Source organism: Schistocerca piceifrons, chromosome 1 (assembly GCF_021461385.2).
Source record: "Schistocerca piceifrons isolate TAMUIC-IGC-003096 chromosome 1, iqSchPice1.1, whole genome shotgun sequence".
NCBI lineage: Eukaryota > Metazoa > Arthropoda > Insecta > Orthoptera > Acrididae > Schistocerca > Schistocerca piceifrons.
Genome location: NC_060138.1, coordinates 840,080,948 through 840,657,663, shown reverse-complemented (window position 1 = coordinate 840,657,663; position 576,716 = coordinate 840,080,948). Strand labels below are relative to the sequence as shown.

At 41.6% G+C, this 576,716-nt stretch overlaps 3 protein-coding genes across 4 annotated transcripts in view; 1 reads left to right on the top strand and 2 right to left on the bottom strand.

Moving 5' to 3' along the window:
* Window positions 1-18,490, bottom strand: part of LOC124790817 (ribosomal protein S6 kinase beta-1) — a 170,592-nt gene extending 152,102 nt beyond the window's left edge. The window contains exons 1-2 of the mRNA XM_047257812.1: window positions 18,228-18,490; window positions 18,056-18,096 (exon numbers count right to left, since the gene is read on the bottom strand). Coding sequence (XP_047113768.1) covers window positions 18,056-18,096; window positions 18,228-18,302 — 116 coding nt within the window. The 5' untranslated portion in view covers window positions 18,303-18,490. The remainder of the gene's footprint in view (window positions 1-18,055; window positions 18,097-18,227) is intronic.
* Window positions 18,491-18,908: 418 nt separating this feature from the next.
* Window positions 18,909-59,984, top strand: LOC124798882. Its single transcript, XM_047262417.1, has 3 exons — window positions 18,909-19,105; window positions 42,278-42,482; window positions 59,588-59,984. The coding sequence occupies exons 1-3, from the start codon at window positions 18,992-18,994 to the stop codon at window positions 59,920-59,922; spliced, it is 654 nt and encodes a 217-aa protein (XP_047118373.1). The 5' UTR covers window positions 18,909-18,991; the 3' UTR covers window positions 59,923-59,984.
* A 76,795-nt stretch (window positions 59,985-136,779) lies between these two features.
* LOC124715014 (MLX-interacting protein) lies at window positions 136,780-514,195 on the bottom strand. Of its 2 annotated transcripts, XM_047243069.1 has the most exons (18): window positions 513,748-513,837; window positions 510,682-510,709; window positions 333,459-333,565; window positions 320,648-320,721; window positions 312,760-312,888; window positions 311,664-311,829; window positions 310,516-310,611; window positions 297,971-298,138; window positions 273,414-273,718; window positions 253,527-253,713; window positions 226,207-226,379; window positions 212,362-212,490; window positions 203,524-203,640; window positions 194,544-194,671; window positions 192,497-192,620; window positions 186,749-186,878; window positions 162,886-163,013; window positions 136,780-138,338 (listed from the first exon to the last, which is right to left on the bottom strand). In XM_047243069.1, the coding sequence occupies exons 3-17, from the start codon at window positions 333,463-333,465 to the stop codon at window positions 162,901-162,903; spliced, it is 2,046 nt and encodes a 681-aa protein (XP_047099025.1). In that variant the 5' UTR covers window positions 333,466-333,565; window positions 510,682-510,709; window positions 513,748-513,837; the 3' UTR covers window positions 136,780-138,338; window positions 162,886-162,900. The 2 variants fall into 2 exon arrangements, with proteins under 2 accessions (XP_047099025.1, XP_047099023.1); XM_047243067.1 differs by lacking the exon at window positions 510,682-510,709 and having other exon boundaries at window positions 513,748-514,195.
* Between the last annotated feature and the right edge of the window lie 62,521 nt (window positions 514,196-576,716).

Here is a 576,716-nt window from a genome sequence, read left to right as displayed (position 1 = left end):
ATGTCCTTTGCCAATTACTATAACGGATAAAAAATAAAATGCAATTGACAGCCCACGCATTGTTTGCTAAATCGGTCAATAACTCAGATGGCAAATACAAACAAGAACAAAAGTGGTTAAAAAAAAGGGCATTCCATCAGGAAAGGGCAAACCCTCAAAGGCTGAGGGCAATGAGCACAAAGTGGTAGCGACTAATACTTAGCAAATGGCAGTGGCTAAAACGACAGTGCCCAATGCGCAACCAAGCTAAAATGATCTCACGGCAAGAGGGCCGAGAAGAGGTCATCAAAGCCACTGGGAGAGCTTAATATCCTGGAGCTCGTTCCTGTCAAGGGAGGACCAGTGGTGATTCTAAAGCGACACCACCTGCTGACAGACAACAACACAGCCATCATCAGTTGGAATGTATGAACTAGCGAGCTGAGAACTAGTGAAGGAAAACCAGCCTAGCTTTTTTGCCACGCGACAACACTGTGCAAGCAACTGTTTATAATGAATGCAGTTTGCCATCGTAGGAAAACTGTTAAAAACACAGAGAGCATACCTCTGTATGTGGACTGAGTCACGGTATGTCGCAGTCCACCAAGGGACTGGGACATGGTGTGGTAAAGAAGTGTGAGGAATGGAATATTCTGCAGTGGTAAGGATAAATTTTGTAAGGTATTCTACCTGGTCATCACAACTGGGGAAATGTTGTTTGGTGAAGGTCACCAGGGAGGAGTAAAGCCTCCCGTCCACCTTAGTAAGCTGCCATTTGGGTGTACATGTAAATGGGGTGAGATTCAGCAAATGGATAGCACACGGGAAATGATCGTTAGAGTTTGTGTCAGAGAGAACGGACCACTCAAGAGACAATGGGCAAGCTGGGCAATGCAGGACAGATCCAAATGGGAATAGATGTGAGTGGAGTCTGAAAGGAACATGGGCGCTACAGTGTTAAGGCAGAGGAAATTAAGTTGATTGACAAGGTTAGCCAAGAGGTCACCTCTCAGACAAATTCTGGGGAACCCCAAAGGGGATGGTGCGCATTTAAGTCACTGAGCAGCACAAAGGGGTGATGGAGTTCCCCTATAAGCTGGAGGAAGACTGCCCTGGTGACATCAGGAGATGAATTGACTATGATCATCATCCTCAATGAGCAGCATGACTCCCCCAACAGATGGAATGCCATCCTCAGGAGGAAGGTCAAAGTGAACTGGGAAGAAAGGCAAGAGTTCAAAGCAGTCTTGAGGACAATTTGTTGTTCCTGGAGGCGGAATACAAGCTGACACTGTCATTCTAAGAGCAGTCGTAAGTCCTCTTTGCTGGACTGAAGGCCATGAATGTTTCATTGGAGGAGAGTCATTACAAGGAAAGCGCAGGAGGGAAAAAATGAAAAGATGTCGCCTTGGTGGCTGCTGAATGCCAGCCTTCGAAGACTCACTGCTATAGGGTGCAGAAGCTGGAGGATCCTGCTCCATGAGACATACAGAGGCATCAGCATTCTCCCTCTGCCGGTCTGCCGAGTCCAGGTCAGAAAAACACTTGGAGGATGTAAGGTGAGGGTATCACGTGGCAACACCATTGAAGAGGAGCTCAGAGCCAGCGAAGGAGAAAACCATTTGATTTCTTGGAGCCTTTCCCGTTGGCAGAGAAAGACTTAGATGTTTATTGGCTGAAAAGACCCAAAAACTCTACATGGGAGTATTCCTTCTGTCCTTTCTGGTCTGCAGGTTGTGTAGCTGGTGACTTTGCCCCTTGAGGTGAAAGTTTGGTGGCTTGTTGCACAGCTGGAGGAGGAGACTGTGATGCTTCCATGACACCGGGCGATTTCACATCCGCAGTGCTGAATTTAAGGTCACGTCTGCATGGCCATGTCCTTCATAAGGCACTTTTTCTTTACCTGGACCTCCTGGACAGCCCGCTCATTGAGATACACAGGACAATTACGAGAGGAGGCAGCATGGTCACCATTGCTGTTGATACAACAGAGTGAAGGGGGCAGATAATTTCCCTTGTGAGCATCGCTATCACATGTTACACATTTGGCCAGGTGTTGACAGGACATTCGAGTGTGGTTGAAACAATGACACTGGTAGCAGCGCATTGGATTCAGAATGTACAGTTGGATGTGTTAACTTAATAACCTGCTTTGATGTTGGATGGAAGCACCACTATCAAAAGTGAAAAAAAAGGAGTGCATGCGGGCACTAAAGATGCAGCTACCTTTTTCATCACCTGATGCAGTGACACCTGATCATATAGGTACGTTTGGATTTCTGCCTCACTCAGACCACCGAGCAGTGTAGTGTTAAATATCACCTTGGGAAGAATTCAGAGTTCTATCGGCCTCAACATGAACAGTATAGCCATGGAGGAGCAAAGTGACAAGCAGCAGTTCTGCTTGACAATCAGAAGCAGTCTCCAAAAGCAAAGTGTCATTGTGTAAATTAGAGCAATATTTCACAGGGCCGGCAATTGCGTCAACACCTTCCTGAATAAGAAATGGTTTTACTGTTGCAAAGGATTGACCATCTTCAGTACACGAAGCCACAAGGAACCTTGGTGCAGCTGGGAAGCTATTTGAATCAGGAGCTTCAATCTGTTTACATTTGGTAGACACTGACTGCAAAGATGAGAATTGATTCATTGCAAGAAAATCCCCCTTGATCACCAGTGTCTCCAATGGCACACTCCTTCCAACTGGAGGCCCCTTTAGAGGGGGGCTCACCCCTTTAGGTGATCGTTCACACCTCCCGAACACCTGACAGAGGAACCAATCGGCAATTTGGGAAGGTAGCAGTTCAGGCCCTTCCCTGGGCCTAGCCTGTACCAGGGGTATGTGCAAACCCTAACTGTTGACCAGGGTCAGGAAATACGCAGTACCTAGTCACCTGCTATGTGTCAGATGGGTGGGCTGGCCTTCAGAAGTGTACAGGGAGGAAGAAGAAAAAGAGGAATCTCAAATGCCAAAGCTGAGGAAGGACTGGAGAAGGGAAACGAAGAAAGAAAAAAGGAACAAAAAACTGTGGAGATATTGTTCCGATACCGATTATTGAAAATGCAAAACACCTTCCCAAAACCATCCTAGACATGTCCTCTCAAGGAAGGGGAAAAGGATAGGAGGAAGAAAGACATGCAGCACAGAAGGGAAAAGATGCTGCAAAGCCTGGGCCATGTGGTAGCCAAGCACAAACACATCAAAGAGTGGCGAGCTACATGGGAGAGAGTAGACGTGATGATGTACCAAAGCCTTCATATGGGACATACCATAGTGCAACACAATCAGCAACTGCAGTATGTGAGGACGTAACAGAGGGATGACCATTCAACAGCCCTGCTCCACTGTGGTCAGGATGAGGATACCCTGGACAATGTTGAAATGATCTTGCTGCAGAAAAGATATACACCACAATGTATCTGGTACCAAAGTAGCATGCTCAGACCATCCTGTCTCTACTGCTGAAACAATTTTCCAGAAAAGGGGGTTGGCAGCCATGACCTCCCACACTGTCAAAGGAAAATACAGCACCAGCTGCTGCAAGGTATTGTCCTACCTTGGAAACTACAGCTTCCTGGCAATCAAATTATGAATTTGGTCCACCAAAGCCATACTAGGAACCACTGGCAGCCAGGTTAACAATTTACCCAGGAAATCAAACAGGGTGCAGAGCACCAACACGGCTTGAGGGTCTGCATTGATAATCCAGAGACGACATATTTGGTGCACTTTCAGCAAAGCCAATTAAGAAGATGAAGACGTGCACAGCCTGAGGAAACAAAGCAGTATACTAAGAAATTTCATCCAAAAGGACTGAACTGCCTTGAAGTTCTTGGGTTCTGGCAGGCTCACGATGGCTTTGATGCGCTTGTCTAAAAGATGAGGAGATCTTCGTTAAGCATGTGGGATAAAAAAATGCACCTTTTGGGGAGACTAGGGAGAGGGGGATAAGATTTTTCCATTTACAACAAAGGCTTTTCACAAGAAGACTGGGAAAACTGCCCACAGATTTTGTAAATGCTATTTCTTGTATTCCACGAACCACGTGTCACAGATAATCAAGAGGGCATGTCCTGAATCAACTGCTTCAAATATCAAATATCACTGATGAATTCCTGGCGCTGATGTTATTCCAAAGGGTAAATGATTAAACTGATAAGAGTCTAAAGCAGATGTCAAGCACTAAGAAATTCTGAGAAGTAGCACTCCATCACAACTGCCGGAACATGCCATACAAGTTAACGCATGGAAAATACTGGCCCCCGGACAACTTTGTCAACAGACCCTCTGGATGCAGAATTGGATACAGGTCCGTGACAGGTTGGGCGTTGTCCATCTATTTAAAACTGTTGCTATGGTGCAAGCTGTTGTCCGACTTCTGAATCATCACCAAGGAGGTGGCCCACTGGCTCAAAGTAGGAGAAATGATACCAAGGTCCTGCCAACATTACAACATTGTCACACAGTGAAGTGCATGGGGCGAGGCAACAAAATTTAGGTGTTTCTGGCGGCTTAAGGGAGGTATGTATCCCGGAATTATCTGTCTGACCCAGGATATGTTCAAACAACTTGTTGTACAACAGTAGTAAAGAATCACTGTTTTGAAAGGGGACCACACGAGACCCTAAATGTACTTTGTCAACTACCTGAAAACAAAAATAAGAAAAGGAGTCTAACCCAAAAATATCCTGTGGCAACAGTGAATTAAACACTAGCAACGTAAGCTGCTGTTCCACATTCTAATAATTTGCAGAAATTGAGAATTATCACTTTGATCCTCAACCAATGTAAGGAAAATACAATGGGACAAAGCTTGTCGAGTGTCAGACAGCCTCTGAGACAAGGGAAAAAACCAGGGCCTCTGACAACTGTTCCACGGCTCACCAACTGTCACAAACCATAGCCAAATGGCCCACCTTGCAGCATATCCCACACATGGCGTCTATGTGCAGGCTATCCCATTGAATGTGCACCAGAAGACATTCAGGGCAGGACCACCACCAACTTGCCTACCGAACAGAAACAGGTGTGGAAGGAAAGCGATATGAGACCCTGAAAAAAAGCAGCGAGAAGGGATGATGAGGCAGTGACTGACTCAAACCTCCTGAGCTCGATGTGAGCCACGACAAGCAGCACCACAATTCTGTTGCAGTACAACCATCCATGGTGCCAACACATGAAGGCTCAGCAGAAGGCAATGCCACCTGACTCACCCACAAGGCACTAGAGCGGTTGATCAGACTTGTCGAACTTTATCAACTGCCAACTGTCAGATGATACATCCTACAGTGCAGCTGTGGCGAGGGGCAGGGGGCAGAGTAGAGAGTAGATAGAGTTGAAGATGACGAGGAGATGTCGCTTGTAGTTGGACGAGAGATGTTTAATCACCAGACTGTGGATCCAATCTCACCCACGAGCTGTGTGGGAGCAATGTGCAAGGGTGTTGAGGAGCTCCCATTCTGTAAATGGGGCATTCATGGTTCAGTGTGGTGTGTTGTGAACGAGAGGACCTTCCCTTCCATCCGCCGTTTGAGGGTGTGAAAGGGGGGGGGGGGGGGTAATTCTCCAACGCAGAGAGTTGAGCATAGTTTTCAGCAAAGTGCTCAGCAATGGCGTTGGAGTCGGTAGATAACACGCCATTGATGTTAATGCCAGCGAATCTTGTTGGAGTCTGGTACCCAAAAACATGTCTGATCTTCGTCCAGACTTGGGAAGGTGACATATGGCAGCCAATGGTCAAGACATACCTCTCCAAACACTCCTGTTTCCATCTTTTTATAAGCTGGCAAACGCCGGCCCTTCTTTCTGTAGCCCTACGTTCCTCCCATGGTGTAGCAATGGAGGGAAACAATTTATGGTCGTACCTGTCAGCATTGTATTTGATCTATCCCTTCTTAGAAACTGGTGGCGCCATTCGGTCCCCAGCAAAAGATGACTTTGTCCACTTCATTGCGAGTCATCCGCCCTGATGCCACCCTCTCAGATCAGGGGCTCTCCCCACAGGCGCCACCCAGCCACAGCAAATGCCACCTGGCATGATGGCCGTGCCGAGATTCCACGAAGACGGGCATCTACTCCTGGGCATATGTGGGGAATTTACAGCTCAGGCATCAGGAATCCAATATGTCATGGTGGCGAAAGAGGACAGAAGACAGTGGAAGTAGAGGACATACACCGGCAAGTGTCCTCACACAAATAGTTGAATTGCAGGTGGCGATGCAAAGCCATGATGCGAAGAGGTTCAGGAGATTGAATCTAAGGGCACTATGGATAACTCGTGCACCACATAAGGCATCCTTCCCCATATGACCTGTACTTCTGTAGAATTTTGAAAGTGTCAGGTCAAACCATAAAATGGGACCTGAACTTATAGGGCTGAAACATGTGAGACTCTTTTTGGTCGCCTCTTACGACAGGCAGGAATACCTCGGGCCTATTCTAATCTCCGGTCCCGCAGGGCAGTGATAAGGTGTGGCACTAACAAAAGCTGAACGAAAGGCTGGCTCCAGGCAGACCAAACTGTCAACAGTAGAACGGCCTTGGGAAAAACCACCCTCAGACAAAGACAAAACACACCGAGCCTTAAGGTACCAATGCTGCCACTGGCTCACCATATATTCGAACTATTTGTAGAGATAGCTGTTCTCTTAAGGGGGCATTTAGGCCAGTTCCAACACTAAAATGATTACGTTTTCTCACCAATGAGATGGCAACTCACTTTTGCTACAGAAATGGTTGAAAATGGTAAGGCCATGACAACTATCCACCGATCGGTGTTCAAGCATTTGGCTGTTGATGCAGTCTGTCCTGGAGCAGTTTCAGGGCAAGGGGCAAGGGCACTGTGGTATTGCCACTCACTGAATAGAGCATTACACGGCTCCAGGTCAGTAGTTGTGAAAGGTAGGTGAAATTGGTCCACCCACTCTTTAAGGACACAAAACGCAGGCTGATAATTCTCAGATACAGCGACTTGAGCATAATGCAGTGCAAAATGTTCAGCAACAGCATCTGAGTTAGCAGACAACACCACACAGTGAGAGACTAGTTACACCTGTGGGGGACTTGTGTCCGTAGAGGCAATGAACCGGTCCCCAAACCTGCGAAGCAGGGGTGCGCAGTCCAGTGGTAGTAACATACCATTCCCAGCATTTTGGTTCTCTCATCTTATTCAGTAGCAGATCCAGCACAAAGCTTATGGTGTTGGAGAGCCCATCTGTGATCTCTAATGGCCACAGCAATTTCTGAAATCCATCAAGGTGTTTCTTCTGACGGGGGGGCTGGAAAGTCCCAAGAAATAGAGAATTACCAGGTCTGCTGGCAATAGTATGGCTGTGGAAGTGCTCTGGACAGTGGCATCAAAAACCCAGTTTGGCAGGGTGGTAAGTGACGACAGAGATAACGGTGTCCCGGTTGCCATTATTGGGAGCCCATCTGGGTGGACGTTCAGATGACTGATGCTGAAAGAGGGACAGGATGACTGGAAAACGAGTAGTCACACAGGTTGACTCTCCAATGGATGGAAGGGAGAAGACCAGGGGGTCGACGCTGCAAGCAAGGCAGGAGAAACCCTTAAGAGATGTTGTAGCTCAGCCAGGCAGTGGAAAAAACCACTACAGTTCCACTGGAGGTTCGCACTGTTGGTATCATGTGGGGGTGTGAAGGGACAAAGGAGACGGGTCATGCTCTAGATTTGCCTGCTGTCAGTGGTTGGCATCAATACATATTGGTTTTGAAGCAGGTTGTGTGGTGGGCAGGGAGAGAGGATCTGGTGCCACAAGGACTATGGGGAACTTCGCCTTTGGTACAGTGTTGAAACGTGGTCTCCAGTGATGTGAGGCCCATCAGAACAATGTCCAGGAAGTCTTCTTTTTGTCCCTCTTCTTCTTGGATGGATTCAATGTCTGCAAGAGCTTGTCTGCCGTAGCACTATGATCAGCACCCACCTGTAGCTCCACCAGCAACTAGTTAGTATTTAGTTACAGATCGGAAGAATCCTGGGAGTGGAGCATGCCAAGGAACCCTTTCCTGGTGAGGTATGATGGGGGCAGATGTTACTTTTCCAGGTGGGGGCTGGGCATCAACGTACTTGGTGGGTAGTGAGTCAACACTCAAATTTGTGTAAGGGATTGGCCCCTAACCACCAGTGGAGCTACTGTAGTCTAACAGCCTGAAGGGCCTGATGCAGAAGGCCTGAAGGGCACTGTTACTGTCACTAGAGAGGATGCGAACATTGGAGCCATAGCAAATTTTATTGGCTTAATTACAGGATGCAAACAATCATATTTCGTCTTGACCTCCTGATAGGCGAATCGATCAAGAGTGTCATTCTTGAATTTTCTTCTTTCTTTGGGAAATTGGGCAGTCTGGTTAATAGGGATAATGGTGCTCCCCGCAGCTGACACGGCAGGGGGAAGGCATAAGGAGGAATAGCAGTACGCAACTGAATCCACAATTCCTACAAATAGGGAACACCTGTTACAACACAAAGACATGTACCCCAATCCCATGCATCTGAAGTACCACACCGTGAGACGGAGCATAAGGTTTCACATCTCATTTGTTCACAATCATCTTGACCTTTTCAGATGAGTCAACTTCAAAGTTCCAGTATCAACCTACTGTCCTCTGGTCTCAGTTGGGCACAACAAACAAAATGCATGATCCGCCACTCCAAATTGGCACATAATTCACCATCAGTACATAAAAGGGGGTCGCAGCGCTAAGATGATACCATGTACCATATTAAGGCTGTTATGGGGAGGGGTAATGGCTACATGAATGCGTACCTGCCCATCAGCAAAAACCAAAAGTTAGGAGATTCAGTTTTAAAAATCAAGAGATATGAATGATCAAAAAGTCACAGCTCATTCTTGCAAAAGCCCAAGTCAACTGGTTTGACTTCACTATGATGTCACAAATATATATAATTGCTATTGAAACACAAATGAAAACACCGAAAGACGACAAATAACTATTGATATACAGGTAGCGCACGAATTCCTGATTTCTGTACAAACTTCAATAAGTATCGGGGGAATTGACTGGTATGTGAATGTCATCCAGCTTTTCACAGGCAAGCATCCAGTGGCTGAGCAGGGGATATCATTTTAATCAGAAATGCAACATTTTTCATTTTCAAAATCACCCTCAAGGTGCTCAACAGAGAATATGGTTTTGTGGCCACACAGCAATCACCGCCAATCCTTGAGCAACATAAGATAAGTACTGTGGACAGTGTTCTCCCCTTGTCTCTTAGCCCCATATTCCTACCCCAGTGTAGTCAGGGAAGGAAACTTTCTGGGGTTCTCTCTCTCTACACCACAGCATTCCTTTCCTTCAGAAGAGATTGCTGGGGCAGTGCAGCCACCAGTGGGTGAAAGTTTCGAGCTGCTTCAATTCTGGGTCATCCACCTTGGTGCCACCCACACCAAACAGGGACTCTCCCCACTGGCACCACCTAGCCACAGCCATGGAAACCTGGTCAGTTAACCATTGTCCAGAGTCTCCTCATGCACCAACCATGGGAGACACATACTCTTAGGCACCAACAACAGTGCAATCCCTGCGTAGTCAGGTACTTCATTACCCCCCCCCCCCTGGGAGTGCGCGCCCCCCCCCCCCACCCACCCACCCACACACACACACACACACACACACACACACACACACACACACACACACCAATGGTTGGCTACCATGTTGGGCTGTTATCATGTTGAGTGGGTGGGTTATCCAGAACTTGCATAAATGGATGGTGCAATGACAATGAGGCACAAAAAGTAGTATGTACACCTCAGGTGATGGTCCTCAGACGATCCGTCCTTCTGCAAAATTTGGAAGAGGAATGGCAGATCAAAACAAATAACAGGGGCTATATAGTGAAGGATGAAAGGTTGTATAGTGTTTCAGAAAAGCAAAAATTAAGTGTCCAAAATCAGAAACCAAAACCAGGGATGATAAGCACCAAAAAGACCATCCAATGGAAAGGCAGAGGGGAAGAAAAAAAAACAACCTAAGAACAGACTTGCAGCAAGGAAAGGTAAGTAATGCTGCAATGATCAAGATTGAGTTTTGGCCAAGTGCATACTCACAATAAGAGGCGTTAGCCCTACGAGGGGGGGGGGGGGGGGGAGGATCAAAAAGAGAGTAAGAGAAGGAAAGATAGTCAGATGAGAGATTGCAGCACAGGTAAGGAAGGAGGTGCTGCAATAGCTTGGTGTTCCCTGCTCACAAAACACTCATGAAAGAGTTTTAAGCGCTCTGAGGGGTATGTTTTGTGGAACTAGTGTGGCACCACATCACAGAAAACCATGTCTCCACGATTATGGATCTCAGTAGTGATTTTCCAGACACCTTGATCCTTGTTGCATCAAACTGTCATGAAGCACCTTCTGCTTAAGAAATTGTCTAACAGGTGGGTACTAAAAAACTTGACACCTGAACACAAAAGGAATCTCAGAGAAGTAGCACTGATATTTCAGCAGTGGTGCCACAGTAGCAGTAATGACTACCTTAACAGGATCATAGCAGGTGATGAGATACCAACTTCTCACTTTATCCCATACACCAAGCAGTAGTCAATATGTTAGTGTCACAGTGAATCTCTGGTCAAGATGAAGTTCAAACAGACTGTTGCTGCAAAAGGTGATGTCCATCCACAGGCCACGAATTTTAACACTGCGAGGATTGCAGCGGTAAATTCCAAATCATAGTCACACAATGCCTAGTGCAGCTGTTGTGCTGATCCACAACAATGTTTGCTCACATACAGCTCAGTGCACAATTACTATTCTGAAGGAGTTGGACTGGGAGCAGTTTGATAATCCACTGTACAATCCTGGTGTTGCTCCCTGTGATTTCCTCTTTTTTCCCCAGCACTTCATGAATTGTGTGTCATATGATCAGCATTTTTACAATAATGGTGAATGTGTTAGTTCCATTCCCAGCATACACGAGAATACAAATGAACTGATCTTGTGGCAACTGTCAATTCTGGTGATGATTATGTGAAAAAATTACTCAAATACTGCTGCATATGTTGTCAATTAAGTTCTTCCATGTATTTATTTTTTAAAAATAGGAATGACCCTATAACATTGTTTTAAATACCTTCCTTGATTTTATGTACATTATCTGTTTGGTGATCTAAACTTCCTGAATTTCTCTCTCTTTAGTGAATATAGAGGAGCCTTGTTCCATAGTGAGTAGTTGCCAGAGCAAGTGATGTAAAAACTGAAGGAAGGTGCATGCCAGTCTCTGACTGTGTACAGCTGATCAACATCTTTCACAGGTGTGTGTACCTTCAAAACCATCTGTTGTGTGTCAAAACTTTAAAAATTGTGGCAAAATATGAGATTCAAAATGTTGGGTCATAGCTTCACAGAGAAAAATCCAGCTTTAATGTACTCGTGCAGAGATGGACTATCAGAGACAAGAATGAAAGATGTTTTTTCCAAATTTATTTCTCCATTTGGTAAGACTACACATGCTACACTCACTTCCACTCCTCTTCCAGTTCTTGTGTTGAAATGTCAATAAAATTATGGTGAGTTACTGCACATACACTGAATATTGTGCAACTCTGCTTTAATGGGATATTACCCTAGCAATTCTTCCCCCTCTTCTCCTTTTCTTTTGTAAGAGTGCAAGCATATTCAGACAGTTATATCAACTAAAAGATTTTTATTCACAAAGTTTCACAAAAACTTAATTCTCAACATATTAAAAAACATGGAAGTGTGGGATAGGGAGGGAAAGAGGGGGGAGGAGAGAGGGAGAGGAAGGGGGAGCAACAACAACAACAACAACAACGAGAAGAAGAAGAAAAAAAGACATTCCGCACTTAAATTAGTGACGCTCTTTCAAATGCCCACAATGTTCTTTTACAGCCAGATATATGGGGGCATTTTTGTATTCCCAAGGAGCATCACAGAAAAAAAGTGGATTCAAACCTATGTATCCCAGCAAGCATATAACAGCCTAAGTGTAGCAGGTGCCACTTATTATACCCATTAATAACAGTTTTACCTCAACAACCACCAATCCCACCTGCTCTGCTTGGATATATTTCTGATCTTTTTAATGAAGTGTACACATATTGTGCCAATCCCAAAGAAAGCATGTGTTGACAGATGTGAAAATTACCGAACTATCAGTTTAATAAGTCACAGCTGCAAAATACTAACGCGAATTCTTTACAGGCGAATGGAAAAACTGGTAGAAGCCGACCTCGGCGAAGATGAGCTTGGATTCCGCAGAAATGTTGGAATAAGTGAGGCAATACTGACACTACGACTTATCTTAGAAAATAGATTAAGGAAAACCAAACCTACATTTCTATCATTTGTAGGCTTAGAGAAAGCTTTTGACGATGTTGATTGGAATACTCTCTTTCAAAATCTTAAGGTGGCAGGGGTAAAATACAGGGAGCGAAAGGCTATTTACAATTTGTACAGAAACCAGAAGGCAGTTATAAGAGTCGAAGGGCATGAAAGGGAAGCAGCGGTTGGGAAGGGAGTGAGACAGGATTGTAGCCTCTCCCCGATGTTATTCAATCTGTATATTGAGCAAGCAGTAAAGGAAACAAAAGAAAAATTCAGTGTAGGTATTAAAGTCCATGGAGAAAAAATAAAAACGTTGAGGTTCATCAATGACATTGTAATTCTGTCAGAGACAGCAAAGGACTTAGAAGAGCAGTTGAACGGAACAGATAGTGTCTTGAAAGGAGGATATAAGATGAACATCAACAAAAGCAAAATGAGGATAATGGAATGTAGTCGAATTAAGTCGGGTGATGCTGAGAGAATTAGATTAGGAAATGAGACACTTAAAGTAGTATAGGAGTTTTGCTGTTTGGGGAGCAAAATAACTGATGATAGTCAAAGTAGAGAGGATATAAAATGTAGACTGGCAATGGCAAGGAAAACGTTTTTGAAGAAGAGAAATTTGTTAACACTGAGTATAGATTTAAGTGACAGGAAGTCGTTTCTGACAGTATTTGTATGGAATGTAGCCATGTATGGAAGTGAAAAAATGGACGATAAATAGTTTGGACAAGAAGAGAATAGAAGCTTTCGAAATGTGGTGTTACAGAAGACTGCTAAAGATTAGATGGGTAGATCACATAACTAATGAGGAGGTAGTGAATAGAATTGGGGAGAAGAGGAGTTTGTGGCACAACTTGACTAGATGAAGGGACCGGTTGGTAGGACATGTTCTGAGGCATCAAGGGATCACAAATTTAGCATTGGAGGGCAGCGTGGAGTGTAAAAATCGTAGAGGGAGACCAAGAGATGAATACACTAAGCAGATTCAGAAGGATGTAGGTTGCAATAAGTACTGGGAGATGAAGAAGCTTGCACAGGATGATGATTCCCACAACACTTTGGTTGGTTAGTGGGATTGAAGAGACCAGACTACTAGGGCCATCGGTTCCTTTTTCCATGAACTTGAAACCCCCACAAAAAATAAAAAACAAACAATGCAGATGACAAGAGACGACACAGGACAAGAAAGACACAGACAGAGCCCAGACAAAAGGAATTAAAATCACACCGAGTGTGACAGTGGTTGGCCAACCATAGAAACAAAAAGAAAGAAACAGCCAACCACCAAGAAACGCACTAAAAACCCCAGGCTAAAATCGTAGGTCAAAGGCCAGACTCAACATAAAAAAAGGACAAACACTTAGATCAAGCGATAAAATCTCCCTGCACGAATAAAACTCAAAACTAAATCTGCCAACGCAACGCCATCTGATAAAAGAGCAGGAAGCGTATCAGGCAGCGCAAACGTCTGCCTGATCAGAGTTAAAAGTGGGCAGTCCAACAAGATGTGGACCACAGTCAAAGCTGACCCACAGCGACAAAGGTGATTCCTCGCAGCACAATAAATAGCTGTGCGTTATCCAGATGTGGCCAATGCGCAGCCGGCAGAGGACAACAGAGTCCTTGCGAAAGACCCACAAGGAGGAGCGCCACCAACCGGTAGCCTCCTTGATGGCCCAAAGTTTGTTGGGTGAAGGCGGGGCATGCCATTCTACACCCCAGGTGCGAAGTACCTTCTGCCGCAAAACTGACCTGATGTCACTCTCCAAAAGGCCAATCTCCAAGGCTGGTGCACCGACAGCCTGTTTGGCCAGCGTGTCAACACGTTCATTACCTGGAATGCCAACATGACCCGGGGTCCACACAAAGACCACAGAGCAGTCGCAACGGGCAAGAGTATGGAGGGATTCTTGGATAGCCATCACCAGACGTGAGCGAGGGAAACACTGGTCGACAGCTTGTAAACCATTCAGGGAGTTACTACAGATAATGAAGGACTCACCTGAGCAGGAGCAGATATACTCTAGGACACGACAGATGGCGACCAGCTAAGCAGTGAAAACACTACAGCCAGCTGGCAATGAGTGTTGTTCATAATGATCCCCTAGAGTAAGAGCATAACCGACATGACCAGCAACCATTGGACCGTCAGTATAGACAACGTCAGAGCCTTGAAACATGGCAAGGATTGAAAGAAAGCGGCGGCGGAGGGCCTCAGGAGGGACTGAGTCCTTCTGGCCCTGTGCCAAATCGAGCCGAAGGCACGAGCGGGGCACACACCACGAGGGTGTATGCACAGGAGCCCGGAAAAGAGGCGGAAGACGGAAAACCTCAAGCCCAGAGAGAAGAGCTCTGATGTGAGCCACGAACGTACACCCTGACCGGGGCCACCGTTCCGGAAGATGGACGACCGACTGAATGAACAGGAGACGATAATTGGCATGCCCGGGCAAGCTACAAATGTGTGTAGCAAAAGTGGCCAGTAATCGCTGGTGCCGGAACTGCAATGGAGGGACACCTGCCTCCACAAAGGTGCTGTTGACAGGGCTTGTCTGGAAAGCTCCAGTGGCGAGCGGATCCCGCTGTGAAGGATGGGGTCCAGCAACCGCAATGCAGAAGGGGGTGCCGAATCGTAAGCCAGGCTCCCATAATCTAGATTATGGGTACAGCCGTAGAAGGGTAGACTGATCGGCACCCCAGCTGGTGTGACTCAAGCAGCGAAGAGCGTTAAGATGACACCAGCACATTTGTTTAAGCTGCCGAATATGAGGCAGCCAAGTCAACCGGATGTCAAAAACCAATCCCAAAAACCGATGAGTCTCCAACACAGCAAGAGGTTTGCCGTCAAGATAAAGCCATGGCTCAGGGTGAACAGTGCGTCGCCGGCAGAAATGCATAACGCAGGTCTTGGCAGGCGAAAACTGGAAGCCATGCGCTACAGCCCAAGACTGCGCCTTTTGGATAGCGCCCTGCAGCTGCCGTTCAGCAGCTGCAATGCCAGTGGTGCTATAGTACCAAGTGTACTGGTATGAAATGAGTGTATAGTATGACATTCATATTTTTTTTTTAAAAAAAAGAGGCGCAAGTTCAATGCTGGCTTTGTAGGAGAGCTTGTTGCACAGCCAACAACAAAAAGAGAAGGTTGTCCTGAACCCACACTTAAACAGTGGCCAAGGAGAGCTGCTTTGTCTCCAGTATCCAGATTTGGTAATGTTACATTCGCTCCATTTATCCTACACTATCTGCTGAGACAATCATCCTGTAACTAATGGTTTCTTCTTGTGCAGAATGCATTTATGGATGCACCCAGCATTACCCTCACTTCATGTAGAGCTTTTTCTGCATTGGAGGACCATGCTTTCTCGGTTTTCTTTTTGTGAATGTAATGGAAGATCCTACTACTCAATCCTGTAGTCCTCAAACTGTCAGCAAGGCCATAGAAAAAAGCATTCTGCAACATACTGGTCAACCGTTCTATTGTTGGGCAGTAATGTCTTCTCTGGGATTAACAGATATTTTATTTCTCCTTTTAGGCGATTTTGGTCAACTGATATGCAGTTTCACTTCATTTTATCTGTGATGCAAAGGGGTCTTTCTCAGGGGTATTTATCCACTTTCCTAGGTATTTAAACTTTTCCATCCATGTGATTTCCCCTCCCACCTCATACCTGGTAAGATATTTGTAGTGACCTCCATAGATTTCAAAAAGGCTTACGATTCAATTGACTAAATAACTCTTCTCAAAATAGGGTAATAATCTGGCTTTTACAGATGACTTTACAGTTTTTTCTCTGATTCACTAGATGCAACTGCAGAACAACTGACAACACAATCAGCAAAGGGAGGATTTCAGATTAAGTCTGGAACTAGGGAGGCGAAACGAGTAATTTAAAGAGAGTAACAGTTCTGGGTCAAGCCAGTTCGCAGGTCAGAGAGCAGATGACTACTTCCATGGCTCATCTGTGATGATAAACACTTCACCCAAAAATTATCTGCACCAACCTAATTAAAGGCGAAGACAATAACAGAACAAATAATGCCTTCTAGCTGGATAATTAATAAGAGTAAAAATGAGAATGTTTAAAACATTTAACATTAGTAGGAGTGACAATAGTAAAATAAGGTGAGAGAAACGATCACGCAATACGTGGGCGGATCCAGTAGTGTTCCCCAGGGCTGAAGCATATGGTGGACTTGTCCCTTTGTCAGCTATCCCAACCATGAAAGTATGAAAATCTGTTCATCTATTCTTTTGCAAACAGATAGTACCAAGGTTAAGGAAACCTTAAGGTCTTGTCTTCACTGGAGCAGGTGGCTGGCAGAGGAGATAGGGTCAAAGGGGCCCCGGGCCCAGCATGCAGTGGGAGACAACTCAACACTAACCATCCAACCCCAAAGAGAGTTTAAAAAATATTACATCTGGAAATGAAAACAACATTCTTGGAGGAGACTAAGAACCAGTTTATCTGTCCATACAACATCTGCAAATATTGAAACCTAAGACCCTAGAACCATGGAGAGCCAGAAGGCTAGGGTGTTCCACCAGGATGTGGACTACTGTCTGTAAGGTTCTGCAATCAAAATATGGGGGTGGTTCAATAAACAAGGTAAAACTATTGTACGCGCAAATAATGATGACACCCGGTGCAGTGGCTGTTGGGAGCAACTGCAACACCATTTCCCATTTACAGCCACTCCCATCAGCCAGTACACAGAGTGTCAATTTTGCTTGCGCAATCAGGTTGTCTCAAGCTGGTATGACCAATGCAGAGTAAAACAGGACGATGGATTCCTTTTGGTGAAATGGAAAGAGCACCATGCAGCCAGTATCCTTGGAAATGTAGAGTTTATTAGAGGTAGAGGTAGCTCACAAAATTTTGTTTCGTCGCCAACTGAGTAACTGCCTTATTTACATTTACAAATCTGCACCCAGAATTGTCAAAGTGAATTTGGATTAATAAATGCTTTTCTTGTGAGTGCCAGGGGTCAACGCACATTGCATGAAAAAAGAATCTGATAAATCCGATCATTAAGAAATTGTTGTATGGTGAATATGCAAGTGAGCAAGGCATGGATAGTCACTGCTGAGGAGGTAAGATCTCCACTGTGACTTTGATACTGGAGTGCAAAAAAAAAAATTTAACTAATTTACACAAGTGCCCCCTGACAATCTATGGATACTTTCAATATTTAATGCTGCACTAACCATGCCTATTCATTTAAGCTGCCAGTCAGTGTCACAAAACAGGTTTCATGACAGCCAACATAACAAACACCAAACAGTCACAACACACTTGCCCGCAGCTCGATGTCCCAAAACCATACTTAGTTTTATCTGTTTCCAAAGACAAATTATTTTCTCACACATCACATGAAAATTCTGTGTTCTTGTCAGCAAAAGATTTACAGCTCATATGCTACATTTGGCAGTATTAGTTCTTTGGCATTGCCAACAGTCAAATCCATTAACTTCTATTGTTTTGAGCTAACAAACTGTCAACAGGAGAGTTATCAAGTCCACTCAAACACTACGTATCTCCACACAAGGAAACAAAGAACTAACCACTCAGTAATTAACTAACACATGGAATAATCTACCAATGCAATGACATACAGTATACAAATAAATCATAATATTCTCTTTGACACAGCTGTCCAAGAAGGTAGGTGCTGACAGTGTTTCTGCATTTCTTTTAAAAAACAGCTAACGTGCAAAACATTTCTGCCGGTACGATGATATAGTACTTACTCTGTGATGTCATTTATATTCAGATGTGGATCATATGGGCCCTGAAAATAAAAATTTCCGTCACTTACACAATGCAGAGGTTTAACCTTGGCACGAAACCCGACTATAAAATACTATTTGTCCCTACGAAACACCTTCACAGCACGCGAATCATACGCAAGAATAAGTTTACCTCTATCGTTATATCATCTTCAGAGTCTTGTTCAACATCTTCTTCATGTAGCTCTATATCAAACACTCCAGCCATCGTTTCTAAAAGTTACATTGATACTTCTTGACAATTCGGCGAAAGCATCAAACTCAATATGTTTCAGTATACGGTACAGAACCAGCGTCAACACAGTGTCGCAAGTGAATTGTATACCAAAAACTGTGTGCACCTGAAAACGTGAGACTTGAGGATGAACACAAGCGGCTGCACTCCTTTGGACCATATGTCTGTGTTAGAACTACAAATATCGATAAATTGAAAACTTCGTACCCTGACTTGGCATATCTATCAGTTTTTTTTCTAGCCGACATGAATATTACTTCCGACACACTGTGTGCTTTTTTATTTTGGTATAACATCTACATTACAATATACATAATTCGGTATTAACAGTGAAAAGACCAAATGCGTCGTATGGAAGAGAGGTAAACTGTGGAAATATAGAAATATAGCAGGACATACCATGTAAATTGCATGTCTTAAAAATAAAGGTTTAAAATATTGTGTTATTTTCTCTATCGGAAGATGTGTATTGATTTAATTTATGATTTAACCACATACGTTTCGAATAGAAAGAGGGGACGAAGCCAAAGATGTTTATTGACGCCGAGTGTGATATTTTTGAATACAAACATTGGGTATGTTGTGATTTTGGAGGCGCGAAGTATGTGAGACTTTAGTAAATCAAAATCTGTGTTGAGTCACTGATTTCTAAGGTATCGAAAATGACAAGCTTCTTGAAGAGCCCTAGCAGCTACTGTGAATTCAAAGCCAGGGGCAGGGATGCAGCTTACCGATTCAAGAATGGTTCACCTCAATTTAAAGAAGTACTTCGAATGGTTAGTACTGTTTGATAAACATAATTTCCACGTATGCATGGTTAAATTGTCATGGGTCTGCTGTACAGTAAAATTTGGTTCCTCCTGATTAATGTATAATTTACAGTACTTAGATTCTGCGTTGTAAACGAAAATTCATTTACTGTAGCCTACGATTTGAGCAAGATAAACCAACTGTAACAAAAAAAAAAGCCCCGTACTAGAATAGTGCTGGTTATCAGAAACTGCCTTTTCACTTTCGGGTACTGGTTATCTGAAACTGACTTTTCACTTTAACTTTTCGTTGTGGGTATATGTGTTTGTGGTGGCCAATATATCGCACCCAGACATGAAAAGTGCCACCAAGACGAAGAAAGGCAATTTTAGTTTGTCACTGAAAAATACAGGCGTTGTGCCCCCAACATGCACGAAAAATATATTGAAATTTGCTGCCAACCATATTTACTTGATATTTAAAGGGAGCTTATACTCATTCAGTATATCTTTCACAGAATTAATTTCGTAAGTCGATTTTTCTCAAATATTGCATTTTTTAGTTGCCATTGTTCTTACCAGGGTGCAATATGATATCCCACACGTTGCAATCGAGTTTTGCTTATGTTTGTTATATTACAGTTACAAACATACGTATTTAAGAATTCTGCCGAAGTTGATTGTGTGTATAAAGTTAGTCAGTCAAGAGATTTAAGTAACTTGCAATAGAAGTCGAATTGCCAGCTTTGATTTCTCATTGAACAGTAAATACAGAACTCTAGTAGCTGGAAACCAGAGCACACTTGTAAATTTGATTTGATGAAAAATCACAGATCTAATAATTTATGTATGAATCCAGTGACAAATCAAGAGGACACTACGAACACTAGCAAAAAGGGAACTAAACTTGTGTTTTCTTAAACTGACAGATATGCACAGCCAGCAGCTTTGTATCTGGTCATCTTCCCTCGTTTTCTCTAGGACAAAATTTTATACGTATACAAGAAGTAGCAGTATATTCATACTGTACTTGGTCTTTCAATTCTCATTTCTTTCATAATGAGACAATTCTTCTTGTGTATTATCACTATTAATATGCTACTAGAACACTATAACAGCAGAAGGTGCTGCAGTAAAAGTATAATGTCTGAGAGAGAACTTCAGATACTTAAAAAAAATTAAAACGTGACCTTTTTTTAAATTAAAACATGGAAAAATTTACAGATCCAATTCAGAGGAGACTGTTCACAAATAGGGAACAGATGGATATGCACCAGGCATAGCAGCCTTACCTAAAAGTTCCTTTTGCATCAAGAAACCCCCCAAATGCAGCTGTGGTAGTCATTTCAAAAGAACCCTATTCTCACAGTGTGTGCCCTGCTGGTTAATCTAAGACAAGCCATGAACCTGCCTACCTCTTTACCCCAGATACTTTCTGATAACAGGGTAGCAGGTAAAGAAATCATACTTTTTGTGAGGGGAAGCAGATTATATTAGCTACAAAAACTGTGACATGTGCCCTGAGAGGTCTCCAACTGCTTTCTCCCCCTACACTGCCACAAAATTGTATGTTTTTGTGTACATATAGTATTTACCTAACCGTTAAAGTTAATAAGCCCTCCGGTCCATCCAAGTTGTCATTTTCTATCTTTTTTTTTTTAAGTCATACTGAATTTGATGGCATCACTTGGTATATCCTTCAGTGAGAGTGGAGGCAGAGAGTGCACTTGCACCATCTCCTGCAGGAAGCCCCTAGCTGTGTCCACTTGTGCACTGGCATACATTTCCTCTAGCCGGCCAGCTGCCTGGGTTTTATCTCACTTCTGACCAAAGTTGCTCTCTTGCAGATTTCAACACTGTTGACAATGTCGAAAATCTTGTAGCTAACCATTCTCCTTTTTGTGTTAAACAACATTTTAATTGAATTCCAGAGGAGTGAAGGATGGATAACAAAGATGGAATGAGCACATCAGGTTGCTAGAAAGAAGGCAAATGCTCGAATTCATTTTATTGGGAAAGTGTAGCTCATCCATAAAGCAGGTGGTGTGTAGGATGCTAGTGCAACCCATTCTTGAATCCTGTTCTACTGTTAGCAGTAAGTTCGATCAGCACACAAGTATTTCGGGGACACCTCATGACATCAAATGGGAATCCCTGGAAAAGAGACGATGATCTTTTCGTGAGGCACTACTGCGGAAATTTAGTGAACCAGGCAGAATCCTTCAGGCAGGGGGGTTACCTTCATAGTCTCATATGTTATTGAATTTAGCATGTGTTAAAATTCAGGAGTAAGTAAGAAACAGGTTTTTTTCCCAAAAAAAGGAATTCCTGCCTCAAGATACAGGCTTCCAAAGATGACACTGCGAACGCCATTTTGAAGAAGTGAATTTCGGAAAAAATTTTAAAGTGCTGTGTCTCTGTCTGTAACAGTTCTAGATATTTTGTTAAGACAGGTTTTTTTTAAAAAAGATAATTACTTTATGATTACAATATTACCCTTGGTTTGGACATATCTGTTAAAGTTGTTTTACTGTCGCCTTCCGAAATTTTTTTATAATTTACAGATAATTTACTTTTCAAAAATGCCAGTCCAGAAAACTTAGATATTTTTCTGTTGATTAGAGCCATGTAGTACTATATTCTCTACAAAGGAGAGCTTCCACTTTGGTTGGACAGACTGTATTTTAAAAAATCATTTTATTTAACTTTCAAGAGTAATGTCTCTCCTCACTGAAGTTGTTTCTTACTAATTTCTTTGTTACAGTGTTTATATATATTGTCTTTGTTGCAGTTATTTCTTATCACTTTCTTTGTTGCAGTTGTTTCTTATCACTTTCTTTGTTGCAGTTGTTTGTTATCACTTTCTTTGTTGCCGTTGTTTGTTATCACTTTCTTTGTTGCCGTTGTTTGTTATCACTTTCTTTGTTGCCGTTGTTTGTTATCACTTTCTTTGTTGCTGTTGTTTGTTATCACTTTCTTTGTTGCTGTTGTTTCTTATCACTTTTTTGTTGCTGTTGTTTCTTATCACTTTCTTTGTTGCAGTTGTTTTTCTCTAACGTTGTTCCAAATATTTCTTACACTTTGTTGTAGTTTCTTGTCAGTTTCTCTGTCGTGATTGTTCATTGCAGGTTTATGTATTATAGTTGTTCAGTGTTAATTTGTTTACTGAGACCATCCAGTGAGTTCTGTGTTTACACGATGAATTTACCAGTTGACACAGTTGCAGTGTGTTTTGTAAAAAGGACTGTTTGAAATGTCTTCTGATTGGGGCCACAGGAGAGTGAAGTGTGCAGACTATTTGCATATCCATAAAAAGAGTGATATATAAGACAAACAACAGACATTGTTCAGGTTGGGAATAAGTGTTCTCATTTAAAGACTCTGTTTCAAAGTGAAGAGGTTTCCAGTGACAACTTTTTGTGTTTTAAATGTTTTGACTGAATAACAACAGTGATAGTATCTGAACAAGGTGAAGCCTCCCATGATATAGATGATGCAGATTTTGCATCAATAGAGGAAGAAATAAATACCCTGAATCAGTCGGTACAGAGGTAGGTGTTAGACCTGTTAAGTGAAGTTGAGTCATAAGCTCTGTGCGTCAAGAAGGAGTAGAGAAATTATCAAAGCTATGGATGAATACACTATAGCAAAACTGACCAGGCTCTTCAAGTTAGAAATTCCATCTTCAGAAGAAAATGAACCAAAGCACTCTTGCATCTCTTGCCACAAATTTTTCACAAATATCAATTCAGCTTTTGAATATTGTGCATCCTACAGTGAAAAGGTGCAAGTTTGAACCATTATTCCAGAGATATTTTCAAAGAAAACAATTTCAAACCACGTTCCATCAGTATCAAAGTACATGGTAGACAAATCAAGAAATGTGAAGTCTGTTAAAGGAGTCTTTGGAAGACCAGATCCCTGTTGTGCTCATCCTGTAGAAGCAGCTCAAGTTTAAATAGTGGAGTCATTTTATCTGGAAGGTAAGAGGGACTGCCCTCGCCAACAAAAAAAGACACTATAACTTTGACAGTTGAAGGTCAAAAAGTTGTGAAAGTGAAGAGGTACGGGACGCGTAGTATTAAAGAAACTTTTGCAGTTTTTAAGAGCAACTACACAACTTCACATATTGGAAGATCAAAATTTTATGCACTATGACCTAAGTGGGCAATTCCACACCCACATAGAGATGTCTGTCTGTGTGTGAACTGTGCAAATTTTGAACTTGGCGTCGTAACTTTGAAGAACTTACTGCAGCACATGACAGGTCTCTTAGATCCTGAGTAATGGTAAATCAAAGTTGATCATTTATACATTTAAGTTGCAATGTCGAGAAATGTAATGTAATGAAAATGTAAGTTTATTTGCTCGTAAATGCAAAGTCTCCAAAATAAAAAACTTTTTCTGATCAAACAAGGCGAGCTCTTTTCAATGGTGCTGAGAAAAATCAAATTTGAGTGATCCCTTTTTAGATATGGCCTTTTGAAAGTGAGCCAAAAGTGACTAATTAAATTTTTAGCACACTTTGAACTTCGATAACTCAGTTATTATTTGAGCAATCTGGGTGCCACTTGCAGAGCTTTATGACATTGTGACAGGTTGCAGATAACTAAAGTATCAGCTTCAGAAAGTTTTTCTTTCAGTAGGTACAAGGCAATAAAGTATAGTCAAAATTTGGTATGACAAGATTTATGAGCCACTTTCATAGCACACTGTGATGAATTTACCATAGTTTGACCTTTTGTACTACAACTAAGCTTTTGTAGCCAAAAAGTTGAACAGGATCACAAAGTTTCAGCACGACAGGTCTCTTAGATCCTGAACAATGGGAAAACAAAGTTGATCATTTATTCATTTCAGTCACAGTGTCAAAAAATGAGCCTTTACGATAAGGTGGCTAATGGCCCCACCATACTACTTATGAAGCTGTAATTTGGCAGTGCTTCATGTAAGGTCTATAGGTACATCCTGTAAAAATTTCATCGGAATTGGAGATGGTCGAGTGGGGACCCTTAGGCCACTTGACATGGAATGACCCTTTTGGGACCATTTAAAATGCTTGAAAAATGAGTTTCTTACTCATCTTTCAAAACTAAAGTTGTGGTAAATAAGGCTAGGTTTTGATTTTTATGACCCTGTTATGTAATAATGTGGTAATAAAACAGGTTTTATGTATGGCAAAAATTTCAGTTGTTTATAAAACCTGTTTAGCCTAAAATTGGAAGCTCTCCTTTTCAGGAAATGTAGAACTATGGTACTAATCAACAGAAAAAGAATAAAAATTTTGGGGATTGGCGTTTTTGAAAAATAATTTCCATAAATTATAAAAAAGTTCAGACACTATAATAAAAGAACTTCGGTAGATAATTCCAAAGGGAGGAGTTCTTTGTAATAATAAAGCAATTATTTTTCAAATATGGAATAAACCAACAAAAATCTAGAACTGATCCAGCGATACAGCATTTTAAAAATGTTTCCAAAATTATATTCTTCAAAATGGTATGCACAGTGTCATCTTTGGAGGGCTGTATCTCGGAGCAGAAATTTTTTTGGAGAAAACAAAAAAATTACGTGTTCCTTTCTTAGTCCTTCATTTTAATGTATGCCAAATTCAATAACATCTGAGACTATGAAGGTAAGATTTTTTGCTAGCCTGCCTGAATTGATATGGACTATGCCACCAGCATGAGAGGCAAACTGCAAAATTATTCTACTACTGCTAATGAGCATTCTGCATAAGGGCCACAAAGATATGATGCAGAAAGTTAGGGCTTAGACTGACGTTTTTCCCTTGATTTATTTGTGAATGTAACAGAAAAGAAAATTACTAGCAGTGCTATATTGTATTTCCGCCATGAACCATACGGTGGCTTGTGGGCTATGTATGTAGATTGATGTGTAGCCCCTTTAAATTCATAACCACATAATAGTAAGAGAACTAGCTATAAGAACTACGTCATAAGGCAGTATTAACTATTAACTTCAGTTACTGATACTCTTCTGTATTTTCTGGTTGAACACAGTACAACTGTATGTGTTATATAACTATCATTTTTCCTGGTGTTTCGTCCACGTATGCATTTGACACATACATTGAACACACCTCCTCGCCTCCTTCTCTGTGTCCACAGCTTCTTCCCTTTGCCTGTCCACTTTGTCCTCCCACCTCTACATGTTTATACCCTCCACTCCACTCTGTCTCTTCATCTCCTCCATACCGTCTCTCTGCCAATTTCTTCGACACTCTGTCTCTTAACTGTCTTCCTCCCTCTGACCATATCCTCATCCACACCCTCTATCTCCATTTCCTCTTCTTCCTTTTCCATCTGCCCTCTACCGTTCTACAACTTACATATGCCTCATGCACCTCCCCCTCCTCTCCCCTCTGTCCGTTTCGTCCTCTCCCCTCTCTGTTCGTTTCCTCCTATCCCCTCTCTGCCCATTTCCGCCTGTCCCCTCACTCTGTCTATCCCCTCCTCTGTTCATCTCGACTTGTTACAGCCATGTTCATCGGCCCTTGTAGGTCCCTGCAACACAGTTCAGTAAAACAGGCCAATAGTACTTACATAACATGCAAGTAATGCAGGATGGATTAGACATCAGGAGCTTTTGTGGGACGGCTTACTACACTTATGCAGTAATTTGTTTTTGGATACAATATAATCCAGTTTATTGTACACAAGATCAGCTTGTTGAAAAATTTCACACTTCGAATCCTTTAGGAATTCATATGTGCCACTGTTACATTGTATAGTTATTTCTAGAACACTACATCTTGTCCATGATAAGTTTGTGATTCATACCATGGCTGTTGGGAACGGCAGGAGGCATGCCTTGCATGTGCATTAGAACTGTTGATGGGAGAGGATTGGTGAGGAGAAGGCTGAGTACAGTAATACTTTGCATCAAATACTAGTTTAAAGTTGGAAGCACTAAGAGCAAATGAATATCTTTCAGCTTGTGCTGAATTTCTCTGCTTCTGGCACCACCAGTAAAATTGTCAACTTGTAGGGGACCAGCTGTACTTCCACAATGGGTTTTGGTTATTATTGACATGTTGCATGAATCATTTGTGTGGTGTACCTTAATGGCATGAACCGAGTCAATTTAAATATTATTAATTATTTCATTTGTGCTTAAACGTTGTCACATGCTGACCAGTTACACCAGTTCACATAAAATGTCGCAAGCTGACAAGTTACACAAGTTCACTTAAGACACCAACACATTTAATTTGGAAATAGAAGCAAATATGCAATGAGGCAAATATGCAACACTTTTGTACTAAAAAATTCTAAATAACAGAACATGTAACATGCCAGCCTCAGTTGCAAATAGAAGCCAAGCTTTACCTAGGTTTCAGCCAAAATAATTTGGCCTTCTTCAGAAGTGAGTGACAGCTCTTGCGGCCAACCGACCTCTTCTGCACAGTGGGGCCTGCTGTTCTCTTCAGCCCAAGTAATGTAGTTTACTACTACCTACTATGATGCTACAGTTTTATACATGACATGGCCAAACTTTGGCGTGCAGTATTTTTGTGTCATTTGCTTCTGAAGAAGGCCAAATTATTTTGGCTGAAACCTGGGTAAAGCTCGGTTTCCATTTGCAAGGCTGACGTGTTACATGTTCAATTATCACAGTTGCTGACAGGGCTACACAATGTTAAAATTCTTGTTTTACGAATACTTATTTTGAGCACTATCAGAGACAATAAAAAATTTTGTTTTTTGAATTCATGTATTTATTTGTTGGTTGTAACTCTTAGCTTAACTTTGCTTACTGCATGTATTTCTGATTGTTCCTCAGCATAACACAACTTTCTATTAATTGAGTATATGTTCTTAACTTGATATTTCATTTACATTGTATCTTGTATTGTAATTACGTAAGTTACATCTAAACTAGGTACAATTTGACACATTCCTTATCCTTGCAATTCGGTCACTACCTGGATCTACAGAACATGAAATAAATGAGAAAAAAAAGGACCATGTGCAATCTTTTATAGCTGTGTATGACTGTGTGTGAAAGGCCATATTCTATAAAAAGGAAAATAGATACCATCACAAGGAGTAAATTTTGACGTAGAGCACAAAAAGCGGAAAACAAAGGTAGCATTTATAAGGACATGAGAGTGGCCCATCATCCACAAGAAACTACAGAAGTGTTCGGAAAGCCCAAATAATATATTCGGTATCCATTACTGTGTAGGACTTTAAAAACTGTGATATAAACTGCTTGAGTTTTTGGGATTATTTGTGTGGCTTATTATGTAAGTTTGTTTGATATTAGTATTCTTAAATATGCTTGAGTGTCAACATTAAAGGAGAAAGATTCGTTACAACAAATATCTCCATACTACGCAATAATGTGGAATTATAATTAGGCAAACTACATGCACATATAGTAGTGTAGAGGCCTAGGGTCCCATGAGAGTCACAGTATCATTAATTACATTGATGAAGAGGGTGAGAAAGATCTTAAAATTAGGCACATTATCAGCCATGGTATTGTATGAAATAAATAGCAGGAACTTTTATATCGAACTAGTGTTGGGGCAGCAGTAACTACGTAATTTTCAGTAATTTTTTGATTGATAACATTACGTCTCGATGACTGTTATGTTGTTACCAGTAACACTTTAGCGGTTTTGGCGAGCTGAGTGAGTAAAATTTTTGATTACATTTGTCTTTTTAAAGTGTGAACAGCAGTGAGTCAACTAGATATTTCTATAGCCTTGAGAATGTCTCTAGCACCAATAGACAAAATGTAGGGGAAAAAAATTGCCTTGTATCATGAACAAAACCTCAAAGTGTCAGCATCAGCAATGGAAGTCTGCACGTCAGACAACAACATTGTTTTTCAAACGCAAATTAAAGTGCTTTCCCCTTAATGACTCCTGTGCCATACAGGAATTCTAAGTGAGAAGTTAATTACAAACGTATAAATTCCCAGCGTAACTTTTGGAACACTGTACTTTCTCCCAGCTTTGCTGGCAGCACTACTTGGCAAATCTGACATACTATTCCTTGTATCTGCCAAATATTGTCAGCATGAGCCAGGAAATCTCCTGTGTGGGTGCTTGTTCTGACATCGATGTGCAGATTTTCATTTGCAAATTATCTGTGCTTTCTGCAGGTAACTTTTCCATACACATCAAAAAGTCACCAAGACATGATCCACATCATAATGTATATCATGAAAACAGTCTGAGACATGCAGCTGACCAACCTTCTAAGAGCCCATCAGTATGTGCTGTTCGTGGCATTCTAATTTCTGACATTTTAATTGAATGTGTTTTATATCAAGACAGAACTTCCTGTCAGTTACTGTATGGCTTTATCAGATTCAATTTAGTATCCATGTTCAGGGTGGAATATACAATCTGAGGCAGTCCTGTTCTGGGAAGCCGATCTAAAACAATTGCTTTAATGTCACATTTAGTTAAAAACATAGTTTCATGCTCTGTACCTTGTTCATTTGTGTAAAAAGCCAGAATAACTGTACACAGAAACTCTGTTAATTGTGGCAAATTACGTCTATGGCAGTTGGATGTTCTTTGGATCATATTCACAGCAACTTGCCATGATGTGAAACATGCCAGTACCTTCTCAAGTAAAGTATATTTTCTCTGCTAAAACATAACTACATGCTATTTAATTTTAATGTACAACAAAATATTATTAATTTGACCCAACCACATGACAGCCTATTTTCTCAGAAATTCCTCTGTGAAGCAGAAAATGTTAGAAAGTGTTGTCACATAGAAATGATTTCAGTTTGTGTAAAACCTTCATTGTTTACCAGCTTCTTTTTGTCGTAAGGTTAAGCTCTAAATAGGGGGGACTATTTTTGTTGTTAGTATTGTGTATATGAATGCTGCTGCTGTTGTCAAATAATGACAAGATTCTTCGTAACAAGCTTCGTAAGAGACTAAATATATTATGAGGCTGTTGTTAAAAGCCCATTTTTTAAACAGCCCTCCCCAGTGAGACCAGCGCCACCTCTATGGAACACACAGCTATATGTAACTTGAAAACCAAGTTTCAGGTCATTGAGCATCTCTTCTGACATTTATCAGTTTTCCCTCTGCATGTTGTTATGAAATACTAGTGTGTCCTGATCTCTTTCAGGAGTACTTTAATTACCATCCCTCCACATACATCTCAGTCTGTTGTTAGATTTGTTTCTCTGTTGTCTTTGTCCCATTAATTGACTTATTAGCTTGGATTTGTGTACTGTCCCTGATTGTGTTTCTGTTGTATGCAGCTGTTCCAAATTTCTAAAAGGCTCTTAACTGTTGTCCAGTCTTTTGCTAATAATTTCTAATAAGGGCTCCTCACAATTAGGATCATTGAGGTGTTTGACTTCACTTAGTTTACATCCAACAAAATCTCTGTATCCCTTCCATATGTTGCTATTATACAATTTTGACCTCAATAATTACATTTAAAATTTGTTTTGTGCTACTTCAATCCAGTATTTAGGTTTGAATTTGCTTTAACACCAATAAAAGGCTTGAAATCATCTACCCTCAGCATACCCCATTGTACTGTGATTCCTCATAAATGCTTGACTACGAATTTAATCTTCTTGTGGTCCTACCATGTCCTGGATAACATGCCTTGAAGTGCCTTGAGAAATAACAAAAAATGTGTATCAATATAATGAAAAGGATAGTTGCTATTCACCATATAGCAGAGATGCTGTCGCAGCCGGCCTGTGTGGCCGAGCGGTTCTAGGCACTTCAGTCTGGAACCGCACAACTGCTACGGTCGCAGGTTCGAATCCTGCCTAGGGCACGGATGTGTTTGATGTCCTTAGGTTAGTTAGGTTTAAGTGGTTGTAAGTTCTAGGGAACTGATGACCTTAAATGTTAAGTCCCATAGTGCTCAGAGCCATTTTTTTGCTGAGTCGCAGATAGGCACAACAAAAAGACTGTCACAAAATAAGCTTTCAGCCAACAAGGCCTTTGTCAAAAATGGAATACACACACACACACACACACACACACACACACACACACACACTTTCTCTCTCTCTCTCTCCCTCTCTCTCTCTCTCTCTCTCTCTCTCTCTCTCTCTCTCCCGCCCATACACATGACCACAGTCTCTGGCTACTGAGGCCATACTGCGAGCAGCAGTGCACATCGCATGATGGGAGAGGCAACTGTTTGAGGGAACTAAGGAGGAGGCCAGGGAGGAGAGGGATAGCAGGGTAGGGGAGGAGGATGGTAAAGTGCTACTTGTGGGAGTGCATAAAGACGAGGTGGAGAGGGGGTAGGGTAGTTATGTGCTTTCAGGAGGTTAAATGATGGGCAAGGGTGGGGGGGGGGGGAGGTAGTGGAAAAGGAGAGAAATAAAAAGACTGAGTGTGTTGGTGGAATAGAGGGCTGTGTGTTGCTGGAATAGCAACAGGGAAGGAGGTAGATAGGTAAGGACAATGACTAACGAAGGTTGAGGCCAGGAGAGTTTGGGGAACGTGAGGATACATTGCAGGGAGAGTTCCCAAGTGTGCAATTCAGAAAAGCTGGTAGTGGTCTAAAGGATGTCATGTTTGGCAGTGGGCTCAGCAACAATATGGTCCAGCTGTATCTTCGCCACACTTTGTAAATGGGCATTCATGTGGATAGACAGCTTGTTGGTTGTCATGCCCACGTCGAATGCAGCACATTGGTTGCAGCTTAGCTTGTAGTTCAAATGACTGGTTTCACAGTTAGCCCTGCCTTTGATGGAATAGGTGATGCCTATGACTGGATTAGGAGTAGGTGGGAGGATGTACGGCATGCTCGAGTTTCATCTGCCTCCTGCACTCAGTCTGCCCGTGGCGTCTGTTTTAAGTAGTTGACGTTTTGTCTGTGCGTCGGAAAATGTTGAGTGTACAGAAAGAACAGCGTGTTAACATCAAATTTTGTTTCAAACTAGGAAAATCTGCAAGTGAAACGTTTGTAATGTTACAACAAGTGTAGGGCGATGATTGTTTATCGCGAACACAAGTGTTTGAGTGGTTTAAACGATTTAAAGATGGCCGCGAAGACACCAGTGATGACACTCGTACTGGCAGACCATTGTCAGCAAAAACTGATGCAAACATTGAAAAAATCGGTAAACTTGTTCGACAAGATCGCCGTTTAACAATCAGAGCAGTGTCTGAGTTAACAGGAGTTGACAAGGAAAGTGTTGGGCAGATTCTTCATGAAAGTTTCAACATGAACAAAGTGGCGAAGAGTTCTCGGGCTTCCAGCCGGGTGGCGGTGTCTTCAAACAGCTGGAAGCCCGAGAACTCTTCGCCAGCTGTATACGCCGGGAAAGCATACACTCACATGAACAAAGTGTGTTCAAAAATGGTTCCAAAGTGTCTCACAATTGAACAGAAGGAACGCCGAAGAATGATTTGTTCTGACATCCTGGAAAACATTGAAAGTGATCCCACCTTCTTACAAAATGTTATTACTTGTGATGAATCGTGGTTTTTTACTTACGATCCCGAAACTAAACGCCAGTCGATGCATTGGAAAACTCCTGGTTCTCCACGACAAAAAAAAGCACGAATGTCAAAATCTAAATTCAAGGCAATGATAATTTTTTTTTTGACATCAAAGGGATTGTGCACATTGATTGGGTACCAGAGGGACAAACAGTGAATCAGCATTACTACATTAGCGTCCTGGCTACCCTACGTGAGCGAGTACGGAGAAAACGGAACGATTTGTGGAGAAAAAAGTCATGGATCCTTCACCAAGACAATGCCCCAGCTCACAGTGCATTGTCAGTGAAGACGTTTTTGGCAAAACACAACATTCCCATCTTAGATCATCCACCCTACTCACCTGATTTGGCCGCCTGTGACTTTTTTCTTTTCCCTAAAGTCAAGTCAGCTTTGAAAGGAACTAGATTTGAGACTGTTGAAGCAGTAAAAGAAAAAGCGACGGAAGTAATGTATGGACTTACCGAAAATGATCTGCAGCATTGCTATGAACAGTGGAAAATTCGTATGGAGCGGTGTAGAGACCGAGGAGGAGAGTACATTGAAGGAGATAACATGAAATTGTAAATAATTGTAAATAAATGTTTTTTCCAGCATCAGTCCGGTTTTTTTCTAGCCGCACCTCGAGGGACGGGAAGGATAGTAGTTCGGACATTCATCATTTCAAAGCATGATGAGAGATAATTGAAACACTGGTGGAAAATGTGATTCAGTTGCTCTAGTCCTGGGTGGTACTGAATCATGAGGGAAATGCTCCTTTGTGGCCGGATTGTGGGAGTTTGGGAGTTGTTGGGTGATGGAAGAGATCAGGCAAGCGAGATCTGTTTTTGTACAAGGTTGGGAGGATAATTGCATACTGTGAAGGCTTCAGTGAGTCCCCTGGTATATTTCAAGAGGGACCAGTCGTCACTACAGATGCAATGGTCATGAGTGGCTAGGTTGTATGGAAGGCACTCCTTGGTATGAAACAGGTGGCAGCTGTCGAAGTAGAGGTATTGCTGGTGTTTGGTAGGTTTTCTGTGGACAGAAATATTGATGTAGCCATCTTTGAGGTGGAGGTCAATGTCGAGGAAGGTGGCTTGTTTGGTTGAGTAGGACCTGGTGAAGGCAATGGGGCAGAAAGTGTTAAGAGATTCTGATGGGGCAGAAAGTGTTAAGAGATTCTGGGGGAATGTTGACAGGGTGTCCTCACACTCGATCCAGACCATAAGGACGTCATCACTGAATCGGAACCAGGTGAGGTGTTTGGGATTCTGGTGATTAGAGAGGATTCCTCTAGATGGCCCAAGAATTGGTTGGCATAGAATGGTGCCATGTGGGTGTGTATAGCTGTACTCCCAATTTGTTTGTAGGTAATGCCTTCAAAGGAAATGTAATTGTGAGTGAGAATATAGTTGGTCATGGTGACTAGGAAGGAGGTTGTCAGCTTGGAATCTGTTTGGCATGGTGGAAGGTAGTGTTCGACATTGTTAAGGGAATGGGCTTTAGCAATGTTAATATAAAGGGAAGTGCCATCAATAGTGACAAACAGGGCACCATGTGGTAAAGGAACAGGAACTGTGGAGAGTCGATGGAGGAAATAGTTATCTTTTATATAGGAGGGTAGGTTGTGGATAATATGCTGAATGTTTTGGTGTGTGAAATCAGAGGTTCTCTCAATAGGGGCACAGTAAGCGGCCACAATGGTGTGTCCTGGGTGATTGTGTTTATGGAACTTAGGAAGCACGTAGAAGATAGGAGGGCAGAGTGTGGTAGTGAGGGGAGATATGGACTCCGGGGAGAGATTCTGGGATGGGCCTGAAGATTTAAGGGTCTCACTGTAGCCTTCACAGTCAGTAATTACCCTTCCAGCCCTGTACAAAACAGATCTCCCTTGCCTTACCTTTCCAGTCACCCATCACCTCCCAAACTTTCACCATGCGGCCACAGAGGAGCATTCCCCTCGTGACTCAGTACCACCCAGGACTGGAGAACTGAATCACATTCTCCATCAGGGTTTCAACTATCTCTCATCATGTCGTGAAATGAGGAATGTCCTACCTATTATCCTTCCCACCCCTCCCACAATGGTATTCCACCACTCACCGAATCTACACTATATTCTTGTCAATCCTACACAAGCCCTGCTCCCAAACCCTTGCCTCACAGCTCATTTCCCTAGATGCAAGACATGTCCCATACATCCTCCCACCACCACCCACTCCAATCTGGTCACAAGCATCACCTATCCCATCAAAGGCAGGGCTACCTGTGAAACCAGACATGTGAACTACCAGCTAAGCTGCAGCCACTGCGCTGCATTCTTCATGGGCATGACAACCAACAACCTGTCTGTTTGTATGAATGGCCACAGACAAACTGTGGCCAAGAACCAACTGGACCTCCTGTTACCCACCTGGCCTCAACCTTCGTTAGTCAGTGTCCTCACCCATCTAGACCCTTCACTGTTCCCATTCCAATACTACACAGACCTCTGTTCCAACACATCCTGTCTTTTTATTTCTCACATTTTCCCATACCTCCACTACACCCTACCCCTCCCCTCACCCTCCAATTAACCTCCCAACTGCATCTACCTCACCTGCCCTCTCTCCACCTCGTCCCTGTACACTCCCACAAGCAGCACTTTACTGTCCCTCACCTCTACCGTGCTATCCATCCCCATCCCAGCCTCCTCCTTACCACCACCATCCAGTTCTCTCTCCTATGATGTGCTGCTGCTCACATTCTAGCCTCAGTAGCCAGAGACTCTGGTTGTGTGCACGCGCGTGTGCGCATCTGTGTGTGTGTGTGTGTGTGTGTGGGGGGGGGGGGGGGTGGTTATTCACCTGTGAACGTAATTTACTTTCTCTGTGCTCATTACAGTAGTCCAGTGTAACAAATGTCAGTTTCATTAATTAAGAATGATATTGTTTCAATATGTTTGTCAATTTTTGCATGTTTGTTTTAGTCCATAGTAACCTGGTTTCTGTTTGAAGCTGTTTAATTATCATGTCTGGGGTTGTATTAAAAGAAGTTTTCCTTGTCATGTAATATCTCCTACTGTACGTCTTATTTCTTCTGCTTGTTTGAGTTTGAACCCTAGGTAGATTCTAATTTCCATTCTACCATTGACCTGTGTCATAAGATTATTGATATTAATTCCACCTGTTGCAATCTGGTATCCATTTTGTTCAACCTTGAATGTAATTGGGTAAAATTGTTATTCATCTGATCTGTTATTTGATGGCAATGCCATTACCTCTGTGAAAATTTTACATTGATCTGTTATGCAAATGTATGTAACAACACTTTGGCTGTTGATGATCTCCTGTGAGAGCCATGGTTGTTGAATTCACGTCTTAACTATTTGGTACATCGACAAAAAGTTATTGCTATACTATTGAATGAATTTGGTATGGTCTTGACTTTAAAAGAACTTCAGAGAACTGAGGTGGTATGCACTGATTGCTAGTTTACACTGAATTCATTCTATGCAATATATCAGTATGCAAACAAATAAACATAGCTCGTTTCTGACGCACTGGATATTTATAGCTGAAAAGGTACATGCTTATGTACACCCTTAAACAACATGTCGCGCTGCTCGTAGGTGTCAATTTGGAGGGCTGGAATGTTTGCCCACTTCTGCTACTGTGTGGCAGTAATGCTGCATGCTGAAGTGGACAACTGATGTATGTGTATCCAATGACTCTTCATAGCTCTAAATTGGCATGCTGGAAATGTACGGAGGTATCGCTTGACTCGTATTCAGCAATACAGAGATGTAAACCAACTACAACATATGGTATTGTGTACGAATGAACTCATTCCCAGTTATTTCTATGTGAGGCAACACATTGATTCTTGTTGTTGTTGTTGTGGTCTTCAGCCCTGAGACTGGTTTGATGCAGCTCTCCATGCTACTCTATCCTGCGCAAGCTTCATCATCTCCCCGTACCTACTGCAACCTACATCCTTCTGAATCTGCTTGGTGTATTCATCTCTTGGTCTCCCTCTACGATTTTTACCCTCCACGCTGCCCTCCAATACTAAATTGGTGATCCCTTGATGCCTCAAAACATGTCCTACCAACGGATCCCTTCTTCTAGTCAAGTTGTGCCACAAACTTCTCTTCTCCCTAATCCTATTCAACACCTCCTCATTAGTTATGTGATCTACCCATCTAATCTTCAGCATTCTTCTGTAGCACCACATTTCGAAAGCTTCTATTCTCTTCTTGTCTAAACTATTTATCGTCCATGTTTCACTTCCATACATGGCTACACCCCATACAAATACTTTCAGAAACGACTTCCTGACACTTAAATCTATACTTGAAGTTAACAAATTTCTCTTCTTCAGAAACGCTTTTCTTCCTATTGCCAGTCTACATTTTATATTCTCTCTACTTCGACCATCATCAGTTATTTTGCTCCCCAAATAACAAAACTCCTTTACTACTTTAAGTGTCTCATTTCCTAATCTAATTCCCTCAACATCACCTGACTTAATTCGACTACATTCCATTATCCTCGTTTTGCTTTTGTTGATGTTCATCTTATATCCTCCCTTCAAGACACTATCTATTCCGTTCAACTGCTCTTCCAAGTCCTTTGCTGTCTCTGACAGAATTACAATGTCATCGGTGAACCTCAAAGTTTTTATTTCTTCTCCATGGGTTTTAATACCTACTCTGAATTTTTCTTTTATTTCCTTCACTGCTTGCTCAATATATAGATTGAATATCATTGGGGAGAGGCTACAAACCTGTTTCACTCCCTTCCCAACCACTGCTTCCCTTTCATGCTCCTTGACTCTTATAACTGCCATTTGGTTTCTATACAAATTGTAAATAGCCTTTCGCTCCCTATATTTTACCCCTACCACCTTCAGAATTTGAAAGAGAGTATTCCAGTCAACATTGTCAAAAGCTTTCTCTAAGTCTACAAATGCCTCTAGCTTCTAAGATAAGCCGTAGGGTCAGTATTGCCTCACGTGTTCCAATATTTCTACGGAATCCAAACTGATCTTCCCCAAGGTCGGCTTCTACTAGTTTTTCCATTCGCCTGTAAAGAATTCGTGTTAGTATTTTGCAGCCGTGACTTATTAAACTGATAGTTCGGTAATTTTCACATTTGTCAACACCTGCTTTCTTTGGGATTGGAATTATTATATTCTTCTTGAAGTCTGAGGGTATTTCGCCTGTCTCGTACATCTTGCTCACCAGATGGTAGAGTTTTGTCAGGACTGGCTCTCCCAAGGCCGTCAGTAGTTCTAATGGAATGTTGTCTACTCCCGGGGCCTTGTTTCGACTCAGGTCTTTCAGTGCTCTGTCAAACTCTTCACGCAATATCGCATCTCCCATTTCATCTTCATCTACATGCTCTTCCATTTCCATAATATTGTCCTCAAGTACATTGCCCTTGTATAGACCCTCTATATACTCCTTCCACCTTTCTGCTTTCCCCTCTTTGCTTAGAACTGGGTTTCCATCTGAGCTCTTGATGTTCATACAAGTGGTTCTCTTATCTCCAAAGGTCTCTTTAATTTTCCTGTAGGCAGTATCTATCTTACCCCTAGTGAGATAAGCCTCTACATCCTTACATTTGTCCTCTAGCCATGCCTGCTTAGCCATTTTGCACTTCCTGTCGATCTCATTTTTGAGACGTTTGTATTCCTTTTTGCCTGCTTTGTTTACTGCATTTTTATATTTTCTCCTTTCATCAATTAAATTAAATATTTCTTCTGTTATCCAAGGATTTCTATTAGCCCTCTTCTTTTTACCTACTTGATCCTCTGCTGCCTTCACTACTTCATCCCTCAGAGCTACGCATTCATCTTCTACTGTATTTCTTTCCCCCATTCCTGTCAATTGTTCCCTTATGCTCTCCCTGAAACTGTACAACCTCTGGTTTAGTCAGTTTATCCAGGTCCCATCTCCTTAAATTCCCACCTTTTTGCAGTTTCTTAAGTTTTAATCTACAGTTCATAACCAATAGATTGTGGTCAGAGTCCACATCTGCCCCTGGAAATGTCCTACGATTTAAAACCTGGTTCCTAAATCTCTGTCTTACCATTATATAATCTATCTGATACCTTTTAGTATCTCCAGGATTCTTCCATGTATACAACCTTCTTTTATGATTCTTGAACCAAGTGTTAGCTATGATTAAGTTATGCTCTGTGCAAAATTCTACCAGATGGCTTCCTCTTTCATTTCTTAGCCCCAATCCATATTCACCTACCATGTTTCCTTCTCTCCCTTTTCCTACTGTCGAATTCCAGTCACCCATGACTATTAAATTTTCGTCTCCCTTCACTACCTGAATAATTTCTTTTATCTCGTCATAAATTTCTTCAATTTCTTCGTCCTCTGCAGAGCTAGTTGGCATATAAACTTTTACTACTGTAGTAGGCATGGGCTTCGTGTCTATCTTGGCCACTATGATACGTTCACTATGCAGTTTGTAGTAGCTTACCCGCATTCCTATTTTTTTAGTCATTATTAAACCTACTCCTGCATTACCCCTATTTGACTTTGTATTTATAACTCTGTAATCACCTGACCAAAAGTCTTGTTCCTCCTGCCACCGAACTTCACTAATTCCCACCATATCTAACTTTAACCTATCCATTTCCTTTTTTAAATTTTCTAACCTACATGCCCCATTAAGGGATCTGACATTCCACGTTCCAATCCGTAGAACGCCAGTTTTCTTTCTCCTGATAACGACGTCCTCTTGAGTAGTCCCCGCCCGGAGATCCGAATGGGGGATTATTTTACCTCTGGAATATTTTACCCAAGAGGACGCCATCATCATTAACCACACAGTAAAGCTGCATGCCCTTGGGAAAAATTACGGCTGTAGTTTCCCTTTGCTTTCAACCGTTCGCAGTACTAGCACAGCAAGGCCGTTTTGGTTAGTGTTACAAGGCCAGATCAGTCAGTCATCCAGACTGTTGCCCCTGCAACTACTGAAAAGGCTGCTGCCCCTCTTCCAGAACCACGCGTTTGTCTGGCCTCTCAACAGATCTCCCCCCCCCCCCCCCCCCCCCCCCCCCCCCCCCACCCGTTGTGGTTGCACCTACGGTACGGCTATCTGTATCGCTGAGGCACGCAAACCTCCCCACCAATGGCAAGGCCCATGGTTCATGGGGGGTGATTCTTGTTACTACCATTAAATTGTTCTTGAATGATGAAAAATATAGTTTTCACTGGTAAATAGTGATATTCCTTTAGCACAAACTGTATCACCCTATCAGTGTCCATTTTTAACATTGCAATTGTAATTGAACTTTGCAGATTAGTAGCATGTTTTTTACCCAGTGCCCCCCCTCCCCACATACGTGTCAACGGACATTGTTTGCATGCATGGTTATTTCGCCGTCTTACTTCTGTGAAACGTCATATATGTGTGTCACATTTCATCTTCTTTAATGTTCTTAGGTTCACAAATCCACAGTCGCCAAATGCGAGGATTCCTCCTCTTTGAGTGATATTACTCGTTTTGGAAGGAACCCGCTTACCACCATACTTACACTGTGAAGTGGCTGCTATTATATACTAACAGGCACTGGTAGGCTCACAAACTGGATTTATTATTCCAATTACAATTCAGTTTAACTTCTGATCAACAGTAACTTCATACAACCAACTAATAACAAAAATGGACTGCCCTTATGGTTCTCAGTCAAATTTGGTTCTGTGTTATACAATGATGAGGCAGAACATTATGACCACCAATGTAGTAGACGGTCTGTCCACCTTTGGCATGAATAACAGCGACGACGTGTTGTGGCATGGAAGCAATGAGGCCTTGGTAGGTTGCTGGAGAGAACTGGCACCACATTTGCACACACACACGTCGTCTAATTCCTGTAAATTCGGGGGATGGAGGCAATGAGCTCTGATCCTGCAACCAGTCACATCACAGATGTGTTGAACCGGTTTCTGATCTACTGAACTCGCCACTGTGTTCCTCGAACCACTCCATCACACTCTTGTCCTTGTGACATGGTGCATTATCTTGGTGAAAAATGTCACTGCCATCTGGAAACATGATCGTCACGAAGTGATGCATGTAGTCTGAACCAGTGTGTGACACTCCTTGGCCATCATAGTGCCTTGCACGAGCTCCATTGGACCCATTGGTACCCATGTGAATTTTCTTGCCAGCTTGTCTCTGTCCTGCAGTACAAGTGTCAAGGATCTGCTCCCATGGAAGATGGATTTGCACCCTGCCCTCCCTTCGGCATGATGAAGAAGGTATCGGGATTCGTGAGACCAATCAATGCTCTGCCACTGCACCAGTTTCCAGCACCAGTGGTCACATCCCATTTCAGTCGTACCTAACAATGCTGTGGTGTTAACATTGGCACATGCACAGGCAGTTAGCTGTGGTGACCCATCTTTAGACTGTCCTGTTCTACCAGTCTGCCCAGCCTACGACATCAGACATCTGTAACTGGAGGGGTGGGGGGGGGGGGGGGGTGGAAGTTGGCCACTCAACCCCACAATGCCTGGATAAGGTTTTACTTTGGTTTCACCATGTCTTGAAGACAACAACCACTGCACTCCTTGGACACCTGCCACTGAAATACTCGTGCCAAGCCTCCGGGCCACCACAATCTGCCTTTGGTCAAACTCAGATAGATTGGGCACCTTCCCCATTCTACGCACCCCACAATGTCTGGACAAGGTTTTACTTTGGTTTCACCATGTCTTGAGGACAACCACCACTGCACTCCTTGGACACCTGACAAGTTGTGCAGATTCTGAAATACTCGTGCCAAGCCTCCGGGCCACCACAATCTGCCTTTGGTCAAACTCAGATAGATTGCGCACCTTCCACATTCTACGCATGCTCACTGATAACTACATGCTCCAAGTGTGTGTCTGATTGGCAGTCATTCCTCACCAAGTGACAATGCTATGACATGGATGGGTTTATATCAATAATAGGTCAGTGGTCATGATGTTGTGGCTGATTAGTGTACATAGATCTCCCTAGTTACCAAGTCCCATGATCACGGAACTTGGCCATGAAAGGAAAACTACAGCATGCCGTACTGCTCTGCAGACTCTAAAAACAAAGATGATGTAACTTACCAAACGAAAGTGTTGGTATGTTGATAGAGACACTAACAAACACACACACAAAATTCAAGCTTTTGCAACCAACGGTTGCTTCATCAGGAAAGAGGGAAGGAGAGGGAAAGACGAAAGGATGTGGGTTTTAAGGGAGAGGGTAAGGATGTGGGTTTTAAGGGAGAGGGTAAGGAGTCATTCCAATCCCGGGAGCGGAAAGACTTACCTTAGGGGGAAAAAAGGGACAGGTATACACTCTAGCGCGCGCGCGCCCACACACACACACACACACTCACTCTCACTCTCTCTCTCTCTCTCTCTCTCTCTCTCTCTCTCTCTCTCTCTCTCTCTTTCTTCTTGAAGAAGCAACCGTTGGTTGCGAAAGCTAGAATTTTGTGTGTGTGTGTGTGTGTGTGTGTGTGTGTGTGTGTGTGTGTGTGTGTGTGTGTGTGTGTGTGTTCATGTTCGTTAGTGTCTCTATCAACATACCAACGATTTCGTTTGGTAAGTTACATCATCTTTGTTTTTAGATATTAGATGCATGCGGAAGTGCCACAGTACGACGTGGCATGGACTCTACTAATGTCGCAAGGAGTGCTAAAGGGAATTGGCACCATGAATGCTGCAGGGGGCTGTCCATAAATCTGTAAGCGTACAAGGGGCTGGAGTTCTTTTCTGAACAGCATGTTGCAAGGCATCCCAGATGTGCTCAATAATGTTCCTGTCTGTGGAGTCTGGTGGGCAGCGGAAGTGTTAAAACTCAGAGTGTTCTTGGAGCTACTCTGTAGCAATTCTGAACATATGGGGTGTCACATTGTCCTGCTGGAATTGCCCAGGTCCATCAGAATGCACAATGGACATGATGGATGCTGGTGATCAGACAGGATGCTTACATATGTGTCACCTGTCAGTCATATCTAGGCATATCATGGGCTCCATATCACCCAACTGCACATGCCCCACACCATTGCATAGCCTCCTCCGACTTGAACAGTCCCCTGCTGACATGCAGGGTCCATGGATTCGTGAGGTTGTCTCTTACCCATATACGCCCATCTGCTCAATATAATTTGAAATGAGACACATCTGACCAGACAAAAAGTTTCCAGTCATCAACAGTCCAGTGTCTGTGTTGACGGGTCCAAGCACGGCATAAAGCTTTGTGTCGTGCTGTCATCAAGGGTACACCAGTGGGCCTTCAGCTCTGAAAGCCCATATTGTTGATGGTTCGTTGAATGGTTCACACGTTGGCATTTATTGATAGCCTTTTGAAATCCGCAACTATTTGCGGAAGGGTTCCATTTCTGCCATGTTGAATGATTCTCTTCAGTCGTCATTGGTCCTTTCTTGCAGGATCTTTTTCCAGTCACAGTGATGTCGGAAAAAGAACCTGGTGACCTTCATGTCTCCAGCCACCAACTGTAACTGCAAATCTACATCAAATGATGTACAGCACACAGTAATACACAATTATTTTACGTAGCATTGTTATTTATAGGCCTGTATTTTCTTATCTATATTACACTAATGATTTGACTCAGTTGTTTGCAGCATGAAAGTGTAGTTTTGTTGCACCCTTTATTTGTGAAGTACAGTATAGGAACAATACCAGTTATCAATGAATGACCTATTTCGTTTCAAGCGCTGCCACAAACGAGTGAAACAGGACCGTGGGAAGATTATGAACCTCCTCCGAAATTTGCCAAATGATGAACTACAAAATGTTTTATCAGATACAATACGTGATGAAGTAATGGATATAGTAGAGGCACCTTCAGGAAGTACGGATGGAGATTCGGAGGAGGAATTTACAATAGAAAAAGAAGAAGAAACTGTAGAAAAAGAAGGTAAAACTATTTACTTTTATTTAATATTATGATGGAATGTGAAATGATGACACCTCTGAAAGTGGTGATGAGACCTTTCAAGATCTCCTTCATATCTTAGATGTCAAATTTTTGAGGGTATGAACTACATAGTAAAATATGGTTAGTTGTTTTTCATGACATTGAAGTGTAAGCTAGAAAATTACCACCACCAAAAAAACACACAGTATTGATGATTGGTGGCTGTAAGATGAAATGAGTGGTAGTAAAAAGAGAGGTATATGCAGTGCAACCTTAATTAATTATCATCTCACTGCTCTATATAACTTGGGATAGAACATGCTAGATTTAACGTAATAAAATTAAGAGCAAAGTTGTTACTTTGAAAGAAACCTTTTACATCTTCAGTTATTTCAAATAGCTGCTGCTCATCTACTGTTAGCTTAGTGTTTATATGACTGTAGATTTGTATTAAAAGTAACTTACCTGTTTACAGTTAACATTGCTGCTATTTATGCCGCTAACTGGTTCCTTCTAGTCTTGAATTTGGATGATGATATTTTGTAGAATGAATGGCCAAAAAGAAATGTAATTTCTGGCATTCTAAGTTTTTGTCTTTTATAATAGGAGCTTATTGAAGTTGATGTAGAAATGTTTCTTTCTTCTGTTGTGGCTGTGTAAATCCATCGCTCTAGGGGGGTGGGGGGGGGGGGGGGCAAGATATACTGTTAAGGAGAAAATGTATTAGGAAGTGAGTATAAGAAGTCCAAGGTTTCTGCAAAATGTGAAGTTACTTCACTTAGAATTATTGCTGCTTGCATGTGCCGAATAAATATTTTATGTATTAAGTGGCATTGTCCCAAGAGAACTGCAAAACACAACAGAGTGTGAAACTGCTTGAAAGAAATACTGTTGTCATAATGTAAGCATAGTGAGATATTGTTGTAAGTGAAAGTAATGCTGAACTGGTTTAGCTGTGTGTGGACCTCATTTTACATTGTCATCAAGATTGGCTCTAAGGAATGTGACACATTCTTTCATTTAGAATGTGGTTAATGATATCTATTTATGTTACCAGATTGTAATTTTTATTTGTTTTATATTGAATATAGTTAGTCTTTGGTGAGGTTAAGACTTAATTTGTAAAATTAAGAGACAGCACTGGCTAGCCATTATTTACCTCCAGGTAGCAAAATTTGAAGCAAGTGGATATGGAAAGTAGATATAGAAAGTAGATAGTCACAGACAGTACATTGGTAAGCACTGTGCCAGCGTCAGTCAGAGCTGATAAGGGGAGGTGGTGAGAAGTAAAGATGGACTAAGGTGGAGAGGAGTGAGATGTCGGAAAGATGGTAAGTTAAGGTCTAGATGGGAAAAATAAGAGGAGATGGAAAAAAATCAGAAAGGTGTGAATATAAGAAAGAAATAGGGATTACTTCTTACTAACAGATAAAAAGAGGTGTAGGGTGAGAAACATTCTCTTAAACAATTGAAAGTATTCTCAGTTGTGTAACTTACACAAGTGTTTAACTGAATATCATGAAGACTTCTGTAGAGTCAGCATTATTTTCATGTGGAATGTTGTGTTACAACTTCATTACATGGGGAATTGATGCTGGTTACAAATACTAGAAAATTGTACCTAATCTTGAAACTGCAAACTGGTTCAGCAGCTTTACAGGTATAAGTGTGCCATCTCAATGAAAAGATGTGACAGGTGTCATAGCTTTCGTACCGAGTGAGGTAGCGCAGTGGTTAGCTCACTGTACTCGCATTCCATAAGATGAGGGTTCAAACCCCCGACTGGCCATCCAGATTTAGGTTTTCTGTGATTTGCCTGCCTCACATGAGACAAATTCCAGGATGCTTCCTTTGAAAGTGCACAACAGCTTTCCTTCTTCATCTTTCCCTAATCTGAGCTTGTGCTCCATCTTGAAACAAGTTCAGAAGCGCCCAGTAGTACAGGGTGTAATGTGTAGTATAAGACTATAAAGGAAAAGGGGCACAAAAAACTAAAGATCATATTGTCAGGTAGTAGTCATGGAAGTCAAATACAAGGATGGTGCAGAATTTCTTAGGTGGTGATTACTGGGAAGTTAATATTTTTAAGCCAAGTGTAAGGATCAGCAGTGTCACCCGCTTTGGAAAAACTGTTAATAAAGATCATGTTATTGTGTTTCAGTGCCGTCTCCTTATAGCACTCTGGCAAATGTAGGGTCTTAAGGAATCCTTATCCTTGATGCTGGCTGACAATGCGAGAAGACTCAATCAGATTTTATGTTTTCTCAAAAACAGAGGGTTTTATTCCGCTATTTATTATTTTCACTGTACTGGACCAGTAGTGGTCTGGGTATGGGAGGACTGTGTACCGCTGCATGCTCAGTCCTGCAGAGAGGGGAGGGGGGGGGGGGGGCAGGCGGCTCACATGTCTGTCTTGCTTGTTAGCCAATTTTTTTTTTTCTTTTGTTTTATTTTCATCTGTCTTTCTGATCTTTGATGCATTTAGCCCCTTCCTCTTTTACTTGTATTGGCTTCCCCTCCTCCAGTCAAGAGCAGAGGGTTTATTACGTCACTGTTTCATGCCTGTACCAAGTTGGCTGGGGGTCAGGCGTGGGGGCGTGCTTCTTGTCGCAGATTAGGTACATCTACATACATACTCAGCAAGCTACCATATGCTGCACGGTGTAGAGTACCTCATACCACTACTAGTTGCCATCCCCATTTCTTCTTCACAGCATCCTACAAGACAACCTGATCTGACATTACCTTGCTATGTCACACAACCAGTTGAACCAGAGGTATTGTTATTGACCAATATACTTAAATTCTACGTGCCACAACAATACAATCAAGTGGGTTTTACCACTAGCTGACAACACTATCCTTTTAGGTCTTGCCAGAATGAGATTTTCACCCTGCAGCGGAGTGTGAGCTGATATGAAACTTCCTGGCAGATTAAAACTGTGTGCCCGACCGAGACTCGAACTCGGGACCTTTGCCTTTCGCGGGCAAGTGCTCTACCATCTGAGCTACCGACGCACGACTCACGCCCGGTCCTCACAGCTTTACTTCTGCCAGTATCTCGTCTCCTACCTTCCAAACTTTACAGAAGCTCTCCTGCGAACCTTTCAGAACTAGCACTCCTGAAAGAAAGTTCAAGTCTCGGTCGGGCACACAGTTTTAGTCTGCCAGGAAGTTTCTTTTAGGACTTCTTTTGTGAAAGAGTTACTGATGACGATGTAGTTTTGTAATCTCAGAACACCATCCATTATTATTTTTTGACTCCTCAGTTCTGAGTTTTCTTGAGCTGGTAGTATCTGTCGATAACATTTACCCAGTGGCGGCTCATGCAAAATTTTACCAGTGTGCGATAATGATTGCTATAGCCATTTGATTTAGTAGAATAGTAATTGTAAGTACTTGTAATGTATTAATACTGTTGAAATTTTATGATCAGTCAATTAACATTGCCATCAAATTTGCAGTCTGTGTATTTGACCACTTGACTGTGGGACTCTTACATGGGCAACTGCTCGAAAATCCCTCAAACTTTCCTGGAAACCTTCAGAGAACTTACATGCTATTCACTTGTTCACACATTCTGTACCGTCAACCCTCGCAGTGCTGCGGATGACTTACTTCATTATCTTAGTGAAGAAAAAGGTTATATCATTTATTATATTATGTGCCTGTTTGTGTGCTATCATGTACAAAAAAGCCTCATTTCAATGTCTTGAACTGTTTATGAAATATGACTATTGTCACAGGATGAAAATGGGCATGCCACACCCGACTGTCTGATGGATGTATAAACTAATAACTTGAAAATGAAATAAGACATCATTCTGCACTCGGTTTCAAAGAAAATTTAATATCTTACCTACATTTCATACGCAAAAATGTATGGACTAAAATCAACCATAAGCAAAGTTCACACCATGCATTTTTAACTCTGCAGACTCTTTAAATTTTTTTGCAGTATTTTACTTAATTTGATGCAGCACAGTAACTATGATGAATAATGAGAAGAAATTGTTATTTATTGAGTGAAGATATCTGAATGTAAGATGTGCAAAAATCAATTTTTTTCAACTAATAGTTTTCCTAAATTCAGATGTGTATTTCATAGCAGCAGCATTAGTTAGGCAAACAGTATAGCAACAACAAAGCTGCCTCAAGAATGGAATGTAGAGGGCATGTCTGTAGCAGTCAAAAAATTAAATTTTATAATTGAGGTTTTAACATTGTGAGGAGTATAATAAAATGCAAAAAAATGTTGGTAGCAGTGGGATTTAAGCCCAGGCCAATGAATCACCAGTCCACGATCTAGACCACTTTGGCTGTGGCAATATTGTAAAAACTGCACCTCTAAAACCCCTCATACACTTTGCTTGTCACACCCACCCATCTTTCCCCACGCCTCCCCTTTTTCACTTTTCCCCTTCCTCCTCTCCAACACTCTGTCCCACAGCCTGCTTGCACTCTGACTGTTGGTAGTTTAGTCCCTGTACACTCTGTCACACAGTGCTCCCCCCCCCCTTCCCCGTCCACCCATACACTGCCATCCATTGTTACCGCCCCGTGTAGATCGCTGCTTCCATTCCATGTGACGGTTGCATTCTGGCCCTAGATAAGTCATGTGTGCATGAGATGTGCTTGCATGTGTGAGTAAATGTGTGTTATTTTTCTGAAGAAGACTGTGACTGAAAGCTAATGCATAAGTGTCTTTTAATTGTGCCTGCCTGCAACTTAACGTGCAACCTTTTTGGTAAGTATCAGTCACTCTTTCCTTACATTGTTGCATAATACTTTGCATGTATTGCTCAAAGAAAAATATTGAACTGGTACATTGAGCATGGTAACACCATCCGGGATGACATTACATCAGGGCATGCAAGGTCGAAATCAGACAACCACATCCCTTCTCTGAGTTTGTTGTTGTGCAGCTGACTGTCATTTCGGCACTCGACCCTAGCTTCTAGTTATCATGGGGAGAGCGCTACAAAGCCTGTTTTTATCTGTTTTATTTGCTTGCTAGCATGCATTTGAAGAGAATTGGTGATTTCTGGCTTGTATTCAATGAGAAATGGCATAATGATAGCGTGATTTCGACCTTGCATTTGAAGAGAGATGGCATAATTCTGTTGCCATATTTACAGTTTGCTGTAGCACATTCTCACATGATCACCAGCCCCCAGTACATTTACTCATAATTTGAGTTCAGTTGGCCCCCTAATGACACTTTCTGGGAACTTTCGAGCACTGAACCGAGGTTCTCATCACATTGTAATTTGTGGAATGTCTGTATCCAGACAGTGCTTAGCCACTGTAGATTCACAAGAGTGACCAAGCCTCGTGTGGAGTTAGTGTTCCACAGGTCAAACTTCTACTGTTCTGATTATTTGGCTAATATATGAGATACCACATTCACAATGAACATTGTAGTTTTCTGGCTTCTGCAAGCTTAAATTGTCCTTTACATTGCCTGTTATGATGCTTGTCTTTTTCAGCAGGTGTGTCATACATTTGCCATTTATGTTTATTTAGGATTTTCGTGGTTTTTGTAGAGATTCTCTGCATAGGGGCATTGCATTTGGTTTTCTCACCTGTACTTTTTCTTTCTGCCAAGATGCTGATATATGAAATGCATTTGCAATTTGGATATGGCAATAGACGTGTGGAAATTCTCTTGTAAATGCTGAAGTTCAGATCCAATCCTCTTCATCTGACAGGGCGTTTTGAGATCTTCAAGACACCCGACTTCTGATAGTTACATGTATTTGTTGAGAGGTATTGTTCAATGTGGGGCAGCATATGTACAACCTCAGTTACCCCCTGCGGGCCCGGGGGTTAGAATAGGCCCGAGGTATTCCTGCCCATCATAAGAGGCGACTAAAAGGAGTCCACACCTTTCAGCCTTTTATTTTATGGTCCCCTGTTGGGTTTGACCTCCATTTTTCAAAATTTTCCCGAACAGCGAGCCAATCAGGGAAGGGCGCCTTACATGGTGCATCGTGTCTATCGTGCGTTGAGATCTTTAGCCCACTTTCTCATCGTGGCATTGCAGTCCCGCTCGTCCTCCATCTCGTGGGTGAGGACACCTTCCTGGGTTTGTTTTCCTCCACCCACTATGCAGTGTCATTTTCTGCACCAGTCATGGCCATGTAAAAACACGGGAGAACTGCCGGATATCAGTAACTTCCTGCCACGATATTTCGGCGCAGAGTCTTCTGGCCATCTTCAGGTGAATGCCACTGTAGTAGTACTGGCGAGTACGCACTGAGCTCCGCTATTTAAAGCCTGAGGTGACATTGCGCATGTGCTGCTCAGCGTGCGCGTTCATAACGGCTCCGTGCGCTGCGCCTCGCGCCCTCCACTGCGAAAGCCTGGCGTATCAGTGTCAGGTTGAATTCCATCTTTATGCAGATAACTACGTTGACTACGAAGTTTCTCTATAACAGGATTCCAACCAGAGTTCAGCTGATAACCGCTATCTCGATTGATGAGAGTCTCGTTGTCACACAATCTTATTTCCATAGATTCATTGATAATCGAGCTCCAAAAGTTTGATGTATGGGCCAAAATTTTTGTGTCGTTGTAATTCATGGAATGGTCTGTGGAAATACAATGTTTGGCGATTGCGGACTTGGTGGATTGGAGAAGGCGAGTATGCCGTTGGTGTTCCACAATGCGTTCCTGCACAGTTCGCATTGTTTGCCCTATATATGATTTGCCGCATTCACACGGAATTTTGTAAACACCTGGTTTACGCAGGCCCAGGTCGTCTTTAATGGATCCCACCAGCGATGAAATTTTGGAAGGAGGGCGAAAGATGACTCTCCCTTGATACTTTCTCAATATTCTGCCTATCTGTGAAGAAATATTCCCAATAAATGGTAGATAAACAGTCGACCTGAAGGGCTCTTCCTCTTCCTTGTTCCGTCGTTCGTAGGTCTTCATCACTCTGTTCACTTGCCTAGGTGAAAAACCATTCTTCAAAAATACTTTTTGCAGGTGTTCCAGTTCCGCTTGAAGACTGTCAGCGTCAGAGATAGTACGGGCATGGTGGACCAAGGTTTTGAGAACGCCCATTGTTTGTGCTGGATGGTGGCAACTAGTAGCCTGTAGATACAGGTCTGTATGAGTGGGCTTTCTGTACACCGAGTGACCAAGTGTGCCATCACTCTTCCATCGCACCAAGATGTCTAAAAATGGCAGACAACCGCCTCTCTCTATCTCCATGGTAAACTTTATGTTTTCATATATGGAGTTCATGTGACGTAAAAATTCTAGGAGACAGTCCAGACCATGAGGCCACACTATAAAAGTGTCGTCAACGTACCGCCAAAATACTGTTGGTTTAAAAGTGGCAGAGTCGAGTGCTCTCTCCTCAAAATCCTCCATAAAAAGATTGGCCACCAGGGGAGACAAAGGACTCCCCATGGCGACACCGTCAGATTGTTCGTAAAATTCGTTGTTAAATATAAAATATGTAGAGTAGAGTGTGTGCTCAAACAACGCTGCAATGTCTGCACCAAACATATTGCCAATGAGGTGTAGTGAGACCACCAGAGGCTCCTTTGTCAACAGTGAAAGCACATCAAAACTGACCAATAAATCACTACTTTGCAGTTGTAGTGACTGAAGTCGACTGATAAAATCACCAGAATTCTTTATGTGATGTGCACACTTGCCTATCATTGGTTTGAGCAAAGATGCCAAGAATTTTGCTAGGTCGTAGGTGGCTGCTCCAATGTTACTCACAATTGGACGTAATGGCACATTTTCCTTGTGGATCTTAGGCAGTCCATATAGCCTAGATGGAAATGAGCTGTTTGGTTTCAGTCTCTTGATGACCTCCTTCAGTAGAGAACTATTTGATAAAAGTTCTGCTGTTTTTCGCACTACTCGACTCGTGGGATCCTTATTGATTTTGCGATACGTTGAATCACATAATAAAACATTGATCTTATTAATATAGTCATCCCTTGGTACGAGGACAGTAGCGTTTCCTTTGTCAGATTTTAAGACTACTGTATCCACATCTGCTCGTAAGTTACGGAGGGCTATCCTCTCCATGGGCGAGATGTTTTTCTTCATTGGTGCACCCCTGGTCAATACACGGCAAGACTCCCGACGAACTTCCTCCGCTTCATCTGTATCAAGATGGCGTACAGCTTCTTCGATGGCACTGATGAAATCCACTAGTGGCGATGAAACAGGTGTGGGAGCAAAATTCAGTCCTTTTGCTAGCACAGACACAGTCGCGTCACCTAAAGTTTTCTCTGTCAAATTAACAACAGATCATCGAGTTGGAACTTCCTGCTGCATCTGTTTAGAAAGTCTGTCAATCTTGGCAGTTTGCCTCGTCACAGCTTTATCATGGCTCCAGTTTGCTTTAGCCCATGTCACACCATCCACCCAGTCCCACAACAGAGAAGATAGTCTTGCTGCCAATTCCAAATGTATGTGGAACATGTCCTTTGACACAGAATCCAATTCACGCCGAGTAAAACGAATCCTTTCTCTCACCAAAGTCATGCTTGCTTTACGTTTGATGTTGTTTGCAGCAGTGGTATTTATGAAATGCACAATTTTGGCAAACGTTAGAATAATGCTCTTGTCTCTGCAACTTAATAAGAATATCAACGAGCTCAGCAGCCTCGTTCTTCTTTCACGTAACTTGTCGAATCTTCGAATACATTCCATCACTTCCTCCCCGTAGAGTTGCTTGATGTGATGTTTAAAGCTTTCCCGGTGTACCGGGAAAGCTTTAAACATCACATGGCCATGTAATTTTTTGCACGTCATATCCAGCACAGTAGCCAGTCCGTTGTGATGGGGCTGCCATGTACCCTGTTGGTTGTAGCATCTTGACTACACAGGGATTGCTCTGCTGATGCCTGCGCCATTAACGCTCCACTTATGCAAAGGAGTAGGTGCCCCTCACCCTGGGGCATTGGGACTTGTGGCAATGGCCATCCTGCCAGGTGTCCTTTGCTGTGGCTGAGTGGCACCCATGGGGAGGGCCCCTGGTCGGAGTGGGTGGCATCAGGGCAGATGACGCATGATGAAACGTACCACATCATCACTTGGTGGTGATCAAACGCCAGCAGTCTGTAAGTGTTCCAAGTCTCATTACAATGCAAGGAAGTATGATCCTAAATCGTTCCCCTCCCTGGCCACACCATAGGAAGAACACAGGGCTAAGGATGGCAGCGAACCTTATTTGCCCCGGTACCTCGTATGTACGAGAGCTGATGGGCACTCCTTTGTCTCAAAAGCCTCAGGTTTTTGTAGAGCATTTATAGGACAAGTTTGGGGAAGTGGAGGGCTTATCCAAAATGCGGTCAGGGTCAGTCTTGATAAAAACAGCATCTTCTGCCCAGTCACGGGCATTACTTGCTTGTGAGAAGCTGGGGGATGTTTCCGTTACCATCACGTCTCATAAGAGCTTAAATATGGTCCAGGGTATTATATTCCACAGGGACCTTCTTTTGCAATCTGATGACAAGCTGCGCGCGCCAACTTAGAGTGCCGAAAAGTCTGTTTTGTCCGGCATGTCCATCGGGGTCTGAGGGTTAATCAGGTTGCCATCGGTGCCTTCATCTTGGCCTTTGAGGTTGACACATTGCCCGAGAAGGTCAAGGTGATGGTCTTTCCCGCTGTGACGTTAAGCCCCATATCCCTCTCCCAATGCAGTGCTTTAAGTGTTGGAATTTCGGCCATATGTCTTCCCGCTGCACATCTAGCATCACATGTCGAGATTGTGGGTGTCCATCACATCCCAATCCTCCATGTGCCCGGCCTCACATCTGTGTCAACTGCGGTGAGCATCATACACCTTGCTCACCAGACTGCAGGATTTTGCAGAAACAGAGGAAAGTCATGGAATATAAGACCCTGGACCGTTTGACCTGCACTGAGGCCAAGAGGAAATTTGAATGCCTACATCCTGTGGCTATGACCTCATCTTACACCGCCACTTGGAGAACAATTGTTGCCCCATCATTTGCTCAAATTCCTGTCACCTCTCAGAACCGGGAGACTACACCTGTCCCCTTGATGGTGGGGGGGCACTTCCCTCCCTGTTGCTCCCACACCACCTACTTCGGAAGCAACAACCCCCTCCCCAGCCATCGGGGATTTCAGTCCCCACTTCCGAGCCAGAGAAGCATAAGGCTTCTTTGCTCCTCTCGTTGGCTCCTTGCGCTAGGAAGGGGTCCCTTAGGTCACTCTCTTCCCAGGTTTCTGCTAGTGGGAAAGATGACAACCGCCAGTGGCTGTAGAGCCCAAAAGCAGCTGGTCGTAGGGCTTCATGCTCATTCTCAGTCCTGGATACTGAATTTGTGAAGTCCTCCCAGCCAGGGAAAACCAAGGAGCAGCAAGAGAAATCCAAAAAGAAGGTCCCCAAGACCAAGGGAATTGCAGTAGCACCCACACCACCGCTACCTACAAGCTCTGCGTCTGCAGATGAGGTGGAGATACTGGCGTCCGCTGAGGACATAGATCACGCCGGACCCTCGGACAAAATGGATATAGACTGCTCAGGCAAAAAGTCTGTGACAGCAGGTGACCCTGAGGTGTAAACTGCCTCATTGAATGTTCCATGCCTTCCCAGTCTCACGGTGATGTCACCCAGTGGAATTGCGGTGGTTTTTTCCACTGACTGGCTGATTGAGCTACGGCAACTGTTAAGCTTTACACCTGCTTTCTGCATTGCCCTCCAGGAAACCTGGTTCCTGGCAATGTGAACCCATGCCTTCCGCGGCTATAAGGGATACCACAGGAACCGTAGCGACTATAATAGTGTGTCAGATGGAGTTTGTGTTTATGTCCTAAACTCAGTCTAGTGAAACTGTGCCCCTACAAACCCCCCTTGATGCTGTAGCTGTCACAATAAGGACGACGCAGGAAACAACTGTCTGCAGTGTTTATCTTCCTCCAGATGGTGCAGTACCCCTGAATGCATTGGCTGCTCTGATTGATCAACTCCCTAAACCTTTCCTACTCTCAGGAAATTTTAATGCTCATAACCACCTACTTCGGAAGCAACACCCCCCTCCCCAGCCATCGGGTGAACTCGTAAAGGGAGACCAAGAGATGAATACACTAAGCAGATTCAGAAGGACGTAGGTTGCAGTAGGTACTGGGAGATGAAGGAGCTTGCACAGGATAGATTAGCATGAAGAGCTGCTTCAAACCAGTCTCAGGACTGAAGACCACAACAACAACAACAACAACAACAACAACAACAACAACCCCCTGTGGTGTGGCACCATGCTTACTGGCCGAGACAGAGATGTCGAAATTTTACTGTCTCATTTCGACCTCTGCCTATTAAATACTGGGGCCGCCATGCATTTCAGTGTGGCTTGAGGTAGTTACTCAGCTATTGATTTATCAATTTGCAGCCCAGGACTTCTCCCATCTATCCACTGGAGAGCACACGACGACCTGTGTGGTAGTGACCACTTCCCCATCTTCCTGTCACTGCCCCGGCGTCAGGCCCATGGACACCTGCCCAGATGGGCTTTAAAGAAGGCGGACTGGGAAACTTTCACCTCTGCTGTCACCGTTGAATCTCCCCCCACACAGTAACATAAATGTGATGGTTGAGCAGGTGACTACAACAATCGTTTCTGTGACAGAAAACACGATCCCTCACTCTTTAGGGTGCCCCCGGCGAAAGGTCGCTGAAGCAATTAAGGAGCATCGGCGAGCTCTACAGCCGCATAAGCGGCACCCTTCACTGAAGCACCTCATAGCCTTTAGACGGCTCCATGACCCCGTTCGCCAACTTATCAAATGACAGAAGCAGGGGTGTTGGGAGAGAGATGTCACAACCATTGGGTGCCATATGTCACCTTCCCTAGTCTGGGCAAAGATCAAACGTGTTTTCGGGCACCAGACCCCAACAGGTGTCCCCCCCCCCCCCCCCCCCCCCCCCAGCCTTTCGCACTCTCAAACAGCAGCTGGAAGGTAAGGTCCTGTCATTCACTACATGCCACAGTGAATCCTATAATTCCCCATTTACAGAGTCGAAGCTCCTCAGTGCCTTTGCACATTGCCCCGACACTGCTCCTGGGCCAGATCGGATCCACAGTCAGATGATTAAACATCTCTCATCTGACTTCAGGCCAGGGTCGCTCTACCACTGATAATCTTTTGTCACTCATGTCTGCCATCTGAACAGCCTTTTTGAGGCACCAACACCTGGTTGCCATCCCTTACGTAAAACATAAGACAGAACCTGGCGACATCATATCCTTGCCACATTGTCTGAGTGGGGCCACTGAGGCCCGCTCCCAATTTTTACCCAAAACTTCCTGTCGCTCCGAACTTTCCATGTCCAAGTTGGTGCCTCCAATAATTCCCCCCATATTCAGGAGAATGGTGTTCTGCAGGGCTCTGTATTGAGTGTATCTCTAATTTTAGTGTTCATTAATAGCCTAGCAGCAGCTGTAGGGCTGTTGGTCTCCCCCTTCTCTGTATGCGAATGCCTTCTGCATTTCGTATTGCTCCGCCACTACTGGTGTTGCTGAGAGGCACCTAGAGGAAGACATTCACAAGGTGCAGTCATGGGCTTCTAATTTTCAGCCACGAAGTCGTGTGTTATGCTCTTCTGTCGGCGTCGTACTGTTCATCCAGAACCTGAACTTTATCTTAATGATGAGCCACTCAGTGTAGTGGAGACATATCGATTCTTAGGACAGGTTTTCGACGCCCGATTGGCTTGGCTCCCCTTCCTTCGTCAACTTAAGCGGGAGTGCTCTCCACTGCCTGAGCAACGCCAACTGGGGTGCAGATCGCTCTACAGAGCCCTTGTTCAATCCCACCTTGACTATGTGAGTCTGGTTTATGGTTCAGTGGCACCCTCAGCATTGCATTTGCTCGACCCAGTGCACCACTGTGGTGTTCGCCTAGCGACGGGAGCTTTTAGAACAAGTCCAGTGACCAGTGTCCTAGTGGAGGCCAGAGTCTCTCCATTGCAGATCCGACGTGCACAATTGCTCGCCAGTTATGTTGCACACATTCATAGTTCTCCAGAGCATCCGAACTACCGTCTCCTTTTCCCACCTTCGGCTGTTCATCTCCCACATCGGCCGCTCAAGTCAGGGCTCACGATTGCGGTTCATGTGCAATCCCTTCTCTACGAACTAGAGTCCTTTCCTTTGCCACCACTAAATGAGGTCCATTCACATACACCTCCATGGTGTACACCTCGGCCGAAGCTTTGTCTGGACATTTTGCATGGCCCACTGCTCTCCGCTGTCACTTCACCTCAATTCTTGACGTATTCCGGGGCACTGAAATTGTTTACACTGGCTCAATGGCTGATGTTAACGTTGGTTTTGCCTATGTCCACAGAGGCCATATTGAACAGCATTCCTTGCCCGCTAGCTGCAATGTATTGACTGCAGAGCTTGTGGCCATATGTTGTGCACTTCAGTACATCCCTGAGCAGCTTACAAGCTATCGACTAGTGCTACCCTTGCCATCCTTTGGTAGCGTACATCCAGGAGTCCATCTCTGTCCTGAAACTGTCCAGTCATTCAGTGGTGTTTTTGTGGACCCCAGGACACATTGGAATCCCAGGCAACGAACTTACTAACAGGCTACACAGAAACCGCTCCTGGAGATGGGCATTTCTGAAACTGACCTGCATTTTGTCTTACACTGCAATGTTTTTCGGCTTTGAGAAACAGAGTGGAATAATAGTATGCACAAAAAACTGCATGTCATTAAGGAGACTGTGAATGTGTGGAAGTCTTCCCTGCAGGCTTCCCGCAGGGAATCAGTTGTCCTTTGTTGGCTCTGCATTGGCCATACGTGGCTCACACATGGCTACCTCATCTTGTCGCGAGGACTCACTTCAGTGTCGCTGTGGCTCCCAAATGACAGTCGTCCACCTCTTTGCTGGACACTTTAACTTTCCCAGCACCGTACCTTCGGCGTTCGGCGACCGTGCTTCAACACCAGCTTTAGTTTTACATTTTATTCATGAGGGTGGGTTTTATCATTTGATCTGAGTTTTAGCACATGTCCTTTGTACCTATGTGTCCTCCACCCTAGGGCTTTTAGGGCATAGGTTTTAATGTGTTGCGGAGTGGCTGGCTTCTCCTTTTTTATTCTCATGGTCAGCCAGCCATGGTAATTTGCTTTCTTGTTTCTAGTCTCTTCTCCCTGTTTCTTGCGTCTCTCTGTGGTTGTTCTGTTTTGTCCATTGTAGTGTTTGTTGTCCTTTTGTCAATCCTCTGGTTCTTCCTTTCTCGCGTTATTGCGCCGTACTTCTTCTTTTTGTTCTTTCCGTTGGTAATTGTTCTACTGGGAACAAGGGACAGATGACCTCGCAGTTTGGTCCCTTTCCCCCTCTTTAAAACCAACCAAGCAAGCTCAGTTAGTTCTTTTCTGCCAAACTCGTGCTACCCCAACATTCTGTCTACCATGGAAATGGAAAGTTGTTTGGATTCTATTCTATGTGTCTTACTAAGGCAGAAGTCACTTAGTCCTGTTGGGCGAAATGTCTATTGCAAGCCAACCCAGGTTGTGGGACTGTCATTAGGGAAGCAATTGAGATCATCCTGAAGGAAATCCTAATCAATATAGACACTGACTACCAAATTAGAAAGGCTTGGGAGCAATGCTCAAGTCATTGAACAAGAAACACGCCTCTCCCCTCCCCCTACACACAGTAAACAGAGGTGGCTCTTCTGGAAATGAAGAAAGCACTTCTTAGCCATTCTCTTAAGCGGCAGACACAGTAAAGGTCTCAGTGGTTCTGCAGGGAGCAGGCATGGATTTCAACTGCAGTGATGCAGCCAAGAAATAACATAATAATGCTGCAGGTTTGGAAGTGGACCATGTACAAAATGTCTCTGACTCAGCTGTCAGCTGTGGGGAGCAGACAGCAGGTGCAACTTTGTTAGCAAGACCACAGGAAGCCCAGGAGGATGTAGATATAAGAGAATCGGTAGTTTTCTTGATAGTTCAGTAGATCAGAGCACCTGATGTTGACGACCAGTTGTGTTATCGAAATGTTGTGCCATTCAAACATTAGAGTCCAGCCAAATGCCTGCAATGTCATCAGTTGACCTTGATTTTGGAAAAAACCTGAGAAGTTAAAATGCATACATGCCTTGCACAGTATAATTCTGCAGCCGTTGACACACTCAGGCTTGGGAGCAATGCTCAAGTCATTGAACAAGAAACACGCCTCTCCCCTCCCCCTACACACAGTAAACAGAGGTGGCTCTTCTGGAAATGAAGAAAGCACTTCTTAGCCATTCTCTTAAGCGGCAGACACAGTAAAGGTCTCAGTGGTTCTGCAGGGAGCAGGCATGGATTTCAACTGCAGTGATGCAGCCAAGAAATAACATAATAATGCTGCAGGTTTGGAAGTGGACCATGTACAAAATGTCTCTGACTCAGCTGTCAGCTGTGGGGAGCAGACAGCAGGTGCAACTTTGTTAGCAAGACCACAGGAAGCCCAGGAGGATGTAGATATAAGAGAATCGGTAGTTTTCTTGATAGTTCAGTAGATCAGAGCACCTGATGTTGACGACCAGTTGTGTTATCGAAATGTTGTGCCATTCAAACATTAGAGTCCAGCCAAATGCCTGCAATGTCATCAGTTGACCTTGATTTTGGAAAAAACCTGAGAAGTTAAAATGCATACATGCCTTGCACAGTATAATTCTGCAGCCGTTGACACACTCATTCACATTGACAATGTACATATCGTTAAGAAATTTAAAAAAAGCTTGGAAGCAGAAGTAGGAATTAACTGCTTGCTGGACATAATGTGTGAGGGTAATCCCAAAAGTAAGGTCTCCTATTTTTTTATAAGTACATAGACCTGTTTATTTCTACAATGGTTTACATCAGTTTACAACTTGAACATTTAGCTATGTTGCGACATAATCACCATTTCTGTCGCATTTTTGTAGACGCTGTGGCAGTTTTTGTATGCCCATGTCATACCAGCTCACCGCCATGCTGTTCAGAAAGCTATGAACCTCTTCTTTCACCTTGTTGTTGGAGCTGAATTGCTTTCCGGCCAAATGTTCTTTTAACCTAGGGAAGAGGCGATAGTCACTGGGCGCCAAGTCAGAACTATAGGGTGGGTGGGTGATTATGTTCCACTGAAACTGTTGCAGGAGAGCAACGGTTTGCCGAGCGATGTGTGGGCAAGCATTGTCATGGACAATGTGTACGCCCTTGCTCAACATTCCTCTTCTCCGTTTCTGAATTGCCCATTTGAGTTTTTTCAGAGTCTCACAGTACCTGTCAACGTTAATTGTGGTCCCAGCGATTCAGTTCCGACGACAAGATGAAAGAAGAGGTTCATAACTTTCTGAACAGCATGGCAGTGAGCTGGTATGACATTGGCATACAAAAACTGCCACAGCGTCTACAAAAATGCATCGACAGATTGTGATTATGTTGAAAAATAGCTAATGTTCAAGCTGTAAACTGATGTAAACCATTGTAGAAATAAACAGGTCTATGTACTTATAAAAAAAATAGGAGACCTTACTTTTGAGATTACCCTCGTATGTGTGGATCATATAGTAATATGATGCAAAAGTTACACATTGTACACAAAACTGTAATCAACCCCAAGGTTGGTTTAAACACCACAGTGCTCTGGTAGGCAGGATCCTCTTGGCTGTGGCTTGCCATTGGCTTCCTCCAACTTCTCAACTAACCAAACAAATTATAGTTTAATCGGAATTCCAAACCATGGTGCTACATGACATTTTTCTCATTAAAAAACAATGCTGTATAGAGCAACTGAAATTACTTTGCGAAATATGTAGTGGAAGCAATATTGGGAAAGGCAAAGCTATGAAGTTATAATTTTGTTTCCCAAAAGCATAAAAGTTCTATTGCTCCCAGAATGTAAAGAAATAAATCATGTGTAAAGGGTATGCAGTTTCTGTACTGTTAACAAAATTTTGTCAGACTGAAAAAAAAAAGATTCTAACTCGTGTTCTGATTACACATGTATGGTCATTGGTACATTGAGACAAAGTAATTCAAACTAGATTAATAGAGTGAACAAAAACATGATCTAAAAATGAAATATCTACACAGCATACCAAAAATTAATCTTTTTTCAGCTGAGACACGGCTTATGGAGTGTTATGAGTTGTTGCTTGAGGAGTACCTGGAAGCTATTCTGGCCGAACCACCTGCATGTTGGTGTCCTTTGTGCCAACGAGGTTCTTTGGCACTTATACCTGATGGAGAATTTGTGTGCATGCGCTGTGCTGCCCGTCTGCCTGCACATGGATGTACCTCATTATCTTCTTTAGGGACGAGACTGATTGACTGCAGTCAGAGACACGAAAAAATCTGTGCTTGTCCACCACAGTTTCTGTTGACCACTGCCGAGGAAGGAGGGCATTTGTTGGCAGTTTGTAGCAACTGCAACACTGTTGAAACTGTGCTGTGATATTTCGCATTGTATTTTATTATGTGTCACATTCTGTAATTAAATATCTCCAATTTGTTTTTCATTCCTTGGTCTTTTATTTATGTTTGTGTCTGTTTTTATTAAAGACTGTAAAAAGACTCAATGTTACTTTAAAATAAATATAAACATCAATGGAATTATTGTATTTGATGTGCTGATTCCTTTTATGTGCTGTGATTACTGGCTGTGATTATTCACATTTTTCATTAAAGGCTTAATATAAAGACAGTTTTATGAGTGAAAGTAAATGATGGAGTAGTTGAACTAAAATTCCATGTTGTGACTTAATGCTCATGAATTCTTTTGTAAATCTTACTGTATTTTCACATTCAATAACATATTGATAAAATGACAGATAGTTAACATGTTTGAACTTTAGTGGTACATAGTTCTTCCATCTAACAGCCCTTAAATCAGCTCTAATACACAATTACACCGGGGAAAAATCTTTTAAAAACATATGAATTTGACTGGTATCTAATAATTTTTTTTCCTCGCAAGCGTGTATATTTTGAGTCAACTCGGAGAGTGAATGACATAATGAAACTAAGTACTAGTGGAAAAAACAGATGAATACTTCAGGGAATTGACTTACGTCTATAGTTTACTCAGTGTATGTATCATCTCTAAACAAGACTGTTGCAAAAATACATAGGTCACCAACAAGCTCATAGTACCACAAATACTTCGTACCATTTGGAAATACATTACCAGAACTATTCCCACGGGTGCCACTGATGAATTTTGGCGAGTGCCATCAGTGAAACCAAAGGAAGTGGTTATTCCCCATGAAAAAGAAAGTAACATTTCTCCATCTTGCCAACAGTGGTATCCAATAAAATGTGTATAAAACAAGCAATTCCATGCTTAATAAAAACAAACACAGAAATGTAAGTTAAAAATTTCAGTATTAAATTGTGTCGAGATTGCAAATACCCTTGTTACTCCATCACATACAGAAGTGACAGCCATTCAGTCACCATAATCAGGAAAACTAAATGAAATGAGGTGACCATCTATGTAGGTGAGGTGGCTGCAGAAGAAAATCCACATTGGATGACGTCTGCCAAGGTGTTGGAAAATCATACTGTCATCATCATCATCATCAATGACCAACTGTCCAAACATTAACTGATCTCAGAGTGTCATTCTATATGGTATTTAATGCTTGTGCTGCCAGCAGAAGGTTGCAGGTATACAAACCAGAAAAAAGGCGAAGCACCCAGAAGGGAAGAATGAAACGGAAGGGATTACAAAATCAAGTCTTGTTTTCAAATAACTTACCATATATAGGAGGTGTTTTGTTGCAAAGACTACTAAACATTTAAGCTTTCAGACAAAAAGCACCCACCCACACGCACGCTCGCACACACTGTGTTAGTTTGTTGGTCGTTTTTGGAATAACCGCGCTGGAGGCAACCCAACAGCAAACACAGAGTATGAATTGGCATGAAATTTATGTAATGAGAGATAATTACTACTTCCAGTACTGAAATTAAAGCATGGATTCTTGTTGAAACTAAATTGGTGCCATGAACAGTCTTCCTCGCAGCATACAAATACTGAAGTCACAAAAATAAATAATGTATACAGGATAATTTTTCTTACTCTGTCCATTGAGATTTTAAAAAATGTCTGATTTTGCAGAAAACTTAGTGCTTAACAAAGCCAGTTGTTTAATTATTACACATATATATTTAATAGAAATCACTATTAGGCTGCACTGATATCATTATTTTACGTCTAATTTTCTGCCAGTCGTGCAATCCATCCACTAAGTCTTGATGATGATTAGCACATACATATTTTAAGATGTGTTACAGCAGGGCCGGCCAAACGCTGCACAGTGTGCAGACGTGTGGAAGTGCTGCACATGTGCGCACGTGTGTGACAGCGAGCGACAGCGTCATTTGTTATTCGACATGTGTCCTAAATGAACGGCGGCGGCTCCACTTCCCTGTTTATCTGGTACAAGCAAGAGCGCAATCTCGTTTACCCCTGGTGACCGTAACTTTATCAGAGAAGTACTGAGAAATGGCAGGTACTGTGAAAAAGCAAAGAACGGAAGATCTATGTTCTCAGTCGTTTCGATCAAGCATCAGTGATGAAAATCTCCTGCAACTGCTTGCGTTTGTCAATGAGCCATGCTTTTGAGCCCGATATTAACTATATCATATCTCATGACCAGTGATAAACGTGTTTGGATTTATTCCTTTCATAATTCAAAATTATTGTTTACTAACTGTGCATTATTGCCTCATTCTGCTCCATGTTACATTATTATCAGGAAAATTGGTCATTAAACCGATTGTTGTATACTTACATTTAGGTTTTTTTTTAATGTGTGAAGGGCTACGCTCAGCTGAAGTTGATAAAACATAACATTTATCTAATTGTCGGTTATTATGCAGATTTCAGACGGAACTGATGAAAGATGTAGCAGTAATGGTACGAGAGGTCTGCGGTTGTCATTCTGTTCAGAGGTCAGTGAGATGGAAATTATGTGGGTGTAACTGAGGGCACCGAGAATTAGTTAGGGGAAACCATGACTAAGGTTCGTTGGAAGTCGCTAAGTGCTCTCTTTCTTAAATACTAGATCAAAAACATTACGCGTATTTACGTGCCGTCAGTCAAGCTGCCTTAATAAAAACCCACGGTTGTTAACTGTATTACTTGTCTTACTGGGTTAAACTGTTAACATAAAAGTAGACGTCTCAATGAGTAGACTGTGAGAGTATTTTAAATGTTTAATACGCGAAATACCTTCCCACGGTTGGCTTGCAAGCTGTGGAAAGAGCACTAGAATGCGCCGGTACAGAGTATCTCAGCAAGTGGATAAAGCGACATCTGTGCGTAGAAACATGCACTACATGAACACTGACAGCTGTGGTGTGCACGCTGTGAACCAGAAGTTGCACATGTGCAGGAGCACCGCACGCGTGCAGAATTTCTGGCCGGTCCTGTGTTACAGGATGGAAGAAATTACTGCCTCTTCTTATGATTGCAGGCAAAAGTCATGCTTATGAACAAATATAGCTTTTACTACACATATTGTTGATGCATGAGTGAAAATTACATGCCCTTTTTATGTGAGATCTTAAACATAAGTACTGTAAAGCGAGACTGAAACAAAAGTTGTTAAAAAATTTAATATTCTCCGGACATTGCTCCTCTCTTACAAAGATAATTTTAAAACCCTATCTTTGCCATCTTCTGTGGCAACGTACAAATTTTTTATTGCTAATGGGGAAAAGAAAAACACACACACATACACACGGTTGCTGTCTCTAGCTGCTGCTGAGGCCCAACTGCAGACTACAGCTGTGTCTGAGGTGTGGAGAAATCTAGGGTAGACGGTGGTATTAAGGAGGATGCAAGGGGCAGGAAGAAGAAGGGATAGCAGAGTTAGGATGAGGGAAAATGTACTGCTTGTGGGAATCTGCAAGGACGTGATGGTGACAGGATGCCGTCTGCTTCACATCTGCTGTGCAGCGAGCTACGTTCATTTAAGTATTAACTGTATTTTTCTTACTTGTCACTTCTTCTTCCATGTGTTTTTGCTTTTAGGGAGCTTTAATTTTCGAGTGCTAGTAATAGTGTTCCATAGATTTCGTGTTTGTTTTGAATACAGTCAGAGTGAGTCCCTTTAGTCAGCTGCGTGCCGGTAGTGCTAGTGTTTGTTTTGAATACAGTCCAGAGACAGGTAGTGCTTATTTTCATTGTTTTCAACCAGAAGTGTCTAGTAACCACAGTTTAGTCAGCTATCAGCCGTCTTTACTGAATTAGCAGTCTAGTTAAAAGTTGATTAACTCTCTACAGTAAATTGATTTCTTAGGATGGATAGGATGTGTGACTGCTGTGTACAGACGCAGGAGGAACTGGCCACTGTTCACGAACAGCTGAACGTGTTGATGGCCATGGCCAGCCGCCTTCAGGCTGCTGCCTCAGAGTGTAGCGGCAGAGGGAAGGCTGGTGCATCGCATGGTACACCCCAGGTGTTACATGCTTCACCCACGGTCCCTGCTGTCGAGACATCTTCGCGGGTACTGGGCACGGTTAGGCCACCCTCTCCCCAAGGGGAGTGGCGGGTTTGACGGCGCATGAGGCGGAGGGTCAATGTGGAGGCTGGCTGGCTGTGTGGCATCGCCTGCCTGTGAGTGAACATGTGGCCACTCCTTCAGCAAGGTCCAAGCAGGCACACGAGAGGAGGGGTTTATTAGTGATTGGGAGCTCCAATGTTGCGCGGGTGATGGAGCCCGTTAGGGAAATAGCGGAAAGGTCGGGGAAGAAGGCCAGTGTTCACTCAGTCTGCTTGCCAGAGGGTCTCATCCGAAATGTGGAGGAGGCCCTGCCGGCGGCGATAGAGAGCACTGGGTGCACCCGACTGCAAATTGTTGCTCGTGTCGGCAACAATGACTTCTGCCGTCTGGGTTCAGAGGTCATCCTCAGTTCATACAGGTGGTTGGTGAAGGCGGAAAGCCTTGCTCGTGGGGTGGAATCTGAGCTAACTATTTGTAGTATCGTTCCAAGAACCGATCACGGTCCTCTGGTTTGGAGCCAGGTGGAAGGCTTAAACCAGAGGCTCAGACGATTCTGTGGAGATCTGGGGTGCAAATTTCTCGACCTCCGCTATCGAGTGGAGAAATGTAGGGTCCCCCTGAATAGGTCAGGCGCGCACGACACGCAGGAAGCGGCTACAAGGGTAGTGGAGTACCTGTGGAGTGCACATGTGGGCTTTTTAGGTTAGAGAATTCCCTCCCTAGCCCCGACAAGACGCCTCCTGAGACGCGACAAGGTAGTAGTAGGCAAAACGCAAGAGGGAATAACAATATTAATGTGGTAATAGTAAACTGCAGGAGCGTCTACAGAAAGGTCCCAGAATTGATTTCATTAATAAACGGTCACAATGCCCACATAGTACTAGAGGCTGGACAGTGAGGGGGGAGGCATGTTTATAGCGATAAAAAGTGCAATAGTATCGAAGGAAATTGATGGAGATCCGAAATGTGAAATAATTTGGGTGAAGGTCACGTTTACAGCAGGCTCAAACATGGTAATTGGATGTGTCTATAGGCCCCCTGGCTCAGCAGCTGTTGTGGCAGAGCACCTGAAAGAAAATTTGGAAAATATTTCGAATAGATTTCCCCACCATGTTATAGTTCTGGATGGAGATTTTAATTTGCTGGATATAGACTGGGAGACTCAAACGTTTATATTGGGTGGCAGAGACAAAGAATCTAGTGAAATTTTTTTAAGTGCATTATCTGAAAACTACCTTGAGCAGTTAAACAGAGAACCGACTCGTGGCGATAACATGTTAAACCTTCTGGTGACAAACAGACCCGAACTATTTGAAACAGCTATGGGCGTCCTTCAAAGAGAGTATGAGTGACGAAATACTGTACCAAATCCGACAATCTTATCCTGAACTAACCATCAAATTCAACAACGATATCGTCAATGAAACACTCATTCTTCTAGGTTTAGCAATTAACAACCAGACCTCAGTACAACGTGGGATGTAAGCATCATGAAAAGATGCTATTAATGAGCTAAACTTCAAAATTACAGAGGAAAAAAGCTACATCATTAAAAAACTGCTTCAGTACATTGCTCACAACAAACCATCCTTCATTGATAATCAAAAGGAAACAACACTGGCGGAATAATTTGCTTGGACGGACCAGGCGGCACCAGCAAAAGATTTCTAGTAAATCTATTGCTGAAGAAAATACGTGCTAAACAACTCATCGCATTTGCACTGGCATCATTCGGCATTGCAGCCACACTTATCGAAGGAAAATGAACGGCGCATGCCGCCCTACAACTATCGTTGAATATAGTCGAAGAACAATTCCTGGAATGTAACACCTCAACAGCATCTGGACAGGGTGAACTTCTAAAGAAAGCTAAAATTATGCACAATGGCACATAAAAAGTCATTCGTAGCCCTGGACAGAACAATACAACTGTTGCAAGGAAACTCTGGAGTGATGCCAGGAGCTCTACTCATGATCTCTGGAGATTTTCGGCAAATACTTCCAGCTACTGCAAAGTTAAGCAGACAAGGTCGGTGCACATCTTTGGCCACACATACAAATACTGTGACTAACAAAAAATCTGAGTGTTGAACTACCAAAAAGCGAAACAATAGCACATTTTGCTCAACGACATTTCAAAATAGGCGAAGGCACATATCCTGATGACCAGAAAACTGGTCTCATTAAACTCAATAGCGATTTCTGCAAAATAGCCACTGCTGAAAACGCACTCATCGACCAAATTTACAGATTTCTAAACTCTTTGCAAGTACCAGGAATGTCATTACACTGCCTTATGACTTAAAATTAGATCTCGGATCATACTATTCAGAAATCTCAGCTCACCAGAACCGTGTAATGGAACAAGAATGCTCGTCAAACAGCTATCGAATAACATCAAAGCCGAACTTTTGACTGGAAAGTACATAGGATGCACAATATTTATCCCGAGAATACCACCGACCTCTAGTAAACTGCCGTACCAGTTTAAAAAACTGTGCTTTTCAACAAAGTTGGCTTCCAGTTTTACAAACCACAAGGACAAACTTTAAAATATTGCGGTATCAACCTCAAAGATTCCTGTTTCTCTCATGTTCAATTATCCATAGCTTGCTCTTGTTAGGAAATGCGAAAAATTTGTACATTTACATCCCAGATAACAAAATGAAAAACGTTTATAAATAAGAACTGTAAATAGTTCGAATATGTTTCCAATAAAAAAAATTTTTCCTCATATACTCTAAAGTTCGTCCTTTTATGTCAGCTACCACACAATCGCATATCGACTTCCTGAGCGAAACCCTGTACCAAAGCTAGTTAGTAGTTATGTTGTATACAGATCTTCGACCATAGATACTGGTAGACTGGTCATGACGTATATTTCGTGGCACCAACATCTCTACTGCTATACCACGTGACTATTGGCAAAACAATGGTGGTATCCTGTTGTGCTTATGGTTGTACCGAGCGTTTTGTGAAGGGAAGTAACATTAAATTTCACGTGTAAGGATTATTAGTATAATTTAGCGGCATTTCTTGAATACTGATAAACTATTGTGTGTATCATATCCTTACCCAGAACGCCACAGTTACGTAAGTGCTGTGTGTGTTTCCAGGCGCACATTGCAATCGTTTATATATATATATATATATTCTTCAAAGTGCTTCGAACAGATGCGTGTGCGCGCAGTAGGCTTGAAATCTTTTTGTTTCACTGGCTGTATCCACATCTGCCTGCACCCTTCATCCTTTGGAAACCTGTACGAAAGAGAAAAAGCAGTTTTGTAGCTTACCATTTCAAGAAATATATACGATTGCAATGTGCGCCTGGAAACACACACAGCACTTCAAGCCGCCAATTTACGTGTGTGTGTGTATATATATATATATATATATATATATATATATATATATATATATATATATATAACAAAGATGATGTGACTTACCAAACGAAAGCGCTGGCATGTCGATAGACACACAAACATACACACAAAATTCAAGCTTTCGCAACCAACGGTTGCTTCGTCACGAAAGAGGGAAAGAGAGGAAAAGACAAAAGGATGTGGGTTTTAAGGGAGAGGGTAAGGAGTCATTCCAATCCCGGGAGCGGAAAGACTTATCTTAGGGGGGAAAGGAGGACAGGTATACACTCGCGCGCGCCCCCCCCCCCCCCCCACACACACACACACACAAAATATATATATATATATATATATATATATATATATATATATATATATATATATATATATATAGGTGTGTGTGTGTGTGTGTGTGAGAGAGAGAGAGATATTTATTACCAATAACCCTTCCCACTCCAAAAGCAATGGCAGTGTGCATTGCTACTACAGGGTGTTTCAAAAATGACCGGTATATTTGAAACGGCAATAAAAACTAAACGAGCAGCAATAGAAATACACCGTTTATTGCAATATGCTTGGGACAACAGTACATTTTCAGGCGGACAAACTTTCGAAATTACAGTAGTTACAATTTTCAACAACAGATGGCGCTGCAAGTGATGTGAAAGATATAGAAGACAACGCAGTCTGTGGGTGCGCCATTCTGTACGTCATCTTTCTGCTGTAAGCGTGTGCTGTTCACAATGTGCAAGTGTGCTGTAGACAACATGGTTTATTCCTTAGAACAGAGGATTTTTCTGGTGTTGGAATTCCACCACCTAGAACACAGTGTTGTTGCAACAAGACGAGGTTTTCAACGGAGGTTTAATGTAACCAAAGGACCGAAAAGCGATACAATAAAGGATCTGTTTGAAACATTTCAACGGACTGGGAACGTGACGGATGAATGTGCTGGAAAGGTAGGGCGACCGCGTACAGTAACCACAGAGGCCAACGCGCAGCTAGTGCAGCAGGTGATCCAACAGCGGCCTCGGGTTTCCGTTCGCCGTGTTGCAGCTGCGGTCCAAATGACGCCAACGTCCACGTATCGTCTCATGCGCCAGAATTTACACCTCTATCCATACAAAATTCAAACGCGGCAACCCCTCAGCGCCGCTACCATTGCTGCACGAGAGACATTCGCTAACGATATAGTGCACAGGATTGATGGCGGCGATATGCATGTGGGCAGCATTTGGTTTACTGACGAAGCTTATTTTTACCTGGACGGCTTCGTCAATAAACAGAACTGGCGCATATGGGGAACCGAAAAGCCCCATGTTGCAGTCCCATCGTCCCTGCATCCTCAAAAAGTACTGGTCTGGGCCGCCATTTCTTCCAAAGGAATCATTGGCCCATTTTTCAGATTCGAAACAATTACTGCATCACGCTATCTGGACATTCTTCGTGAATTTGTGGCGGTACAAACTGCCTTAGATGACATTGCGAACACCTCGTGGTTTATACAAGATGGTGCCCGGCCACATCGCACGGACGACGTCTTTAATTTCCTGAATGAATATTTCGATGATCGTGTGATTGCTTTGGGCTATCCGAAACATACAGGAGGCGGTGTGGATTGGCCTCCCTATTCGCCAGACATGAACCCCTGTGACTTCTTTCTGTGTGGACACTTGAAAGACCAGGTGTACCGCCAGAATCCAGAAACAATTGAACAGCTGAAGCAGTACATCTCATCTGCATGTGAAGCCATTCCGCCAGACACGTTGTCAAAGGTTTCGGGTAATTTCATTCAGAGACTACGTCATATTATTGCTACGCATGGTGGATATGTGGAAAATATCGTACTATAGTGTTTCCCAGACCGCAGCGCCATCTGTTGTTGAAAATTGTAACTACTGTAATTTCGAAAGTTTGTCTGCCTGAAAATGTACTGTTGTCCCAAGCAAACGGTGTATTTCTATCGCTGCTCGTTTAGTTTTTATTGCCGTTTCAAATATACCGGTCATTTTTGAAACACCCTGTACATAAGAAGAAAGGATGATTTTTACTATCCTGGATTAAATCTGACTTTGGTACAAAAAGGGGTGAATTATGCTGGTATCATTTTAAAGAACAATTTGCAAAAACAAGTTAGGGGTTTGATTTCTCATCTGGGTTTAGTTTTATTTTGTACTTCCCAGTTACAAAACATATGAATATCAGAAACAAATACTGAATACCATTTGCAAAAAGGTAGTTGTATGGCCTATGTTAGTTTCCAGATAATGAGCTGTAATGTATGGGATAAATAATATGCTGCTACAAAAATCTTTGGTCATTTACCAAAAAGCATTAAAAGCCTGACAGATAGCCAACCAGCATTTAAAATCAAACTAAAAGACTCTATGAATGACAGCTCCTACTCAGTAGACGATTTTTTAGGTATAAATAAGTGATTGGAAGAATTGTCATGTAATGATAGGTCTACCTTTCATTAAACTGACACATCATTGTGAAGTATCGTATTCATGATCTGTGTAACAAGTATTTATGTAAGTAGGTACTGATTTTGTAGATATCTTATTTGATACATCTACGAAACAAACTATTTAAACCAAAAAAGAGCTGCTTTACATTTTGTGGGTGAACGACACATTTGAGTTCGTTACATTCGATGTGAACACGTGTGTTTACGTTACAGGTTTCGTTGTTTATGCCGGTTTATGACGTTTATAACACTTTCTACAACCAAGGCACTAAAACACACACACGCAATATTTACATTTTATGCAGTGCATAACGCGTATTGTTAGTAGAGAATGCATCTCATAACTGGTAATACTGAAATATTCGCGGCGAATATATTGCCGAACATCGAAAGTGTTTCAGCAGTTCACAAAGTTCATTGTAAAGTAATGGCTGTAAAACTAAATTTGTACAGTGGTTACGCAATAATTTATCACTTCTAGCTGTGTTTACATAAGCTACATTTAATGTGGTGAAGTTAGCAGGAAATCCACTGAGAAATACTGGAAGTGAAATCAGGAATCAGAATGCTGCCTTGAACTCCCGCCGACGTTCTGCCAACAGTCACGTGATTCTATATTGCAGCCACGCCAGATGTATAGCCGCTACACTGTTTGCCCAGTCTATTAGTATCTATGGTCGAAGATACAGATGTACAGGAAAGTTAAGATATAATATCGCTGAAGAGGTCAAAGAACTTAATTAAAATTAAACATTTTCGATCTTTTTTTATCTTGTGTCATCTGTTTTTATGATCTCGTATTAGCTCTATGTTAAATATTACTTGTCTGGATAAAATTCATAACAAAATTTGTACATTTTACTGAAACATATTTCAAGAAAGTTGAAATATTGTCTGAGAGTTACTTAAAACCTGTATGCTAACCAGTGACAGAATACGAGAAAGCACAGCTAAAAGGTCCGATCGCCTTCCGTTCGAATTGCACATGGCATAAAACCATTGTTAGAAGAACTACAAAATCTGCTATCTCCTTGGAATTGGAAAATTTCGCAAACATAGTCTTTATTGGGCACCAATTATAATACTGGCTATGCAACAGTTGAAAATAAGCAAAGAGTCTGAAAACCAACTATAAAGACTCTTTTGAAACATAAATATCTCATTTCCTTATGAGATTAATCTTCCCTGTGTGGGAAGCCTTTCCTCTCTCTCTACAAATAGTAATATAAATATTTCACTTTCAGTCTCACAGGAACTGTACCTCTAATGGATAATTTGTGTATGTAAATAACTGTAAAATATTTGAGTCTTCAATAATGAATGTAATTTTCATTTCTGCGTACACGTCATGAGAGGAATTATATTATACAGATCAGGAGAAAAATAATCACATAAAAGAGGAGATACGAGATATGGAACCTAGGAATTTCCTTAAATTTAACCTGAATGAATATATGGAACTGGACACTTGACAGACGAGTATGGTAAGACAAGGCACAATAATAATTCGCCTTATCTACATATACACAATGTAGTTAGGTTCGGCAGCAGTAGATGCTTTCCTTTATGAGTAGATCATATAGCGAATATTTCCACTAAATTTTAGAATTTTGTAACGATGTAATTAGTAGAAACAATTACATTGTTGAGAAGCAGCCATGTTGTCCTTACATAACAGAAATTTTTTCAGGTCCGAGATGAGAGCAACTTATAGCAACAGAAATATTAGTGAAGTCCGTCTCCATAGTTGAGTAGTTAGCGAGAAGTCGACATGAATACACGCCAACTGGACCATTGCAGCGCCCTGTTTTGCTTTTGTTAGTGAGTTCCTTAAATCTAGATGGCATTGGGAGACATTTTACGTGTGGCTGTGTTGAATGGCAACTTCAGTTTCTGTATGTTTTTTGCACCTATAAACTGCAAAACAGCAATAACAAAAAAATCAAATAAAAATTAAAAAAATAAAAACCTTTTCATCCCTTGGGCAACATTCCCAGAAACGGGAGGGAGGAGACAGTTATCAGTGCGGCTAACTGCCGTGCTGAAGGCCCGGGTTCGATTCCCTGCTGGATCAGAGGTTTAATCCACTTGAAGAATGGGTCTTGTGTTGTTCTTGTTATCATTTCATTATCATCAATGCGCAAATCAAAGAAGTGGTGTCAAACATAAAGACTTGGCACCCCAGGTGGGGTCTCCTGGTCAAAAATGTCATACAACCACTTCCTTTTTCAGTACGAGTGGACATAGTTCGTATAAGCAATAAATCTGAACCGGTGGAAAATAAAGAAGCTAACGGAAGTATTTCAAGCAATCAGAATCAGGAAATAAATAATACAGATATGCAAACGGAAATAACTAGTGCTGAACATCATAAAAATGACATTACAATAAGTGGTAGTCAGTATCCAAATTTGACACCGTAAACAACCAAAGGGGTTTTGCTTAGAGATATTTCAGTGCAAACGATGCTGTCATATTTAACACCAAGAAGTACTTTTTCTCAGAGCTGTTTAGAGGGAGATATTGTAATAGAATCTTGAACTTTTGATAGTCTGATGTCATGATAACAAATAACATTCTTGGACGATAGGGTATCACAGATGTCAAGGAACACTATTTCATCTGAGCCAAGCGACATGAGCGACATAATACAATTTTTTAAAAAAGTATGCTTACCAATATGTCGAATGATTTTGATCAAGAGTTTTCACAATTACTGGAAGTGCAAAAGAAAACTACGTGTAGGTTAGAACAGCAGACCGAAATGCGAAGCAATTTGCAAGCTGCACATGATGATTTAGCTAAGACCACATCTAGAGTTCAGATAGATGTTTTACAATTATTATCCGTTTGCAAGAAACTGTCCCACAAAGTGAAAATACTGTCGGAAGAAACTTTGACAAAAACGTGTTAACACTAACGTAAAAAAGTTGAACAATCGCGCAGAGGTCAGGGCATTAGACAGTGACACCACACTCTCGGAAAAGTCATCACTGCAGCACCGAACTTACGTTGATGAAGTAGAAAAGTTAATACCAAAAAAGAAAATAACATTGTTACCAAAGTAGATGCGGGCATCAAAGCTGCCATACAACGAATTCCTTATTTACTGGTCACTGGCAGAATGCAAGGACACGCAGTAGAAATCCCAGCAATGAGCACTGGTGTAAAGAAAGTGAAATCTTATATATTAATGTACCCTCATATGTCCAAGCATGTTCTTATTGCAGAAACACATTTAATGGTGGAGGGTCACGTATTTATGTTAAGAATGGCATTGAATTTAAAGTCAGTAATGATATTATCATGCTAAGTGTAGACAAAGACTTTGAAGTGTCAGCAGTAGAGATAGTTGCTATAAATATGCCCAAGAAACTAACTATATTATGTGTATATCGTTCTCCCAGTGGTAATTTAGAGATATTCTTTTCAAAACTTATACAAAGCCTAGAACTAGCGTTGACTCTGAAACATTATATCCTTTTGTGTGGGGACAAATAAAACAGATGACACCAGTAACACATTTATGAATATCCTACATAGTTTTAGTCTATCATCACTAGTCAACGGTGCAACAAGAATAACCACACATTCATCATCTACCATTGACCATGTAGCTACAGATGTAGGCAGAGAAAACTGTGATGTACTTGTCAAAAATCTGGGACTGTCTGACCATGTATGTCAAATTATAAAAGTAAAAGCTTGTGTAAAAAAAGAATTAAAACTGCATGTATATAAAAGAAACTACTCTCCATCAGCTTTGAAAGAGTTTTCCTTGAAGTTAGCACATGAAAGTTGGGAAGGAGTATACACAGAAACTAAAGTGAATAGGAAGTTCTCCAATTTTCTGTCTGAGTTTAAATTAAAATTTGAAGAAACATTCCCCAAAGCATTAATTCCCATTGGAACACCCACCAACAATAAATGGATTACTAAAGGAATTATCTCAAACTTGTAAATACCTAAACTCCATTAAAAAGGACAATAGTGATCCAGTTTTATTGCACTGCTACAAAAACTACAAGAGGATCTACAGGAAGGTACTCAAAACTGCAAAACAATCAGTCAACGATAGGTTCATAAATTTAGCCAATAATAAAAGTAAAGACCGAGCGAGGTGGCGCAATGGTTAGACAGTGGACTCGCATTCGGGAGGACAACGGTTCAATCCCGCGTCCGGCCATCCTGATTTAGGTTTTCCGTGATTTCCCTAAATCGCTCCAGGCAAATGCCGGGATGGTTCCTTTCAAAGGGCACGGCCAACTTCCTTCCCTGTCCTTCTCTAACCCGATGAGACCGATGACCTTGCTGTCTGGTCTCCTTCCCCAAAAAAACAAACAAACAATAAAAGTAAAGCTACATGGGCAGTAGTGAAACAAGAAACAGGAACTGTGAAGCAGAGAGGTACAAACACACAAATCAGGAACAAGGAAAACTTAGAAAGTAACCTGAAAGAATTAGCAAACTATGTGAATACCTACTTTAGCAGCATTGCAACGAACTTACAGAATTTTTTTCCAAAAGGGGCTAATCAACCAATACAGAAGCATATAGCAAACTCAATGGTATTGCTTCCAACTACTGAGGAGGAAGTATGCAATGTTATAAGACAATTAAAGAACAAAAACTTGGCAGGTTTAGATGAAATCCGAACGTGTGTGCTGAAAAAATGCATAAACGGTATCAAAGCTCCACTAACAGAAATCATAAATGAATCCTTCAAAACTGGTTGCTTTCCTGACTATCTGAACCATGCCAAAATTTTACCAGTTCACAAGAAAGGTGATGTAGAAAACGTTGAGAACTACAGACCAATAGCCCTATTGTCATGCTTTTCCAAAGTGATAGAAACAATAATGAAAAACAGGCTTTTGAGCTACCTAAGTAAATTCGACCTCCTCTGCAATGACCAGCATGGTTTCAGGCCTGGTAGAGGTACAGAATCTGCAACAGCACAATTTACAAAAACAGTTTTAGAAGCACTAGATGAGAACAGCTATGTAACTGGCCTTTTCCTAGACCTGTCTAAGGCATTTGATACAGTAGACCACCAGAAGCTGTCTCATAAATTAGAGGCACTAGGAGTAAGGGGAGTGGCTCTCAAATGGTTTCGTTCATATCTAGAAAACAGAGTACAGTCAGTAGAGATCACACGTGTCTCCAGTGTATCAAAGTACATTGAGAAACACATATCTGATCCACAATATATCAATATTGGGATCCCCTCAAGGAAGTGTACTAGGCCCTGTATTATTTCTGTTGTATATAAATGATTTCCTGCAACATATCAGCCATGGAGAAAAGATATTGTTTGCAGATGACAGCAACATAGTAATCACCAGTAAGACACCAGCACAAATGTTGGAAAATTCTACTGAAGTGCTGAGGGATGTTCACAAATGGTCTCAGGAAAACAAGGTAACTCTCAACGTAAAGAAAACAAATACAATATGCTTTAGAATGAACAGAAAACAGAGTCCCTTAAATTTAAAACTAGATAACAGCTCCATAGATGATGTACCCACAACAAAATTCTTAGGATTGCACATTGACAGCCAAATGAAGTGGAAGAACATGCTATGAAACTCTCTGAAAAGATATCCGCAACATGTTATGCACTTAGAGTCCTTGTATCCGCATGCAGTAGTGAATGTTTGAGAACTGTATACTTTAGTTACGTTCATTCAGTATTATTTTCTGGGGAAACAGTGCTCAGAATTTACATACAGTATTTAAAATGCAAAAGAGAGCAGTGAGAATTATAACAAAAAGCAGTAAGCGTGCCCACTGCAGAGAACTTTTCAAAATGTTAGAAATTCTAACTGTTCCTTGTGAATTTATATTCCAAACCACAGTGCACATCAAGAAAAATATAGAAAATTATAGCACAAATAGTAATTTTCATAACTATAGTACAAGAACAAGTCACTGTCTTCACCTAGACAGGAAGAATAAACATAAGACTCAAAATAGCTTCTTGTATGAAGGTGTAAAACTGTATAACAAACTGCCGCAGAAAATAAAAGAAGCAGATAACATGTACTGCTTTAGGAAAAATTTTTAATTGTTTTTGCAGAAACACTGCTTTTACACTATAAGTGAATTCCTTAGTACCAAATGATTGTAAATAGCTTTTGTTTCACAATATTTTGATAAGGAGCAAAAATGATTGCAAATAACTTATATATCACAATGTGTAACTACATGTAACAACAAACTGTATAAATATATGAATGTACGCAACTGGCAACATCCATACATTTTAAAATGTCCAGGGATAGCTAAATAAATAAATAATTGCTTATTGACCAATCGTAAACTTCGTTGAGAGTTTCATTTGCTTTCTCGGCCACAAAATTCAGGCTATTGCCTCACTGCTTCAACTGATCTTTTGTCATTTATTATAAATTTTAACAAAAGAAATAACGAAACGAAACAATTTCATAACAAATAACGAACAAAAAACAACTTATAATTACCAAGACAATATATGGTGGGGATATGGCCGAATATCGGTAGGAAATGAACTTGGGGGGGGGGGGGGGGGGGGGAGCCAAATGATCAACAACGTATGGATGAAGTCAGCCGTCAAACCTTACTTGCCGAGAAACCTTGATCGTGCTGTGACGGGACAGTCAGTGTTGATGCCGCCATTGGAAGTGCAATGCAGGATGTTTTGATGGGACAGTGTGAATTGGCCTTTGCGATGTATGTTGTTTTGAAGCCAGATTGTGTGAGGCCTGTTGCCATCTTAAATAATCCAAAACAATAGCAGAGTACTGTTTGTGAATGCTTCTAGTTCATTATTTCTGTTGTGCGCACACAACAGCAGTTTTAAATAGTAAAAATTACAGTGCTTACATGAATAACATAGCGCAAGGAAGGCAATTTCGATCGTTTTTATGTTCCTGAATGTGTCTTTGCTCTAATAATACAACACATTTGGCCTCGTTAATGTAAGTTGTTTTTGTTGATACAATTCGAGTAACCAGGAAGAGAACGATGTGATGTGAAAAGGATGCTTTCGTAATGCATTTTATTCCTCTTTTATCATATTTGTATCGATAGCAAATGAAGCTGGAATTCCCAAACCAATGCTTGTTTGCGTACTGGAACCATACTGCTTCTTGTTCATCAAATTCTCAGCTTTTAGCTCATATTTGCAATATTTTAATGCTGACATTTGCAAAAAAAAAATTCTGTTTGTTCTCTGTTAACTCATATACTAGTGATGAAGAAAGAAGCTAGGCATGCTATCGATCCTGCGCATGTAAATACAGTGGACCATTATTGAAATGTCAATGAAATATAGCTGCATAGAAGAATACCTCCATCCAGAATAGATTTCTTGTTTCATTAGATTGTCAGTGCATTAGTCTCAGCGTAGTTTACAAATCTTCTCACACTGAAAGCTGACCTATCACGCATCATTCAATTGTGGCCAAAAACAGCAAAAAGCGTTAACACAGCGGTTCGCATGTCGCAAGCTATAGGAAGAAGGGGCCCACTGGTGCAACCATGATGTGGGGCGTCCGTGACTCGGAGCGATGCGTAAGCGAAACAGAGCCACACAGCCAGGGCGGGCCACTCTTCAGCTCGCTACCACGGACAGTCGTCTCAGTTCCCCACACACGTCGGAGACACAAGGCGAGGGCCGCAGGTTCGGACGCCGGAACGGGAGCGGTCATTGCCGCTGCATTCCCAGCTACGCCAGCCGAGGAAGAAGCAGCAGCACGGCCGCCCTACGGCTCCCGGCGGAGCAGTGTGGAGTCAACGGGGACGTTGGCCGCTGAGTCGGCTGTTAGCGCAGCCATCCTGACGTAATTAGAACTCTGCAATTGGCGTACTAGGCCGGCTCGACACAGTGAGTTGCACAGGCCACAGGGGTGCTACTTCAGAAATGCGGGGCCTGTGACACGGACTGAGGTCAACGAAGCTCTGTAGCGGAAAAAATAAACCATTTGAAAAGCTCGGACGAGTTTTAATACACCATCTACTATATTTGGTGTCAGAATAGCGGACGTCGTCTATCCAGTACGACGTTCGAGCCCACCGCCTGCAGTACAGTCACAAAATGTGGTGAGTGCTGTCAAAATTGTTCTTTTGAGTGTTGGACGTTTTCTTTCTTTTTGGTGTTTTGAGTATGGTTTGCCAAGCCACATTTTGGATGTTTTGCGTATGCATATTATTTATTTTGTCAGAATAAGTGTTGGTGTATTTGCAACAGTAAGATGCTGTTTTTCGTGGCATTTGATTACTTTGTGTTGGTTTATGATGTTACTGAGTATGATGATACGGATTTGTAGGAAGTCAGATTATTCTTGTACTTAGTCCCGAAACAAAACGACTAACTGAGAACGAAAGCAACACATTGGCAGAGCCAAGGACGCAAGGTGTGTTGGAACCAGAAGCGGTGCGGATTTTGTTGGAAAAAGTAGCACAATTGACAGCAGACAATACGCAGTTGAGAAATGAATTAACGTCTAGAAGTAAGCGGGAAACCGCATTTGATCAGTCGTTGTTGCCTAGGGTGCAGGAGATTGATCTAGCCACTGTCAGTTTGATTATTCCGTTTTCTGGCAAGGCATCTGAGGATGTGCGTTCATTTGTGAAGGACTTGGAGACTTCAGCGGTGATGAATGGTTGGTCTGATGAACAGCTGTTACATGTAGCTAAGATTAGACTAACGAGTGAAGCAAAAACATATGTAAGGTGTTCTGAGGCCTTAAGGAAGGCAGGACGGTTTAAGTAGTTAAAGGAAGGGCTTTTACAAAGGTACAAGAAACAGAATAGCGCTCGGTACTTTAGGGAGAGGTTAAGTACAATGACAAAGAGACAGGGGCAGACGGTGGAGAAATTTGCGAACAGGATAAGGGAAATTAATGAGTACACTTACGAGTTGGGTCAGAGCGATGAAACGAATAGTGTTCTGTTGCAGGAGGCCAAGCAAAGGGCACTTGATGTATTTTTGAGAGGGTTACCGGCGCATATGTCACGGAAAGTGCGTGAAGGAACTCCGAAAGATTTGTATTCGGCCATTCAGCTGGCAATCCAGTGTGAGGAAACAGACGTGGCAACAGGAGTACGCGAGAGGCAAACAGTATTGCAGCGGGTATAAAATGTTATAAGTGTGGTCGTACGGGACATGTGCAGAGGCAATGTACCCAGTCACCAAGGAATAGAGGAAGGGGTGGAAATCAGCAGCTTGGAGGATGGAGAAATGAAGATAGGAAAGGTGGACAAGCGTTAAACGACAGAGGAGGCCCAAGACCCACCTAAAGGAGCTCCCCTTTAATTTCAATGCTACAAATACGTATGCAGAGGTGGAATGTTCAGTGGTAGGATCCGTAGGAACTAAAAAGTTTAAGATTTTGTTGGATACAGGGGCTCAAGTGTCAGTGGCTACTAAGAATATAATGAGACGAAGGAAGTTAGACCCATCACGTTATAGGTTGCGTGGAGTGGGGGACAAGCAGGTCACGCCTTTGGGGTCAGTGATAGTTGACTTTCGCATAGGGAAAGTCCAATTTAATGCATGCACGGAGGTAGTACCATGAGTGAGCCAGGGCTACGACATGATACTAGGAGTAGATTTCTTGCATCAACATCATGCCAAAACTGACCTTGGACAACGAACTGTGGAACTTGGTGGAATGTTATTTCCGCTAGGGGAAACTGTTGTCAATGCAGAGCTGTCGCAAGGGGCGTTCAACGTAATGAACATACCAATTGAACCGCGTACATTAGCATTAAGGCTTAACTCGCATGAGTGTGTGTCTAGTGGCACCGGGAAGTCGCTTTGGGTAAGTGTGGAGTCGAATCTACTGTGAGTACACTATGTGTTATTGAACCATTGGAGGATAATGTAGATTTGGGTTCATTGGGTTGTTTTGTGAAACGTAGTGTTGTACGCGTACAGGAGGGAAACGACAGGCGAGTAGTTCCCATGAACGTGGATAATTTTAGCGCTGTAGACACGAATTTGAGGAAAGGAGTTTTAGTAGCAAATTTGGATGTACCAGATGACGAAGACTGGTGTTCGAGAGGTAGGCGAAGCGATCTACCAGTAACTGCCGATAGAACTGCATTGCGTGACAAAATTAAGCATTTGAAAGGAGAAGAAAGGGAGCATATGGAAGAATTATTGTGGGAATTTAAGAAGTTGTTCTTTCCACAAGGGCCGTTACCAGCAACTCCATTAGTTCAACATAGGATACCAACAGGGAATGAAGCACCTGTTTACCATAAATCATACAGAATACCGAGGTATTTGCAGCCGATTGTGGAGGATTTCATTGATCAGCAGCTTGCGGACGGTATCATAGAGCATAGTAATAGTTGCTGGGGAGCAGGCATTGTCGTTGTGCCTAAAAAAATCTGCGGATGGAACTAAGAAATACAGGTTCTGTTGTGACTATCGATACCTCAATAATAAGACAGTAACGGACACTTACCCCATTTCAAACATATCGGAGACTTTGGATCCCTTAGGACAGTGCCAGTACTTTTCTACGATGGATTTGACTAGTGGTTATCATTAGTTAGAGGTGGCTCCAGAGGACCGTCCAAAAACTGCTTTCTCTACACCTGGAGGCCATTATCAGTACATTAGAATGCCATTCGGTTTGAAAAACTCTCCGGCAACGTTTCAGAGGTTGCTAGACAGTGTATTGAGGGATTTGAAACCATGGCAGTGTCTTGTCTATTTGGATGACATTATAGTGTTTTCAAGTAGTGTGGAGCAACATAGACAGCGGTTAAGGGAAGTATTTATGAGATTAAGAGCAGCTCGTTTGACGTTGAGCCTGGAGAATTGTCATTTCGCATTAGAAGAAGCAAAATATTTGAGTCATATTATCAGTAAGAACGGTGTGCGAACAGATCTGAGGCTCGTACAGGCTGTAAGGGATTTTCAGGAACCGAAAACAGTTAAGGAGGTGCAGTCATTCATCGGACTTTGCAATTTCTATCGCAAGTTCGTGAAGGGTTTTGCAGATTTAGCACAGCCGTTGACGAAATTGTTACGGAAAGGTGTGAAATTTGAGTGGACAGAAGAGTGTCAGAAAGCGTTTGACAAACTGAAATAAGTGTTAACATCAAGCCCGGTTCTTGTGTTTCCAGATTTTGAAAAGGAGATTATACTATCATGCGATGCATCGAATCAAGCATTAGAGTTTGTTCTTAGTCAGGAAAGTGACGGTAAAGAACATCCTGTAGCCTATGTGTGTCGGCCATTGAATGCAGCAGAGAAGAATTACTCAAGAACAGAAAGGGAGATGCTTCGCGTAATCTATGGAACCACTTATTTAAAATGTTATTTATATGGGAGAAGATTTCGGGTAGTGACAGATCATGCTGCATTGAAGTGGTTGTTGGGGTTGAAGGATCCGTCTACTAGACTCGTTCAATGGGCTGTGAGGCTTAGTGAGTTCAACTACGAGGTGGTGCACAAGCCTGGGAAGAAGCACGGTAATGCGGATGCACTAAGTAGGAAGATGGCAAAGTAGAAGTCCTAGGTTATGACCTAGCAGTATGACAAAAATTACAGGACGCGGACAACGATTGTAAATTGTATCAGACATAGCCACAGTTTAATGTGTACGATGGTCTTCTGTGCAGGGAAATGAAGTTAGGGCCAAGGGTAATAGTGCCAGCGAAGTTGAGGGATGAGGTTTTAAAGGAAGCACATGATCACGTGTTATCCAGTTATGGAGGGTGTAGAGCGACGAATAGGAGAGTGGTGGAGAGGTATTGGTGGAGAGGTAGGAAAGGAGATGTGGATCAGTATGTCAAGAATTGCATACTATGTGCGCAGAGAGCAGATTTGAGTAGGAAACAGATACAGCTACAATGATTACCGGAAGCAACATGTCCATTCTCTTCCCTGGGGATTGATGTCTTAGGACCTTTTAGGCGAATACCATCTGGGAACAGATTCGTTCTGACAATAATAGATCATTTTTCAAGGTATGTGGAGATGGTGGCCATGCCAAATCAACAGGCAGTAATGGTCGCGCGAGCGTTAGTAAACAACTGGATTTTGAAGTTTGATGTACCAGCGACAATAATTACTGACCAAGGGACCAACTTCATGTCGGATTTAATGAAGGAACTGTGTGAATTGTTGAATGTAAAGAAGTTGAGGACAAGTGTGTTGCATCCACAGGCGAACGGAAGGACAAAACGGGTACACAGAACAATCGGGAAGATGTTGAGTTTTTATGTAGATTCTCATCACCATCAGTGGGACTAGTATTTGAAGCATATTGTATGCGCTTGCAATGCAAAAGTCCATACAAATACCGGTTTGTCTCCATATGAGGTAGTGAAAGGGCGAAAAATGCCGTCACCGTTTGATTTAGTAAAGGTACAGAAAGGAAGGACTGGTGAATCTGTACGTCAATTTGCAAGGACAGTTCGGGATGTTTGGAAACGAGTACCAAAGGCGAATACAAAGGCTTTGGAAAGGCAGGAAGACACAGTAAAGCGGAAAGGAAGTTTACTGCAGTATAGTGTGGGGCAACGGGTAATGCTGTCCAGCCCCTATACGCAAAAAGGGAAAACGAAGAAGTTGCTCACGAGGTATCAAGGGCCATACCAAGTTGTTGAAACTACATCTCCCGTTAATGTTGAGCTTCAGCTGCCAACTAGAACGACGATAGTACACATTGGGCGGTTACGGCCATTTAAGGGTTGCCTGCATGTGACTCCAGACATGTCACAGGAAAGAAAGAGGAAGAAAGAGAGAGTAAAGAGAGGTGCTAAGCGCAGAGAAAACAAGGAAGATAGAGTACAGCATGAAGTACCGTATGCTTTGCGTTCTAGAAAGTAGTAGAGTATTTGTAGTTTCGTTTTTTATCTTCTTGTTATGTATCATTGGGTCTGTGTAGATTAATTAGGCATTGTATTTTATATGTGTTTTCGAGTACTGTGAGCCTGCTAGGAGCAGCAGTCTTTTTTGAAGAGGGAGGAAGAGTGATGGTGATCCCTGTCCTCAGGTCACTGAAAAGGGAAGTGTAGCGTCTGACGTATGTGGAGTGTTGTTGGAGGGGAGGTCAAACGCAGTTCTGGAGAGATAAATGTGTGGGAGTAAATTTTGCGGCTAAGCCGTAATAAATATATCTCAGAGTCGCACGATTTCCTGTTTAAACTTTTGGTTATCGGCAATGCTGGGTCAGAAAAGTCGTGTTTATTGCACCAGTTCATGTAATGTATATTTAACGATAAAAGTAATCACACAGTCGGTGTTGTTTGGAATCAAAAATAGTGAATGTTGGAGGAAAATCTGTGGCGCTACAAATATGGGACACGTGCATGGTGCACTTATTTTTAGCAAGGGGGTAAGGAATAGAATGTCCAAGGGACATCATGGAGCCAAATTTTTGAGCATACATTGGATCTTCTCCAACTACGAAAATTTGATAGTAGTAACAATTTGTTTTGAGCAAGAAGTGTTTATGGAAGCAAAACGTGTAGAGCTCGAAGGAAATGGAATTTCAATCAATGGAACTAAGTGTAACATAATAGGGCCAACCTTCCATCTGCCAGCTTCAGTTTCAGGAGTCACACAATTGAATGTTACGCAGCCACAGCTGTACTGGCCCGAAACCACTTTAGAATTTTTGCCAAGGCAGAATCTGACTTTGTTAAATCAAACTCTGGAGCCAGGTCTGTTGAGATTCGTAAACCAGTTCATTATAGAGCAAGAGGGTCGTATATCAGCCGAACAGCTTGTTCAACATGTCACTCAGTATAGGGAAAGGCAATGGCAAATAACGATCATTTTGAGCACCTCTGTGCCAAGTGTCATCGCAGCCTTAACTGTGTTTTCTGTCGTTTTCTTTCTAATCAGGCAGAGAGCTAATTCCAAAAGGGAATCGAGGGTAGTCCAAGTCCCAGTGGATTGGATACTGAGGGCATGAGACGAGTAGGTAAGGCGTTGATCAAACAGTGGTCGTCCAGTAAGGAATTTTTACGTTTTGTTTTATGTCATGGTTTTAAGGGGGCACTAGACCACATTTAAGTTTTCTAGTAGTAAGTAAGTATGTCGTAAGTGCCAATCCCAACAAGTTTAAGAGTTAGTTAAAGGACGACCCGGGGACTGGGTCTTTCCAAAGAAGGGGAATAATGTAGCGGCACCACAGTTTAAGACAGGGAAGTTAGATTTGGTGCAGTATTTCGGAGTGCACAAGTTACAGCCGGGTGCAGGCTGGATTGCAGTAAGTTACGCTGACTAGCGGTTGCAAAGTGGAATGGAGGCCACAGGGGCCATCGAACCGCTGAAAAGCGTAAACACAGCGGTTCGCATGTCGCAAGCTGTAGGAAGAAGGGGCCCACTGGCGCAACCATGATGTGGGGCATCCGTGACTCGGAGTGATGCGTTAGCGAAACAGAGCCATGAAGCCGAGTATAAATAGGCGTGATTTTCTAACGAGATTAATTCAAGTGTGGCAGCTCTCCTGGACATCGGGGTGTGTCACGCTACTGGCAACCGATGGGGCGACAGCATCCCAGTCCACAGCGGGTCATTGGCTTGACCCTCTGAGGCTGACGCAGAGTCCGCAGCCAGCCAGGGCGGGCCACTCTTCGGCTCGCTGCCGCGAACAGTCGTCTCGGCTCCTGACACACACCGGAGACTTACAAGGCGAGGGCCGCAGGTTCGGACGCCGGAATGGGAGCAGTCATTGCCGCCGCATTCCCCGCTATGCCAGCTGAGGAAGAAGCAGCAGCACGTCCAGCCTATGGCTCCCAGCGGAGCAGTGCAGAGTCAACGGGGACGGTGGCCACTGAGTCAGCTGCTAGTGCAGCCATCCTGACGTAATTGGAACTCTGCAGCTGGCGTACAAGGCCGGCTCGACACAGTGCGTTGCACAGGCCGCTGGGGTGCTACCTCAGCAATGCGGGGCCTGTGACGTGGACCGAGGTCAACGAAGCTCTGTAGCAGAAAAAATAAATCATTTGAAAAGCGAGTTTTAATATGGCACCTCCTGACACCCACCAGAGGGAATTGTCTCAAACGCTTAAGACCCTGTGAAGTGGATATTATGCTTTAACTTGTATGTAAGTAATTTTTTTTAGTAATGACAGTGTAACCTGTGTGAGATGGTGAACCTACCTTACCAACAGTAGCCTATTTGCTTCTTTTTCTGAATATTTCTCGCCAGTCAGTTTTTCAGGAATAACCAAACATAGGACAATTGCAATGTACATCTACTTTGACCATCTGCTTGGTTTTACTCTTGAATTTCATTAGTTGGTTTTCCAACTATATAAGCCTACATCAAACTCTGTGATGTATCAATCGTTGGTTAGGTAGTTTCATGTCCCATTTATCATTTGCACAATAAATCGTGTTGACGTGGAAATAGACATTATATACTGACATCAGTTTTTTGAAAATGCCTCCATACTGATCATTTATTAGATTTTTCGTTTTTTAAAATAAAGACAGACTGATGTTAGTCAGTAATTATTATTCATCACCATTTACACATTACATCGCTCAATTGCATTTGCTTCTAAGTTGCTCAATTCTACACAGCAAAACTGTTCCCAGATCGAGAAAGAAACTTTAGCTATTGTATATGGAGTGACTAAGTTTCATAATTTTTTGTACGGTCGTAAGTTCTATTTGGTAACCGACCATAAGCCTTTGACGTCGTTGTTTCTCCCGTCAAAGCCAGTTCCGGCCCGTAGGCCTACTGCACAAAAGTTGCAACGTTGGTCTTTGTTTTGTGCCTACAGCCCAGCATGGCAATGCTGATGCTGTGTCTCGTCTGCCTATCGGTCCTGACGAAGTGTTTGATTCTTCCAAATTGTCATGCATGTTTATTGATTCGCAAGCTAAGGAATTAGCTGATGGTTTTTCGGTGAATTTTCGTCGCATTGCTGCCGCGACAGCCGCCAATACTTCTTTGCAGATTCTTTTGCAATATATTCATACTCAATGGCCTCCATCTTCTACACAAATTCGTGATCCACTTGTTCGATGTTACTTTGCGCAACGTCACAACTTGTTTGTACACCACAGTGTTATCTTGTTATGAACTGACAATGATCAGTCTCGTGGGGTTGTACCTCGTACGTTGCAGTCGGAAATCCGCCGATTACTGCACGCTAGTCATTGGAGTACAGTACGGAAGAAGCAATTAGCGCATCGTCACTGCACTTAGGTCGGCATTGATAAACATATTGAGAATTTGCTTGCTAACTGCACAATCTGCTTCCCGCCAGCGCTTCTTTGCGTGGCCGACTCCTACTGTGCCTTGGCAGCACATTCATATTGATTTTGCGGGTCCTTTCTGGGACACCCGCTGGTTGATAGTTATTGATGCCTACTGAAACTTTCCTTTTGTGGTACCTATGTCTTCTACTACATCTGCAAGTACTGTTCAGGCTTTGACGTCTATTTTTTGCATTGAGGGCCTTCCTGAAGTTATTTTCTCTGACAAAGGCCCCCAATTTGTGTCCACAGAGTTTGAAGCATTCTCTGCTGCTAATGGCATTCGCTATCTGACCTCAGACCCATTCCACGCCCAGTCGAATGGCGAGGCTGAACGCTTTGTGCATACATTTAAGTCGCAGGTGAGCAAGTTGCATGCCACGCACTCTCGTGAGCATGTGCTCTGGACTTTCCTTGCTTCCTATCGCTCTCAGCCCCACAGCACCCATTCCCCAGCGGAATTGCTTCATGGCCACGCCCATCGGTCGCTACTGCAGCTTTTGCACCCGCCGCCACGTGCTCCTGCTGCTTCGCCCTGTTCTGGCTTGGCGCCACATGATTTGGTGTTGTATTGCATTTCCTCTGGCAGGCAGCGGTGGGAGCAGGGCGCATTCTTCGCCAACTTGGTTGCGCCTTATTTGTTGTTTCTGGTCCCTTTAGCATTGTCAGTCGACACTGGAACCAGATCCATTTGTGCTGTCCTCGGTTTTCTGCCGCTGGTTGTTTTCTGGGAGAATTGGGGGCTTTGCTGCTTCTGCCGCCTCAGCCCATGACTCCACCGACAGTGCCTCCGCCACTCGCGTCTCCGCCGCGGCAGTGCCTGCCATTGTCGCTGCTACCAGTCTGGTCAGCTGCACCAAACAGACGCCTCTTCCCGCCGCCACGGCCCCACCTCCGGCCGCTGCCACCACCGTGTTCCTCTGCGGTGGCAGAACCGATGGACACTGGGGCTGCCGTCACGCCGCCACCGCCACCCATGGATGTTGTTGCTCTGTCTCCTTATCTGAGCACACCAAGTGGCAGTGTGCGGCCTGGGCAGGTTTTCCACGGGGCGTTTTCCTCGCACCCTCACAAGCGGGTGGACAGCATGCCCTGGCAGTTCCACTGTCTGCCCCCTCAGCTGCACCACCCCTGGGCCCTCCACCCGCCGTCGGAAGCCGTACTCAATGACGGTGCATTGTTTCAGGGGGGAGGGATGTGGTATTGATAGCAATGATGCCATGGCGTAAATACAAGTTCTAAAGTTGGCACTACAACATACACCAACGACAGCACACTCTAGCTGGAGCGGGAGAGGTCTACGAGCTCCGCTCTTGATTCTGCCCATCTGATCAAGAGCCGACGCCCAGGACACTTTGCTTCAGCTTGAGACTGTGCTCATCTGTACAAAGTTACGTATGCCTCTGTATATATATTCAGGCTCCAGTAAACCACTTTTACTTACGTGCAGTACTGACATATTTTTCGTGCTCCTGCTCCTACCCACGCACCGCCTTCCAGGCAGGATACAAAAGTTACATTCGTCTGCAATCTCTCAGACAGTCAGTCCCCAACTGGCATGCACAATTTTGTTGATGTTCTTGGCCTGATCATTGTTGGTAGATGTTGAAGGGCATCCTGAATGAGGGTCATCTTTAACGTCTGCCCAGCCATTTTTAAACTGTGTGAACCATATGTAATACCGGCTTAAGTATTCATCACCATAGGCTTCCTGCATTACTTGGTGTGTCTCTGTAGATGTTTTCTAAAGCTTTACGCAAAACTTAATGCAGACACGTTGCTCCTGTAACACTGCCATCTCGAAATTCGCAAACTGCAACACAAGATTCTACTCAATACAGCATTCAACAATAAGTAACACATATACAACAATGAAACTTCCAGCAATTACACATTAAACATAGGCGTGTGCAGGGATGCCAACTGCATTTCAGTCCAACACACCTTTGGCACGAAATTCCAGAATTTTTTGAACAGACCTCATATTCCAAGAGTCATCATTTACAGCCGGTTCTTGAGACTTTGTTAGTAGACTTTCTCAGGTTAGTTTATGGCTGTCTTCAAGAGCCTACCAGTCCAGTTTTTTTCTGTATCTCTGTGAAACTCTGCCACGGACCAAACAAACCTGCAACCATTCATGCTGTCTTTATCTATATGTTTTTGAACATTTAAAGGAAGCTGCCAATCTTTGCATCACTTTGAAATCTTATCAAGGTCTAACTGAATATTTATGCAGATTCTTACAGATGGTACTTCATTATAAGTAACTGCATCATCTACAAAAAATCTGAGGTTAGGGTTCTGACACACTTCACTGGGGCACACCTGGAATTGCTTCTACATCTGATGGTGACTCTCCGAGATAACATGCTATATTCTCCCTACCAAAATGCCCTCAATCCAGTCACAAATTTCACTTGATACCCCATCGTACTTTTGTAACAAGTGTAAGTGTGGTACTGATCCAAACACTTTTCAGAAATCAAGAAATACTGCATCTCCCTACCTGCCTTGACAGTAAGTATGTTAACATGGAACTGTGTAAGTGTACTTATTTCAAAGAGCAATAATCACCATTTTCACAGCTGATGGACTAGGTGTAGAATTTTTATTAGTACGCTTTCTGAAATTACAGCTCACCTATGAGCAATTTGCAGCCATTTTCTTACATCTCATGCAGGTAGCTAGTAATGGTAATAAACTTTTTGAGATTCTGCAGTTACCAGTGCCGTACAAAGTCCAATGACTTAGCATCATCAAACTGACTGCCTGTAATAATTACTATTCACATCGTTTCGAATTAGAAATTGCAACACTATTATTCTGACAGTGGACCAAGGTTCTACATATCTCAATTCCAAAATCACAATAATTCATAATAAATGTTCTTTTGTCGATCTAATTCTTCCTCTCAGTTCTGGAAAGGAGAGTTATAAGATGTTGAATAAATTTCTCTCTGTGTTGCACTACATTGACCTAATACAAAGAAGTACAAGGTCAAGGAAACAACACAAACATGCAATCAAATTTTCATTGGAATGCGAACACACAACCCAGTAATAACAAGAAAATCTGTGGCTGCAATTCTTATGTGCCACTACAAGACAATAGACGTAAAAACTCTGGCTATCAAGAAAATAACCATTATCAAAAAATGGAAATCCCAAAATACTATAACCCACCTAATCATGAAAACAGTGGTCAATACAACAGACAAGGTGCTCCAGCCAATAGGCAAGTAAGCAATGAGATGTAATGCCAATGAATGGTGGTCTGATACAAAAGAGAGGGGTCAGACAAGGGGGATCGAGGTTTTTGCAGTAATCAGGATACAAATGGGTGTAATAGAGGAGATACAGTGCACATAGTTAAAGTGGTGGACAGCAGTGATGCTACTCCTCTGTCGCCATTGAAAACACTGATAGGTTGTGCTAAGCCTTCTGTCAACAACCAATAGGAATAGTGGGGGGCACACAAAGTGAATGTGTACACTTTACACAAATATAAATATTAATTTTAAGTTTAAATTTAAGAAAATGGACTAAGGAGGTAAGTGTGAATTATTATATACAAAACTCTGAACTGCACTATACTGCAAAGTAATTAAAACTTAACTAAATTAAATTCTGCCTGAACAGGTCATGAAGGCCCGATGGTACCAACCAGCTGCTGTGTCATCCTCAGCCCACAGGCATCACTGGATGTGGATATGAAGGGGCATGTGGTCAGCACATCACTCTTCCGGCCATATGTCAGTTTACGAGACTGGAGCCGTTACTTCTCAATCAATAGCTCCTCAGTTTGCCTCACAAAGGCTGAATGCACTCTATTTGCCTGCAGCACTTGGCATACTGGATGGTGACCCATCCAAGTGCTAGCCCAGCCAGACAGCTCTTTACTTTGGCGATCTGATGGGAACCAGTGTTACCACTGTGGCAAGTTGGTAAGAACTAATTAAACCTCTACTATTTACAGATATGTACTCTGATATCTATGAATAGCAACTATAATAACTCAAAATGCTGTAGCTTAACTTACAATTTGATTCAATGAGAAGAATTCTCAAAAGGTAAGTTTTACTACTGACAGATTCAATAAGGTGTGCAAGCTATCCTACCAACATGGGAGTTAATACATGAATCCACTAGTATGAGTCTTGTCAGGATAAGTTCAATTTTAGTACTTGTGGACTGCATAAGACACAAGAACAACATTTCATACAAGTGGTAAATAATGTGTTCTAAACTACCCTGCAAATACTGTTCTTGTGTATAATGGCATGCTGGCTAACCTAAGGGTAGTGAAGCATTTAATTATTCTGTCTAGTGGTAAATTTTAAGGGAATGATGTTGGTGCATATCCCAATTAGTAGAGGAGGGTATGTACAAAAATATTCGTAAACATAGTGGTAGGAATTGTATGGACCCTGCTTATATGAAAAATAATTTTGTTTGAATGTATAAGTGTGTGTGAAGACAAATGATATGTGGAGTAGCAAGGCATGTATGAATACTGTGGATTGAAAAGTAACAATAATTGTAAGATAGAAGCTGAAAATATATGCTATGTATCCTGCTACATACAGTGAGTCATAGAAGAATAAAGCTACTCATCAATTGACTGCATGTATTTTCACCGGCTAATGTAAAAACATTTAACAATATAAAAGCAGAGCTAACCTTTCACTTCCCCCCATTCAAGATATAACCATTTGCATTTTACATGCATTTAGTACAGAACTAGTAACAAATGGTAAAATGCTTGCACAAAATACAGTTTTTGAACTGTTCACAGCATCTATACTAGGTATAATACTCCATGTTGCACGTGCATGAAGATAATATGTTAGTAGAATAGTCATGTACAGGGTGCAGTGCTTAATCCAGACAAATTTCCTGCCATATTGCAGCTCCACTGGAAGTTACGATTGGTGTTCTTCAAAGCCATAGGTATTTAGTAAAAAGGCAGAACCTCAAAATGGCTGAGATCTTAACAGATAAGTGCAGACGATAACTGAAGAGTCGCGATTATCAAAAGTCTTCAAGCTGGGCATTCTCCCACTCAAATAGTTCCAATTCTTCAGGTACCGAGATCAACTCTATAAGGTATTGTGGCCAAGTATAAAGCTTCGGAGAAGTCTGAGGCAGGTTCTGATAACACGGCAAGGAAACCTCATTCGAGAGAAAGGGTGTCACGACCTGCAACATTCATTGAAAAGGCTCAGATGCTTATTTTGGAGGACCGGGGGCAAATTGCTGAGGAAACTGGTGTCAGTATTGAATGCCAGTCCATGAACAGTGCATCAGATGGCAGAAGAGGATCTCATATGAGCCATCTAGTCCAAAACTGGTTCTCAGATAACATTGACATGTTCTGTCAAAGGAGTTTTGGCCCCAGAACAGCCCAGATTTGAAATCCCTCAACTACTGTGTTTGGAGGGTAGTCGAAAGAGTTACCAATACGATGAGGCAACTTAATGTCGCATATCTATGCACCACTTGTAACCTCCCCCTCACTTATCGACCTTAATGACAGTGAAAAATTAAACCACGTGTACCTAATGGAAATTTGGGAAAGCAATCGTCACCGAAGTTAATCTGTCGGTAAAGAGGGAGGAAAGGGTTACATCTAAATGAAAGGAAAAATGCAAATGAAACTGGTGGAAATTAATTTTGAAAAGGGGTGAAGTTAATAAGGAAAGTAAATGTGCGGCTGTTACGTTAACAATTAACTAGCGGTAATTAGATATTTGAGATTTGAGGGAAATTACGGTCGCCAGTCCTAAGGACAATCACTATAGTAACTGAAAAAGAAAGGTTATTACACATATAATTAGCACTAGAAGCGTGGCAACTGAAGGTTGACACATGAAGTGTGAAAACTGAAAGTTTGCCAGAAGTAATAAATCTCGCTACACTCTGACATAATTTAGCAATAGAATTAATAAAACCGGAAAATCGGAAGTTAATTTTGTGACTGAAGTTAATAGTGAGCTTTCTTTCTGAAGCACATCAAAATTCAGTAAAATACGGTTAGTCTTGGTCTACCTCAACAATCATTTCAAAAGCTACTTGAATCTACGCAATTTAGAAATAAGAGATTTAGCTTTGAACTTGAATTAAATGATTCTGAACAATTAACAATAGTAAGATTTAGTACATACCAAGCTGAGCTGCAGTCACAGGTAAGCTAAAATACGGTAACAAAACTCGCACTCTTAATTTGTGCTTGCGTAATCTAAATATTGTAGCCAACTATGAATACTTTAACTGAACTTTGAAATTAAAGCACTGAAATGGAATTATGCTGGCGTTTGAATTTCAACGACACTCGGGTTCATTTCGGAAAAGGACGGGACCCTGCTTGGTAATGCAATTGGGACAATGAGCAACAAAGGTTCATGCTAAGTTGCTGTAATTTTGCGAGGCAAATGGAACAATTTGAAAAGCTGAGGTCTGCCATACAGTTCTAAAACTTTACGTGCTTCCAGTCTTCCTTGTTGGTTGATTGAAGGTTTGAAGCCATCAATCGAGGATGTGGCGACAGTCACTCATTGTCGGCCGTCGCTGTTGCAGAAGCTGGATGTTGGCGCGCCTTCTTCTCGACACGGTCACCAGACGAAACGGGCTCTTGACGTGCGCCAGCTATTGCTTCCCGTCCGCGACACCATGTCAGAAACTATCATCGCAAGTCGAGCGCAATTACATGCTGCCAAACCCCGAAAGCGCGGCAACTCGCGGGAGCTTCTCACAACACACCTGCTCCACTCGCTACCCCAGCTAGACCCTCTCATGCTCTGCCCACGCCCCACGCGGCAGAGTTAACACTCCCAAAGATCCTACACACTTTCGTTCTCCACACGACCTATCGATGTAATCGTTCGATAGCAGTTTTCCCTAGGCAAGACCCAGCGTAAAAATACAAATAATCTTTACACAACAAACCAATTATACATCGACATAAATGCATAAATATATATATATACAAATAGTAAAACAATTACAATATGTAAAGACACAGAAATATCATATATTCAGGTAGCAAAAATAAGGAAAACAAATTATAGTACAATAGATGGAAATAGGAGGATATGCATTTCCGGCGTTACACGTGCCCCACATTGTCTGAGGAAGTTCGTGTAACGTAAACAGACTCAGAAAATGTCCCAAAAAAGAAACAGCGGAAATGCATATGCTCAAAACATCAAAAAATTTAGCATTCGTCTAATTAACCATAAACCAATTTTTAGACAATAATAATTGAGTGGAGACACTCCTAATCTTATTCCACTCTGTCATCTTGCACAAAATAAAACAGGTTGACAACATATCAAAATTCATAGAAAACATAGAAAATGGTTTAGCTATTTTAAAATCATTAAAATTCGTAACACTATAAGAAATGGAATACTATTTGCAAAATTAATTAGAGTGCATGGTCATAAAAACAGGTAGATCAAAATACGCAAATAAATAATTAAATAGACTACACATTTTGTATAACCTTTTCATAATTAATATTCTCGTCACGAGAATCTATTTAACGCTAAACAAGAAATTAATGTACAGCAGATCGACAAAAACATAAATATTAACAGCAGAATTCTTTCACATCAGCTGTCCGGGGAAAAAAAACAACTCCACCTTCCGTACTCGCAAGTACAAAGAATGCCGACAGCGGCACAAGAGCCAACAGCGGCACAAAAGCCGACAGCGGCTCCGCCTTGCCAGTATTGTTGCGCCCGCCTGTGCGGCACGCTTGATCTCACTCGCCTGTGTAACGGCGTTTCCAGAATGTCCGTTTCACTGAATTCTTTCGGAAAAACTCACTCCCGAGTAATCTCAAGGAGCCCATAAACACTATCACAGTGGATAACTCAACACTGTCCATCATCACACGCATGTACTAGCCTGAAACTTAAAACAGCATCTAAGTACATCGGCAATGACTAGTAAATCACACATTCATGAAATCTTACAGCTATTTAAAAAATCATATTTACTTTCCTTAATCTACTGTGTCTCAGGTTGGATTTTTCAGTTGGTTAGATCATGATTAAATTGATTAAAATTTAATTGATTAATCAAAATTAATTACTTATTAATTACAACTTCTTTAATGACCTTGGTCAGGCAAAAGCATGGCAATCTTGCAAATCGTTAAATCTTACACTCTATTTTACATACTTTATAAATTACCCATTGTGTGGTATTAATCGATCCTAGGTCGGTACAATTTCAAGTCTACAATGTTCCGTATACCTAATAGTTTTCCAGAGCTTGGATACTCTAAGCAATAAGGATTTGTGTGAGGTATACCAATGACTTTATATGGTCCATTATAAACAAACTTAAATTTAGAGATTTTATTGTCTATCTCACTCGATTTCTCATGAGCTTTTACAAGTACTATGTCTCCGATTGCAAAACGCGCTTTAGCGTCATGACGACATATGCAAGCATCGGCTTTTAGCTTCATTACTTCTCGCAAACGATCTTTTTTCACACCAATACTAATGTTAATCCGTGGAGGGAATTTGATTATCTCTTCCACTAGTCCCGGTTTGTCTGAAAACACACTCTTATTCCTCATTATTACTTCATACAGGCCTCGTCTTTGTTCGTGTGTTACGTTTGACACACCGTCTACAATACTTTCCAATTCACTTTCTACTCTATTGTCAATGCTGAGATTCCTCACGTTACAGCAGTTCAAATTCATTCCTGCGTCAATGTCATCCGGCCAGTTAACAATGTGTATAGGCTGGTATTGCCTATGCACACCGTCTCCTGCCTCGTCAAAACTAACTACAATTGTTTTATCTTGGGACGTACATATCAAAGTTTTGCTTTCGCAATTAATCACTGCACGGTACTTTAATAGCCAATCTAACCCGATAATTACTTCCGTAGTTAAGTCTGGCACGACGACAAACTCTTGTTCAAATCGTGCCCCACACATCTCGAAGTTGACAAAAATCTGTTTTGTGACCGGTTTACTGGCCTTCCCAGTAGCACCGATAATTTTCACTCCATTTACTGGCATAACTACGATGCCGGGTCTGTCTTTCAGTAACTCAAATATTTTCCCAGATACAGCACTCAGTTCTGCACCGGTGTCAATCAACACGTTTAGTTGTAAGTCGTGAATATTAACAGACACTACTATCTGTCTACACTTGTCCTCGACTGTTTCTTTATTTTCCCACAGTAAATCCTCATCTACATCCAGGTCATTCCAGAAAAAACCATCCGGCTTTGATCCTAAATTCGGTTTATCTGGCGGCTTTTTCAGCTTCTGTTCACATACAGTATTAATTTCAACACGTTTGTCCTGAGGCTTAGTCTGTAGCTTTGCCTCCAATACCGAAACCTTTTCCTGTAACTTGTCAACTAGTGAGTGTTGCTTTGCTATCAATTCACTAATTGTCACCTTTGTTGATTCCTCTTTGGCCAGATTGATCTCATCTGCCAATCTACCTGGAGGAATGTGCCCAGTCGCATCTGAAATTACTTCCTCTGGATCTGCGCAACCCACACTGCTACCGTCTGACCGCATAACGTCAGCTCTAACCTCATACACACTGTAATCTACGTGCTTTTCTACCAATCGTGTCCGGCTATCAGTAAAATTTTCGTAATCTTTCTCCTTAATACTCTCGCAACGTTTAAACTGGAGGTTTGCATCGGATGGGTCGGCTACTTCTACCATTATAACTTTCGGTAAAGTCTGCCGGTTAGGGCCAGAACTTTCCGTTACTACTTCAACATCTAACTCTTGTGGGACGAGACACGACGAATCTTGCTCGTGCTCCCCATTAACATCAACTATTTCTAGTAAAGTCTGCCGGTTAGGGCCAGAACTATCTATCATTTCACAAACGCTATCTTCCTGCGGGATGAGACGCGGAAAATCCTGCACGCGCTTCCCATAAACACTTCTCCCATACAGGCCCCTATAATCTCTTAGTTCGTCGTATAAACGACCGAACTGCCTTAACCAGACCTCATCCCTCTCTGCATCCCCTCGCTCGATGACGGACGTTTTATCCGACATCTGATCTTCTCTCAACAACTGTGAATCATTCTTAAACTCAATCTCCAGTTCTGCTGTGGCTATTACAGCTGGCACCTTATAATCGATTTCCGGAACACTACTTAAATTGTTCTCACTGACAGTGAATGTACCTTCTACTGCCATGTATACAGCTGATCTACTACTTGTGGGCGCACTCCTTTCTCCTAACACTGGCACACTCTCCCGCCATTGATTATTCCACACGGAATTTTCATAACAACAACACCTGGGTTTTCTCCTGTTATTGGGCCGCCAAAATTTCTCCACGCCCGGTCGGCCCCTCACCGGCGCGGCTAATGGTTTCCCTGTCTCGTCCCAGCAGATACGCTCCCCAGATGCTGCTGAGGCGGCTGATCACACCCTCTGGTGTTATTACTATTCTGTGAAGCCCGTATCACGTTAGTATGATACTGGTTTCCGTCATTCCTGTTATTATTTGCATTGTACCGATTGTTATTACGGTCCGAACCATTATTGTTATTGCTGCCATGGTTGCGGTATGCATTATTCCCATCGTTATTGTTGTTGTGGTTGCTGTGGTACCCGTTGTTGTTACCACGGCCTCTACCACTGTCGCGATTATTGCGCCAATAGTCCTCGTCCTCAACTCTTCCCAGGAAATCATTGATTGTCCTGTGATTGCTTCCTACATAGCGTTTTGTATCATCTGGAAGCTTCTTGTAGAGTTCCCAGACTATTTCGGATTCCATGCGGCGATCAAGCAAATGTTCCAACTTGCGGATCCAGCCCTCACAAAACTCCTTCATCGAGCCGCGCGAATTCGCAACGAAAGGCCTCGATACGACAAATTCGCGCCAGACACTTTGCTGTTTTTGCTCTGACCAGTATTCAGCCAGAAACAAATTTTTAAATTCGTCAAAAGTCAGGTTCGTAATGTTGAGGTTTAAGCCCCAATGCTTGGCATCACCAGCCAACACATCAATAATCGCATTAATTTTTCTCTCATTAGTCCATGATCTGGGTAAAACTTTCACAATTCTTAATGAAATCCATCGTGTGTATACCGCCTTTCTTCAAGGGGCCGAACCGCTCCTCTTTCGTCAACAATTCCGAACTATGTGCATAGATTGGCACATAGCTCTGTTTTTCGTCAAGTTTCTTTTCTAATTCCGACACCCTCGTAATTACTTGGCAAGTGGTTGTCGCAAGCGTTTCTACTTCCCTTTTTTTCTCTTCGCAGGTATTAGCCTGCTTCGTCACTTTGGTATCTACTTTGGATACTAAAGCCTTTAAAGTTTCCACCTTCTTTTGATCCTCTTTTTTCACTAATTGAATTTGTTCCGTCACCTTATTCTCGATGATCGGAGCAACTGATTCTCCTACACTTTTCTCGATTCTGCTAATTTCGAAATTAAAACGAGTATTTATGCTCGCAATTTCCGCCTGAACGCCTATCATTTCCTGTTTAAGATTACCGATTTCGGTATTAATTACAACAATATCTTCTTTGATTTTATCAACTTTCGTGTTAACAACTCCAACATTGTTGATAACAACGTTAATAGCTTTGTTCTGATTGTCTAGCATCCGTTCAAATTTTTCAGACTGAGCTTCTTGCTTGGCAGCCCGAGCTTCTTGCTTGGCAGCCCGAGCTTCTTGCTTGGCAGCCTGATCTTCTTGCTTGGCCGATTGACTCTTGATTTCGTTAATCAAAACATTCAATAAATCAGTTAAATTCCCGGAAACTACCGGTTTTACTTCCGTAGTGGCTTCCTCTTTAATTGTCCCCCCGTATTCGTTATCAAGGGATTCAGATTTGATTTTCACTTCCGATTCCGAAACATTTTCTAAAGTTTGGAATTCCATTTCTGCTCTTTGTTGCGATTTGGCGGTCGCGTCTTTCATGCTAGCCGCCTGCCCCTGAACAATGGGTACCGCGGTGCGCGTTTCCCACTGTTCGACCGATTGTTCCGTATACAAGTCTACCAAATTTTGGCAATTGTTGCCTTCACTCATTTTAATAATTTTCAATATAAATGCCAAATCTCAAATATAATTAGGATTACTCCCACTACTTATTCTCGCTGACGTAACGGCCTGTACGTAACCAGTACTTAATGGAAATTTGGGAAAAGCAATCGTCACCGAAGTTAATCTGTCGGTAAAGAGGGACGAAAGGGTTACATCTAAATGAAAGGAAAAATGAAAATGAAACTGGTGGAAATTAATTTTGAAAAGGGGTAAAGTTAATGAGGAAAGTAAATGTGCGGCCGTTACGTTAACAATTAACTAGAGGTAATTAGATATTTGAGATTTGGGGGAAATTACGGTCGCCAGTCCTAAGGACAATTACTATAGTAACTGTAAAAGAAAGGTTATTACACATATAATTAGCACTAGAAGCGTGGCAACTGAAGGTTGACACATGAAGTGTGAAAACTGAAAGTTTGCCAGAAGTAATAAATCTCGCTACACTCTGACATAATTTAGCAATAGAATTAATAAAACCAGAAAATCGGACGTTAATTTAGTGACTGAAGTTAATAGTGAGCTTTCTTTCTGAAGCACATCAAAATTCAGTAAAATACGGTTAGTCTTGGACTACCTCAACAATCATTTCAAAAGCTACTTGAATCTACGCAATTTAGAAATAAGAGATTTAGCTTTGAACTTGAATTAAATGATTCTGAACAATTAACAATAGTAAGATTTAGTACATACCAAGCTGAGCTGCAGTCACAGGTAAGCTAAAATACGGTAACAAAACTCGCACTCTTAATTTGTGCTTGCGTAATCTAAATATTGTAGCCAGCTATGAATACTTTAACTGAACTTTGAAATTAAAGCACTGAAATGGAATTATGCTGGCGTTTGAATTTCAACGACACTCAGGTTCATTTCGGAAAAGGACGGGACCCTGCTTGGTAATGCAATTGGGACAATGAGCAACAAAGGTTCATGCTAAGTTGCTGTAATTTTGCGAGGCAAATGGAACAATTTGAAAAGCTGAGGTCTGCCATACAGTTCTAAAACTTTACGTGCTTCCAGTCTTGCTTGTTGGTTGATTGAAGGTTTGAAGCCGTCAATCGAGGATGTGGCGACAGTCACTCATTGTCGGCCGTCGCTGTTGCAGAAGCTGGATGTTGGCGCGCCTTCTTCTCGACACGGTCACCAGACGAAACGGGCTCTTGATGTGCGCCAGCTAATGCTTCCCGTCCGCGACACCATGTCAGAAACTATCATCGCAAGTCGAGCGCAATTAAATACTGCCAAACCCCGAAAGCGCGGCAACTCGCGGGAGCTTCTCACAACACACCTGCTCCACTCGCTACCCCAGCTAGACCCTCTCATGCTCTGCCCATGCTCCACGCGGCAGAGTTAACACTCCCAAAGATCCTACACACTTTCGTTCTCCACATGACCTATCGATGTAATCGTTCGATAGCAGTTTTCCCTAGGCAAGACCCAGCGTAAAAATACAAATAATCTTTACACAACAAACCAATTATACATCGACATAAATGCATAAATATCTATATACAAATAGTAAAATAATTACAATATGTAAAGACACAGAAATATCATATATTCAGGTAGCAAAAATAAGGAAAACAAATTATAGTACAATAGATGGAAATAGGAGGATATGCATTTCTGGCGTTACACACTATCGAAGCAGCATTTGTGATTATAGATAGCGCTGTTTTAAAGAATGCATGCGATTGCTTCTGGACAAGATTGGAGGTGGTCATTGTGGATGAGGGGGGGGGGGGGGGGTTTTGTCAAGTAATGTTACTCTTGAAAGATACCACTGCTTACACGTAAAAGGATTTTCATTTGTATTTTGTTTTAATAAATTTAATTTTTAAAAAATGTTTCATTTGTCCATATTTAAGTGCCACACCCTGTATTTCTGTGTAAGAATGTGAAAGAGATAAAATTAAGACTTGCCATGCAGGAGAATAAGATTAATTATGTAAATATGTATAGTTATAAGAATGACTGATGGAAATATGACCACAGGATGATACACATACATATCAGTATTAAAAATGTGAAATGACGATTAGAATGATAAACATATATCTGCACATATATAAAAGTTTTGAAGTTTGGGAGATGTGAACACTACAACCAATGCAAATTTGAAATAATGTTTTGACACAACATAGTGCGACTACAACATTGCCTCCTATTTGGAGTTGTTTATGTAAACATGAACATATTACAAGTAGTAAATAGGTACATGTTAGGTTTGTAGAAATTGTATATTGTGTTTGAATCTTATCTTGATTTATGCAGATGAAAGATGGCTTCTAAGCAGACACAGAATTAAACTCTTCCTTGGATGCTGTTTAATCTAGTTGCAGGTGTGTAGATTATAGATTTTCGGTTAAGATTTTCTGGTAGCCAATGTAGAGTTGATAATACCCAGTGTGTTCGGTTACCTATAAAATGAGAAACCATGTATCAGCCTACTGTCCTTGAGAAAAGTACTTGATACACTAAGAATTACCGGGTCATTGCAAAGCCAAAATAGATAACAAAGGTGGATTATATGACATATTACTCTATAGGAAAATATTCATTGTAACACAAAATGTAAGTAATTGAACTTAAATGTGCCTTTAAATATAAATAGCAGTGCAAAAAGCATATGGGAGGTGAAGTTACCTATGACTGTTATCACAATGTTAAGAGAGAGATAAATGAATTTAGAGACAGTGAAGTCTGTAGAAAGGAAAAAAAAAGATACAGTTTTATGATGAATATCTGTAAATGGTTTTCAGTTAAAGTGATAAAGCGACCTGCACAGTGAAGCATGGGCTTTGAAGCTGAATTTCAAGTATGAGTGAAGCTAAGCATTTGCCGTGCACCAACAGAACAGCAACCAGCACTGCTTCACCTCAACAAAAATACTTGATACTGTTGTTAAATCTTCTCTTATTCATATACACATATAATACGTAACACTCATAATACTTCATACTTTAAGCTATACATCTTAATCATCTTTCCACATACGAGAGAGTGAAAATTAAAATCATGTACAAAGAAAAATGAATGATGTTATTTTTTCATTTGTCCGCCCCTTACCACATATTAATAATTAATGTCTTTGGTGATGCTTATGGTCGATCACAGTTTTTTTAAATAAATTTTAACCTTACCTTCACTATGTTGTTGTTGTGGTCTTCAGTCCTGAGACTCATTTGATGCAGCTCTCCATGCTACTCTATCCTGTGCAAGCTTCTTCATCTCCCAGTACCTACTGCAGCCTACATCCTTCTGAACCTGCTTAGTGTATTCATCTCTTGGTCTCCCTCTACGATTTTTACCCTCCACGCTGCTATCCAATACTAAATTGGTGATCCCTCCATGTCTCAGAACATGTCCTACCAACCGGTCCCTTCTTCTAGTCAAGTAGTGCCACAAACTCCTCTTCTCCCCAATTCTATTCAATACCCCCTCATTAGTTATGTGATCTACCCATCTAATCTTCAGCATTCTTCTGTAGCACCACATTTCGAAAGCTTCTATTCTCTTCTTGTCTAAACTATTTATCATCCACATTTCACTTCCATACGTGGCCACACTCCATACAAATACTTTCAGAAACGACTTCCTGACATTTAAATCTATACTCAATGTTAACAAATTTTTCTTCTTCAGAAAAGCTTTCCTTGCCATTGCCAGTCTACATTTTATATCATCTCTACTTTGACCATCATCAGTTATTTTGCTCCCCAAATAGCAAAACTCCTTACTACTTTAAGTGTCTCATTTCCTAACCTAATTCTCTCAGCATCACCCAACTTAATACGACTACATTCCATTATCCTCGTTTTGCTTTTGTTGATGTTCATCTTATACCCTCCTTTCAAGACATAGTCCATTCCGTTCAACTGCTCTTCCAAGTCCTTTGCTGTCTCTGACAGCATTACAATGTCATCGGCGAACCTCAAAGTTTTTATTTCTTCTCCATGGATTTTAAAACCTACTCCGAACTTTTCTTTTGTTTCCTTTATTGCTTGCTCAATATACAGATTGCATAACATCGAGGATAGGCTACAACCCTGTCTCACTCCCTTCCCAACCACTGCTTCCCTTTCATACCCCTCGACTCATATGACTGCCATATGCTTTCTGTACAAATTGTAAATAGCCTTTCGCTCCCTGTATTTTACCCGTGCCACCTTCAGAATTTGAAAGAGAGTATTCCAATCAACATTGTCACCATGTACCTACACAATTGCCCGCACACTGTATGTTGACATGATACGGAGACGTAAAGTGTTTTTTGCATATACATATTTACATTTACATTTGCCGATGGGGGTCGATAACCTTTATTTGTCTGCTTCTCTTTTATTAAATGGAATGGATATGCCAGCTTATCCTATGTATGTTAAAGTTCTATAAGAAACTGCAAGATTATATACGTAATATGATAGTTCATTACATATTTGAATTTGATATGCTGACAATAATGTTCAGTTTGCTTCGGCCTTATTGCCGGGTTTCGTGCTTGTGCACTAGCAGGTTTGGTGGCTAAGCACTAGTCACTAATGGTCGACCTACTAGTTGCTACCGTCACACATGCCTGCGCTCATTTTTTTAATGTTGATTTCACCTGAGTATTAAATATTGAAGAATTGCCGTGGTGTTTGTCATCTACATCTACATATACATGATTACTCTGCTATTAACAATCAAGTGCCTGGCAGAGGGTTCAGTGAACCACCTTCAAGCTGTCTCCACTCTTGAATGGAGAGCGGGAAAAATGAGCACTTAAATATTTCTGTGCGAGCCCTGCTTTCATTTATTTTATCTTGATGCTCATTTCTCCCTATGTAAGTGGGTGCCAACACAATGTTTTCTCAATAGGAGGAGAAAACTGGTGATTGAAATTTCATGAGAAGATCCCATTGCAAGAAAAACATCTTTGTTTTAATGATTGCCACTCCAATTCACATATCATGTCTGTCGCACTACTTCCCCTATTTCACAATAACACAGAACGAGCTGCCCTTCTTTGTACTTTTTCGATGTCATCCGTCAGTCCAACCTGATACGGATCCCACACCACACAGCAATACTCCAGAGTAGGGTGGGCAAGCAGGGTGTAAGCAGTCTCTTTAGTAGAGCTGTTGCTCCTTCTAAGTGTTCTGCCAATGAATGGCAGTCTTTGGTTTGCTCTACCCACAATATTATCTATGTGATTGTTCCATCCTGGGTGAAGTGAGTGTGTGCTTATTGTTTCAAAATCTGATGCTGTGGCAGAAGATCTCCATTTCCATGGTCTGGGCATCATTATTACCCGTCGTACTTGCATTTTCAGCAGAGAGAACCCTGGTCTACAGCATCTGTCGATGAGGTAAGTACAACTATAGTTCATTTATTAATGTATTAAGTGTTGTGAGCCATGATACTCAGAAATTATTTCGTTGCACACGTATGTTAATGTCACCACACTTGACTGTCCACTTGCTGAAAGACACATGTAGCCATCCAAAACATTGTATAAATTGCTTGTCTTTAAAGTTAATTCCTTCACACAGAGTTTGGTTTCCAATGAAAATTCATACAGGTATTGAGTTACAACAATATACGTAACATGATAGATTATACCTATGGCTGACATTGCATCCATCACTACTACTATGAACATAAATTTCTCAAGTTTTACAATGTCATAAATTTTTCATTAACTGCATTCTGATACTACAGTTTGTTTGTTAGTTTTAACTTATCTTCATTCACACCACATATACAAATTAATTATATAACACATTGCTATGGTAAAATACAAGCATATGATCTATTTATACTTCATTTTATAGATAGGCTTTTATCACTTACGAGAACTCATTTCTTCCTTAAGTAGAGGGGGAAGAAAAACATTCGAAATAGGACTAAAACATTATGCAGTGCTGGCCTAACTGTGCTTGGTGCTGCCTCCTTTGTTTGGGAGGGGAGAAAGGAAATACTCATCTATTAGTTCAAGGATTTATGAGGAAATGTTACTCATACAATCATGGACTAGTTGCCAAGGAACTGTTGTTCGTTCATGCGCTCGTGCTGTTTACTTCAATTCACATGTAGCTTCAGGTGAAATATGAAGAAGTTTCAACTATTGTAGATTTATCTTTCTCAAATACCTGGAAATGTCACTATTTAAGCTTTCATAAGACACAATAAAAATGCAATTGCTTTTTGTAAAATCACATGCTTAAATATTTATGTGTACTCTGCAGCAAATATGTGCTGGTAATTGTCACAGAGATATATTACGATGATGCATATTTTCATTTTTCATTTGCCTTATGACCTTTCTATAAATATCCTTATAACTAAATTGTTTCTCAAGGTGCGGCCTGTTTCTTTATTTGGTGCCTGCTACTCTCGACATAATTCTGTTCTTCTGCACCATGATGATGTACTGGTTGCTGAAAGAAAAGAACTTAAAATTAATTGCATTATGTAACTCGGTGGCCACTGATACATTTGGCCATTACATCCGTCCGCAGATATTTTGTTTAAATTCATAAACATTGGTTTATTCTGTTACTCATTATGATCATTTACCCTGCAAAGAAAATTATTTGACATTTCTAATAGTATTTTGTCATTTTCCTTAGCTTACACATCTTGTATATTTTCCCATAATGGTTCCTTTTGCTTGTAAATATGTTGTATATAGCTTAGTATTTAATTAAATCTCTGTGTACATAGATCAATAGGTTCCTTAGATCTTAGACAGTAGATGCAATTGCTTAGTATTTCCGTTTACTTTGTACTTAAGTGAGGTACATGTACTACATGTACATATCGTATTACTGTTTGGTTGTGCCTTCTGCCAGTCTGTTGCTCATGACTACAGGTCAATGCCTCCTCTCCTACTACCAACATCAGTGCATAATTCTGAGCAATGACAGCTGAGCCATAAGCTAATTTTATTTATACTTTCGCTTCACATGAAGCGATGTATTACTTCTCATTACTATTGGATTTTATGCTTATGTGTACAAATCAAAAGAATTACTTATGCCTATACACATTACTTTATCTTAAAATACACTCCAGAAGAAAAAATTAGACTTAGAGTTATGTACACCATGTACAATTATCTTGCGATAGAAAGAAAAAATGCTACCTAGCTTCATCATTCTATAAAAGCTTTTATACCTTTGTGAGGGTGGAGACCTTTGTCTCTCCCTGTTTTCTCACAGGCAAATCTGTAAATCACAGGGTATGGTATCTTGGAAATTATGTATGGTCCTGAATAGAGTAATTGCCACTTCTTATTCAGTTTGCCAAATTTTGTCGATTTAGAGTGCATCTGTAAGAGAACTCATTGCCCTTCAAAAAATTGTGCAACACGTTTCAGTCTCTCATTATAAATTTTCTTTCTATACTCAGCACTGTTTTCCAGTGTAACCATGGCTTGTTCGATTTTGTCTTGTAGTGCAATTTCTGTAGTGGGTACCTTTGGTATGGGCGACTCCCACTCATTTGTTTGTTTTGTCGGGAACATCAATTCGTTAGGTGTGAAACCTGTTGAAGACTGTGGAAGGTTATTGACAACTTGCATCAAAGGAGTTACATAGTCTACCCATTGATTTATACCCTCTGAGGTCATAAATTGTTCCTGCTTTTGCCCGATGAAATATGAAGCATTATCAGTTAGTAGCACCTTTGGTCTATCTATTCTTCTCAAAGTCTCCCTCAATTCTTTTTCTGATATTTGCATTTTTAATGGCATACATTTTGATATGTTTCGAGAAAATATCGTATAGTGCTACTACGTATTTTACTCCTCCTTTACTTCTTGGATATGGACCAACTATGTCCAGGACCACTATATCTAGAGGTTTTTATGTGAACATTGGGTGTAGCTCAGTATACTTTGACACATTGTACTGTATGATTTTTAACATATTGCACACTTTCTTAATACCTGTAGGACTCGCCTTCTCAAATTTGGAAAATAACAAAGTGTTGCAATTTTCTCAGTACATTTGCCTACTCCATAATGTCCCCATACTTCATGTGTGTGTCATATAAATTTATCGATATAATCTTCAGAAATACCCACACACGATTGATCAGATTTTTCACATTTCCTATGAAACAAAACGCCCTTGTACTCCTGATACCATTTATTTACCTTTCCACCTTTATCTTGCTTAAAGTTTTGCATGACTTTACTCCATCTGTGATCTTGCTGTTGTATAGCTTTCACCTGCTTACAAAACTTATGGGAATCAGACTGTTGTGTTGCACCTTGCATTAATACATTTTGATTTCTGCATCTTTCTCTTTTAATTCACTAAATTCCTAGACAAGGCATCTTTAATAACATTCTGACTTCCTTTAATGTAAATGATCTCAAAATTAAATTCTTGTAAATATAGACACCACTTAGGTAATCTATGGTGTAATAGTTACATGTTAAAAGAAATGAAAGTGACTGATGGTCACAGTAAACTATGGTATTCTTACCCCACAAAGAATATTCAAACTTTTTAAATGCCCGTATTACAGCTAAACTTTCCAATTCTGACACAGAATAAGATATTTCTACTTCTGATAATGTGTGACTAGCAAAACTGATGAGCCTGGGTACTTCTTTACCTTCTTCTTCTCACATCTGGAATGAGCATGCCCCCAGCCCCTGAGATGAGGCATCTGTTCATAGACAAAAATCCTTGGAAATGTCAGGGTGGCTAAGAATGTTTGCATTGACTAATGCCTGCTTAATGTTATTAAAGTCCTCCTGACATTTATCATCCCATAACCAAGGCCTATTTTTTCATAACAAGTTGAGTAATGCATCACTGTTCATCAGTTGCTGTGATATGAATTTACAAAAAAAGGATGCTAATCCTAAAAAAGCTTTTAGTTGTTCTTTATTCCTTGGAGCTGGACAATTGTGTATGGCATCAAGGTTTTCTTTTCTCTCTCTCTCTCTCTCTCTTTCAGGTAATATACCTTATTCTGAAACATGTCCTACAAATTTGATTTGCTGCCTACCAAAACTAGACTTTTTTTTTTTTTTTTTTGCTGTTACCCTGTAATCTGTAGATCGTTGAAGTACGTGTGCAATCAGCCTGATATGTTCAGACCAAGTGGGTGTGGCTGTTAGCGTATTGTCTACATAAACTGTAACTCCAGTTGGTAATTGCTCAGATATTGGAGTTGTGGGTATGTTTACATTTTGGACTCTGCAACTGTCACTGGTACCTACTTCAGCTTGACTAAAGATATCACTCAAATTTTCAGTGATCTCTCTCTCCTTCTTAGCACATGCTGAGTCAACTTCTAATGTTGCTACCCTTAAAGTAAGTTCTTGTACAGCTAGAGGTACACCTTCATAGTCTTTATTTAGTTTGTTAACGACAGTGGTTACCTTTTTTACTGCCGAACACAACTGGTTTTGTATGGCTTCAGTATTTGTGTATGCATCTGTGAATTTCTTTATCTGTTGCTCTACTAGATCATGAGGGTCATTTAAAAGAATCTACCTTCTGTTTTAACTTTGTAATGTTACTGTTAACTTCTGAAAGTTCATGCTTTACTTGTTTTTCCATATCATTCAATTTTTCGTCAATTTCAGTGCGAAAATTTTTGGCTAAGTCATTGAATTTATGTGAGATTGTGTCTTGCAAATCCTTGAATACTTGTTTTAGTTCTTGTTTGATTATATTTAGATCTTGTGTGCTGGTGTTCAGATTGTGTGTCAAATTATCAATTTTGGTATTCATATCTTGTTTCATACCACTGAAATTGTGTTTCATATCACTGGGATTTGTGTTCATATTATCAAATTCTGTGTTTATATTAGATAATAATTGCCGTAGCAGTGCTTCAGTTATACTACTGTGGTTGCTGTCAGCTGTACTTTCCAAGTTAGTGTTTGTGTTATGAACAAGTGGTGTTTGTAATGTACTGTCAAGATTCATGTTTGTATCGCTCTCCGATGTTTCATTCATGAGCAGTATGTGACTCTGGGAGATGCGTGACATTGGCTCATCAATTATAAACAGTGTTTCGTCAAGATTATTCTACTGTGGAGTGTCGCTATCATTTGTCACACCTGCGACATTCATCTCTGATCTGCTTAAACCTTCTGCAGTAGGGATGCATGGTGTCTGAACTTCAATTGTTCGATTGCGCAGTTCTACGCCATCTTGGTTGATTGCGTTTTTGCTATTGCTATCAACAATGGACATATATTTTTCTGCCATTTTGTATGAATATGCAGAAACAAAAATTTCATAAAAATCATTAAAATTTAATATGCTAATTATTACACTTGATAACTGTGATTCATATGATGTCAAAGCCTGTTTTACATCTACTATGATGCGCAAACTATTGTGTCACAATTCTTTATGTTTTACTGACAGTATATATCACACTGAAAAATTCCTGTAAATTTTCCACCATAAAATTCAAGGAAGGGAATAATGAGCAAAATGTTTCTATCTACATCAAAAGAGGCCCTACCAAGCGTAACCAAGCAAGCAACTTGCGTAGACATGATACCTTTGTTGCGCTAAACAAAACAGCTTACTATGAAAAATTTGATGTAACCTGTGTCCAATTCTTATTCCTTTCCAAAATTTTCTCCTCAATTTTTGCCTTTTTACTTTACATGCTCCCCGTTGTGATTCATGCAAACAGAAAATACAGACAATTAGTCTTTATGACTAATAACAATGTCATAGAAATTTCTTATGATATTGATAGTTAACAAACCCTACTTAAAACCGGTGCCCTGAAGTCATGGCACTCAGGTCACAGTTGTGTGATAATAATAATAGTAATAAAATACATATATGAATGAAAAAAATATTAGAAATGTTCTGTTTGTACAAATTTAGGCTATTCAGACTTCCTATCTTACATTTCAAATGTAGATGTAGACAGCTGACTTCAAGGACACCAGTGCATGTCAAAAAATGAAGAAAATCCTCCTTACTTGGCTTCACTTCACTTCAATAAAAATACTTAATACTGTTGTTAAATCTTCTCTTATTCATATTCACGTATAACACTCATAATACTTCATACTTTAAACTATACATCTTAGTCATTCTTCCACTTATGAGAGATGAAAAACAAAATTATGTACAAAGAAAAATGAATGATGGTTTTTTTTTCATTTGTCTATGCCTTTCCGCGCATTCATAATTAATGTCTGGTGATGCTTATGGTCGATCGCTGTTTCCTTAGATAAAGTTTAACCTTACTGTATCTGGGGGGTCTTTCACCATGTAACTGCACATAATGTCTGCTTAGGAGTAGTTGCTTGTCATTCTGGAGCATCTGAACTACTGGCAATGGCCACCATGCCGGACAGCTCTTGCTGTGGCTGAATGGTGCCCATGGGGAGAGCCGCTGATCAGACTGGGTGGTGTCAGGGAGGATGCTTTGCATATGAAACATATCAAGCTACAAAAATCTGGCCTTTCTTCTATAGCCATCTCTCTGGTTGGTAACAGGTCACTGAATGCTGCCCCTTATGACCCTTCGGCCTTCCCTTCCCTGGCTACACCCTGGGAGGAGGGCCAGGCTCACCATCTTGCAGTGAAACGCTTTCCCTGTTCCCTGGTCTGCACTAGGATGGATGGGGATACATTCACCACCACAAAGCCATTATTTTTGTGGAAAATATCGAAGACAAGTTTGGCAAAGTAGGATGTGGTTTGGTTCCCTGTTGATCAAAACTATTTCTGCCACCCAATCTGCAGCCCTTTGCACTTGTGATCAGCTTGTCCACTTTCTGGTGTCCATTACACCTCACCAGTCTTTGAATAAGGATGGTGGGTTACATCCATATATAACAGGTCAGACTCAGCTTGCAAGAGGGGAGATGGTACCTCCGGGGACATCAGGAGGGGGGCCTTATCCTTAGACTTATGTTTCTTCTTCTTCTCTTTCATTGGTTAAAGAGGGCAGTGCACAGACGGAGAGCCGGCTTCTGCAAGAACCGGAACAGAAGGAGCGCAGGTGACCTTGCAAACTTTCTGTATACACTGAACAAAATGAATGCCCCATCATTCCAGATTGGCCTGGAGTTCATCAGTTTGAAGGATGAGATCCCTAATAAAAATGACTCCCTGCACCTTATTCAAAGACATTTTGTGGGCTCTGTATCCAGTGTCCTTTCCTTTCTCAATGCTATTAATGGACTTGTGGCCACTGCTGGACCATTGGTCACCACTGCTCTGTATGTGGATGATTTCTATATTTGGGATAGCTCCCACTTGCTTGCCTCAGCAGAACTGTGGCTCCAGGGTGCCATCTGGCATGCTTTTGTGTGACAAAGTTGCAAAGATTTCAATGCTCTCCCCTTAAGTCAAGGGTGCTGCATTTTTTTTCACAGTACTACGGTCCGTCCTGGTGTGGAGCTCTGCCTTGATGCCCAACAACAGACCATGATCCCCCAGTTCTGTTTTTTGGGTCTTATTTATGAAAACAAGCTTACTTGGTTGCCCCTTATTCACATTCTGAAGGTTGGCTGTTTTTGTAAACTCAGTGTTCTTTGCTTTCTTGCCCACACCACTTGGGGCGCATATCGTTCAACTCTTCTCCACCTTTACCGGGTATTAGTTCTGTCTTGTATGAACTTTGGTTGTCAAGTTTATGGACCAGCTGCCCCTTTCATGCTGCTCCTCTTAGACCTAGTTCACCATTGTGTCATCAATTTATCCATAGGTGCCTTTCACTCTAGTCCTGTCGATAATCTTCTGGTAGACACTGGGATCCCTCTGCTTTCAATGTGCCAGTTCCAGCTCCTGGTTTCCTATACCATCACTATCCACTCTTCCCCTGCTAACCACTCCTGTTCTATTTCTTTCACGTCTTCGGGCCATTGTCCACCCGCTGCCCACCCTCGGGAAGGTTTACTGGTTGGACTCCGCCTTGCTTCTCTCCACTGTGACTTCCATGTCCCCTTTCAGTCCTCCTACCCCACATTCTCTGCTGACCACACCCCTTGGTTAGCTCCTTGGCCCTGAATTTGAATGGATCTCTTCTGGAATCCAAAAGCCTAATCGCTCCAATGATGTTACCTTGTTTGTTCTGAATGCTCTTACAGGCGTTTCAAGATGCCACTGTTTTTTACGTCAATGGCTTGAAATCTACTGATCACATGGGATATGCCTTCATGTCTTCTGCTGGCATGGAACATCATCTCTTGCCTGCCACGTGCGGCGTGATTATTGCGGGATTTATGGCCATCTGTTGGGTCCTCTGCTTCATTAAATGGCCCTTACTCACTTGAGCTTTATTGTGTATGGACTCAATGGGTGGCCATCAGGCTATTACTTGGAATTTTTCCCACTACCCCTTGGTCTCTGCCATCCATGATGATCCTGGTGATGCTGCTTATTCGGTTGATTTCCTTTGGGTTCCTGATCTGTAGATATCCTTGGTAATGATCCGGAAGGTTCCACGACCGTGGTACTTGATTGTCGGGAGTATGTGGCTGAGGGACTGCGTCAGCTTTCAGACAACACCAAACACAAAGTTTGCAAGGTAATCCCATTCCTGATGTCCAGGCGGAGCTTCAAGGAATCCTCAGAACCTTAGGCCCCCTACAAAACCTTTCACCTGACTCCATCAACCTCCTGACCCCACCGACACCCTGCACCCCTATCTTCTACCTTCTTCCTAAAATTCACAAACCCAATCATCCCGGCCGCACCATTGTAGCTGGTTACCAAGCCCCCACAGAATGTATCTCTGCCAACATAGATCAACACCTTCAACCCATTACATGCAGTCTCCCATCCTTCATCAAAGACACCAACCACTTTCTCGAACGCCTGGAATCCTTACCCAATATATTACCCCCGGAAACCATCCTTGTAACCATTGATGCCACTTCCTTATACACAAATATTCCGCACGTCCAGGGCCTTGCTGCGATGGAGCACTTCCTTTCACGCCGATCACCTGCCACCCTACCTAAAACCTCTTTCCTCATTACCTTAGCCAGCTTCATCCTGACCCACAACTTCTTCACTTTTGAAGGCCAGACATACCAACAATTAAAGGGAACAGCCATGGGTACCAGGATGGCGCCCTTGTACACCAACCTATTTATGGGTCACTTAGAGGAAGCCTTCTTGGTTACCCAGGCCTGCCAACCCAAAGTTTGGTACAGATTTATTGATGACATCTTCATGATCTGGACTCACAGTGAAGAAGAACTCCAGAATTTCCTCTCCAACCTCAACTCCTATGGTTCCATCAGATTCACCTGGTCCTACTCCAAATCCCATGCCACTTTCCTTGACGTTGACCTCCATCTGTCCAATGGCCAGCTTCACACGTCCGTCCACATCAAACCAACCAACAAGCAACAGTACCTCCATTATGACAGCTGCCACCCATTCCACATCAAACGGTCCCTTCCCTACAGCCTAGGTCTTTGTGGCAAACGAATCTGCTCCAGTCCGGAATCCCTGAACCATTACACCGCCGCTCATACCTCACCTGTCTTTCAACATCTTTGCCTCTGTACTTCCGCCTCGACAGAATTCTTCTGACACTGGCAGACACTGTTGTTGTCTTTGTAGCATAAAGTTTGACATATTTTGAAAAAAGATCATAAAGGCCTATGAAGTACTTAATTCAACCTCATGCAAAGGGTACAGGTTCGGCAACATTGACACATACTACTTCCAGAGTTTTAGTTGGCAATATAGAGAGTAGTTCTGTATAGCAGCACTTATTTATGGGTTTTGTTCTCTGACAGATCAGACAAGTTTTCAACAACTGTTGTACACATATTCACATATTAGGAAAACAACAATAAAGGTTTAGTCTTCTTAGACATTGGGTGCACCGTAGTGCCCCAAAACATAATGTTTCAGCATCATCAGGTGCATGCGCGCACGCGCGCACACACACACACACACACACACACACACACACACACACACACACACACACACCAATTTCACTTTTTTTGTAGTGTTGTACGAGTTTCTCAGGTGCATTTTCTGTGACTAATGTCTTTACTTTGTGTCATCTAGGATCTGCGTCTTGTAGTGTGGAATGTAAGGTGTTATGTGGATGTGGACTATATGAAAGCTTTTGTGGTCACTGTTGCTTATCTGTATTAACTACTTGACTGGACTGTGTAGATACATCTTGAGGTGGCAGACTCCTTTTTTCAAAGAGGCAAAGTCCATACCAGTTGGAAATCTCAAACACCAATCTCAACAGAATAAATTCACAAGCTGCCACTTTACCGTGCATGTATTTCACCTCCATCATATATACTCCATGTGAAATTTATTACAGCATACGAATTTAACAAAACTCACAACACATATTAGTTTTTGTCTCATCGCTCTGTACACCCTCTCTGAGTTTCGCTTAACGAGTGATGACATGAGAATTGTCATGGAATAACTGTCCCTATGAGCAGATGTCTCCTTGTGCAGGAATGCAGGTGCCTCTTGCCCCTGCCTTGCAGGAGAAGGAAAGTAGAACATATTAGCAAACAGATCAGAAATTCTGATTGTGTCTCAAAGTCATGCTGAGCAGCAGTTAATGATATGAGGAACACTGATTCAAAAACTAAAATTAATAATATAGAGTTATCAAAAAACAAAGTATACATAATGATAATTTTTCTGATCCTTATATAGTTAGCAATATATTTAATGATTACTTTATAGATGCTATTGAAAATGATACTTGCATGAAACAGGAGAGGCAGTTTAAATATAAGGAAAAGGAACGAGACTCTTGTAAGCTACCTACAGTAACCATCAAGTACGTAACACAGCTAATTGACAGCCTAAAAAATAAAAGATCAGCTGGATGGGATGAATTTTCTCCTTTTCTACTGAAAAAATGCAAGGGTGAGTTAGCCAGACCATTAGTCCATCTAATAAATTGTGTACTTGAAGAAGGTGTGTTTCCGAAGAAACAGAACCTTGCTATAGTTAAACATTTACACATAAAAGGGGAAAGAAAGCAACTACAGACCAGTTGCCTTAACCTCAGTGTCTGGTAAATTAATTGAAAAAATAATGCTAGAAATCTTAATCGAGCACTATAATACGAATAACTCAATAGGAGGTTTCCAACATGGCTTTAGAAGTGGTCGGAGCACCATATCTGCAGCAGTACAGTTTGTACACTGTCTGATGGAGAAAATAAAAGAGGGTCACAAAACGGCAGGAGTGTTTTTAGATCTTTCCAAATTGTTTGACAGAGTCCATCATGGCGCTGTTTTAAGTAAACTTGCTTGTAATGGTGTCAGTGGGAAACTGTTGCTTTTAACATAATCTTACCTTAAAGATAGACAACAATGCACAGAAGTTATGTATGATAATGGAGAGGTAATCGAAAAAAGAAGATCAAAGATAAGAAATATAAATTTTGGTGTGCCATAAGGCTCTATTCTGGGCCCCTTCTTGTTCATTTGCTATGTGAATGATTTCCCAAAAGTATTAGATACCAGTCATCGTATTACTATGTATGCTGATGACACCTCTGGGGTTTGCTGGGCACTTAGTAATGATGGCCTAAATTCAGTGGTACCGAATTTTGTTGAAAAAGCCCAAACACATTTTGAAAAAGAAAACCTGAGGGTCAATATTAACAAAACTAATATAATTTATTTTAAGACAAGTGGCTCAAATAAAAATACTGTTGTAAATGAGGACATTCAGGAAAATACCTGTTCAAAATGTAAATTTCTGGGGATATATATATATAGATGACACTTTCGTGGAATCAGCAAATAGATCATGTTTGTGGTAAAATAGCATCTAGTCTGTATTTACTAAGGAGATTAGTTCAATATCTAGATACTGAAGCAATAAAAATAGTGTATTTTGGGTTGGTGTATCCCCATCTATGTTATGGAATTGTATTGTGAGGTGGGGGTAGCCAATACAATATAATAAGGGTATTTGTATTGCAGAAAAGAGTAATAAGAACTATGGCAAAAGTAAGACCCAGAACTTCATGCAAAAACCTGTTTATTAATTTTAATATTATGACCATCTATGCAGTATATATGTTTCAATCAATATTATTAGTGAAAAAAGACAAAAAAGTGACAAACAGGAATATGGAAACCCATGATTACGATACAAGACACAAATCAGACTTTCATATGGTGAGCCGAAGATTGAATCTAACAACAAATACCCCATTCATTAAGGGAGCAATATTTTATAATTCTCTGCCAAACAACCTGAAACAGCTTTCTGGTAGAATTTTTAAAAATGAGTTTAAAAAATTGCTTATATTGAAGTGCCCATAAAGTATGGTGCTGATGTGATTTGACCTCAGGAATGCTATGTTAAATATAATTAAATGATCTTTTACTTTATATATATATATATATATATATATATATATATATATATATATATATATATATATAAAAAATAGAGGGAAATATTCCACGTGGGAAAAATATATCTAAAAAGAAAGATGATGAAACTTACCAAACAAAAGCGCTGGCAGGTCGATAGACACACAAACAAACACAAACATACACACAAAATTCTAGCTTTCGCAACCAATGGTTGCCTCGTCAGGAAAGAGGGAAGGAGAAGGAAAGACAAAAGGATATGGGTTTTAAGGGAGAGGGTAAGGAGTCATTCCAATCCCGGGAGCGGAAAGACTTACCTTAGGGGGAAAAAAGGACAGGTATACACTCGCACACACACACATATCCATCCACACATACACAGACACAAGCAGACATTTGTAAAGGCAAAGAGTTTGGGCAGAGATGTCAGTCGGGGCGGATGTACAGAGGCAAAGATGAAGTTGAAAGACAGGTGAGGTATGAGCGGCGGCAAATTGAAATTAGAAATTAGCGGAGATTGAGGCCTGGCGGATAGCGAGAAGAAAGGATATGCTGAAGGGCAAGTTCCCATCTCCGGAGTTCTGACAGGTTGGTGTTAGTGGGAAGTATCCAGATAACCCGGACAGTGTAACACTGTGCCAAGATGTGCTGGCCGTGCACCAAGGCATGTTTAGCCACAGGGTGATCCTCATTACCAACAAACACTGTCTGCCTGTGTCCATTCATGCGAATGGACAGTTTGTTGCTGGTCATTCCCACATAGAACGCTTCACAGTGTAGGCAGGTCAGTTGGTAAATCACGTGGGTGCTTTCACACGTGGCTCTGCCTTTGATCGTGTACACCTTCCGGGTTACAGGACTGGAATAGGTGGTGGTGGGAGGGTGCATGGGACAGGTTTTACACCGGGGGCGGTTACAGGGGTAGGAGCCAGAGGGTAGGGAAGGTGGTTTGGGGATTTCATAGGGATGAACTAAGAGGTTGCGAAGGTTAGGTGGACGGCGGAAAGACACTCTTGGTGGAGTGGGGAGGATTTCATGAAGGATGGATCTCATTTCAGGGCAGGATTTGAGGAAGTCGTATCCCTGCTGGAGAGCCACATTCAGAATCTGATCCAGTCCCGGAAAGTATCCTGTCACAAGTGGGGCACTTTTGGGGTTCTTCTGTGGAAGGTTCCGGGTTTGAGGAGATGAGGATGTGGCTCTGGTTATTTGCTTCTGTACCAGGTCGGGAGGGTAGTTACGGGATGCAAAAGCTGTTTTCAGGTTGTTGGTGTAATGGTTCAAGGATTCCGGACTGGAGCAGATTCGTTTGCCACGAAGACCTAGGCTGTAGGGAAGGGACCGTTTGATGTGGAATGGGTGGCAGCTGTCATAATGGAGGTACTGTTGCTTGTTGGTGGGTTTAATGTGGACGGACGTGTGAAGCTGGCCATTGGACAGGTGGAGGTCAACGTCAAGGAAAGTGGCATGGGATTTGGAGTAGGACCAGGTGAATCTGATGGAACCAAAGGAGTTAAGGTTGGAGAGGAAATTCTGGAGTTCTTCTTCACTGTGAGTCCAGATCACGAAAATGTCATCAATAAATCTGTACCAAACTTCGGGTTGGCAGGCCTGGGTAACCAGGAAGGCTTCCTCTAAGCGACCCATGAATAGGTTGGCATACGAGGGGGCCATCCTGGTACCCATGGCTGTTCCCTTTAATTGTTGGTATGTCTGGCCTTCAAAAGTGAAGAAGTTGTGGGTCAGGATGAAGCTGGCTAAGGTAATGAGGAAAGAGGTTTTAGGTAGGGCGGCAGGTGATCGGCGTTATTATATTCATATCATTAATTTGAAGCCAACAATCACGTTTGTTATTGTTATCGTTATTGTTATTGTCACTGTTACATTTCGAAGTCTTTTCTGTCGTCTTATTTCCTCCTTCTGTTTTTGCCAGCAGTTTCACTTTCTATTCACCTTCTCCTTTTTTACCGTAATCCAGTATACAATTTTATCCCAATTTTATCCCGTCGATATACACTCAATAATACGTAATAATACGTAAATCACTTCGAAACCATAACAAAAATAAAAAAAAAAAAAAAAAAAAATTTTTTTTTTTCCGCTTTGCTGCTATAAAATCCAACGTTTCCAGTCCACAAACAGTTCCTTTTAGCTATTAAACAACCCTTTCGGCAGTTTTAATAACTTTTGCTTTATTTCCATTTCCGTTTTTCTCACATCACCGATCATTTTAGCCGCTTCCCACAGGTTTTAACGTCATTATTTCTTCATCAAACAATTGTTAGCTTCATTTCCATAATCTGCCACCACCAAACCACTCCTTTTAATACATCCTCACGTAGTTTTTTCGAAATTTTCCCGAATTTCTCCACCCTTTAACGTGTTTTGGCGGCAACACAACCACCTAACCTTTATGCACATCATTATCTACCTACACAAGTTCACCACAGGATCAACATAGCCCAGCCCTAACCAACCCTTTTTCGCCTTTCTTCACACCAGATCTCCGTTTGCTTTCTAATTTTACCTTTATCTCTCCCCATATATTTTTTCATATTTATTTTCATTTTCATTTCAGCCTCGTGTTCCACTTTCCACCTTCTAGTACCATGTCACCCTCACAACACCTTCACAACGACCCCATTAAGTTTTATTTACATTCCCTCCGCAAACATGCCTTCGCCCTAGCCAGATTACACTCCCATATTTTATTTTCTCAGGCTTGTCTGACATTTGGCATCACCCCCAAAGGCCTCACACTTAAAGTTCCCATCTCTGGCTGCAACCCTTCTTTCCATCAGTCCCTATACCAGTTCCAAACCAAACAATCCATTGCCCTCACCCAACTAATCCTTCACCTACACATCCACTCAGCCAATCAACACGCCCATCAACTCCTATCCTTTATAAAAATCCTCAATCTTTCCTCTCCCACATCCACACCTGTTGTTCAGAGCATCCTCCTACAGGCCAACCGCAAATTAGAACAGCATGCCACCCTCCACCTTAAAAAACTATCCAATCTCCTGGTTTCCCACCTCCGGAAAGGCAACTGACTCACCCTTCACAACCTTTCCAGCAAACCTCAACCTCCTCTCATTGCACACAAACCCAGTCTCTCCCATCTGCTCAATCTCCCACTTCCAGCTCCACTCCCTCCAAAACCTCAAAATTCCAATCAACGCAATCTGGAACCACAACACCCCAATTCAGTAGTTAACCTTTCCTCCAAACCTCTCTCCCAATCCGAAACCTCTGTCCTATCCAAAGGCCTCACCTTCAGCCCCACTCCCAGATTTAACCAAACAGCCCTCGTCAAAGATTTACTGTCCTACACCCGTACTCTCTGCTGGAAATATCACTTTGCCACGAAGAAAAATGATCCTAATCCTACTCCTAATGATCCAACTCCCCAAGACACTATCCAAATTGAACCATGCCTGGAACAGTTCCGTCCTCCGTCACAGCGGGACCCACCTCCTCTTCCTCAAAATCACCCTCTCCTAACCTTCCAGGAATTTCTGACTTCCAGCCTTGCCTCTCAATCCTTCTTAAAAAACCTTAATCCTACTCCCAACATCACCACTGCTGAAGCCCAGGCTATCCGTGATCTGAAGGCTGACCGATCCATCGTCATTCTTCCGGCGGACAAGGGTTCCACAACTGTGGTACTTGATCGTCGGGAGTATGTGGCTGAGGGACTGCGTCAGCTTTCAGACAACACTACTTACAAAGTTTGCCAAGGCAATCCCATTCCTGATGTCCAGGCGGAGCTTCAAGGAATCCTCAGAACCTTAGGCCCCCTACAAAACCTTTCACCCGACTCCATCAACCTCCTGACCCCACCAACACCCCGCACCCCTACCTTCTACCTTCTTCCCAAAATTCACAAACCCAATCATCCCGGCCGTCCCATTGTAGCTGGTTACCAAGCCCCCACCGAACGCATCTCTGCCTACGTAGATCAACACCTTCAACCCATTACATGCAGTCTCCCATCCTTCATCAAAGACACCAACCACTTTCTCAAACGCCTGGAATCCCTACCCAGTCTGTTACCCGCGGAAACCATCCTTGTAACCATTGATGCCACTTCCTTATACACAAATATTCCGCATGTCCAGGGCCTCGCTGCGATGGAGCACTTCCTTTCACGCCGATCACCTGCCGCCCTACCTAAAACCTCTTTCCTCATTACCTTAGCCAGCTTCATCCTGACCCACAACTTCTTCACTTTTGAAGGCCAGACATACCAACAATTAAAGGGAACAGCCATGGGTACCAGGATGGCCCCCTCGTATGCCAACCTATTCATGGGTCGCTTAGAGGAAGCCTTCCTGGTTACCCAGGCCTGCCAACCCGAAGTTTGGTACAGATTTATTGATGACATTTTCGTGATCTGGACTCACAGTGAAGAAGAACTCCAGAATTTCCTCTCCAACCTTAACTCCTTTGGTTCCATCAGATTCACCTGGTCCTACTCCAAATCCCATGCCACTTTCCTTGACGTTGACCTCCACCTGTCCAATGGCCAGCTTCACACGTCCGTCCACATTAAACCCACCAACAAGCAACAGTACCTCCATTATGACAGCTGCCACCCATTCCACATCAAACGGTCCCTTCCCTACAGCCTAGGTCTTCGTGGCAAACGAATCTGCTCCAGTCCGGAATCCTTGAACCATTACACCAACAACCTGAAAACAGCTTTTGCATCCCGTAACTACCCTCCCGACCTGGTACAGAAGCAAATAACCAGAGCCACATCCTCATCTCCTCAAACCCGGAACCTTCCACAGAAGAACCCCAAAAGTGCCCCACTTGTGACAGAATACTTTCCGGGACTGGATCAGATTCTGAATGTGGCTCTCCAGCAGGGATACGACTTCCTCAAATCCTGCCCTGAAATGAGATCCATCCTTCATGAAATCCTCCCCACTCCACCAAGAGTGTCTTTCCGCCGTCCACCTAACCTTCGCAACCTCTTAGTTCATCCCTATGAAATCCCCAAACCACCTTCCCTACCCTCTGGCTCCTACCCCTGTAACCGCCCCCGGTGTAAAACCTGTCCCATGCATCCTCCCACCACCACCTATTCCAGTCCTGTAACCCGGAAGGTGTACACGATCAAAGGCAGAGCCACGTGTGAAAGCACCCACGTGATTTACCAACTGACCTGCCTACACTGTGAAGCGTTCTATGTGGGAATGACCAGCAACAAACTGTCCATTCGCATGAATGGACACAGGCAGACAGTGTTTGTTGGTAATGAGGATCACCCTGTGGCTAAACATGCCTTGGTGCACGGCCAGCACATCTTGGCACAGTGTTACACTGTCCGGGTTATCTGGATGCTTCCCACTAACACCAACCTGTCAGAACTCCGGAGATGGGAACTTGCCCTTCAGCATATCCTTTCTTCTCGCTATCCGCCAGGCCTCAATCTCCGCTAATTTCTAATTTCAATTTGCCGCCGCTCATACCTCACCTGTCTTTCAACTTCATCTTTGCCTCTGTACATCCGCCCCGACTGACATCTCTGCCCAAACTCTTTGCCTTTACAAATGTCTGCTTGTGTCAGTGTATGTGTGGATGGATATGTGTGTGTGTGCGAGTGTATACCTGTCCTTTTTTCCCCCTAAGGTAAGTCTTTCCGCTCCCGGGATTGGAATGACTCCTTACCCTCTCCCTTAAAACCCATATCCTTTTGTCTTTCCTTCTCCTTCCCTCTTTCCTGACGAGGCAACCATTGGTTGCGAAAGCTAGAATTTTGTGTGTATGTTTGTGTTTGTTTGTGTGTCTATCGACCTGCCAGCGCTTTTGTTTGGTAAGTTTCATCATCTTTCTTTTTAGATATATATATATATATATATATATATATATATATATATATATATATATATATATATATATATATATATATGATGTGACTTACCAAATGAAAGTGCTGGCAGGTCGACAGACACACAAACATACACACAAAATTCAAGCTTTCGCAACAAATTGTTGCCTCATCAGGAAAGAGGGAAGGAGAGGGAAAGACGAAAGGATGTGGGTTTTAAGGGAGAGGGTAAGGAGTCATTCCAATCCTGGGAGCGGAAAGACTTACCTTAGGGGGAAAAAAGGACGGGTATTTTTCCTACGTGGAATGTTTCCCTCTATTATAACTATATGTATATATAAACAAATATGATGAGACTTACCAAACAAAAGCGCTGGCAGGTCGATACACACACAAACATACACACAAAATTCTAGCTTTCGCAACCAACGGTTGCTTCGTCAGGAAGGACAAAGCAACCGTTGGTTGCGAAAGTTAGAATTTTGTGTGTATGTTTGTGTGTCTACCGACCTGCCAGCGCTTTTGTTTGGTAAGTCTCATCATCTTTATTTTTAGATATATTTTTCCCACGTGGAATGTTTCCCTCTATTATATATATATCTTAATCTCACCCAGCCAGTCTATTGTTTTCAACATATGATCCATAAATAATATGAACAACAGTGGAGACAGGTTGCAGCCTTATCTTACCCCTGAAACTACTCTGAACCATGAACTCAATTTACTGTCAACTCTAACTGCTGCCTGACTATCTATGTAAAGACCTTTAATTGCTTGCAAAAGTTTGCCTCCTATTCCATAATCTCATAGAACAGACAATAACTTCCTACTAGGAACCCGGTGATATGCCTTTTCTAGATCTGTAAAGCATACGTCAATTCCCTGTTCCACTTGTAACACTTCTCTATTATTTGCCGTAAGCTAAAGATCTGGTCCTGACAACCTCTAAGAGGCCTAAACCAACGCTGATTAAAGAGATACCCCTGTAGTTGTACAATCTTTTGTTTCCACGTTTAAAGATTGGTGTGATTACTACTTTCGTCCAGTCTGATGGAACCTGTCCCGACTCCCATGCCATTTCAATTATCCTGTGTAGCCATTTAAGACCTGACATTCCACTGGATTTTATGAGTTCCGACTTAATTTCATCCACCCCAGCTGCTTTATTGCACTTCAATCTATTGACCATTTTCTCCACTTGCTCAAATGTGATCCTATTTCTGTCATCATTCCTATCCCATTCTGCCTCGAAATCTGAAACATTACTGATCGTATTTTCACCTACATTGAGCAACTCTTCAAAATATTCCCTCCATCTGCCCAAGGCATCAACAGGATTCACCAGCAGTTTTCCTGACCTGTCCAAAATACTTGTCATTTCCTTCTTACCTCCCTTTCGAAGACTGCTAATTACACTCCACAATGGTTTTCCAGCAGCTTGACTCAAAGTCTCCAACCTGTTTCCAAAGTCTTCCCAAGATTTCTTCTTGGATGCTGCGATTATCTGTTTGGCTTTGTTTCTTTCTTCAACATAACTTTCTCTGTCTACCTGAGTTCTAGTATGTAGGCATTTTTGATACACCTTCTTTTTCCTTTTACAGGCTGCCTTGACTGTCATTCTACCAAGCTGTTTGCTTCATTCTACCTGTACACACTACTGTTCCAAGACATTCTTTAGCCACTTCTAGTACTGTGTCGCTGTACCTTGTCCATTCCTTTTCCAATGACTGTAATTGACTACATTCAACTAACTGGTACCTTTCTGAGATCACTGTTATGTACTTGTGCCTGATTTCCTTATCCTGAAGTTTCTCCACTCTTATCCTCCTACCAATGGACCTGACCTCCTGCACTTTCGGCCTCACAATACCAATTTCACTGCAGATAAATAGTGATCAGTGTCATCAAAGAATCCCCTGAATACACGTGTGTCCCTCACAGCCTTCCTGAATTCCTGATCTGTTATTATATAGTCAATGACAGATCTGGTTCCCCTGCCTTCCCAAGTATACCGGTGAATGTTCTTATGTTTAAAAAAGGAGTTTGTGATTACTAAGCCCATACTGGCACAGAAATCCAAGAGTTGTTTCCCGTTCGTGTTGGCCTCCATATCCTCTCCAAATTTACCCATAACCTTTTCATACCCTTCTGTTCGATTTCCAATCCTGGCATTAAAATCACCCATGAGCAGAACACTGTCCTTGTCCTTTACTCTAACAATTACATAACTGAGTGCGTCATAAAAACTATCCATCTTATCTTGATCTGTCCCTTCACAATGCGAATATACTGACACAATCCTAATTTTCTTGCTAGACACTGTCAAATCTATCCACATCAGTCGTTTGTTTACGTACCTTATTGCAACTACGCTGGGTTCCATTTCTTTCCTGATGTAAAGCCCTACACCCCATTGTGCTATTCCTGCTTTGATTCCTGACAGGTAGACCTTGTATTCTCCCACTTCCTTTTCTTTCCTCAGGAGTCTTAATTAAAATAAACATTTGCGATCTTCCTTAAGCTTATGTTATCTGTTCCGTGTTCTAGAATGAGCTCCATGACAAGTAGAGTCTGTCTGAATAATTCGTGACAAAATTTGAACATTTTATTGAAATGTATTTCAATGAAGTTGAAATATTGTCTCTTGATTTCTTTAAAAACCATTATATGAATATTAATCAGTGACAGAAGAGAAGAAAGCACAGCAAAAAGTCCGGTTGCCTTCCATTCGAAGTGCACACGACATAAAATCATTGTTTGAAGAACTGCAAAATCTACCTTCAGGAAACAGGAAAACTTTGGAAAGATAATCTTTATTCGACACTAGTCATAATCCATGGTTAAATAATGATGGCGTCCTCTTGGGTAAAATATTCCGGAGGTAAAATAGTCCCCCATTTGGATCTCTGGGCGGGGACTACTCAAGAGGACGCCATTATCAGAAGAATGCTGAAGATTAGATGGGTAGATCACATAACTAAGGAGGAGGTTTTGAATAGAATTGGGGAGAAGATGAGTTTGTGGCACAACTTGACAAGAAGAAGGGACCGGTTGGTAGGACATGTTCTGAGGCATGAAGGGATCACAAATTTAGCATTGGAGGGCAGCGTGGAGGGTAAAAATCAAAGAAGGAGACCAAGAGATGAATACACTAAGCAGATTCAGAAGGATGTAGGTTGCAGTAAGTACTGGGAGATGAAGAAGCTTGCACAGGATAGAGTAGCATGGAGAGCTGCATCAAACCAGTCTCAAGACTGAAGACAACAACAACAACAACAACAACAACAACATCCAACGTGAGAAAAATATGTGGAGGAGTCTTAAATCCAACTGTAAAGACGTGAAACTTTATTTTATTTCTTTATCATATTCATCTTCCCAGTGAAGAAAGCCGTTTCTTTCTCTCTACATATAAATATTTCACTGGCCACTGGCTTCCTCACAGGCCAATATTATGTGTGCAAATAACTGTAAAATATCTGATTGTTCCAGCAATAATAAATGTAATTTTCTTTTCCGTTTACATTTCAAGAGAGAAATTCAAGGCATTACAACCTACAGGGTAAGGAAAAAAAATCACATAAAAAGGAAGGTACAAGACATGTATGTGTGTGTGTGTTTTTTTTTTTTTTTTTTTTTTAAATACAAAATTGAACCAGAATGAACATATCTTACTCATCAATCATGTCCCCATTTACATAACACAAGGAATAATAAATATTCGCCTTTAGTTATGCTAACTCAGCGTAGCACAGCAGTAGATGCTTTCTTTTCTGTGTAGGTGGTTTAGTAAAAATTTTCAGTAAATTGTAGAATTCTGTAATGGTGCAATTTGGGTCGGAAGGAACATTCTGGTGGAAATAATCAGATTATTGAAGTCTGTTTCCATAAAATAAGCAGCCATTACGTTGTACGTGGGACTGGAAAACGTATCATATATTTTTGGCTGGTACATGTACTGCTTGGGAGTGTAATGTGGTAGTTCCCTGTTACTTTCCATGTAGGCAGTAGGTTGCCCAGCCTGAAATAAGCCGCTCACTAATTGTAAGACTCTGTCTTAGCTGCCCCTATGGAGTAAAGTTGCTACTTGTACTCTTTTTGTATCTAAAGAGAAAAGGGGTGCCTCTTCCACAAGCTTCTCTGTTCCGAAAGACTCTTTCTCTGCTGTCGCTGCTGTTGGGGTCTTATACATACAACAGGAAAAGGACATGGTGAGGACAGGTTTGGGGTAGAAAAGGGGAGTGATAGGCCATTGTGGGATACACTTTGTCTGGCTCCTCCTCTTTGGCCTGTCCAGCTTGGGTGACCCTTCTGGCAGCTAAGTTACCACCAGCAGAGTCCTCCGGATCCAGAGCATGGAAACCTCCTCGCCCATACAGACACTGCTACATTAACGAGGTGTCCCCTGAGGAGGTGTGTCAATGCAACCGAGAAATATATTCTCGCCTGTGTAGGCAATTACTTATGAGGGCCTAATGTAATGTTTCAGTAACCCAACTGACAAGAAGTTACCTGAAATGGCATTATTAATACTTCCAACGATTCTTCCTCCATTGTTACATGGTATATGGAAGACAATTGCCCACAGATAAAATTTTATCTTAACAATCAGTATTAAGTATGTTTTACGTATGTTCTTCCTTTGGCTTTAGTTTTATATTAATGGAACAAGCGTGAAAATATTGATAGTGTGATGTTGACAATCATAACACAAATACCACACAGAACCATAGAAGTTCATGTTTAGAATACGGATTCTAACCACGTCGTTACGTTCACTAGTATCTAAACATTGTCAGTAACTCTATATAGCAGTAATTCAAAAGTAAGTGCAACATTAAGTCGATTACAGAAATCGAGGAAGATTTGGATGAGCTACAGATTACTTTGGAAGACCTAAGAAACAAAACTGACAAAATCAGGAAACTCACAGACAAACAAACGAGAGTGCAAATGAGAATCAACAAACAGACAATAGGAAGGGTGATTTCTGATGAAGAAAGAAGAATGAGTTCTGAGAGAATGAAGAAGTACTGGGCTGATACAAAACTGGAAAATTCTTTGTATAAAGTTGGCTAAAGTAAAAAAATGTAAATAATAATAATTAAAAATATCAGTGATAACAGATCTGGAAAAGTTGACACAGCGTCTTTACACCTTCTTCGTCAGAAGTAAGGTTAGTTTCTAAGTTCGTGAACAAACATAAGGGACATCGTTTATTCAAAATGTTAAACCTCCCACTCAACTGCTTTCACTCCCTAAAGTATTAGCAGCCGTATAATGTGAATTATATTGGTAGTAATTAGCAGTACAAAAGTTTAATAATCCTCGTGATTTTCCATACACAGTTCCCATTTCGATTACTGACTGCTCTATGTATCCATCCATGTCTAGAAGAGATGATTCAAAACGACCCTTGAAGAATTCGCAGTGTATGACAGCCATAATTGATAACACAAGTGTGCAAAACGAGTATTTGTATGTATGTCATTGAGAAGTCATTATGTGATTTGAAAGGGATGATAAACTAATGTGAACTACACTGTGAGTGAAGTAAGAAAACTGCATTCTGAGATTTCATCCCATACCCCAAAATTTTCTGCCGTGTATTTAGTTATAAAGACTTGCTAGAGTGTGATACTGATCTGTCCACCTCTCCCGCTTTGAATTTTAATTTTGATGACAGTGATCTGTAGCGTCGGCCAAGGTCTAGATTAGGTAGGGAGGTTGCGTGGCTTAAGGTTGATGATGCTCAAGTGAAAACAATGGAAAGCAATGATATTACAGTTACAAGTTGTCGTTGGGAGTAGTACTACTGCAATATTTCAAAATACTGACAAAAGTTTAACTGCATATTGTACCGTTGGAAAAAATAATTTCTTGTTAAACATTTCGTAATACTTACATAATAGACACCAATCTACATTTTTAGTAGTTTATGTACGATATATGTGAATAAGATGCATCAAAATACTCGTCGGAGCCTTATCCATTATCTGTTTTTTAAATTACTCTGCAGTTTTAGCTGATGAAGAGTGTGTTTAAATATGTCACAAAAATTCCAGGCTACGCTACAGGTCTGTCTATTACACAACCCTTATTCGGTCTTCACATTTCTCGGCTGTACCCACTCTCAACAGAGTATAAAATTTTTCTTGGAGCAGATTAGCTTCTTGGTTCATTTCTTCGACCATAAGCACGGAATATATCCCCAGCGTGAGACACAAAGTTCTTAGAACAAAGTACGGACATAGGACAACAGATGGCATACGCAATACAATGTTAACTGCGCTTTTTAGTTGCTACTTACGACTTCTAGCTGCGACTTGTCACAGAAATTGGAGTTAGACTCGGTAGTGTGTCACAAACAAAAATAATAGTACAAACTTAGGCTGTCAGATGCACAAGACTTTGAATGTTAACTGCACTTTTTAGTTGCACTTGCGACCTTCACTGAAATCGTAGCTAGACAATAGGTTCACAGGAAGAATGACGAAATTCGGCCAACATATGGCACACGGCGTAAAATGTTAAAGGCTACTTGCGACTCCTAGTTGTGACTGAGATCGCAACCAGATTCTGTAAAGTAGTTATTGTGACACCTGCGACTTGTCAATCACTGTGATAACACAAGCGATTTCTTGCTCACCCCTAGTCAGGTTCAAGATAAGCACAACTTACAGCAAGTTATACTAGTGAACATAGTTCATATAAGCAGTAAAATGGAACAGGTAGAAAATAAGGACGTTAATGGAAGTGGTATTCCAAGCAATCGGAATCAGCAAACAAATAATATAGATATGAAAACAGAAATAACTTCTCTTGAACGTCATAAAAATCACGTTACCACAAATGGTATTCAGGATCCAACTTTGATGCAGCATACAACAAAAGGGATTTTACTACAAGATATTTCTATGCAAATGATAGATGACTTACCGTCACAGTTAATACCAAGAAGTATTTTTTCCCGAAGTAGTTTGGAGGGAGGTAAGTTATGGTAAAAGAATCGTAAAGTTTGGGCAGTCCGATGTCACTATAGAACAGGTGAAAGGAATCACAAATGTCAAGAAACGCTACTTCATCTGAGCCAAGCGAAGTCAATGATTCTGATTAGAAATTTTTCACTATTCTGGAAGGACAAAAGAAAACTACGTGTAGTTTAGAGAACTGACAGAAAAGCAAAACAATTTGCAAACTGCACGTGACGAGTTAGCTAAGACCTCAGAGCTACAATTAGCTTGCGACAACCTCCCGGACGAAGTGAAAAGACTGTCGGAAAAGATTGGGGTTATGAAACGTACAAAAAAACGTGTTGTCACCGACGTAAAGAAGTTGAATGACCGAGCGGACGTGGTGGCATTTGATAGTGACATCACACTCGCGAAAAAGTTGATACTGAAGCAACGAACTAACGTAGACGAAGTCGAAAAATTGATGTCCGAAACAGGAAATACAATTGTGAACAATTAGTGGACATCAAAGCCGCTGTACAATGAATTCACTCTGAACTGGTCACTGGAACAGTTAGTTCGAACAAACTGACTACTATCAAAGCAGGAAGCACGCAGGAGGGTTTAGCAAATGAAAGAGAAGATGCTTTTCACCTCCACGGAGTCACAATGCCGCTGCAAGAAATTTTGACACGTGTAATTAACCACTGATGCCTATGACAAACCAAAGGAGTTACCCACCCAGTGTCAATTCCACACTCACTGGAAACAAAATCCTGTCTTTCATCAATATTGTTAGATGGAAGCCTCTTAAAGTATTGGCAATTTTAGGTGTTTTCTGAACATCTCGTAATGTGCTGCTGCATGGCTGGATCGAATCACAAGTAGTACACTATGTAGTAGGATTTACCCAAGGAACAACAACTCTGTGCAGCAGATGATCAGTGTGAACAAACATTTCCAGACAAAGTTTGCTCTACGATGAGAAGTGTTTGACCTACAACCATTCAACAGGAAACATGGGGGGGGGGGTTGAAAAAAAATTATATTTTTCAAGAAATATATACATAAAATGAGGTACTGAAGCAAACTATCTTTCATGTAGATGTCCTAAAAATTTTGAAAGGAAGGTTATTGTCAATCATCTGCAAAAATTTAGCCACAATATCAGAAATTGATCTTGAAAGTTTTCTATGTTGGCTTCTGTTGACTTAATTTATGAAGAAGGACATGGTCAAGGAGGCAACACAAGCACTCAGTCGAATTTCCAGGGCAACAGGAACACAGAATCAAGTAACAACAACAAGATCCATTGCTGGCACCCTTATTCATCACCAAATGGCAATAACACTAGAAACTAAGGAGGAAATTACTATAATCAAAAGAAAGTAGATTGTAGGTACAAAACCCAGATACCAGAACCCACCAAATCATGACACCAGAGTAGATACAACAACTGGCAAGCTGCTCCAAACACTAGATGAGTAAATAATGAGAGGTGATGAGTATAGAGCAATTAATGCTGGTTTGATGCAAAATAAGTGAGGTCAGACAAAGCGATCAAGGTTTCCGCAGTAATCAGGATACTAACTGACACAATACAGGACATGTAGTGCGCATAGTTAAAGTGGTAGACAATAGTGATGCTACTCTCCTACCACTGAAGGAAAACACCGACAGTTCGCGCTAAGTCTACTGACAATGATCAATGGGAATAGTGGGGGCACACAATATATACAAAAATCTGAACTAATTAAACCTATACTATTTACAAATATGTATCCTTATGTCTATAAACAGCAACCCCAATAACTCAAAATGCTATAGATAAATGCAAAGATTAATGTGGGGTGGAGATATAGCAGTACATTGTATTATTATGAAGCACTTACAAAATGATTCAATGAGTAAAGTTCTCAAAATTACTGGTGATGAATGCAGCAAGTTGTGCAAGCTATCCTGCCAACATGAGTGTTAATACATGAACTCACTAGCATGAGCTTTGTCAGGACAAGTTTAATTATAATATCTGTGGGCACAAGAATAACATTTCATGAGTGGGAAATAATGCGTTCTAAACTACTCTGCAAACATTGTGCTTCAGGACGAATGGTAAACCGGCTAACTTACAGGTCATCAAGCATTTAATTATTCTGTCTAATGGTAAATTTTAAGGGAACGATACAGATGCACATCCCAATTAGTAGAGGGTATGTGTAAAGATATTCATGAATACTGTGGTAGGAACTATGAAGACCCTGCTGATGTGAAATGCAAGCATTTATGTATAACATTTTTGAACTATGAAGACCCTGCTGATGTGAAATGCAAGCATTTATGTATAACATTTTTATGTTTTATCAAGAATATAACTGATTTTATTACAGTTCTTTGCCTATTATTGGTGTGTAGTCTCCCCAGCAGATTACTACTTGACACCATATTAATCTGATGGCAAAGAAAATGGCGACAGGAAGAACTCACCACTTCTCTCATTTCAATCAACAGCATCTACTGCCACTTCTCAAAATATGGAAAACTTTTCTTAACATCCTTTATGTCCTTCCCCAAGCAGCCAACTTACCGAAGAACATGTCAAAAAAGGAATAACTTTTTGCTTTACTCTTACTGTGACACCCTGCTTCTAGCCAAATTTCGTGATTCTAGGCTAACACAAAGTACCCTACATGATTTGATGAGTGAGTTTGCTTGTATCAAAATATGTGACTAAAATGGCCATATATGTTAAATGAAATGGCTCAGAAGCTTCCAGTTTTTACACCACTGAGGGACAGTAGACCTTTGTATCTGACAAATTTCAATTTGATACATCTACTGGTTCCTGAGAAAATGAATTTTGAACAGAAGGACAGGCAAAAAACCAAGTGATCCTATAAGTGATCTGTTTTTTACCGACTGAGGTATAGGACCCTAAAAAAAAGTCCTTGTTATCTCAGTTATTTTACTACAGTACAATGTTTATATGAACTAACTACAGTCATTTCAGATTTTACTCTCCAGAAAGACTGTAACTACTACTAACACTACTGGTCTGCTGCTACTAAGATATCACAACTACTTGTCTAAAAAATTTCAAGTGTGGTACACTTAGTGAAACTGAACACTACACCATCAGTGAAATTTTTTGAAAATTTTATCTACAGTTAGTTCACAAGAAACACTGAGCAATACTGGTTGAAAACTACTATAGTCAATAACTGACTACACCTGGCAAACAAATTTATCAGCACTTAGTTTTCCAGACCTGCTCCAACCGCTGACTGCTTCACATGAAATTTAAAAAAACTGAAGAGTTTTAACAGGTGCCTGGCATGAACATCTAAATTGCATGTTGGGTTCTGACATGGATGGTTCCCTTATGCCTAAGATGCAACTAAGGGTTTTCCTCCCAATTCTTATCCTATTCCCCTTTGCAAACTCAACCACGATATTATTTTAAAAATTCATTATACTTCTCACAGTTCTGTATGAATACAGCACTATTCTGACATGAAACCTAAACAGTTATGTGAACGAAATGGCATTTATCATCTTAACAAGTGCCCCGTTTCACCTCCAGTCCAATGGAGAAGCAGAACGCTTCGTATGCACTTTCAAATGACAGATGGCCAAGCTTTGCACCACCCACACGTGAGAATAGACTCTGCAACTTTTCTCACCTCCTATCTCTCCCACCCATGAGGCGGACCATCAGTGGTGGAACTTCTGCATGGCTGCTGCCATTGGATGCTCCTACAACCATCGCAGCATCTGGCCCCGCCAATGGTCCGCAAGTGTCGCTTTGCGCAGCACAGTTTTGTTCTCTTCAGGGTTTATGGCAACCGTGAGTGCTGGGAAAGAGGTGTGATCCAGGAACACATTGGCTCTTTTATGTAACTGATTGCAGTGCTGCCACCAGAACCAAATTTGTGCATGTCATATGCCCCAGATTCTGCTGCTTTTCTTCCCCCAGATTCACAGGTCCGCATGTCCTTCGCAACGGCCTGCTGATGATACCAGGGCACTCCTGGAGGAGCGGATGGATGATGCGCCTTCACCCCTGCTGTCCCCATCACTGACCCAGTGGACCTGGACCCGCCACCACCATCACAGTCATTGCCCCAGGACATGCCCTCAGGCCTGGATATGTTCCCTAGCAGCAGTTTTCTGGAAGATGTTCCCACTGTCTCACAAGCCAGATGGCTGGGAATGGTCAGGAATATGCCATCCTCCACAGTCACGGCTCCTGGCTCATCTTCAAGCCCAGCATCCTGCCTCCCTCCTCGTTGTCATTCGAATACTTCCTACACAACAGGTGCAGCATTTTTGGGAGGGGGGGGGGGGGGAGGAGGGGAGGAGAAATGTGCTGGCCTAAGCTGTCACCAGCACACTGGTCAGCAAAGATGTAGCAGTAAGATCAATAGTAGGTGCTGGATCAAGCGTGCCTATCGGAGAGAGGCCAAAGACAGACTCGCAAGCAACATGCCACCAATGCCCCTCAACCAAAAGTATTTAGATCGCCGCTGCAGACTGGAGGGCTCAGTCTGTCATGCGGTCTCAGTCACTAGCCCAGCCACTCAGTCACTGGCACACAAACTTGTACTTCAAGTTGGCATCCAAGTTGGCATCTGGCAGTACATTGCAACCAGATTAGTGTACCTAGTGGGACTTGTACTTCACCAGCAGTGAGGTTAACGAGGACTAATACTGAAGAGCTTGTACCACAACACACAAACACTGTTAAAGTTAAATAGCAGATATCTGTCTAAGTAAATAAAGAACCCTGTTAATACAAGTGTGTAGTTGTGTTGTAGATAAAGGATACCAGCCACTAAATAACATCTTCTCCCTTGACTCCTATGGTACAAGACACAAGACACCATAAGAACCTACGGTTGCAATGACACATCTAGCAGGATGAAGGACATGGTTTGAGTTACTGTGAAGAATTCTGTTTTTGCTTGCAGTACCATGCTCTCACCTGGTTCGGTCTTGTATTACACACCCTGCAACAAGCCTGGCATTGGATCCCAATATTGCTCTCTCTAAGTCTGCGTATATGGAATTCCGACCAGAAGCAGTTTCTTCACAGAGGTGTTGTTCCATTTTCTTGTTTCCTGAATGACCTTTGTCCCCAGCCTGAGTGTTCTCAGAATTTTTCATCTATCAAACTTGTATGATCCTTTGTTGAATGATGACTAGTCTGCTAGAGTATATTCCTAGCCACAACAGATGAAATTTAAGCATACATTAAAGCAATATGGGTAAAGATACCCAGAGTCTTCCTCACAGTGCTATTTCTGCACTGCAAGTGTAACACATGCTACAATGCATACAATGGTACAAGTAATCCACCATAAATTCGCATCTTCCTTGTGTCTGAAATTTAATGATCAGCAAAGTACTACACTGTTTAAGAATGGGGGAGTAAATTATAAGCTGATAATTTCACATTTATAAAAGTTGTTTCTTTTATTACAAATATATTATTACAAATTTTTTCAGTATCCAGAATGACCAAACAAATTTTTAAAAATTTTATGTACAGATATCACATGATTAGATAGAAACAGCACAGAGAGGAGCAGAACAGCAATTTTCATTGTTTTAAGAAAAGCACAGAACAAAAACATTGATCACTTGGTGCAGTTACTATCAAGTTATAATGCTTTATACAGAGCACAGAAATGCACTTAAAAAAAAAAAATAACCGGAAAAAAAAAAATCAGATTATATATTAGTATCGCAACGAGCAGTAAAAGGATAAACTCACCTAAGTACAGGCATTATATGTGCCATATTCTTGCTAGGATTCACAAATATTTTGATTGTATTGTATGAAAGCATCAAAGTTGCTCATGTTACTTTGGCTGACTGAATAGACATAACTTTAGTAGAAGAGGAGAATTTAATACATACGCTTTTCACTTCGTTAATTTCAACACGGCACAAATTTATTTGATAATTATTTAATTTTATTACCTTGAACACTAACCAGGAAAGTTGTATCTGTGACATTGTGAAATTATAAACCTTACATTGTACAAATAAAAATTTTGGGCTTCAATATGCTCTAGAATATTCTTGGACAAAATACACTTCTACATAATCAGATATAAGCTTGTGTTTAACATACAGCATACTCCTGATTATCCAGTTTGTGGATTATTCGTGCATTACCCATTGACGCTGCCACTAATACCTGTCCAGCAGACATAGTCCAGAATACATGTTTGAAAATATCAATTATTTGTATTTTTTGATTATTCATGCATCTTCTGCACCACATTACCCTGAATAATCAGAAGTATACTGTACATAATGATCTGCCTATCAAATGAGAACTTTTTTTTTTTTACCAAACATTACTTACTCCACAACACAGAATACCATGTCTATCTTTTAATGTAAATCTGTTTCTCATTTTGGACAAGACTGAGTTGCAGTAAGATTCTGTATGGAGAATTTACATATTTATTGACAATCTCTCTCAATAAAGTGACATAAGTAGCAGCCAGAAACTGTTTGTATCTCTATACTTGCAGTTTCTGTACTCGCCTCTAGTGTCATATCCCAATACAAATCTATTTACAAAAATTCAGTGCGTGATGATAACTTGCATAAGGGAATATTTTATACAGACAGCTGATTCTTGGGACTTGGGAAAAACACCACTGTTAGCTGCTACTGGAAACTAAAACTGTAGCACACTAGAACATATTTAGCTATACTGGATAGAGACAAAATTTACTGCCTGCCCATTAAAGTTTAACAACTAAGTTTAAAGTGAGCTACATTTGTTTGATAATTTTAAACAACTTTTTTTGATTAAATCTGAAATGGAAAGTAAAAATACTGGCCATCACAGTTTCCCTTGGTGTCTTTCCTTGTTTTGTGTTAATCATGGTGACATTATTCCTCCATATTTACACTACCCTGTAACAATCTGTGTGTTCAGAGGTGTTAAAAGGACACCCTTCAAGTAGTGTAGAGCTCGCTTAAATGCAATATTTGATGAATATTTGTGTTGTGACAAACATTATCTCTACAAGCCCTCATAACAATAACTCTATTGTATGTGATGTCCTCTTTTACTCTCCAAATGTTTCACGTAAAAAGAATGTTACTGCTGCTTACAACCAGAGACTTTTCAAAAGGCAACAAACTGATCCTTCAGAATAGTCTTTATTCTTCTTTTAAAGTTTCTTTTAACAGGACCAATTGTTAACTTTACTTTCCTGGAAAAACTCAATGTTTTAACTATCAGTAGGTATAAAACTGACCTTAAGAAGCTAGACCGAGGTGCATTTGTTTTGAGGTCTTTGCTTTTAGCAGTGGAGGTTTAATTTTCAAAACTACAAGCTAATTCTTGAAAAAATGAGAAGGTCTGCTTAGACAGAAAAATGATAGAAAAAATGACTTGTGAAATGTTAAAAAATAAAAATTGGAACGTATCACAATCTATGAAGGATACAGACATTGTGAATTGTTTTGCAGTCTGCTTATTTTTGAAAAATGTAAGAATAGGCAGTGTTAGTGACTCTGAAATACAGTGGAGTTAACAACAAAAACAAATAGAATATGGGAGGGTAATATGGTTGTCATGCCTTTCATACTTCCATATCTCATGTGTGGAGTCATGAAAGCAAAACAGTTTAATATAAGGTATAATATAATATATATTAGTCTCCTGCCATTTCACAGGGGGCAATGTTCAAATAATTTTTATCTTCATGACTTGTTATAGAATATTGTTGGGAAAAAAAGAACTGAAGTCTTTTGAATCTGTTTAGTTCACTACAGCTAACAAGATGAACACAGCACTATTAATAAACCAGCTGACAAGTACGGCTTTTAAATTTCCAGTATGCTTGTTTTAAATATTTGGTTATGAAAGTGTCAATTTGTTGAAAATGAAACTCCAATCATTTTGGAATACAACAAAGAGGACACAATTGTGAATTTAAGTATTTAAACATCAACTTATAAAACAATGATGCCAGTTTATGGCTCTGAAGTCCCTAGTATCAATCTTGTTTAAAAAGTGCATTTGGAGATAAATTACTACTCTGATCAGTTAACCATGGACAGTGGTGCCACAAAGAACTATGGAAAATTTAAGGAACAAAGCTCATTCATCTGGAGATGGTCTCATAACACGAAATAAGAAAACCTGTTTAAGAAAATATGCACAAATCCATGTTATTGCTCGCACAGGTGATAAAATAAAAAAGCTTCTTTTTAAACTGAATTTACAGTAACAGTATGTAGAGTGATGAATCTTGATCTGTTTATTTCTCTTGCTTGAATATGATGTATGATATATGCATCTCTTCAGATCTGAAGCTATATGTGTTCCAACCTTTTTAACTTTGTCAAAAATATGAACAACTGAGTTCTTGCTATCCTCAGTTTTACAGGACTATTTTTATATCAATTTGCAACAGCACTGGAAAAAGGGAGAGGGGAGGGGGGGGGGGGGGGCGAGAGAGAGAGAGAGAGAGAGAGAGAGAGAGAGAGAGAGAGAGAGGGGGGGGGGGGGGGACAGTCATGCGTTGAGAGTACTACATGGAATTTCAAAAAATGTGATTTCATCTTGAAAAACAATAAAGAGTTAAAGTGAATTATAAATCTTGTGACAAAATGGGCTGTCTAATAATAGCTGACTTCTACATTAACATTTTTTAGTCATTACATTAAGATACAAGTAATGGCATAGAGGCATGTCACAGTTATTGAGATAATGCTTTAAATTTCAGTTTTCATTATGGAGTAAATAAAGCTGGCAATAAATGAGTACTGTATAGATCAATTACGTGCCTGACTTCACTGCACCAGCAACCATCCACACAACAAATTTTGCTGCTGATAAACTCTAATCACTACTTCATGATATCACAGCACTGGCAGACTTGTTTGCATTATAAACATTTGAAATATAACAAAATCATACATCATTTATTACTCATTAGAAAAACTGAAGGTAACTAGTATATAAATCAAAACAAAACAAAAATACACAATAATTAAGACTGTTATATTTACAACCACTGTATATTTAAAAATTCCTATTTATAAAAGTAATTGAGCCATTATTTGTACATTTCAAAGTTTGAGTTCATATTTATTGTAATTATGAACGGAGACTGGGCACAACATGAACACAAATTATATAACCAGAAAGCATGGGCATAAAGGAGGCTAAGATGCAACAACTTACTTCCGCTTTGAGTTCTTCAGTTTTATATAATTACTTCAAGTTCATTATGAAAATGTGATTTGACAGAATATGACACCATACACAATTTCCGGCAACATGAAAATTAATAACTAGTTAAATGTTGGATAAAAGTAGTGCCTGGTGTTAAAATAATTTTGTTATGCCTAAAGAACAGCATGGCACAGAGATCAATGACAGGCCATAACATATCATTTATGCAATGCAATCATTTGCACAGATAAAATTAAAGGCAATGTAACTCTACCATTTCAAGAGTGGAACTTCTTTCACTGCAAGAAAATTCAAGGTATTGACATAATTAAAAAAGATTATAAAAATATAATGACCATGGCTTACAAGTTTTATACTGTGATTGTGATGCAGTACTAATGATATAATGATTTATCTTCTATAAGTAACAGTGAAAGACAGTTACTGTTCCCTTCATAAGAGAAAAAAAGTTCTAAATCATCAGAAACACTCCTATCAAATACTTGCTTATGAAACTTGATCAACGAAAAGACTCTTTAAAGACGGACCAGACAATCACATCATAACCACATTATGTTGTTGGCTACTTCAAACTTCTCACAGAAGTTACTAATGCCAATACAGATACCAATAAACACAAGTCATGAAACTGTTTATGAACTGCCGACATTTTACTGTTGAGGGTCAGTCTGGAGGCAGCTAAAAATTAGTAGAATTCTTTACACATAACAAACTCCAAGCACATTTGCTTTGATTCTTTCATACTTCTCCCCCACTTTTTGCTGATATGTAGCAAGCAGGTGAATAAATAACGGAAATAATCAGGTATCTTGAGTAAGTACTGTCTCTTCTCACATACATTCTTCCATGCAGTAGCTTGACAGCACTCCACTGCAATGCACAGATAGAGAGAGAAGATTATTATAATTAGACTCAATGAAGTAATAATGAATACACGTTCTCATACAACATGCCAACACAAGCGAGATCTTTAATGCAGAACATAACAAGTAATTGAATTTATGAAATGTAAATGTCTTTGGAAGTAACACACCTGAAGGACTCAGTGTTTTTGTATGAAAGAGAAATACAAAAAGAACTAGAGAACTAATTTCAAGATTCATAATTTTAAAATATTGCATCAAACTGTACAATAAACATCACAAAACCAGAAACATAGATGTGTTACAAGCTGTTAAGGTAACAAATAAGTTCATTACAAGTGAATATAAGCTAAAGGATAGATAACAGGCTATAACAAAATGGGATAAAACACAGTTTCATGTTATTACAGTTATGAACATAATGATGAAAGAGTAGTATATTTGCCTTCTGCATACCTATGGGGGTACTTCAGGACCCCAACATGACTATTTTATTATTTGTAGCTGTTTGAAATAGTTTACATTTTTTGGTACCCCGCTTGGGATTCCGTGTGACAAGAAAACAAACATGTATAAATGCACATTGTGGAAAGTTATGTTAGTAAAAGTGTGACATTAATATTTTAATTTTTCACGAATTGTTGTGGGTAATAATGCTCACTCAAATAATTTTGTCTGTTAGACATTTACTTCAGTTCTGTTGCCGTAGCACATTGTTTTGTGAAATGAACTTGTCAAAACAGGTAAAGTTACAGAAGAGATACAATTTACACAATGAAGGAGATCTCCAGAAGAAGTACTTTAAATAACAGGAGCAGAATTGGAACCAGGAGATAACGATGTGGAGTCTGTGTGTTCAAAAATGGAAAACAATGTGGAAGAAATGGACATGGTTGAAAATGTTATTGAAGGAAGGACAATGAAGAAGTGACATAGATACATACATACATACATACATACATACATACATACATACATTTATCCTTCTTCCATAGATCATGAATACTACATTTCATAATGATGTGGAACGTGTCACTTTAACATCAGTTTTCAAATTAATGATATGAATATAATAGAGGGAAATATTCCACGTGGGAAAAATATATCTAAAAAGAAAGATGATGAAACTTACCAAACAAAAGCGCTGGCAGGTCGATAGACACACAAACAAACACAAACATACACACAAAATTCTAGCTTTCGCAACCAATGGTTGCCTCGTCAGGAAAGAGGGAAGGAGAAGGAAAGACAAAAGGATATGGGTTTTGGGAGAGGGTAAGGAGTCATTCCAATCCCGGGAGCGGAAAGACTTACCTTAGGGGGAAAAAAGGACAGGTATACACTCACACACACACACATATCCATCCACACATGCACAGACACATGTGTGGATGGATATGTGTGTGTGTGCGAGTGTGTACCTGTCCTCTTTTCCCCCTAAGGTAAGTCTTTCCGCTCCCGGGATTGGAATGACTCCTTACCCTTAAAACCCATATCCTTTTGTCTTTCCTTCTCCTTCCCTCTTTCCTGACGAGGCAACCATTGGTTGCGAAAGCTAGAATTTTGTGTGTATGTTTGTGTTTGTTTGTGTGTCTATCGACCTGCCAGCGCTTTTGTTTGGTAAGTTTCATCTTTTTAGATATATAACATCAGTTTTCTTTACACAAAATAATTAATTAATTAATTTTTTTACAGTTACTACTTCATATCTAAGAATTCATCTATTGAGTAGAAGAAGTTGTCATTCAGAAATTCTTTTAATCTGCTTTTTAATGTTGGTTGGCTATCTGTCAGACTTTTAATACTATTTGGCAAATGACCAAAGATTTTTGTGGCAGCACAATTCACCCCTTTCTGTGCCAAAGTGAGATTTAATCCAGACAGTGAACATCATCCTTTCTTCTAGTGTTGTAGCTATGCACTTCGCTGTTATTTTTGAATTGGGATAGTATATTAATGACAAATTTCATAAGTGAATATATCTATTTCGAAGGTACTGTGAATATCCCAAGTTCCTGATGATATTCAAACAATGGAGAGACCTCCACACACTAACAAATTGGAATTATGTGACAGTCAATGTACAAACAACCTAGTACGAATCAGGAAGAGTATATTTTGTCTACGAGGCTTGGCTTTAAAATAACAGGACTGATTCTGTTGGAGATTAAGTACGCATGCACAAAAGATGAACGACCAATAACTCTAAAGCATGAAGCCTTCTCAGCCAAATGCGGCACCTCTGAAGTCTGTAGACAAATCATTGTGGCTGTGGCCTTTGTATATGTACAAGCTGTTATTTTGCCTTGCCAGAAAAATGATAGGTGTAATAACAGAGCAACAAATTGTCATGAAGTTTCACATGAAACTTGGAAAAACTGCTACTGATACCTAATCTTTACTAAAAGAAGGGTATGGTAAAGACTGTTTACTTCAAGTTTCTGAGTGGTTCACGCGTTTCCAAGGTGATCGAGAAGACGTTTAAGATAACTCATGCCTGAGATGTCCTTCAACATCAAAAACTGACGAAAATATCGAAAAAGTCTGTAATCTGATTCAATCTGACTCTTGGTTGAGTATCTGATCAAATGTTGAAATTGTAGGACTTAATAAAGAATGCGTAAGGCAAATAACTAATTTAACATGAGAAAGGTGTGTGTGAAACTACTGCTGAACATTTGCATGATCGAAGAAAGAGATGCTCATGAAAATGTTTGTATTGACACTTTGCATACCACTGAAAATGATACTAATTTCTTGGAAAGACTGATAACATGTGATGGATCCTGGTTTCTCACTTATGATCCTGAAACGAAGTGCCAGTCCATGCAATGGAGGGCCCAACTTAACCAAGAGCAAAAAATGCTTGAATGTGCAAATAAAGATTTGATGAGATGCTGATTGATTTTTTTTTTCCAATATTGATGGAATTGTGTATTTTCACTGGGCCCCTGAAGGTCAAACAATTAATCAATATTACTCTCTTGAGATTCTTGTTCAACTTAATGAGAAAATAAGAAAAAACATGACCCAAATTGTGGAAGAAAGAGACATGGGATCTGCATCAAGAGGATACACCGGCTCATATCATATTGTCTGTTATGAGGTTTCTACCGAAATACAGCATCCCTGTGTTAGAGCACCAACCCTATTTGTCTGACCTAGCACTACATGAATTTTATCAATTCCCCAATATCAAATCTGCATTAAAAGGAATGAGATGTCAATCTGTTGAAGCAGTGAAAGAAGTGGCACATATTATCAATGAGTACACAGATGAAGACATCCCACGCTGTTTCCAACAATGGAAAATTCTTATAAAATGTTAAATGGATAGAGGAGGGAAGTATATTTGGAGTGACAATAAATAAATGTAAATGTTTTTGAAATAAAATGTTTTATAGCAATAGTTCGATTATTTCACAGCCACACTTCATACATCTAGCGGTCTCACAATGACTTCCAGGAGTGTGTCTTCGATTATTGAGACTTTCATGTTTTTCATTACACCTAAAATAGTGGACAAACTAGTAAAATATACAAAACAAAAAGCAGATACAATTTATAACCTATGGAATGTGACTCGTCCTTCTAACAAACTTAAGTTGATACCAACAAGTGCAACAAAAATGTTTAGTTTCATAGGGCTCGTTGTAATTATGGGAACATGAAAACCTAAAAGACATTGATTTTTTATGTTATGGTCCAGGGAAATATATCCAGTTTCATTTTTGACAAATAGATTTTTTGAACTTCTTTCTTACATTAGATATGATGACAGGACTACTAGAGAGGAACAGAGACAAATGGACAAATTTTGTGCATTTAAAGAAATATTTACGACTTTTACACAGGAATGTTGGGTATCCAAATAGTCATTTGACAGTGGATGAGCAACTGGTAGCTTTTCATGGGAAATGCCCATATAGGGTTTACATGAAGTCCAAACCAGCTAAGTAAGGCACAAAAATTTGGGCCCTCTGCGATGTTGAATCTCTGTATGCTTTCAACTTGCATGTCTTGCAGGTATACACAGGGATAGAAAGATCTATGGGAAATAATCAGGGTGCTAGATTTGTAATGTACCTTATGTCGCCTATGGTTCTACATCGTAACGACCTGATGAGCGGTCTGCTGATCACACGCCCCTCCTATTTGCATCCTCAGCTGAGGATGACACGGAGGTCGGATGGTCCCGATGGGCCGCTTGTGGCCTGAAGACGGAGTGCTTTTGTGCTACTACAACAGACAACTTCTTTACAAGTGTTCCACTTGTACAGAAGCTCTTCAAACTAGGGCTTAATTTCACTGGTACTCTTAGAAAAAACAAGCCTGATATCCCATTTGAACTTCAACTATTGCCACTGAAACCAAAATTTTCATCTCTGTTTGCATTCACTGAAAATCTAACCATAGTATCATATGTGTCTAAAAAGAACAAGGTAGTAATCCTTTTGAGTTCTGAACATCATGACAGTAATTGCAGCACAAAGTAGGAGGAATTCAAACCCAACATTATTCTACACTACAGTAAAACCAAAGATTCTGTTGACACAATGGACAAAATTATAAGTAAGTGGGCATGCAATACGACTACCAACATGATAGATACAGCAGCCATAAATGCATATGTTATTTGGAAGACAAAAAATTCTGACTGGGAGGTTCTTGCAAGCGACAAAAGGAGAAAACTTTTGTTGGATCTATGACAAGAACTTGTAAAGCCTCACATTAAGCAAAGACTTACACAAGGTAAAGGGCTGGGTCACATAAATGCAATTTCTGGCAAACTTTTGATTGGTGGAAACAGGGCAGGACAGAAATATAAATACAACAGTGTGCAAAACTTAAGGAGGAAAGTAACTTTCACTTGATGTGTCATTGCCAACTGACATAGCTCGATGGAATTGGACCACATGCATTGTAGTGCCAAAGAAACTGGTACTGGCATGCATATTCAAGTACAGAGATATGTAAACAGGCAGAATAGGGTGCTGCGGTCAGCAACGCCTATAAAAGACAAGTGTCTGGTGCAGTTGTTAGAGCGATTACTGTTGCTACAATGGCAGGTTATCAAGATTTAAGGGAATTTTGTGTTATAGTCGGCATACAAGTGATGGGGACACAGCATCTCCAAGGTAGCGATTAAGTGGGGAATTTTCTGTACGACCATTTCATGAATGTACTGTGAATATCAGGAATCCAGTAAACATCAGATCTCCGACATTGCTGCGGCCAGGAAAGGATCCTGTAGGAATGGGACCAACGACAGTTGAGGAGAATCACTCAACGTGACAGTAGTGCAACCCTTCCACAAATTTCTGCAGATTTCAATACTGGTCCATCAACAAGTGTCAGTGTGCAAACCAGTCAACGAAACATCATCGACATGGGCTTTTGGAGCTGAAGGCCCACTCGTGTATCCCTGATGATCGCACGAGACATAGCTTTACACCTTGCCTGGGACCGTCAACACCGACATTGGATTGTTGATGACTGGAAACATGTTGCCTGGTCAGACGAGTCTCATTTCAAACTGTATCGAGCAGATGGACGTGTATGGATACGGAGAAAACCTCATGAATCCATGATCCTGCATGTCAGCAGGGGACTGTTCAAGCTGGTGGAGGCTCTGTAATGGTGTGGGGCATGTGCAGTTGGAGTGGTATGGGATCCCTAATATGTCTAGATATGACTCCTGACAGGTGACATGTATGTAAGCATCCTGTCTGATCACCTGCATCCATTCATGTCCATTGTGCATTCTGATGGACTTGGGCAATTCCAGCATGACATTACAACATCCCACATGTCCAGAATTGCTACAGAGTGGCTCCAGGAACACTCTTCTGAGTTTAAACACTTCCACTGGCCACCAAACTCCCCAGACATGAACATTTATTGAACATATCTGTGATGCCTTGCAACGTGCTGTTCAGAAGAGATCACCATCCCCTCGTGCTCTTACAGATTTATGGACAGGCCTACAGGATTCATGGTGTCAATTCCTGCCAGCACTACATCAGAAATTAGTTGAGTCCATGCCACACTGTGTTGCGGCATTTCTGCATGCTCTTGGGGGCCCTACATGTTATTAGGCAGGTGTATCAGTTTTTTGGGTCTTCTGAGCAGAAAGAATGCATACAGTATAGTACAGATACTAACAGAAGGAAGTATGCAATGAGATGAACTGAAATGACACATATTCAAAGACAACAATTAAACTGAAGTTATTTCCTACTCAATGGGATTTAAGCCAAAGGAATGAGCAGGCCAGTCCATTTGCTGAATATCCTCTCATTCCAGGTGCTCTTTGATCTGCACTGTTTGATGGGGATGCACATTGTCATTCATAAAAATCAAATCAGAGCCGAATGCACTACTGAAAAGATGCACATGGGAAGGAATACAGTGTCATAATAACATTTACTGGAGAGACTATTGTTTTCAATGATTTGGAGATCAGTACACCCATGCAACATTATGCCTCCTAGCAGACAAACACCTGGACCACCAAAATGATCATGTTCGGTGGGTATATGCAGTGTTGTTGAATATAATAGGTTTGGTAGTCCAAGTCTTATGGGGTGGGTAGGCATAATGTTATTTCAGTGTACTGACCTCCAAAGTTTTGAACACAGGAAACTAGCAGGTAAACATTATTGTGACACGGTGCTCCAGTGCAACACACATGCTATTTGAATCATGTTCCATCTTTAGCAAAGTCCAAAGAACCACCATGAATTGCAGTGACTTTATTGTAATTATTGTATTTGAATAAAAGTGTCATTGCTGTTCATCTCATAGTATATTTCTTCCAGTTATTATACTGCATCAGTGGTGGCAGCAAGTTTCATCAAAATATGTTACTTGGCAGTGATGCATCATGTGAATGTTACTTTTATTCTTATGTTTTGCACATCAGTGGACTTTTGAAAGAATAGCCTCAGATCAAGACATCCTACTGTGACCGTAGTCACGTCATGGAGCAGCTCTGCAATAAGTTTTTCACAGCTTTTTTCATCTGAGCATGACCACCAACCAGCTGTTTATCTAACTGTAGCTAAGAGCAGAGTTGACTCCTCACTGGCAGAATATAACATGCTCGATTTCGATAGCTGCATCACAACGCAACCTGCACCATCTGGATAGTTTCAATAGCAGTTTCCACAGTTTCAATACCAGTTTCCACAAGTTACGTAGATGGGAATTGATCTTACAATACATCCCACAATCCCCTTGGCCACAATCTCCATTAGTCCTTGTTCCAACACCAATATCCACCCACAGCCCTATGCTCACCCCTTCACTCATTCCACTACTCCCATTCTCCTCTATTCTCTCTCTCTCTCTTTTTCAATTCAATCCTTTGCTTCATTACATGTCACACACAATTCTACCTGTCTGTTCCAGAGATAAGTCACCAGTTTTGTATTCCTATTCCATGCCATTGTTGTGTCTCCATCCCAGTCATTACCAACCCTTCCTTCTACCACCCCCCCTCCCCATTCCTCTCTTTTTTCCCTCACATTACTTGAAAAGTATATGTGCTTGTCTGTGTGTTTAGTGTGTGTGTGGGTGGGTGGGGGGTTCTATATTAATTGTCTCTGAAGAAGAACATTTTCCAAAAACTTAGTATCACTTTTAGTCTTGTCTTCATAACCATTGAGAACTCAATGCCTCAACTACATGTCTTCCATTATACGTATTCTACACGGGATTTGGCATTGTCATAGAAATAAAACCATGTTCATTGGAAATACAGGCAATCTGAGAAAACAGCAGTTTTCTTTAACTGATGGTGGGAAGTATTCAAGATAAAGAAGTATGGTTCCAAAATTTACTCAAGAATGGGTATCGACTTGGTTCTAATGAGGAAATAACCTTAACAGTTGACAATGACAAAATGTTCAACGGTTTGCTAAGCTACACACATATTGTATAATAAAGTTCACAAATACAGAAGGTGCACATTAGCACCTTCCACGAAGTTAAGTCTAGATGGATTTTAATATAACGTAAAAAGTCTATTTAATGAAGGGGAGTGGTTACACACCGAGATAGGAGGAGGGGAGCTGACTGACATGGAAAAAAGAAACTCTAGTACAGTGGTCAGAGCAATGAAAGACAGTAACTTGAGCAAGTCGACAAAATTGAAGCTATAGCTTCAGAGTAGCTAAAAACATTTAAGGACTAGGAGGTTATTTTATTTTGTGTCTAAATTTTATGTAACATGAAATATACCATAATATTTAGAGAAACACTATCAATACGTTTTAATGACATTAATTTTCTTTTGGACTGGTTCCACAGTCTTGTTGTATGTACAAAATGACAATATAGTTCCACTTACAGGTTGTTAGTCCAATACTGGTCAATTTCAACTTTACAGTCATTATTAAGTGGTACATGCATAAAAACCTAACTTAATTATATATATGTGCATTTAACAATATTATTAATAGGATAGATTGCTACTCACTGTGAAGATGAGACTCGAGTTACAGAAAGGCGAAATGAAAATACAGTCTTCTCACCGTGTCTGTCTGCAACTTAGTGTGTCATCTTTACAGTGGGTAGCAATGTATCCTTTTCATAAAACTGTTAGGTAAGATTTAATAATTCAGTGGATTGGTGGAATAATAATTCACTGTCATTTATGTTTTTATGAAAATGTGTAAACAGCAAATGCCCTCACAATAGGTTGGTACTTCTCAATCTGGTGTCTAGGTGATCTGCCTCTCTCCCCCAACATTTCTGAAACCTATCCGCTTTTCCGCCACGAGGGAGTTTCGAAAGTTATGCATAATTTTTCCAGTTTTAAATGCACCAAATTTTCAGCTCTTGCCAATCAGTACTAGCCAGTCATTTTGTCACATTTTAATTTAACAGTTTTCTCATATGATTTCTCATTTTGATAAAGTTACCTTCCTATGTAATTATGACACTCAAAAAAAGTGTTCTAATTAACATCTGTACAGAAATAATGACAGTTCATGCAGATCACAACTTTTTTAGCAGTTATAGATTTATTATGAAACACGGACCTTGCCAAAATGGGTGGCTTGAATACCTACCTTAACGATACAGATAGCCTTACAGTAAGTGCAGCCCTAACAGAAGGGTATTAGTGGAAAGGACAGACAAATACGTGGCTCCTGAAGAGGAGCAGCAGCGCTTTTCAGTAGGTGAAGAGGCACCACATTCAGTAATTGACTGATGTACACATCAGAGGTTGCTATTCAGGTTGCTGACTGTGTGTGAGGAGTACACAGGGATTTTTTTTAAGATTAGGCAACTCTCTGTCCAATCCAGATAATGATAGCTGTAGGTAACAGTAGCAGTGTAAGAACGAAAGAAATAACTCCCACAGGTGAGAGTATTAAAATCCTAATGGTAAATTGCCGAAGAATTTGCAAAAAAGTACCAGAGTTTGAAGCACTCATGAAAAGCAGTGAAGCTCGCATAATACTAGGTACAGAAAGTTGATTGGAACCTTAAATTGACAGCAGTGAGATTTTTGGGGAAAATTTAAGTGTACATCTTAAGGCTAGGCAAATGGGAAATGGAGGTGGTGTATTTGCCACAGTAGACAAGAAACTCAAATCCAATGAGGTAAAAACTGAAGCTTCATGTGAAATTGTTTAGGCAAGACTCACTATCTGGTGTGGACATGAAATGACAACTGGATCCTTCTATTGCCCACCAGACTCATCTGCTGATGTATCCGAAAACTTTAGAGAAAACCTCGGTACACTTGTATGTAAGTTCCTCAATCATAACTTAATCATTGGCGGAGACTTTAATCATCAAACAATTAATTTGGAAGATTACAGTTTTGTTACTGATGGTCATGATAAAGATACCCTGTGAAACTTTACTAAATGACTTCTCTGAAAACTACCTAGAACAGATAGAAACCCCACTCATGATGGAAATATACCGGATTTAATAGCAACAAATAGACCTGACCTCTCTGAGGAGATCCACATCACAACTGGGTTCAGTGACCATGATGGAGGTTTGGCAACAATGATTACCAAAGTACGAAGGACAACTAAAACAAGCAGAAAGAGATATATGTTCAGCAGATAAAAAATTGGTAGTGTCATATCTCAATGACGAACTTGAAATTTTCAGCATGGAGCAAAGCATGCAGAGGAACTTTGGCTGGGAGGTAACCTCCAAGGTATACAGCCACTGTAAAGAAACTTTTAAAGAAAGAAAGAATAATTACTGCATAATAGGCGTGAAACAAAGTGTAGGGCTATAGACAGAGAGATGCTGAATGAAACGTATTTGGCTGTCAAGAGAGCAATACGAGATGCCTTCAATAAAAACCGTAGCAGAATATTGTCAAGTGATCTTTCACAGAACCCAAAGAAATTCTGCACATATGTGAAGACTGTTAGTGGCACCAAAGTTAGTGTCCAGTCTCTAGTGAATGGGACAGGAACTGAAATTGAGGGCAACAAAGCAAAAGCTGAAATGCTTAACTCCATTTCCAAATGTTCCTTTACAGAGGAAAACTCAGGAGAATTGTCCCAATTTAATCCTTGCACCACTGTAAAGATGAATGTAATAAGTATTAATGTCAGGGGTGTTGAGAAACAGCTGACTTCGTTAAAATTGAACAAAACTCCAGGTTCTATACTGAATTTGCAGCTGAGTTAACTCCTCTTCTAACTATAATCCATGGTAGACACCCAAACAAAAAACTGTGCTACAGCTCGTTAAAAAGCACAGCTGACACCCATGTACAAGGAGGACAGTAGAAGTGATCCACTAAAACTACCATCCAATATCCTTGACACTGACTTGTTGCAGAATCTTAGAACATACTTTGAGCTGAAGCATTATGAGGAACTTTGAACAGAATGACCTAAATGCCAACTAGCACGGATTTCGAAAACATCAATCATGTGAAACCCAACTCAACTTTCCTCGTATGACATATTGAAAGCTTTCAATCTAGGCAGTCATGTAGATGCTGTATTTCTTAATTTCTAAAAACCATTTGACTCAGTACCACACCTATGCTTAATGTCAAAATAGTGATCATATTGGGTATCAAGTGACATTTGTGACTGGATTGAGGACGTTTTGGTGGGGAGGGCACGGCATGATATCTTGGATGGAGAGTTATCGTCAGATGTAGAAGTAACTTCGGGTATACCTCAGGCAAGTGTGTTGGGAACCTTGCTGTTCATGTTGTGTATTAATGACCTTGCAGACAATATTAATAGTGAAATCAGGCTCTCTGCAGATCATGCAGTTATCTATAATGAAGTACTATCTGAAATATGCTGCATAAATATTTAGTCAGATCTTCCCCAATAAGATTTCAAAGTAGTACAAAGATTGGCTACGTGCTTTAAATGTTCAGAAATGAAAAATTTTGGACTTCACAAAATGAAAAAAATTAGTATCCTATGACTATAATATCAATGAGTCATTGTTGGAACCAGCCAACTCATACAAATGCCTAGTTGTAATACTTTATAGGGATATGAAATGAAATGATCACATATGTTCAGTTGTCGGTAAAGCAGGTGGTAGAATACTGGGGAAGTGCCATCAATCTATGAAAGAAATTTTTCACAAATCACTTGTGTGACCAGATCTAAAATATTGCTCAAATGTGTAGGACTCATACCAGGTAGGCCTAACGGGGGATATTGAATGTGTACAGAGAAGGGCAGCAAAATGGTCACAGGTTTGTTTAATCTGTGGGAGAGTGTCACAATGAACTGAACTAGAAGACTCTTGAAAATATATGTAAACTATCCCTAGAAAGTCTGTTAACAAAGTTTCAAGAACTGGCTTCAAATGATTACTCTAATTTTACTGCAACCACCTATGTATCACTCACATAGGGATCGTGAGGATTAGACTAGAATAATTACTGCACACACAGAGGCACTCAAACAATCATTCTTCCTGCACTCCATATGTGAATGGAACAGAAAGAAAGCCGAATAACTGGTACAATGGGACATAACCTCTGCTATGGACTTCACAGTTGTTTGCTGAGTACAGATATAGATGTAAATGTGGCCTTGGGACATTAGCCAAAACGGTCTTGACTGTGCTTGTACTGTGAGCAGCTGAAAGCAAGGGGGCACTACAGCTGTTACTTTTCTCAAAGACATGCAGCACTTCAGTGTGATTTAGCGATGATGGCATCCTCTTGGGTAAAATAGTCTCTGATTTGGATCCCCAGACAGGGACTAGTCAGGAGGATATCATCATCAGGAAAAACAAAATTGGCATTCTACTTATCGGAGTATGGAATGTTAGGTCCTTTAATCATGTAGCGAGTTTAAAAAGTGGTATGGATAGGTTTAAGTTAGATGTAGAGGGAATTAGTGAAGAGTGGTGGCAAGAAAAACAGGATTTCTGGTCAGGTGAGTATATGGTTATAAATATAAAATCAAATAGGGAAGGGTCAACCTAATAATGAATGAGAAAATAGGAATGTAGGTAACCCAAAATAGACATGAAGCCAAAGCTCCTCGCTTTCATATACCCGTTACCTCCGCAGATAAAGAGACTGAAAGAATGTATGAAGAGATAAAAGAAATTAATTAGATAGTTAAGGAAGACAAAAATTTAATTGTGATGGGACACTGTAATTTGATAGTAGGAAAAGAAAGAGAAGAACAAATAATATGGACTGGTGGGAAGGAATGAATGAGGAAACCATCTGGTAGAATTTTGCACACAGCTTAATTTAATCATAGCTAACACTTGGCTTAAGAATTATGAAAGAAAGCAGTATGTGTGGAAGGGAGCCGGAGACACTGGAAGTTTTCAGACTGGTTATATAATAATAAGGCAGTAATTTCAAAACCAGATTTTAAACTAAGACATATCCAAGGGTAGATGTGAACTCTGAACACAATTTATTGGTTGTGAACTGCAGACTAAAACTACAGAAACTGCAAAATAGCAGGAAACTAAAGAAATGGGACCTGGATATATTTAGGAACCGAAGGTTGTTGAAGAGTTTCACATGGAGCATTAGGTGGTGATGGGCTGTAACAACGGAAAGGAATATGGCAGAAAACAAATGGGTAGCTTTGTGAAATGCAGAGCATCACACGGGTAAAATGGCAAGACTAGTACAAGTTCTTGCAGATATTGATACTTAGGAGATATTGATTTAAGTGGTGAAAGGAGAAAATATAAAAATACAGCAAATGAAGGAGGTGAATAGAAATACAGACAGCTTAAAAAATGAGTTTAACAGAAAGTCAAAATGGCTAAACAGGAATGGCTAGAGGACAAATGCAAGGCTGAAGAAACATGCATAACTACGAGAAATATAGATGCTGCCTAAAGGAAAATTAAAAAGAGACCTTTGGTGAAAAAAGAAGCAATTATGTGAATATCAAGAGCTGAAAAAAGCAGCAGTTGTGTGAATATCAAGAGGTGAGATGGCAAGCCAGTACTAAGCAAAGAAGGGAAGCTGGGAGCTGTGGTGGTGATTTTAAATATAAAGTGACTCAATTATGTGATTATTAGTCATTTAGTTCTCACTTGCCATCCAAGAATATAAGTATGAGACTTTTTTCGTCCCTCTCTTTGTCTAATAGTAATTAATGAATGGATAACTAGCTTCTGAAAATTTTATTGTCAAAATATTACACCAAAATCATTGCGTAAAAATTAAAATGCAAACCTAATATGTGTAGACAGTATCATTGTTCTCTGATGACACCTGCAATCTCTCTGCACCACCAAGGAACATGTTTCTGTCTACAATGGCCTTAAGAGAATGATGTTGTGTTATTCACAATTTGGATGATCATTTCTATTGCATTTTTTACTACTTAATTGACCCTCTTCTCTGTATTTAATGTGATATGCACTTTAGCAATGAAAGTATTCCAGTTGGCTATTCACAGTGAGGAATGTCACAAACAACTGATTTGGTGCAAATTCGGGACCAATGAGTATCACACACGATGTCAAGAATGTCTGCTGGGTCTTTGGAGTGTAGTTATGACTTCACATTGTCAAATCTGTTTTAGAATAGGTGCCATAGACATACTGAAATGTTTTGGCACTCCCAAATTTATTAGACAGAGATCAATGTCTAAGAATAGTGTCTCCAGTAGTTGCTTTCTACGAGTCAAGTCATGGAGCATCATCACCACATCCATTTATTCCAGCCAGAAAAATCTGCAGTGGCGGAATATTGTCCTATGGAAGGACATAAAATGCTTTATGATGAGACACAAGTGGTAGCCCCTGCGTCACAGTATTGGGACTGTGTAGTGAAAGAAGCCATTGAAATCTGGCTTCTGACAATATTATAAACAGAGATAAGGGGTAGCCTTTAAGTAAGAGTTGGAACCCAGTTCTGTTTGACATTAACAAACAACGGTCCTTGTCTCGGTCTTCAAAAACTGTCAATTAGGGTTTGATATCGATTTATTGTTTTCATGAGCTTTCACCACCGGTGCGCTGTTGTGTCTGTTGCTAGAGGGTGGTTATTTTCGTGCACGCACGATGGTCCAACGGTCGGTGTATAAAGGAGCTGCCGCGGCATGTTTGACTTCAGTTCTGGCGAGATAGTGCGACGGCCTACTCACCTGAAGATGGCGGCCAGGTGGACCGCCGAAATATTGTGTCCAGATGACGAGATGTTCCGGCTGGAGACCCGATATGAATACAATGAATTATTATGCTGGAAAGTTTACGGAGCCATTTCCATATGTTCATTATGTGTTTATCTTATTTTTGTGATATATATTATATGCTCTAGTATTAGGAAGGTGGTCTTCTAAAAGTCTCGATTCTTGTATTTCTGTACATACTGTGAGATACTTCGTGATTAATTGTAAATTTTTTGCAGGTAGAAATAGCAACCATTTCATTTCCATTGTAAAATCATTGAAAAGGCATTGATGTGGTCAGCGAAAATGAAGGTGAACTATGTTGAACTGCAGAGTGTTCCAATGCCTCCTGTCCACAGAATCTTGTATTGTCAAGGAAAGTTTCGGTTACATCAGAACAGATTAATCAGATCTTTGTTTTTTTTTCCCCTGTCTGTTTCCTTCTTTTTCTCTTTTTGGTGTTTCCTTTTGTGTAATTTTTCAAGTTGTAGGTCCTGGTAAGAAGATGATCAGTGTCTTAGCCTCGTTTAACCTTATTTTGGGAGGAAGAAGCTGTGGAGTGAGTCTTTTCCTCTTGTGCTGTCAGAGGGCTATGAAGTGTCCTCCTGCTGTATTTGCTGAGAGCCTCTTGCTGGCTTCATTGGTACGTAACGTGACTAAAGTGTTCAAGATTGTGCAGCAGAGGATATTCCTCCTTTGTGCTGATGAAATCTAATTGGTTCATCACTGTAAAAGTAACTCCTCTTATTCTAGCACACACCAGTGGTTGAATAAATTATTTCCGTCTCAATCTACATCTACATCTACATGGATAGGACACATTCTGTGGCCAACAAATTGTATATTTGGCATGGGAATAAGTGTGAGAGGTAAAAATCAATCTTCTGGCTTGCCCTCTTTCCATGTGGCAGCCAGGGAGGGAAAGCAGTTAGATTGTGACTGTCCACATTGAAATATCAATACCAATCTGTTGAGATGCCCAGATCAATATGGCCATTGTATGACTTAGTTCAATGTGTTCCATGTGATACAACCTACTCTGATCAAGGGCTTTCTCCACTGGTGCCATCCAACTGCAACGAAGGTCATCTGGATGATGGCCATTGCTGGAAGTCCTGACGCCCCAAAAAGATGAGCATCTACTCATGGTATATGTGAGGAGTGCAGGGATCTAAAGGGTATAGAACAACCTCATTACAGCGGCTACCTTAAGGCATTCCTCCGGACTCAGAATCCACACTACAGAAAAAAATTAGAAAATGTAGGTCAAATCCAAAAGAGGAACAAAAGTTACTTAAGCCAAAAAGAGATGTAAAGTAAATGGATACAAGTATAACCAAAGGAAAGCAGAATCTAGAGATGTAGCTCAGTTGACATCAAAGACTGCCACCAAGGGGTAGAGGGTAAGAGAAGTAAGGATAGTCAGAGATGGGAGACTGCACACAGGAAAGGAAGTTAATGCTGCAGTAGTTTGGGTCTAATGCCCACCAAGAAAATACGAAAGAATTGTGGGGTCCTGAAGGGAAGGTAGAAGGAGTAAATACTGGGTCTGTATTAAGGGAACAAATTTGAGGACAATATTATAGAAGGAGAAGAAGAAGCAGGTGAAGATGAGATAGGGTATATGACACTATGAGAAGAATTTGACAGACTGAAAGACATAAGTGGAAAAAAAAGGCCCCTGGAGAACGTGATGTTCCTGCAAAATTACCGAGCCCCTTGGGAGAGCCAGTCACAAAAAAATTATTCTACCTGATTTGCAAGATACAAGGTGCTAACCAAATGTTCCCTGATTGTATGAGTAGCTTGTGGAGTCCAGCTAATACAACAAAATACCTCTAGATGGTACCTCATACATCCTTTTGAGTTATTTAGCAGCTCAAGTAGCTTTGGGCTAGATGGTCACATTTAGTTTTTATGCATATTTCCCCATTCTCATGTTTTGTGTAACTTGCAAATTTGATGATTGCAGGTGTCTGGGAACCATGTATATGCATAAACTTTGTGTTTTAGACTTGGGAAAAACCGCTACATAAGCACATTATATGCTGAAGCAAGCATTTAAGGAGGTTGCCTTAGGTCACACTCAAACTTACATTTGTCTTAAAATGTTTTCAAGATGGCAGAACACTGTTTGATGATGATACCCATTCAGTACAGCTGTCAACCAACATTACTCCTCAAAATGTTGCTGCCGTTCCAAATACGACGCTGGAAGATCATAGGCAGACCATTCAGTAGATATGCATTGTCACAGGGCTGTCTTACAGGAAGTGTTAGAGGATTTTATCTGGTGAAAGTGGTGCACAGCAAATGGTTCCTCCGTCACGACAATGCGAGGTCACACACACTGCATTGGTCACCCAGGACTTTATGGCAGCAAACAAAATGACAGGTGTTCCTCATCTGCAAGTCACTTTTTTTTATTCCTTGGAATGAAGCTCAAGTTAAAAAGCCAAATTTTTCACACACCTGAGAAGATTAAAACAGAATTACAAATTGTAATAACAGGCTCATAAAAAATTCATTTCAAGAAGCTTTCAGTTTATGGTAAAAATGATAGGAGCAGTGTATGGCACCCCCAACGCAACTACTCGAATGTGATAGTGATAAGTAAGATCAAGGTGTATTCTGGTAATTTTTGTGCAGCACTTTGTATATGCCACAGGAAAACCATCCTCAAGTTTCAAGAAGAATGTAATGATTCCTGTTTCACAGAAGGTAGATACTGACATATGGGAAGACTACTAAACCAAAAGTTTAATAAGTCATAGTTGCAAAATAATGACATGAATTATTTACAGAAGAACAGAAAAGCTTGTAAAAGCCACCCTGGGGAAGATCAAGTTCGATTTTGGAAAAATGAAGAACACAAGAGGCGATACTAACTCTATGGCTCACATTAGAAAATAGATTGAATAAAGACAAATTTACATTTATAGCATTTGTAAACTTAGAGAAAGCTTTAGACAGTGTTGACTGAACTACACTCCTGGAAATTCAAATAAGAACACCGTGAATTCATTGTCCCAGGAAGGGGAAACTTTATTGACACATTCCTGGGGTCAGATACATCACATGATCACACTGACAGACCCACAGGCACATAGACACAGGCAACAGAGCATGCACAATGTCGGCACTAGTACAGTGTATATCCACCTTTCACAGCAATGCAGGCTGCTATTCTCCCATGGAGATGATCGTAGAGATGCTGGATGTAGTCCTGTGGAACGGCTTGCCATGCCATTTCCACCTGGCGCCTCAGTTGGACCAGCGTTCGTGCTGGACGTGCAGACCGCGTGAGACGACGCTTCATCCAGTCCCAAACATGCTCAATGGGGGACAGATCCGGAGATCTTGCTGGCCAGGGTAGTTGACTTACACCTTCTAGAGCACGTTGGGTGGCATGGGATACATGCGGACGTGCATTGTCCTGTTGGAACAGCAAGTTCCCTTGCCGGTCTAGGAATGGTAGAACGATGGGTTCGATGACGGTTTGGATGTACCGTGCACTATTCAGTGTCCCCTCGACGATCACCAGTGGTGTACGGCCAGTGTAGGAGATCGCTCCCCATACCATGATGCCGGGTGTTGGCCCTGTGTGCCTCGGTCGTATGCAGTCCTGATTGTGGCGCTCACCTGCACGGCGCCAAACACGCATACGACCATCATTGGCACCAAGGCAGAAGCGACTCTCATCGCTGAAGACGACACGTCTCCATTCGTCCCTCCATTCACGCCTGTCGCGACACCACTGGAGGCGGGCTGCACGATGTTGGGGTGTGAGTGGAAGACGGCCTAACGGTGTGCGGGACCGTAGCCCAGCTTCATGGAGACGGTTGCGAATGGTCCTCGCCGATACCCCAGGAGCAACAGTGTCCCTAATTTGCTGGGAAGTGGCGGTGCGGTCCCCTACGGCACTGCGTAGGATCCTACGGTCTTGGCGTGCATCTGTGCGTCGCTGCGGTCCGGTCCCAGGTCGACGGGCACGTGCACCTTCCACCGACCACTGGCGACAACATCGATGTACTGTGGAGACCTCACGCCCCACGTGTTGAGCAATTCGGCGGTACGTCCACCCGGCCTCCCGCATGCCCACTATATGCCCTCGCTCAAAGTCCATCAACTGCACATACGGTTCACGTCCACGCTGTCGCGGCATGCTACCAGTGTTAAAGACTGCGATGGAGCTCCGTATGCCACGGCAAACTGGCTGACACTGACGGCGGCGGTGCACAAATGCTGCGCAGCTAGCGCCATTCGACGGCCAACACCGCGGTTCCTGGTGTGTCCGCTGTGCCGTGCGTGTGATCATTGCTTGTACAGCCCTCTCGCAGTGTCCGGAGCAAGTATGGTGGGTCTGACACACCGGTGTCAATGTGTTCTTTTTTCCATTTCCAGGAGTGTATACTCAAAGTGAAACATGGTCAACACAGAGTTCAGACAAAAAGAGAATACAAGTTTCTGAAATGTGGTGCTACAAAAGAATGCTGAATATTAGATGGGTGGCTAGAATAACAAATTAGGTGGAATTGAATTGAACTGGTGGAAAAGAAGTGCCTGGTACAACTGGACTAAACAAAGGAATTGATGGATAGGACACATTCTGCGGCCAACAAATTGTATATCTGGCATGGGAAGAAGTGTGAGATGTAAAAATTGTAGAGGGAGACCAAGAGACCAATACAGTAAGTAGGTTCAAATGGAAGTAGGTTGCAGTACTTATTCAGAGATGAAAAGGGTTGTGCATGATAGACTAAGGTGGAAAGCTGCATAAAGCCAGTATTTGGGCTGAAGATACAATAATAAACGTTCCAGTTTATGTGAGAACTCTTCATATGTGAGAGACACAAGAAAAACTGAAGAATTACATCAGATAAGGTCAGGCACCACATTACACTAAAATACTGTAGCGCATAAAAATTCAGCACTATGCTCTAGTTCAGCAGTTCTTCAAAGACCACTACAGATCTTAAGAGTTTTGTGATGGATGTGCAACTGCACCAACAAATAATAATGTGTAATTCTTATGCTGACCTCAACTAGCAGGCTTTTAAAAAATATATGAGGTCTGTTCAAAAAATTTCAGAACTTTGTCAACAAAATTGTTCTACACTTTCCTTTTATTTATTTTGCACTGTCTTCTTTGAAATACTCTCTTCCGCAATTGATACACCGATCCCAGTTCTGTTTCCACTTCCAGAAACAGTCTTGGTATGCCTCATGCCGGATCACGCGAATTTCCTTTTATCTCGTCTATTGTTGCAAATATTCGTCTTTTCAGGGGAGTTTTCAAGTGTACATAGGATGAGGCAGCACAGTGATTTTATTGTGAGGCAAGAACCATGAATCGTCCTGCCACATTTCAGGCTGTTTCATTGTCACATTTTCTTGTACGTGTCACAACACATCCCGACAGTACCAGCAATTGTCAGTTTGTCCTTGCGGCATGAATTCATGAAGAATTAATCCTTGAAAATCTACGAAAACTATCAGCGTGGCTTTGACATCTAACCTGACCTGATGAGCTGCTTTTTGGTCTTGGAGAACCTTTCCCAGGCCATTGTGAAGACTGAACCTCGATCTCAACAGCATAACCCTAGACCCCACACCTCGTCACCAGTTATGATTCTCTTAAGGAACATCTCGTTCTCATTTGCATGATCCAAAAGCTCTTTACAGATTGTGAGGCGATGGTCTTTCTGTTCTTGACTCATGAGCCATGGGACAAACTTGGTGGCAACAAGATGCGTTCTAAGTTGCTGTGTCAAGACTTCATGACATGATCCAACTGAAGTGTTACATTTTTCTGCAATCTCTCAGACAGTCAGGTAGATCTTGGAAATATCACACAGAACCATGGGTCAGGGGAGACTTACCACACAGGATGAGACGGAAAGACAGACTGTTGGGGACTGCACTGGATGATATTTGAAAACCTGAGAGCTCTTAGGTTTTCAAATCTTGCCGATGCAGTCCCCAACAATCAGTCTTTTCTTCTCATCCCATCGGGTAAGTCTCCCCTGACCCATGGTTCTGTGTGACTTTTCCGAAATCTACTCCTTTTCCTAAACCTTTCCAGTCCTTTTCCTTCACCCCTCTTCCTTCCCCTACAACCCTTCTGCCTGAAGAAGAAGCTAATGGCTCCAAACGCTAGCCTAATTATACCTTCCTTTTGTGCATGTGTTCTGCCACTGCTTGGTGAGCAGATTTTTTTATCCATCCAATTAAATTATTTTGTCAAATATTCATTATTTTCATTGTTATAAACCTTTTTGTCAGTGCTTTCCACAAAACATGAGTCATACAAAGATTAGGACAAAGCTCCAAAGGCCCATTATCTGACAATGTGAGTACAGTGAATGTTTAGTGAGCACGTAACTGTATATTTTTGGGCTGCTTCAGCACAAGACGCATTAGAAGTAATGATACTGTTCGTCACTACCTACACATGCGAGACAGCAGCTTCTGTGATAGTTAAAATGAAAAATAAATACATTTCAAAAAGATTGAGCTATATTTTACAATAAAACTTCCAGGAATTCAATACGATATTAACATCCCTGTTGATGAGCTGTCCTATACTACCCACCTGAACATTTCTATGGAATACTTGGTTTAAAAGTCCAAGTAGACCTATAGAAATAAAATGCCTGAGAAACAGGCTATCTAAGCTTCTTTATGCATTTAGAGACATTCCTGATCAGAATAAAAGTAGTTAATTAGAAACCTGTAAAAACGGTCGGCACGTAGCTCAATACACACAGATTTTTTTTGACAGTAAAGCCTGAAAAATTTTCCACCTCACCACACGCAATATGAATGCAATATAAAAATTCACTACCAAGTACACTAATGTTCATGAAAACTGCTGCAGGATTACAGAGTTGTACACAGTCATTTATTGAGAATTCAAAGTCATGTGAAGCCCCCATGTGCTGCAATCAGAGCCTCTCAATTTCATGGCATGGAATCAACAAGGGCCTAGATACATTGCTGGGGATCTCCCTCTGTGCAGTTTGCATTTGAGTCTACAAAGCATCGACAATGCTAGTATGACAACAAGTTGCTGATCAACAAAATATGCCTGACATGTTCAATGGGTGACTTGACAGGCAAATCTGTAGGCCAAGAAGGTCATTACATTTCTTGCCACGGATGACCAGGAATCTTCCTGCTGAAATATACCCTATGTAGCTGCATGAATGAGTAACTCTGGCTCTAAAACAATAACACAGTGGCTGCTGTTCAGAATGCTCTCCATACATAATGATAGAGCAGACAGCAGGCTGTATCTAAAAGGCACCCCAATACAACACTCTTAGTACGTTTGTTGTGACACTGAACATTGCAGGTTGCCACACTGTGATCACCACAATGGTGTCTAAAACATGCATGGTCACACCTGCAGGACAGTATGAAGTCATACTTGTCTGTAAACAAAATATATTTTACCAGTTATCAATGCCATCTGATTTGTCACTCTGAACCATAGAAGTTGATGAAATAGTATGTGTGCCATAGTCCAAATCACAGCAGATGGTGTGAACACCGAGTTTAGAAGTGTCTGCACCTGTTGCAGTACGCCATTGTAAAGCCAACAGTGGCAATGAAGATGTACATCCATGACTACAGTCACATGAGGTGATTGTCATTCCATGTCACGCTCACACTGTGTGACGCAGTATCCATTCATTTCTTGTACCCACTGATTCCCAAAACCAGTAACATCGTAATAGCTCAAGCTCATTAACAGGACAAAAAATCTATTCCCTCAGAGATCTGTTATTGTGATGTATTGAGGCTCATCTTCATGCTGATAGTGGCCCACTTCAAATTTCAAATTAAGTAATAAATATGCAATTTGATATAGGTATTTTGGAGTGTCAGACAAAGTTTTGTATTTTTATCCACTTTTGCTAGATACTAACGTACTAAATGTTGACAATGTGAACTACAGAGACAATGTGAACTACAAAAAACAGAGAGAGAGAGAGAGAGAGAGAGAGAGAGAGAGAGAGAGAGAGAGAAAGCAGTTAAATTGTGCTCTTTCATGCAAATGTGTTTTGGAATAGTTTTAACTGACTTTCACACTACCCTTATATTCTACAGTTGTAATTTTATCAGCAGAAACTGGTTTCAAGGTTTTCAGTCAACTGAATATATTTTAAAAGAACTCTAACATATTAACTGTACTTCTGAAAAATGTCACAACACAAAAATGATTGTACGTGGAATATGGTGTTACAGTGAGCCAACTGATTTTATGCCACAATCACAGACAAGAGCTTATTGCCCTTATTTATTTTCTTTGAACAGCGAGAGGTTTTAGCTGGAAATACAGAGTGGAGCAGAGGAAACACATGTTTTTCACAACTGAATAACTGAAACCAGGTTTTATTTAAAGAAAGTTTGCATCAGTAATAGTACTTTTATCGCATTTTTCAAATCTGGGTACCTTAGAAAATATTATTGTTGAGATGATGTCCTCCTTGCTGGAGACAAATTTGGATCCTCTCCAAAGAGGCTCTCTCTAACATTTCATTTGTCATAGCTTCAATTTCCTCACAAATGTAAATCTTACAGGTCATCAAATGTGCAAAGCTCATTCACATACACTCAGTTTCAAGCAGCCCCACAAAAAAAGTCACAGGTCAACAGATCAGGTGGGCCTGGGGGCTAAGGAACATCACCATATTTGTGAAATGAAATGTCTCGGTTACATGTTGAACCACTGCCATGGATGTTCTTGCCACGTGAGCTGTGGCACGATCCTGCTGGAACAACATCTCTCTCATGTGCACTTGACAGCTTGCAAGATCTGGACAAAGAAAGTTGTTTAATACTTTGACACAGTACACTGATGTCACAGTAACTGCAGTTCCTCCCTCTTCAAAACAACTAAGGTCCAATAATCCCTATTTTGGAGATACGGAACCACACTGTTACTTTTGAGCTATGGAGAAGTTTTTCGTTTAGTTCATGTGGGTTCTCTGGTGCTCAGTACCAACAGTTCTGTACATTAACATAACCATACAGATGAAAATGGGCTTTCTCACTCATGAATACTGGGGCATCTGCATCTATACTGGGGCATCTGCATCTTCTGTAAGAATAGTGCCTATACATTACAAAATTCTCTGTGCTGCACAAAATCTGTTTCATTTATCTGCTGGACAATCATTTTGTATTGGTGAAATCTGAGATCATCATGTAAGACGTGATTCAATATGAACAACATGACATACCCAGCGATACAGTGGATTGTTTCAGACTAACAAGAACTGCCATTCTCACTCTGTCTTACGTTTTCTGGAGTTCAAACTGATTTTTTTTTTAATTCCCTTCACATATTCAGTACTTCTAAAGGTTGCAGCCCACTCGAATATAGCGTTTCAATCTGGAACTGCTTCTCGACATCCAACATGAAACTTTCAAGAGAAAAAGTATTGAACCGTAACCACAGAACCATTGTTTTTAAAGAACTTCTCAACCATGAAACACAATGCTCTATGCTCAGACACTTCACAGTGACTGAAACTGCATAGTTTGAGCTGTTTGCCAACAGTCATTCAAGGTCAATACCCCCACTTATCGAACAGAACTAGCAATTTAAAAAACATGTGTTTCTTCTGCTCCGCCCTGTACTTACAACATGGCTGAGTTGTCTGCTCTACTTGTTTTCTCTCTGTATCCAAAGGCAGCCCACACTTGGTTGTTTGAGAAAACTCTAATTGTTTGAAGGTGGGATTAAGAGGAGAGGGTGTGAGTTTGGAGAAGATGGGTTTCCATGATACTTCTGCCATACAAAAGTACGACTACTTTTAGTTATATATAATGTGATGATATTAATGAAATCTCAGATAAAATTGACAGCTCCCACTAGTATTGTATTGTATACTGTGTTACAATTAATAAATGGCATACCTGCTATGCATTTTGTCAGAGATGCATGTCTCTCTTCAGAACAGCTCTCCGAGCCTCCTCTGGTAACCGTGCAGGGTCTGTCAGAATATCTGTTGCTCTACTCAGGTACCGCAGTGAATTCAGAACCCCTATACATTTAAAACAGATTAATAAAAACATGAATATTAACTACAGAATCCTAAAAAAGTAAGAAGGAAGTAAATGGAGAGAGGGGGAGAGGCAAGAGGTGGGGATTGGAGGATTTACATCCCAGTTGTCTCATTGAACAAACAATATTTGTAGTTTTATTTTATATGTAATAAATTGGCATAAAAACCTGCAACTTAAGCTATGGTTTAGTTTAACACCCATATTATTTTTTAAATTCTGTACAGACTTTTGAATGCTCTTGTAAGAAAAAAGTTTGTGACCGCACTGCAACCTAGGACGCACAGTTCCTTTTTCACATTATTGTTACTATAAATTGCTGAGAGTGGGCACAGTCACAATAAAGAGGATAAAAACGGAGTGGGGTTAGTGTTTCACAAAGATATTGACCCAGTTACAGATGTGAGCTTGTAAGTGAAAGGATAATTAGAGGAAGAGTGAACATGAGAAAGAATAGTTTTACTATACTCCAAGTGTACGCATCTCAGCAAGGATACAGTGAGGAAGAAAAAATGAAATTCCTCGAAGAAATGGAAGACCAAGTAAGAGAAGATAACATTATGATAATTGGGGATCTGAAGGCTCAGGTTGGCATGGATAGAAATAGATATGAGGTGGTGATGGGCTCTTTTGAATACGGAAGACGAAATGTGGAGGGTGAAGAAACTCCAAATATGTGCATAAGGAATCATCTTTTAGTGAAGAATACATTCTTCAAGAAAGAAGATAGCCATAAGATTACTAGATATGGCTGAGATGGCAAATCTAAGACAGTTATAGACTATATATAAACAGACAAATTACTTGGAGGAAAAGTTAGGAGGTTGGTTGGCAACACTGCGCCGACGCGGACTCTTTGAGTATTTGCTGCAATAAATAATTATAAAAAGTGTTGTTATTAACCTGTTTTTAAACATTTACAGTTGTTATAAATATAATTTAAGTGTTGTTAAATTAGTGGAAGTGTTAGTGAAGTATAAAATAAGATTAAATGGGGTAAGAAGCATATTTTTCTTCTCACGCCTGTAGCACGAATCCTAGGCCTAATTTCACGCGCGAATCGTAAGTAAGCAGTGAATTAAACTTATAGGTAAACGTTTCCAGCTGGTATAAATATAATGTAAGTGTTGTTACATTAGTGGAAGTGTTAGTGAAGTGTTAAAGAAGATTAAACGGGGTAAGAAGATTATTTTCCTTCTTGCGCCTATAGCACAGATTTTAGGCTTAATTTCATGCGCGCGCGTATCGTAAGTAAACAATGACTTAAACTTATATGTAATCACCAGTTTTTTAATTCAGTACTCTTTCAATTTATTTATATCCACCTAAATAGTTTCTAGGGTCCTTTGTTTACGTTTTAGTCAGTACTTAAATCAGTTTATATGATTTCTGTTTTTACCATGAGTGAGAAGTGTGTGACATGCCGTAGGATCGTGAGTTCCGGGGTGTGGTGTGATGTGATGGGTGCTGTAGTTTCTTTCATTGCGGCAAATGTAGTGGTGTGGGAAATTGGGACATAAATGAGGCTCACCAGTGGTACTGTAGGATCTGCAGTAGAGATAGGAAAATACTGGAACAGGAAGGGAAAACTGCAGCTCTTCAAGCTGACTTAGACAAGGCAAGGGAGGATCTGGACAGGTTAAAGAGGGAGAAGGGTGAACAGAGTTGGGAATTGGCAACAGGTAATAGGGGCAACAGGCTGGTACTCTGGACCTAGATTTTCCTGCAGTAGTTGGCTAACATTTCTACCATGGGAACTACCTAACAACAGAACTTTTTTTCTCTTTACAAATTTCCCTATCTTTTTCAAGTCCTTGAAAGCTTGTTATGCCCTTTCTACAGCTTCAGCTACATGATGCTCATCCGATTCTGACTGAGGCAACAGGTCTACTCTATTTTCAAGATTTATGATCATCTTTGTTATAAATCTTGAAAATAGATTTGACCTGTTGCCTCAGTCAGAATCTGATGAGCATCATGTAGCTGAAGCTGTAGAAAGGGCACAACAAGCTTTCAAGGACTTGAAAAAGGTAGGGAAATTTGTAAAGAGAAATAAAGTTCTGTTGGTAGGTAGTTCCCATGGTAGAGGTGTTAGCCAACTATTGCAGGAAAATCTAGGTCCAGAGTACCAGGTCACAAACTTTTTCAAGCCTAGTGCAGATCTGGGTCAAGTAACACGAAGATGTAGGTTCTTTATGCAAGGATTTCACAAAGGAGGATGCCGTGGTTATAGTGGGTGGTCCGGGAAATAGCACTGACAGAGACTCTGAATATTCCGTAGAGAGTGACCTGGTGAAGATAGCATCAGCAACGAAGCATACAAGTGTGGGATTTGTGTCTGTGTTGAGACGCCATGATCTGCCTCATATGAACTCTTCCGTCGGGAGGGTGAACTTGGAGTGGCTGCTTAGGATGGATATAGGGTCCCATATTGGTTTGATTCCTGTGGATGCTATCAATAGGTGGGACCAAACTAGGCATAGCCTTCACCTCAATAGGAAAGGGAAGGGAAAACTGTCTGGGTTGATTGTAGAAAACTTAAAGGGGGGAAACTGTCACAAGTGGTAAAATACAAGTGATCACAGGTGTCAGAGGGATGCCTTTTTTAGGATAGGGAAAGGGGAAAGAAAACGAGTTTTAAGAGTGATTGGCAGACACTCAGTTTGAGAAAACAGATGAACAGGAGTCAGATTTTAGCATACAGCCTCCATTTAAACAATGTTTAACAGAAAGTAATCAGAAACTGCCAGTTCATCTTCGCCAAAGCAGTTATAATCCCATTAGAATGCAGTATCAGTTATCTTTATTACACCAGAACATTCCGGGACTCAGAAATAAATTTGATGAACTACTCATTTGTGTTGATGAAATGAATTCATCTAACCAAATTGACATAATCTGACTCTCTGAACATCAAGTGACTACTAGTATATATATTATGTTAGACATTTCAGGATTTAAGCTAGCTTCCTACTTCTGCAGAGTAGATATGGATGGAGGAGGAGTTGCCACATTTATTAAAAACTGCCATAAATTCAAGAACATTGACATTAAAAATTTTTGTTTAGAGCAGCATCTAGAAGCATGTGCAACAGAAATAAGAGTTCCATAACAGATCCTATACAATAGTAACTATCTACCGAGCACCTGCAGGAAATTATAATCTATTCATAAATCATCTAGAAGCTCTTTTGGGTTATTTAACAGGAAGAAACAAAAAAAAATTTTGATTGCACATGACTTTAATACAGATTTTCTAATGCAATCTTCCGGTATACATTTACTGCAGTTAGCAATGTTGTCTTTCAATCTAACTCACACTGTAAACTTTCAAACTAGGGTCACTAAATCCTCAAGGACAGCCATTGATAACATTTTTATAGACAAATCAAAGGAACAAAATCATATCATAAAACCTGTAATAAATGGACTATCAGATCATGACATGCAGCTCCTTGTTTTAGATTTAAATTCTAAGCAGATTAACAAGACTGCTAAATCTGAGTACAGGAGAGTAGTCAATCAACCAAAAATTGAGTGTTTTAGAAAACTGCTCAAAGATATGAACTGGAAAGATGTTTATAGTGATCATGACATGAATGAAAAATATAACACATTCATGAACAATGTCAGTACCATGTTTGAAAACTGTTCTTCTCTAAAAGTTACTCAAATTAAACAGAAGTCTATAATAAAACCATGGATTACACAAGGAATAAAGATTTCCTGTAAGACAAAAAGGAAAATGTATCTGTCGACCAAGAATACCTCCAATGCTGATGATTTAGCTAAATACAAGGAATACTGTAAAATATTTAAAAAAAGTAATTTAGACATCCAAACAAATGCACTACGAGAAGAAGATAGCAATGTCAGGGAACAAAATAAAAACAATATGGGATATAGTGAAAGAGGAGACTGGTAGAACCAGAGAGGAACAGGAGCAAATAGCATTAGGGGTACATGACACATTAATAACCGATGGGCATAGTGTGGCAAATCTATTTAACAAGTACTTTATATCTGTTACTGATAGAATGGGATTGTTAGGATCAGTAAATAATGCCCTTGAATATCTGAAACTAGCCTTTACAAATAGCTTCAGGCACATGAATATGTCACTCACTTCACCAAAAGAAATAACTTCCATAATAAAATCTTTAAAACAAAGCATTCTAGTGGTTACGATGAAAAATCAACAAAGTTAATTAAGACATGTTCTTGTGAGTTTAGTACAATTCTAAGTTCCTTGTGTAACATTTCCCGACTGGCTAAAATATGCAGATGTTAAGCCTCTATTCAAGAAAGGGGATAAAGAGATACCATCAATCTATAGACCGATTTCACTTTTGCCATCATTCTCAAATTTTTTTAGAAAAAGTAATGTACAGGCAGCTTCTCAACCATCTGACCACAAATAAATTATTATCAAGAACATAGTTTGGATTTCTGAAGGGTTCTGATATCGAGAAGGCTATTTACACCTACAGTGAAAATGTACTTAATTCATTAAATAACAAATTACAAGCAGCAGGTATTTTCTGTGATTTGCCAAAGGCATTTGATTGTGTGAACCACAACATCCCTTTAAACAAATTAGAATTCTATGGTGTCACGGGCAGCGCTGCAAAATGGTTCAAGTCATATCTCGCTAACAGGAAAAAAAGGGTGTCAGTGCAAGGGACTAGTGAATTAAGTCATCAGTCATCATCAGAATGGGAAGAAATTAAATGTGGTGTCCCACAAGGATCCATCTTGGGGCCACTGCTTTTTCTTGTGTACATTAATGATCTCTCATCAGTTACATGCCAGAAGCAGAGTTAGTTTTGTTTGCAGATGACACAAGCATTGCAATAAATAGTATGTAGAGTGTAGTTTTAGAAAGATCTGCTAATGATATTTTCATGGATATTAATAAATGGTTTAAAGCCAACTCACTGACATTAAACTTAGAAAAGACTCACTATTTGCAATTCAAAACCTGTAAGAGGTTTCCACCCACCATATGCATAAAGTATGAAGAAGAGCAGATAGAAGAGGTTGACAGTCTTAAATTCCTGGGATTACAACTTGATAATAAATTCAGTTGGGAGGAGCACACCACAGAACCGCAGAAAGGCCTTAACAAATCTGTATTTGCAATTCGAGTGCTAGCAGACACAGGCGACATAAAAATGAAAAAGCTTGCATACATTGCCTACTTTCATTCCATAATGTCATATGGTATAATATTTTAGGGTAACTCTTCAAGTCAAACAAAAGTTTTAAGAGTCCAAAAGCGTGTAATACGTATTATTTGTGGAGTAAATTCACGGACGTCCTGTAGAAACCTCTTCAAAGAACTCTGTGTACTAACTACAGCCTCTCAGTATATTTACTCCTTAATGAAATTTGTCCTAAATAATATATCTCTTTTTCCAACAAACAGCTCAGTTCATACATACAAAACCAGGAACAAAAATGATCTGCACAAGGACTTAAAAGCACTTACTTTAGTTGAAAAAGGGGTCCACTATTCAGGAACACTCATCTTCAATAATTTGCCAGCAAACATAAAAAATTTAGTTACAAATAAAGATCAGTTTAAAAGAAGCCTGAAAGACTTACTAGTGGCCAACTCGTTCTACTCCATTGACGAATTTTTTAATGGAAACAAATGATGTATTGTATATACTCATACTATTAGTATTGTTATTTCAGCTAAAAAAAAAAAAAAAAAAAAAGTGACATGTTCCACATCCACGAGGATCTCCTCAGTATGGATCTATGGAACGAAAAACTAATCTAATCTAATCTTCATTATCGCAGAGGTGGACGAACCCGTGCTCGGGGTATATTTTCTCTTAGCCCATGCACTGTCACCCAATCTACAACGAGGTACACTAACCATTAACTCGGTTCAGGTATCTCTTCCCTCTCATCTGAGAGTGCCACACTATTGTGTGAGCTAGCTGAAGCCGCTGTTGCAGTGCTCTCTCTTGGATCACACGGCGACGAACTTCAAGACAGCAATGAAGCCCTCCGCCTACACATTGCCGCCGTGCAAGCCAAGCTCAAGGACGCTCCTAAGCAGGTCACTCCTCTGTCACACACGGCCACACCCCCAACCCCTGCACCACTTCCTCGCACCTGCTGCCGACGCCATGTGACATTTCTACTGCCGGACAGAAGCTGTGCCCGCGACGCTACAAAGTACCCCACCGAGCTCGTAGTGCATCGGGTGCAGGCCCATCATCCCCATTGGTATTCGTGATCAACAACGGTACTGTCCACAGAATCAATACCACAGAAGGCCCACCGGTACATGCAAAGGCTAGGCGTTTAAATCTGGAGAAACATAACATGGCAAGGCTATTATTCAGGAACTTTTAGATGATAGGACTATTCGCCCTTCTTCTAGTAGTTGGTCATCACCCATTCATTTGGTGCCCAAGAAAGATGACACTTTCCACCTCTGTGGTGATTATCGGGCACTTAACACCAGAACAATTCCAGATAATTATCCCATCCCAAATATTCAAGACTTTGCTTCCCAACTGCACGGGGCATGAATTTTCAGTATAATCGACTGTCACAAGTCATATCAACAGCTCCCAATGGCACCGGAAGACGCTGAAAAAACCGTTATCATCACCCCGTTTGGGTTGTTCGAGTATTTTATGCCGTTCAGCCTTAAAAATGCTGCACAAATGTGGCAACAGTTCACTGACTTGTTGGTCGGAAAACTGGATTTGCATATGCCTACCTGGATGACTTGTTAATTTTTCTTCCTCCCTCGAGGAACATGAACTCCATTTAAATACAGTGTTCCAATTATTAAAAGCAAATGGTGTTGCAGTGAATGATGCTAAGTCACAACTCCGCCACACTAGTGTCACTTTTCTGGTCCACGGGTTTTCTGCCAATGGCATCTGCCCCTACCCGAACGGGTTGAGGCCATTGGTACGGTGCCTTTGCTAAAGATTTTCAGGGCCTCCGCCGCTTCCTTGGAATAGTAAATTACTACTGCAAACACATCCCACATGCCGCTGAAATACAAGCCCCACTGACGGATGCTCTTGCAGGAAAAAACACTTCACGGTCTCGGGCGGTGACGTGGACTCCTGATATGCGGTGCACATTCGATAACCTAAAGTCAGCCTTACAGACAGCCGTTACGCTCGCTCATCCCATTCCCGATGCTCCCATCTCGCTTTCGTGGTATTTACCGACCAAGAGCCTTTGGTATACTCTTTCCGTAACCCAAGCAAGGACTCGTCCCCGAGATGTTTTCATCATATGGACCTCATATGCCAGTTTATGAACGACATACTTTACGTCAGAGGGGCAGACAATGTTGTTGCCGATTTTCTATCTCGTGTGTCGGTTTTATCTTCACAACTGGACCTCAGTGAACTCCCTAAATTGCAGACAGAGGATACTGAATCACCGCATTGCGCTCCGATGTTAAAGCAGGACTCAAACTAGAGTTAAGGACACTTCCTGGGTTTTCATCACCCATCTGGTGATTTCGGCACCTCTCTGCTGGGACCTTTTTAATAGTATCCACGACTTGGTACACCCTGGCATTCGCGCCACCACACGTCTGGGATGTGAGCCTTTCGTTTGGCCCTGGGTGATAAAAACAATGTCGCAGTTGGGTGCAAGCGTGCATGGCTTGTCAGCGCACAAAAGTAGGATGCCATGCACAGCCCCCCATAGGTACGTTCGATGTGGCAAAAAGAAGATTCCAGCACATACACATCGATATTGTCAGGCCCTCGCCCCCCTCGGGCCCTTCCGTTATATACTGTCTGCCATTGACAGGTTTACCCGCTGGGTAGAGGTAATCCCTCTCCCAACTATCACAGCCGATGCAGTAGCCCAAGCCCTTTTATTAATGTGGATCTCACGCTTTGGCTGCCTGGTTTCTATCACCACTGACCAGGGCCACCAATTCGAGTCCATCCTCTTCCAACAGCTTTGTGAACTGCGTGGAGTGAAACGATTTCGGACTACAGCATACCACCCTCAGAGCAATGGGCTTGTCGAACGCTGGCACCAAACACTTAAAGCTTCCCTGATGTGCCACGGAGGGGAGTGGGCCGACGCCTTACCATGGATAATGTTAGGTGTTCGGGCCACATACAAAGAGGACCTTGGCACCTCCCTGGCAGAAAAACTGTACAGAGAACCCCTCACACTTCCAGCAGAGCTAGTTAAGCCTTCACTCCCTCCAGATCAAAGCTGCATTCGACATTCGTCGGGCATGTTAAGGAGTTAATTGCTAACATTTGCGTGCCTCCATCTCAACCGCATTCGCCCCCTCCCGTATTTCTGCATAAGGACTTGGCGTTGTGCACTCACGTCATGGTGCACAATGACATTGATCGACCGACACTCAGACTCGGGCCTGTACAGAGTCGTATCACAGCATACCAAAATGTTTGAGTTGCTCATTAATGGCACACCTCAAGCGGTATCTGTCTGCTGCCTCAAACCGGTATGGTCACTGGGAGAACAGCCCGATACCCCACACAGTCAGCCCCGACCCACCTCACACGAGGCATCTACCGACAGTCCGTGGATGAGTGACGCCCATTCCCGCACGTGTGATGTTACCCACTCCTAGTTGTTTGACAGTGCTACAGGTATGTGTGACATTCCCACACAGAGTGATGCATGTGATGACTCCCCCTCCTATGGGCAGCCCCTCGCCTCTCCCCTGTTAGGATTCAATGACGTATCAGGGACCAGCCTCGGAATGGGTGATGTTACTGCCGATGACTCATATGGAGATTCTGTCAACCCGTATACGGGAGTGGTAGCGAATGTCAACACAGGTCTTATTTGCGGCTCTAAAGTGTTTTTTGTTATACAGCCAGATAATGTGTGTATCTTCTACGAACGAGCCAGCTCCCCCGATGAGAACTTAACCCACATTCACCTTCTCCAGTCTGTCCCCTTGCCTATTGGTACTGACCCATCCATGGTAAAAGTACTACATACTGCAACAGGCATTCAGGTCCGCTACCCCAGTTCCTCACAATCCACAGTTCCCTCTCCAAATCGCTCGACTGCTGTACGAGGATTCACCCGCTCCGGCAGGACCATCCGCCCCCCTCGCTGGCTCGAAGACTTCAATTACTAATGTAATGTAAGGTATGGTTTTGGTTAAACACCATCTACCTCCCCCTTGAGTGTTTCCTTTACATGTACGCCCCAATATTTATGTTTTGTGCTCCACACTCTAGGGGGGGGGCCTAATGTGGTGACTATCGACCAAGTCGCATGTAATATCTTTGCTTTGCGAAGCTCTTTGCGGCTGTCTGTGGCCGTGCGCGAAAGTTTACACACGTGGTGAGTGACCAAGAATGTATTTAACTGCTTCCGAGTAATAAAATACTGTTTATTACATGTGGTATAGTGTGCATCATTGGATACTGCAGTCCTACAACACTAAAACCCATATCTTTTTAAGTGTTTGATTTTTTTCTTTTTCACTGTTAGTTATAATTCAAATTAAGACACATTATGGACCTATACACAAATTTTTATCTATTGAATGCGATCAGTGAGGTTGTTTCAATAGTGTCTAGCTTCACTGACCTCCTCCTGTCACTTACAACTATACTGTATGTTGAGAAGTACCTCTCAGCATCCACGATATTGACAGGTACCAGAATTGCAGGTAAAGTAGCTCTTTCAAATTCATCATATTTAAGCTTTTCGCAGAGTAGAAGTTTCACTATATCAGGCTTCTCATTACATCTCAAACAGTTAGCAAGATGTCAATGGAATGTTTAAAAAAAAAAACAGTCAGGTGGCTTGCCAATGTTTTTGTAAAAAAATATTAGCTGGGCCTTGTGATGCGTGTTTACATAGTTACTGTAAACCTTACATAGCAGCAGATTTGAGACAAAATTTTGCAAATGCTGTCCATGCCTAGTTTTGGAATGTGTCGGAACAATTAATAGCAACTGTTGAAAAACAATCTTCAGATTTTTTCAATAGTGATTCTACACTCTCAAATGCCTCCCTTAACAAACATGCGAATGGGTAAGTCGTGTCTTCTAGTGTTGTAATTGAACTGCCAATGTTAATACATATACAACTTACAAATGTGCACTCTAAGAAGACTAAATCTGATGCAGCTTCATGTCTTAAATGATCATCAAGAGTGAGCTTTTTTGTTTTTGAATGATTGAAAAATTCCATGATTGCTGGCAAGTATGTATACAAGTACTGCACTGCATAGAACCAAGAACTCCCTCTCACGATTATTGGATTGGTGAAGATTTTAATCAGGTGAGGGAATTTCTCTTGCTTTTTTCATTTTGCGAGAGTGCAGACAACTTGACAATAAAGTTTAGCTCCTTTGGTACTTTCATGAAGATATCATCTACTAAGTTTATTTTCATGTTTAATGCTATAGTCTTTTAGGGTCCCTACTGTGGCCTAGGCACAAGAACTTCTGATAGCAGAACTTGTTAGCAACATCTAAAAAGTTACAATACAGTTTCTGTTCTGATGTTGCAGTTGTCCAAAATAAAACTGCAAATATGCACCTGCCATTTTTGTCAAAAGCATCTTTGATTTCTTCTTTCATTTCGTCACTGCACTACCTGACATATTCTTGGGGAAGTCTGTCTGAAATGGGTATACAGTCAGCACCGGGTACATATTTATTCACAAATGACAAAACTTCAACACCAATTTTCATTTTTTTGACATTTTATAGCATCTCACCAGTAGCAGCCAGTATTTTAGATGAAGTTCCTACAGCCACTGCAGATGTTTTTTTGTCTTTTGACTAGCACTGTTAACGTGTTTTCCCCCCAAATTGTCCTTCTACTTGAGTTTCACGTTATAAAAGTGACACATAAAAGAATTTTTGTCATGAACATAGAAACCTTAGTCTTTTGTGCCTACCTATTTTTAACACACTACAATCACATTCATTCATGAATTAACAAGACATTACAGTGTAACGGTTAATTAACAGCAGCTAATCCCAGTGATACCTTATCTATACGACAGAAAAAAGTAGCTTTACTCATCTTTTAGAAAATCTTGTTCTGTAATTATGAAAACTAAAGAGTAAGAATACAGCAGACGCCAGAAATAAACACCCATTCCAAAATTCAAGCAAGCGATGTATGTTTGCCACTTTCCTAACAAACATTCCTGTGTTTAGTGCAATAATGCTGTATTTATATCTAGTTATGGATTGCAGCGAATTAAAGAGAAGCAAAGAGAAAAGATAAGCAAAAAAATTCAAAAATTCTACACTACTATCCTTTCACATGCAATAAAGCAAGAAAAAGTACTGTCGGAAGTCATCTAGTAAAGCTTTGTAAGTTGCAGATGGTGATTTTTTACTATATATCTCAACTTTGATGCTTGTTTCTTGCCTCACTTTTATTTGTTAAGTACTCTATCCAGGTATAAATAAAACATCCTTGGTTCAGCGTTAGCAGAACATCATATCTAGCACATACATATTTACACAACAACTATTTATTTACAATCGTAATTAATTTTCACTTTTTTTTTCATCTTTGTGGTGATTTCACATATAATATGGATATATTAAAGACAGTACAAGTCGCACACTTGTATATTCAGATGTTTTGCGGTTAAGTAATAAATTTCACTGAAATATGCAAAGTTTAATAAACGTTGCTGAAATATACTGATTTCACATTTTATCGCACTTTTAAATTGACTGAAAATGTAACGCTCGGGGTAGCATTAGAGTAACCATTTTTTACACATTTACAGCACATGCAACCTTACAGTGTATGACAGAGAGTACTTCATTTACCAGTGTGACTTCCCCCTTTCCTGTTCCAGTCTCGTATGGTTCACAGGAAGAAAGATTACTGATAAGCCTTCTTGTGGTCTCGAATCTTTCAAATTTTGTCTGCATAGTTTTTTCGCAAAACATACATGGCAGGAAGCAATATACTGGTTGACTCTTCTAGACACACAAACTCTTGGAACTTTAACAGTACACCAAACTGATGCAGAACCCCTCTTTTGCAGCATATGTCACTGGAGATGACTGGGCACCTCTGTGACACTTTCGCACTTACTAAATTAACCTGTAGCAAAACATGCTGATCTTTGCTGGATCTTTGGGTTTCCCTCTATCAATCCTACCTGGTGTGGATCCCAGGCTGACAAGCTATATTCACATATTGGTCAAACAAGTGTTTTGCAAGCTACTTCCTTTTTTAATGGGCTACATTTCCTGACGATTCTCCTGATGGATCTCAGTCTGATATCTGTCTTAACTTTGAATAATTTTTCTGGTTGCTCCACTTCAAACTGCTCTGTATGCATAATCCTAGGTATTTTATGGAAGTAATTGCTTCCAGTGATTGTTACATTTGTTTATGCTGAGTGTCAATTGCCAATCCCTGAACGAAGCATCCATCATCTGCAGCTCTTCCACATTTTGCTACAATTTTATAGTATTGTGTCTTCTCTGTATACAACATCACCCACAAAAAGCCTCATGGAACTTCTGACATTACCTACAATGTCATTTGTCTACATTGTGAAAAATAATGGTCATATAACACTCACTTGGAACACACCCAAAGTTACTTTTATTCCTAAAGAGTTCTCTCCATTCCGAATGACATGCTGTCTTCTGTTTGCTAGAAACTCTTCAACCCCAACACACAGTTGGTCTGATATTCTGTATGCTCATATTCTGTTAATTCGGCGGAAGTGCTGAACTGTATCAAATGCCTTCTGGAAGTCAAGGAACACGGCATCTACCTGGGTGACTGTCTACTGCTTTTTGGGTCTTAATGGAAAGAAAGCAAGCTGGGTTTCACACAACGTCTCCAGAAATAACATAATATGCATGCATAAAACTGGTCCCAAAGTCTATAGTTTCGCAGGTAAACCTGACAACCCTTCCTAAAAACGGAAATGACCAGTGCTTTTTTGCATATAGTTAACTATGCTTTGCTTCTCAAGAGACCTACTCTGTGTAGAATCAAACTGATAGATTCTTTTCTATCCCTTGATCGCTTAATTCAATATCTTTCACTCTGTTGTTTGTGTGGCTATTTAAAGGAGTGAACAGTTTTACAAAAATGAGTATTATATTTGGACAGTTCCATCCTCTGTTTTAATGCCATTATGGTCACCGGGCATTTGGATCAATATCTTTAATCTGTTTACTGATTTAACATATGATTGAAACTTCTTTGGATTTTCTGTGAAGTTAGTGTGTAGAATTTTACTGCTGAATTCGCTGAACACTTCACGATTAAATCTCCTTATGTCAATTTTGGCTTTGTTTAATTTTCATTTGTTTGTGATTCTTTGGCTACATTTAAATTTGCAGTGAAGCTCTCTTTGCTTTCATAGCAGCTTCATAATGTGGTTGTGGAATCGGGGTGTGTCTTTTCTGTCCACCACAATTTTGCTCAGCATGTAACTGTCTAAGGCATATTGTACAGTGCTCTTGAACTTTGTGAACATCCATGCTTGAGAGGAAATTTTCATGTAGAGCTATTAGGTAATCTGAAATCTGTCTCTTGTCGTTCTTGCTACACACAAAAATCTTTCTACCTTTCTTTGTATTCCTATTTACAGCGGTATTCAGTGATGTCATAATGACCTCATGATTATCAGTTCCCTGTCCTATGCTAACAAAGCCAAAAAGTTTGGTTCTGTTTGTTCCAGCAGGACTCTGATTTGATCTTCATGAGTCAGTTCTCTGATGAACTGCTCAAGGTAATTTTTTGGATAAAGCACTTACAATGATTTTACTCAATTCTCTGCCCCTACTACCCATCCTAATCACTTGAATCACCTACGCTGTAGCTGATAACTGACAATCTCCAGCTGAATTGTAACACAACCAGGAAATTTAGATGAATATTCTCCAAGTTTCCTCTCAGATGTTCTGTTATTACTGGTGCTGAGGCAGGGGATCTATTAAAGCATCTGATAACCATGTTTGAGCCACCTTTGACACTTATCTTCATCCAAATTACTTCACATTCTAACTCTTTAATAATTTCACTAGATATTATTGCTTATAAACTCACCTATCTTTGTGACATACATTCCAGTCTTGAGTTTAGAATTTCATGGCTACTGACATTTGGTTTCAGCTAGCTTTCTGTCCCAAGTAGTATGTGAACACTGTAACCATTTATAAGTGAAACTAGTTCTGGGACTTTCCCATAGACGCTCCTGTCACTAACTGATACTATAGTAACATTTCCTTTCACCAATCTGCTATGAAGAATGCTACCCTGTATGGACTCAGAACATGTCTTTTTGGGCCTGCGAAGGGATTTCTGTGCTAAAATCCCATATGTGGATGCCGCAAGTCTTCCACTACCTTGGTAACATCTCACTGGATGTAGTGCACACTTGATCCATTAAGGGAGAGGGGTCCAATGTTTCTCCATTGGATAGCACAAGTTGAGAAATCCGCCTTCACGATCAGCACAGAATAGTCTGAGCCTTTCACTCGGTTCCAAATCAGAGGACAGTAATTAGTTCTGGGAACTAGGGTACAAAATGATATCTCTGCTTCCACCTCATGGATGAGGCTAGCTGTCTTCAACAAATCAGCCAGCTACCTCAAGGAACCAAGGATGTCCTACGAACCCACGTGACAGGCACCATTTGCGCTGACATGAGCCTGATTTGCAACCAGGTGCAGTCACTACACACAAACAGTGCCAGCATAGCCTCCTCCACATCTTGGATGACACCCCCTGGCAAGCAAACAGAGTGGATACTGATCTTCTTTCCCAACCTGCCCAATATTTCAATGAGCCGCTCAAACACCGGCCTAACATTGGAGCTCCCACCAACACACAATCCCAACCTCTGTGCTTCTCTGCACCTCTCAAGAGCATAAGCCATGCTCCAAACATGTAAGACATACCATGCCAGCTCAGAAGTACTTTCAGCAGTGGGCAATACCTCAAAACTGTTCTTGAGGCATAAAGGAGCAGCCATACAGTCCGTATTAAGTTTGCCTTACACCCAGTCATTCATGATCCCAAGACTGTTCGCCAATCACCATCAGGCAAATTTGGGCCAGCAGAGACGTGTGGATCTGAAGGTGCAGTGGCAACAGAGTGGCACAATAGGCTCCAGCAATGCCAAAGCAACTGTCTCCGGTGCTCCAATGCTACTGCAGCTGAGGGCAGCAACCGGAAGCTTGTCAACCAGGGCCAACATAGCTTCCAGTTGTTTACATGCAGTGGGCAATTCCTAGCACGAGTAATGTAACACTAACCCAAGAAGTCCCTGGGTGCAATCTAAGTTCTGCTGCCATGCTACCTCTAACCTATAATACCAACGAAAGGCACTTCACACAAAGATAATGCACTAAAATTTACACCAAAAAACTTAATTAAGAGTAAGGTAGTAAACACTAGTCTACATGGTAAAATAAACAGGAACAGTTCACTTCTTCATAGAAGTACATGAAAAACACAGACTAAAATTAATTAATGTGTATTAGACAAACTGCTACAGCTTCAGGAGCGTCCTCTTGTCTCTGCAACTGCCACTACACTAGTCAAATCCCACATTATGTATAATTAGTCTTTGTTTATCTAACAAATTAGTGTGTGTATGACAGAAAGGAACTCAGAAATAAAACTACACTCACATGAAGATCGAAATTCTCCTACAACAGATGAGATATGAAAACCTAATAAGTTACAAGTGGCAGAGAAGGTATCTGCCAAATAAGAGAGGAAGGGAAGTTATCTTCATACTTCAGTACACATTAAATATATTTTCCACACAATATTTCACCTCTTATAAGTTTTGTCATCTGCAGTGAATGTACAGGGTGACACACGGGAGACGGACGGTTTTGAACTGCGTAGTACTGAGGGCATGGTGGTGGGAGGTGGTTGTGGTGGGGATAGCTCTGATCCACACAAGATGCCATTTCATTTACTCAGTCACTATGGAGGAGTGGGACTTGCAACGTCAAGTGTGTCTATGGCAGTTTCATGAAAAGTGGTGAGTCTATGATTGCTATGCAGCGACTGCGTAGTACTGAGGGCATGGTGGTGGGAGGTGGTTGTGGTGGGGATAGCTCTGATCCACACAAGATGCCATTTCATTTACTCAGTCACTGTGGAGGAGTGGGACTTGCAACGTCAAGTGTGTCTATGACAGTTTCGTGAAAAGTGGTGTATCTATGATTGCTATGCAGCGACTGTTTCGTGCGCGGTTTAATGTCAGTCACATGGAGCTGTTCCGAGCCGTAACATAACCCTCAGATGGGTGGAAAACTTCAGATCAACTGGAAACATACTGGATAAGAAGCATCCTGACCCTGAGAGGCAGAGTAACACCACCAGAAAGTGTATAAAGGGTAAGGCAAGCAGCAGTCAGAAGCCTAGGACGGTCAGCTAGATGTCATGCTAGTGAGTTACAAATCAATCGTGAATCGGTTAGATGAATTTTGCATTAAGAACTAAAATTCCATCCCTACAAAAAGCTCATTGCCCAACAACTAAAGGAAACTGATTTTGCTGTACAAGAAGACTTCGCTTACAGAATACAAGTGATTTTGGGATCGAATGAAAATGAAATTTTATTGATGAGTAGTTAAGCTCATTTTCATTTAAACAGGACCATGAATAAGCAAAACCTACGTTACTGGGCCCCAGAGCATCCTCTACACTCAGAAAAAGTAACAGTCTGGTGTGCTCTTGGCTCCGTTGGCATTATCGGATCTTTCTTTCCTTTTTTTTTTTTTTTTTTGTTGAAGAGAACAGGGCCACAGTTACTGTTAATTCGGTTCGTTACGTTCATTTGCTTGAAACATTCTTGAAACCAGAACAAAGAAGACGAAGAATCCCTTTAAAACGCGTTTGGTCCCAGCAGGATGGGGCAACATTGCACACCGCACACACTTCAATGACAGTTCTTAGACGCATGTTTCCTGGCCAGATTATCTCACGTTTTGGCAATGTTTCCTTGGCCTCCCAGGTCTCTCGACTTGTCAGTATGTGACTTTTTTCTGTGGGGGTACCTTAAGAACTATGTCTATAACCACAAATCACGAAATTTGGACGAGTTGAAGAATGCAATCATTCAAGAAATTGCTGCCATCCCTGCAGAGGTTTTAGTCCGTGTGATGGAGGATTTTGAGAAGAGACTTGAGTCCTGCATTTGAAATGATGGACATCACCTTGACAACATTATTTTTCACAAATAACTTTGTTAACTAAAATGGCAAATAATGAGTTTTGATTTTGTGTAAATAAACATGCATTAATTTTAAAGTTGGCTGAGTATTATTTCATTAAAAACCGTCCACCTCCCATGTGTCACCCTGTATATGCCCAGATGCTGCCAAGTTAAGCAGATAGTTTTTTGGATATGTCCTCCACAATGGCCTCATGGACTGTTGTTCCTCTCAACCCAGTTCTTCGTCATAATGTTTGTATCACAGTGACAGTGCCTTTTGCAATATTTATCCTGTGCACTTTACTGTCACTACCTACACCTGCTGCATCACCAAAATGATTTCTCTCACCAGTGGGAGATGGCTTATCAGCTTATGCACAGCCAAACAAAGGCACACAATCGATGCCAGTAACACAGTGTCCTCTAAATTACAAGGAAACAGAATGGCTTGCCAGTACTTACCATCAGAAGGCAATTTCTAAGTAGAAACCACTCTTCTAGCTTTCGACTGTTAGTTCCTTCCTGCAGGGGAAAAGAGAGAGAGATTGGGAAAAATCAGAAAGCATGGCAATGTCACTCACACAAACATATCGTCACATTTTGCCACCTTCCTTAAGTTTACATCTGCTGACATATCTTCCCTTTTCCTTTTTACCCTTTCCCTCTTGCCAGTCTTGGTAGCATTTCTTGTTTATTTACTCAATAACTTATTCTGTCACTTTTTTATCTTCATGTGTTTTGCTCTCTCTCACTGGTATTCCCCAGCCCCTTCTCTTCCACTTATTCCAAAATACATCTCATCTCTGGTTTGAAGATGGCACAGCATTTCTCTCTCCCCCTGACCCCCTCATCATACTAAAAATGGGTGGAACCCCCTCAACATATGTGCTGAATGACCTGCTCCTCCTTTCTAACCTTCCCCAACACATTCCTCTATCCTCCTTAAGTAAGCAACTAACAGTCTTGAAGGCTAGGCTAGTTTATTTATTTTTACACGTTTCCACTGACAACACTTAAAAATTTCATCTTTAGTGTTTGTGTTCTCTCTGTACTTTTACAGTTTTCTCAAACTATTTTTCCTTTTGATAAACAGTATCTTGTTGCAGACAATGCTCTGTAAAACAAATGCCGTGGCTATAGTGCATTCTTGACCAACTGTGGAACTTGCAATTCTGTTGAGCACTGTGTGTAACGCAGTGGTGGGAATTTGTTCTACAACACACTCAATTCCAACAACCAACCTGGTTTGAACTTAACATTTATTATTACTATTATTGCCTGCATCCTTTGCATGGTGATTATGTTTAATTTAATGCTTATGAGCTTGTACAGGGTGGTCAGAAACAGTCTGAAAAGATTTCAAGGCTGTTCCTGGGGAGGTTGTGCTGAGAAATAATTCTTAAGAAAAAAATTTGGTATGTTGCACCTTTTCCAAATTATTTAGTAGGGAAGATAGCCAATTAGGTAGTCATGTGCGCAAACTCAAGCAGCTACCCAGAGGTGGTGTTGCTAAACGTGCTTTCATTTGGTTTCTTAAAACTGAACAAGAGAGTAATACAAAAATTGCACATGGGACGGTAGTAAGGATTGAAACTGAACCAATGCTGACAGTTTGGTGCACTATCACCTATGCTATGAGAACAACTGACATTAATTGTATTGGCAGGCTGCTTGCATTTACAGGCATGATGACCAAATTGACTGGCTTCAGTGCTAAATAACTTGGAAACTGCGCAATGGATCGAATGTTTTTCTCAACAATTACTTCTCAGCCCAACATCCACTGCAATACCTTACAATATTTTCAGACTGTTTTTGGCCACAAACTATAATGACTATTCAATGCAGAAAACACATAAAAGGAATAACAGAGGGCATAGTGATAAAGGCATTTACACTATATTGACAATGAAGTTACTGGGCATACAGCTAGTGTTCTAAAAGATGGGAGGAAGAAATTAGACGCAACAACCAACAGAAGTAATTTAGGGAAAGCAGACTAAACATAAAACAGGTTGACCTGATTTAGAGTAAAGAAATAATCCTCCCAAACGAGGAACCACTGTTCACATTGTGTTGTCTTATTCTGAAGCAGAAAAGTGTTTATTTTGAAAATATTTGATAAAAAAAGCTCTAACACAACTTTTGTTACTAAATACATGTATCTCAACTGTAACATAATGAAAGCCAGTATCCAGCGGGAGAGAAACAAGTCTGTAGGTATTTTTTGAAACTTAGGAAAACCTGTATTAGAATGACACGGATGTGCTTCCGGAAGCCATGACGAGTATAGGATGCTGGTTTTGGCTGGTTATCTGATCTAGTAAGGACTGACAGTCTTGCCTGTGAAATGTAGGCAGAGCTCATCATCTGTAGCATCATCAACAGGACTGATGGCAGATGATTGGTACAGAGCCCAGTGAAGCATCTGAATCAGAGGCTCAGGCAGTTCTGTGACTGTGCAGGCTGTAGATTCCTTGACATGTGCTATAGTGCAGTGGGGTTCCAGGTTCTGCTTCATATGTCAAAGGTCCACTACACTCAGGTAACAACTACGAAAGTAGCAGGGGCTGTGAAGAATGAACTGGGCAGTTTTTTAAGTTAGGTGGTCTTGGGAAAATACAGAAAGGGCTTCAGTCTCAAAGGATGCAGGACAAACACAGGATGAGGGTGGACACAGCAACACTCAGTACTGTAGTTGTAAATCATCGTAGCTGTGTTGGATAAGAATCAAAGTTCCAAGTGCTAATAGAAAGCACTGAAGCTGACTAAAGCTGGGGACAAACTCAGCTGAAATTCTTACAAAATGACCTAATTGTGTTCAGAAAGGATAAGCTAAATATCACTGGTGGTGGACTGCTTGTTGCTATTAAGAGTTAGTTTATATGAAATTGCGGTAGATAGTTCCTGTGAGTTAGTATGGGTAGGATTCATACTTGAGAACCAGAATAAATTAGCAATTGGTTTCTTTTACCAATACTCTAACTCAGATAATACAGATTTTGAATAGTTAAAAAAAAGCTTGAGTCTCATTTCAAATAGGTACTCCACTCATACAATTATAGTTGGTGGTGACTTCAACCTATCCAGAACACATTGGTGAAAATACATGGTTAAAATTGGCAGTAGGTATAAATAATCATCCGAAATCCTACTGAATGCATTCTCAAAAAATTATTTTGAACAATTAGCTCAGGAGCTCACCCTAAGTGTAAATGGTTGCAAAAATATACCTGACTTCTTAGCAACAAATAACCCTGAGCAAATAGGAAGCACCAAGATGGATACAGGGGTTACTGACCACAAGGTTGTTGTAGCGAGGATGAATACCACAAAAAATAAATAGAAAACACATCTATTTTAAAAAGTATATAAAAATTTGCTTGACACCTTCCCAAGAGACAGTCTGCATTCCTTCCAAACTAACTACGTAAGTGTTGGCCAGATGTCGCTTAAATATAAAGGAATAGTATTGGCAGCAACTAAGAGATTTATATTGAATAAGTTAATAAAAGATGGCACTGATCCCCCATGGTACACAAAACAGGTCAGAACACTGTCAAAGAAGCAATGAAAAAAGAATGCCAAACTTAAAAGAATGTAAAATCTCAAATGATTGGTGATGTTTTACTGACACTCAAAACTTAGTGTGGATTTCAATGTGGGATGTTTTTAATAGCTTTTACAACAAAACTCTGTCTCGAAATTTTACAGAAAATCTGAAGACCTTCTGGTCTTATGCAAAGTATACTACGTGATACCGATGTTGACATTACCGACAACAGTGCCAATAAAGTGGAGTTACAAAACAAAGTTTTATAAAACCCCTTTGCCAAAGAAGATGGTGTAAATATTCGAGAATCTGAATCAGGAACAGCTATCAACATGAGTAACTTAGAAGTAGATATCCTTGGCATAGTGAAGCAGCTTAAACTGCTTAATAAAGGCATCTTATGGTATAGATTATGTACCAATTAAGTTCCTTTCAGAGTATACTGATACAATACTTCCATACTTGTAAACATATACATCTGCTCACTAGACGAAAGATCCATACCTAAATACCACAAAATTGCACAAGACAAACCAATCCTCAAGAAAGGAATTAAGAATAATCCGATGAATTACAGACCCTTATTGCTGATGTTTATTTGCAGCAGAACTGTGGAACATACACTGTGTTCAAATGTTACCTCAAAGAAAACTGCCTACTGCCATATAGTCTGCAAGGATTAAAAAAATATCATTCTTGTGAAACACAACTATATATACACAAAAAGTGGTTAGTGCTACTGGCTGGGATCTCAAACTGATTTCATATTTCTAAATTTCCAGAGGGCTTTTGATTCTGTTCCTTAAAAGCGACTTCTAATCAAATTGTGAGCCTATGAGGAGAGGGGGGAGGGGACTGTCTCAGTTGTGCAAAAGGATTTGTGATTCACTGTCATCAGAAAGGTCACAGTTTGTAGTAATCGAAGTGTTATAGGTCCTCTGTTTTTCTAATCCCTATAAACGATTTAGGAGATAATCTCAGCAGTCCTCGCAGACTGTTTCCAGACAATGCTGTCATTTACCTTTGAGAAAAGTCTTCAGCAAATTAAAACCAATGGCAAAATGACCCGAGGCACAGTATCTGCATGGTGTGAAAAGTGACAATTGTCTCTAAATAAGGAGAAGTCATCCACATAAATGCTAAAAGAAATCAGTTAAATTTCAGTTTCATCATAAATTACACAAGTCTAAAGGCTGTCAGTTCCACTATATACCTAGTAATTAGAATTACAAACAACTTAAAAGATAATGGTGTGGGGAAGCCATACCAAGACTGTGTTTTATCAGCAGAACATGTAAAAGATGCAACATGTCAACTAAAGATACTGCCTACACTACACTTGTCCATCCTCTGGTAGAGTACAGCTGTGAAGTATGAGGTCCTTACCAGACAGGATTGACGGAGGAGATCAAAAAAGTCCAAAGAAGAGCAGATGATTTTGTACTATTGTGAAACTTGGGACAGTGTCTCTTGGACATGATAACCGAGGTGGGTGGCAATCACTGAAGCTGTTTGATAGTGGAACAGTAGAGAAATAGTCAGTAGGTGATTTAATAAACCTTCTGCCAAGTACTTAAGTGCCGTGATCAGTCATGTTGATGTACATGAAAGGAGATGAAACAATACTTGATATGTAATAGGCTAGTAGACTGTCATGAAATATCTTACAAAGTTACCAAGTTTATCCAATAACCTTATGTTACAACACCTATACTCCTGTTTTATTTGATAACAACGCATTTTGTGCTAAAAAACTGGCATAACATGAAATATTAACTTTGAAAACAGGCAATGTACCGTATTTACCTGAATATAAGACGACCCTCAATTTTAAAGAGGATGCTTCAGAAAAAATTATTTTTTTAACATACTCTGACTAATCAAAATTAAAAACTTTTACTGCTGAAGGGGTTTTACCTAAAAAGTTTATAAAGTGTCTATTTAAACTTATGTCATTTATTCACTGTCTACATTATACAAAGAGTGATAAAATAAACAAAACAAAATGATTTACATTAATTTTTAACTTTACTGTCTTTTTTGTTCCTGTCATCTGTGGTATCACTATTTTTAATCATCATCATCATCATCATCATCATCATCATTCTAGCAGGACAGCTGTGAAACTTATATCTTCATTGTCACAAATACTTGGCCATTTCTGAGATTGTGGTTACAGTAGGATCTGAGAACATGACTTTTTTTCCTGAACATGCAGCAGATTTCACTTCAATATTAATGTGAGAAATTTACATCATCTCTGGCTTCCAAACATATCGTCTGTCTGCCACTCTCTCATTGGCTGTGTTAGAACCCTATCATTCCTGTTATACCTCACGATGAGCGTCGACAACATTGCCGCACAAAATACATAAGTAGGCCACTGGCCATAACCTAGACTTTTAGTATCTGTTGCAGAAATCTATGCTACTGTTGAGTATTTGTCCAATTTTGAAGTCAGTTCGATTCTGAGTACAAATGGATTCAGGCAAACTGCAGTTTAAACATGGTAGCTATTCCTAAAAAAGGTACAGCACATTCCTGTAGTTGGCAGCATGATAAAATATTCTACCAAGTTACCACTCCCTTCCCTGCATCCATTGTAGTTCTCAACTAAGCTGCCAAATGTCACACGATTGTGTGACCGAGGTGAATACTGCACTGAACGAATCAGCTATTCAGGAAATGTTGAGCCTATTTGAACAAAAGCATTGTTTGCTAAGCCCTGCGCTTTGGAATTCTTAAAAATAAAGTTGTACAAAACCTCAAAAGTCAAAGCTTTACCTGTAAGTGCAGGATGGCCTCTATATTAATCTCTTAAACGATGTAAAATCATTGACCCCAGCAGTTATAGTTTAGTTTGTGAATATAAGATGACCCATATTTTTCAAAAGATGAATTTGGAAAAAACCTTGTGTTATAATCAGGTAAATATGATAATAGGCAGTAGAAAATTCCATGCTTGTGTGTACGTACCTGGTCGGAGTTCAACAAGAGAACAGTGCTGCTCAACCCATAATAAGGTGGAGCGGTATAAATCATCAAGGCTTGCAGTGCTCACAGCTGCTGTATATGATGACAAAAGCGGTTCAAATAATATGCTAAACTGAATATGTGTTAAAGTAAAATACTATAATCCCAAACAAATAATCTGAAACATGTTTAATTTTAACAACTGCTAAAGAATGAGTGAGAAACAGTAAGTGAACAATGGGTCAGAATTAGAAAATATACGCTACAGAATATTAAATAAGGAATTGTAATAAAGAATTGTTGGCAAAAGAAAACTTTAGAAAGAAGATCCTATGAGATAAAACCCGACCCATCAGAATTTGCTAAGCAACTGGAAAGGAGAATGTCTGAACTTAAGTCTTACAATAATTACAATATTTATATATATTTTCAAAGGAAGGCTAGAATAGTCTTATATATTTACTACAGCAGATGTTAGTAGGATGAAAAGTATTGAGAAAATGGATTCATTCCTGTAAAGTAAGTAAAAATGGGATTTCCCCTCCATGGCAAAAATATAGTTGGTCAATAGCAACTAGAGATGTCACCCAATATGCAAGGGAGCATTTAAAATCAAAACAAGAAAAAACAAAGGTACACAAAATTTATGAGGAAGAACAATTACTCAGATAGAAGACTGAGGCCACTGCCAGGAAATCATTAGAAATTTAAAGGTGATGCATAATCAAGAAAGAAGGGAACACAAACAAAAATAAGACTGACAACATATGGAGGGGAAAAATGGAAGTGGCAGGAGGAAGTAAAACATAGTACTGATTTTGCAAATTAAATTTTTTGTGCCTGCCAAGGATCAAATACAAAAATAATGGAATCTGCCTTGTTGTCAACTTCTTACCTCTTGAGCCTTTTCAGTTTTGTTGTTTTTTAAAAACCTCCTTTAGGTGCCTTGCCAGGAGTCAAGATCACACTGAAAACTCTACAGAAGCAGAAGCAGACAATCTGGAGCTGAAGAATAATCATACAATCTTGCAGCAGTCATGTGCACATCTCCTCCTCATACTACAGGCCTCGTGACAAACTCTGAATTCTGAAACAATGACTGTTAAAAAAAGTAAAGCAAAGTCTGTGGTGCTAGCACATGGCTGGGCTATTGGCCTATCTGTAGGGAGACTGCAGCCTTTCTTTGCTGTGGTACTAGGAGATACAGGGTGGCAGGTAAATTGTCTTGGTTGCCTTTTACGCACAAGAAAACACCTAGTACACATTTAATACCAGGTTGAGTGGATCTGAAACCATACTGGAGGGACTTGAACAAGAAAAATCCCCACTCCTATCTGGGATTGAACTCAGGAGCTCCAAGGCCAAAGTCTAACACCTACGTGCTAAAGACCATGGCCACAAAGTGAATGTTACTGGTGGCAAAAGCTATAACCACTAATGGTAACAAAATTAGCAACCAAGTTTCTGTGAGATATATGAGGTTTGTTTTTTAAGTAAGGTCCGTATTGTTGTAGACACTAGTAGATCGCGCGTATACCGCAACGAGCACGTGCGTCATGTACCAGCATGCCTCGGGAACAACTGTGCTCAGTTTCAGCTCTGTAGCTAACCTGTACGGTTCTGTTCTATGCTTTCTAAATGTTTAAGACTGTCAACTCAACCGCCACGTGTGAGGTTTGTTCAGTGATATGGTTTTTGTCAGCAAGGAACCTGTCTGCTGCAGAAATTCATCAACATATTTGCAAAGTGTACGGTGATACTGTTATGAGTGAAAGCAAAGTGCAGAAGTGGGTACGAGAATTCAAAGCTGGCCGCGACAACGTCCATGACGAGGACTGGTCCGGTCGCCCTTCTTTGATTACAGACGATTTGGTGGCTTCAGTTGAAACGAGGGTTCGTGAGAACAGGCGCTTCACAATAACAGGTCTCTCAAACGAATTTCCTGATGTGTCGAGATCAGTGCTTTACAACACTGTTTCTGAACACCTAAAGTTTAGGAAACTGTGCTTCTGTTGGCTCCTGAAACTCCTAACAGAGGACCACAAAAACCAAAGAAATGAAGTTCTTGACTTGTTGTCATGAAGAAGGTGACGGCTTCTTGAGTCAGATCGTGACTGGAGACAAAACAAGGATTTCGCATATTATGCCCAAGTCGAAGCAACAGAGCATGGAATGGAGACACAGAGCATGGAATGGACACACACACACACACACACACGCACACGCACACGCACACGCACACTTGCCTGTAAAGGTGAAGGCCAAACAGACTCTGCCCCAGCACAAAATCATGGCGTCGGTGTTTTGGGATAGGCATGGCGTCTTGTTGGTCAACTTCATGCAACAAGGAACCACTATTAATGCAGAAGCTACGCAGAGCGATTCAAAACAAAGATGTGGCATGCTGACAAAGGGAATTGTCTTTCTCCATGACAATGCAAGACCACACACTGCAGGTCAGACCCACAATTTATTGGACAGTTTTGGCTGGGAAGTTTTAGACCACCCACCCTACAGTCTTGATCTTGCACCGAGTGATTACCATCTGTTCCTCCACCTCGAAGAACACCTCACTGGCAACCGTTACAATTACGACGAAGATGTGAAAATGGCAGTGAAGTCTTGGTTACTGGAGCAGGCGTCAAGTTTTTATGAAGAGGGTATTTTAAAATTGGTTGAGAGGTATGATAAGTGTTTCAACAAACTTGGTAACTATGTCGAAAAGTAGAGTGAAATATGTACTTTCTGAAAATAAATTTACTTTTATGAAATAACCTTTCATTGTATACTTATGTTCAAATGGACCTTACTTAAAAAACACGCCTCGTATATGCATTGTTTAAAACATTGAGTATTGCAAGAAGAGGTAGTCTCCATCACTTAAAGCTCTATTTTACAGAAAATCAGCCATAGAAGAGTATGTGTTGGATTTCAAATTATTTCTTTTTGCACACGTTATTCTGAACAGAGTTCATGTTGGCGGCACATAAAAATGTATTTAAAAAGTCTTGCTACTAGCTTAGTTTTGTGCACATGTGAGAATAGTTTTTATGTTGACAGAATAGTTATATTCTTGGGATGCTATACAAGTGTTTTGTGCCACACCAAAGAGGAAACCATGATAATGAGCCAAAAATGTTTTCAATCCCCAAAGTCAACGGTCTTCACTGGAAATGGGCAGCAACCATGCAACGAGGTAATTTTAAAGTAAGACAAAATTTGAAGGTAAGCTGAGCATTTTGTCATTCTTTCATACTGTCCCAAAATATATGTGTTTCATATTAGGGATCCAAAGGCACTTGCTGGCTGCTGAACCCATCCTCATAACCTTTCTCAGCTCATACTTGTCTGAGGTCTACTGCACAATGTTTTTGAATTTTATCTTTTTTTCATATCCTCAGAATGAATGTACAATGGTACCTAACCAGAAACTGCAGAAAAGGGCATTGCAAGTTCCCTACTTATGTCACACTTGTAGCATGCCCCACTGTATACACTTTGCACCTGTCATGAAATATGGTAATATGGCCTAGACTTGTGATCAGCAACTACAATAAGGAAGCCCAGTTACCATGTTCACTTCACTTTTTTGTTGTTTTCACTGTGTGTCTGTTACATGTTACTCATAAGTTCATTGCTGTCTACTACTAGTCACAGTTACAATGCAATACAGCTGCCTACCAGGTTCAACAATTATGGGCCACATTCAGATTTACAATAATGGAACATGAAGTGGCTAATATACAAAACTGTATTTGTCAATTTTTATTTGATTTTTGTAGATCCAAATATGGCACCTAATGGCCCAAGGCAGTAATCAATTCTATTGGCTCAAGTCAGTAATCAATTGTACTGCATCACAACTTTGACTGTAATGAGTACTCAATTATATATTTCCAATGGCTGATTTTCTGTTGATACAAATTGTACCACTGTTGTTATTATGGAAGTTTACATTAATATCTGGATGTTCCAGAGGTTAGTAATTACTTGATAGTTGAAAACATTAAGCATCACATTTGCACCTGCTTTAGAATTTAGTGGTATCGCATACATTATTCAGCCAAATCTTTTGAATCAATTGTTGGCTATTAATTCCCTTACATCATACCACATTTGCTCACGTAATAAATGTTTCCTACCTCATAAACAGATATTTTCTTTCACATTCACTGCATTAACTTTCTGGACTGACTCAGAAGGACAGACAAATACAAAAGTAAGAAGATCTACTTACTTCTTGGATCACAGGTATGTAACAGAAACAAGTCTTATGTGTGCTCTAATCGAATTGTTGTCAAAAGACAAACATATTTTTGCTAATATAGTTTCATTATACATTCTTCTTGTGTCATTACATAAAGTAACATGTACCGTCAAACGGGGTGATTTTGGACACCGGGATGAATTCGGACAGTATGGCTTATTTGCTCTTTGCTACTGCATAGAAACAAAGAGTTACTTATTTTAACTTCCATGCGCCAGTTATTTTAAGCGCAAGATTGCATTTATCGCTTTCCACAACTTTTATTTTGCGTCAATTGTTTCCCTAGGTGAATAGCTGATGAACAGTCTCTGTGTTAAAAATCCATGCATTATCGTAAAGTGGAAACTTTCTACTGTTGTGCCGAGCGGGAAGTTATTGTAACCATAACTGTCAACGCGCTCAGCAGCTAACAGCATTGAGACAATTTCTGTACAAGTCTGTCGAGTTTCTCATGCAAGGTTATAAAATAACGACGGTTTTTGTAAAACTGTGTACTGTGTGGGGTGATTTCGGACAATGCCAAGAATGTGTAAGAGCAGGAGAGGTGCTACAGTACGGTGTAATTATGACCCAGAACTTTTAGATAAAGCTGTTCGTGCTATTCATAGTGGTAAATTATCGTACAGAAAAGCATGTGATTTGTATGGTATACCTAAATCAACCCTACAAAATAAAGTGCAGGAAGCACATCCGAAAAAAATGGGAGGATAGCCAGTGCCAAATAAAGAAGAAATGGTGAAGCAAGGTATTTTGAGGGCTGCACATTGGGGATTTCCTTTCACTATATTGGATATTAGATATTTAGTTAAAGGCTAACTTGATAAATCTAGCAAAAAAGAGAAGAAATTTCATAATATCTTGCCAGGAGAAGAATGAGTGCATTTATTCCTCAAACGACACTCAGAATATTAAATGAGCTTGAGCAGAAGTGAACAAAGAGACTGTTTGTTTAAATTATTGCAAAGTAAAAACTTATCTGTAATATATAAAATCCATTATATCATTCCATATCACTTATTCATAATAAAGGGCTCCCTTAAAATGTGTACAATGTCACCAAAATCAAATAAAAAGCATGTAGAATTTGAAAAAAAAATGCAGTAACTGTCTGAATTCACCCTCTATATACTGTGATTTCAGACAGAGATTTAAAAACAAACATGTGTCCGAAATCACCCCAATCCATGGGGTGACTTCAGACACTTTATTTAACTGTCTCAGATAAATGTACCTACATATATACTTTCTGGTTCTGGGATATTTTATTCGTTACACATATACCCTACCACTTCCATAACAATTAATTTAATCTAACAATATATACGAAAGTTACAATCAAAATAATGACAAAACCGTCCGAAATCACCTTGTATGACGGTACTTTGAACAATTTACAAGAACTAATTTGTTCACGAATCTACTTAAGTTTAGGATTAAGAATAATAAACTACTTAATCGACATACAAGAATGTCTGAAAGGATACGATCCAGAACTTCCAGTTCTCTAGTGTCCTGATACGAACATATTCATCAAACATTTCTTTCATTTTACTGGTTCGTTGCCGTGAGACAGGCGCTCCAGTAGCTGGAAGCAGTGCCTGACAATTGCTGTAACAAATAATTTATCCAATGACCCTAAAAAAATGGTTTTATATCCTTGAGATGCTTCCCCTGTGCCAAAAAGCACGTTCGCGCCCTCACACACACACACACACACACACACACACACACACACACACACACAAACACAGAGAGAGAGAGAGAGAGAGAGAGAGAGAGAGAGAGAGAGAGAGAGAGAGCACTGAATGCCCACTTAACCACACAACAAAAATTATTTCAAGGAAATTATGTTTACTAATTTCTAGAAATAGTTGAAAATAATGAGATAGTAGTTAAAATATTAGATCTCCATACATTATAATTTCTAGGACTTTTAGAGGGGAGTGAGTACAAAATATTTTGAATAGGAACCCATGTCCAATGGTTTCAATTCAGATGTGTAACACATCCATGTCTGTCAAGGGAAAGAGAAAAATCTCAAGAGCTTCTTGTCCTGGTATGCCAATAGGGTAAACAGGATGACATGTACTATGTCAGACAGTCACCTGATGTGGGGGCGTATGTAAAGTTTAATTTACAGGACTCCTGTAGAGGCAGAGGAAGATCTGCTGGCACGAATTCTGGCTGCTGCACTAGAAACTGAAGAGACACCAGGTGGGATGGAGAGTTTGTACCAGAATGTGCTTCCTAGGTAAGATGTCTGCCACAACGCTGGTGTTCGCCACATCGAGATGCTGTTGTAGTGCATCAGTACTGTTCTGTACATACAGTATGCTGGGTCCTTTTTTGTTCTGGAATAATGTACACATGTAATGTTTAATTGTTTACACAAACAAATGTGCTTAATTGATAAATGAATGTTTCGTTATGTTTTCTTTCAAACTGTTACCAAATACTTGTACTGTATCATGTCTAATTCAGTTTCTCAAGCAAAAGTGGACAAGTTACACATCTGAATTGAAACCATTGTACAACAGAAACAATTAGTTTCCAGACATGGGTTCCTATTCAAAATATTATGTACTAATCCCCTCTAGAAGCCCTAGAAGCTGGTAACTGGAATTTCCAAACACCCAGTATTTATTTTTTTCAACAACTCAGTTAACAAAATCAATAATAGGAATGAGAAAATCTATGAAGACATAATAGCACTTACTTAGGTACAAAAATATATCTTATTGTTCAGAAACAAACATTTTCAATCACTTGTCAGCAAACCATGAAAAGATCAGGTATTAATGAAGCACCATGTAAGCTACATCTCAAGAATGCGTTGGCAGCCAGTTCCCTCATTACTGAATAACTAGTTAACAGAATTTATTGTAGGGACATAAGAACACAAGTGGTAGCCAATTTCCCCCTACCAAATAACTTTCAAGCAGAATTTATTATCCGCACAATTTAAAGTGCAGAAAAATGATAGGTATACGCAATTGCTATAAACTGTCTGTTTATTAAGCTTGCTCTCTGGGCTTGGTTACTACAGTTTAGGATTTAAGTTATTTATTTTCATATGTATATGTATATATTCACATGCTTATGGGTATTTGCTGTATTAATTATATATTTATATATACGATTTATATTTATATACAGTCAAAAGCAACTAAGCATAATATTTCTTTTTTCCTAGCATGTTGTAATTAGAAAGTAAATTTTATTCTGTCTGTTCAAAGTTCTTGGATTTCTTACAACTAAACTTTAAAGATTCAAAGCACATTAGGAGCACTACTGAAAAGCTGAAGAAAAAGCTGAGGAACAGCACCTCTGAAGTTCTACCTTGAACCATCACCAACTAGCATTTTCAGGTGGACTTTCTAAAGTAGGCACGAATGCTGCACACACTGGTGGCTAGTACCCTTACAATTTTCTAAGTAAGGTTAAGAACTAAGCATTTGGTTTCAAAATGGAAGTTTTATTTTTCTTGGAGGGTAATGGAAATTTCAAAAATAAAATGTTCTGGAGTCATACCTAATTGATGCATTGAGGCACTCTATTTCCTGGCGGAGACTCAGCATCTCCTCTCGCAGCTGATCCCGTTCAGCTCTCAGCTGTTGGATGTATTCAGCACCTTTCTGCAACATTGCTGCCTTACTAAGCTGTGAACACCATCAACAAAGAAAACTCAAGAAACATTTCACCATTACATCTGCGTGACACTATTGACAACATGTTTACTTCTTAGTAATTTCTAGTTATACAAAAGTGAAATGAGATACATCACTACCTTTTCAGAACTACTGACACTTTTGTATTTGTAGCAAATAATTAAATTGCAAGAAGAAAGCCACATTTTTTGTTTACCGAATTTCTCACATGGCAAGTAAAGTTAAAACTGTATTGCTATTCAGCACACTCAATATCAGTGACAGCCTGCTGACTTTTAAACTATATTCTGGAGACTAGAAATCTACTCTGTACGAATCAGCACGAGTTTCAAAAAAGACGATCGTGTGAAACCCAGCTTGCGCTATTCGTCCAAGAGACTCAAGAGGGCCATAGGTAGATGCCGTGTTTCTTGACTTCCGCAAGATGTTTGATACAGTTCCCCATAGTCGTTTAATGAACAAAGTAAGAGCATACGGACTATCAGATCAATTGTGCGATTGGATTGAAGAGTTCCTAGATAGCAGAACACAGCATGTCATTCTCAACGGAGAGAAGTCTTCAGAAGTAAGAGTGATTTCAGAAGTGCCGCAGGGAGTGTCATAGGACCGTTGCTATTCACAATATATATAAATGACCTTGTGGATAACATAGGAAGTTCACTGAGGCTTTTTGCGGATGATGCTGTAGTATATCAAGAGGTTGTAACAATTGAAAATTGTACTGAAATGCAGGAGGATCTGCAACGAATTGACACATGGTGCAGGGAATGGCAACTGAATCTCAATGTAGACAAGTGTAATGTGCCGCAAATCCATAGAAGGAAAGATCCTTTATCATTTAGCTACAATATAGCACCTCAGCAACTGGAAGCAGTTAATTCCACAAATTCTTTGGGAGTAGGCATTAGGAGTGACTCAAAACGGAATGACCATATAAAATTAATCATCGGTAAAGCAGATGCCAACTGAGATTCATTGGAAGAACCCTAAGGAAATGCAGTCCGAAAACAATGGAAGTAGGTTACAGTACACTTGTTCGCCCACTGCTTGACTACTGTTCACCGGTGTGGGATCCGTACCAAATAGGGTTGATAGAAGAGATAGAGAAGATCCAACGGAGAGAGATGATAGATAAACTCCAGTGGAAGACTCTGCAAGAGAGATGCTCAGTAACTCGATACGGTATTTTGTTGAAGTTTCGAGAACATACCTTCACCGAGGAGTCAAGCAGTATATTTCTCCCTCCCACGTATATCTTGCGAAGAGACCATGAGGATAAAATCAGAGAGATTAGAGCCCACACAGAGGCATACCGACAATCTTTCTTTCCACAAACAATATGAGACTGGAATAGAAGGGAGAACCGATAGAGGTACTCAAGGTACCCTCCACCACACACCGTCAGGTGGCTTGCTGAGTTTGGATGTGGATGTAAATGTAGATACTGTGCTGCTCCTTGATGACACTTGCAAGCAGGAAAGAGGGCAGTGCTTGCTCCTCAAGGTGTTAACAGTGGTGCACTGGCAAGAGGACAGTCCGTTTCTGTCCTGAGCAACAGCAACTTGGCAGTGTGTGGCACTCTTGCTCTGGGCAGATTAAGCAGCAATGATGTGGTGGACGACTGGGGCTCGCTGTGGATCTGCATGTAGACAGACGGGAGGAGCAAGTGATTGCTTCCTGGGCTGGATACTGTACTCAGCCCATTGCTTATGAATTGCTGCAGTGGCTGTATTGAGTGACAGGAGCTATCTGTCAACTGCACAGTGCTGCTACAATTGAGTTAAACCTTTTTTTTTTGTATATTTGTTTGTGGTATTCTTCCAAGATCCTTTCTGGCAGTAGTCAATTTTATCACCACACTAAGTGTTGCTAATTTTAAGATTTAATGCACATACATAAAAAAATCTATTAACAACTGGTGGCAGGAGAATAGTTTTCCTATAGGTCTACATTACATTTTCAAACATTGGTTATTTTTGTTGATATAATTTTAAAAATTGGCACAGGTTATTGAGAATAATCTATTATAAGGTATTTCCAATTTAATTCATTAGTGTTTCTTAAGTCAGTTTTAAGTTGTTTGTGTTTTTAAATTGCTGAAGTTCTAGTTGAGAGGTTTGTCTTGTAAATAAAGTTGTCTAATGGTACACCAAATATGGTTGGTCACAATCAAACCCCATATTGACTAGATGGCCTGTTAAATACTGGTAAATATTTGTAGTAACTCTATTGGCCTATTACAAAAATGAAATAAACTGATCTGACCGATAGATTCTTCACAGTTAACTGATGATGTCTTTGGCATGACAACACAAAACCATAAATTTCTCTTCATGTGCCAGAGGAAACAGAAATTCCATTGTTAGGTTCAGCGTATCTGCTGTATGGCCCATAAACAGAAGCATTCGATCTACACATCCTTGGACCCTTCAAGTTTTTGAGGTAAGAATAATGAAACGTCCATGGTTCAGTGAGTAGGACATTGCTTTGTTTTTATTTGAGTATACTGGCCTACATTGCTCTCCCTCATATTTTGACTAAAAATGTGTGAAAGGAATTACTATGCTTATTGTGTTTAATCAAGAAATAAATAGTTTACTTCAGCTCTATAAATGTTTCTGGAAATATCACAAAGGAACTTTATTGACAAACACAGTAATGTATAATAATATAGTCTCTCTCTCTCTCTCTCTCTCTCTCTCTCTCTCTCACACACACACACACACACACACACACACACATTGTGCTACACGAAAACACAATGCTGGGACTCAAAGTTCTGCAGGTAAAAAAAAACTGAATGTGGGAGGAACAGGCAGAAAGTGCATGGGATAAAAATTTAACATGCAGGCACTGGCCATGGTGAGGTTGTGCAGCACATGATGATGATGATGATGATGATGATGACGACGATGATTATGAGGAGTTGGTTGGGAGGAGATGACAGAAAAGAGGAAGGCGAGGCTTTGGGGAAGAGAAAGTGGTGGCAAAATGGGTGAACTTATGGTTCTGGGGCAAGGAGAGGGTAGGTGTGGGGCAAGGGATTAATGTAGACTGATATCAGGAAGATTATGGGAGAGAAGGATGTCTTGCCAGGGTAACTCCTATCTATGAGTTCAGAAAAGCAGCTGCTAGGTGGAAGGATCCAGTGCTCAACAGCGTGTTCCACAGCCTGATGGTCAATTCTGTTCTTAGCCACAGTTCGTCAGTGGCCATTCATTTTGATGGACAGTCGGTTGGTGGTCATGTACACATAAAATACTTTGAAGAAATTGCAGCAGAGCTGGTAATGTCTTGGCTGCTTTCACACGCGGCCCCTACCTTTGATGAGATGGGATGGGATAAGTGTTGTGACTCGCCGATCATTCAAAGCGCCGCCGCGCAATTACGCGTGTCCTCTACGTGCGGCGCTGTCTGCCAGCCATGCAGCAGCTGCGCCACCTAAGCGGCCAGCCGAGCAGCGGCCACTAGACTGGGACTCAGTGCTTATTCGAATGCTAACGTGTACACATGTCTTGCTTGTCAACTTACTCTGCGACTTATATGTGTTGTGTCATTCTGAAATATACTTGTTAAACTTGACGTTATAACAATTGGCGACGAGGTAGTGGATTTTTCCTTCTCACCATTGACCCACAGGGTTCCATGGCTACTGTCGAGCAACTTTTGCAAAATCTCCTTGAACAGCAAACGCTTCTAACAGCGGCGGTTCGCGATTTCGTTGCGGCGTCAAATGCGGGGCGTTTCTCGTCGTTGGCTGTACCTCCTTTTCCTCCTTACGACGAGACAGCGGAAGACTGGTCTGATTATGAAAAATGTCTTCGACAGCACTTCTTGGCATTTCATGTCACGTACGAACAACCATGTAAGTCTCAGTTCCTTTCCTGGATTTCACCTCAAATGTATCGGTTGTTGTCGCAATTGGCTCCTTTGAAGGATCCTGCATCTTTGTCCTTTGCTGAAATGTGCTCACTTCTGTCTGTCTATTTTCAAAAGCAAACGCATGTGGTAGCCTCTAGTGTTGCCCTTTATCGTTGTCAAAAACAGCCACATCAATCCTATCGTGCTTGGGCTACTGAACTTCACGGCCTCAGTCGAAAGTGTCAATTTGTTACTGACGTTCACAAAGAACCCTATGCCGATTCCATGGTACGGGATGCTATTATCCGGTCGGCGCCCGACAAAGAAGTTCGGCAACGTGCCCTTCAGTTGGCGAATCCAAGTCTAGATGAAGTTCTCTCCATTGCGCAGTCTTTTGAAATTTCTCGCGCCGCTGGGGCGCAAATAGAGGCATGGGGTGATGTCGGGGAAATATAACCTCTGTGCGCTGTTTGACGACGCGTGCGGCGCGTCCCCACCGGCCGATGTGACCGCAGTGCGCTCCCACGCGCAGCCTCGGCCTAGCCGTAAACAACCCGCTAAGAAACTGCAGCAAAACCCCCGGCAACTTCCTTCATGTCCGCGGTGTTTTACGAAACATTCACGCGAGGATTGTCCCCAACGTTGGGCTGTGTGTCACAATTGCAAAAAGAAAGGTCATGTGTCTTCCGTTTGCAAATCCGACCGCATACATGATGTTCATGAACATGACGCTGATTCTGATTCTGTGTAGTCTGTCAATTGCACTTCTTCCCTTTCAGGGAAGTTATTCCTCACTGTCCAAATCCTTGGTCGAGATGTTTGCATGCAAGTGGATACCGGTTCTGCTGCCACTATAATTAATTCTCAGATGTATCTTCAGTTGGGTTCTCCACTTCTGTCACCTGTCACTCAGCAATTACGGATGTTCAATAAACAGAAGATTTCTCTCTTGGGACAGTTTAATGCTGAGGTATCTTACAAATCCGTCATTCACACTGTTCCCATATTTGTGGTAGACCAGAGCAACGCAGAAAATCTTTTTGGTTTCGATGCCTTTCGCGTTTTTGGGTTCTCCATAGATGACTCTGTCAATATTGTCTCTGATGCTATTCCTTGTTGACGACATTTTCATCCCTTTTTTCTTCTGGTTTAGGCCGTGCAAACGATTTTGAAGCTCATATAACGCTCAAACCCACTGCTCGGCCTAAGTTTTTTCAGGCTCGGCCCATTCCTGTGGCCCTTCGTGATCGGGTAAAACGGGAGTTGGATCGTCTCACTACTTCAGGGGTCTTGCTTCCTGTCACTTCCAGTGAGTGGTCCTCTCCTGTCGTCGTTGCTAAGCCCAATGGTGATATTCGTCTCTGTAGCAATTTCAAAGCCACTGTAAATGCTCAATGCCTCATCGACACTTACCCTATGCCCCGTCCTGAAGAACTGTTCACTAAACTTGCTGGAGACCAATATTTTTCTAAAATTGACCTGTCAGAAGCTTATCATCAACTTCCTCTCGACGCTGCTTCCCGGCAGTTTCTGGTCCTTAACACGCCTTTCGGCCTCTATCAATACCAATGCTTGCCATTCGGGGTTGCTAGCACCCCTGCTCTCTTTCAGCGATTCTCGGAACAATTATTGCTCCCTGTCCCTGGGTGTATCAATTAGATGGACGACATTGTTGTCACTGGCTCCACCACTGAAGAACATCTTCAAAATCTCCGCACACTTTTTCATGTCTTACAGACTGCCGGTCTTAAGTGTAATCTTCAGAAATCACAATTTTTTCAGGCATCTATTACGCACTTGGGGTTTCAACTCTCTCGGGATGGTATTCGTCTGCTTCAGCAAACTGTCACTGCGATTGATGCCCTTCCTCGCCCTACATCTGTTAAGGAACTGCAGGCCTTCTTGGGGAAAATAGCATACTATAACAAGTTTTTACCGTCTGCGGCTTCGGTGGCTCAGCCATTGCATCGCCTGTTGCATAAAAACGTGCCTTTTCACTGGTCCGCGTCATGCAATGCGGCTTTCCAGAAATTGAAGACTATGCTGAAACAGGCCCCGTGCCTGGCTACTTATCGACCTGGCCAACACCTTGTTCTTGCCACAGACGCCTCTCAATACGGGGTCGGTGCAGTCCTTGCCCACCGTTTTTCTGACGGTTCGGAACAACCCATTGCTTATGCCTCCAAAACGCTCATGGATGCCCAACAAATTGAAAAAGAAGCATTGGTCATTATTTATGCTCTTCATAAGTTTGGTGTTTTTCCCTATGGCTCCAAATTTCATCTTGTTATGGATCACAAACCACTTGTTTCCTTGTTTCATCCATCAACGTCACTTCCCGACAAGGCTGCACACCGCCTCCAGCATTGGGCTCTTTACTTGTCTCGTTTCAATTATGAGATTCATTTCCGGCCAACGGCTCAACATGCAAATGCTGATGCTCTGTCTCGCCTTCCCATGGGTCCTGATCAGGCATTCGATAGGGACGAACTTTTGTATTTCCACCTGGATGTTGCCGAGCAGTGGCTTGTGGACGGGTTCCCCATCACTGGGGACAGGCTGGTGGCTGCTACGAGTTCTGACCCTACCCTCTCCTGGGTTTTACACTGTATTCAGAAGGATTGGCCAGATCGCCTGTCCGCTAAGACTTCTGATCCGTTGCGGAACTACTACGCTTTGCGCTACCGCCTCACGGCTAGGGATGGTGTTATCCTCCTCTCCACTGACAATGCTTCGTCGCATGTTGTGGTACCTGCGTCTTTGCGTGCTTCGGTCTTGCGCCTCCTTCACCAAGGGCACTGGGGTGTGTCTCACACAAAATCTCTGGCGCGCCGTCATGTGTAGTGGCCTGCCATCGACTCTGAAATAGCACACATGGTCACTGCTTGCGGCCCTTGTGCGTCACAGGCCACTGCCCCGAAGTCATCTTTGTCATTGTGGCCTTCGCCTGAGAAGCCCTGGGAGCGCATTCATGCTAACTTTGTGGGACCCTTTTTAGGTACATATTGGCTCCTTGTAATTGACGCCTACTCTAACTTTCCATTCATTGTCCGTTGCACGTCGCCTACCACCGTGGCAACCACCAGTGCTCTCGCCCACATTTTTTCTTTGGAAGGCCTTCCCTCTACTCTTGTTACTGATAATGGTCCTCAATTTGCCTCTTCCGAATTTGCGGATTTTTGTGCTCGTCACAGCGTTATGCATGTCACGGCCCCGCCATTCCATCCACAATCCAGCGGTGAGGCTGAACGACTGGTCCGCACATTTAAGGCTCAGATGCGGAAACTTCTGACTTCTTCTGCTGCTGATGATGCGCTTCTCCAGTTTCTGGCGTCTTACCTTTTCACCCCCATCGGCGACCACAGCCCGGCTGAGCTCTTACATGGCCGACAGCCCCGCACGCCACTTCATCTTCTGCGGCCTCCCACCTCACGGCCGCAGGTGCCTTCCCTTGGCCGGTTCACCGCTGACGACCTCGTCTGGGTACGGGGATATGGCAGGCGGCCAAAATGGAGCCCGGGCCACATCTTAAGATACCGTGGCAGACGCCTGTATGAAATCCAGATGGACACGGGTGTTGCAGTGCGTCATTCGGACCAGCTTCGGCCAGCAACGCCTGTTCCAAATGCCGCTACACCACTTTTGGCTCTACCTGACGCTCGGGATCTTGGCATCTCTCAATACTCACAACGCAACCCTCTCACCATCATCGCGATGCCAGCACAAGAACGGACACCACCAGGAGATGTGCCCATGCAGGAACCAGATGACCATCCTCTGTCAGAGCAAATCTACTCGCCTCCTCCTCCAATGGATGCCGACACATCACCCATGTCTCCTGTCATATCAACTGGACTTGCTGCAACAGGCAGATTGGTGCAGGGGGCCCCAGCAGACTCGACCCCTACGTCTCCTGTCATCTTGACCCGTTATCATTGGGGACACTTCCGTCCGTACGGGAAGCCTCCTCCTCGAGACTTTACGGTGAGTCAAACAACGCCTATGGACGTTAGCCATCTCCAGGACACCTCCATCAAGACCAGTGCAACAATTTCAAAGGGGGAAAAGTGTTGTGACTCGCCGATCATTCAAAGCACCGCCGCGCAATTACGCGCGTCCTCTACGTGCGGCGCTGTCTGCCAGCCATGCAGCAGCTGTGCCACCTATGCGGCCAGCCGAGCAGCGGCTGCTAGACTGGGACTCAGTGCTTATTCGAATGCAAACGTGTACACATGTCTTGCTTGTCAACTTACTCTGTGGCTTATATGTGTTGTGTCGTTCTGAAATATATTTGTTAAACTTGACGTTATAACAATAAGCCTGTAGTGTGACTGGGATAGTATGGGTTGGGTGAGTGAATCGAACGGGTACTGCACCTAGGTTTCCCACAGGGATATGACCAATGTGGCAACGGGTTGAGGGTGGTGTGGCATCAGGGTGGAACGAGGGTATTGTGTAGATTGGGTGTGTAGAGTGGAATACCACTTTAGGAGGGGTGGGAAGAATTGTGGGTGTGTTTCATTTCTGGGCTCGATCACAGATAGTTAAAGCCCTGGTGGAGGATATCGTTCAATTGTTCCAATTCCAGATGACATAAAGTGATGTGGGAGTTGTTCCTTTGCAGCTGGTTCTTGGAGACGGGAGGGTTACTGAATGGAAAATCTGTCTGTGGACTAGACTTGGGGGCTGGTGCCTATCTGTGAAGGTCTTAGTGAAACCTTCAGCATAAAGGGCATGGGAATTGTCTTCACTGTAGATGCACTTTCCACGGATGGCCACCAATATGGCAGTGATTTTTTGGTGTGGATGGGGCAACAGCTGTTAAAATGCAAATAAAAGATAATTATGGAACTTAACTGTTAAGAATCTTACAAACACAAATGTTTTACTCTGCAAAACAGAAAATAAGTTACTGTTCTATTCCTTAAACAGTGTCAACTTTGCTTTGTTTCAAAAACACTAATCATCAAATTGTCTCACACCTTTGCATTTGGGTTCTGATTCAGCTGAGGTATGAGAGAATGCAACATGTCAAATCCATTCTTAATGTTGCAACGTCGCTTCTGCTCTGCATTTATATGGCACATACGGCGATGTTCCTGAAATAAAGAAAATTTGTTTCCTTCTAATAAGTTTATAGATGACAAACTATTTATAATTAATCTAACAAATCCAAAATTTTTTATTCTTAACTTATAAAAAAGCCCTTTTCATTAACATTACATGGATCTTCATTATCATCTTTACAATAATGATGAAATATTTTTAAAAAACCATTATGTTTATCATTACAAAATATAATGTACAATTTTCATGAATTGCTTGCATGGGAACCTTTACAGACACTTATACCTAACTGCACTTATTATGCAAGTACTGCATAAAACTATGGGGACACCAAAGTATGGAATTAAGTCGTCTTGTGTATTGCAAGAGTTCTGTTGGCAATGACAGTGGCCTATCTTTCACTAGCAACAGATAAAAAGTCCTGCACTGTGGATATAAAAATTTAACACTATCTTCTAGGCAAATATTACTTCAGTCTCAAAACAGAAATTGGTTCCATTTCACTAACTGATAGGGCAAAACCACTGTATAAATGCGACCATCCCCGTGAAAGGTGCCTCCTGAATGAACCGAAGTTCAGACCATGAGGTGGACCCTATTAGGCAACCTCTACACATAATCAATGGTAGTGAACCAGCCTTGAAATGTGATTATGTGGCCAGGAGACTATGGTGGAACCCACCATGTTACCACTTGTCATGTACTGATGCCTCTGCCACTGTTACCATTAGGTCCGTACGGTGCCGATATGAGCCGTTGGTATTCAGCTCACCCCCAATGGTGCCAGGCAGTGTGAGGCTGGCCACCAGGCAGTGCCGTGATCAAACATCAAAGGACAGCACTGCACCATGGCCTGCATGTGCTGTCTTTGATCAGCGCCACCACTGCTCACCGACAGACAAACTAAATTCATTTGCTTTTGTACATTCATCGTAGTTACTTCTACTCTGGTCTTTCTGACTAATCATGAACTGTGTTGTGTAGACTGTCCTTGGCTGTAGTCTGGAACTGGTGTGGAATATCAGATTGGTGTTCATATTAGAACAGTTATAACTTTGTGTGCGTTCTTACTTGTGTGGGGAGTTAGAACACAGCGGCAATGAGGGGGTTTGGACTTTCTTGCTGTGTTTCTGGACAATTTGATGATGACAGCCAGGGCATTCTTGGAGCTGATTCATCAAAGCATACTGTAATAATGACTGGAGAGCCACCAGTGGTTGGAAATGCAGCAGTGAGATCACATGTCCATGTTGGACAGGATGTTGATGGAACTGCTGGTCAAAACAGAAGAGCTGCCAGCCCGGCTGCCTTCCTTCCCAGTCCATGATGAATCTGCAGAGGTCTGGGAGATAGATGAAAAGTTGTTGCAGCATATCTTCGTCGCTTTCAAGGTAACAGACGCCGGGACCATTAAGGCTCTTTTTCTGCTGTGAACTACATCCCACACATATAACTTGTTATAGACGTTAGCTCTGCTTCAGGAACCCTCTACCCTCTCATTCACTGAAATGAGTTGTTTACTGATGTCTTGTCATTACTGACATGCTCAAGTTATTTTCTCCTTTGCTTATTGTCAGTGCAGGATGCAACTTCATCTAACATACCGTGCTTGGACAGTACAGCTGCAGGGTCTCAGCTGGAAGTGCTGACTCGTTACCTCTCAGCATAATGTGTCTTACACCGATCTGTGGTCAGGGTTGCTATTATTAGGTAGGTCACCAACGGAGAGATCCACCAATGGGAGCAAAAATTTGAAGACACCATCTAGAAAGAAGTCTTCTCAAATGCTCACTTTACGTTTTCCATGTGGCAGGCTACCAGTTGGAATCCTGGGTGGACATGGCCACAGTGACAACAACTGACACACAGGTTTCGGCATGTCCTCTGACGCAGAAATTGTGACGGTGCAGCATGCCTATAAGCCAGACGCAGGCTGCTTTCTTCTAGCCCCTTCCTTCTTGCCCCATGTCTTTTGTTCAACATGACCGGCTGGTCTATCTCAAGCATTGGTCTTCCTCCCATGATAGTCAGAAGAAAGGACACATTGTGGTGACGTGTAATCCTTGGCTCACTCGCACCACACCCTCGAGCCCCCAACCTATGGGCATCAATGTGTGTGACACTTTTACGAAGGTACCCAATAAGTTGTTTCTCACTGTGAGTATCAAGGAGGAACCTTTTCAGCTGCAACTCCAATACTGGCAACTCGGAGTCTCTCATTCATTCTCACACATATTTGCGCCTTGGTGCCTGCTGCTGGCACTCGCTATGCTTCATCTTATGAGCTGCAACAGGCAACAGATGCCCATACTTGACCAATTTACGGCAGGCACGATGTACAAGTCTGTGGTCCAACCGTTAACCATTCTTGTGGTGAGCAGTGCTTTCAATGAAAACTTGTTTGTCTTGGGTGCTTTCATGGCCTTTGGATTTATGGACTCCGATTCAGTTCTTAGATTTCTGGCCAAGTGTGGTACCAGGAACTTGAAGAACTTTGCAAGGGATTAATTGTCATTTTTTTCCCACCTTTTTCTTACCGCTTTGCAATCAAATCAAGCACGAAATCGACAAGGTGACGGCTTTGGATGTGACTGAATGTATTTCGTCAAGCCAGTGGGCTACGCCACAAGTGGTCATCAAAAAAACCGTGCCACAAGTGGTCATCAAGAAACTGTCTCACAAGCTCCACATTTGCAAGCATTTTAAAATGACGAATAACCACTAGCAGTGATCGACACTTACTGCATCCCGCATTCAGATGAATTGATGGTGAAGCTGACAGGAGGTCAATAGTTTTTTTTAAAGTGGTTTTCCTGGAGGTATATCTGTTGATTCCGCTCGATGAGTCATCTCACCAATAGATAGTGGACAATACCCTCTATGAACTGAACTGTACAAATACAAGTAGTTGGTTTCTGAAGTACCAAGTGCTCCTGCAATTTTTCAACATTTCTGGAGCAACTCACACAACACATTTCTTGTCATATCAACTCTCTGGATAATACTGTCATCATTGGTCCCTCCATGGAGAAACATCTTCAGAACCTTCGGCTTCTGTTGCAGACACACAGAATGCGCGTCTCACATGTACTCTGTGTAATTAAGAATTCTTTCAGCCATCCATTGAATACATCATTTCCTGTCAGGAGATTAAGTTGACCATCAGTCATATCACTGCCACTTACAGTCTTCCATGGCCCACTAACCTGAAGGAACTCTAGGCTTTTTTGGGTAAAATTGCCTGTTTACCAAAAATTCATCCCAAAAGCTACTACCATTAAGTATTCTCTAAATCGGTAACTGAAAAATGGTGCACCATTTGTTTGGATGGCTGTGTGTGACAGAGCATTCATGATTCTGAAGGACAGTCTTTGTTTGGTCCACTATTCAGCCACATTTCAGCCTGGTAAACTGCTTGTCTTGGCTACTGATGCTTCCCAGTTTGGGCTTGAGTCTATTCTGGCTCATTGCAGTTCCAAGGTCCAGAGCAGCCAACAGGACTTGCCTCAAAGACGCTAAACACGGCGCAGAAGAATTACTCACAAATTGAGGAGGAGGCCCTAATCGTTATACAGGATGGTCCATCTGAAGTTTCGAATGAGATTATCTCGAAAACTATACATCGGGTAAAAATAGTGGGTAAGACAAGTTCGTAAGTTCAAACGGGGACATCATATGATACTACACGTGACCTCCAGCCCCTGCCCCCTTGCGTGGGGCGGGGAGCAACTTTTAAATCATAAATAGAAACCCCCATTTTTATTGCAAATTTGGATTCTCCATAAAAAAGTAATCAAGTTTCATCTGAAACCTTTTTTTAACCATTGACAGATGATGCTGAAATCGAGAAAAATTAAAATTGGGGAAGAACTGAGATTTATTTAGAATGATCCGAGAAGGACGCATCAAATCAATACAAAATGTGCACCAATCCTTTCATTACGCCAAATCAAGCTCTTTTTTTACAAAATGTATCCTACTTACCACAGTTTTTAATGGAGGGAGGCGGAATAGTGTTAAAATCTCGTTAGGGAACTCCTCACAATTGCATTACTCATCTGACTTGGCGCTACCATGGCCAAACTGCGAACTATGGATCAGTATAAAGGTCAGTGCAATGCAATCAGACTTTCAGATTGTGAACCGTAAACATCAGCTGACAAAAGTAAATGATTCTTTAGCGAAACATGGCTCACTATCCTCCTACAGAGATTGTTGATATGATGTTAGTTTTCGGTGACTGCCATAACAATTACGCTGCAGCTGCACAATTGTATGCGGATCGTTTCCCAACAGATGACATCCAAGCGAAAACATTATTCAAAATTGCACTCAATGAGCCTGTAATGGATACATGCACCATCCACCTCGTCATCACGAATACAATGAAAATGACGCTCGTACCCCTACCGTTCTTACTTGTGTTCAACTGGATCCTGAAATGAGTAGTTGTGCGATTCAGAGACAAACTGGAATACCGAAATCAACTGTTTTGAGGATTTTGAAGACACACAAATATCATGCTTATAGTATCATACTGACACAGGCATTACCGCTGAAAGATATGCAAATACGTGTGTATTTCTGCCAATGGGCCTTGTAAATGATCAGAGATGACAATGATATTTTTAGATACGTTACGTTCACCGATGAAGCCACATTAAAAAACAACGGCAAATTAAATCATCATGATTGTCATTATTGGTCCCCTGCCAATCCACACCGGCACAGACCCGTAGACAATCAACACAAATGGCCGTTAAGGATCTGCTGTGGAATTTAAAACAGTTATTTGAGATGACCGTATTTTTTGACCGAAATGTTACTGATAAATCTTATTTACAACTTCTCCGCGATGATTTGTTGGAGCTAATGGAAGATGTTTATTTAGAAACTAGGCAATGAATTTGGTTCCAACAGGACAGAGCAGCTCCCCATTATGCTAAAAATGTGCAGAATGTTTTAAATTTACAGTACCCTGGTCAGTGGGTAGGACGCGGCGGACCAATTCAGTGGCCTCCACGTTCACCAGACCTAACATCTCCTGATTTTTTCTTGTGGGGTTATTTAAAAAATATTGTTTATGAAAGACAGCCCACAGCCCGAAATGATATGGAACAATGCGTTCGAAGAGCGAGTGCAGCCATACCACGGGATGTGCTGCTCAAAACTGTGGACAGCTTTTGCAGACAATTGACTTTATGCATTGAAGGAAATGGGGATCATCTTGAACAATTTCTTCAGGGCTAATTTCATTAATTAAGCACCCCAAATTGTGATAAGCAAGGGGTCTCACACTAATGAAGCACCTCAACACGTGAGAGGCAAGGGAACATCATTCTACTACATCCATGTCGTCATTTCTGGGTAACGCTAAAAGTAGGGTACAGTACATTTTGTACAAAAATAGCTTAATTTGGCATAACGAAAGATTTGGTGCACATTTTTTATCAATGTGATGCGTCTTTCTCGGATAATTCTAAATAAATCAGAGTTCTTAACCAATTTTACTTTTTTCTCAATTTCAGTGCCATCTGTCAATGGTTTAAATAATGTTTCAGACAAAACTTGATTACTTTTTTATGGAGAATCCGAATCTGCAATAAAAAAATGGTGGTTTCCATTTAAGATTTAAAAGTCTCCCCACACCCCACCCAAGGGAGCGGGGACTGGAGGTCACATGTAGTATCATTTGACGTCCCCCTTTGAGCTTACGAACTTGTCTTACACACTATTTTTACCCGATGTATGGTTTTCGAGACAATCTCATCCGAAACTTCAGATGGACCACCCTGTATATGCGATAAAGTAGTTTCTTTTATATGGCGTGAAGTTTCACCTCATCATGGCCCACAAACTACTTCTGTCCCCCTTTAGCTCATCTCCCCGACAGGATGGTCCACAGGCTGCAATGATGGGTCCTGTTCCTCAGCTGTTACAGTTAAGAGATTCACTTCTGCCCGATGGTTCAGCACTCCAACACAGATGCCCTCTTGTAACTTCCTAAGGGTCCCGACCCCTGCAAATATCCAGGAGGCAATCTTTTGCTTTTATCTCAATGAGGGAGCTCAGCAGGTGGTGGACAGCTTCCCTGTTATGAGCTCAAGTGTAGCTAATGCCATCAGCATGGATCCTGTTCTACACCAGATGCAGCAGCATATCCAGTGAGGTGGACAGAACGGCTCCTGACCCAAGCTGTTGGACCCCATCCATAATTACTTTGTGCTGTTCAACAGATTACGCAGCATGGTATCCAGCACATCAAAGCACCTCCATTTGATACGCAGTTTAACAGAAAAGTGGAGCATCTCGTATGGACCTTTAAAATGCAGATGAAGAACTATATGAGGATGCTCCGGTGGAAGTGGCGCTCTTTTTCCTAGTTCTTACATGGCCATCCCTACTAGTGAGAAGAGTCCAGTGGAAAGGCTGCATGGGTGCCAGCCACACACCTCGCTGCACCTCCTGCTGCCAATCCCTTGCCCACCGCCTGTGCCAACGTCACATACTAGGCGCCCTGGCCCCATATCTGGATTTGTGCCTCAGTCATTTTAAGTGCTGGATTCCGGCAGTTGTTCATGAGCCAGCGTTGTCTTCACAACACAGAACGGTTACAGGTTGGAGGCCTGCCACTGGAACTAACTGTGCCTGCAGGTGGGCTACACACCCACTGGCCCTCTTGCACCTCCTTTGCTGTCCACATGTTATATCCTGGTCTCCAACCTCTTCTCTACTTCTTGGGGCAGTTCCTCTCCCTCTGACCTGGCCTATAGCAATGTGTTCCCCTTTGCCTCCCATGCCCTCAGCTGCTGTTTTTTCCAGGCCTTCCTGGGTCACACAGGGCTGGTGGCAGAAGAGTTCTTCCCGCAGGGTGAGCTGCTGAGTGGACCATTGGAGCTGCCCCAGTACATTCCTATTCCTGTCCCCGAGGAGCCGGAGAACTGCATCACTTCCACTCTGGCACCACAGACACTGGCAGATCGCACTGCATGGTGTCTGCCCGTGGTAGAGTCATCATCATAAGAGCTACTTCCAGCTCCATTCTATGGTTACTGCCAATAGAGAGCTTCTGTCTGCATCGCACTCAGTTTAACGCGATGCCCCGGAGGTCATGGACATTGCTTCCTGCGTACCTGACTACAGCACATGGCGTGGGGGAAGGATGCTTGGTTCGCACTGAAATCACTATTGCCTCTGAAAGGGTAGAGGACTGCAGTAACCCTCCACGCTACTGCTTGCCACATACCGGCGCTTCCAATGCTGCTACCACAATGTCCTGCACAGTGCCGATGTAAGCCGTTGCATTTCAACTCACCTGCCACAGGTATGATTGTCATTCTGGACGTTTGTATGTCACCATGTACCCAGATTCAGTACTTTACAATGCTCCATACAAATTATCTGCTTGGGTCGCAGGCACACTAACTAGGAGGATACTAACTACTTGCCACCTTCTATGTTCTTTAAGTTGGCTGTGACTCAGTGTAAGTTACTTGGGATATCTTCAAAAGACATGCTATGAGCTCTTGGTGAAAAGTTTAACACTTGTTTAGCATGAAAATAAAGTCTCATAAATGCAACTTCAATTGCCAGAGGGATGAAAGGGTTAATCAGTATGACACTATGGTGCATCCAAATTTTTATTGAAACACTATGCATGGTGGAAAATATGTTGAATATTTGTATTATGACATATATGAAACAGAATGACTTCATCTCTCCAAGTGAGCAGAAAGAGGTATGCCGTGGGTGACTATTTCAGTTCGCTAACCACATATTATTGTCCATCATTCCCAACCACTTTAGTTACAACCCACACATGTCTATAAATCTCAGTACAGGAGTGATAGGATGTCAGGAGACAGCACATAGAAACAAGGGACTTTCCGTATGAGTCTTCTTTGTTACCATATCTTTTAAGTCTTGTCTCTGAGACCTAGCAGAATGGCACCACCTTCTCCAGTCTCTGTTTGTATAGAATTAGTCCTGGACTTAGTTATTTTCTGGATAAATGCATGATATACACTGAATACACAGAAGGAGTTGGAGTAAATGGATATTTTCACAATGAATATATATCGCATGCTTCAGTGGCCTCAAGATCCCTTGCAATTCTGCAGGAAATATTGTATATTTGTTTCGTAAAATTATCTTGAGGACAAACTCGAGGGAAGCAACAGAGTCCCTAAAAGAATAGTACTGTTTAAACCTGTCTGTGAGCACTACCAAATAGTTGTCATGCACGTTAAACTTTTGTAAAATATTGAGTTAAAAACATTTACAGTGATTTGCTTGTTCTCTTAAATGACACTGGGCTTCTTCAGTAATCATGGCAGAAATCAATTCCAACCCTAGCTAAAGAGTCAATGTTTGTTTCACACAAAGAACCACCAGATGATGAAGTGTGTGAATCTCAATGTTCTAATTGATCATGGGAGATTCATAAAAGAAAAAGCAAATCCATGGTAGGGTGAGCAACAGCTGGATATACCAGTTATTCTGTAATGTATTCCTGGCACACCATAAGCAAATGCCAAGAGATTGCAGTAGCACCTTCCTCCCCCCCCCCCCCCCCCCATCCTCCACCAAGTCAGAGAAATGAGTGCTACTGGAATAGAAAACTTGAGGAACTGATTATGGATACAACTGTAAAAAGAACAAACCACTTAAAAAGTCTATGTTATCAAATGGGACCATATTAGATGAATCTGAGTTATCACCATGTGAGTAAAAAAAGGATACACATTCATTACCTTTGGGGGTGGTCCTGAGTCCCTTCTTGAACTACGGTATGGTGGAGATTGTGGACTCCCAAGTGGTGAAGTCCCCAGAGGTGAACTCAAATCTGATGGTGAGTTCTTACATGGGCTTACCATGCTTATCTGCAAAATGGAGAGAATTACACACTTTTGCATCAGAAGGCTTCGTTTGCTACTCCATTTCATTTTGCAATGAAAAATGATAAACATGTAACTCACAATGCAATACAAATTTAAATACAACTAAATGTAAGAAAACACTCCATGGCATTCAGAAATATCCCATTCACATACTGAATTCAGAAGCTAACAATTTCCTTTGATGTATTTTTCAAAAATTATGTTGCACATTTTCTCTTAAACTAGATTTCTGTACTACTTAACAAATCCCACAAAATCCTCAAATTTTGTAACACTTAGCTTTTTCTTCCATATGTGTTTTTCTTTCCGTGTATTATGCAGAGAAATGAGGGACATTAATAGAAAAATTAAATAATCCACTGATCTAGCCCTGAAATAAAGTCACATATTCCGCTTTAATTTATACTGTGGTATTTGGTTTGGCCACATGGACATAGTAGTAACAACACACACAAGTAAGTACACCGCTAGAGCATAAAACACTGAGAAAACTGTTCAGAAATTCCATACACAGCCCAAGAACAATGGCTAGCCGAATCCAATGCAATGCAGAGAGTCATGATAGTGGAGTAAAGTTAACATGAGAAAATACAACAACGGAATGAAACAGCATCCACTCCACTCCAGGATTATATCAGGTAGATGGCTTGTCAGTCTCTAGAGGGATGGTGTCCATTAGCTACCCATGCAGAGTGCGATGTGGTGCTGCCGTCTATGTTTGATTGCGAAACCACGTGACGGCTGGACTTGCACTGCTGCATGCTGGTGCAGGGGAATTGAATTGTGATAGTTCATGCTGGTGTGTTGTTGCTTTTTATTATGGTAATGGCCACTGAGGTGCCAGTATTACCACAGTCCTCACTCCTTGGAGGGCTGACTGTCAGATGGTACAATACCAGCATCCCTCTCCCATAGTGTGATGTATCACATGGTACACAGGAAAGCAATATTCATGTTGTGCTGAGCACTGCTGATGGGTGCCCTCAGAGTGGACAAAAGATCTGTGTTGGTTGCAACTGGAATTTAGGGCAGAAAATGCTCTTGGTGGTGATGACCCCATCGAAGGCGGATGCCTGATGGTGCAATGCCACTCACAAAGGGCGCCAACACCAGAGCTGGATCTGTGTGGACATCAGGTGCCTTTGTGAGTGAAAGCAGGAACTATTTGGGACCCTGAGGCTTGTGTGGAGGGCAGGAGAAAACAGCGAATCAGAGCGTGGTGAGCAAGGACGACTCAGAACAGAAGATGGAGCCAAAAATAGGGACGGTGCCTGTAGGGATGAAGGAGAAGACAAAAATCCAGACCCCAGGAGGGAGGAAAGCTTGAGAGGTGTGCGCGGACAGTGGAGCCCAGATGGGGGTCCCTGGCACATAGTGTGACAACAAACATGTATGTGGTGTAGGTAGCAGGAGGTGCAACACAATGCATGGCTGGTGCCCCTGCAGCAGCTCAGCAGGGCTCTTCTCATCAATCGGAGTGGACCTGTCAGAACTGGGGAAAAAACTGAGGGCTTCTTCCATATGTGCGTCTCTTATGTACTACTTCATCTCCATTTCGAAAGTCCATATGACACTTCCTGTTTCACTGTTTGTTTGACTGAAGATGGAATGGATGTGTTCCAACATGGCAGATACCGTTCTGCACACAGAAGTCTTGAAAAGTCTGTGAAATAAACTGTGGGCCATTATCTGTCACCACAGTGCAGGGGAGACCCTCTATGGAGAAGATCTACATGAGGGTCTGCACCGTCAATTCCGCTGTCATTGAACAGCAGTTTGTGATTTATAGAAATACAGATAGGCACTTATGACAATCACTCAATATCCATCCATCCAAAAAGGGGCTCATTGCAAAATCCAGATGGACATGCTCAAATGGCTGTGGAGATCCCAGCCACAGCAATTAATGTTGCCGTGGCATTGCCTCATGGCCTGCATGCCCAGACAAGTAGTGATTAAATGTTCAATCTCACAAGAATGTCTCATCTGAGAGACAGCTGAATGACCACCCGTAGCACTATTGTCGACAAGAGTCGGTCTACGGCACAGCACAAAAAATTGGAGATAGGATCTGATACTCGAGCTGGAGGCCTTTCCAACGATCCCCCATGGACCTCTTTGGGGGACACCTCCTTGGCGAAGCACTGTCAGTGCAGGTGGAGGCTTGCATATTCACATGAAGCTGAGGGCTATGCTGAACGTAGAGGACCTACTGCCGGAAAGGTCTTAGCTGAGGGCTCAGACTAAGAGCGTCCCACAATGTCCTGTCTTCCTTATCCACTCCTAGTCCTTACCCAACCCAAGGTGTGATGGGATCCATGCTGAGGGGTGTGTGGTACATGGGAAGATGTGTCGTAAACAGAGCCGCAGGGATACCAGGCGACCTCCCTGAGTAAGTAGCCTTACATCATGTGGCCTTTCCGTGGTCAGGACCGTTTGAATGCATTCCCACTACTGAATCAGGGTCTAGACCTGAGGAAGAAGTGGAAACTGTAACTATGAAATTGGACCAGATCAAGATTAAAGCCTTGTCTGGGGCCCAGAGGAGGAAACTTCTCAGGGAACAGAAACAAAAGGAAGGAAAAGAATGGCTTCCCAAACAAAAGTGAAGGGAATTAAAAGGGCATGAGACCAAGACCTCAAGAAAAAACTGTCTCAGGTTGAAGGGGATATGCAGACTCCCACAACGTCGAAGACGGGTAACAAGAGGATAAGGGAGGAATCTAAGATTCCCTTCTCCCAGGATAAGCGAGTCCAGAAAAAGCCAAGGCAAGAAATAGGGAAACAGACCTATAGTACTGCAGTCTTGGTTTTTAGGATGGCAGTTATCCAAGAAGGCTATCCACTGGTAAGCATAACTTCGCAGCAGTAGCAGCTCGTGCAGATGACCCTCTTCGAAAAGATTAGGAGGGGTGGGGTGAGGGCGACACTGGTCCACGACCCAATTTCAGGAGGGTCTGTCTAGATTGCAGAGCCCTCATTTTTGTCTGTGAGGGGGTGCATACAGTGGAATGTCTCAAGGACAAGATGTCCATGATATCCCCATGGGAGGATGCGATGCTGCAAGTCAAGACTGCAGCTGAGCTTCTTAAGACCTCAAAGATATCAATATCGGTACCAAAGATCCTTAAGGATGTCCCTCCAAAGACTCTGTTCGAGAAAATAGGGCTCCAGAACTCAAAAGTCTCGACAGAGGATTGGAGAGTAATCAACCAGACGTCTGTAATGGAAGGAAAAACCCTGGTGTTGGAGGTCGGAGAGAAGTAGCTGAAATTGTTTTGAGAGTTCTCGCAGGTTGCCATCAGGCCTCAAAAGCAATGATGGCAGCAAGATAGAGACTTGAGGTGCTGCAAATTAATCTGCAGTACAGTAAAGGGGCCATGCTGCCCTGAGATGTCACCCGGAGAGACAGGAAGTGGATGTGACCCTGACAAGAACCCTACTTATATAAAGAGGGTGTATCGGGCCTCGGTGGCACTGGAGTTAAGCTGATTTCTGCTAGAAATCTAAGAAACTCCAGAACATGCACTTATGTGAGAAATGGAATTCTTTCATGCCAATGATGGATTTCTGTTTCAGGGACCTGGTGACCATCAGGATGCAGCAACATGAGGAAGGTATCACAAAGGAAATTGTTTTGGCCTCAGCATACCTTCCTTACGAAGGTAGTTCTCCACCTCCTTTGGAAGTGAGGAGACTGACAGAAGCTTGCCATCGGCAAAGTGACCAGCTGTTGGCTGGATGTGATGCCAGTGCCCACAATCTAGTTTGTAGCAGCAATGACACCAACAGTAGAGGTGACTTGCCACCAACAGTAGAGGTGAGTACCTTCTTGAATTCCTCTTGTCTAACAGCTTGGAGATCCTGAATAGGGGTGACAAACCTACATTCAGGAACAGCAGAATGGAAGAAGTAACTGACATTACCTTTGTTTCCATGATGATGGGCAGCTATGTCAAACAATGGCATGTGGCATTAGAGCCATCCTCACTGGACCACATGTATATTAAATTCAAGGTTGAAATTGGAATTAAGACTGACCACAGCCAGTAGGAATCCCAGGAAAATAGACTGGGAGACATACAGGAGGGACCTTGACTTAAGGTTATCAGAAATTAAAACCACAATAAGGAAACCAGTAGTGTTTGAGGAAGTGGCAGAGGCTGTAACCCCTGCCATGGTGATCTCATACCAAGACAACTGCTCAATCACCAAGAAGTGCACAAACAGGAGTGTGTCTTGGTGGAACAACAACTTCGAAGCGCAAAGAAGACAGGTACGAAGACTGTTTAACCTTGTGAGACGTAAAGGACAATGGGCAAAATATCGTGAGGCCCTTGTCAACTACAACCTTGCCACTAGACAAACAAAGGAGGCATCCTGCAAGGCATTCTGTGAGGAAGTGTAGGGCACAGCTGATCATCAAGCCAGACTTCATGAAATCCTTGCTAGAGTACCAACTAATCCAGGAGATATGTTAAGGGTGGAGGATGGGGAATATACAACGACAGCACATGAGACACTGGAATTGCTCCTCACAACTCACTTCTCTCAATATGCTCTGGCAGATAACATAGGCCAGAATGCAATCCCTGAGAGACAATGGTTCTCAGACATTCGAAGAGAGGACTGGGAATTGGCCAAGGAGTGTGTTGACTTCAATAAAATCCAATGGGCAGTGAGAACATTCCAACCATTTAAGTCACCTGGCCCAGATGGCATCTTTCCAGCTCTCCTGCAACAAGCAGGAGAGAACCTTATAAGAGTCCTATGCAGGTTATTCACAGTTAGCCTAGCAGCAGGAATCATTCCCAATGCCAAGGACATGAGAACAGTCAGTCAGTCCTCCTTCACTCTTAAAACATTGGAAAAACTGGTTAATGTACATGTTTGGGAGAGGAGGCTAACTAGGCTCCTCTACATTCAAACCAACATGCAAATCAACAACGTAAATCATGCGAGGCAGCTCTCCACAAATTCATTGGGAAGGTGGAGAAAGCACTTCACTTTCAGGAAATGGCACTCTGCATCTTTCTGGACATCAAGGGGGTCATATGTAGGTGGACTAGGGTCATGCTTAGTGGAAGGAAGGTAGAGGCCACCAAGATAAATAAAAAGATGGTAATTAACACCACTAGAGGTTGTCCCCACGGAGGAGTTTTGTCCCCTTTATTGTGAAATCTAGTGGTGAACGAACTCATTGAGGGAACTAAATTCCATACAATGCTTTTGCCAAGTATACGCAGATGATGTCGTCATAGAAACTACCTGTGAAGGGGATAGTGAAATATCTAGGGGTAACCTTGGATGAGAAGCTAACATGGACCCCTCACATTAAGAGCAACAACTCCAAGGCGAAAGGTAGTCTAGTGAGTACCAGAAGAGCTTGTGGCAAAAACTGGGTCCTAAGCCCCAGAGGTATGCACTGGGTATACACCACAGTGGTTAGACTTAGGATCTCCTACAGGACTGTAGTGCGGTGGAAGAAAGTAGGACAGCAGGTTGTAGCTAAAGAGCTTGCTAAGGTGCAGAGACTGGCTTGCTTAGCCATAATAGGTGGAATTAGAAACACACCAACCGCTGGGATGGAAACCACTCTGGACATGCATTCACTACACCTCTGGGTCAAGATGAAAGCAGCAACAGGTACAATACAGACTCAAAACTGGTAAAAACTATATCTCATTGGGATATCCAGTCACACACTAAGATAGTGAGTGAGGTAAATACAGGAATGGTTCGGGAAATGCCAGCTCATTATATAATAACTCCCAACTGCTTCAACCAACCTTACAATATGATAATTGGAAACAGGGAGCAGTGGGAAAAAACATTTCAACACAGTGCAGGGAACACTATCTGGTTCACTGGTGTGTCGAAATCAGACGAAGGTGCTGGGGCGGGGTGTATGAGGTTCTGCCAAGACTGGAGGGCACCATCTATCTAAGAAAACTGGTCTCGGTATTCCAAGCTGAAATCACTGCAGTCAGGGTGTGTGTACGTGTGTGTGGAGGAGAATGTGTGTAGGTGCTACAAGGACTGAAGCATCTACAGCTACTCAGACAGCCCTGAAATCATTGGCAGCTCCTGCAACAAGATGTAACATTGTTGCAGAATGTCACAGGGTTCTCGTGGAGCTAGGGGGAAGCAATAGGGTAAACTTAGTGTGGGTCCCTGGCCACTCAGGCATCGGTAGAAATGAACAAACTGACAGATTGGTCAGGATGGGGGCAAAGAATCCATTTATTGGACCGGAACCTGTCCTGAATATCACCAAGGCTATGATCAAACTAGAACTATGGAACTGGCTCAGAAGACAGCACATATAATACTAGACCAAGGTCTATAAATAAAAACATGGTAAGGTAATGATGCCAAAGCCATGTTTTAAAAGAAGCTCTGTAATCCTGGGCTTGACAAGAAAGAGATTAAACTCATGGTTGGACTGATGACCAGCCATGGGAATTTCAAAAAACACCTGAAAACAATGGGTATAACGGAAGAAGATCCTAAATGCAGGATCTGTGATGAGAGTAAAGAAACTGCATCAGTAGTGGAAATGGAGAGATATAAAAAGACTGGGTGTGATGGTGGAATGACGGCTATGTGGTGCTGGGATGAGAACAGGGAAAGGGCTGTATGGGTGAGGATAGTGACTAATGAAAGTTGTGGCCAGTAGGGCTGTGGGAACGTAAGATGTATTGCAGGGCAAGTTTCCACCCGCGCAGTTCAAAAAAGCTGGTGTTGGTGGGAAGGATCCATACAGCACAGGCTGTGAAGCAGATTGAAATGAAGGATGCCATGTTTGGCAGCATGTTCAGTAACAGGGTGGTCCACTTGTTTCTTGGCCACAGTTTGTCAGTGGCCATTCATGTGGACAGACAGCCCGTTGGTTGTCATGCTACACAGAATGCAGCACAGTGGTTGCAGCTTAGCTTGTATATCACATAACTGGTTTCACATGTAGCCCTGCCTTTGATGGGATAGGTGATGTTAGTGACCGGACTGGAGTAGGTGGTTGTGGGAGGACATGTGGAACAGGTCTTGCATCTAGGTCTGCTACAGGGATATGAGCCATGAGGTAAGCAATTGGGAGCAAGGGTTGTGTAAGAATGGATGAGTATATTGTGTAGGTTCGGTGGATGGTGGAATACCACTGTGGGAGGGGTGGGAAGAATAGTGGGCAGGACATTTCTTATTTCAAGGCATTCAGTTGCTCCAGTACTGGGTGGTACTGAGTTACGAGGGGAATGCTCCTCTGTGGCCAGGTGGTGTGACTTTGGGGGGTGGTGGGAGACTGGAAAGATAAGGCATGGGAGATATGACCACCTCTCCACAGTTCCTGTCCCTTTACCATGCAGTGCCCTGCTTGTCACTATTGATGTCACCTCTCTTTACACTAACATTCCTAAGGCCCATGGCCTTACTGCTATTGAACACTACCTTTCCCAACACCCGGCAGGTTCCAGAGCAACAACCTCCTTCCTAGTCACCATGACCCACTATAACCTCACCCACAATTACTTCTGCTTTGAAGGCATTACCTACAAACAAATCTGGGGTATGACTATGGGCACCCGCATGGCACCATCCTATGCCCACCAATTCATGGGCCATCTAGAGGAATCCTTCCTAAAAACCCAGAATCCTAAACACCTCAGCTGGTTCAGATTCACTGATGATATCTTCACTATCTGGATTGAGGGTGAGAACACCCTACTCACATTCCTCCAGAACCTTAACAACTTCTTCTCCATTTGCTTCACTTGGTCCTACTCAATCCAACAAGCCACCTTCCCAGATGTTGACGTCCACCTTAAAGATGGCTGCATCAGTACCTCCGTCCATATAAAACCTACTAACCACCAGCAGTACCTCCACTTCAGCAGCTGCCACCCGTTTCGTAACAAGACGTCCCTTCCGCACAGTCTAGCCACCCGTGGTCGTCCTATCTGCAGTGGCGAGCAGTCCCTCTCATAATATACCAAGGGTCTCACCGAAGCCTTCACTGACTCTAATTATCCTCCCAATCTTGTATAAAAACAAATCTCCCATGGCTTATCTTTCAAGTCTCCCACCATCTTCCAAAGTCCCACCATCCAGCCACAGAGGAGAATTTCCCTTGTAACTCATTACCACCCAGGACTGGAGCAACTGAATTACATTCTCCACCAGGGTTTCGATTACCTCTCATCATGCCCTGAAATGAGAATTGTCCTGCCCACTATTCTTCCCACCCCTCCCACAGTGGTGTTCTGCCGTCCACCGAACCCACACAACATACTCATCCATCCTTACACAACACTGCTCACAATCCCTGACATCATGGCTCATACCCCCATAATAGACCTAGATGTGAGACCTGTTCCATACATCCTCCCACAACCACCTACTCCAGTCCAGTCACTAACATCACCTTTCCCATCACAGGCAGGGCTACGTGTGAAACCAGTCATGTGATCTACAAGCTACGCTGCAACCATTGTGCTGCATTCTATGTAGGCATGACAACCAACAAGCTGTCTGTCTGCATGAATGGCCATCCACAAACTGTAGCCAAGAAACAAGTGGACCACCCTGTTGCTGAGCACACTGCCCAACACAACCTTCTTTATTTCAATGACTGCTTCACAGCCTGTGCCAGGATCCTTCCCACCAACACCGGCTTTTCTTATATGCGCAAGTGGGAACTTTCCCTGTGATACATCCTACATTCCCACAACCCTCTGGGCCTCAACCTTTGTTAGTTACTGTCATCACCAATCCAGCCCCTTCCCTGTTCCCATCTCAGCACTGCACTGCACAGCCATCTTTCCACCATCACACCCAGTCTTTTTATTTCTCTCCTTTTCCGCTAGTCTCCCCCCCCCCCCCCCCCCCCCTAAATCTCTCCCCTGCCCTCTGTCTAGCCTGCTGCACTCCACTGTCTACTACCCCCACCATACATCCCTTCCCCTCCATGCCCGTTTCCTCCCTTGCCCCCCCCCCCCCTCCACCCAGTTGCCAAACCCCTCCTGCATTGGTGCTGCTGCTCGCAGTGTGGTTGCTGTTGCCTGAGACTGCAGCTGTGTGTGTGAATTGGTGTCTGTCTGTCTATTGTTCACGAAGGCTTTACTTACAATAGTCTTTTTCTTGTGCCTATGTGAGACTCAGTATCTCCGCTATATAGTGAGTAGCAACTTTCCTTTTCATAATAAAGTTCTCCCTTTAGTTGGTTATGAAATGCAAGTGACAATGACCTGGCTCTGAAGAAATGAGTCTGTGCTGTGGGTTTAAGAAGAATGTGCACTGTAAAATCTCTGGCCTTGCCTGCCTATGCATAAAAATGTCTGAAAATTCTCTGCAAAGTCCATCTAATTACTTATATGGCACAAGACTGGAAACAGGGTTAGCGAAATTTGCAATCGTGAACCCAAACACCTTAAAAGTATAGAAGCCAAACAAATTTTCTGTAAAAGCTCTGTCCATCACACAGAAAGTCAGTGTGTGGACCATCACCCTGTATGCTATCTTCACCATAAACCGTCCAAGATTAGGGATTTGCTGTCTGTTATAGCTGATACATGAGGTAGCAGACGACAACAGGGAGCCAACACATAGATAAATATTAGAATTAATAAGCATGGCTGCCATGCCTGTATCCACTTGTAACTGTAGTGGTGTCCTGTTAATATACACAATGATGAACAGCTCATTGGAAACAGTTGCAAGCCTGTTACATGCATGGCTAATAACACCAATGTACATAAATCGAGAGGCATGGCATACTGCCGCAATTTGTCCTTTCTTCCTACAATGGTGGTAAGAAGACCAATGCTTACATCAGGCCAACTGGTCATGTTACACAAAAGAAGCGGAGCAAGAAGGCAGGGGCTGATGGGAACCAATCTACCCGAGACATGTTTAAGTGGAGCATGTGGCTGGGTGTGCTGCACTGTCGCAATGCCCACTTCCGAAGTTCTGCTGGAACGTAAGTGCATATCATTGCCTAAGCTGACAGCGGCCACATCCACCCAGGAATCCAACTGATGGCCCACCCACGGTTGAAGCCTTGCTAATGGACCAGTCAATACACTGTCCAACATGCCCGTGCACTCCTGCTGTTGCAATTCAAGAAGTTTCTTGCTTTCCAACTGTTGCCATAGTAAGCTTTGAAGCACTATCTCCATGGACGGGCCTGTTGACATCGTCAATTAGTGAAAAAAAAAACGTGAATGTTCAACTGAGCTCATCGCTGCTTGTGTAGTAACACCACACACGGATAAGTACGCACTTATAGCATAAGCCATTTTCATGAGAAAACAGTTTTGAAGTCCCACACACATTAAAAAAATAATGCCAGCCCACATACAATACAACGCGGAGAGTCCCAAAAGCACAGTAAAGTTAACACAAGAAAACACAATATCAGAATGATGCTGAGTGCACTCCATTCCGAGATTACATCAGATAGATTGCTTGTCAGTCTCTCAAGGTGGCTCTGTCCCATCAGCTGTGCATGCCGACCCTGAAGCAGTGCTAATTTCAATATTTGATTGTGCTGCTACTTGGTGGCCAGAACTGCACTGCAATGGGCAAGTTGAACCATGATGGTTTGTTCCAGTGCCTCGCATCAAGTTATGGTAGCAGCCATAGAGGTCCCGTTATGATACGAGATGTAGCAAATTGTTATTACAGATACTATGGAAAGATTTTGATCCTCATCGAAACCTCTCTCTGTTCTGCTTCAACTGATGTTGAATATAAAACTTTCCTCAATTTCTGATTCCACTGGATTCTAATCAACATTTGTTCTGAAAGAGCTCCATGAAAAGCAATATCTCAGTATTAATACAGGGTGGGGCAAATGAAAGTGTCCCAAAGAACAGAGTTCCAGGGTACAAAGAAACACAGCAGAGGAAAGGAAATACAGTACTAATCTGACTACAGCGGATGTTGAAAGTGCCGACCATTCATCTCTTGTCACGTTTGGGCACTGGTCAGCAAGCTCCTGAAGGCGGAAATGTTTTGCTGCACTTCCTGAATACTATGATGGTTGTTGTGATACACCTTAGACTTGAGGCCTCCCCACAAAAAGTAACTGCACTCTGATAGATCGGGTGACCTTTGTGGCCTATTAGGGTCATGACCAGACTGACCACAGCTAACAACTCTGTCAGGCGTGAAGATTATGTAACTGTGCTCCATGGTTCGACAGTTGTATGAGCAGTTGCTCCATCCTGTTGGAAGTAACTGCACCTCTTTTCCCCCTCCGTTAATGCTGCCACAAATGGTTTCAAAAAGTTGACAATGTAACATGCTGAAGTCAGAGTCTAATGAGAGAAGATCGGACCAATAATGCAGTGTGCAGACACTGCACACCAAACCCAAACCTTATGATCACGCAATGGTGTTTGTGGAAGTTGTGCGGATTCTCCACTGCCCAGAACCTGTGATTCTGTGAGATGACATAACAACTCCAGTGAAACCAGGCTTCATCAGACATAAAGAACAGATCCATCTCCAAACCATTTATTGTTATCTCAGTCAATAGCCACTCACAAAACTGAAGGTGCTGAGTAGCATCTGCTGGTTTTAGCACATGAACAACAGATGCTCAGTAGGGATGCATGTGCAGGTCCAGGTTGAGTATTCGTCCGCAAGATCAACATGATATGCAGGTCTCTGGCGACAGGCATTGAGTTGACTTGGTAGGGCTCTGAAGCAGTACGTGGTGAATCACAGCCACATTTTTTGGTTGGGGGCATGTTTCAGAGAGTTTGTTCCAAACATATCCTGTCCAACGCCATTTTTGGAATAAGCACTATATGGCGCTCTTTTCTGGCATATTGACAACATTAAATTCTCATCAAACAACTGACCACACTGTTTCCATGACTCTGTCACCACATAACTTTCCACAATGAACACCTGCTGGTCCACTCTGAGTACCGCAGCAACAACATAGAAAGTCTGTATAAAGTGCTGGCAAGCAGAGCAATGCAGCATACAAGTAAAATGCTCAACCAGTTGACGAGTGGTAAATAAGTGGAAACACAATGAAAATCACACTGTGGTCACCCACTTCTGATTCCTTGACATTCAAGATGACTGCTCAATTCAGCCTATTACCATTTCCTTCTCGCGTAAATTTCAAAATTTCATCTCATTCTTAATGAAAGGAGGAAACAAAGATGATGACATTGAAGAAGAAATAAAGGTAGTTAATGTGTTTCAATCTTATGACTTGTGCAACTTGAAACTGAAACCATAAAGCCTGTTCTGTCTTAGTTAATTTGGTTGCATTAATTTTTTCCAATGATGGAATTAACTATTCTAAATAAGACAACAGATGCATAATGCTGTAATCAAAGTAAACTGGACAATGTAACCTCGTCACTGGAAAGAGAAACTGGTAACAAAGAATATATCCTATATGCACCACTCAAAACAGTTAGAAGGACAAGAATTTTATCAAGTGTGCCTTGTACGTAACCTGTGATTAAGACATATACTGTTGCTTTTAGTCCAATGCCCATTTTAATTATGAGAACAATCCTCCACAATTCATTTGAAAGTTATGGCTTAGTGGCAATATTCAAAGTATCATGCTATAAGAGTGAAATGGATGAGCAATGTCTTTCACTCTACCATCTAGTTAGTGTAAGTAATGAGAGCAACTCTACACTCTTTCCGTACATTTCATCAGACACTGTGACACATCTAACTGATGCAGAATGTGTTCAGGCAGTGTAACTACTGCAGGAAGGTTGGACTATTCACACAGTGTCTACACAGTTTAATGTGGCTTCATTGTTCTTGGGAGGGTTTGGTAACAATTTTGTCAAACTAGTACATACCCAAAAAAGCCAGGGCAAGGGAGACAATGCAAAACATCCACCAGAGATGATTGACATGTGGTTAATTGTTCTCTTCACTGGCGCACTGTGACAGCCAGGAACCTACAAAATGATCTAAGAGCAGCAACTGGTTGCAGTGTGAGTGATCAAACAATATAAAACGGACTCCGGGAGGCGCGTTTAAGGCCAAGACGACCTCCTCACATCCCTCGATTAACTGCTTTGACAAATGAGGGATCGATTCTGATCTGCTGAGGAACATAGAAACAGGCAGACGCGTCACCTGTGCAATGTACTGTTTACAAATGAGCCTAACATGAGGCGACAGTAGTACACATGTATATCGCCATCTTGTTGAATGTTATAATGAAGCAGTAGTTCAGGAAATAGACATCTGGCTGCAGCTTAGTCATGGTGTAGGGTGGCATCACAATTGATGGCCCATAGGACCTTCAGATACTCAGAGGTCAACTTAAGCTCAGAGTTACATCAATGAGATTGTACCGGATCATGTTATGTCCATCACAGTTGTCATGGCTCCTCAGTCTATCTTGCAACACGATAATGTGTCCCCAGTTTATCCTGCAACCAAAATGTGACAGCACATTCAGCAGCAGCCACCATGGAAACTTTACAGGACCTCGCAATTCAAACATTAGACGGGCCTGCTCTGAGTTCTGACCTCAGTCCTCTTGGGCATCTATGGTGTATACTGGACAGACAACTTTGGGCCCCTCCTGTAATACCTCAGACTCAACTTGCAGATGTCCTTTTTGAGGCGTGGGAAAAAAAAAAATTGAGCAGTATATAATTTCATGAGCAGTATATAATTTCACGTATGTAATGAAGAATGTCCTACCGTTGGAACAACTTGAGTGGGTGCTGTAGTTATAAGCAGTGTTGCCGGAGATGACTGCTGCTGTACAGGCAGGGCCGGCAATATGCTTGAAGCTTGTTTTGTTGGCACCTGGGCCGCTAGCGTTGGCCTTTCTGGTGTTGCCGTAAAGTTGAAGACTGTATTTGCAGAAGGAGCTGAAACAAGGAATAAGAATCTTTACAGGTAAATAGTGTAGTAGAATAGAAAAGTTACAGACATACACTCCTGGAAATGGAAAAAAGAACACATTGACATCGGTGTGTCAGACCCACCATACTTGCTCCGGACACTGCGAGAGGGCTGTACAAGCAATGATCACACGCACGGCACAGCGGACACACCAGGAACCGCGGTGTTGGCCGTCGAATGGCGCTAGCTGCGCAGCATTTGTGCACCGCCGCCGTCAGTGTCAGCCAGTTTGCCGTGGCATACGGAGCTCCATCGCAGTCTTTAACACTGGCAGCATGCCGCGACAGCGTGGACGTGAACCGTATGTGCAGTTGACGGACTTTGAGCGAGGGCGTATAGTGGGCATGCGGGAGGCCGGGTGGATGTACCGCCGAATTGCTCAACACGTGGGGCGTGAGGTCTCCACAGTACATCGATGTTGTCGCCAGTGGTCGGCGGAAGGTGCACGTGCCCGTCTACCTGGGACCGGACCGCAGCGACGCACGGATGCACGCCAAGACCGTAGGATCCTACGCAGTGACGTAGGGGACCGCACCGCCACTTCCCAGCAAATTAGGGACACTGTTGCTCCTGGGGTATCAGCGAGGACCATTCGCAACCGTCTCCATGATGCTGGGCTACGGTCCCGCACACCGTTAGGCCGTCTTCCGCTCACGCCCCAACATTGTGCAGCCCGCCTCCAGTGGTGTCGCGACAGGCGTGAATGGAGGGACGAATGGAGACGTGTCGTCTTCAGCGATGAGAGTCGCTTCTGCCTTGGTGCCAATGATGGTCGTATGCGTGTTTGGCGCCGTGCAGGTGAGCACCACAATCAGGACTGCATACGACCGAGGCACACAGGGCCAACACCCGGCATCATGGTGTGGGGAGCGATCTCCTACACTGGCCGTACACCACTGGTGATCGTCGAGGGGACACTGAATAGTGCACGGTACATCCAAACCGTCTTCGAACCCATCGTTCTACCATTCCTAGACCGGCAAGGGAACTTGCTGTTCCAACAGGACAATGCACGTCCGCATGTATCCCGTGCCACCCAACGTGCTCTAGAAGGTGTAAGTCAACTACCCTGGCCAGCAAGATCTCCGGATCTGTCCCCCATTGAGCATGTTTGGGACTGGATGAAGCGTCGTCTCACGCGGTCTGCACGTCCAGCACGAACGCTGGTCCAACTGAGGCGCCAGGTGGAAATGGCATGGCAAGCCGTTCCACAGGACTACATCCAGCATCTCTACGATCGTCTCCATGGGAGAATAGCAGCCTGCATTGCTGCGAAAGGTGGATATACACTGTACTAGTGCCGACATTGTGCATGCTCTGTTGCCTGTGTCTATGTGCCTGTGGTTCTGTCAGTGTGATCATGTGATGTATCTGACCCCAGGAATGTGTCAATAAAGTTTCCCCTTCCTGGGACAATGAATTCACGGTGTTCTTATTTCAATTTCCAGGAGTGTAGAATAGAAAAGACTTAACATAGACAGAGTATACAAAACAGAAGGACAAGTATCAAGATACATTTTGCACAAAAAGTTTTAATGTCATGAATGATAATTGACAACCTTTTCTTATGGAAGTGCAACATGTGAACACAATAATCAACTGTACGTCACGTACCAAGTACTGTAGTGTCACTACTATTTTACAAGCAAATCAGTGGGAATATAGTGGTAAAGTACTGCAGCAGGTGCAGGCAGCTGGCTAGTGAGAGATGCTTTTCCAATAACCGTAACAGGGCTGTTTAATTCTTTGTGGGACAGGCTCAACTCTGGGAAACCTGCCAGCACAGTGAAAAGAGATGGCTTTTGCAGTACAGGCAAGGGGATTTCTCTGCCAACATGCTCCAGCAATGTTGTCAAGAATATGACTATACTATGTTCTTCATAAGAATAAACTTGATGTAAGCATTATGCCATGTATTCTTCCATGTTTGCTTAAATCTCATTGGATTATGTTTCACATGGAGAGAAAACCAAGCTGCAACCAGTACAGTTATGTACACTCATGAGGATACGTTTTATGCCGTGTTACACACACAAAGACTGAGCAATAATGCAGGACAACAGCTTTACCGGCACATTGAACTTTGACAGCAATGGCCAGCTAGATGGGCCAACTAACCTGCAGTGATGTGAGCAGTTGCAGGTTCAGATGTAAAAAGAGACGAGCAAAGAAACTATATAGCTTTGAATGTCATCTAACTTTTAAAGAGAATGAAATAATATTTGGCAGAATTCCAGCACTAATGCATGCTTCTTAGGTGATCAGATGGAAATCATAAAATGCTCTTGCTCTCACCTAACACAGTATTACAAACACAAACTAGAGTGATGAAAATTTCTAAGTTAAACACAGAGCAATTTTTCTGAGAGAGCTATGTGTGATGCAAAAGCATACTGCAGGGATTTCACTGCACTGCTGAATACTGGAACCACTGAAGATATTAATTACACTCAGTCATCTAATAATTTTTTGTCTCCTTCCTTATCTGAAACTGAGAAATAAATTTCAGTTCTGGAACTTTCGTCTGCTATGTTGATAATGAGTCAACCTACAACAGAATCCATGAAGCCACCCACGTGCCTCATTTTCTCCTCTTCTTTTATTACGTGCCGTTCTATATCCCACCAGTGTTCAGCAGTGATGTGAAAAAGCTGTGCGCGTTAGTTTCAGTACGTCTGGCAGCTTGGCAATCTTGTTATTGCTTGGGCCAAATCCCTTAACTTGGCTCCAGATCAGCTCTGGTGTATTCATATTGTAATGGTACAGTGGCAAATGCAAAAATGCAGCATTTGTACATGCTGGATGCTGTGAAAATGATTGTTTTTCATGCTTCTATGATGCTAATCACCCTGGTTCATGTGAGACTACAACTGTGGTATAAAACAATGGGCATAGTCCAAATAAAAAGTATTTGGATTTTCATTTTTGCCCTAAAAATTTAAACTGTTATGTTTTCTGAATTTAGGCAACATTTATTAACAATCTTTCATAAAATATCGATAAGTAAGAATTGGTATTTGAAATTAAAACAAAAATTTCACTTACAATATGTAATTATAAACAAGAAGATGTGCGTTATTCATAAAGAGTGATGATGAATTTTAAAATTACGAGATGTACGTATTTCAAATTGAACGGAAAAAAAAAGAAAAGAAAGACGACTATGGTGAGACTTGAACGAGCAATCCATGAACTGCACTAGGTTATCAAGCTACTACACTACACTTTATGTGTGTTTGTACAGGGTGCGGCAATCAAACTACATTTATTATTAGTGTGCGGAAGTGTTGGAAGTAGTGGGGGGCGAGTAACCGAGGTCGCCACTGCGCTCCCCCAACACAAAGCATTTCAGTAGCCATGGAGCAGTGGACTAAGCAACAACGGTCGTTTGAGGTGAAAGCATTCTACCAAAGCGGTAGCTATGTAGCTGCTCAGCTTTGTTTCCGGGTACATTTCCAAATTAATTGTAATAGGCCGGTGCCTTTGGTTAACTCAATAAAAACTTGGGTCGAAAACTTTGAAAATGTCGGTGAAACAACAAGGAAAAGAGGTGGCAGAGCGAAGACAATGCGTACTCCCGAGAATGTGGAACATGAAAGAGTTAATGTGGGAAGAAGGCCCTGGAGATCAGTGCATAGACAGAGTGTTGCGCCTGGAATTTCTGGCAAGACTGTCTTAAGGATTTTGAGGTTAGACTTACATCACCACCCACACAAAATCAAAGTGGTTAACACTTTGAATAATAATGACCTCATGGTCTGACAGCATTTATGTGAAAATCTTTTGCAAATGATTGAAGAAAACGAGGAGCTTGTTCACAGTCTCTGGATGAGTGAAGAGGCACATTGTCACCTCAGTGGATATGTGAACAAACAGAACTTTAGATATTGGAGTAATCAGAACCTTCACCAACCCCATGAAAAACCCCTGCACTCAACCAACAAAACAGTTTGGTGTGCAATTTCCTCATCGGGAATAACAGGCCCTTATTTTTTTGAGAATGAAAGAGGGCAATCTGTTACCATGAATGCTGAGCGCTATTCAACAATGTTAAGGACATTCTTCATAACTCAGCTTCGTCAGTATGGAGCAACAAGTCACACAGCCCACCTGAGCATTAATGTTTTCAATGAAGTTTTTCCTAACCGGGTGATTTCCAAGAATGGAGTGGTTGCCCCCCCCCCCCCTCTCCCTCTCAACCTTACAGCTTGTGATTTTTTTCTTGTGGGGTTACCTTAAGACCAAAGCGTACAAGAATAACCTCATAATGTTGGTGCTCTCAAAGCAAGAATAAGGCTGGAAATCGAGAGAATAGCTCAGCGTATGCTCCGTCACGTGATGGACACCTTCATAAAGTGCCTGCAAAAATGCTATGATCAAGAAGGATGCCATCTTGCTGATGTATTTTCAAACAATGAAAAAATGTGTTTCTTAAATGTTTTTTAACGCAGAATAAGATCGTAAGAATAAAATTTTGATATCTGCATCCATGTTTATTTTACACTCATTTTAAAAAATGCAAGTTTGACTGCCACACCCTGTTTATCAACTGTATCAAATACAGTGCCTCGGAAAACTTAAAAACTGATTTTTTCTGTAAATTTATGAAAACATTAAGAACGACCTATTTCTTGGCATTTTTTAACTGTGTTCAACACGTGTTTCACTACAGAACAGGAAGCAGCCCCAGCTATTGTTGTACTGCATATAAACAGTGCAACAATCAGAGCACAATAGTACAGAGACTGTGACTGTACACAAGTTTTGAAATAAAAACTACATACCCAAGGCATGATTAAGAAAAACATTGATGGCTGTTGGTGCACTGCATTCTGGTATAAATAGCTATCATTTTCTGGCAGATTCATTGTAAATCCAGCAGTAGTATTAAAGTGTAGAGGCTATGCCTGATGAAGGGAACACATGGATCCGCCAACCGCAGTCATGAGTTTGAGCCTCAATCGCTCTACCTGCCTCCTGCACTAAGTCCACCTTCCAGACTTAGTACAAACGTGCAGCACAGCTATCCCAGGTCCACTCTATTAGTGAGCGTGACTCCTGCCCAGGGGGGCAGCACGTCGAATCAGGCATGGCGGCTGTCTTCCGCCAATGCTAGTGCGGGCACCACCGCGCAATACCCCATCACTTGCCAGGCTGCAACCATCGACCAGTAATCTGGCTACATTGCAACAATTCCAGCCATTTTTGAGTTCTACTGATGACATGAGTTGTGGCGTGATTTACCTAACCAGTTTGTGTGCTGCATACAGGGCACCAACATCAGCAATTCTTGGTGTGCATGTCTCAGCCAATCGGCTGGGCACTAACAGTCATCTTGATGGTCACACAGCCCTGTGGAGACATGCTGAGATGGGTGTGGTCACTACTCCACAATCAAAGAGGGCAAATGGTAGAGTAAAACAAAGACAGCTGCGTTTCTCTGGGCCACCACTGACCATCAGCCCCACAACAACGCTCTGCCACCAGCCGTCCTACAACAAAAAGCCACCCCAGCATCTCTGGGGTTGGCTTCAGTACTGAGCTTTCACCCAGTAATAAGAGTCTCTACCCCTCCATAATACAGGACTGTTTCTCATGTTTAGTTCTTATGCCTGGAAATTGTGATTTTTAGGTTTTACAGTTTTTTTTTTTTTTTTTTTTTTTTTTTTTTTTTTTTTTTTTTTTTTTTTTATTTATTTCACATTAGCCAGTGCTTCTTCAATGTTGCTTATTTCCCAATCTTGGACGACAATTTCTGCAACGAGAAATTATTCACAATTTTACTGGTTTGTGGTTACTAATCCATCTTCAGATTATGTTTTGCTGTATTACTTAATCAAGTCTTGTGAATATTATGGACTTAATTATATGAGAAAGGAGGTGTTCAGATACCAATGCATGTGAATGATGAATACATAATACTTAATACTTGATGTCATGTTGCTTATGGTACCTTTTCACATTTGATTTAGCATCATATCCCAACCTTCTGCAGAGTTTTTATTGTCTGCCATTCTCAACTATTATTATGGCATTTGACTGTTATTTTTGGATATGTCATATTAGCATAAGTATACTTATTTTCTGTAAATATTGTGCACTTTTTTGTATGAGAAAACATTATGTCACTCAAGCATGTTAATTGTTGTATGTTAATATTTGTAATATGACATTTGGAGAAGTACGGTATGTGTATATGGTACATTTGCATGACTGTGATTTGGTTTGTTATTCTGATTCTCGTATTTACTATAATCATACTGGTTTCAACCCTCTACAGTTGAAAATATGTTTTTATTCATGTAAAAAAGTGCACACTTACATACTTTTGAGATAATGCAATCTTCCTTTTCCTTTTTATTTTTCCTCTTTTTTACACTTGTTAACATCTTATCGTTATGTTCTGTAATTATGTATGGAGTCAAATAATTATGTGAAATGAGTAACAACTCTGGTTCTGTTAGTATGAAGGAGCACGAGTTACATCTCAGCTACAGTTTATTTATTGTAACAAATTTATTTAGTTCTTACTCTGTCACGTGTGTATACCTATTTGATCATTTGTAACTGTGAGTTCTAATGGGTCACACAATTTTTGTGCGATCACACAGGTTGGTTTACCGTATAGGTGTAATTGTATCTACAGGAAAAGTTAATATGTGCACATGTGATCAAAAGTATCCGGACACCTGGCTAAAAATGACTTACAAGTTCGTGGTGCTCTCCATCGGTAACGCTGGAATTCAATATGGTGTTGGCCTGCCCCTAGCCTTGATGACAGCTTCCACTTTTGCAGGCAAACATTCAGTCAGGTGCTCGAAGGTTTCTTGGTGCATGCCAGCCCATTCTTCATGGAGTGGTGCACTGAGGAGAGGTATCGATGTCATTTCATGAGGCCTGGCACGAAATCGGCATTCCAGGACATCCCAAAGGTGTTGTATAGGATTCAGGTCAGGACACGGTGCAGGCCTGTCCATTACAGGGATGTTATTGTCGTGTAACCACTTCGCCACAGGCCATGCATTATGAACAGGTGCTCAATCGTGTCGAAAGATGCAATCGCCATCCTCGAATTGCTTTTCAACAGAGGGAAGCAAGATGGTGCTTAAAACATCAATGTAGGCCTATGCTGTAATAGTGCCACGCTAAACAATAAGGGGTGCACACCCCCTCCATGAAACACACGACCACACCATAACACCACCACCACTGAATTTTACTGCTACCACTACACATGCTGGCAGATGACGTTCACCAAGTGTTTGCAATACGCACACCCTGCCATCGGATCGCCACGTTATGTACAGTGATTTGTCACTCCAAACAAGGTTTTTCCACCATTCAATTGTCCAGTTTTTACGCTCCTTACACCAATCGAGGCGTCATTTGGCATTTACTGGCATGATGTGCGTCATTTGGCATTTACTGGCATGATGTGTGGCTTATGAACAGCCACTCGACCATGAAATCCAAGTTTTCTCACCTCCCGTCTAACTGTCAAAGTACTTGCAGTGGATCCTTAATGCAGTTTGGAATCCTGTGTGATGGTCTGGATAGATGTCTGCCTATTACACATTACAACCCTCTTCAACTGTCAGTGGTCTCTGCCAGTCAACAGACGAGGCTGGCCTGTATGCTTTTGTGCTGTACGTGTCCCTTCACATTTCCACTTCATTATCACATCGGAAACAATGAACCTAGGGATGTTTAGAAGTGTGGAAATCTCGCATACGGATGTATGACAAGTGATACCTAATCACCTGACCACGTTCGAAGTCCGGAGCACCCCCATTCTGCTCTATCATGATGTCCAAAGACTACTAAGGTCGCTGATATGAAGTACCTGGCAGTAGGTGGCAGCACAATGCACCTAATATGAAAAACGTATGTTTTTGGGGGTGTCCGGATACTTATGATCACATAGTGTATTTCCATACTGATAATTGATACGACATGTGATTAATTATTAAATATTTGACCTTTTCGTAAGTATTACTTTGTATAACACTAACAAACAATTGATCAGTTTACATATAATTCTGTACATTTCTTGTTTTGTTTGGTCTCATACAGATACGGAGATTATGATACAGTGTTGAAACCAGTAATAATACAAGATTATTAATACAGCTGTCTGTCACACATTTCAAAGACTACATTACTCTTGCTGGAAATCACCTGTAAAAAAATGTTCAATAACTGACCCACACAGAATAAGACCAAGGAGAAAAAACCACCTTGAAGATCCTCGACAATGAACAGACAGATGACAGAAATGATGCATTTGCTATTGTCTTGTGAAGATAAAATCCTTATAATTAGCTGTATATTACAACATAAAGATACCACACCAGTAAGATGTCAAGACATGACTTTCTGCAAGATATAACTTTACGTTAACTGTTTATCACAACATACTATTATTCAGCAAAATGAAACCTAGGCAAATCTATTATGTTTACAACATAAATACTCTGATAAATCAAAGAGTATCTTATGTTTTTACATAATGTCACAATCACAGCCCTCCATCTGGATTATAACTTGTCAAATGCCCATGCAATGGAATTTGATAGTGGGGAGTGGAAGCCTCCCCTTTTAGTGTGATATGCATTCCAGCAAGTATTTTACAAAATGGCACGTTTTAAGTTCTTCAACGATGGACTGATCATAATTTTATTTATTTATTTATTTGTGAATAAATCTTATGAACTCTGTTCTCAAAAACCTAATTGATGGTCTTCCGAACCGAATGTTATAAACATTCATAAACTTAGCCAGGCACAGGAACGAAATATCAATTCCAGTGTACTGTGATCAATACATTTGTTTAGAACAAACCACAGAAGTTATACAGATTCACTAAATAATTGTGTCAATCTGTTAACTGTACACAAATTGAAACACAGGAAGATGCAATTTCTGCAGAAGTCCAAGCTTGAAAGGTAAATAACAGGTTCCATATACGAAAATTGACAGTCACGGAGCATCGCATTGTGTTAGAGAGAGAATTATAACAGTGTGCCTGGCGCCAACGTGTGAACTCGTTTGACAACCATATCAGCTGACAGCTTGTTGACGACATGTGCCAATCTATGTCGTTACACCAGCCCCTTCAGTGAATGCAGAGTGTCATCCACAAATTACAACAGGAAGTGTACACACCATCCAGAAGGCGTTCAGTGCTTTGGTTGAGTTTCTGCTTCCTGCATAGTTTGCTGTACTCGAGGTGCAAGCTGTGTCTGGTTAGGTCATACATGCATTTGTACTAATTCAGGTAACACAAAGGTTGGCTTAATCCTGTCAATTGAGACAGTACTTGGTTTGCCATTAATCAAAATCTCCATGGTTCTTTCACCTATGTCAACAACACTAAAAGGGCCTGCGTATGGAGCTGTCAATGACAGTTTCACTCCATCTGTATGTAGCTTAACACATGTGCATGACTAACACACGGTGCACACAGATGTGCCAAGTTCCATGCTTCACTTGATGAGGTCAGGTACGAGTCATCTGTTCCCTCAGGTGAGAAATGAAATCTGCTTAATAGATATCATTCATCTTGACAGCACTCTGATCAGTCAGCTCACCAGGGAGTCGCAGTGTTTCACCATAAATAAGCTCAGCCGATGAATAGTGCAGGTCAGATTTGTAAGTGCTTTGCAGACTGAGCAAGACCAAGGCTAAAGTTGTTGTCCAACTTGAATTGTGAAACATGGTTGTGCCTTTTAATGAATGGTGCCACTACTCTATCATGCCATTACTTTCTGGGTGATAGCTTTTGGTCTTGCGATGCACCGCACTGCAGGATTTGATCAGCTGGGCGAACAGTTCAGACTCGAATTGTCAGCTGCTATCTGTTGTGATAGGTAGCGGACAACCGAAGCATGATATCCAGTGCAGAATGAAGGTGAAGGTTATTGTTTCCACTGAAATATTGTAAACTTGTATGGCTTCGGGCCAGTGGGTAAAACGATCATTTTCTATTATCAGGTGTTGTTGGCCCTGGAGGCTCCTAGTTGTTTAGTGTATCTTGATATCATCCTTGACTTTTCAGCCACAGTAAAGCAACGCCAACAACACTTGGCCGAAAACTTTAAACACCTGGATCAGTACAGGGTTGTATTAAATATTTATAAGTGCATTTTTGGCCAAATTGAGATGAATTTGGTAAGCCAACGTTTGTGCTTTAATGAGTTGAACAAAATCTATTGCATTCATTACTATGTCAATCTTGCAGTGGAAATCTTGCGGTTCTGCCTAGGCAATTTCGCACAGGAGCCGAGAAACTTTACACATTGGCACGGAGCACGTGCAAGTCCACGCTCGAAAGTCCTTTTGCATGCCAGGCCATACAAAACAGTTAACAATCAGTTTAACTGTAGATCTGATGCCAGGGTGGCATAAGTTTTGAAGGCCCTCACAAGCATGTCTGCAGAATGAGGAAGGTAGGAACAGATGAGATATCCCACCTGAGACTTTGCAATAAAGTATTATGTTGGTGGCAGGAATGTCAGTCATTTTCAGCTGGAGGTTGGAGAAAGCACCTTTAATAATGTCCTGAAGCTCCTGGTCCAACGTTTGTCCTTTAACGAGTTGAACAAAATCTATTGCACTCATTATGTTGTTTACATGGGATAGGCAGTTGGCTACTATGTTATTAATTCTTTATATGTGGCGTACTTCAGAGTTGAATTGAACAATGAATTGTATTGTTGTGGCAAACACTTACTGTTATTCTGTCGGATGGCATAGACATCCGGTTTGTGGTTGGCAAAAATTGTAAACTCGTCTCCAATTGTCAGTGAAAGTATTTAAGATCTGTGTACATAGCAAGAAGTCGCAATCATGTGTGCACCAAATTTTATTTTATTTATTTATTTTTGTATGACAGAGAGAGTTGGTGCAAGCAAAATGCAGGTGGCTGCCACATACCATCTATCAGCCGTTGCAACACTGAACCGATTGCAGTTTGGCTTGTATCAACCACCAGCACAAGAAGTGCTTCTAATGCGGGAAGTGCTGGGAGTGCTGCATTCACTATACTTTGTTTAGATGCTCCAAAAGTGGAGCTCACAGCATCTGTCCACTGGATTGGGGAGTTCACCTTGTGCTTAGGACTAGAAAATGCTGCAGTTAACAGTTCTTGAGTTCAGCTGAATGGGGTAGGTGATACCAGTGAAAATTCAGTATTTCTAGAAAGTGGCACAGTTCTTTCATCCTTTCTGACTGTAAAATCCTCAATATTGCCTCTACCTTTTGAGGAAGTGGTAAGGACCCTCCAAGGCAAGGTCAGATGGCCTACAAAAGTCATCTCAATTTGGCCAAAAATGCACTTATAAATATTTAATACAACCCTGTACTGATCCAGGTGTTTAAAGTTTTTGGCCAAGTGTTGTTGGCGTTGATCTACTGTGGCTGAAAAGTCAAGGATGATATCAAGATACACTAAACGAAAAGACAAGCCTTAAAGCATCGAGTCTATAAATCTCTACCAAGTCTGCACAACACTGAGTAAGTCAAATGTCATGAAAAGACTTCCAAACAGGCCAAATGCTGTAATTGTAGCCATCTTCCACTGGTACGGGATAATAATACGGCACCACTTTAGCATTAAAGGTGTGATAATCTCCCCTTTGGCATCAAGTGCCACACTTTTTGGGCACTAAGAGTAGAGGCCATGACCACGGACTACTAGGAAGGTGAATGATGGCTTCCTTGAGCATAGTATTGAATTCAGCCTAGGCAATAATATAATGGTTGGGGGCAAGGTGTCTAGGCCTACGTGAAATTGGTAGGCCTGCAGTAATCTTAGTATAGTGCACAGTGCTGTGATGTACCTCTTTCGGAGCATCTGGAGGTCGTATAATACCCAGGAACTGCTCCAGCAGCTTGGCATAGCTGCTGCCTGCCATCTGGATAAGCTGGTGCTGTGCTGTGGCAAAACCTGGAAGCAGCTAGACCAGTGATACTATTGACGAGATGTGCATTGGCGATGTCTGGCAGCAGACAATAAAGCACCAGGAAGTCAACTCCAATGATGGGCTCAGTCACGTCCGGTACCATGAAGTTCCAAGCAAAAGCACAGCATAATCCCAAATCCAACTCTATGTGTTGTGTGCCATAGGTCATTATGATGAAGTTGTTGGCTGCAGAGAGATAGAATGCAATCGGCTTCCAATATTTGCTCAACAGGGTTCATGGGTTAATACATAAATCTGATCCTTTATCCATCGGAAACTTCTGTCCTGACTTCCAATCTGTAATGAAGAAGTGCAGAAATGCTGACTGGCAATCAGATTGTTGTTTAGGAAGGCACATGGAGAAGTGCATTTAGGTGCCTGACTGAACTTCCGATGATACCAACAAATGTCGGGTGACGGCCATGCTGTGCCCCTCATTCGCTGATTTGTTTGCTCTGGGCATCAACCTTGTTCAGGAGGCAGATATATTTCGCACACATCACTGTAGTTGTCACTGCACTGTTGCACATAGCTGCTGTTGTACATGGGGACGGCACAATCATGTCCTGAATTGTATCTGCCAGATTCACTACAGCATCTCTTTCTGGGGCAGTACAATGGCCTTTACTTGAGCTGGCAGTCAAGCTGTTCCACAGCATGCACAACAGTCTGTCCAGTACTGTGCCCACATCGAGCTTCTTGCGGAGATGCTGAGATGACTTTCTGTCTCCAATGTCCTCTTGTGTAAATTCTGGCCTCATACGCTCCCGTGTGGGATGGATACCCCGCGTATCAGCTCTGCCTTGAGCTACTCATATGAATTTGTCAGAGGGTGTAGTTATTATACCCTGGACTTCTGCAGCATAACAATGGTCTAGTTGGCTATTCACTAGAATAAATTTTGTGGAGTCTGTAATTACTCGAGTGCACAGAAAACTAGCCTTGACTCCAGCAAACTATAGTGTGGCATTGTGTGGGCAAAATGGGATAGTCACATTGAAAGTCTTGATACTGGGGTATGATTATCTTCTTGGAAATTTTCAACTCTTGAAACAGCAGTCGTAATTCCTCTGGAATCATAAGTTTGTTGACAATGGCTGCCTCATGAAGGGGTCAACACTGTCACAAGACCAGTTGAAAGTCTTCCAAACTGAATGCGGTAAGTGTTCATAAATTCAGCCCAACACGGGCATGAAATATCAGTTCCAGTGTACCATGAGCAAAATATTTATTTAGAATAAATCATAGAACTTGCTAAATGGTCATATGTACCGTATTTACTCGAATCTAAGCCGCATTTTTTTTCCGGTTTTTGTAGTCCAAAAAACCGCCTGCGGCTTAGAATCGAGTGCAAAGTAAATGGAAGTTCTGAAAAATGTTGGTAGGTGCTGCCAGAACTAACTTCTGCCGTCAAATATATGTAGCGCTACACAGGCATACTTTGCAGGCACAAAGACAAATACTGGCGCCAAAACCTCTGCGTCAGTAAAAAAAAAAAAAAAAAAAAAAAAAAAAAAAAAAAAAAAAAAAAAAAAAAAACGTGTAAGACGAGCTTTTTTCTCCGCCCCGAGTTTCGACCACTGCATTTTCATACATTATGCAACGAAGTAAATACAAATTCCGTGTTGTTTATCTTCGAACGTAGCAGCATTTCAATGTACTACGAAAATCTGACTGGCAATACTATTTGGGATGTTTGTCAATATGGCCAACTCTACGTTCTGAATTTTTTCCTACCTGTGAGAAGAGATGGTTGCTAATAGGAACTTTTATGAATTGCGAATCACATGCAGTATTTTCTTCAACATAAGAATAATATGGATATAAACATTTTGCCATGTATTCTTTCGTGTTTGCTGCTATCTCATTTAAATCCTGTCTACCTAATAACCTACGAAACTAGTGTGAGACAGCAGCAAATCCGGAAGAATATACATATCATCTCATGTTTATATTCGTATTATTCTGATGCCTAATAGTGATACAGTCAGAAATGAAGCACGGCAATTGACAAGATTTTTAAATCTAAGATGACTAATTTCTGTGCAGAATGTGATGTACAAAAGAGGCGTCTGCGAAGATTTTCAAACGGAGAAAAATTTTAGCTAAACTGTCGTTCAGAACATCTATCATACGCAGTCTATTATTTGGTTCCTGTTGATCATTATCAAAGAAAGCAGCAGTATAATTAACAACAAATAGCAGTCTCTTGCCATTGTTTCGCTAATGAGACAATTCCTTTCTTTTTTTTATTGTAAGCGGCGGTAGCGCGCACGTAAGCAAGCCATGCCGCGAGCGGCGACAGGTCGTAAACACTTACTATCAGAATGTGACAAACAATACATGACACAGTACAATAATGCATCTTCAGCCTAGAGTGACGTAAACACCTATAACAAAGAGAACGGCACTTATCAGATCAAAGAAAAATAAGCAACCAATTCAAACCAGACGAAGCACGCCTGACACATAGCAATGGCTACCTGGTAAAGCTTGCAGATACAATTTCTACATAAGTCCAAGCCTGAACGGTAACTAACTAAAGTTTTACATAGGAAAATCAATAGTCATGGAGCATTGCACTGTGCCAGAATGAGAAGAATAACAGTGCTCCTGGCAGCCAGTGCATCAACTCGTTTGACAGCTATGATGAGCATATCAGCTGATGGTTTGTTGACAATGTGTGCTGTTACAAGGTCATGAATACTGAATTTTGCATTACCAAAATAAATTACTACAAAATAGCCAGGAAGACGAATCATCTATCTATTGTGACTTCTATTGTGAAAATACACAATGATACTGGAAAAACCAGAAGAGACCAATGTTTCAAGACAGATGCCAACTTTTCTGCAAAAGTCTATTCACAAAATTTAAAGAAACAGAATTAAGTGAGCAATCTATGAATAAACCACAACCCTCTACATATTCCTCCCACACCAACTACAAAGACAAAATTAGACTTATTACAGCACACACAATCATTCTACCATTCTAATGGACCCACCCTTGAGGAAGCAACAAACAGTCATCCACCTGAGCCTAATAGCATAATACTGCTAAGAACTTGATGATGGGACGTCTTCCTGAAGTGTGTTGCGTTTTTCAAATTAAATAAATCAAACATTCAGATAAGTGGTGCATCCCTAATTTCTGTGCTGACAGAGTAGTCTGCAGAAAAATTTACCAGCTCCTCAGCACTTAACAGACTGCCCCTTGACTTTTTTAATACAAACCTCACTAGAAATTGGAATAGTCCTAATCTTAGATTTTATGAATGAAAACTGTGTATTGGTGTTCAACGTATTGTCCTAGACAAAATAAGATTAAAATATTAAATTTAGAAAAATTGGTGTGACACACAAAAATTTTAGAATCTGTTGTAGGTGGATACTATTTGAGTTAGAAAATAACTGAAATATGTGTAATACTGAGAAAACTGTATAGCAACCACGGAAAAATTATAAAAACAGTGCTGCTGGAATGTGAAAGTACAGACTGTTGCAAATCTACAGCCAGTGCTTTATTGTGGTATTCCTGTTATGAAATAAATGATCATTTATTCGATGCTGTAGGATATATTAACACATTACAGCATGTTCTAAATATACTATACTACAAAATTACTAAAAACAAACAGAAACTAGCTACATATCTCAGAAACATGCTGACGTTGGGATAAACAGGTTTTTCTTTTAAGTGGATGCTGCCATCTACTTGGAACAGGCAGAAATAAAAACAAATTATGCACTGAAAGCAGATGGTGTAAAGTATATGCTACAATCAGGCACACCAAGTTTAGTTTATTCCTTGAGCTAGAAAAAAATACAATTTGGATGTAACATATATGCTAGATTAGTACTGAGGAGGTTAAAGCTAAATGGAGTGTGTGTGTGTTGGGGCTTACGGGCGCTCAATGTCGAGGTCATCAGTGCCCTGACACATATTAAAAGGAACAAATGTGGACAGACTTAGCAAAACCGAAGCACACACGCAAAGAAAGCAGGAAAAGAAGGAAAATGCTACATAAGAAAGTAAAACGTAACGAAAACGATAACATAGCAGGAAGAATGCCACAGGAAAGTGGCATTGGCTGGCCACTTACATAAAATATGGGCGAGCCTGTCACACAGTGAGCAAATTAAGACCCTCCCCTAAAATCTTTGTAAAAACATTTCACAAGTCACAGAACTTTAAAACTTTAACCACATCCGTTCGAGTGTTAAAGCTAAATGGACTACCACCAGAATGAATATTACTTGCAAGATGAGAACTGTTTCATTCTCTTTTATTTCATGGTAGTAACTTCAATTACATTGTGTACCTTCTTCCTTACACATAACCTTGTGTTACTGCAAAGTTTTGATGGGTTAAGATTTTGTAGTAACATCCTACTTTAAGACAAAATAATAGGGGAGGAGTGGAGAGTATAACTGAGCGAGTTGTTGCATATTTAATTTTCTAGATGTTGGAGTCTATTAATTGCTAAAAATACCCAGAATGTTCTTCGGAGACCTGTTCATCCTCTTACACTAAAACTCAGACTTCAAAAATGTCATCAGTCACCTCACATATACTGCAATTTGTGCAGCAGATATTTATTTATTTATTCTTCTTTTAAAATTATCTCACAACAAACGTGTACTAAAAATAATATAAAAATAATGTGTTTAAACAATGAATAGCCAAACATGTCAAATTTTAATAGCTTGTCTTGATTTGTTTGCATATTTCATTTTGATCTTTAATTTTATGTAAGATTGTTTCTGTGATTGGTATCACTGCACATTTTTGTTGCCAGTTTCTAATATTCAAATTGTGGCTTTAGCTCTACTATCATTACTAAATTTTTTTCTGGGAGTAATTTTTTGTGTTGTAATTTCTGGTTGTTATGGAAGTTTAGTTTTAGGTATCAACAAAACTTCTGAGCAGTAACAGGTGCTTATACAGAGTGAGAGATATTGTGATCAGTGGCAGCTGTATCACTTTACCGTGTAGTTCTATGTCAATTCAGCAAAGCGCAAACAGCATGTAACTTAATGCTACATCTGTTTTGAAATCAAGGGCTACATAAACAGCATTTACTTTTTCTCAAGTAATTGTTCATCTTATCTGCATCTTTTGGGCCTCCTCATCCTCAACTGTCAAAATTACAGGACAACAATATGTATCAGCAACATATGTACCCCTACAATACTTAATATGCACATAATACTTTTACTAAGTAGCAGATAGCTAAGGATAGTGTGAAGGATATTCCTCATTTCAGAGTATGACAAGAGGTAGTCAGAACTCTGGTGAAGAACATATTCCCGATTGCACTTAGCTGCCCTCCCCTCCACATCCCTATATGCTCCGACAAGCAGCAATTTTCCGTCCCCCACCCCTATCCTGCTTTTCCTCCCCCTCCCCTCCACAACCCAGCTTGCTTCTCTCATCATGCACAGTTGCTTGCAGTCTGACCTCGGCAGCCAGAGACTGGACTGTTGTCGTGTGTGTGTGTGTGTGTGTGTGTGTGTGTGTGTGTGTGTGTGTCTACTTCAGGAGGTGGTTTTTGGTGAAGCTATCGTTTGTTTAGCAGTCTTTTTGTTATGCTCGTCTGAGACTCACCACATCCACCACTACATGGTCAGTAGCAATTTACCCTTATCACAATATTGTCATTATTTCATCCTGGATTTTCCACTGCTCGATTGTCAAGATCTCTGTATTTCGGATTTTTATTTTTTTTGGAGGAACTAGTATTTATATTGTAAGAATACATATAATTATGCACAACTAACTTTGATTCAATTTTATGACAACTGAAATTAGTGGATGAAAAAAATCAACAAACAAGAGTGAAATTCTAACATGTCAGAACATAATAGGCTTTCAAGTTTTCACTCTCTCTCTCTCTCTCTCTCTCACACACACACACACACACACACACAAAAGCTGGTAAAATGTGGGTTAATACTGGTTACAATCATACAGTCACAAGTTAAAAAGGTAGTGTGTGATATTAAAGCAAAAAATGATGGGAAAGAATAGCAAAAAGAGGGTAAGAGAGGTGGAAAAAAAGTGTTTCTGATGATGTCATTGAATAGTTTGAAATAGGAAAGAAGGAGGAAGAAAATGGGCTGTGATTTCTCAAACGAAGTATCCCTGCATCTATTTTAGATGATTTTGGCAAATAACAGAAAAGCTAACTCTGGCCAGGGAACAAAAGTGTCGTCCTCTCAAATGTGAATCAAATGTTCTTACCACTGAGGGGATGGCCTGGACTTCAGGGGAAGAGGTTCGAACAGCTTGTCAACTAACACACCTTTTGAAGTCACCAGTGATGTGAGGTGCCACATCTTGAGAAAGAAGATGGGAAGATGACTGAGTTTACAGTTAGTTACAATTTGGCAGGAGCTATTCACACTGGTAGATAGCTGGTCATTCACATTTACATAGAACACTGCATATAGTATTAACATAGCTGGTAGATAATATGGCTTCTTTAAATTATGACCTTCTCTCAAATCTAATCATATATGTAGTACATTTAAACACAAAGATTCTGTACCTTCCAAACAAAAGCGTTGGTACGTTGATAGAAACAATAACAAACACAAACACACACACAAATTTCAAGCTTTCGCAACCCACGGTTGCTTCATCAGGAAAGAGGGAAGGAGAGGGAAAGAAGAAAGGATGTGGCTTTTAAGAGAGAGGATAAGGAGTCATTCCAATCCCGGGAGTGGAAAGACTTACCTTGGGGGGAAAAAGGGACAGGTATACGCTCGCACACACACACACACATATCCATCCGCACATAACAGACACAAGCAGACATATGTAAAGACAAAGAGTTTGGGTAGAGATGTCAGTCGAGGTGGAAGTACAGAGGCAAAGATGTTGAATGACAGGTGAGGTATGAGCGGCGGCAACTTGAAATTAGCGGAGGTTGAGGCCTGGTGGGTAACAGGAAGAGAGGATATATTGAAGGGCAAGTTCCCATCTCCAGAGTTCTGACAGGTTGGTGTCAGTGGGAAGTATCCAGATAACCCGGACGTAGTAACACTGTGCCAAGATGTGCTGGCCGTGCGCCAAGGCATGTTTAGCCACAGGGTGATCCTCATTACCAACAAACACTGTCTGCCTGTGTCCGTTCATGCGAATGGACAGTTTGTTGCTGGTCATTCCCACATAGAAAGCTTCACAGTGTAGGCAGGTCAGTTGGTAAATCACGTGGATGCTGTCACACGTGGCTCTGCCTTTGATCGTGTACACCTTCCGGGTTACAGGACTGGAGTAGGTGGTGATGGGAGGGTGCATGGGACAGGTTTTACACTGGTGGGCGGTTACAAGGGTAGGAGCCAGAGGGTAGGGAAGGTGATTTGGGGATATCATAGGGATGAACCAAGAGGTTACGAAGGTTAGGTGGACGGTGGAAAGACACTCTTGGTGGAATGGGGAGGATTTCATGAAGGATGGATCTCATTTCAGGGCAGGATTTGACGAAGTCGTATCCCTGCTGGAGAGCCACATTCAGAGTCTGATCCAGTCTCGGAAAGTATCCTGTCACAAGTGGGGCACTTTTGGGATTCTTCTGTGGGAGGTTCTGGGTTTGGGGGGATGAGGAAGTGGCTCTGGTTATTTGCTTCTGTACCAGGTCGGGAGGGTAGTTGTGGGAAGCGAAAGCTGTTTTCAGGTTGTTGGTGTAATGGTTCAGGGATTCAGGACTGGAGCAGATTCGTTTGCCACAAAGACCTAGGCTGTAGGGAAGGGACCGTTTGATATGGAATGGGTGGCAGCTGTCATAATGTTGCTTGTTGGTGGGTTTGATGTGGACGGACGTGTGAAGCTGGCCATTGGCCATTGGACAGATGGAGGTCAACGTCGAGGAAAGTGGCATGAGATCTGGAGTAGGACCAGGTGAATCTGATGGAACCAAAGGAGTTGAGGTTGGAGAGGAAATTCTGGAGTTCTTCTTCACTGTGAGTCCAGATCATGAAGATGTCATCAATAAATCTGTACCAAACTTTGGGTTGGCAGGCCTGGGTAACCAAGAAGGCTTCCTCTAAGCGACCCATAAATAGGTTGGCGTACGAGGGGGCCATCCTGGTACCCATGGCTGTTCCCTTTAGTTGTTGGTATGTCTGGCCTCCGAAAGTGAAGAAGTTGTGAGTTAGGATGAAGCTGGCTAGGGTAATGAGGAAAGAGGTTTTAGGTAGGGTGGCAGGTGATCGGCGTGAAAGGAAGTGCTCCATCGCAGCAAGGCCCTGGACGTGCGGGATATTTGTGTATAAGGAAGTGGCATCAATGGTTACAAGGATGGTTTCCGGGGGTAACAGATTGGGTAAGGATTCCAGGTGTTCGAGAAAGTGGTTGGTGTCTTTGATGAAGGATGGGAGACTGCATGTAATGGGTTGAAGGTGTTGATCTACATAGGCAGAGATACGTTCTGTGGGGGCTTGGTAACCAGCTACAATGGGGTGGCCGGGATGATTGGGTTGGCTCTGAGCACTATGTGACTTAACTTCTGAGGTCATCAGTCACCTAGAACTTAGAACTAATTAAACATAACTAACCTAAGGACATCACACACATCCATGCCCAATGCAGGACTCAAACCTGCGACCGTAGCAGTCGCTCGGCTCCTGACTGTAGCGTCTAGAACCGCACAGCCACTCCGGCCGGCGGGGTGATTGGGTTTGTGAATCTTAGAAAGTAGGTAGAAGGTAGGGGTGCGGGGAGTCGTTGGGGTCAGGTGAAAGGTTTTGTAGGGGGCCTAAGGTTCTGAGGATTCCTTGAAGCTCCGCCTGGACATCAGGAATGGGATTACCTTGGCAAACTTTGTATGTGGTGTTGTCTGAAAGCTGACGCAGTCCCTCAGCCACATACTCCCGACGATCAAGTACCACGGTCGTGGAACCCTTGTCCGCCGGAAGAATGATGATGGACCGGTCAGCCTTCAGATCACGGATAGCCTGGGCTTCAGCAGTGGTGATGTTGGGAGTAGGATTAAGGTTTTTTAAGAAGGATTGAGAGGCAAGGCTGGAAGTCAGAAATTCCTGGAAGGTTTGGAGAGGGTGATTTTGAGGAAGAGGAGGTGGGTCCCGCTGTGACGGAGGACGGAACTGTTCCAGGCAGGGTTCAATTTGGATAGTGTCTTGGGGAGTTGTATCATTAGGGGTAGGATTAGGATCATTTTTCTTCGTGGCAAAGTGATACTTCCAGCAGAGAGTACGAGTGTAGGACAGTAAATCTTTGACGAGGGCTGTTTGGTTGAATCTGGGAGTGGGGCTGAAGGTGAGGCCTTTGGATAGGACAGAGGTTTCGGATTGGGAGAGAGGTTTGGAGGAAAGGTTAGCAATGAGATTGCTTAGCAAGCTAGGTTTATATTATGTTAATTTGAATTCCATCACAAAAATTCCAAACAAATGGTGAGAGGAAACAGGCCGTCCAATGGCCCACCATGTCACAAATGTCATCTCCTTTTGATAAACCTGATGATCTTACAGTCTCTTGTAGTGTACAGATAAGGCAACATTGGCTGAGTGAGATAGTGTTTCGTGTAATTAACACCCCATAAACAATGTCTGAAGACAGTGAGTATAGATACTTAACATACAATGGGGCTCTGTTTAGATCCGAAGGTTCCCTTAACTACAATATGGACGTAGCGTCTCATCCTCCAGATATGCTTTACCTGGACTTTTTACTATAAATGGGCAAAATATTTATGGTTATATCATGGTTCATACTACAGTAATTTAAAATTTTCCACTGGGGTCGGTAAATACCCCAGGTATATAATACATGATTTTCAATTTTATATTTTAACTTTATTATGAAAATAAAAACTTGGCAACAATGCACCTTGTCAGCTAACATTTATACGTCCAGTAACCAGTTTGTAGAAAATACGTACGTGTGCACGGCTGGAACAAACTCACAGTTGGAAATTGTGTTTTGTTGAAGTAAGGCATGTTACTATATTTTACTCATAATGAATCATGGCATATGCTTTGAAAAGGGGCTACAGGATCGAGCACTTTTTAATTGAGATAGATAAGAGTGATACTGATACAAAATCAATTTCTGGAAATGGCGATGCGAGTGATGCTGATGTAAATGTGACAGGAAGATGTACAGGTCAGAGATGAGGCAGATGTAAATGAATGTGAAGAAGACGATAATGGTATTCAGGAAACTAGTGTTCCTACTCTTATATCTAGAAGTGGACAGGCCACATAGGACAAAACACCACCAGATGAGTGAAGGAAACTTCCAGGAGTATGATATGTAAGACTGCACACATTCCACATTACCTTAGACGACAAATACAGACAATGGCATACAGTCTCAGATCTTTTATCACCAATCACATGCAAAATGTAATAGTAATGCATACTAATAACCATGCAGAAGGCAGTAATATTCTAGACCCATATTTTGAATGCTGGATCGGACTTGACTTTATAGAACTACAGGCATTCTTCAGTTTAGTAATTATAGCTGGTTTACACAATGCAAGTGGGAAACCTTTTGAGCGTAATTCAGTCAGATGAGTATGGCTTACCCATTTTACAAGCCACAGTGAGCTTTACAAGATTTCATGATATTCTGATGCATCTCTTGTTCGATGGTAAACTTGCATGTGGAAAAAAAAAAAAAAAAAAAAAAAAAAAAAAAAAAAAAAAAAAAAAAAAAGCTGTTTCTGGATCATAAGCTGAACCTATATGGGCTGTGTTTGAAATGTTCATTGGTGCATGATTACATCTAATATCTCTGGGCCTTACATAACCACTGATGAGCACCTGTGTACTTTCAGGGGATGGTGTCCATTCAAGGTGTACATTCCTTAAAAACCTGGACAGTGCAGGGTAAGTCACATCATCTTTGTTTTTAACTATATTTTTTCCCGTGTGGAATGTTTCCCTCTATTATATTGATATCATTAATTTGATCCCAACAATTATATATATATATATACACACACACACACACACACACACACACACACACACACACACACACACACACACACACACACACACACACATCAGCACATAATATACAGACACAAGCAGACATTTGTAAAGGCTTTACAAATGTCTGCTTGTGTCTGTATATGTGCGGATGGATATGTGTGTGTGTGCGCGCGAATGTATACCTGTCCTTTTTTCCCCCCTAAGGTAAGTCTTTCTGCTCCCGGGATTGGAATAACTCCTTACCCTCTCCTTTGAAAACCACATCCTTTCGCCTTTCCCTCTCCTTCCCTCTTTCCTGATGAAGCAACCGTTGGTTGCGAAAGCTTGAATTTTGTGTGTGTGTGTGTGTGTTTATTTGTGTGTCTATCAACATTCCAACGCTTTCGTTCATTAAGTTACATCATCTTTGTTTTTTTTTTATACACACAAAATTCAAGCTTTCGCAACCAACGGTTGCTTCATCAGGAAAGAGGGAAGGCGAGGGAAAGACGAAAGGATGTGGCTTTTAAGGGAGAGGATAAGGAGTCATTCCAATCCCGGGAGCGGAAAGACTTACCTTAGGGGGGAAAAAAGGACAAGTATACACTCGCGCGCGCACACACACATATCCATCAGCACATACACAGTCACAAGCAGACATTTGTAAACGCAAAGAGTTTGGGCAGAGATGTCAGCCGAGGTGGAAGTACAGAGGCAAAGATGTTGTTGAAAGACAGGTGAGGTATGAGCGGCGGCAACTTGAAATTAGCGGAGGTTGAGGCCTGGCGGATAACGAGAAGAGAGGATATACTGGAGGGCAAGTTCCCATCTCCGGAGTTCTGACTGGTTGGTGTTAGTGGGAAGTATCCAGATAACCCGGACGGTGTAACACTGTGCCAAGATGTGCTGGCCGTGCGCCAAGGCATGTTTAGCCACAGGGTGATCCTCATTACCAACAAACACTGTCTGCCTGTGTCCATTCATGCGAATGGACAGTTTGTTGCTGGTCATTCCCACATAGAAAGCTTCACAGTGTAGGCAGGTCAGTAGGTAAATCACGTGGATGCTGTCACACGTGGCTCTGCCTTTGATTGTGTACACCTTCTGGGTTACAGGACTGGAGTAGGTGGTGGTGGGAGGGTGCATGGGACAGGTTTTACACTGGGGGCGGTTACAAGGGTAGGAGCCAGAGGGTAGGGAAGGTGGTTTGGGGATTTCATAGGGATGAACTAAGGGGTTACGAAGGTTAGGTGGACGGCGGAAAGACACTCTTGGTGGAGTGGGGAGGATTTCATGAAGGATGGATCTCATTTCAGGGCAGGACATCTGTCCAATGGCCAGTTCACACATCCGTCCACATCAAACCCACCAACAAGTAACAGTACCTCCAAGGTCTTTAAATATGTCTGCTTGTGTCTGTATATGTGTGAATGGATATGTGTGTGTGTGCGAGTGTATACCCATCCTTTTTTCCTTTTTTCCTCCTAAGGTAAGTCTTTCCGCTCCCGGGATTGGAATGACTCCTTACCCTCTCCCTTAAAACCCACATCCTTTCGTCTTTCCCTCTCCTTCCCTCTTTCCTGATGAGGCAACAGTTTGTTGCGAAAGCTTGAATTTTGTGTGTATGTTTGTGTGTCTGTCGACCTGCCAGCACTTTCATTTGGTAAGTCACATCATCTTTGTATATATAAACATGTTTTTTGAAGGCTGATACCATACAAGGTCAATTACATTTTGCAAGAGCATTCTGAGTTATAAACTGAATATTCCGGGACAGGATTTTCACAGCTTCCCTAAAACCTAAATGATGGAACAGTTTCTCGCATTTGCTGTCAGATAACACTGTGCAAGTATGATAAAAATTTAATCAAAACAACTGTTCAACATCATAAGTTGTAGTTGCTGCCATCACTGCTGAAAGTTGTAGCTGGGGCTGCTTTACTGCCTGGATGTGTTAAGCTATGTTGAACTGAGCTGGTGTCCCAACTCTGTTGGCAAACTACCACCACTGTAGCACAATTAACAGATGAATTAATCCTGCACTTTGACTGAGGCAAAGGAAGTTTGAACATATTGTTTCACTTATATGATTCATAGAATGAGCACACTGTTACAAAATGGCCGCGAGGTGTGGAGTAATGGTTTCCTTTGCTGCTTGAGGGACTGAAGGTTAATACCTGATGAATGGCATCCCAAAATGTTGCACCCACTGTTCAGGATGTATCATATTTGTATGGTCATGTTGAACAGTACAATTGTTCTTTATCTTACAAAATACAGTGTGTCTAGAATCTGCCTGAAAGTGAATGACACTGTATTCTCAAATTCAGCTGGCAGGCATATGACAAAGAACACAAAAGGTTCAGTACTGAGTTTCATGTAATCATTGAGACTTTTGCAGCCACTTCTTGACATATTGCTTAGAGGTATTTATCTAAGGCTCCTTGACTGACTGCTGATTGATTGATAATCTTGACATTTTGTCAGTATGAGTGTCTCACATTCTCAAAGGATTGTCTTCCACCATAAGCAAAGAAGAAAATTTCTTTGTAAATGCAAGAAAATTGTGCTAGTGAAATTTTGTATTATCAATCAAATACCAGAATAAATTTTCACTCTGCAGCAGAGTGTACTCCGATTTCAAACTTTGTGGCAGATTATAACTGTGCGCAGAACTGGGATTCAAATATGGAACCACTGCCTTTTGCAGGCACTTGCTCTGTCAAATGAGCTATCTGAGCATGACCCATGACCCATCCTCACACTTTACTTCTGTCAGTACTTCATCTCCCTTCCAAGCTTCACAGAAGTTCTCCCGCACTTATGGAACTAGCACTCCTGGAAGAAAGGACACGGTAGAGACATTGCTCAGCCATGACCTAGGAGATTGTTTCCAGAATGAATTTTCACTCTGCGGTTGTGTGTGCACTGATTTGAAACATCCTGGAAAATTAAAACTTATGCTGGACCAGGACTCAAACCTGGGATATTAGTGGTTCGCGGGCAAGTGGTCTACTGACTGAGCTATCCCAGCTCAAATTCTGTGCAGAGTGAAAATTCATTCTGGAAACAATCCCCCTAGCTGTGGATAACACATCTCCACAATATCCTTTCTTCCACGTGTGCCAGTCGCACAAGCTGTGCAGGAGAACTTCTGTGAAGCTCGGAAGGTAGGTGGTGAGGTATTGGCAGAAGTAAAGTCATGAGGGGGGTTGGATAGCTCAGTTGATAGAACACTTGCCCACAAAAGGCAAAGGTCCCAAGTCCCAGGTCTGAGTCCGGTCTGGCATACAGCTTTAATATTCCAGGAAGTGTCAATCAAATAGCCACCAGCTGAAGAATGTGAAACAGATGTCTCCAGGCAACACCCTACAATTTCTTCAACTAAAACAGTGATTAAGGTATTGTATTTGTATTACAGAGCAGTGAGGTTCAAATTTTCAACAAGCTAATGTGATTTTGATTGTCTGTGTGTTGCCTGAATTCCTTCAGGTTGAATGCGCGGGTGGTTTCTTGAACCAGCACTGTTCGACTGCACTGAGCTCATAGTCCTCCAGCTCTAATGACCTTGATGGCAATAGGATGAAAAAACTCAAACATTCCTTCCTTTCATTTTTTTTAGTGTTATAAACAGAGAAGACTTGACTATCTACTTTGGTGCACTGCAATAATCCCCCACCCCCTTCCTTTTTAAGTAGGGTCTCAATTGTTAATTGTCAAAACTTATCTTCAAGCACAGATGTCTAACATACAGTTCATAATTCTGAACTTTCAGCTAGTGTCACAGAAAAGATATAGACATCTAGTTTCTGAAAGTGTTACATCCATCTTTTTTTATGTGTGACAGTCATCTTTCTTTCTTTTACTGTGGTATGGATATAAAAATAAGTGTTTAGTGGTACAGGTAATTAACATAAGCTCTCCTACATGCATGATTTGCTTGACAGAATGATACATATGCTGCAAAATAGTTGAACGCCTGGAAAAAAAATTACAGAGAAATGAAGTAGGTTGCACATGCAAAAACAAACATCCAGAGTCCTGGGCAAGTCTTCAGTGAGACAAAACAAGACACTGTTTTCAAGACCTTGAGGTTTAGTGATAGGGTAAAATTTGTGTGTGCAGAAACATAGCTCTCAAATTTATTAAAAAAAAAATACATAACCAACTATACCTATCTAATTCACAATGCATACAGACTTACTGTTGGACAACAACTGTGCTAACAGCAATGGCTGCAATCCCTGACTGGCACCAACAACTGCCGGAACCTCTTGGGATGTGGTCTGAGGCATTGCCACTGTTGCTACAGATGGCGAGGGCCTGTTTACACCAGCAAGCAGGTTTGGACCACTCCGAGAACGTGTGCGTACAGCTTTCATCTGGTTCTCCTGGAATAAAAAAGTTGTCTGTCAGCTTTAAAAATATTTTACTTAATTATTTCCTCTATATTGGGACATACAATGGAAGTATAGAACAAGGAAATCAATAGCTTAAAATTAAACTAATGAAAAGAGCTGAACAAATAAGATGGTTGGAAGCCTCAGGTTCTACTTTTCCTTCAAAACGAGGAACAAAAATTATCTTATATTCCACTTATCAAGTATTATTTTGTGGCTTCTGTCAGCATTGTCAAGTTTTTTTTTCTGTGTTAAATGGAAGGTCAATCACACATATTTAAAAAACAATAATTTATACAACATTGATTCCTGTGATTTCTTCTTAATTACAAATATTCTTTCTCACAATTGTGTTCACTGAATTATTTAGTATAACACTTTGCATTCTTCTGGTTAAGTATGGTGCAAAACAGCTGTCTGTAACAGCATTAAATTTATAAAGCTTAAATTACCCAAAATAATGACTTGCACATCTAAATACTTTGGAAAAATCACATCAAAAAATATAACTGAATACTAACTGGTGCCATCATGTTACTTGAGGTTTCTACTGAGCAGAGAAGGGGAACAGGAGCGGGAGCGGAAGGAGCAGGAAGGCACCACACAACACTTCAAATTATTCTAAATGTGCACTAAATTTTGCGGAAAGATATTAAGATGAAATCATGATTCTTGAATCATGCATAATACTTTAACAGAGAAGGGAACTACAACGAAGCTTATCAGGTATTTTATAACAAAGTCTTAGGAAAACTAAAAATAACAAGGAGTTAAAAAAACTACAGTACAGAATACAAGAATGCTACTAAAGGGTGGAAAGCAGGAATAATTTAAAAAATAATGAAACAGCATAATCTAGATCAAAACGCATGGAGGACTTCATATCAGCTGATTACAGAAGTAATTTTGCTGTGAAGTCAGGATCAAGTGGTGAAGTTGTGTAGCAATTGTTCTAAGGAACAAACAGAAGATGAAACTGAAAGCTTATCTAATATACGTATCACTTACACACACACTTACTGGTCATACCGGACTCAAGAGTCCATTACCACAGCAACATATTTTTGCCATCTGTCCCTGTCTTGGGCTATTTCCTTTCATTCACCTTCAATACCTAGGCTCCTCAAATCAGCCTTCACATTGTCCTCCCATCTACGCCTCGGTCTCCCCACAGGATGTTTTCCCTCTAAGTGCCCTACCAGTACTCTGCGCGCTGCCCTGCCATCATCCATTCGAGCTACGTGACCCGCTCATCGCAGCCTACGTGATTTAATAATACTGATTATGATAGGGCTTGAATAGAGTTCATGAACCTCTTCGTTATGCAGTTTTTGCCACTCTTCGCTAATGTCATCCCTTTTTGCTCCGAAAATTTTCCTCAAAATTCTGTTTTCAAATACTTGAAATGGCTTTTCATTTTGCACAGTGAGAGACCATGTCTCACACCCATACAGCATAACTGGTAGAATAATAGTTTCGTATATTCTAATCTTTAAATTCCTAGACAATATCCGTGATGAAAGTAATCTATTCAGTGAGAAGTAGCACACATTTCCTGCCTATCATCTCTTCCTCAGTTTGGATTCAATCTCATTTCTCGAAGTGATGTCCACGCCTAGATACTTAAATGTGTTCACTTTTTCAAACTGCGTGTCTCCAACTCTTAACATTTCCTGATCCACTGCTGTTGGCATTCTAGTAGTAACCAGGTATTTAGTTTTGTCCTCACTTATCCTTAGACCTACATCTTCACTAACCTCGATTAATGCATTCACATTTGCTGTTACAAGTTCTTTCCTATCACTAATGATGTTTAGATCATCTGCATACCCTAATATCTTAATATTTCCATTTAACTCCACACCCTCTGAATTATCTGCTGCCATTCGTACAATATATTCTAGGACTAAATTAAAAAGTAGCGGAGACAGGGCATCTCCCTGCTTAAGTTTCTTTATTACAAATTCTTCAGACTCCAATTTCCCTACGCGTACTCTACCTTTTGTGTTTTTCAAACTCTCTTCTATAAGTCTAACATACTTCTTTGGTATTCCAAGTTCCAAAAGAATTCTGTACAATTTTGATTGCAATACTGAATTATATGCTTTTGTAAAATCTATGAAAAGATTATGAACTGGTTTATTGTATTCCCATTTCTTTTCCAAAATTTGACACAGGGTGAATATTTGGTCTATAGTTGATCTGTTCCTCCGAAAGCCAGCTTGGTAATCCCCCACAACTTCATCTACATATGGTGTAAGCCTGCTTAGCAGAATATTCGAGAAAATTTTGGAACATACTGGTAATAGCGATATCCCTCTCTAATTACTACAGTCCATTTTGTCGCCCTTCTTAAAAACTGGGATCAGAATCGACTCTTGCCACTCTTCAGATATCATCTCCGAGTTCCATACTTAAGTTATCACTTTGAGAACCACTTCCATCAATTTCTGTCCCCCATTTTAACTAATTCTGCAGTTATGCAATCTGATCCTGGTGCTTTATGGTTTTTCAATTTGTTGATTGCATCTCTTACTTTCTTTAACGTTGGCTCAGTTATCTGAGGTTCTGCTGTATGTATTTCGTACGCCTGCTCATTTCCTGCTTCCTGGTGTACATTTAATAGATGCTCAAAATATGTCCTCCATTTACTTAATATAGCACTGGGGTCTGTCAGTATTCCCCCGGCATCCCCTCGAAGTGCATTTGTCCTAGCCTTGAACCCCTTCCTATACCCATTTATGTCTAGGTAAAGTTCCCTAATGTTTTTTGTTTTACTCTTTGTTTCCATTTTTTAAATTTGATTGTTCAAATAATCTCTCTTCTTTGCCCGTAGCCTACGACCAACTCACCTTCTCATGTTCAGGAACTCCTCTCATTTTCTGTCTCCCATTCTATCCCAATCTAATCACGCTTTTCTCCTTTCCTCTACCAATTTCTTGCATTCCTCATCAAACCACGGTTTCTTCCTGTTCTTCTTAATTGTATCTATTGTGACCTTCGCTGCCTCTTTGATATTATTCCTCACGGTGATCCACTGTTTATTTTCATCCTCGTCTTGATCTCCGTGTGTCCCGAGAGCATCAAACCTATCTGCAATTTCTATCATGTACCTTCCTCTACGGTTTTCATCATTTAGCCTGTCTGTGTCGAAACTAACAAGTTCTGCATTGTGACACCTTGATGTTGCTGTAGATAGCCGTTGGTGAACTTTGGCAACTACAAGAAAATGATCAGAATCACAGTCTGCTCCCCTGAAAGTCCTAACATTTTCTATACTAGTGTGCCATCTCCGATCTACAAGAACATGATCAATTTGGTTTCGGGTGTGTTCATCCAGCGAGACCCAAGTTGCTTTATGAATGTCCTTCCTTTTAAAATATGTGCTCTCAACAATCATGTCTTTTGAAACAGCAAAATTAACCACCCTTGTGCCATTATTATTCGGAATGTTGTGCAAACTTTCTTTCCCAATTGTAGGCCGGAATGCTTTCTCCATACCTATCTTCGCATTAAAATCACCTACGATTAATTTTGTATCGTATGAGGGGGGCTCATCCTACAGTTGATCTAGTTCTTCATAAAAACCATCTTTAACAACCTCTTCAGTGTCCTCAGTTGGTGTGTGTACATTAATTACTACTAGTCTATTCCACCTGTCAGACAACACTATAACTCATAGTCGGTCACTAATGAACCTTATATCTCTGATTGCGTGAAGCACTTTTCTCTGTACTGTGAAACCTGTTCCGGAACTGTGAGCTTCCACACCTCCATAGAAAAACGTATAGTTACCCCTCTTTATGCTACTCTCCCCCTGCCACCGAGTTGCTTGAATAGCTGTAATGTCTACACTGTATCTATCTAATTTGTCTAATAATGTCTGGAATGTTCCTGGCCTGTTCAAACTTTTAACGTTCCAAGTTCCCAATATACTTATGAACTGTTTAATCTTACTCTCCAATTACAAACAGGAAATATGTAGAAAGGAAAGCTATATATGATAAAATAGAGGAAATGCATGAAATAACAGAGAAAAATGATAACTAAATGACCACAGGTAACTTAGCTGCCTGTGTGGGCACACACCAAAATTTAAAATGGTGTGATAAATTTGGATATGGAAAAAAGTAGAGAAGGTAAAATGCTACTGGATTTTTTGGGCACTAGGAAAGAGACTTAAAAACACTTGGTTCCAGGCTCCTAATACAAAAAATAAGCTTGAAATACTCAAAGAAATAATGCTTGGTATAATACAGATCACGTTTTAGCCCAGGAAAGATACAGAAACCAAATTAAATCTCATCACACTGGCACAGGTATCAACACTTAGTAAACATTAGTTACAGCTGAAAGAAAGATTAGGGTTTATTGTCCTGTCAACAACAATGTCATTCAAGATGGAACACAAGATCAGACTGGGGAAGGAAATCGGCCATGCCTTCCCACAGGAATCATCCCGACTTGTCTCACACAGATGATTAGTAGTGTACATGATGCAGGTCACATGTTAAGTAGCAGAAAATAGATTTGAGATTGGAAAATTCAGGTAACATGTAAGAAGTTTTGTCTGTAAACACTACCCATTTTCTATCATACTTTACTCCAAGAGGCAACAATACGAAACATACACTGTTGAAAACTTTGCATCATGGTAAAGCTGATTGTTTTCTCAGGATAAGCAATGCAGCAAAAGCATGAGCTTCGCTTAGTCTCCATTCAGGGCCTCACCAAAACATTCAATACAAATCAGTGGTTTCATCTGGACCAGAATGCACTGGATCATGTCTACACATTGTCTACTTTGTGATGCCTTTTCTTCACGTAGAGACTGAAAGTATAACTTTTTTCAAGTGAGAACAGACATTCTCATATCTTTCTCTAGGTATGATGACACAATCCTATTGTTGAGCTAGGAAAAGGAAATAAAACACGCTAGAAATGCTGCCAATGCGTCTTAAAAAGCATTTCTACTTTTTCAACTTTAAGGTGACAGAGCCCCCAAATAAACTGTTGTCTCACTGTACTGTAACCACTGTGTAGTTCATCCTTTTTTTCTTTAATTGCTCTGCACTTTCCACATACTACTGAACACCGTTTTGTTGGTGCATTTCATTAATTGAGCGACTGATATGTTACAAACATTGCATTTTACAAAATATGTGTCACTCTGAATATAGTAATTACTGAACTGTTTAACAGTGTCATAGACTATCCTGGTACTCCTTCTGGATTTCAGCATCTTGGATGCAGAAATAAAAAGAAAATTATAAAACAGAAGAGCACATCATCAAATTCCAAACCTACTGGTTTTTTTTTTTTTTTTACTCGCAGTTCTTATTAATAATTCATTAATTTTTTTTCTTGTTTGCCTCTTTCTGTAAGTGTTATTCATAATGATGAAGTAACAGTGCCATGTCATTACAAAATTACATTTATTTCTTCACTATATGTAAAGTGTCAAAACATTTCTGCACAAAATAATAAGGTAAGTTTTCTACTTCCATTGGATTAACAGCTTGTGACGAAGCAAGCTGGGATACTTTTTACTTCTCTTCTTGTTTTGCCATCTGCCTCCTTTCAATTTTAACTAATTAGCATTAACATACATGACTATAATCTGCATTTTCATAAAAGAGAAAGGTTGGCCCCCAGTTTTAAATAATATAGCACCAGATTAATTTTGTGCTTAGTTTTATGTATGTAATTGATTTTCTAATTTATTTCGACTATTCCTAGTTAGTATCTTTTGTTATAGGGTGAAATCAGTAATTGTTTGGTAACTTAAATTCTATTGTAGATGTATAAACAAGTATAAATTCTGCAGTAATTATAAACATTTGGAAGACAAAATGCTAATAATCTTAAAGTATCTATGTGGCTCTATTCGAAAACATGTAAGCAAAGCCAGCCCTTAATTAATTCCAAAGTAATTAACAGTTTTGTCAAAAGTAATGTTTGCATAACTATATTTGTTTATTTCGTGATTTAAACAAATAATTCTGCCTAACTCTTATAGTAGAAGAAACTGTTAAAAGGACAGATTTTATTTCAATGTATTCAGTTAGTTAAATGAGTTAAGTTTTAATTGTAATTTCAGTAAATTAAACTTCAAACACTGTGTAGTTTCAGTACCCATTATTGTGAGGATATATAAGGACCCACGATTTTTGGTCCTGACACAGTCAGTCCACAGCCGAGTTTCAGACGAGAAATCTGTGTTGCTTACAATGACAACAATGCATCAACTTAATAGCGAAATAAGTGTTACAGCAATAGGCCGTGTGTTAAAACAATGACATGTCTGCTCCATACGTATCTTTCTATTCTTCAAGAACTGTGAACTTTGTGGTTAGGTTTTTACTGCTCTTAGATGTTCAGCAGTAAAATATTGTAGCAGTATGTGGACGTTTGCCTGCAAACTATTAATGAGGCTTATGGAAAGTTAAACAATAGTGTACCGGCCGTACTAAATGTGTATATGGGGGGGGGGAGGGGGGGGGGTTGTGAAAAGTGGAAGTAAAAGACTGCGAAATGCAATTGAGCATCTGTCGGCTACATCATTTAAAGTAGTCAGTGTTTGACTTCCACTCCCCATTTTTCAGCCAGTATGTCAACACCGAGGACAACAAACGAAGAAATAAAAGAAAGCGAACCCCTACAAGCTGGTGTGTAAACATCAGGTTTTCCAACAGAAACAGATCAGCAGAGATTTAAGAATATTCCCAAATATTTTTCCTCTCATTCTGGGAATGAACTTGAATGATTTAGGTGGAGGTCAATGTGGAGACAGCATGAGCTTTAAGGCTGGAAAGTGCAACACAAAGCTTACAATGAGGCTAATGACATCCCATAGGGATGTATGATCATTTTAGACAAATAAACCTCAATGGTAAAAGACATTATTTGCTGTATCTGGAGGATATACTCATGAAGAAAGGCACTGAACTGGGAAGCAACAAGTGGGATAAGTAAGTGTTTGATAATATTCTATGAAAAAAGTGTGAACCAAGCATGAAAATCTATCAATCAAATATGGCTCACATCTGCAGTTCATTAGCGATGATTAAAAATATTTGTTTTCAGTCAGAGAACAATTTTCAGAAAACAACTTCCTATTAACAGCCTACTGAGTTCTAGTGTGCCCCTCTCAGTCGTCATCACCACCACCACCACGACTTCACTTCACGACACTTCACTTCAAGCATCAGGCCTTCTTTTTGTCTTGCTGTTACAGTACTCATCACTTCCTTAGTCTTCTTTGACTTCTTTTTTTAGTCTGGAAAAAAGTGCAAACCCTTCCAGAAATAAAAACATCACATAATCCCAATTAATTATGACCCAAAAGGTTGTTTGCAAGCTGATCAGATATGCTTGCTCTTTTAATAGCTTGTTTTTACATACATGATAGTATGCATGTCCAAAAACATCCAGTTCAGCATCTGACTTTATTTACACTTTTCCCGATTTGAATTTACTGTACAAGATGGGATCTTCTCTCAACAGCAAAGCTTAAATCTCAAATGTCTTGCCTTGGTATTTTTGCATTATGATCTGGCAGCTCCTTAAATTCAAAAGTGTTACTGCTGTACCTGCAAGTACCTGGCTTTACTCCCCTGACCCCCCATCTTTTTTTGCAGATGCTTAAAAATTTTGCAGAGAAGTCCGGGAAAATATAATTACACTACTGCCCCTGAAAAACTACCAGGAACTAATAGATTTGAGATTTATGGTTAACTTAATTATACTTCACACAAGGAAAAAATCACTCATATTATTTCCAAACTCCAAATCATGCATCTACATCATTCTATGTATAAACAAAATTGCATAAAATGTATTTCTGGACAGCACACATTTCAGATTTGTCATCGGAAGAATGATGTATTCTATGGTACGTACAGCATGAGGGGACGGGACAAGAGTTAGTGTCAAAAGACTATCTGCTCTCATATTTACGTCTTCTTCTTCTTCTTCTTCTTCTTCGAGTGTTGCAGTCTTTTCAGTACAGGTCAAGAAGCTTATCCATGGCAGCACAATGAGTAGATACAAGTTTACTGCTTATTACCGTTTCATTGTTAACCCGTGCATATAACTGCCAAACAGGGTACCTACTGTCTTGCACTATGTGATCGTAAGACAAAAAACTTGTAACAGGGAAAATTAAGGCTAAACACAACCTGTTGAAATTTCCTGGATTTTTGCCCAAAATTCTCGCGCCCTAGACAAATGCCTACAGCATAAGTGAAACAACTAGCTCCGAGTGAAATAACAACTGTACTATGTTATATGTGTATGCTATGAGGGTGACATACTACCAGTGACATTTACAAAATGCACAATAATTAACATACTTGCAAAAGGAGAAACCAATAAACCACAGTTTTACAATTCTATGCTTCTTATATACAACTCAAGATAACCAGAGGAGTAAGTTCAACAATGAATTAAAAAATAGGAGTGCAGCTAAGCTACTACAAACAGCATAGTGAATGCATTATTGCAGCCAAGACAGACACGCAGCCCACACCAACCAGCACAGTAGTACAAGTTAATATGCTGATTAGCTCCACATATGACGAAGAGATTGAAGAAATGTAAGATGAGATACAAGAAATTATTCAGGTAGCGAAGGGAGACGAAAATTTAATAGTCATGGGGGACTAGAATTCAATAGTAGGAAAAGGAAGAGAAGGAAAAGTTGTAGGCGAGTATGGAATGGGGTAAGGAATGAAAGAGGAAGCCGCCTGATAGAATTTTGCACAGAGCACAACTTAATCATCGCAGACACTTGGTTTAAGGATCATGATAGAAAGTTGTATACATATATGTGGAGACACTGGAAGGTTTCAGATTGATTATATAATGGTAAGACAGAGATTTAGGAATCAGGTTTTAAAAGTGTAAGACATTTCCAAGGGCAGACGTGGACTATTACCAAACACTGGTTATGAACTGTAAACTAAAACTGAAGAAACTGCAAAAAGGTAGGAATTTAAGGAGACGAGACCTGCATAAACTGAAAGAACCAGACATTGTAGAGGGTTTCAGAGAGAGACTTAGGGAACAATTGACAAGAACGGGGGAAAGAAAGAGTAGAAGAAGAATGGGTAGCTTTGAGAGATGAAATAGTGAAGGCAGCAGAGGATCAATTAGGTAAAAAGGCGAGGGGTAGTAGAAATCCTTGGGTAACAGAAGAGATACTGAATTTAATCGATGAAAGGAAAAAATATAAAAATGCAGTAAATGAAGCAAGAAAAAAGGAATACAGACATCTCAAAAATGTGATCGACAGGGAGTGCAAAATGGCTAAGTAGGGATGGCTAAAGGACAAATGTAAGGATGTATAGGCGTATATCACTAAGGGTAAGATAGATATTGCCTACAGGAAAATTAAAGGGACCTTTAGAGAGAAGAGAACCACATGTATGAATATCAAGAGCTCAGATGGAAACCCAGTTCTAAGCAAAGAAGGGAAGGCAGAAAGGTGGAAGGAGTATATAGAGGGTCTATACAATAGCAATATAGTTGAGGGCAATATTATGGAAACAGAAGAGAACGTAGATCAAGAGGAAATGGCAGATATGATACTGCGTGGAAAGTTGAAACAAGGCCCTGGGAGTAGACAACATTCTATTAGAACTACTGATAGCCTTGGGGGAGCCAGCCATGACAAAACTCTACCATCCGGTGAGCAAGATGTATGAGACAGGCGAAATACCCTCAGACTTTAAGAAGAATACAACAATTAAAATCCCAAAGAAAGCAGGTGTTGACAGGTGTGAAAATTACCAAATTACCAGATTAATACATTGTGGCTGCAAAATACCAAAACGAATTCTTTACAGATGACTGGAAAAACTGGTAGAAGCCAACCTTGGGGAAGATCAGTTTGAATTCCATAGAAATGTGGGAGCACTTGAGGCAATAGTGACCCTACGACTTATCTTAGGAGATATATTAAGTGTAAAAAACCTAAATTTCTAGCACTTATAGACTTAGAGAAAGCTTTTGACAATGTTGACTGGAATACTCTCTTTCAAATTCTGAAGGTGGCAGGGGTCAAATTCGGGGTGTGAAAGTCTATTTACAGTTTGTACAAAAACCAGACGGCAGTTACTAAGAGTCGAGGGGCACAAAAGAGAAGCACTGGTTGGGAGGGGACTGAGACAGGGTTGTAGCCTATCTCCACAATGTTATTCAATCTGTACACTGAGCAAGCAGTAAAGGAAACAAAAGAAAAATTTGGAGTAGATATTAAAATTCATGGAACAGAAATAAAAAATTTGAGGTTTGCTGATGACACTGTAATTCTGTCAAAAACAGCAAAGGACCTGGAAGAGCTGTTGAATAGAATGGACAGTGTCTTGAAAGGAGGATGTAAGTTGAACATCAACAAAAGCAGAATGAGGATAATGGAATGTAGTCAAATTAAATCAGGTGATGCTGAGGGAATTAGATTAGGAAATGAGACTCTAAAAGTAGTTGATGAGTTTTGCTATTCAGGGAGAAAAATAACTGAAAACGTTTCTGAAGAAGAGAAATTTGTTAACATCGAGTATAGATTTAAGTGTCAGGAAGTCATTTCTGAAAGTATTTGTATGGAGTGTAGCCATGTATGGAAGTGAAACATGGACGATAAGTAGTTTGGACAAGAAGAGAATAGAAGCTTTCAAAATGTGGTGCTACAGAAGACTGCTGAAGATTAGATGAGTGGATCATGTAACTAATGCTGTACTGAATAGAATTGGGGAGAAGAGGAATCTGTTGCACAACTTGACTATAAGAATGGATTGGTTGGTAGGACACGTTCTGAGGCATCAAGGGATCACCAATTTAGTATTGGATGGAAGCAAGGAGGGTAAAAATCATAGAGGAAGACCAAGGGATGAATATAGTAAGCAGAGCCAGAAGAACATAGGCTGCTGTAGTTACTTGGAGATGAAGAAGCTTGCACAGGATATAGTAGCATGGAAAGCTGAATCAAGAGCACTTGCCCACAAAAGGCAAAGGTCCTGAGTTCGAGTCTCGGTCCGGCACACAGTTTTAATCTGCCAGGAAGTTTCATATCAGCGCACACTCCGCTGCAGAATGAAAATCTCATTCTTCAGCAAGGTCATTGTTCACACGACCTAAGATGACACAAACTAAAGGAGAAACAACAAAAACAGCACAGTCCATTCGACAGAAGAAGAAAACAGGTAAACAAAGAACCAAAAGGAACATCATGGAAGCAGGAAGAGTAAAGAACGGGAGGGGAGCATGGGGGGGGGGGGGGGGGTGCCCTAAAGGCAGTATCCATGAGGGGGTGCCAGCACTACCAATACCAACGACCCATCTCAACCCTCACACAATACCATGATCCAGACACAATGGGGACAACACCAGGGGAAGAAGACACAACAAAAGGGGAAACAAATTGGCACAAAAGCCAAAACCAATGCTAATTGAGGAACTGAAATTCCGGAAGAAAAATCAGGTACTTAAATCTGGGAGCACAAACCACTGTCACAAAGAAAACTGAGGATGGACATAACCATTTGAGGGTCATCCACTAATAACCGGACAAGAAAGGTGGGAAGACATATTTAGTGCGAAAGGCGGGTAAGTCTAGCAAAATATGGACCACCATGAGGAAGACCCTGCAACTACAAAAGGGAGTGGGGATGGGGGCTCATTACAGAGTAAAAAACCATTGGTCAACCTGGTACAGCCAATACGAAGCCAGCAAGGATGGCAGATTCCTGGCAAGAGAGGCAGAGGGAAGAATGCCACATAGTGAGAGTACCCTTGATCGCACAAAGTTTCAAAGTTTATTAGACATGCGGGTGGCCTCCCCCAGAGTCAGCCCACAATTGAGCAAAAAGGAATTAGACACGAAGTCGCAAAGCTGCTCCCAGAGAGGTCATGGGCAGGTTGCTGCATACTCAGCCAGACAATCAGCAAGTTCATTACCTAGGATACCCACGTGGCTGGGAATCCAAAGGAAATCAATCGAACAAGTAGCAGCACTAAGCTCAGCGAGAAGGTCATGGATGGCAGAGACCAAGAGGTGGTGGAAAAAACACTGAACAATAGCCTGAAGGCCTCTCACTGAGTCCATGCACAACAGAACTTGGTTGAGGAAGGACCATTTAATAAAGTAGAGGGCCCAACAGAAGGCCATCAGTCCCATGGTAAACACCTCCCACACATGGCAGGCAAGAAATGGTGTTCCGTGCCAACAGAAGAAGGAGGCATATCCCACATAACAATAGCATCCCGAAGCTCTCGTAAGTGTAGGCAGAACAAACAATAGAAAACCACCAGAACAATCGCGACTTTCAACTTCAGAAGAGATCTATCAGGGGCCAAGGAACTAACCAAGGCAGGGTGTTTGGGAGAGAATGGGGGAACAGGACAAAAAGGGAAGATGGAAATCACAGTTGAGAGAGGCGAAGCAGAGCCCCACAGGTACACCCACCTGAGGACACGTGGGTGATGTCCAGAAGCAACGAGAATAATAGAATAGGAGGGGTGAGCACAGAAGAGAGGACAGTGAGGGCATACGACACCAAAAGTTTGGATTGCCAATCCGAAAGGGGCGGGATGATCCCAGTGTCAACCAGAAGACTATTGACAAGGCTACAGCAAAGGGCGCTGGTGGTCAAACTGATACCACAATGGTGGACTGGGTTGAAGAGAAGCTGTGTGGAATGGGCAGCTGAGCCATAAACTTGACAACCATAATTCAGACGAGGCAGAACTAAGGCTCAATAACGGCGGAAAAAGTACCACAATCCGTGCCCCAAGAGGTGTGAGCAAGGAAGCAAAGGAGATTGAGTTTACGGAAGCAGCCAATCTTCAGAAGGCAGATATGGGGCAACACAGTAAGCTTGTTATCAAAAAGAAGACGTGAGAAACGAAACTCAGGAACCACGATCAAATGTTGGTCATCGAGGTAGAACTCAGGATCAGGATGGAATATAGTATGGCGACAAGAATGCACTACCCGTGATTTAAGACGGGAGAATTGAAAATTGTATGATAGTGTCCACACACAAGGGCACTATATAGCACCCTGAAGCTGTCGGTCCACAGAGGCCATCAAGTGGAATTAGCCAAGATGCAGAAACCATCCACATACAGAGTACGGGTGACCAAAAGTCCAACTGAGGTCACGAGTCCATCAATAGTGAAGAGAAAAAGGACACTTAATAAGAAGCTCTGTGGAACATTATTCTCCTGCATCTGCGGAGAGCTGAGAATGCTGCCAGCCCAAACTCAGAATGACTGGCGCGACAGGAACTGAGTAATAAAATCTGGGAGGGAGCCCCGAAGACCCCACTCATGGAGTGTAAGTACGATGTGAAGTCACCAGGCCATGTTGTGGCCCTTACAAAGATCAAAGAAAACTGAAAAGATGACATTGCTGAGAAAAGGCCTGCGAACTGCAGTTTCCAATTCAACCACATGACCAACTGGAGACTGTCCCTCCTCAAAGCTGCACTGGTAAGAAGACAAAAGATCACACGATTTGAGGACCCAACTGAGCTGACGAGCCACTACTCGTTCAAATAACTTGCATGTGACATCGGTCAGACTGACCGGCAGATAACTATAGAGGGACAATGTATCCTTATTGAGCTTAAGGTCAGAAACTACAATACTGTCCCTCCACTGAGACGGGAAAACACCTTCGAGCCAAATATGGTTAAACACTCGGAGAATATATTCGAGTTGAAGAGGCTCGAGGTGTTGAAGGAAATGGTTATGGATAGAACTGGGGCCAGAGGCCGAATCGTGGGAAGAGGGAAGGTCAGAAGATGTCCCCATTCAGTAAAAGGTTCATTGTACGATTCTGCCATGGGAAGTTTCAGCCCGCTGTTTCTGGAGGAGGAAGGCGGCTGGTTGAGATGCTGACACCGATGCCGTCGCACAATGGATTGCTAGATGTTCTGCAAGAAGTGATGGATCTGTACAAAAGTCACCTGGAAGGGCAAGGCCCAGGATGGAAGACTGCTGCTGACAGTCTTGAGGGTGCGGAGTGTAGCCCACACCAGTAATGTAGGGACCGAAGAACATAGGGAGGAAGCAAAGTGTTTCCAACACATCCACTTGGTCTATTTGATTAAGTAACAGGCTTTGTTACCAAGACTTTGAAGATAATAAGAATAGTCGAGAATGGGCGCCACTTAAAACGTTGCAATATCTGATGGTGATTGTGGATGGCTAAGCCAACAGCAATGGCTGTGCTCTACCACGGAACCGGCCGACAGTGAACAGGGCCTATCAAATGGGGGACGGCAATGCTGGTGGCATGTGAATAATTGTAAGAATTTCATCAATATAATGTGCAAAGAGGTGGCAAATGGGACCTGGCAGGTATTTAGAGTCCAATTGTTGCAATGGAATGGCTAGTAGGGCAACCTGGCCATTGGGAGGCAGGAAGGACTATCACAGAGGTCATCATGCGGCAACCAGTGTCATGAAGGAAGAGGGGGAGCGGAAGATCTATGGCAGAGAAAGTGCCATAAGCGGCACTGAAATGGGTAGAGGAACCATCACTAAGAAGGCATAGGTCGTGGTCTCTACGAAGATGAACTACGACAATATCCTGACCAGATGAAAAAGCACTGCCCCACTAGGGGCAATTGGCATTATAATTGCTATGGAGGAGGAGGGAGGGTGGGGGTATTTGCTGAAGGATAGAAGTTAGGGCAACAGCCATAGGTGGTCTGTGAGGAGGGAGACAGGGGTTGCAAACCATGATTACAGAGTCAAAGTAGAGCCAGCCAGAGACCACTTCCAATCTGGTATGAATGGGGATCCATGTACTAACAACATCAATATGGACCAATGGGATCAAGCCACCAGAAGAAGCCCCCAAAGGGCCAACCCAGTTCAGCAGAAAGCATGGAACCCACAAAAGGTTGGTGAGTGAGCATCAGTAAAATGGGATTCCTGGAGAATGACACAATCTAGAGAATAAAAGGAAGTGAGGGACTCCAACTCCAGAAGGTGATGGGAGTGTCTGTTACAATTCCACTGAATAAGCACAGAACGGGGATCCAATGGGTGGAAAACACGCTGAAACCGATCACGCCACTGGGTCACCATTCATCATCAAGTATGGGGTGACATCCATAAACAAGGGGTCTGACTCAGGTTGGAAGGAGAGAGTTGTCACCTCGGGGCACCTGAGGGGTCTTGTCACAGGACTTACATTTCTCCTTCGTATTCATAGGCCAAGGAGGGCAGAGCCCATAGAGGAAGCAGGCTTCAGTGAGCTCTGGAACTGAGAGACAGTGGGTACCCTTGGGTGTCCAGACTGTGGATACCACAGCGACTTGTGGCAGCAGAGGCTTCCAGTCTCAGAGACAATGAGGAAGAGTGGTCCCGGGAGGGAGTCCTATCATCTCTCAGGCAACAAAGAGGGGGGACAATTCTCCAACCAGGTAAGCAGAGCAGCACCATGAGGGTAGGGCATGGGAACTGTAGGAGAGGTGGAGAGGAGAGGAGGATGGGACTGGGGTATAAGAGTCGACAGACATGAAAGCGATGCAGTTGTTGCGAAAGGAGTGAGACAGGGTTGTAGCCTATCCTTGGTGTTACTGAATCTGTACACTGAGCAAGCATATAAATGGAATGGACATTGTCTTGAAAGAAAGATATAAGATGAAACATCAACAAAAGCAAGACAAATATAATGGAATGTAGTCGAATTAAATGAAGTGATGATGGTGGAATTAGATTAGGAAATGAGACACTTAAAGTACACTGAAAAGCCAAAAAAAAGGTACACCTGTCAAATATCGTGTAGGGCCTCCATGAGCACGTAGAAGTGCCACAACACAATGTGGCATGGACTCGACTAATGTCTGAAGTAGTGCTGGAAAAGAATTGACACCATGAATCCTGCAGGGCTGTACATAAACCCGTAAGAGTACAAGATGGTGGAGCCATCTTCTGAACAGCATGTTGCAAGGCATCCCAGATATGCTCAATAATGTTCATGTCTGGAAAGTCTGGGGGGCAGTATGTGTCATCTGTCAGAGTCATATCTAGACTTATCAGGGGCCCGTATCACTCCAACAGCACATGCCCCATGCGATTACAGAGATTCCACCAGCTTGAACAGGCCCCTGCTGACATGCAGGGTCCATGAATTCATGAGGTTGTCTCAATACCCATACACATACATCCGCTCAATATAATTTGAAATCCTGTCATCAACAGTCCAATGTTGGTGCTGACGGACCCAGGCGAGGCATAAAGCTTTGTGTCATGTAGTCATCAAGGGTTCACGAGTGGGCCTTCGGCTCCAAAAGCCCATCTCGATAATGTTTCAATGAATGGTTTGCATGATGACACTTGTTGGTGGCCCAGCATTGAAATCTGCAGCGATCTGCAGAAGGGTTGCACTTCTGTCACATTGAACAAATCTCTTCAGTTGTCGTTGGTCCCATTCTTGCAGGATCTTCTTCCAGCTGCAGCGATGTCGGAGATATTATGTTTTACCAGATTCCTGATATTCACAAGCACACTCATGAAATGGTTGTATGGGAGAATCCCCACTTCATCGTTACCTCGGAGAATCTCGGAGATGCTGTGTCCCATTGTTCATGCGCCAACTATAACATCATGTCCAAACTTACTCAAATCTTGATAACCTGCAATTGTAGCAGCAGTAACTGATCTAACAACTGAGCCAGACACTTGTCTTGTGCTGACCACAGCGCCGTGTTCTGCCTGTTTATATCTCTCTGTGTTTGAATGCACATGCCTATACCAGTTTCTTTGGTGCTTCAGTGTAGTACAGGAGTTTTGATATTTGTGCAGCAAAATAACATAATGGCCGAAGTAGAAAGGATATAAAATGTAGACTGGCAATGGCAAGAAAAGCATTTCTGAAGAAGAGAAATTTGTTAACATCAGATATAGATTTAAGTGTCAGGAAGTCTTTTGTGAAGTTGTTTGTGAACAGTTTAGATAAGATGAGAATAGAAGCTTTTGAAATGTGGTTCTATAGAAGAATGCCGAAGGTTAGAGGGGTAAATCATGTAACTAATGAGGCAGTACCGAATAGAACTAATAAGAAAAGAAATCTGTGGCACAACCTGACAAGAAGAAGGCATCAGTTGGTAAGACACATTCTTGAGACATCGAGGGATCATGAATTTAGTATTGGAGGGAAGTGTGGGTGGTAAAAATTGTACATGGAGGCCAAGAGATGAATACAGTAAACAGATTCATCCTTCCCATCCTTGCCACAATGTATTTCCTCCGTCCACTGAACCTACATAATATACTTGTCCATCCCTACACAACCCCTGCTCCCAATGCCTTACCTCATGGCTCATACCCCTGTAAGAGACCTAGATGCAAGATCTGTCCCATACATCCTCCCACCACCACCACCACCACCACCACCACCACCACCTACTCCAGTCCAGTCACTAACATCACCTATCCCATCAAAGCCAGGTCTACCCGTGAAACCAGTTATGTGGTCTACAAGTTAAGCTGCAACTACTGTCCTGCATTCTATGTAGGCATGACAACCAACAAGCTGGCTATCCACATGAATGGCCATTGACAAACTGTGGCCAAGAGACAAGTGGACCACCCTGTTGCTGAACACATTGCCGGACCTTATATCCTTCATTTCAATGACTTATTCACAGCCTGTACCGTGTGGATCCTTCCCACCGACACCAGCTCTTCTGAATTGTGCAGCTGGGAACTTTCCCTGCAATACATCCTACATTCCCACAACCCTCCTGGTCTTAAGCTCCATTAGTCTGTGTCCTATCCCATCCAGCCTCTTCCCTGTTCCAATTCCAGCACTACACAACCATCATTTCCCTCCTTTTCCACGACTCCCCCCCCCCCCTCCCCCTCTCTCCTCTGCCTTGTGTCTAACCTGCAGCACTTCACTGTCCGCCACCCCCAGCATACTATGGATCCCCCTCCCCGCCTCAGCCTCCTCCTTACCCCCACCCAGTCACCACTCCCATCATGCGCTGGTGCTGGTGCTCGCAGTGTGGTTTCAGTTACCTGAGAGATTAAAACTATTTGTCGTTAACACTCTTGCAATATCACATATATCTTGAGCAGAATTAAATAGTAATTATAAAATACTAAACCTAAACACACACACACACACACACACACACACACACACACACACACACACACACTGTTCAAACAAATTTCGGGCTCGCAGTCGGTCGTCGTTCAATACTTCGCACGATATTTCAACTGGGCACCTGCTGTCTGCAACGGCTCACCTGAAGATGACTGGCAGGTGCCCAGTTGAAATATCGTGCGAAGTATTGAACGACGACCGGCTGCAAGCCCGGAATTTGTTTGAACAGTCAATTCGACGGGAAAATTTTAAAATTCACAGCAAACTCTGTATTTCCCTCTTTCAGTTTCTCTTTCACAGAATTTTTCAAGTAACTACTATACCGATCTCGCACAAGAAGAGAACTCTCCTTCAATAAAGTACCTTTCCTTCTCTCCCAAATCCATAATTTCATACCACTCTCGTCCATGTAACCCTCGTCGTGTATGTGAACACCATCACCTGGTGCTATTGCAGACAGTTCTGGCATTCTTTTGCACTTGAAAATGATCACTGGATGAAATTTAGTACTGTCAACACAACATGAAAGGCCAACAGTGTAGTGCATTTTTTCATGCCCACTTGTTTCCATAAATTTAGCAACTTTCATGGCAATACTTCTGTTACTCGGCACATCAAATGTCAGAGGAGTTTTGTCCATATTTGCCAATCGGCTTAGTTCCACACTGGTTTTCTTTCTAAGTTGAATAATAAAGTGATGAAAGCATACAATTTTCTTTTCATACTACTGTGGCATTTTCTGATTTTGGTTTTGGTTTGCATGTTAAGCCCGTGAGGCTTCACAAACCTGTAGCACCAACCAACTTCACCATTTAAGTCTGTTAAGGTCAACTGTAGCACCAACTTACGAGTTTGTATTTGAATCATTTTTGTATTAATTCCAATGCCATTTTGATGGTGTTCTCGAATCCATTTCCACACATCATCATCTAGTTTTGGCCATTTTGCATTCAGTCCTCTTTTGGCAAATTTCATCTTCTTCAGTTTTTTCAGTTCTTCCTTATTAGCCCGCCAATCGTTAATGTTTTTCTTCAGTTGCTGGAGAGCCAAAATGCTGCTCAGCTGCTCTGTTTCCATGTTGTTCTGCATATGCTGTTATTTTCAGTTTATAGCCTGCATTATATGAATGAATTTTATTTTTTACCAGTATGAAACTAGCTACTAACAAAAATATTGTACTGTTACCCATAACACTAATCACTTTCAATTCAAGTTCACTGGTACCATAGACTGTTAACAAGCTTGTGAATCCCCACAACTCATGTTCATCACATCAGTGCACTGCTGCTGCCAGTTGTATTCTGTGCTGCAAGATATATATGGCCATTTTTAAGACTGGCGGGAATTTTAAATCAAACACTTAACCTTTTTTATATTAATTTCGAGTATAACATACACTTGAATTTTGGAGGCAATTTTTCAAAGAAAAATGTGCATCTTATAGTCCTTTGTGTCAGTAATGTGGAATGTCATACGAGGCATATTCAAAAGTAAAGAAGGTACATGCACTGTAGACACGCAGAATGAGAACATATGAACACAATAAATGTACCTAACGTACCTTCGGAACAGCAAAGAGAGTACAATCTGTCACACTGTTGGAGCGTGATGTCACTTGGTGAGGATGAGCAGGTTGGTAACTTGTTGTCTGAGATAAAGTTTGCTGCTGTTGATGCCTCTGCAACTGCTGTGGCAGTGGCAACTGTGGCTGTTGGCGCTGCTGTTGTTGATATGGCAATGGCTTGTCCAGCAGCTGCTGTGACTGAGACTGTGTTATAACCTGGCGCTGAATGGGTGGTTGTGCTTCTTGCTTGCAAAAAGCCTGGATGGTTGTTGGAGGTTTTTCAGTCAGCGAGACAGGCTGCCCTGTAAACAATTCACAGCTCTTAATTATGGTTACTGCATTAGTAGACAATGTCACATATTTTTCTTGTCATGAAACATAGACAAAATATAATATATAGCAGAGAGAACACACCTATTTTGTGTTTCAACAGGATAAAGATATGAGACACAAACTGCAATACCATGAGAGGGAGGAAGAAAAATCAACATTTTAGACATGGTTTTATGTTTATATCCTCTCTTGCAAAGCATTCTGTTAATTTCTGTTTTGTTTAATTATCCCGGGTTTCTGTGGTTCCATTGCATCTCCTCCCCTTTTTCTAGTTATTACATCCTTACAAATGAGAGAAACGTACAAGAAGTCCCATAAGTGAATATAGGTTTACTATCACCACTGCAACAAGAGATGACAAATAATTCATATCAAAAGAAAGTTCATTAATTAGCTAACATTCACAGCATAATTAAATCAGAACTGCTGGATACAACTTCTCCCATTTTGCAAATCTTCACCTGAAAGTCATGACGTGACAGAGATTAATAACTGAATGTTACTACACAATATTTGAATGTTTTCTGGTTCTCAAAGAAACCTGAATGGAACAAGCTAATTATCGATACTGGTGACCAGATATTGTTGGCTGGAATGAAAATTATTTAGGATGTGCTCGAACTACCACGAAAATGAATTCACTGTATGGTTTATGATCCGGATTTCTCAAGCCGGTTTTTAATCTTCAGGTCAGCTGCCTATGCACAGACCAAAATTAATTACTCCTCAGTAATGCCTCCTTCATGGCTCAATTAGATATTAGATATCTTGAGATAAGAGTTCAAATTAGGTAAGACAATGATGAAACACTGTGAATGAACAATAATGTGTTGGCTAGGTAGTTCTAATATTACAGGTCTAACTTCACAGTAAGACTTACACGAAGAGATACTAATGAAATCTTTTTAGCAGAATACGAGGTGTGCAAATAAAGAGACCATGCTGTGTTCAATCTGGCAAAGCTGATGGCGCCAAACTTGGAGGGGAGGCAGATAAACAGGTGATACACTTACAGTGTGTGTTGGACCATGCTAGTGCCATCTTGGTTGTCTGTAGTGTATTTTTTTGTGATGGTTTTTCTGGTGATTCTTACAATAAGTTTTAGACCGCACCTCCAAAACGAAACAAAGTTGGTCCATTGTAACGTGAGACACAATTTAGGTCGAATGGATGAAGATACAACTAAAGTAGTTTGGTTCGATTCGTAAGCTTAGCAGTTAAGCTTTACCAGGTAGCCATTGCTATGCATCAGGTGCTCCATCCGTAATTATACGGGTACCCTTCCTTTTTCACGTGCTTCATCTGGTTTGAATCGATTGCTTATTTTGCTTTGATCTGATAAATGCCATTCTCTTTGTTATAGGTGCTTACGTCACTCTAAGCTGAAAACCCGTTATTGTACTGTGTCATGCATCGTCTGTCGCATTCTAATAATGAGTGTTTACGACCTGTCGCAGCTCGCGGCACGGGTTGCTTTTGTACGTGCTACTGCTGCTTTTTTTTTTTTTTTTAAAAAAAAAAAAAAGGGAAGAAGAAGAGAAGAAGAAGAAGAAGAAGAAGCAGAAGAAGAGAGGAATTGTCTCATTAGCGAAACAATGGCAAGAGACTGCTATCTGTTGTTACTGCAACGGTTACTTACAATGCAATGCAGGGGTCGAAACTCGGGGCGGAGAAAAAAAGCTCGTCTTGTACCCTTTATTTATGTTTTATATATCTTTGCACTCGGTTGTCAGCCGCAGGCAGTATTTTGGTTCACAAAAACCGGAAAAAAAGTGTGGCTTAGATTCGAGTAAATATGGTACTCAGATTGTCTCCTGTGTCATTAATATAGATCAGGAACAATAGAGGGCCTTAACACTTCTTTGGAGAATGCCGGATATTACTTTTGTAGACTTTCTGTCTATTACTATGAACTGTAACCTTTCTGGACAGGAAATCACAAATCCAGCTGCACAACTGAGGCGATATACCATAAGCATGCAGTTTGATTAGAAGACGCTCGAGAGGAATGGTGCCAAAAGCCTTCTGGAAATCTAAAAATATGGAATCAATTTGACATCCTCCACTGACAGCACTCATTACTTCATGAGCATAAAGAGCTAGTTATGTGTCAATAAATTGTTTTCTTCAAGGAACTTCATAATGTTCAAACACAGTATATTTCCAAAACCCTAATGCAAATCAACGTTAGTGATATGGGTCTGTCATTCAGTGGATTACTCCTACTTCCCCTTTTTGGGTATTGGTGTTGCTTGAGCATGGATCTTGAGTATGGATCTTTCTGTGAGCGAGTGGTTGTATATAATTGCTAAATATGAAGCTACTGTATAAGCATACTCTGAAAGGAACCTGACTGCTAGTCAATCTGGAAAAGAGGCCTTGCCTTTATTAAGTGATTTAAGCTGCTTTGCAACACCAAGGATACCTACTTTTATGTTTCTCATCTCAGCAGTTGTTCTTGACTGGGATTCATGAATATTTACTTTGTCTTCTTTGGTGAAGGAGTTTTGGAAACCTGTGTTTAATAACTCTGCTTTAGTGGCACTGTCATCAGTGAGTTCACAGTTATTATCGCGCAATGAAGGTATTGATTGCGTCTTGCCACTGGTGTGCTTTATGTATGAACAGAATCTCTTTGGGTTTTCAGCCAGATTCCAAGACAGAGTTTTGTTGTGGTAATTATTGAAAGCATCTCTCATTTAAGTATGCGCTATAATTCAAACTTCGGCAAAACTTTGCCAATCTTGAGCATGGATCTTGAGTATGGATCTTTCTGTGAGCGAGTGGTTGTATATAATTGCTAAATATGAAGCTACTGTATAAGCATACTCTGAAAGGAACCTGACTGCTAGTCAATCTGGAAAAGAGGCCTTGCCTTTATTAAGTGATTTAAGCTGCTTTGCAACACCAAGGATACCTACTTTTATGTTTCTCATCTCAGCAGTTGTTCTTGACTGGGATTCATGAATATTTACTTTGTCTTCTTTGGTGAAGGAGTTTTGGAAACCTGTGTTTAATAACTCTGCTTTAGTGGCACTGTCATCAGTGAGTTCACAGTTATTATCGCGCAATGAAGGTATTGATTGCGTCTTGCCACTGGTGTGCTTTATGTATGAACAGAATCTCTTTGGGTTTTCAGCCAGATTCCAAGACAGAGTTTTGTTGTGGTAATTATTGAAAGCATCTCTCATTTAAGTATGCGCTATAATTCAAACTTCGGCAAAACTTTGCCAATCTTGGGGATTTTGCGGTCTTTTAATTTGGCATGCTTTCTTCATTGCTTCTGCAACAGCAAACTGACCCATTTTGTGTACCATGGGGGATCGGCAGCATCACTCATTAACTTATGTGGCATATATCTCTCAATTGCTGTCGATACTATCTTTTTGAAACCATTCCACATCTTTTCAGTGTTTACATGATCAGATCAGAAGGTATGAAGACTGTCTCTTAAAAAGCCATTAGGAGCTTTTTTATCAGCTTTTTTAAATAGATATACTTTGCATTTATTTTTGATAGTTGTAGATGTTATGGTATTCAGCCTAGCAGCAACTGCATTTTGGTTGCTAATCCCTGTATTCGTCACAATATTCACTATTTGTCCAGGATTATTTGTTGCTAAGAGGTCAAGTATGCTTCTGAACCATTTGCGCTTCGAGTGGGCTCATGAACATGTCCAAAATAATTTTCTGAGAAAGCATTCAGTACAATTTCAGATGTCATTTTATGCCTGTCACCGACTTTAAACATATAATTTTTCCAGCATATCAAGGGTAGAATGGTCACCAACGACTTTAACTGTATGCGTGGGGTACCTATTTGAAATGAGACTCTTTGAACCGTTGAGCAACTATATCTGCCGACTCGAGGGAGGGACCGGGGGAGGGGGAGGGGGAGGGGGGGGGGGGGGGAGGGCGTTTGTAGGTAAAACGATCCAATTAATAGTTTAGTCAGATTGTCAAGTATAACCTCTACCCATACTATTTCGCAGGAACTACCTACTTCATTTTCACTACAAGGTAAACTACTTCTGACAGCAATAAGTACTTCACAAGCAACTGTATTTAATCTATCCTTTCTGAACACTGTTGAATTGTTTGAAAAAATTATGGCTGAGCTTATTTCCGGCTTTATCCAGCTTTCTGTACCTATAACTATTTGAGCTTCAGCGCTTTCTATTAGGGCTTGGAGCTCTGGTTCTTTCCCAACACAGCTACAACAATTTACAACTGCAATATAGATCATTTCTACAACTACCGTACTGTATTGTACCTGTCTCCCTTTAGACAGGCACCCTTTCTGTGATTTCCTGAGACCCTCAATCACCCAGTCCCTTCCACACAGATCCCGCTACCAGTGTAGCCACTTCCTTTGTGTAGTGGACTCCTGAACTATTAAGTGGAACCTGGAAACTCAACACCCGATGGCGCAAGTCAAGGAATCTGCAGCCTACATGGTCACAGGACCACCTGAGCCTCTGATTCAGACCCTCCTCTCGACTCTGCACCAAAGGACCACAGTCGGTTCAATCAACGATGCTGCTTTGTCAAAATCAGTTAACGAGGAGGCAATTGTTGACCAGTTTACTAAAAATGTGTTCCTGTGCTCCACGGAAAGTCAAAAACGATAGATCTCTTACACAGTCTCATACAAATTAGATGCAATAGTATTTTTAACAGTGAGACATACAAATGGAGAAGCATGCGAACTCAAATTGGTTCTACTATGGTGACAATTACCGTTAATTGAACATTCTTGGTAAGCTGTAAAATGTAAAGTTACTAGGACAAAAATTTCACACTTATTAAAGTATTCTGGTCTATTACAATGTTGTCAAGTAAATTTCTTGGAGAAACCAAACATTTTGTTCACATCTGTGGAGCACATCTTCTGTGTCTGCACAGAACTGTGGTGCCAAGGAACACAGCCCTGAAATGTTATTAGGCCACAGCTGCAGCCTGCCAGCTGGTCATCACCCCTGCCTACACAGTAACATCAGCAAAAGCTGTCACTTCTGTGTCATCCACTTCTGCATGTCGTTGGCCAAGGCTGGGATAGTCATCAACTGCTGCATAATAATAACCAGACCTCAGTCTTCAGCCTCTGTTCGAGATGCTTACAAGTGGCACAGAAGCATGGCTCTTCCATAAATTCAGCCCTGGGCAGCAATACAGGGTATACATAAAGTCCAGGAACACTTTCAATTATTTATTGCATAAGCACCAAACATTGTACACATATCATACATTTTGAAGAGAAATCCTGAAAGTTTTTTTTCTATGTACACAACCACAGCTTAGTTTGGTAATTTGGCAATAGTCAGAGCTAGTTGCAAACATGGCGATTGCTTGTGCACGGCAAAGAGAAGCGGGCGTCCCAGTGTGAGTGAAGTGAATGTGGAGCACATACAAGAGACATTCATAAGGAGTCCAAAGAAATCAGTGTGTCGTGCATCCCACGAACTCAAATGACTATAATGACAGTGTGGAAAGTCCTGCACAGAAGCTGTCTATGAAACCATTCAAATTGGAGCTAGTGCAGAAGCTCAATGACAACAGCAAAGGCGAGTGTTTTAAGTTTTGTTCGCAGTTGCAACAACTGAATGAGGATGGGGTGGTATTGTTGATCACTTAATTTTTAGCGGTGAAGCCACTTTTCACGCTAATGGGAAAGTGAATATGTATAATTGTCGAATCTGGGGTACAAAGCACTCACACAAATGCATTGAATTTGAGCATGATCCCCAAAAGGTAAATGTTTTTTGTGCCTTGTCACACTGAAAACTGTATGGGCCATTCTTCTTCGCCGAGAGCACTGTCACTGGATATTCCTACTTGGACATGTTGCGGCAATGGCTGATGCCTCAATTGCAATCAGACTCTTCGTTCATCTTTCAACAGGATGGGGCTCAACCCCATCTTAATCGTGAAGTTCATGGGTACCTGAAAATGGAGCTGCTGAATCGATGGATCAGCCATGCTACAGAAGAGGACAGCTGTTTCACGAAATGGCCTCCCCAATCACTAGATCTCACTCCATGTGACTTTTTTCTGTCGGGACACATTATAGATCTGGTGTATGTACTGCCTCTACCACGTGATGTAGCAGAGTTCCAGGAGAGAATACGGGAAGTGACTGCCACTGTCGAAGATGCCATGCTGGGATGGGTATGGCAAGAATTTGATTACCGTATTGGCATCTGCCGGGTCACTCATGGTTCGCATACTGAATGTTTGTAAAAAAAATCTTTCAGAGTTTCTCTTCAAAATGCAATATGTATGACATCTGTACAATGTTTAGTTCTTGTGAATTGAGAGTGTTCCTGGACTTTATGTACACCCTGTATTTAAAGCTCCAAGGCAGCGCATCCCTCAACAATACAGCTGATCCATACTAACATGCACATCCCGTGCCAGTCGTTGCCACACTTATGCCGTAGCCATGACTGTTGTCTGATTGCCTTCGCTTTGGCAGTCAGCACTCAAGTTGCCACCTTATGGTTTGGGCCACACTGTGAGTTCCAGTCATCTCCACCTTAAGGAGAATCGCCACTGCCCACCACAGCTCTCCAGCCTGCAGTTCCGAGTTTGTCAACTGGGTAGTCCTACCACGCACACCAGTCTAGCCCTAGCTACTGGCTGTCTTGTTGTTGCACCACAGATATGCCGGATGCTGCTAGGGCATCTTTGCCAGCATGCTCAGGTCCAAGGGACATCGCCAACCACCTGCTCTCGATACACTGCTCTACATTCATGTATGACTGATAATAAAGAGTATTGGCAACCAATTGGCTGTCTACGTCATCTGCACCCCCACCCACCTCCAGCAGAGAGCAGCTCGTCTACACTTTCCCGCATGATCCATTATACTTCAGATGGTTGTGTGTGTTCTATTGAAGTCTCCAGTGTGATGCATCTCTCCACTGCTAGTTTATTCAGTGCAAGCTGCTTTACCTCTACATAACTATATAGCTTCTGCAGCCTGTATCCATTTTAACCTGTTTGATGTATCTGAGCCTTGATTAATATCCTGGCTCACTGCTGGTAGCAGTAAAAGTTAATTTCCATGTGCCCCCTTAGAAAAGGTTGATGTTTCACGCTTTCAAAAACCTTGGACACATCTGGTAATTGTCAGTTGCTGTTACCCACTATTCCTACACATATCTTCCTCAGCACTGGGATCCAGATACCATTCAGTTTCACAATCTACTCCTGATTAAAATTATTGGCATGTTTAAAAATCTTTATTGCCCTTCTGTACAGCCAAAGGAAATGCCTGCTCATGGTGTCTTCCTTGTTCTGGATGTGGAAGTCTTCAAGAAACAACAATGGCGGAAACACTTAATTTTTCATTTGCAACATTTTGTTGACAGGGAACTAGCAACTTTATTAAATTTCTTAAAGTGTTTATTAATGATTGTATCAACAGTTGCAGTATTTATATGAGGCAACTAGTTTCAAATCTTACAGGTTCATTTTCAAAACTAGCCTACAGAGGCTCCACTGACAGTGGACATCAAGGTGGCAACAGAGGTTGTGTAAATGTTTCAAGAATGAATGCCATAATACACATGTGCCTCTTACCAAGTCAAAATCATAGTGATATGGTGCAGCCTCAATAGGCTGGGCTTGAAAATGAATCTGTAATGTTTGGAACAAGTCACCTAATATAAATACTGCAATTGTTGACAGAATCATTAATAAATGGTTAAAAAGGAACACTTAAATTATTTACAGGCTCTCTCCAAAATTAATGGGAGCAAGATGATAGACCATACTGCAGCTGTTGACAGAATCGGTAGTAAATGCTTTAGAGAAACATTTAAATTATTTATACACAGTCTCCAAAATTGATGGAAGGAGGATTATAGAGAAAGTTAGAAAAATATAATTTCTCTGTTAAAGGCATCAAATATTTGGATGTCTCTTAATATGAAAGTTATAAATCAAACCAAGAAGCATTTAAAAGCCTTTGAGGAACAACCCATTCCCAAGAAGTGTTCCTAGGGAGGATCAACTACTAAATAAATTTTACTTCAAGTGCATCCCAAATACTGTATTCTTTTAACTAACTGAGATAAAAAGGTGTCACATGTTTGGTTGCACAATTGTGACAGAGACTTTGAAACCTTGAAATAGAATCTTAGATCCATCTCACACCTAGCAATGAATAACGTAGAGGACAAATTATATTGGTATGAGGGATGTCAGTCTGGCACTGAATGATACTGTTACACAAGAATGCAGGTGGCAGTAAACATCCATTAGCCTACACTTCTCAACTACGAGGGTTGGAACTTTAATAGTGGCAACTATTTATTTACAGCTCGTACAAAATAGATACCTGCTTCAAAGTTTTAGTATCATTCAAAGTAGTCAGCAGCATTGTGTGGTGGTGGTGGTTAGTGTTTAACGTCCCGTCGACAACGAGGTCATTAGAGACGGAGCGCATGCTCGGGTTAGGGAAGGATTGGGAAGGAAATCGGCCGTGCCCTTTCAAAGGAACCATCCCGGCATTTGCCTGAAACGATTTAGGGAAATCACGGAAAACCTAAATCAGGATGGCTGGAGACGGGATTGAACCGTCGTCCTCCCGAATGCGAGTCCAGTGTGCTAACCACTGCGCCACCTCGCTCGGTCAGCATTGTGTATAACCGGTTGCCAGTGATGTGGAAGTCATAGGATACTCTTAGCAGTGCCAGTTGTGTTGACAACTCGAGCGATGTAGTCTATTGCCCAACAATTTGTAGCAGTTCTGAAGCGAATGCTTTGAAGTATTTCCTTCAGTTTAGAAATCGAGTTGAACTCACGAGGGTGTAAGTCAGAGGAGTGCAGTAGGTGGTATAGCACTTAGCAACCCCATCTGTCAAATAAATCAGTAACAGCTTGCACTGTACGTGCTTGAGCACTGTCCAGCAAAATGATGGTCAGAAGCTGCAGAAAGTGTCACCACTTCTGTCTCTAAGCTGGTCATAGGTTGTGTTCCAAAAATGAACAGCATAGAGACAGAAGTGATGACACTTTCTGCAGGACCTAACCATCATTTTGCAGGACAATGTTCAAGCACGTACAATGCAAGCTGTTACTGATTTTTTTTGGCTGACGGGGCTGCTATTATTTGTGACATTCTTTTTACTGTGCTTATCTGCAACTCAGCATTTCCACCATATTGTGAGTAGCAAATTTCCCTTTGACAATATTGTTACATTCCATCCTGGATTTTCCATTGTTTGAAGTCTATAGTGATGATTGTTTTGAAAATAATTTACTGTTTGACACAATCACACTAACTTCAAACAAAGTTACTGGTTTTGGGCTGGCATTGACTATCCTCAGATCTACAACACAAATAAATTTAAAAATTAAAAGTGAAGTTACACAGATTACATCAAAATTAAAAAACAGTAAAATACAACAAAATAAAGTGAGGTTAAACCACAAAATGTGTGCTATGGGTTTAATCCCACCACTGTGGAAGCCTCATAGTCAAAGAAAATAAATGAAATGTGTCCTGTAGACGTATAAAACTTTTTATCTAAATATGTTAAACTCATGGTGTACTGAGTGCTACAGTACAGGCTGTATCAATCACAGAATACTGAAACATTGTAGGTATGTTCAGCAATCAGTGTGCTCACGGAGTATGCTGAAAAATAGTTTCACTTTTTGCCAACAGGTGATACCCGAGATATGGCCGAGGTATGCACAGAAATGAAGAGGATCCTCCAATCTTGTTATGGCAACAATGAACAGATCATTCAGTCCCACCCAGATTACCAGTGACCAGAAAATACAGCATCTATTTTTGGCAACATTCGCATCTATTCGTGGCAGTTCACATCTGTTCTGGTAAAATTTTGTAAGTGATTAGATGCACTTATAAAAGGTTATCACACTACATTAGTGCAGACAAACAAAGCCTTAGTTTCTTGAAACTGACTGTTAAAAGAGTGGGGATTGTGAACATTTTGACTGAACTGTTTGCTTTTGCAAAAACTTGAGCACTTTTTCTTCTGAAGTGGCCTTTGTATTCCTGGTTTGGCAGTATTTCAGCTTTCAAGAAGGACTGTTCTGTTGGAAAGCAGCAGCATTTTTCCGGCAGTGAAATGAATGTATCACTGAATTAAAGTGTTTCTGGGCATTGTTTGTCTCTTCCCGCCCAATTTGACGATTAGAAAATCTGGAGACTATTAATTTTGACCCCCCCATGAACCATGGACCTTGCCGTTGGTGGGGAGGCTTGCATGCCTCAGCGATACAGATAGCCGTACCGTAGGTGCAACCACAACTGTTGAGTGGCCAGACAAACGCGTGGTTCCTGAAGAGAGGCAGCAGACTTTTCAGTAGTTGCAGGGGCAACAGTCTGGATGATTGACTGATCTGGCCTTGTAACACTAACCAAAACGGCCATGCTGTGCTGGTACTGCGAACGGTTGAAAGCAAGGGGAAACTACAGCCGTAATTTTTCCCGAGGGCATGCAGCTTTACAGTATGGTTAATGATGACGGCGTCCTCTTGGGTAAAATATTCCCCCATTCGGATCTCTGGGTGGGGACTACTCAAGGGGACGTCATTATTAGGAGAAAGAAAACTGGCGTTCAACGGATCAGAACGTGGAATGTCAGATCCCTTAATCGGGCAGGTAGGTTATAAAATTTAAAAAGGGAAATGAATAAGTTAAAGTTAGATATAGTGGGAATTAATGAAGTTCGGTGGCAGGAGGAACAAGACTTTTGGTCAGGCGAATACAGGGTTATAAATAAAAAGTCAAATAGGGGTAATGCAGAAGTAGGTTTAATAATGAATAAAAAAATAGGAATGCGGGTAAGCAACTACAAACAGCATAGTGAACGCATTATTGTGGCCAAGATAGACACGAAGCCCACACCTACTACAGTAGTACAAGTTTATATGCCAACTAGCTCTGCAGATGACGAACAAATTGAAGAAATGTATGATGGAATAAAAGAAATTATTCAGATAGTGAAGGGAGACGAAAATTTAATAGTCATGGGTGACTGGAATTCGGTAGTAGGAAAAGGGAGAGAAGGAAACGTAGTAGGTGAATATGGATTGGGGGGTAAGAAATGAAAGAGGAAGCCACCTGGTAGAATTTTGCGCAGAGTACAACTTAATCATTGCTAACACTTGGTTCAAGAATCATAAAAGAAGGTTGTCTACATGAAAGAAGCCTGGAGATACTGGCAGATTTCAGATAGATTATATAATGGTAAGACAGAGATTTAGGAACCAGGTTTTAAATTGTAAGGCATTTCCAGGGGCAGATGTGGACTCTGAGCACAATCTATTGGTTATGAACTGTAGACTGAAACTGAAGAAACTGCAAAAAGGCGGGAATTTAAGGAGATGGGACCTGGATAAACTGAAAGAACCAGAGGTTGTAGAGAGTTTCAGGGAGAGCGTAAGGGAACAAATGGCAGCAATGGGGGAAAGAAATACAGTAGAAGAAGAATGGGTAGCTTTGAGGGATGAAGTAGTGAAGGTAGCCGAGGATCAAGTAGGTAAAAAGATGAGGGCTAGTACAAATCCTTGGGTAACAGAAGAAATATTGAATTTAATTGACGAAAGGAGAAAATATAAAAATGCAGTAAATGAAGTAGGCAAAAAGGAATACAAACGTCTCAAAAGTGAGATCGACAGGAAGTGCAAAATGGCTAAGCAGGGATGGCTAGAGGATAAATGTAAGGACGTAGAGGCTTATCTCACTACGGGTAAGATAGATACTGCCTACAGGAAAATTAAAGAGACCTTTGGAGAAAAGAGAGCCACTTGTATGAATATCAAGATGGAAACCCAGTTCTAAGCAAAGAAGGGAAAGCAGAAAGGTGGAAGGAGTATATACAGGGTCTATACAAGGGCGATGTACTTGAGGACAATATTATGGAAATGGAAGAGGATGTAGATGAAGATTAAATGGGAGATATGATACTGCGTGAAGAGTTTGACAGAGCACTGAAAGACCTAAGTCGAAACAAGGCCCCAGGAGTAGACAACATTCCATTCGAACTACTGACTGCCTTGGGAGAGCCAGTTCTGACAAAACTCTACCATCAGCTGAGCAAGATGTATGAGACAGGCGAAATAGCCTCAGACTTCAAGAAGAATATAATAATTCTAATCCCAAAGAAAGCAGGTGTTGACAGATGTGAAAATTACCAAACTATCAGTTTAATAAGTCACGGCTGCAAAATACTAACACGAATTCTCTACAGACGAATGGAAAAACTAGTAGAAGCCGACCTTGGGGAAGATCAGTTTGGATTCCGAAGAGATATTGGAACATGTGAGGCAATACTGACCCTTAGAAGCTAGATTACGGAAAGGCAAACCTACTTCTCTAGCATTTGTAGACTTAGAGAAAGCTTTTGACAATGTTGACTGGAATACTCTCTTTCAAATTCTGAAGGTGGCAGGGGTAAAATATAGGGAGCGAAAGGCTATTTACAATTTGTATAGAAACCAAATGGCAGTTATAAGAGTTGAGGGGCATGAAAGGGAAGCAGTGGTTGGGAAGGGAGTGAGACAGGGTTGTAGCCTCTCCCCGATGTTATTCAATCTGTATACTGACCAAGCAGTGAAGGAAACAAAAGAAAAATTCGGAGTAGGTATTAAAATCCATGGAGAAGAAATAAAAACTTTGAGGTTCGCCGATGACATTGTAATTTTGTCAGAGACAGCAAAGGACTTGGAAGAGCAGTTGAATGGAATGGATAGTGTCTTGAAAGGAGGATATGAGATGAACATCAACAAAAGCAAAACGAGGATAATGGAATGTAGTCGAATTAAGTCGGATGATGCTGAGGGAATTAGATTAGGAAATGAGACACTTAAAGTAGTAAAGGAGTTTTGCTATTTGGAGAGCAAAATAACTTATGATGGTCGAAGTAGAGAGGATATAAAATGTAGACTGGCAATGTCAAGGAAAGCGTTTCTGAAGAAGAGAAATTTGTTAACATCGAGTATTGATTGAAGTGTCAGGAAGTCGTTTCTGAAAGTATTTGTATGGAGTGTAGCCATGTATGGAAGTGAAACATTGATGATAAATAGCTTAGACAAGAAGAGAATAGAAGCTTTCAAAATGTGGTGCTACAGAAGAATGCTGAATATTAGATGGGTAGATCACATAACTAATGAGGTAGTGTTGAATAGGATTGGGGAGAAGAGAAGCTTGTGGCACAACTTGACTAGTAGAAGGGATCGGTTGGTAGGACATGTTCTGAGGCATCAAGGGATCACCAATTTAGTACTGGAGGGCAGCGAGGAGGGTAAAAATCGTAGAGAGAGACCAAGAGATGAATACACCAAGCAGATTCAGAAGGATGTAGGTTGCAGTAGGTACTGGGAGACGAAGAAGCTTGCACAGGATAGAGTAGCTTGGAGAGCTGCATCCAACCAGTCTCAGGACTGAAGACCACAACAACAACAACAACAACAACAACAACATTAGTTTTGACCGTTTGTAGGCATTCATAGCTGTGGGCCCCATGCCTGACAACGCTAAAAATTGAACTGACAAGGTACTTAGTGCAGAAGTACAGCTGACCGTACAGTAATATGATTTTTGTGTTAGGGGAAGCACAGTCCAAAAAAGTTAGTGCGGGCACTATTGGCTATAGTAGCAGATAGCCACGAGTGTAAACAAACTAGAATTTTGACCGCCAGATAGCAGAGGAGACGAGCAAGGGAACAGACCCCACCTCCCTGCAGCAATGAAGCAGCCTACAGCAGGACTGACACATTGTTACAGGGATTGCTGATCTCTTCTGGTGTTGTAAGGGTGGTAGTCAAAATCCATGATAGACCAGGACTAGTCACTTCACTTTTTTTAAAATAAGAAAAGAAATGCACAAACCAGGAATTCGGGGATGGCTACTGTGCAACTGCTTGTTGAGGTTACCATTAACGACTTAGTTCAGGCACGATCACTAGCGGTATTCGATGCGACCACAGTACAAAACGTTCACCACCTAATTTGCCATGACAAAAGTGTCCACATTATACCATCTTCTGAGCATTTCTTAGGTGTAAAATGCTATGTCCCATAGCTGATAACTACAATGTTGCATTACATAGTGTGTATCTTAACATTATGCCGTCCGGTGACACCACAGTGGTGTTGCGCACAAAATAGCAATCAACGGCCTGCGAGACGACGGTTTTGTCATGTGCATAGTATCGCTCAGTGGCCGGTGACACCACAGTGGTGTCTTGAGCATAGTATTGCACAGTGGCCGGCAACAGCACTTCAGTATCTTTTATATTCTGTTGGTGTTTTGTTTAGGTAACAATAAATTACACACATCAACAAGTTTTTTGTTTTTATAAGTACTTGTGCCTTTTCATCATGGCAGACGAAAGAGACAGTATGATTAGTTATTATGAATGTGTGGAAGTCTTGTCTAACATTCCCGATGACTTGGCCGATTGGGAAGAAGACATTGGAGATCCAAAAAATGGAAGTGAAGCAGAATTGTCAGAAGATAGTGAAATATGTCCAAGAAGGATTGGGCAAATGCTACGGTTGCCAACTGATTCGGATGAATCAGATGAAGAAGACAGTGCACAGTGGTCAGACTTTGATTTACCGAGGACCAATAATAAATTTGAAGAATCTCCGGGTTCAAACATACTTCCCAAAGATACACGCAGTGTCAAGGATATCGTAGAATTATATACTGGGAGCAATCTATTTGAATATATTAGCAACGAAACCAACAAGTACTACAGTCAAAAATGCAATAGAAGGAAACAGGATCAAAAAAATGCCAAATCTGTCAACGTTATCGGACCTGAACTTAGAAAATGGTTTGGGCTTGCTATCCTTATGGGAATTGTAAAAAAAAGCAAGTATCGATGATTATTGGTCAACGAATCCATTGGCAGACACACACATATTTCATAAAACGATGTCCCGTAACCGAATCAGACAAATATTATCATTTTTACATTTCTCCAACAGGAACAATAAATCGGATAATGCCAACTGGCTTTTCAAAGTGCAATTCATAATTGATTACTTTCCAAAAAGTTTAAAGAAATGTTTAATCTAAATGAAAAGATCTCAATTGAAGAAGGAATGATACTGTGGTGTTGGCGATTAAATTTCAAAGTCTACAATTCGTCGAAAACTACCAAATATGGCATACTCATTCGGATTCTGTGTGATTCAAGAACAGAATACATTTTCTCATTCAAGATATATTCCGGCACTGGACAGCCTTTAGCAAAATGTGATGGAACTATTGACACTTTGTGATTCTTGAGTTTCTCCCGGCGTATTTGATAATCAAAATATCCACGTGTGTGCTGCCGGTCTACAGTGTCCAACGGGCACAATAATTTTGCGATCATACATGTCGCCATCATCAGGTGAACTGACTGAGCTCCTGTGAAATTCGCACCAATGACGACCTCATAAACCGTGACTGTGGCTATAATCTTAGCAAGGCTTGGGAACCAGCGATTGGGTTAATCAAGAGTAAATCGAGCAAACGTATAGTTGTGACGACCACGGCAGACAGAGCCATCACACCGACGTCACCTCAGACGCCATCGCAATCTGTTCCACTGCGTGACCGTGGTGCGGGGCGCGGATGGCGGAGGGAGTGCGCCGCGGGCGGAGGGTATTTAAATCGGTCGCAATGATACATTGTTGTGTTCATAAACTTTTTATTTGGAAACAGGTTCTTATGCACATTATCTTTTGAAACTGGGCTTTGACAGATGGTGTACAGTATCAGTAACTGAAAATTGGGACATGAAAGGGAAGCAGTGGTTGGGAAGGGAGTGAGACAGGGTTGTAGCCTCTCCCCGATACTATTCAATCTGTATATTGAGCAAGCCGTAAAGGAAACAAAAGAAAAGTTCGGAGTAGGAATTAAAATCCATGGAGAAGAAATAAAAACTTTTGAGGTTTGGCAATGACATTGTAATTCTGTCAGAGACAGTAAAGGACTTGGAAGAGCAGTTGAAAGGAAATGGATAGTGTCTTGATAGGAGGGTAGAAAATGAACATCAACAAAAGCAAAACAAGGATAATGGAATGTAGTCGAATTAAGTCGGGTGATGCTGATGGAATTAGATTAGAAAATGAGACACTTAAAGTAGTAAAGGAGTTTTGCTATTTGGGGAGCAAAATAACTGATGATGGTCGAAGTAGAGAGGATATAAAATGTAGACTGGCAATGGCAAGGAAAGCATTTCTGAAGAAGAGAAATTTGTTAACATCGAGTATTGATTTAAGTGTCAGGAAGTCGTTTCTGAAAGTATTTGTATGAAGTGTAGTCATGTATGGAAGCGAAACATGGACGATAAGTAGTTTGGACAAGAAGAGAACAGAAGCTTTCGAAATGTGGTGCTACAGAAGAACGCTGAAGATTAGATGGGTAGATCACACAACTAATGGGGAGGTATTGAATAGGATTGGGGAGAAGAGAAGTTTGTGGCACAACTTGACTAGAAGAAGGGATCATTTGGTAGGACATGTTCTGAGGCATCAAGGGATCACCAATTTAGTACTGGAGGGCAGCGTGGAGGGTAAAAATTGTAGAGGGAGACCAAGAGATGAATACACTAAGCAGATTCAGGAAGGATGTAGGTTGCAGTAGGTACTGGGAGATGAAGAAGCTTGCACAGGATAGAGTAGCATGGAGAGCTGCATCAAACCAGTCTCAGGACTGAAGACCACAACAACAACATGCAGAAAATAAAGCTATATCTGAGAAAGTAGTTCATATGGCTTCCACCAGCAATGAAATAGTGATGTAATTTTGCGTTTTTGCATTTTGAGGCAAAATTCCTATCGATTTTGCATTTATCACAAAATGTGAATTTTTCCTGTTCCTACAGAGTACATAGAAGCCATAAAACCCATTCAGTTGGCCATCCCAGAGGAACTCAGTCCGACATTAACTGAATACCAGTGATGTATTCCATCTCTCTGGTTTCTTGGGGAAGATGTGGATGAATATGGTAGAGTCCTCATACCGAAAATTCTCCACACTTTTCTGGAGGACAATTGCCACCACTGAGTAATTCACATCAGGAGTACGGAGTATCTAAAGGGGGTATTTTGCAGATGATTGAGTTTTGAAGCATGGGAGTGTATGGGGGCACTTATCACACACAACATATGTGATGTTATTTCCACTACTCCCTCCATGGCTGCCACACTACATATTCATGTGAAATCTAAAAGACCAACCCAGAAAGTGTAGTAGTACAAGAACCATTCTGCATCTTCTTTGAATATCGGGGTTACAGCAAACAAAACTATAAGAAGACTGTGTTGTATCAGTGATTGAATACATAAAATGGCTTTCTTCGTTCCCAACATGGTTATATAGTTTCAGATTGGAGGCAGAAGGAAAAAGCTCAGTGTGCTATGCATAGGCAGCTACATCATAAGTCCATTTGTGATGAAGGAAAGGGTACTAAGACTTCTGTGGCTCAGATAAACATTACTTCCGTGGGAAAAACAGTTGTTGCTCTTCACAGTGTCATGCATCATTAGATTGTGCAAGTAAGAGTCTCAGACCTACAAGCCTGAGTAGGACAACTCAATGTGTGCTAAACACAAGAAGCCAACCGAGCTTCACAGCAAAGTCACTGATTGAGGATTTGAAATTGCAGACCTTAGATCAGAAGGAAATAACTATTTGTTCATTTGAATCAAAGCCTATACCTTCACATCACTGCAGTTTTATTCAGTTTAATATGAAAGGGCTTTGGAAGAATTCTTTAGTGTCACTCATTGCCTTTGAAAGTCTTCATTTAGGGTTGCTACAATTTTCCCCAAGTGAAACTCCCTGGTCTTATTCTGATCTCCAGACAAGTTTTATGATTTTTCCCTAAGAAGCTCTGATATCTCAAAGGTAAGTTAAGATGTAACTTGACATTCTATCTTTGCAGCTATGGTACACGAAACAAAAGTGCAAACGAAGAAATATCTAAAAAAGATAGTGTTATGAGAAAGCAAGCCAAATGGTATGTGTGTTTCATTAAGACCATTGATGTTATTTTACTTCAATAAAATGAAACACATTTGGTGACAAAAATATGCATTTCCTTGGAGTCACAAGACAGATTTAAAATACCTTCACTAATTTCAGAAATAACCTCAGAAGAAAGTAGGCCTCTTGAAAAAAAAGTGTAAGTAGGGGAAGAATTGTGTAAACTAACACTGTAGGTGACCACCAATTAAATGTTGGTTCTATTATGTTCGTTATTCTCAGTTATTACCCACTGTGTTATACCTATTATTTTACAGGTATTGCTCGATTTTTCTTTCGAGAAATATATGAGTACATAATGTGCAAACCGCCATCAACTGACACAATTTTCTTCTTATCGTCCATACTTTCAAACATATACACTACTTTTGTAGTGCCAATATGTACTAGAAAAAATAAAATGTCAATAAAATGCCACACTGCACAACATACTTGTTGTGAAAGAGTCGAAATTCCTGAACTCAATCACCCTTGGCCTCTGGCCTGCTGAGGAGCACTGCAGTCTTGGGTCCATGGATAAACCACAAAAATGTGCTGCATTACACCACAATTAAACAGACCTGTCCTGTGGGCTGATCAGTAAGACTAGATCCGATGGGCAGGGTTTGCACATTAGTGGGAACCCGAATGGCTTCAGATCAGCAGGTCCGAACCATTACAGATACCTGCAGAAACAGCCTGCAGTTTTGGCCTGTCATGGTAATCCAATTGTGTGGCCAGCTATTTGCAAGCCACTGGCAGCATTTCGATGAAATGAAGACTGTGGTGATCAATCCATGCAACAGATAACTTGAACAAATTCTCTGAGAATCAATAATAATGAGGATAGGTAGCAATTCACCATAAAGATGATTGCTGAGCCACAGACATGCACATGGAAAAGACAATCATCCTCTCACAACTAAATTTTCATTCATAGCTTTTGTCAGAAAACAAGAGCACAGACACATTCACACAATCACTCAGACACAAACACAACACATGCACACATGACCACTACCTAATGCTTCTGAGTCTACAGTCTCTGAGAATCAGATCCAAACAAAGGAAAATCGTAGATGAAAATAACAAGATTGCTCCATAAAACCAAAATATCCATTCATACAACACAAGAAATAATCAAGATTTACATATGCAGTTTTCACATACAACACTAAAACAAAAAGGACCCTTGCAAGCAGGAAAAAAAACTGTATAACAAACTACCTAAAGAAATTAAGGCAATAACTGGCATGCATAAATTCAAAACTGCAGTGAGTGACTACTTGCTACAGAATTGTTACTACAGTGCTAATGAATTTTTATCTACAATGTAAATATGTGAAAAAATTAAATAATTTATACAATTAAGGCCAAAATAAGAAATGTGTACATTAGATTTATTTGTGTATTACATGTGGTCTATTACATATATGTGTGTGTCTGTATAATCAAGGCCAAAAGTATGAAATGTGTGCGTGTAAAATTTACTTGTGAAATGTTATTCCCATATATTAGAGTTATATTGCTATATACTGAAAACCATACAACAGCTTTTTTCTGTTAAACTTTATTGCAAATTATTTGACTTGTCCTATACCATTATGTACCCCTGTACAGTGTATGATTCACAGGACCAATAAATATGCAATACAATACAATACACTCCTCATGCCCCTCGCCCACAGCTGCTAGGCTAGCAACAAGAAGTGATGGCAGCACTGACTGCTGCAAGCTGAGAGGAGTGGTAGGAAGGGGAGAAACAGTAGTAATGAGGGAATGGAGAAGTGGCGCACACACTCAGCAACACCTAGCCCGCAATGATGCATGACACCACAGTAAACAAACCATTTCATCTACTGAGACAAAAATGAGATTTTTCCATTTTTATTTATTTATTTTTTATTTCCATGATGTGTGTGAAACTCCCTGACATTCCCTGTTTCCAGAACCTGTGGCGACCCTGTCATTTGATTTCACACTAGCCACCTGTTCCACAACATATAACGTGTTTATCATACGCCTGCAAGATTACAATAACAGATCCAAAAACCCACCAACGAAATATTTGCCGTGGATATTCTCATAGGAGGCAATTTTTGTTATAAATCTGTGAAGGACAGTTCCCCAATAGACATCTCTGAATCTTTAGTGTTAGTTTCTTCCATATGTGGCTGATTACTTAGAGGAAACAAGTCACGAGCCTGTGTGCATGTAGCTCTGGTAAATTTCGTTCATTCTGACTGGTCTACTCTGCCCTCGGATAATGACTTCAAATGCTTTTGAGACTTGGAGACTATAAGAATTACTGCCAATCAAGATCGATCCATGAGCAACGAGGACAGGAGACTTCTTGAGGAGTTCAGAGCATCTTTCTGTAGAATGGATCAACAAGCAGTGGTTTCACTTCCCAAAGACAGGACTAAACCCTCCCAACTGCAGACTGACTTCAGAGAAATGAGTCAACCACCTGAGGACAAGATTTCAACATCAAGAAGCCTTTAGGCAACTGTATCACTTAACTCTCAGAGAAGGCACTGTTTTATCTCCCTCATTATGCAATGAAGATAGAGAAATGTGGGAAGACCAAGAGGAGGATAGTCTTTGATGTATCATCTCACAAAAGCAATGCCTCTCCTCTGAACGAGATGCTTGAGGCAGCACCGAATCTACTACTTGAGACCTTAGGAATTTTACTGTGATTCAGACTACATTCCATTGCTATTGTCATGGACATCACACAGGCATTCTTTCGATTGCTCTTGCATGAAGAAGACAAAGACTTCATCACATTCTTCTGGTTCATAATTATCCAGAAGAAAACAGGATATCTTCAAATGATGGATAATGCAAGAATGTGTAGACGTTCTAAATAAAATTAGTAATTTCAAACTTGCCAGCAGCTTTTGTAGAAAAAACAAATCTCGTGGGGGCTCCTGTATCTTACTGCATTCCTCCTTAAACTTTAAAGTGAAAGAAGATTTTAGTTATCTAAATGAAGAATGTATTTTTGAAAGCTGTTGTGTAGAGCTGTGTGATTTAAATACTGTGATAATATCAATTTACAGAATTAGTGGGAGTTCTGCTAGTAAATTGTTCTTAGAAAAATTTCAATATCACTTAGATAAACTTAAATAAATAAATTGTGACTGCAGGGGACTTCAACTTAAATACATTAATTGAAAGCAGTGACATTGAAAAATTTCATGATTTAATCCAAAAATCTGGCTTCATGTTAAACTTTACTATGAGCAACCTGCATAGATAATATCGTTACAAATTATCGGTTTGATGATACAAGGATCTGGGGATATCTGATCACTCAGCTTTGTTTCTAGAGTTCCCCAAAGCAGAGAAACTAAAATCTGAATCTTATATAAGAAGGAATTTTAGCAAAGAAAAATTTAGGGAGTTGTTTTGTGATATGTGAAAGGTTATAAGCTGGCCTTTAGACCACTGTAATTCAAGCAATAAAAATTTTGATAAATTTCCAAATTGTTTTTTGGGGGTATTCAATGAAACATTTCCCCCAAAATCCTATCAAAAGAGAGTCAGGAATAAACAAAATTGGATTACACCAGGTATGAAAATTTCAAGTGCCAGAAAAAAAACAGCTGCACAATGAGCTCAAAGTAAATATAAACCCTAATTTTGTAACTTATGTTAAGTGCTGTAAGTGATACTGGCAGCAAAAAAACTGGCAAATAGTATATTCATAAACAAACAAAGAAATAAAACAAAGGCAGTCTGGTCCAGTGCTTCTTGACAGTTTCCACCATTTCAAGCAATTTGTTATTTGAGAGACACACTTTTTCCTTTCATCACTTTGGTGCTCATTCTTTATGGTCCAAACTCCAAATTGAATTTTGGATAATCAGAGCTCATTAGGCAATCAAAAGAGTGCTACACTTTTGGTTGTCATTTCAGATCCCGGAGTAACTGTGAGTGCAACAGATTGAAGCACCACTGTCATTTGAACAAGTTTTGCCTGCTAAACCATTAGCTGTAACAGGGATATACTTTGCTGGACAATTATTCACTAAAATCAGAAGAGAAATGCGCAAGTCACATATTGCTCTATCATATGAGCTACTGCACAAGCAGTGCACCTCAACCTCTGTACACACTTGTCAACAGATAAGTTTCTCGAGTCACTCCAGTGATTCACTGGAAGACATGGACAAGCCCATACGACTCACACAAAGGATGTGAAAACATTAAATTTTGCAAATTTGGAACAAGCACAGCATTGGAAGGCCACCACAAAAACTTGCCACTTTCTTGCCAACCATGGTATTACATGGAAATTCATTGCCTCATGCGCAGCGTGGTGGGAAAGATGGCAGGATCTATAAGTGGTTGCCTGAGGAAGGCTCAGTGATGAATTACTGAACACCACCCTCATTAGTACTAAAGCTACAGTTAACTCTAGGGCTGTCACACAAGGAGACGATGCAGATGCACTGACCCCTTCCCATTTACTGAGTGGAGAGAACTCTTGACAATTCCTACATCAAAAACGAACTTAGCAAAAGAATTTTGGCTGAGGCAGCAACTCTCTGACAGCTTTTGGAAATGTTGGATGAAAGAACATCTGTGGAACTGAAGAAGTTCCATGAATTTAAATGTCCACTACGATGACTCAAAATTCTGCCCTGGAGACAACGTTCTAGTACAAGGGGAAATGCGCCCACGACAGGTCTGGAAGAAGGCCAGAACAGAGAGAGCACTACCAGGGAGAGATGAGCAGGATAAGAACAATAATCCTCTGCACAGCAGAAGGTCACACCATCAGTTGTCCTGTGCCGCCGGACCTCTAAGAGGTTGATCAGGGTGGGGAGGATGAGAGTCTATCTGTTTATTCTTTGGAGGAATATCTCTGACTTGTTGCTATTTCTCAATATATGTAGTTCTGTGATGAGAAATATTGTTTTTGTTAGTACACTCTGTTGTGACTACATTTTTATGACACTCTTGTTCAACTGATTCTTAGGAACAGCTCATCATAAGAGGACTGTTACCACATATGATTAAAAATGAGTGTTTCAAAGAAAAGCTGCACGTTTCATCATGAGTTCATTTACTAAGTGCTCATCTCATTCCTGTGACACATCTGCCACTGGAAGAAACCATTGTGCAGCTTGGAGAGATTTAATCGAGGCTCACTAACATCTGTTCCTCCCATATTCCTAAAAGAGTTGAACAGAGGCTGCAACAATGTAAGGTGGATAGCAGAGTGTAGATGCAGAAATGTGGCATGTTGACAGACGTAGGGGGAGAGAGTCTGTGACCATTAAATGACAGAGAAAATGTGAATACCATATAAATACAGAGCACTGGACATGACTTACACATACAAGCTAACCCTTTTTTAGTAACTCTGAAATCTCTGGTGGCATCGTCTCTGAACTCATGACTCATGACAGAAACCAAAGTGCCTGTATTTTTCAACAATCAACAGTTGTACACCACTGTGAGCAAGTTATATCTTCCATAGAACTATGTACTGAATTTATTTATTTGTGCTTTCCACGAGTACTAAGACACTGAAACTCTATACTGGTATACTGCTCATCTTGTTTCACATTGTAATTTTTTTATTTTTATTTTTTATCTTCTCTCACTCTCAGCTCTGCTTGTCAACCCTCAACCATTTCCTTTCTGTGCACATCACACTCCTCTTAATTTTTACACATATGATTTAATGACATTTTTACATGGAATTCATTCAAAGCAGAATACCTGGGAATATTTGATAAGATCGAATAGTCACCAGTGGTGGTCAAGAGTACAGATGCATACTTCTGTGATACATGAAAGATCAACACGTCAATATCTGGATAGTCAAGGAGCAATCAAACTGCAAACCACACCATTATGAACTGCTGCGGTGGCAGCTTGCTGAAATTAATGAGTTCCATTACTAATTTCAGTTGCTGCTCCTGGCACACTAAAAGTGACAATTTCTGCCCTGTTGTCTCTTTACCAAATTAATATAATTTGTTGCCTACTTCACTAATATCGGCAGGTGTTTTTTGTACAGCTGCTAAACTATTCCTCTGGGTCTACATCGAGAGATTTAATGTACCCTTCAGCACTTTCACCCTTTATAAAAATATTTCAATTCTCAAAGCTCAGAATACACTATTTAATGTGATGTACCTTTTGATGACCTCAACTTATGTTTATAACAATACAATTGTGGACAAACCTTGGGTGAACACTGGATCCTGCTGCTGAGAGCTGTAAGTGGCAGTGGGAATACCAGCAAGAGGATCTGCCAAAACATCCACTCCACTTGAGTTGCTTGCAGAATCGAACACTGTGGATGTAGTACTCTCCTCAGGCACAGCTGGCAGTTTAGAATAAGACAGCAGCTCTGCAGCAGAAGGAAGTGCGACTATTAAAAAAAAATGCACATTTCACGAAAATAGATACTTGAGATATGAAAGAGATGGTATTCGAAAGAAACATTGATAACATTAGCTAATTTCCACTTTTCCACTTAATAATATAAAGATGACATATTATGTCCTTAGTTCCAATGTCCACACTTTTCTTCGGCATTAATTTACCAATTCACCCCACTGTACAGCAAACCATCTTGTAGATACTGATAAGACATGATTCTGAGTGTTACATTCTGACGCCAGATTTTTTATCAAGCTTCCCGTTTATGACATTTGTAAGAATTTGTGCCAGAAGGAATGAAAAATAATGACTTAGAAATAAGTTGGTGTATTTGGTGGAATAGGTTGAGGACGTGAGTAACATAGATGTATAGAACAGTAGTGGGGGAGGTGGACCAGCAAGGCAAGGGAGCTCTTAAAACCAAACTGAAGGCAGGTCATTTTGCATACAGAACAGGCAAGCAGAAAAAGGGATTAAATTCACTCCCATTCCATACTTGGACTAAACTGTGTACAGTACACGCAAAATGTTGAATGAACTCTGCCATGATGCTGCTTATAAATGAGTACACCAGAATTATTGTGAAAAAGGTTGTAGTTTTTATTACTGATTTATTATAACGAGTCCCACATCAAATGTCCCAGTTTAGAACTATTCTCGGTATTCACCTCCACGAACTGCTGCCAGCCAATGACATTCAGTATAATTGCTGGTGCCTTGATGTGAGGCACACAGGATGGCTATAGGTACAATTCTCCTGACTCTGCTGCAGCAATACTTCGGCAATGATACAACTATATTAATAATTATCTGCAGCGACTCTCTGTAAGGCTTGGCAATATGAAAGGTGTCCTTCCCCCTCTCTACCACACATCGAGCAGGTGCCTAAGATAGATGCCAGTTGATGTACGCCATGTGGAAGTGTGTCTCTGGAGAATGGCTATAGAATACGATACTGCAGATCAAATTGTGAAAAATACCTGGTCTTTGTTATCATATAATATTCATCACTGGATTATGCCAAAGAAATGGGAGTATCTGTGGAGGGCTCGTGTTGCGAACACACTTTCATACCTGGCTATGAGACATGTTCATATGAAATAAAGCTCCCATAGTAGAGGCGTATGAGCCATGGGGCTGGGAGTGGAACAGTTGCAAGGAATTTAAGAATTTTCTGCCGACTTGGTACTGTGGAAGAATACCAGCTGGGCAACTTGTGGCAGAATAAAAGGCATGGTATTCCTCTTTCCAGGGCTCAATTAAAGGCAGCCTAAGCCTACTAGAAGTTAGGGTTGAATTGTTTAAGCCCCTCAGTTCCACACTACATTTTAACAAACTAATAATCTATTGCCCTGAAGCCATGCGACCAGCGCAAGTCATAAAGATAAGTTATTTTAGATTATAACAACATTTAGTTTAGTACTGATTACTTGGTAAATAGGCGTATTAGTGTGCTTTTTAAGCATACCATGAAATATTTCATTTCACTTTATGTAATATAGCATAAAACATGAAAAGATCATCCTCTTGCGTAAAATATTCTGGAAGTAAAATAGTCCCCTGTTCGAATCCCCCGGCAGGGACTACTCAAGAGGACATCGTTATCAGGAGAAAGAAAACTGGCATTCTACAGATCGGAGCATGGAATGTCAGATCCCTTAATCGGGCAGATAGGTTGGAAAATTTAAAAAGGGAAATGGATAGGTTAAAATTAGATATAGTGGGAATTAGTGAAGTTTGGTGGCAGGAGGAACAAGACTTTTGGTCAGACAAATACAGGGTTATAAATACAAAATGAAATAGGGGTAATGCAGGAGTAGGTTTAATAATGAATAAAAAAATAGGAGTGCAGGTAAGCTACTACAAACAGCATAGCGAACGCATTATTGTGACCAAGATAGACACGACCACACTACTACAGTAGTACAAGTTTATATGCCAACTAGCTCTGCAGATGACGAAGAAATTGAATAAATGTATGATCAAATAAAATAAATTATTCAGATAGCGAAGGGAGACAAAAATTTAATAATCAGGGGTGACGAATTCGGTAGTAGGAAAAGGGAGAGAAGGAAACGTAGTAGGTGAATATGGATTGGGGGTAAGAAATGAAAGAGGAAGCCGCCTGGTAGAATTTTGCACAGAGCACAACTTAATCATAGCTAACACTTGGTTCAAGAACCATAAAAGAAGGTTGTATACATGGAAAAAGCCTGGAGATACTGACAGGTTTCAGATAGATTACATAATGGCAAGACAGAGATTTAGGAACCAGGTTTTAATTTGTAAGACATTTCCAGGGGCAGATGTGGACTCTGACCACAATCTATTGGTTATGAACTGTAGATTAAAACTGAAGAAACTGCAAGAAGGTGGGAATTTAAGGAGATGGGACCTGGATAAACTGACTAAACCAGAGGCTGTACAGAGTTTCAGGGAGAGCATAAGGGAACAATTGACAGGAATGGGGGAAAGAAATACAGTAGAAGAAGAATGGGTGGCTCTCAGGAGTGAAGTAGTGAAGGCAGCAGAGGATCAAGTAGGTAAAAAGACGAGGGCTAGTAGAAATCCTTGGGTAACAGAAGAAATATTGAATTTGATTGATGAAAGGAGAAAATATAAAAATGCAGTAAATGAAGCAGGCAAAAAGGAATACAAACATCTCAAAAGTGAGATCGACAGGAAGCGCAAAACGGCTAGGGGACAAATGTAAGGATGTAGAGGCTTATCTCATGAGGGATAAGATAGATACTGCCTACAGGAAAATTAAAGAGCTCTTTGGAGAAAAGAGAACCACTTGTATGAATATCAAGAGCTCAGATGGAAATCCAGTTAAACAATGAAGGAAAAGCAGAAGAGTGGATGGAGTATATAGAGGGTCTATACAAGGGCGATGTGCTAGAGGTCAATAGTATGGAAATGGAAGAGGATGTAGATGAAGATGAAATGGGAGATATGATACTGCGTGAAGAGTTTGACAGAGCACTGAAAGACCCGAGTCGAAACAAGGCCCCGGGAGTAGACAACATTCCATTAGAACTACTGACACCCTTGGGAGAGCCAGTCCTGACAAAACTCTACCATCCGGTGAGCAAGATGTATGAGACAGGCGAAATACCCTCAGACTTCAAGAAGAATATAATAATTCAAAAAAAAAAAAAAAAAAAAAAGAAAGAAAGAAAGAAAGAGGTGTTGGCAGATATGAAAATTACCGAACTATCAGTTAACGGCTGCAAAATACTAACGCGAATTCTTTACACACGAATGGAAAAACTAGTAGAAGCTGATCTTGGGGAAGATCAGTTAGGATTCGATAGAAACACTGACCCTACGACTTATCTTAGAAGCTAGATTAAGGAAAGGCAAACCTACGTTTCTAGCATTTATAGACTTAGAGAAAGCTTTTGACAATGTTGACTGGAATACTCTCTTTCAAATTCTGAAGGTGGCACGGGTAAAATACAGGGAGCGAAAGGATATTTACATTTTGTACAGAAGCCAGATGGCAGTTATATGAGTTGAGGGACATGAAAGGGAAGCAGTGGTTGGGAAGGGAGTGAGACAGGGTTGTAGCCCATCCCCAGTGTTATTGAGCAAGCAGTGAAGGAAACAAAAGAAAAATTTGGAGTAGGTATTAAAATCCACGGAGAAGAAATAAAAACCTTGAGGTTCACCTATGACATTGTGATTCTGTAAGAGACGACCTTGGCCCATTTAACAACCAAAAACAAAGAAATAGTGGTTGCTGGTGACTTCAATGTAGATTTCCTTAAAGACTCTCCCAATAAGAACTTATCTGAGTTAGTAACACTATCATTCAACTTAATTCCCACTGTAAAGTTCCCAACTACGGTAGCCAATTGCTCACAAACAGCCATTGATAATATTTTTATAGAAAAGTCCAAAGAACAAAATTATATTACAAAACAAATAGTCCATGGCCTCTCAGACCATGACATGCAGTTCCTTCTGTTAAATGTTAATACTGAACAGGATATAAAATCTCTTAAATCTGAACTAAAGAGGGTAATCAATAAGACAAAAATGGATTATTTTAGGACACTCCTCAGAGACATTCACTAGAGTGCTCATGGCATGAAGGAAAAATATAAAACTTTTGCTAATAAAGTGCTTACCTTATTTGAACACCGTTGGCAGCACTAGTGCAGATCACACAAGCTTGAATATTAAGCTCGTGAGGATAGGTAATTAATTCTACCATAACTGTCAATGAAGTTAATATTACACCATAACGAAGTTAATTAGATTCTGTTTTACATTATCAATTGAAGGTTTTTTATGTATTTAAAAAAACCTAAGGGCTGGTTTCCGTGTACTTTGGACATAGGTCTACATACAAATTTAAGACATTTCTTTAAGTATTAAGGTTATTTTCATTATACATACATTTAGTAGTGCCATATCTAATCGAGGAATTAAAGGTTTTAAGTTCCTTCCTTTATTTCCTTTCAAAACACTTTAAGTACGTATTGCGCATACACAATCTTAAGCCTAATTTTTTGGGTATAAAAGTTTTGATTTTTAATGTTAGTTTAGCTGCAGTACATTACTGTATGTATAATAGTATACACATATTACTGTTTCACATAACTTTAGTGACTCTTGTGATCTGTAGTTAATAGTATATTACTGTTATTGCCTAGATAAATTTTTTAATAATATTGTAAACAACATGAACGAGAAGCATAACATAGTACCATCCGGGACTGGAGGAACTGAATTACATTCTCTACCAGGGTTTCGATTACCTCTCATCATGCCCTGAAATGAGAAATGTCCTGCCCACTATCCTTCCCACCCTTCCTACAGTGGTACTCCGCCGTCCACCGAACCTACACAATATACTCGTCCATCCTTCCACAACCCCTGCTCCCAATCCTTTGCCTCGTGGTTCATACCCCTGTAATAGACCTAGATGCAAGACCTGTCCCACACATCCTCCTACCACCACCTACTCCAGTCCGGTCACTGACATCACCTATCCCATCAAAGGCAAGGCTAACTGTGAAACCAGTCATGTGATTTACAAGCTAAGCTGCAACCACTGTGCTGCATTTTATGTAGGTACAACAACCAACAAGCTGGCTGTCCACATGAATGGCCATCGACAAACTGTGGCCCACACTGTTGCTGAACACGTTGCCAAACATGATACCCCCATCTCAATGACTGCTTCACAGCCTGTGCCATATGGATCCTTCCCACCAACACCAGCTTTCTGAATTGCACCGGTGGGAACTTTCCCTGCAATACATCCTACGTTCCCATAACCCTCCTGGCCTCAACCATTGTTAGTCACTGTCCTCACCCATCCAGCCCCCTCCCTGTTCCCATTCCTGCACTACACAGTTCGTCATTTCACTGCCACACCCAGTCTTCTAATGTCTTTTTATTTCTCTCCTTTCCACTACTTATCCCACCCCCCACTCTCCACTATCTCTCCTGCCCTTGCAGCACTTCACTGTCTGCCACCCCCACCATACTATCCCTCCCCCTGCCTGTCCCAGCCTCCTCCTTACCCCCACCCAGTTGCCACTACCATTATGCACTGGTGCTGCTGCTCACAGTGTGGTTTCAGTTGTCTGAGACTGCAGACATGTGTGCAAGTTGCATTTGTGTGTGTGTGTGTGTGTGTGTGTGTGTGTGTGTGTGTGTGTGTGTGTATTGCTGACAAAGGCCTTAATGGCTGAGAGCTAGAATTGTTTGAAGCTTTTTGTTGTGCCTATCGCGGCTCACCATCTCCGCTATATGGTGAGTGAGAAGTGTTTGAGCTGCCATAGGAAAGTCAGTTCTGGGGTTCTGTGCAGCAGCAGTTGTGGCAGATGGTTACATTGAGGTGAATGTAGTGGCATGGGAATTGGAGAAGTAAATGGGTCTCTTCCAGGGTATTGCAGATTATGTTCAAGGGATAGGAAAATAACAGAACAGGAAGGGAAGATTAGAGCCCTTCAGGCTGAACTGGATATTGCTAGGGAGGAACTGATGAGGTTAAGGGGGGGGGGGGGGGGGGGGTGAAGACAGGTGAGAAGTGGTGGCCAGGAACAGGGTACACAGAAAGAGAACAGTATCTCACAGTTTCATCATTGGCACAAACAACATATTTGCCTTGCTACCTCAGTCAACTACGGAAGAAGCTGAAGTAGATGTAAGTGTAGTCATCACTCAATAGACTTTCACTAGGAAACCAACAGTTGCAAAAAAAAGTAGAAAGTAGGAGGAAAGTTCTGTTGTTAGGTAGTAGCCATGGAACAGGTGTGGGCCAGACCTTGCAGGAAAAATTAGAGGTTACAGGTATTTTCAAGCCCAATGCACATCTTAGCCAAGTGATAGAGGATGTAGAATCCTTGTGTAAGAGTTTTACAAAGCAGGAGCGTGTTGTGGTAGGGGGTGGAGTGGGCAACAGTATTGATAGGGATCAGGGCTACAATATTGAGTGTGATCTGGTAAAAATAGCATCAGCAATGAACCATACAAATGTTGGCTTGGTTCCTGCTTTCATGTGGTATGATCGGCCCGAATTGAACAGCTTTGTCAGGAGGGTCAATATGGAGCTAGATCAGCTGTTTCGGGTGGCTACTTTGTCAGGCGTAGGTTTGGTTCCTGTTGATGGAGTTGGTAGATTGGACTTTGCGAGACGTGCCCTGCATCTCAAAAGGAAAGGGAAGCATAAACTGGCTGGAATGATAGCAAAATCTTTAAGGTGGGCACTGAAACTCATGGGAGTACTTTTTTAGGCTAAGATCAGTGTCCTATCATCCTACACTGATTGAAATTAAGCTTAATAAGAAGTTTAGGCAGACAGGTACTAGAGATGTGAAAATATCACAAGATTCTCATAACAGTACAGTGAAAAATAACGTTAGTATGTCACAAGATGCATATAAAAGCACAGTGAAAAATAATGTTAATACACTGCATCAGAATACCAGGGGATTAAAAAATGAAGTAGATGAGCTTCTTGTTTGTTTAGAAAATTTAGAAACTGAGGATAGAATAGATGTACTATGCCTGTCTCAACATCATATAGTCACAGGTATGAAAATGCTAAATGTAGGTGGATATAAGCTTTCAGCACATGTAAGCAGAGACACTACGCAGAGAGGAGTTGCCATACATGTTAAAATGTCACAGAGCGAAAAATTTGGAAACTAAAAAATTTTGCATAGAGCAATATATAGAAGCATGTGCATGTGAGCTTAAACTAAATAATGGCACTTTTATAATTGTAGCCATGGATAGATCCCCATTGGGAAATTTTCAACTATTTTTGAAAATCTTGGATTCTTTTTTGTGCTATTTGTCAGACAGAGGAAAGCAAATTATTGTTTGCGGGGATTTCAAAGTAGATTTTCTGAAAGAGTCCGATAGAAAGCTTGACTTTGAAGTATTACTTTGTTCTTTCAACCTGGCATCAGTTATTGATTTCCCTACACGGGTGGTACAGGAAAGCAGCACACTGATAAATAATGTTTCCATAGACCAAGATAAATTTAATCAAATAAAAACTTTTCCTGTTAAGAATGGTGTGTCTGATCATGATGCACTGCTAGTTACAGTATATGATATAGCTCCATACAGTAATGGAAAACAGTCCTCCAACATAGTGCGTTCGATTAACAATTTAACAATTCAAAATTTTAGGTATAGCTTGAAACAGACTGGGATGAGGTGTACAGGGAACATGATGCTAATTTAAAATTTAACCTATTTCATGATACCTTTGTGAGTATATTTGAAAACAGTTTCCCTCCGAAAACAGTGAAATATAATTGTTAGAAACCATGTAAAAAGCCATGGCTTACTAAAGGGATAAAAATATCCTGTGATCATAAAAGGGAAATGTATCTTATAGTTAGGAGGAATAATGATCCAGAAACAGTGAAACACTATAAAAACTACTGCACTGTATTAAGAAAAGTTATTAAAAAGTCCAGAAGTAGGTGCATTATGTGTGAGATTAGCACATCTGATAGTAAAATTAAAATAATTTGGAACATTGTTAAAAGGGAAATAGGGCAACCGAGAGCACAGGAACATTTTAATAATCACTTTTAAGTGTTGTGGAGGAAATAAAACCTAGCTATTCATTGGAAAATGCACGGCAGTATATGGAAGAGGCAGTACCTATGCAATTTGATAAAATTGAAATTCAACCCACCTCTCCTACTGAAATTGGGAAAATAATAAAATCACTCAAAAGTAACAGCTCATATGGAATTGATGGCATTTCCAACAGAGTACTAAAAGCTTTTTCCCAACAAATAAGTAGGATTCTCAGCCACGTATGTAGTAGCTCACTGAAACAGGGCATTTTTCCAGATAGACTGAAATACGCTATTGATAAACCATTGTATGAAAAAAGGGATTGATCTGATGCTACCAACTACCGCCCAAACTCACGTCTGACTGCTTTATCCAAAATTCTTGAAAAAGTAATGTATCCGAGAGTAGCCTCACATATTTGTAAAAATGAAGTACTAACAAAATGTCAATTTGGTTTCCAGAAAGGCTTTTCAACAGGGAATGCTATATATGCTTTCACTGATCAAAGATTAAATGTACTGAATAACCAAACATCACCCATTGGGATATTTTGTGATCTCTCAAAGGCTTTTAATTGTGTGAATTATGAAATTCTTCTAGATAAGCTTAAGTAATGTGGTATGAATGTGACAGTGCACAAATGGTTTAATTCATACTTAACTGGAAGAATGCAGAAGATTGAAATTAACAGTACAGATAGTCTGCAAAAACCAGCAGAGTCCTCTAACTGGGGAGGTATCAACAATGGTGTCCCACAGGGTTCAGTCTTGGGTCCCTTATTGTTCTTAATATATATATTAACAACTTGCCACTCTATGTTCATGAAGATGCAAAGCTAGTTCTGTTTGCTGATGATACAAGTATAGTAATCACACCCAAAAAGCTAGAATCAGCTGAGGAAATTGCAAATAATGTCTATCAGAAAATTATTAAGTGGTTCTCTGCAAATGGATTCTCACCAAATTTTGAGAAAACACAGTTTATACAATTCTGTACAGTAAATGGCATAACACCATTGATAAATACAGACTATGAACAGAAGTCTGTTGCTAACGAAGAATATTCAAAATTTCTGGGTGAGAGGAATTGAATTGGAAGAAACACATCGATGATCTGCTGAAATGGTTAGGTTCAGCTATTTATGCTATTAGGGTTATTGCATATTTTGGTGATAAACATATCAGTAAATTTGCCTACTATGCCTATTTTCATTCACTGCTTTCGAATGGCATATATTTTGGGGCAATTCATCATTAAGAGAGAAAGTATTCACTGCACAAAAGCGTGTAATCAGAATAATAGCTGGAGCCCACCCAAGATTACCTTGCAAACATTTATTTAAAGAATTTGAGATATTCACAGTACCTCTGCAATACATATATTCACATATGAAATTTGTCATTAATAACCCATCACAGTTCAAAGATAACACCAAAGTGCATAGCTATAACACTACAAGAAAGGATGATATTCACTATTCTGGATTAAATCTCACTTTGGCACAGAAAGGGGTGAATTATGTTTCCACAAAAGTCTTTGGTCATTTTCCAAATAGTATTAAAAGTCTGACAGATAGCCAACCGACATTTAAAAGCAAATTTCTGAATGACAACTCCTACTCAATAGATGACTTCTTAGATATGAAGTAGTAACATAAAAAAAAATTATTTTGCGTAAAGAAACTTATGTTAAACTGATATGTTACATATCATTATGAAATGTCGTATTCATGATCTATGGAACAAGGATTAATGTATGTACGTTTTCCCCCAAAACTAAGCAAGGTTAGAGCAAAATCTACAAAGAAGCCATGGATTACTCAAGGAGCAGAAATATCTTGTAAAACAAAAAGAGAAATGTCAATCCGAAACAATGCTGACGTTGATACTATAGCACATTACAATAAATACTGCAAAATATAAAGCAAATATATTACAAGGAAAAGATAGTCATATCAGATAACAAAATAAAGACAATATGGGATATAGTGAAGGAGGAGACCGATCGAACCAGACATGAAGAGGGGCTCAATTGCATTAAGAGTAAATGATACATGGGTGACAGATGTGTATAGTGTTGCAGAACTTTTTACACACATTTTATAACTGTTACCAGAAAGATGCGGTCAGGTTCTGTAGATGCCGCCATGGGATACCTCAGACCAGACGTTTCAAGTAACTTCCATAATATGAATTTGACCCTCACTACCCCAGCAGAAGTGATGTCCATCGTAAAATCTTTAAAATCAAAAACATCTTGTGGGTATGATGAAATATCAAGAAAGTTAATTAAAGAATGTGATTCTTGGTTAAGTAATCTATTAAGCGATCTGTCTAACCAGTCATTTATCAGTGGAATTTTTCCTGAATGGTTGAAATATACTGAAGTTAAGCCACTGTTTAAGAGGGGAGATAAAGAAATAGCATCAAATTTCCATCCAATTTCACCTTTGCCAGCATTTTCAAAATTTTAGAAAAGGTAATGTAGAATCGGCTTTATAACCATCTTATCACAAATAACATACTGTCAAAGTCGCAGTTCAGATTTCTAAAGGGTTCTCATACTGAGAAGGCTATCTACACTTACAGTGAAAATGTACTAATTCATTAGACAAAAAATTGCAGGCAACTGGTACATTTCATGACCTATCAAAGGCATTTGACTGTGCAAATCACAATATCCTTTTAAGTAAATTCGAATATTATGGTGTAACAGGAAATGCTGCAAAATGGTTCAACTCTTATACCTCTGGCAGGAAACAAAGGGTGTTATTAGGAAAGGGACATGTATTAAGCTATCAGGCATCATCCAACTGGGAACTAATTACATGTGGGTTCCACAAAGTTCCATCTTAGGGCCCTTACTTTTTCTTGTGTATATCAATGACCTTTCATAAGTAACACTACCAGATGCTAAATTTGTTTTGTTTGCCAATGGTACAAACATTTCAAGTAATAGCAAATCAAGTGTAGTCTTAAAAAGATCGGCTAATAAAATACTTGTGGAGATTAATCACTGGTTCATAGCCAATTCGTTGTCACTAAACTTTGAAAAAACACACTACATGCAGTTCAGAACTTGTAAGGGGTGTTCCAAGAGTATATGCCTAACATATGATGAAAAGCAGATAGAAGAAGTGGACAACGTCAAATTCTTGGGATTACAGGTTACAGCTTGATAATAAATTCAACTGGGAGGAGCACACCACAAAACTGTTGATGCATCTAAACAAATATCTATTTGCAATGCAAATTCTGTCAGACAGGGGATATAAAAATGAAAAAGCTGACATACTATGCTTACTTTCACTCCACAACGTCATATAGGATTTTTTTGTGGGTAATTCATCAAGCCAAGCTAAAGTTTTCTGGGCACAAAAACACACAATAAGAGTTATATGTGGTGTGAACTGAAGAACATCCTGCAGAGACCTGTTTAGGGAACTAGGGATAGTAACTACTGCTTCCCAATATATTTATTCCTTAATGAAATTTGTCCTTAAAAATATACCACTTTTTCAAACCAACAGCTCAGTTCATGGAATCAGTACTAGAAATAAGAACAACCTTCACAAGGATTATTCAGGAACATACATTTTCAAAAACTTGCCAGCAACCATAAAAAGCTTAACGACCAATGAAATTCAGTTTAAGAGAAGCCTAAAGGATTTATTGGTGGCCAACTTCTTCTACTCCAAATAAGTATTGTAGTAGTTCTATTATATGTTTATTGCCTTATAAATGAATAAAAACATGTTTTTTAAATTTTAAATTCAGTGCATTAACGCAATCTTAGTAAATGAGTGTTGTAAAATGATCCTTTCATATAGAAAAATAAAAAGAGGGACGATCATTCCACTTGGGAACTGTGGAAGGTAAATTAGCTTATTTGTTTTAGTTGTAAATATTTGTCGGGTATTATTGTCTTTCTGACATGTTCTACATCCTGGAGGACCTCCTCACAACCGATCAATTGGAATGAAAGTAAATCTAATCTAATCTACATGGACTGCCCAGTAAAACAGTTTAAAAGAGTCAATGACATAATCTCAACGAATTTCATGTAAAAAGGAGTACCCTGATAACATAATGTTTCATATTTATAAATATGTCTTGCATATATCTTCCAAAAGTCATTTTCCGTGTGATGTAAGCTGTGGTGCTTTATTCATACAACATATATTTTGACAGGGGTTTTCTATTAGTTATTGTATAATACACTTCCTGGTAAATAAATTTCAACAAAAACAGTAGAAACAAATTTAAAGAAAGAAAATGCAACCTTGAAGAGGCTCAAATGTGTCCATGAAGTCATCCAGATTTGGCTGAAGCTGCACCAAGCTCGGCTGAATGAAGTCTGCAAGACCAGCTCCACGTGCTGTAAGACGCATGCACACACATTAACATACAGTAATCCACAGCATGTTAAGTCATTAATTGAGTGGTTTATTAAACACGGTATCTGAACAGCACTTTATGAAAGAAAAATAATTTTTTAGTAAAAGTTTCTTCATTCATGGAAAAATACGACACTAACGTAACTTATTCACATTCGTCATCATCATCATCATCATCATCATCATCTATCTTTTGATCATTGTCTTACATTTCTATGTTCCTAATCTTCTCCTAGAAAATAAATATAAATCAATAGATAATCTTACAAATGCTTAAATAATATGCATAGCATTATCAACTAATGAAATGTTTAAATTCACAATTTCCTATGCCTTTGTTGATACTTAAGCTCTCTAGAGAGTGTGAATTGATGCAATAGACCCACCTCACGCATTAAAATGACTCACATTACACATTGAAACTTAGAGGCACACCAGGACCAAACTTAAATCTTTCATCATAAAATATGTGAGTTCCAGTTAGAAAACAGTCAAAGTCTACCCATCGACTGGGGTGTGAGCACTAGTGTGGCACCTCCAGCTGATACTGAAGGTGGACTAACTAGTTAATGCAGCATTGGTATTAAAAATTTTATTAAGATATTAATTTTGTTCTATGGCTTACACAAAAGCACATTTTGCAGAATCTTCATTTACTATCACACATACAATACCAAAGAATATGGTCACCCCATTTTAAAAATAACACATCTACTTTTGAGCTTTGGTATTCGCAAAATCCTTGACAATATCACTTACTGAAATTCAGCTTAATGTTTTAAACTTTTTTTAAATAACAAAATCACATGGCAAATATTAGGTAACAACAAAGGAAACAATAGCTATGTATGATATCTATATAGACTTGATTGAAAACACTGAGTTTAATACACGGAAATTTTAACTGTGCAGATGGTATGAACAAATTTAAAAATCAAAATATCCTGGATATAATGAAAGTTATGTTACACTCTGGTCTCATGCAGTTTAAAGTAAAATCTTTTCATAAGTAAATCTATGATATGATACACACCAATTTCACGTTGGTCTGGAAAGGCATATGGCTGATTTGCAGAAATGGTGGTGAACAATGTATCACTCATAAATTCCATATAGTCTTCATCCACCATCATGGAGCCCACAGAATGCATACTGTCATTGCTGTGCGGCTGCCAATCAAAGATATCTGCCTCTGACAACTACAAAATGAGAAACAATTAAGGCTTTCTTCTTTTTTTTCCAACAGTGAGAAAAAAAATTAGTATTGTGTAAATTTTATAGAACAATTTCCATCTGCAATAAACAAAATATACTTATGATTCAACAAACGTTTGACATCATGCAGCATTTTAAAATAAATTCCTGAATGATTATGCTCCCCTCCTCTAATGAAAGCTAATGTGATGAATAGGTGAATAGGTAGATGTAGGAAACTGAAAGTGAATAAATGGAGGTAGTGACACACACACACACACACACACACACACACCGCCTCAACCTCCGAGGTGTCCGTGATACTTTAGCAGATGTTTGTAAAATCACTATCTTCAACACTTTTACTTCAATAATGTAGGAAAAAGACAGATTGCTACTTACTGTAAAGAAGACTTGTGAAGTTGCAGACAAGCACAATTACAAGACACATGCAGCTTTAGGCCACAGCCTTCATCAGTAAAAAGACACACACACACACACACACACACACACACACACACACACACACACACAAGCAAGCACACCTCACCTCACCTCATGCATGTATGAGTGCCAACTCCAGCATCCCTGTGTGTGTGTGTGTGTGTGTGTGTGTGTGTGTGTGTGTGTGTGTGTGTTTTTTACTGACAAAGGCTGTCGCCAAAAACTATATGTGAGTGTGTCTTTTACTGTGCCTGTCTGCGACTTGACATGCCTTCTTTACGGTAAGTAGCAATCTGTCTTTTCCTACATTGTTGATATTCCAACCTGGAGTTTCCATTGTCAGACTTGTACCTCATAAATTTCTAAGAATAAAGGATTTATCAAAACAAATTTAATCCCACTCATTCAAACCCAGAGCAAATTAATTGAGAGAGATTAAATATTTATAAGTTTCAATTACATTATACTATACAAAGTAAACTTCCACTAACCACCTCATTGTTTCCATCTTTCGATGACCAGCCAGCCAACCTGTTTCTGTAGAACATCCTCCATTTCTTGTACTCTGCTGTTACAGCTGCAAGTTTACGCTTCCAGTATTTCCCCTCCAAAACCACTGCCTTAAAAAAAAATCAGTATATTTTGACTGTGAGATTATGTAACTGGTTCAATAATGTTAGTTAATGTACTGCAAAGCAGAAACATTTGAATGTGATCTTAGAATAACAGATACATGGAAAAGTACAGTTAATGAAAATATGCTACATTGTTTTCTATACCAATATTTTATATCAAAATGTAGGACTGAGATGTTTCAAATAACTTATTGTATGAGAAAGTGAAGAGAACATAATATGTTTGTATGGACTGGGAAAAAAGAGCAGTTTGTTGGGGCAAAGTATTTCAAACTCCGATTTTCATAATTTTAATATGCACTCGACTGAAAATTCAGCAGTTTTGTGTGCGGTAGAATTTGTAGCAACGTATGAATTAATTCAAACTAAAGATATTAATTACAATCATAGTATGGACACTAAACAGGCAATCATACGAGAAACTGAAAAGAAGGCAAGACAAACAATTAATGTCATTATGAAAAGAACAGATTACTACTCACCGTATAGAGGAGATGCTGTCGCAGATAGACACAACAAAAAGACTGTAAAACATGTAAGCCTTTGGCCAATCACTCATGCAAATGTAACTCACACACATATGACCAGAATTTCTCGCTGTCGATGCCAAACTGCAGTCTATGTTGCCTAATTCCAATGAAAGCCTTTTTTGTGCAAGGCTTACTTATTTGACAGTCTTTTTGTTGTGCCTATCTGCAACTCAGCATCTTCGATATATGGCGAGTACTAGCATATCCTTTTCATAATATTGCATTATTGTACCCTGGATTTTCCATTGTTTAAACAATTAATATCAGTTACATTCTAACAGTTACATTACGTATTTTGTCCTGACTTGTGATACAACATTGTACATACTAACACTGCCAAGTATTTCAATGCATTTTATTAACAAACAAAATTAAAACAGATCAGTTTTCATTGCCCAAGTTCTACAAAGACCATTTTAATAGTTGAAAATCTTATAGTCAACACATAGGAAACATGAAAGACACAGGAAGAGGAAGAGAAATGTTAACAAACTGATGTAAATTTATTTCACAACATATTACAGAATTCACTATCTTTTTATGACAAACATTTTAATGAGCATGTGAACGAAAACTTGATTTTGTTGTAAATTTCCTCTCTTTTTAGCTGCAAAAGATGACTTTGCTATGAATTGGGAGGGCAGCCTTTAAGCACAGCCGAGTGAGAATTAAGGAAATGAATTAACGCAGGTTTTAGTGTCCGATTCAGACATTCATACCATGCAGTCGTTAGCACTCATATGGTAACAATCTTGGTGGATTGCTTGCATTCTAGTCAATGTAACAGCAGCTGATTTCCTGTTGACTCAATGCCTTATGAAAGACACAAAGTATGGCAGACACTGAATGACCACACTGGCATGAGGTCTCTGGTGACATGATCAGCATCCGAACTGGTTGTGTTAATACTAGTTCTGAGCTGAGTGCCAGGTAAGTGTAACATGGGAAGGTTTGTTAGTGCCCCTACTGGCACATTCAAGGCGCAAGACATGGATGCTTTAGTCCAGGTAAAAGAAAACTGGGAATAGCAGACAGAGGAAACTCAGGCTTCACTGTAAGGTGCACACCCAACTATTTCTGTGTTTGTTTCTTGTTAACATTAGTTTGCCTACGGAGAATTTACGTGTACCTTGATAACACAATTACCTGGAGTAAAATTTATTTTGGGATAATAAACAGCAAGCCTTTAGGCTCCAAAGACAGGTTGGAAGAGGAATTTACTGTAAGTGATCATAGGCACATATCATGCAGATTAAAAAGACGTACAAATTTTGAAAAAATGGACTCATCAGGCAGGAAATCAGAAACATAATTTTAAGAACTTATTTACGAATTCAGAAGTATATCACATTAAATTACATGACTAGTTCAGTATTTCAGAAGATAAAGATTGCAGAGACAAAGAAAAGTGGATCACTTCTTTTAAATGTTGCGTTAAAATAAGCAGTAAAATAGGTTGCAGATACAAAGAGAAGTAAGGAAGAAAATTTCCAATGGAACAAGGCAGCAAAAAAATTGAAGACAAGAGCTTCAAACACACAATATCAGAATTATGACAAAATGTGCAGTAATAAATAGGACTATTTTGAAATGTCTTCCAAAGCATTTTAGAATACAGAACAAAAATTCAGTAAGATTCACTATGAAAACCCATAACCCATAAGAGTACAGGGGGGGGGGGGGGGGGGGGGCATTATGGCATTAAGTCATGGACATCTAATGTGATAACTCTTCAAAAACTGAGGGCTTTCTAGCAAGCAATGGAGAGATACTAGAGAAGTGCCGGGAGAAATAAGAAAACAAACAAAGGGTTTAAGGAACAGACTGGTGCAGAAGACGTAATGAAAAAGGTAAGGAGATGGGAAGGACTTACATAGCCAAGGTGAATGGTTGGTAGGTAGCAGATGGAGCTAGGATGCCTGTGTCCAATGCCAAGAGAAGGGGAAAGACTGAGACAACAATCTAATGGAAAATTGGCTAATGATATTAAAAAATGTGCAAGAATGGCATAGAAGCTTTTATGCATCAGTGGAGTCTAGTAATAGTAGTAGTAGTAGTAGTAGTAGTAGTAGCAGTAGTAGTAGTAGTAGTAGTTGTTGTTGTTGTAGTTGTAGTTGTTGTTGTTGTTGGTGGTGGTGGTGGAGGAGGAGTACGTATTCTCTTAAAGTGATATAAACTTAAGCAGAAAGTAATTTTAAAATCATGACAAAGAGCACTTGACAAAAGGTTAGGTATGGACAAAGCAATATTGTAAAATTTAATTAAATAAAGGAAGGAGAAAAATACATGCACCTACTGACATTTAAAGGCATTCAAACCAAACTGATGTTAAAGCACACAAGGTATCCAGAATAATACCATTTTGATGTGTAAAATGTCACTATTTATGTAAAATTATTAGGTTTTACACCACTTTTGAACCTATGTTAAAACTAAATACAACACCAAAAAAACACATGCACATCTTCTGCACACACAGCAGACTGCGCCACAAAACAACAGAGAACAAGAATGGTATACAGCCGCTGAGATGAGATGGGCAGATGTTTGGCTTCACTAAGAATCTCCTCAAGTGACAGCTCCCAGACTCCAGTTAACATTGCTTGATGCAGATCTGGCACTGGGTCCAGTACACTGACGGTTACAGTAATTTACAGTGTTTTTCAGTTAGAAAATGGATACCAAAAGCAAAACCACAAAGGGACAGACATAAACCACCTAAAAATTTAAGATATTTACAAGACATGTGTTCAAAAATGCACTGTGAGCAACAGCATTCCCTTTAGTAATATTAGGTACTGGAATCTACAAAAAGATGGCTCACACACCAAAATTATGTGATATGCACAAATCACAACTCATTAAACATGGCACATTACACTGCACTCATATCAGCACTGTGTGTCATTATACTTCTTCCTGCCTCATACTTGTGTAGTGTCAATATAGTGTGATTTATTCTGACTTAATGTCTCCTTTTGTAACATAATTCCACAGATGATCCACGAACTATGTCTACAATACAGTGCAGAAATGAAGGTGCCTTTTCTTCAAGTAATTATACTCCCAGGAGTCGAGGAAATGTTCTGAAACACCTTTCGTTCACCAGATTTGCAGCTCAGTCAATACACATTTGTGCACTCAAAGACAAAATAAGGTGTATGGTGAGGTTGTCAGTTATCAGCACACCATATGAACAGGAAATCCAATCAACTAGTATATGCTGTGCATTCTTCTCAAAATTGTGTGTACTGTCTTCCAGCAAACCTATGTTCACAAAATGAAAATCTGTACGCATGTAACAATCATTCTGCAATGAGAGAGGCATCATGGGACCATAGATAAACAGTCATAGATATATCAGATTGTATTACTGTATTAGATTACAGCACATAAGCTGACTGACTGGAGGGAACCAATACAAAAATCAGTGTTTGCAGGGATACTATGATGAAATGTCGTGTGGCTAGGGCCTCCCGTCAGGTAGACCGTTCGCCAGGTGCAGGTCTTTCGAGTTGAAGCCACTTCGGCGACCTGCGCGTCGATGAGGATGAAATGATGATGATTAGGACAACACAACACCCAGTCCCTGAGCGGAGAAAATCTCCGACCCAGCCGGGAATCGAACCCGGGCCCTTAGGATTGACAGTCTGTCACGCTGACCACTCAGCTACCGGGGGCGGACGATACTATGATGAGACTGCGTCATATGACTAAATGGGAAATTTGCAGTAATCTGCAACAGGAAGAGAAATCAGTGTAATGAGAAAAGAGACAGTTGGCTGATAATTACTTCACATATAATCAAAATATGACTTCTGCTATCAACCAGTTTGTAGATAACTGATGGAAGAGGAATTGAAAAACTTAGGTACATTATAATGGAAAAAAAGGAAAGCGAGTGACTAACATCCCATAATGGCAGGGTCATTAAACACAGAACACAAGCCAGGACTGTAGATGGTTGGGGTAAGGAAGTCAGTCATGGGAATTTCAAAGGAGCTATCTGTGCATTTGCTTTAATAGGCTTGGAGAAACTATGGAAATTCTAAAACTGGATGGCCATGTGAGGAATTAAATCCTTCTTCAGTGCTGTAACTACTGCACCACATTACTGGGTTTTGACTGTTAAGTGGAACATGTACTGGAGTGCTATGAGAGTTGGTTATGGGATCATGTTTTGACATCAGCGTGCTTTGTAAGTCTGACTGCTCTGTTAGTTCATTATTCTTATCCTCTACCAGCCTTTGGCCCATATGCATATGTCCAAACACACGCGCACCCCCCACCCCCCACGCGAGCACACGTGCACACATGCACGTGTGCACAGACAGCTCATCCAGAGATAACATTGAACCTTGAACAATGGAGTAAGCTCACCTGGCATTCATAATGAGATGCTTCCATTCTGAGGTAGTTCCAAACATGTAAAAGAGAAACAGTTCTAAAGGTATTGTGACTGGTGGTAGACGGACTTTTCCAGGGCAGTGGCACATACCTGAAACCTCACTCTATCCATCACTAAACTTTTATGATTGCTGTAATATGTGCTTCGATCATAATGAAACCTTCTAGAAATAAATTAGTATGAGTGACCTAGGCCACTGATGTGCTAGCATATTCCCGTACTGGTTGTAGACGGTACCAACACTGACTCTTACATTCACTAGCCCATGATATTATGGGACATTCCCATATTCCTTCTAAGAGACATTCACGTCGCTCCTTGGATTCAGAAGCCCATGATGTGACGGCTTGTTGCCTTATTTCTTGTACATGACTTTCACATCATCCCTCAGATTCAGCAACTTACGAAGTGCTGGCTCATTCCCTGATTCCCTGAAAGTGACATTTGTGTCGATGTTCATATTCACTTGCGCAAACTGTGGTGACACGTTCCCACATAACCTGTAGTCAATGAAATGATCGATAATCTGTTATCTCTTCATTATAGTTTTGATTTTTACTGTGTCTCTGCTTAATATGATCAAAATATTTCTGTTTTGTTTGAGGCATATTGACAACAGTAGCTGATTGCCATTTCAAGAAAAGGGACTGTCTGTGACAACTGATTGATTCTCAATTGTTTTACATTTATGACCCCACAGAGGACGTTAATTGTATCTTTGGTACTCAACCACGTGGCATGATCTTTGGACTGAAACATTACTGGCTCCCTGCAGCACTCATTCTCACAATCCGCTTGACACAGTGAACAATGCAAGTACGAGGCAGTTTTGTGTTTCATACTGATATACTAGAAGGGTAACTTACTCCCACTTATTTCCAAAGAAATAATGAGTCATATGTATTCCAAATTTGATTGTAATTGCTCCAAGTATTCCTAGAGTTATGCCTTTTTGCCCTTACCCCAACCTTGGGGATTGTACCGGTGTCTTACTGTCATAGTAAGTCATGTCTGTGCCAAGTTCAGTAGAAATTACTTCAGGCATTACAGAAATACACTGATATGTCACTGGAATAGCACCACCACCCCTCGGTGTGAACCGTCATCAACAAGCCTAGTGACACTGAAAACTATGAATCTGATACTAATTCAACTGAATATTTTTACATGTCTGTGGTTCTCACCCCACTCCTGTTAGGGGTACACTACCTGACAGATTTTTGCACGAAGAATTATACAAATAATGATTCATGAATATAGAAAACTTGGTTGAACTGTTCCAGAAGTTCTTCTGTTATTCTACTATATCACCTCCTTTTCACACCCACCCCAATGAGAGGTAGGTGCTTCTTGCCCCCATAGTGCTTTTTTCAAGACAGTAGGTGATTTGTGTACCATACTTGGTTCAAATGGATCCATTGGTTTAGGAGCAGAAGTGGAATCTATGTATGCACATACTTGCATACAGGGTGGACGAGAAGTCTCTGTACCTGCTAGTATCGAATGCTAATACATTTTACATGTGCCTTAATGATTACCCATAACAAGTTGTCAAGTGTGGTGAGGTCAATACTTCTTTGTGGCCATTTCACGGGAGCTGGCGTTACTGATGAACCATGACCTATCCACTGTCCTGGAAAGTGTTCATTAACAAATTTGTGCACTGCAAAAGCTTAGTCAGCAGGTGCTCCATCTTGCAGCAACCATATGTGCAAAGTAGGCTCCAAGCAGACGTTGTTGTCCTCTGTATATCAAATTCCAAAGCACATTTACGTCTCGACTTTGTAGGAGATTGTTCAAGTGAGACAGAGACTACAGCACATGTTTGTTCTTGTCTTCTTCCTTTCACTCTGTGGCCTGTCTTTAACACTGCCAAAAGCAAAAGCACATCCTTCCCAATCCAGAAGTGATGCCTTTCGTGGTGGAGCCTTATTAAATTTTCCAAAATGCTCCTGTAATCTTTCTCACGGTCTGCCCTGTGTGGTGCTGTTCATGACACATACACTTGTCACTAAGTGCTTCTTAATAGTGTAACTGTGACTGCTCATAACTGCAAAGGCACACCATTTAAAACTCAACTGAGACTACAAAAACATTTTTAAACATGTATTCCAACAATTGATAAGAAGTAACATAGCTACCAACCCGCATAACAACATTTAATAATAAACAGGGGTTACAAGAGTACATGGACGTCTTGCCCACACTGTACACACTTACATACAAATGTACATAGAACGATTTTTTTTAAACATATACATGTAGCAGAAACAGGAACAACCAACTACATTTCACTGGATTCTAGGACATGGAACGGTCAGCTAAATGGCAAGCAGTAATTCATGACTAAAAAGAGCATTAAATTAATAATTCTGAAGCAAGGTTTAAGATGTTTCATTCGTATCAGCACGTATAACTGCATGATCAATAACCTAAGATAGTTTAAAATTTTCAGAGAAAACACTACATTGTTTAGAAAACTGAACAGATAGTTTCAAAACCAAGCTAAATAATTATGTGAACTGCGTGCTGCACGTTTAATGAAAAGTAATAATTAGAATCTAACACAAAACGGCAACTAATCAAATGGTAATTTTTTTAAAGACACATCTGGGCATTTCAGAAAAGCTTTTGTTATTTCTTTGGTATTTCAACAAGCTTCTGGATTTCATGAGGAGCAACTGTTGTCTGATGAAGTGAAATTCTGTCGCGAGTCCACCTAATGAACCTTATCAACAGCATTTTAGGCTTACACTCCTCCAATATCCAAATCATCTTAGTCACTATTGAAACATAATATGCATACCTCAGGTTTGTTGTGAGTATCGACATCGAGAGGAGATGCAAATTGACACACAAGTGTGTTCTGCTTTCTTATGACTGAAAACAAACAGAGAGAGATGTATCCCACTGAAATCAGCTGAAAAGAGGTAAATAATTTGACATACATCATCAATAAATATTAAAGTCTAAACTATAGAGGTGTTCAGTAAATAATGCAATACATTTTATTTTTCTAGGCTAATTTATGTTGGAAAAAATGCAGAATTTGATTTGTGACATCGTGAAATATTTTGTTGGATGTGGTACATGTAGCCTTGAAAATGAAGTCTGCAACCGAGGTGCATTCCACGCAGAGATGTGTCACCAAGTTCCTTTTGGCAGAAAACCGGACATAGCAGGTATTTAAAGGCACTTGCAGAATGTCTACGGAGACCTGGCACTGAGCAAAAGCACGGCAAGTTGTTGGGCAAGGCATCTCATCATCGCAACAAGGTCATGCAAACCTGTTCGATCTCCTGCGTGCCGACTGGTCGCACACATCTGCGACTCCTGCAATTTTGGAATGAGCGGACACTCTATTCGAGGCAATCGATGGATCACAATCAAACACCTCACTTCACAACAGGATGCCACTGCAGATAGGGTCAACACACTCATCCACCAGTTGGGATACTTGAAGGTGTTTGCTGCCGAGTTCCTGGATGCTTAACAGAAGATCATAAACAGGAAGGAAAGGCACCAAGATGTTGGCTCCAACAACAACCATTACAGTGGAACCATGCAGGCTTACACGCCTTCCCAATAGATGGTATAAGGCTGTTGCATTGAACAGATTTTATGTTGAAAAACACAGTTTAGTAGGCAAGAGTGGGGAATAATATGGTGTATCGGAATCCTGAATAAAACCAACCTGCTTTTAGAAAAAAACATGTATTGCATTACTTACTGAACACTCCTTGTATTATATTTAAAATGAATCACTAGGACATCACTTTCATGCATCAGTAGTTGAACAAAGACAGGACATTTAAAATTACTGGCTAATTTTATAACGCTATATTTTACGAAAACTGCCACTATCTCAAATAGAAACTGCAAATGTGGACAGTACAATATTACTGCATATATGCCATATATAGATAAATATGTGCAGTATTGTTCTTTCTGGAGAATGTAGCAATGTTGCCAACTGGTGAACTGGTGTACTTTCAAAGATGAACAACAATCAACTGCAGCTTCACTATCATTTATATGACAATCTGGACATTATGCTCCTCATATGACACCAACCCAACTGGGAGATCACATGTGAGATCGTAAGTGAATATGCAGTTGACAAAAGTATGTGAAAATTTGCTACAGGGCCCAGAAAAATGAGTCTTTCAGCTGTTGCACATACATAAGTGTTATGGTAGCAGTTGACGAGAATGCTGTACAAAGTATAACTTAATGATCATGTCAAGAGCCAAGAATTTTATACTAATTCTATAGTTATAATTGAGTAGTGTTTATGAATAATAAAGTGACAGTCAATTCACCTGGATAAGCCAACTATGTTCAGCTACGGGGATCCGATAAACCAGTAGCTACATTGAGATTAAATATGACAGCTAAACAATGAAGCAGTTTTGTGCACTTTCTACACGATATAATGCGCCAGTTCTGGTCACAACATTTAATTTGTGTACACCCTTTTGTATAAAAGGGGCATTATCAGGCAGTATTTGTTTTGTTCGTAACACAGCTTCGGGACTGTTCACCTATCATTGTTTTAGAAGCATAAAGTAGAGCTGGATAAATGACTAAGTTGTAGCTAACATTCTTTGTTAACTGTGAGATGACTGTGGATATCAATAACTTCATTAACTTAAAAAGTCAGTTGTTTTCTGTTTGAGTTCTCTACTGAATGTTGAAGTATACATTTTTATACCAGATAAACTAAGCCTGTAGTAATCCACAAATAATTCCCCTTTTTTTATTTCTTCTCTCATACTTTCTTGTTTAAGGTCCTTTCTAATATCTACATTCCTTACTCTGTCCATTCATGTTTTTCCCTTAACTGCTCTGAGAAATTCCATTTCCCCTGCTTGCAGGCTGCTCCAGTCCCTTTCTGTCGTTGTCCATGTTTCTCCTCCATAGGTGACCATAAGTGAATAGTAACTCTTATACATAAGGAGTTTTGCTTTTTCCTTATTCCAAATCAGGTGTTTTATTTGTTTGGCAGAAATTGCCTCCCTTCTGTAACCTCTTATTAATTTTGTTGGTTATTCTTCCATCATTACATATTTCACACCCTAAATAAGTGAAACTGTCTACCCCTTTGAGGAGTGTTCCATTCAAAGTAATATTCCCATTGACACCTTTGTCTCTTCCAAATACCATTACTTCACTCTTATATTTATTTATTTTTAATCCATACCTTTACATTATTTCCTTCCACACATCAAGCTGTAACTGTACATCTACCACTTTATCGCCCCATATTACCATATCATCTGCAAAAATCATCTTTTTGTCTTTTTCTTTTACTATAACTGCCTTATTCATTCCCTCCATCACAACATTAAAAAGTGCAGGAGATAGAATACTTCCTTGTTTAAGTCCTTGTCTTATTTCGAAGAATTGTGTCATCTGTACATTGCCTTTATTACATTAATGTATCCATCTTCTATACCTATCTTCTTCACTTCTTCCCACAGCCTTTCCCTGTTAACTGAGTCATATGCCTTTTCTATGTCTATAAAAACAATTATCATCCTTTTGTATACTCCCAACTTTTTTGTATCAGTTGACACAAAATATTAGCTTGATTGTGCTTCTTCCTTTCCTAAGCCCATGCTGTTCTTCACTTAGCTCCATTTCTCTTTTCACTTATTCAATTTAGTAAAATTCTTACAAAAATATTGGCTGTATGATTCATAAGGGTTATTCATCTGTAGTTTTTACAAACACTTTTAATCCCTTTTTTGAAGATGGGAACAATGTCTCCTCTTCTCCAATCGTCAGGTACTGCACTATTTCTCCACACACTTGACAGTACTCTACACAGCCACAGCATTCCCACTGGACCTGCTGCTGTTATCATGTCCACTGATACTTTATCAGGTCCTGGGGCTTTCTCCCGATTCATCATCTTCACAGCTACTTCCATTTCTTCCCATGTAATTTGACCTAATCCTGCTTCCCAACTTCTCTCAATTACTCCAGTATTTGTTGTTTCCTGGTGTACCTGCTCCTCAGCATTTAATAGTTTCTTAAAATGTTCTCTCCAAAGATCTTTCTCTGGATCTTCAATCACAGTACCATCCTCTCTTTCCATCTTCATTGGTACTTCAGAAGCCTTCCTTTTATTTTTCATCATTTTATAGAACATTTTCTTATTGCTCTTGACATCATCTTCAAGATTTTTGTAAACTCTTCCCATGCCCTTTTATTTGCTGTTTCCACTATTTCTTTGCACTATTTCTTTTCCTCTATATATCTTTTATGGTCCTCGTCATCTTCAGTTACCCACCGCTTTCTCCATGCTTCATTTTTTCTTCTAACTGCTTGGATTGTGGTATCATCCCACCAACTTGTCTGTCTTATGTTTTCCTTTTCAGATGTTTTACCACATACTTTTTGTGCTCTTACGACTAGAGTGTCTTTGAATAAACTCCATTCTTTTTCTACATCGTAGAAAACTTGTTTTGGAAATTTGTGTGTGATTAATTCTCTATACTTCTCAGCACTTTCGCTCTCCTTCAGTTTCCAATCCCATATACTCATCACTTTCTTCTATTTTCTGTTTTTCACACATTGATTCATTTTCCATTGTCCCACCAGTAATCTATGGTCTCCATCTACATTCACATTTGGAATTACTTTCACATTTGTTACTTTCTCTTCCCATTCCCTATCTACTAGAATATAATCAATTACACTCTTGGTTCTTCCATCCCAACTGTATCTGGTGATAACATGACTTTCTCTCTTCATAAACCAACTGTTTGCTATTTTCATTCCATTCCTCTGGCACAAATCCAGAAGTTTTTCCCCTTCTTCATTTCTGCCTCCATATCCAAAACATCCCAATACTTGCTCAAATCCCTTTCTGTCTTTGCCTACCTGTGCATTATGTAATTCTCTACCTCATTTTCAAAGTCCATCTTCTCTTTTTCACTACATTCCCCTTGAGGTACATAAATCTGGATAACTTTCAGTGTTTCTTTTTGGAATCTCAGGTTTAAGACTATGATCCTTTCTGATATATATCTCACACTTTCAATACAGTTTTGTACATTCTTATTCACCATCACTGCCACACCATTTCTTCCACACCTATTATTCCGTACTCCAGTACAGTTTTCCTCCTCCTCTCAAATTATTCTCACCTTTTCCCTTCCATTTCGTTTTGCTTAATCCCAAAATATCTAACTTTCTCTCTGTTAGTACATCTGTCATTTCTTCCATTTTTCCACTGGGGGTTAGTACATTAAGGGTGGCAATATTTAGGTTATTTTTTAGTCCATTTGATTTCATCATCTTGTTCTGATGAATATCATCAGATCTCCCATCATTTGCACCAGTACTTGAAGAAGTAGTTGGGTCAAATCCTGAGTGGTTCGTTCCGAGGCTCCTCTGTGTTTGGAAAGCAATATATGTAGACTTTCCTACTGGCTTGCTAGGCCGAACGCAAGAAAAGATTTTCTGTTGGGATTGTCTCCCTTAGCCTTTGGAGTTTCTCCTCCATCACAAGGCAGTGGTTCCCTCCTAATTTAATCTCATGAAAGGAGGGTTGCCTCATCTGCCAGTTCGCTGTTCCGTAGTCTTTCCTCTACGCCATCACTGCCATTAAGGTCTTCACCTGTAACCCTGGGCATGTGTTCTGTGTTATACCCCAGGGGATTGGGTCCCTGCCTGAACTCAGCCATCGTATCACTGCCTTTGATTGTGGCACCATACAAAATCATTAACCCAGCTCCAGGGAGGTACTCTATTCCTCCGCTGAGGTAATTCCTGTCTGGTGCATCCATGTCGCAGGGGTGGGCATCCTACACTTCAGTAGGTGGCAAGAAGTAACTGGGATAACTTTCCTAATTATTGAAACTTCCTGGCAGATTAAAACTGTGTGGTCTGAAATCGGGAACCTTTGCCTTTGCGGGCAAGTGCTCTAACAGCTGAGCTTCCCAAGCACGACTCACGACCCGTCCTCATAACCTTATTTCCACAAGTACCTCATCTCCTACCTTCCTAACTACACACAAGTTCTCCTGCAAAACTTGCAGGACTAGCACTACTGGAAGAATGGATATTGCAGAGACATGGCTTAGCCACAGTTCTCCTGCGAGTTTCTCCTGCAAGTTTCGCATGAGAACTTCTGTGAAGTTAGGAAGGTAGGAGACGAGGTACTGGTGGAAGTACAGTTGTGAGGGCGGGTTGTGAGTCGTGCTTGGGTAGCTCAGTTGGTAGAGCACTTGCCACGAAAGGCAAAGGTCCTGAGTTCGAGTCTCGGTCTGACACACTGTTTTAATCTGCCACAAAGTTTCTAAATCAGCACACACTCCGCTACAGAGTGAAAATTTCATTCTGGATACCTAATTATTATCTGGAGCTGTCATAACTGATTATGAGTGTCATCATTTATTTTAATAACAACAGACACCGTGCTTCAACTGTTCATTGTAATGCGCACTTCAACTTCTATCAAACTATTTGGCCTTGCATACATACTCACCATACAGTATTTGTACTTCCATGTCAATAAAAGCTTATTTTTAACTGGGATACAATTACTGGGGTTCAATATTCTTACTGCTATGGAAATAATCCTTCCTGGCATTGTAACAATTTCAGGACATATTATCCTTTCTTAATTCTGGTTAATGTGTAATTTGATGCTCAATCCTCAGTCACAAAAATATTGCATAAATGAGTTGACAGTCAATCTGTAGTTCAGTTACATGTCTTGGGTGGTATTCTGTGGCACTCCAATAGATGGAGAAAATTAATAGCAGCAGAAACTTCTACCACAATAACAGAATCACAAATTAATTTATAAACGCAGAGGATCTACAATCAAGATTTATTTTTATGGTGAAATAATAGAATTTTCACACGCTTTCAAAACTTTCTGCCTCAGTTTCAAGAACTAAATTACAAATTATGTTTTGACTCACAGCTCAGAGGAAACACTGCCAATTTTCTGATCTAGTAGATACCAGAATGTCTGTCAGGCATCTACGCTAATGGCACAATTCAGCAGATACTTGAATTGGCTATTAATAACCATAATATTAATTATAATGACATACTAAACTCTGAATTGTACAAAATGTGGGGCTATTGATACCATCAGTAATCTTAGTTCGTCCATGGGGATAGCCTCAGAGGTTAATATCAATTTCCTTCATATTATAAATATTTCACTTGTAAAATTTAGTCAACACATGATGTTCCAGTACATTATACACATTAGAAGTGAGACAGAATGTTAGATTTGTTTCTCAAGTCATATAATACTGTCATACGTCACCTCTGACCTTTCTGTACATCAAACACGCCACCAAGTGACACATGCGCAAGATGGGGTCATGTGACAACCAATCAGTATTCTCCACACTTTTAGAAACTATGGACTTACAAGAGAGGAATTTGACAAGCAATGTCCCAAACACACACCTGATTCAATGCAATCATATATGTTCATGAAATTTGCCTGTAGGGTGTTGTGGTTGGTTGGTAGCAATATCAATACATTATTGTATTACTATTATTAATGTGTGATGTAAACTTAAAACTTTTCTAACAGTTCTTCATGATACTGAAATTTTTCTGTCTGAGGTTGAGTGCAATGATCTCTCATTTGGCTCTCCATGTTACATCTACAGTCACCCTTCAACTGAAAAAATTTAACTTAGATGAGGAAATTGGAAAGTGTGTGTGACACAGACTAAACAAAATCTGTTGAATGAATTACGGCTCTATCGGATTCCATAAGATATATGAAATAGATGTGGACATAACTACCAGTAAGATACAAATGGAAGTCCAAGACTATTGATTTTCTGCTGCTGTCACACTTACAATTGAATTTTGGTACCTTCGTAGAGCCTTTCTGCCTGTATTAGATTATGCCAGTTTCGAGCAAAATCCACTGTGGTCATAATTTCTTTCAGCTGACTATTCACCATCAAAGAGGTCTTACCAGGAACTGAGAGACAGTTAAGTTTTACTGGCTAGAAAACCACTGTCTTTTCTTTAGTGCACCATCCTCAAAATGTTGGTTCATCCACTACTACACCCCTTCTGCAGATCTCTTGCATCATCCTACACTTCTTGTATCTGTAAAGACACTTTCTTTCTCCACTGATGTCACGAGAGCCAGACCAACCGTACAGAAGGCAGCATGTTGTCAGTAGAAAAGCAGTAACACCAGAAAGGGTCAGTCAGAAGAGCTCTGTCACTTTGAATGTGGACTTGTCAGTGGATGTCACCTGAACTGCATCTGCATCTACATCTGCATCTCCATCCCCATGGCAGAGGATACACTGTACTAGTACTAGTTATTTCCTTTCCTGGTCCATTCAGATATGATTTGTTCTGTGCATTACAATAACAAGTAGTAATTCTAAGAACACACATTATAATCCAACGTTCAATGAGCATACTACTTCGTCCCCCTTAAAACCAGTACAATGATTGTGCGACCAAAGCTGCAGAGCAAGGGAAAAATGACTGTCTGTCACTATGCCTCTGTATGAGCCCTAATTTCTATTATCTTTAAATATCCACCAGTGACATTTCAACCCTTCTAAAACTATTCAAACAGATTGTCGGTTATATGATTGTAAAGTGGAAACACATAGGAAGGAACACAACTAGCCAAGGCAGACTTCATGCACTAACAGACAGGGACCTTGGAGCACTGCGGAGGGTTACTGTAAATAATCACACAAAATCAGTGGAGGGAATCACTTGTGAGTTACGGAGTGCTACCAGCAGTCCATCTAGCACAATCACTACGTGCAGGGAGTTAAAAAGAATGAGGTACAAAGGTCGAGCAGCTCCTCGGAAGCCACTTATTTCTGTTGTCAATGCTTTGTGATGCTTGACGTAATTTAAAGATTGATGCCACTGAACAGTGGATGATTGGAAACAAGTTACTTGGAGTGCTCAGACACATTACCTGCCACAACATGCAGTGTTAACAGTAAAGTATGCAAGAAACATTGTTGTTACGGTATGATAGTGTTTATTGTGGTTATGACGTGGTAGCCTTATTGCACTGGCAAAAATGCTAAATGTGGAAGGATATGAACACATTTTACAGCACTGTGTACTGTGCTCAACAGAGACACAGTTTGGAGATGATGGTTGATTTTATCAGCATGAATTTGCACCCTTCCATAAAAAACTCTCTGTGAAGCAATGGTTTTTGGACAGTAACAATCCTAAAATGGACTGGCCTGCCCAGAATACTGACCTCAAGTCAATGGAACACCTTTGGGATGAGTTAGAATGTTGACTTTGCTCCATACAGCAGGGTCAATGTCACTACTTTCTTTGGTTTGGGCTCTTGAGGAAGAACGGGTGGACATTCCTCCACAGACATTCAGACACCTCACTGAATGTGACCCCAGCAGAGTTAAAAGTCATCATAAAGGTGAAGGGTGGGCACACCCCATATTAATGTCCATTAATAGGTGTCCAGACACTTTTGATGAGATAAGTGCACATCAGTATGCTGCAAGCCAGAGTACAGCCTGTGGCAGAGATATATAAAGTACAAGTATCTTTCAATGATTTTTTAAATTAGTGTTGGCAGTAATGAATGACTTATGCGACACTTGGCCCAAATTTCTGTAACTTCAATTTCACGGTCATTATGTGGGTTTTAAGATCGATGAAGCAGCATGCTCGTTGGTCACTGGCTAATAATGTATGCTCCTAGAATTATTATTGTAATGCACAGAAAAAATCATATCGTTTTAACTGCTAGCTGCACAGCAAAAATTCTTGTCAAGTACAATGGCTCATTGCTGATGAAAGTGCCAAACAGACTATTCCCCCCCCCCCCCCCCCCCCAAATCCCATATTTGCTAGCATGAGACTACAACTATGACGAGGGTCAGCCACCATTTTTGCACCAAAGTAGTTTCTCTGACAACCGGTAGGACCTGTATTTTGCAACTTTCATGACGTGACCTATATATACACAACACTGTCTCAGAGAGAATAATATACTGAGTTTTGTATTTTAAGAATTCTTCAGTCCAACCTCATATCTGTACCAATACACTATAAGCGCAAATTTTGTTCACTCAGTGGAACGGTACTGAAAATTTCCAGAAAGTCTGTAACTACATCATCTTGTGCTCTGCTCTCTATAGTTTTCTTCATCTCGTAGATGAAAATGTACTAGGGTTTCACGTGATCAGTGCTTGTGGATTCTGTACTGATTCCAACAAAAGAAATGTTGGGTTAACTGAAACAGTTATGATCCATAAGTATACAGCAAATGGATGTTCTTGCTGTAGTCTTTCCACTCTTCACTCAAGAAATGCACCAGCATGGTATGTAAATTCAACACCACTCTTTTGTACTGAGAGACCAACCACATATTATATTTTCCAAAATATTATTGCTTATTTCAGGGCAGTAATAAAGAAAATACCAGTCTCCTTTAACTGATGTTGCCAAATAGCTGACGCACTCAATCTGGATGTAGTTGCATGAACCACAACCAGGAAGTGCATCGATGAGCTGTTGTGAATTGAAGTTATCACCAGAGTGTTAAACATGCCAGAAGTTCACTCTGAAGAAATTTGTAAATCTTGAGGATCATGCCTGTGATCTGAAATGTCATTGAATTTGCGGTTCTGGAATGACGAATGTGGACGAGACTGTATCTATATTTTTACGCAGATACCCAATAAATGAATACACTACGTTTTTGAAGATTGAAGATTGAAGAGCAACATGTGAAAGGTAAAATTCTATGATAATTGCTAATACCTGGCTAATAAGAACCCTCAGTCTGCCTGCAAAGACTGAAGACTGTTTGTGAAAGTGATGAAATAGCTTTAGAAATGGATGCAGCAAAAAAGAATATTTGCAAGTTGTGAATCAAACCAGAGAACATATCACTGAGTATGAATGACACTTTTGCCAAGGATGCAAAGATTCTGAGAAATTTTCTGACTTAATGTCAACAAATTCAGTGCAAATAGTGCTTAAGAAGCAAAGAATTAATTCAACTATGTTAGTATAGTGGAGCTCACAAACACCGATGCTGCAGTTTACATTAGACTTACCCACAATTTTTACAGGGTTTCCAGACCATGAACTAGGAAAACACAAGTGTACATGTTAATGGAACACATGTAAACCACATTTATTTTTCTGCTGCTGATGATGTAATATTTACCTCCAGTGCAATAAACAATGAATGGAAGAACTTATTAGAACAAGTTTGAATGTAGGCCTGAAAATCAATTATAATGAAACTAAAATAGTGTGTAATCAATACACTGAAAAGAAAATCATATAACTTTATAGTGAGGTCAAGGAACCAGCTGAGTATTTACAGCAGCTGAAGACAACAATTCGATGACGAAAAAGAAATAGAGATAAGTATAAACAGCCTTGCGTGCTTTTGGTAGATACTGTTGTACTGAATTGTCTATGGATGAATAAATAAATAAAATGAAATAAAATAAACAAAGGAAAGTTTACAATCAGTGTGTCAGAGTGTCTTACCAGTTTGGATTTACAGCACAGAGTCATGGACTTTTAATCTATTAACCATTCAATAGCTATGGGTTGCTCGGCAGTGATGCCGAGATGCTTGTTGATGATTACGAGAGAGAGAGAGAGAGAGAGAGAGAGAGAGAGAAACACTCATGTGGATTACGGAACTGGAGTGGAAGACGTAATAGGAGAGTAGTGAAAGTGATGTTGGGTTGGGTTATGGCTGCCGTATGTCATGGTTTCTCAGAATCTGTACTTGTGTTGAGGGCAACTGGTGGTATCCTGAAAGGGGAGGGGGGGGGGGGGCAGGGGGGAGCGGAGGGGAACGGAGAGTGTGGGAGGGGCGTGTTGTATGCTTGTTGTACAACTGTCTGGGTAAACCTTTTGTGTCTGCAGGATTTCGATTGATTACAAATAAACAGATTTTAATCAATCTCAGTTAAAATTCAATAAATGACTGGCACATAGGTAGTTTAATAATTGTCAACGCGATAGGGTCCGCATCTGCAATAAATTTTTTGAACGATTTCTTGAAGCCTTCAGCTGCCATTTTCTTAATTTCCCAACCAGAATCATTAGTTGTGCTGCGTTCGCGTCTGTTTGTATTGTGCTGTAGCCAAGGAGTTTGCTGTGTAGTCGTGCCTGTAGTCTTGCATGCCAGCTTCCTACCGCGATTCACTAACGTGGTTGTGTTAGTCTTACTGCTATAAATGAGTCTCACAATGCACGTGTTTTCCAGGCATCGGCTGATCTGCATCCCTGCCTCACTATTATGTAGTGCCTACGTTGTGTCATGTGTGTGCTTTTGTGAAAACTGGCCAGAGCAGTGTTGAGGTGACCACACTGGCAGTCAGCGGTGTTGTGCGCCTGTCATGTGTAGATCAGTTGGGATACCATCGGCAGAGCCTCGCAGATGTCAGACCCTGTGACTACTGTGGGAGACTTCTGATGTATACTTGGCTAAGCACCCTGGCTCTGTAACCTTCACATGAGATACCTGAAAATGGCCTTAGGCTGAAATTGTACAATCGTACGGGAAATTAAGAAAATGGCAGCTGAAGGCTTCAAGAAATCATTGAAAAAATAGGTAGTTTTGTTTATTTTATTTTAAAAACCCAACATATCTTTGACAGATGGTATGTGTCTGGGAAAATAATCATGTCTGACCCAAATGTTCGGGATTTTCAAAGTCTCCATCCAAGTTCGGCAATTTAAGTGATGGCAGACCAAGGTTGGGTAGGATATGAAGCCAAGTGAATGGATGGTAGAGGGATCAAGGAAGTACGTTGGTTTTCGTGGGGGAGGGGGAGGGGGGGATGCGAAGTCCTAATGGGAAATGGTGGGAACATGCGGAAACAGCTTGGATGGGTATAACTGAAGACATATAAGAAAAAAAGGTCCAGAGGTGGCTTGTATCAAGCAGTGGACATCATATGACTTGCAATGACAACAGCCTTCTAGATCAAGCTTTGCATACTTTTTTCGACACATTTTGTTCATCTCAATTTTAATTTTCCTAAAATAAGTTGGACTAACATCAAACTGACAATGTCTGAGGACTTACTAGTAACACGGAGTGTTATTGTTTCGAACTAGCTTTACACGTTTTCAGTGTCATGTATACAAGATTACTGTCAGCTATGAGGATGCCCAAATGCATCATTTGGTCTTTTGAGTGCACGATACCCGTAAAGAAACCTCATAAATAATGCTTGTTTTCTTTGTTATCTTGTTTGATTTGGACCTAAAATGAAGTATTACAGTAACATATTTATTCAGAACAATAAATCGTCCAACAACAGGAAGCAAATATCGTCTTTGTACTGTAAACTATTCATACCCCTCACTGGTCGAATAACTGAAAATATCAGGAGCGCAATTGCTCCTCCTGTTAAATGCAGGACAATACTACACGAAGCTGATCCGCATGGAATGTGGTGAGTGAACATGTCGCAAAATTAATTGCATTTGCTTTCCGAAGGGAGGAAATTAGATGTGGTCCTACAAAATATACCTAAAACAGTTGCTTAAAAATAATAATTCGGAAATGCTGATAGAAAAAGGAGATGAGCAAAGAAAGCAACTAAAACGGAGATACTTACACTGCATATGCCAACAGCGCCAGATGACGTTGTTCAGCCGTATTTTGTCCTTCCAGCGAAGACGAATCCCCTTGAAACGATTCCATTTCGGCGATGTCAACTTCTGCCTGCAACAGAGTAATAACAATGTCAAACATCACTACACCTACCACACCAACGCTTATTAACAAAAGTACGGTCATGTGAAGTATCAAATGATATTTGTAACTGGAATGAGGATCTCGGATAGTGAGTCATCGACAGAAAGAGAAGTGTCGAAGAGAAATATGCTGGAACCCTTGTTGTTCATGCAGTACATTAATGACCTAGCATATAATATTAAGAGTAACGTCATATTGTTTGTAAATGATGCAATTATCTTCAATTACGTGCTTTCTTGCAAAAAATTGGACAAATACGGAATCAGATTTTGATAAGATTTCAAGGTGGTGCGATGATTGTAGCAAATGTTCAAAACTTAAAACTGAGCTCTTCACAAAACGGAAAAACACAGATAACCACAATATTAATGTGTCACAATAGTGATCAGTCAACTCAGAGGCAATGAGATATCTTAAACAGAATGATGCTCCTCAATGCCAACCAGTATGGATTTCGAAAACATCGATCATATTGATTTCCGAAAAGCATTTGACTCAGTACCACACCTACGCTTATTGTCAAAAGTACTACCACAAAGGGTATCAAGTGAAATTCGTGACTGGATTGAGGGCATTTTGATAGGAAGGGCCCCGTATGTTATCTTGGATAGAGAGTCATCGTCGGCCGACCGATGTGACCGAGCGGTTCTAGGCGCTTCAGTCCGGAACCAAGCGACTGCTACAGTCGCAGATTCGAATCCTGCTTCGGGCATGGATGTGTGTGATCTCCTTAGGTTGGTTAGGTTTAACTAGTTCTAAGTTCTAGGGGATTGATGACCACAGAGGTTAAGTTCCATGATGCTTAGAGCCATTTGAGCCAGAGTCATTGTCAGACGTAACTTCAGGTGTGCTCCAGGGAAGTGTGTTAGGACCCTTGCTGTTCATGTTTTATATTAATGGCCTTGCAGACAATATTAATAGTAAAATCAGTCTTTTGCAGATGATGTAGATATCTATAATGAGGTAATGTCTGAAAGAAGCTGTGTAAATATTCAGTCAGATCCTGATAAGACTTCAAAGTGGTGCAAAGATTGGCAACTTGCTTTACATGTTCAGTAATGTAAAACTGTGCACTTCATAAAACAAAAAAAGTATTATTCTATGACTAATATCAACGAGTCACTATTGGAATCGGCTAACTCATAAAAATACCTGGGTGTAACACTTTGTCGGGATATGAAATGGAATGATTACAGAGGCTCAGTTGAGGATAAGCAGGTGGTAGATTTCGGTTTATTGGTAGAATGCTGGGGAAATGCAATCAGTCCTGCTTAAAAATCACTCGAGCGAATGGTTCTGGAATAATGCTCAAGTGTTTGGGACCCGTATCAGATAGGACTAACAGGGGTATTGAACGTATACAGAAGAAGGGTAGCACAAATAGGAGAGTGTCACACAGATGTTGAATGCACAAAACTTTTAGTCTAGGAAACAGAAGTAAACAATCCCAAGAAAGTGTATTAACAAAGTTTCTAGAACTGGCTGCAAATGATTACTCTAGGGACATACTACAACCCCCTACATATCGCTCACACAGGGACAGTGAGGGTAAGAGTAGAGTAATTACAGCACGCACAGAGGCATTTAAATAACATTCATCCCGCGCTCCGTACATGATTGGAACAGGGAGAAACACTAATAACTGGTACAATGGGACATACCCACTGCCATGCACCTCACGGTGGTTTGCTGAGTACAGATGTGTATGTACATGTAGACAAATACCTGTATGTAACAATTTCTAGGGATACAAAATTGAACAACCACTGGAAGGAAAGTGGCAGAGTTCGGTTGATTGGTAGGGTCCTGGGAAAATACTGTTTGTCTACGAAAGATACTGCTTACAAAACACCCGCGCGATCCATCTTAGAATAACGGTCAAGCGTGTGGCACTCTTGCCAAACAGGACTAACAAAGGATATGGATAGATACAAAGGTGGGCGGTACGAAACGTCTCATGTCTGACTCACAGGAGAATGTCACGGAAATGTTGAACACCTGAATTGGTAAACTTTTGACGATGAAAATTCTGTCTCGAAGGCCTAATTCCATAATTTCTAGAACAATTATTACGTGAAGAATCTAGATAAATTATTCAGTTCCCTCATATCATTCCCGTGGGGGCCACGAGACTAGATTATACTGATTACCGTAAGCCCAGAGGCACATCAAAAAGTAGGGAATAGCTAAACACTGAACGAAAATCTAAATTGCCCTTCCATTTCATCTCAGCCACTCGCCTTAACCGGCCTGTGAAAATTATACCTGGTCCTTTGCTGTCATCAATTCGTAGGAGGCTGATATTCCATGAAACTTGTTGGCAGGTTAATACTTCGTGTCGGACTGGGGCTCTTACTCAGAACCCTGCCTGTTCATGTTGTATATTAATGACCTTGCAGACAATATTAATTGTAAAAACAGGCTTTCTGCAGATGATGCAGCATGTTATTTTGGACGGAGAGTCATCGTCAGATGTAGAAGTAACTTCAGGAGTGCCCCAGGGAAGTGCGCTGGGATCCTTGCCGTTCATGTTGTATATTAATAACCTTGTCAACAATCTTAATAGCAACCTCACACTTCCTGAGATGATGCAGTTATCTGTAAGCAAGTGCTGCCTGAAAGAAGGTACATAAATATTCAGTCAGATCTTGATAAGATTTCAAAGTGGTGCAAAGATTGGTAACTTGCTTTAAATGTTCAGAAATGTACAATTGTGCACTTCACAAACCGAAAAAGCCTAGTACCCTACGACTATAATATCCACCAGTTAGAGCCGACCAACTCATAAAACTGTCTATGTGTAACACTTGATAGGAACAGGAAATGGAATGATCACATAGGCTCACTTTTGGCTTGACAGGTGTTAGTCTTCGGTTTAATGGTAGAATGCTGGGTAAGTTCAATCAGCTTACAAAGGAATCAAAAAGGACCAACAGGGAATATTGAACGTATACGAAGGAGGACAGTACAAATGGTCACGGGTTTGTTTGATCCGTGGGAGAATACTGAAGGAACTAAACTGGAGGACTTGAAGAGAGACGTAAACTGTCACGAGAAAGTTTATTAATAAAGTTTCAAGAACCAGCCTAAATTTATGACTCTAGGAATATACTGCTATCCCCTACGTGTTGCTCATATAGGGATCGAGAGGACAAGATTAGAATAATTACAGCACACACAGAGGCATTCAAACAATCATTCTTCCACCGCTCCCTATGTGAATGGAACGGGAAGAAGCCCTAGTAACTGGTACGATGAAACGTACACTCTGCAGAGCACTTCATGGTAGTTAGCTGAGTATAGATGTAGATGTAGCGTTTGCTGCTCGAGTTAGCCAAGCATTTACATAACGTTCTCGCGCTTACTAAACAAATCCATGTTTTTTTAATATTAATTGTCTTCACTATAAATCCTGACCAGTAACCGCTCCACACTGACGAACAAAACTCAGTAAATCGGTGGCTTGGTAAGCTACCAACTACCTAAATGAATTATATTTCTTACGATTCTTTCAATTAATCTCAGCCTATATAATCTGCCTTGTATACAGCTGGTTCAACTTAAATCGCTCCGTACGCATGCTCCCAGATGTTTAATCGTTGTGACTGTTTCCAGTGATTGATCGTCACTGTGTAACAAAACAATAATGATTCTTTCGCCTATTTATGCGGAATACATTTTTTTTTTTTTTTTTTTTTTTGTGAACAGTCAACTGCCAGTCCCAGCAGCTGCTTTCGGTTCTCGGGAGGTCTTACCTACCCACACTCCTGTAGCTATTTTCACATATGAAGATTGTTCGTATAGAATGACGTTTTCTATACCCCGGTCATCATAAGAAAAACCTGATGTAAACAAACACAAACGCGGTGATTGGTGGTGTTACGATCTTGGAAGTAGGTCCTGCTTATGTATTATGTGTATTATTACTAAGTTACGTTAAATGAAACCTCAACATATTCAAATGTATTAACAGTCATCAACGTTTTTCTTAACTACGCTTTGGCTATGTAGTTTTTATTTCAAAAATCGTGTATAGTCAGCCTCTGCACTGTTGTGCTCTGATCGCCGCGCTGGTAATACGCAGTATGAAAATGGCTGACCTGTTCCTTTCTGAAACACGCGACTGGAAAGCGGTTAAAAAGTGCCGAGAGATAGGTTGTTCTTAATGTGTCATAAATTTACAGAGATAAAAGGCTTTGAAGTTTTACGAGGGACTGTATTAGGTACAGTTGCAACGCAGATGCAAGTTAATGTATAGCGGAATCGGTAACGCAATAGTTGCACACGGCTCACAGGCTCGAGTCTTGCCTGAGTCAATTTTTTCTCTCGTTCAATTTGAATTACCTTCACCTCGTAATTTTTATAAATAACGCACGTCTTTTTGTTTTTAATTACATATTGCACGCGAAATTCCTGCTTTCATTTCAAATACAAATTCTCAATTACCGATATTTTATGAAAGACTGTTAACAAGGGTTGATTAAATTATGAAAACATAATTTAATTTTTAAGACAAAAAGTAAAAACTAAACACTCTTTATTTGGACTATGTTCGCTGTTTTATACCACAGATGCGTCGCAGAAACATGAAAAACCATTATTTTTACAGCACCGAGCACACCATACAAATGCTGCATTTTTACATTTGCCAATGTACCATTACAATATGAACCCAACAGAACTGATCTGGAACCAAGCTAAGGGATTTGGCCCGAGAAATAACAAGACTGTTAAGCTGCCAGACGTACTGGATCTCACGCACGCAGCTTTTTCATGTCAGTGCCGAACATAGGAGGGATATAGAATGACACATCATGAAAGAAGAGGAGAAAATGCGGTGCTGGGTGGCTTCGTGGATCCTGTTGTTGATCGACTCGTTATCAACGTAACATATGACAGTTCCAGCACTGAAATGTATTTCTCGGATTCGGATAAGGAAGGAGCTAAGAGATTAGCAGACGACTGACTGTAATTAATACCTTCAATGGCTTCAGTATACAACACTACGGTGAAATCCCTGCAGTATAATTTTGCACCACACGTGGCTCGCTCAGAAAAACTACGCTGTGTTTAAGTTAGGAATTTTCATCACTCTTGTTTGTGATTATAATACTATGTAAAGTGAGAACGAAACCATTTTATGCTTTCCGTCTGCTCACCTAAGAAGCGCGCGGTAGTGCTGAAGTTTTGCCGAATATTAGTTCATTACACTTTACGCAAACACTCAAAAATGAAACTTTCTATATGTTATTATGTTCTAGTTTAACCATGCCAGTCAACATAAGAAAGATAGGCCGCAAAAAAGGAATCCGATAAAACTATTAACAGGACCAGATTTGAAGTACTGTAACCAAACAAAGCAGTCTACATTGCATCATCGAAGCTGTATAAGCAATATCTTAAAGCTTAATTGTAGTTTCCCCATTTCTTAGGATAAATTATTTAACGCATTTTTTGCTTATTTTTTTTACCAGAATATTTTTTTCTGTCGTTTACCTATTTCCGATTGTTAATTTCTAGTATCAATCAACCGTTATGTGAACAGAAGAGTATTTTTTTAAATTTTCCTAGTTTTATTACTCAACTCTAGGGATATTTTTTATTTAATGGAACGAGGATGTAGTTTCAGGCAGTTAATTCAGTACAGGTGGCATCGATCGTCATGTTCATAATACGAAAAGATGCAATTTGTATCTATCAGTGGAATATGCTTACTTTTTAGAAATCAAAGTAATTTACCTGAAAATAAATGGAGTGGATGCACTATGTGATTAAAAGTATCCGGACACCCCCCAAAACATACGTTATTCATATTAGGTGCATTGCGCTGCCACCTACTGCCAGGTACTCCATATCAGCAACCTGAGCAGTCACTAGACACAGTGAAAGAGCAGAATGGGGTACTCCGCGAAACTTAGAACGTGGTCAGGTGATTGCGTATCACTTGTGTCATACGTCTGTACGCGAGATTTCCACACTCTTAAACATCCCTACGTCCACTGTTTCCGATGTGATAGTGAAGGGGAAACGTGAAGGGGCACGTACAGCAAAAAAGCGTACAGGTCGACAAAGAGGGTTGTAATGTGCAATAGGCAGACCTCTATCCAGACCATCATACAGGAATTCCAAGCTGCATCAGGATCCACTGCAAGTACTATGACAGTTAGGCGGGAGGTGAGAAAACTTGGATTTCATGGTCGAGCGGCTGTTCATAAGCCACACATCACGCCGGTAAATGTCAAACGACGCCTCGATTGGTGTAAGGAGCATAAACATTGGACGATTGAACAGTGGAAAAACGTCGTGTGGAGTGACGAAACACAGTACACAATGTGGCGATTCGATGGCAGAGTGTGGGTATGGCGAATGCCCGGTGAACGTCTCTGCCAGCGTGTGTAGTGCTAACAGTAAAATTCGGAGGCGGTGGCGTTATGGTGCGGTCGTGTTTTTCATGAAGGGGCCTTGCACCCCATGTTGTTTTGCGCGGCACTATCACAGCACAGGCCTAAATTGATGTTTTAAGCACCTTCTTGCTTCCCACTGTTGAAGAGCAATTCGGGTATGGCGATTGCATCTTTCAACAAGATCGAGCACCTGTTTATAATGCACGGCCTGTTGCGAGGTGGTTACACGGCAATAACATCCCTGTAATGGACTTGCCTGCACAGAGTCCTGACCTGAATCCTACAGAACACCTTTGGGATGTTTTGGAACGCCGACTTCGTGCCAGGTCTCACCGACCGACATCGATACCTCTCCTCAGTGAAGCACTGCGTGAAGAATGGGCTGTCATTCCCCAGGAAATCTCCAGCACCTGATTGAACTTATGCCTGCGAGAGTGGAAGCTTCATCAAGGCTAAGGGTGGGCGAACACCAAATTGAATTCCAGCATTACCGATGGAGAGTGCCACGAACTTGAAATTCCTTTTCAGCCAGGTGTCCGGATACTTTTGATCACATAGTGTAACTATTAATCGTTTAGGATACAGGAAGCTTAGTGTACTTCTTGTCAAAATATATTCTTCGAGGACGGCACGTCTTCAAATTCTTCAACTCACTTGTCAGTTGTATACAAGCACGGGCCTGATCAGAATGTAAAAATGAAATCTGTGGACTGCTGGCGATGTAATATTTACTCTTTTGCACGTGTAAATAAGTGCACCGTAGAAGGGTGTATCTTGTGTGTTGTAACTTAGTCAATAAATTTGTCGATACAGCCATGAAATCCATATCTTTGAAGCATCTTTCCCCCATCAGAATGTCTGCTTCATCGTGAACTGCTTCTTAATTTTTTCCAGCAGCTGTCAAATCTTACTTTACATTTATCATCTACTACAATTTCGGTGTCAATAGGGGGAGATTACATCACCGAGAATTTCAAACTGGGACTTCCCGCTCCACAATCTTCTCGAGGGTCTAATTTCTTCGTAGCGTATGTTTCAAACACTGTTTTTTGCCTTAAGGGGCTCCGGAACGCCCTATACTTGCAATGTTAAAATAACGCTTATAAATTACATCTTTCCTCACAAAGTATTTGAGGTAGGAAGTTGAACTTTTTACAGATTATTTATTGGAATATGGGCTACAACTTAACACAGGGATTTTACAAAATTTTAGTTCAGTTATTAAAGATGATTTTTTTCAATTGTAATGAAAATTCACAACATTTTTTTGCAATTTTTTATTTATATATTCAAAAATATACAGTTTTTTGGAAAAAGGCTGTATTAAATTATGCAGAAGGTACTGTGTAACATTTACTGAAAGTTTGAAACAAATATGTTTGGAAGATCCTTAGAAAACATGTAATTAGTAGGAGAAAATAAAAGTTTTGGGAATCGAGCGACAAAGATTGGATTAACTTTTAAGTGCATTCCAGGTCCATAGGATGGATTATCTTCATCCTCTGCAAACTCCTCGTCCAGCTTCCTCTTGTTCCTCCTCCTGTTTACTCTAGCTTGTATTTCTAGACTCTTTACAGCCCTGTCTGCAGCCCGAAGGCGTTCCTTGTCTAAAGCAAGCATCGCTCGTTGTTGTGTTCGTAGATTTTGCTACCATTTTCTTCAGTTGGAGTTACTGCAACACTGTTCCAAAAGGTGGTCATGTATGAACACTTATCACATTTCAGTTGTATTTCACTAGCAAGTCCTACGTGCTTTATTATGGAGAGTTCCAGACCAACTTCACTACAATGAATACATCTTACACAGTTTGAAAAAATTCCTTTGAGAACCGACATATCAAATATTTCATTCACATCCGATTCGCCCATAAAACATTCAGAGTTTTCACTCATTGAACCAAGCTTCTTCTGTGAAGTATTTTCTTTCCCTCTTTAACTGCTATGGGCAGGTGTACTTGAGAGGTTAGGTTCACTCACTTGGTTATCGTCTTTATTGTTTACAGTAATAACACATACCTTTGGCTTTCCAACATTTCTCCTTTTCTTAAAAGCCTTCAGAGGATTTCTAATAACTTTACTTTTACTCATTATTATACTTCAAGAAAACAGAGACTCAAGAAACAGAATTAATTACGAATATTTTCGAGATAACGACAGAGTAAATAAACATGAAACAATCGACAATCACACCAGCGATATATATTGAACCATCACAGGTTAGCCACAACACATACTTTATCTCACATCACTAAAATGTACCTGATGAACACGGACGTTAATAATAACACCATTTGACAGCAGTTTAACAGCGCCACAGTGGGTCACGCCCATGTAGAACACATTTCAAAAAAAATTTAAAAATAGTTGTAGTCTTTGGAATTGAATAAATTATATATCTATTAAAAGGTAATAGTCTGCAGATTCAGAAAAAGCAAAAAAGTAAAAATTGAACTTTTCATGATTTTGAGCCTTTCCGGAGCCCCTTAACCCGACCATTCTCGTTATTTCATAACATTTAGAGAAATGCCTCTATATGGACATGCTTCGCAGAGTGAAATTTGATTTTACATCTCTGTTCGGCGTTAATGTACCATAGTTAACTTCTGCAATTCATTTTGAGATTTCTTAAATGAAAGTTTTGGCTGCAAAAATGTCATTCTCCGGCTCCCCCCCCCCCCCACCTCCCCCCCATTTGTCTGCAGTAGTACTGTTATCTCCGCACGACAATCCAAATTAATGTATTTTTTCATTCACTAGTTTCGAATTTTACTCAGATATTAGTTCTCGTTGAAAATCGCAAATCTGTTTCCATTATGAGTTAAGTTTTAATACTGTGAATGGAAATTATGTCGATGTAGCGCCTACATTAAATCTAACTCGCCCTTATGCTTCTCGCCCACTCACCTTACTCTGAGATTTCTATTGGGAATATTCCTATCTTCGATTCGTAGACGTCTAACTTTCCTTGCGACTTCCTGGCGGATTAACACTGTGTGCCGGACCGGGAGTCAAACTCAGACCTTTACCTTATGCGGATAATGCTCTTACCGATTGAGTTACGCAGGTACGACTCACGCCCCGACTTCGGCTGTTTGAGAGTTAAGCCTAGATGGCTCAACTGGTTAAGAGTACTGTCTTTGAAAGGCAAGGTTCGTGTGCGAGTCCCAGACCAGCACACAGTTTTAATCTGCAGGAAAGTTCCAAAAACAGTGAAAACCCTGCTGCATAGTCAAAGATTCATTTGAGAATTAAAACATACAATTTAAATAAATCAATCAATGACGTTTATCTTCGAACATTAAGACTATGACACGAGCAGATTCCTGCCAGTAGTTCTAGAATTTGCTAAGAAACTCTCAGTATCAATGAAATCATTTATCTAATGGTTATAGAACATTTTCCACAACACTGCTAAACATAGTGCAACCTATCCTAGACAGTGTATCGGGTGAATTGTCAAGATGTATTTAGAAATGGAAGGTTCTATTCTAAGGAAATTTTCAAACGCAAATATATCATTCGTTAAAGATTAATGAACGAAAAGACATGGTCATAATATTAATTGATTTTAACATGTATTTTGACTCTGTTAACAGACAAAGCCCTAGATAAAATCATGCATGAATTTAAGAGTTCAATCTAAATTCGTAAGCCTAATCCGTAGAATCCTTACAGACACAATCTTAGAAGAAAAATTTCTGAGTGGGGTATCCCGCGCTTTCAAAATAAGTACAGAAGTACTGGGTGTAGTCGTCGTCGTCGTCATCATTTTATCATTATCAATGACGCGCTAGTGTCGCCGAAGCGGCATCGAATAAAAAGACTCGCACTAGGCGGCCGAACAACTTCAGGAGGACACAAAGGAACTACAGACATTGGCTGCGAGCGGGCACTGACTGAAATCACTGGGGCAAGTTGAAAATTTATTGCGGACCAGGATTCAAACCCGGGTCTCCTGCTTACTAGGCAGATAACCTGACCACCAAGCCATCCAGAAAGAATGGTCATTGCAGCTGCACAGACTATTTTAGCATGCATTCTGTCGAATCCAAATTCTCAACTTATCCTCACATTGCGAAGGGGAGCCGGAGGTGGTCAAATCCAAAAAATTACGATTTTTTTTGCTACCGAAAATTAATTGGAACATTCCTCTTTAATGTAAACTTTGAATTATTGTTCTACTCGCCCTAGAAGTGGAGTTATTAACATTTTACCCCACGCCTGCAGAGGAAATGGGCGGCCGCTGAATGCATCTAACACCCTCTCGTGACTTCCTGGCGAACTGCTTGGGATTTTCTCGGCCTGTTACGCATACAGCGCCTTATCTTACGCATACAACGAGTGTGCAAGGGTTGGCTACATTGTTTTCTGTGACAAATGAAGCGCTAATAGCGCGGAACATCGTCTCTTTGCTGTTTACCGTTTCGAATTAGTTCAGCGTTGCGCCTGTTGTTGGTAGTATTATGCTTCCTGTGTAAAGCGTTGTTCTGGTTACGATGCCACGTTTTAGTAACCGTGTATATAAGAAGAGGAAGAACGTAGGGAAAAGAAAATTAACACTAATACCAAGTTGCGATACTACAATTACTGAAACAGTGCGTTCTTCTGCTACGCAACACATGGCCGGCCATAGCCCTGTGACATCCTCTAGCAAGAAACTGACTGGTGGAAGTGACAGATTTCGTGAATATGCTAGTGACAGTGATGATATTAACGAAGTACTGAATATTGGATTATTATCTTCTGTGCTGAAAGAAAGTGTTCTGTGCAAAATGTGTTCAAGTGTAGGAGTGGGACTAGAGATAACAAAGCACTTTGGTTTAGCTTGTGAGATGAAGATAATCTGTGCATGTTGCAAGTATCAAGTGACTTTCTACAATTCACATGCCAGTCTCTTTGGTGAAAATGGACGATCTAGAGTGTTTGATGTGAATGTTCGACTTGTGTATGGTCTTTGATCCACTGGAAAAGGGTCTGCTGCTGGTAAACTGTTTTGTGGTATTATGAACTTGCCATTGCCTCCAAGCAAATTTGAGTACTACTGTGAACTGGTAGGATCCTCTGTTGAAGATGTGGCTTTGAAAACCATGAAGGAAGCAGTGGAGGAATCTGTAGAAATGAACGGTGGTTCTAGGGATTTGTTAGTGCATTAGATGGTTCCTGGCAAAAGAAGGGTCATAAATCCCTGAATGGGGTTGTAACTGCTACTTGTGATGATAGTGCAAAAGTGATAGATGTTACAATATTATCAAAACATTGTAGGTGCAAAAATAAAATCAAAGGAGAGCACAGTGGAACTTGCGAGGCAAATTTTAGTGGATCAAGTGGAGCAATGGAAGTGGATGGAGTGAAACAAATTTTTGAACGTTCAGTTCCCAGATACAACGTTAGGTACAAATACTACCTTGGGGATGGTGACTCCAAAGGTTTCAAGACTATAGAGGAACTGAAACCATATGGAAATGAATTTGTAGTTGAAAAGTTGGAATGCATTGGGCATGTGCAAAAGCGTATGGGTGCACGGCTTCGAAGGCTCAAACAAACTTTGGGTTCAAGTAAGCTCAGTGATGGAAAGACAATAGGAGGGAGAGGCAGGCTTACTGATGAGGTGATTGAACGTCTACAGAGATACTATGGGTATGCTATAAGGCAAAATACTAGTAATTTAGTGACATGCGAAAAGCAGTGTGGGCATTGTTCCTTCATACTGCCTCTTCCAATGAATACACTCAACACAGCCTGTGCCCAAAAGATTCCTGGTGCAAATATAATGCAAAAAAGGACTATGATCACAATCATGGTTTGCCAGCAGCTGTGATAAATGCAATAAAACCAATTTTTCATGACTTAGCACAGCCAGAATTGTTAAACAAATGTCTACACAGAAAGACGCAGAATCCTAATGAGAGCGTAAACAATTTGATTTGGAAAGTGATTCCTAAAAGGGTGTTTGTAAGCATAGAAACACTGCACTTTGGCATTTATGATGCAATAGCAACCTACAACCAAGGGAACAGTGTGAAGTGTGAAGTTCTGAAGGCATTAGGATTTACAGCTGGGGTGAACACTGTACAAGCACTAAGAAATATTGACAGAGAAAGGATAAGAGGAGCAGAAAGAAGAGAAAGGCATATGAAGTATGATAGAACAACAGGCCAGAAAAGAAGACAGAAAAGGAAGCTTTTGGAGGAATGTATTGAGAAACTTTGATAGCCATTTCCCGTAAATTAGAATTTTTCGAATATAAGGAACATTTTCTCAAAATCCACTCAAGCTAGAGAGATGAAATTTTTATACAGCACACCTAGTGGTCAAACTTACATTGTAACACAGCCATTTGGCAATATGTTCAGTAGTTTCATTTCAGTTTAATTATAAAGCAATTATTTGTAAAAAAAATTTGGGTCATTAATAAAAAAAAATAATTGGAAGGAAACTAGAAAAGATACTCCAAAATCCCTCTGTCATAACTGCAATACTAAACCACTCTATATGTAAAAAAAAATTCAAATTTTTCTATTTGGTAGTTTATTCATAAATGTTCCTGAAACTTAGTGATTTTAACATGGGCAGCATAGGCACCTCCGGCTCCCCTTAATGTAGTGCTCCTTGCCCATTATCCTCATTACTCGCGCTGTTTCGCGGCGTGCCTCTGCACTGATGAGATCACTGGCAGTCTCGCCGTAACGATGGGGTGTCCTGGCCGTTAATGCCATACGATCACTTCATTTCCATGATTTTTCAATTACAGCTTGGAAAAAGACCGAGCATTTGGAATGAGCAACGTAAGTGCGACAAAATATTAATCGTCATGTTGGCAAGAAAGAATAAAGGTGTTGTGATATATTGTGTAGCATTTGCAGACGACTTTGCTATTTCTCTGGACCCCTGAGAACAGTTGCAAAACAAGTTTCCTGCAAGAGACAGCCACCAGGACAGGCTACAGAATCTCCACAGAATAACAAAATTTATAACCAATGTAAAAAGTGCTCTAAATTTTTAGGAACAGATGTTACACCCATAGAAAAGGAAAAAAAATACAAATTTTCATGGACTCAAAACAAGAAAAGTATTTAGAAAAATCTGTTTGTGGGGAAATAGTACACTACAATGATGACAAAAGCTTCCGGTGAAATTATGAATACACACAGAAAAAATACCTATAAAAAAACCTTGAAATAAAGTACTCCAACAGTGATAGCGTGTTGCCTATGTATGAAAGTGGATGTTGTTGTTGTTGTTGTTGTTGTCTTCAGTCCTGAGACAGGTTTGATGCAGCTCTCCATGCTACTCTATCCTGTGCAAGCTTCTTCATCTCCCAGTACTTACTGCAACCTACATCCTTCTGAATCTGCTTAGTGTATTCATCTCTTGGTCTCCCTGTACGATTTTTACCCTCCACGCTGCCCTCCAATGCCAAATTTGTGATCCCTTGATGCCTCAGAACATGTCCTACCAACCGGTCCCTTCTTCTTGTCAAGTTGTGCCACAAACTCCTCTTCTCCCCAATTCTATTCAATACCTTCTCATTATTTATGTGATATACCCATCTAATCTTCAGCATTCTTCTGTAGTACCACATTTCGAAAGCTTCTATTCTCTTCTTGTCCAAACTATTTATCGTCCATGTTTCGCTTCCATACATGGCTACACTCAATACAAATACTTTCAGAAACGACTTCCTGACACTTAAATCTGTACTTGATGTTAACAAATTTCTCTTCTTCAGAAACGCTTTCCTTGCCATTGCCAGTCTACATTTTATATCCTCTCTACTTCGACCAACATCAATTATTTTGCTCCCCAAATAGCAGAACTCCTTTACTACTTTAAGTGTCTCATTTCCTAATCTAATTCCCTCAGCATCACCCGACTTAATTCGACTACACTTCATTATCTTCGTTTTGCTTTTGTTGATGTTCATCTTATATCCTCCTTTCAAGACACTGTCCATTCTATTCAACTGCTCTCCCAATGACAGTGGATAATTAGTTCTAAATTATAAGCTTGCAAAATTAAAAGCATTAGAAAGAAGAATTATATGGAAAATATTAGATCTTTAAGAACCTGACTGTAGAAATTATCAAAACACAGGAGACTTGTCAGAAACAAGGAGGAAGACAAGATTGATATTCTTTGGATATATTTACAAAAATGATGAAAATAAACTGATGAAAAGGATCTTTTAAATATCATTGGGAAAAGAAATCAAACCACCTGGAGTCAAACAGCCAAAAAAGTTTTTGAGAAAAAGGAGACGAGAGGAGAGCAGTAGTAATGGGAAGAGAAATGTTTAGAAGGAAAATCTTGAAACTGGAAAGATTCTGTGGTGTCACCGCCAGACACCACCTTTAAATCGGCCGCGGTCCGTTAGTATACGTCGGACCCGCGTGTCGCCACTATCAGTGATTGCAGACCGAGCGCCGCCACACGGCAGGTCTAGAGAGACTTCCTCGCACTCACCCCAGTTGTACAACCGACTTTGCTAGCGATGGTTCACTGACAAAATACGCTCTCATTTGCCGAGACGATAGTTAGCATAGCCTTCAGCTACGTCATTTGCTAAGACCTAGCAAGGCGCCAGTACCAGTTACTATTGATATTGTAATAATGTACTGTCAAGACCGACGTTCACCATTAACGGATTGAAGTTAAGTATTCCACCAACTACGTCCGTTTTTCTAAATTCTAATTTCCTTGTCCTGTTCCAGACCTCACGCCAGCCTGCGTGAGCTAAACCGCGTGCCTTTCGGCTTCCCCTATTAATACGGTGTTGGCTCTCCTGCCAACCCACAACAGATTCCATGGGAGGAAAGAAAAAAAAACAAGCAGAAAGCAATCTGAAGAAAGGAAACATAATAAAACAATGACGGAATCTGGAAGGAAACAAACAAACAATAACAGACGAAGAGCTGAAATTGGAACGTGATTCCTAGAAGGTGCAGAAATTCCGAAAGCACAACCGCCGGTGGCACAAGCTGACTCTCTTTGAAATGAGGCCCTTGTAGTATCGCTCGCCAGCGTGCCTGTGGGTCACGCTTGGATTTACATGTAACAGACCCCGGAAACGGTTGCGCAGCGGAGGAGCAGCGGCGGCGACTTCTGCGAAGCGTCCCACGGCCCACGCCGCGGCCAGCGGCCGGTACCCAGGCGCTCAGCGCCTGCACACGGCGCGCATTCTGCAGCGATAACGCGGATTTGCTTACGGGGTCCCGGCGCCGCTTCGGGCAGCACACGTGTACTTTAGCTACCTGCGGGCTCAACGTGCGTAGCTCCCAGGCACGCTCTGCTCCACTACAGTTACCTCACCCGCACAATGGAAACATCTCCCCTGTAACAAATACACGCAAAGGCGCCCGCAGATATCTCTGTATGTAAAAGACACTGTCCTGACTGACTGACTCATCATCTCCCAGCCCAAACCGCTAAGGAAATTTGTATGTGTGGATCTTACACTATAGGCCTCGTTTAAGAAAGGATTTTTCGAAATTCTAACCTTAAGGGGGTGAAATAGGGGGCTGAAGGTTTCTATCCTATTTTTATTTTATTTTGAAAATGTCGCTATTAGGACAATTTTGAAGCAAGACTTACAAAAAATTGTTATTTGTTTTCTCGGTCAGAAACAAAGAAATACGTAATGAGATTTGCAGTGTGCGCTGATATGAAACTTCATGGTAGATTAAAACTGTGTGCCGGACCGAGACTCGAACTGCAGAGTGAAAATCTCATTCTGGAAACATCCCCTAGGCTGTGGATAAGCCATGTCTCCGCAATATCCTTTCTTTCAGGAGTGCTAGTTCTGCAAGGTTCGCAGGAGAGCTTCTGTAAAGTTTGGAAGGTAGCAGACGGGGTACTGGCAGAACTAAAGCTGTGAGGACGGGGCGTGAGTCGTGCTTGGGTAGCTCAGTTGGTAGAGCACTTGCCCGCGAAAGGCAAAGGTCCCGAGTTCGAGTCTCGGTCCGGCACACAGTTTTAATCTCCCAGGAATTTTCAAAGAAATACGTGTTTCAGCATTTTTGGAAGTTTAATCCTATGGGGGTGGAATAGTGGTTGGAAGTTTTTTTAATATATCATTATTGAAGAACAAATAAAATTATTTTTAAAGTTACATCTATGAACACTGATATTTGAATTCTCGGATTAAAAAAAAAAAAATTAAAAAAAAAATAAAAAACTTTCAGTGCCTTTGGAAACTGAACCCGTAAGGAGGTGAAATAGGGGATGAAAGTTTTTAAGGAAATACTTCAATGTGCAAACATTTTTGAAGATAAATCTATCAAAACCTCTATTTGACTTCTCTGTTAGAAACAAAACATACGCATGTCACTGTTTTTGTAAATTCAACCACTAAAGGAGAGAAATAGTGGATGAAACGTTTTATGAAAATATTTCATTGCGAAAGCATTTTTATAGCTAAATATTTGAAAATTCGTGTTTAGCTTCTCGGTTAGAGGTGAAAAAATTGGAAATTCATTTCCTAAGGGGGTAAAATACGGTCAGACTGATCCACTGACTCATCATCGTCCAGCCCAAACCGCTGAGGATAGAAACTTGAAGTTTGGAGAGGGTGTAGCCGTCGTTTAAGAAGGTTTTGTCCGAAATTCCACTTCTAAGAGGGTGAAATGAGGGATGAAAGGCTTTTTGAAATTATCTCGCTATTAAAGGAATTTTGAAGCTAGAACTAAGAAAACTGGTATGGTATTTGGTTTCTTAGTCAGAAAATAAAAAATAAGCGTTTCCGCCTTTTTTAGAAACTCAGGCACTAAGGGGGTAAATTAGCGGCTGAAAGTTTTTTTTTGAAAATACATAATTACTAAAGACATTCTGAAGAATTTTAAGGCTACATCTATGACAATCGGCTTTTTGACTTCTCGGTCAGAGGTAATAATAATAATAATAATAATAATAATAATAAACAAACGAGTTTCAGATTTTCTGGAAATTCAAACCCTAAGGGGTGCAATAGAGGACGAAAATTTTTAATATAATATTTCATTACACTAAAAAAAAAAAATTGAAGCTAAATTTATGAAAATTGGTATTTCACCTCCCGGTTAGATATACAGAAATATTTGTTAGGGGATGAAACTTGCTGTAGAAATATCTCCACAAGATCATAAACGGCATGATCAACAAAAACTTTAGACTCGAGCTACCAAAACCGCTTTTTGGTCAGAAGTAGATTGGAGAAGACCATGCCTATATGGCCTTAATTAGCGTGAAAAACTTGAAAGTTGTTTGAATTTGCGAAAAACACAAAAATTCGATTAAATAAAAAAAAACAGAAGATCTCTGCAGGTCATACAGAGTACGCGAGCGAAGCAGCGGGTGGTAAGCGTAAGCTAGTTTTGCTATAACCGATTCGTTGTGTCTGAAAACTTTTCGTGTCTGAAGAACTAAATTTGACAAGAAGAACAAAATACTTATTGTATCTGAAAATATTAATACTCATGCGCTAAGTGTTTCTAAGGGAAATTACTTTGATACCTCAACGGTGGAGTATTTCAATAGTACATGCAAAGTACATCGTTTTATATTATTAATGTGACTAAGGATGCAACCTTTTTGATTCAACGATCTAAAATTACGCTGAAACTTAAAATACACGAATCTGTAATAGGGAGAAGAGTCAATACAACGGGAGAATCCCGCTGGATACTAACAAAAATGCCACATTAATACTCCTAGGACTGGAGAAATCGACAGCAAACGTTCTAGAAAATTTAAACTTTTAACACGAGCTTGTTTGATTACAAAACTTCACATCTGTTCACTATTTTTTAATGTCGACCGGCATAACTGAAGTAGAACGAAATGTATTTTGTAATCTACATTTTTTTGGGAGTTGGTTAGGTAAAATGCAGCCCACGGGCAGTAGATGACTAGGTGACCTTGGAATATCTCCTCAAAACCACCCTCAAATTGCCCGGTACTGTCAATTTTTTAACAGCCTACGACTTAAGCAAGGCAATCCTCACCTCTCCAGTTTGAAACATTACACTGAGGTGATGTAATGTCATGGGATAGCGATATGCACATAGGCGGAGCTGTAATTCCTACTCAGCTGATTCATGTGGAAAGGTTTCCGACGTGATTATGACCGCACGACGGTAATTAACAGACTTTGAACGCGGAATGGTCGTTGGATCTAGAGGCATGGGACATTCCATTTCTGAAATCATTAGGGATTTCTGTGTTCCGAGATCCACAACGTCAACAGTCTGCCGAGAGTACCAAATTTCATGCATTACCTCTCCCCAAGGCCTTCACTTAACGGTCGAGAACAGCAGCGTTTGCGTAGAGTTGTCAGTGCTGATAGACAAGTAACAGTCCGTGAAATAACCGCATAATTCAAAGTGGAACGTACGACGACCGTATCCGTTAGGACACTGAGGCGTAATTTGGTGTTAATGGGCTATGGCAGCCGATGACCGATGCCAGTGCCTTTAGTAACAGCACGACATCGCTGTAGCGCCTCTCCTGCTCGTGACCACATCAATTGGACCCTAGGCGACTGGAAAACCGTGGTCTGGTCAGATGAGTCTTGACTGCACTTGGTAAGAACTGATAGTAGGGTTCGAGTGAGGAGCAGACTCCATGTAGCCGTGGACATCAGTTGTCAACAAGGTACAGCACAAGCTGGTGGTGGCTAAAATAATCGTTTGGGCTATGTTTACATAAAAAGGACTGGGTCCTCCGGTCCAACTGAATCGATCATTGACTGGAAACGGTTATATTCGGCTACTTGGAGACCATCTGCTGCCAGTCATGCACTTCATGTTCCCAAACAACGATAGGATTTTTACGGATGCCAATGCACCAGGTCACCGGACCACAATTGTTTGCGTGGTTAGAAGAACATTCTGGACAATTCGAGAGAATCATCTGGCCACCCAGATCGCTCGACATGAATCCCATCGAACATGTGCATAATCGAGAGGTCAGTTCGTGCACAAAATCCTGCACCAGCAATTCTAACGCATCTGTGGACGGCTATAGAGGCAGCATGGCTCAACATTTCTGCAGGGAACTTCCAACAACTTATTGAGTCCATGTCACGTCGAGTTGCTGCACTACGCCGGGCAAAAGGAAGTCCGACTCGATATTAGGAGGCATCGCAAGACTTTTGTCACTTCAGTGTATTTTGCAGAATTCGTAGCTCTACGACTCCCTGTAGCATTGTGTTGCACCCCCGAGTTTTAGAAGGTCCCAATTTCAGACGAGGATATCTTTTCAAACCTCGGAATTTCACAGTTTTAGGCCTTCTTCTGTGCAGAAAATTATACCCCCGTTTTTCGACAGACGTGTTGTCTAAGGATAGAAATTTGAAATTTGGAGAGGATGTTGATCTTATTTTGTAGGCGTCGCTTCAGACAGGATTTTTCGAAACGCCACCCCTAAGGGGGTGAAACAGGGGATGAAATGTTTTATGGCAATATTTCATTATAAAAACATTTTAAAGCTAAATCCATGAAATTTTGCAGCCATTTTTGAAGTTAAATCTGTGAAATTTTATTAGAAAAAAATTAACTGTTTTTGGAAATTCAACCCTTACGAAGGAAAGACTGATTTTCACTGTTTTTGGAAACTCAACCACTAAGGCGGAGATGTAGGGAATGAAAAGTTTTGAGAAAATATTTCCTTTCATTAAAAAAAAATATCAAAACCGGTATTTTACATCTCGCTTAGACATATACAAATGTGTGTTTGGGAATGAAAGTTTCTATTTAGAAGGTGTTGCAACTTATGAAAAACATAAAAATTCGATTAAACAAAAAATAAAAAAACAAAAAAATTACAGCGTAAATCACCTGAAACTTGCACCGCAAATATTTCGATAATGGAAGGCGCCACTGATACGTGGATTTCACACACTGGAATGTTAGGCATGGGCTCGCCTATGCAGCCTATACATAGAGTGTTACGAGTTTCAAATGTGTATTATTTCTTTAAAAAAGTACAAATATTTCAACGGAACAAAGCCTACGGAAAGTACCACAATCAAAGCAGACAAAATTAGAACGCCAATGGCGTTTGTTGCAGCGGTCTAGAGCAAGTGGTGTAAGAGATATCGTAGTTTGACCATTGTAAACACCTACAGTTGTCTGCTACATGTTGTAGCACAAACGGATGTGAATTTCACATGGGTGCGTATGTGCAGCACTACACAGATGTTGGTTAGTATCCGGAGGTTTCGTGTTGTTAAATCAGACATTGCCTACAACAAACGAAAGGCAAACAAAGGTGAATGCAGTGCCTCTGTGGTGTCTGACACAGAAAGAACCAATGTACCCTCAAAATCTGTGGTCAAGATGATGTCAATACAAAACTGCAGTCTGCCATGCAACGATTACTGTACACGTTCTAGCATTTCAGCGGAAACTGCAGCGCAGGCAGCAGTTGCATATCATCTGTAATTCTTAGAAGTGGTTGAAGTGGTTGGCTTCTGTTGGGATATCTTTCGACGTACCAACCAACGGCATACTTCCCACATTCACCATAAACCATGAGCCTGTCCGTCGTTTTCGCACTGGGAAATTTCCAAGCACATCTTACTACGTCCACTATCACAAAATAAGAAACCACGTACAGAAAACTTTCAAGCTGCTAAACCGTTTGGGGTGTGTTTCTCAGTCGACATCATGAGTGTACTTCTATTCATTTTTTTTCCTTTTCTGCACAAAGTACATTTCTTCAAAGTGGTTGGTTTATAATTCAATCTACTTCAGTTAAACAACTCACAATTAGTCGGATAATATCAACCACTTGCGTGATACACCTCACATTACTGCTGCACGTACTGCTGAAGATGTCATGCTAAACTCACAAACGTAACATGACGACGATGAACGGATTAGGACGCGTCTGCACCCCATTCGAGTAGTTGACTGAACAGTGTACACGTTCCAGTAAAAGATTCCTGGCAAAGACTGCCAGATTTCTGCCCTGCCTCGCTGAGGTCACTGGCCCTGTAAGAAGTGTGTCGAGCTACATATAAAAGTAATGCAGCCTTCCAGGCGGCAACTGACCCTGGTCACGTTTTGCGTGTCAGTAATGATCCGACGGAGAGGTTTCTACTTTCTACCCAGTATAGATATAACTCTTTTTCTGGCTTCTCGTGTTCTTTTATCGCCATACAATTGAGAGTCAAGGTCTCAGCAGTTATCACGAGTCGTGCATGCGCTGCTGCGTGAGCGAAAAATCAGGAACATAATTCTTGCTTATACTTGGCAAAAGCAACACACAGAATTGTACGAGAAGACGTATCGTATGATACGACTAATTGAGATACATACATTAGGATGTCCGACACTCAACTCAGGACAAGAGGATGGACTACGGTATCGGGGACAGGCCGTTCTTTATCTCTTCGAGTACAGACTCAAAAGGGATCCCCGCGCATCACATTTAGGTTACGCTCAACTGAAACCAACGCTACGAAACTGGCTTTATAAGACATAGGAGTACAAATATTGGGCGCAGAAAGGATGACTGACAAAGGGCAACATCGTGAGAGTAGAAAGTTGGAATAGGTATCTGGGGCGGAGGAAGCCTTTGGACTCATCTACAGCCACGAACGAATGCATGATACATTTTTAGTAGCTGCTACACCTATTTTTCCCACTACGTCGTTCCATTCTTCAAGCACTGTACCAAAATAATGCTGAGTAGAGAGGCCTTCACTGCACGATACTTGTCATTAACCTCACAGAGAAGAGTACCCGCCGCTGCAGATGGACGAATTTGGTACCGAGCAAAATAGATATACTCTACCTCACATGCGACAATTATCTGAATGTTGCTGTTGCTGAAACACAAAGTCAAAACAAAATTATTACACAATTGACACAATTCATTCAGATTTGCCACTAAACGCAGACACCCTTCCTAACTGCAATACCAGCAGACTCCACACAAAGGTAAAACAGCGAAAATGGCCAGTGCTGATGCCGTATCCTAGCCTTGTGGCTTGACTCCGACGCCGAAACTAGTAGCGAGAACCGAAAATAAATAAATAAAATAAAAACAAGGTAAGTGTGGTAGGTCTCAACAACAAATACTTTTATCATTTTCGGACCTTCCAATAAAAAATTCTCCTAGCAAAACAATGGAGATTATGAAACCTACGGCAATTTCGGGAATGAGACAGATTCCTGCGACTGAATCATGGCTTCCAAATCGCCATCAGTACAAAACAGACTGGAGGCGGGATGCAGAAGAAGACATACAATGTCAAGTGTTTCTGCGGAAGCATTAATTTACGGACTAATAATCTCCAGATGCTGGAGTTTGCAGCAGAGATTGTGTTAATTTCCTGCAGCTATGGACGCTGTCGAAATATCATCGAAAAATGATAAACATGATTTCTACAGCGGATGTACTGGGATTATCAATCTCGCCTAGCGTTAAAATCATATGTTCATTCACACGCCATGTTTTGGCATTTCAGTAAAACTGACTTTGTAACTTGTTTTCTACGATGTTCTTATTGATGGTAGGTAAGCTAGTTGTGCACATGACGTGACTAACAAGTCTTAATAATTATTACAGCCTGAATGGAAAAAAGTCTCCTTAATTGGACACAGTAGAAGCTACATGCGAGCTGGTCCGCCACAGCGGTTGTGGCGCGTACGGGCGGCAGGTTATCGCGGCTGGAACCTTTTGTGTCAATCACGGAGGCCACTAGGCCAGGCAGCAACCGGAGGTAAACAGCCGGTGAGTAAACAGCGGCGCTGGGTACACTCGGGCCCGGTGACCGCGCTCGTTACGTCACGAGGTGGAGGCGAGGCGCAGGCGGAGCAGCGACTCAGCACGGCTCACCCAAAGGCCCACCACAGCGCGGAAAACATGTAGCACCTCTTCCTGACCACTTGATTTTAGTTGGAGACTGACAGATTTCTAGGCCCAAACACTGATTCACTACAAACTCATTCTACTAGTAAAACCCTGTCAACTGTATTTGATGCCGAAAGCTCCATCTTCAGGAATAACGCATTTAAATCGAGACTTCTCTTGGTGAGCTGCAGAAGCAGTCACACCCGAGGAATGTCATAATGATAAACAAGACGTAACTGAACATCCAATTTTGTGAAAATGTGGTTATACGTTGGTCCAGAATGGGTTTTCATCGTATGCTTTACTCGTAATGTGACAACAAACATAAGTTCGAAAAGTTTGCACGTTGTCCATCTGCTTTCAGAGATCTTTTCTTCTTTAATATACAATTTTCACTATAAACCGGATAAACGATTCGCATTATACACTGAAATACAGGAATAGCTGATTTGAATAAGTGGCTGAATTAAGGTTTTCACATAAATGCTGTGTTCTGTGGTTTGTTTTGCACTAATGATCCGAAGCACGTTGCGTTTATTTATCAATAAAACCCTCCCTTACGGCTGCTTCACCAAGTCACGATGAAGACCCTTGTACTGTATTGTACTTTAACCGGGGGGCCTAGAAACGACGGAGAGGCTCCGTCCCCGCCGCAGCCGCAGTGGTCCACAACCCCGCGACGACCACCGCAGTCCATTTCACCCCTCCGCCAACCCACACCGAACCACTCTTTCAGGGTTATTGTGCGATTCGGATGTGACAGTGGCCCGATGTCTGACTGTACGGGAAGGCATACTCACCGTCAAGGTTCCAGTCGACCATGTCTGACCACCACAAGGGAGTATCACGGTACTGTGCACTAAGGACATTATCTCCGCGCCTGCTATCGGTGAACAAGTAATGGACTCTCTGAAACACTGTCACATTCCGCACCATTGGTCGGAAACTAGCACATGCTGGAGTGTGGAATTATCCGTTTCAGGCGTAGGCTAGTGCTAACATCACAACAGAAACGGCTGCGTTTGGAGTGGTACCCTCACTGGAAAGCATCGACTATTGATGAATGGCGTCACACGTGTTAAGCGCTGAATCGTGGTTCTGCTCTACCTCGAATGACCATCATCGGCGTGTATGCCGCCCACCTGGGTGAGGTACCATTCGTACAATGTTTTGCAGGGGTACAGCGGTGTTACTCTAGGCGTCATGGTGTGGGGAGCCAGCAGATATGACTTCAGGTCACATCTGGTAGAGATTGAGGGGTTTCTGACAGCAGAACGGTACATCCGCCCTCATGTGTTACCTCCAACGCGACAGTACTGTGGTGGCATTTTTCAACAGGACAATGCTCGCCCATATATGACCCGTGTGTCTATGAACTGACCGCGTGATGATGGCGTATGTCAACTCGGTCCCATTGCCAGTATTCAGGGTATCAAGGACCAGACACGGTAGTTGTGGGCCACCTTCCCTCAGGACAGGATAAACGAGTTCGTGACACCATTGCCAAACGAATCAGTGCTTAGAACCACGCATAAGGGGGGGGGGGGGGTCCAACGTTATACTGACAAGTAGGCTCGTACTGCCAAGGTCTTTGTAAATTTAATTCGATTTTGTACTGAAATAACATCAAACACCATCTCAGCCCTTGAAGTTTGATTACGTTTCCTCCTCCCCTTCTGGGTACTTCACTTTCTTATGAGGAAGCGTATTTGACGTGTTTCATGAACTGCTCAAAAAAGTTTTGCACCACCCTTATGACGTATACAATTTGTGAACCCGCCTCGATCCCCCTCCCCAATACCCTATCTTTATCACCGTCGCCTACAGACACCTGCGTAATGGCGGTTAAATAAACCTGCTTTCTCAGTTTATTTCAGTATAGCCCGATGTGTCTGCAATCGTGAACAAAACAATGCAACGTTATTACATTGTTCAGTGTGTCATCATACATCGAAAGGTTATTCCAAGCTAACACCGATGAGAGTTGTCACCAAGGGGCAAGAAGTGGTCTATGCATGGGATGTTCCCTGCCGAATTGGCGTACACCGCAACGACGTCATTCGAGCATTCAACCTTTACAGTGATGACAAAACATTGAAGGACTCCGTCATTTTACGCCCGAGGTCAACACCACCACTAGTGGGCGCTACCTATAAATAACAATGTCTCGCACGTGCTCCGCGGAGAATGTAACAGAACTACTCGCTATCTCTTTGGCGGAAACTGGGAGGGCATGTCAACCCAGGACAATACGCAACTGCTTCCATGCAAGCAATTTGGCCTCTGCCCACTCCGCTACGAAAGACTGTACGAATCCCCTGCCATCGTGGTGCGGTAAGAAGATGGGTACAGAAACACCTAGAGTGGAACCTGGATCAGTGGCGTCGGAGTATCTTCACTAACGAGTGCAGTACTTGCCTGATGCCTGATGATCGTCGTGGAAGAGTATGGAGGCAGTCAGGCAGAAATGCACGTCTCAGGCACGCAGTTCCACTGGTTCCGCAGGGAGGCGGGACAAACACGTTTTGGACCGATATCACGTCGGTCGCCTTTGCAGGCTGTGCAGTAACGGGGCAGGGTCCTCCAACCTATAGTTGAGCCTCATAATCCACATTTCGGCGATCGGTTATCTTTCAAGACGATACCGGACGAACACACAGCGCCCAACTCATGAACACTTTCCTCCAGGAGGCAGAAATCAAACCGGTGGTGTGCGCTGCGAATGACACGAGCCCCACTGCCCATGCTTGGGACCGTTGAACACTGCAGAGCGTCGTCGCAGGAAAGGTCCTCACAAAGTGGATGACCTCAAGAGTGTCATTGACGAGTAAGATAAGCTTCAGCAGCAACGTCTGGATCACCCTGTAGACAGCAGGCCGAGGACCCAAGCATGTTATAATAGCCAGAGTGAAGAAACATGGTATTGCATGTTACCCAGCAGGAGGTATTAATTTCTGCAAGTGTGATCTTTCGAACAGACTCTTAATTTGGTTATTGGTTTGTTTTTATTTAATAGTAGTTAACTTTTATTTCACTTTCAAGACGCTTTTTCGTTCATTCCCAGCTCCCTTTGAATCTGAAACTACATGTTCACTCTAATCCAGGTTGTGCAAAAGTTTTTTTGAGCAGTTTCTATTACTCCACTCGTTAGATTTATTAATCCAACGAATCTTGGACGGCGAAGCTTACTGTCGGTTGCTATATAGCCAAGGACTCAAGACAGCGTAGTATATTAGTGCCCAAAGTAATGTTATCTATACTACTATATAAAAACAAGGCTTTCTTTAACGTTGTTACCAAAAATCTCGAAATGTACTTGATCGACGTACTTAAAATTTTTACACGATACTTTATTGGACATTGGCTCAGATATAGGCTATGTGTTTTCAAGATATATAATACATGGCTGTATATGTAATGTAAAAAAAGAAACGTTGTTACCAAAAATCTCGAATAAGTTTTTACATGTGATTCTTCAGTTTCTCCCGGCGTATTTGTTGCTCGAACAGTCCACGGGTATACACGGCCGGTTCATAGTATTTGTTGCTAGAACAGTCCACGGGTATACGGCCGGTTCATAGTGTCCAACGGCCCGTTGGACACTATGAACCGGCAGTATACCCGTGGACTGTTCGAGCAAGCTTTTACATGATACTCTGATGAACATTTGGACAAACAATGGTTATATTTTTAATATATACAATTATGTATACAATATATAAAGGGGAAATGTTACCAAAATCTCGAAAGGTTCTTAATTGAATTACTTCAAATTTTTGCACGATACTTTAATGAACATTCGGACAGTCATGGTGTACATATTTTTTAACGTGTATAATATATAAATATATTTGTAATATATACGCGGAACAAATTTTTACCAAAAATCTTGTAAAGTTCTCGACTGATTAACTTATAATTCTTACATGATACTTTAATAAACCGACGGACATGGGCTATATATATATATATATATATATATGTATATATATATATATATATATATAACGACAATGTCCAGGTTTCATGTTAAAATCAACTGACAGAAAGGATTTGCTGTGCTGTGAAAATTAGCAGTTTCGATCTCTTTCTCGCAGGTAGTTTCAACTACAATAGGAGGGCATGTAGACTACTAGACAAGTTTTTTCTACCATACATATTCTTTCTCCGTTTTATACGCACACAATATACTATCCTCAAAGATCCAACAGCTGGAGAGGTGTCTCTCATAACCTGTGTACCAATGATGCCAATCGATTTACACATTCACCTTACGGGACTTCAGCTCCCAATCAAGGTTTTGTGTAAAACAACAATAAACAAGGCACGAGATCAGAGAGAGGGGTCAGAGGGCAGTGTGGGTGGCGGGAAATAGAGACGGTGGAGGAGGAGATGGACGGAGAGAGGAGGGAGAAGGTGATGCACAGAAAGATGGGCGGAGGAAGCAGATGGGGAAAGAGAGTGGGGAGGGGAAAGATCCGCAGAGAGAAAGGGAGAAGTAATTTAGGATGTATATCCAATTCTCACATGTATGTGCAATTACGAAGCATTGCCGGGTTCTCTAGTACACATGCTTGTATAAAGCAATAACTTTATTGGGTAAAACCCTTAAAAGTATAGTCCGCTTGAGTTTTGGTAAATTTTATACACGTTAAATGGAACAGTTTGTTTGTCAGAACCAAGTTCTACTCCCCAATATTTTGCATAGAACCTGAGAATTTTAACAGAAACTTACAGTGCATGCAATACTGCATGTGGTTATATAAAAGAGAGGTTAAGCTCTCCACCAAATTATCAACTGATCTCTCTTTGGTAAACTGAATGATCTTTTCCGAAACGTGGTGTATGCCACAAGCACTACATTCGCCAGAGTAGCAACACTTGAGTTAAGAAGCAGTACCCAGTACGGCGACGAGTGAGAGGTACGCCATGGCCAGGTAGTAAGTTCCACCGCTCTTTGTCCTCACTCCCAGCCACTCACCGGCACAAGTGCGAGAGAGAGATCATTGTATCTAGGGGAAGGGAGGGGGAGGTGTTGACATTGATCAACTGTAGCCAGCATCCAGGAATTTTTAGAAACTGACTGTGACGCTGTACGTTTCAAGAAGTGCGCGCTTCTAATGTCCTTCCCCTCCCCCCCCCCCCCTCCCCTCCTTTCTCTCAGTCTCCTTAGTCTGTTAGTAACAGTTACGAACCAGCGTTGTTTCAGAGCTTTAGTACATACGACGTACCTACCATATAGCCTTTTCAGTCAGAAACGTCGTGTATTCTTCGCATGGCTGACGTTCTGTAACACGACCATGCCACCTGCTTAGTTCAGTGGTTTTGACGCCGACCAGTAGTTAATAACAGAATTGTACTTTACAGTGTAATTAAGAAACACGTACTAAAATGCTGAGAACAAATCTCAAACCATACACACAGAAACGTTACAGTAATTATTAGCAAGTCTCACTCGGTTTCTACCATCTCCACGCTCCCACAAACTCATATAAAACTCTGGATATTGTTCTGCACGAGACATGTCTCTCAACAAAAAATAAGGAAACTGAAGGAAATGGATCATCTGTATTCGTACGTACGTTGACGGAGATCGCTAATTAACGAGCCAATCACTCCGGATATCGCACCAAATCTTCCGCGAACAACTAAGTATCAGTTCGGCTGCCAGTAAACATATAGGACCACTTCAGGCACATCCCGTCGATAGTTAAAACACAGGATGCATCTCTCTGAACTCTTCCGTTGGAATAAGGTTTCAGTTAGTACCCGCCACATACAATAAACACTATCAGACCTATCTTTTTACAGTAAAAACGCCATGATTCACTGGGCATTGTCTTGTCTGCTGCAGCGTAACTACCAAGTGGTGATAAGCAGAAACGCTACAGGACTGCGTGTTCTGCCGACTGCCTCTACTGCTTTAGGGACGATTGCATCACAGATTTTATTAGATGCCTTCCTGAATGAGTGTGTCTGCAGATAGACAGTCCAAACAGTTTTCAGGCAGTCGAAGTAGAAAAGAAAAGTGTCTCCTACGAAGGCCGGATCTCCTGTAGTATCTTTAGCGCCCAGCACAAATCACGTACTTTCATTAACACATGCCAAGAAAATGGCTTGTTCTATGTAAGCAAGTACAATACTGAGACACTCAACTGAAGTGGAGCATGAGTAGAAATGTAATGGGAACAGATGGTTTCTCATATGCTATCTTCTTAGTTATTGCAGTTAAAAAGTAATGAACTTCTGTGCTACTTGCAGATATTAGAGATTATTCCGGATTCTAGACATTAGATTCAGTCTCCGGAATAATGGTTCTCATGTGGACGAGGAAGGAACTTAAACTGTGCAAAATATGGGGTCAGTATCTCTCATGTGAAAGTCACACGTAGAGCTGCCACCACCCGCTAAGCGGTCGCCTGCCAGCATCTGCGCAAATGGTGAGCACTGGTCTCGCCTGGTGTCGACAGGGTCATGTCCACCTAGCTCGATGAGCCGCACTCAGTACGGAGGCTGCACCGACCCACAGACAGTACAGCTACAAACGTAATCCAATGTCCTTTTTGTTCAGCAGGGAGTTACCCAGCTTTTGTTGTGACTTTCTGGACTCTTATGCAGCCACTGTCAAGGGTACTTTACTGTCGAAAAGTTCAACAGACGTTACAGTTTTGCCTTTGGGAGTCGCAACTGATGTTGAGTAAGAATAAATTCTGAGCTCGTAAATGTATGAAAAAAGCTATATTGGGAGAACTACCGCGACGTTTGATGAAATAAGCTATATTAACTACAAATTTCGATCAACCAGTCATTATCAGGTACCATAAAATTATTTACATCGTCTTGTACGAGCGCGTTCTTGCCTTGGCGTCAAAAATTAAATTAAAGAAGAGTCCTCGAAATTTTCGTCAACAGCAAAATGCATTAGTTATTACTGGAGGAAGTTTCAGTGATTTTTTTACACTACGATAAGAACGCTGCCATACAAACGGACGCAAATAATTTTATGGAATATGATTTAAATGAGAAAGCCGAAACTGGTGAGTTAAACTGCCCGGGAGAAGGTGAAGGGTTGGTCTGCGATATTCAGGTCATTAATACGGGAGACAGCAAACTTGGATGAGGGTGCAATAGGAACTCAGCCGTAGCCATGCTGAAGGAAGCACTCCGGTATTCCTTTAATTGATTTTGGGTACCTGAACCAAAATGGAGGGACGGGAATTAGAACCCCAATCTCCCAGAAAGTGAGCCCACCCAGTGTCGACGACAGCGGCATCTCTTTCGGTCAAGCGGAAGGAGACCTCCGCTTGGGACCTCAGTTTCCACCTCAGGATTCCGATCAGCTTCAGTGTTTTCTGGAAGGAAATTGTGACTGGTGATTGTCAAATATTGTTACTAAACGAGTGCCGTCAGAAATATCGAAAACTACGTCGCCTGGCACTCACATGTTTGCAGAAGAAAAAGTACGTGAGGCATTTAAGTGTGCAGTCGGTTCTGATGTTGCTCGTATTGGAGAAAGAGGACTTCGTGTCCCGATTTGCTGATGATTGTACATTATCTTTAACACAGTTGGATAATTTCAAAAGTAATGACTGCGAAGAAAATTTGCTTACGACATCTTGGTTCTCAGAAATAAAAACAAAGCTCGGCATGAAATTATCGAATCAGCAATTTACAAAGAATGATTTGTCACGATAATCTTAATCACTTCATTTTTTTATTTTTATAGCATGCTTTACGAGTAGGTCGTAGCTACGCGTAGAATATCATAGCGACGTTTACATAAATTACACCGGTTTCCACCTGTTGCCATTTATTAGGGTTATTTAAAAAGAAACGAGCCGGAGACAATAAAATGAAAAACCGCTGATGGGACCGTAGTGCCACAGCCTCCGGAAGAAGTTATGATTCCCTTTAAGAGCCCTGAGGTCCCAAACTCGCCGCTAGGAGAACACTGCCGCACGCCCAAGGATACAACAGACCGAGCACGTGCACGCGTCGACCGTCCTTTGCACTCATTCGCGCTGAAACAGTGGAAAGGAGACTTGAAACGAAGAGCAAAAGCATTTAGTGCGTTTCCTGGCAGAGGAAGGAGTGCGGGGAACGGAAATTCATCGAATAATATCACAGGTAGACAGAGAGCAGTCAGCGTCCGTTGCAATTCGGACGCTCAATTCGACCTCTGGGCTCATGGTTGCCACCGTAACTCGCCGCCATTCAATAATGATGACCTCTACTTGCCGAACAATGATATTGATAATCCGGTGTGGCATTCCAGATTGTGCGTCATCGGCCAACGACATACGTCCGTCCTTCAATCGTTTGTGCTACGCCTTGATCCTTGCAAAGGACAGGCAGTGCTCTTCGTACACTTCCACCATTGTTTGACGAATTTCCGTTCCCCGCATTACCTCCTCTGTCAGGGAACGCACTACACTCTTTAGCTCTTCTCCTCAAATCTCCATTCCTGGGTTTTCAGCAAGGCTGAGTGTAGTGGTCGTCTGACGCGTGCACATCCTCGCCTTGACGTCACGTACGCGTGCGCCCATGTCCCTCTAGCTTAGGGGTTCCCCATCTTTCTAAGTGCAATCAGGTATCAGCCAGCCCCCCCCCCTCCCCACCCCCCCCCCCAAAATATCATCATCAATATTACCGCCTAACTAAACTTTACAACAAAAAAAATGTTTATACCGTCTTTTTTAAAATGATGAAAGATACATGATGTTTAAGTTCTGTAGGGCTTTTTAAGTGAACCACTAACTAACGAGTCAACTGGTCTGATTATTTCCAAAACTTTTTTTTCAGAATGATGAAGCAATTCTCGGTGCATCGCAAGTGTTGTCTACAACTCTGTCTCAGGAAAGAAGTTATTTTATCTTCATGCGGGGCAGGCATTTGTTACAAAGCATGCTTCCTTTGAACCAATCTTCTCCCTAGCGACACTTGCTTCATCCCCACCCTGCACCTCCATTTACGAGGGTTGTTTTTTAAGCAAGGGCCGTTCGCGCGTATAGTCCCGTAGTTCGCGCGGACGCCGCAACAAGCCACCGCGCCACTTGCCGGCGTCCTTCCCGTTCACACTGATGCAAGTTGCAGCTCTGTAGCTGACGTACGCATCGCTGTGCTACTTTATAATGTTTACGATTATTGAATCGCCCGCCGCGTGTGAGATACGGTCAGTGATACGTTTTCTGACCGCGAGAAGCCTATCAGCTGCAGAAATTCATCGTCAGTTAACAGAAGTTTATGGCTTGAATGCAATGAGTGAAGGTAAAGCGCATCAATGGGTTAGAGAGTTTAAAAATGGCCGTCAAAACGTCCATGACGAAGAACGCTCAGGCCGGCCCTCTGTGATCACTGCAGTCGAAACAGAGATTCGTGAGGACAGAACATTCACAATTTCCACTCTTTCTTTGGAATTTCCACAAGTTTCAAGATCGGTTTTGTACAAAATTGTGTGTGAAAACCTAAACTTTAAGAAACTGTGTTCTCGGTGGGTACCCAGACTCCTCACAGAGGACCACAAAGGGAAGAGATTTGCCACTTCATTGGGCTTTTTGATTCGTTACGAGGAAGAAGGGGATGACATGTTGAGTCAAATTGTCACTGGAGATGAAACATGGGAATCCCATATCACTCCCGAAAGCAAGCGACAATCGATGGAATGGCGACACACAACCCACCCGTCAAGGTCAAAGCCAAACAGACGCTGTCAAAGCGCAAGATTATGGCAACTGTGTTCTGGGACCGGCGCGGTGTTTTGCTAGTGGACTTTATGCCACGAGGAACGACAATCAACTCAGATGCCTACTGTGCAACTCTAAAGAAGCTCCGCAGAGCAATTCAAAACGAAAGGCGCGGCATGCTGACAAAAGGAGTTTTGCTCCTGCACGATAACGCTAGGCCTCGCACCTCTCAAAAGACTCGGGATTTGATTGATTCTTTTGGCTGGGAAGTTTTGGACCATGCACCATACAGCCCCGACCTTGCTCCTAGCGATTTTCACCTTTTCCGGTACCTGAAACACCATCTTGGCGGGCAGCGCTTCAATGACGACGATGAAGTGAAAGCGGCCGTGAAATCTTGGCTGTCGGAGCAGGCGGCCGAATTCTTTGAAGAGGGAATTAAAAACTTAGTTGTACGGTATGACAAGTGCTTAAATAAACAAGGCAACTATGTAGAAAAATAGGTAAAAGTGTGTAGAATCAGAAAATAAAAGTTCTTTTTACAAAAGTATCTTTTTTAAAAATAAAAACGGCCCTTGCTTAAAAAAACAACCCTCGTACAATCAACCAAATTAAAATATATGCACTATTCCATCTGTCCCTAAATCATTTCATTTTTGCGCTCCTTACCTCTGAACTGGTAGAAATTGGAAGATTTCACCACCACCACCATCGCTACTGATGTTGTTGACGGTACTGTGCAGGACTTACAGCAGTGTAATGGTCATTACACAGCTTTTGTTGTGCTGTCGTGTCAATTAGTTTACCTGTTACATTGTGAATACTGAAGCCTTTTCTGGTCCAATCCGGGATCTATCTACAAGCTGGAGAAGGCAGTCTCATGAGATGTTTAAACATACATGATGCATATGTCTCAATTTTAGTGTCACAGTTGCATGGTACGAATTATGTGTGTAGTAGATGGACTATGTTTGGAAGCCGATCCATACATTCGATTCACAAGTTGTAATGTCCACCACATTGCGTCATTCACTAATAATAGTGCTGATAAAAAAAGTAATTGTTGGTAACTTATGTAATCAGTATTACCGTCTTACAAAATAGTGATAATTGAATGGTTTTTTTTAAAAAAAAAGGGGGGGGGTTCGAAACGCAATCAAATCCTTTTGCTTTAACCACTCAGAAAACTTCATTTTACTCCTCAAGGGGTAATTATCACCTGGTTGGGAATCACTGCTGTAGTTGCGACTTTGGGGTCTCAGCGCTCTTACAGGGATCACACCTTCTTCTGTACGCAACGTCATTACGATCTCTTCAGCGGTTTTTATTTTACATCCTCTGGCTCGTTTCTTCTTGAATGTCCCTAATATACAGAATGCCTCTCCTAAGATTCGTCAGGCGCATTATCTGTGGCCTTTCGCCAGATATCTGCAATTTCGTTTTTGCACTGTGCAGATGGAGTCGGCCCAAACAAATACTGCACGTCACGTTTCGTGCGGCGCCCAGTGTGAACGGAAAACGTCGGTTTGTCTCCCGTTACGAATAAAATTACTTTTAAAGCAGAATTTTACATGCCCATTCAATAGAGCGGTCCCGAAGTAGCCTAGTACCATATTCGGTTTAGCGATATATATTAAGAGGAACAATAAAACACGAAGCATAGCCAGCATTCTGGTAGCAACCGAGCAGTGCCGCTACTGCACGTCTGTGGCTGTCAGCGCGTGCACGTCGGCACACACACAGTCGCTGCCGGCTATTCTTCGTGTTCTACTGACCCTTACAATATACATCGCTACATCGAATACTGCACTAGGCTAATTCGGAACCGCTCTATCGAACGAACGTGTGTAAAATCCTTCTTTTAAAATGATTTTCTTTGTATGAGGAAACAAAGCGACGCTTTCCGTTGACACTGCGCATCACATGAAAGACGCGACGAGCATAATTTGCTTGGACTGACTTAGCTGCAAATTGCAAAAACAAAATTGCACAAATATCTGGCGAAACTCTAGAGACAATGCGTCTGACGACTCTTGGGACAGACACCCTGTATACTGTTGCAGCCGCAACACATTTCTGCGTAGCTATGACCGAACATTCAGCCAGTTCATTGCGTCGACACGATGTGGCGTTGTTTCGGTTATCATTCGTAAGGAAGGTTTGACCTGTCGCTTCTCAGCTGCCACTTTCATTTCAGCAGAACTGTTGGCTGCATCTTGCTTTCGAACCTACACCTTCTCGTGCAGTTCTTCGAAGCCCTCCATCACCGGTTCAGAAAAGGAACGATTCATGTCTTACTACGTGATAAATCACTCCGTATCTTCATTTTATTGCGTTACCTGTAATCAATTTTTCTGTATTCCTCTCTCTGTCGTTCCACCAATTTTACTGAAGCACAACGTTTCAAAGCCTTTTAATCGTTTCATTTGTTTTCTCCATTCTGTACCTTTCGCATACATACAGAGCTGTGTTTTAAACATAGATTTTCGTGCTTTTTTCTGCCGTTAGGTTTGCATTCTAGCAGTTCTCTTTTCAGAGAAACCGCTTTCTCCTCATATAATCTATGCTACTATGTCTGCCCTGTATCTCCCTTCTTTATCTATTCTGTTCCCAAGGTAGAGGTTTCTTGTCAGAATTTACCCTGCCAGCATGTCCACCTGTTGCGGACGCCACTACCTTGGTTTTCGTTTTGTTTACATGCAAACTGAAGCTTTCAGCTAGCACAAGTTGCACTTTATTTAGCGCCAGATTCAGCTCGTTTTCACTTTCAGTGACTATTGTTTTGTCATCAGCGAACCCATAAAATGTAGATTTTTTTCTCTGTAACAAACCATGCCACGTCGAGGTAGACCTTTATTTCCCTCACTGCCTCTCCTACACGAAAAATACATATCAGTGGTGCCTTGTGCCCTCCCTGATTTTGGCATCTTGTATGAATCTCTCAGTCGTCTACCCTCCTCCGGCCTGCTTCGCGCAATGAGAGTGGATCTTCTTCCATTCCCGTACTTTATACCACACTACCTTAGGGTGGGATGCTACCCCTGAAACAAAACTGGTCTTTTTTTAATCTACTTTCAATTTTGTCTTCTATTCATCGATAAAATATGTGAATACATTCAACGTATGTTATATTAGACTGCATGTACGATAACATTCACATCAATCGGCTTTCGCTCGCTTCAGAAACTTAATAATAACATTCTTTTCAGAATCTGGTGGAATTTCTCTAACTTCACAAATTTAATTCACAAGCTGCTACAGACGTTGCTCCGCTCTTTTGGCGCATGCCCTAAAGTGTTCTGCTACTACGTCATCTTTACCTGGACATTTCTTCCTCCTGAGTTCAATGAAAGCTTTCTGAAATAATTCTCTTTATCGAATTCTAGCACTGTGTCCTCATTTTCAGCTGACTTTATTTCCTCTGTCCAACTACATGGGTTGGATAAAATGTCGTAGCATCACTGTTACAATTCATACCACATTTTATTGACAGACGTCCACTGTATTACATGCCCTCCGTATAATTGCCCCGCAACATGTCACCTTCCCTCGCACAAATGGAAGGCATCGTACACCGGCAGCAGTCAGCGCGTTCACCTTTGCCGATGTCTCTCAAGGACGGCCCTGTGGCACGGACAATATCTTGTGCTGTAGTAATTGGTGAATAGATCGCAATAGCATCGACTCATATTGTGGTGAACATGGTGGATACGAAAGAGCTTCTGCACGGGGTGTGGTGTCACCGCCAGACACCACACTTGCTAGGTGGTAGCCTTTAAATCGGCCGCGGTCCGTTAGTATACGTCGGACCCGCGTGTCGCCACTATCAGTGATTGCAGACCGAGCGCCGCCACACGGCGGTTCACTGTCTACATATGCTCTCATTTGCAAAGACGACAGTTTAGCATAGCCTTCAGCTACGTCATTTACTACGACCTTGCAAGGCGCCATATTCAGTTACTATAATTACTGATAATATTGTGAATCATGTACCGTCAAGAGCGACGTTCATCATTAATGGATTAAAGTTAAGTATCAAACTAATTACGTCCGCTTTCTGAATTCTCAGTCCTTGTCATGTTCCAGACTTCACGTCAGTATAGTTCTTCCCTCTTCACGCCAGCCTGCGTGAGCTAAAACGCGTGCATTTCGGCCTCCTCTCGTAACACGGTGTTGGCTCTTCTGCTAACACAACACGGGGTTCGCTGTGTAGCATCGTGCAATGTCAAGAAATTACAGCAGTAGACTGCACTGACCGTCTGCCGCTGCGGTACAACGTCATGCAGAATGAATCCATGGATATCTTCAGCCACAATAACCATCCCTTACGAGATGTAAGCAGTGCAAGGCAGGAAAGTTGTCTGGGAGCATTAATGTTGTGTGTTCAATATTGAATTGGCGATTGGAATGATATCACATGGATATGATGGGAGCAAGTCATGACGTAAGTAATATGTTTTCAACCAATGTAAATATTGTGTGTGTGTGTGTGTGTGTGTGTGTGTGTGAGAGAGAGAGTGAGAGAGAGAGAGAGAGAGAGAGAGATTCAATGTGTCTGAGGCTGGCAGAGGTCGTACAAATAAAAGAAAAAATAAGAGAAACACGCAAGATGTAGATGTTTCGCTCGTGTTACAGTAATCCTCTTGTGAAGCTTAAAAGTGAAACACCCTATCGCACCCCATTCAGATTTAGTGGTAAGTAGGCCCAATGGAGAGTCCTTCAAAAACTGTACACAGATCAAGCATGAAAACAGGAAGGTGTACTGAACTGTGGAAAAAAAGAAGAAAAATAGAAACAGTGAATGACCCAAATTTAATATGTGAAACATCGAGCAGTGTTAACAGTCGTCGTATGGTGGTCGTGTGGTCACGGTAGTGGTGGATTGCTTCGCAGGGGATCCGGGTTCAGAATCTACCCAGCCCAATTTTTTTCCCTTAATAAAATTACGAACTTTCCGTCCAGTCATTGACACGTCTGTTCGCTGTATTCAAATTTGTGTGCGCGCTGTGGTGTAATGTCACTCGGCAACAGTGACATGTAACGAAGGGGCCTCCTGACGCATGAACCTCCTACTTGTTCTCCACAGGTACATGTTATGCCTCTTGCATTCCGTTTTGGAAGTTTTTACTCTTTAATTCCTTCGTTGTAATATAGTTGACACCCGTTTGTTTTCGTTTCGGTGAGAGGTCTATGTGGCATCTCGCCTGCTCTTACTACTCGTCACATTTACTTGCGACGGTGATATATTCTTACCACATGACTCATATTGTGTGATGAAGAATGGGAGCAGCTGAGATGGCGCATAGACCTCTCACAGAAATGAAAACAACAAACCAGTGTGAACTATATTACAAGGAAGGAATTCAAGAGTCAAAACTTCCAATTCAGAACGTAGGAGGCATCACATGTGGTACCTGTGTAGAACAAAGGAAGGTACATACATCTGGATGCCTTTCGTTACACATCGCTGTTGCAAACTGACATTAAGCCACAACACAGAAACAAATCTGAACACAGCGAATACACACATCAATGACTGAACGGAATGTTCATAATTGTGTGTGGGGGGGGGGGGGGGGGAGGCAAAAAATTGGACTGAGTGAGATTTGAACTCTGATCTCCCACGTTGGAGTCCAACACTGTGACCACCCAACCACGACACGACGACTATTAACGTTGGTCGATGTTACAAACAATAAATTTGGAGCGTTCCCTGTTTCTATTTTCCTTCTTTTTTCCACAGTTAAGTATACCTTCTTCCTGTTTTCATGCTTGAACTGTGTTCAGTTTTTGACGGTCCATCCAATGGGCCAGCTTTCCACTAAATCTGAGGGAGGTGCGATGGGGAGTTTCCCGTATTAGTATAGTGCGCGCAGAATACCTTGGTCGGTAGATGCCCAGACGGCAGGGCATGCCTGGGGAGAGCGGTAATGGTGGGGGCTACGGGCAGGCGCTGTAGGGATTTGGGGGAAATGCTGAACGCTGGAGGGAAAGTGCCATTCTAAACTGAAGCCTACCTCAAATTTTCTGTAAATATTACGGGGGGGGGGGGGGGGCGCTTCTCCACGCCCATACTTGCATGGTGGCCAGTCTAATAGATGTACTGTCACCTCTGCTTTGATTAATATCTAAAAGAATTTCGACGAAACTGCAGCGATTTATTTTCGCCTGGCTTGTTAACCATTTGCTTCTTTTGCCAAAACACAGCGAAGTTTATAGTCGCATCTCACCGACATGCTGTACACACGCTGTTGCAAAAGAATTCTGAAAAAGTGGTTTACTAAGACTGTTAAGTGACGAGCTGAGGAAAAGTGAGATCAGTGGCTTATGAAAGAGCACATTACCGGCACAAAATAAACGTTTAATCTCTTATGTTGTTTCCAAACCAACAGCATTTCTCGTTTCACCATCTATCGATGGCCCTTAAAAATTGCTTTCTTTCATCGAAAAAGACTGCAGTGACTGGAATAACGCGGCAGATAATGAAATTTTGCATAATAACCACGCAGCAAAATACTCTTCTCTTTGCTTGCTATCATTTACCAAAATCTCATTCCGATGTATCAAACCATTTACGAAATATCAGGAATGTTTTGGAAATTTCACTCTGGCTTTAACGCTGGCGATCTTAAGTGAGTGTGTTACGTCAGATCAAATTTCTCGAGATTGGTGACAGATAGAGACCTCCACCAAAGTCTAACGAAAAATTCAATACTTTGGCTAAATTTCATACGCTGCAACAATTATGAAATATGCACTAAACGCAAAATCATAACGATCTCTATTTTTCACTGCAAACTTTTTCGAATTTCGTGCAGTGTCTTACTTTCAGGTAAATACCACTGTAACTATGACCACTAAGGAAATGATATCATGAACCTGACATATAAAGCTGTAAGAGTACAGCAAAAATGATTTTTTGTTGTTTTTTACCGAACAGTTTCTGTAAAATCGTTTGAGAAAGATAGCAGGGCGTGCGCCTGGATTCTGTCATCGCCGACCGGCCAAAAGGTTTCAGACACTTGTCAGCCTGCCCTTCCGAACGAACGAAGTCGCCCAGCGCTTTGGACGATAACTGGCTCCTGCGCATCGGCTACTGTATCCTGCGGGAGCTATACGCACTGTCATGATTACTGAGATTCACTGCCGTCATTCATTGTCGTGTACTCTTTGGGGCACACTTCTTCGCCGTGCCACGCACAGAGCGTGTCCATATCTAAGTTTGATTCATGGCAGGCAGAAATGGAAGCTGAGCAATCTGCCGTGCTGCTGAAGGAACATACGAGGGTAATCCCAAAAGTAAGGTCTCCTATTTTTTTATAAGTACAGAACTCTGTGCGGCAGTTGGTCACACTGTTATGAAGAGTGCTTCACGCGCTGTGGGTAAACATACGCACGCCGCGCTGAGGCGCTCAGTCTTGGCTTGGTAGCCTTTGAGAATGGAGCTCCCGTTGGATGTTTCCGCCAAGTGCGAATTACGCGCAGTTACTTGGTTTTTGAACGCACAGGGCACTGCGCCGATTGAAATCCATCGCCAACTGACATAAGTGTATGGTGAGTCGTGCATGGATGAAAAAATGTTCGTAAGTGGTATAGAGAGTTTGCACCTGGTCGGACCGAAATTCACGACGAACAAAGGAGCGGGAGACTGTCAATTTCTGAGGAGACAGTGTTGAAGATTGAGCAAGGCATGTGTGATGATCGGCGATCACCCTGGATGATCTCTGCACGTTGGTTCCTGAGCTTTCCCGAAGCACCGCTCACAAGGTGAGCGCAACATGGATGCCACGCATGCTGACAGAGGACCACATCCGGCAAACGAGTTAATGCTTCCCGCGCATTTCTTCATCGCCTTGCAGCAGAACAGTACAACTTTCTGGACTCGATTGTCACGGGTGACGAAACCTGGGCATACCACTTTACACCTGAGACCAAGCACCAATTACGCCAGTGGCGGCATCGTTCTTGGCCAAAGCCGCGGAGCTGGCGGCAAGTTGGTATGACATGAGCACACAAAAACTGCCACAGCGTCTACAAAAATGGATCGACAGAAATGGTGATTATGTCGAAAAATAGCTAAATGTTCAAGCTGTAAACTGATGTAAACCATTGCAAAAAATAAACAGGTCTATGTACTTATTAAAAAAATAGGAGACCTTACTTTTGGGATTACCCTCGTACTTTACGTAAACGAAGCAGAAGTTGCTGAAGTAGTTTTTCGGTAAACGTTTTACTTGTAGCATAAAAAATAAAAACACATATTTGGGATTTGAATTTTTTTCGCTATTCAAGTGTTTTCAAACGACTGCAGGAAAACTACTGGTTAAAAATGTTTATTTCAAACTATATGTCTCACGACACTGCATCATGATAAGGTGGTTATCTTTTCTTTATTGGTCGTAATTATTACGGTACTTCAAATCTGTGTAACTCACAGCCCACTGTTCGAAGAATTTGCAATGAATTAAGATGCAAATTACGACTGCTAATCTGGGGGAAGCTGAAATTGGCAATCTGAAATTTACGCTAGGTTTGAAAAAAGTGACTCAAGCGGGCTTCAATCGCACAACCTTTCGGTTTCCAGCTGTACGTTCTACCGCTAGACGATCACACCTGATGCGAATTAGATCTCTCATGCTGTAGCCTCGAGGCACTACTGTCCGCAGCGTTTTCACAACTTAACTTTAATTCATTATAATTCAAAAAATTGGCAGAAATATTTATAAATTATACACAAAAACCTTCCCTGTGAATCAGTGTACCTATTAGTCAACACAGGCTTAAAAAGTCCGACAGCAGGTTTCTTCTGAGATTAGCGTGCATTTACAGACGGAAGCGAGCAAGCGACTTCAATTTATATATATAGAAAGAGAAGACAAGAGATATTTCGTCTGCTATCTAAGGTAACCTTTAACTGACCCCCCCTTACCTCATCCCTGTTCCTTTTCTGCTGCATTTACCATACCTCTTAAGACCATTGTATTGGTCTCCTACATCAGCAACTTCTTGGGGGTTATTTTATGTTCTCCCATAAAAGCAATTGTTTAGTTTCGTCAAAATGTCTAGGTTCCAACCTTTACTTAATTTCATGAATTTCAGCTAGCATTTCATTAACACTAGATTACGATTACTGGCGACACCAGCATTTTGATAAATTTTGCAGTCTAACCTAATTCCGGACATCTTGCTTGATCCGTTGGCGTCTTCGACGTGTACCACCTCCTCAACAAGTTCTCGCAAACAGTATTCGCAACGATTGATTCATACCCCGCAAAAAATTCAATTAATGTTTTTGAATAACGCAGCTTTGCCGAATTCTTTTACCTTGCTTTCGCCATCTGTATTCCAGTTTCCCATTATGTTTAAATTCTCAAGTCAAACACCTTACGTGTTGATTAATATTAACATTTCTTCAATTCACTCTTCCGCATCTATGGTTGGAATGTGTATTTGTATGATTACAATGTCCACTGGATAGCCATTCAATTTTACACCAATGTTCTTTCATTATTATCCTACTGCTTCTATGCCATTATCTGACAAGAGTACGAATAATAAGACCTTCACTCCAAAAAAATATCTAATTCTAGTCATCGCATCTAACTGATTCATAAAATATATACCTGCATTCGTTCCGATTCTACCTTAGCTTTTTTAGTTTTCCCACACTGCGTTAGAGTTCAAACAGTCCACGTGTCACCCCACTTACCATTCTCTCCTCGCCTCGGAGCTCTTTCTGAGAAGTCCGCGCTCAGCGATCTGAATCGTGGGCTATTTTACCTTTGGAATATTTCACTCAGGAAGAAGCCAACGTGACATTTTTGGCAGAGAACTGCACATACTAGGAATCCTTGCTCGTGAAGAGTAGAGCTTCGTCCTCCATGATATACGTCAGGTTCAGGTTGCCGGCAGCTCCAAAGCAGCACTATATGGTGGACTGTCTTCGCTAAAACGCCACAATCTCAAAGGTCTGAGATTCAGACCTCCGTCAGTCGGTACTACAATCTTTGTCTCCGTTCAGGCCAAATTTCACAATGGTTCCGTACCCATGTTAAACTATAGGTCCGGTTACCCAGCCAGTGCAAAGAAAGGCAGGGGCACACCACTGTCAACAGGACCATACTAAAGCTAGGAGGTTGATAGCAGCTTTAATTAACAATAAGTATGTGTATTGTGCCGCCGCAGTTACATTATCAGTATTTATGAACTACACGCAAGCGCTACGTGGAACATGCGTGGTGCACAGTTTAGACATCGGTGAAGCAAGAATTGTGTGCTGTGGCAGTCTATCATTTAATCTAGGGGCATTTTCATTTAAATATATTTCAATTAGCATGGTGCCTAACCTGTTACGGGCATGGCATCAAAAATCTTACAGAGAATAATTTTCTGAAAATAATATACTTTCACTTTCGTCAGACTGTATCGAACATTGAAGATAGTTCCACAACGGTTTTTTTTTCCTTCCCCTGAAATCCCTGGTCGATATGATTCGTAAGAATCACCACCCGACGGCAGCTATTTCTCGTGGAACGAAATCCTGTGTGTTCGACGAGAATACACTGAAGTATTGTCAGGTGACTTTTGTTGTACATCAATCTCTCTAGTATTTTACAGCATACGCTTAGAATAAGGCCGTAGGTCAACATACTTCCGTAGAGTATCAGGCTTTTCCAAGCTTTACTATGGTTACAATTTTTCGTCTATTGAGAAAGGATGGGAGTCCACATTTCTTTACGAAATCACAAAACATTTACCACGGCACTGCATGTTTTTAGGGCCACGCCGTTTCAGATGTTCACACGGTAGATATAAACCAGGCTTGTCCCTTTCCTTGATTTCTTTCCGGGTATCTGAAATTTCTATACAGAAAAGTCATGAGAAGCGAGTGTCTGTTTTAGCTCCTTACTTTTAGTCCTTAGTTCACTGTGGATTTTCCACTTCACATTATTTTTAGTGACTTCTGACGCTCTTCATTTTGAAGAAAATAATTCTAAGTGTTATGCGGTGTCATTGTAAAACACTAAAGTAACTTAATTGCTGACGTTTCGACCGACTTTCTGGATACTGATGAATGTCTTCCCCTGTTTGCTGTCTAGTTCGGTTGTCTGATAGCTATCGACGTCACATGTCTGGGGTGTCATTGGATAATTCGAAGAGATGTTGCTATGGAGAGGGATGGCTTTACAGCACGCTACTGACTGTGCTATTCTGGTAGCTGACGTTCTGGTTAAGGCATGCAATCTACTTGCCACAGGATCTGGCTTTATAATAGAGTTATTGACATGATAGCTTGGGGTGTTAGAGTCCAATATCCGGCAATGAGACTATACTTTCGTGTTGACAGCTTATACTTACTGTCAGTGTATTCCCGTTCTCTTTCATGGAGAAGTCTAAGCCATCCAGTAATTGATTAGTGACCTCTGTGGGTGGCGAAAGGAAGGGCATCTCGCCAATTGTTGTTTGCTCTACGCTGTTACGATTAAGAGGAAAAGGCACACTCCGCTCGTAAAGTATCACTAAAATTACCAAATGCAATTATTAACACAACCCCGTGAAGAAACGGAGTACAGGCCAGGAAAAAATAAGAAGACTCTTGCAACATCTTACATACTAGTACTGTGGGGGGAAAATATGCGACGCACGGATGCACGCCAAGACCGTAGGATCCTACGCAGTGCCGTAGGGGACCGCACCGCCACTTCCCAGCAAATTAGGGGCACTGTTGCTCCTGGGGTATCGGCGAGGACCATTCGCAACCGTCTCCATGAAGCTGGGCTACGGTCCCGCACACCGTTAGGCCGTCTTCCACTCACGCCCCAACATCGTGCAGCCCGCCTCCAGTGGTGTCGCGACAGGCGTGAATGGAGGGACGAATGGAGACGTGTCGTCTTCAGCGATGAGAGTCGCTTCTGCCTTGGTGCCAATGATGGTCGTATGCGTGTTTGGCGCCGTGCAGGTGAGCGCCACAATCAGGACTGCATACGACCGAGGCACACAGGGCCAACACCCGGCATCATGGTGTGGGGAGCGATCTCCTACACTGGCCGTACACCACTGGTGATCGTCGAGGGGACACTGAATAGTGCACGGTACATCCAAACCGTCATCGAACCCATCGTTCTACCATTCCTAGACCGGCAAGGGAACTTGCTGTTCCAACAGGACAATGCACGTCCGCATGTATCCCGTGCCACCCAACGTGCTCTAGAAGGTGTAAGTCAACTACCCTGGCCAGCAAGATCTCCGGATCTGTCCCCCATTGAGCATGTTTGGGACTGGATGAAGCGTCGTCTCACGCGGTCTGCACGTCCAGCACGAACGCTGGTCCAACTGAGGCGCCAGGTGGAAATGGCATGGCAAGCCGTTCCACAGGACTACATCCAGCATCTCTACGATCGTCTCCATGGGAGAATAGCAGCCTGCATTGCTGCGAAAGGTGGATATACACTGTACTAGTGCTGACATTGTGCATGCTCTGTTGCCTGTGTCTATGTGCCTGTGGTTCTGTCAGTGTGATCATGTGATGTATCTGACCCCAGGAATGTGTCAATAAAGTTTCCCCTTCCTGGGACAATGAATTCACGGTGTTCTTATTTCAATTTCCAGGAGTGTATATGCTCATGACAATAAGCCCAGGCGCTCTCATTCCAAGATTGGTTTGGGACGCCGTAGTACTTCATGAGATATCTATCGTGACTAGTTTTATACAAATTGTTGTTTGCTCTACGCTGTTACAATCAAGAGGGAAAGGTACACCCCACTCGTAAAGTGCAAAGGAAATAGCTTCTTTGTCGTCAGCATCATCATCCTGTGGTCATAAACGCAACTTCTGTGCAGAATACATGTGTTCATCTTGTTACGACGTCAGCACAGTTTTCACGACTTTTCAGCTATCGTCCAGATACCCCTCTTTATCAGCAAACGCGCCAGGAATTAAGCAGCTTTTATGACGCTATCAGCTTAAGTCGTTCTCAAACATGCCGCCTTATTTCACAGGAGAGACAATGGGATGTTCTGACAGACGTGCCTCACACGAATATTCACAGAATCTACAACTGATGCGTCAAAAACAGACTATCACAATCATGAATACGAGCAATCGTTTTTCACATTGATCTACATGGATGATACCCAAAAGACGTCTAACATCTTTATGACTATCATTACAGCAGTAGCAGCAGTTATTGTTGCTGCTGTTCCCAGTTCGAAGACTGATTTGCTGCGGCGCCCCACGCTACTCTGTCTTGCAGATGTCTCTTCGTCTCTACATATTTACTGCAACCTACATGATTTTGAACATGTTTATAGTACTCATGCTTTGGTCTTTCTCTACAATTTTTAACCCTTCCCCACACTTCCTTCAATAAAGAAACTGATTATTCTTTGATACCTGAGGATCTGTGTTACCAATCGATCCTACCTTATTCCCAAGCTGTGCCATAATTTTGTTTTTTCTTTTTCAGTATCTCTGTATTTGTTGTAAAATCTACCAATCCAATCTTCAGCATTCTTCTGTAGCGTCACATTCCAAAAGCTTCCATTCTCTTCGTATCCGTACTGTAGATAGCCACAATTTCGCTTCGCCTGAAGATGATGAATGTGGCATTTGTCGAAACAGAGGCATCTCAACACTGCCAGCCGGCTGAAGAGTCCAAATACTTTTCAACACTACCTTGGAAAAGCGAGTCGAGTATTGATTCTATACGCGTGTGTTTATGAAAATACAAACAGAGCATAATTCGTCTTAAAAATTGGCTTGTTAAAAATGTGTGGAGTCGTCTTAAAGAGAAACTGGAAATGATGCACTGTAATAGAGGCACGATGAGGTAGCATAAAATTTATACCATGGCCTACATTTTGTTTGCGGCGCTGAAGTATTTTCTCTAAGTACTTACTTTTGTGTACCAGCTCACACAGTGAACGCCCAGAGCGTTAGCCTTGAGAGACAGGCGAGTGTTACAGATGATTACGTGGTGGTGAAGGCAGACGACAGCAAGTGTTTAGTGCTGGTGTTAAAATGCAATGAGATGAGTGTGGATAAAGGTCATAAAATTATTGAAATGGGAATTGCAAGCAAAAATTTAAGAACGTTCTAATTTTTTTATTTCGCGTTGTACTCTACATCAAGCCTTTCGTTTTTAAGTAAAAGGTTACAACACATCAGAAAACAATACCATGCATTACTGTCAATTTGTTGCGACATTAGAAAGATAGCGATACATATTAGTACTGGTATCGATTGTAACACTGATCCCTACTACTGGTTAAAACCAAATTATCGACATCGATGTCCTCTCCTATGTGATGGTGGAGAACTCAGGGCGCGCCAGGAGGCGTGCTTGGATAGCCTGGTTGCGAAAAGCTGGAAATCCACGTTCCAGTAGCATTCTTGACAAAAATTTCTAAGTGTCACTTCATAGCACTTGAAGCGGTTGTTGCAGCAAGTAAAGGCTATCACAAAAATATTTGTTTGTGTGTTTTTTTTCCCGTCGTTACAACTACAAGAAAAATGCTTGTTTTCCTCAACAGGCACGTTTCTCCTTATTGAAGTGAAGCATTATCAGTGGTCTGTAATTTACAAAAAAAAGGCTATGAGCATTATGGGACTTAACATCTGAGGTCATCAGTCCCCTAGAACTTAGAACTACTCAAACCTAACTAACCTAAGGACATCACACACATCCATGCCCGAGGCAGGATATGAACCTGCGACCGCAGCGGTCGGGTCTGTAATTAAAGACATTAACAATTTAATTTGTTTTTACGATCGAAAAACTAGGGGTTGCACAAAAATACACGGAAACATCTCGTGAACTGCATGCTTGAACATACATGCATAGGCTAGCCAACCAGCAAGCTGCGCTGATGTGTCTGACCACGAACGGCGCCTGTTCAATGACCTTAATACTTTGCAAGTGTCAGTCGTGGTCAGAACTGTTCTGTGTATTTGTGAGTGCATTATGTCGGAACTAAGTGAATTCGAATGTGGGTAAATTGTTGGTACTCGTATGGTGGGTGCTTGCGTAACTAGCGGAGCCTAAGTGTTTGGTGTTTCAAGTAAAACGGCTGTATCACAACACGGAGGAAAGTGTGTTGAGTCGTGACGGACGGTCATGTGCTGCCAAAGCCTGGACTATGGAGCAATGGAAGAATGTCATTTGGTCAAATGAGTCTTTCACACTGTTTTCAACGTTGGCCGAGTTTACGTCCCAAGAGTGCAATAAGGCGGAAATTTGGTGATATTTGGGCAGCCATATCATGGAATTCTATGGGCCCCATGGCCACTCTGTAAGGTCGCATTACTGTCAAGGATTATATGACCATTTTGGCTGATCTGACCCATTCCAAGGTATAATGTTGTTCCAAGACGACAGAGCCCGTGTTCAAGCAGCTCGCATCGTCCAGGTCTTTTTTTTTAAGCACGTGGAAAAATGTCGTCAGATTCCCTTGAAAATCATACAGGACCCGTATTTAGCCGTTCTGAGACGACTGGAAGCAGTTTTCAATGCCAGCGGGTTCCCTACACCGCATTAGACATGGTAATATGTTGTGTTTTTGGTGTCTACATTTTTTGTACAACCCCTGTAGTTCCTCCCCCTCGTAGATGTCTTCAATATACACTTTCGACCCGTCCATTCTCTACGTTTAACAGCGGAATTCCTCCTGCATATTTAATGTTGAAACTTCTGCCTTTAATTTCACCGAAGCTTGTTTCGACATTTCTACGGGGTTTAAAAAGAACTATTCAGTATTTCAGGGGATGATAGCACGCATCAAAACAGGACAAAAATCTCTTAACCTTGGGTCTTAAAAAGTATACGTTATGACATTCATAGGACATGTTCTTATGATGTAATCCATGGCAATGCGTTACTTGTTATACTACAGACAACTATCCGATAATTAACGTTAATTATAACCCCTGGCATGAAATACTGCGTGGTAGGAAAGCATCACGAACAGGTGGTTGCGGATGTGAGCACCATTGTTACATTGGCGCTTCGTGTCATAACAAGGATCAACAGCTCGCTGGATACTACCGTGCAGTATCGATGTAAACATTAGTTGGCTCCGTAGTCTTCAGTGAGTTGTCCCGTTTACGTTGTGTGATTGTACCGAAATCTTGTTACATCGGACATACCCTCTAACTCCGAGTGTGTACAGTGCTAACAGGTCACGTTTAAAGCACGTGTTATGTGATGTTTGTGGTGCTGTACAACATGTTCTCTCTATCGCAGATACTCCGTCACAAACTAGCAATGGAAGCCTTTATCTCCCAAGTGAAATGGCAGACATGATTTACTGCTATGCTTTAGCAGATGGCGTTAATCTGAGAGCCCGTAACCTGTACACTGAACGATTTCCGGCACGCAGGGTACAATCTGTTAAGTTGTTCAGTCGGTTGTTCCAGTGCTTGGGGAAACAGGTTCCGTAGTACCCAACAAGCCGATAAAAATCCTCATACGGTTCAAGAAATAAGGCATCAGGACCGATTCTCAATGTATCGGTAAGCGTTCTTGGCGATAGATTAATAGGGCCATACGTATTACCACCGGGGTTCGTTATCACCGCTTTCTGAAGAACGTACTGCCTATCTTGCTGGAGGATGTGCCATGTCAGGGCAGACTACAGACGTAGTTCATGCATGATGGTGTACCAGCACATTTTCTCTGCATTGTGTGTCGGCAGCTGACGAGGACATATGAAATCGGTGGACTGGCAGTGGAGGTCCCATAACTTGGCCTGCTCATTCCCCGGACCTAAAACCATTAGACTTCTGGTCATGGGGACACATGAAACAATTGGTCTACGCCACTGCAATAAACGATGTGGTCTACGCCACTGCAATAAACGATGTGCAGATGTGCATCTCAGCACATTCAGAACCAACCAGGACGATTTCAGAGTGTGTGAGACCTTACATTAAGATAAGTGGACATCATGCTGAGCACCTCCTCTGAACAAATGGTCATATATCAGAATGTATGCTTTGTAGGACCCTTGGTTATAAGACTTTCTTGATTTGATGCGTACAATCATCCCCCTAAAATACTGAACAGTTTTTTTAACACTGTACATGCTGAATCTGTCTTTCAGAAAATCACTTGTTTATAGATTTCTTCGCCTTTTTTCCTGTAATCATTTCGCCATTTCCCTTGCAGTTTCTATATCTTTCCTGCCTAACGATGTATTCCCTTCTTTTCCCGAGCATTTTTGTACTTACTTCATTCGACGATCAACTGAAGTATTTCTCGAAATAAAATTTTGCCTTGATCGTATATTTTAAAATGACCGAGTTTCGATTGCTCGAACAATCATTTCCAAAAAGAAAGTGACAGAGAACATACTACTAAAACTTCGTTACAGTGAGTAACTCGTAGTACAAACACGTACCGACATTAAAACTGCTTTCTGTTATGTGATGCAACTCTTTAAGATAGAGACAAATGAACATTTGCTAAAGTCACAATGGTGTGCACAGTCATTTGAATAAATATATCACATAAAATCAAAAAATAAAATGTGAAATACTAAAGGACAGCCGCGCGGGATTAGCCGAGCGGTCTCTGGCGCTGCAGTCATGGACTGTGCGGCTGGTCCCGGCGGAGGTTCGAGTCCTCCCTCGGGCGTGTGTGTGTGTGTGTGTGTGTGTGTGTGTGTGTGTGTGTGTGTGTGTGTGTGTGTGTGTGTGTGTGTGTTTGTCCTTAGGATAATTTAGGTTAAGTAGTGTGTAAGCTTAGGAACTGATGACCTTAGCAGTTAAGTCCCATAAGATTTCACACACATTTGAACTAAAGGACAAAGAGGAAAAGTTGCATCGCCGATGAATTAATTGCATCCAGCAGTATTCCTTATGTTGCCGACGCTTTCTTCGCAATTACCTTTCTGGTGCTTATACCTGTCGTCCAACTTCTGTGATTGCGCTTTTTCGAAATGTCGATTCCTCTTCATCTGAACTTCCTACTCTTGTTGCAATAGAAAAATGTTGGAAATTAAGTGGACTGGTACGATAAGGAAAAAGGAGGTTCTCCGCAAAACCTACTAAGATAAAAATATGTGGGAAACATTAATAACAAGAAGGGACAAGATGACAGGATATGTGTTATTGTTAAGACACAATGAAATAACATTCATAGTTCAAGAGGATCTGTAGGTGGTGAAAACTGTAGGGGGAGACAGAGAATGGGATATTCCAACAAATAACTGAGAACTTTGGGTGCAAGTGCTGCTCTGAGATAAAGAGGTTAGCGCAGGAGAGGAATTCGTGACAGGTCGCATCAAATCAGTTAAAAAAACTATGTTTATTTCTGCTAGCTGTTTACCTTCATTCATAGTACGATGGAACTTTTTTGAAGTTATTAAAAAAAAAGTTTGTTGAGGAGACAAAATCTCGTTATTGGTAGACTTCAACAGGAGATTGCGTTCATGAAGAAAGGATTCCAGTCTTTGCCGGCCGAAGTGGCCGTGCGGTTAAAGGCGCTGCAGTCTGGAACCGCAAGACCGCTACGGTCGCAGGTTCGAATCCTGCCTCGGGCGTGGATGTTTGTGATGTCCTTAGGTTAGTTAGGTTTAACTAGTTCTAAGTTCTAGGGGACTAATGACCTCAGCAGTTGAGTCCCATAGTGCTCAGAGCCATTTGAACCATTTTGATTCCAGTCTTCGTCTATCCGTCCTCGATGGTTTGAATTCATTCGAAAGTGGCAGAGACAACAAAAGAATGAAAAAATCCAAAAATCACCTGAAAAACAAAAAAGGTTGCCTTGGGAATATGCTGCCGTGAGACACAGATGATCAAATGATAACGACATAGTGTTTTTACGTCATAATTACAAAGGAAAAACTACTGCCAGTATTTCTATTATCATTGTATGCAGATATGAAGTGTTTCTCCGTGTACTTGGTTTCTTGAACATATAATACCCCCCCCCCCCCACCCCCACCAAAAAAAAACTGTAGTAACGGGTGCAAAGTCGTGTTTATTGTGATTTTACAAAAACATTCTTGGAGTTAAAGTTTTTTATTTCATCTCCGTCGCAAATGAGGGTTTTAGAAGAAAGCTTTTTAATGTTGAATGTGTACGGCAATAAACAAAAAACGACAGTAATTAGTTATATTTTCAGGTACACGTTGGTTCAGCCCTCTTCAGATCTGTCTTGAACATGTAACTTGATTTTCTCTTACAGCCACGCCACTTTAAATTACGGTTTGTAATTTTCAACGAACTGCGTATTTACATCATAAGCCAATAAGCAAACTTAGCTGCCAACTGAAAATCTGCGTGAGCCTAGACATACGTTACGTACAAAAACACACATTTAAAAAGAAAAGTAGTGAACGTTATCGATTTTTCAGTTTCCTAACAGAAAAATCACGTAATTCTACAATAACCGTGTCTTTTTTTCTGAAACAGAATTCCGTGAACCGTTTTGAAGCGACCCGTTCCCTGCTATTATCATCATCATTATTAATATCAAACACAGCAAATACATTAAATTCACTACGCTGAATTTCATATTTTATCACTAGTCGGATCTTCCTAAGCGCCTACGACTGTGTGATGTCGGCAGATAATTTGTGCAGATTCCAGTAAAGTGACATTCCTTTGGCAGATGGATATTTTATCAATGACATTGGTTTTGGCACTCTTTCACGACCACAGGAGCCATTTTTTACTGATTTACACCACAGTAGCTGTAGTACGATTTTCAAGTCCTCGTACCTTTTTTCCATGATTGTGACACCTGGCGTGTTAGTTATTATGTTCCAGCATTTGAGCTGCCTGAAGTCCCACAGTAATTTGACATGTTCGTTTCCGACATCTTTTTCTGGCTTGTGACCCCCACCTGTTCCTTGTCACTGGCAGATGGTAATTTTCGCCTAAATCCCGGTGGGTCATTCGAGCCACATGAATAGGAGCGATCTTTTTGCAACAGCTCAACATATGGTCAATTGTATCCCTAGTTTATTTGCAGAGTCTGCACTTTGGGACTTCTGTTGACTTCTCGATTGTTAGTTAGATGCCTTTAGTTCTGATGGCTTTTTCCCTTCTTCCGGTGCAGCAAAAAACAATCCTGACGTTTCCATTTAGAGTTCCGTTGGTAAGCCAAGGCTGCGTAATTTCGGTATCAGTTTCTCCCTCAATATACTCAAAAAACTGCCCATGCATTATTATTATTATTATTATTACAATACTATTATTCGAACAACTAGCAACGCATGCATCACTATTGTTTTGCCACTGTATTCTTCGTCAATTGCATTGTGAAACACGATTAGCGGAATACGAAGAGTTCCGTTGCCAAAAGTCTGTTAACTTAAGACATACTCCACACAAACATAACTCTGATAAGTCGGCATGCATCAGCGTTCTTAAAACCACGCGCGAAGTGCAGTAGTTAACGCTTCGGCCTCTTGCTGTATTGGGCGGCGTCTCACTGGAATGTTCCATTACTCGTAACGTTCTAAAGCCACGTTTAAGTTAGTTTTTTGCTATCAAAAAATGACGAATAATTAGACTGCGATAAAATATTATGAGTGCCAATATTATTTGCGGACCCTCATGGCCGACTGATAAGAACTGTTCTTGTCACGAACTCTTCTATATGACAGAACAACTGCGTCGTCTTTCTTATCTCTCCAGAGACACTGCAGTATTAGTGTACAGTCTTTTTTTGTTGCTTCCACTGCAGAAGAGGTGTTAGCTAGAAGTGAGTTGTATTGGCCACAGGCACGGGGTCGTACAAATAAAAGGGAGAATGTACTTGATTCTCGGAATTTCGGAAAACATTCCCAGGTTCGCATGAATAAAGCGAATTGGAGAATATACTTCGCCGAGAAAGTTCTCACCTTGAGTAAAAGAGTGGGGACATCGTCAAATGAGAATAAACATTCCCCTATTTCGTATGAAGAAAACTAGAGAAGTTTCTCAAAAGCAGGAAACTCTCTCTCTCTTTTATTCTCGGAATCCCGGAAAGCATTCCCAGGTTCGCATGAATAAAGCGAATTGGAGAATATACTTCGCCTGAGAAAGTTCTCACCTTGTAGCATACTTCGAGCTGAGTAAGTTCTGTTGAGGTTTTTTTAAAGTAGAAATGACAGAATTTATGTTGCTCGGAAGGCAAAAAAGGTATACATTGCCCGAAGAAATAATGAAGAAAAAAACTGTAGTTTATACAGATTTAAGAATAAAAAAATTAGTTGGCTGGCGAACTTCCTTCCCGTAACTCATGAAAGAGGAGGAGGCAACCTTTAAAATAAAACGAAGATGAGAATATTTTTGTGCTATGTAGCAGACCCAGTTTTCAGACTGGTGTAGAAGGTATTCACCAGATAACCATGTCACTGAAATTGTCAAATGTTATTCTTCATGTTTCTTCGCAACATAAATCTTATATTTTGCTATGTGAGAAATAAACAGGCAGATGAGAAAAAGTAATGACTGGTTTGTTACGAACCTAATGATCTGTTTCTCATAACGAAAGCACACGGACGACCGTCTTAATACATGACGAGTGAGCAGATGAATTCGACAACATAGTAAGAAAACGCATTTTCGCAAAATGTCTGTAATCGTCTTAATAATCTATTGCCGCACATAAAACTAAAACTGAAACGTAGTGCAACTCTTCCAGAACTCACTGATGGTAATTCAATATTTGTACACTGTTTGAGCAAGACGAATGAAATGTAAGATTATGCGTGCGTTCTGCGCCGGACGCGGCAGACTACACACACCCAGAACCCTCTCAAGAAGGAGAAGTAGTGAGAAAGAACTTTCTATCTGGAAATACGCTTATAAGTTTTTGTTCGTATGAAACTGAGCACTTTCTCAGAAAATGTTCTTTTGCTCTGAGAACCTTCTCTATGGATTTTTTTTTTTCATTCATATAACCCACGAGCTCCATATCGTGCACTTACGATCCTGTATAGAAAGAAACTAAATATGTTCAGTAGCACGTTATGCTGGCATGGGGGAAGGCAAGGAGCGTGGAAAGCTAAAATCCCTGGTTGCGACAAAACTGGGTCGATTTGTTCTCCATGCCGATTGGTCAGCACGCGTGCCGTCGTAACAGCGGGATTGGCTGAAGCGGGTCTCCTCAGGGGCACGCTGCTGACCTTCAGCGATAACAGCTCGCAACGAATTCCTATCGGCTAACTACTGATGCGGGATCTTTTCTGACTCCTGAACTACCACACGCACCGTATGAAGCTTCGAACAGAACTACGTGATATACTCTGCACAGTTAGAACGAGATCCCAATATTCACCCACCTAATATCAATAATGTGATATATCACTGTCTGTCTGATGAGCCAGTGAGACACAAGACTCACTTCATTTTATTGATATTATTGATAACCGTATCTCCAACATCCTATCTCTTATCTCTCTCTCTCTCTCTCTCTCTCTCTCTCTCTCTCTCTCTCTCTCTCATAAATATTTATTCACAGCATGCAACATGAAAAAAGTTTAGAATACTACAATTTTCCTCAAAACAAATACTGCAGCTTTCTTTCTCAAACCAAATTATTTAAGAAACACGTAAATTATTCTTTTCAGCTGAAAGCTTCCAAATGAAGTTTTTCTTTTACAACGATTAAGTCATCATCAGAGACGGAATAGCCCGAACAATTTTTATTAGTGACTGCAATAATTGTTCATCGTGTTCTCTTTCAATGAGTTTTTAATCGTCACATACATTATCATCAGAAAGAGAACAACATGAACAAATAAAGAAAAGGCTATAATATGAGGGTTTTACGTCCCGTAGACGAGGTCATTACAGACAGAGTATAAATTCGGACACAGGAAACACGGGGAAAGCATTTGGACTTTTTTTTCAGAAAATTATCTCAATATTTGCCTTAAGCGATGATTCGAGGAAACCGCGGGAAACCTAAATCTGGATGCCCAGACGAGGATCTGAACCACAGTCCTCCCGAATAAGAGTTCAAATGACCAATGTGAAAGAATGGAGTCGTTATTTTGGCACATACCAATGTAAGATAAAGATCAGTACAAAAATTTTAGCTCGAGAGAAACGCCGATGTACGATACAATAATTGCGGTACGTCTGATCTGACGGTATACAAATCTCTCTCTGCGCCCTGTATCTCAAAGTGTAAGCGAGATGGACAAACTCGCAGCTTCCTTTAAATGTTCTGGAACGTAAAGCCGTGCACTTTACAAAACGAAACGAAGTATTTTATGATTCCAGTATCAGCGAGTCACAAACAGAATCCGTCAACTCATACGAATACCTGGGTATAAAATGTTGTAGGGGGCATGAAATGGAACGATAGATCATTAAGGCTCAACCAGGTGGCAGCCATCATCGGTTCGCTGGCAGAATACCCGAGAGGTGCAACCGGTCTACAAAGGAAACTGCTTACAAGTCACTCGTCCGACCCTTAGTAGAATACTACTCAAGTGTTTGGGATCTGTACCAAATAGGACTAACAGAGAGTACTGAACGTATACAAAGAAAGGCGGCACAAACGGTCACAGCTCTGACCCATGGGCTAGCGTCACCGAGATGCTGCAAAAACTGAACTGGCATAGCCGGCCAGAGTGACCGAGCAGTTCTAGGCGCTACAGTCTGGAACCGCACGACCGCCAGGGTCGCAGGTTCGAATCCTGCCTCGGGCATGGCTGTGTGTGATGTCCTTAGGTTAGTTAGGTTTAAGAAGTTCTAAGTTCTAGGGGACTGATGACCACAGAAGTTAAGTCTCATAATGCTCAGAGCCATTTGAACTGGCATACGCTTGAAGAGAGGCGTAAAGTATCCCGTGTGAAGCTCACTGCACAGTTTCAAAACCCAGCTTTAAAGGGAAAATCTTGGAAAATACTATAACCGTCTACGTATCGCTCCAGTAGCGATCACGGAAAGATTACACTAGTTACAGCGGGCACAGAGGCCCTTATGAACGCATTCTTCCCGTTCTCCATAATTATGCGAACAGAGGACTCAATATCTGCTACATTACGGAGTACCGTCTACCACGCTAAACAGAGCATAGATGTATATGTAGGGATCGACAATGTCCTCGAGGTATTTCACGAGAACAGTGCTATCCCACGAGATAACGATAATGTGCATATGTCATTTTATTACCTGTTTCAAACAATAACTGTTTTAATTTACGTCGATATTAAACAGGCATAATTTGCTGCATATGATTCCGTACAATAGAATGAAGTGAAGAGACAGAGAATAAGATTTAACTCTTATATCGCGCTTCGGATACCAAATTACACTGTCAGGATAAATGTAAAATTTTCCATGTTATCAACAGGATGTGTCAAAGTTATTAGCATACTGGTCGTAGTATCAGACAACCTCGTAACACGCTTGCAGAGGGTTATGCATAGAGTGCTAGGCTGTGAGAAGAATGCAGCCTGACCAGAATATAACTGGCTTGCCGGTATGTTAGCCAGCCAGAGTTTGGTTTTTACGCAGTTTCTCATACCCGTTTACGCTGTTACTGGGGTCCTCACGAGGGGAATTACTTATCGCACCCTCCTCAGATTTAGTGGTACGAGGGCAGCCCGTCAAAAACTGAAGACAGATTAGGCATGAAAACTGGAAGGAGGTGTACTGAATTGTGAAAAAAGCAAAATAGAAACAGTGAACAACCCAAGCGCTAGGTGTGCAACATCAAGCATGTGGCACAGCCGCGACGTCGTGGTTAAGTGGTCACGGTGGTGGACTGCCCAGCGGGCGAGCCGTGATCGAAGCTCCCTCATGCCTTCTTTTCTTCTCTCCATAAAATTATGAACTGTCCGTCCAGCCATTGACATGTTTGTTCGGTGTATTAAAATTTATGTTTGTGTCGTGTTGTAACGTCCGTTTGCAACAGCGACGTGTAAGGACGGGGCCTATAATGAAAGTTGATTCCGCACTACTACTCCATTAGCGGCCGAAAGGAAGAGGCTTTCTAATGGAACAGCAAACGTTTGATGACAAGGCAACAAACAAGTCAACCGAATCCTCCACCGGAAACACATCTGGTGTGTCAGTGACGGCATTAGTAACAATACGTGTGTCATATGATAGGAATCTCTTATCGAAGCACTTAACTTGTACGCCAGCTGAGTGAGATATGCCTCCTTGCCCGATTTAGGTGGTGGTGTGAACGTGAACTACAAAACTGCAACAAATGAACGCAACAGTTTCATCATCACACAGTCTTCCCTGTCTCTATCAACACAAATGTTTTTAACGTTTTTGACGCGGTGTTCCATTTTGTGAGTTTTGACTCTTGAATTCCTTTGTTGTAACACAGTTCACACCCGTTTATTTGTTGTCTTCATTTCTGTGGTATGTCCGTGTGGTATCTCGCCTGCTCTCACTATTATCACATTTACATTTGACGGTAATGTATTCTTATACATGACACATATTCTATAACCAATAGATAGTATAACAACTGCCAAGACTACAGAAAGAGAACAAACATTTCAATGACTGGACGGACAGTTCATAATTTTGTGGAAAAAATATGGCATGATAGAGTTTTGAACCCGTCTCTTCATCTCTGGAGTCTGACACCGTGACCATTTTATCACGACGCCCTGACTCTTCTTGTCCGCTACGTGTTTCACTTCTTGAGCTTTGACCGTTCACAGTTTTATTTTGCTTCCTTTTCACAATTCAGTACACCTTCTTCCTGTTTTCATGTCTGATCTGTGTGCACTTTTTTATGGGCTACCCACTGGAACATATTACCACTAAATCTGATGGGGGTGCGATGGGGAGTTTCTCTTGTCAGAAACACAAACAATTACAACGATAAAATACGTTGCACTCATAAACGATCTTCGCTAGTTCCAAGGCAGTACTTACTAGGGGGTGAAGAATGGTGAACTAATTGCATCCTAGCAACTGAGACAGACAAGAGGATGTTCTGTCCACCATGCTTTTAAATCTGACATTTGTGCGGCAGTCCAACGTTTCAAATTAAAATGTTTAATAACAGCAAGAAATTAGGTTGTCCGCATTTTCAACCGCGGTCGACGCACTGACCAATTCTGACGGCTGTCGAGAACAAAATCTGTATTATACATTGTTGAAATTCTTCATACGCTTCTTGTAATAATCAAGCTTGCCAACCACGAAGGCGCAATAACAATGTTCCATTTTTAATGGTAATTTGCCAGACTTATCAAACCACCCTCTTATGTGCCAGCTGGTCCTATGCACTCAGTGCAGGAAAAGGCGTCGACGTGGAGACGTGACAGTCAGAAAGGCTCTACCTGTGCGGGCGTGCCTGCGACCACACGGTGAATGAAGCAGGCAGATCTGTTGGAGCATCAACGCTGTCTGTCCACTGTGTCTAGAAGAAATGGTGTACTACTCGCAGCGGTGTAATATGAGCACAGAGGTCGTAGAAAGACCTTACCGACAAGACTGGAGACGAGTATCGCGCCTTTTCAACGACGATCGGTAGACGTATGTGTGTTCTGTGGATACCTGCATGGTATTTCGAGCTCGGGCACACTGAAGAGCACGCTATGCGTAACTCCACATGGTTGGTGATTTCTGTTTTTTTAATACTTGTGAGGTGCGTTACAAAAGTAACGGGATCCTTTTTTACATTAGAAGTATCAGAACAGCTTTAGCTATATCGAATACTTAGTCTGTAAGCTGTCAAAAATTAAGAATGTACTAACAAAATGTTCATGGTGTGGGTTCCTGTAGTCATGTCCTAGTTCATGAACCACGGGCAACGTATGAGTGGCCAAGTAGGCCTAAGCGGTCTCGACAGTCGGGATACCAGTTACTTTGGAATAAGGCTGGGCATCTCTTGACATATTCTGAGTCGCGGTCACCTTTGTGCTCATACGACAAAGACTACCAAATCCACCGGTTAGTCCCTCAGCCGTTAGGGGTAAAACCCAATGGGACTCGGGGCAAGTAAGGCTAGCAACCTGCTTCCCTGGTACTTTAAATATGATGCTGGTAACTATAAGAGCAAAATGCCTCGGACCTTTGGAGGTGACGGAATCCCACCTCTAACTGACAAACCAGGGACTCCTAAGATACGACTTGGCAAACAAATGGTAATGAGATGGGGAGCTATTAATATCAATGGGGGCTACTATGGGAAGAAGGTAGAGCTGGCAGAGGCTGCAAGTAAGATGGGGCTGGACGTTTTAGCTGTTAGTGACATTCGGGTAAGCGGTGAGAAAGAAGAGGAAGTGGGAGAATACAAGGTCTACCTGTCAGGAGTCAAAGCAGGAATAGCACAATGGGGTGTAGGGCTTTACATCAGGAAAGAAATGTAACCCAGCGTAGTTGCAATAAGGTATGTAAACGAACGACTGATGTGGATAGATTTGACGGTGTATAGCAAGAAAATTAGGATTGTGTCAGTATATTCGCATTGTGAAGGGACAGATCAAGATAAGATGGATAGTTTTTATGACGCACTCAGTTATGTGATTGTTAGAGTAAAGGACAAGGACAGTGTTCTGCTCATGGGTGATTTTAATGCCAGGATTGGAAATCGAACAGAAGGGTATGAAAAGGTTATGGGTAAATTTGGAGAGGATATGGAGGCCAACACGAACGGGAAACAACTCTTGGATTTCTGTGCCAGTATGGGCTTAGTAATCACAAACTCCTTTTTTAAACATAAGAACATTCACCGGTATACTTGGGAAGGCAGGGGAACCAGATCTGTCATTGACTGTATAATAACAGATCACGAATTCAGGAAGGCTGTGAGGGACACACGTGTATTCAGGGGATTCTTTGATGACACTGATCATTATTTAATCTGCAGTGAAATTGGGATTGTGAGGCCGAAAGTGCAGGAGGTCAGGTCCATTGGTAGGAGGATAAGAGTGGAGAAACTTCAGGATAAGGAAATCAGGCACAAGTACATAACAGTGATCTCAGAAAGGTACCAGTTAGTTGAATGTAGTCAATTACAGTCATTGGAAAAGGAATGGACAAGGTACAGGGACGCAGTACTAGAAGTGGCTAAAGGATGTCTTGGGACAGTAGTGTGTAAAAGTAGGATGAAACAAACAGCTTGGTGGAATGACACAGTCAAGGCAGCCTGTAAAAGGAAAAAGAAGGCGTATCAAAAATGGCTACATACTAGAACTCAGGTAGACAGAGAAAGTTATGTTGAAGAAAGAAACAAAGCCAAACAAATAATTGCAGCATCCAAGAAGAAATCTTGGGAAAACTTTGGAAACAGGTTGGAGACTATGGGTCAAGCTGCTGGAAAACCATTCTGGAGTGTAATTAGCAGTCTTCGAAAGGGAGGTAAGAAGGAAATGACAAGTATTTTGGACAGGTCAGGAAAACTGCTGGTGAATCCTGTGGATGCCTTGGGCAGATGGAGGGAATATTTTGCTCAATGTAGGTGAAAATACGATCAGTAATGTTTCAGATTTCGATGTACAATGGGATAGGAATATTGATGGAAATAGGATCACATTGGAGAAAATGGTCAATAGATTGCAGTGCAATAAAGCAGCTGGGGTGGATGAAATTAAGTCGGAACCAATCAAATACAGTGGAATGTCAGGTCTTAAATGGCTACACAGGATAATTGAAATGGACTGGGAGTCGGGACAGGTTCCATCAGACTGGACAAAAGCAGTAATCATACCAATCTTTAAACATGGAAACAGAAAAGATTGTAACAACTACAGAGGTATCTCTTTAATCAGCGGTGTGGGTAAAATCTTCTCAGGTATTGTTGAAAGGAAAGCGCGAGTATTAGTTGAGGACCAATTGGACGAAAATCAGTGTGGGTTAAGGCCTCTTAGAGGTTGTCAGGACCAGATCTTTAGCTTACGGCAAATAATGGAGAAGTGTTATGAGTGGAACAGGGAATTGTATCTATGCTTTATAGATCTAGAAAAGGCATATGACCGGGTTCCTAGGAGGAAGTTATTGTCTGTTCTACGAGATTATGGAATAGGAGGCAAACTTTTGCAAGCAATTAAAGGTCTTTACATGGATAGTCAGGCAGCAGTTAGAGTTGATGGTAAATTGAGTTCATGGTTCAGAGTAGTTTCAGGGGTAAGATAAGGCTGCAACCTGTCTCCACTGTTGTTCGTATTATTTATGGATCATATGTCGAAAACAATAGACTGGCTGGGTGAGATTAAGATTTGTGAACACAAAATAAGCACTCTTGCATATGCGGATGACTTAGTTGTGATGGCAGATTAGATTGAAAGTTTGCAAAGTAATATTTCAGAGTTTCAGAGCTAGATCAGAAATGTAAGGACTATGGTATGAAGATTAGCATCTCCAAAACGAAAGTAATGTCAGTGGGAAAGAAATATAAACGGATTGAGTGCCAAATAGGAGAAACAAACTTCTAGGACTTGTAGTGGGGAGTGAGCACATAATATTTTGTATAGGAACCCATGTTCAGAAACGTACCATTTCCGTGCTACAACCATTTGAAAACGTATTGCTAATGCACCCATTTTTACAAGTAGTTGACAGGGCGTGATCCAGTAAATCACTTGTTTTACAGTTCCACTCATTAATAGACAATGAGACTGCTCATGTACTCGTTGACGGGTTCTCATCAACGTGATGCACTAACGCCTCTTCCAGTTCGGGCGTGTGGGGCCTCCCTGGAACGCCACAGTCACGCCTGCTGCTGGTGAAGACACCCTTTCTCGAAATCGCTGCGTGACTGTGGCGGAAAGGAGACGCGATGTAGTCTGAAGTTGTGGAGAACTATCTCGAAAACGCGACGAGCAGCTCTTCCATTGCCGTGAGCTTCGCCATACAGGAAGATCATGTCGGTGTTTTCTGCAAACTTGTACTCAACCATGTTGCTCCAACACTGACAGACGCGTGAATGAGGCTCAACCAAGTCAGCGAGGTAGGATAGGACGTCAAATGACATCAGTCGAACTAACGTAAGCACCCATCACTATGACTATCCTGTTGCAAACCTACCTAGCAAATATGTTTTCAAACGTTTGTAGCACGAAAACGGTATGTTTCCGGACAAGGGTTCCTATTCAAAATATTGTGTACTCACTCCCCTCTACAAGTCCTAGAAGTTTGTAACAGCAATTTCCGACCACCCTATATATGCTTTCACTGATCAAATATTAAATGCTCTGATAACCGAACATCATCCACTGGAATTTTTTGTGATCGCCCAAAGGCTTCTGACTATGTGAATCATGAAATTCTTATTCTAGATAAGTATTGTGGTATGAGTGGGACAGTGCACAAATTGTTTAATCCATATTTAACTGGAAAAATGCAGACGGTTGAAATTAACAGTACAGACAGTAGCCTTTGCTTGCTGCAACGTTAATATGACAGCTTTGCAAAATCCTACTCTGTATTTTGAAGGCTACTGTTGGCACCACGTGTACTGTATCACGTATTTCTGGTACATTGCTCTCCATATCTTTGCAACTGGATCTTTGTTTCTGGGCTTCGCAATTTTCACAACCGTTAGTATGTTAGGGGAGTCCGCTAGTCAAGCGTACTTGTAATTTAGTGATCAAATATATATAGTCATGCAACAAATGCAGTTAGCTCGAGTATTGGCAAGCTGGAGGAAATGAGAATATTTAAAAGAATCTGTTGCGTGGTTATTAAACCAGCATTCGTCTGTGCAGTACCGATATGACAACGCAGAGACTGCAGTGCTTAATTTGTGACGGTACGCGCCGCTAAGAAATACCGGTACCGTTCAAATACGATTTTAAGAAGTCTAATTTGAAAAAAATCTCCCTCCTGAAACGTCATAGCACCGGAACTACACTCCTGGAAATTGAAATAAGAACACCGTGAATTCATTGTCCCAGGAAGGGGAAACTTTATTGACACATTCCTGGGGTCAGATACATCACATGATCACACTGACAGAACCACAGGCACATAGACACAGGCAACAGAGCATGCACAATGTCGGCACTAGTACAGTGTATATCCACCTTTCGCAGCAATGCAGGCTGCTATTCTCCCATGGAGACGATCGTAGAGATGCTGGATGTAGTCCTGTGGAACGGCTTGCCATGCCATTTCCACCTGGCGCCTCAGTTGGACCAGCGTTCGTGCTGGACGTGCAGACCGCGTGAGACGACGCTTCATCCAGTCCCAAACATGCTCAATGGGGGACAGATCCGGAGATCTTGCTGGCCAGGGTAGTTGACTTACACCTTCTAGAGCACGTTGGGTGGCACGGGATACATGCGGACGTGCATTGTCCTGTTGGAACAGCAAGTTCCCTTGCCGGTCTAGGAATGGTACAACGATGGGTTCGATGACGGTTTCGATGTACCGTGCACTATTCAGTGTCCCCTCGACGATCACCAGTGGTGTACGGCCAGTGTAGGAGATCGCTCCCCACACCATGATGCCGGGTGTTGGCCCTGTGTGCCTCGGTCGTATGCAGTCCTGATTGTGGCGCTCACCTGCACGGCGCCAAACACGCATACGACCATCATTGGCACCAAGGCAGAAGCGACTCTCATCGCTGAAGACGACTCGTCTCCATTCGTCCCTCCATTCACGCCTGTCGCGACACCACTGGAGGCGGGCTGCACGATGTTGGGGCGTGAGTGGAAGACGGCCTAACGGTGTGCGGGACCGTAGCCCAGCTTCATGGAGACGGTTGCGAATGGTCCTCGCCGATACCCCAGGAGCAACAGTGTCCCTAATTTGCTGGGAAGTGGCGGTGCGGTCCCCTACGGCACTGCGTAGGATCCTACGGTCTTGGCGTGCATCCGTGCATCGCTGCAGTCCGGTCCCAGGTCGACAGGCTCGTGCACCTTCCGCCGACCACTGGCGACAACATCGATGTACTGTGGAGACCTCACGCCCCACGTGTTGAGCAATTCGGCGGTACGTCCACCCGGCCTCCCGCATGCCCACTATACGCCCTCGCTCAAAGTCCGTCAACTGCACATACGGTTCACGTCCACGCTGTCGCGGCATGCTACCAGTGTTAAAGACTGCGATGGAGCTCCGTATGCCACGGCAAACTGGCTGACACTGACGGCGGCGGTGCACAAATGTTGCGCAGCTAGCGCCATTCGACGGCCAACACCGCGGTTCCTGGTGTGTCCGCTGTGCCGTGCGTGTGATCATTGCTTGTACAGCCCTCTCGCAGTGTCCGGAGCAAGTATGGTGGGTCTGACACACCGGTGTCAATGTGTTCTTTTTTCCATTTCCAGGAGGGTATTTTTTCCCCTCCCAAACCAAGCACTGACAGTCTGTTAAATGAGCATTTGTGAATCTTGAAGTTAGTGGATACTGGATTACTGAAGAAGATACTCTTGTATTGCAGCAGTTATAACGCTACATAGTAATATTTTCCCCGCCATTGTGTTCTTGGATGTCTGTTGACGATTTACTGATGATCCAGTTTCAGCCAGATTTGTATGTACTCTTAGCATATTGCGACAGACTGTTCAGCAATCTGCAGACACGCGTGACCCTTTTTCTTATGTGATATAACAAGTCTGCTACTGCTGACAGATGTTCCTGCGACAGGTACAGCGTGCAGCGGAAATAACTATCGTATCACATATGGCTCCTAACCTTTTGGAGGGGGACGATGTCTCTCATGTCCAGAATTTCAATTTTTCATTCTTGTTTTCTTAAGCAATGATCCTTTCGTTACATAACAAAAGCTGAACTTTGTAGCTTTATTTTCTGTAACAGCAATAGTATCAACTAGCTGCCACAGCGCATCAAACTGTCCCGCCCACATATCTCGGTTTGCTTTGGTGTACCCATTTTGGTAACGGCGATAGAAAGGCGTTCAAAAATGCGACCAATTGACCTCTCTCCCGGTAGTACAACTGAATACTGCGTATGTAAAAGGACGGAAGACCAATTGAAAACATCTGTGAAACAACAGAAAGTAATGACCCTTGAACATTTACTTGCAGCTATAACCTACATCAGAATTCCGTCATATGAATGAAACGAACTACAGGCGTTTCACCTGTATTAACCCGCAAAATTCAACTAGAACTGGAGTCGTTAACAGCGGCAACTGGCTCATGCTTTTTCATAAAAATATCGCTTCAAGACGATCCACATTTCGTTTTTTCGAAAGAATTTTCTCTATTCGTCTACATCAATGTTATTCCCTTCAAAATAGTTCCCAATAGAAATTATGCTGTACATTTGGCGTAAACTAGATCTTTGGGATACATTTTTTTTGTACTTTAAGGTTTTCTTTATTTTTGGGAGCAGTTTAAAGTCACATGCAGTGACGTCTTGCGAATATGGATGCTGGGGCAATATTACAGAGTTATTTTTGACAATAAATTCAAGAAAATGTAACGAAGTGTGTAAGGTGCATTGTCGTGGTGCAAAAATTAGTAGTACTCACTGATCGTTCGACCTTGGTACAAAAACTCAACTAAGCCGTTAGCATCGAAGAACACACTGTGAATATTTTTCGTTCGCATTTGACAGCACTTCTCAAGCTTTTTTCGGTTTTGGTGATTCAGATGATTTCCACTGCGACGATTTAGCGTTCATTTCCAAGTCATATCCGTAATGCCATATTTCATCTCTCGTTACGACACGCTTCAATAGATCTACATCGTTCTTGTTTTCGTCTACCGACGCTTGTGGAATTTGCATTAGATGCTTTTTTTTTCTTGGAAAGTCGACATTTTGGAAGAGATTTTACTGTCACACGTATCATATTTAAAAAATTCGAAAAGGTGTCAAGCCATGAGTCAGTTCATATGCCAATATCATTAGCGACTAGTGTGACTGTGATCCAGAGACCGTTCCTAATGGGTTGTATCATTTTTTCCACGATTTCATTAGTTAATGATGTGCTGGGGCGTCCAGGTCGCTCGTCATCTTCAAAGTCTTCAGGGCTCCTTCGAAACGATTATACCACTCTTAAAGCGTTGTTTTGCCATAGCACATTCACCAAAATCAGTATTTATCATTTCTAAATTTTCCTGTTTTTTTGTTACACTAGTGTAGCAAAATTTGTTACAAATATGACCATTTTTATACAAATAAAATAATTACCAATACTAACAAACCTTTTTACATTACATTAACACCTGTCCCATAGATCATTAACACGACATTTTACAATGATGCGGAACGAGTCAGTTTAACATAAGGTTTGTTTGCACGATATAATTTTTGTCTTTGCAATTATTACTTCATGTCTAAAAATTCATCTATTGAGTAGAAGGAGTTTTCATTCAGACATTCTTTTAATTTGTTTTTAAATGCTGGTTGGCTGTCTCTCAGACTCTTAATGCTGTTTGGTAAAGACCAGACTTTTGTGGAAGTATAATTCACCTCTTTCTGTGCCAGATTTAACCCAGAATAGTGATCACCTTCCTTCTAGTGTTGTAGCTATGCACTTTGCTATTTTGGACTGGGTTGGGATATGAGCAACAAATTTCGTAAGTGAATATATGTATTATGAAGGTACTGTGTGTATCCCTAGTTCCCTAAATAAGCGTCAATGTGATCTTGGGTGGGCTCCAGCAATTATTCTGATTACGCACTTTTGTGCACTGAATGAAAATGGACATAATAGGCTAATTTACTAATATGTTTATCACCAGAACTTACATTAGCCCTGATAGCATAAGTAGTTGAACTCAAACGTTCAATCGCCAATGTGCTGCTTCCAATTCCACGTCTCATCAATGCACACACCCAGAAATTTTGAATATTCTGCCTTAGCAACAGGCTTCTGTTCAAAGCCAGTATCTATAAATAGTATTATGCCATTTGCTGTACAGGAAGTTCTCAAAATGTAGTGGGAGTCCATTTGCAGAGAACCACTTAATAATTTTCTGAAAGACATTATTTACAACTTCCTCAGCTAATTCTTGTTTGCTGGGTGTGATTAATATTCAAAGGGACAGGATAATCGGTCTCTGGGTAATGAGTCTGTCAAACCGTGCTATTTCGACTAGTACAGTCCACGCTGCTGTAACAGTAATGTGTGTGGCACAGGGACATAGAGGTGCATCGTACGCAGCGATAAGTGAGTACTGCATATCACAACGTGAGCACAGCTGCGAATTACCGCCATCTAGCCTGCGAGGTCATAACGGACTGACAACTGCCCCCCCGGGGTTGGCTCGAGGCTGGGGCACCGCAGCGGGAGTGTATCTGTCTGCATCGTCTAGTGCGAGCTGCACTGGTGGCTCTCCTGCCATTGTATGGGCGTCCCCTTTCTCATAAACAGAAATAAGACCGAGAATGTGAACGCCATCGTTGGCTTGCTGAACGGAATAGTGTACTGATTTCAAGAGTGTTTTGTTTCAATATGACCTAAGTGACAGCAGTTGGACACTACTGTGGAAATGACCAGATTGCACTGGTAATGATATGGCGGACAAATGCAAATTGTGAAAATTTGGGGACGCAATCGAACTTGAGACCTCGATGTCAATAGCATCTACTGCATCACGGAAATTTTAGAGCCAGCCTTCGAGCAACTCCAAAACCACATTTCAACAAGAAAATGCCCTGACAAAATTGCAAGCCTTCTTCCGCAAAAAACAGATCCAATGTTTCCCTGGCTTTCACGTTTGCCTGACATGTTGCCGAGCGAACATGTCTGGGGTATGGCCGGTACGCAACTCGTTCTTCAGCTACCAGTGTTGGTTCTTTGTGGACTCGCTTGCAAACCAGGTGGAGACAGAATTTCCTGGAAATACAGTGTCTCAAAAATACTTTTTCAAACATTGGGGGCAGGTTCGTTCACTCAAACAAGGGAAAAAAATCATACAAATGTATGAGAATCTTTCGTTTTCGAGTTATTATTGAAAGTTCATAATTTATGTGACTGTAGTTCAAATGGTTCAAATGGCTCTGAGCACTATGGGACTTAACTTCTAAGGTCATCAGTCCCCTAGAACTTATAACTACTTAAACCTAACTAACCTAAGGACATCACACACATCCATGCCCGACGCAGGATTCGAACCTGGGACCGTAGTGGTCGCGCGGTTCCAGACTGTAGCGCCTTTAACCGCTTGGCCACCCCGGCCGGCCATGTGACTGTAGTTCGTCGACACATTAATACAAAATAAATGCTCGAAAATGTTCTACCCTCTTTCTTCTAAACACGCATGAAATCGTCTAATCATGGATTATCGCACCCTTTCAAACATCCTGGTTTTGAATTGGTCTGCTGCATAGACCAATTGTTTAAGGTTTTCCCTGAGATGATAATCCAAAGGACTGACGTCGGTTGAACGTGTAAGCCACGGAACTGATCCTCCTCTACCTATACATCTGTCGTTACACTCGCAGATACTAGCCTGTGCATTTCGAGCACTGAGTCTGAAATGCGCTGGAGCTCTATCATACACAAAACTCATATTTCTTCTTATTTACAGGTCTTCTAGTAGTTCTTCGTAGGTGTTCTGAATAAAGCCCCTTTAGACAGCACGGTATGTGCTGGGGGAACGTATGGCCCTACCGGACAGTCTTGCCGCCCACCCCCACCTCAAATAAATCATTCTGTTTCTAGCCCGTACTGTAAAACAAGGATTGCGATCGGTCTATATATGTTGGCTGTGGAAATTTATTTCATATCTCCCAAACGTTGCCTCATCTGTAAACAATCAAGCGAGGTGGCGCGGTGATTGGTATACTGGACTCTCATTTGGGAGAACGACTGTTCAAATCCCCTCCTGCCATCCTGATTTGGGTTTTTCGTTATTTCCCTAAATCTCTCTAGGCAAATTGCCGGGATGGTTCCACTGAAAAGAGGACGGCAGATTTGTTTCCCCACCCTATGGTAATCCGAGCTTGTGCTCTTCTCTAATCTTACCTCCTTCACCTGTAAACAAAACTGCGAGAAAATACGGACTGGCAGTTTCTGCAGCAAACCATCGGTAGTTCTTCCGTGGTGGGCGATCGGCAGGCGCAACACACTGCACACATTGAAGATGATACGGATACACGAGTTTCTCGCGAAGTACCGTCCTGGCTGAACGTGGAGATGTACCACATGCCAGAGCTACTTGTCTAGCGCTGATACCTGGCTTTCGCTCGACAAACCGTAGCAAGTGCTCTTCCTGGTCACGTACGAGCAACATGTGGTCTTTCCCGATCCACGGACTCTGACTCGGCAACGCGATGACACACAGCACCAAAGGGTGGATGACTGACTCGGCGATCTTCGGCTTGGGAACGCCGTCTGATACAGCGGTCCATTATCATTCTCGCGGCCGTACATATCAATCATGTCCGTTTGCTCACGAAACTAATATCTTGCCATGTTTGAACAGAGCACTTACAGTTAACTCACTACCTGTAGACACGTTGAAGACAGGCGAATGACGAATGTGCCAAAGTATCCCTCACAGCGCAGCACCCTATAGGACACAATGAGTCAAACGGGTGCACTGATAAGCGAAGTTGTTGGGTTGTACCTGGAAAGACTTTGACGTCAACTTTCGTTAGTAACTCAAAAACTACGGATTTTTGGAAATATGTTTATATAACGTTTTTCTTGTTTTGGTATAAAGAACCTGTTCCCAAAGTTTGTAAAAGTATTTTTGAAAAAGCCTGTATATCAGTTTACCCGATGACCCCAAATAGTACCTTTAAATGTTCTGACTGCAGCACATATTGCCTTTCAACCCACACTAAATGTTCTGACTGCAGCACATATTGCCTTTCAACCCACACTAAATTTTCAAAATTAGAGATCATGTACATTTCTGCATTTTCTAAAATAGAGGTTACTGGGTTGTCGCACGTTCCTTATCGAAGAGCAAATGTGGAGTTTTGACGAAAATGTTTGATATACAGGAGAATAGAACAATATGTACACTTGACATTGGCAATGTGTGGACATGCTACACATTTGCGGTTTATACCCGCTGCAGTAATCCAACAGCAATAAACACAACAAATTATCCACATCTTTACCACGAGCTGTTCCTATGCGATGTGTTTAAATCACTCGAGTAAAAGTCCACATCTGCACTTCAATGGCGAATGCGAGAAGATCGTACGATAACATAACATAAAATAGAACCGAAAACTAAATTAAAGTAATATCCTCACGGAATCGAATGAACTCATCTACACGATTTCAGAGGAGTACAACGCCAAAAGTGCTCAAAACGTTTTACGAAACCATCTTCTTATCCGATGAACCAGGGCAAACATTTTAGGAAACTTCCGACTGATGAGACAGCCCTCTTTGGAAAGTTTTGATATTTAAATGACAATATCGTAACTGAAATAGTGCACAACTGGGTCAAAAATGAAAGTTCAGCTGGGACGCCTTGTGATTTGTCCCTCACCGAGCACTTCTCCTTCACCTTCGCGGTAACAATAGGTCAACAGCAACACCAATATTTCCCTTTAAAGTACTGAACTCGGACCTCTTGACGCTTCGGCTATCTACTGTTTCCCAACGGCGAGAATCTCCGAGCGCTATCGTAGCGATTGCAGCAGCACAGAAAAGTGAAAGCCGGCGCCACTGCGTAGATTCATCCTATGCTCCAGCTGGCGACACCACAGCCTGTGGTGGCTACATCCGTTCCAGCGCCTTCCACGGGCTTCCTCTTCGATCTCGCCAGTTCCTGTGTGTGTGTAACAATCAAGTACTCCAGTCATTTGCTGCTGGAACCGGCTAACAGCGTACTTCAAGTTATTTAGGGAACTCACAGGAAACCTAGCTTATCATACGACAAAAAATGCGTGGTTTCGACTGAGCACATCATAGGCAGCAAACGTTGGTAGAAAAAATTAACGCTGCTGGCTGTCCTGCCACATTATTGTGATCAATTCTGTTCGACATCAACGTGTAGTAACCACTCATAGATAGCAGGCGACAGCACTAGCAATGGACGGTATACACAGCTTGCAGGGGAACACGGAAAACACTGCAGTCACTGTCGTAACGCGGAAACGGAGCGATTTGTCGGGGGTCCAAAAGGGAATTACATTGGCTTTCAGGCCAAGGTTGAAACCATTTCCTAATCGGCTAAGTTTGTCAACTGTTCGCGTGCCGCAGTGGTTAAAACATACCATGCATGCGAAAACGGCGCTATACAAAACCGGCACCGAGCCAACTGTGGTGCATCATGGGCCATAGATGACTGTAGTGAACGATGGCTGCGAAGATATGTAAGGACGAATAGAGTGCAACTGTTGAGCAAATCGCTGCCCCGGTGAACCTAAGGGTTACCAATAGTGTCTCCTCAACGACCAATCTGCGAACGTTGCTACGTATGGGCCTCCAGAGGATGTGCCTAGGTCGTGTACCCATGCTGGCTGGAATTTGCACGTGTACCCATGCTGGCTGATATTCATCAGCGACGAAGGCTGGAATTTCCACGCCAATACTGCAACTGGACGTCCAGTGAGTGGTGAAAGATAGCCTTTTCAGATGAATCACGTTTTATACGTCATCGGACAGATGGACGTTGGAGTGTACGGCGTGAAAGGTCTCAAACCAAACACCCTGCAACAATTGCCGGAATGCTAGAAGACTGAGCGTTACAGTGTGCTGAATGTTTTCGTGGCATTCCCTGGATGGTCTCGCCATTCTAGAGGGCACAATGGATCAACAAAAGCATAGAACTATCCTTGGGGACTATGTCCACCTCTAATGGCAATTTATTTTTCCTCAGCACGATGGCATCTACCAGCAGGACAATGCAACGTTTCACGCAGCTCGCAGTGTATGTGCGAGGTTCGTGGAGCACCAGGATGAATTTACTGCAATCCTCTGGGAACCTAAATCGTCGGGTTTAAACCAATGGAGAATGTGTGGGACCACCTAGATCGGGCTGCTCGCGCCATGGGTCCTCAGCCAACAGACCTAGCGCATCTGAATACGGCACTGGAGTCGGCATGGCTCCCCGCCCCTGTCCGTACCTTCCAGAACCTCACTGACACACTTCCTGCACATCCCACAGCGGTCCGCGCTGCAAAAGGTGGTAATTCAGCCTTCTGACAGACGGCCCAATTAATGTGATTGGACAGCGTATAATAGTGTGAAAATTGACACATGAAAAGTGAACGAATACAAAAACAACGTGGGCTTATGACAATTAAATAAGCCGCGTTCAAAATTTTTCGTTTAGAGTCAGTTTTGGTGTGAAATGTAGGATTGAAACGATTAACAGATTAGAGAAAAGTTTCTTACACGAAGTAAAAAGGGCTGTTAAATAGTCCCGATATCTGGAAACTAATTTCTGGATTCTAAAGTCAGCTGCACACTACTATTGGTCATACACCATTAGATAGCTCTGGGGTAATGTATGCATAAGCAAACCGTTAATGTCGACACTGCGTACTTCACACCCTGTGAGCCGTAGTAAAAATTGCCGTTTTGAAGAGCGCGCCGCAACGCTTAGTGTAAAGCAGTCGCCTTCCGTTTCTGGCGGTGGCGCCGCTGTGGCAATCGCAGCTTGGGTGTCTCCCTCTGGGGGAAAGCGGAAAAGTTGCCTGTTCACGTGCATTTAAGGGGCGAAATCAGCTCCGCAATGGGTCAGTCTGTGAGTCTGAGTCTAGTCAGTTGGTCAGCCGGCTCAGTGTCGGGCAGTCAGTGTCTGTCCGTTTGTCGGTCTACCCTTCGTTAAGGAGGTCAGAGTCGCCGAGTCTGGTTAGTTGGCCAGCCAAGTTAAGTCTGGGTCTGTCTGTCGCCCGGAGTGCTAGTATGTGTTAGGCCGCCAGTCTGCTCGAGTCTGTTTAGGCAATGGGCATTGGCGGTTGGTCGGTCGCGCACTGAGACACAATATGACTTCTCCGCCTGGAGCGTTGGCGCATGTGAGGTCGCCACGTGAGTCCAGTGGCTGCGCCGTATAGCGAGGCGTAGTGGCTTCGCGGCCGACACGAGAGCAACAGGAGTCGAGTCTACCCCCGAAATCGGTCTGGCCGGCGCGAGCTGCGACGCCGTGAGACGGGATATCGGCGCGCCTTACTGCGTCCGTTGAAGCGGCTGGCAGCGGACGGTTCGGGAGAGCGTTGGGGGTGCTGCGCCAGGTCTTCGCCAGAAATCGCAGTTTATTATAAGTGACTGGAGATATGTTGTGTCACTTGTTAAATTCTACTTGTTTTCTTAGTGAGTCTGTCAGTCTCGGGCAGTCTGGTCAGTCTGGGAGTCGGTGCAGTGAGGCGACAGAGTCAGTCAGAAGGCAGGCACTCCCATGTTAGTCGGTCGGCTCTAAGTCTGTCGCTGTTGGGTTGTGAACTGAGTCGGGTTCGTCGTTTCTCCGATGTTGGACGAGTTGGCAGTTCAAATGGTTCAAATGGCTCTGAGCACTATGGGACTTAACTTCTGAGGTCATCAGTCCCCTAGAACTTAGAACTACTTAAACCTAACTAACCTAAGGACATCACACACAGCCATGCCCGAGGCAGGATTCGAATCTGCGGCCGTAGCGGTCGCACGGCTCCAGACTGTAGCGTCTAGAACCGCTCGGCCACTTCGGCCGGCGAGTTGGCAGTCAGCAGCAGGCAGGTCCGCACGGTGCAGGTACGCGCCAGGACCGTGGTTGACGCAGATGGAAGGCCGTTGGTCGATCGGTCGGCTGGTCGTCAGATGGCGACATGTGGTCTGCTGAGCACGGACACTAGTATCAGTCGGGAAGAGTTGGCAGCCAGCAACGGTCGGGTCCGTATGGTGTTACTATTCGCCGGGACCGATGTCGGCGAAAGCGGGCTGCCGTTGGTCGTTCCTCGGCCGGTCGTCTTAGTCGACGACGTCTTGGATCCTGAGGATGAACACCATTTTCCGAGTCGGGATGTGGTTGGACCTTGTTGATTCGTTGGAACTGAGCAGCGACGCCGTCACCACAGCGCGAAGCCAGGCCAGAGCTTTTGGCGGCGCGCACGCGCTGTTGCATGTGTAGGTGCTAGCTGCGAGAGCGACTCTTCGCTTTCCTCCGAAGCAGGATCATCAAGTTAATTAGTTACTTCTTTTAAAATCTCGACTGTTACGATTTGTTCGTTATTTGTGGATTGTTGTTTCCTCAGCAGTTCACGCGTGTGATAACAAGTGGTGGGTGTTGTTTTCTAGAACCCGCAGCCTTCTTCCGTAGTGGTTTGACAGTTGCAACTTGTGTTTTCTGTATTCTTTTAAACTTGTCTTGAGTAGTGTTTGATGCCTTGATCTTGGTCAGGCCGAGTTAGAAAGTGTAGGTACCTTGGTTTACTCGACATCGGCCGATATTCTGTTGTTTGTGCAGTTGGATCTGACGGTTGGAAATCGGTCGGAGTGCTAATATGTCTGTCGTTCGCAGCTGCCTCTGTCATGTTTGTCGGATTCGGTGTTAACGAATTTATTGCTTAAAGGCCGAATTCTTGAAATATGTTTTTATCTTGCCTATCATCTTGTGAGGTGGTATATGTGTAATGTAGAGCCTGTTGTACATTTTATGTAAGTCTGCATTTTATGGGTTTTATTTACTCATTTTAGTTTATAAAGTGGCCACCCTTCCACCGTAAAACTTCTTTAAAAACAAGTAGCACTTTCGGTGGTAAATTTTAATGTGAGTGTTTTGTACCATTTCCATCCCTCTTACGGGGTGCATAGTTTATGTGTTTGTGTGAGTTTTTTAGTTTAATCGCGTGTGTTGCAGATTTACACCAGTGTAATCTTTCAGAGGTTGATGTTAGCGGTCGTGACTGCGGCCGTGTTGAAAGGGAGTAGGCAAACTTCTCAGCCCGAAGGCTCCTACTGTTAATATTGTTCTTTGCCTCCAAAATTGTAACCTGATATTTCGAGGGTGCTTTTCTGCTTATAATTTTAAATCTGTTTTTGAAAAGGCTTTTCGGAATAAAATTCACATTTGTTAAAAGTAATTTTCCATCAGTTACTTCCTGGCAACTACTTCCACGCTCACCTAGTGTGATTTAATGTGTTAATGTTCTAGATGAATCGCTAGTAAAGAAAGTAAATTCTCGGTTCACCCTGAAAGACCGATTTCGAATGATCTTGGAGTGTGAAATATATCTGCACTTCATTAAGAACAGGTCGCATTTTGCGTCTAAAGGAACGCGTATCTAAAACTGTAAATAACTAGCTCGATAACTTAAATATTATTATCAATACAATTACTAATGGAGGCCCTTTGTCACCGCATTTCCCTCCAGCTCTTAGCTAATGATCAAGCTCGTTCCCAGCTCGGCAGTTCCGTCTATTTGTGACGTAACTCCTCTGTTGCTACATAGGGACCAATGTTACACATTTGTGTGCCACAATTAGCTTGCAAATCCAATAACAGCAATCGCAACCTTAGGTCTTTATCAGGTGGCCCGGTGTATATTGCCCAGCAGACTGCGCAATGGATTATCGTCGTGTCCGTCATTACTGTGTAGGCAGACACACATCGATCCCGTGCCGAAGAGACAATAGCCACCCAACACATATGGCGTGTGTGGCTCCTATATTCCATTGTTCTTCAGAAGCAGGAAAAATTGTGTATACTTAATTACACTCTGACGTCAATCATCAATCTGCCAGAGTTCCGCTACAAGAAACCAGACAGTGTGTTTAAATAGAATATAGTTAAATTACATCTGGTTATGGTAAGAAAATTAGGTTACGAAATGAGACACTGCAAGTAGTAGATGACTTTTGTTATTTGGGCAGCTAAGTAAATGATTATGGACGGAATAGAGGGATATAAAATGCCGACTGGCAATCACAGGAATTGCGTTTCTCAAAAAGGTAAATTTGTAAACATCGAATAAACATTTGAATGATAGGAAATCTTTCCTGAAGGTATTTGTCTGGAGTGAACGATAAACAGTTCAAACCAGAACAGAACAGAAGCTTTTGAGGTGTGGTGCTATAGCAGAATGCTGATGGTTAGACCAGTAGATCGGATAACTAATGAAGTACCCAGTCGAATTGGAAAGAGAAGAAATTTGTGGCATAACTTGGTTAAAATAAGATATCGGTTTACAGAACACATCCAGAGGCATCAAGGAACTGCGAAATTCGTAATGGAGGAATATGTGGGAGACAAAGGCTTGATTACGTTGTGTGTGTTCAAAGTGGTTGGAGGTTGCAGTAGTTACTCAGAAATGACGAGCGAGGTTCCACTAGCGTGGAGAGCTGCGTCAAACCAGTCTTCGGACTTACGACCACAACACACTTAAGTAACGGTCAGCAACGGAGATATGAAGTACAACGGGGGCAAGAGGGCGGGGGAAGCGAAGCAGGGAGATATTAATACAAAGGTTCCACCAAAACGAATACAAAATTGGTTGCGATTTCTTAACTGATGCAGTTATTTATTTTTAATTTCTGCAACCAGTCACTTTTATTTTTTTTATGTTTAACATAATACAACGCGTTTCGAACATATTCTGTTCAATAGGTGTTCATACGTACGTACATACAAACAGAGAAATGTTACTTAAAAATAAATTGTCTTAAACTAAATTAACCTATGACTTTTTGTCCATTGTTCGTTACTGCAGTCGCTGCCGTGGCATTTGGGAGGGGGGGGGGGAGGGGGAGGCGGGCAGTGGATGGCCAGAAACGGAGGTCAGTGTTGTCTGGTTTTTCCTGTTGCTGGTTATGTATGACATCAAAGCCTGTATAGGATGCAGATAGTTTTGCATCAGCTGTGTGACGCGAAAGTCGTGTTAAAGGCGTTTATATGACAGTTGATCACTTACAATTTTATTATCTAGATTTTGTATCGATATCCTTGGTACTACAGGACCTAGGACTAGCAATGGAAAGCCCCCCCCCCCCCCCTCCCCCCGTCAGTTGCCTCATAGCTGAAATATTTATCAACCATACAGAAAATAAAATACTGACACTAAATTATAACATCACAAGCAAAGTTAAATTTTATACGAGATAGGTAGATGACATCCTCACTCTATTTGATGGCACAGAAGATGAAGTGACAAGCCTTTTTAGTAAATTGAGTAGCCCACTTAAAAATATTCAGTTCACCCTCTAACAAGAAGACAACACCACACCTTTTATCGACATGGAAGTATCAAAACAGAACCAAAAGGTAGTTTTCAACGTTTACAGAAAACCTACTGACACCACTATACCAAACTCCTCTCCATATACCTCCTCCCACAAAAAAAAAAAAACACTGCTTATAGATCAATGCTGAAAAGAGCACACAAATCTCCACTTCAACATACAAAACTCTAGTAAGAAATAGAAACCATAACATATACCGCAATAAATAATGGATATGATCCTTTACTAATTAATACCATGTTACAAAAGATAAAAAAAACTGTACAAATAGTATCAAACTACACTCACAACTGACAGCGACCCAGCTGTCAAACACGTAAAATTGCCCTATCTTGGAATAGCATCCGACAAATTAGCAAGACTAGTCAAAAACACAAATGTAAAAATCAGCTTGAGCACCAACAACAACCTAAGTAGGAAGCTTATTCACAGTATAAAATCATCAGTTACAAGTCTTGATGTATCTGGCATTTACAAAGTTACCTGCAGCCAATGCAGTAAATATTATATAGGCAAACAGACACAAATTTCAGAACTCGATTCAAAGAACATTTAGACTGCTAGAGACTTGATAAATGTAACACATCAGCAGTAGCAACTTACATTAAAGACACACGCCATCCTTTAAAAATCTAAGAAAACCTCGAAATTTTACATAAAATAGGAAAAGTAAAAGAATGGACATCGTGGAGGAAATGGAAATTTTCTTTCATAATACCGAAAAAGGAGATAACATTCTTAATGACATAACCGAATTCAAAAACTCAAACTTCTTCAACAGCCTGAAGCCAATTCTAACTCAATAGATTCAAGATGTCAATGTAAAGAAAGACTACAAATCTGTCAGTATCAAAATATCTATACAAAAACTCTATAATCGATACTGACTAATGTGCTAGAAGTCCACCATATTGTATTAAGTGCATAACTTTTACATGCATGTCGGGCAGTGGCCACGTGTAATGTTACTCAACAGCTCCGCTATTACACAAATGATCCAAGTGAAACTACAAGGCAGAAAATCGTAAGTGATCAACTGTTATCCAAAAGCCTTTCACACGATTTTCGCAACACACAACTGACGCAAGATTATCTGCATCCTATAAATGCTGTGATGTCATATATAACCAATAACAAGAAAAATCAGCAGAGGACATCACTGACATCGACTTCTGGCCATTCACTGCCACCCCCCCCCCCCCCCCAAATGCCGCACCAGTCCCTACAGTAACGAACAATGGACAAGAAGTTCTAGGTTAATTTAGTTTACGACAATTTATTTTTAAGTAACGTTTCTCTGCATGTATGTACGTATAAACGCCTGATGATGAACAGAACATGTTCGAAGCGCGTTGTATTATATGAAACATTAAAAATAAAAGTAACTGGAAGCAGAAATAAAAAATAATTAATTATTCCACACAGCAACGGTACACAAACTATCCATTATGACCGAAAATAACGGACGTAGATTTTGTCCATACCATCCAGTTATAGTAGCTCTTACTTTACATGTGCTCCACTATCTCCTCTCTGTATAGCAACGTGCTGGCATAGAGTTCTTGGTGGAAAAGGAGCGTAAATTAACCGTTATTCGTAGAAGTCTGCAGAATATATACTGAAATGGCACCACAGTTGCACACATGTGTCTGAAGAAGTTTACCTAAGGGGAAACTAAAATTAAAGACGAACAATGTAAAGTGAGACTTTCAGCGGAGTCAGTGAGTAGGCGATTTGAATCCTGTGGAGACACATGTCAACATTAATGATCTTCCAGCACTACTAAACAGTGGCCTAGCATTTTTGAATAGAGGAAGAGTCATTCAAGTTCATGTGAAATACGAACAATCAACGTCAGTTAACACTGAACTTCAGGTTTGCATTACTTTCATTATAATGATGGTAGGGAGCCAGAGCGAACTAAGACGGAGACACAATGTAATCCAGACAAGAAAATGTCTATTCAAACGCGACTGACTGTGTCAGTGGTTACCTTTATTCTATTACTCTTCTTTACGAACAAGAAAGCTACTGACAATGACAGATATGCTCAGATATATTTCAAGGGTGATGCCTAAGAGTTTTCAGAGGAAAAAGTCTTCTCCGATTAACGCTGTTATGGTGACGTGTTCTGTGGATAATTTCCTATCTTTGGCTATAAAAGACGAACTTCCAAGTTCTGACACACCGGAAATACGAAATGAGAGGGAGTGCTGTTCATTCATATACATACATTCTCTAATGTCTGTTGTTGGGATGCACTAGCTTCGAGATATATATTCTGAACTTTCTGAAAGAACAACCATCATTCGTATTATGTTTCGTTCATTTAGCCACTTCTTAGAGCATGGCTAAATATGAAACGCACTATTAACTACAACCGAGCTCTGACGGAACAATAAACATATCTTAAATAGTGGATGGGGAAGAGGAGGAGTCAAACGAAATGTCGATGTCTTCATAAGTAAACGAAGAGTGGTAAACTGATATAGTGTACTTTATACGGCGCTATAATTTTTTACTTGCCTTATAAGAATTCTCTCTTACTGCCTCCTGGAGTCCCACAGCAGATTCTAAACAAAACAGCTCCGGAATACGAAAGTGGTGGACGCGTCTGCACTGCACGTACAGACCAGGAGCCTGTTTGTGGCGGAAAAGGAACATAATAGCAATTGTCAATATACATCGGTAAAATCGTATGCCCCACATTAGTTCACATGAGTTTTTCGCAAGCGCACTGATGCCAGCTAGCTGAAGCACCTTTGCGCTTTACTGCTGTCACCCATGCGATTCTGAAATAACGTTATTGTCTGAGAGGCAGTAAATTATTTTTTGCCATAAACAGAGGTAATATTAACCTGGGAAGAGGCAATCTGGATGACAGCACGACTACGTCACAAAACAAGTGTTCACAGGAGTTTCAGTTTTCAGCGGAAAGGCTGAGTGCATAGAACACAATGATATTCATAAACCGGATTGAGCAGAACGTATTGTGCAAGAAATTTATTTAATTTTGCTCTTTTAAAACTACGTCATTTGTAAAACATTATTCTTTACACATATATCTTTCGATACCTATGTGTTATCTTCAGTGAATCTCTTTTAGTTTCTGTAAAAATATTATACAAGGTTAGCTATTGGTTTTTTATTTTAGACATTTCTAAATTTTATTTTGATTGCTCATCTGAAACTACATTACCTTGAAGACATTAACTTGAAGACGAAATTATGCAGATTGGCTTGCTTGGCTTGACAGCATGTCATCTGCAGCGTCGTACAAAGAACTTCCTTTAAGATTTACTATTTTTAACAACTTTTCCTACAGAAACAGTTGAGCATCTGTTTTCTTTATTTGTAGAAATTATACATACTGATTTAATAGTTTTCTCGCTTCACGCACATCTGGTATCGCACTTTTCAATACACGAGAACGAGATTTACGAATAACTTATGTCACCACGTTCATTGACAAACAGTCATACAGGAGTGAGACAAACTTAATAATGGGCGAATCCCACAAGGATACTGCATTCGCTCTTATACTAAGCCCAGATAAGTGGTGTTCCAATGACTTTTAACACGCTGACTGCCACATCGCCGCTAGCGGCCACAGCAGAGTCTTACGCCTGACGCATGATGCCGTAGCCTGGTCTGGTCTGGCGGTGGGACATCCTTCACTATGGGTGCGGCAGGCCCGCCCGGTTGGCCGTGCGGTCTAACGCACGGCTTTCCGAGCAGGAAAGAGCGCCTGGTTCCAGGCACGAATCCACCCGGTGGATTTGTGCCGAGGTCTGGTGAACCGGCCAGTCTGTGGGTGGTGTTTAGGTGGTTTTCCATCTCCCTCGGCGAATGCGGGCTGGTTCCCCTTGTACCGCCACAGTTACACTACGTCGGCGATTGCTGCGCAAACAAGTTCTCCACGTAGGCGTACACCACCGTGGGTCGAACCGCACAATAACCCTTGGCTCCGTGTGGGGCGGCGGAGGGGTGAAGTGGACTGCGGTGGTCGTCGTTGGGTTGTGGAGCACTGCGGCTGCGGCGGGGACGGGGCCTCTCCGTCGTTTCTAGGTCCCCGGTTAATATACAATACAATACATAGAATGGGTGCGGCAGTCAAACGTGTTAAAGGGCGATTCAAAAGCTATACATTTGCTGATGTCACATGCGTACTAATTAAGTGCTCAAACTCAAAGTTAGCCTACAGATAATAACTGAGCAGACATACGGGGGCTTTACTGCTTGACAATATTTTCAGCCATTTTTCCTCAGTTGCTACTTCAATTATGTTTTATCATATAAATAAAAAATATTCCGTCTTCTGAAACTAAATATTTTAATTGTGTGTACCAAATATGTTTGACCCTATTTATGATAGGTATCTTCAATTGTATTGACTTTCTGTACTTTGTCTCCTGCAACTGAATGTTTTATTTGTTTCCACCAAATATGTTTTACTTATTCATGCTGGGCGTTTTGAGTGACATCCATTTTATGAACTGCGTCTGCTGCAAATGAACATTTTATTTGTGTGTACCAAACAGTGGTATTCATTTTATGAAGTCCGCCTCTTGCAACTGAAAACTGTACAAACATCGTTCGCCTATTCATAGTAGGTATCTTCAGTGGCATTCACTTCATGAATGGTGTGGTTCCGCACCGTGTGAGACGATGATTTCTTTCGTCATTGCCTTACTATGGCTTCAGTTGTGCAGTTCAAACACTGCGTTGACGCGCTGACGATCAACAGCCGTATTCAATTGAGAACGAACTTGCAAACTGCGACTATGGTTCTGCATCAGTTGTAGGATGTTTCACAACGAGTGAAAATTTGTGCCGGACAGTGTCTCACATTGCACTACAGTATCTTATGGCATAGCAAAGCAATACCGAAAGAAAACAGTGCCTCACCCTGTGCAGGAATCACGATAATATAGAGCGAGCACAAAGGAGGGAAGACATAACGACAAATGGAGATTTGGTCCGCTACAGGAAAAGCGTGCTCGGATAGCCGAAGTGGTTAAGGCGGCAAGCAAGAAATCTGGGTTCGAATCTCGGTCTGCCACAAATTTACGTTTGTTCAGAAATAACAGCTAATGCAGAACCACAATCGCAATTCGCGAGTTCATTCTTAATTGAACACGGCAAAAGAAAATTATAAATTTAGTGTATTAGTCATCCCTACTACACACTGCCTGACCGTCAAGATTCAAGGGCTGAAAATTCGTATAAGCTAAGTGGTAAGTAGCGTTATACATTTCAAAGCTCTGTGGCGAGAAGTGGTGTACAGTTATTAGGTTTCTTTTCTTAGAGATATGTGTAACTACAATCTTTTGAAAAGTACCTATGTATATTTTACTTGACGATCCTACAGCCGTCGAAATATTTTAGCATCAACTGTAGTAGGTATACCTATACTACCCATCGTTGACGTATGAAAATTTGCGCCAGGCTGGGCCTCGAACTCGGATGCCCCACTTGTTGCGAGCAGTTGCCTTACAACTTAAGACTACCCGAACGCGTTCCCTGGACGGACGAAGGGATGAACAGACGAGACCATGACATAAGTATGTAGACAACATGACATATGGAAGTTTGCGTCGTTCCAGGGAGCGTGTTCGGATAGCCTAAATTGTAAGATGACCGCTTCCTGTCGACCGAAGTGGCCGTGCGGTTCTAGGTGCTGCAGTTTGGAACTGCGCGACCGCTACGGTCGCAGGTTCGAATCCTGCCTCGGGCATGGATGTGTGTGATGTCCTTAGGTTAGTTAGGTTTAACTAGTTCTAAGTTCTAGGGGACTAATGACCTCAGTAGTTGAGTCCCATAGTGCTCAGAGCCATTTGAACCATTTTTGACCGCTTCCGCTAAGAGGAAAATCCGGGTTTGAGTCCCGATCCAGCACAAATTTTCATTTGCTACCGACGGGTAGTATAGCTGAAGCTAAAAGAATTCGCAATTCAGTGAATATATTTCGGGAAGTACCTATGGAATCAAGAGCTACAGAATATAAATGGCTGCTATTTATAGTGAGTGGTTCTCTCTATAATTTAGTAGGCTAGATTTATGTGGCACAATCAAAAATAGCATTGATCAGTATAGTGGTAGTTTATTGTTAATGTAATTCACGGTTAATGTTTTCATTATTTGCTTTCTTTGTTACTGAAAACCACCTCCAAAGTTCTCCTTCATGAAGCGACCTACAGACCATCATGAAAAAAACCTCAATTAACAAACATGTTTGGAAAGCTGACGGCCACAGCTTGCAACAACAGGTTAACTAGGGTAAATAACGGAATCTTTCCTGCAGTTCCTGCAGCGGCGGGGGTGGGGCGGTGCCAACGATAAGCTGATCTTGGAAAACGTTCTCGCCGTTGCGGGATACGCAATCACACGCTTAATATATGTTGCTGGGATTAGTTTTGTCACCAGAACTTTACCCTCATTCAAGACGAATCACATTTCAATCTGTCATGTGTTCCTATGTGTCAGAATCTAATCTAAACACCTCAGCCACGTGCACAAAAAGAACGGGTGTTAATAAGGACAACCATAGATTTGCATCTAACTTCAATTCTGTTTCGGAAGCTGCCTTACATTGCACTGCGCTATATGAGGGTATCGACTCAAGTGACATATTATTTAGCATGTTGTATCGCATGAGAGAGAGGAAAAACGCGAGGTCAGAGTTTAAGGTCGCGTCGACATCGAGGCCATTAGGGACGAAGGCCTATCTCGGTTGGATAAGGACGCGAAAGAAAATCGGCTGCGGATTTCATTCCGTTGAAACTAAATCACTTACGGTAAGCCATGGAAAATTTAAGTCGAAGTGGACGTGGGAGATTTGGAGCTCTTTCCTCTGGGAGAGGGAGGGATACGATCGATATTATAAATTTTAAAAAAGTATCATTTTAAAAGCATAGTGTTTTTGTTAAGTAAGCAGTGAAACTATAAAAGCGACAACAACACCACTTGAGCACTATGAGACAGACACTATTTGTTAACGGAAGAATGGAACTGTTATTTCGTGTTACTGAATTGACGCAGGCCACTAAAGGCCGATTATATAAAGCACTTAACCTTAGGTTAAGACAGAAAGTAACCTTAGATCAAACTTAACCTGGAAATCAGCGTTGTACAAATGTTAACCCTACATCATATCGCCGTGAAGACGGATCATATTTGACTGGCGAAAATTCGTGGTTTAAAGCCAGGTTCAGCTCTAATCGTCTGTTTATAGTATAGTGGCACTACGATTCATCGCTTTTGTTTTTAGCAGATACCAAATGAAATGATAACAAGATATTATTAACACAAACAATGGCAAGTAAATATGTGACTACGCCATTTCCATTCCGCTGATGTTCAAAATAATTTTTTTTCCATCTGGACGGTTAGGTTAAGAAAATTACCGTGATTACTTATCGATCAATCTCATAACAGCTCTTGGGAGACGACTAATTTGTGTGATTAGGCATTTTACAGACACTCAGCAGCAGAGTAATAAAGTAAAATTCGAAATATTTGCAGGGAACAGTTAAGCACGGGAATTTTGTCAGGAGCCAATAACGATTCAACATCACTTGTATATGTTCTCTTTCGGCTCTAGTAGCAGTTACTATGCAATTCGTATTAAAATGTTAACTACCGGACACGTCCTTAAATTGCTATGATAATTCACGTGCGTTGATTAAGAGAACATGAGTTAATACGTTGAAATACATTAACCGCAGAACTCTCTTGATTCATTTCGATGACTCAGAGGTTGCGTTGTGGACTGCAGTGCAAAAGATCGGATGTTCGCACCGATGTCATTTTTTGAATTTTTTCCGTTTGTTAGTACTTTATCTATATTATTGTTCGTAAAGATAATTGTATCAGCACTAGCATGTCATTCCATAGCACTGACACAATACCATACTCTCCGTTTTCCGAGTATTCTGCACCACAGTTGGACAAAATGCTGTGTGCAAGAGCCCTTAGCGAAGTGAATCACTTTGTTCCCTTTCGTTTACTTTACACATATCTGAGCATCCAATGTGTCCACAGAGGACGTTGATGACGGAGTTCAACGAGTTCCCCGCACGTTCCATGAAAGGGTGAACCCACTCCAGGAGTTAAGTAACATGTCATTTTAGCTGACGTTTCGTTTGGAGCAAAGTACTGTAGAGCAGTTGGAACTAAGGCTAAGAGATTATCTGATGAAACCAATCAAAAGAAACCAACCACTGACTGCAATGTGCATGTTGCTGTTCACTTTAAGATTTTACGCCACATCAACCTTTCAAATGGTGGTTGGTGATCTGCTTATAGCAGACATAGCAATAGCTTGCAGAGCTGTCCATAAGGTATCGGCCAAACGAGAGAATTTATAAGTCAACAGCAACTTCTCTCCACGCTTTTACCGTTTTGGCCACAGTGGTTTTACCTGTTCTTTCTTTTTTTTTTACTCACTTATATCTTTATGCCGGTCCAACACAATTTCCAGCAGCAAATATTTCTCGTACTGCGAAAAGTTTGACGATCACTCCTTTTTGTCTTTACTTGCTCCCACGGTTATAGCACAATACTTTCGATAGTAAATACTGCGTATCTACGATGTAAGATAAATATTTGCGGTCGAAGCGCAATAATAGTGTCGATATCCGATTTTAGCCACGTTGCCAAGCGTGTTATGTGCTTAAGATCACATCTGAACTTGCTTCGGTGGATCCAAGTTTAGCGTTATTTTACAATAGAACTGAGTCCTGAAAATATTTCACTTTTTGATCTAATGTCAAATTTTATCTCCAGTCAGCGATGATTTTACAATATATCCTAAGAGTTATGCATTCTGTAAGTGTGCATCAGAACTAAGTACACTGCCTCTGCTTAGAAATCAGAGTTATGCATTCTATAAGTGTGCACCACTACTAAGTACACTGTATCTACTTAGAAAACTTTTTATTGATTTCTTAAAACATTTTTTCACTACACAAACAGGCACCACCGAGAACATTTTCTGATTAGCCAGAAGATTCATAACAGTGAAAGCGAGAAGGCTAATGAAATACGGAATTCAGTCGATGGCCGTCCTCGGAGCTCTGCACGCGAGAGGAAACGTTCCATCCGCAGCTGTCCCACTCCTGATACATTATAGTGAAGAGAGCCTACTATTCAACGAAGTGCGACACCTAGAACAGAAAATTGAGCGCGGCGGCAGAAAGAAGGCAAATAGAATCTAAAAAGTGATTACAACAGAGTAAAATAGGGATGAAAGAGTAGCCTGAACGGGGATTCCACAGATGTAGCACACGGCGGGATACACCCCATCCTTAACCACCCTGGCCATGCTTCGGACATTAACTGAGAATAAAGACCACCTGATTATAAAAACGAATTTCGCGGCGAAAACTGAGAACCAGTTCAGCCATCCGCGAATCGTCAACCAATATTAGAAGCTATGAGTCCTGAAATCCGTACTTAGCATGGGGTACCAAAAAGGAGGGCGTGTTCCACCAAGAGATGAGTTAAAAGTCTTTAAAGCTCCACACCCAAAACGTAACGGTGGTTCGTAACACACAATAAAAGTATGGCTAACCCGATATAACCAAGGAGAGAGTGACAGTCTTCTTGATTGTGCAGAGTTTATTAAACGAGGCAGTAACCAACCAGATGTTCCGTTTCCGAGCGAGCGGAGACTTCACATGCACCTGCAAACACGCACCTGAGGTCGGCAAGGCGAATGGGGAGCGAGTAACTGCTCTTCCCGCAAAACAGTCGGACAGGTATACCCACACGACTTGGGACCCACAAAGGTCAAGGGATCCACAGAAAGACAACTGAGCAGGCAACGCGACGAAAGTCAGCGAGAAGGTCATGAACAGCGGAGACCAAGAGTGGCAAGGACAGCATTGGTCAATAGCTTGGAAACTGCTCACTCAGTCAGTACATATTAAAACACGTTCAAGGAAGGCCCGTTTAATAAAACGGAGGGCGCTGGTACGGGCTGTGAGCTCTGCCATAAACACTGCATGTTCCTGGCAGGAAATGGCGTTCCATACCGGCAGGAGATGTAAAAGCATAACACGTCTGATACACAGTTTTAAAGCCGTTGGCGTAAAAGATGGTAACACCCTGGAACTCTTGAAGAACTGGACGTAACAAATACCATAAGGTCCTGGGGGCGACAGAGACTTCAGGAACTTCGAACAGATCGGTCCTAATCCGTGGCCTGGCCACCATACTTGGGGGAGTGTACGAGAAAACAGTCTTGGGTAGGGGAGGGGAGGGGAGGGGAGAGGAGAGGAGGAGAGGGGAGGGATATGGGGATCTTGACAGAGGGAAGTGAGGCACATTCCAACTGGTAATCTCATCCGAGGGTGGGACAGACGGATGACACACCTGTATAGAGAATAGGATACGTGTGTTGATCAAGGAACTCCTGAATGGCGATTGCATCGGAGACCAAGTGCTGGTACCACAGAACCTGGGGGGAGAGGGGGGGGGGCAAAAAACCCGCTTCGATAAAGAGACTGCCTGTGGAACTAATCTGAAAGGCACCGGTGGCCAGACACAGGCCACGATGGTGGACTGGGTCTAACAGTTTTAAAGCTGAGGGAGCCGCCAAGCCATAAACCTGGCAAAAATAGTCCAGTTCCGACGAAACCAGCGCCCGATCTGGGTAAGAGTAGCATCATCCGCACTCCAAGATGTGTGGGCAAGGAAGCAGAGACCGTTAAGTTTATGCATGCAGCTAATCTTCAGGTGTCAAATATGGGAAAGCTAGGTCAGCGTTTTATCCAAAAGGAGGCACAAGCAGAGTTCTGGGCCAGGATGGACTATGGTACGACGATAGAAATGCATTACCCGTGATTTTGTAGGAGAGAACTGGATACCATGAGAAAGAGCCCATGCAAAGGCCACCGGGTGATTCCTTTGAGCTGACGTTCAGCAGAGAGTACCGAGTGGGAGCCGTATCAAATGCAAAAATGAACACCAGTTTCGAATTATTTTCATAGTTAAAACTATCTTGGTTGCGAAATTATTTAATGTCAATGACGTGCTTCATCCTTTTGGGGCATCATTAGATTGTCTATAAGAACAAGAAACCAATCAATTAGTAACAGATAAAGGAAGGTGCATGGCACTATCTTGTACGACTACGCTGGTAAAATGAACTGAAAGTAATAAGAGACACAAAAGTCGGTGTATATGAAAGCCATCCGTCATACAGCTATATAAAATCCAAAACTGACGCATTAACAACTTGATAAATAATCCATCTGTCATACATGAAAGGTGGACCTAGTTAAAAGACAAGATAACCGCCAGTATTTCATCACGAAAGCACAGAAAATTGGCGGAAAAATTTCATCGACTATCAAAAAATGGTTCAAATGGCTCTGAGCACTATGGGACTTAACATCTGTGGTTATCAGTCCCCTAGAACTTAGAACTACTTAAACCTAACTAACCTAAGGACATCACACACATCCATGTCCGAGGCAGGATTAGAACCTGCGACCGTAGCGGTCACGCGGTTCCAGACTCAAGCGCCTAGAACCGCATGGCCACAGCGGCCGGCTCACCGACTAGACTATCGCACGTTACCTGAACACACCAGTTGACACTATCATGGTAGTACAAAATAGGGCCGCACTTACGAAAATAAACGCGGTACGAGCCGCACCCAGCACGTACCACAATGTCCTTTTGGCGTGCACACAAATACCACTGAGAAGGAACAAGATGCAAACACTGCGTTTAGTGTGACAAGAAGAGCCCAGGTGGCGCACATGATCGGCGTAAGGCACATTTACGAAATATAAAAACCACGTTAACCTAATAAATTGCAACCACATGAAGACAAAAGTACATTAAGGTACCCCTATACAAAACAATATTTAGTTGAAATGATGACACAAAAGTAGCAAATCAAAATATGCCATTAACTGTCATACGGAGTAAAATAGCTAAATTTTAGAGTGCTCGCACGGCATACAAAACCAGCAATACAAACACAAAGCCGTCAGAAATAGAGGCAGGTGTAAGCATTGCAAAGTACTGACGTCGTCCTATTTCTTACCATTTGAATAAAAATGTTAAGTTGCAGAATACAAAAAAGTATTGTGACCTACGACAAAATAAGTTCATTAATAAGCACCCTTTAAAATATAACTGCCGTGACTTCACGCACAACAAAACAAACAAAAATTGGGCAATTGACAAAATAAAATGTATCACTGTAGTAATATTTCAAACACCAGAAGCACTGTATCATTGCTAATCAGTTGATCCTTCAGCAACTTGGCTTTATCAACATTGAGATGTTTAACGATTTCCAACTCCTCAAGTAGATTCAACTTTTTCCCTTTCTGAGCAAGTTTGCTAGTGTGAGTACGTTTAACTGAAGATGTTCAGCAAACGCAGAATTCTGTTTAACCTGGCCTTTCTTCCTTTGCATGTGCTCGCTGAACCTGGTTTTCGATATCCTAGCTCTCTGGCCCACATATGACTTGCACAATCACTACACTCTAATTTGTATTCGCCCAACCCAGCATACTAATCCTTATGAGGGCGTTTATTGCGAATGTAATTATGCTGGAGCTAAAACAACACGCTTATCTCGGTTCTTAAAAAGCTTAGCCAAATTATAAGAGAGGATTCGCACCAACAGAATATTCACAAAGCTGGACCTCGAAAACAGCGAGACGTGGAGACCTCTGTGTTCAGCTACTGATTTTTTTCTTCTTCTTTGTATATCGTATCAACAACTCCAAAGACTGTAGGTATTACTTACAGCGATGCATTTCAAATTCGCTAACGCTTTATCTATGGAGGATTGGCTGAGCGGTATTTTATCACACACACACACACACACACACACACACACACACACACACACACACACACACACTGTTAAAACACCACGCCTAACCAGTAAGAAGTAGAAGACAAACTTCGTGATGCACAGCTACAAACTACATGAGCATCTTCGTGTAAAGAATCCCTGCAGCCGCTGTATATCTCACATTTTAATAAAGCCACAGAACATTCGGCGTTTAGATTTCTGTCCAATGGCACAAAACTGGTTTAATTCAAACAATTCAAAATTGAAATCGGTATTCGACGTTACACATGGTGCAAAACGTGGCTGTATTTATTTGAAATTAGAATAAATAGATATTGTTATGAACGCTGAACGTGTAGGTCCAATGCCACAGGAGCGGGAACAGCGCATCAGACAGTGAGATGTAAAAAGTCGTGGGATACCTCCTAACATCGTGTCGAGTCTCCTTTTGCCCGGCGCAGTACAGCAACTCGACCTGGCATGGACTCAACAAGTCGCTGGAAGTTCCCTGCAGAAATATTGAGCCATGCTTCCTCTACAGCCGTCCACAAATGCAGAAGTCTTGCTGGTGCAGCAGTTTGTGCACAACTGGCCTCTCGATTATGTCCCATAAATCTTCAATGGGATGCATGTCGGGCGATCAGCGGGGAGGGGGTGGGGCAGATCATATGCTCGTAATTGTAAAGAATTTTCTTCAAAGCAATCGCGAACAATTGTGGGCCGGCGACATGGCGCGTTGTAATCCATAAAGAATTCCACTGTCATCTTGAAATATGAAGTCCACGAATGGCTGCATATCCTCTCGAAGTAGCCGGACTTAACCATTTCCAGGCAATAGTCGGTTCAGTTGTACCAGGGGGCCCAGTACATTTCATGTAAACACAGCGCAGATCGTTATCAAGTCACCACCAGTTTGCACAGTGCCTTGTTGACAACTCCAGTCCATGGGCGTCGTGGGGTCTGCGCCACACTCAAACCCTACTATCAGCTCTTACCACCTGAAATCGGGACTCTCATCAGAGGTGGTCACGCTTTTCCAGCAGTCAATGGTAGAACCAATATGATCACGAGTCCAGCAGAGGCGCTGCAGGCGATGTCGTGCTGTTAAAAAAGACACTTGCACCGGTCGTCTGCTGCCATAGCCCATTAACGTCTAATTACAACGCATTATAGTAACGGCTACGTTGATTTCTGCAGTTATTTTACGCAATGCTGCTTGTCTGTTAGCAATGACAGCTCTACGCAAATCCCGCTGCTCTCGGTCGTTAAGTGAAGTCCGTCTGCCACTGCGTTGTCCTTGGTGAGAGGTAATGTCTGAAACTTGGGTATTCTCGATACACTCTTGACACTGTGTATGTCGGAATATTGAATTCGCTAACGATTTCGAAATAGGATGTCCCTTGCGTCTAGATCTATCCACCATCCCACGTTCAAAGTCTTAATTCCCGCCGTGAGGCCATAATCAAGTCAGAAACCGTTTCACATGAACCCGTTGAGTAGGAATGACAGCTCCGTCTATGCACTGCCCTTTTATACTTTGTCCAGGCGATACTACCGCCATCTGTAAATGTACGTATCGCAATCCTAGGACTTGTCAGCTTGGTGTATGTACCACAAAATGGGTTTCCGAGAAAAGCTACAAATTACTGGACCTGTGTTGCGAGTTCTGTCAGAGAGGCCGTTTAGAATCTAGAGCGACCGCAGGTACGAACGTTGCGTAGGGCCAGGCCTTGCGGCCGTTACGTTTATCCAAACCATAAATACCTTGGCCTCAAGCAGGCTGTCAAACAATAATCGCTCAGCGGTCTGGACTAAAATAATAAACTCACGAGGAAGCGCGCACTCCCGAGACTAGAAATCAGGAAAAACAGATTCCCTCCCTCTCCCCCAACTCCTACCACTACTCTCTGTACACACCAACACGACGAAACTCTTAAAACAGCAACCGAATATCAACTTGACAACTTGATACCGCATTTGGCCCGTTTCCAGCGCCTCTTATGGGTATTAAAGTTCGGACAAAAATTCAGTGCCGATTTTCTAGGAAGTCTTGTTTTTTCTCCGCTCAAACTTTTTACGAAAAATAACTCTTTTCATTTTTTCTTTATACGATAACTGGTAATTCTTCTGATTTATGACAATTTCTCGAGTATATTTCGACAAAAATGAAAGCTAAAAATTTGTCCTGTTACACGTTCATCACATGAAGAGTTAGCTGAAAATACGTTACAACGAAGAAACACGAGTGCCACGCGGAAAGCGAATTTCTGGCGTGGTTTTTTGTCGACAGTGCGGCACGACATTTCTTAACAATGAGACTCAACGATCGTAAGGGACGCATCGCCCAAAATTCCTCCAAGGTCACCTGGTCTCATTATATGACTTTTTGTGGTAGTTTGTGAAAGACCACGTCTAGTGCCCCTCTTCCGACAACTTTAGGTGAACTGCGAAGCCGTACGTGAGCAGCAGTTGATTCTAGACATGTACGGGAAAAGTTTGACCATCGTCAGGTGAGAGTCACACTGATCATTTGTGAAATATAAGTACAATTTTTTATCCTAAACGTAACTGTAAATAGTCTCCTGGTTGAATGTGTATCTATGTAAAGGACATGTAAAATCTGATAGTTCTTTTGAAAATAAATCTTTGTAGCCGTAAACGAAAGTCTTGCGATATCGGATGATTCTTTCAGAAACACCACGTAAAGCATTATGACGTTTGCTGAAGTTTGCAGCAGGGAAGTGTACTGAACGTGTACGCTGCAACTGATGGGACAGCGGAGAAACACTGTCGACGGTTAGAAAGCGAAGTAGGTTAATCTACCCGAATATGGTCCCATCAAAAATGCATAGGCATCAATAAATAGGTAGATAAATAAAACTGGGCCACGAGTACTAGTCATGAAGCAGAATACTTATCTCGCGTAGGACAATGTGCATAATCAGAGAATGACATGTATACAGGGGGTGGACAAAAATACGGAAGCACCAAACACACAGCACATTACCATGATTAATACGGTGTAGGAAACCAGTAGCTATTGAAAACAGCTTCCAGTTACCTCAGAACACACACGTCCTGTAGGCTTTTCTAGGGAATAGCATACCATTCTTCCTGCAAAACAGCAGCAGGTTCAGGTAACAATGAAGATGGTGGACAGCCATCACACACCCTTCTCCTCAATTTAGATCACAAAGACTCAATAATATTGAGATCTGGTGACTGTGATGGCCATGGGAGATGAGGCAATTCACCCTTGCACCCACGAAACCAGTTCTGGACATGTGCTGTGTGAACAGGGCCCTGTTTTCTTGGAACACAGCACCACCATTGGGGAACAAATACTGTAGCACTGGACGGACTTTTTCAGCCAAAATGGTCAAATAATCCTAGGCAATAATGTGACATTGCCGAGTAACCATAGAGCCCATGGAGTACCACGATATGGCTGCCCGGATCGCCACCATGTTTCACTCTTCGCATCAAGCAGTCTGCACCGTAAACTTGTGACGGTGTATGTCAGAAGTTGGAAACACCGTGAATCAGCCGACCGAACGACTTTCTTCATTTGCTCCGTGGTCCGGAATTTATGGTTTGGGTACCATGTTTTCCTTATATTTGCATCACTGATGAGTGGTTTTGAAATTCCAGCTCGTCCTGCACTGCCCTGGTCATGGAGCACCCCTCTTGCTGTTTTGGTCTTGATAGACTTCGCAAGTGCGACATTCAGTTCTGCAGCGACTTTTGCAGCGGTCGTCCTCTTATTTTTCGTCACATTCCTCTTCATTCACGGTCTGACTGGATCACTCACAACACACACTTTCATACGCGTTATGACTTAGCGGACGATGTTTTTCCCCTTTAGGTGCATGCAGTGTAAATCATCTAAACGGCGCCTCTTTAAACAATAAGCGCTTCAGCTATTTTGGTTACATAAGTACCCATCATACAAGCACCAAATATTTGCCGACGTACGCAATAAGGAAACGTGGTTCTGCCTTGAGCAAACACATTTTTTTCTTGTTTTACTACCGATGCACATGTTTCTCCATTTTTATTTATTATCTGCTGAAAAATATACAAAGAATTTATGCATTTGATGTTTATCAGTTTTTGAGAACATAGTATTTGCACTGACAGAAACATTAACATGAAGAATAAATGTAAGCATTATTACATATCGGTTTTCACAACCCTGTCTGGTATTTGCAGCATGGCTGCAATGAATGTCTTTCAGTACGTTATTTGTAATTAATAAACGTTTATCACTGGTTTGTGCGTCATAGACTTTTTCTTCTTCTTTCTATAACACTACTGTCGTAATATTACTTTATTTTGTAAAAAACGTTCGTTTCCCACTTTCGAATCCACTCAGCTCCGATGTAACGCACTCACAACTACACAGAACATTGTTGTGGCCACGGCTGACACTTGCGACGTTCTGAGGGCACTGCACAAGTGACAGAGTCAAATTCAACAGCACAACCTGCAGGCTTGGCTAGCATCTGCATTTATGTTCAAGTATGCATTTCTCGCGGTGTTTCGATATTTTTGCACAACCACTGTTCCATTTGCCTGTGGCAAAATCCCGTCGCGCGGGAATGGACGACACACACACACACACACACACACACACACACACACACACACACACGCACACGCACGCACACGCACGAGAAAGAGAGAGACAAAGAGATGGGGTGTCGGTAATGGCAATCAACAGCTTGTTTATCATTGTCCTTGCGGAATGTGAGTGTATACATCTGGGGAGATGAAGGCCCCTCTTGCCTTGGCAGCGTGTCACTGGGTCTGGCGCGATCTCTCGCCAACGGGGCAGCCCTCCGCGCCGATACGGGCGGCGGATATTACCGGTTCGCAGCAACACAGCCGTGCCCGCCTTCGTGAGCGACAGTGGTGCTTCCAGTCCCGGCTTATTACTCCTGCGGCACGCAACGGAAGCTGTGGGCAAACGTCCGCTGGCTCTCGCGAGAAAGGCTGGCGCGCCAACGAAGCACGGACACAATGCAGTCACCCAACACGTATGCGCACTTGTTGTTACGCTATCTGTAATTACAGACGCTGTTTACTGCTGTCAGCATACCGAGAGGAGCTCTAGCGTCGTGCGCTCGTAGGAGGCTCGGAAGCTAGCAAGCATACTGCTACGGCTGAAAAGCAGCATTGATAATGTACTTCCTGTCTCTCGAGATGTAACGCCACTGGAGACAGCTTTCTTATCTTTTAAACATTCAAAATCGAAAGCAAACAGTTAACGTCCAGTAAAGCTAGTTAGTAAATTCGATCGAGCGTACGAGGAGTAGAAGTGGATAGAAACGTAGGATGCGGTGACAAGACGGGAAGAAAACAAAGACGTACAAGGGAGGCGGAAGGGGGGAGAGGAGGAGGAGGAGGAGGAGGAGGAGGAGGAGAGAAGTAGTTCGGTAAACCGTTGTCACACTTATTCCCTTGCTGTTACTGGACGAAAACGCCAAAGGCCACAAAAAACCGCAGGGTCTACGTAACAATGATTTTTCCTGCGAAACCATTCTGGCACAGAAATAAACAATCCAGAAGACGTTGCACCCGAACAACGGTACCTGCAGTACCCTATTATCGAACAAGTAGAGGATCTTTCCAGAAATAAATACAGCCATTTCGCCACTTTCTGGGTAAACGTGCTGCTATTTAATTGTCACATAATTTATTTAACAATTACTTGTCGATCACGCAACCGTATCCCACCTCTGACAATAGTCAAGTATCGACATCAACTACCACTGTTGTCATGACATTGCAGACGACGATTACAGACCAGCATGAGTCTGCGTGGTCACTCCGATCATAAATTTAAAAACCTTTCTACTGACCCTCAACGATTTCTTTCGAAACGAGAGCCAGAGCTGCACAGTCGGATTTCTTAATTAGTAGGTCGATCTTGCCGTCCAATTCTCAGCGTTCTGCATCGTTAGATTGAAAATTACATCTGAAGAGGGTGAGTAGGTTTCGCTTTGACGGTTGGCACGACACGTACTGGAGTACAAACGAAATCGTAATGGATTGTCATCAAGTAGTACTAGCAGTATATTAGTTGCGCTATGTGAGCATGAAAATAACTGACTGGATATACGGCAGAATTAAGGAGGGTATAAAATGTAGATCGAAAATGGCAAGGAAGACTTCCTGAAAATGAGAAATATGTTAACTAAAAATATATATTACTACGAAGTGTTTTCTACAAATATTTGTTTGTAGCTTAGTGTTATACGAAAGTAAAAATGGACAAACAAGACGAGACTGTAAGTTTACAAAATTTAGCGCTACAGAATAACGCTGGAGGTAAGATGGGTATATTAATTACCTAAGAGGTACTGAATAGAGGACGGATACGCTGATAGGGAATCTCCTGAGGAGTTTAGAGAGAGTTAATTTGGTTAAATGCTTATGAAGCGAGATAACTGTGATGACAAGACTTTCATGGGATAGCTTCACGAAAAGAACGGATACGCTGACATGGAATCTCCTGAGGCATTTAGAAACAATTAATTTGCTCAAGAGCTTACGAAGCGAGGAACATGGGAGGTCATACGAGATCCTTCCCTCGTAGAAACTAAATTTTCACACCGAAATCAAATGCTGGTCCGCCAAACGAACAGACCTCGTCAGTCCAGTATGAGACTGAGGAAAGCCACGATGTGTACTGGATATTGACCAGTAGCATGTGTAGGGCTTACAGACAGAATATAAGCTCAATTATTTCGCCATTCAAAGAAAAATAAATTAGCATGGTTTGCCACCGCCCTCACCCCTCCTTCCCACCAGACGAGACCCCGAGTACGGTCTTAAATCTGGTAACGTAGGGAGGTAAAAACCGTAAAGAGAAACCATGGTTTGAACACAGTGAGCAAGTTCAAATAGATGTAGTTATGGAAATATACCCAGAATAGGCAACCGTAGATAGCTGCATCAAAACGGTCTTCCGACTGATAACTACAATAACAAGAAATATGAAACTTCCTTACCAATCTCTGATAAACATTTACTTCAGGACTATGAATTCACTTTTTATTCTCAGACTTTCCCAATTCATTCCGCATATCTGACTGACACGTAACGGACTTTTTTTCGTGTAGTATTTTATAAGAAAATGCGCTCGCTGATGCAACTCTTTCAATTATTGCGACAAGTCAAACACTTCTCGTAGGGCCGTCCACATGCTGTAAAATTTAAACCCTTTATCCTCGCCATTTCGTCACTGGCATTAATGTATGCACGCAAGAACACTGTTATGAAGAGTGGTACGGCTGCTAGCCGCTGGCCTTTTGTCCGCCGCTAACGAACGCACATTCCCGTATTTAGAGTCACAGAGAAGATCCACCCAGCGTGCAGTTAACAGATTGGTATCTGCAAGGAGAAAATGTGAATAATAATAATTTGTGACCCTTCTTCAGTTGATATTATGGGTCAAACTCGACAAGACTTACGATATCTTTCTTCAAAAATTAGTTTAGTAGACTCAGATTATAATTCCAGTCATAAAATGTTTCAGGTCTATTTTCGTTACAATAATTATAACTCAAAACATGTTTTCGTTTTTCAAAGCTGAATGAAAATACACGCTTACAATGGCACGAAGCTGTTGAAACTTTCTGGGGCATTAAAAAGAACGGCCGTTTTCAGAACAGGCGGATTTGGATTCCCATAACCAAGATGTATTAATTTCTGAAAATAAGACTGCGTTATCGCACTAAACGCAGGCTAGCACTGGAAAATCAAAACATTTTTTCAGTAGATTTGTACAGTTTTAAGCGACGCACAAACGTTCTTCGACACACAGTAAGTTAGCCACACTCTAACGTGCAGTGAAAAGGTCACGTTCCTGAAAATACGGGACGACCTTGCTCCCATGCCCGACACGCTAACCACGCGCTCACTAGGCTTCTCTGTGGCGCTAAACGCGGTAAGTGTCTTCATGCGGCCATCATTAGCAACGAGGCAGAACCAGTTTTCAACAGAAAAAATAACAGACCTCCACCCTGCCGTCCAATGAGTTCTCGCTTAACTAACCTGAAGTCGCAAATAGAGGTGGCTTGAGGACAGTGAAACGCACGCTACAGGGCGTCTGGCTCGGAACTGTCCTTGAAGTAACCGATTTGTAACAGTTCACTGTGTCACTGTGGTGCCAACTGCTGCTCAAATTGCGACTGCAGATGCAGTACGATGCGCCAGAGGCATACGCTGAACACGATGGTCTTCCCTCTCGGTAGTGCCACGTGGCCGTCCGGAGCCCGGTCTTCTTGCGACCGTTCATTCTCGTAATCACAGCTGCCAGCAATCAATCATGTACAGCGGCTACATTCCTGCCAAGTCTTTCTGTAATATCGCAGAAGGGACATCCAGCTTCTCGTAGCCCTATTACACGTCCCCCTTCAAGCTCAATGAATGGGATCTTTGTCGTCTTAATGGCGTTCTCGACTAACATCAACTCACCACGTTGTAATGGTACTTGAATTACGTAACCGTTACGGCACCTCACCTCAACCTCTCGATACCAGCAATATTCTACTGTTTCTGTAAAATAATTAACATATTTGTGTGACAACAGATTTGATTTCATTAATGTAGAGGTACTTTGATACATCGACATGTTTATATTGCAATGATATTATTCTTATGTATATTCTTTCTTCTGTCACTATGATCTTTGACGTACGTGTAACTCTGATTTTTGGGCGCGTAAGCGGTAATTAGAGAGTCAAGTCTTGGTCGTCATGTTGAAAAGACGCAAATTGTAGTCAGTTTATGAAATGTGAACTTTAACAGTGAGGAAGATATTTTCAAGTATGTTTTATATTGTGAAGTGATGTTGCAACAAAAGTAATAAATAAGAAGTGTAACTTAAATTCGGAGTGCTGATTACTTTTTTACATCACCACTGTGCTAACTTGCAAAAGTTTAATCTTCAAGAATGGCTTATGAAACACATCTATAAAACTTTTGAATATCGCAGAATAACACCTAGGCCTCTTTGCATCCGAGCTTGGAATCATCACTACCTACATTTTCGACGATTGAGCCATGAGTTCACAATGAGACCAGCGTGGGAAACACGAAAAGATGAGTCCCTAGTTTATCCATTATTTCAAGAAATGACTTTAATAATTGTGCTCTAATGACACCTGCCACGTAATATAACTTTGTTGTTGCCCCAAAGTGCAATATTTAGCAGCGTGAGCAACACTACAATCATAATTAATTTTTGACCTTTGTTGTGGTAGGGTTGTTAGAAAGTCCAGTTTCAAAGGTAACACGCTCACGACCGTTATATATGTATTCAAAGCAATCCTATTCACACTCATGCGGCAGGGGCTAAATTTGAACAGATATCATCTTTCTGATGTAGAAACACGCCTATCAGCTTTTGCTTAAGTCGCAAAACTCCTCCTTGGTGTTGTGATTTTTTCCGTCGACGTATTTTTAATATCGTAAATAACGAATTTACGTCTTTGTGTCTGAAATGGATAGTACTATGAAAACATTCACGAGCTGTAAATGTTTGGTAATAAAAAAATGCACTGTCAATCTCGTTCCTTTTGTGCCGACATCTGACATTTTCCCTCAAACCCAGGAACCCGTCCGTAGAGTAATCTACTCATCTCCTGCACTGTGTCCATTCGATCAAGTTCTACATAGTCTGAGCGCGTAGACACACTAGAAAGCCGAAAAAAAGTGCCAGAATGGTTTATTACTATAGAAATAATTTCTTGATAATGCGTGCAGTTCTGTTTAATTTGTTGACAGCCTACTTTCTATTATGCATAGCAACCGATAAACGTACGCTGTCCGGCTCCAGACAGTATGGGTGTAATTCAGCCAAAATAATGCACAGAGCGAATATGTCTGTTCACAAATTTAATTTTTATAATAAAAAAGACAAATTAGGGTTTAACGTGGTCAATAGAAAGGTAGCACAAGCTCGGATTGGGGAAGGATGGGGTTAGGATATCGGCTATGTCGTTTTGAAAGGAAGCGTCCCAGAATCTGTTTAAAGAGATTAAGCAAAATCACGTAAAACCTAAATTAGGATAACCGGACGGGTATTTCAACCGCCGTAGTCCCGAGTGCGAGTCCATTGTCGCATCGCCGCGCCTGTCTCTCGGACCTCGTATCGACGTCACACTACAAGTACGGAATAGCACCGGGGCATTCGGAGGGTGACAGTATAGCGTTGCGTGTCCTTATATGCCATCAGCTACCGGATGTCACGGCGGTCATGGCGGCAGCACTGTTATCGTGGACAAGGTACTCTCAGTGTGTACGTCGTGCGTTGTCATAGGCCCAGTAGATAAGTCACAATCCTCGTAGTTCGTCTGGCACACAAGAAAAAAGTACCTCAGACATTTACGCTGTCTTTTGACAGTGCCTGTTCATGAAACTAGGTTTTTGTCTTTAAATTTTGTTAGTTTTCGACGCAGTCAAAAAATAATTTGACAGCGTCGTCGGGAGAAAAGATTGGCGCGGCTTTGATCAACAACAAATAAAAAACCATTTGTGCGCTATCTTTGTGCAACAGTACCGCTGTTCTCTCCACTTAGCAACTGCTTCGAATCGGAATTCGAAACCGGAACTACTCTTTGAGTAAGAATCTACCGTGTGATTATTGTAGAAGCTCGCGACATATCTCACTGTTTTTCTGTCAAATAATGACTGGCGGAAAAATTCTCCCATAGGAGCACAAAAAATGCTAATATGCGAAAGACCTGGACAGAAAAATGGTGTACCAGCTGCCTCAATTCGTACTTTTTTCAAACATGTAACTCACGTCAAACTCCCAGAAGTTCCCCTAAATGTAACTCACACCCACTACTCCATTGCTGTCAGTTGCTCATACCTACTCATTCCCTGTTGCCACTTCTCACTCACTCAAGCAGCCCAACTCATTGTCAGTATCTCTTTGTGTCTGTCATTGTCACCTGTGTCACAGCCGCAGTTCCCTTCATTCTGTCCTACTACTACAGTCACCTCTCACTGTCACTGTCTCCTCTAACTGCTCTTATGTCATTCATTCCTTCCTTCGTACTGCTGCTATATCTTCTCACTGTCGCTATTTCTCTCTTCCTTGTCAATGTCGTCTGTCTCCCATTATCACTGGCTCTCAGCCACTTTCACTTTCTCTTCCTCCCCAGGAACTGTTTCCTTCACTCTTTTCCTAGCACTGTTCTGTCACTGTCAACTCGGTTCCATGCCACTGTGTCCACTCTTTCTTTCATACTGCCATTGTCTCCTTCGATCTTTCTGTAACACAACTGCTGTCTACTATTTTCAAATATTTATTATTTTTCTGTCTAGCGCGAATATGTTCGCATCCCAAAATTTTTAGAAACAATTTTAAATGTGCTGAGGAAGGTAGATGAGGTAGATGGTACTCCACTTTTCAGCCAAAGTCTTTTAAATAAACAGGAACATATTCACACATCTTGCGCACCGATAGGGGTATTTTTCCGCTGGTTCCCTTCTTTTCCCTGCTGCATTCGTCAATACTACTACTACTGATAACAAACAGACCCGAACTTTTCGAATCTGTATGTACAGAGCAGGGAATCAGTGATCATAAGGCCGTTGCAGCATCCCTGAATATGGAAGTTAATAGGAATATAAAAAAAGGGAGGAAGGTTTATCTGTTTAGCAAGAGTAATAGAAGGCAGATTTCAGACTACCTAACAGATCAAAACGAAAATTTCTGTTCCGACACTGACAATGTTGAGTGTTTATGGAAAAAGTTCAAGGCAATCGTAAAATGCGTTTTAGACAGGTACGTGCCGAGTAAAACTGTGAGGGACGGGAAAAACCCACCGTGGTACAACAACAAAGTTAGGAAACTACTGCGAAAGCAAAGAGAGCTCCACTCCAAGTTTAAACGCAGCCAAAACCTCTCAGACAAACAGAAGCTAAACGATGTCAAAGTTAGCGTAAGGAGGGCTATGCGTGAAGCGTTCATTGAATTCGAAAGTAAAATTCTATGTACCGACTTGACAGAAAATCCTAGGAAGTTCTGGTCTTACGTTAAATCAGTAAGTGGCTCGAAACAGCATATCCAGACACTACGGGATGATGATGGCATTGAAACAGAGGATGACTCGCGTAAAGCTGAAATACTAAACACCTTTTTCCAAAGCTGTTTCACAGAGGAAGACCGCACTGCAGTTCCTTCTCTAAATCCTCGCACAAACGAAAAAATGGCTGACATCGAAATAAGTGTCCAAGGAATAGAAAAGCAACTGGAATCACTCAATAGAGGAAAGTCCACTGGACCTGACGGGATACCAATTCGATTCTACACAGAGTACGCGAAAGAACTAGCCCCCCTTCTAACAGCCGTGTACCGCAAGTCTCTAGAGGAACGGAGGGTTCCAAATGATTGGAAAAGAGCACAGATAGTCCCAGTCTTCAAGAAGGGTCGTCGAGCAGATGCGCAAAACTATAGACCTATATCTCTTACGTCGATCTCTTGTAGAATTTTAGAACATGTTTTTTGCTCGCGTATCATGTCATTTCTGGAAACCCAGAATCTACTATGTAGAAATCAACATGGATTCCGGAAACAGCGATCGTGTGAGACCCAACTCGCCTTATTTGTTCATGAGACCCAGAAAATATTAGATACAGGCTCCCAGGTAGATGCTATTTTTCTTGACTTCCGGAAGGCGTTCGATACAGTTCCGCACTGTCGCCTGATAAACAAAGTAAGAGCCTACGGAATATCAGACCAGCTGTGTGGCTGGATTGAAGAGTTTTTAGCAAACAGAACACAGCATGTTGTTATCAATGGAGAGACGTCTACAGACGTTAAAGTAACCTCTGGCGTGCCACAGGGGAGTGTTATGGGACCATTGCTTTTCACAATATATATAAATGACCTAGTAGATAGTGTCGGAAGTTCCATGCGGCTTTTCGCGGATGATGCTGTAGTATACAGAGAAGTTGCTGCATTAGAAAATTGTAGCGAAATACAGGAAGATCTGCAGCGGATAGGCACTTGGTGCAGGGAGTGGCAACTGACCCTTAACATAGACAAATGTAATGTATTGCGAATACATAGAGAGAAGGATCCTTTATTGTATGATTATATGATAGCGGAACAAACACTGGTAGCAGTTACTTCTGTAAAATATCTGGGAGTATGCGTACGGAACGATTTGAAGTGGAATGATCATATAAAACTAATTGTTGGTAAGGCGGGTACCAGGTCGAGATTCATTGGGAGAGTGCTTAGAAAATGTAGTCCATCAACAAAGGAGGTGGCTTACAAAACACTCGTTCGACCTATACTTGAGTATTGCTCATCAGTGTGGGATCCGTACCAGGTCGGGTTGACGGAGGAGATAGAGAAGATCCAAAGAAGAGCGGCGCGTTTCGTCACTGGGTTATTTGGTAACCGTGATAGCGTTACGGAGATGTTTAATAAACTCAAGTGGCAGACTCTGCAAGAGAGGCGCTCTGCATCGCGGTGTAGCTTGCTCGCCAGGTTTCGAGAGGGTGCGTTTCTGGATGAGGTATCGAATATATTGCTTCCCCCTACTTATACTTCCCGAGGAGATCACGAATGTAAAATTAGAGAGATTAGAGCGCGCACGGAGGCTTTCAGACAGTCGTTCTTCCCGCGAACCATACGCGACTGGAACAGGAAAGGGAGGTAATGACAGTGGCACGTAAAGTGCCCTCCGCCACACACCGTTGGGTGGCTTGCGGAGTATCAATGTAGATGTAGATGTAGATGTAGCATTTAGATAGTTTACTTATGTGAAATTCAAATAACGCAAAACTTCTTTTAATCCAAAAAGACCGGATTCGACGTTGTGTTGTTGTGGTCTTCAGTCCTGAGACTGGTTTGATGAAGCTCTCCATGCTACTCTATCCTGTGCAAGCTTTTTCATCTCCCAGTACCTACTGCAACCTACATCCTTCTGAATCTGCTTAGTGTATTCATCTCTTGGTCTCCCTCTACGATTTTTACCCTCCACGCTGCCCTCCAATACTAAATTGGTGATCCCTTGATGCCTCAGAACATGTCCTAAAAACCGATCCCTTCTTCTGGTCAAGTTGTGCCACAAACTTCTCTTCTCCCCAATCCTATTCAATACTTCCTCATTAGTTATGTGATCTACCCATCTAATCTTCAGCATTCTTCTGTAGCACCACATTTCGAAAGCTTCTATTGTCTTATTGTCCAAATTATTTACTGTCCATGTTTCGCTTCCATACATGGCTACACTCCATACAAATACTTTCAGAAATGACTTCCTGACACTTAAATCTATACTCGATGTTAACAAATTTCTCTTCTTCAGAAACGCTTTCCTTGCCATTGCCAGTCTACATTTTATATCCTCTCTACTTCGACCATCATCAGTTATTTTGCTCCCCAAATAGCAAAACTCCTTTACTACTTGAAGTGTCTAATTTCCTAATCTAATTCCCTCAGCATCACCCGACTTAATTCGACTACATTCCATTATCCTTGTTTTGCTTTTGTTGATGTTCATCTTATATCCTCCTTTCAAGACACTGTCCATTCCATTCAACTGCTCTTCCAAGTCCTTTGCTGTCTCTGACAGAATTACAATGTCATCGGCGAACCTCAAAGTTGTTATTTCTTCTCCATGAATTTTAATACCTACCCCGAATTTTTCTTTTTTTTTCCTTTACTGCTTGCTCAATATACAGATTGAACAACATCGGGGAGAGGCTACAACCCTGTCTTACTCCCTTCCCAACCACTGCTTCCCTTTCATGTCCCTCGACTCTTATAACTGCCATCTGGTTTCTGTACAAATTGTAAATAGCCTTTCGCTCCCTGTATTTTACCCCTGCCACCTTCAGAATTTGAAAGAGAGTATTCCAGTCAACATTGTCAAAAGCTTTCTCTAAGTCGATTCGACGTACACAAAAAAATTGCATGTGTTTCAGTATTACAACTTGGTTTTCCAGTTGATAATGGAGATACTTTAGAGCATATTGCTCTGTTTGCCTAAGCAGGAGGAAATGTGTAATATTCATACTTTGACCCAGTACTGTACAGCAGTGATAGTAAAACGATCCTTCTGTTGTGTATACAAATGGTGCCTTGCCCAAGGGCTATCCTGAAAGAACACTTAACCTTACTTTTCTATTACCAATAGAACCCGAGGTATGAGCACCGGACCCGTTTTCACGCGCATATTAGGTACGCATGGAGTACGCTACCCCCCCCCCCCCCCCTCTCTCTCTCTTTCTCTCTCTCTCTCTCTCTCTCTCTTTCTCTCACACACACACACACACACACACACACACACACACACACACCGCAGACGGTGCAAAGATAGGCAACTGCGCACAACTGAAGCGCTTGTCGCTGCAACAGAAGGCTAAAATGTGGAAAACACAACTAATCAATACGCAGCCACTGGTAAACAATGTGCTACACAAATACTAAGCTCTACAAAGGAGGTTCCCCCAGCCCCCAAGAAGTCACTAAACTCAAGAAGACGCAATGATCCACTGCATTATGCTCTGTAAGCGAAGACACTGTCGACGAAATATATGTAACCACAAAGAAGTGGTCATCTGAAACTAACACTTGGTTGCCAACGGTAGAGGCTCTCAAATTCAAGTTAAGAGCGCCACGCGAAATACTTGTCAGAAGACTGGGAAATGTAGCTCTAGTTCAACCGAACAAGAGTAGGAGAGGCAACAGCTATGGCCTGGTATACGGAATAACCCCGGGACTGGCCTGACCGGACTTAACGGAAACGACGAGAGTGTAAATCGGAATGGTAGGACAGTAATTTCAACCGTTCGCCTCCAGATTAACAGGCCAGTACCGTAACCAGAGCGCCAACTCGGTTGGCACCATTCAAATAGACACCAAGTCGTTTGTGTCAGATGTGATCAAACTCAGGTTCTCATCCCACGTCACCACACGAGTCGCCTAAGTATTTTCCGCAATGATGCAATGCACCGAACTTGGACAAACTCAAATGGTGGACCGCAGCGCAAACATTTTCGGACGTGAGCACTAATGACATCGCCGATCCTAAGAGTAAAACGTACAGAAGACTCAAAATGTGAAGCAGAGACAGCGCTACCAGGAACGCACAAGAAGCTATTTCTCAACAGTTTTCAACGTCTCTATGGATGAGGATTTCGAATTTTTATACTCATAAAATAATAACCTCGTCCATTACATGTATCCTATGGGATATTTGCGTTTCCAGAGCTCTATTATCTTCAATGTTTGGAAATGCTTACAGAAGTTAAAAAAAGAAAGAAAGATCCATACATTAAAGTCCATTTAACATTTTTACTATCTAACATAATTTATTATAAGAGTCTATGACTTTCCCACGGAAAACCTTAAAATATAATCTACAATATCACATTTAATTCAGCTAAGTTACTAATGAATAAACAAAACGAGATTGGTACACACGAGAAGTCCGAAGAGAACAACTTTACTTGGATACTTTTAAAAACCTGAATACCAATCGCGAAGGACGAACCGACCGTTACCCGATGTCGGCTTTGATTTCGGACGTATTGAAGTTTTCTAGTGTGCAGCACACACGCGCGTAAACATAAAACGACGTATTGCCAACATTTATTTTGCTCCTACATTATTTTCTGGGTTGTAGGTTGTTGTGAGAAAGGTAATTTGTGGCGTAGCCCGACGTCTGCGTTAGGTTCGAAAGTGGCAGTTTGGTTGGAAGTTAGCAAAGTCAACGAAAGTATGGACGAAACTTTCGTTGGGTGAATGAATGTCAGTTTCGATTAGCGCATTATGTGTGCACTTTGATGACGCCAGTGGGCAAAACAGACGGGTGGACCAAGTAGGTTCAATATTTCCTATATTTTCAGGCGAGTCATTGCACTCCTCCTGTGCTTAATGGTATTAAGCTGTCTTTGATTTTTCTGGTCTCTTTTTGTACCACTCAAGTCTTATTTCGCTTTGCAAAATTCAAAATGTTTGGTTACTCCAGAGCTAGTTTGAAATGAAGTAGTTTTCTGACTAGTAAAAGAATTCTTTCTCACTTCTGCGACCCAGTATCCGGTCACGCGGATTTTGCTATCGGTGGTTTGCAAAGTAACACTGATGCAAGCTTCAAATAGTTGCTGCCTACCTACCCTCTTGTGTGTATCCCTGGTTGTCTTTTTATGTGATAGGCCTTCCACAGCGTAACAGATCTGCGGGTTCCTAAATGACGGGATTCCTGTCTACATAATCCTCCTGAATATTTCAACAACTTTACAACGGGGCTGCTTGGGAATAGTTACGTCGACGTTTATCGCCCCCACGTCTACAGTCACGCTAACGTATCTGAATCAATTTGATTTTATCCATAATTCGTAACTGTTGACAAGGATTTATTCAATACACGGAGTTTTGTGGCGATTCCAGCAGAGATGACAAATTGCGGGAATGTTGATTGCCACATTTCATCCAGTGTTCCAAATAATCTAGGACACCTTCTATGGCATTAAGAAGGGTGATTTGGCGGACTAGTCGAGATGCTATAGAGTGCCCGAGTTTTCTTCAAACCAGGGACGTATGCATGGAGCTCTGTGAACACGGACGGCTATTCTCATCTGAATGTTCAAGAGTTATTCATCATGAAGACGTACGACACTAAAAGGCAATACTTGGTCAAAGAGAATGTTGAAATAAACCATCTGGCCCACGCTTACGGTAACCAGTCAGCTACTGCGTTGTGTCGCCTAATTAAGACGTGAACATTCACGTACCGCTGTGAGCAATGGTCTTTTGAGAGGCACCCGACTCGGAAAGTCTACTTCATGCAATTCCCTTCAGTGTTCGCTCGCGCAAACTGGTTGGGCTGGACCTGCATTCACAAAAAGCAGCAATGAAACAGATTTGCTAACATGATGTGCCACTCGTCTCAGATTCCTGTCGGTTACGATATTTTCATGACAATCGTTCTTACACCGTGTAGTGCATCATTCTATGTAGCAACGTTGGACAGTCCGAGTTGATACCCCAACAAATTAGGCAATTCTGGGTGTAGTCATGAGCAATTACAACATAATAGCTTCTGTCTGTCAAATCTCCTCGTCGACCTACCTTGCCGTCTGACACATGCATACCACCGCACTGCAATGAAATACGTCATCAGTGATGGTCACATAACTGCTGGAAACCAGTTCTATACCACCCACTGCACTCCAAAGCGACGTGCTGGCATACATAGCCAGCTATAATTTTAATCTTACATTATTTCTCTTGGCAGAGGTAGGTCGTATAAATGTATGTTTCTGTTACAAGAATGTTAGAACTCAAACTTTGAAAACTGTGGACAAAACAAAACGAAAAACGGTTAAGTAGACTAATATGGCTACAATCAATAAGCGTTATTTGTGACCGATGACTTTGGTTATTATAGTTTCCGTATAAAATGATTTATTTGACCTTTGGTTACAATTAAACGGTAGCTTCCATTCCTGGTGGCACTGGTAGTACAGTGCTCTCAACGGTGAAATATCATCGATTAGCAGCGCGACACTAGTTGTTGGAGCATCATGCAAATCACTAGTTTTGTTTACTATGTTTGTATTTAATAGATCATTTAGGATTTGAATTGATAGGTGAAATGACTGCGAACCGCGAGTAAATAAACAGTACGGAGTCACTGATGTGAAAACTTGTATGCAGTATGACCAACGGTACTGTTGGATCTGTTTCACGATACACTTGTTGTTTCGATTCTATTACACATCATATGTACTGTTGACAGGTTGTCAACGATCAATTCGACAGCAACAAGTAGACGTTAAACGTATGTATGTGTTCGCACTTTGTAATGTTGTTGCATTAATTTGTTCTGATTGCGATGCTGATATTCAAGACCATAAAAGTGGGTTAAAAGCTGTGAGCTATCTGAGGAAGTTAACCTTGCATTACTGCGCAACTGTTTCACCAGGTATCCAGTCTAGCTTACCAAATTCCCAACCAGACTAACATTAATTATAATCTTTTAGTACTCATCTTACGATAACCGGTGATTATATATATATATCAGTTTATATTTGGACATTTATTTTAACATTGATCATTGTTCCGTTAAAATTTCAGCATATCAAACTTGATTCATAACTAAACTGGTGCCTTATTTAGGATTGTGAAAATGTGAGTTTGTAATCTTACGGAATACATCAAATAGGGAGCCAAGATCGGGAGACTACATACAACACTGCATTCATAAAATAACACACGAAGAACGTTGAAACATATCCAAGAGGAAATTAACCACAACCAACCGATTCAATTTTCACCCAAAGAAGTTACGTTCGCAGTGCAATCCTGTCCGTCATGAAATTACCACACATTGGTATACTAAGTTCATACTAACTCTCTGTGAAATCTTCCCGAAAAGAATAGCTGAGGGCTACTTTGATGCTTACACCACGTGCTTCACGTGGTCAACTTGGTTTGCACAAAGAGTGTACCGCCACAATAATTTTGATGATTAAAATAAATCACATCGAAACGCAATTTACAAAAGAAAAACCTCGAACTGGTTACTATCGTCTTACTATTAACCTGATGGGTCAAACAATTGTATAACCACGTGGTACTGGTCTCACAAAGAACACCCCACGTGGGTTGAACATAAAGAAAAGTTGCTATATTGAAAAATATTGTCAAGACGAGACGTTATAATCTCACGCACATTCGCATTTAAGATTGATGATCTTAGTTAGAGTTACTGATCAACACGTGGTTCCACTTTACTCACAAAGTAGTGACAAAGCAACTACCGGAAGATATTCTGAACTTCACACTCGAATTACACTGCGTTGCAATTTAAGATAACATTAGATATTTTAGAGCTAAACCTGAAATAAAGGTAATTAAATTTTCAGTTAGACTGAACTTAAGAAATCCACTGTCCTACGGACTCAGCAGACACGCGCTTAGCCGGAGATCTTACCACTTCAGACGCTCGCCAGGGACAGACTGCTGTGGGTCCCTCCTGAGGGGTGCCTCACAAATACAAACGGGCTAGAGAGGCAGCTTCCTATACCAACATGACAAGGGACGGACAGGACCATACTAAGAATAGAAACCTCTTTGCTTCTAGAAAGCGTAGCTACCTGTTCCGACGTTGGTTCTACTGTTCTCTAGCAGACAGGCTTGTCTGCTACCATCAAGCATGCAACTAGAAATGCATTTGCTCATTCATTCTTTCACACAGAAGGGAAGGGGGATGACAGTATCTTATCATATACAGTATATAAAAGAAAGCGGATGTAGGTTCCATATGAGACTGTGTGACACGAATTACATATAAACTGTGTTTTAAGGTGTAGTAGTGTGACAGATGGTTCTTGTTCATGTGTAAAAGTAACACGTTTCACTGCTCAGTCTCCTCCCAGATAGTCAGAAACACCACAGCAAATTTAGAAGAGGAATTTATGCCGTAAATGACAACAGATTTAAGAAATTAACATGAAAGGAATCCAACAGAGACCTTTCAACTTGGTTGCCATAACCAGCCGTCGCCGGAGACAAGGAATGCAGGAGTGACCAGCGACGAATACCGAGAAGTGTAACAACCAAATGGGTAGAGCGTAGACCAAGCCACCTGTAAGACCTCTGTTTAGCGACCACATGGCGACCAGACTGTTTGAGAGTGCTTTTTCGGAAAATGACGTTCGATATAGGGCAATTTATCACCGAAATTCAGCGTTGTACCGCGTTACATGGCGTATGTTCCCGATTTTTCATAGAATTAAATATAAACCTGCTCACCTTAACCCTCCAGCGGGCGCACCTGTGTATAAAGTGCGCCAACCAAAAATAAAATGATTTTGTGAGGTTCCATTTTTGTTTCACAACTGCAAACCTATACCTATTTCTTCAGTGATGCTTCAGGTAACACAGCGATAAATTGCGTTGTCGTACGTCCAAGGGAGCAGCAGTAATATAAAATAAAAAGCGAGGATGGCGAGAAAAAAATTACGATCAGTTCAAAAAAATGACCCCAGTTACAAACTAGCAACGTAATCCCACATTGAGGAAGTTGTCTACGAGATAATTAGTGATCGAATAAGCAGCTGACAGATATCTGATGCAACTGCACGTCTTAATGCTTCGAATGCGCCATTACTGTCTCTTTAACACTTGTCCTTGGCAACAGAGTTAAGAGGGAAAATTTATTTCATTATTGTTTAATAAAACAGTAGTTTAGCTCATATTATGTAAGTTTATTTGCTCCTTGTTGAAATAAACTGAGATTAAACTTTGATTCTGATCATACATGACTTACCTTGGTAACATAAGGAAACCTATTCTATTCATGTGCACAAAGTGCGCCGCGCGCCCGCTCGTGTTATGAAAAACGGCGCGCCCGCTCGAGGGTTGATGTAACAACCAGTTTTTCTCCTGATGATATGTAGTATTTTGAATGTGTGTCCGGGTCCTGAATGGATAATCTCAGCTCGTTCAGCACTTTTTCACATAAGTTGACATTCTCAAGTAGTTCAAAAGCTCATCGACATTTTTTTCATAACATTACTGAAAACTTTGAACATAACCTTATTTCTTCCTTTTTGTAGCAGAAAGTGCACCCAATATGTTTTTTTCCTGGCCTTTTTGTTCTGAGCAGTCAAAAGAACAATTACGACGTCCATCTCTGTAAACTATAAGCGACGAGCCGCGGTATCCTCCCTCCCGGCTGCTTCCACCTTTGGTTGCTGGCAAGCATAGTTACTAGCGACTGATCGACAACGCGTTGATTTCGGTTTCCTAAAGTCCACATTATTTATGAGATTTACACAAACTGTCCCTCTACTAGTGATGTCCAACTTGGTATGAAACAGATAAATCTACAGTGACAGTGGACAAAGTCTGCCTGCGAACCGGCACGAACCGATACCTGGCGGTCGGCCAGGCTCATTTCCTAGAGTGGCCGAGCACACACGCCGTCGCCCGGTAGCGTGTAAGGCGAACGGTGCACTAGGTTCCCAAAGTGGCGAGACTCAGCGAGCAGGATTTGTGAGAGTAAGGTGGCCGGAAAGATGTGAGCTGGAACTTCATATTCAGCTCATTAGCATACAGCGTAGTTACCAGAGATGGAGGAGGATGGGGGAGAGGAATCGTCGAAGTCTATTGACGCCTGCCCAACGTTGACCTGTGGTTATTTAGTGAGACCGCGGAGATGATGGCACATAAATTCCACTCTTCCAGAATACGACACAGTGCGCCACACACACGGTTATTCATTGTTAACTAGAGGTCCTAATTAGTCACAAGAACAATGACAGAATACACAACAGAATATGCTCAATGAGACAGCCTACCGCCTCAAAGAATGAAGGATGCAATATTACATACGAGCCACAAAAGTTTGTAATATTAGAAAAAACAATAACTCTGAAACTTCGTGGCAGATTAACTACAAGCCCGGTCGGAACACACGAACTGGGCGATGTTTTTATAGACAGAAATATCTGGACATGACTCATGAAATGTGTAACATCTTCACTTCCGCTAATACATTTCCCCCATTTCTCAAATTCACAGTATCTATCCTGCGTACCCAGCTAGCCTACAACTAGGACGAAGGATGGTGCGGACAAACGGGTTACCCACAGTCTTGGGGTTTACATCCAAAGTGAATGTTACCCTTCGTAGCGGAGTGTACGCAGTTTTTACGCCCCCTGGAGGTTTCAAGCCCTGTGGTCGCCAAAGGCAAGGTTCCGGGTTCGAGTCCTGCATAGTTTTAATTTGCCAGACAATTTCAAAACAGTGCAAACTTCGCTTTAGGGTGGAACATTCATTTTGGAAACTGTAAATTGCCTAGTAAAGGTAATCAGATGTTTGAATAATGTTATTTCTCTTTCTGTGTTAACGATAAATATAGCAAAAAAAGTTGAGTCCAGAGCGCAACTAACATTTGTTTATTCTGATAGCCAGTTTCCGCCATAAATGGCCAGCCTGAGACCACTAACTCCTTAGTGACGTGAGGAGCCGGTACCTGCTGCTGTACGTACGAGAAGGTACGAGTCAGCAAATGCAGTTGTTTTGTTTGGGTGGTACTTTCTTGGTGATTCTGGGGTCGCTACCTGGAACTGCTATGCGTACGAGATGATACGAGTCAGCAAATGCATCTGTTTTGTTGACTGGTATTTTCTAGTACGTACAGCAGCTCCACTCGTCACCAAGGAGTTAGTGATCTGAAGTTGGTCACTTTTTACAGAAACCAGTTATCAGAATCAATAAATATTATTGAGATCTAGCCTGCCTGTTTTTGCTACACTGCTTAAGAAGAACTGTCGTTCCAACATCAAAAATTATTAACGAGTAATAGGTACAATTTCGCATGCTCTTCATTACTTGCTACCAAATTTACAGAAAATTGTGATATTTACTTTATGGGCATTCGGCCGTAGTCCAATGGATATTTGTCTGCCTAACTGATGATATCAACAGCATTTGGTGACGAAACGTCAGAGAGAGAAAAATGTCCTGCACCACGGCCTAAGCCCACAATTAACTAAATCTACCAAGGACGCAAATACAGGTCGTTAAAAGCCTACACTTATGATTTGCACACAATCTTGTGCAGTGTGTCTTTTTTACATCAGCTAACTTTATCGGAATTATTTATTGCGTTCGCGCAATGGTTAAAGCTAGTGGTCTTGTATTCGGGAGTGGGACATCGAATCTATGTTTTCTGCGTTTTCTCTATAGGAACGAAGTCGAATGCCGAAACGATTACTTCGATAAGGTGAAGGGCAATCTCTTTCCCCGCGCTCTTCCAAGTCAGTCCGTGCTGTGTCGTTAATGACAACGCTGTCGACAAGGTGTTAAAGCCTATCAATCACTTTTTTTTTATCATACCTCCTTAATATAACCTCCTGAGTATCTCAGTTTCAGAGCAATGGGTTTTCCAGTCGGTTAACACACCGTCGCTGCAGTTGTGCCCGCCAGTGGTTTCTTACATCCGTTTTGTAGGGTCTAGCGCCACCTCTTTTCTTTGCTTTATCCCATCAACACTTGACTAGCTGAATTGCCGTTCATTCCAGTGAATACGTACTCTGGAACTTTGTTACTTTTTTTACCAGCTAGAAAAGCACCTTCAGCCATGAAACTACTTCTTATACTGTAGTTCGTGCTTTTTATGTTGCCTGGAGGTCCTTTCGCTTCCTTCACCTCACAATACCCACTGAACAACGTGGCCGTCAAATTGCATTTCTTCTCGATTTACTTCTACGTTAGTGCTTTCGTCGCACATCCATCTTTGCTATGGTTTCTCTCCTGTGCGCTGGTTACACCTAGTATAAATTTAGAGGTGAGATGATTAATTCTATGTACCATTGTTTTGTAAAGTAACTACTTCAAGTCAAATGAGATCAGACCATGGCTCTAATAGCCTGCGAACGACTCTCGGATTGGCACTCATTGGTGGAATCGAATAAAGCCTGGCACACATTGTCTTCGCGAGGAGGCTGCTTGCTGATGCGTCCCTCTGTTTTGCTCCGCACCTCTCTAATTTTAGAGTGGTTACTTGGCGCTTGAAAATATTCGAACTCGTCTATCTACTAATATCGTTATTCGTTCAAGTCATCACAAATGCTATTGCAATCTATAGCGTCGAAATGTGATCCTCATAGGATGTCAGTTCTACTTATGTTCAGTGTCAATGGGCATATGGCAATTGGATCTATTATACAAGTTGTATCAAAAAGAATGTTCCGATTTAAAAAAATCATAACTAATACGATGTTTGAGACATATGCGTGAACGACGTACTCTTGGAAAGAGCAAACCTCAAGTTTTGCATGGTTTCCTCTAGGTACCAGCAGTGTGCACCCACTTCAGTTCTACTAAAAATGGTGTCGGGACGACAGAAAGCGTTTGGTGTTCTACATTTTACGCAGTGCGGGTCAGTAATAACTGTTCAGGGTGACTTTCGTACTAGGTATGGAGTGGACCCTCCTACAGAAAAGGGTATTATACGATGGCATGAACAATTTCGAACTACGAGTTGTTTGTGTAAAGGAAAATCGCCGGACCGTCCCAGAGTGTCTGGCACAGACGTACAACGCATTCGCCATTGTTTCAGGTGTCCGCAGAAAACCGTTCGCCTTGCAGCTCGACAGCTCAACATGCCCCCGACGTCCGTCTGGTGTGTGTTGCGGCGAAGTTTACACATGAAATCATACGAAATTCAGCTACTACAGACTCTTCGTGAAGGTGACGAACAACAACGCATGGAGTTCTGTAATTTCGTTCTTGGCAACATGGAGCACGACAGTTTCCTTCCACGTTTAGTGTTTAGTGACGAGGCAACATTCCATTCAAATGGAAAGGTGAACCGTCATAATGTGACAATATGGGGTACGGAATAACCACGTGAAGTTGAAAAAGAAGAGAAGGGCCCTCCAAAATTTAATATGTTTTGAGCAGTTTCACGGGAAAAGGTGTATGGTCGATTTTTATTTGCCGAGAACACTGTTACAGGAAGAACGTATCTCGATACGATTGAGAACTTTCTTTTCCCACAGTTGGAGACTGGTTCGAACGACTTCATTTACCAAGAGGACGGGGGCACCGCCACAATGGCATCTGGAAGTGCGGGAATTTTTAAATCAAAAGATTACTGAACGATGTATCGGTCGCACTGGATCAAATGACTCAGCCTTACATTACTAGCCTCCAAGGTCACCGGACCTGACTGTATGTGATTATTTCTTGTGGGGGTTTATAAAAGACTGTTTAAGTGCCTCTGTTACCAACAACAATGAATGAACTGAGACATCGCATAACAGCAGCTGTGGAAGTTTTAACTCAAGACATGCTCGCTGCAGCGTGGAAACAATTTGAATACCGCATGGACATATCTCAAGGGGGGCATACTGAACACCTATGAAAAGGTATGAAAAAACTTTTTGAGTTTCCCGTTCATCAAAAAACCAAATTCATTGTATATGTTTATTAATTTCAGAAGTACAGACGAGCCATATTGGATGATTCTTTTTGATACACCCTGTACATTGATTTTTTTCGCTAGACCTGTATGTTGCACAGTCTCTCCCGACTCCTGGAAATTATACTGTGGGGAAGATTTGCAATTACAATATTTTGTCCCAGTAGTTAGGAGACATATTTTTCTTCACTGGCTTACGTACTCACTGGAGTGGGGTTAAGACTGCAGAGTTGCTTAGTTTATGGGACGCCAGTCATTTAATGCTTACGCATTGATTGTTTCATGAGGGTGACTTCTGAAATTCTTGACTAAATATCCTAGCGATAAATTTCTTAATTTTTTACTGTCCAGAAAACAAAAAATAGTTCTAGGACTGCGGTCACGTACATTGGTCTCGAACTATTTTGCCTAAATGTTAGGCAAGAAAGTTTTCGTTCGTAAGAAGGGATCAGATTCGATTGGACCATCATAAATGTGATTGGAATCTGACCTGGAAGCAGGCTGCTGACGAAAAAAAACGTTGAAATGTACTCATATGAATACTTAGTACGGGGTCATTGTTAACTGTAGACGTGAAGTACAATGATTCATCAAATAAACTGTTTTTATTCAATTTCATCGCGGTACCAAAGACCAATTAGTCTCGCGTTTGAACAGAAAGTCTCGTTCGAACAACGGAAATTATTTCTGACATGATTGCAAGTTAACCGTGTAGATGTGCCGACAATTCATTGCATGGTAGTTAAAAGGGAACAGATTTGACAACAAGTACGCATATATGTGCAACTTATGTCAAACGCAGAGAAATATGCAACCCAACATGTCATCGGTTGAATTCTCATCTGGCATTAATGTTCACAGTCTGTGCTGCCACTTAACACGAAACAGTTTTTGGCAGAAGACAGCGTTGTAAGATGGTATTTGCTTTCATATCGTCTGCTGACATATGCGTTCCTTCTATTCACACCCCCCACCCCCAATCACTTCCCACCTGCTGGAGTGTGCTGTCAGCGTGAACAGTAATTTGAGTTATGAGCACATACTACTACACTTTTTTCCTCGCGAATCTGATACTAAATCGCGGCTCCCTTATTTCTGCAGTAAAATGTTATCTTTTCACCAAGTGATAATACGTTTTATAAAACAAATGCTCCTCCGCTACAACGAAAAATTAGACAAGTATCAAATAAAAAATAAAAACGCCGAATACAGCCTACTCACGCTGCAAGCAGTTTGTACACTGCATAGATCTAGAAAGAGGGGCATACCTACGAAGACCTATAGTCTTGGACAACAATTTCAACATTTATAATACCTTCCTCTAGCTGCATTGCAGTTCTGCAACTGTGTTATACACCCGATTATACTTCATTCTCGGGAAGTAGGTGAACCCGATGCCCCATGCATGCCAAGCGATCGCACTGGTCACAGGAAGAAGCAAGACTATGGTTTAGCATCCTGTCGACGAGGATGTCATTAGAGGAGCAACACAAGTTCGGACTGAGGAAAGCCGTGGTCGCTATTCGCAATGTCCTTTTCACAGGAATCATTCCAACATTTAAGTGAAGCGATTTAGAGACGCACGAAAAAGCTACTCAAGATTGCCAGACAGAGTGTTGAAGCTCCATCCTACCGAATGTGGGTCCAGTGTCTTACCTCAGCGCCACTTAGCTTGATTTTAGTATGGTTAAAAAAATGGTTCCTAACTATCTGATGAGATATCACGTGAACTAAACTGCAGAACACATCACTGACAGATACCTCAATCTCTACCTTGACAAGCGACTTTTAAAAACAAGCCTATTAGAAGCAGTTTTCTAAAATCAATTTTCCAGATGCATACTTGCAAACAGCACTTGCGGGGCTTAGCAATGAACTGCCTTTCATTTTCTACGACTGTCTTTCGAGGCACTATGAAAGCTAAATTACGGTTGGACAAATTTACTTGGATCAATCATTCAAGATCTATCACTGAAGCTTTCAGTTCGTCGTCAGGCACTTATCCATACATCCATCAACGTACAGAACTTTTTATAAAATCTAAAAGTTTGACGTTCAAAAACAGCAAAGGAGCACCAATCGTTTTCGATCTGTATTTAAAAGAACTGCGCGGTTAGAAAAATCCTGGCGCTTTTTACATTTTTATTTGTTGGCATTTCGTACAGCAGGATTTTATTGGTGTGATGCCTGCGATGAAAAGAATATCCGCTGCATAAATGATGAAATCCAAAAGGTGTATGAAAAATCTTAAAAGCGCATTATGAATCTTTAGTTTCTTTCTCCTTTTTAAAAAGAATTTTCAAATCAGAAATGACCGTAATATGAGACTGCAACAGATACGTTAGAGCTAATCCTTTGAAGATGCTTTTTTCAAGTCTGCAACAGGTCTTAATCATCCCTTAAATAAAGATTAAAGAAAACTGTGTGCCACATTTCTCAAAATGGCCCTTTATGACGAAATGGTGATCTACGAGGGTCACTCCAAAAGAAATGCACACTATTTTTGTAAAAATACAGTTTTCATTCTGCATGTGTGAAAGTTTTGCAGTGTGTAGATACATCCTTCCTGCTTGTTTTCAAACTTAGTTCAACCTGTTCCCTTGAGTGGTGCCGCAACAGAATGTCTTCAAGATGGCTGCTACACTTGACGTTCGTCAGAAGCAACATGCTGTCGTAGAATTCCTGTGCTGTGAAAACGAGACAGTGGTAAACATCCACAAGAGGTTGAAAAAGGTGTATGGAGATGCTGCTGTCGATCGCAGTACAGTTAGTCGGTGGGCAAGAAGGTTACGTGATGAAAGCGGGCACGGCAATATTGAGGATTGTCCTAGCAGTGGCAGACCTCGTACTGCACACACTCCAGACAATGTGCAGAGAGTTAACGAATTGGTGACTGCTGACAGACGCATCACTATCATCTCTTTGGGAAACTGAAAGACTCTCTTCGTGGAACAAAGTTTGAAGATGATGACTCCCTGGTCCACGCTGCCGAACAGTGGCTCCAACAGGTTGGTCCAGAATTTTACCGTGCGGGTACACAGAAGCTGGTTCCAAGGTGGCATAAGGCAGTTGAGAGAGATGGAAATTATGTGGAGAAATGAAAATATTGTTTCTAAAGGATGTATCTACACACTGTAAAACTTTCAAACATGTAGAATAAAAGATGGATTAAAAAAAATAGTGCGCATTTCTTTTGGAGTCACCCTCGTATAATATATTAATCAGGTTAATTGCAAACGCTAAATGCCTGGAAAATAAGGAATAACTATAAACGAAAAACGTGCTGAGGAAAAGCTATACGGTATGGCGCTTAAACGACGTGAAAAAGAAACATTATATTACGGGTTTGCAATGTCTGCATTTCACGATGAATAGTAAAACGGTCGCCTTAACCACTGTAGCTGTCCGTGCACGCCTCCGGAGCGACCTAAACTTCCACATCTCACTTTTGATCTTTCTCCGTATCCTCTATGCTCGCACTTCGCAGTTCTGCACAGGGCGAGTCAAATTTTTATTAATGACATTTTAGCCATTCGAGGCATATATACCAATTTCCAGCGCGGAAATCACAAACTGCGAGCACGGGGGATACGGGCAAACATGACACATATGGAAGTTTAGGTTGGTCCGGGAGGCGTTCACGGATAGCCCAAGTAGTTACGGCGTCCGTTCGCGATGGGCACGAAATCCGGCTTCCACTTCGGGTCCGGCGCAAAATTTCAGTTGTTCAAACGGTTCAAATGGCTCTGAGCACTATGGGACTTAAAATCTGAGGTCATAAGTCCCCTAGCACTTAGAACTACTTAAACCTAACTAACCTAAGGACATCACACACATCCATGCCCGAGGCAGGATTCGAACCGGCGACCGCAGCGGTCGCGCGGCTCCAGACTGAAGCGCCTAGAACCGCTCGGCCACACCGGCAGGCTTTTCAGTTGTCACTAATCATTAGTACAGTTGATGAATAATTATAGTCTGTTTGTAATTTGCGAATACGTTTCTTCAAATATTATATTATTGAACCAAGAAGTGTAACGAATAATACATTTCCGAAATGTCTGAGTAACTAGATTAAATTCCAATTTGATACCATTTAGGCTTAATATCGGTGCTCTCAGAAACAAGCGTGCGCGTGTAACGGGTGATTGTTTTAGTAGGGGCCGTATACACCCTATCGTTGACTGTAGCACATAACTCATCCACCATTTGCCGGTCGTTAGACGGAGCAGTAATAGCATCGGGATCATAAAGGAATGCTGACCGTGCAGATTTACGTAAGGCGTAGGAGCCACGGGACCAGCACGCGCTGAAAACATCGTTATGAGTATTAGCGGGCCACGCCTGAACTCGCCTGTGACGGTGTCTTGCTAGGATCCCGCTGCGATCATCTGGTCCACTACTTCCCGCTACCAATCTTACTGGCCTTCCTCTCCTACACTAGCATTTACGCCACCGAACATAGCACGTGGCTTCCCTGTCTATTGGCTATGCCCTTCCATTCCAAACGCAGCTGCTCGAGAGAGAGAGAGAGAGAGAGAGAGAGAGAGAGAGAGAGAGAGAGAGAGAGAGAGAGAGAGGGGGGGGGGGGGAGGGATTAGCTTTCGGGTGTTTTATAAATCTGGAAAGGCACACAGTAAGTAACATTGATTTTTAAACACAATCTTCAAAGAGCTAGACGCACTCTGCCTCTTAAAGTTTCAATTTTTTTTTATAGTCACAAAAATTGTTTACCACTGTGCGCACTACTCGTTAACAGCACAGATAACCTCTTCATGTGATGATCCTCCTCCCCCCCCCCCCCCCAAAGCTCTATTTTATAAGATTAGGAAAAAGAAATAGTCACTTGTAGCAGATATGGGAAACAGGGTGGCTGAGAAAGTGTTTCGAAACACAGCTCGTCAACTTTTGGCAACGCAGCGGCCGCTGTGTTAGCAGGCACACTGCCCAAGTGCGAGAAAACGCTTTTGTGTGCTAATATTGTTCGCTTCTGCTTCAAATCTCACTGCAGACGATCCAACAACGTTGCGTATAAAGAGTCACTCACTGGTGTAACCTTTTCAAAACAGTCAATCGTGATAATATACGATTAAAGAATTGGGTTTGCAAATGACAACAAAAGACTTTTTGCAGATAGAAATTTTCGGCGTTTCTGTGGCTCTGCCTGCATATGAACAGCATGTGCATGAGGACAGATAAGAACACAGGATAAAAATATGAATGGCTAACCAACCAATGCCTTATTGATTAGTAAATATCCATAAAACAAAAACTTAATAATGATGGTATAGGCGTAATAGAAATAGTTGAGGTAATACTACTAAAACAATTTGTCGTTTTCAAACATACGTATAATACCTAATGCCTAATTTTAGACCGCCAAAAATAAAGTATAACTGCGATGATACCATGCGATGACCAAAATAGAGCCTACAGCAATTTTTACGCCGAATAAACTGTTTCCTCTTTTTGCTGCACTTTTTCATCTTTTCCAACCAATTACTTGACTGTAGTTTTGAGGCTGTAATGATGAGTCCAGATGTCGTCTAAAACCGAATGACGACAATGCGTTAACCACTGTGAAGCATCAAACGGCTTCTGTCAGATATTAAATTTTGTGGTCGCTTTGTTTCCCAATCGTTCTCGTCGGATAAGCTTAGAAGTAGTCAACAAAGGAGATCTAATCTAGTAAAACACAAGCGTTACCACGATTACTATGAAAGTTTCATTTAAAATAACTATTGGCGACCGTTTCCCTTGATTCTACCTATCGATGTGAAGCGCCAAGCAGGAGTAACACCTTATGTACCGCGGAGAAAGCTCAACGTTGTTTTCGTACTTTCTGTGCTCAGGGGTTTGTGAAATAAGTAACTATCGTATCATTTAACACATATTTTCCGGTCTTTTACAACTTAAGATCTGAGCGAGCTACTGTACTGCTCAAGGAAACTGCACGTCAATAGTAAAGGGATGTGTGTGTGTGTGTGTGTGTGTGTGTGTGTGTGTGTGTGTGTGTGATAACATTTAGGAACACTGGTAACGTCGTAATCTGACAATGAGACCCACCGTTCCGGATGTTCAACTTAAGGCTGTAACTGAGCTTCATATATGATTATTTGTATGTGCAACTTTTTAAACTCCAGAATTATGCATTAGTTCGACGAATATGAAGACTTGAGTAGGCGTCGATTTCAGTAAACGGAAAAAAATGCGAAAATGAAAACGTCTAGGACGTCTTCCCGGCGTGTAGTGCTAACAGAAATCCCTTAGCGTGCGTGATAAAGTGACCGGCTATGATCCTCGGTATAGAACAACTCTCGGCAACTGGCTTGTGCCGAGCACCAAACAGCGTTAGCTGGCACGAGACGGCGTGTACGAAACGATTCCTGAATGTATGAGGGGAAGTAAGCAAGGGGGACGGGGGAGGGGCAGAGGTAAGGGGCACAGAGGAAACATTTGACACTAGACAATACTTACTGCAGTTCACATACTAAGGATACCTAATCCTCGTGGAGGGGTGGGGGAAATTAGTTACCCTCTACATGCGAACACACACACACACACACACACACACACACACACACAGACACGAGAGAGAGAGAGAGAGAGAGAGAGAGAGAGAGAGAGAGAGAGAAAGGGGGAGGAGTGAGCGACGACCGAAGGGATGGTGACAAGAAGAGTACGTTCTCGTAAGCGACTGACGTCATACGGTCGCACGAGTTCAACTGGAAATTTTCACAGCGAACGTCAGAGAATGCTGCGTACTGCGAACCATTTCCCTGTCCGTTCCCAGAAGAGAACGGGGCGACTGCGGGGCTTCCCTGTCCGCTGCGTGACCCCTTGCTAACACAAAGCAAGAGAACGCCGATTTCCAGCACACCTCTCTTCGGTTACGCTACTGCACCGGCGTTTCTTTCGACTTTTACGTACCTTCGACGTTTAACGAGTGAACGTTTCCGGTGTGGTACGTAAGTTTTAGGAAAGAGGCTGACAAGGCCCCTGACACGTGTCTCTGGTTTATGGCGAGTTACAATCTCTCGAACAGAAGTTACATCCGCTTGCCTAAGGCGAAGTAGATGCAGTCACAATGCCGTATCACGCAGTAAATCGAGCAAGAATGGTTACCACATGAGCGAGACCTGTGGAGGCACGCCTGGACGTCAGCCTTCTATCGGCGGCTACGTCAGTGGCAGCTGTCCTGCATCGACGATATCTACAGTGGAATACTACAACGTCTACCCGTGGACAGCAGCAACGTCTGACCGAGCAGTGTTATCCCCTACACTAGCCGTTCTCTCACGCACGCCCAAGTCCCAAACTGAAGCGCAGTTCTTGACATCACTGAACCGTGATACAAGGTGCGTTGTGCTTTTTCGTATTCTTCATTTTATGACGCTAAAGCGCTTGCGTCAGTTTCTTATAATCGGTTGTGGAGTATTAGCTTACGTCCATAATAGAACAACAACACAATGTTTCGTGTTTCACTATAAATCGCCATTTCGTGCGGTACATCTAGTATTATGGAAGTTCTCTGCGGAATTTTCGCCAGTCAGAGAAAAAAATCTGGAAATAAAAATAAATGAAAAAGGTATTCTGAACAAATAAGAATAGTCGAAGACTGAGGCAGCACTTGCTATTACAGAAATACTGGGTACTCAGTTGGTCAGTGGTTAGCAATCACTTCAGACGATTTAAGGAAAGCACAGTAAATCTAAATTAGAATGATAGCCAAAGAGGTCAGACCGCAAATACTACTTGTCCGCACTTATGCAGGAATTACTATGTTAAACATTGCGATAGTCATAATGCAAGCAAAGCCGGATTTGCATTCAAGTAGATGACATGATGGGGTATGAATTATTGTCTGCTGCATTAACGATGAGACTGAAAAGAATGATGTTCGTAATGGATGGAAGCTTGAATGATGCGGTGATGTGTTTTCTAATTAGTTTTACTTTCAAACTTTCGTTGCCATTGATTTCGTTACTCGCACAGATTACCCTTTACAGTATTTGTGGTCAGCCACGTGCACGTGGCACCAGTCGCTACAAAGGGTGGGGAGCTGATGTTAATCCACAAGGCACTAGAATGAATTTTCGCTCTGCAGCATATTGTGCACTGATTTGAAAGTTCCTGTCCCGATTAAACCTATGTGCCGGACCGGAACTCAAACCTGGAACCATCACCTACTGCGGGCAAGTGCGCTACCGACTAAGTTATCCAGGCACGACTCACGACCCGCCCTCATAGCTTTACTTCCGCCAGTACCTCGTCACCTACCTTCCAAACCTAACAGAATTACTCCTACATACCTACCAGGACTAACACTCTTGGGAGAAAGAATATTGAGGAGACATGGCTAAGCCACAGTTTGGGGGCCTAGGTTCAACTCCCGGTCAGGCACACAGTTTTGATCAACCAAGAACTTCTACACAACACTGACCACAGAAGTACCGCAAATATGCGAGACCGGAGCAGCTGTCTGAAGGAGCAGTGAAACATCTAGCACGTAAAAGCCTTTAGAAAACATCTCAGGAAACTCCTATCACTGTTGTAACAGTATTCGCGAACAAAAACTATTCGTAACATCTCAGGTATAGAAAAAAATGCGCAAGTTAATCGAACAGCCACCACATTGACTTTTGTTATATGTAGTAGCTGAGTTAAAAACAACGGTGTACGATTGTATTCATGCTGGACCACAATGTTTCTTCTCAGAAATGTGCTATTACTGTGTATTGTTACTACGCTGAGGTGACAAAAGTCAAGGGGAGTGATATGCACGTATACCGATGGCGGTACTATCGCGGACACAAGACATAAAAGAGCGGTAATCGGCTGAGCTGTAATTTGTACTCAGGTGAGACATATGAAAAGGTTTCCGGCGACGAGAATTAACAGACTTCGAACATGGAATGGTAGTTGGCGCTAGACGTGTGGGACCTTCCATTTCGGAAATCGTTTAGTAATTCAATATTCTGAGATCCTTCGTGTCAGAAGTGTATCGAGAATACCAAATTTCGGGCGTTACCTCTCACCACGGACAACGCAGTGGCAGAGAATCTTCCCTGAACGACCGCGAGCAGCCACGTTTGCGTAGAGTTGCCAGTGTAACAGAAACGGAAAACTACGTGAAATAACGGCAGATATCAATGTGAGACCTACGACGAACGTATGTGTTAGGACCGTGCGACGAAATGTGGTGTTAATGGGCGATGGCGGTAGACGGCCGACGCGAGTGCCTCTGTTTTTAGCACGTCGTCACCTGCAGCGCCTCTCCTGAGCTCGTCATTATCGGCTGGACCCTAGGTAACTGGAAAACCGTGGTGGCCTGGTCAGATGAATCCCAATTTCAGTTGGTAAGAGCTGGTAGTGTTCGAGTGTGGCACAAACCCCACGAAGCCATTGACCCAAGTTGTCAACAAGGCGCTGTGCAAGCTGGTGGTGGCTCCACAATGGTGTGGGCTGTGTTTACATGGAATGAACTGGATCCTCTGGTCCAACTCAAGTCGATCATTGACTGGAAACGGTTATATTCGACTATATGGAATCCATATGCAGCCATTCACGGACTTCATGTTCAAAAGCTACGACGAAATTTTTAATGGTCACAAATGCTCGCGATTGGTTTGAAGAACATTCTGGACAGCTTCAGTGAATGATTTAGCTACCCAGATCGCCCGACGCGAAACTCATCAAACATTTGTGGGACATAATAGAGAGGTCGGTCAATGCACATCATCCTGCACTAGCAACTTGCACAATTATGGACGACTGTAGAGGCAGTATGGCTCAATATTTCTGCAGGTAGCTTCCAACGTCCTGTTGAGTCCATGCCACGTCGAGGTGCTGCTCTACGCCGGGCAAAATGAGGTCCAACACGATATTACCAGGAATCCCATGAGTTCGGTCACCTCAGAGCAGTACTTACTGATAAACATATAGAAGAAAAAAACAACTGGGTTGTTGTGCCACGTCATGTTCCTCTTCAATAGCACACGAGTCGACCCTCTGCTGGGGGTCTTCTTCTGGTCTCTTGTGGTGTGTCTGGTTGGCTGAAGACTCGTCAGCTACTGAAGTAGTAAGTCTGAAGAGAAACATGGCGAGGCCTATCTGCTTAGAAGATTTTAACTTCAATTAAAACGCCAACGACAGCTCCTGTTTCACACAAGAGAGACATCCTGTAAAGGCATCGTGTAAACCTGTTCGACGGTACATCTTCCGCGCTCAGCCGTGCTGAACAATCGAGGCTGTTTCTTTCGAAGGAATATACTAATTAACTGGAATTCGCTGTGCTCCAGCTTTATTTGAATAGAAGGCAAGTACAGTGAGACAGACGAGAACAATAAAACGCTTCCTGTCACTGTGAGGCGCGGCGTTTATGAGCAAATGTTTACTTGGCAGCAAGCGCGCGATAGTCTCGGCCTTGAACAGTGAGGCTGGGCGAAGAATGCAGCCGTCATCGATGACGTAAGTGAGCGCCGTTGCTGTGCAACTCAGACCGTAAACAGGTCGACGACAACTCGACGCGAAATGCTCCGGCCGCCAGCTCGAGGAAGCGGACGTTTGCCACTGCTTTAAAGATAACTTCAAAACATGGAGGGACGATCACGGTGTAACGTCCCGTCGACAACAAGGTCGTTAAGGGACGTAACCCAAGTGCCGATCGAGGAGATGCAGAGAAGAAAATAGTACGTATCCTTTTTCAAAAGGAACCATTCCGTAATTTACTAGAAGTGATTTCGGGAAACCATGAAAAAACGAATTCTGGATGGCCGGCTGGGTGTCTGAACCGGCGTCCTGCTGAGTAATGTACATACAATTACTAAGCTTACCACCACTCCCAGGAAATGGTCTGACGAAATATTAATCTCCTTTAAAATTTACCTGAAGAGCGGACGCATAGAACCCACAGTATTTTTGTTCAGGAAACTTGGGCGACGCTATAACGGATGGTACAACTACGCAATTGCTTGATCCACAACTGGTCCTATTCAACGACTGCGAACTGAAGGAAGAAACGCACGGTGGAGTCAAAAGGTATACTAACAAGGGGAGTCCACGACGTTCGGATCACGGATTTACTTCAGACTTTGTACACTGTTGGTAGTCCATTAGAACAACATAAGGTGCAAGAAGTAAGGCGTAGACCCTACTACCTAGGCACTTTCGAGAAAATCGCAAGAGAGGTTTCACGCGTCAGTTATGTACCCGTGTGTTGCGATCCCGAGTACGAGCTGATGGCAGTCGTGGGGTTAACGTTCAAGCTCCGTTGTCGCTGGATTGCTCGATTGAGTCCGATCATGCTTTTTTTTAAATTTATATTTTCTTCAACACTGTTCATGTTACATTTGAAATGTAATATGATACAGATACGTGTATTTTCATGAACTTTTATTGAATTCCCAATGTTACTTGGTTGTTTGATATTTTTACTATCACAACAAATACTACATTTGTAACCATCGACAAATAAACGACCAGACGTACACAGTTTTTCTTAAAATCTATGCCTCATGATTTCCGAAACTCCTCATACCTGCAATCGGGTAAGGTACCGGAAACTGCTTTGCACCTGGACACTTCGATCTGCAGACACTTGGTTCAAGGACGAGGGACGGGTTTTGAATGCCAAAGTAAAACGACGATAACTAATGGAATAAATAACTTTATTCAGTCATACAATGAGTTACAATATGCCAGAATATGAGGGTGTTGTACGATAAATCCTCGGGTTCGCTTTCGGCATTACAAGTTGCAGGATGACATTTTTGATACGGATACGAAAACATAAAAAGGCATATACTACTATAAATGAATGCAATTTTTCCGCATGCACAAAACATCTTCAGAGCTTCTAAGGAAAAATATAGCTCGTTGACATATTGAAAAGTTTCTGCTTTTTCCGACACTTTGGTTACAAACCATGCGTAACGCAATATTTTAGTAACAATAGGTGCTGAAAATTAGCGATGAACAACTGAATGAATTTTGTAGCATCTTTACGAGAAGCAATTTCTCGTTCTTTATCAATCAAACATGAAGTTTGCAGGCCCTTGATAAAGTTTTTAACTTACCTATAGAAATAAAATTCGCGTAACATTTGCTATAATAATGAAAAAGTGGTTAACAGCGAAATAACATTGGAAATTCGATAGAAGTTCCTGCATATACGCGTATCTTTTCATTATATTACATTTCAACTGTAATATGACGAAATAATATGACTAGTGTTGAAGAAAATGTAAATAATAAAAATGAGCGGGGCTCGATCCAGTGGTCCACCATTTACCTCTTGACCGCCCCCACCTCGTGCTCAGAGTGGCAAGTCGCCGGTAAATCGTTGGCGCGTAACACTTATCCTGCTATCTTCTCGAAATCGCGTAAACAGGGCGCCTTACTGCTTGCACATTATGTTGTCCTAATGAGCTATCAAAAGTGTATGAAGCTTGAAGGAAATCCGTGATGCGAACGTCGTGGCCTATTCCTTATAAGTGAGCCACTGAAATGGGAAGGTCGCATATATATGGGCAATACAGTGGAATGGAAGCAGTGAATAAGCTTTCTGTAATGCTTATTAATGTTGGAATTACGGACAGTTTAAGCCACAGGCTAAAAAATTCGGGAAGCTTCACTGACGCTCGCTTCATTGACGCTCAAGCGCTGGGTACAACAACAAAATTGCTTCATTCACGACTGATCCCACACAGTGAATGAACTGAAGAATGAAATGACCCTCCTACACAGTGGAGTCAAGAGGGAATACGAAGTCTGTTCAAAAATTTTAGAACATTAGTAATTTCGCGCCGATGGTATGCTGGAGCGAAATGCGGATGGCATCCTTGCACACGTCTGTGTTTAATGTGTAACCGCCTGAAATTTCATGTTGTATATCAGTTAGTTATTGTTCAGTGCTGTACTGGTTAGAACGTTGTGTCACATGGTTAGCGAATTTCGAGGGGCCAGAGTTAGAGGACCAACACGTCTGCATTAAATTACACGTGAAACTCAAGAAAACCTTTACAGAGACGCACCATATGATGCAGAAAACCTACAGTGATGAGAGCTTAAGCCGTACTCGGTGTTACGAATGGACCACACAGTTTAAAAATGGCCGGACGGAAGTTACAAGATGACACTCGTTCAGGACGTCCTTCGACCCCTACCGACGAACGCCCAAGTTGAAAAAGAGAGGGCAGGGAAAGAGAGGGTGATATATACTTACACATGATAAACCCCCTTCCCTCGAATATTTTTCTCTCCTTCATACCCTCATACCCCCTCCGTGTTACAACAGATGATGTACTAAGGCTGCAGTACACGCGACGTGCCTATTTGCTCCCACCGCCCTTAGTGGAATGCCTAAGTTCCAATAAATATCCACCAATCTTCTATAGTTGTTGTCTTCCGCTGCGCAGAAAACAGCACATAGGTCGTGAATCCGTTATCTTGAGGCTGTAAGAAACTCTTATTGAGGAACTGATATTATGTGAATAATTAAACAGTCAACAAGCTTGTGTATGCGGGATGCCGCTCGCTTTTTATTAGCAGAACACGAGAAACTGCAAATTACATTCCACATTAGAGTCACAAATAACAAAACAATTAACTGCGTATTTCCGTAAATATTATCACACTCTTCTCAACCACATGTCCAAATAACCAGAGTTAGCAAATAAAGTCTCAACTGACACCGACTGCGGCAGACAACATGTTTGTCCTCCGACACTGACGAACCAGCTCTCATCTTACATCCGAACCATTTCGCCCGCCATCCAAGTTAGGAGCGATCCGAAGATCACCGAACTGCTTCGTCTGTCTCTTCATTTAGCAGTTGTTTATTATTCTGCTGTTTATTAATACTTGTGAAATACTGGAATGATAGCACACTATCGAGAGATGCTCTAATTTGAAATGTAAGTAAATACACCGTTTACTTTGTCTAATTTTAATAACAGAATATTATTATTTTGGCGCGCAACTTCCGAATGCAGCAGCCAATAGCGGAGAAGGACCGCAATTTTGGCGGTCTTTCTCACAATACCCGTAACGAAAAACCATCTGTCATCGGTACCTCACACCACATTGTCATCTTGCCACTTCTCAACTGCTATAAGAAGAGCTTCTTGTACCTGAATATCATGGGTGCAAAGCCAGAAATATTGCACGCCCATGTCAGGAACGTCAACGACATTGTGCGTGCCAATCGAAGACTCACTGTCCGAGAGATTGCTGAAGAATGTAACATTTTAGTTGGTTCATTTAATGAAATTCTGGCACAGTATCTCCGAATGCAACGTGTTGCCGCCATCTTCGTCCCGTGGCTTTTGAGTCAAGACCAGAAAGACCTTCGCTTTTTTATCGGGCAAATCAGAACGAGATTTTCTTAAAGAGAATCATAACTGGTGATGAGACTGGGCCTAAGGTTATAATGTTGAACCAAGGTTAAATCTTCACAATGGGTCGGGGAAGGTTCTCCAAAATCAAAAACAGCTCGTCATGTCAGGCCAAGCGTCAAAACAAAGGTGACAGTTTTCTTTGACTTCGAAAGATCGGGTCGTCATAAATTTGTGCCACAGGGACAAACTGTTAATCGATGGCATCTGCGAGAAACTGTGAGAGGAAAACAGAAAATTTATGGCTCTTGCATCACGATAACACACTCTAAAGTACAGCTCAGAAGCGATGTGAAACGGAGACGGCCCCAGTAAAATAAAATGGGAAATTTATCGAGGATAGAAAAAGGGAAGATTACCCAAACACAGGAGTGAGACCACGGAAATCCAGACAAATTGCAAAGTAGTGACCACAAAGTGAAAATCCTAAATCCAGCAGCGGATAACAAATGTTCACTCTGAACTCAGTTCCAGTTAATATACGTAAGAGAGAAAACATGTACGCTTAATTAATCAACAGTTAACACCTGACAATGCGGCTGATAAAGAAAACCATACCTTTTTTGTTTATTCTGATATGCAACCTCACACCTTCTGTAGTTAGGTGCCCATCGTAGGATCAAACATTAACTATAATTCAGGAGAATTTTGACAAATCATTAGACGCTACGAAATTCTGCGAGAAAAGTGCAATATTGATGTTAAATATTGTTTACTGATCCTCTGCGAAACGACAGCGTAGCAGGGAATTAACACGTTGGTAGCGGACAGAAACACTGCCCCGTGACGTCATGCGCCAGCCGGTTACGTCACGAGCGGAGGCAGCGGCGTAATCAGAAGATCAGTGGCACATCCCCCCCCCCCCCTCTCTCTCTCTCTCTCTCTCTCTCTCTCTCTCTCTCTCTCTCTCTCTCTAGGCATTACAATAACTGTGCAGTGCTCCATTGGTTTAACTGAATGGTGATCTGTATGCATCTGTATGTTGTCCTAATGAGCTATCAAACTTTTTTGCTAATTCAAGCCACAAAAAGGAGAGGTTGATGACCGCAATGACAACCTACCTTCGAAGGTCTAGTAATCATTACTTGTGCATCTGGTCGTCACTGTCGAGAAAAGATGAAAACCTGAGAACAGTCTACGTCATTGTACGGTCGAAATTTTCTGAAACAAACTTTGTGGTACCGATATCCAGCTTATTATATATTGACTTTTAACTGAAGTAGTATATGTGGTCTTTTAAACTGCTACTACTAGTTTTCAAGGTCAGCGGAACAAAGTCTCTTGTTCAAACGAACAACTGTCATGTAACACGTTCCCTCGAGTCTTTTCGATGTCCCTGGAAGACTTAGGATGCTAAATAAACACAGCACCCACAAGCCATTCTAGGCTTTTGTAAACGATCCCGTTCGATTTGTTAAAGCAAATTTCTAGCAAATTAAAACATTATCGTTCAACCCGCAAACCAAGTTATCGACTGACACGTTTGTGTGTGCGCGTGTGTGTGTGCGCGTGTGTGTGTGCGCGTGTGTGTGTGCGCGCGCGCGCGCTCGTGATGTCAGTGGGGTGGCTGTGACGGAAGGGCCTCGTTATTCTTTGACGACGAATACCAAGAAATTTATGATTTTAAAAGAAAACATTGTTTACACAAGAATCGTCAATCCAACTACACACGCGAAACAATTTAAAATAATGTTTCACTTAACATTCCAGGTTCAAAGATTTCTGGGGTTCGAAGTTGGGAGAAGAGTTAGCGGGCAATGGGGAAGAGGAAGGCATAGTTTATTAATTTTGCTAAATATTACTCTAAATGTTGAGTTGCTGTCGACTTTCCCTCAGGAAATAGTTCTACTTCGTCTATTTTCTGTCCCTACTTTTCAGAAATTCATATTTACATAAAATATTTTCAGGCTTGTCCACTGGATATCGCTCAACCCTTTATGTTGTTTAATCTCAGGAAACTGTGGGAGCGCCTTTCCAGTGACAACGAAGATATCATTATTTAGTTAATTTAGGCACTTATACTTTTTATCCAACAGTAATGGTTAGGTACGTATATTCTACACTTAAAACTGTTATTTGGTAATGCTAACGTCACTGTGGTATCGTTGACCATGCCTACTGTAACCTCACTAAACCAAAAACAAAAAACAATAGAAAAATCAAAATTGAAAAAGAAACGCCGAATCTTAATATGAGTTCGGGAATGCTGGTGGGTATTTAGTACTTCGTGGTCTGACATTTCATTTGCGATCATTTCAGACATTTTCCAATGATCTCGTGAAATAGACAGCATATGTGACAGTATTTACGAAATCTTACGTAGTACTGAATCTTGTATCCCTTCATTCCATGTTTACTACCAGATTGCAATGAACGAAGGCAAAGTTAACACGGAAATTTTCTGGGTATGGTGCTGTATCATATTGTAAATAACTACCACTGATGACATCAGTAACAGTTATTTACAATATGACGCAGTACCATGCCCAGAAAATTTCCACGTTAACTGACTCTGGCTGCGGACGCTTATGCAATTACAGCAAGCAAAGTGATTTTCAGTTTACTATATTACTCACTCTTTGGTGGAAACGACAATATTGCGCGGTATCCATCAACGCTTCTCCAAAAGGAACAAGTGGCCGTGTTTAAATACCTACTGACATCGACGGAAAGAAGTATACATTTTACACGTCTCGTCGAGTCGACACCGTGGTCATTAGAGACGGAGCACACCACCTCAGAATGTTTCACGGATGGGGAACCAACGCGGCACTGGCCTGGAGCGATTTATGGAAATCATGGAAAACTTAAATCCGGCCGGTCGGACGCGGATCTGAACCGTCATCTTCCCAAGTGCGAGTCCAGTGTGCTGTTCGGGAGTGGAATGGTAGGGAGATAGTATGATTGTGGTTCGATGAACCCTCTGCCAAGCACTTAAATGTGAATTGCAGAGTACTCATGTAGATGTAGATGGGAGCCATTTCGAGTTGACGGAATGCACGACACACCGATTTCTTTGAATCCTTATGAATGTCTCGTACGCGCTCCACATTAACATCACTCACACTGGGACGTCCGCTTCTCTTTGCCGAGCACAAGCAACCCGTCGTAACGAATTTGTTGTGACATTGTGCCACAGGTAAATGGCCTTCCTTGTTGGTGGCTTCTTATCGTACTTGGTTTTAAACATCAATAGAACAGATGTAGCACACTTGTTTTTGTCGAACTCCAACGCAAAGAAAGTTCGCTCCGCACCTGAACTCATCACGTTTGCGACTATCGCTATCGGCAAATTACCAAACTACGATGTGGCGGTAGACACAAAAAAAAAAAAAAATTCCGGGTTTACTCTTCAAAATGACATATGTATGTTATCTGTACAATGTTTGGTTCTTGTGCAATAAATAATTGAAAGTGTTCCCGGGCGTTATGTACACCCTGTATTTTGCTCGACATTAATTCTTACAACTACCTGCTTCAAAAACACTGTACATGGATTTAATTAGATTAAATCAGGCACTACAGTATAAACGTTACTGCTCCGACCCATTTGTCAGAACAATTTACGCCAATCAACCACCATTTCTCCAGCTGGAAGAGACTTTTTAGTTTGGGGAAGCCAAGCTATTTCTGAACCTTATCAGCGCCGTACCTTGTGTGGGTGTCTCGGCAAATTGTCGTGTAACGAAACCGCTCTCCCTTCCTCCCCCCCCCCTTCCCTCCCCAACGTCCAAAACAAAAAACAATAATCTCTTGTGCAATACCTGGGCGCCAGAGCAGAAAACACCGCACGAGGCGCTGCAAACACTGCAGAGGCGGTAGACGCGCAGGCTGACCTTGCGGTCGGCTGTGTGAACACGGTTCATAGCAGAGAGTCTTTACGTTACAGCAGGAATGAAAATTACTACTCAGCGTCATCGCTTTTTTTCTAACTTGAGACATCTAAACTGGCGCAGAGTCGTCCGGAAAATACAGCTCGCTCAATGTATACGCACAATCAGCACCCATACACCATAAAGAAAAATTGTTCGACCCAAGTCGCTTTATTGGACTTTTTTTCGCCACGTATACGTTCTGCATGTGAAGGAGACGTGATAAACGCTGCGCTACGGAAACGACGGTGAAGGCAGCTTGTGCTTGTGCACTGTTAGCAGCATCAGCTTCTCTTCCCTTCGCGCAAGAGACATTTGATAGACTACAGTTTCGACAGTCTGAAAGCCAACACAGATAAGATCACAATTAGTGGTCGGAATGTTCGCGCACGTGTCTTCTTCCTATGTTATTGCCCTTTTTTTAATACAAATCGCTTCTTCTGGGCAATGTGTGGATCTCAGTTTTCTTTTTTCTCGAAAAATAAGGTACACGATTTCACTATCGATTCCTTTATGCTGCAGCCGTTTGGCACTGTGTTTCGAGACATTCTAACTACTACCTCAATTTATTACTCTTTTCCTAGAAACGAGAGCGAAACACCTCGCTGTATGTTATGGTTCACAGCGTTGTACTGCAATTGCGTGCAGCTTATCCGCTACCCATTTTTTAGCGGTCCAAGGTGATAAAACATTATCGCGCTACCTGACACGACAACTTTTCCTAGCAAGCAGAAGTAATTGTCTTGAGATTACTAGTTTCTTTACACTTTTTCATAGTGCGCCATTCGATAAGTGCGGTCAAAGCGAACCCAATCAATAGATCCCATAGATCCCACAATTGCGTTAGCAGTACCAAATAGCAACTTTTAAGCATTCAATACATATATTTAAGCAGTAAAGTTAGATAAAAGTATTGGTACATAAAATATTGTTGCATAAAATACATAAACTGGTGTTCTCTTCGTTGTCATTCGAAAGCTGGTTCCACATTTCTCAGAGGCCAAACAACATAAAACTTTAAGAAGCGACAAACAATAGGCAGTTCTCAAAATATTTTATAAGAATATGAGTTTCTGGAAAACTGAGACACAAAAGAGACGAAGTCAACAAATGAACATTCTGAAATTAAACCTGTGCCAAACGAATTTGGATATGTACGTGTAGCATTTTCAGCCGCTTCGGATCTGGAACAGTTCCGCCCGGTTCAGCAAACTGCACTGGAAACACATTAACAGTGTGCTACTGTATCTTCACACCTTATTTGCAATGAAATTATACCGTGACACCTTTTTCAGATCTTTGGCACAGCAATGCTGACACAGAAGTTAGAAAATGCATTAGAACTATCCGAGGACACGAGCTAACGCAGTTTAAAGTATTTACAATTCTGATAAAAGAATCACACTAAAATAAAATTATTACAGATCGACTGTTTTCCAAAACCAAATGCTATTTTCTGGGAATATGTCAGTAAAGAAACGAAATTAGTAGAAGTTTCGGCTCCTTTAAGTCTGTATTTAAAACTATTAAATTCACCATAAGCGTAAGAGTAAGATCTTACCTCCATGGCTTTGGCGCGACACAACACCTAATAAGTTTCCAACGCTGTTTTTAGAATAGACAGTTTTCACAATTCGTGCTTACCGAAATGGTTATTAGCACTATGGGTGTGTTCTGAAACGCGTTTGGTCCGAAAGTTAAGAAGAAAGATTTATACATAAAACGAAACCGACATTGTGCATAAGCATCATAATTCTTACTACGACAGAAATAAAGAATATTTATACATGAAAGAAATGAGATGCAACTTCTAAAGAGATTTAAACACTTTTCTTGGCCCGTAAAATTCATGTAACACGACGGTTCCTTGGGGCAGCCACATCTCAATCGACGGCACCTCACTGAAAACAAACACCCTGTGCAACAGTAGTTACGGAAGGTAACAGTTTAGCGTCTCGTCGCGGCCTTTACTTGATCAGTTGCAGAATAATTGGTAAAGGAATGAGAAATATAGAAATATAGAAGCAATTACGTGCCCAATAAGGAAGAAGAGATTGAAGTTTTATAGCCATATTCACAGAATGAATGATAATAGGCTAACCAAGTAAATTTGGCATATTATATGTATATATATATATTTTTTTTCTCAAATCCCTTCTCGTCTGCCTGCCGGAGTGACCGAGCGGTTCTAGGCGCTACAGTCTGGAACCGCGAACTTTTATATAGTATATATAAAAACCTCCAAAGGTTCGCTCGAAGAGACGAGAAGGGATCTGAGAAGACTTAACAGAAGGCACCATACCGCATAGGTAAAATTTAGGACTACCTATCAAAACTGCAAAACTTGATGCCAACAACAAAAACCACTACCTAGGAGAGTGACGTGAAATTAACAGGAGCAGGTTATCTGGCAAAGTAGAAAAAGTTCTGGGGAAATAAGAAGAACACAGTACAATAGTTATACCTTCTAAGCGGTTTAGAATTGGCCAAATTCTGTAACAAACAAATACAGTACGCGGTTGACACAGTAGCAGAAGGACAAAGTAGCGGCAGTGAGCCGCCACGCGGTGACGTCGACTGCCCGGCAGACTGTTTACGGCCAGGAGGCGGCGATTAATCGCAGGCAAATGCGGCCTCCCGCGCCGCGCCGCCTCGAGTTACACAAGCGCTCATTTGCATCACTGCCGCCGTCGCGTCATCGAATTATTTTACGCTTAATGGCTGGGATCCCCGCAGATGGCGAGCGTTCGCAAGCAGCGTTAAGTTCGCACCAGGCGAGTTTCGAGACAGAATCGCTGACAATAGATACCTTCGCCGAAATGACAGACACGGAAAACCATTACTAAAAACCGTATAGTTACAATTGTAATTGATATTGTGTTTATACCTGTAGCTGGTGAGGAGGAAAGTTAGTTATTAGTATTTTATTAATGATCTCATTCATAAGCAGCCATATCACAGCATCACAGTCGCTTAAGAAAGTTATAATTAAGCTTTACTTGTTTAATCAGATTCGGACGATGACTCTCCTTGTCCGCAGTCTGGATGATTCGAAGCGATCTGCAATCCTGTGTAAATAAAATGTCTTGGTTTTCTTGCGTTGCGCAGTCAGTCGGGAAACCTCAGATCAAGCGGAAAGTTTGCTTTGATAGAGTTTAATTATCCGATGAAATAATGGAGCCCTTGGATCTAATAATTGCAGGTTCGTTTCCAATTCATCGGAAGTTCCCTTCTGATTACCAACGAAACGACACCTCCGTGAAAATTCCCAATTAGAGAATACATATATAATGAAATTCCTTACACATCTTTGATGTAAATGCTCAGTATATATTTTCTTGAGTAGCATACAATATATTTTCAATCTCTTTCTTCCAGTAATCTCGATAGCAAAATTCTAATTATTCAACGTGGCTATTCGGCACGGAGAAGATCCTAGAAGGCCCCCAACACACCAGAGAGAATATTACAAAGAGTAATTATGCTCTCATGGAATAGTAATAGTACTGTACTACTTTGCGCATCGATTCTGCGAGAATATAGATGATCAAGTAGGAAACTTAATTCACTTATAAAATTGTGCAGAGATAATTTGGTTCAAATGGCTCTGAGCACTATGGGACTTAACATCTGTGGTCATCAGTTCCCTAGAACTTAGAACAACTTAAACCTAACTAACCTAAGGACATCACACAACACCCAGTCATCACGAGCCAGAGAAAATTCCTGACCCCGCCGGGACAGAGATAATTAGTAGAATATAAAGAGATATTACATAGTATCCAAACTAATGGCGCATAATATTTGTTGAGGGTATGGTAATAAATGTCTGGAACTTGCTGTACACATACTTTCGGAACAGAGTTCAAAATTACTAAATCTCGATAGGAATGAACGAATAAACAAAACCACTTCATTACTCAAGAATCACATTTAACAGCGCTATTAAGTATTCAAATTAGCGAGTTTCTACTTCCAACTATTCTAATTAAAGGTATTGCCAAATTCTCGAAAATGGAATAGACAGTGTCATCGTTTCTATGAAAATCTTTAAATAACTTCTCAAGTAAGAGAATGTGATATTGTGTTTGAGGAATTTCTGGCACCTTATCTGTTGCCGTATGTCTGAAAATCTGGTTGTTGTACCATCAATCCTATTTTTGAGATATTCAGTAGTGAGTGAAGGAAGGAAGATTAGTGTTTAACGTCCCGTCGACAACAAGGGTGGTCTCCCTCCCCTATTAGACGCACGATTGGCGTTGCACATTATTTCTATTTGTGCTTCAACTATGGTATGTTGTCAGAGACCCAAGTTACACAATGGCCAAAAATCTGCATGGAAAAGCTCAGAATGTCTCAATGTTGTCCGTTTATACGTTCAAAAGTTCTTCCGCATGTACACTATGTGATCCAAAAGTATCCGGAAGCTATATGTAATGCGGAATTGACCGCTAGATGTCACGGGAGACGGACCCGACACTATAAAAGGACGCACGGAGTATTCTGTTGTTAATACAAAAGCAATAACAGCAGAGTGAGTCAGTCTGGAGAGCTCAGTGACTGCATGTCAGCTTAGTAAGAAAACCATCAGGCACATTCATATCCTTCTAAAGCTGCTAGAATCACTATTCGTGATGTGATTGTGAAGCGGAAACGTGAAGAGAGACCACAGCCAAACAAAGGCCAGGCACTGAGGGACAGGGACCATCGAGCACTGCTGAGAGTGGTTGTAACAAATCGCACGAATCACTCGTGTGGTCAAACGTGCTACCAGCAGCCCATCTACCACAATGACTGTGCCTAGGGAGTTAAAAGCGTGGGGCACAACGGCAGAGCAGCTCCTCATATGACACACATTTCTGTAGTTGATGATATTGTATTGTATGTTAACCGAGGGCCTAGAAACGACGGAGAGGCTCCGTCCCCGCCGCAGCCGCAGTGGTCCACAACCTAACGACGACTACCGCAGTCTTCACCCCTCCGCCGCCCCACACCGAACCACTCTTTCAGGGTTATTGTGCGGTTCGGCCCCGGTGAATCGCCCCCAGGGAACGTCTCACACCAGATGAGTGTAACCCCTATGTTTGCGTGGCAGAGTAATGGTGATGTACGCGTACGTGGAGAACTTGTTTGCGCAGCAATAACCGACATAGTGTAGCTGAGGCGGAATACGGGGAATGGACAAGAGGGAACGAGTGATTTGGAATGATGGATCACACTATACTCTGTGTCGACCCAATGAATGGTTTGGGTTTGACGAATGCCTGGGAACATCTGCCGTCATGTGCAGCGCCAATAGTGAAGTGCGGAGGAGGTTATGTAACGGTTAGGGCATGGTCCCCTTATCGCGCTATAGAAAACACTAAATGCGGAAAGGTATGTACACATTTTACAGGATTGTTTACTGCGTTTAATAGAGGAACAGTGTGGAGACAATAATTGTATCAGCATGACGATGCCCCACGCCATAAAGCTGCACGTTTCAGGCAATGGTTTGTGGACACCAACGTTCCTGAAATGGATTGACATGCCCAGAGCGTCAAATTGAACCCAGTGGAACACCTTTGCGATGTCGACTTCGCTCCAGACAAGAGAGTTCAACATCACTCGCATCTTTCTCTCGAGAGCAGGCCACAAAGGCCCAAACATTCAGATCTGATGACTGTGATGACCAGTGGAAATTCGACATTTCATCCTCGTGATCACAAAATCAGTACTAGACGATGCGACCTTTGTGAACAGGGGCTATGTCGTCTTCACAGCATGAACACTAGGGAACAAACACTGTACCATGGGTTGGAACCGATCAGCCAAAATGGTCAAATAATCCTTTGCAGTAATGCGACCTTGCAAAATAACCATGGAGCCTACGGAATATCACGATGTGGCTACCCAAACCATCACCACATACCAGCCATGTTTTATTCTGCGAATTAAACTCGACCAGAAGATGGAAACAGTGTGAAACAAGATTCATCCGACCAAATAACTTTCTTCCATCGTTCAACAGTGCAGGTTTTATGGCTTCGACGTCACGTTTTCCTGTTACGGACATTTGCATCACTGATGAATGCTTTTGGAATTCCCGCTCGCCCTGCAATTCTCCACGTGTGGAGCTCCCTTTGTATTGTTTTCGTGCTGACGAGGTTCGCAGTTGCACATTCAGTTCTACAGTGATTTTTGCTGCTGTCGTCCTCTTAATTCTCGCCACAATCCTTTTCCATGACCGTCTGTCACGAGGACTCAACATACACTGTCGTCTGCTCTGTGACTTAACGGATGATGTTTTTCCGCTTTCCTTGTAAGCGGTATAGATCTTCGATACGGTGCCTATTGTAACAACAAACACTTCTGCCACCTTGTCACGGAAGCGTCCACCATAGAAGCAACAACAATTCGCCCACGTTCAAATTCACTTAGCTGCTACATAATGCACTCACAACCACATAGAACTCTGTTCTGACAGGGATTGACACTTGCAACACATTGAGTTCATTGCACGGGTACCGTTCGTGGCTAAATACAACATCGCAACCTGCAGGCTTAGCTAGCATCTACATTTACGTTCAAGCATGCATTTCTCGTGGTGTTTCCATATTTTTATCCAACCCCTGTGTACTCTCTAAAGCATCTTCTTGAGGTCATTTAAAGGTTCAGCACGAATTTAACCCGTTTCATTTCCTATCTCGATAATTACATGTCGCGTGGGATTATAGCCGAGCGGTCTTAGGCGCTGCAGTCATGGACTGTGCGGCTGGTCTCGGTGGAGGTTCGAGTCCTCCCTCAGGCATGGGTGTGTATGTTTGTCCTTAGGATAATCTAGATTAAGTAGTGTGTAAGCTTAGGGACTGATGACCTCAGCAGTTAAGTCCCATAAAATTTCACACACATTTGAACATTTTTTGATAGTTACACGGCCCTTCAGACGTAGGTATTAAATAACACTATTACGGTCGTGCTTGCATAACCTCAGTCACACGTAGTATGTACAAGTCGACATGCACGCATTTAGTGTCATGAGGCGTCCACGAACGCCCAGTGTTATAAAACTCAGTCATGACGCAATGGCCTGCAGTATTTGTAATATTTTGTTTTTGGGTGGAAGAATTCGAGGGGTACAGGGGCAGATTACTAGTCTACTGACTGATGCGATCTGCCACAACTTCCTCTCCTGTGTCAACCTCATCATTTCAGAGCAGCACCCATACCCAACGGTCTCGATTACATGTGGCATATCTTTCAACGTCTCTCTTCTCATACTGTTTTTGCCCTCTACGACGCCTACTAATCCCGTATAAGTTATTCCCTGATGTCTTAACACACATTCTATCACCTCGCCCCTTCTCTGGTAGTGCTGTCCACATATTTCTTTCCTCATTTATCATCAGTCAATTTTCAGTGTTCTTCTATGTTGTTATTGTTGATTGTGGTCTTCAGCTTGAAGACTGGTATGATGCAGATCTTCACGGTATACTATCATGTGCGAGCCTCTTCATCTCCGAATAACTGCTGTAACCTATACCTTCCTTAATCTACTTACTGAATTCACCTCTTCGTCTCCCTATACGATTTTTACCGCCTACATTTCCCTCAATACTAAATCGATAATCCTTTGATGTCACAGAATGTGTTCTATCAACAGGTCCCTTCTTTTGGTCAAGTTGTGCCACAAATTTCTTGTCTCCGCAATTCTGATCAGTTCTTCCTCATTAGTTACGTGACCGACGCACCTAATCTTCAAAATTCTTTTCTAACACCACATTTCGAAACATTCTATTCTCTTTTTACCCAAACTGTATACTCTCCATTTTTCACTTCCTCACATGCCTACACACCAGACAAATACCTTCAGAAAAGTTTTCCTAACAGTTAAATCTATACTGGACGTTAGTAAATTTCTTTTCTTCATAAATGCTTTTCTTGCCATTGCCAGTCTACATTTTATTTCCTCTGTACTTCGGCTATTATCAGTTATTTTGCTGCCCAAATAGCAAAACTCATCTACTACTTTAAGTGTCTCATTTCCTAATGTAACTTCCTCCGCATCACCTCATCTAATACGACTACACTCCATTATACTTATCTTATGCTCTTGATGTTCATCTTATATCTTCCTTTCAAGACAACTGTCCATTCCATTTAACTGCACTTCCACGTCCTTTACTGTCTCTGACAGAATTACAATGTCATCTGCACACCTCAGAGCTTTTATTTCTTCTCCCTGAACTTTAATTCCTACTCCAATTTTTTCTCTGTCTCCTTTACGTCTTGCTCACTGTACAGACTGAATAACATCAGGGATAGGCTACAACCTTTTCTCAATCCCTTCTCAAGCACATCTTCCCTTTCATGACCCTAGACTCTTGTAACTGCTGCCTGCTTTCAGTACAGCTGAAAATAGCCTTTTGCTATCTGGTCTATCTATTTTACCGCTGCCACCTTCAGAATTACAAAGAGAGTATCCCAGCCAACCCTGTCAAAAGCTTTCTCCGAGTCTACAAATGCTATAAATGTAAGTTTGTCTTTCCCTAACCTACATTCTACGATGTCGTGTGACTCGTCGTAGGGTCAATATTGCCTCGCGTGTTCCTACATTTCTCCGGAATCCAACCCGAGGTCGGCTTCCAGTAGTTTCTCCGTTCTTCTGTAACGAATTCGTCTTAGTATTTTCCAACCATGACTTATTAAAATAATAGTTCGGTAATTTTCACACTTGTCAGCAACTGCTTTCTTTGGAATTGGAATTACTACATTCTTTCTCAAGTCCGAGGGTATTTCGCCTGTCGCATACATCTTGCACATCAGATGGAAGAGTTTTGTCATGGCTGGCTCTTCCAAGGCTATCACTAGTTCTGAGGAAATGTAGTCTCCTCCCGGAGCCTTGTTTCGACTTAGACCTTTTTAGAGCTCTGTCAAATTCTTCACGCAGTATCATATCTCCCAACTCATCTTCATTTACGTCCACTACTTTTATACGATGTTGGTTTCAAGTTCATCTCTCTTGTACAGACCCCTCTATATACTGCTTCTATTTTTCAGCTCTCCCTTCTTTGCTTAGGATTGGTTTTCCACCTGAGCTCTTCATATTCACACAGTTGCTTCTCTTTTACCCCAAGGCCTCTTTAATTTTCCTGTAGGCGGTATCTATCTTTCCCTTAGTGAAATATGCTTCTAAAGCCTTACATCTGTGGTCTAGCCATTCCTGCTTAGCCATTTTGAACTTCCTGTCAATCTGATTTTTTAAACGTTTGTATTCCCTTTCGCCAACTTCATTTGCTGCATTTTCATATTTTGTCTTTCCAACAGTTACATTCATTATCATCTCCTGTTTTCTTGTTTCATCAATTAAATTCAATATCTGCTGTGTTATCCAAGGATTTCTACTAGGCCTTGTCTTTTTACCTACTTGATCCTATGCAGCCTTCACTGTTTCATCTCTTGAAGCCACCCATTTGTCTTCTACTGTAGTCCGTTCCCTTGTTATAGTCAATTGTTGCCTAATGCACCCTCTGAAACTCTGAACAACCTCTGGTTCTTTCAATTTATCAAGGTCCCATCTCTTTAATTTCCAACCTTTTTCCGGTTTCTTCAATTTTAATCTACAGTTCATAACTAATAAACTGTGGTCAGAGTTCACACCTGCCCCTGGAAATGTCTTACAATTTAAAATCTGTTTCCTAAACCTCTGTCTAATCACTAGAAAATCAATTTGATAAGTGTCCCAGATCTCATCCACGTATACAACCTTCATTCATGATTCTTAAGCAGGTTTTAACGATGATTAAATTATAATCTATGCAAAATTCTACCAGGCAGCTGCTTCTTTCATTCCTTTCCTCCAGCCCACATTCACCTATTTTTCCTTATCTTCCTTTTCCTACTATCAAATGCCAGTCCGCCAACACAAAAAAATGCGTGTGAAATCTTATGGGACTTAACTGGCAAGGTCATCACTCCCTAAGCTTACACACTACTTAACCTAAATTATCGTAAGGACAAACACACACACACACACACACACACACACACACACACACACACAAACACACACCCATGCCCGAGGGAGGACTCGAACCTCCACCGGGACCAGCCGCATAGTCCGTGACTGCAGCGCCTCAGACCGCTCGACTCATCCCACGCGGCCCGTCAACACAATTACATTTTCGTTTCCTTTAACCATCGCAAAAACTTCTTTTATCTCATCATATATTTTTCAATCTCTTTATCATGTGTGAATCTAGATGGCATGTAAACCTGTACTACTGTTGTAGGCGTGGGCTTCGTGTCTTATCCTGGCTACGATTATGAGTTCACTATGCTCTTCACAGTAGCTTACTCGCATTCCTGTTTTCTAATTCATTACTAAACCCACTCTTGGATTACCCCTACTTGACTTTTGTATTTCTAACCCTGTATTCACTTGACTGGATGTCCTGTTCCTCCTGCCACCGACTTCACTAATTCCCATTATTCCCTTCAACCTATCCATTTGCCTTTTTAAATTTTCTAACTTACTTTCCCGATTAAGGGATTTAACATTCTACGCTCCGATCCGTATAACGCCAGTTTCGTTTCTCCTGGTGACATCCTCCTGACTATTTCCAGTCCAGAAACCCGAATGGGGAACTATTTTACTTCCGGAATACAGGGTGTTTCAAAATGAATATACGGAAGTTAAGGCTTTGTAGCACATATTACATTCACCTTAAAATTATAAATAATACACCAAATGAAAGAGAAACACAAACAGTTTTTCTTACAATTATTCAGTGTGAACACCGATCACACATCGAATCGATAGGCGAGTTGTTCCGAAACCTTGATCAATGTGTCAGGAGTAACTGTTGCAATAACACTGTTTCCAAAGTCGGATAGATCAGCTGGTATCGGAGGCACAAATACACACATGATCGCGTCAGATCGTGTGTGAACGTGGAGGTCATGCATAAGATGCTGTGTCAACCGGCCCCTTGCGCCCAATCCACGGTCAGATACAAAGTCGTTTTACCAGTCGCGTACTGAGTTATGTCGGTGAGGCGGCGCACCATCTTACTCCCAAATAAAGATGTGTTGTTCAGCTTCTTCCCACTGAGGCACGGGCCATAGCGGAAGCACATCAAGATAAGAAACATCAGTTACAGTTGATTCACCGAAAAAGGCAGGCCCATAAACATTCCGCGGGAACATTTCTTGGAGGTAAGCGTGAAAAACTAGCATTCGTTCAACACGTTTTTCAGGCACTGTTTGTCATTCCATTCTCTTCCCATTGCGCACAGGTATACAAATCAAACAGTCTGAGTTGCTCTTTCATTAGGTGTATTATTTACAATTGTAAGTTGAACGTAATAAATGCTACAACACCTTAAAACCGGTATGTTCATTTTGAAACATCCTGTATTTTGTCCAAGAGGACGCCATCATCATTTAACCATGCAGTAGAGCTGCAAGTAGCCGGGAAAAATTATGGCTGCGGTTACCCCTTGCTTTCAGCCGTTCGCAGTACCGGCACAGCAAGGCTGTTTTGGCTGATGTTGCAAGGCCAAATCAGTCAGTCATCCACACTGTTAGCTCTGCAACAACTGAAATGGCTGCTGACCCACTTCAGGAACCACACGTTTGTCTGGCCTCTCAACAGATACCCCTCCATTGTGATTGCACCCACTGTACGGCTATCTGTATCGCTGAAAACGCAAGCCATCCCAAGGACGACAAGATCAGTAGTCCACGGCGGGGGGCACCGTACTTCTATAACACATCTCTCACATTATCTCCTTTCACCACAGTTGATGATTCACTTTCATATTAAAGTAAATTATTAAAAGTTTATTCCTCAGATTAAGTCTAGTAGATATCTTCTAGCGGGCAATGCTGCCTTTATCTTTATTAGTTTGCTTCCTACAGCCTCCTTGCTTCATCAGTCATGCGTTTATTTGTTTCCTAGCTAAAGGATTTGCTTCGCTTGGTCTACAATGTGGTCGCCAAGTTTGATGTCTATAACGGTAATAACACTTCTATGAACGGCAATTTTGGTGTATGTTAGGAACCTTACATAACAAACTGTGCTATTGAATTATTTATTTATGTTTACATTTATTTCTTGTGTTACATCTCACCATAATTATATTAATATCGCTACGCTGCTTTAATAACGCTAAATGAGAGATGGGTGAATCTCTTTGAGACTAGCTATCCAATGTACACTTTTTATTTTACGTTGTTACGAACGGCCAACCTTGCGAGTCTGATAACTGATCACGCCTGTACAAGGCCACAGGCTGTTGAAACGTGCAACAGACCAGATATAATTACGTAACAGCGTCGTCGATCTTCTGTCACATTCGCCCAGATCATAAACCATGACCATTAAAAATACATAAACAAACAACGTGCACCAGACAGATAAACAAACGAGCCACATAAATCAAGGCCGTATAGAAGAGCACAAAATGGTGAAAATTCCTTATTATCGGAAAACTTGAGACGAGCACAATCTACCATGACGCTTCCTTCGTAAGATCATTTTTCTGCAACGACAAACTAAAAAGTAAAGTATTCTTTACTAAGAGCCTGCATGGTATTTTTCTGGTATTGCATTACACTAAGTGGGGGGCGAGGGGGAGGGAGGGAGGGAGGGAGGGAGGGAGGGAGGGAGGGAGGGGGAGGGAGGGGGAGAGAGAGAGAGAGAGAGAGAGAGAGAGAGAGAGAGAGAGAGATGCCTTATAGTAATTCGCGTGTACCGTCATTGGTTACCATCTAGTACGAGGATCGAGAGCTGCTCTAAGCCTGGCTTTCGTGATGTTGTGGGTTACGACGCGCATAGCACTATAACTCTGCGCCGCTTGCTAAAGCAGAGTACACAAGCTGATACAGACTATTCCCCCGACGAAGATTATTGACGGCAGGTCGTTAGGATTATCTATTAGTTCTTGGAAAGAGGTGAACCAATGGATGCTAATAAGAAATACGCCCTGAAATACGCTGCTTCTAGATAAGCAACCTGTAACAGCTAACAGGAGCGATGCTTTGTTAGTTTTCTTTTAACTTTATGAAACAAGAACGTGAGTGTCAAAACTGTCCTATGAGACCCTATTAAAAGTCTCTAAATTCAGCTCAGGTGAGTAACCAAGCAGCTATACCCCTCCTTAACCGCCAGTATCTTTTTGAGGTGATACATGATACACCAATAAATTAACTTTCAAACATACCTTTGACTGCTTTCTTCAGTGAAGGCTGTCAAAACTTTAAAATATCAGCAGTAAGGCATAACTTCTCGTCCGAGAAAATATTGAACTGTACATCTTCTGAGTATTTTAAAGATCTTTATTATACTGCTGTCAGGAGGTTCACTGCCAGCATGTATCATCTTATGAGAGCAGGAAACGAAACTGCAAGAGGCAGCACTTGGCGATCTCATATACAAACGCTTATGTTGATCACTGCGAACAAATGTAAATAAATGATCATCTAAGGTCAGGACTACAGCTCGCGACGAACACAGAGAAAACGTTAGCGCATAAGCTGCACGCCTAATGGCGAAACAAGGCGAATATGAAGTAGGCCTAACACACATAATTACAATTGTTCCAAGAAACGATTAAACTCTGTATATAGTAGTATCACAACAATCTGCAGTATGTGGAACTACAACGAACAACCGCAACAGTCTACACCTAACAGTAAAGAATGAAACAAATTTAGGAAGAATCTCCGAAGAGTGACATTCCAACCAGATCCTTCAAATCCTATACAAGTCTAACGTCCATCTGCGTCGGGTATTGGACGAGACAGGCGACGTCGGACGAAATCTAAAATATTCAATGCCCAACAAGCAGGGGAACAAGTAGTACCGTCAGTACAGAGGAAAGGGCTCGAATATTTTTTGAATAACGTGCGCTAAAGATAGAAATGTTGCTCCCGGCTTACTTTGAAGCATATCCTTCGGGCTCTACAGCTATCTAGGTCCGCCGACGCTGTTTAAAAAGTATGTACTCTGTACGCAATAGTTCACGACAGGCAACACAAGTCTCCGATCGTCGCAGCAACCGTTTGTCAGTTATTGATGGATCCTGTGTGGCACAGCGATCTTCGTTTGTGGAAGTGTACAACGTTACATTTCTGTACATTAAATGATAGCTTTACCCGCAACTATCAGATATGCGCATTATAATAAAAAAGTCTTGAGATTGAAACATACTATCTGACAACTCATTAATGTACTGCAAGAAAAATTACACTACATGTTATTTGAGGTTTTGCAAACGACTCTTCAGCCAGGACAGCGTGCCTGTCAAAACATTCGTTCCTGTGGGGTGCTGTCAGATGATGATTTCCTGACAGGCAGAAACACTATCTGCTTATGTGGAATAATTTAGATTCAGAACTGATACCACACACATAGTACGACAACGCGATATGGACGCTTTGAGTGCTCACTGTATTAATAACTAAAACAGAGCATCTGTTTATAATCTAAACTCATCACAAAGCAGTTATCTAATACTTAATATTTCGTGATAAGCCTACAAATCACACACTGGTGAAGTTAAGTACTGAATTCCTTTCTGCAGAAAATACGAGTATACACATCGCTTCACTAGTGCTAAAACCTAACTGCGCCCATTAATACGCGTCTCTCGAACTGCGTGCAGAGCATGTTTGTAAGAAAGCGACAGAGTCAGTGACCTGCTGAAACGCTATGTTATCAGGAAGTTTTCAGGAATTCAATAGACCTTTCTGATTCTACAATAATCAGACTGGAAATAAATACGAACAATGGATCGAGCTTAAAGATGTTTCCTCAGTATGAATTGAATCTTGCATACTTCTTTTACTTAGACGCGAATTTGTAGCACTCGCTAAAGAAATAGCGTAACAGCAAATACTATTTTTCCACTTCCTATTTGCGTGAAACATTTATGTAGCCTTCTCTTAATATTTGGCCCATGTGGCTAAAGCGTATAGTATAATAATAATGTCATGTGACTAGGGCCTCCCGTCGGGTAGACCGTTCGCCTTGTACAAGTCTTTCGATTTGACGCCACTTCGGCGACTTGCGCGTCGATGGGGATGAAATGATGATGATGATTAGGACAACACAACACCCAGTCCCTGAGCGGAGAAAATCTCCGACCCTGCCGGGAATGGAGCCCGGGCCCTTAGGATTGACATTCTGTCGTGCTGACCACTTTTTTTTATCTCATTTTGTTCGTCTTCGTTCTTTGTATCTGCTCGGGGCGGACGTCGCAAGACACCCTTATTACTGAGGGCAGCTAACCCTCTGACCGAACACGCTCAGTTACCGTGGCGGCTATCTCATTTTGTTCGCTTTCGCTCGTTGCATCTGCTCGGGGCGGCCGTCGTAAGACACCCGTTTAAGTTCGTCGTTGATCGATTAACTCAGTTTTTATTTATTTATTTATGTTATATTACAGAGGGCAGCTAACCGTCTGACCGAACACGCTGAGCTACCGTGCCCGCACCACTCAGCTACCGGCGGCGGACTAAGCGCATGGTTAAACGATGTGATAGGATTATGATTTCACTCAAGGTAACTTGTTTCACAGGAATACCAGGAAAGGCCACTCGACCTCAACGCGACAACAGAACGAAGAAACAAAGCTTTTATTTTCTCCCGGATCTGAATTGAATATGGGATTTACGTCCGATTTAAAACTCAACAGACATCCAAAGGTCTAGCTGCTGTAAAGTTGCTGAACGTTACGATTACTCATCCCCTCTTATGTTGTTGAGGTTTCTATTCTCAGCGCTTCACACGCTGAAGGCAATAGGAACAGAGCACTAGCTTACTTTAATGGAGATGCAAGGTAGAATTATCCGGAGTTTAACTACGCAATGAAGCTCGTCCTGAATATTAATCTTTAAGCAACATGACGCCAGTTAATAGTAATTCGCTACATCAAGTAACGCACGCATCAATCACTGGTAACTATCGTACAAATGAAAGCTTTTTAATCGGAATATTTGCGTAGTGCTTTTAATTCGACGAGTATGTCTACTGACAGAAGAGTATGCCTCTGAAAGGAAAGCGAGAAAAAGCTGTATGACGCCCAGCAACAAAATTATCGTATTATCAAGAAATTGCATCGAAAAGTGCTTCAATTAGTCTAAATAAAACCGGACAAACATTCTGTATGGGGAAACAAAATAGATCTATGCCGCTATATTATATATCGCAGCACCTTATATATATAAGAGCACCTTGTGAAGAATGATACGCGATACATTTTTCAAGGACGCTCAGTATATGCGAGCATGTGAAGTTTAACGCTACGATGTAGTCAGGGGGCAACGCAGTGGCGACACCTGCAGCGGGGTCTGGAGCTTAGATTACAGAAAATTTGCCGCGCAGGTGATCTCAGGAAAGTAACAATGGTACTAGGGACACTTTCCCAAAAGTGTTCCTGTTATAGAATGCGGTTTGGTAATTCATATGAAGAACGTTAGTAACACGTTGGCTGCATCTTTCTGAAAATGCCACTACCTTCACACTCACCAGTTTCCATGGCGCTCCCAAACCTGGATCTCGTAAGCCGATTTCACAATACTGGTTCTGGTTGGTCATGTCTACACTGCAAAATAGATTCTTGAAATTCGTTTTTAGCTGCCTGTTTTGAACTTCCACCAAAGTATTTTCGATCCTATGTAAACCCATGACAGATTTGGAATGTGCTTGGGTTGTCAGGTTACGTCTTGTTATCAAAATATTGTGCTTAATATGGACGGAGTGACTTATTGCGCAGTGCAGGAGGCGCAGAAATATTACGCTGAGTACGAAGCTGTCTGTCTATAATATTAAACCGAAGAAAAATAGCGAGTGTGCTAACTGAATCAGAAACTGGAACAGCTGTTTTGCTGACGCCATATTTGACTAGGCCAGTAAAACCGCTTCACGCCTTAACATGTAAACATGACGGGGAAAAACAGTTTCCGAAATCCGGGAGTCGTCTTGGAAGATGTGTAGCATGTGAATGTAGTGACTATGCCGCTTCGAGACGCATTGTCGTTCAGCTGGGAATGTGAGCTCCGAGTGTTACTGTATGGCATATGAAGTGGGGCGGCAAAGTGGCGTGGTCATTTATGACGTTATTTGCAGCTGACTTTGGCTTTCATCTGTCCCGGGATTCGGATTACTGTCCGGTAGATGTTCGAAACCAAGCTTCTCAATAAAACCTTAGCGCATCTGTTTGAGAATATTCGAATTTTCATGAGGCAGTGTATTGTAGGTAGATGCACTGTTCTCACCGAAATATACAACGCAAGCGGTAAATTCTCACTGTCATCTATTACGGACCTCTTAATTGTAGGCTGTGGTTCGATGGGTTAATTCCACATAGCTTGTAGGTGGGCCAGGAATGGCTATATTAGTCTTTAATTTAAAAGAGTACCCGTTATTTAGGTAGCAGGTTATATATCTTGTCTTTTGGGTTTGAACGTTAAATGGAGCTCCACATGCTAGTTATTTTCGTAGTGTTATAATGTTTTCCTTTTCTATGCCAGTTAAACTTTAAACTCTGAGCTAGGAGGCTGGCGCTTGTAGCCATGTTCTCCAGTATATGCTAATCATTTTCTGAAGTATTATTTCGTAGTTCACTAAGGTGCTGTCCACCCTGGAAACTTCGAACCTGGAATATATTAAGATTTAAACTATTTTAATTATTTGGGTAGAAGGAATTTTACTGCCACACGTGCGAAGGCTTTGGTTTACGGATAATAATCTTTTGTCTTGGTCAAATCCCAATGTTTCATTTTTCAGAACACCAGGGTATCCATATTGTGATTACGAACGACCCTAAGCACTGGCTGACGTAAATGGTGAAGGAACGTCCTTTCAAAGGAATGAAATAAGTCATTCATTAAAAATTCAATGAAAATTATTCACTGTTCAACTATTGTGGCAGATATTTATTTTCTTGCCACTGCAATATTTTTAATTAATAAATTAAGAAATCGTTATGCGCTCGATTAACCCAGAACTCGCTGCCACTACCGACCTGTGGTACAACACGTGTTTCCTAATACGCTTTTATCCCCTTGACGAAATCCGTGTCCAAGCAACTGGAGACGACGCGTGCGAAACGGGCCAGCGCGACGCGCCAGACTATCACAATACGAGCCGACATGCGGATACCTGTTACGTAGCTACACGTTTGTTTCACGTGATACTGCTTTTGCGTATGTTACCACTGCTTTAGTTCTGTTACATAATTTTATTTTTATGTTTATTTTTGAATATATATACATAAATTTTTACACAAACAATTTTTTGACAGAAAATATCTTTCACGGCGTCTCCAGGTGCGACTTCTTCAGAAGAATTGTAATAACACGACGCCTAAACGTAGTGGTTCGGTTTCTCGCTGCCTGTCCTCCTGCCCCTCCCCCCAACACACACGAAATATTAGCTTACCGTCACCCCTCCCCTTCTGCATGCTACAGATAAGCTTTTAATATTAATATCAATAAGACATATAAAATACTTTAATGTAATAATTTGTTTAGATAAGTGAATAGTACATTGCTATGTATAATAAGATTGGTTGGTGGATTCGGGGGAAAGGGCCAAACAGCGGCCCCACACGATTGGGGAAGGAAGTCGGCCGTGCCCTTTCAAAGAAACCATCCCGGCATTTGCCTGAAGCGATTTTGAGAAATCACGGAAAACCTAAATGAGGATGGCCGGACGCGGTTTGAACCGTCGTCCTCCCGAATGCGTCCCCAGTGTGCTAACCACTGCGCCATCTCGCTCGATTAGCATAATAAATAAATAGTCTTACACTTGGGGAATGAAAGTAGGGGAAGCAGAAGCAATGTCTTCCACCGCTACTCATGATACGATCTTAGTGGAGGTGGTTTGTCGTTGCCTTCCTTTAATCTTGTATGAAGTGTATACCCTTGTCGTATGAATGACTGCGATGAGAGCTTGCACTGTGCAATGTTGGGTTTTTGTTGTTGTACATGAAGGGAAGGGAGAGCGTGAAATCTGGTGTCAGCACATAATCTAGTCTTCTCGAAAAGCACCAAGGCGGCAGCAGAGCTTAACATCCCCATCCAAAGGACGGATCACTATCAATGCTCCCACTTCATGAGACACTGAGGAGAGGTTTCAGATTTAATCCAGCACATCGGCGCAAAGAATGACGATCAGAAACTTCGCGCACCATCTCTCCCTTCCCATGCCGGACTAATACTGGCAGAGAAAATTTCATCCACGACTAAGAATGTGTGTGAAATCTCATGGGACTTAAGTGCTATGGTCATCAATCCCTAAGCTTACACACTATTTAACCTAAATTATCCTAAGGACAAACACACAGACAGACAGACAGACAGAGACACACACACACACACACACACACACACACACACACACACACACACACACATGCCCGAAGGAGGACTCGAACCTCCGCCGCGATCAGCCGCACAGTCCAGGACTGCAGCGCCTCAGACCGCTCAGCTACTCCCGCGCGGCCACAACTAAGATTCGAACTGGCTGCCTCAGAGTCGAGCGTTAGCGACCTCGGCTACGGAGGTGGGTTTTAGCGTAACACCCACGAAATAAAAGTTGTCTAGAGAAAATAACTACAGAGGTGGATATAGCACAGCTTTATCTACATAAAACAATGCTTCAAGCGCATTAAATTCACTTGAGATTTCCGTTCCGCGTATCGTACGACACAGCTGCGTGGAGCAACCAACACTCCACGTTACGCTGGGCGATACAAATGAGAATAAAATCGGTGTCGTCCCTGCGTTTCTACGAGCTCTGCCGATCTGGAGGGGGGGGGGGGGGAGCGGAGGGAAGCAATTCTGCGTGGTATCGCAAGGCGAGTCGCATCGCGTATCGTATCGTATCGTATCACTTCAGTGAGAACCGTGCCTTTGTTTCCATGCTACTTTATTCTCTGAAAGTTTGCTGTGAAATTTGGAAATTTTTGTACGTAAAAATATAAATCCTCCCTTTTTTTTATTTCGACGGTGGGCCATGACCCTCATAACCCATCATCCCTGACGCCTACTCCGCCGTATCCTGGGAGCGCTTCGTGTCCGTTGCTGGCGTTCGGTAGCTGCAGCTCGTGCGTCCCCCTCGCTGGCACGGCAGTCGCACGCGCGTTTAGCTGGAGTACAGCTGGTGGCGCAGGTGCTGTGCCCAGCCGCCGGCGCCGGCCGGGCGCCACTTGGCGTCCCCCCCCCCCCCCCCCTCCCACTCGCCGTGCTATTTTGTAGCGCGGGCAGCGACGTGGCGTGGTGGGGCGCCGCTCCCCCTCCCCGACGCCGCCGGCAGACCTTCGCGCGTCGCTGACGACCCGCGAACCACCACCTGAAGATTCGCGCCCCGGCGCTAGCCAAGATCCCGGCAGCCGCCTTGTTTACCATCGGCTGAGGCACCAGCTCGCCTGGTACCGCTCTGCCAGCACGGTGTCAACTGTGACCGCGTGGCGAAACTTGCTGTCCGCCGACTTTTTACTTAACCTCGACAATATGCGCAAACTAGCGGCACGACCAAGAAGAGTATACAAAGTGTACGTAAAGACGCTACGGAACGTTCGGGAGCATCTGCAACTTAATCAGTTGTACAGTATGTTTCGCAACGCTTTGACGATTTCAAATAACATTGTACTGGTCGAAGCAACATCGTGCGTTCACGGTGGAATGCCATTTTCGATTCGGCGAATCTGTCGTGCACATGCAACGTGCCTTTCGTAAGCATTCCAAGAGTCAGCGGCGATATCCAATTCCCGCTCGCAGAACAATATTTAGCTGGGTAATAAACTTCCGTCCAGTTACCAGCGCATCGAATCAAAAGCCAACCGGCTCTCAGGAAACGGTCCGAACTCCGTGTCAGACTTTTACCTGCGGGGTTATTTGACAGCGAGCGTGTACTCCCGTACTACAACCACTACCTTTGGCAAAAAATAGAGAATGCTGTGTAGAACTGACAGTGAACGTAAGATAACGCAGCAATGCGTTCACCTGTTGCAAATCCTTCAAACTCACACTGGCGGTAGAAAGGGAAGTCTATTTATCGTGGTCGGTAGATTGATCGGACGGTGCATAATCAACATCTCAATGTCTAACTTTGCAAGCCATTTTCTGGTGTGTGGCGCAGTTTACATCGAGCCCATCTGCCTCATTTCATGTTACTCGCGACGAGTGGTGCTCTGTAAGAAGCCTAAGTGAGGAAGTCGAAATTTACCTTCATTAGCGTTTAGAGAATTATGTGAGTGTGTAGCTGGAAGTAGGATGGTGCAAGACTTCTCTTGGGAGTTGCGGTCACGGAGTTTAACAGTAAACCACAAAGTGATGCAGAACTCTCTTGTAGTGGAATAGGATGTGTATAACCGCAACACACTGGCTAAACGCAAAGGAGACAAAACGTGGCGTTTCTCTTTTTCTATTCTCCGCCTCTTCCTTTAATTCTACACACTGTCATGGTTCGGTGAGCATGGGTGGAACAAAGGTTTTCTGTAGCTTATTTGCGGATCATTTACATTCCTTTAAGATTCTTTCAACAAATCTGTCTTGTCATCTGCTTTTCCCAAAATCGCGTCAATCGTTTAATCAAGGAAGAATGGACCTTTCCTCTTATTTATGTACAATACGTAAAATTTGCTATTGCTGGAGATCAACTGCTGGTTCCTGTACCACGCAAAGATTCTCTACAGTTCTTCCATAATTTTATGGCGCTGCATTTTTCCATATACAACAGCATTATTTGTAAACGGCCTCCGACATTACCCACATTGGTTATACGCGTCGTGAAAAGTAATGATCCTGTAACATTATCTTGCGTACGCTCAAAGCTGCCTTTACAACTGACAGTTTCTCCTCGATGAGAATTATGCGCTGCGTATTATTTTGCTAGGAAGTCATTGATATAATCAACATCAGCTTCGGCGTTCCGTACTACTCCTTTTGTTTACAGGGGACAAATGGCTCTGACCACTATGGGACTTAATATCTGAGGCCATCAGTCCCCTAGAACTTAGAACTACTTAAACCTAACTACCCTAAGGACATCACACACATTCATACCCAAGGCAGGATTCGAACCTGCGACCGTAGCGGTCGCGCAGTTTCAGACTGAAGCGCCTAGAACCGCTCGGCCACAACGGCCCGCTCGAAAGCAATAACCGCATTCTGAAATGTGATTGTTGTCGAAAGACAGCAGATGGAGAATATCACAATCTCCAGTATTGTTCCCTGCAGATACCATTAAAGGTGCTGCGAAAGAGTAAAAAAATGGTACACCCATGATTTACATTTCCCATTACAAATGAGGAAATGGAAATTATACATTTTCATACCTTCAAAAAAAACTTGTTAATATACAGGGCTATTACAAATGATTGAAGCGATTTCATAAATTCACTGTAGCTCCATTCATTGACATATGGTCACGACACACTACAGATACGTAGAAAAACTCATAAAGTTTTGTTCGGCTGAAGCCGCACTTAAGGTTTCTGCCGCCAGAGCGCTCGAGAGCGCAGTGAGACAAAATGGCGACAGGAGCCGAGAAAGCGTATGTCGTGCTTGAAATGCACTCACATCAGTCAGTCATAACAGTGCAACGACACTTCAGGACGGAGTTCAACAAAGATCCACCAGCTGCTAACTCCATTCGGCGATGGTATGCGCAGTTTAAAGCTTCTGGATGCCTCTGTAAGGGGAAATCAACGGGTCGGCCTGCAGTGAGCGAAGAAACGGTTGAACGCGTACGGGCAAGTTTCACGCGTAGCCCGCGGAAGTCGACGAATAAAGCAAGCAGGGAGCTAAACGTACCACAGCCGACGGTTTGGAAAATCTTACGGAAAAGGCTAAAGCAGAAGCCTTACCGTTTACTTTTGCTACAAGCCCTGACACCCGATGACAAAGTCAAACGCTTTGAATTTTCGGCGCGGTTGCAACAGCTCATGGAAGAGGATGCGTTCAGTGCGAAACTTGTTTTCAGTGATGAAGCAACATTTTTTATTAATGGTGAAGCGAACAGACACATGTGCGAATCTGGACGGTAGAGAATCCTCACGCATTCGTGCAGCAAATTCGCAATTCACCAAAAGTTAACGTGTTTTGTGCAATCTCACGATTTAAAGTTTACGGCCCCTTTTTCTTCTGCGAAAAAAACTTTACAGGACACGTGTATCTGGACATGCTGGAAAATTCGGCTCATGTCACAACTGGAGACCGACAGCGCCGACTTCATCTTTCAACAGGATGGTGCTCCACCGCACTTCCATCATGATGTTCGACATTTCTTAAACAGGAGATTGGAAAACCGATGGATCGGTCGTGGTGGAGATCATGATCAGCAATTCATGTCATGGCCTCCACGCTATCCCGACTTAACCCCATGCGATTTCTTTCTGTGGGGTTATGTGAAAGATTCAGTGTTTAAACCTCCTCTACCAAGAAACGTGCCAAAACTGCGAGCTCGCATTAACGATGCTTTCGAACTCATTGATGGGGACATGCTGCGCCGAGTGTGGGAGGAACTTGATTATCGGCTTGATGTCTGCCGAATCACTAAAGGGGCACATATCGAACATTTGTGAATGCCTAAAAAAAACTTTTTGAGTTTTTGTATGTGTGTGCAAAGCATTGTGAAAATATCTCAAATAATAAAGTTATTGTAGAGCTGTGAAATCGCTTCAATCATTTGTAATAACCCTGTACAACCTGTTCCCTTATGACTGTATCATACATACCGTGTTCACATTATAGTGGACAGTATGTAGCACATTCCGCAAAGGTTTGTTAAAAATAAAAAAAAGCTCATTACAAATATAAACAACACAGTTACAGTACATCCTTAATTGCACAAGGTGCTTTTTAACTATTATTTTTATCTGTGACAAGCTGTTTCTATTTTTAACATACCTGTGTGGAATGTGCTACATACTACCCACTATAGTGTGAAGATGGCATGTGTTATACGATCATAATGAAACAGGACGTATAATTACAAGTTTTTATGAAGGTATGAAAATGCAGAATTTCCATTTCATCATTTGTAATGGCAAATATAAGTAATGATTCTGCATTTACTCTGTGTAAACAGTCTCAACTGTTGAAACCAGTAATCAGGGATAAATGCGATCTTGACTATTGAAAGTTTTTCCAAGACAAATACAAATCGCTCGTTCTAATCTCTAATTACGAAAAAATTCAATCTAAGGTAAAATAGTGCATTTCTGTTACGCCACAGTCAACAACTGTTCCATTACTGCACAGAGCAGCTTCTCCTAAGCAACTCTTCGCCATGACCACGAGATACTGTGTATTAAAGCTTCAGATACCCCATCATCCCACGGCAATGGTGCGCAGCTTCTGTAATAGCGAAATATTCAGCACGCACCAGTAGTTGTCTAGCGATGCGATATGCGCTGACGGAGGAGAGTAATGGGCCCGCCACGAACAACGCATCATTGTCCAAGCTGTTTTTCAATGTAGCCACTAACATCTTGTGTCATGTTGGAACCGTATATACCTATGAATTATCAGCGCCATGTCTTCCTGGAACCGTCGAAGGACTTTGTAGAGGAACGTTAGGCAGGCCCCTCTTTTCAGTCTTAAGGAAATTAGATGGTAATGATGCACAGAGTACCAGCAAACATTACGGAACAAGCTTCGAAAGACTGATGAATCCATCTCAGTCTTTCCTACGTTTGCTCACTAACATAACAGCTTCAGCCGCAACGGATGCAGTGTTTTGCTCGTGTTGGAAACATCGGTGATTGTTCAAATGCTTGCTTTGAAAATAGTTTATTTTCCGGCACAAACACACAATTTCAACACGAAATTACCGGTTTCGGCCGTGGCTGGGGTGAACTACTACATCAGTCTTATGATCTGTAGATGGCCGGTGAAAGTCGAAGACTGTAATTTTTTAGTCATATTTTGGAATTAAGCAGAAAATAGCTGCCATTTCAGAATTTATTTTACAACGACTGTGGAGTTTAGTTGTGCACATAAATTGATAAGATGGTGAAATCGTTGGGGCTTTCGTGGTCGCCACTTGATCTGCCTATTACAGTTCTCCTCCAGTTTTTCAGCTGATTTTGACACCACAAACGACTACTGCTGTCGAAGATCCACCCTGAGCTACTGGTGGAAAATTGGAATCGAGCCCGCGGGTGGAGGTTAGTATCACTCACCGCGGCATTGTCTGCGGACCTACTCCCTCATCATTGCTGGCATGGCTTCCAGCTTGTCACCTGAGACGGGTATCAGCCACAATGGGAAAATCTAGCTGCGTTTCTTCTGCAGCATTCCGCTTCCTCCTTGAAGCAGTTGTCCTACTTGTGATCTCCATAATTTTCACTTTTAATATGTTTCATTCTCCACCCCGAAGAGTGGGTAGAGCTGGCTGTTCCTGACCCATGGGAGGGACCATTTCTTTTCACGTAGATGCAGCGACGATTACTTGTCTATTACAAATGCCGAGTTGTATGCTGGTCCGAAGTCTATGTTAAACTGTAGGTCCCCCCTACAGCTGGCTAGAGAAGTCGTTCGAGGATCGGACAAAGGGAAGGGTACACTGCCTTGGGATTTCCAATTCCGGAATTTGTCTTACAATCTAGAGAAAATTACCGAATATCTTGGTCGGAGTTGAGAAATTTGATTTATTTTTAGGACAATACCCGCCAGACCAAAGAGGGAAGGCCTAGTAAGTGTTTTAAGTATCTGTTTACAACAGAGTAACGCGATAGCTTGTTCGATATGGGAACTGTGGCTATCGGCTCATTCCAATTCGTCGTCTTTGAGTAAATGGTCACGATAGCTGTTCTCCGCGGCGAGTACATGTATCTTCAATCTATGCGATCGCAGTCTCACCATCTCGTGCCCGGCAATAACTGATTTCTCCATGTATCCCAGACTGCTAAGTCGTTTATATCAGCTAATTCGGGTACTGATAGATCGTAATTTACCCTAATATAAACGTTTAGGTAGATACACTTTCGACGTTGCGAGTGCATCCATCACATAAGATACAAAGTCTTGAGGGATGGAGTGGGAGAGTCACGGGAAACCCTGGAACATATGCACTGCTAGAGCGAGTGCCTGCGTGTGCACGCGTGTCCGTGTGTAATGGCAGCGCGATTCCACGAAAAGTAGATATTCAACGCGGTGTCGGCGGACTCAGGAGAATGCGCGCGGAGCTTCGTTGCGTGAGGCGGCAGCGACGAGCTATTTGTGAACAGCAACGGCGCGAGCTCGCTATAGTAGGTCCGCAGAGCGACGCGTGCATTGCGTCCCAGACTTTCGCAAGCGCCCACTCCACAGTATTTTGTAAGATTTTAGCTCAGCGCTGGTGTGGCATGTGCCCGTCTATGTTTGTAGTCTTTCTTCTGGAAGACAGGTGACTATGTAAAATTACACTGTCACTTCTCTCTGCTGCTAGTGGTTCAGAGATATTTTCAAGTTTTGCGAGAAAACGTGTCACCGAAATCACGTATTAAATGTGTCTGGCGAGCAAAAGGGAACTTCTAGATATAACAGGTGATGCGTAAGACGGAAGTCTGCTCCCATGAATTACGACACCTGTTTGTACAATGACTTTTTCAGTCTGCTTCTGCATCATACATTGACATGACAAAAGTCCTGGGTTATATCGTGTCGGACCTCCTTTAGCCCGGCTTGATGCAGCAACTCGAATTGGCATGGGCACAACAAGTCGTTGGAAGTCCCCTGGAGAAACTGAGCAATGCAGCCTCTATAGCCGTCCATAAGTGCTGCCGGTGCAGGATTTTGTGTACGAACTGATCTCTCGATAATGCCCCATAAATGGTCGATGCGATTCATGTCGAACGTAGCCAAATCATTCGCTCGAATTGTCCAGAATGCGAGCAATTGTGGTCCGGTCACATGGCGCCTTGTCATCCACAAAAATTCCATCGTTGTTTGAGAACATGAAGTCCATGAACGGCTGCAAATGGTCTCCAAGTAGCTGAATACAACCATTTCCATCCAATGATCGGTCCAGTTTGACCAGAGGACCTTAACCCATTCAATGTACACGCAACTCACACCATTCCATTACGAAGGCACCACCAGCTCACAGTGCCTAGTTGACAACTTGGGTCCATGTCTTCGTGGGATCTGCGATACACTCGAACCCTACTGTCAGCTCTTACCAACTGAAATCGGCTGAAATCGGCACTCGTCTGACCAAGAGAGGCGCTGCAGGCGATGTTGTACTGTTAGCAAAGACACTCGCGTCGTTCGTCTGCTGCCATAGTCCATAAAAGTCAAATTTCACCGCACTGTTCTAACGGATGCGTTCGTGGTACGTCCCACATTGATTTCAGAGGTTATTTCACGCAATGTTGCTTGGCTATTAGCACTGACAACTGCACACAAACGATGCTGCTCTTGATCGTTAAGTGAAGGCCGTCGGCCGCTGCGTTGTCCGTGGTGAGAGGTAATGCCTGAAATTTGGTACTCTCGGCACACTCTTAACACTATGGATCTCGGAATATTGGATTCCCTAACGATTTGCGAAATCGAATGTCCCACACGTCCAGCTCCAACTCCATTCCGTGGTCAAAGTCTTAATTCCCGTCGTGCGACCGTTTCACATAAATCACCTGAGCGCAAAATGTGTGTGTGAAATCTTATGGGACTTAACTGCTAAGGTCATCAGTCCCTAAGCTTACACACTACTTAACCTAAATTACCCTAAGGACACACACACACACACACACACACACACACACACACACACACACACACACACACATGCCCGAGGGAGGACTCGAACCTCCGCCGGGAGCAGCAGCACAGTCCATGACTGAGCGCCTTAGACCGCTCGGACCTGAGCGCAAACGACAGCTCCGCCAATGCACGACCGTTTTATACCTTGCGTACGCGATAGTGCCGCCGTCTGTATATGTGTAATCGCTGTCCCATGACTTTTTGTCACATCAGTGTGCACCGGTATGCAAAACTTAGGGACAAAAGTAACTTTCGCCTGATGTGTCAATACCAATGTAACATAGTTCGATGGAAGTCGGACCATACATAGGACAGCTACGGTACGGTACGGTACAGTACAGAACAGAAGGTAACTGAAAGACATACGCAATTAGAATAATAGAAATGACGCTATTATTCAAAGATAATAATTATAATGAAGTCACCGTCATTAATGAGTGTCTCCTGGATATTAAAAAGGCAGTACACGGTTCCTAATAGGGTGTCTGATCACCACGGGCTGCAATGCATGCTCTGCAACGTGTTCCAATGCTGGCCACAAGGTTGGTTAGGAGTTCCATGCTTCCATCAGCGCCCTAATAACTAGAGCATTTTTTTTTATTTTAATTTCCGTCATTTGGCGTTTATTTCGCCCAGTCATGATTTCGGCTTTACAGTAATTCTCAAGTGCAAGTTGAAATGTCACAAAATTCCCGACATGTCTGAATGACATGTCATCGTCGAAATAATACAGGGTGTACATTAGTCCGGGAAGACTTTCAATTATTTACTGCACAAGAACCAAACATTGTACAGATGTCATACATATGTCATTTTGAAAAGAAACTCGGAATTTTTTTTTCATGTCTACTGCCACAGCGTAGTTTGGTAATTTGCCGATAGTCATCGCTAGTCGCAAACGTGGCGAGTTCAAGGTGCGGAAAGAGCTTTCTGTGTTGGAGTTCAACAAAAACAAGTGTGCTACGGTGCACGTCCGTGCAAGAAGTCACCAACAAGGAAGGCCATTTACCACTGGCACAACAAATTCGTTACGACGGGTTGCTTGTGCCCGGCAGAGATTAGCGGACGTCCCAGTGTGAGTGAAGTGAATGTAGATCGCGTACGAGAGACATTGCCGTATTGACGTCTGCCGGCTCACTCACGGTTCGGATATAGAATGTTTGTAAAAAAAAAAAAAAAAAAAAAAAAAAAAAAAAAAAAAAAAAAAAAAAAACAAAAAAAAACAAAAAAAAAAAAAACCACTTTCAGAGTTTCTCTTCAAAGTGCAATTTGTATTACATCTTTACAATGTTTAGTTCTTGTGCAATAAATAATTGAAAGTGTTCCCGGACTTGATGTACAAGCTGTATATGTCTGGTCTTCTGAACCAGATACGTTGTTTCTACGATGACGTGTCACTTAGGCATGTCGGACATATTGTGACATTTCAACTTCCGCATGAAAATGTCTATAAAGTCGAAATCATGACTGTGTGAAATAAACGGTTTACAGTCAAATGTAGGAAACTTCTTTCAAAAGCTCCTAAATGACAGTGGTCATCCATGAAGGGAAATTAATTGCTTGATGGTCACATGTGGACATGGTGCAACAGTCTTCCACACTACGTCCCACACGTGCTCGATGGAATTTAAAACACAATGCGACTGGAACCTTGGCGACGAGTATGCTTGCCTTCGCGTTCCTGTGCGGTAACATCGGGCCACTGCCACACCCGCATGCCCCACAAATGTGGATGCTGCACGATTCGAGCAGACGGCCATATGCAGAACCACAACGACGTGCCTCTCAAATTTTGTCACGTGCCGACAACGCTGTCTCACAGAAGTACGCGACATCTCCGTGTACTTCACAGTGATCACTCAACTTCTGATGCTCTTCACGCCCCCTATATACTCGACAAGACTTGGCAACAACACTAGACATGGACAACACTAACTACCTGTCACAGAGAAGGGCAACTCTAATCATTAACGTACCAACCGACGGTGTTTAGGTGCACGAAATTAGAGAGATACGACCCTGTCTTCTGGGCGCGTTACTATTTTTGGCAGGCAGGGTAAAATTCAAGCACTCCGACGCCGCAGTGCGATTCTTTGCATACCAACTTCACAAAACTGCTCTGTATGTTTCAACATGCAGCTGACCTTATTTAAAGATTACCTACTACGAACGGTACCACACAAACACGAATACTAGTCCGTCCACACAAAATCTCGGACTATACTCCACTGAGGAAATACAGGGTATTTATAAATGAATATCGGGGTTTTAACGCTTTATAAGATTTATTATATTAAAATTACAGTTATAAATGATATGTCAAATGAAAGAGCAACTCAAACAGTTTTAACAAGAACCTTATAAATGTTCAATGTGAGCACCATTTGTCACACGGCACACACCAATTCTATAGCAGAGTTATTCCCAAACGTTGATAAGTGTGTCTTCAGTGATTGTAGCAACAGCTGCTTCAATCCGGTTTCTTAATTCAGAGTGGTCTGCTGGTAGAGGAGGCACGTACACATGATCCTTGATGAAGCCCGAAAGGAAAAAAAATCGCATGGCATTAGGTCCGGTGAATGTGGAGGGAATGCAAAGCAAGCCCTTCATTGGGCTCCTTGCGGCCTATCCAGCGCTTGGGTATAGACTTGATGGTGCCGTGTGACAAATGGTGCTCACATTGAACATTTATAAGGTTCTTGGTAAAACTGTTTGAGTTGCTCTTTTATTTGACATATCATTTATAACTGTAAGTTTAATATAATAAATATTATAAAGCGTTTAAACCCTGATATTCATGTATAAACAACCTGTATAACAGAGTTTCAGACGATATGTTTGAAGCGCCAAGAAACATTTCGTTCATCGATAGCAGTGTGATCTAAAATTTGTTTCACCGAACAACTATTGGTTTTATACCACAGTCTTCTTACCCCAAGTCCTTACTACAAGTGACGGTCAAATAAAAACGAGGCAGATGGAAAAAAAGTGAGTAAACTACTTATTATTTCAAAAGTAGTCGCCATAGACGAGATGGTCAGTTTCTTCTTGGAAAAATGTTTGCGGTTGCCTACGGAACCATGACTGTACCCAGAAGTGCACCTCTTCGTCTGAAGCAAATCAATAACCACGAATGTCTCTCTGCACGGCTGCGAAAACGGGGAAATCGCATGTGGAGAGATTGGGATTGTATAGATGATGCGTAAGGGCTCACCCGTTAAATTTCTGCAGCGCAGTCGAAACAGAATTGGTAAAATTGGGCCCGTCCGTGCAAAAATTGAAGTTCAAACGCCCATGAATGTTGATGGACAGCATAATGCCTGCCTACATGTTGCCAAGTTTGTTTAGAGTTTCGACTACACTGGAGATGTGACGCTGGGAAGCCCTTACACATCATCCGCACGATCCCGATATCTCCCCATGCGATTTCCTAATTTTGGGACTCACGAAGTAAGACATTCGTCGCTGTCGATGAGATTCGGACGAAGAGGTGCACGCCTGGGTACAATCATGGTTCCCTGGCCAACCGCTAACATTTTTCCATGAAGGCACTGAACGTCTTGTCTCATAGTGTGTTAAATGTATAACCAGTTACGCAGATTACTTTTGATGCAGCAGTTTACTTACTTTTTCTGCATCTGTCTCGTTTTCATTTGACTCTCCCTCATACCTAAATCGTAATGTTGTCCACAAACGGTTACGGTCACTAGTGCTTCGATGGTAATCCATATGTGTTCTTGGCGCTGTCAACTCACCGGTTCTTGACATCTTAGAGCGCGTTTCGCGGTCCTGCTTTTCTTTGTCCCTCCTACAAAATTCATGAATTAATCGTGGAAAAATACATTCGTCAAAAACTTTTATCCAAAGGGCAGACAATTCTCGACGTACAGTCCCTTCTTACACAAGCTAATCGTGTCCCGCTGTGCAAAAACATGTCACAAAAATCGCATCACGAGAGGTCCATCTTGCAATCAAATCTGTTTCAATCTTGTTAAAGTAGCCAGAGAAATATTAAAAGTGATTATTAGTATATCAGCTAATATTAAAAGCTATTACAGGTACATATCCCCAACAATGACATGATACTATGTGTTGACTGTCCCTCTGTCGGGAATCACTGTGTGTGTGTGTGTGTGTGTGTGTGTGTGTGTGTGTGTGTGTGTGTGTGTGGTGGGGGGGGGGGGCGGAGACAAGTAGACACATGGAAGTTTGGGTCGATTCTAGAGGCGCGAGCTCGGACAAAAAATGGTTCAAATGGCTCTGAGCACTATGGGACTTAACATCTGTGGTCATCAGTCCCCTAGAACTTAGAACTACTTAAACCTAACTAACCTAAGGACATCACACACATCCATGCCCGAGGCAGGATTCGAACCTGCGACCGTAGCAGTCCCTCGGTCCCGGACTGAGCGCCTAGAACCGCTAGACCACCGCGGCCGGCGATCTCGGACAGCCGAAGCCGTTAAGGTGACCACTCGCCTAAAGCGGTGAATCTGGTTTAAAGTCCCGATTCGACAAATTTTTTCACACGTCACCGATAAACAGTATAGCTGAAGTTGAATTAGATTCTCAATCTACCAATCATATCACAGAAGACACATCTGTTTTGACGCCACTAACATCGTTTACTAGGAGGAGCGTCCCGTATGGAACTTTCTTGTTGCTGCGGTAGGAAAGTGCACCATTAAAAATTAGGCGTTATTTAATCGTTACTATTAAGATGACATTAAAAAAGAAACCCGACACATTGTAATAAAAAAATAACAAGTCCCACTAAATCGAAAGAACAATAATTTGCATAAGTAATATTGATTGGAAATAATAGTTTCCTTCCCTGGCGTCCTCTCTGATAACGCGGCTCCAGGCTGGTCATGATTAAACGTCTCCTGCACCTAACGAAGCACTTATCAGACAACAAAAGAGTCCCGAATAACCTGTGATCCTGACATCGTTATTTAACTGTAGCCAGAATCCGATTCAGAAAACTCGATGACAGTTGCATTGGCGCCTTGTACCAGACTTCTGCTAGCTACTGCTCGTTCGTACCAAGTTTGGTTTGAAGTTCCGCCTGGAAAAAAGCCGCCGACCGCCTACGAAGTAGCTATTTTGGGGCGGCCAGAAACGTCTAGTTGCAGCGAAGGCCTAACGGAAAACATCAGCAGAAGCCTCTGGTAAGCAAAGCGTGTCTCGAAACGTTTATTTCTCTTCCCATGTTTTTCCTGCCAAACACACGGTATGTGCTTCATAAGATCAGCGTTTCTGAAGTACTGTTTGACCTCTTCTTGAACGAACCCCAAATGCAGAGGTCAGTGTTTGTTTGGTTTTGGTATAAGTCTACGAACTAACGAGGGACGGGACACTTATTGGATTACAAGCCGCCATTTTTACACAGTAATTTAGAAAGCCATGGAAAATCTTCGTGTGTCCAATGACCATGACGTCGACGAGACAAACCTCTTTATTCCTCGCTGCTTCGAAAGTTGGATTCAACACAGTGAGCTTCACTCCAGAGTACCACGCTTATACAACTATCTTAATTTACATCCGTCGAAACTTCGAAACTGTGGGAACGCAAACGATTTCTTGAGTAACACATTGCTGGGGTAACACTGTCTTTTTTTTATGTCACAGCCATTATTCATCACCAAGGTAACCCTTCATAAAATTCCTGAAGAGCCTGCGATGTTAGTTACAGAATTTTCGTTGAGTACGTCGACTAGTTTTCTAGCAAAGAAAGAGAGGGTGGAAGTCACCCCATCCGAGACAATATGACGTAAAGTTCCATCGCCGCCGAGTTCAGTGAAGACAGGGACAGGTAGGAAATCAGAATCGGCTGTGGCCTCGTTGTAGGAATCGTCTTTCCATAGGTCGGTACCGATTTGTGAAAAATATAGATTGATTACAGTTGTCCAATAAAACATTGGGGTTGAGTGGGAACAACAACGAGGGAAGTAGCTGGAACCAAGACTGAAAAGCTCAGGCTATGTGTACAGTAATTACACCTCGATACGCTGCTTCCTTGTCGGAGAACCCTACGTCTACAGTACCAAACACCTTAGCCCTCATTAAGGCATGTGCTGGCGCTAACTTCTTCTGAAGAAGAGCCCGCAAAAGAGCAGGCAGTTTTATACGATCAGTTTAGTAAGGCAAAGTCGAAAGTTTATGTAAGAATAGTGTTACATTTATTTTTCGGACCTTTTTATGTACTTGTGCTTATAACGAAAACGGAAACAATCCTCAAGATGAACGTAACAAAACTGTAAAATTTCCCCTAATCCAGTACCTAGCAGATAATAGGAGCACAGTTCGGAGCGGAACAAAGAAGTGTACTCTTGAGAGTGATGGGTCTCCTTTGTAAAGTTTGACAACTCTCAGAGGGCATTCGTCTATGTTTGACTACGGTGTGGTTGCCTACTGTGTTTATGCCCCCCTCCCGCCGCTGGATAAAACGACCGCCGTTCTCACCACACAGATCGTGGTTTTTCACGACGATAGTGATATGACTAAAATACCCAGATATTGTCAGGTCTATCAGTGGGACCACCATAAATATAAAATACAATTTCTTTACCTTTTACGAAGCTTTTGACACGCGAGACAGATTTACTGAGGGAACGGGCAGTCGTGGCTAATGAACACTATTAGGTCACCTGCTCCAGTCTTAAAACATGAGGTACTCCCAAAGAATTCGATTTCTTGATTTGTACCAGGTTATCAAGAAAAGTATGAACACAGAAGAAGGAATGCGTAGACGCACTAATACCAAGAGAAACTAAATTCTCTTCACTAACGGACGAGGCTGGATAGCTTGTTTTAACACTGTCTTTCTGTCTCATTGTTCAAGATACACAATGAATAACGTTGAGGGCAAACAACTCCCACTAGAGGAGCAACTTGTCGTCGTCGTCGTCGTCGTCGTCGTCGTCCCCCTTCCCACAGACAAGTAGTAATCGATCATCAGTGTTTTGCTTAACTTGAGCGTTAGAATCTGTATACCTGTTCCACTGTCCTCACCTAAATATACGTCTGTACCTTAGTACTTACTGCAACCTACATCCTTCTGAATCTGCTTAGTGTATTCATCTATTGGTCTCCCTCTATGATTTTTACCCTCTACACTGCCCTCCAATGCTAAATTTGTGATCCCTTGATGCCTCAGAACATGTCCTGAAACTTGCACAGGATACAATAGCATGGAGAGCTGCATCAAACCAGTATCAGGACTGAAGACCACAACAACAACCTTGCATGACAACACTTGATGTGTGACACAGGGTCCTCTTTGCCTCATTCCAGTTGCACATGGCGTAAGGGACCAATGACGGTTGGAATGCTTCTATGCAAACTCACATTTTATTTTATGATCATTACATGAGATGTATATGGGAGAAATTAATATTTATCCAGTCAACTGCTGAGTGGTATGCGCAGCTAAACATGTAATACATGCCAAGATGCGATCTTGTATTTGTCAATACTCAAGATATTACCGAAATAAGAAATAATGTCAAGTTCCAGGACAAAATCCTAGGGTTACTGAGCATTGAAAACCGAACTACTAGATAACTGATATGATACACATAGTTGCAAATGCATAGTTGTAGTGCAGAATTTTATATCCTTTGTACCAAGATACTTAATAGCAACAATTATGAAGCAGTTCATGTTTTTGGTACCAACAAAGTACAGGTGAACTTCAAAAAATATCCATAATGGTTTTCTCATACTGCAGAATTTTTTGGTACCTTGCAATTACGTGAAACTGGTAACACTGCGACATATAAACTAAGGAGCCAATCATAGTCCAAGTGCCTGCTTGGTGCCACTGTGTTACTGCTCAGCCAACAACACAATGTCAAGTCTTTTTTGACACCAATGGACAGCAGTAACTGGAGCATGGATGACTGGATTGGTAGAGCAGACAAAACAAATACATTTTGAAAGAATTCACAAAACCATCCACTGGCATGGGCGATTATATCTGAGGAGGGCGGGGGTGCAAGACTATGGTGATGAAACTTCAGGGCAGATTAAAACTGTGTGCCAGACCAAGACTCAGGACCTTTGCCTTTTGCGGGAAAGTGCTCTACCATCTAAGCTACCAAAGCACAACTCACAACCTGGCCTCACAGCTTCAATTCTGTCAACTGCGCCAGTACCTCGTCTCCTACCTTCCAAACATCCCCAAGGCTGTGGCTAAGCCATGCCTCCGCAATATCATTTCTACCAAGAGTGCTAGTTCTGCAAGGTTCGCAGGAGAGCTCCTGTGAAGTCTGGAAGGTAGGAGTGTCTCAGTTAAGCCCACACTTTCAATCTGCCAGAAAGTTTCATATCAGTGCACTCTCTCCTGCAGAGTGAAAATTTCATTCCGACTATGGTGATGTTTTTCTCAAAAAAGACACTGTATTTCCACTTGTTGTAATGGATGGTGATTCTCTTTAAATGTAAATGAAAGCAAAATAAATATGAGAATGAATCCAATACTATCTGATTACAAGGTAAGTGGTAAACTTCTGGAGTCTGTCATATAGTTTAAATATATGATTGCTATATTATGGAATGATGAGAAATGGATAAACCTGTAAATACAGGTTTAGGAAAAGCTAATGGAACACTTACATCTGTTGGAAGGCTTATGAAAAACTGTAGTGAATCTGTTAACTAATCCATACACATGAGTATAGTATGAAGTATGCTAAAGGACTACTCGCACTTGGAGGCTCTATCAAGAGACATAAGAGAAATCCTACTAGAATCTTAACTGGTAGGTGCAGCTCATATGAAGCGGTAAGAGAAACACCCAATAACTTGAATGGGAATCACCAGTACAAATGCAATACACTTCACAAAAAATATTGTTGAGTAAATTTTGACAACTAATATAAGTAGAATGTCCAATAGTTGTGGTGCCAAAAGTGTAGAACTCATTTACGGATTATGAGAATAAGTTAAGATTGTTTAGAAGGCGCACGGAGGTTACTCAATCCACCACTTGTTTCCTGTGTAATATGGGACAGTGAATCTACTTCAAGAAGAAAGTATCCTCCACCGTGTATTGTGTGATGGCTTGCAGATAATATAAAAAGCTGTAAAAGTTGGAAAATCTAGCTGTGACAACAAAATGTAACCAGATACACATATAAAACGTTATTCTGGTACATGCAATCTGTTGGAAATAGAGGTCATTAAACACGAAGACTTATCAGTTGTCACTGTTGTTCATTCGGTTTCGAAGCAGGCAGCTCAAATTTCAATATAACAAGTAATGACATATGCAATGTTGGCTGGAAAAATCTGATGTGAAGGTCTACTTGCATATATCAAAAAGATTTTCCATCTTCGCAAATTGTGTGTGTTGTGTCTTAAGTGTAGGGGGTTGTTACGGTTATGCATAGAGCTTCTTATTGTGTTTGTGATGTTGAAGATGAGAAAGATGGAACCGAGAAAGCCTGACATCTCATCCATTGGACAAATCACAATCAACAGCGTCAGCTGCCCTTACTCCAAGAGACTCTGAGAACAAGTTTGGCATTTAAAACAAGACTAAAGCAGGGTCTTTTGATCACAAATTTCATACAATCAATGATAAACACTATATATCAGTAGAACTTGCTGAGAAGAATATGTTAGTTCTTAAAATTTTCTTGCTGCAAGAAGGTTAACACAAAATAGGCCTGACAAGAACCAAATTAAACTAAAATTGAAGCTGACTATGCTTTATCAAATATTAAAGAAATTACATTAGATGTGAAGTCCTGAATAAAATAGAATAGAAACAAAACTAGAGACAGACTGAATCTTTCGCTCTGCAGTGGTGCATGTGCCATTTTAAACTTCGTGGCAGATTCATCAGACTTTAAGTAATAAACATACATTATGAAAAATTATCAACTAAATTAAGCAACCAATTCAGAAACTAAAAACAAAAATAGATTATGCAAGCCTTCCCCTTTCAGAGCAATTATTTAACAAATGTATTTATTCTACTAGCAAAGGATGCAGATAGGAAAAAAGCCAAAGAAGAAAAAAATGTCAAATGGAACAAAACAACTATTTAAGGGAAGGTGAAAGTTTCAAGTAAACAATAATAAGAACATGATAGAATAAGCTAGATTAAACAAAACTATTTGGAATTACCTTTGAGAGCATGTGAGGAGATGCAATGAAAATGTGGATGGCAATAGAAATGATTCAAAACAATAAGAGTATGGAAAAAAACAAAGTTACATTGAGTAGATACCACATACCTTCAAGTGTTAGATGTCATGATAATTAGCAATGCAGAAAAACTGGACAACCACTGAGTATTTCTTTAAGGGTCTGTATAATTCCAGAGGTGGATCACAAGTGCAGACAGTCAATACAGAAAATAACAATGTTCTGGAAATAATGCCAGATGTGGTGTATAAAGTAACTCAGAATATGAAGACAGAAAAGTGCTTTGATATAATGATGATTCAGCTGAAGGCATACTAATACAAAAGAAACTTGCAAAATTCTGTTCACAATGTATGTGGAGGAAAACAATACCTCAAAACTAGAATGATACTGGAGTTATTCTACTTCACAAGAAGAAGAAGATGATGATGAGGTCCTATACTCCGAGGAGTGTAGGGGACGATCGGGAGACCAGCACCGCCGTACTAGGGAAGGTCCTAGTGGAGGTGGTTTGCCACTGCCTTCCTCCAGCCATAATGGGGATGAATGATGATGATGCAGACGACACAACAACACCCAGTCATCTCGAGGCAGGAAATCTCCCTGATCCCGCCGGGAATCGAACATGGGACCCCATGTGTGGGAAGCGAGAATGCAACGGCAGGCTGTGGACACTTCATAAGAAAGGAGATAATGAAAGAAAACAACTACAAGCCTAACTGGCTAATCACAGTGCGCCCTTCACAAGTCATGAATGAAACTGCAGAACAGATTAATGAATGTGAATAATATCATCTACAAATTATAGGTTTTGAGTAAACTTTTGATTCAGGTTCTATCAAATTTGCAGAGACAGTCCCTTTACTTGAGAAACAAAGTACTGATCCATCCTCTGGCAAGGCTACAGTTTCTATTACACGTCACCAGCACTGTGAGAAATTCAAAAATTAAGATCAATCACACAAGATTTCATACCACCAAAACCGTTCCCAGTAATTTCAGAGCAAGTTTTTGAGTTCCTTAAACCAGGAAAATAAGGAAGGAATATGCATTAAATGAATATATCTGAATTAGCTTTCAATAAAGGCTTTAATTATGACCAAAATGAGAATTAAATGGTGGTGGGGACATGTAGCAAGATAAAAAGATGGTAATTGGACAAAGGAAGTTGTCTGTTGGATTCTAGACAATAAGAAAAGCCCATCTAAGGACCCAATGGAAGGTGAGTGGGTGGAATGATGTCTGTAGCTGATGAGTGTGGCACTTGGAAAAGCCTAGATAAGCCTTTATCCAGCAGTGTATGTCAAATGGATGATGACAATGATGATGGTGGTGATTAGAGCAAGGTCCATTGCTCAGGAATTTTATAACCCTTCCTCTTCACCATTGGCTAGCAAAATAATGATTACTAAGATTTCTCTGCCCATCATGATTCCTGCAGATCACGAGACACTGTATTAGTCTACATTATAAAACTTAATACAAACCACTGGTTGGTATTGTGATAGCGAAAGAGTTATTAGATGAACTTAGTTGGTAAAAAGAATTTGTCTTGCTCATGACACAATGATTCAATGGTAGTGTTTAAATTAAAAACTTTTGCTACACTGCTTTACAGGAAAAGGGACTAAAATAAGGAACTAAGATTGTGATGGTGGTAGGTCCTTAGCATAAGTACTTCACACTTTCCACAAGGAGTGATGCTACCGACAGCCCGAATTTGTCATTTCACTACTCTTGTATTGATCATTAACAACATAATAATAGACATGAGCTGCAAATAGTATACTTCAACCAAAACAGTGGTACACTGAAGAATATTGAGAATTTACTACACCTGAGAAAAAGTTTCCAAATAGATCAGCTGAGCTAACTCTCAAGATATCAAAATCAATGACAAACCATAGTGTTAGACTTTTCTCAAAAAGAAATAGAGAAAGTTCTGAATCTTGTTGTGCTTTCAATGACTGTTACAGCAGCGCAATAAAATTTTTTAACAAGCTCCATTACTGTATAATCTGATTTCAGAGGCACCACGAGAAGCAAATACGCAGCTGTTCACAATGTGTCAACAGTTAAACCTAAAATTAACATCAAGCTTATCTAGACACTGAAATGCTTGACTAGAATAAGCCCTTAAGGAGATGGTATGAAACTGTCTTTCTCCAACCGAGTCATTTATTAAGGAATATGATGAAGTATCTCAACCACATGTAATTTTTCGTATATACAAACTCTAGAGCACTTGAGCACTTGTTGTCTGACAGTTACACATGGAGACATAATATCCCCCACACCCTCCGTCTCTCTGACAAGAGGCAAGATAAAGGGTGTGATGATAAACTATACCTTGGAAATTAATGATGTGTTCTGTTGTTTTCCGAATGGGTAAGTGCCCCTTTCCCCAGGTATCTGGCCCCTCTCCCCCTCTCCAATGGATAGAGTTTTAACTTTCATGTTAACAGTTGACAAGTGAGTTCCACATTACAATAACATAATTTTTTATACTTTTGATGGGCGCAGACTGAAACATATGAATGGCGACGTCTGCTCCAAGTTCCTTACCAGTTGAAAGGATATAAACTGATATTATATGAAACCCTATGTATGTAATTTAGTATTACAACAGATATATGTGCAATATCATAAACAATATAGATAAAATACAAATAACTCTAGTATTTAATGGCAAATTTCATTAATCACAAGTTACAGCCACAAATAATTACAAAATACGACAGAAATTACTTCTAGTTTGTTTCAAGACTTACATGTAACTCTATACTTCATGCCATTATGGCAGACAATTAAAATCACACTTCTACAGCTGTGAACATTTTTCAGAAAACGGGATAGGTTACATCCCTGGTAATCAAAGTATATTAATGTTTGAAATCTTTTCTGAAAAAAAAAAAAAAAATTGCATTCTTCGTTTTTCACATAATATATATGTGTTTAAATGTACTATGCTGGTACACTATCGACAAGCCCTACCTCAAACTAAAGCTACAATTAAATTGTCAAAGCCAATAAGCACTGATACATTTTAACTCAAAAAATTAATTTCTAAACCCATAATGTCTGTTGTGTACCAACAAATTGTCTGATAATTCAGAATTCAATATATTACATACTAACTTCTGTGGGAATAAATCGTCACTCGTCAGACAGAATTGGACAAAGAAAAGATTAACCGTTCATTCACTTTCACACAACTACTTATTTACACACTGTGACTGCAGTTGGGCCTTAGCAGCAGGAGCCAACAATGGTCTAAGTTCTGGGCACATGCACTTTATATTTGTGTGTGTGTGTGTGTGTGTGTGTGTGTGTGTGTGTGTGTGTGTGTGGAGAGAGAGAGAGAGAGAGAGAGAGAGAGAGAGAGAGAGAGAGAGAGATTGTGTGAATATTGCGGTGTCTGGTGTCTACATCTGAAGAAGGGCTTAGTCCAGCAGCTGAGAAGTATCTAGCGGTCTTTTTCAATGTGTGTGTCTGTCACTCAACAGCTACTTTATGTGATCAGTAGCATCTATTCTTCCATACTGCTGTTATTTACAAAAGAATGATATTATGCTCATTAAAGAGTGTGACATACTTCCTAGGCTTCTGTTGCCAATGATCATCAAAATCAACAGTTTATGCTCAGTATTTGTATAGGTCACATTATGAAACTGAAAATGTTCACAAGCGATATATTACACAGAACTCATCTTATACATTTTTTTGCATATGTAACATTTTTTGAAATGTTGGTTATGGTGATACTCTGATCTGAAGCACAGAAAAAGGTATAGGTCACGGTGGAGGCTCATAGTAAGGTTAAATGTTGGCAGAGCCGACGAATGTGAATACGAAGTTTCAGTTGTGAAAACAAACTGATTGGCAGTGTAAATTGGGGCATAAGTTGTGTGTGTGTGTGTGTGTGTGGGTGTGTGGGGGGGGGGGGGGGGGGCAGGGCAGGTATCTGTAAAATTAACTATTCTAGGAGTGAAACAGCCCTGCTTTATTTCTTCAAAATGCGAGTGAGGTTACCTAAAATATAGCAATCATCTGAGCTCATAATATAATACTGCAGATATCATACAATGGTGACAGGTAGGAGTGGCAGATTAACTAAAGTGTTTGATACCACTTTGCCAACTTACAGCCAAACTGTCACTCACTAAGGTGTCTCACCACTGTAAGATTTTGTATTCACATTTGTTGGCTTCTTCCACTATTCTGTCATCTTCTGTACTTACCAAGACTTTGGGCTACGTACAGCTCAGTCTGTAAGCACAACCATAATTCAAATACTAATAAAGAGGCAAAATAAATATTGTCAATATTCTGTTCTTTTTTTTATTTGTTTGAGTATGTATATCACACGTCATGTTGTCACACTGGCACGAAACCAAGATCTGGTAATCTGGTATCAGTAGGTTCAGTACACCTAGAGTGTCAGTATTTCAATTGCATTAACTCTAAGCCTGCACTCAACATTTAGTCCTATCTGCCAATATTGTCAACAAGTCACTTTAATTGTGATAATTCCAGCTTCTGTTATATATTTGCGATTTACTTGGGAATTGGGTTTTGAGAAGAGCAGGAGAGGCAAGTAGCCTACCAAAGCAATTAAGCCTACGTCTTTCATACCAGCGTACCATGATGATCGAAGTGTTGTTGGAAAGAAAAATGCAGCATACACAAGCACGACAAAAATCCATGGGCGACATTAAAACTGGCAGAAAATATGAGAGCTTCATAAGGATTAGCTTTAAGAAAATGAGTGAATCCATCAACTTTTATGTTAATGAATACAGGAGAAAGTACAAAAGCTGACAGAAGTCGTCTCCTTCATTACTATAGAAAGACATATTTCTATGAAATTTGTTCCTATCTGATAGGCAGCCGTCAGTTACATCAATATCACAACCATATTACAGCAGTAGTGAAGCCTCTAAATCAGAAAGCTAAATACAGAATAACAATAACAATAATAATAATAATAATAATAATAATAATAGTTGAAAATTATTAGATACGATAATAGTTATTTACCACATCCATAAATGTAAATGGATCACATTTTGGTATAGTCTGTTAGTAGTATAGATGTATCAATCTTCAATGAATAAGTCTATCCGACACAAGGAGCAGTTTTGGCTACGTCTATGTGTTCTTTTTCATGGAAGTAGCTGTAAATTCACATTGATACTAGCCTACACTACAACATTTTAAAATAAACATGGAGTTTTTTTTCTCTGTTGTTGTCAACTGTTCTCATTTACATTTATTTAAGAACTTGAATACTCCTGTCTGCTGTATGGCACTTTTAAAATAAAATTCCATTATCATATCTGAAAACTAACCTACACAGAAGGATAACGTGTGAATGGGAAGAAAAATACCCATTATCAATGCACATCAAAGAGAAAATATTATGGTCAAATACAGCCAAACGTCACTCCCATCATTCCCTGCTTCCACATAACTAAGGCATATAAAAAAATCATAACATCCATAATACGCAAGAATTTAACCTTGAATCATTTCCTAGCCATCTCCACTGGATGCAAATTCGATATAGGCCTAATCCTTTCTGTGAATACGACGGAATAAGAGCAGAGGATATCAATCACATATTTTTTGAACATAAACAGTATGCAAACCAGCAAATTGATTTCATACAACTAATCCTATGTCTTCAACCACTGTCAACTAGTATATCAACTTTACTTCATCAAATGATATTGTAGTTTTAAAAGTAATTATGAAATTCTTTGATAAATGTGATGTTAACATATAAAACTCCAAAACACTGGGAGATGGCTGTATGGCCTTCAGCCAAATGCCACAAAAATAATTTTAAAAATATATAAAGGAACAACAGTGGGAGTATTACTGATTTATAATTAAGAGCTGGAGAGGCTCCAAGAACTATTTGACATTACATAAATATTTCAAAATAAGTGTTCATGCACCATACAAGCCATATCGCTCCTCAAGTTTTAAAATTATATAATCAACAGCATAGGAGAATTCTTATTATTAAAAACGTAACAGAAAATAGCAGATTACACAAGGAATCCTGCTAAGATGCTACAGCCTATAAAATAATAGAAGCAGAGTCAACATCCTTAAAACCTAAACCTCTTTTTTGGTTGGATCTCTCTAAAATTTGCAGTGGTGTGTACATAATATCAATTATAATGGGAACTAACTGAGCAATACTGATTACTCAATTCAGCCAGAGAGTAAGTTCAGGTAAGTGTTGCTGGGCATAAGGCCTGTATTCTTTCATGAATTTTATGATGAAGCAAGTTTCCTAGTTACTTCAAGCATATCAGATCTCTGAGGTCTTGTGTACAGATATGCAATGATGGACAGCATTACTGACAAGGAGAAGCATATGTAAATAAAGTTAATAAACAATTATTTTAGTACTATGCTGATTCTATACAAATACATGCAAATGCTAGGTGCCTGTTTATAATTTAAAAAATGAAGCTATGGTTAATGTCTCAGAACGATATGCATGTTCATATGCTGTGGCTCTGTTGGATTTTGATGCATCTCTCTTTCACATAAAAACGAAACACACTTTATGTAATGCACTACATGTAGATGGAATGATGTTGAAAGAAATCTATAGTGTCATTTTCTACAGGAATGCAATATTAAAGCTCTTTCAGACACTGTGTATGCATGTAAACAAACAACTTGGAAAACAAAGGATTTGCGGTTTTACTTTTTTAAATGTAGCTCTGAAAATGAAACACAGTTTTGTTTATTTTATTTATTAGTGTTATACGATCAGAGAACTTTTTACTGTTGTTTTAACTGATTGAGTTAAAAATGCTTGCAACTTTTGTGTCACTATCACAAAGAATCAACACAGGTTACAGGGCAACAATTTGTCCCGTATTTGAAGTAAATCGTATTTTTTCATATCCCACAATTCGTGTACAATACAAACGTGATTATCTCAGAGAGATGTAAGGGTTAAAACCTACATATCAGCGTTTTAAACAGTGTTTTGATCATTAAGAGCGACAATTTTGGAAGAAAACAAATATCTTTATTGTTTACAGACTCATTTCATGAACATCAAATTACTGAGATGCTGTACAGATAACGTAAATTCGTCACTATTTGTTGTGTTTGCCAGCTGCGACTAGCGTTTAGAACATGTGAAGCAAACACCAGGAAGCAACTACCGAGCTGTACAGGAAAGTTGCTTCAAATTACAACATTCAAGACACACAGCAAAATGACTACCAGAACTTCTGTGCATAATTCTAAGGAGAAATGACTTAAATACTCACCTATATGCTAGGGACATGCATTGAAACAGCTTTGCTAACGATGTCTCGATGGAAACTTGTTGCGTTTTTTCTTGGCGATTTGCACTGATGAATGTCTCAGTATTCGAAATGCTAATGGCAACAGCAACTGTTTTGTTTTCTTCCTCAGGCAACGCGACTGCCACATTGAATTCGTCATCTTGTGCTTCAGCCTCAAAATCTGATACCATAAAATGTCCCGAGTGTATTGCCTCTTTCTCGGGCTTCTTCTTCCTCTCACCAAAGGAATCAGCTCCTTGTGTCATGCTGTACACTTTTCGATACGCTAAACCACTACACTGCATTTGTACTGATTTAAAAAGTATGTCAATGAAACTCAAATATGAATGTCACTACTTTTCCACTTGCGTCGGGCACTAGCCATCCTCCGAACTGTCGCCATATCACAAACAGATGTACAACGCGTATATTCACGTTAACACAAACGCACTTCTTATGAGCCAAACTTAGTTACGGAGTCGCCTCCTGAGAGCACTAGTGTTCCATTTACTTTGTGCTCCGCATTACAGATGGCGCTGCAGTAGCGATGACAATTGGCAGTTGGAGTAACAAGTAGATTGCTCGGAGTGATGTGACATCACGCGAAAAGATGCGGAAGTATGAAGTATTAAAGGTATTAGCCACGATGTATTCGAAACGGGCATAGCAAAATACGTATTTAATTAATAAATTTGTCATATGCTCGGGGCTACAATTACCGGGCTTACACACAATGCCTGTGTTTTACTAATATGTGTACATTGTTAAGCTTGCAGCGTCTTGATGTTCCCATCATATTTAGCATTTAACATTAGTAAAAGTAGTTGATTTATCACAACAAAATACCACTTTTAGTCTGTTTTTAAATACCGACTCGCTTTTCGCTTGTTATTTCATGACAAGTTTTCTTTACATCGTTAACATAATCACGTTCTTGCCAATCTGTCTGCAAATATCTATTGTAAAGCATGCCGCAAGCTTGTCTGGCGTAGGTCCAGAGTTCGGTTCTGAGGAAGGTGACAGTTTCTTTGGGATTTGGGTGTTTTACAAAATATATTTTAACTTCGGCATGTCTGTCGGCACGAGGGGCATTAGAGTGACGCCTACGCTCCCTCCATAGACCTTTGTTCATAATGTAGGTTACTTTCACTGTAGACAATGGTGCTTACAATGACCCCCCCCCCCCCTCCCCCCTTTGCCAGAAATTTGACACGCCACACATGCCTAGGATTTTAATACTGGTAGCAACAACACACAAATATAACAAAACTAATAATAAATTAATAGTGTATTTCTACCAGTTCGTCACCCTAACATAACTTCAAAGAAAATGAAATCCAAAGGGATCCATCGTTTGAAAATTTGATGAATGTTTACGTCATGAAACGATTTAAGAAACTTTAAAAACTATGAGAAGTCATAATTTACACACCATAAAATCAAAATGGGGACGCTCCATAATAAATATTTCACTCAGCATTAAATTTGTGAGCACAGGCCTGCAGACTATTACTAGGCAAGCGTGTAAATAGGGGAATGCTACCTGTTTCAGTAGTCTCTGCCTATATTTGGCATCAGTCAATTTTTTTTTTATTTTTTATCTTGGTGAAAGTTCTTTCCCTTCGTCTTGTCTTACTCAATTTCCTCGAACTCCAAACCATGTAGGATTTTTTGTTGGAAGCAAAAATAGTCAGTCCGTGAATGAGCGCCTTTAGTTGCATGAATATTTTTTCAGCTGCTCAAGCTGAAAGCCCATCCACGTGGGCTTACTCCTAGAAAGTTAACTAAAAAGTAGAATGCTTTACCATTTTCGAGAATCACAGTTTTTATGCTACATTATTCTTCTTGGCTAAAAAGTCTGGAAAACGATTCAAGTAAAAATATAAATGGTTTTGATAAATATTCTTTAGGGAGGATGAGCCTCCCTTGCATCCACGCCTAGGTAATGCCCAAATATCGGCCTGGCGCAACAATTGGTAGCTTTGTTTCAACATTGAGATCTACAGAAATGTATTGTTGTACACTCCAGTACTGTTTTACAAGTACTTGTGACTAACAAAGAGTGGAGATACGGAACAATCTGCTACAATTTTATGGACTCACAGCCATCCCAAGGAAAGAAAGAAGAAGAAGAAGAAGAAGAAAAAAGCAGACTGTTTCTATCGTAAGATACTGGAAACTGCAGATTACTTAGAAAATAGCTGTATGGGCCATGCTGAAATATTACTGGAGAGTATAGAACCGGTATCAGGTTGATCTGACAGGGAATATTTATTTCATATTTACATTACATTATCAGTAGTCGCAGTCCATGAAACGCGAGAAGAGTGGAAAGAAGTGAAGGAAGCAAATTCAATTTAATTTAAGTGCAATACAGTTACAATGCTAATTATCATCATAGAAAAACTGAGCCGTTAAATTTAACAGTTTATGTGACGATACGCATCGAACGAATTTTCCAACGGAAAGTGCTTTAATTCTGCCTGTAACTCCTGCATATTGCCTACACGACAACTACTGTGCTCTAGTAGGTTGCTGAATACAGGTGAACCCATGTATCTGACCCTTTTCTGTAGTAAAGTTAGCCCCGCAAAGTCTTTGTAGAGGTTATTTTCCCTATTTTTCAGTAACGAGAAATACTGGTAAACATTGGCGTTTTCTGATGATGTTGGTAAGGCATGCAACATGAAACTTATCAGTGCATAGATATGCGTACCTCAACTAGAAAACCCACTGACTAGAATTAATAGAGGGTGTTGGTTCAGCTATGTTTCCAGTATGCATGACTACTGCCATAGACGATTTCAAAATGAGGAGAACTAGGTTATTCTCCATAATTCCATTCAAGAATGTGTCATGGATTCCTTTTCCGGGGAAATCCAAGTGACACGGCAGGTATTTTCAAAATACAGAAGCGTATTATAATAATATTTTGTGTTATCCCCAGATACAGTTAGAAATCTACTCTGTAGGAATCAGTATGGGTTTCGAAAAAGACGATCGTGTGAAACCCAGCTCGCGCTATTCGTCCACGAGACTCAGAGGGCCATAGACACGGGTTCCCAGGTAAATGGCGTGTTTCTTGACTTCCGCAAAGCGTTCGATACAGTTCCTCACAGTAGATTAATGAACAAAATAAGAGCATATGGACTATCAGACCAATTGTGTGATTGGATTGAAGAGTTCCTAGATAACAGAACGCAGCATATCATTCTCAATGGAGACAAGTCTTCCGAAGTAAGGGGAGTATCATAGGACCGTTGCTATTCACAATATATATAAATGACCTTGTGGATAACATTGGAAGTTCACTGAGGCGTTTTGCGGATGATGCTGTAGTATATCGTGAGGTAACAATGGAAAATTGTACTGAAATGCAGGAGGATCTGCAACGAATTGACGCATGGTGCAGGGAATGGCAACTGAATCTCAATGTAGACAAGTGTAATGTGCTGCGAATACATAGAAAGAAAGATCCTTTATCATTTAGCTACAATATAGCAGGTCAGCAACTGGAAGCAGTTAATTTCATAAATTATTTCGGAGTAGGCATTAGGAGTGATTTAAAATGGAATGACCATATAAAATTAATCGTCGGTAAAGCAGATGCCAGACTGAGATTCATTGGAAGAATCCTAAGGAAATGCAATCCGAAAACAAAGGAAGTAGGTTACAGTACGCTTGTTCGCCCACTGCTTGAATATTGCTCACCAGTGTGGGATCCGTACCAGATAGTGTTGATCGAAGAGATAGAGAAGATCCAACGGAGAGCAGCGCGCTTCGTTACAGGATCATTTAGTAATCGCGAAAGGGTTACGGAGATGATAGATAAACTCCAGTGGAAGACTCTGCAGGAGAGACGCTCAGTAGCTCGGTACGGGCTTTTGTTGAAGTTTCGAGAACATACCTTCACTGAGGAGTCAAGCAGTATATTGCTCCCTCCTACGTATATCTCGCGAAGAGACCATGAGGATAAAATCAGAGAGATTAGAGCCTACACAGAGGCATACCGACAATCTTTCTTTCCACGAACAATACGAGACTGGAATAGAAGGGAGAACTGATAGAGGTACTCAAGGTACTCTCCGCCACACACCGTCAGGTGACTTGCAGAGTATGGATGTAGATGTAGAATATCTTGCGAAGACCTCTTCAAAAAAAGCGGGCGTTTTAACAACTACTTCACAAAGAAAAATTGGATGGTTTTATTCAAGAGAAAGAACTTGACACATGGAGCAAATAAATAGTGCGTTGATCCACCTCTGGCGTTGTGTAAGCAGTTATTAGCCTTGGCATTGGTTGACAAAGTTGTTGGATGTCCTCCTTAGGAATATCGTGCCAAATTCTGTCGAACTGGCGCGTTAGGTGATCAAAATCTCGAGCTGGTTGGACGGCCCTGGCCCAAACGGTACAAACTTTCCCAGTTGGGGAAGATCCGGTGACCTTGCTGGCGGAGGTAGGATTTGGTAAGCGCGAAGGCAAGCACTAGAAACTCTCGTGGTGAGTGGGCTAGGATTATCTTGCTGAAATGTAGGTCCAGGATGGATTGTCGTGAATGACAACAAAATGGGACGTAGAATATCGTCGACGTACCCATGAGCTCTGACTGGACTAGAATTGTCTAGAGTGATGAGTCATGCTTCGAACTGAGCCCCGATGACGAGAGAAGACGTGTCTGGAGACACCATGGACAGCGGTTTGATACCAGTCTGACTGTTGCTCGCCATACGACCCGACAACCAGGAGTGATGTGGTGTGGCAATTATTTTCATAGCAGGACCCCTTCGGCTGTCAGCCGCGACACCTGACAGTACTGCGGTAAGTCGACAATATTCTACGCCCCGTTTTGTTGTCCTTCATAAAAAGCCATCCGGGTTCACATTAAAGACGCGAGAGTTTTTACTGCTTGTCTTCGTTCTTGCCAAACCCTACCTTGCCCGGCAAAGTCACCAGATCTCTCCCTAGTAGAGAACGTTTGAAGACTTACGGGCAGAGCTCTCCAATCATATCGGAAATTAGACGATCTAACACGCCAACTGGGCAGAAATTGGCACGATATGTCTCAGGAGGACATCCAATAGCTCTATCAATCAATGATAAGCCGAATAATTGCCTGCGAGAGGACAGGAGGTGGACCAACGCGTTTTTGACTTGCTTCTATTCTGAAGCTATTTCTATTGAATTAATCATCCACTTTTCCTGAAATTGTAATCATTTTTTTGTTTGTGCATGTACATCACATCTAGCGACTTCCGTCCCATTCGGTTAATTCCTTTATGGTGCATATCTTTTTTTGTCTTAAGAGTGCATATTTATTAATATCCTTTGTCATTACGTACCAACATTTCTCTGTTCACAAAAGACAGTGAAAAGCACGGTTATGGAAACAGGACCAAAAAATCCTCTACAAAGTATGCTAGTATATCTGGGACACTTACCAGATAGCATTAACAGACAGGATGGGTTCATTGGGTTCATTTAGCGAGCACGAGAATGTTATGGAGGTGCCCATAACCTCAAAAAAAGAAAAATGTTACAAACGAGACGATGGAGACCATGGAGAGGTTTTCTGCTAAAAATTTGAGAGCATACGTTCCAAAAAGTGAAACACCGATTATTTTCTCACATAGAAATCCCACAAAAATACCAACACGAGAAAGCCGAAAAAAATTATGATTCATACGATTCGCCGACTGTCGTTCATTTCAAACAGTAGTATTGAAAACTAAAGGGGAGAAACGGATGGGGTACCAGAGCTGAGGTGTTCTCCGCCATAAGCCGTAAGGTGGCTTGTGGATCGTAGTTGTAAGTGTGGTGGACGTAACAGCTGCCGTGCTGGGAGACGTTTGTACGCAATACGAGCATTTGCCAGTACTGAACTAAAAATGCGGATAGGGGATAACTATCTGTCTCGTGGGATGGTCTGCTTAATATCTTTAAAACGAATTAGATACAAGAAGAAACTGTATTACATAAACGAAAGTTGGTAGGCGTGTTACACCATGGGACCTAACATCTAAGGTCATCAGTCCCCTAGACTTATAACTACTTAAACCTAACTAACATACTATATCTGAAAGATGGTGTCTGTTGAAATTGTGCGCCAATCGCATAAGGGTGGTGCTAGTAGTGCCACTATGAAGATGCAAATCAGGTTTGCTTTAAATACACGCTGTAACGGTCGTGAGCGTTAGTTACTATTCAGACTGAGTGTTGTCAGTTGATGTTAGTCCCGACTGGTCCCGGCGGAGGTTCGAGTCCTCCCTCGGGCATGGGTGTGTGTCTTTGTCCTTAGGATAATTTAGGTTAAGTAGTGTGTAAGCTTAGGGACTGATGACCATAGCAGTTAAGTCTCAGAAGATTTCACACACATTTGAACATCTGATGTTAGTCAGGAATGCCTTTAAGTCGACAAAGACGCCAATAGCTGTCAATACGTCACTGAGTTTGAAGAAGGTCGTGTAATAGGGCTACGAGAAACTGGGGGGGGGGGGGGGGGGGGGCGCGCTAGCAAGAAGACTGGGCTTCGGCGGCGACGGGGCACTACCGAGAGGGAAGACCATCATGTTTGGCGTATGGCTCTAGCCCATCGTACGGCATCTTTAGCAGCAATCTGAGCAATACTTGGCACCACAGTGACACAATTAATTATTTGACAGCTCCTAGCATGCGTTCCACTGTCCGCACATCATCCCATTTGCGTCTTCACAGGTACCAATTGAGAACTCATTGAAGGGCAGGGTACAGGTCTATTGTGTTTTCTATTGAAAGCTGGTTCTGTCTCGGTGTCAGTGATGGACGTATATTGGTTAGAAGGAGTCCATTTGAGGGCCTGCAACCAACCTGTCTGCATGATAGACACACTGGACCTACATCTGGAGTTACGGTCTGCGATGCGGTTTCATACGACAGTAGGAGCACTCTCGTGGTTCTTCTACGCACCCTGACTGCAAATTTGTACGTCAGTCTGGTGATTCGACCTGCTGTGCTGCCATTTATGAACAGCGTTCCAGGGGGTGTTTTCGAACAGGACAATGCTCACCCACATACTTCTGTTGTAACCCAACACACTCTACAGAGTGTCGACTGTTGCCTTGGCCTGCTCGATCACCAAATCTCCAATCAATCACATATGAGGAAACATGGGACGACAACTCCAGCATCATCCACAAACAGCATTAACGGCCAATCATAACATGTAAGCTTTCACGGCCGGCGTCTTTATTAATTAAAACTTCCGGGCTGAATTGCCGTGGTCCATATATAAAACTTCTCCTTCCTGACGTTTCGTTGCCTGCTGCGGGCAACATCTTCTGAGGTGAGTCGGCGACGATGTTGCCCGCAGTAGGCAATGAAACGTCAGGAAGGAGAAGAAGTTTTATATATGGACCACGGCAATTCAGCCCGGAAGTTTTAATTAATGATGAGCATTAACGGCCCTTGATTGACCGACCAAGTGCAACAGGTATCCTACTCCATCCGACAAACTGTCATACGTCACCTATGCAACACAATACATGCATGTCTGCATGCTTGCACTCAACATTCTGGCGGTTACACCAGTTATTAACGTTCTAGCATTTCATATTTGCAATGGCGTACCTTGTACGTTCATTAACCTGTGATCTTGCAATATTAATCACTTAACTATGTTAACTAGTCAAATGCATTCCCCAAATTTCATTACTCCACGTTATTATTTTTTGGTGTTGCGATTTTCTTCCCATCGGTGTATTTTGCACTCCGTATTAAATTACGTCATTTTTCAAAGTTTTTAATTATTTTTTAATGAGTCATCAGTCTCCTGACTGGTTTGATGGGCCCGCCACGAATTCCTCTCCTGCCACCCTCTTAATCCCAGAGTAGCACTTGCACCCTATTCCGTCCATTGTTGCTGGATGTATTCGAATTTCTGTCTTCTTCTACAGTTTTACCTCTAGAACCATGGAAGTTATTCCCTGATGTCTTAACAGACGTCCTGCCGTCGAATCTCTTTTCTTGTTAATGTTTGCCACAGATTCCTTTCCTCCTCATTCCTTACCTTGTCGGCCCACATAATTTTCAACATTCTTCTGTAGCACCACATCTCAAATGCTTCTGTTCTCTTCTTTTCCAGTTTTCCCACAGCTCATTATTCACTTCCATACAATTCTGTGCTCCAAACATACTTTCTCAGAAATTTCTTCCTCAAACTGAGGCCTATGTTTTGATACTATTAGACGTCTCCTTGTCAGGAATGCCGTGTTTACCAGTGCTAGTCTGCTTTTTATGCCCTCCTTCTCCGTCAATCATGGGTTATTTTGCTGCCTAGGTATCAGAATTCCTTAACTTCACATCTGCTTCTTGATCACTAATTTTTATATTAAGTTTTTCGCTGTCCTCGTTTCTGCTACTTTTCATTACTTCCGTTTTTCTTCGATTTAGTCTCAATCCATATTTTGTACTCATTAGACTGGTTATTCCATTCAGCAGATCATGCAATTCTGCTTCTTTCACTCAGGATACGAATACCATCAGCGAATCTTATCACTGATATCCTTTTACCTAGAATTTTAATTCCACTCTTGAACTTTTATTTCCGTCATTGCATCTTCGATGTATATATTTAACAATAGGGGCGAAAGGCTACATCCCTGCCTTACACCCTTTTTAATCTGTGCATTTCGCTCTTGGTCTTCCATTCTTATTGTTCCCTCTTGGCTCTTGTACATATTATTTATACTCGTCTTTCCCCATTGCGTATCCCTATTTTCCCCAGAATTTCGAACATCTTGCATCATTTTACTCTGTCGAACGCTTTTTCCGGGCCGACGAATCCTATGAACGTGTCTTTATTTTTCTTTACTCTTGCTTCCATTATCACCATCAAAGTCAGAACTCCGTCTCTGGTGTCTTTACCTTTCCTAAAGCCAAACTGAAGCTTAATTTTCTTTTCCATTCTTCTGTATATCATTCTTGTCAGCAACTTGGATGCATGAGCCGTTAAGCTGATTCTGCAATTAAGTCTTGTAGTCTTCGGAATTGTGTGGATGATATTTTTTCCGAAAGTCAGATGGTATATCACCAGACTCATACATTGTACACACCAACATGAAGAGTCGTTTTGTTGCCACTTTCTACAATACTTCTGAGGGACTGTTCTTTAGTCCTTTTGCGTTATTCGATCTTAAGTTCTCCAAACCTCTTTTAAATTCTAATTCTAATACTGGATCCCCTATCTCTTCTATATCGTCTTTTGTTTCTTCTATCACGTCATCAGATAAGTCTTCCCCCTCATAGAGGCCTTCAATGTACTCTTTCCGCCTACTCGGTCTCACCTCTGCATTTAACAGTGGAATTCTCATTGCGCTCTTACAGTTACTGTCCTTGCTTTTCATTTAATCAAAGGTTGTTTTTACTTTTCTATATGCTGAGTCAATCCTTCCCACAATTATTTATTTTTGATTTCTTCACATTTTTCATACACCCATTTCGTCTTACCTTTCCTGCACTTCCTATTTATTTCATTCCTCAGCGACTTGTATTTCTGTTTTTCTGAATTTCCCTGAACATTTTTGTATTTCCTTCTTTCATCGATCAACTGAAGTATTTCTTCCATGGCTTGTTCTTAGTTGCCTTCTTTGCACCTATGTTTTTCTTTCCAGCTTCTGTGATTTCCCTTTTTAGAGATGTCCATTCTTCTTCAACTGACTACCTACTGAGCTATTTCTTATTGCAGTATCTATAGCTTTAGGTAACTTCAAGCATATCTCTTCATTCCTTCGTACTTCAGTATTCCATTTCTTGATTCTTCCTGACTAACCTCTTAAACTTCAGCCTACTCTTCATCACTACTGAATAGTGACCGGAATCTATATCTGCTCCTGGGTACGCCTTAGAATCCAGTTTCTGATTTCAGAATCTCTGTCTGACCATGATGTAATCTAAGGAAATCTTCTCGTATCTGCTGGCCTTTTCCAAGTATACCTCCTCCTCTTGTGATTTTTGAACAGAGTATTCGCTATTACTAGCTGAAATATATTGCAGAACTCTATTAGTCTTTCTCCTCTTTCATTCTTTGTACCAAGCCCAGATTCTCCTGTAATCCTTTCCTCTACTCATTCCCATACAACCAGATTCCGATCTCCCGTGAGTATTAGATTTTCATCTCCCTTTACGTGCTGAATTACCCCATCAAAATCGTAATATACTTTTTCTATCTCTTCATCTTCGGCTTGCGTCGTCAGCGTGTATACCTGACTATCGTTATCGATGTTGGTTTGCCGTCGATTCTGATGAGAACAATCCCATCACTGAACTGTTCACAATAACTCACTCTCTGCCCTATCTTCCTATTCATAACGAACCTTGCTCCCATTGTACAATTGTCTGCTGCTGTTGATATTACCCTATACTCATTTTACCAGAAATCCTTCTGTTCTTTCCATTTCAGTTCACTGAACCCGACTGTATCTAGATTGAGCCTTAGTATTTCCCTTTTCAGATTTTCTAGCTTCCCTGTCGCGTTCAAGCTTCTATTCCACGCCCCTACTCGAAGAATATTATCCTTTCGTTGGTTATACAATCTTTTCCTCATGGCCACCTTCCCCTCGGCAGCCCCCTCCCGGATATCTGAATGGGGGCTGCTCCGGAATCTTTTGCCAATAGAAAGATCATCAAGACACTTTTTCACATGTCCTGTGGATACACATTATGTGTGTTTAATGCAGTGGTTTTCATTGCCATCTACAACTTAATGCCGTTGATCATTGCTAATTCTTCTGCCTTTAGGAGGAGTTTACCACCCCAAGGGTGGGGTAGTGTCCTAAACCTCTGTTCGCTGCTCCGCCATCTTTGGCAAGGCCGTTGACCAAATGAGAGTGACTTCTTATGCCAGACGTCTTGGGCCGCCTTTGTTGACGATTTTTATTCAAAATTTAAGCCGTGGCGGGATTCGAACCCAGGACCGAGGACTTTTTGTTTACTAATCAAAGACGCTACCCCCCCCCCCCTTTTTTTGTTCGTTGCATTTGTTCGGAGCGGACGTCCCATGATACCCGTGCAACTTCATCTTTGATCCTTTCAGTCAGTTTTCTTATTACAAAGGGCAGCTAACTCGCTGACCGAACACGCTATCGAGCCGACCCCTTAGAGCACGGGTTAAAAGTAACGTGGTAATGGAAAGACTGTTTCAAGTTAACTTCGATTATGTTTTATAGCAAGTGGGAGAAAGACAGCTTCGTGTTGCCTCGGCGTTCATAACAATAGGACGACTGTCATGCGCTTTATTTCCGTTTCTGGACTTGCATCCTTTCGACTGTTTTGTAGCATGGTTCTGGATGCCACATTGTTATTGCAGCCTGACGGAGAGCAAAGCAGTACAGAGAATGGCAGGAGTATCGCGAGTGGCTGAGCTCACGAGGTGCCTTCGGCTCGGAGGCAGAGCTGACGATGAGCTCAAAAACGCGATAAGGCCCCAGCAGCTACAGCTGGAGGATGAAAGTAGCCGGTGCAGAAATAATGAAGCGTTACTTGAGAAACCGGACACAGCTTGAAAAACGCTACTGCGGAGCGGACTGCCGGACTGCAGCCGAATGCCTTCCCACCTCGAAATTAAGCTGGGCCAGCAGCCTCTGGCAACACGAGCAACAGCTGCAGGAACAGAAATATCAACTTCTGCAAAAAAAGAAAAAGTGTGGGCCGGCAACTGGAGAAAAAGCTAGGCGGGCCAGGATCGTGTGAACGAGATGGTGGCCGGAATACATGAGCAGGTGGAGAACGAGCTGTGCAGGAAACTCGTAATAAAATTAGAAATGGAGCATGAGAAAGAGCAGAAGCAGCACAAGCACAAACTGAAGTACTCTATGCAGTCAGGACAACTGCAGCAGATGCCAAAGGACCTGGCCAGTAACAAAAGCAAGACGAGGAACGACAATTGGAGGACGTACTGGATCCTCAACTTGATAAAGTGTTAGAGATACAACTGGAGAGAGTGGTGGAGCAGCAGATGGACAAAGACGTGGAGCAGCAGCCAGACAGCAACCAGCCTCCGACGAAGACGCGGCGTCATAACACAGCCTTCTAACTCTCAGGCAGCTTCAGAGTCTCTGGTCCGCTGTTAGAGATTCGCAGCTGCTGCATCTGAACCCACCGCCGTTCTCATAAAGTGTATCAACAATGTGTGTGTATTGTTATGGAACTTTCGACATACTTTGCTGGAGCACTCCTCGTGCTATAGGAGTATGAGATGTCTGTGAGCAAAACCCACAGATCTAGCGATATACCGTTCTTATCTGATTACTTGTGTAATAAGAAATATCTTCCTTTGGACAGAAAATGGCTGCAGTACGTTTCCAGTATCAGTAGTTAGCGACGTCTGCATGCTAAACATACAGTCTTACAATAGACAGTGTGTATCTCATTACTTGTGTGACAAGTAATACCTTGATTTTGAAATAAAATGGCTGCAATACTCCTCCTGTATCAGAAGTATGAGACATCTGCGCGTTAAATCTACATTGCACGGTGGTCTTACGATACACGTTGTTTATCTTCTTAGTTGAATAACAAGTGATACCTTGACCTGAACAGAACATGGCTGCAGCTCTTCTCCTGTATCGGGAGTATGATATGTCTGCGTGCTATGTGCAGTGTATCGTGATCTTAAGACATGTAGAGTCTATGTCGTTACGTGCCTGAAGGTAAAATCTTCATTTGGACAGAAAATGGCTGCAATTTTCTTATTTCAGGAGCCTGAGAATGGCTGCAGCAAAATCTACTGTGCATGGTACGACTGCAATATACAGTGCTTATCACATTACTTTTGTGGCAAGTAATAACTTGCTTTTGATAGATTATAGCTGCAGTACTCCTCCCGTATCAGGGGTACGTTTATCACTGCTCGCAAACTGTACTCTGCGTTATACCGAATGTGCTTTTTCCATTTCTTGTCTAACAATGTCTTAATTTGGACACGATGTTAATGCAGTAACACTACTGTTTCAGGAACCTGGGACTGTTTGCTAGCTTACTCTACAGTGCACTGCTTATTTAATCTTGATTCGGGGATAATGTTTCTGTAGTTCTCCTATGTCTGGATCCCAAGGATGGGTACAACGAAAAATGCAGTGCATGGTACGCTTACAGTATACAGTGCGTCTGTAAAAAGAAAGAAACTTGCTTTGGATACATTATACAGGGCACCGGAGATAAAAGTAGCCCGCTACCCCTTTGAATGCGAATGCGTTATTTCGACTTCTGAAATAGAGTAAACAGTTACAACAATGGACAGTTTTATGCAATAATCGATTGTTAGCATTCTTCTGTCAGCACTTCAGTTTATTTCGTCAGTGAAGTTAGACGTTTCTCTTTGCGGACTGCAAAACGACTTTTTCGATAGAAGAAAGAATTGAAATTGTGGAAGCATATATGAAAACAGGAAGGTCGCGAAATTTTCGGGATCAAGTATCCGGATAAGGACTCCAGCAAAGAGAGCAATATAGAGTATGTATAAAAACCTAGGATCTGTGCAGAATGTAAAACGCCAAAGAATTCCTTCAGCTCGCCCACCAGAAGTTATTGCAGAAGTATTAAGAGCCGAGAGAAGTCTATGCGTAAACTGATCAAACAACCGTAAGTAAGTAGGAGTATTTGCCAGCGGATACTGAAAACTCTTAATTTGAATCCATATCGTATGACGGTTGTGCAGCAATTACGGCAGGATGAGAGTCAGATGGTTCAAATGGCTCTGAGCACTATGGGACTTAACATCTGTGGTCATCAGTCCCGTAGAACTTAGAACTACTTAAACCTAACTAACCTAAGGACATCACACACATCCATGCCCGAGGCAGGATTCGAACCTGCGACCGTAGCAGTCGCGCGGTTCCGGACTGCGCGCCTAGAACCGCTAGACCACCGCGGCCGGCTGAGAGTCAGAAACGTATAGATTACTGCACGTGACTTTTGAATAACTTCAACGATTGAGATTTTCACTCTGTAGCGGAGTGTGTCGTGATGTGATACTTCCTGGCAGATTAAAACTGTGTGCCAGACCGAGCCTCGAACTCGGGAGCTTTGCCTTTCGCGGGCAAGTGCTCTACCAACTGAGCACGGGGCGTGAGTCGTGCTTGGGTAGCTCAGTTGGTAGAGCACTTGCCCGCGAAAGGCAAAGGTCCCGATTTCGAGTCTCAGTCCGGCATACAGTTTTAATCTGCCAGGATGTTTCAACTTCAACGATGTTTTTGAGACCCTTTCTATTACATCATGAGTGATGAAGCATGGTTTCATATTTCCGGTCATGTGAATTCAGTAAACATGGGGCGCTGGGCAATGGAGAACCCTAATAGTGTGTGTCAGCAACCACTCCACGATGAAAAAATTGGCGCTTGGTGCGGTGTAACGCACATCATTGAACCGATACTTTTGGACACTAACCTTTAACACGGTTGCATATATGGACATTTTTGATACATTTTGTTATCCACTCCACTGAATATGAAAATTCTTCCAGCAGGATGAGGCAACATGCCACACGTCTAAGGTATCCCTGGAACGAGCCCATGACGTCTTCACTGAGGAACGAACTGCCAGCGAACATGTGTGGACACCACGTTCGCCGGGTCGAACGACAAGTGATTTTTGAAGGGCAAGCTCTATGAAACAAAGCCGCGCGCAATACAGGAACTGAAAATCAGTTGTGAAGTTGCCGCCATCGAACTTTACTCCAGGTGTATGTGAACATGCTTAGACGTGCACAGCTGTGTATTAATTTTCCTGGGGGTTACGTTCAACATCTTTTATAAATGTATTTTCTACTGTATTTTTAATTGTAAATAAATGGTTAGTCCATATCAGCTCTTTATTTCCGTAACTTCACTGCATTTCCTTCGTACTTACTCGGGCTACTTCAATCTGCGCCACCCTCTAGCTACAGTAGTTCTGTATCAGGGTTATGAATGTCACTGGTTGCAAAATGTAAATGCATTATAGAGATTGTGTAATAAGATATTTCAGCGTTTGGGATCAAGCGAACAGTCTGATTCCACTAGTTTGCTTTGACCTATGACGTCCTGTCTGAGGTCACGAGCTTACATTGCATAGGATGCAAGCAGCATGGTAAGCGGCCTATTATTAAATGTTATCTGTGGCTGTCTTAGTAGGTAGGGTAATCTATGATGTCTGTAAACTCGGCTGTTTATTCCAAACATGTGCGAGGGTGTGCTTGGTGTGGAACCTTGCACAGCTTAAATTGTTGATAGAGGAACTATGAAAGATTATATATTATTTTTTTGCTTACAAGTATTTGGCTGTTTCTGTCTGTATTTGGCACGATTTCTGATGGTGGAGTCAGGTAGACATCTAGATGCATAACTCAAATGGTCCGAGTGAAACGAGTAGTAATGTTGTTTAAAATTGTTTTTTTTTTAATTATTTGGCTTCTTGACGTTGTGAGGGTGCTGCACACATGAAATGGATTGTTCTTATAGGGACTGTGTTCTCTTACGGGGGTCTAACTCTTGTGATGGATCCCGAATGAGATTTTCACTCTGCAGCGGAGTGTCCGCTGATATGAAACTTCCTGGCAGATTAAAACTGTGTGCCGGACCGAGACGCGAACTCGGGACCTTTGGCTTTCGCGGGCAAGTGCTCTACCAACTGAGCTACCCAAGCACGACTCACGCCCCGTCCTCACAGCTTTACTTCTGCCAGTACTTCGTCTCCTACCTTCCAAACTTTACAGAAGCTCTCCTCGAACTCGTTCGGGTCTCGGTCCGGCACACGGTTTTAATCTGCCAGGAAGTTTCTTGTGATGGATGTTTGTTTTGTGATGTGGTTTCTAGTAATGATTCAGTCGATTGGGATCGACTCTGTGGTATTTATTGGTTGTTTATTTGTTTTCGGTTTTTGACCGGTTACTTTTCGTTTGTATATTCTTTCGGTTTATTCTGGAGGATTTCCATTGTTATGTTTCGATTAAATTATTGCTTTGTAGCTGTGTGCCTGGTCTCCCTTTCTTAGTTTCAGCTATAAAGGTGAAGCGGAATATTCCATTTCAGCTGTGTTCTTTTTGCATTTTTTGTTCAGTTTGTTCTTCAGCAATTAGTGTATGTTACTTTTCGAATTGTGGTTGTTTTATGAGGGTGTTCCGGTATCCCCGTGTTCGTTTGAGCTATATAGGTCAAGCGAAATATTAGATTGTGCGATTTTTTAATATTTTTATTCGGTCTGTTATGGAGAAACTGGTTTGTATGTCACATTTCGATTATGTCGTTCTCTTGTGTGTGTGTGTGTGTGTGCGTGTGTGTGTGTGTGTGTGTGTGTGTGTATGGAGAGGGGGGGGATTAATCTAGTATCTCTTACCTGTATAGGTCAACCGAATTATTCGAATCCAAGTTTGTGTTTTTTGTATATCTTCGTTCAGTTTCTTCTAGAGGAATTCATGTGCGTCATTTTTTTAATGTTTTGGTTGCTTTGGAATGAACTTAGCTTTATTATCGTTTTTTTAGGTTGTCCCTACCCAAAACCCTCTAATTTCCGCAGATGTCCCATTAATTTCATTACATGAGCTGTGTGAAATATTTCGCGCGTTTTTTTATGTTTCCATTAGACCGTAATGGTCTATCTTATGGTTGCTATCTTGAAGGATGTAATCGGTCTGTTGCCGGCCGCTGTGGCCGAGCAGTTCTAGGCGTTTCCGTCTGGAACCGCGCTGCTGCTACGGTCGCAGGTTCGAATCCTGCCTAGGGCATGGATGTGTGTGATGTCCTTAGGTTAGTTAGGTTTAAGTAGTTCTAGGTCTGGGGGACTGACGACCTCAGATGTTAAGTCGCATACTGCTTAGAGCCATTTGAACCATATTTTTTAATCAGCCTGTTGTTATTTGCGATGGTTGTAGTAACTCGTGTAAACTTTGCTCTTTGCTCGAAATATGACATCACGTGTCAAAGCAGACTGATGGAATCTGACCTTGCTCTATTCCGCTAATTTGGACAGAATGTTGATGCAGTACCACTTTCGTTTCAGGAACCTGAGGCTGACTGCTAGCGTAATCTACATTACACTAACCGTGCTTATTTTATCTTAATTTGGAAAGAAAATGTCTGTAGCTATCCCCCTACGTCAGAAGCCCAAGAATGTGTGTAACAAAATCTACAGCGGATAGTACGCTTACAATATATAGCGCTTATCTAATTACTTCTGCAACAAGTAATAACTTGGCCTTAGATGGATTATAGCTGCAGAACTTCTTCTGTGTCAGGGTTATGAATATCACTGCTTGCAAAATTCACAGCATATTATTGTGCTTTCCTCATTTTTTGTGTAAAACTTATTGTTTTAATTAGGACAGTTGCTGATACCAAACTACTCATGTTTCAGGGACCTGAGGATTGAATGTTAGCATAATCTATGGTTTATTACACTGACTGCGCTTCTTTCATCTTGATTTAGAAAGATTATTTCCACAGTTCTCCTTCTGGGTCAGGAGCCCAAGGATGGGTGCAGCGAAAAATTCGGTGGATGGTACGACTACAAGTAATAAAGTGCTTTGGATGCAATATAGCGGCACTACTCCTTCTGTTTCAGGTGTCTGCACGCAAAAACTGCTGTGCATTGTACTGTTACAGCGTACAAGGTTATCATAAATGATTAATTGGTGCTGAAAGCATTGTTTATTGACAAGTGTACGACATACAAAGATGATTAACAAGTGAAGAGATAGATACACCACCAAGTTTAAAAGATCCTGCCTCGTGGCTCTTGTGATCGGTAGAGGCTGGCCTGTGACGGCACCCTACAAGGCGGCGGCAGTTCCGGAGAAGAGATTTTGTGTCAGAAATGCGATGTATTCATCAATTACGAGCGTAAGCACACATTCGTAGACACATACGGAAAAGCTGCACCTGGTCACCAGAGTATTTTGCGTTGGTTTCGCCAGTTCTGTGGTACTGGTTGTCTATTGTCTGTGCAAAGGGAAAAGTGCGGGGCGAAATCGTGGAGCACTTCCGTCCGAGCCTTGTGTGCATCCCACAAGAATTGACTGTTCGCGCAAGTCGTGATCTACGGATTCCATAGAAAGCAGTATGGAATGTTTTTCAGATATGCTTGCATTTCAAATTCTACTGTTTGCAACTGTTACAAAATCTGACTCCAGATTATTATGTCAGCCGATTGGAGTTTTGTATCCAAATGCTGCAAGCTAAGGAAAATGAGGATGGATTCGCGGGAACATCGATATTCAGCGACGAGGTGACATTCCATATGTTGGGAGAGAAGAATTGTCACAGTGTGAGAGTGTGTGGTACTAAAATACCGCAAGTACTTGTGGAGTTGGAAAGGGATTCGCCAAAAGTGAATGTCGTCTGTGCCATATTCAAGACAAAGGTGTATGGCCTCTTTTTCTTCGTCGAGCAGACGATGGCATGTTCTGTGTACCTGGATATGTTGCAGCTGTGGTGTTGCCACAACTGACTACTGACTCCTCGGCTTTCATCTTTCAACAGGACATGGCTCCAACTTGCTAGAGCACAATTGTCCACACCTTTCTCAAGAGAGAACCGCCACATTGCTGGATGGAGCCTCCTGGTCAGGGTGATGTTCCTCTATTACCATGGCCACCTCGCCAGGTCTCATGCCATGTTATTTCTTCATGTGGCCTTATATTAAGGACAAAGTTTATGTGTCTCCAAGCATGTGGGAATGCATCACTGTCGCTGTGACAGAAATTGACGGAAAAATGCTAGTGAACAAATGGATGAAACTAGATTACCATTTGGATGTGTGCTGGGTGACCAAGGGCACACACAATGAACATCAATGAACATCTGTAGAACGCACCAGAAACTTGTTGAGTGTATCTATCTCTTCGTGTATCACTCGTCTTTGTATGTCATAAATAAACCGTGGTCTGAAACCCGATGAATCATTTAGGCCAATCCTGTACTGCGTGTATCTGTAATGTATTACACCTCTCCTCTTTTTCCTGAGGAAGTCTGTGAGTTAATCGGCTCTGTATTTTGCGAGTAAAACAGTGTATATATCATTACTTGTAAGACAGAAGCTATGTTGCTTTTGGCAAATCACAATAACAATAATAATAACGATTGGAGCTCTCCACTAGTTGCATGAATCTGAGTAAGTCTGGAAGCTAAACTTACTTTGTAGTGTTGGCTGAGAATATACGGTGTTTATGTCTGTATCTGCAGAACTGGTTTAATTGTAATTTGGTAATCTGGTACATTTCTCTTCGATGAGATGGTATGTCTCAAAAACTTTACTGGCAGTGATTTCACTTCTCGAGAACACGTGATGTAGCAGTTTATAATGTTTTTGCCCAGTCGCAGTTGCGATCGGCACGTCGTCTACATGTGCCATGACCGTGTCTAACAGTTCCAGACCATGGACAGTGTCCAGGGCCGATATGAAGACCCCAGAGCTCACATTCAGCCCCCAGGCCAATATTTTAAATGAAGGCAGTATACTTGCGTGAGTCCTCCATTAAGCTCACACGCCAATAGAAGTACATGAGATCTACTTTAGACAGATTTTGGTCTCCATATAATATTTGAATTTGCTCCTATAGTATGTTGGTCTGGACATGACTGGAACTATAATTTTATTGATGGATCCAACACTAATTGCACGCCCCTCCAAGCTTCGGTTTGGCTAATAATGGACTACTGTAAGGTGACAAGGAAGTCTCTATGATATTCCATTCCAATATCTTCGCGTTTTACGGCCTCTCTTCTATTCCATGGGATGGAATACGACGCATGACTATGTTTTATGTGGAACCACCTTCCTATTATACTGATATCTTTTGATTACTCCAATTTACTGGAGAAAACTTTAGCATAATAAAACAATAATTTTTCTAGCTCAAGTGTCTGTTCCTCTGGCAAACATTCTGATTGTCAAACATTCTTTTATATTCGGACAGGATCATAGCTCACTGAGACCTGGTAGTCAAGGGAAGGCAGGATTCGGTTACGATTGTGGACGGGGCCGTAATCAGCTACTATTTGTTACCTTTTACAGTTACACACAATTTATCTTAAACCAATAATTCCAGACTCCCCCCCCCCCCCCCCCCCCCCCCCCCAATGAACCATGGACCTTGCCGTTGGTGGGGAGGCTTGCGTCTTGCGTGCCTCAACGATACAGATAGCCATACCGTAGGTGCAACCACAACGGAAGGGGTATCTGTTGAGAGGCCAGACAAACGTGTGGTTCCTGAAGAGGAGCAGCAGCCTTTTCAGTAGTTGGAGGGGCAACAGTCTGGATGATTGACTGATCTCGCCTTGTAACACTAACCAAAACGGCCTTGCTGTTGCGGTACTGTGAACGGCTGAAAGCAAGGGGAAACTACGGCCGTAATTGTTACCGAGGGCATGCAGCTTTACTGTATGATTAAATGATGATGGCGTTCTCTTGGGTAAAATATTCCGGAGGTAAAATAGTCCCCCATTCGGATCTCCGGGCGGGGACTACTCAGGAGGACGTCGTTATCAGGAGAAAGAAAACTGGTGTTCTACGGATCGGAGCGTGGAATGTCAGATCCCTTAATCGGGCAGGTAGGCTAGAAAATTTAAAAAGGGAAATGGATAGGTTAAAGTTAGATATAGTGGGAATTAGTGAAGTTTGGTGGCAGGAGGAACAAGTCTTTTGGTCAGGTGAATACAGGGTTATAAATACAAAATAAAATAGGGGTAATGCAGGAGTGGGTTTAATAATGAATAAAAAAATAGGAGTACGCGTAAGCTACTACAAACAGCATAGTGAACGTATTATTGTGGCCAAAACAGACACGAAGTACAGTAGTACAAGTTTATATGCCAACTAGCTCTGCAGATGATGAAGAAATTGATGAAATGTATGATGAGATAAAAGAAATTATTCAGGTAGTGAAGGGAGACGAAAATTTAATAGTCATGGGTGACTGGAATTCGAGAGTAGGAAAAGGGAGACAAGGAAACATAGTAGGTGAATATGGATTGGGGCAAAGAAATGAAAGAGGAAGCCGCGTGGTAGAATTTTGCGCAGAGCGTAACTTAATCATAGCTAACACTTGGTTCAAGAATCATGAAAGAAGGGTGTATACATGGAAGAACCCTGGAGATACTGAAAGGTATCAGATAGATTGTATAATGGTAAGACAGAGATTTAGGAACCAGGTTTTAAATTGTAAGACATTTCCAGGGGCAGATGTGGACTCTGACCACAATCTTTTGGTTATGAACTGTAGATTAAAACTGAAGAAACTGCAAAAAAGGTGGGAATTTAAGGAGATGGGACCTGGATAAACTGAAAGAACCAGAGGTTGTACAGAGTTTCAGGGAGACCATAAGGGAACAATTGACAGGAATGGGGGAAAGAAATACAGTAGAAGAAGAATGGGTAGCTTTGAGGGATGAAATAGTGAAGGCAGCAGAGGATCAGATAGGTAAAAAGACGAGGGCTAGTAGAAACCCTTGGGTAACAGAAGAAATATTGGATTTAATTGATGAAAGGAGAAAATATAAAAATGCAGTAAATGAAGCAGGCAAAAAGGAATACAAACGTCTCAAAAATGAGATCGACGGGAAGTGCAAAATGGCGAAGCAGGGATGGCTAGAGGACAAATGTAAGGATGTAGAGACTTATCTCACTAGGAGTAAGATAGATACTGCCTACAGGAAAGTTAAAGAGACCTTTGGACAAAGGAGGACCACTTGCATGGATATCAAGAGGTTTGATGGAAACCCAGTTCTAAGCAAAGAAGGGAAAGCAGAAAGGTGGAAGGAGTATATAGAGGGTCTATACAAGGGCGATGTACGTGAGGACAATATTATGGAAATGGAAGAGGATGTAAATGAAGATGAAATGGCAGATATGATACTGCGTGAAGAGTTTGAGAGTGCACTGAAAGACCTGAGTCGAAACAAGGCCCCCAGAGTAGACAACATTCCATTAGAACTACTGACAGCCTTGGGAGAGCCAGTCCTGACAAAACTGTACCATCTGGTGAGCAAGATGTATGAGACAGGCGAAATACCCTCAGACTTCAAGAAGAATATAATAATTCCAATCCCAAAGAAAGCAGGTGTTGACAGATGTGAAAATTACCGAACTATCAGTTTAATAAGTCACAGCTGCAAAATACTAACACGAATTCTTTACAGACGAATGGAAAAACTGATAGAAGTCGTCCTCGGGGAAGATCAGTTTGGATTCCGTAGAAATGTTGGAACACGTGAGGCAATACTGACCCTACAACTTATCTTAGAAGAAAGATTAAGGAAAGGCAAACCTACGCTTCTAGCATTTGTAGACTTAGAGAAAGCTTTTAACAATGTTGATTGGAATACTCTCTTTCAAATTCTGAAGGTGGCAGGGGTAAAATTCAGGGAGCGAAAGGCTATTTACAATTTGTACAGAAAGCAGATGGCAGTTATAAGAGTCGAGGGGTATGAAAGGGAAGCAGTTGTTGGGAAGGGAGTGAGACAGGGTTGTAGCCTATCCCCGATGTTATTCAATCTTTATATTGAGCAAGCAGTAAAGGAAACAAAAGAAAAGTTCGGAGTAAGTATTAAAATCCATGGAGAAGAAATAAAAACTTTGAGGTTCGCCGATGACATTGTAATTCTGTCAGAGTCAGCAAAGGACTTGAAGGAGCAGTTGAACGGAATGGACAGTGTCTTGAAAGGATGGTATAAATTGAGCATCAACAAAAGCAAGACGAGGATAATGGAATGTAGTCGAATTAAGCCAGGTGATGCTGAGGGAATTAGATTAGGAAATGAGACACTTAAAGCAGTAAAGGAGTTTTGCTATTTGGGGAGCAAAATAACTGAAGATGGTCTAAGTAGAGAGGATATAAAATGTAGACTGGCAATGGCTAGGAAAGCGTTTCTGAAGAAGAAAAATTTGTTAACATCGAGTATAGATTTAAATGTCAGGAAGTCGTTTCTGAAAGTATTTGTATGGAGTGTAGCCATGGAAGTGAAACGTGGACGATAAATAGTTTAGACAAGAAGAGAATAGAAGCTTTCGAAATGTGGTGCTACAGAATAATGGTGAAGATTAGATGGGTAGATCACGTAACTAATGAGGAGGTATTGAATAGAATTGGGGAGAAGAGGAGCTTGTGGCACAACTTGACTAGAAGAAGGGATCGGTTGGCAGGACATGTTCCGAGACACCGAGGGATCACCAATTTAGTATTGGAGGGCAGCGTGGAGGGTAAAAATCGTAGAGGGAGACCGAGAGATGAATACGCTAAGCAGATTCAGAAGGATGTAGGCTGCAGTAGGTACTGGAAGATGAAGAAGCTTGCACAGGATAGAGTAGCATGGAGAGCTGCATCAAACCAGTCTCAGGACTGAAGACCACAACAACAACAACAACAATTCCAGACTCAACAACAAATAAAAATACCACACCTTATTAATGAAGGAATAAACAACTGTGTAAATAATAGTGTTTTCAATGAGTTACAATTAAGAAAATCACCATTAAATAGAGATACAGCAGATAATGTATTAAAAGCAAGCCACTGTGATCTGGGCAGAAGCCCTTACACACCAGGAATGACAATAAATTAAGAATTGCGTAAAACTCGCTGCAACTTACAAATTACAGGTATTGAAATATTAAAGGCAAGTCGCCACAAACACAGCAGAAGGCATCAGACGCCAGGAATGGCAGTAAATAAGTTTCTAAAGGCTTACTGCGTAAATACAAATAACAAATTAGAATTTTAAGGCAAGTGACCACAATCACGGCTGAAGGCCTTACACGCCTGGAACGGCAATAACATAAAACATTTAGAAACTGCTGTAAAGTATCAAATACAATAGCAAAGGTTAATTAAAAAACAAGCAACTGATCACCAAACGGGTGAAATAAGATGATGGTAAACTTCGTAACACAACCCTTAACATCCACTGAACACTACACTGCTAGATTTATTCCAGAAGGCGACCAGAACTATTAACTAGACCTATATAACCTTTAATGTAGGCATTACAAGGTATTGTAATAAATAATACAATAATAAAATACAAGGAACAGTACAAAAGTTACTTAAAAGCTGATTGTTCCGGCAGACGACGTGGGCTGAAGGAGCGTTACACTGAGCTACTGGCCATCAGACCTCCTTTTAGAACACACATGTCTTACAAGAACCAAGGGGTCACAGACGGTGCTCTAGGAATCGACCTCTGAGAAGCACCAACAACAAACACTTCGCGAGCGATGAGATAGGCAGCCAAGAGTTGCATTCATTTTACAAGATGTTAACTCAGACTAGTGGCAGTCTAACTAATGACTAATGATAATCTTGCTGAAGCTACCTGACGTCCGAAAAACCAAAAGCAACGATGGAACAATATGCCAAAGCCGGAACCGGCGGTCTGCACTACGTCCCCAGAATGCTGCGCTTAGAGCGCCCGGATCGGGAAGGAATCACTACCACCAGAGTAGAAAAATCACTATCCAGCAGCCTACAATCAAGAAAACTGTCAAAACTACACGCCTTACCGGACAGCAGCGACAAGGCGAGGAAACGTACACTACTGTTGGATACATTTACCCCCAGGGCAGGTAACCAGGCAAGAAAAATTACCGCTGGTTGAACTTAACAAATTGTAACAAGCTGAACGCAGTAAATAGTAACAAGAAGTCGAGGAAAGATAATCAGATCCGCCTTCCCAAAACACTCCACTCGCTGCTCTTCGCCTCGGCGACACTACGAGCAGCAACACGAACCCAAGTCACTGGAGAATCGCGGAATATCACAACGGTGGAGGTTTCTCTACTTGCATTGAAATGCACTCATCTTAAAGCTTGCTAGATCCGGTTTACGACGAGGTCGTGCACCCTCGTGACCACAGCCCTTCCATCCGGCAGTCCATGTGTGTCGCCAGCGGTCCCGGCGTGTTCTGGCACTGCGCGGACCTGGCTCCTCCTCAGTCCCCAACCGAACTCGCACACTCACACGACCCGGAGAAACAACGACGTTGCCCCAAAGATAGGGCAACAGTTACTACATACCGATAATCGCCGCTGCTGCCACTAGCGGACAGGACACGCTTGCGAAACCGAGTGGCGCCAGTCAACACGAGAAGAAGACAAACAATCGCAACCATGCCAACTAAACGATACCGTCTAGCCTCCAAGAGAGGGCGGAAACCTACAAACCGCACCGACGCGAGCCGCAGCACAGCTCACTCACAGCATCATCATTTGACAGTACAGATTTGTTACTAGTAGAGCCAGGGTGATCGAGCAAGCACGTCACCGAAGATCATATGATTTTCACTTTAGTCCTCTGACATAAACTGCCGTGACGTTCCTTGGTTTTAAGTAAATTTGAGATAACCTCTCTGTCATCGACTATGAAATGGTACCGGTCGCTTTTTGTGTTCCTTCCTCAAAAGAACTCCATGTTCAATAAGCAGTTGACAGATAACCCTTACACCACGAGAAACAGGCAATTAATGGCTCTGTTCTCATATTTTACATTAATCTGCTCTTGTTTATCCCTCTGTCTTCTGGCACCGATAGACCTAGATAATAAATAATTCTGCACTGTTAGAGGAGGAATTTTCAAAATGGCGCTAATCCTTTTAAAGAAATTGCTATCAATAACGTTCGTATTAGCACCAGTGTCAAATATAATGGCGGTAGGAATTCCGCCTACAACGATATTAACTGTGGCCTGGCAAGTTATGGTGTAAGTTTTCTAAACAACTCAGAGTCAACACAGAGCTCTTGCCTAATATCTATATCATCACTGTACCACAACATATAGAGATGCTCAGGGGAAATTGTGCCTCCTTTCCGTCCTACAGCTGTCTTCAGGGAGCACGATGGAGTTGCATCTAGTCTGTCACATCGTTTGTTGTTGAGCATGCTCATCTGTCACCTCATCAATGCGAACAGCATGATTCTCTCCTTGTGGCCAGTTCGGTAGAAGTCCTGTATTGGCCACACGTCTGTTGCCAAAATTAGGGTTTTGATTCGGTGGCCAATTCGGCGGAAGTCCGAATTGGTCAGTGGCCTGTTACTATGATTAGAATTTCGAGACAGTTTCGGATCTACAGTGTTTCGGTGCCACTGGTTGCCGAATTTCGAGTGCCATTAGTTTTGGTGGGTTCCATTGCAGTTCGCAGGTTAAATCTGTTGTTATTTCTCGACCGCCTGTAGAAACGCGCCATGTTCTGCGTGTTTACGTGATTGTTTTGATTTGGCGGCCCGGGCTGCGGCTCTACGCAGTTGCCACAATGGCCATTGCTGCGCCCTTGATTGCTGGCGTGCGTATTGCTTTCACAATCTGCGTGTCGCCGGTGCCATAAGCACATTTAAAATGGTTCAAATGGCTCTGACCACTATGGGACTCAACTGCTTAGGTCATTAGTCCCCTAGAACTTAGAACTAGTTAAACCTAACTAACCTAAGGACATCACACACATCCATGCCCGAGGCAGGATTCGAACCTGCGACCGGAGCGGTCTCGCGGTTCCGGACTGCAGCGCCCAGAACCGCACGGCCACTTCGGCCGGCTAAGCACATTTAAAATGATTCTGGATACAGTCAGTCGATTTTACTAATGTATCGTTCGAAGTATTTCCTCAAGCTACGATGCTTTGGACTGTAGACTTCTGGGTTAAAATCCTTTTTCTGAAGACGTTCCTGCATGCATCATGGCTAATACTTGACCGAGGAGGCCTTCTCAGACTGGTCATATGTTGTACAGTTCTCAGCAACATCAGTTGGCCAGATAGCTCCCTCGCCCTGAATAGATGCCGTGACAAACTGAATTTTCTGCATTTCGTTCCAAGAATGGGCAGGAAACCTGAAAAGGCTTTTATAAAGGCAACTGGCTGTGGAGGCTTCTTTTCATGTGAATACACCTGTAATTGGCAATACTTCAATAAGCATTCCTCTAAAAATGTTGCCGTCAAGGCGAGTGCTGCCACCACTGATTCAGTAGAATAATCTACGCGTCGAGCAATTTGTCCTGCCTTATCCTTATAATTCGATTGCAAGCTTCAGTCGCCCCTTAAATTTCATTGAGTGCGATCTGCAGCAGGTCCTCCATCATACTACGGTGCCTTTATTGCAGTGACCTCAGGGTCGGATTATTAACTTATGTTGACAGGCGGTGCGCCCTCAGGAATGCTGTGATTTAGTACACGCTTTATATCTTCCAGCTCAGTATCGCTTCACTCAAAGGATCTGATTCAGGTTATGCTACAACAGTAGCTCGCTGTATAGGATGTATTCAGTTGGAATTTGATTTTTTATTAACTTCTTTATTTTTTCCTCTAATGACTTTGTAAACTCGTTACAAATCCTTTGGTCTTGAGCGTCTCGTAGCACTTTCTTGGGTTCAAGGACTGTATTTCCTACAGTCTGAGAGAGCTGCTGCACGTACTGTGTCATGATCTGAGCTGTCTATTTCTGAACATCACCGTTTAAATGCTTTATCACTTCGGACATGCCTCACAAGTTTTCTTTAAATTAGAAATTTCAGTTGAGATGCTTGATAAACTAGAATCTATTCGCTTTCTTAATTCTTTGTCCTGTCCTGTTTGCGTGGTATTTACCTCTGCGCCAAAGTGTTTATTACGTTCGTCCATTCACGCAGCAGATTATTTTTCTCGCTCACTAAGTGTGGTATTTATATGACCAGAAATTTGCATGGACAATTTCTTGTTATGCTCGTCAAGTGTCTTATTTAATTTTGCAGCAAACTGTTTATCACATTCGGCCATTCATACTGCTAACTGTTGATCATGAGTATTTATCGTTGCTGTATTTTTTTCTAAAAAGGTTCGCAAATTGATCCTCAATCTCAGTAGTTTCGGAAATTTGCTCAGTGCTAGGCTCGTTTAATTCCGATTCAGGAATAACGGAGTTCAGTTCCTCTGCTGCCGGATCGACGTTGCTGCCGCCATCAATATAAGATTTAGTATTTATCTCATTTACTGCTTCCCATGGTGCCGTTTCTCCCATTTTTATCATACTAAACAATGAGAAAATGATTTATAATTAATTTGTCGTATGGTACAGCTAATAAATGCCATAACTTATAGCAGCAAAAATTATTTCTGTCTACAGTTAAACAATAGGCAAAAAAAATGGCTCTGAGCACTATGGGACTTAACATCTATGGTCATCAGTCCCCTAGAACTTAGAACTACTTAAACGTAACTAACCTAAGGACATCACACAACACCCAGTCATCAAACAATAGGCAATATGGACCAAAAAAGAACTACCAGCAGAATGGAAAACAGCTCTGATTTGTCCAGTAAGAAAGGCGACAAACTGAAATGAACTATCGAGGAATCACCCTGCTTAACGTCTGCTATAAGATACTGTCCAATTGCCTCATACATACAGTTCAGTCAGTGTCAGAATCGGTGATTGGGGATTACCAGGAGGTTTATGGCCAGGACGGACAACAGTAGACCACATCTTCTTATTGAGAAACTGGGTGAATATGGTAAAAATGTGCATATTTTATTCATGGATTTTAAGAAGGCCTATGATTGTATACATCGCAAGAGCCTCTTAAGCTGTTTAAGGGAGTTTGGCATGGCAGAGAAAGATCTGTCTGAGCGAAACACATGCAAAGGTGAAGATGGGAAATAGCGTAACTGAGGAATTTGAAATTGTAACAGGACTTAGGCAAGGAGATGGTTTGTCCCCTATCCTGTTCAACTTTGCCCTCGAGAAGATCGTACGCGAGACCTTCCAAGAGACTGAAGGGATTGAAATCGAAGGAAAGAGACTGGCATACTTAGCCTATGCAGACGACATCCATTTACTCTCTAGGTCTGAAGAGGAGTTGGAGCAAATGACCAGAGCACTAAAGGAGGCCGCCAGCAAATTTGAGCTAAACGTAAACGAAGCCAAGACAGAGTACCTCGTTATGACGCGTGGTCAGAGTCAGACTGCTGGTCATCCACAATCACAGCAGGTGGGAGACCAGTCCTACAAGAGAGTGGATGAACTTAATACCTAGGGGCACTTTTCACTGAGAACTCGTCATGTGAAGAAGAGATCAATGTCAGAATACAAGCAGGAAACCGATCTTACTACAGCCTACCACAACTAGTTCAGTGAATATGTCTCTCCAGACAGTTCAAGGTTCGACTGCACAAAACCCTGATCCAGCCTGTTGTTTTTTTATGGTTGTGAGACATGGAGTATCCAAAGGTCCCGAGTTAGAGTCTCGGTCCGGCACACAGTTTTAATCTGCCAGGAAGTTTTGTATAAATACTGTTCACGAGCTATCTCCGATCTGGAATAATCCAAATATATCTTTAATGGATCAAATAGCTTCTTCGATATGATTCCGTACGGTATGTTTCCGAGATGATATTAAAAACTTTCGGAAATGGTGTAGTAGGGTAAATGTATCAATTTTAGGGAGGGGACCCTGGTCCTGAAATGAACTAATCGAAAGTTATAAGCGAAAATCATTCTGGTACCTCTGCCAGTGGAATTCTTCCACTGAAGGCTCTTTACATTCAGTACATTGGGAGGGGGAGTATGGAATATGGAATGGAGGTAATGAATGAAAGAGGAAGCCCCCTGGCAGAGTTTTCCACAGAGCATAACTTGATCATAGCTAACACTTGGTTTAAGAATCACGAAGAAGGTTGTACACTGGAAGGTTTCAGATAGATTATCTAATGGTAAGACAGAGATTTGGGAATCAGGTTTTAAACTGTGAGACATTTCCAGGGGCACATGTGGACTCTGATCACTATCTATTGGTTATGATCTATAGATTAAAACTGAAGAAACTGCAGAAAGGAAGGAATTTAAAGAGATGGGACTTGGATAAACTGAAAGAACCAGAGGTTGTAGAGAGTTTCAGAGAGAGGATTAGGGAACGATTGACAAGAACTGGGGAAAGGAATACAGTAGAAGAAGAATGATTAGCTTTGAGAAATGAAGTAGTAAATGCAGCAGAGGATCAAGTAGGTAAAAAGACGAGAGCTAGTAGAAGTCTTTGGGTAACAGATATTGAATTTAATTGATGAAAGAAAAAAATGAAGCATGCAAAAATGAATACAAACGTCTCAAAAATGAGATCGACAGGAAGCACAAAACGGCTAAGCAGGGAAGGCTAGAGGACAAAAGTAAGGGCGTAGAGGCATGTATCACTGGGGGGTAAGATAGATACTACCAACAGGAAAATTAAAGAGACCTTTGGAGAAAAGAGAACTACTTGTATGAATATCAAGAGCTCAGATGAAAACCCGGTTCTAAGCAAAAAAGGGAAAGCAGAAAGGTGGAAAGAGTATATAGAGGGTCTATACAAGGGCGATGTACTTGAGGACAATATTATGGAAATGGAAGAGGCCGTAGGTGAAGGTGAAATGGTAGACATGACACTGCGTGAAGAGTTTGACAGAGCACTGAAAGACCTAAATCGAAACAAGACCCCGGGAGCAGACAACATTCCATTAGAACTACTGATAGCCTTGAGAGAGCCAGCCCTGACAAATCTCTACCATCTTGTGAGTAAGATGTATGGGAAAGGCGAAATACCCTCAGACTTAATGAAGAATATAATAATTCCAATCCCAAAGAAAGCAAGAGTTGACAGGTGTGAAAATTACCAAGCTATGAGTTTAATAAGTCACGGCTGCAAAATACTAACACGAATTCTTTACAGACGAATGGAAAAACTGGTTGAAGCCGACCTCGGCGAAGATCAGTTTGGATTCCGTAGAAGTATTGGAACACGGGAGTCAATACTGACCCTACAACTTGTCTTAGAAAATAGATTAAGGAAAGGCAAACCTACGTTTCTAACATTTGTAGACTCAAAGGAAGCTTTTGACAATGTTGACTGGAATACTCTCTTTCAAATTCTAAAGGGGGCAGGCGTCAAATACAGGGAGCGAAGGCTATTTACAATTTGTACAGAAAGCAGATGGCAGTTATAAGAGTCGAGGGACATGAAAGGGAAGCAGTGGTTCAGAAGGGAGTGAGGCAGGGTTGTAGCCTATCTTCCATGATATTCAATCTGTATTTTGAGGCAGCAGTAAAGGAAACAAAAGAAAATTTGGAGTAGGAATTAAAATCTGTCGAGCAGAGATAAAATCTTTGAGGTTTGCCGACGACATTGCATTTCTGTCAGAGACAGCAAAGGACCTGGAAGAGCAGTTGAAAGGAATGGATAGTGTCTTGAAAGGAGGATATAAGTTGAACATCAACTAAAGCAAAACGAGGATCATGGAATGTAGTCGAACTAAAACAGATGATGCCGAGGGAATTAGATTAGGAAATGAGACACTTAAAGTATTGAATAATTTTTACTATTTGGGGGGGGGGGGGCAAAATAATTGATGATGGTCGAAGTAGAGAGGATATAAAATGTAGACTGGTAATGGCAAGGAAAACGCTTCTGAAGAAGAGAAATTTGTTAATATCGAGTATAGATTTAAGTGTCAGGAAGTCTTTTCCGAAAGCATTTGTATGGAGTGTAGCTATGTATGGAACTGAAACATGGGCGATAAATAGTTTAGACAAGAAGAGAATAGAAGCTTCCGAAATGTTGTGCTATAGAAGAATGCTGAAGATTAGATTGGTAACCACGTAACTAATGGGGAGGTACTGAATAGAATTGGGGAGAAGAGAAATTTGTAGCACAACTTGACTAAAAGAAGGGATCTGTTGGCAGGACACGTTCTGAGGCATCACGGGTCATTAGTTTAGTATTGGAGGGAAGTGCAGAGGATAGAAATCGTTGAGGGAGGCCAAGGCATGAATACAGTAAAGACTAAACAGATTCAGAAGGATGTACACTATGTGATCAAAAATATACGGACACCCCCAGAAACATACGTTTTTCGTATTAGGTGTATTGTGTTGCCACCTACTGCCATGTACCCCATACAAGCGACCTCAGTAGTGATTAGACATCGTTAGAGAGCAGAATGAGGCTCTCCGCGGAACTCACGGACTTCGAACGTGGTCAGGTAATTGGGTGTCACTTGGGTCATATGTCTGTGCGCGAGATTTCCACACTCCTAAACATCCCTAGGTCCACTGTTCACGATGTGATAGTGAAGTGGAAACGTGAAGAGACACGTACAGCACAAATGCGTACAGGCCGACCTCGTCTGTTGACTGACAAGAGACCGCCAACAGTTGAAGAGGGTTGTAATGTGTAATAGGCAGATTTCAGGGTCGAGCGGCTGCTCATAAGCCACACATCACGGCGGTAAATGCCAAACGACGCCTCGCTTGACGTAAGGAGCGTAAACATTGGACTATTGAACAGTGGAAAAACGTTGTGTGGAGTGACAAATCACGGTATACAATGTGGCGATCCGATGGCAGGGTGTGGGTACGGCGAATGGCCGGTGAACGTCATCTGCCAGCGTGTGTAGTGCCAACAGTAAAATTCGGAGGCGGTGGTGTTATGGTGTGACCGTGTTTTCCATAGAGGGGGTTGCACCCTTTCTTGTTTTGCGTGGCACTATCACAGCACAGGCCTACATTGATGTTTTAAGCACCTTCTTGCTTCCCACTGTTGAAGAGCAATTCGGTTATGGTGATTGCATCTTTCAACACGATAGAGCACGTATTCATAGTGCGCGGCCTGTGGCGGAGTGGTTACACGACAATAACATCCCTGTAATGGACTAGCCTGAGCGGAGTCCTGGCCTGAATTCTACAGAACATCATTGGGATGTTTTGTAACGCCGACTCCGTGCCAGGCCTCACCGACCGACATCGATACCTCTCCTCGGTGTAGCACTCTGTGAAGAATGGGCTACCATTCCCCAAGAAATCTTATAGCACCTGATTTTTTTAGGAAAGCTGATCCAGTTGCTGTAGAGACTTTTGTAAACCTTATCAAGGAACAAGAGTGGCAAGATGTTTATAGTGCTGATACAGTAGACGATAAATATAATGCTTTCCTCAAGACATTTCTCGTGCTCTTTCAAAGTTGCTTTCCGTTAGAACGTTCAAAACAGGGTACTAGCACAAACAGGCAGCCTGGGTGGCTGACTAAAGGTATAAGAATATCTTGTAGAACAAAGTGGCAATTATATCAAAACGTTAGAAGCAGTCACAATCTAAACGCAGTAGCCCATTACAAACAGTATTGTAAGGTGCTTAAAAAAGTTATTAGGAAGGCAAAAAGTATGTGGTATGCAGATAGAATAGCTAAGTCTCAGGATAAAATTAAAACCATATGGTCAGTCGTAAAAGAAGTGGCTGGTCTGCAGAGACAGGTCGAGGATATAGAATCAGTGCGTAGTGAGAATGTCCGTGTTACTGATAAGTCGCATATATGTACAGTATTTAATAATCACTTTCTGAATATAGCAGGTGAACTAAATAGAAACCTAGTCCCAACAGGGAATCATATAGCGCTCTTAGAAAAAAGTGTTCCGAACTGTTACCTGAAATGCTCCTCCATGATACAGACAAGAGGGAGATTGAGTTAATAATTAAATCACTAAAGACCAAGAACTCTCATGGATATGACGGGGTATCTAGCAGAATACTGAAGTATTGTTCCATGTATGTTAGCCCAGTACTTAGCCATATCTGTGACTTTTCCTTTAGGAGTGGTCGGTTTGCTGACCGATTAAAGTACTCGGTAGTGAAGCCACTTTATAAAAAGGGAGACAGGGATAATGTTGATAATTATAGACCTATTTCTATGCCATCGGTGTTTGCTAAAGTTATCGAGAGGGTTGTATATACAAGGTTACTGCAGCATTTAAATTCACATAATTTGCTGTCAAAAGTACAGTTTGGTTTTAGAAATGGCTTAACAACTGAAAATGCTATAGTGTCTTTTCTCTGTGAGGTTTTGGACGGATTAAATAAAAGGTTGCGAACGTTAGGTGTTTTCTTTGATTTAACGAAGGCTTTTGACTGTGTTGACCACAAAATATTACTGCAGAAGTTGGAACATTATGGAGTAAGGGGAGTAGCTTACAATTGGTTCGCCTCTTACTTTAAGAACAGAAAGCAGAAGGTAATTCTCCGCAATATTGAGAGTGGTAATGATGTTCAGACCCAATAGGGCACTGTTAACTGGGGCGTTCCCCAAGGATCGGTGCTGGGGCCACTGCTGTTTCTTATTTATATAAATGATATGCCTTCTAGTATTACAGGTGATTCAAAAATATTTCTGTTTGCTGATGACACCAGCTTGGTAGTGAAGGATCTTGTGTGTAATATTGAAACATTATCAAATAATGTAGTTCATGAAATAAGTTCGTGTCTTGTGGAAAATAATTTGATGCTAAATCACAGTAAGACTCAGTTTTTACAGTTTCTAACTCACAATTCAACAAGAACTGATATTTTAATCAGACAGAGTGGGCATGTTATAAGCGAGAAGGAACAGTTCAAGTTCCTAGGCGTACGGATAGATAGTAAGCTGTTGTGGAAAGCCCATGTTCAGGATCTTGTTCAGAAACTAAATGCCGCTTTATTTACCATTAGAACAGTATCTGAAATAAGTGACATTTCAACACGGAAAGTAGTCTACTTCGCATATTTTCATACGCTTATGTCATATGGTATTATTTTTTGGGGTAATTCTTCCGATTCAAAAAGGGTATTTTTGGCTCAGAAACGGGCTGTTCGAGCTATGTGTGGTGTAAGTTCGAAAACCTCTTGTCGACCCCTATTCAATAGTCTGGGTATTTTGACATTGCCCTCACAGTATATATTTTCTTTAATGTCGTTTGTTGTTAGCAATATTAGCTTATTCCCAAGAGTTAGCAAATTTCACTCAGTTAATACTAGGCAGAAATCAAATCTGCATGTGGAATGCACTTCCTTGACCCTTGTGCAGAATGGAGTGCAGTATTCTGTTGCATACATTTTCAATAAGCTACCACAAGAACTCAAAAATCTTAGCAGTAGCACAAACGCTTTTAAGTCTAAACTGAAGTGTTTCCTCGTGGCTCACTCCTTCTATTCTGTCGAGAGCTCCTGGAAGAGCTAAAAAATTAAGCAAATTCCAGTGTTACATTCTTGATTTTCTTTATTTAAACTAACGACGTGTCGTCTGAATATGTTTCTTATATTTCAGTTTATCTGTTTCTACAATCTACAACTGAATATGTTTCTTATATTTCATTTTATCTGTTTCTACAATCGTGTTATAATTTCATGTATTGACTCGTTTCATGACCTTGGAGACTTCTCCTTCATGTGGTCCCACGGAACAATAAATAAATAAATAAATAACGTATGCCTGCGAGAGTGGAAGCTGTCATCAAGGCTAAGGGTGGGACAACACCATATTGAATTCCAGCATTACCGATGGAGTGCACAACTAACTTGTAAGTCATTATCAGCCAGGTGTCCGGATACTTTTGAGCACCTAGTGTAAGTTGCAGTAGTTAATCAGAGATGAAGAAGCTTGCACAGGATCGAGTAGCCTGGAGAGCTGCATCTGGACTGAAGATCACAGCAAAAAGAACATATTGGGAAGAGTAGTATGGACGAAAAACAAGTTGTCCACACCTGTCGCTGAAGATATGCTTTTATGCGCTTGGTACGCATCCACGTTGATATCTGATGGATCTGTTTTTAGCAACGTGAATCAGATTGTTTTCCACGTACAATGTACCGGAAAACATGTCAAAGCGGTGAGATTTCTTTTTCGGTTTGCGCATGGTGCGAGAAATTTTTGTGTTTTGTCTGTTTCTACGATAAATTTAACCCAACTGTTTATGAGAACGCTCATGAATAGACGATCAGTTAGAATCACGCAATAATATACTTAGGGTGTACTTTTGTGCTATGTATCACGATGAAAATAACTGTCGATACATTATAAGTACTTTTTTGATTAACTTGAGAGGTATGGCCACTTGTTCAGTACAAGATGGGTTACACGATAGCAAAGATAAGAAGTGCTCATGGTTCTTAAGGTATGCACTTAATGGTCTACGTTTATTGAACTTTTTTTCTTGTTTTGGTCCATACTACATCCTCCCAAAATATGGAAAGCAAAGAACTTGCAACAGAAGAGGTCTAGTGGCAGAAGTATCAGAACGATTTTCACTCACAGATTTCGACTTGGTTGTTTCCAGACCAGGTTTCCTTACCTGAATTCGATACATTTATCTTTCCCCAGCAGCCCTGAAAGTTTGTAACATCATCACCGAATCACCCTGTATAATACCACTGTTCTTTCTAGTGCAGAAAACTATGACTAATTTTTATCTAAACAAGACTGGTAAAAGCGATCATAAGACAGGGAACATCTCGAAGGCGGCACACCAGCGGAGGAGAAATCGAATAATGATCACATTCTTAATCATTTCGCTAATAGGTATAGTACTGGGAAAGGTCTAGAAGGTGCATCCTGTTCCTCATATTAGTGCAGGTTTTTTTAAACACTTTTCCGCTCAGAATAGGAGAAAGATACAACTCCAGTGCAACAGAACTTTTCTTATCGCAGAAGCACAAAGACGTATCGTTTTCCTCATGTTCTGACATTTTGGGACCGTATTTAATCACCTACATAAATTTTAAGCAAACAGCTCAATTCTTAACTCAACGAAGAGAAATTTTAAGAAATATGAAATAATAATCTAGAAGAAGATAACTAATTTGAAAATTTACGGCAAGCTGAAATTCCTTTTCTTTCGCCTAATTTACAATAAAGACGTTTCTTATTTAAATAAATACTGCGATGTCGTTGATACCTCTCTCGATACTTTTTTGTATTTCTAGTTTGTGTATTTAGGACAGGCCGCTTACAGTGGAAATACATAGAAATATGATTTAAAATTTCATACGAAAGAGATAGTGATGTAAATGTGGTGAAATTAACGTCATTAGAAACACATATCACGAGCTGCAATAGAGAGCAAGTGAACTGCACCTATTAAAACTCTTGGGGCTTGAAATGTTCACTAGCGATAAAATGTGAAATAAAAAACATAGCGATGGTAGAGAAGGGTGTAAAACATAGTTCTAAAGATTGCATTCATTACCCTGTCTGACTTCTTCTTTTCGGATTTTCCTGTTTCTCAAGTCATACGCTTTCATAACGTGTTTCAGACGGTATTGACATATAGTCGCTCGTACGTAGGCAACATGCATAACCAATCTGACTGTTGGGTGGCCTAAGATTTGCCATGCTCAAGGAAATTCTTGTGGCCAGAATTCTGCATTGAGCATTACTGGAGATTAATTTCAGTGCAGTTGCCGTACAGAAATCAGTAACACGACTATCTGTCAAGAGCGAGTACGATTCTGTTTTCATGGTCGTTATGCTGCCGATAATTCACAGCTCACGAGAACTAGTTCGCGACGTTTCTTATAGCGGTGGTAAGCACATAACATCGTCCAGAACATCGAATGAAAATTTTGAGGAGTGGTAAGTCTCGGGAGATTGTGTCATACTCCGATGTGTGGAGCTATAGACTGCCTGGTTATCAATGTTCATCTAAACATTTTGTGATAGTGGAAGTGCAAGGAGTAAGATCAGTAAGTCTGCAGACTTTCGTGGCCGTTGTCGTTAAAGGTAAAGTTTTCTAGTTTTCTGGGCCACACGACGTTCCTCCGCAGTGTCTTCTTACACAATCGAGGTTTCGACCCCCTGGTGGGATCTTTTCAGGATTTTCTGGTATCCCTCGTTAGCTAACTGGAGACATCAAGAGATCGTGAGTTCCCAACAGAGGGGTGGAAACCTCAATTGCTTAAGAAGAAACTGAAGAAAAACATGAGGCGACCTGACAGTCTATAATACTTTACCTTCAAGAGAGTAGGGTTTAACGCACCGACGACGACGGTTTCATTAGAAACAGACCACAAGCAATGACTGGCTGGAAAAGGAACTATCGCGGAATCCGCATTAATCGATTTATGGACCACGGCAGACTTAAATTTTTGTGGGCGTACAGGAATTTTAAAATCGCTCCTCCCTGATTCGAGTGCATTGCCTCCACCACTGCGTAACTGCGCTGGGTACATATGACAGTGATAATCTAATGATGGTTTTCGGCGGTCTGGATACTCTACTGTGTTATGCCATTTCGATCTTATAGCGTAGCCTGACGTGACTAATTTGTGTATACTGACAATAGCCCTGCTTTCGAGGCTAGACACATCTCTCCCCAGTACTAATATAAGTCGTTAAATTTTGTTTAATCGTGTGGATGTAATAAGAACAGTGCGCAAATTACGCGTCCGACTAAAACAGAAGTACACAGGTTACATGCCCGTATTACATCGTACACATTCTATCAATACTACATTCGCCAATAGTATTGCAATGTGTTGAAGTGGTGAGTGGTCAACACGCTTTAGTATTGGTACTTCTCGTTATAGTAATTAGGATTTGATTAAATCTTGTGTACACTGCCCGTTATCTGAAATATAAATACGCTTGCTCAAAAAGCTGTAACGTGGGTTGCTATTGACAACTACAATTCAACAACTCTCGGTAAAATTGCCTACTTTATTAACCCGTAACTTGCGCCGACTATGGCGTTGTTATTCACACTTTAAATGATTACAACCTTTTAACGACAGCAGACAACTTTATAACCCCAAATAACAGTAGCTATCGCTGGTTATTCACGTTACTCACGCTAACGATCGGTATAGTTTACTACGCAATAATCTACCATAAAGAATCACCTAAAACGTGTAATAAATATTTACTGTGACGAACGTTTCACTTACTTGCTGCAAATCTCAGTTTCGTTTATCCTTGTTCAGTTAAATTTAATAAGCCGTTTCTTATTAAGATAAATCCGAACGTAGTAACCGAAGTTGTAATTTCATTGCAAGGCAGGGATATAGCGATAGCTATCTCTGTGATTCTGTTAACTCTCTTACGATCTATAAACGTTATTTCTTCTTGTCCCTTTTCCTTACTTCTTTCTCTTTACATTCTTGAAATAACGTTTAAGTGAAAAAGAAGTTAATATCTTTGATTTTTCTTAAATGAAATCTAATTGAACCCTTTTTCTCTAAATACGGATTTTAAATCCTAATAAACTCTCAATAAGACATTAATTCTTTGTGTCTGTGTAACCTGGAATAACTGACTTAACTTTGCAAGACTGACTTTTAACTACTTCGCATGACTATAGCTATTTATTATTCAAGCCGCTTGCGTATTTTTCAGTGGGGATTCAATCCTTTCCACAGTACAATTAGACTCTGCAGTCAGAAGTAAATTTGATTTTTCTTTATTGGAATAAAATTAGTATCTCACGTACAATTTCCATGTGAACGAGTGACATTTAAAAAATCTAACCCCATACTAATCGGTACAGGACAGACAAAACAAAAACACAAACAAAAATCCTACGTGCCGCCACCACTTTTGTATTAACTCATACACTCAAGGCTCATACACTTCAGTTGTTGGCAATCGCGTTCCCTAAGTTGAGTTCGCCACTCGTCACCCTAGCAAGCAGTGGAATGGGATATCATCGAAAAATATTTGTTGATTCCATCTTCAAAGGTCAGGCTCACAAAATTTACGGTCAACAATAACTGTATCGTCTTTTACATAAGTCGTACAGATCCTGATTCCTGGCTTTATAAAACACCATTTGAGATTTAAACTCAATGGAAAATAAAATCACAATTATTACGCCACTAACCTTGTAGTGCGTACTCAAAATATACCCAACAGAGACCACTCAACACTCAGGTGCCTTGGAGCGGGCGTCCAAAATCACAAAAATACCGCAACCGCTCAATTATCTTAGAGTGTGCGTGAACACAACATCCATCAACTTAAACCACAACGACTTCTAGAGTCTTATGAGCACTAGGAATACCCCGAACCGCACTCTAAGATCGGTTCGATGGCTAACACTTTCAAACATCAGCTTCTCCCAATATGGAACACAGTTTCACCAAAATTAGAGCGTAAATTTACAACACCACACTAACCCGCTACTTCCTACACATCGTGATCACTAATAAACTTTATCCACGCAATAGCAACGTCATTTAACCAATTCCTCTACATACACGACCGTAGCGAAAATCTCTCCTGCGCTACGACCCAAAATAAACTCAAATCAGTTACTTAACGTGCCCTACTTTCTCTCACGAAACAACATAAATTGAAGCAGATACACGTCTAACAACCCGATCACATTAAGTTCTGATCTACAGCACCGACCTAATACTAACTCAATAATTCAATAAAATTTCTTCACGATATTCTCAAAAAAGTTATTAGTCGCTAAATTCGCGATTTATTGTCTTTCCCGGTGGCTGTTAGACACGAAATTGATTAGAGCTTGCACCTACCAGCCCTAGTATAGGCTTCCATGGGTAGACTTAAATCCGAACTGAACTTCTAAAACCCAAAAACCATAGGGGAAACCAATTTAGACAATCACTTTACAGTTACATTCCTTTTAACAATGAAATGTGAGTTCTTCGGCGGCCTTCATCTCGTTGAATAGCGGACAGCTCGATGTGATGATGTCTTTGACTCGGACAGCTGATGTCTGCTGCTGCCGACGCGAGGAGACTCTTTGCCGCAATTTACTCGTTCTGTCAAGCGCGGTCGGAAGCTCGTTTTTCTACAACAGTTGCACACGTAGAGACTTTAGTTATAGAACATACATACATACATACTACATACAACATACATACATACATACATACATACATTCATCATCTATTTAATACTTGCCAACCACTAAGTTAATATGTTGATGGGAATCTAAGTCCGTGACGGCACCCAAAAACTTTTATCCCGTCACAACACAAACCATTAGTTTGTGTCTATGTTGAAATGAATGCTGATGTTTACAAAACCATTTTGGACAATAACATCCTTTCTCGTATTGCGTCAATAATTTTATGTCGCGACAATTGTTTGGAATTCGACCTTTTAGGTCTCACCATGATTATATTCCTGTCCGCAAGGTCCACTGCATAGTGGTTGATGAATGGAGATGATGGAGCTGATGGAGTTGCCAGACTGAGTTTGCTCATAGCTCAGATCTGCAGTCTGTGAATCACGGTCGGGGTGAATTAAGACTCTAATCTACGCCAGATCAATTTGCCTAAAAATCATGCGCCAACTTTTAGCCAAGTTTCAGAGAAAGCTGAAACCAGCTCTGCATTAACTTATCGAAACTTCGTGAAAGCCTTTCCAATGGCTAAATGCAGTGTTAGCACCGGATAGGCGCTACCATCATCGGTTAAATGTCTGGTATCTTTGGAAAGAACGATAACTCGTATCGGTAAATGTTAGTGAAACGTTAGAAACATGTTTTACTGAATGACTAAGCTCATACTCCGTTTGAGGGCGTTAAATTTTTTCACGTCTTGAATTAGATCTCCCGAGGTGTCCCTTCTGAAGTTCTGCAATGTCTATAGTGACATGGACGTTACTGTCATAGTAACCCCAACAGTTCTTCTTCATTAGTGTCATCGTCATGAAGCGATAGACTCTGCTGACAGCGGTCATCAGCAATCAGTGACCATCAATAGACGCTGGTTATAACTTTTTTTACTTTTTTCTGTTGCACTCAGAGATGTAGGTGGTTAGAAGAGACTGTAAACTTCTGTATGTTCAGATTTATTTCAAGCAGTGGTTGCTACTCTTCACTGTGAGACTGAAAATAGTTATTGCGAACATTGGTTAGAACCAATAATCTGGCTACGTGTATTCTTAATAGGAATTAGGCTAATTATGAAACATGATCTCAAATTTAAGAAGACTATGTCTACACGACGTCGTCAAGGCAGCTTAGCCGTTCCAACAGAAACAATGCGACAAACCTTTCAACCTATTCGATCCCGTCAGTAAATTTCAATAATTGAATGTACAATTACTTTTGGATATCAGTTAAGATTAAGGAAACGATACTTAACAGGCAGCAAATATTTTACGTGTTGGCAATAACCTATGGGCTACAGCTGCAATACGTACAACTGAAGAGGCAGTTACTTCCTCCTTTCAACATCGTTCGTTACTGCTGCCTGCACTAATTGCTTGCCACCTTATTTTGTACATATACTAACAGAATCATCATAAAAACGTATTTTTTGTCAATGAAAACTACTTGTACACACTAAGTTCTGACATACAACGTCAACCGAATACTAACTCAATAATTCAGCAGTGTAGTGTGGCTACACTATTCTGAATAAGAAGACATTTTATGTTATTTATAACAATGACATTCGGACACCTGGCGAGTAACCAGTTTTACCTACTTATTTCCCACTTCTTATTTCGCCTGATGAGGTGCTCATACATTTTGTACATTTTGTGGCCAAAGAACTCTGGACAACCACTACTCGCATTATATGTGACGTTATAATCAGCATCCAAGGGTGCATGGATGCAGGATCGAGACATTAGCATGGCATAGTGTTTTCTGTCAGAGCTAGGCAGTTGTTGAGTGAACCCGGAGGTGTATAATTGTAGCCGAAAATGTACTCGTTTATTCCCGTAGAGAGATTCACAGTCATAACTCTGTTAGACAAAAAATTAAAAAAAACTGTCGTATCAAGACCACCAAAGTCTAAAACATACTGTGCGATCAAATCACTAGACGTAGGCGTCGCCTGTAGTAGCGAAGTTCCGTTGTAGCTTATCTACAGAGGTCAGCGACACGACGGTCGGCTGAAAGGCGGTAGGACTGTTTCCATAGCCGTCATGCTTACCACAAAACATCGATAACATGGTGAGATCTAAAGGATCAAATTTGAAACAAATAGCGCAACATCAAACTATCAAGACAGTACGAGGAAGCATGTTATTGTCTACATTAGAATTCATTTCGATACCGACTCAAACCGGCGAAAAACATCAATTGATTATCACTGCCATATTTACCCAGTGCAGTTGTCCAGTGGTAGAGGCAATGGACTCGAACCAGGGAGGAGCGATTTTCAAATCCCTGCACGTCCATAAAAATTTAAATTTGTCGTTGTTTCTCAATCTATTAATGCGGATTCTGGGATAGTTCCTTTTCCATACTCCCAACTCGGCTGCACTTCAGGAACGGTTACTGAATGACAGGCGAATAAGACAGCCAACCAGTTGCAATAAATGATGGTCCTCAGTTACCCTTAACTGTTGATTCAACGGATTGAAACACGTTTTCTACAGGACAAGAAACCTGGATACAGTGCAACAACATAAATTACACTCAAAATATCATGGATCAAAATTACATGTCATACAGAAAGTACTACCTACAATGAACGTTGGCATGTTACAAACAACACGATAAATACCAACATACAGTAAGTAATACTTACATTTCACATTAATGAACGGTCAGTTCGTAAAGTGATCTGTCTCCACATAAAACGTGTCGGCAACGAGCTGCGCATTCATTTGCGAAAGTTAAGGCCCCTAAAACCAAGGGCGTGTCACATAGGTAAAAATCAATCACATAAAATGCCAGACCATGTTAATAGGTACATGCCAGCTGACGGAGAGAGGAGAGCGTGGATACCAGGACAACAAATACTGAGGCGCATGCGCCGATAAACAAGTACGATTGGCGGCATAAACAGACAGCAAGCGTAAGCACATTGAAATTACTAACAGAACGACAGAAATTCACCCTGCGAATAAACGAATATAGAATAAAATGTCGAAAAAGACAAATGCAAAATAAAATACGCTAACATACATTAAGAACCGTATAGGGCCATCAGTACGTTATCATTCGAAAATAATGTTGTCTGTACATAAGTACGTTATTATATGCATAATGACAGTAAACAAATTACTATCATCAAATTCGAGTGATTAAATATAACTGTAATGTCTCTTTCGCTGCAGACAATGGTTTTGCATACATAGGAAAATACTGGAGACTCCTTTTCCAATTGACGTGTCTATAAGTTAACCTGCAATAATTGCCCATGCTATTACATTGGTCAAACAGGCAAAGCTGTGAGGAACAAATGTAAAGAGCATTTGTTAGGAAAGAAAGGAGCAAACATACATAACTCTACGTTCACTAGCATCTACTAATTGGCAACCACACTCTGAGAAATATTGTAGGCACAGCTATCCTTCACAGGAATGTCAAAGGTTTTTTTTTTGTTTTTTTTTTGTTTTTTGGTCATCAGTCTTCTGGCTGGTTTGATGCGGCCCGCCACGAATTCCTCTCCTTTGCTAACCTCTTCATCTCAGAGTAGCACTTGCAACTTACGTCCTCAATTATTTGCGGGATGTATTCCAATCTCTGTCTTCTCCTGCAGTTTTTGCCCTCTGCAGCTCCCTCTAGTACCATGGAAGTCACTCCCTCAAGTCTAACAGATGTCCTATTATCCTGTCCCTTCTCCTTATCAGTGTTTTCCGCATATTCCTTTCCTCTCCGATTCTGCGCAGAACCTCCTCATTCTTTACCTTATCAGTCACATAATTTTCAACATTAGTCTGTAGCACCACATCTCAAATGCTTCGATTCTCTTCTGTTCCGGTTTTCCCATAGTCCATCTTTCACTACCATAGAATGCGGTACTCCACATGTACATTCTCAGAAATTTCTTCGTCAAATTAAGGCCGATATTTGATATTAGTAGACTTCTCTTGGCCAGGAATACCCTTTTTTCCAATGCCTGTTTGCTTTTGATGTCCTCCTTGCTCCGTCCGTCATTGGTTATTTTACTGTCTAGGTAGTAGAATTCCTTAACTTCATCTACTTCGTGACGATAAGTCCTCGCTGTTCTCATTTCTACTACTTCTCATTACCTTCGTCTTTCTTCGATTTACTCTCAATCCATACTCTGTACTCATTAGACTGTTCATTCCGTTCAGCAGGTCATGTAATTCTTCTTTACTTTGACGGAGGATAGCAATGTCATAAGCGAATCGTTTCATTGATATCCTTTCACGTTGAATTATAATTCCATTTCTGAATCTTTCTTTTATTTCCATCATTGCTTCATCAATGTACAGATTGAACAGTAGGGGTTAAAGGCTACATCCTTGTCTTAAACCGTTTTTAATACGATCACTTCGTTCTTGGTCGTCCACTCTTATTATTCCCTCTTGGCTGTTGTACATATTGTATACGACCCGTCTCTCCCTATAGCTTACCCCTACTGTTTTCAGAATTTCTAACAACTTGCACCATTTTACATTGTCGAACGCTTTTTCCAGGTCGACAAATCCTATGAACGTGTCTTGATTTTTCTTTAGTCTTGCTTCCATTATTAACCGCAATGGCAGAATTGCCTCTCTCGTGCCTTTACCTTTCCTAAAGCCAAACTGATTGTCATCTAGCGCATCCTCAGTTTTCTTTTCCATTCTTCTGTATATTATTCTTGTAAGCAACTTGGATGCAAGAGCTGTTAAGCTGATTGTGCGATAATTCTCGCACTTGTCAGCTCTCGCCGTCTTCGGTATTGTGTGGATGACGCTTTTCCGAAAGTCAGATGGTATGTCACCAGACTCATACATTCTACACACCAACGTTAATAGTCGTTTTGTTGCCGATTCCCCCAATGATTTTAGAAATCCTGGTGGAATGTTATTTATCCCTTCTGCCTTATTTGATCTTAAGTCCTCCAAAGCTCTTTTAAATACTGATTCTAATATTGGATCCCCTATCTCTTCTAAATCGACTCCTGTTTCTTCTTCTATCACATCAGACAAATCTTCCTCCTCGCAGAGGCTTTCAATGTATTCTTCCCAACTATCCGCTCTCTCCTCTGCGTTTAACAGTTGAATTCCCGTTTTAATGTTACCACCCTTGCTTTTAATGTCACCGAAGGTTGTTTTGACTTTCCTGTGTGCAGCCATTTCGTCTTAGCTTTCCTGCACTTCTTATTTATTTCATTCCTCAGCGACTTGTATTTCTGTATTCCTGAGTTTCCCGGAACATTTTTGTACTTCCTCCTTTCATCGATCAACTGAAGTATTTCGTCTGTTGCCGGCCGCTGTGGTCGAGCGGTTTTAGTAGCTCCAGTCCGGAACCACGCTGCTGCTACGGGCGCAAGTTCGAATCCTACCTTGGGCATGGATGTGTGTGATGTCTTTAGGTTAGTTAGGTTTACCTAGTTCTAAGTGTAGGGACTGATGACCTCAGATGTTAAGTCCCATAGTACTTGTTACGCATGGTTTCTTCGCAGTTACCTTCTTTGTACCTATGTTTTCTTTTCCAATTACTGTGATGGCCGTTTTTAGAGATGTGTATTCCTCTTCAACTGTACTGCCTGCTGAGCTATTCCTTATTGCTGTATCTATAGCCTTAGAGAACTTCAACTGTATCTCGACATTCCTTAGTACTTCCGTATCCCACTTCTTTGCGTATTGATTCTTCCTAACTAATATCTTAAACTTCAGCCTACTCCTAATCACTACTATATTGTGATCTGAGTCTATATCTGCTCCTGGGTACGCCTTACAATCCAGTATCTGATTTCGGAATCTCTGTCTGACCATGATGTAATCTAACTGAAATCTTCCCGTATCATCCGACCTTTTCCAAGTATACCTCCTCCTCTTGTGGTTGCCGTACAGAGTATTCGCTATTACTAGCTGAAACTTGTTATAGAACTCAATTAATCTTTCTCCTCTCTCATTCGTTGTCCTAAGCCCATATTCTCATGTAACCTTTCCTTCTATTTCTTCCCCTATAACTGCATTCCAGTCCCCCATGACTATTAGATTTTCATCCCCCTTTACATACCATATTACCCTTTTAATATCCTCATACAGTTTCTCTATCTCTTCATCTTCAGCTTGCCACGTCGGCATGTATACCTAAACTATCGTTGTCGGTGTCGGTTTCCTGTCGATTCTGATAAGAACAATCCTGTCACTGAACTGTTCACAGCAACACATTCTCTGCCCTACCTTCCTATTCATGTCGAATCCTACTCCCGTTAAACCATTTTCTGTTGCTGTTGATGTTACCCTACACTCATCTGACCAGAAATCCTTGTCTTCTTTCTACTTCACTTCACTGACCCCTACTATATCTAGATTGAGCCTTTGCAGTTCCCTTTTCAGATTTTCTAGTTTCCCTGCCATGTTCTAGCTTCTGACATTCCACGCCCTGACTCCTAGAACGTTATCCTTTCGTTGATTGTTCAATCTTTTACTCATGGTAGCCTCCCCCTTGGCAGTCCCCTCCCGGAGATCCGAATGAGGGGACTATTCCGGAATCTTTTGCCAATGACACTTCTTCAATTATAGGCAACATGTCCTGTGGATACACGTTACGTGTGTTAAATGCAGTGGTTTCCATTGCCTTCTTCATCCTCGTGCCGTTGATCATTGGTGATTCTTCCGCCTTTAGGGGCAATTTCCCACCCCTAGGACAAGAGAGTGCCCTGAAGCTCTGTCTGCTCCTCCGCCCTCTTCGACAAGGCCATTGGCAGAAGGAGGGGTGACTTCTTATGCTGGAAGTCTTTGGCCGCCAATGTTGATTATTAATCAAAATTTAAGCAGCGGTGGGATTCGAACCCGGGATTGTAGACGTTTTGATTATGAAAGATACCCCTACTATAACATCCAGAGCTCAGAGGTGGCACTTTACTAAACGACCAGTTGCAGATCGCCTGCAGATAGTTTTTCAATGGCTTCAAACCCATACTGCTCGCGAAAAAATCTTCATACGATTGCCGGTAGCCTTTACGAGTAATTCATTTCCTCAAAATTCTAGTATACAATTTTTGAGCATATAGTTTCGTTTGTCAGTTTAAGTTGTACTAACATATTAATGCAACTCTTGTTACGTTTCTCACTATGCAGGCACCTAACAATTTTAGCTCTTGACTGTCATTATGTTTAACAGCGTACTAACGCACTGGTATTATTACCTTTCGGACGACGACGTACTGGAGGTTATATTAATTTGTTTAATATCATTATGCTTGTAATAACGTACCTGCGTGGAGACATAATTATTTTCGTACTATAATGTGGTAAAGGCCCTATAAGGGTCTTAATGTATGCTAGTTTACTTTGTTTTTTTTTTTTTCAACATTTTATTCTATACTCGTTTATTCGCTGGCTGAATTTCTGTAATTCTGTTAGTAATTTGAATGTGCTTACGCTTACTGGCTGTTTATGCCGCCAAGCGTACTTGTTTATCGGCGCATGCGCCTCAGTATTTGTTGTCCTGGTATCCACGCTCTCCTCTCTCCGTCAGCTGGCTTGTCGCTCTTAACATGGTCTGGCATTTTATGTGATTTATTTTTACTTATGTGACAAGCCCTTGGTTTTAGGGGCCTTAACTTTCGCAAATGGATGTGCAGATTGTTGCCGACACGTTTCATGTGCAAACAGATCACTTTACTAACTGACCGTTCATTAATGCGAAGTTTGTAAGTACTACATTTTGTATGTTGGTATTTATCACGTTGTTTGTAACATGCCAACATTCATTGTAGGTAGTAGTTTCTGAATGACATATGATTTTGGTCGAAGATGCTTTAATTGTAGTTTATGTTGTCGCCCTGTGTGCAGGTTTCTTGTCCTTCTAGAGAAGACGGGTTTAAATCCTTTGAAACCATGTTAAAAGTTAATTGAAAACCACCATTTATTGCAATTAGTTCGCTATCTTATTTACCTGCAGTTTGTTTCCAGTCCGCTTTTGTAGTCTTTTTCTAATGACGTAGGCGTCGTCGGTGCGCTAATCCCTAATCTCCCTTCAAGGTTAAGTCCTATAGGTTTTACGTCGCGTCATGTTCCGCTTGAATTTCTTTTCACACGATCGAAGTTTTGACCCCTCTGCTGGGATGTTCTTCACGATCTTTTGGTGTCCCCAGTTAGCTAATCAAGGACATCAGAAAATCCTGAAAATATCCCAGCAGGGGCGTCGAAACCTCGATTGCGTAAGAAGATATTGCAGATGAATATCGTATCGCTTAGAAAACTAAAAAACCTTACCTTTAACGACAACGGCAAAGAAAGTCTGTAGGTTTACTGATCCTCCTCCTTGCACTTCCACTGTCACAACATACTCAGATAATTAGGCATCCGAGAGCTCCACACATCAGAGGGTAACACCATCTCCCGGGACTTCTCACTCCGTAAAATTTTCATTCGGTGCCCTGAAGATCAGTGACGATGTGGTTGCCAACGCTGTAAGAAACGTTGCGAACTCGTTCTCGTGAGCTTTGAATTATCGGCAGCGTAACGACCATGGAAACGCAATCGAACTCATTCTTGATGGATCGTCATGTGACTGATTTCTGTACAGCAACTGCACTGGAATTAATCTGCAGTAATGCTCAATGCAGAATTCTGGCACAAGAATTTCCTAGAGCTTTGGAAACCTTAGGCCACCCAACAGTCAGACCGGTTATGCATGTTGCCTACATACTACCAAAGAAGGCGCACGGCGAAACACCTTCTCTCTCTCTGGCGTATGACCGGAGGATCTGAAACAAGAGTCACCGATTTTGATCAAGTTTTGCAAGGGTGTTATACACTGAAAGGAAAGAGCACATGTTTTGGCTTTTTGCTAGGCACTCCCTACTTTATAGAAAAAAACAGAGGTCGAAACTGACGATGGAAAATCGTATTTTCAATGCAATAAATCAAAAGATCGTCTGAAAACAAATATTGTTTCTTAATATACTATGAGTACGAAATCAGTAATGTTGGATTTATTAATGCTTTTATATTTTCATGTTGTAGCTTGGGTACCTCTCATTTCACGTCAGGTCAGTGGTCGAGCGGTTGAGGCGTTAGTGTTCGATTACTGGTCGTGGAATCTTTTTTCATTTGATATTTTTGATAATCGGAGTATTTTTCTTTGTCTTTTTTTGAAATAATACATTCGGAGAAGTGTTAAATAATCAAAAAAGTATGTATAATGTACTGAAAGTTATTTTCATCCTGATACGTAGTACAAAGGACACCTAAAGTGCATTATTGCGTAATTCTAACTGATCCTCTATTCGTGAGCGTTCTCGCAAACAGTTGGGTGAAACTTATCATAGAAACAGACCAAAAAATGTTTCTCGCACGATGCGCATAACAAAAAGAAATCTCGCCGCTTTTAAATGTTTTTCGGTATATTGTTCGTGAAAATATATCTGATACACGTTGCTAAAAACAGATCCCTCAGATATCCATGTGAGTGCTTACCAAGTGCATAAAAGTACATCTTCAACGGCAGGTGTGGACAACTTGTTTTGGCCATACTACCTCCTCCCAATATATGGAAAGCAAAGAGTTTGCAGTGGAAGATGTTTACAGACAGAGGTATCAGAACGATTTTCGCTTATTACTTTCGACTAGATCATTTTAGTACAAGAGTCCCTTATCTAAAATTGTTACATGTACCTTTCTCCTTAATCCCTGAAAGTCTGTAACATCATCACGGAATCACCCTGTATGGCTTCTTGAGCCGACAAACGTAAGTAGTCTAACATCAAATGGGATATTTTCAAAAATGCAATTCTTAAAAATAAGATTAAATGTTCAACAGTTATTCCTACCCCCCAATTCAAACTGAAAATTATACATGGCTATTTATATTTCTCTATACTCATGTCTCTGGATGTCTGAACCAAGAATACGAAACCACAAACTGCTGTAACAAAGTACAAATTTAGAAACCAATTACCTTAAATTAAATCCTCTTCTGTGACTTATCAAAAATCTTACTCTCTTTTCTCGTCCCAAATAATTAATCGGTAAATCAACATGTTCCACTTCCTCAAACATAACTGCAGCCGTACCACTCGTCCATTCCGTACTATTCCACATGACACACCACTGCCGACTACTGTGTCTCCTCATCTCACGATTAACAGTGCGCATCACCTCCTGCCCGCGCGTCTTGCACAGCAGAGGTGGTAAAGGCAAGACTCCAGGCAGCACAACATCTCCAATGACACTGCGCGCGTATAAGATCAGACAGTAGAAAGGCGCTTACGCGTTCATGACATCCAAATACTAGAGAAACGCCCATGAAATTATCTACAGTCCCCTATCCCTCCTTAAGCATAGTCACTGTGTTAGCTGGACTGCTGGTAGTGCTCTGGGATTCAAGAATGATTCATTCCTATGATTTAACATGAATTTTTACAATCACCCTCTACAATGCCCAACTGAACCTGTCCATCAGTACATGAGGTCTGCCGATCTTGGTGTACAATGTGGTTATTCCTTAACGCTTCTACTGTGAAGAAGGGTTTCCATGGGAGCGATATTTGGCCGGAGTTTGTGTAAACATGGGCTTCCGACTGTTTTATTAACATTTTACACTGCAAGAGCGCATACGTAAATAAACTAGGCAAACACTTGTGCTCGATCTTCAAATCAATTGACGTCAAAAGAAACAAAATTTTTAAAACAATGACCCGCAGCAATACGAGTAAAATAACGAAAGCTTCAGAGGGGGTACTACGTACATTCAACAGTACTTAACTTAAGATACATATCATTCATAAGAAACATGTCCTCAGCCAGCAGAGACTAATCTTACAAGGGGCATGGAAGTGATACTACACAACAACGCTAGCTTATCAGAAAATACAGCACCACCAAACTACAGCAACACGTAAACACACACTGGACAAGCAACACATACACTGAAGAGCCAAAGAAACTGGTATACCTGTCTAATATCATGTAGACCCCTCAGCGAGCAAGCAGAAGTGCCGCAATACGACATGGCATGGACTCGACTAATGTCTGGAGTTGTGCTGCAGGGTACTGACACCATGAATCTTGCAGGGCTGTCCATAAATCCATAAGAGTACGAGGGGGTGGAACTCTCTTCTGAACAGCACGATCGCAACTACCATATTACTATCACAAGCGGTCTTAGTTCTACAGGTACACACAAGTATCCATATACTGGCTCTATAAATCAAGGCATGGCATTACGTCCAAACGGAGCGGTTTTTCCAGACAAATACTGCAACACTGTATATAGAAATAGATGGCTGGAGTGTATATTATCAGACCAACGGTGCGGTTACACGTAGCCGACAATGCAACCTCGTGATACAACCACTGAATTTAGAAAGTTATTCGGGTAAGGAACTTTGTATGAAACCGGTATTTGCAACTCCTTCATGCCGCCGCTAGATATTTCTGCAGTATTTGTAATGCAGTCTATCTCGATACCATGTCAGAGGTTTTGCGATATATCCACTGAGTTATAGGTGGAGGCTGATTGAGAAGGATCACAAATAGTACAGTGTGTAAACTTTTAGATGGCAGACCTCTCCCTAGTCCTGAATCGATAGAAGTCGGTAAACGTCGGGAGGCTTCGGTAGGCACGCAGTTTCGACTGCTGCCAACATTACGTAGCTGACTGTGTTGTACAAGGTAGCCATTGTCGTCTGCTACGTTATTGTTTTGCGCTGTACTGTTCTGCGTGTTTTTATTGTGCAGTTGTGCGAAACATTATCAAAATGAGTGAAGAGGCAGTTGCTGGCCCACCTCGGGAGTCGCCAACAACCCCTACCGGTAGGCCTACGGTTAGAAGGAAACCAGTATTACGTAGCGATGCTCGCTAAATTATATTGCGTGTGATTGAATGCTGCGAAAGGGAAAGAGAGCAGAAAAAATGGCTTCACCCCATTTACAAATCTTCTTTTTTTTCGCCTAGGAACCTTCGTGGACGTACGGAGAACAAATTACCAAAATTTCATCGCAATCGGATGAATTGTTTGGGAATGCACAGAGGGCAGACATACATACATTCATTTTTATATATAGAGATTGACAGTTACGTTATATTATATGGCCTGTTTAAGCATATTTAAATTTTATAATTAACGGTTTAACATTGCGGGGAATGAAATAAAATGAAAAAAAAAAAAAAATTGTGAACAGAGGGAATCGAACACAGGTCGGCTGTATGTCAAGTTTTTCCCTACTCAATTGTGCTACGCATGCAACAGTGAACTTTTTGCTGAAACATTGTCCATTACCGTTTTGGGGCGTTCGGAGAACAACTCACCAAAGTTTCATTGCAATCGGATGAATGGTTTGTGAGCGCATAGTAGACAAACATACATACATTCATTTTTATATATATAGATTTTAATGTACATGACGATTTCAGTTTCGTTTACGAACAACATTTAAAGCGAGTTTTACTTCCAAGCCTTCCGTCTGCTTTCGTGTAAGCATGACGCGCAATTTGTAGTGCCAGCACTGCAACTGGTAGGCGTGCCTTGACCCCCCCCCCCTCCCCCCAATGGCTCCCCACCCCACGCCAGCCAATGCTTGCATCCTCCTCTACCCGCACTCCCCTCACAACTCAGCCGTCTTACAGTTAACACACTTTAGATGCTGTGCTGATTGAGGTCGTAAGAAATGTACACTAGTTTTCCAGATCTCTAGAGTTACGCTCTCTGGTAGAAATGCTGGGATTTGGAATCAAGTCTTTCCATTCAACCACACGCCCTGCGTTGGATCCTATGGAGTCCTTTAATGATTACAGTCATATTTCTGGAACTCTCATATGGTGAAACGAGTCAGCTTCTTCGAACTTACCAGCCACAGTAAAATTTTAGATAGTCCCTATCCCTTTTGCAACTGCTGCCATTTAGGCAGCTTTGCGTGTGTTATCGTTCCAATTTAAGTAGGAACTGAGCAGAAGTTGAAGAGAGCCGTATCTACCACCTTCTGCAACCCGTGTAGAAACAGAGTGATCTGAGTTAGTGCGGCAGGACCGTGTTTTGACCATTAGGTGGAAATGGGAACATGTTGTCGTCGCTCCGCCAACATTGTACGATGTGTAAGGTCAGCGCCAAACGCTGGGTGAACTGGGAGAAAGTCGAGGATTTTCTACTGTATTGTGGTGCATCCTCATACTACATACAAGTACTGCTGTCCGAAACAGATCCGCGTCCCTCAGGGCCCATTCACGTCTGTAACCCGAACATGCTATCTTCGTTATTCTGTACTTTCCAACAGAGAAAAATGATCAACTATAAAAGCCCCACTAACTTTATCCGAGAGAGAACTCGATAAGATTTTTACTGCATCTCTCTCCTCCCATATATCGAAAAGAAATACCGTCTGTGTGCTGGCATCGAGCACAATTGGCACTCCTATTAAATATGCAGCTATTGATCCAATGCATGGACCAGCGTAAAGTTGTATCACCTATACTGTAGAAGGATCACTGTATCCCACAAATTATACTATAAATCTAAGAGAACCCCCCTTGACCATGTGTCATTGTTTGAAACATCGTTTTTTTCTGCTGTAACACGCTTTGTACACTGCCATATATTTTATTTTTTCCTGCCACGACTTTGAGTTCTGTGTCAGTTTCTAAACTGACATTAACACGTTCTGATCCATTGGTTCTCACAGAACACTAGATGTCATACGGTATAAGCCATTTTGCTAGTGCTGCTACCATAATACACCATACACACTGGATGATTTTAAATAAAAGATAGTAAAACGTAAGAAACTGGAAGAGTTTGGTGGCGTTGTGGAGAGCTGCCAAACTGCTGTCCAAAGGTGACTGACGACCTCTACATTTAAACTCATCTGTCACAGTGACGGAATAGCTGATGGCCCTACGTTCCATTTCGACTGATTCCTCATATTGCATTCATGTATGTGATCACTGTTTCGGTGCAGCCATCCCCTGAAGGTGTTGCATTGTCAGCTATGTGTAACTGCACTGTTGGTCTGATAATATACACTCCAGCGATGTATTTGTGTATACAGTGTCGCAGTATTTGTCTGGAAAAACCACTTCACTTGGAGGTAATGCCATGCCTTGATTTATAGAGCCGGTACATGGATACTTGTGTGTACCTGCAGAACCGAGATCGCTTGTGATAGTAATATGTTTTTTTTAACATATGGCTGTCTGTAAGACGATTACGCCTCTCTTTCTAAGACACAGGGCACCACTCGGTATCACCGGAAATCAGTTATTGGTCATGTATTATATTTAGCAGTAGGGCATGCGTGATAGGTTCGCCTTCAGCATCAGGCTTTTATTGGCATAGGGAATGACTATGTCCAATTGTAAGGAAAGTATGGATTTGATGTGGAACACTGTGACAGCAAAGGGAAGAGTATGTCAAGTCATAAGAAAGGTATATTTCCGACACTTCGTTCATTGTAGAATGTTGTCCAATTGTGAAGGCAATCGTAATATTTAATTGTAAGGAAACTTATATTTTAAGTGTGGCCAGTTTCCTAGGATGATTTGGTCTATGTGTGCTTGACGTGCAGTGCCGGTGACTTGTGGTGGGAATGACTCATGTTTCCGGCTAATGGTAGGAGCATTCCGAATGGAGAAGCCTGTTGGGTTGCAGGAATGTATCTGACTTAACCGTGTCGTCCTCTAGATGGCCGAATAGCATAGCTTTCATGATATGTGTTTACACTGGACCATTATTCCTCCCATATAAATTGTCCGATTTACTGCTTCTTCACATTTCCCATCTTTGTTTAGTTGAGAGAATGTCGATTGTGGTGTGCACATCTAGCAGTGAAAGACAGGTGGGAGACACGTTTGCTGGCTCTCCAGACATGAGAAACACCTTATTTGAATTTATAAAGTATATGGATGATTTGGAATCTGTTACATCACTGACATCGGTATTCACGATTGGAAATACCAGTTTCCTCTATTTTTCATGGGTTTTCATGTAGGGGTCTTCGCAGGCAGGATAAGTTGCTAGTTACTCAGAGGTTTACAGCAAGCTTCACCTCGCTAAAGTTTCGGATTTCTAGAGATTAATTTCCAGTCTATATCTTCGGAATTATGTTCCCCGGGCAATATTGCTATGCAAGCGATATTGCTATGTGCTTGATATCGAGAAGTATCGTGCAAATGGTATAATATTCAGGCAAACCATATGAAATTACGTATCTTCTTCTAATCCCAGAGACTGTAGACTGGTGTAGAAAACAAGCAAGCAAGCAGGTCAGTACCAGAAATGGTGACGCCCTTGTGCTGAGGGGAAACTAGCCCATCTTTGTTCAACAGTTTGGAAAGTGAATTTGGTCACACGTCAGAAGCTGATGACTTGTGACTGTCAGCTGCGGCAAAATATCTAGTGCTGCGAGGAATATATATGATGCTGTCGATCTTCGTGGCATATGTACGAGTGTCTGGTAGCCGATAGCTATATGCATGATGCAAAAGGGGCGATTTTGTATGGTGCAGAATACGAATTGTACTACATCGACACTGTACACTGTGATATTTTGTCGAGTTAGTAATAGGTTTCACGCTCTAATATTCAAGCTTCTGTTCTCAGTGGCAGAACAGCGTAATTGAGTAAGAGTCTTTCTGTATTTGACGATCTGTATGCCGCTTTTGCAGGGTTTAAGTGTCAGTGCAATGAGACAATCTGACCAATATAGTTTTGCCACTGAAACTCTCGCCTGCAGAAAAAACGAAGAAGGCAGACAGTGCTTCCATACTGGCAGCCTCAGTAATTTGGCAGGTAAATTCAGTAAGAGCCGATCACAAGGCTCCATTCATTCACGAGACATCCTTTGAGCCTGGACGTAGGAACCTCTACATAGTGGCGAGAATGTTTAACGCTTCTGAGACGTATGTTGAAAGCAGGATGTCGCGGTTTCCAGGTAGGGGAACATGTGACGGGCGGGGTCCCTCATGAGGACCATCAGGAGGAATGCAGTTGGTGTTATTCTGGGCTATTTTCGTAAACAGGTTCTGTTAGGAAAAGAATTTCCATGCAGACAAACTGAGACATCACGAAAGCTTCTAAAAATGCGAGCATTAACTATTTTTGCAACACTACAATTTCCGAGAGGTAGACTTAGATCTTATTTACATATCCATGTGACGTCGGTATAACATTGAGCACCTTTTAGATTCTCCTGCACGTGTGAGCTGCTATGCAGACATCTCTTACTTGATGATGGACTTGCAGGTAGACGTCAGTCATAGTAAACATGTGTATGGCTGGAGGCGTCTCAGACGTCCCTGTAGAGCGTTTTACATGCAATATTTTGACAATTTTCGAGTTGTGTGCGTATCTGTACATCGGTGTACTGCATTATTTCGATAATGTACGAGTAGTTTGCATGTCTATAGGTTATATAGCGTGACCCCAATCATGTCAGGGCGAGTGTTTTGTATCAGCGTAATAAATCGACTATGTGAAATCCACCCCCAAATAAATTTTTACAAAGTAAATAAAGTACACTCTTACCTCTCTCCAGCAGCCCAGCACAGACTGCATCCTTTCCCCAATAATTCCTAGCAAGAGGTGGCGGTCGGATGACTTATGTTAGTGGAGGTGGCACAAGTGACCTATTTTCCGGCCATTTTCTTAGGTTAGTGGAGGTAACCGTGTTGTGTTGCATTGTCCATCTGGAATCTGAACTTCCCGCCACTTTCTGGGGGAAGGGAGGGAAGGCGGGAGGGGAGGGGTTTAGGTTATTGGAGGTAGCCCAGTTGACCTATTTTCCCACCAAAGTTTGAACTTCTCGCCATGAAATCATTGCTCCATAGCCATATCTATCGCCGCCGTCTTGGATCCGCCATCTTGAATTCATTTGGCAAGAATGCAGAGTGGTGTGATGCTGGCCTTGTCCCACTACTAGGGTTCCTCCGAGCCATAATCCTAACAACATCACCTTGGTTCACTCCGAGATGCCTGGTCACTTCCCTTGTTGAGAGCCCTTCCTGGCACAAAGTAATGGGGACGCGATCTAACCGCGGTATTGACCATCTAGGTATGGTTGAACTTCAGACAACACTAGCCGTGTACCTCCTTCCTGATGGAATAACTGGAACTGATTGGCTGTCGGACACCCTCCGTCTAGTAGGTGCTGCTCATGCATGGTTGTTTATATCTTTGGGCGTGTTAGTGACATCTGTGAACAGTCAAAGGGACTGTGATATAATATTGATATAATATCCACAGTCAATGTCTATCTGCAGGAGTTCTGGGAACTGGGGCAATGCAAAACTATTTTTTATCTGACTATCTTAAATTCTATGGAACACATCTACAATAATGGCATCTAAGGAATGCTACTTTCTATAGAATTTTACGAGCTCGTCTAACTACTGGGAAGGAAAGTAAATGAAGAAGGAGAAAAATGGTTGATTTTGCTGTGCACTGCATGCTATTTGTTCCTTTTGAAAGAAATACGTTATTACGGAGTCAGTAGTCAGTCTGCCAAACAAAACAAAAGAAAAATTTTTGCCGCAAGGGCATCTAATCTACTTGTGTATTGAGTAAGAAATCTTACCTAAAAAGTATTTGCTTAATGTACTAGAACTACATGTCAGGTAGAGGGTAAACAGTAAAGAGTTGGCATAAAAAGATTACCGCTAAACATCTTGGAATAAACAGAAATAATTTAAGACAAAGTGGTGTTGACCTGCAGAGAAAAACAACTGTAAAATTAGGATCATCGACACAGGTATAATCTTTCGTCACCAGAGTGAACAAACAGTTATCTAGAGGCAAAAAAAAATCATTAGAAACATCGTGACAAATCAAATATAGCTGCTCTCCACAATCATGTTAACAACCTCCTTTCTCAATGCACAAGCAATCCCTTCCTCAGGCAAAAAAATTACTAAGAATTACAAAATGTGCATAGTAAGCAAATCACAAGTTCCCAAACCATATTCGCACCTTCCTACACATCATCAAAACATCGCTTAAAAACATATCACGTAAAGCCAAATAACTGTATCAAAATAAAATCTACATAACATCATGTCTCCTACCCACTACTAAAATTCCTCCAATACGTCGTCATTCATCTACGAATCAATATAAATGTTTCGTGACTTTGCCCAAAAATGCTGCCTTCGCCATAATACGCTGAAAACAGCGAATTCTTCGAACATTTTAACAACTCCTTCAAAGAAATGTTACCTGACCTACGCAAGCGTGCAACCTCATTTACCTTTACCTCTAACTTCCACTGTATAACACTGTCTCCCTATATATTACACTACTGGCCTTTAAAATTGCTATTCCAAGAAGAAATGCAGATGATAAACGGGTATTCCTCGGACAAATATATTATACTAGAAGTGACATGTGATTACATTTTCACGCAATTTGGGTACATAGATCCTGAGAAATCAGAACCCAGAACAACCACCTCTGGCTGTAATAACGGCCTTGATACTCGTGGACATTGAGTCCAACAGAGCTTAGATGGCGCGTACAGGTACAGCTGCCCATACAGCTTCAACACGATACCACAGTTCATCAAGAATAGTGACTGGCGTATTGTGACGAGCCAATTGCTCGACCACCATTGACCAGACGTTTTCAATTGGTGGGAGATCTGGAGAATGTGCTGGCCAGAGTAGCAGTCGAACATTTTCTGTATCCCGAAAGGCCCGTACAGGACCTGTAACATGCGGTCGTGCGTTATCCTGCTGAAATGTAAGGTTTCGAAGGGATCGAATGAAGGGTAGAGCCACGGGTCGTGACACATCTGAAATGTAACGTCCACTGTTCAAAGTGCCGTGAATGTGAACAAGAGGTGACCGAGACATGTAACCAATGGCTCCCCATACCATCACGCCGGGTGATACGCCAGTATGGAGATGACGAATACACGCTTCCAATGTGCGTTCACCGCGATGTCGCCAAACACGGATGCGACCATCATGATGCTGTAAACAGAACCTGGATTCATCCGAAAAAATGTCTTTTTGCCATTCGTGCACCCAGGTTCGTCGTTGAGTACACCATCGCAGGCGCTCCTGTCCATGATGCAGCGTCAAGGGTAACCGCAGCCATGGTCTCCGAGCTGATAGTCCATGATGCTGCAAACGTCGTCGAACTGTTCGTGCAGATGGTTGTCGTCTTGCAAACGTCCCCATGTGTTGACTCAGGGATCGAGACGTGGCTGCACGATCCGTTACAACCATGCGGATAAGATGCCTGTCATCTCGACTGCTAGTGGTACGAGGCCGTTGGGATCCAGCACGGCGTTCCGTATTACCCTCCTGAACCCACCTACTCCATATTCCGCTAACAGTCATTGGATCTCGACCAACGCGAGCAGCAATGTCGCGATACGATAAACCGCAATCGCGATAGGCTACAATCCGATCTTTATCAAAGTCGGAAACGCGATGGTATGCATTTCACCTCCTTACACGAGGCATCACAACAACGTTTCACCAGGCAACGCCGGTCAACTGCTGTTTGTGTATGAGAAATCGGTTGGAAACTTTCCTCATGTCAGCACGTTGTAGGATTCGCCACCGGCGCCAACCTTGTGTGACTGCTCTGAAAAGCTAATCATTTGATTATCATAGCATCTTCTTCCTGTCGGTTAAATTTCGCGTCTGTGGTACGTCATCTTCGTGGTGTAGCAATTTTAATGGCCAGTAGTGCAGTTCCACGCGTCGACGAGGCATAGAATTATAACGGGCAGTCAAATGAAAACCGAACAGCCTTCGTCCGACTAGCGTTATCATAGCCTTCTTTTTTGACTGCATGGGCCCCCTGCTCGTCGAGTTCCTCGGTCGTGGAACCACAAACAATGCGTAGCGTTACGAAGACACTTTGTAGAAACTGCGATATGTCGTAAAGTCAAAACGCCCGGAAATGCTGTCGTACGGAATCATCCTGTTGCACGATTACTCCCGCTCCCACACTGCCAATCGGACGAGGGCTACGTACGCTTCGGCGATTTGGATGGGAGCACTGCAACATCATCCGTAAAAAAATGGATCTTTCACTGTATGATTTTCACATCTGTGGCGACCTGAAGAAAAACATGCGTGAGCGTCAGTTTCAGTCGGACGATGAAATACAAGAGTGGATGCGGTTGTGGTGAAACGTCCCCTTAGAAAAATTTATGAATGTCGTGGCCAGAATTCTTAAATGTTTTGAATTTTCGTGTAGTGATGAATAGCTTATAGTCGAAATCATTATGTCGGCGAGTCTCATATCGGTCACTGTTACTTCGTTTCGGCGGTTCCATCTCAAAATTCAGTGCGCCTTGCCAATTTCTTTAATAATTTCCGAAATGCCCTGTGTTATTATTTTGTGACTTTTCCGTATTTCTAAGCCCCTCTTCCCGTGTTGGAGCGCGTGTCTCCTCTGAAATATGTAATTCTTGTATTACCTGTGTCAGCTGATCCTGTACTTCCCGGATTTCTCTTTTGTACTGTGTATTGATTTGATTTTGATTTTGTTTGAATTTTCTAACTTGTTCGTAATTCCAAAAACTTTGTGAGTGCACAAATGGTGGTTTATGGACTTGCTATATTGTCAGCAAGACTCTACGATGGTGATTGTGCACCTGGACATTCGGAACAAATGGCTGCTGGCCGTCTCTACAAGGACTGCAGTGGGTCTGCACCTCTGGTGGCCCAACAATACCATACTCTCTACCAGGACTACAGTGGGTCTGCTCTGTGATGACCTACCTATCAATATTCTTCAAAACTTCGACTGACTCTGCTGTGGATTTGCTCTGTTGTGGCCCATTACCTGTGTGCATGTCAAGAGTCAGCATTATCTTTCTGTTGGAAGGACAGCACTACTTCTTCAAGACTACATGGGAATCCACTACTTCCGTGTGCATTTTATTTTACTAATCAGACTTTGTGAGAGAAAAACTGTAATTACTATTGTGCTAATGATCAGGACTGTCTTTATGGACTGTGAGAAAATTTTAGCTTTTGACCAACAGTGTATCAATAAGTGTGTGCATTTGATATCTTTGTTATTGTAATTATGAAATTTTTTTTCAAATATGTACTGGCCACTGCCCAAAACAATTTGTAAAATTTTTTGTGGGGAGCATGGGGGCTATGTAAGTAGGCTGTTTAGGTTTTTATGTTGGTAACGCCATGTAGCGCTCTATATGAAAATCACTGACTGTGCTGTGTGCAGTCTGTGGCTGGTTTACATTGTTAGAATTTGCTATTGTAGTGTTGGGCAGTTGGCTGTTAACAGCGCGTAGCGTTGCGCAGTTGGAGGTGAGCCGCCAGCAGTGGTGGATGTGGGGAGAGAGATGGCGGAGTTTTGAGAGCGGATGATCTGGACGTGTGTCCATCAGAGACAGTAATTTTGTAAGACTGGATGTTATGATTGTATGTTCTCTATCAAAATCTTTCATATGCTAACTATACCTATCAGTAGTTAGTGACTTCAGTAGTTAGAATCTTTTATTTAGCTGGCAGTATTGGCGCTCAGTGTACTGCAGTAGTTCGAGTAACGAAGATTTTTGTGAGGTAAGTGATTCATGGAAGTTATAGGTTATAGGTTATTGTTAGGCAGGGCCATTCTTTTGTAGGGATTGTTGAAAGTCAGATTGTGTTGCGCTAGAAATATTGTGTGTCAGTTTAGTGTTGATCAGAATAAGTAAAGAGAGAAATGTCTGAGTACGTTCAGTTCTGCTCAGCTGTTTGAAAATCAAATAACGTAAGGGTTTTATTAGCACAATCATTCATAAATTTTTCTAAGGGGACGTTTCAGTGGATCTGTCAGCAGCCGACCGCGTTCTACGAAATAGGAATTGATCGACTCTTATCCCAGTAGGATAAATGTCTTAAAGCGTGTTGTGATTACTTTCGAACCATTCCATGGTCGCGTTGTGGCGTAAGTGGCTGCCACTTGTACTTCCAAGCGTCACTTCTGTGTTCTTTCAAGAATCGCTACACTGAGGTGTTAACGCGTTCTATTTAGGTACGTCTCCTATGTGGGCTACTCTCTTCGTAATGCTGATCTTCAGTTAGAGCCCAAGAGCTTCCCAAGTTCCACGATAGAGGAGGCTGGTTGTTGCGACGGGGATGAACAGTTTTACTTGGAATGGTTGTGGAAGCTGCTGTTTTCATTGCGTCGATAAACCAGACATACCATACATCTAGCGAACTAATAATTTTCTGTTTGATCCGTTTCTGACTCAAAGCGATCAGGATGAAACAAAGGCCTGATACCATGGAATGTTCCTAGACTCCCCAGTCACTTATCATTTCTAGTTTCCTATTCAACTAATGCCCTGTGGACTCTGTACCGATGCCAGGGTTCTACTCTGATGGTATCTACTTCTCAGATGTGACGTAAGACATGTCAGA

Coding starts and splice junctions, on each gene's coding strand:
- LOC124715014 (XM_047243067.1), bottom strand. CDS start 514,070: ATGCAGTGTAGTGGTTTAGCGTATCGAAAAGTGTACAGCATGACACAA. Junction 333,566..513,747: donor TGCATGTCCCTAGCATATAG/GTGAGTATTTAA, acceptor ACTCTGTTGCAG/GCAGAAGTTGACATCGCCGA. Junction 311,830..312,759: donor AAGATGGAAACAATGAGGTG/GTTAGTGGAAGT, acceptor CTCATTTTGTAG/TTGTCAGAGGCAGATATCTT.
- LOC124798882 (XM_047262417.1), top strand. CDS start 18,992: ATGACAAGCTTCTTGAAGAGCCCTAGCAGCTACTGTGAATTCAAAGCC. Junction 19,106..42,277: donor TTAAAGAAGTACTTCGAATG/GTTAGTACTGTT, acceptor TTTCGTTTCAAG/CGCTGCCACAAACGAGTGAA. Junction 42,483..59,587: donor AGAAACTGTAGAAAAAGAAG/GTAAAACTATTT, acceptor ATCTTTTTTCAG/CTGAGACACGGCTTATGGAG.